We start from the raw sequence: 537,208 nt of genomic DNA on the forward strand, positions 1-537,208 counted from the left end.
ATATGTGTACTATGGTGCATTGAGTTGGTTGGAACCTCTCCAGCGTGCTGACAATAAACAATGATTCATTTAAGATTGACTTCGAGTGTCCCTGTGTAAGAATTTTTCCACAACAATACCATAAGTAAAATTACCAGGTTCCCCAGTGTCGGCATTGTTAATAGTTAACTTACAGGTATTTGACCCATTGTAATACATTGTACAATTACATTCTGGTTACCTCCTCCTCTAATACACCAAGGGCTGTCATCACTCCTGCTACTGAAATGGGTGGGAGTATTATCTGGCCTAGCAAATGACAGTGGGCCTGTGTGGTTGTGTAATGCAGACAATTTCATCGGGTCAGGGTTATGTGGCATTTCCACTAAGAATGTTAAGTTAATTTGCATAGTCAGATTTACCCCTATGGGAACTCCCACAAGCCGTAAACCTGCTCCTACCTTAAATGGCCCCAACCCACACACCCAACACACTTTTTGTCCAGATGTAAGATTATTAACCATTTCTGCTCTAGATAAGAACAAATTGTCCTCATTGTTGTGAGGGCCCAGCAGGGCTCTCTTCGACGATGACATCTATTTCTGGGCCTCTACTCCGGTGACACCACAGGACTCCCCTCTGGCTTTGGGACAAGCCCAAAAGTGAAATACTATCGGGTCGGACGATTTGATCATTAAACATTTACACAAACATTTATAGGGAGATAAGCTACTTGAAATGTGGAACACAAAGACAATAGGGCTGCATTTAGACAGGCAGCCCAAGTCTGATCTTTTTTTCCAACTAATTAGTCTTTTGAGCAATTACATCAGATCTTTTCACATCAGATATTTTTCAGAGCTGATCTGATTGGTCAAAAATTGGTCAGCCTAGGACATCCAGATGTCAGGTTCACCTATATATACAGATTGGATTATAATCAAGATGCAGATGAATTATGTATTGCAGTATGTATCACTTAATGATATGTATCCAAATGGATTCAGCTAACAGAGTAATTACTTGGCAGTTCTTCTTTCCAACATGGTAACGGTGAAGATAGGGATGGTGGAGGTTGTAGGGAAAATGGCAATAATGTTATCCTGTTCTGACATACACAAATTATGCATACTTGAATATTGTGCTCTCGTTGGCTCACTAATTATATGGAGGATACGCCAAATTAGGCCTATGGAGAGATCTTACACAACCTGTTTTTCTAACTGTTTCTAGATTTGGCCAGTCTTGTCAGAAACACTAACAATTCTTCCTTTACTTCCAGATTTGCACAGGTTAAATTAAAATGGGGTGAGGGGAATTGCTGAACAAGGCACATTCCATCTCAAACTAGACAATGACTGTTCTTTATCAGTAGAACCCCACAGACACAGTTGAAGTCAGAAGTTTACATACACTTAGGTTGGAGTCATTAAAACTCGTTTTTCAACCCCTCCACACATTTCTTGTTAACAAACTATAGTTTTGGCAAGTCGGTTAGGACATCTACTTTGTGCATGACACAGATCATTTTTCCAGCAATTGTTTACAGACAGATTATTTCACTTATAATTCACTGTATCACAATTCCAGTGGGTCAGAAGTTTACATACACTAAGTTGACTGTGCCTTTAAACAGCTTGGAAAATTCCCGAAAATGATGTCATGGCTTTAGAAGCTTCTGACAGGCTAATTGACATAATTTGAGTCAATTGGAGGTGTACCTGTGGATGCATTTCAAAGCCTACCTTCAAACTCAGTGCCTCTTTGCTTGACATCATGGGAAAATGAAAAGAAATCAGCCAAGAGTTCAGAAAAATATTGTAGACCTCCACAAATCTGGTTCATCCTTGGGAGCAATTTCCAAATGCCTGAAGGTACCACGTCCATCTGTACAAACAATAGTACGCAAGTTTAAACACTATGGGACCACGCAGCCGTCATACCGCTCAGGAAGGAAACGCGTTCTGTCTCCTAGAAATGAACGTACTTTGGTGCGAAAAGTGCAAACCAATCCCAGAACAACAGCAAAGGACCTTGTGAAGATGCTGGAGGAAACAGGTACAAAAGTATCTATATCCACAGTAAAATGAGTCCAATATCGACATAACCTGAAGGCCGCTCAGCAAGGAAGAAGCCACTGCTCCAAAACTGCCATAAAAAAGCCAGAATACGGTTTGCAACTGCACATGGGTACAAAAATCATACTTTTTGGAGACATGTCCTCTGGTCTGATGAAACAAAAATAGAACTGTTTGGCCATAATGACCATCGTTATGTTTGGAGGAAAAAGGGGGAAGCTTGCAAGCCGAAGAACACCATCCCAACCGTGAAGCACGGGGGTGGCAGCATCATGTTGTGGGGGTGCTTTGCTGCAGAAGGGACTGGTGCACTTCACAAAATAGATGGCATCATGAGGGAGGAAAATGATGTGGATATATTGAAGCAACATCTCAAGACATCAGTCAGGAAGTTAAAGCTTGGTCTCAAATGTGTCTTCCAAATGGACAATGACCCCACCCATACTTCCAAAGTTGTGGCAAAACGGCTTAAGGAAAACAAAGTCAAGGTATTGGAGTGGCCATCATGAAGCCCTAACCTCAATCCCGTATACAATTTGTGGGCAGAACTGAAAAAGCGTGTGCGAGCAAGGAGGCCTACAAACCTGACTCAGTTACACTAGCTCTCTCAGGAGGAAGGGGCCAAAATTCACCCAACTTAATGTGGGAAGCTTGTGGAAGGCTACCCGAAACGTTTGACCCAAGTTAAACATTTGAAAGGCAATGCTAACAAATACTAATTGAGTGTATGTACACTTCAGACCCACTGGGAATGTGATGAATGAAATAAAAGCTGAAATAAATCATTCTATCTACTATTATTCTGACGTTTCACATTCTTAAAATAAACTGGTGATCCTAACTGACCTAAGACAGGGAATTTTTACTAGGATTTAATGTCAGGAATTGTGAAATATTGAGTTTAAATGTATTTGGCTAAGGTGTATGTAACCTTCCGACTTCAACTGTATTCCAAAAACCATATCACCTTCATGCAAATTCTGGAAACTTTGTCTTTAAACAAAGTTTGAAGAAAGTAGAAGTAAATATAAAGCAAACCTTGTTCAAAGAATGCAACGAACATGCACAGTTCCTTTTAGGGGTATAAACACAAGACTTTGGAAAACAGAGATAAACCTACAGTAAATGTCCCTGAGAATGTGCTTTATTTGTATGCTTGTGTGGGACCACAAACAGTTTGATAGAAATGCAGTGTGACAGGAGAATGGGCTTTGCAGGATTTATTGACAGTACCCTCTGTAAGCTGTTTCATTGTACGCTTTCTTTCTTATCTTCCCAATTATTCTGATTTATTTACTTGAACTCCATGCCTTTCCTACACAATTATATTAATGCGGTGGGGTTGATGGTGGTTATGTTTTCCTACATTATGTGGGATGTTATGTATTTGTAATCTCTCCTGAATCCTCTGTCTATAGTCTCTACCCTCTGCAGTAAGAGAGGGTATCAGGAACCATCTCAATATGATTTGTGACCTGAGTTTACTTGTCCCCTTTCCACCAATCTGGGCTTTTGAACATCCGCTACCCTCTGGAGGCTTGTGGGGCCATTCTCTTCCCATATACAGTCGGGGTTCACATTGAATTTGGCTCTGCTGAAAAGCATTTATGACTGCTGCATACATGGGGCTTTGTCTGATAACAAGCTACTTCCTCCTTGATCTCTCTTTCTTTCTCTCTCTCAACCAAGGAGGTAATTAGCAAACAATATATCACGTTTTGATCTGACTTAATTGGGTCGATTTGTGAATGGATGTCAATCGCCCTACAGGAAGGATCAGGAAGGGAAGTTAAAGGTGCAATCTGCATTTGCTACATCGATTTTTGGACTGATAAATGAATGATATGTACCCACTGATTTATTAAGAATATAAATGTCTCATGAGATTAGTTCAACTATCGTACCCCATCAGAACCCAAATAAAGGCTTGTTTTACAAAAATGTTTGTAAAGAAAGTAAATGTAAACAAACACTATATAGCCTCTAAACATGGTTAAAAGTATCATTTTTACATCATGGATCAGTGGTACTCATTGCGTGGACTGACACATATCAGTTTGCTACTAGCTAATTTTTCAGTCTGGTCGACATAGATCGATTTATTGTAAAAAAGAAACATAAATCTATTGAAAATGAAAATGAGGGGGAAGAGCTGAAGAACAACGTGAAAGCTATGAATGAACAACCACCGGAGAACCAAGAAAATCAGGAAGATGGAGGTGGCGAAATGCAGCTTGCTAATGTAGCTAACGTAACTAACATGGCCCCGGTGGCTAAGAGAAGGATACGATTAATTCAAGAACACAGAAAGTTCCAAGAAAAATGGACAGACAAGTATTTTTTTGTACTGCATGATGGGACTAGCTCGCTTTGTCTTATTTGCCAGAAGGCAGTCAATTGTTTTAAACAAGCAAATTTAGAGCAACATTTCCAGTCACACCATGCCCTCTTTGACAAAACATATCTGCCACAAACCAACCTCAGAAACAACAAAATAGCGCAACTCAAAGGACAGCACAAAGGTCAACAACAAATGATGTACAGCACTGTTGCAGAGTAAACGACAGAGGCAATATATGGGATTGATATGAGAAGGCCTTCACAGACACGGAGTTTGTCAAAAAAATAAAAATTGTCCTCAGCCGAAATATTGTATGCTGATTTCACAAACAAGGAAGCTATTTTAAAGCAAATGAAGGGACTGCAACTCTCAGACTCGACCATAACAAGACGCATAGAAGACATCGGTGAGGACATTGGTAAGCAACTGATTACTGACATATCCATGGCGCCTGGTTTAAGTAATGCACTTGACAAAAGCACTGATATAAGTGACATTGCCCAATTATGTGTTTGGGTCCGCTTCCCTCAAAACGAGTCGTTCAGAGAGGAACTTTTATGTTTACTGCCCCTTCAGGGACAAACACAAGGAGAGGATATTCTGAAAGTCCTTGTTACATTTTTTGCTGATAATAATATTGACTGGTCAAATCTGGCATCTGTGGGCGCTGACAGCGCCCCAAACATGCGAGGGAAGGAAAAGGGACTCATAGGCCTGATGAGAAAGAGAGAGGGTATTTCCAAATATCTTACGTTTCATTGTATCATTCATCAGGAAACTCAAAGACTGTGAATTACAGAATGTGATGCAGCAAGTCGTGCGCGTTGTGAACATTATTATTGCGAGGGCACTGAATCACCGGCAAGTCTGCGAGTTGCTGGAGGAATACCAGACAGAATACACCATCTTGATATTTCACAATGAGGTGAGATGGCTGTCTCATGGCATAGTTTTGGAAATATTTCTCTCTCTCCCTCAGGAGCCAGAGCTGGATGATCCACAGTGGATATTAAAGCTGGCTTTTTTAACTGACATCACCTGCCACCTGAACACGGTGAATCTCCAACTCCAAGAGAAAGCTAAAACTCCGGGCAAAATGCTGCGTGTGGTCACAGCATTTCAAAATAAAAACACCACACTGTTCATACGTGACAGAGAATTTGTTCATTTCCCAAAACTCAGAGCAGTCACCACATCCAACCCAGACATACTTCAACATTTTAGCTATGATGTCTTTGTGCGTGTGTTGGAAGAGTTGAAGTTGGAGTTTGAGTCAAGATTCAAGGATATCATGGAGTACAAGGAGTTTTTCAACTTCATTGAGAACCCCTTTCATGTGCCAGTGTCATCTCTGACCCCAGTCATCACAGCCCTGTGTCCTGACAGTGCTGGAATAGGGAGTGAGATAATGGAGCTGCAGGCAAATGACACATTGCAAGATGAACTAAGATCAGCTGTTACCCATTTCTGGAGCCTTGTGTCAGACACAGAGTATCCACTTCTGAAGCAGTGTGTGCAAAAGGTGACATTATTTTTTGTCAGCACTTATTCATGTGAAGCAACATTTTCAACAATGAACACTGGGAAACAAAAACAGAGAAAAAGACTGACCAATGCACACCTGGATTGCCTCACAAGGATAGCAACAACAGACTATACGTTTAAAATAAATTCAGTCAAGGAGCAGAAGGGACATTTTCACTCATCCAACTATAGAGGTACCCCTTAATATGGGTCTTATACATGTGATGTAGCCTATTTGATGGGTGTATGTATATATTTGTGATGTGCTGTACATAAAATCAATTGCATGTGCTCTATTATTCTGAATTTGCTCTCAATTAATAATTGATAATATTGGAAGAAAAAGTTCAACAAATTAAAGATGTGTGCGGCCCTCTGAATGATTGTCTCAACCCAAAATGGCCCCCTTACAAAAAATGGTGAGTAACACTGTCATGGATGGTCAGTCCTTGCATCCAAAGCTCTGTCTGTGCATTTGAGAGTGGTTACATTTCTCCAGCTCCAGCCCTCAGCTTTTTACCAAAACATGGGTGGGGTAAGTTATGTGTTTTTGTTTCAACCGCTGATTGCCGCTTTAAGGGCTCTATTCAATCTGTATCGATGAAGCGTTACAGATTGCGCAATATAAATGTAAAGGTTATTTCTGACTGAGCCTACAAGTGTAGTGTCTTCGCTAACACGGGAACATTGCCTTTAAATTTCAATCACGCTATAATGCTGAACTTCCGCGATATGAATTGAATATAGCCCTTTTCAGTTGCAATGGTTGAATTTTGATTTCAGGTTCCCCGGCAACCTCCTGATGCTGCAATTGTCACAGTGGGCTCAGTGAACACCAATATCTCTGGAGAGAGAGACTTACTAACCCCAGGCGTTGAACAATTCTTTACAGTAATCCACTCCAAATTTGAACCGTATCAGCCACTTCCACTGGGTTTCCAACTCGCTCATGCCAACAAGCACTGGTACTTTTACAGTATATTCACAGTCCAAAGTCATCTTCTTCTCTCTATGAGACTTCAAAACATAATAATGATCTCTATCAAAGTAGTTTGTATAATTACACTAAACAAAAATATAAATGCAACATATAAGGTGTTGGTCCCATGTGTGGAAATAATAGATCCCTTAAATGTTCCATATGCACAAAAAGCTTATTTCTCTCAAATGTTGTGTTCAAATTGTTTAGATCCTTTGGCCAAGATAATCCATCCACCTAACAGGTGTGGCATATCAATGATCTGAGTAAACAGCATGATCATTACACAGGTACAACTTGTGCTGGGGACAATAAAAGGCCACTCTAAAATGTGCAGTTTTGTCACACAACACAATGCCACAGATGTTTCAAGTTTTGAGGGAGGGTGCAATTGGCATGCTGACTGCAGGAATGTACACCAGCGCTGTTGCCAGAGAATTGAATGTTAATGTCTCTACCATAAGCCGCCTCCAATGTCGTTTTAGAGAATTTGACAGTACGTCCAACCGGCCTCACAACCGCAGACCACGTGTATGGTGTTGTGTGGGAGTGAGCACATTACTCATGTCAACGTTGTGAACAGTGGTGGTGGGGTTATGGTATGGGCGGGCGGGCGGGTGGGCGTAAGCTACGGACAACGAACACAATTGCATTTTATTGATGGCAATGTGAATGCACAAAAATATCATGACGAGATCCTGAGGCTGATTGTGAGGCCCATATTTTTTTTAAGGTATCTGTGACCAACAGATGCATACAGTATCTGTATTTCCAGTCATGTGAAATCCATAGATTAGGACCTAATGAATTTATGTCAATTGAAGGATTTCCTCATATGAACTGAACTGTAAATTGTTGCATGTTGCGTTAATATTTTTGTTCAGTATATTAAACAGAATTTGTGCGTTTGTTGGTACCTTTTTTAATTAATTTCATAAAAATTCATTGGTTCCGATATTTGAAGATGAAAATCACAGTTAGAGCTACATGGTCAGATGAATTATGAATCTAGTCTGGCAGAACACGATGAACATAACAATAAAGACTAACAATGGCCATCCAACTGACTAATCTGATCAGAATGCATAACTTTAAAAAACAGCTGCAACAACTCACTTAAAACAATTTATAATATGGTGATGAGTAGCAGGTTGTTATGAACTTAACTTCTAAAAGTCTGATCCATGGTACAATATATACATAAAGAATGTGGACACCCCTTCAAATTAGTGGATTCGGCAACCAGCCACACCCGTTGTGACAGGTGTATAAAATTGAGCACACCGCCATGCAATCGCCATAGACAAACATTGGCAGTAGAATGGCCTTACAAAAGAGCTCAGTGACTTTCAACGTGGCACCGTCATAGAATGCCACCTTTCCAACAAGTCAGTAAGTCAAATTTCTGTGCTGTAAGTGCTGTTATTGTTAAGTGGAAAAGTCTAGGAGCAACAACGGCTCAGCCGCGATGTGGTAGGCCACACAAGCTGCCAGAACGGGACTGCTGAGTGCTGAAGCCCGTAGCGCGTAAAAATCATCTGTCCTCGGTTGCAACATTCACTACCGAGTTCTAAATTTCCTCTGGAAGCAACTTCAGCACAAGAACTGTTCGCCGGGAAGCTTCATGAAATGGGTTTCAATGGCCGAGCAGCCGCACGCAAGCCTAGATCACCATGCACAATACCAAGTGTCGGCTGGAGTGGTGTAAAGCTCACCACCATTGGACTTTGGAGCAGTGGAAACACATTCTCTGGAGTGATGAATCAAACATCTTCATCTGGCAGTCCGACAGACAAATCTGGGTTTGGCGGATGCAAGTCAGGCCTAATTGCCCAACATCGGTGCCCGACCTCACTAATGCTCTTGTGGCTGAATGGAAGCAAATCCCTGCAGCAATGTTTCAACATCTAGTGGAAAGAGTGGAGAAGAGTATAGGCTGTTATAGCAGAAAAGGAGGGGCCAACTCCATATTAATGCCCATGATTTTAGGAATGAGATGTTTGATGAGCAGGTGTCCATATACTTTTGGTCATGTAGTGTATGACCATTTTAAGGTCATTTAAAAAAATATATATTATAATAAATAAAGTATTGCATTTGGCCTTTATTTCAATAGCCTATAGAAACACATTGAATAATATTCATAATGGCAAAAAAGACAGTTCAAAAAATAAGTCATAAGGAATAAGGTTTTGAAGTGTGTGTCCTATATCTTGGAGATATAATATATATATATATATATATATATATATATATATATATATATATATATATATATATATATATATATATATTATATATATTTTTTTGTTCTTCTTTTACACATATTTAACCCCTTTTGGGGGGAGGCATAAAACTACCTCAATATTAACATAAATGTTTTTTTAACCAGTATCGGTTACCTTCAGACGAGTCCCATGACAAGTGTGGGAGTCGTAGAGCAAAACAAAAAACACCACCAAAATCTCCTCTTTACATATAGGATTAGGGTTAGGGTTAGGATGATTTACTTTTTAGGCCAAACTGGTCGGACGCTACAGATGTTTTTGTGAGATTTTGGGGATGTCTCATGGTCTGACAAACAGCGATGTATCTCAGACACCTTCCACTGCAGTGCGGAAGGACGACATCGGCAGATGCGGTGGTTTGAGACGCAGCCCATGCAAAAATATATCTCCTGCTTAAATTGACAGACTTTGATGGGGATGTTTTTATTATGTTACTTAAATTGATGCACCGGTGTGTCAATAAACTCTAGGTTAACACTAAAAAAGAAGCATAAAGCTAAAGTCAATAACACGCCTTTAATGTGGGCAAGAATAGTGTTACTTCCTCAGTGCTCTAATATGTGAGCATCATTTAATGTGTGATAAGACTTGTTTATACATGCCGCTAACATGCGTCCTTTGTCCTGATCTTGTCCACATTCTGATTGTGCCTCACATTTTTGGAAATATGTCTATACATGGTATACAAATGTGTCTGATATCCATCCACTGTGTCTGCATTGTGACCAGATTTCCTGATCTCTCCCTGTATGCAAATGATTTGACAGATTTTAAGACACATATTGATGCCATGAGTAAATGGTTTCACCTGTCAATGATTTTTAATAGGATAATGATGGTTTCACCATCCATATGTGTCTACACAATGTGTGCCTGACTACCTCCAAGAGGTGGTCAAGAAGATCACATCACAATCAGATCACAATGCATCTTTTAATCATATACACCTGTCTGAATATGTGGGCACAATCAGAATGTGGACAATATCAGGACAAAGCATGCATGTTTGAACCAGGTATAAACAGGGCTTTTGTCTTGTCTCTGATGATTAAAAGGCTCTGGGCTAGAACAAATTGAATTCTCCAATTCATGTGTGAATGGTTGGTTGTTGACTGATAAACCAGAGCTTGCCACTTACAGAATCCCAGGTTATTTCTACAGTCAACAGGAAATTACATTTTATGCGTCACAATAATACACTAGAAATATTGCTGACCTAACTTTTATATTTATTTTATCACATAATAATCAACCTCAAAGGTCCCATATTGTAAACTAATTGTGTAGCTCATGTCTGCACTGCACACTCTATCACACTCAGATCTCCTCTTTTGTGCCGTAGTTTCTCCATCATGTGGCCTCAGATGGAACTGCAGTCTCAGTCACATGAAGTTTGGGGTTTGATCTCCCTGTACAGAGGTGAGCTAGCTGGTCTATTTACACAGACACTGTAAGATAGCCTGGTGTCTAAGATAGCTGAGCATCGATATGGTACAATGTCCAAAAATTGCAGAATTGGTTAGGTATTACCCGTCTATTAGCATACCAATTCATAGAGATTCATGAACGTCTGCAGACACCAAGGTAATTGATCAACTAGGCTATTAGTCAAGGTATGGGCATGTGTATTTGCTAGTATAGTTAATTAATTTGTTTGACCTGATGGATAAAACAGTCAGAAAAGGTCAACATTAGAGGGAAACATTTGTTTTTATTTGGACATAAGGGTTCTCAACATCCATTACATCACAAGGGATTCAACCAATCAGACACTCATGAACAGACAGCATCACTAGACACGTGTTAAAGAGAGAGAGAGAGAGAGAAAAGAGGGTAAACAGTATGACAACAACTCACACTCACCACTATAGGCACTCAGCCACTCAGCCGGTCTCTGAATGCCACTTTGTAAGCGTTGTTATCTTATCCAACATACAAAAGACATTACCTATTTTTAGCATACATTCCAGAAATCGCTTAGAGAGGAAAGAGAGTGCACCAAGTGTCTTATAAACCGTGCAAGTAGAGGAGCTAGGATATATTGACAGACCGACCCACTGTTGCCTACAACAACGCAATGATGTGTTAGCTATGAAGGAGGATGATCAGTATAAGAGAGAAAACTGAAAAAAAATGAAATTATTGTTGAGTGTACAGTAGTCTTCTTCATAAATCTATTACCCTTCCATGAATCACCTAGAGCATATTAGGTAATACATTCTACAAGTAAATACTACATTTCAGTCATTCTGTTAGTAGACATCTGAAAAGTAGCAATTCCTCTATAGCAATGTGTACAGTACATATTTACATCATTCTTGTTTTCACATATTCCTCAGAGGAAATGATGTGTGTGATGTAACGCTGAAGGGGAAAATACCAAACATGACTGACAACATACCATATAGTTTAAAAAAGTAATTGAACAAGTTCATTAAAAAGTAATGATGTGCACAAAAGGCACTTTAAAAATACTCATTTAAGACAAAAAGGTATAAATAAACAAAATACACATTTTAAAAAATATTTTAAATGTGAACACAGTCTAGTAGTACATAAAGATGTTAATCTTACTTTTGCAAATAAACAGTTAAAGTCTGTGGTTTGCTTTATCTTTGAAAATATAGCTTATGTATGTTTGAGAAAAATGGACTTGAATGTACGCTTCAGTTTTACTGATGAGAAATGTGGTTAAGAAAAATGTTATGTAATTCTTGTAGGAAAAAAACATGATTTAGTTGTTGGTGACAGCTCCTCTCGACAGAGAGCACCCTCTTAGTTTAATTTTCTTATTAAACCGTATGACTTTATTTATTTTTAATAAAATACACAGAATGAATTGAAATGCATTTGTTTTCATCATCTAATTATTTGCCCATTATTCTCCTGTTGGAAAGGTCTGTCCATCTGAGTTCACCCATACCAGACCATTATCCACAGGGTACTTGTACTTGAAGCAATACCATATATGACCAGCAGAAGGTGGAAGTGTATAACTTCGGTTGCTTTCCATGTCTCTGTGTGCATATAGGCTAGAATCTAACCAGCAGGGGACAGTGTAATGGACAGAGGAGGGCAGGGTTGACAAACAACAGACAGGGATGACACGTTTTTTCAAATGAAACTATGCATCTCAAAGTAAACTGTGTATGAAATCAAGATCTGTACACTTTACAACAGTGACTGAATGATGTTGATATGATTGATAATGGAATCACAGCCTGAGATTCATGCTGCTAAATCAGATTTTTCTTAAATCTACCTTAGCTGACAATTCAATTCCATTGCCCACACAATACTGCTACATGTTAGTGACAACAGGTATTCTCATATTCCAAAAAGGTTAGACTAATAGGATATAGTAGCCCACCTCTCGAAAGCATAATGACTACGCTATAAGTCAATTGTGTGTTTTACAGAGGAAAGACACCGCAAACAGCCATTGTTGAATTGTCATATTGTATGAGTCGAATGGTACAGCATAAAGCATGCAGAGCAGGGCATGTCGTATACAATGCAGTCCAACCACACAACTGTATGACTGAGCAGAGTGGCAGGAGCGGGCTTGGGCCAGCACAGGATATAATTCAACATGGCAGCTACAGTATAGGCCAGTACGTGCTTACATTTCCTTGCTGAAGGACTGAAAACAAGAAGTGGAATGAGATACTGGGGCATGACAGTGAGGATGTTATACCCAAGGGGAGAAGAGGTAAGGAAGATAAGACCACTGTGCTGCTGTTATTATTTTACCACATTTCCCGCTAACTGCTCAAGCAACACTGGAGTTGTCTAGGTAAGGTATCACATTTTAGATTAAAAGGAATATTGTAACAGTACTTTCCAGCATATTTTGCATGTTAAAAGCATGACATAAATCAGACTCGAACAGGCAAGAGGTTGCTTTAGAGATGGCAAAGTGTACAGTATGAAATCTGATTTGGGCGGCCGGTAGCCTAGCGGTTAAGAGCGTCGGGCCAGTAACCGAAAGGTCACTGGATCAAATTCCAAGCCGACTAGTTAAAAAATCTGTCAATGTGTCCTTGAGCAAGGCACTTAACCCTAATTGCTCCTGTAAGATGCTCTGGATAAGAAAGTCTGCTAAAATGTGAATGTAAAAATGTGTGTCTAAAGAGCTTTCATGGGCACAAAGTTGTATGGGTATTTGGGTCAGATGGGAAGAGTTCCTATTTTGTATGGGTATCTCCACCATCCATGCCACACAGGGCTCACAGGGGAAGCCTGTTGGACTGTAGTGGATGGAGGCTGACAGATTTGGACTGAGTCAGTGAGCTCTCATCCAACTTAGAGAAGTGTTAGGCTCAGTCCAAATAGTGCTCAGGACCGGCCACTAGAACACCCAACATCAGCTTGGTAACCAAAATCAGTCAGTCTGGTTGTGGACTGACTTCACACAGGTTACCGTGTAGACTTCTAGAGCTGTTGGAACAATGAGGGACTATGGGGTAAGGGGCCATGGTCAACAGTATTCTCACAGTATTACAAAATAAAAGTGGGTTTAAACCTTACTGTGGCAAAAAATGGTATAATGCACTCCTTTTACTGTCTTAAATATGAATAATAGAGAGAACATCAGGATCCATTTGAGTGCAAATGGAATTTTAACTCATAAATACAATGTGTGGTATGATGTTGACATCCCCATGACCACATATTCTTAACACAACCATCAGTGCTGTGTTTAGTATGTGTGTTCAAGCAGAAAATTATGAAAACAACACAAAGGAAGCAGAACCTTTCGATGTGTTGTCTTTGTTTGGGGGTTGACTCTTTTGTTTGTTTGTTTTTTGACAATGCCATTCACATCTCCTTGCTTGTTCTGTCTGGGCCTGTACAAAATGTATACCATTTCAAAAAAATTAAAATACATAAACTATATACAAATTCAACTACATGTTTACCACAGGTTAGGTTTCTTACATTGAATTGGTATATTGGTTCAGTTTCTGCATCTCATATACGTATACAATGTTGCTATGGTGTTACTTTGTTGAACATCCCTTATACTACAGTACAAACAAAAAGGCATAACAACTTCAAGTAAGTCTCTATTTACAGCCAAAAGGCCGGTGACCATCTTGGTTACAGTCTCTTAGACACAGGCTGGTAGACAGTGTCCAATCCAGAGAGAAAGGGATGAGACACCTTACTGGTGAGTGTCCAATCCACCAGCAAGGGATGAGACTGGACAACCAGTGCAGGATGAAAACCAATCCCAAAATCCCACAAGTACTTCTTCACGTTTTGCAGTCAATTAATCACTAAAAAGCCGGACCTGGCCACATACTTCTAATTTTGAGGTAAAAAAAGAAAAATAAAAAAATAAGTTTTACTTAGAGGTGATTTTATTCTTTATTTTCACGTCTGGTTTTAAATCAAGCTTCAGAGAGAGTTGTGTTGATAGGCAAAGCCTTACAGCTTCTCTGCCTGCCGTCACCATGGCAACTCAGGCTCACTCCAGGATCTTCCTGAATTCAAGAAATAAAGTCAAACTCAAAATGAGGAAGGAAAAATCCCAAACTGTTCTCAGAGAACACATCGACAACGCATCATCCCATTCCTATCGGCTTTCCTCTGTGTCAAACAGTTGCAACATGACAACCCTAATTCTCCTTCAGAGCTACATGGTGCCAGACTTGTCCCCGGCTGCGTTAGCTGCATTGGCTGCAGAGCTAGCCGTGGCAGTGCTGTTGGGGAAGATCTTCTCGGTGGGCGTGACAGCAGGGCTTCCCACCCCAGAGGAACTGGAGCTGGAGGAGCGGTGCCCGGTGGGGGGTGGGCGGACAGGCCTCATGGGCGGGGGGCGCAGCTGGGCTCCGGCCAGACGGGCTGACAGGGTGGGCTTAAAGGTGCTCATCATCTCAGAGGTGGAACTGCTGCTGCGGCGCATGGCTGCGTCTGGGTCGCGGATCATGATGGTGTGGAGGGGGCTGCCCGGCTCAGAGTTCACAGGGTTCTTTATGGTGGTGTCCAGGGTGTCCAGCACCACGTCTGGAGCCTGCTTGGCCGTGTTCTGGCGCTCCAGTTCACGCAGCTCATGTAGGGCCGTGGTCATGGTCTTCTCTATGTCCTGACATACACAAAACACACAGAAAACGTGAAAGGAGATCATTCTTGTGATTTTTTTAATAAAGCATAGCCAGTCCAGAAGGGAAACTCGAGTGAGGTGGCATCAGCTGATTGCATTAGCAGATATTGCACTAACTGGATGAATTTCATTTAATTACACGCGTTCTATTTAAGTCGACCAGTTCTACACCTGCACATGCTTCGTCAATACCAGATGTCACACGCTCGCATGCGTTGGTGTTTCTTGCTGAATTGCTGCTGCAACTAGCTGTTACTCCCTATGCTTGTTGTTTCTGATATCCCACCACCACCCCAGCCTCTACCTGCATGGATTGTGTGTTTCCGCCTTTGGGGTATTTGATATAGAATATCGTGCTCACTGCCTGTAGTTATATTATCATCTTCATATGATGCTTCGCTCTGGCAGCGAGCTACCCTGAAGGAACAGAGGCCTAACGCCAAGACATGCATTGTTATCTTTTCGAATAAATGGTCAAACGTACATGTGGTGTTTTCTTTCTGAATTCTGCTCCATTCCCCTGTCATGTACAGTACCAGTCAAAAGTTTGGAAACACCTACTCATTCAAGGGTTTTTCTTAATTTTTTACTATTTTCTACATTGTAGAATAATAGTGAAGACATGAAAACTATGAAATAACACATATAGACTCATGTAGTAACAAAGAAAGTGTTAAACAAATCAAAATATATTTTCGATTCTTCAAAGTAGCCATGCTTTGCCTTGATGACAGCTTTGCACACTCTTGGCATTCTCTCAACCAGCTTCACCTGGAATGTTTTTCCAACAGTATTGAAGGAGTTCCCACATATGCTGAGCATTTGTTGGATGCTTTTCCTTCACTCTGTGGTTCAACTAAACCCAAACCATCTCAATTGTGTTGAGGTCGGGTGATTGTGGAGGCCAAGTCATCTGATGCAGCACTCCATCACTCTCCTTCTTGGTCAAATAGCCCTTACACAGCCTGGAGGTGTATTTTGGGTCATTGTATGGTTGAAAATAGCATTTATTTGGGCTGCAGCAGAGGTAACTCTGGGTCTTCCTTTCCTGTGGCGGTCCTCATGAGAGCCAGTTTCATCATAACACTTGATGGTTTTTGCGACTGCACTTGAAGAAACTTTCAAAGATCTTGAAATCTGCAGACTGTCTCTGACATTTACACTAAGTCAGGGCTGCTTCACCCAGACACACACACACACACACACACACACACACACAGGACATCACATCTCGCTCTGTTCTTCCAAACACCAGCGGCTCTCTAACTAGCCTCTCTAGTAGACTCTCTCTGTTCCCTCTCCTCACACAGTACAGCCCAACAGCACCAAATGAAGAAAATAATATCCCCTTTTTAATGGCTGCACACTCATTACCACTGTCACAATCACACACACACACACACACACTCTCTCTCAAAATCCCCCACACAATCCGTCTGTCTGAATAACAGATTAATTGATGAGTGGAGAATAATTAATGATCAAAGACTGGGTTTAGTCAGGCCCTGACAGTGCAGGGTCATCAACATGGGCTCAGTCTGAAATAGGGCTCTGATAGGAGACCACTATCATTAGCTGCACTGATCATAGCTCTGCCATTTCTAAAGCTGCCTCTGTGGCTCTATTCATTTTCCATGTATCCAGCGCTGGGCTTGTGCTGCCGATATGAAGGATCATTAGTACTCTGTGTAATTTACTTCATTTCACCATCGCCATGAAAAGCATTTCGCTCTGGTCTCTAGGGAATTAATATTCTCTGATTGACTCTGCTGTGTGATATTTCGGGAAGGTATGACAAATAGCTATCATTTTCGTAGGCCACACAAAGTATCACTTGCGCACCACTATTGATTCCATTCCATATTCCATATTGTCTGAGTTCTATGACTGATAAGGCTACAGGACATGGGGAAAAGAGGTTATGCAGTTATATTTGGCCGAGGTAATACTTTAGAACCTGGGGCTGATAGGAAATAAGGTCCATACCTCTGCCAGTGTCTCAGCCCCCAGTGACTTGTGGTCCCCCAGGCTACTGTGGCGTGTGGCCCCTGCTACGGGCCTCAGGGGGTGGCCCTCAGGGTAGGCTTTCCTGTCAGCGTAGTTGATGCTGCCCGCGCTGCCAAATGTTCCCAGGCGCCTCTTCTCTGGGCTCTCCATGCGGCTCCTGCTAACTGCCACCTTGTGGGGGCTGCTGGGACAGGCTGCGGCTCGCGGGGGTGTGTCAGTGCCCCGAGAAGGGCTGTGGGTCTCTCCACTGTGGCGTCGAGGGGTGGCGGCCCCGTCAGAAGGTAGCCGCACCCTGAGGAGAGAGATGACATCACAGTCACACAGAGTAGGATTAGGTTGGCCCTTGACACTGATCTACAGTCAGTTTGAAACATTGAATATTTACTCCATAAATGGTTAAGATTAGCATTTGGAGAGGTTAAACTGATCTTACATTTGTGCATATAAGCAACCCAGAGTGAGTTAAACATTGAGACTAGAAAGAGAAGGGCTACATTTCAATATGTAGTCCTTGTCAGTCGTTACCCACCTCCCCATGACTCCTCCAAAGTTGGAGTCGGGGGATTGTTCACACGGTGATGGGACGTCGTTTTTGAATGAGGCCTTGTCATCCAGCAGTGGTCCACTGCTCGCCTCGCTGTCCGCCTTCTGACTGAGATTATCCGAGAATGCATCATCCCTGCGAGGAGAGCGAGAGAATGAACATTATTCATACAGTTGGTAGAGATCTCATTTGGACTGCTGTTTATTCAAACTAATTGGTCCATATTTACACAGGGCTCTGGTTTTCAATCTGCAGTCAGTTTATCTGTTCCAAACAGCTCTGGAGCCCCTCCTTTTGAACATTGATCATTCCAATGTATTCCTCCTAACACAAAAAGTAGCAATATGAGACTCTGGCTTTACTGCCCACTCAATATCCAAATGGATTCATTAAACAGACACCAGCAATGATTAGTCATTTCACATTTACATTTTAGTCATTTAGCAGATGCTCTTATCCAGAGCGACTTACAATTAGTGCATTCATCTTAAGATAGCTAGGTGAGACAACAACACATAAGAATCGTATAACAGGTCATTTTCCATCAGAAAAGTCAGTGCTAGTAGGAAAAGACAATTGCCTTTCTTTTTATTATTGTCAGCATTATTATTATTTGGGAGGGGGGGCGTCGGGGACGCCACAAGAGTTATTTAACCAGGACAGAAAAGGGTGATTGAAAGGGTGATTGAAAGATTGAAACTGAGGTCCACACTCCAGTCCAGTTAGTGGTGGTAATGCACCTTAAAGTTGGTTGCCAACTGTCATGTAAAGTCCAAAGAAGAAGAAGCATGAAGGAGGAGAGATTACTAGAAACGAACTCGTTTTACACTTTTATCTGTGGATTAATTGTTGGAGTAGAGGACCTTGTGCATTTCAGGTAAAATAACAACCCAATGTTAATATCCCAGGACAAATTAGCTAGCAACAGCAAGCTAGTTAACTAAAGTGCCATAAATGTTTAATGCTTTTCCACCAGACCCTAAATTAATATAGTTGGTTCAGAGTTCGTTTTGATTTTTCAACCTGCATGTCCTTATCGCGTCTGGTGTAGGTGGACAAAAATCAACAAGCGCGAGATTGCGTGCTCGCTCTGGTCAGCATGTAAGGTATGCAATGACTAACATGACAAAAGGAACTGATGATGCACTACCGAATTTGGAAATTGCATCTTCTGCATTCTGCTATTACAAGTTTCAATAGTAAGCTCACAGCCGGACTGAGTTCATAAATATATATATATTTTTAAAGACCCCCCCCCCCCCTTGCCGACCACCCCACAGTTTGGGAACCACTGGTCTAGATGGGAGATGACAAGTGCCTAGATTATGAGCCTGCAGCTGCGAGTCACTGCTTTAATGTTTGCAAAGAACGACAGGGTGATGTCCAGGGTCATGCCAAGGTCCTTTGCACTCTGGAAGGGGGACACCATGGAGTTGTCAACTGTGATGGAGAGGTCTTGGAGTGGACAGGCCTTCCCCGGGAGAAAGAGCAGTTCTGTTTTGTCGAGGCTGTACAGGGCCGACATCCAAGCTGAGATGTTTGCCAGGCACGCAGAGATGCGTGTCGCCACCTGGGTGTCAGAAGAGGGGAAGGAGAAGAGTAGTTGAGTGTCATCCACATAGCAATGATAGGAAGGACATGTGAGGATATGACAGAGCAGAGACTTGGTGTACAGAGAAAAGAGGAGAGGGCCTAGAACCGAGCCCTGGGGGTAGTACTGAGTGATTAGTGCTTTTTGAGGTCATTTCAGGTTAGATTATTACAAAATAATCATGGTTTTCGATTTCGGTTTCAATATATTTACTTATTTACTTTATCCAAGATGCCATAGCAGTCAGACGTCCTTTGTCCTCGTCTTGTCGTGTCCCGTGTGTGTGTGTATGTATATATATATATATATATATATTATTTTTATTTTTTTCTTCGCATATCTTTTATATATTTTTTCTAAAAACTCAACTTCTAAACACTCTCCTGCAACCCGCCTCACCAATTTAAAAAAAGTATTATTTACCTAAAATCTGAAATCCACAACAGAAGCTAGCCAGAAGTTAGCCAGGAGTTAGCCAGGAGTTAGTCAGTTCACTAGCTAACGTTAGAACTCAAATAACCACGGTTGGCGGTCATCAGCTATCCCTTAGCTCGAAAAGCTATCGGCAGTTTTGTACAACGTGACTCAGACCAGAGCATACCAGACCTATTTTCTCTCCATATCCCCGGATTTCTACCGCAAGCTTTGGACATTTACATCTGGATCTTGCAACTAGCTAGCTGCTATCCGAGTGACTATTGGCTAACGCCGGTCTCGGAGCTAACATCAATTATTCCGGAGCTAGCCAGCTGAAGAGTTCCATCAGCCACTCCTGGGCTACAATCACCTATCCGGACCCATTTTACTGCCGATGCGGAGCCCCATCGGGCCTTCATAACTGGACTACCGACATTATCTGCCAGAGGGAATTATCCAACTGGCCCCTCCGTCGCGACGTAACCTGAACGCCAATCTGCGGCCAGCTAATCATTAGCTGTCTTAGCGGCTGCTATCTGAATAGGTCTATCGGCCAATTTTCTTGGGCCACTATAACTATTTTTAACAATTGGATTGGTCCCCTCTACCACACGGAACCCCACTAATCTACCGACGGAAACGCACGAGGTGGCTAAAAACAGACCCTCTTCTGCCATCTTGCTACCCATGGCCCGGCTAGCTGTCTAAATTGCCGTGACCGCAACCGACCTCACTACTCACTGGACCCTTTTGATCACTTGGCTAAGCATTCCTCTCCTTAATGTCAATATGCCTTGTCCATTGCTGTTCTGGTTAGTGTTTTATTGGCTTATTTCACTGTAGAGCCTCTAGCCCTGCTCATTATACCTTATCCAACCTCTCAGTTCCACCACCCACACATGCGACGACATCACCTGGTTTCAATGATGTTTCTAGAGACAATATCTCTCTCATTATCACTCAATGCCTAGGTTTACCTCCACTGTATTCACATCCTACCATACCTTTTTCTGTACATTATACCTTGAAGATATTTTATCGCCCCCAGAAACCTGCTCCTTTTACTCTCTGTTCCGGACGTCCTAAACGACCAATTCTAATAGCTTTTAGCCGTACCCTTATCCTACTCCTCCTCTGTTCATCTGGCGATGTAGAGGTGAATCCAGGCCCTGTAGTGCCTAGCTCCACTCCTATTCCCCAGGCGCTCTCTTTTGATGACTTCTGTAACCGTAATAGCCTTGGTTTCATGCATGTTAACATTAGAAGCCTCCTCCCTAAGTTTGTTTTATTCACTGCTTTAGCACACTCTGCCAACCCGGATGTCCTAGCCGTGTCTGAATCCTGGCTTAGGAAGACCACCAAAAACTCTGAAATCTCCATCCCTAACTACAACATTTTCAGACAAGATAGAACGGCCAAAGGGGGCGGTGTTGCAATCTACTGCAGAGATAGCCTGCAGAGTTCTGTCCGACTATCCAGGTCTGTACCCAAACAATTTGAATTTCTACTTTTAAAAATCCACCTCTCTAAAAACAAGTCTCTCACCGTTGCCGCCTGCTATAGACCACCCCCTGCCCCCAGCTGTGCTCTGGACACCATATGTGAACTGATTGCCCCCCATCTATCTTCAGAGCTCGTGCTGCTAGGTGACCTAAACTGGGACATGCTTAACACCCCAGCCATCCTACAATCTAAGCTAGATGCCCTCAATTTCACACAAATTATCTATGAACCTACCAGGTACCACCCCAAAGCCGTAAACACGGGCACCCTCATAGATATCATCCTAACCAACTTGCCCTCTAAATACACCTCTGCTGTTTTCAACCAAGATCTCAGCGATCACTGCCTCATTGCCTGCATCCGTAATGGGTCAGCGGTCAAACAACCTCCACTCATCACTGTCAAACGCTCCCTGAAACACTTCAGCGAGCAGGCCTTTCTAATCGACCTGGTCCGGGTATTCTGGAAGGATATTGACCTCATCCCTTCAGTTGAGGATGCCTGGTTATTTTTTTAAATGCCTTCCTCACCATCTTAAATAAGCATGCACCATTCAAGAAATTTAGAACCAGGAACAGATATAGCCCTTGGTTCTCTCCACACCTGACTGCCCTTAACCAACACAAAAATATAATGTGGCTTTCTGCATTAGCATCGAACAGCCCCGGTGATATGCAACTATTCAGGGAAGTTAGAAACCAATATACACAGGCAGTTAGAAAAACCAAGGCTAGCTTTTTCAAGCAGAATTTTACTTCCTGCAACACAAACTCAAAAAGGTTCTGGGACACTGTAAAGTCCTTGGAGAATAAGAGCACCTCCTCCCAACTGCCCACTGCACTGAGGATAGGAAACTTTGTTACCACCGATAAATCCACTATAATTGAGAATTTCAATAAGCATTTTTCTACGGCTGGCCATGCTTTCCACCTGGCTACCCCTACCCCGGCCAACAGCACTGCACCCTCCCACAGCAACTCGTCCAAGCCTTCCCCATTTCTCCTTCTCCCAAATCCAGTCAGCTGATGTTCTGAAAGAGCTGCAAAATCTGGACCCCTACAAATCAGCATGGCTAGACAATCTGGACCCTTTTGTTCTAAAATGATCTGGCGAAATTGTTGCAACCCCTATTACTAGCCTGTTCAACCTCTCTTTCGTGTCATCTGAGATTCCCAAAGATTGGAAAGCAGCTGTGGTCATCCCACTCTTCAAAGGGGGGACACTCTTGACCCAAACTGCTACAGACCTATATCTATCCTACCCTGCCTTTCTAAAGTCTTCAAAAGCCAAGTCAACAAACAGATTACCGACCATTTCGAATCCCACTGCACCTTCTCCTCTATGCAATCTGGTTTTAGAGCTGGTCATGGGTGCACCTCAGCCACGCTCAAGGTCCTAAACGATATCTTAACAGCCATCGATAAGAAACAATACTGTGCAGCCGTATTCATTGACCTGGCCAAGGCTTTCGACTCTGTCAGTCACCACATCCTCATCGGCAGACTCAATAGCCTTGGTTTCTCAAATGATTGCCTCGCCTGGTTCACCAACTACTTCTCTGATAGAGTCCTGTGTGTCAAATCGGAGGGCCTGTTGTCCGGGCCTCTGGCAGTCTCTATGGGGGTGCCACAGGGTTCAATTCTTGGGCCGACTCTTTTCTCTGTACACATCAATGATGTCGCTCTTGCTGCTGGTGAGTCTCTGATCCACCTCTACGCAGATGACACCATTCTGTATCCTTCTGGCCCTTCTTTGGACACTGTGTTAACTACCCTCCAGATGAGCTTCAATGCCATATAACTCTCCTTCTGTGGCCTCCAACTGCTCTTAAATACAAGTAAAACTAAATGCATGCTCTTCAACCGATCGCTTCCTGCACCTGCCCGCCCGTCCAGCATCACTACTCTGGACGGTTCTGACTTAGAATATTTACATTTTAGTCATTTAGCAGACACTTATCCAGAGCGACTTACAGTAGTGAATGCATACATTTCATTAAAAAAAATTCATCGTACTGTCCCCCCGTGGGAATCGAACCCTGGTTAGACTGTAAACTGTAAACTCTCCTTCCAGACTCACTTCAAACATCTCCAATCCAAAGTTAAATCTAGAATTGGCTTCCTATTTCGCAACAAAGCATCTCTCACTCATGCTGCCAAATATACCCTCGTAAAACTGACCATCCTACCGATCCTCGACTTCGGCAATGTCATTTACAAAATAGCCTCCAATACCCTACTCAATAAATTGGATGCAGTCTATCACAGTGCCATCCGTTTTGTCACCAAAGCCCCATATACTACCCACCACTGCGACCTGTACGCTCTCGTTGGCTGGCCATCGCTTCATACTCGTTGCCAAACCCACTGGCTCCAGGTCATCTACAAGACCCTGCTAGGTAAAGTTCCCCCTTATATCAGCACACTGGTCACCATAGCAGCACCCACCTGTAGTACGCGCTCCAGCAGGTATAGCTCTCTGGTTACTCCTAAAGCCAATTCCTCCTTCGGCCGCCTCTCCTTCCAGTTCTCTGCTGCCAATGACTGGAACGAACTACAAAAATCTCTAAAACTGGAAACACATCTCCCTCACTAGCTTTAAGCACCAGCTGTCAGAGCAGCTCACAGATTACTGCACCTGTACATAGCCCATCTAGAATTTAGCCCAAACAACTACCTCTTCCCCTACTGTATTTATTTAGCACTATCTTTCACTGCAAATCTACTATTACAGTGTTTTACTTGCTATATTGTATTTGCTCACTTTGTATATAGACTTATTTTTCTACTATATTATTGACTGTATGTTTGTTTTACTCCATGTGTAACTCTGTGTTGTTGTATGGTGTCAAACTGCTTTGCTTTATCTTGGCCAGGTCGCAATTGTAAATGACAACTTGTTCTCAACTTGCCTACCTGGTTAAAGAAAAGGTGAAATAAATAAATAAATAAATAAATAAATAAATATATATATATATATATATATATATACACACACATACAGTACCAGTCAAAACTTAGAACACACCTACTCATTCCAGGGTTGTTCTTTATTTTTACTGTTTTCTACATTGTAGAATAACAGTGAAGACAGCAAAACTATGAAATAACAACATAAGGAATCACGTAGTAACCAAAAAAGTGTTAAACAAATCAAAATTGAGATTCTTCAAACTAGCCACCCTTTGCCTTGATGACAGCTTTGCACACGTTTAACATTCTCTCCAGCAGCTTCATGAGGTAGTCACCAGGAATGCATTTCAATTAACAGGAGTGCCTTGTTAAAAGTTAATTTGTGGAATTTCTTTCCTTCTTAATGCATTTGAGCCAATCAGTTGAGTTGTTACAAGATACGGGTGGAGTACAGAAGATAGCCCTATTTGGTAAAATACCAAATCCATATTATGGCAAGAACAGCTCGAATAATCAAAGAGAAACGACAGTCCATCATTTCTTTAAGACATGAAGGTCAGTCAATATGGAACATTTCAGTCGCAAAAAACATCAAGCACTATGATGAAACTGGCTCTCGTGAGGACCGCCACAGAAAAGGAAGACCCAGAGTTACCTCTGCTGTAGAGGATAAGTTCATTAGAGTTACCAGCCTCAGAAATTGCAGCCCAAATAAGTTCAAGTAACAGACACATCTCAACATCAGCTGTTCAGAGTAGACTTCACGAATCAGGCCTTCATGGTCGAATTGCTGCAAAGAAACCACTACTAAAGGAAACCAATAAGAAGAGACTTGCTTGGACCAAGAAACACGAGCAATGGACATTAGACTGGTGGAAATCTGTCCTTTGGTTTCATGACTCCAAATTTGAGATTTTTGGTTCCAACCGCCGTGTCTTTCTGAGATGCAGAGTAGGTGAACGGGTGATCTCCGCATGTGTGGTCTCCACCACGAAGCATGGACGAGGTGGTGTGATGGTGTGGGGGTGCTTTGCTGGTGACAGTGTCTGTGATTTATTTAGAATTCAAGGCACACTTAACCAGCATGGCTACCACAGCATTCTGCAGCGATACGCCATCCCATCTGGTTTGCGATTAGTGGGACAATCAATTGTTTTTTAACAGGACAATGACCCCAATCACACCTCCAAGCTGTGTAAGGGCTAATTGACCAAGAAGGAGAGTGATGGAGTACTGCATCAGATGACGTGGCCTCCACAATCACCTGACCTCAACAAAATTGAGATGGTTTGGGATGAGTCGGATCACATAGTGAAGGAAAAGCAGCCAGCATATGTGGGAACTCCTTCAAGACTACTGGAAAACCATTCCAGGTGACTACATCATGACGCTGGTTGAGAGAATGCCAAGAATGTGCAAAGCTGTCATCAATGAAAAGGGTGGCTACTTTGAAGAATCTCAAATATAAAATATATTTTGATTTATTTAACACTTTTTTGGTAACTACATGATTCCATATGTGTTATTTCATAGTGTTGATGCCTTCACTATTATTCTACAATGTAGCTAATAGTAGCAATCAAGAAAAACCCTTGAATCAGTAAGTGTGTCCAAACTTCTGACTGGTATGGCATATTTCTTAAATGCATAATGTAATGGAAATTCCAATTCCATAAATAGTGAACATTAAATTGCCAAAACATTGAAAATATTCCATTGTCTCTGATCAGGCCCACATTGGGTAGACATCAAAAGAAAAGTAGGAAACTACTATGAAATAATACAATATTTAAGTTGTGTATATTACTTCGTTTATATTTTATGACTATTATTTTTAATTCCTTAATAAAGTCATCCTCTCTCTGCTCAGGCAGTAGCAGCCAGCCAGCCAACGTTATATCATGCTCCCAATACTGTACTGTCTTTAGTCATCCTATTTAGCTAGGATAACCTGCCTAAGCATGCTGTCACAGGATCCAACGAAAGTGGCGCCCCTCCTCGGTCGGGCGGCGCTCGGCGGTCGTCGTCGCCGGCCTATTAGCTGCCACCGATCGTTGTTTCAGTTTCGTTTAGTTTGTCTGTCTGTTCCGCACCTGTTTTGTGTATGTCATTAGTGGGGACTTATTTAATGTGTGTTTTCAGTTGGGATTTTGTGCGGGATTGTTTGTTGTCCACTCAGGACGGTGGGCCCTGTGAATGTAGTTGCTTCGCTGGTTGTATTTTGGATGCTTTTGTATTTTTTGTGTTTTGTGCTGGCTGACGTCTTATTTCTCTCTTCGGACCGTTTTGCCCTGTGTTTTGGGTTGGTCATTATTATTACGCGCCCTTCTGTTTTGGCGTGACCAGTTTGTTGCCGGAGAAAATAAAAGACCGTATACTTTACCTCTGCTCTCTGCGCTTGACTCCAACCACCACTCCTAGAATCGTATGACAGAATCCCGCACCATCACCTATGGAGTCAGCAGGAGCAGAAGCGCCATCCATGGCTGAGCAGGTCTCCCAACATGCCGGCCTCCTCCACCGCCTAGGCTCGGCCATGGATCAGGTGTTGGCCCGGTTGGAGAGCTGGGAGAGAGGTGCCTCCCCAGCCAGACCAGCTCCGGTCCCTCACCCTACGCACCTATCCACACCCACTGAAGCGGGTGCCGGCGGGATCCGGATTTCACCGCCCAGGGAGTTCGATGGAACGGCCGCTGGGTGCAAGGGGTTCTTGCTCCAACTGGAACTGTACCTGGCGACCGTCCGCCCCCCTCCCTCCGACAAAGAGAGGGTGAGCGTCCTCGTCTTGTGTCTCACGGGTCGAGCCCTGGAATGGGCCAATGCGGTCTGGCAAGGTCCAGACTCGGCCCGGGGTGACTACCCGGAGTTCACCCGCCGCTTCCGGGCGGTTTTCGATCATCCCCCGGAGGGCAGGGCGGCGGGTGAGCTACTATTCCATTTGAGACAGGAGACGAGGACCGCTCAGGATTTCGCATTGGAATTCCGGACTCTCGCCGCTGGATCGGGGTGGAACGAGCGGGCCCTGATAGACCACTATAGGTGTAGCCTTCGCGAGGACGTCCGCCGGGAGCTGGCATGTAGGGACAACACCTCCACTCTGGACCAACTGGTGGATTTGTCCATTAGATTGGACAACCTGCTGGCTGCCCGGGGACGTTCCAGTCGGGGCCTGTTTGTTCCGCCTACCAGTCCTCCCGCTCCACAGCCCATGGAGATAAGGGGGGCTGCACCGAGGAGGACCGGAGGGAGGGGTCTCTCTTGCACCCGATGTGGACACAGAGGACACACTGTGGACCGGTGCTGGAGAGGTCCCTCCGGGAGTTCGGAGGGCAGGCAGAGCACCGCTTCGCCCCCCCAGGTGAGTCCGCACCAGCCACACCCAGAGCCCCCTGTCGATCACTTGTACACCTCCGTTTGTTTCCCTAATTTTTCCCCTCACTTCCAGTATAAGGCGCTAGTCGATTCAGGTGCAGCTGGGAGTTTTATGGACCATGGGTTAGCGAAGAGGTTAGGGATCCCCCTGGTTCAGCTGGACCACCCCTTCCCCGTGCACGCCCTAGATAGTCGACCGCTAGGGTCAGGCCAAGTAGGGGAGGTCACAGTGCCACTGGTTATGCAGACGTGGGGGGGTCATGTGGAGCGTCTCAGCCTGTTCATCATTGACTCCCCAGCGTTTCCGGTGGTACTGGGAATCCCCTGGCTAGCCACTCACAACCCCCAGATTTCGTGGAGACAGAGGGCTCTAACGGGGTGGTCGAGGGAGTGCTCAGGTAGGTGCATAGGAGTTTCCATCGGTGCGACTACGGTGGAGAGTCCAGACCAAGTCTCTACTGTGCACATTCCCTCAGAGTATGCCGATTTGGCTATCGCCTTCAGTAAGACGAAGGCGACTCAATTACCCCCCCATCGACAGGGAGATTGTGCGATAAACCTCCAGGCTGACGCGGTTCTTCCTAGGAGTCACGTGTATCCTCTGTCTCAGGAGGAAACAGTGGCTATGGATACATACGTCACTGAGTCCTTGAGACAGGGATACATTCGGCCCTCTAAATCCCCCGTCTCCTCGAGCTTCTTTTTCGTGAAGAAGAAGGAGGGAGGTCTGCGCCCGTGCATTGACTATAGAGGTCTAAATGCTATCACAGTGGGTTTCAGTTACCCGCTACCTCTCATTGCTACGGCAGTGGAGTCATTTCACGGGGCGCGCTTCTTCACGAAATTGGATCTCAGGAGTGCGTATAACTTGGTGCGTATCCGAGAGGGAGACGAGTGGAAAACCGCATTTAGTACCACATCTGGCCATTATGAGTACCTCGTCATGCCGTATGGGTTAAAGAATGCTCCCGCCGTCTTCCAATCCTTTGTGGACGAGGTCCTTAGGGACATGCTCGGGCAGGGTGTGGTGGTGTACATCGATGACATCCTGATCTGCTCCGCCACACGCGCCGAGCATGTGTCCCTGGTGCGTAGAGTGCTTGGGCGGCTGCTGGAGCATAACCTATACGTCAAGGCTGAGAAATGTGAGTTTTTCAAAAGAGCCGTCTCATTTCTAGGATATCGCATTTCCAGGTGGAGTGTGACCGCGTAACGGCTGTGCGTAATTGGCCAACCCCAGCCACTGTGAAGGAGGTGCAGCGGTTCTTGGGGTTCGTGAATTATTATCGGAGGTTTATCCGGGGTTTTGGCCAGGTAGCAGCTCCCATTACCTCACTGATGAAGGGGGGGGCCGGTGCGGCTACGATGGTCAGCAGAGGCGGACGGAGCCTTTCATCGTCTGAAGGTTCTGTTTACCAATGCACCTGTCCTAGCGCATCCGGACCCCTCTTTGCCATTCATAGTGGAGGTGGACGCGTCCGAGGCTGGGGTAGGAGCTGTGCTGTCGCAGCGTTCGGGCATTCCTCCGAAGCTCCGCCCATGCGCGTTCTTTTCTAAGAAGCTGAGCCCGGCGGAGCGCAATTATGATGTGGGGGACCGGGAGCTGTTAGCCGTGGTCAGGGCTTTGACGGTGTGGAGACATTGGCTTGAGGGGGCACGTCACCCTTTTCTCATCTGGACCGACCACCGTAACCTGGAGTATATTCGGGCAGCGAGGAGGCTTAATCCCCGTCAGGCGAGGTGGGCCATGTTTTTCACGAGGTTTAACTTCACTCTCTCATACATTCCAGATTCCCGGAACCGGAAGGCTGACGCACTGTCGCGTCTCTACGACACCGAGGAGCGGACCATCGATCCTACTCCCATACTTCCCGCCTCCTGTCTGGTGGCACCGGTGGTATGGGAGGTGGATGCAGACATCGAGCGGGCGGTTCGGTCAGAACCTACTCCGTCGCAGTGTCCCGTGGGCCTGAAATACGTTCCGCTTGGTGTTCGCGATCGCCTGATCCGATGGTCCCATACTCTACCCTCCTCGGGTCATCCTGGGGTGGAACGGACAGTGCGGGGCCTGAAGGGGAGGTACTGGTGGCCCACCTTGGCTGAGGATGTCCGGCGTTATGTCTCGTCCTGTTCAGTATGCGCTCAGTGTAAGGCTCCTAGGCACCTACCTCGAGGGAAATTACAGCCCCTCCCTGTTCCACAGCGGCCATGGACTCACCTCTCGGTGGATTTCCTTACGGATCTCCCGCCGTCTCAGGGGAACACGGCGATCCTGGTCGTTGTGGACAGGTTCTCTAAGTCCTGCCGTCTGCTCCCTTTGCCCGGTCTTCCTACGGCCCTGCAGACCGCGGAGGCCCTGTTCACTCACGTCTTCCGGCACTATGGGGTGCCCGAGGACATCGTATCTGATCGAGGTCCCCAGTTTACGTCCAGGGTATGGAAATCGTTTATGGAGAGGCTGGGGGTCTCGGTCAGCCTGACCTCGGGGTTCCACCCCGAGAGTAATGGGCAGGTAGAGCGCATCAACCAGGATGTGGGCAGGTTCCTGCGGTCATATTGCCAGGACCGGCCAGGGGAGTGGGCGCAGTTCGTGCCATGGGCCGAGATGGCCCAGAACTCTCAGCGCCACTCCTCCACTAATCTGTCACCCTTCCAGGTGGTGCTGGGGTATCAGCCGGTCCTGGTGCCATGGCAACAGAGCCAGACGGAGGCTCCTGCGGTGGAGGCATGGGTCAAGCGCTCTCAGGAGACCTGGAACGCGGTCCAGGAATGTTTAAGGAGGGCGAGCGAACGACACAAGGAGAGCGCTGACCACCACCGCAGTGACGCCCCCATGTTTAACCCGGGGGATAGAGTCTGGCTCTCGACCCGGAACCTGCCTCTCCGCCTGCCCTGCCGGAAGCTGGGTCCGCGGTTTGTGGGGCCGTTCAAAGTCCTGAGGAGGATAAACAAGGTGTGTTACAGGTTACAACTTCCTTCGTATTACCGTATTAACCCCTCGTTTCATGTGTCTCTCCTCAGGCCGGTGGTAGCTGGTCCGCTGCAGGACAGTGAGGTGCTGGAGGCCCCCCCGCCCCCCCTGGACATCGGGGGGAGCCCGGCGTACACAGTCCGAGCCATCCTGGACTCCCGACGTCGGGTAGGGGGCCTGCAGTACCTCGTGGACTGGGAGGGGTACGATCCGGAGGAGAGGTGCTGGGTTCCGGCGGCGGACGTTCTGGACCCCCCTATGCTGTTGGACTTCCACCGTCGCCGACCGGATCGGCCGGCGCCTCGCCCTCCGGGCCGTCCCCGAGGCCGGCGTCGGCGCGCGGCTACTGTCACAGGATCCAACGAAAGTGGCGCCCCTCCTCGGTCGGGCGGCGCTCGGCGGTCGTCGTCGCCGGCCTATTAGCTGCCACCGATCGTTGTTTCAGTTTCGTTTAGTTTGTCTGTCTGTTCCGCACCTGTTTTGTGTATGTCATTAGTGGGGACTTATTTAATGTGTGTTTTCAGTTGGGATTTTGTGCGGGATTGTATGTTGTCCACTCAGGACGGTGGGCCCTGTGAATGTAGTTGCTTCGCTGGTTGTATTTTGGATGCTTTTGTATTTTTTGTGTTTTGTGCTGGCTGACGTCTTATTTCTCTCTTCGGACCGTTTTGCCCTGTGTTTTGGGTTGGTCATTATTATTACGCGCCCTTCTGTTTTGGCGTGACCAGTTTGTTGCCGGAGAAAATAAAAGACCGTATACTTTACCTCTGCTCTCTGCGCTTGACTCCAACCACCACTCCTAGAATCGTCTGACACATGCTGCAGAGCTGTCTGACAAACCATTTTACTAGTTCTTCAAAGTAAATAAGGCATTCTTCACAAACTGTCTGTACCCCTTCATCTTGGTGTTCTGTACACTCCTCTCTCATGCGGTCTGTGGTTATCTAATCTAACGTAACAGGCTTAAAAGTGTATCCATCTCTGCCCAAGACAGAAAAAGGCACAATTGATTATGGTCATTGTAGTTAATTACCACGTTTCTGCGCTGAACTAGGTTGAATATTTGTTTAATGAAAACTCCCTTAGTTCTTGACTTGATTTATCTAGTGAATTATTTGATTTCGAGAAACTAAATGCAATTAAAGTAATTGAACTGACGTTGGTCAACTAAATTTCTGTTAATCTCTCAGCACTACCTAGGGGACATCAGTAGTGAGAGCACGTGGTGCAGACACAGATCCTCTCCACGCCACCTGGTAAAAATTACCTGCCAGGTAGGAACGACCTGTCAAGTGAGACGCCCAACCCTGAAAGGGTTTGGATGAGGATCTGATGGTTTACGGTGTCCGCCTTGAAGCCTGACTGATTAGGGTCAAGAAGATCATTCTGAGAGCGATATCGAGAGAGTTGGTCAGAGACAGCAGACTGTGTTTTAGAAAGGAAAGAAAGAAGGGATACTGGTCTGTAGTTTGACATCAGAGGAGTCAAGTTTCTTGAGGAGGGGAGCGAACTCTGGCCATCTTGAAGTCAGAGGGGACGCAGCCATTTGTAAGGGATGAGTTGAGGAAGGAAGAGAGGAATGGGAGGTCTCCAGAGATTGTCTGGAAAAGCGAAGAGGGGATGAGGTCAAGTGGGCAGGTTGTTGGGCAGCCGGACATCACTAGTCGCAGGATTTCATCTGGAGAGAGAGGGGAGAAAGAGGTCAAGGCGTAGGGTAGTTCTGTGTGAGTGGGATCAGTGGACTCAGGCTGAGTGAATGAGGAGTGGATAGCAACCTTTTTTTTCAAAGTGATTGACAAAGTCGTCTGCAGAAAGGAGGGAGGGAGGGGTAGGAGGTGGAGGATTAAGGAGGGAGGAGAAAGTGGAGAACAGTTTCACAAGAAAGCTATAATTGTATACGAAGTGGCTCATCTTTTAAATGATTGTGTAAATTTATACCGGGAATTACTATCTGAGGGTGTTTTCAATGAATTCATTCGAGTTGTAAACTTAAAGCACGCTCTGGCCTTCTCTTTAGCATCTTTACTTCTGCCTCATTGACTGACATCAAATTCACATTTAATTAAAAGTGTTACCACTAAAGGTACAATTGTCAGTGTAATGTCTTTGAGCTAACATATCAGGCATGATTTGAATTACTTATCTGTGCCTTTGTGATATTCAGTCAAGGATCTTCCATGAGTGTTATTGGTGTGTGGCTAATGACATCAAACACAAGAGAAAGCTTTTGATACACCTGCCACTTGAAATTACTCCCCGGTTTATATCACTTTAGAGAAGGATAATTGTTGAGGAAAACACCTGATTAACTGACTGACTGTTTCCTGCCTGTCTGACAGAATTGACTGTCTTACAGATTTATTGTCAAACTGCTCTTCATCCATCGCTGAAGTTCATGTTTATGAATGGTTGTTACTCACAGGTCCTGCACCACTATGTACTGATGTGGGATCAGTCCGTCCACGCCGTTGTGCCGGCCCTCCCACCAGTCCTCAGAGGCGCGGTGGTACAGCAGCAGCGACGCCCCCTTCTTAAAGGACAGCTCCCGGGGGGTGCGCCCCACATAGTCAAACTTAGCTATGGCCTCAATCTGCTCCACCTCTGTGGAAATAAAGAACAAAGGGAGAGAAACATCAGTCACAACCTGGACCAGCTTCATTTCCAGGTGTTTTAACATATCTCACACCCCATTGAGATGTGTGGACAGAGTAGCCTGACCTGTGTATGAGTGTGACCCAATCCAGCTGCTTCACTGAGTTCATTAATAGAAATAAGGAGCCCCTTGCTCTAATTACTAAGATCTAAACCATGTGGCCAAACAATGAGAGCATGTCTTCATGTTCTCAGACAATGGCCTCAGGCCTCGTGGTCTGTGATCAACTCCAGAGTACAGTAGAGAGTTGTGATTGCCTGGGGGCTCAATTTAATGGCTGAGTTTGTTCAGACCTTCAAAAGACACAGAAGTCTCTGAGAGACAAAGAGCGAGAAGAGGGAATATCTGAGTTGAAGAGAAATAGAATGAGATGCAGCATTACAATATAAACAATTTTCTCTAACAGAGGGGATGGTTAAACTGTTTAGAGTGACACACTTAGATTCCAAGCATTGTTGTGAGTTGATGATAACCTGTCATTGAGTTCCACAAAGCAAATTGGCCAGTGTTATCTAGGGTTGCTTTTTCAGTGTAACATTTCTGGTGTTGATTCACTCTGGTGTAAAAGAACCCCAGTGTTGAGTGTGATTGTGTCAGTTTTATTCTGCGGAGAGTAAAACATTCCCATCAAAACCATGCCTATCATTATCAGATTTAGCAAGCCAGCATAATGTGACTTGCAGTCCTGATGTGGCCTGTAAACCAGGAGGTTCCTAACACAGCAGGCCTTACGATATTTAATGTAGTGTCCTAAAGAGTTTAATTTGAATGATAACATTCGCCTCCAGTAGGAACTCACTTGGTGAAGTCCACAGTACTGAAAATGAATGACTTCAACAACCATGTCTCTGTCACTAACAAATGTCCTTAATCCAACACAAGTGACCTTGTCAAGAGATACGGACGTCTTTGCGTAATGGTTAAAAATATTACATGAGCTGTTATTGCATAACCCTAAAAGTGTTAATTCCCTAACACTGACAAAGTGTAACAGCATCAGAACTAAGCAGTGTTAATTTAACATTGAAAAGTGTGGACCTGTATAGACACCTGCCCAGTGTTAAATGTAACACTGTCAGTGTTTATTTAAAACTGGAAAATTTGCTGTGCAATCAACACCAGTGCCACCAATGAGGACATCACAACTCTGCTCAAGGGTAACACTGTATTCTGATCAGTGAACACTACTATCCTAACAGCTAATAGACTGGTTGACAATCCAATGACTTGGTCCTTTAATGGCATTATGGGCCCCAACACACCAAACTACTCACACACTGAGCACACACCAATAGCCAGAAGAACCAACCTTCACGCTGTTGCTAGCCTCTTGAGAGAACAGACGCACAAAAGTACAGGCTTTAGTTGTCCGTAAGCAAACATCAGTCACCATTCAACACTGGACCAGAGGAGATTAGCAGACTGGTCCCTGCGACAAGCCCTCTATCCCACAGGGACGGTGCCAGGGGAGGGTGTATGACGGGTGAGGGGGAGGTATTGCCACGCACGGATGCATGCCCACGCACACACCCTGCGTCCCAGCTGATATCAATCACACAAAGAGCCTGATGACTTGGGACACACGCAACCTAGAGAAACACGTTTTTGCTTGGAGACATGTCCCATAGAGATATGCACATGTAGTGAGTGTTCAAAATGCTAAAGGGATCTAAGCTAGTCCCCAGGGTGTCAGATTTCCCTGACCGGGCGGAGGGTGTGTGTGTGTGTGTGTGTGTGTGTGGCAGGATGGCCTTGGCCACTGGTACTACAGCCACACCTCATTGTGTCTCTACGGGCCAGACCAGGAGTCAGCCGGGGTTAAGCACATGTATAAAATAAATTGTCTCCCAGCAGGAAATCTCCAAACCAACCAGAAAGCCCAATCAGTTCCATTAGGAGCTCCATCCAGGGGTGAAATTACCTACAGAAACAGGGAGAGTGAGGGAGGAAGAAAAGAGAGGAGAAGGAGAGAGGAGGGGAGAGAGCGAGGTAGAAGGACAGAGACAGGGTATCATTGTCTCTCTTTGTCCCTCTCGTTCCAAGAGTAGATTCAGCCTGAGGCTTTTAGACCATTTAAGTAGAGCTCTCGCTCTCTTCCTCAGAAACACAATAACACATGTACAGGTAACTGCCAAAATAAAGGAAACACTTAAGTAAATAAGGGATACAAAGTGGATTGAAAGCAGGTGCTTCCACACAGATGTGGTTCCTGAGTTAATTAAGCAATTAACATCCCATCATGCTTATTTTGGCTATCATGGCTTTAAAAGAGGGGTCTCAAAGGGGTTTTAAATGGTGTGTTTGTGCATCTCAGTCATCAGATCTCAACTCAATTGAACTGCCTGTGACAGCGTTTTCCAACACCATCAACAAAACACCAAATGATAGAATTTCTCGTGGAAGAATGGTGTCATCTCTCCAATAGAGTTCCAGACACTCATAGAATCTATGCCAAGGCGCATTAACGCTGTTTTGATGGCTCGTGGTGGCCAAACGCCCTATTAAGTCACTAAGTTTATTTTGGTAGTTACCTGTATGTCTGATCATCACAATATGACTATTTTGTTCTCCAATAAAGAACAAATACTCAGAATCAACATACAAGCTGAAGGCCACAACAGTCAAACTAGGCCCACTTTGTGGTTCTCTGATTTATATAGTATTCATGTAGTCCTTTAGTTCTAGCTTCAAGTAGAAAGTGTGGTTGTGTCTTGCTGGGCGACCATGTCTCCAGACTCATTTTGAGGGCCGGGCTGTGGAGGGCAGTATCGCCTCAGGTCTAAGAAGAGCCAAGACAGGACCATGTGACTCTCATTCTCTCCAAGCACACTAATTAAACAGAGGGAGACCACGATCCAGCGCCAAGGGCCCTGCCCTGGCTGGCTGTGCCTCTGTACTCTCCTCCCAGCTCTCCACATGCAGTGTGGGGCAGTCAGCCTTTGTTCTGCTGTTTGGTTCAGAGGGCTGGGGAGGGTGTCAGTACTCATTACTGACACACCCATCACTACAGATGGGGCTCTCCCCGATATTGTTACCCTAGCCTAGCATACAGCACTATGATTGGGCCTGACCATTGAGAGCCAGCAGATACAGCAGTATCTCTGGTGTTGTGACTGACTAATGTTAGCCCAATTATTCTGTCAGGGCTATGAGGACTACCAGGAAAATACAAAGGCACAAAGGAGGAAGTCCCATGGGACCTGTTTACTATTGCTGAAGAAAGATAGATGAGAGAGAATTTGAGAGAGAGAGAGGGCGCTATAAGGGGAGAGAGAGAGGGCGCTATAAGGGGAGAGAGAGAGAGAGAGAGAGAGAGAGAGAGGCGCTATAAGGGGAGAGAGAGAGAGAGAGAGAGAGAGGGCGCTACAAGGGGAGAGAGAGAGGGGCTAAGGGAGAGAGAGAGGGCGCTCAAAGGGGGGAGAGGCGAGGGGAGAGGGAGGGCGCTACAAGGGGAGAGAGAGAGGAGAGAGAGAGAGGGCGCTACAAGGGGAGAGGAGAAGGGAGGGAGACGAGAGAGAGAGAGGGCGCTACAAGGGGAGAGAGAGAGAGAGAGAGAGAGAGGGCGCTACAAGGGGAGAGAGAGAGGGCGCTACAAGGGGAGAGAGAGAGAGAGAGAGAGAGAGAGAGAGGGCGCTACAAGGGGAGAGAGAGAGAGAGGAGAGAGGGAGGGAGGAGAGAGGAGAGGAGAGAGGGGAAAGAGAGAGAGGGCGCTACAAGGGAGAAGAGAGGGGAGAGAAGAGAGAGAGGGCGCTACAAGGGGAGAGAGAGAGAGAGAGAGAGAGAGAGGGCGCTACAAGGGGAGAGAGAGAGAGAGGCGCTACAAGGGGAGAGAGAGAGGGCGCTACAAGGGGAGAGAGAGAGGGCGCTACAAGGGGAGAGAGAGAGGGCGCTACAAGGGGAGAGAGAGAGAAAGCTACGAGCGAAGGTGTAGAGAGAGAGAGAGACATAGAGATGAGAGAGGTGGGGGTTGCCAACAATGTACACACAACCTTGTCTCCGCCTTCAAGCATGATGTGCTCCTTTGCAGCCCTAAGCTGTCACAGTCTGAGCTGTGCCTAGTTCTCTCCTTCAGTCTAAAGAACACACAGAATAAGGTCAGTCAGAGCTCAGGGCAACTCCATCTACACAGCCTTCTTACACTCCAGATCACATTCATACTGAGCCCATCCAACCATCACACGAAATACCTCTGGCTTCGAAACAAACACATACAACTTTAAAAAACAAACTTTTACAACCTTATATCAAGGGCTCATCAGCTGAAATGTATGATTCATCTGCTGTTGTAATTGATATTACAGGTCAATCTGTCCGTCTCTATGGGAGACATCTAGAAGTACATAGATAAATCACTGCCCCTGGTCTGCTTCACCTCTTTAATACTGAACTAGCTACTTTGCATCTACTATTCATTGCATGAATTACATCCTGTATATATTAAGCTGAACGTTAACCCACGGCTACAGTACATTGGCTGTTTTTGTATCGTATCGCAATTATAATGGGAGGTCCAGTCCAGACACAGAACTACAGTGCTGCAGTACACAGCAGGGTACCTGCCTGGGGAGGCAGACAGACAGACAGCAGGACTACCAGACACAACCAACCCTCCATCTTTAACATAGGCAGAACAGACTATGCTGTTATGTCATACTTTAGTAGTGTAAAGTATGACCACATGGCTAAACAGCAATTCAATTACAAAACCAAACACAACATAGAGAGTAGCTAGTGAAACGGCAGACAACAGAAGGCGAGGGAAACAACACAAGCTTTTGGAGTTCTGCAACAGCCAACTGTTTGATTAAGGTTAGCTGTGTAGCCAGCTAGCTGCTACACATTTATCTTAGTCAATCACCCAAACATCTCCTCTAGGGCACCAGTGTCTGAAGAGGTAAAGGAACCCCGTGTTACTGACCGTCTTCACTGGTGTGTGGCTCAGTCCCATTGTCAGCCTCATCGATGGTGCCTGGCTCACTGTGGGGGCTGTCACTGTGGACAGAGCGAGAGAGATGGACAGTCAATCAATGGTAAACTCAGACACACCCACAACACATGCGTAGGTTAACTCATCTAAACGAATGCCTCCTCCAGGAAAGATGAGTTACAGGTCATACTTGGATCTGTTCCAAAGTAAATTATTATTTGAACTAGGGGGCATTTATATCAGTATATTTCTCCAGGAAGTATCAGCTACATGTTAGTTGGACCAGCTCCAGGTAAGGTATTAATTTAACTATACATGCTGGCTTGTAAGCCATCCCTGTGAGTGTTGATATGCAAAACATTCCCAAGCAGTAATATTGGAGTCTGTGCACTAGAAATATTCAGTTCTAAATTTACTTTGGAGCATTTGTATCACGATAAATGGGATAAAAGGCAAGAAAGAGAAAAGACAATTTAAATAGTTACCATAATGTATCTTTCCAGACAGATTGGCTCTTTAAGTAAATGTATACCATTTTACATTTCTAGCTACTAAATAACAGTAATTATCTTAGGGCATTATATCTAAGCAGTGTCTGTAAAAGCATGTGCTGAAGAAAATACCACCCGATAGGAGTGTTAATGCACTCCCAGCATCTTCATCTCTACTGCACTCTAAATTCCCCTCTTCTCACCACATTATCAAGCAGGCTCATAATGTAGCTGTTGCATGGCTGAGATCCTACCATATGCTCGATCCACCAGCAGCAGTTTTACTGTACTGCTGCTAAACCCAGGGTTACACCAGTTACAGTATTACTGCTTTAGCCTTAGCCATACTGTATGTCTTCAGTGCTTGTCTTAAAGGTGTTGTCCTCCCAGGGCTATCTACTACCCACCAGTACTCCTCTCCTCCAGTCATGCACTTCTCATAGACCGGCCCGTCCAGCTCGCGGTGGCTGGGGAAGATGACCTCGTTGTGGATGATGATGGTCTTGATGACCTCATTGACGTGCGCCTGGATGGCTACAGGGTCCTGTCCGTCGGGGATGGGCATCAGGGTGGGACCAAAGCAGATGGCCAGGTTATAGGGATCCATCATGTTCTCATCACTGTACTGGGACAGGCTGGATGGAAGGGACGAGGTTTGAGTGAGTGGGGTGAACAATTAGGTCGTGTTTACATTAAGAGATGAATATCTGGCGGGTGAATATCTGGCGGGTGACGGGTGATTCCATTTTAAACGTACTTATAGTTATTTGTTTGCCAATAGAATATATACGCTTCCAAAATGCTTATAGAGTTGTCTTCTATAAATAAGGTTGAGTCTGGACTCTAGACTCTACATGGAGTTGAGATCTGCATCATCTCCTCTACTACCTAAAGACAGCTCCATGTTGGCTTGGCATCAACCACAGCTTAGTAAGTACATCCTTAAACCCCCTTACCTTAACATCCCAGCTTACCTAGCACATTCCTCAGTCTCCCTGTTTAGTTGTCACCTAGATTCTCACACCTATCCAGCTTTAACAAGCCTGCCCTTCTAACTTCACAGCTTAACAGGACGATTTTTTGTTGTTATATATACTTTTTTAAATTTAACCTTTATTTAACTAGGCAAGTCAGTTAAGAACAAATTCTTATTTACAATGACAGCCTACGGGGGAACAGTGGGTTGACTGCCTTGTTCAGAGGCAGAACAACAGATTTTTACCTTGTCAGCTCAGGGATTCGTTTCAGCAACCTTTCAGTTACTAGCCCAACGCTCTAACCACTAGGCTACCTGCCGCCCCAAATAGTAGCCAATATTAATAAGCCATCCTGGTTTAGGGGGCAGTGAGACCATCCATCCTTCCTTCCTTCCTTCCAGCAGCATCCTAGTTAGGTAGCAGGCCTACAGTATCCTCACACTCATCTGCTTTAAGAGGGGCTCATAATCCGAGCAGAGTGGTGTGGAGCTGGAGTGGAGCAGTAAAGACCTACAGCTGGCCCAGAGCCAAACTCTGTCTGAGGCGGGGGGGTATCAAACACGGAGGTAAAAGTCAGGATGTGGAATCAAACTCTTTGTTCTGCAGGGGAACCAAGCAAAAGGAGTATAAAATAACAGCCCAATAAAACAGGGCAGGTATATTACTGGGCTGAGGGATGACTTTCCAAGCGGGCCCATAAATATGTTCTAAAGCTCTGCCGACAGACGCGGTGGTAAATAGGACGTGAACAGTAGGGCTGTTCAATTCTTTGGAAAGTAATGCCATTTCCTCTGACTGCTGCAGCAGAGATTCATAAGTCTTGCTGATTTAGTGCAATACAGTGATTTTTCTATTCCCCAAGACTCTCAAATGTGTCTAAAAGTTATAATTTCAGACTTTTACCCCATCCTGTATGTCCTTAGTGTATAGGTAGTCTGGTACAGGGACTATTAAAAAACAGAGGACGGTAAAACGTGACTTATGTCAATACGGCCGACTTACTGATTGAGGAAAGCAAACAGGTATCTCATGACGATGATAACGGTGCGAGGAAGAGTCACAATAATCTGCTGGACATGATGCGCTCTCTCAGCTCCAGACTCCAGTTCTGAAACAGAGGAGGATCAGAGAGTGTCATAACACTACCTGGCACTGAGATGAATGGGAGGAAAATAAAAACATTCCATATTAATATAGGGCAACTTTATGCTCCATTACACCACCATGATCTACTGAATATACAGAATGAGCCAACCTTCTCAGGGGCCTGGCAGTCATACTGCGGGTACAGTAATGACAACACAAACACTCCTATCATTAGTAGATATCCCCACCTCGTTTAAACCAGAGAATATGGTGATTTGAGAGACTGGGCTATCTGGACAAAGGGGAAATACGGCAAAGCTGTGCTCAGTTAGTAGACTGTTGTGGCCCCCTCGCTCCTCTCTTCCTATTGGGTTTCTATTAAATCACAGGCAGGCAGACAGCCGTGGTGTTGAGATTGTTTCCATGTGCTGCGCTGCGTGCCTCTCGTCCCTACCTTACCCCTCCCATAAAGCAGTGTGATTAGGGTGTTGTGGTGGGGATTGATGATGTATCTTTGGAGCCGGAGGTTGGCTTCTCTCTCTTCTATTCTGACTCAATCTCTACTCAGTGACGGACGGGGAATAATCCAAAAGGCATGTACTGTAACCATAGCCCCAATGGTGCTATTTCACCACCCAGATTTGTAGGGTTTCAGTTACCCTGAACACATTTACTACATTGACCAACAGTATAAGGTAGGGCTTTAGAGTCTACTCACTGATAGTAGACATGAGGTCCAGGAAGCGTTCCTTGGGGAACAGAGGGTTTTCCAGGCCCCTGAAGTACAGCTTAAGGACCCCTGCCACTGAGTTGATGTCATGTTCATTCTGGTCGTCAATCAATGGGTCTTCACCTAGCCAAACAATAGAGCAGAGTAGAGTTATTAGTTCTGACCACTGCAACAGAACTGAATCAGTGTAACGCTCGTCATAAGTGGTAGTTGAAGTGGACCAAGGCGCAGCGTGGTAAGTGTCCATGATTACTTTATTCATAAACACACTCAAACAAAATAAAAAACGCCAAAACGCACAGTTCCGTCAGGTACAGACACTAAACAGAAAACAACCTCCCACAAACCCAGGAAGAAAACAGGCTGCCTAAGTATGATTCCCAATCAGAGACAACGATAGACAGCTGCCTCTGATTGGGAACCACACTCGGCCCAAAAACAAAGAAACAGAAAACATAGATTTTCCCACCCGAGTCACACCCTGACCTAACCAAACATAGAGAATAATAAGGATCTCTACGGTCAGGGCGTGACAGTACCCCCCCCCCAAAGGTGCGGACTCCGGCCGCAAAACCTGAACCTATAGGGGTGGGTCCGGGTGGGCATCTCCACTTGGTGGAGGCTCCGGTGCGGGACGCAGATCCCCCTCCGCTTGGGGCTCCCCCCACTTTCGTGGAACCGGACCGTGGATCGTCGCCGGAGGCTCCGGACCCTGGATCGTTGCCGGAGGAACCGGACCGTAGATCGTCGCCGGAGGCTCTGGACTGGGAACCCCCGCTGTAGGCTCCGGACCGCCGACCGTCGCCGGAGGCTCCGGACCGTCGCCGGAGGCTCCGGACCGCCGACCGTCGCCGCAGGCTCCGTGCCGTGGATCTTCGCCGCAGGCTCCGCGCCATGGGTCATCTCTGGAGGCTTCCTGCCACGGATCATCACGGGAGGCTCCGGGCCATGGATCATCACGGGAGGCTCCGTGCCATGGATCACCACTGGAGGCTCCGGGCCATGGATCACCACTGGAGGCTCCGGGCCATGGATCATCACTGGAGGCTTCGTACGTGGAGCTGGAACAGGTCTCACCGGACTGGGGAGACGCACTGGAGGCCGGGTGCATGGAGCAGGCACAGGATATACTGGGCTGTGGAGGCGCACTGGAGGTCTAGAGCGTAGGGCTGGCACAACCCGTCCTGGCTGGATGGTTACTTTAGCCCGGCAAGTGCGGGGCGCTGGCATAGGACGAACTGGGCTGTGAAGGCGCACTGGCGACACAGTGCGTAAAGCTGGCGCAGGATATGCTGGGCCGTGGAGGCACGCTGGAGGTCTGGAGCGTAGGGCTGGCACAACCCGTCCTGGCTGGATGCTCACTTTAGCCCTGCAAGTGCGGGGCGCTGGCACAGGACGAACTGGGCAGTGAAGGCGCACTGGCGACACAGTGCGTAGAGCTGGCGCAAGATATCCTGGACCGAGGAGGCGTACTGGAGACCAGGAGCACTGAGCCGGCAAAATCCGTCCTGGCTGAATACCCACTCTAGCACGGCAAATGTGGGGCGCAGGCACAGAGAGCACCGGGCTATGAATGCGCACTGGAGATATAGTGCGCATCACAGCATAACACGGTGCCTGACTGGTCACATGTTCCCACGGTAAGCACGGGGAGTTGGCTCAGGTCTCAACCCTGACTCCGCCAATCTCCCCGTGTGCCCCCCCAAAAAATAAATTGGGGAGCTGCCTCTTGGGCTTCCGTCGTTGCCGTGACTCCCGATCTCGTCGCCGTTCCTCCCTCGCTGCTTCCACCTGTTCCCATGGGAGGCAATCCCATCCGGCCTGGATCTCCTCCCACGTCCAGGATCCCTTGCCGTCCAGGATGTCCTCCCATGTCCAACTCTCCTGGCCACGCTGCTTGGTCCGTTTTTGGTGAGAGGTTCTGTAACGCTCGTCGTAAGTGGTAGTTGAAGTGGACCAAGGCGCAGCGTGGTAAGTGTCCATGATTACTTTATTCATAAACACACTCAAACAAAATAACAAATGCGAAAACGCACAGTTCCGTCAGGTACAGACACTAAACAGAAAACAACCTCCCACAAACCCAGGAAGAAAACAGGCTGCCTAAGTATGATTCCCAATCAGAGACAACGATAGACAGCTGCCTCTGATTGGGAACCACACTCGGCCCAAAAACAAAGAAACAGAAAACATAGACTTCCCCACCCGAGTCACACCCTGACCTAACCAAACATAGAGAATAATAAGAATCTCTACGGTCAGGGCGTGACAATCAGTGAAACAATGAACCAATAAAGACTTCATTACTGTAAATCTGAATAAAAAAATGATTGCTTGCTACACGTAGATCTTATATTATAGAAAATAACAGGTATCTACTGTATGTCTGACATTCAATGGGTTTGTCATGTTATTGATCCTGAGCTGTAGGAGACAAACAGAAATCTAATCTATTACCAGTTACCCCCAATCTCACTGGTGACCTACCTCTCTCAAATGAGTTTTTAATATCATTGACCTCCACCTGGGATCCAGGCACGCGGAATATGCCCTGCTGCTGGAGCCCTGCAACAACACATAGAAACATAATACTGAGTCTGAGCCCACCATTATCCCCACACCCAAACGGCCGCTATATGAAAGACCAATAGAAAACACACAACAGAGAGCAGGAAATGTAATTTAGTCGTGACGGGACGTGTGTTTTTTCTTCTTCCAGGAGAGGGCCCCTCGGTCGGTCTGCCGCATATGGTTTCTGTTAGAGAACCCCTAATCAGTTTGTGGGGGTTTCATTAGGTCTAGGGGGGTAAGAGGGGGAGGGGCGGGGGCGGGGGTTACAGGCCTGGAGGCTACACCACTTTGGCTGGAGTCAGATGTGGAGGTGGACAGAAGGATGAAGATATGAGGAGGGAGGAAGGGAAGATTGGACTGATTTAGTAAACAAAGACCAAGGGTCCTGTCAGAAGTCCCTATGGGTGATGTGCTGCCACGCTACTGTCACGTTTTTCAAGCTGAGAGCACATGGGGCTGAGGTTTTAAATCATAGCAGGTTTGTCTCAACACCTGGAGATGTTTTAGTGAATGGATTACCTCTACCCAGAGGTTCTGTCATCTGTTATGAGATATGAAGAGTTCACAGTGTAGTTCACAGCTTTCTACTGGCGTTTTGAATACAGTCCAATGGTAGAAGCCATCAGTAAGGTGTGATTTTAGTAGACTTACCATACAAATTGATGTGTCGAATACAGCTCTCCACCACAAGAGGAATAGGTTGACCTGAATCCTGAAAGATAAATCATGGCAATAGTAAGAGCAAAGCATGGATGACTGACACTTATACAGTGACTAGAAAACCACACATTCTATACTGTCCATATTGATAGATTCTGTTGCTCATGTGAAGCAGCACTGCATAATAAAAACAACATTTCAGCATACTGTACATAACAACCAATTAGGCCTTACTTCACATTACACTAAAAGAAGAGGCAGAGCATTGATTATTCTAGGCCTGCCCTGCACCCTGCCATAAAGAAACAAATACCTCTTCCTGATGCTTCATAAACAGCAGTGTCCACCAACATTCATATGATCAGGATTAAAATGACAGATATAAATCATTACTATTCACAGCCCCCTGTTACAGCAAGCAAACAGTCATGAAACAGGTGGAGCAGCAGTGACATGCTATTGGAGCTCATTAGTACGACTGCGTGTGGAGGAAAGCAGAAATAGGCATGTAGAGCTATTTGTGTAATAGTTTTCAGTAGGCCCACTCTACATTAACGTGCCACGCGCCCTACCTCCCATCCTACCACCCCCAAGCTGATAGTACCTGGTTGCGGGTACGGGCATTCCGTCTTCCCCTGGGACAGAAAGCAGCACAGCAAGGAGGTGCAGAGGAAGGGAGGCAGAGAGGCAACAGAGTTAGAGAAGCACAGATGACAGATAGACAGAAAGAGCCCCCTTCGGAGGCCTGGAGGATAAGCACAGGTCAGGGGCCACTGGGAGGGCTTGAGATGCAGTGAGATGGTCTCTGTGTAGCCATTATGGGGACTATGATACGCAGTATCCTCACGTCTGAAGATAAGCAGAGGAGAATCTGTGCTACTGCTACATCTGAAAGAATAGGGAGACACTAACCCACTGCCACCCTGTCTGTGTGCATCGTCAGGGCCAAGGGAACAGAGGAAGTGGAGGGGAGGTTAAGGACAGTGGTTACAGGATGAGGGAGAGCAGTGAGCAGGAGGAGCGAGAGAGAGTGAGAGAGAAGGAGAGCGGGCCTCCTCCTTTAGCCCCACAGGGTCGCTCATTCACACAACCCAGTGTGTGTGTGGGGGGGAGGGTACCTTGATGAATGCCTCCATATTGCCGTTAAACAGCTTATGGTTATAGACTGAGCGCGGCCTAGGCTTCCGCATTTTCTGTGGTTTAGGGGGGAGAGTGGGGGGCCTGAGGAGATGGCGGGTGAGGAGGGGAACAAAAACACCATATGCTGTGAAACAGTACAACGAACACGCAAGGCTGAAATGCAGGTATGAAAACATCATCTCTCAATAGCCCTGACTTCCACCTTCCCAAATGCCCCCCTGTACTCTGTTTATCAAGAGGAAATGTGTGTAGGCAGGAGGAAGTGAACCACATCTAAATGTTGAAAATTCAACCAAAACGAGACGTTTTATTACTGGTGTGTGTTATTTAAACCTGATGGCTCTGCCCTGTAATTAACCCCTAAGCAGTGCTAGTCTGCGCTAGGCCTTGCTGCTGGGAGGTCCCTGAGTGGCTCTATGGCCGGAGGCTTCGGGCCCCTTATAAAACCTACTATGACTGACGTACTGAAAACTTGACTCCTAATGTATAGCATAATGTAAACATTATTAACCAGAACTAATAAAATCAAGCACACTGGCTGATAGTTCAGGTTATCCCTCACGAATAAATTACAGTGTGGTTAGCAGACCAGTGGTACTTCGGCAAGTCCCATCACGGCCAGGGCAAACCAAAGTAGCATTCCGACCACTTATTTAAGCCTTATCGAAACTTAGAATAACATGACAAAGCATGTTAAAATACACCTTGGGATTTCCTTCATTAATACAGTGGGGGAAAAAAGTATTTGATCCCCTGCTGATTTTGTACGTTTGCCCACTGACAAAGAAAGGATCAGTCTATAACACACACACACACACACACACACACACACACACACACACACACACACACACACACACACACAGCTACCCAGCATTCCTGATCCATCTGCACTGCGGCCCTGAAGCCCGTCCCAGAGACGGACAGATCAGTGACACACAGCACTCTCCTCTCTGCCATCCAGCCGGAACTCTAAACACAGCCTCAACCACTCTGCTCATTGTGGCTCATCGTTGCAACACATGATGCTTAGGTTTGTATTAACTCCCGGCAATAAGGTTAATGAAGTATTAAACAATGGATGTCTGTGAACAAGATGCTCTGAGAACTCCATACTGTATCTGATCTGCAGTAGTTTGTTTCTTTATTTTCTATTAGACACCCACTGAAATCAAATAACCATATAATATATATTATATTGTATGCACCATGAGAGTAGTTCTGTCAAAGGCAGGGTATTTGAAATGGTTTAGTTATCTTAAGACATCTTACCTCGTAGTCCCACATTCAGCCCTTTCTCCTGCAAACACAGAACAAGAAAGAAATGTCATTACGAATATGCACAGTGCGCAGGCTAACTCGTGCTCCTCTACCAGGGCTCAGTGAAGGATTTCATGGGACTAGTCAAAGCTATTGAGAGAGAGCTGAATGGTCTAGGGACAACAGCATCCTTGAGACAAATGCATTGAGCTGTCACCATAGAAACCTCATAGGGGACCCTGTAGGGTGCAGGCCAGCTCCCTCAGGGAAGAAAAGAGGCTCTGGGTACGAGGCGGAAGGCAAGGGGACTGGGGGTGCATCTCACACTGGTGACACTGAGCGATGTCTGCACCGGCTCACTGAGCCCTTTGTCCCGAAGCCCTGCGCACGTCTCAACACACACAGTAGCACATGTGCACGCAAAAATAACCAAACCCAACCCAAACACACACACTTTCACAAATAAATGTTCTCCCTCTGTCTTTCTCTCACACACACACGCGCACACACACACGCAGGCACACACACGCACACACAACCAACAAACCTTGCTAGTCGAGCCTCAGGTAAAGACAAGACATTGAGTATAGGTTAGGCAATGAAGAAGTCAGTCAGTCCTTATTACTGTTATTCGTATGTGTCAGAAAGGTCCTCCCACTAACCATAGCTTTAACAGCCAATAGTTAATAAATAGAGTTTATTAGCTGGCGTTGAGAAAGGCCCTTTGTCTTTTAAATATAATCCATTGAGCATTGACTGAATGTGCCTCATTGTGTACAACAAGCTCTAACAGTACACTATTCCAGCATTCTGTTGTTCCCTTTCTATCAGCTTTAGAATGAGAGACGAGAGTGATGACTGACCCATTTCTCTATGCATAATGTTGGCAGTAGATGAGACTAGCAGTGTGGTCTCTGGAGCGTTCATGTGGAGAAACAACAGTGCATTTCCTGCCAGTCATTCCAGTGAGTGATAGTCTAGCCTAGCTCAGCTCAATGAACCCAGAAATTACACCCCCTTTCTCCAGCATGGGCAAAGCACAGGCTGCCTATACAAATTCAGTTTTAATTTCATATCCAAACATAAGGATTTAAGTGTCTCGTTGTAACTGCAAGAACACAGTAGCATTTTACCCTTTGCTAAGCCCCGCCCTCTTTGGTTACTGTTGCAACCTTGGACAACCTTTTCGAAAGCCCAATTCCCCATTAAACCACTGGTGAAATCGTCTCACAATGATCTCAAACTGTGTTATTAATACACAATGAAATTAAACACAGACTGCCCCTTGTTAATCAGGAAACTCTTGGATATGTTGTGGTGGACTATCATTACAATTGCTTCACGGGAACCTGGTAAAATGATGTTTGTGTAATTACCTGTCAGCATACAGTCAAAGCTATAATCACTTTTGGAGCTAACTAGTGCCTTCAAATCGTATCCTGATGTTGACAGCAGATAGCAATGTTATGAACATACATTTGAGAAAACAAGTTATATTAAGTGGCTAGTAAGATGGAGAGCTAGCTAACCAGCAGAGCCATCAAACAATGAAGCTAACAAAAGTATAATTCTGGATTCCAAAAATACTTAATTAACAGGTTCTGCATTTCAGGAATTACAGTAGAAAGTACTCCTGGTGCACTATTCAATAATTTTTTAATGAAAACTCCAAATGTTTACCCTAGCCCTCACTGGCTTTCATGGGATTTAAACGTGACCATGTCCAAGGTGTCGTCTTGACAACAGTTGCTATTAATTCGATTGCGATCGGTTGCCCCAAATTATGGGGCGGGGCTTATTAAAGGGGCAATTGGTGACTGAAGTACTTTTGCTAAATTAGCCGAATACTTTATGTAAAAGCTGCTAACTCAAGGTTTCAGTATTCTAAACCAACAAATCAACCTACAGCTACATTACCTGATAATAGAGAATGAATCATCACAATGGTGTATTTTTTTTTAAAACCGTCTGTGAATTCTACCTGCGTTAACTATAGATATTCATGGATGAAGATCTGTGATTTTGCTTCCAGGATGGCAGCTGTCCTAGCCATGTTGAGTAGTTTCAATGTTGACATGGTGTTGTAGTAATCTATACAGCTAGGTCTGATGTGTGCACCATGTGCTATTCTCCATGGTCACTAATAACACACACACACACACACACACACACACACACACACACACACACACACACACACACACACACACACACACACACACACACACACACACACACACACACACACACACTCACACACACACACACACACAAACACACACACACACACACACACACACACACACACACACACACACACACACACACTTAATGAGCAGGCCTGATTGAACACACACATGCTTAATGAGCAGGCCTGATTGAACACACACATGCTTAATGAGCAGGGCTGATTGATCACCTCAATAATGAAACATGTTTGGTACGTGCAGCCGCCGTATGTCACACCCATACACACAGCAGCAGCACTGGACCAACAAGATGGCGCAGACAGACACGGTCGCGCTGTTTCTAGCTCCTAGCCACAATCACACAAACAAACCAGCTGTGGGCTATGTTCACATGAAAACATACTCAAGCTGTCTGAGGTATCAGTTCATAGGGATCTGAAGATGACAGAGGAGCATTAGGGAGGCCCAAACGAAAGACAAGAATCCATGTTGAACAAGTGTGTGCACGCATGTGTGTATGAGTTGAAATAGGGGGAGTGTGTGCGTGTGTGTGTGTATGAGTTGAAATAGGGGGAGTGTGTGCGTGTGTGTGCAAGTGTAAGTGCAGTGTTTCCCCTATATTCATTTAAATTGCTGCCACCACTGCAAAAAACGTGATGTTATTGTTTATGTATTTCTGCCGAAACACACTTTTAAATGGATTGTCGTTTGCTTTATGACTGGAAGTCTATGGGAACAGCTAGCATGTCATTGCGCTAATAATAGTAGCAATGCACCCACCCTTGCCACCACTGCTGAAAATAAATCCTAGGGGAAACACTGAGTGTGAGTGAGTGAGTGAGTGAGTGAGTGAGTATGGCTGTGCACACACACGGCCCCAGCTGGTTGCTCCTGCTGTCCCTCTCTATTAGGTGAACCCCTGGTGCAGCAGCAGCTGTGGAAATAGGCCTGTGCGGCTGGGAGCTGGGACAGCCTGATTGATTGGGCGTAAACTGCTCACGGCTGAGGTGACAAGGGTCCCCCTGGGAGGGGCCTCTGTGAGAGGGGCGGGGGTCTCTATTACCCAGACTCCTCCAGGACCCTCCTAGAGGCTACAGCACAACATACAGAGAGGAGAGGGGATTGTGATGTTATAATGTTTCGTTATGATACCTTTGATGCACTTACAGTCCTCTCCTTTGAATATGAACTGAACTCCTCTTCCCTGTTTCACCCCTACTGCACATTGAGGGGACACAAGTCCCTATGGTGTCCTCGCTCTTCAGCCTGGTTTAGCTCTCCTCATTAGATAAGCGCACCACAACACTACTGCCCCTGAAGGCGGCCATTTTACAGACCCATCACCTTTCCCAGGGAACCCTGGCTCATAATAAGCTAGGGGTTGACACACTAGGCCTGGCGCCTGTCATTAACGCCACTGTGACCAGAAGAAATAGTAACATTAACAGAAGGGATGTCGAACTAACATTGATGTCTATAGACATGACATCATTGGTGGAGAGACTTAGGGCCCTTACCTTCTCCCAATGTCTGCTTCAGGAGGTCATGCTTGGCCTGCAGTTTAATGATGAGATTGCTGCCATTCAGGAACTCCTTGAACTTCTGCAAACCCAGACAGACCAGATGAAAGTGTCAGTGAGTGAACAGTGTTAATGGGATGTGACTGGAACAGGCAGAGCCGCCCGCCATCCACCACAAAGGCCAGAGAACACATTCAGTCTCACTCTGAATGGCACAAATTCAATCTGTTCCAAGGATAATTTAATTTCCATGTGATTTCCAAAGCACGCGTGTTTTGTGGAATAGTGTGACGGCTGATGGCTTTGATGTGCACTAAACTGACACTAAAGGTCCTTTTAGTCAGGGAAAAAGACTATGGTAGTACAGCTAGTTTTGTCACTTTAGTGTGAAACCGATATAACAGGCAGTTGCCCTGAGACATGGATGCATATCTTAGGGCAAAACAGGCAGGTATGACAGCTATCCATAACAGGCAGGTATGACAGCTATCCATAACAGGCAGGTATGACAGATATGTTTAACAGGCAGGTATGACAGATATGTATAACAGGCAGGTATGACAGCTATCCATAACAGGCAGGTATGACAGCTATCCGTAACAGGCAGGTATGACAGCTATGTATAACAGGCAGGTATGACAGCTATCCATAACAGGCAGGTATGACAGCTATCCATAACAGGCAGGTATGACAGCTATGTATAACAGGCAGGTATGACAGCTATCCATAACAGGCAGGTATGACAGCTATCCATAACAGGCAGGTATGACAGCTATGTATAACAGGCAGGTATGACAGCTATCCATAACAGGCAGGTATGACAGCTATCCATAACAGGCAGGCATGACAGCTATGTATAACAGGCATGTATGACAGCTATCCATAACAGGCAGGTATGACAGCTATCCATAACAGGCAGGTATGACAGCTATCCATAACAGGCAGGTATGACAGATATGTTTAACAGGCAGGTATGACAGATATGTATAACAGGCAGGTATGACAGCTATCCATAACAGGCAGGTATGACAGCTATCCGTAACAGGCAGGTATGACAGCTATGTATAACAGGCAGGTATGACAGCTATCCATAACAGGCAGGTATGACAGCTATCCATAACAGGCAGGTATGACAGCTATGTATAACAGGCAGGTATGACAGCTATCCATAACAGGCAGGTATGACAGCTATCCATAACAGGCAGGTATGACAGCTATGTATAACAGGCAGGTATGACAGCTATCCATAACAGGCAGGTATGACAGCTATCCATAACAGGCAGGCATGACAGCTATGTATAACAGGCATGTATGACAGCTATCCATAACAGGCAGGTATGACAGCTATCCATAACAGGCAGGCATGACAGCTATGTATAACAGGCAGGTATGACAGCTATCCATAACAGGCAGGTATGACAGCTATCCATAACAGGCAGGTATGACAGCTATGTATAACAGGCAGGTATGACAGCTATCCATAACAGGCAGGTATGACAGCTATCCATAACAGGCAGGTATGACAGCTATCCATAACAGGCAGGCATGACAGCTATCCATAACAGGCAGGCATGACAGCTATGTATAACAGGCAGGCATGACAGCTATCCATAACAGGCAGGCATGACAGCTATGTATAACAGGCAGGCATGACAGCTATCCATAACAGGCAGGTATGACAGCTATCCATAACAGGCAGGCATGACAGCTATGTATAACAGGCAGGCATGACAGCTATGTATAACTGTCATGGGAATTATTTTATCCCCATGATAATAATTAACAATCAATAAAAGCCTTGACTAAGACACTGGGTAAAGAATAATTAGGCAAGGACTCAACTTTCTGCAAAAGGTTTGTACAGTTTATTCAGAGAACGTTCTGCCCAACATTAACAAAGAAGTTCATTTTATCCTCTCTCTCCGCTTACGCACACACCTCCACACAAACAGTAGATAACCTACGCACATACATACACACAAACAGTAGGTGAATAGTATCCCTCCCCTGACTTCCCACCACTGTTAATCACCATCCAGCGCTGCCTGTTCCTTTCCACCGAGATTAGGAGAACCTTGAAGGCTACTCCCGGTCTCTTCACACACACACACACGTCTACGGTTCCCTTAGGACCACTAATCACACACACACATTTCTCTCCCTTCCGGGTCTCTACTATACCTTATGGAACTAACGTTCAGTACTTTAATTATTCATTACCCATGCTACATAACTACTAATTAATAATGTATTCTTTATTCATTTACCTTTATTATATAATTATCTTATCAATAACAAGCAGGTATGACAGCTATCCATAACAGGCAGGTATGACAGCTATCCATAACAGGCAGGTATGACAGCTATGTATAACAGGCAGGTATGACAGCTATCCATAACAGGCAGGTATGACAGCTATGTATAACAGGCAGGTATGACAGCTATCCATAACAGGCAGGTATGACAGCTATCCATAACAGGCAGGTATGACAGCTATCCATAACAGGCTGGTATGACAGATATGTATAACAGGCAGGTATGACAGCTATGTATAACAGGCAGGTATGACAGCTATGTATAACAGGCTGGTATGACAGATATGTATAACAGGCAGGTATGACAGCTATGTATAACAGGCAGGTATGACAGCTATGTGTAACAAGCAGGTATGACAGCTATGTATAACAGGCAGGTATGACAGCTATCCATAACAGGCTGGTATGACAGCTATGTATAACAGGCTGGTATGACAGCTATCCATAACAGGCTGGTATGACAGCTATCCAAAACAGGCAGGTATGACAGCTATGTATAACAGGCAGGTATGACAGCTATCCATAACAGGCAGGTATGACAGCTATCCATAACAGGCAGGTATGACAGCTATCCATAACAGGCTGGTATGACAGATATGTATAACAGGCAGGTATGACAGCTATGTATAACAGGCAGGTATGACAGCTATGTGTAACAAGCAGGTATGACAGCTATCCATAACAGGCAGGTATGACAGCTATCCATAACAGGCTGGTATGACAGCTATCCATAACAGGCAGGTATGACAGCTATCCATAACAGGCTGGTATGACAGCTATGTATAACAGGCAGGTATGACAGCTATCCATAACAGGCAGGTATGACAGCTATCCATAACAGGCAGGTATGATAGCTATCCATAACAGGCTGGTATGACAGCTATGTATAACAGGCAGGTATGACAGCTATGTATAACAGGCAGGTATGACAGCTATCCATAACAGGCTGGTATGACAGCTATCCATAACAGGCAGGTATGACAGCTATCCATAACAGGCAGGTATGACAGCTATGTATAACAGGCAGGTATGACAACTATCCATAAGAAGCAGGTATGACAGCTATGTATAACAGGCAGGTATGACAGCTATGTATAACAGGCAGGTATGACAGCTATGTATAGCAGGCAGGTACTCACAGTGAAGTAGAAGACCTCTGTCTCCTGCTGGTTGGCCCGTCTCTTGGCCACGTTCAGTTTGCTCATGTAGGTCTCAGAGGCCACCGACTTGATGGACTCAGTGGAGCGGCTATGCTGGAAGGCATCAGACACATCAAAGTCCTCCACAGTCAGCATGTCCTGGAGCATCTGCATGGTGGCGTCCAGAGTCTTCCTCACCTACAGCAAAGGCAAAGATTCAACAACTCAAACTATAACAAAAAGAACCAGGATTTCCTCCTCAGTCATCTGATCCAGGTCTTTTTGAACATAAAAGACAGTAATAGACGCTTTTTTAGCTTCAGGGTTCAAAAGTAAAAGCATCCTATGCCACTTGCAAGGTCAAATGTGAGTGATCACTGGCATATCCCATTTCAAAGGCAAATCGACCCCAAATAACAACGAATAACCTTTGATTGTAGCTGTTTGACACCTAACAGCCTTCACCTCCTAAGGCAGGTACACGGTTCATTCCTAGGCAGCGTACCAGACGACCTGCCAGTCAGCCATTCATCACAATAACAGCAGAATATGAAGAGCAACTGGCTCGGCTGTATGTAAAAGGGCTGCGGGCTCTTTCTATTCAGCACTGTGATTGATCAGGCTCATTCCCAGAGTGGCACGACTCGTCCATTACCCGGCAGTTATATGAAACGTTATGAGACATGATGAGAACCAGGGCGGTATGAGACGTAGCCGAGGCGTAGCCATCAGGGCAGGTTGTAGCTAGCCAGCCAGGGTCATTAGCATCTCCATTAGCATCTGCATCCACTTAGAGGGAGAGAGAGCTGTGTGTGTATGCTGCCTGCTGCTCCCACTGAGAAGGACCACTCCTCACCACGCACAATACGCCATTATTAGGGATGTACTGTATTTACATGGAACATGCATCCATTACGGTTATCATACAAGCTCACAATCACAAGCTAAAGATACATTCTCAGCTCCCAGGAAGTGTGTGTGGGCCATTACATTGAAATTGTGATGAGAGTTGATTGTAACTATAGACCTGAGTTCTGGCATTTCAGAGACTTGGGAAACAGGGGCAACAGGGGAAACAGGGGAAACAGGGGCAACAGGGGAAAAGGGGGCAACAGGGGAAACAGGGGAAACAGGGGAAACAGGAGCTACAGGGGCAACAGAGGGGAAAAAAGGAGCAACAGGAGCAACAGGGGAAACAGAGGAAACAGGAGCTACAGGGGCAACAGGAGCAACAGGGGCAACAGGAGCAACAGGGGCAACAGGGACATCAGGGAGATCTCAGTGGAGTGATGCAGTAGACACACTGGGGGGGATGGATGCTACCGTGAGCCCTCACCTCTTCGTTCTCGATCTTGAGCGTGGCCAGACGGGACTGCAGCTGGTGGTAGCGCATCAGGAGCTCCGTCTGCACAGGCTGCTGGGCACTCACCTGGCACACCTGAGGGGGCACACGTACACAGAGGTATGGGCTGGGCACTTGGATTTTCATTAAGTGTACCTCACAGAATTGGAAAAAGGATGCTCCGAAACGTTGTTTCTGCTGGCGTGAACGTGCTTTCCATGGTTGAACAAATCTACTGGCTGTAATTGTAACTCGGATCAGTTTCAATAATGACAATGTACCAAATGTATCAGTCATTTAACACCTCTCACCTCGTCCCCCATGTGGGGCAGATACTCGAAGCACATGGGAGGGCAGAACACCTGGTTGTGCATGTCCATGATCTTGTGCTTATCGCTGCGGGAGTCCAGGTTGTCCACGGCGTTCTCCATGATGTCCAGGCCCTCGTGGCGACTTGTCTCCAAGTTGTACTCAGCTGACAGATAGGTCCTGAAGGTACGCGCAAGGCTGGCGTGGTAGCCCAGGTCACAGCACTGAGATACAGGAAAAACACTCATTATAGTACAGTATAATACAATAACTAATATCGGAGTAGAATATAATATAGGCATTTTTCTTGACCACATGACCTGACTGTAAGTCTACACCAAGGGTCCAGAGTTTTGTGGCTCAGGTCATGTGACTAAGAACCTCCTGGACCTAATTATGGACAACCTGACATACCAGTCTGAATCCATTATACACAAGTCAATGGGATAAACTCAGTCTTTAGCATTCACATGATTCAGTTACACGATTCAGTCACACGATTCCTCTCATTTCCTACAAGCACGTTACTAACCTGACCTTCAACATTAACTCAATTCCAAATCAGACACTGCTATGGGTTAACAGGCCTAAATAGAATAATAGAATACACCGAATTAGAAGAGCAAGCACAGTAGGACACCTAGGATAATTAGCTCAACCATGGAGCTGCATAAACTAACCTAATTACTGCAGCCAAGCAGAGCAGAGCAGAGCGGTGAGTGGGTTGCTAAGAGGCTGGAGGGGCCTGAGTCAGACTGCTTTGTGATTCTCTAAACGCTCTTTAATAGACGCACAGGAAGTTGCACTCGGCTCCAACGATAAATCCCCATAGCAGCGGATATTTTATAACAGGGTCAGTGTACAATCAGGAAGGATACGGCAGCACAGAGCTCTTTATGGTACAGAGTTGTATTTCAACAGCCACATCCCATAACAAACACACTGGCAGGCCGTAATGAGATTCATGCCTTGATTTCACCAGGGCCCTTCTATCATAAGTATACTGTAGCAGGAGTGCTGACATGCAGAATAATGATACTGTAAAACTGATGACATTGTTTTTTTGCATGCAAAAGACATCTGCATTCTATTTCCATTTATTCTAAAAGACAGGGCTGACTTCTTGCAGTGTGGATGTATGTTTTGATGTCTGGCTGCTAATGACTGTTTCTGTGTGGCATGACAAACAGGCCCTTATCCTCTGCCCAGCTTGTGGCGGCACGACCCAGCACAGCGAGTCATGCTCACAATCCCTTTCCCTGCAGGACGGCAGGATTTGGGATGACATGTTCCCTTTCGCTTGCCAGACACAGGAAGCAGCTCCAACAAAGTGACCCAGCATAGAGACACAGCCACCAATCAGAGGTCTCTGTCTGGCAGAACCCTGTGTAACCTAGAGCTCCAGGCCAGCTCCTTTACACTTCACACAGTTGATGTTTAGAACCGTTTAAAGTCTAGCCAGCCTCAAGCCTCTAAGTTCAATCACATCATATGCATTCTGTAAATATGCAGGATCTCTGTATCCAACTCCCTGACCAGTGGAGAGTTTTAGAGCTGGCCAGGCATGCCTAGGCCAATACCACAGTAATCCCCCCCCACACACACACATACACAGTAGACAGGGAGGGAGGGGCTAGGGGGCACATCTGGTGGAGTCACCAGAACCACCAGGTAACCTGAGGCTGAATGATCCCTGCAAGAACTACCAGGTAACCTGGGGCTGAATGATCCCTGCCAACCACACTGGCCACACTGCTGCCTGTATGAACAGAGCCTGCACCCAGACCCTGGCTAGGGTTTCATTCCTGTAGCCATTAGTGGTCTACAAAGCAAACTCGTTCACCAACTGTAATCACGGACTTCCCAGGCAGGCTTGCTGCTGGGGTGTGTTGGCTTTGCATTTTGAATTATGATGGTGGTTCACCTAGGTATGGTCTTTTCTGTCATGTAACTCTCTATTTCTCTAATCCAAAATTCAAAAATACTTTGAAGGGGAAGTGGCATACTGTTTAACGGAACACATTATTTATTAGATACGGACCAACAGAAGAGGGTGGAAACCCTGGGGGTACTGCAGATTTGAGGAATGAAGTAAGAGAGGAAAGTGTTTTGTTTTAAATAGATTCTGATGAGATTCTCCCTTCATGACCCTGTCAATCCACTTTTCCTGTGGCTGTGGTTCCTCTCCACCTCTACCCTGTAGAAGTAGGAAGCACATTGGTCCAGAGGAGTTTCTGTACGCGTGTGAGTGTGTGCATGTGTCTGTGTCACCAAGGGTCATGTTTCACCATCAGTGTGTTTTGCCTGGCTCCCTGGGAGAGTGGGGTGTGTGACAGTGACAGGCAGATACACGCTCCGCATCTCCCAGCACAGCTCCCTAAAGGAGCCTCAGCCCTCACAGCACTCACAGATAGATGAGGGCATGGCAGAGGCAGGAGAGGAGAACAGGGGGAAGAGAAGACCAGCAGGAAGGCATTCTTACTGTCAACACTGATCCATTCCCATGACAGGATGTCAGCATTTATATTCCAGAAGAATCCTAACAATGCCTGTTTGGTGGTAACATACAGTAGGATTGTAATGTATATCTGGCAACGCCATTCAGTTAGACATATAACAACAGAACTACCGACTGGCTCAGAACCAAACTGTTTTGTTCGCGATTAACTTAAGAGACACAAAATGGAGGTAAACACTTTCAGTCAAACCAACAGAGCAGCTTGTAGCAATACAGCAAATGGGCTGCGAACACTAAAACAGATGGTGAGAATATCTAGTGTAGCAACCAACATTAGACCAACATTAGACAATCCCAGCTGAGAGATACAATGAAGCCTGTGTGCCTATCGCATACTTACATCAATCATATCAGAGACATCGTGAATGTAGTATTTCGCCACAACGGCATTCGTTGCTGCCAGGTTCAACAAATAGTCGTTGCGGGCTTTAGTGCACTTCAGCTTGTTCTCTGAGTACTTGGCTTGTCTCTGGGGAACGGAGAGAAGAAAGAGAGAGAGATTGAAAGAGAACGAGAGAGAGAGAAAGAGAGAGAGAAAACAGAAACAGAGGGGGGGGAGTTAATGAAATTAAGCAACGTTGAGTTTGCTAAATGGTATTTGCACAATAACATAGGAGAATTTCTGTGCGGCCTGATGGCCTGGCTTAGTGTTGGCAGGAAAAAGGTCAGAGGGATCCACTATAAGAGAGAGAGGCTATTGACAAGCTTCCTGTACATAATAACAGCATCATAACTGTTCCACCCAGGTTGGCCGTTCACAGTCAGAGTCACAATTAAATTCAGCACAACAAAATGTACAGCCCAGATGTGAACAATGAAACAGCCATATAAAATACTGTTTTGGTGCAGTGTGCTTGCTAACAAAAACAGACTCAAACAAACATTCACTCTAGTATTCTCTAATTGTGCATAAAGGCACAGAGTGGCTACTTTGAAGAATCTCAAATATAAAATATATTTTGATTTGTTTAACACTTTTTTGGTTACTACATGATTCCATATGTGTTATTTCATAGTTTTGATGTCTTCACTATTATTCCACAATGTAGAAAATAGTAAAAATAAAGAATAACCCTGTAATGAGTAGATGTGTCCAAACTTTCGACTGGTACTGTAGCTCTAAATGGTACACAGTCTTTGTTGCTATGGTTAACTAGACATGCTGCATCTGTTCGTGGCATCCAGCTGGAAAATATTACATTTTTCATCAAAAAGAATACGTAGTCATCTGTTGTTCACATAGCATCAATAATGGATGTTAGCAGACAATACATAATGGTATTGACGAAAACAATTGACTCAAATGGAACGCAGTGACACAGAATCATTGAGACTTGGCTCACAAAGCAGGATTAAAGAGAGCCAATTAAACAACAACACATTGACGTGTGTCTGCGTGTCTGTGTTTGAAAGCACTCCTTATAACCTCTTCCAGCCTGGAGATTATTCGATAGCATGTCCTTCAAGTACATACACTTGCACTTCAAATATACATGGTTCACCAACTCCAATTTCACATGTCCATTATCATGCAAATTAAAACAGTACATCAGGGAAATAGGGATTATGGCTTGATTGTCTCCTCTCCCTCTTCAACTCTGTTTGCAGGTAGCTAGGATTCTGAACGAGAATGCCATTGTAGCCTGCAAAATCAGGTCACAGCGCAGAGAGAAAGTATGTTCATAACTACAGCAAGTTATAAATAGTCTGTGGGGATGGTACAGTTCTCCTGCCAGCATCTCTTGAGACGGCAGCCCGAGGAGGGAGGAAAGCTGTCAGACATTTGATTCCCTGAGCTGCACTGATAATGGACGCATTTTAATGAAGAAATTCCCCCTGAAAATCCACAATGAAATATGCATGCTTGAAGTACAGTGTCTTAGTCTGCAGTAGTATGTGTGGTAATAAGCAGAATTAACATGAATTAGAGTCACGGGCATGGATGAGCTAGAGAGACTGTACAGTTGGATCACTGACCTGGAAGTCACCATTTGTCTGTGTGTGTAGACCCATGCTACGGCAATTCTCTCTCTCGCTCTCTCCCTCTCTCGTGGGCTTACACAATGGACCTGCACCCACTCTCGCACAGCCTTATTATCCTCTTCATTCACATAGTACTGAGAGTGTCCCTCTGGCCTTAGCCAGCTAAAATGAGCCCATCATGATTCTAGCTGCCGAACTAAATAACACTTACAGAAGTGACTAGGCTGACAATGTACAGTATTAGCAGCAGTCCCAGGCAACAGCACTAGCTGTTGGAGACACTATGGTCATCAAGCCTTTAGGGCAGACCCCATTTAGTCGACTGGTCGATTGTTTAGTCGAGCAGTGGCAAATATATATAACAACAATCATGGCACACGAGACACCTGTCTGCTTCACGCCTGTCTGAGTGGACTTATCCATTGCGGAGGCTGCAGGGATGGCACACCAGTATCACCAGAAGTACATTTACTGTTAATTCCCATCATTTATAATCTACATTTCTTTGGTTACAGTAATTTCTGTTAATGCATTCAATATACCGTATTATTATTACAGTCTTACTGTTGTCATTGTAGGAGTGGACACGTTATTTGCAGAGCGCATAACCTAGGCTACACTTGTGAGAAAAAAGTTTTGGTCAATTTTATTTCCATTTACGTGTAGTCAATTTATTCATTGTCTTTTGTTTAGAGCACTCCTGTCAATCTTGAGTAAGAACACACACTTGATCACGCATAGAACTAGGCCTATAATGTATACCTATAAATGTCCCCATTTGGGGATCTGATACTATTTCTGATTGTCTTAACTCACTATCACTGTGGAGCTTCTCAGAGTCATTCTTTCTTCGCCTCAAACAGTACATCTGTTGTTACATCCACTGAGAATGACAATATTTCCTGAACGTAGCCTATTCGAAATATCTTTCCAGCTTTCTCCCTTTCGATAACCACTCAGCATGAAAGGGCGGGGAAAAATCTGGTCGGGTGGAAACTTCATAAAATAGGCCTGCCTGATGACTTCTTATCCGTTGCGCAAATAGCCTACAGCTGTATCTGTCTGTCCGGAGCTCACTAACTCTGGAAGCTCTGAGGGCCAAGAATATTTTATACAATGTTGCAAGTTTGCTAGTATGAGCTTTGGGCTGATGAAGTTAATAGTTGATACAACATTTCAAGTTCCTTGCAGACAGGCCATGCGTAGCCAATGTGATTTATAGGATATTTATTTTTAATCAGGATATTTTCTACCTGCGGGCTGTAATATTATTATTTGTTGGCTTTATATAGGCTATTTTTACATATTGGCAATGGCAACAGAAGTTACTTTTAGATTTGTATCATTTTCATTTAGATAGAGGTTTGATAAACAACAACATTGATTTTGTGTGTATTGTTGTGAATTGTTAGATACTTTGTTAGATACTACTGCACTGTTGGAGCTAGGAACACAAGTATTTCGCTACACCCGCAATAAAATCTGCTAAATATGTGTATGTGACCAATACAATTTGATTTGAGATATGAAGACCTTATTATAAATGAAATGAAACTGTTCCACGAAAATGTGCATATGAAAATCATAACTGGCACGCAGATCAGTAGGAATATTACGATAACTTGGCACTCCAAATGGAAAAGGTTGCCGACCACTGGTGTAACCTATTACCGGCAACTTCAGGAGCTTAAAAGCAGAATCTGCAAAGGCCAGCAGCAGCGGGCAGCAGGAGGAGGTCGAGAACAGTTTTTTCCCCTTCTGGTTAGGCTACAGTATATTGATCTCTGGCTCCCTTTGTGTGTCTTCATTTTTAATCGCAGTGCTTAAAGCATCAGACAAGCTCAGTAGCCTACATATAGTTGATTTTATACAAACATAGTGTGTGTCTATAAATAGAAAAATAAAGGTTTTAAAATTTCGACCAATCGATCGGTCGAAAGAACAGACAACTTTTGTTTTGTCGGGGACAGCTTTACAAGCCTTGGTGTCAGCCTCACCTTCTCCTTCATCTTCTCTATCTTCCTGACGGAGCTGCGTCTCTGGGGCCGGTCCTCGTGGCGCAGCAGGTTGACATTGAGGTCTCCAGACTTACTGAACTGCTTCTCCTCCTGCTTCTCAGCATCCTTCAGCTTGCTCTCGGCGCTGATACTCTCCGTGTGGTACATGTGGTAGGTCTTCATCACCTGGAAGAGCAGGAGCAGCACAGAGGAAGGATGAGGAAGTTGTGACAATAACTGGACATAGGATTCATAGAAGACTTCACAACAGCAGACAGAGCAAGCAAATGGGTGATCTGAGGTGACAGCTAGTTTGAAAAGTTTCATTACAATCTGTTCCCTAACCAACAAAAAAACATATTACGTCTTTTGAACCCTTTCCCTTTGAAATAATGACTTGCAGTGAGACTGGGTCTGTTTCATAAAATACTGGGTGAGGGGCTTGTGTTTCATCCATGGTGGCAGGTGCTCACCCAGCGACAAGGACGGGGAACAGGATCACATCAGTATTCTTATCAGGACCACAGCTGGCCATGAATATGCATAACAGGGCCAGGCAAAGCACAGGACATCACAGCTCCTTTATCTCACATCCACAGACCAGTCTGCATTCAGAGATCCAACGACTTGATGAGAAACTGCATGATATACTCTCTTCAACTTTTACACATACGGAAACTGTTATTTGCTCCTTTGTTGGCCTAAGCTCAGTGAGCATACGCGCGCACACACACACACACACACACACACACACACACACACACACACACACACACACACACACACACACACACACACACACACACACACACACACACACACACACACACACACACACACACACACACACACACACACACACAGTCAGTTGATGTTTTCAATGGTGGGCTGAGTGTGGTAATATAGCTCATCTCATCTGGGCCAGACTTGACACATCTACACCCCCTCTCCACCCCCCTTCTCCTCCTGGATCTGGGTTTGTAAATCAGGATAAACTGTTCATCACCTAATGGTTGTTCATTTCATGCCATTTGTGTGGCATAATGACACAATTGTGCTCACTGCCTTTCCCCTCCCTACTGTGATCTCTCTGTAGTCAGACACTCAATATTCCCTCTGTCACAAATCAAAATAAATAACTGTAATGGATGGGATGTACAGTATAGCCCTTTCCACCAAAAACACTGGTAATACAACTTGTCTAATTGAATACATAGACTAATCTTAAATCTGTTTGTTAAAAGGGCAGTGCACTTAAAAATGTGATTTTACATGTTTTAGAATAATACAGGATGGGATAATACTGTGAAATTGTGAAAATGATGATAATACAATTTTAGTGTAAGAGCTGTTTGAAAAGACTGCCTGAAATTTCAGCTAGTTTTGCATAGGTGGAGTTTTGGCCGGCCTGGCGACATCACCAGGCGATATAAGTTAATTGACCAATAACAAAAAGAGTTTCAAACCTCTGCCAATAAGAGCTAGTTTTCAGGTTACATATCCCTCCCATTAGGCTAAACGAATTAGGTCCCGCTCTCAGACCACTCTCAGACAGTCCTAGCCATATTATTGTGCTGGCAATGGTGCCTCTTCACAACTGTGTGGGTTTGTGTGGACCATGTTAATTCCTTAATGATGTGGACACCGAGGAACTTGAAGCTCTTGACCCGTTGATGGTGGCGGATGTGTTGTTGCCTACCCTCACTGTCTGGAGGCGGCCCGTCAGGAAGTCCAGGATCCAATTGCAGAGGGAGGCGTTCGGTCCCAGGGTCCTGAGATTGGTGATGAGCTTGGACTATGTTGTTGAATGCTGAGCTGTAGTCAGTAAACAGCATTCTTATATAGGTATTCCTTTTGTCCAGGTGGGTATCATCTGTGGATCTGTTGGCGCGATATGCGAATCGGAGTGGGTCCAGGGTGTCTGGGATGATGGTGTTGATGTGAGCCATGACCAGCCTTTAAAAGCATTTCATGGCTACAGATGTGAGTGCTATGGGGCGATAGTCATTCTTGGGCACGGGGACTATGGTGGTTTGCTTGAAACATGTTGGTATTACAGACCGTTCAGGGATAGGTTGAAAATATCAGTGAAAACACTTGCCAGCTGGTCAGCACATGCTCTGAGTACTTGGTATTCTGCATCCTGGTATTCCGTCTGGCCTCGCGGCCTTGTGAATGTTAACCTGTTTAAAGGTATTTCTCACATTGGCTATGAAGAGCAAAATCACACAGTCGTCTGGAACAGCTGGTGTTCTCATGCATGGTTCAGTGTTGCTTGCTTCGAAGCGAGCACAGAAGGCATTTAGATGGTCTGGTGAGCTTGCGTTGCTGGGCAGCTCGTGGCTGGGTTTACCTTTTTTAATCCATGATAGTTAGCAAGCCCTGCCACATCCGTCAAGTGTCAGAACCGACATAGTAGGATTCGATCTTAGTCCTGTATTGATGCTTTGCCTGTTTGATGGCTAGTTGGAGGTCATAGCGGGATTTATTATAAGCGTCCGGATTACTGTCCCACTCCTTGAAATCAGCAGCTCTAGCCTATAGATCACTGCAGATGTTGCCTGTAGTTTATGGCTTCTGGTTGGGGTATGTACGTATGGTCATTGTGGGGACAACATCATCAATGCAATTATTAATGAAGCCGGTGACTGATGTGGTACACTCCTCAATGTTATCATATGAATCCCGGGACATATTCCAGTCTGTGCTCGCAAAACAGTCCTGTAGCTTATTATCCGCTTTATCGGACCACTTCCGTATTGAGCGCAGCACTGGTACTTCCTGTTTGAGTTTTTGCTTGTAAGCAGAAAGCAGAAGGATAGAGTTATGGTCTGATTTGTCAAAGGGAGGGAGAGAGGGGGCCTTGAACACGTGATTTAAAATTTTGTCGCCTCTAGTTGCACAGGTGATATGCTGGTAAAAAATTAGGTAAAACATTTTCTTGTTTGTTTATGGCCCTATACAACTAATTGAGTGTGGTCTTGGTGCCTTCATCAGGTTATGACGGTAAATAGACAGCTACAAAAAATATAGATGAAAACTCTTGGTAAATAGTATGGTATGCAGCTTATCATGAGGTAACTTGAGACTTCCTTAACATTCGAGTTCGCGCCCCAGCTTTTGTTAACAAAGAGATACACCCCTCCTCCCTTCATCTTACCCGAGTCTGCCATCCAGTCTTGGTTATTCATAGAAAAACCTGCGAGATGTATATTATCCATGTCCTCGTTCAGCCACGACTCTGAGAAACATTGAATATTACAGTTTTCCAGGTCCCGTTAATAGGATAGTCTCGAGCAGAGCTCATCCAGTTTGTTCTCCAGTGACTGCATGTTCGCCAATAGAACTGAGTGCAGTGGTCGTCTATTTGCTCGTCGACATAGTCTCGTCAGGATGCTGACTTGCCTGCTTCTCTTTCTCAACCGCCTCCTCTTCCGAGTCCCGGGGATTAGGGCCTGGTCCGGAGTAAGTAGAAAGTCCAGAGCTGCTGACTTGTTGAAGTAGATATTTTCATCCAAATCAAGGTTAGTAATGGCTGTTCTGATGTCCAGAAGCTGTTTCCAGTCAAAGGAAATTATAGCGTAAAAAATCACAACATAGCAGACTTGGTCAGGAGCCCGTAAGACGGCTACTATCCACTGCAGCATCATCTGTAAGGTGTCAAGCATGTAATGCAGCTCTCTCACTGTTCTGTGCTGTCTGTCTGTGGATTAGACCCACTCCTGTCTGTCTGTCTGTCTGTCTGTCTGTCTGTCTGTCTGTCTGTCTGTCTGTCTGTCTGTCTGTCTGTCTGTCTGTCTGTCTGTCTGTCTGTCTGTCTGTCTGTCTCTCTGTCTGTCTGTCTCTCTGTCTGTCTGTCTGTCTGTCTGGGTTAGACCCAGTCTGCTGTCTGTCGCTCTGTCTGTCTGAGGGTTAGGCCCACAGTTATGTGGTCTGGCCTCAGGAGGTCTTAGCAGCTCATTCAGCAGCCTTGTAAAGTACAGCACAGATGTGTGCAGCGTCTTAAAACGCCTCCTATGCGTGTAACTCGGCAGTGAGCGAGATATAGTGCTATAACTAGATGTTAGACAGACAGAGAGCCTAACATCAACGCTAGCTTGTTCTCTTCCTGTAGTTAATCCTCACTTTGTATAGTATCATCTGACCGGATGGTACGACTCCCTTTAATCTGGAAAAAGAAGGTTATAAGAACATCACAGGGTTAATGGGTTGGGTTTATGTCAACTCACACACAGACAGAATCTCTACTACTTCCAGTTGACTGCTACTGTATGATGGTAAGGTTTCTTAGTCAGAAGAACAGCTTATTTTTATCATCCAGACAGTCAATGCTTTCATCAACAGAGCTCCACTGCACAAGGCGCTACAATTCTTAGGAGAGTAAAAAAAAAACTGACAAAGATCTGAAAGGCAAACACTTCAAAGAAAAAACGCAAAGCAAAAACAAACTCTTGTCTATTCTGGTATATGACAGAGTACACAGTAGAAAGAAGTCACTTCAGTGTTTGGGGAAACAGCAGTGTGGGGCTAGCAGTGTGCATCTCCCTAGGCTGGCAACCCATTTCTCCAACAGCGTGAAAAGAAAACAGGGTTTCCAGGCAACTTCGAGCAGCACAACTAAAAGACCAGCAGCTCAAGACAGAATGTAATTTGCAGGAACATTGAGGTGAGGCAGGGTCTACCTTCCGGGAGGTGTGTGTATATGGTTACTGTCTCCACTCAAACAATAGCCTGAGGCTGTTCTGTTTCTGCACTGATGAAAGCTAAAATTAACATATTTCATTGTGGAAATACAGACAGACGTGACTTCCACTTAAAGTGACCCGTGGTTGCAGCATTGATCTCAGTGCAAGAGGCATCACTGCAGTCCCTGGTTCGAATCCAGGCTGTATCACATTCAGCCGTGATTGGGAGTACCATAAGGCAGCGCACAATTGGCCCAGCGTCGTTCGGGTTTGGCCGGGGTAGGCTGTCATTGTAAATAAGAATTTATTCTTAACTGACTTGCCTAGTTAAATAAAGGTTACATTTAATTATATGCCACTCTGATATTTGATTATGTGTTCTATAAGCCTGTGTATTAAAACCAAATTGGTTTCCTATAGTTTGTCAATTGGAAAAATATGAACGTGTTATCTCAAGAGACCTGTCAGAGTAAACATGGCCATTATGACTAACACAATTACCATGACAGTCAGAGGAGCACCCCGGAATGAAACTGGAGAGATGGAAAAACCAGACCTGTTGTAAGTCACTGCACCGGGACGGTCTGTATCAGACTGTACTGCCCATCTCAGACCAAGGGTGGAAACAGAGAGCAGAACATCTCCATCATTTCCATAATGTATTGTAACAAACTTACTACCAGGGCGGCGTGCTGCTGCATTCATTAAACAAACAGCCTCTAGTGTGGCAGAGTTTAATAACAAATTAACCAAGAAAACTGCAGCAGGACTTTTTGCTCCTGTACTGTCTGGTTAATAAAAAAAACTTTACAAATATATATATATATATATATATATATGTTGTTTAAATGGATCAGAGCTGCCAGGTGAATAATTGACTCTGTGATCCAATGAATAAATTGCTGTTTTTTGCTCTCATTTCTCATTTCAGATTCACTACATATAATTCAAGCCATAGGCATCAAGCCTCACGCCCTAAAATCAATAGCTGTCTCAGTAGCACCAGCAGCAGATACTTAAAATAATGTTTGAACAATGGCTTTAGCCAAACACTCTTAAATCTCTAGACTCTGTGTTAGTGAATGTGACATATTCAATCAATCCCTATCCCAGTCTGCTGTTTCCACATGCTTCAAGAAGGCCACCATTGTTCCTTTTCCCAAGAAAGCTAACTGAACTAAATGACTATTGCCCCATAGCACTCACTTCTTTCATCATGAAGTACTTTGAGCGGCTAGTCAAGGATCATATCACCTCCACCCTACCTGTCACCCTAGACCCACTCCAATTTGCTTACCGCCCAAATAGGTCCACAGACGATGCAATCGCCATCACACTGCACACTGCCCTATCCCATCTGGACAAGAGGAATACCTATGTAAGAATGCTGTTCATTGACTACAGCTCAGCATTCAACACCATAGTACCCTCCAAACTCATCAATAAGCTTGAGACCCTTGGGCTCGACCCCGCCCTGTGCAATTGGGTCCTGGACTTTCTGACGGGCCGCCCCCAGGTGGTGAAGGTACGCCTCCAACTCAATCATCATTGATTACCAACAACGACGAGACAGCCTACAGGGAGGAGGTGAGGGCCCTCGGAGTGTGGTGTCAGGAAAATAACCTCTCGCTCAATGTCAGCAAAACAAAAGAGATGATCGTGGACTTCAGCAAACAGCAAAGGGAGCACCCCCCCCATTCACATTGATGGGAAAGCAGTGGAGAAGGTGGAAAGTTTTAAGTTCCTCGGTGTACATATCACCGACAAACTGAAATGGTCCAGCCACACATACAGTGTGGTGAAGAAGGCGCAACAGCACCTCTTCAATGTCAGGAGGCTGAAAAAATGTTGCTTGTCACTGAAAACCCTGACTAACTTTTATAGGTGCACAGTTGAGAGCATCCTATCGGGCTGTATCACCGCCTGGTACAGCAACTGCACCGCCCACAACCGCAGGGCTCTCCAGAGGGTGGTGCGGTTTGCACAACACATCACTGGGGGCAAACTACCTGCCCTCCAGGACACCTACAACACCCAATGTTACAGGAAGGCAAAAAAGATCATCAAGGACAATAACCACCCGAGCCACTGCCTGTTCACCCCGCTTCCATCCAGAAGGCGAGGTCAGTACAGGTGCATCAAAGCTGGGACAGAGAGATTGAAAAACAGCTATCTCAAGGCCATCAGATTGTTAAACAGACACTACTAGCACAGAGAGGCGACTGCCTACCTACAGACTTGATATCATTGGCCACTTTAATAAATGGAACACTAGTCACTTTAATAATGCCACTTTAAGAATGTTTACATATCTCGCATTACTAATTTCATATGTATAGACACTTCAGTATCCTTCACTATCTATTCTTTACTATCTATTGCATCTTAGCCGCTCTGTCTCTGCTCATCTGTATATATTATACTTATATATTCTTATCAGATTTCTTTAAAAGATTGTAAGTATTAGGTTTAGTTGTGGAATTTGTTAGATATTAGGTTTTGTTGTGGAATTGGTAAATATTACCTGTTAGATACTGCTGCAATGTCGGATCTAGAAGCATAAGCATTATGCTACACTCGCAATAACATCTGCTAACCATGTGTGTGTGACCAATAACATTTCATTTGATTTGATTTTCAAGGGATTCACAAGGGATTTCTGCAATCCTACCTCTGGCAAAATGCATTGTTGTTTGCAGTCCATAAGATCTGTCATCTGATTACCAATGAGCGAAAAGCTTCAACTGTTCCCATGTTTTTTAACTGCCATTTTATACAATGAATAAATATAACGACAGCCAAAACCACAATCATCATTATCATCAGTCTTTCGAGAAAATGTCACTGCTGTGGGTTTCTGATTCTGATTAGTTAGATGTTTGAGATGGGGCATAAATTAAATGGGGCACCACAGGAGTCAAATGGGGCTTGAAGAAGAGGGACAATCATAAAACATGATCATGGCCATTCAATCTGATAGCAGCCCACATGTTTAACCAAGCCATGGTTGGCCCTAGCTGTTAAAGAGCAGGGAGAGCAGCAGAATAATTATCTGTTTTCTTGTCTGCACCCTGATGCATTTGGACTCCTCTGGCTGTGACCTTGAAATGCACACTGCTGCTGGAGCGAGCCCCCTGGGCCGTACCCCGCACAGGGTAGGGTTTAGGACACCAGCCGCTTAAGAGGAAAAACAATCTCTGTCTCATTCATAAACCTGGTGGGGAAAGCCTGGCAGACTCGAGGGAAGATAGAGGTGCTGCTGATGGAGCCGTGAGCTCTCATATCCTTGCCTTTAATATGTACAGGGGGGGTTAGGAAATGTGCAGGGTGAGAGTGGGTCAGTTAGTGTAGACTAGAGGCAGTGATTGGATGTGGAGATTTGATTCAGTCAATAAAATATAGTCTGCAGTGGAGAGAATGCATGAGTATGTTAAATGTAACATACCACATTTAGACAGATACTAAGTGACTTGGTGTAAAAAAAATTAAAAAACATCATATATCATTATTATGCAGTCCTATATTTTTGTTAAGGCTTCACTTGGTAAATGGTATAAAGATATCTGTCTTTGGTCCTTTGGCCCTGATCGTGGTTAATGATCTTTCTCTTCGTCTTTAAAAGGAGTTATAACCTCTATTCTAACTCTCTATAACCCCTTTTTACTGTGTCATGGTGGACAGATGGCCCAATCAGAGAGAGAGATGGCATCTGTGCCAGCCCTGTCCTTTGATAGCCTGTCACTCATGACATCAGATGAATAAGTCATCGAAGTCTGCTCTCCTTGGGGGAGCAAGAGGACAGCTGAAGTTGCCTGGAGCTTCTCCAGTCATAGGCACAGTGTCTCCTTTAGTAGGAGCTTCACAACACGACAGGGGGGCATAAGCAGAGTTTCACAGTGTGCCCTTGATTTCTCCCTGGTCACAAAGGAAAGTTTACAGAGGAGTTAATAAGGCATAGAGAGCAGCCCTGACGGACACATAGATACAGTAGACCCGATGGTTGAGCGAGGGGTGTTTTGCATTCCTGTTACTGTGGGCACAGCCATTGGCACCAGAACAATATTGCAATGTGGAAGTGATTTGAGCTGCATCCTGCAACTGGCCCACTTGGAGAGAAATGCAACATTTCATTCCATCGCCATAACAATCACCCACCTCCTCCTCCTTCTCAGTAGAGGCCTTGATACTGGTTGTGTCTGGATGAAGGGATGCAACAAGAGGAGAGAAGGAATCGATTCTGACAGGGGAAAAGAAGATGGGTTTTGTTGTACTCACAGTGTAGAGTTCGTTTGTCACTTTTACCAGCTCCTCGTGCATCTGAATCCCAATGTCCTTGCTCTGAAAAACAATGGGTTGGAAAGCAGTTAGGGCCAATGCACATCAATCAATCCAGGTGGATACAGTGCATCGACAAATAGGCAAAATAGTGATGAATATCATGGAACAACAAACTGACAGGCAATGTTTTTCAGTGTGTTGGTGGTGATGAGACACTGTCTGGATTGGTTTAAATCATAACAGCAGTTTAAGAAAGTGCTCATACAGTAAGTACAGTGACCAACAGCATAAATATACAGAGCCTTCTGAAAATGTTCAGACCCCTTGACTTTTTCCACATTTTGTTACATGACAGCCTTATTCTAAAATGGATTAAATAAATGTTTTTTAAAAACTCAGCAATCTACACACAATACCCCATAATGACGAAGCGAAAACAGGTTTTAGAAATTTTAGCAAATGTATATATATATCAAAAAAAGAAATACCTTATTTACATAAGTATTCAGACCCTTCGCTATGAGACTCAAAATGGAGCTCAGGTGCATCCTGTTTCCATTGATTATCCTTGAGATGTTTCTACAACTTGATTGGAGCCCACTGGTGGTAAATTCAATTGATTGGACATGATTTGGAAAGGCACAGACCTGTTTATATAAGGTCCTACAGTTGACATGGCATGCCAAAGCAAAATCCAAGCCATGAGGTCGAAGGAATTGTCCGTAAAGCTCTGAGACAGGCACAGACGTGGGGAAGGTTACCCAAAATATTTCTGCAGCATTGAAGGTCCCCAAGAACACAGTGGTCTCCGTCATTCTTAAATTGATTAGTTTGGAACCACCAAGTCTCTTCCTAGAGCTGGCCGGCCCGGCTAAACTGAGCAATTGGGGGAGAAGGGCCTTGGTCAAGGAGGTGACCAAGAACCCGATGGTCACTCTGATAGAGCTCTAGAGTTCCTCTGTGGGGATGGGAGAACCTTCCAGAAGGATAACAATCTCTGCAGCACTCCACCAATCAGGGCCTTTAAGGTAGAATGGCCAGACGAAAACCACTCCTCAGTAAAAAGCACATGACAGCCCACTTGGTGTTTGCCAGAAGGCACCTAAAGACACTCAGACAATGATAAACAAGATTCTCTGGTCTGATGAAACCAAGATTGAACTCTTTGGCCTGAATGCCAAGCGTCACGGAGGAAACCTGGCATCATCCCTATGGTGAAGCATGGTGGTGGCAGAATGCTCTGGGGATGTTTTTCGGCGGCAGGGACTGGGAGACTAGTCAGGATCGAGGCAAAGATGAAGGGAGCAAAGTACAGAGAGATCCTTGATTAAAAAAACTGCTCCAGAGCACTCAGGACCTCTGACTAGGGCGAAGGTTCACCTACCAACAGGACAACAACCCTAGGCACACAGCCAAGACAATGCAGGAGTGACTTCGGGACAAGTCTCTCAATGTCCTTGAGTGGCCCAGCCAGAGCCCGGACTTGAACCCGATCAAATATCTCTGGAGAGACCTGAAAATAGCTGTGCAGCAACGCTCCCCATCCAACCTGACAAAGCTTGAGAGGATCTGCAGAGAAGAATGGGAGAAACTCCCCAAATGCAGGTATGCCAAGCTTGTAGCATCATACCCAAGAAGACTCGAGGCTGTAATCGCTGCCAAAGGTGCTTCAACATAGTACTGAGTAAAGTGTCTGAATGCTTATGTTAAATGTAATATTTCAGTTTTTAATAAATTAGCAAAAATTTATAAAAACATGTTTTTGATTTGTCATTATGGGGTATTGTGTGTAGAAAAAAATATTTAATACATTTTAGAATAAAGCTGTATGTAACAAAATGTGGAAAAAGTCAAGGGGTCTGAATACTTTCTGAAGGCACTGTACATGTGATGGATGGACAGAAACATACATTACTCTAAAAGAGAGACTGCCTGCCAGACCAGCCAGTGGAACACAATCAACCCCTAGACTAGTGAATGGACTTCCCATCTGGCCTCTCTCCCTCTATGTCTGAAGAGGGCTGGAGTATGTGTGGTTTTATATTCCACCCCGCGCTGCCGTTTCCTGTGATTATTACACGTGGGCTATGTTTAGCTACAGATGATGCACTGCTGACTGTTAAAGCTGCTGTTTAGTTGTGGTGCTTGGTGGGTAAATGTCACATCCCTCTCCTTCTAACCTGCCACCTCTGATCCGCACCGAATGCATTGGGACAACACCCTCTCAAAACGGCTGAACAATCAACATCAGCATTTATAGTGTTACCACATTACTAGCCTATATGATGTGATGAAACACAATCATGCAGTTAATAGATGTCTTTGTAAAATGGTGCCAGAGAGGAAGGCTGACCTTCTACGTGTTCCCAACCGATTGTGTTTTTTTGTTTGTTTATTTGTGTTGTTTGTAACAATTGTTTTTACTTATTCTGTACATAATGTTTCCATTACCGTCTCTTACTCACCACGGACTGGCAGAATCCTTTTTTTCCCTTTAATGAGTCTGACGAGCCCGACACGAATTATACCCTGCTTTCTCGGGAACAGGGCCAGATCCCCGTGAATTGCGTGAAGAGGGAGAGAAAAAGGGGCCAGAGGGCGGGCTGCCTTCTGAGAATTCATAGGCGTTCAAATAAACCCCCACTTCCTTCCATTCTGCTAGCAAACGTGCAATCTTTGGAGAATAAAATCCATGACCTACGCGGAAGATTAAACTACCAACGGGACATTCAAAACTGTAATATCTTATGCTTCACGGAGTCGTGGCTGAACGACGACACTATCAACATTCAGCTGGTTGGTTATACGCTGTACTGGCAGGATAGAACAGAGGCGTCTGATAAGACAAGGGGCGGCGGACTATGTATTTTTGAAATAACAGCTGGTACACGATACCTAAGGAAGTTTCAAGCTATTGTTCGCCTGAGGTAGAGTATCTCATGATAAGCTGTAGACCACACCATCTACCTAGAGAGTTTTCATCTGTATTGTTCGTAGCTGTTTACATACCACCACAGACTGAGGCTGGCACTAAGACAGCATTGAATGAGCTGTATTCCGACATAAGAAAACGCTCACCGAGAGGCGGCACTCCTAGAAGCCGGGGATGTTAATGCAGGGAAACTTAAATCCGTTTCACCAAATTTCTATCAGCATGTTAAATGTGCAATCAGAGGGAAAATAACTCTGGACCACCTATACTCCACACACAGAGACGCATACAAAGCTCTCTCTCGCCCTCCATTTGGCAAATCTGACCATAATTCTATCCTCCTGATTCCTGCTTACAAGCAAAAATTAAAGCAGGAAGCACCAGTGACGAGATCAATAAAAAAACTGGTCAGATGAAGCAGATGCTAAGCTACAGGACTGTTTTGCTAGCACAGACTGGAACATTTTCCGGGATTCTGCCGATGGCATTGAGGACTACACCACATCACTCATTGGCTTCATCAATAAGTGCATCGATGACGTCGTCCCTACAGTGACCGTACGTACATACCCCAACCAGAAGCCATGGATTACAGGCAACATCCGCACTGAGCTAAAGGCTAGAGCTGCCGCTTTCAAGGAGCGGGACTCTAACCCGGAAGCTTATAAAAAATGCCGCTACGCTATCTGACGAACCATTAAACAGGCAAAGCATCAATACTGGACTAAGATCGAATCGTACTACACCGGCTCTGACGCTCGTCGGATGTGGCAGGGCTTGCAAACCATTACAGACTACAAAGGGAAGCACAACCGAGAGCTGCCCAGTGACACGAGCATACCAGATGAACTAAACTACTTCTATGCTCGCTTTGAGGCAAATAACACTGAAACATGCATGAGAGCACCAGCTGTTCCGCAGTCGATGTGAGTAAGACCTTTAAACAGGTCAACACTCACAAGGCCGCAGGGCCAGATGGATTACCAGGATGTGTACTCCGAGCATGCGCAGACCAACGGGCAAGTGTCTTCACTGACATTTTCAACCTCTCCCTGTCTGAGAATACCAACATGTTTCAAGCAGACCACCATAGTCCCTGTGCCCAAGAACACTAAGGTAACCTGCCTAAATGACTACTGATCCGTAGCACTCACGTCTGTAGCCATGAAGTGCTTTGAAAGGCTGGTGATGGCTCACATTAACACCATTATCCCAGAAACCCTAGACCCACTCTCAATTTGCATACCGCCCCAACAGATCCACAGAAGATGCCATCTCTATTGCACCCCACACTGCCCTTTCCCACCTGGACAAAAGGAACACCTATGTGAGGATGCCATTCATTGACTACAGCTCAGCGTTCAACACCACAGTGCCCTCAAAGCTCATCAATAAGCTAAGGACCCTTGGACTAAACACCTCCCTCTGCAACTGGATCCTGGACTTCCCAAGGTGGTAAGGGTAGGTAACAACACATCCGCTACGCTGATCCTCAACACAGGGGCCCCTCGGGTGCATGCTCAGTCCCCTCCTGTACTCCATGTTCACTCATGACTGCACGGCCAGGCACAACTCCAACACCATCATTAAGTTTGCCCGATGACACAACAGTGGTAGGCCTGATCACCGACAATGACGAGAGCCTATAGGGAGGAGGTCAGAAACTTGGCCGTGTGGTGCCAGGACAACAACCTCTCCCTCAATGTGACCAGGACAAAGGAGATGATTGTGGACTACAGGAAAAAGAGGACCGAGCACGTCCCCATTCTCATCGACGGGGCTGCAGTGGAGCAGGTTGAGAGCTTCCACATCACCAACAAACTAACATGGTCCAAGCAAACCTATTCCCCCTCAGGAGACTGAAAAGATTTGGCATGGGTCCTCAGATTCTCAAAAGGTTCTACAGCTGCACCATTGAGAGCATCCTGACTGGTTGCATCACTGCCTGGTATGGCAACTGCTCGGCCTCCAACCGCAAGGCACTACAGAGGTAGTGCGAATGGCTCAGGACATCACTGGGGCCAAGCTTCCTGCCATCCAGGACCTCTATACCAGGTGGTGTCAGAGGAAGGCCCTAGAAATTGGCAAAGACTCCAGCCACCCTAGTCATAGACTGTTCTCTGCTACCGCACGGCAAGCAGGACCGGAGCAGCAATTCTAGGTCAAAGAGGTTTCTAAACAGCTTCTACCCCCAAGCCTTAAGACTCCTGAACATCTAATTAAATGGCTACCCAGACTATTTGCATTGCCCCCCCCTCCCCCTCTTTTAAATCGCTGCTACTCTTTGTTGTTATCATCTATACATAGTCACTTTAATAACTCTACCTACATGTACATATTACCTCAACTAACCAGTGCCCCCGCACATTGACTCTGTACCGGTACCCCCCTGTATATAGTCTCGCTATTGTTATTTAACTGCAGCGCTTTAATTACTTGTTACTTTTATTTCTTATTCTTATCCATATTTGTTTCAACTGCATTGTTGGTTAGGGTCTCGTAAATAAGCATTTCACTGTAAGGTATTGCTGGCGCCTTCCTCTCTGGCGCCAGCATTTCACACCTGTTGTATTCGGCGCATGTGACTAATACAATTTGATTTGATTTATTAAGTAGATAACATCAGTAATGACTCAAGCTGAGAAAAGGCACAATCAGCCGTTTCATCTTTTTCCTGTTGTCAACTAATATCCAGATTGTCATTTTGTCATGTCATGTACAGTGTTGTTTTTCAAAAGGAGCCTTGAAAAATGAGCTGTAAATGATGGAAGCTTGACTTGTCAGTGACATTCAGTTTCCTATCAGCCTTCAAGATGGAGGAGGACTATAAGTCATGTGTTTTATAGAGGACAAATATACTGCAGCACTTACACCCATCCCACACAACCAATCTAGTGATGACGAGTGTGGGGAACACACCTGGTATTGTGGGAGCTCAGTGAGAGAAAGTAATTGCTAGCATGGCGGTACATGCCACAGAAAACAAACTGTTCTTAGATTGAGGCTACAGGGGCATGTGAATCCACCCACATCACACATTACTGTTTTCACAGAAAATCAAGTAGGCACAAAGGATATAACACCTTTAATTACTTCACAGAAGTACGACTCTGACTAACCTTTTCAGGAAAGTTTTTTTCTAGAGCACATACCTTGAGTATTTAATCTCAAACTCTAACTCATTGTTAACAGTATCTTTAATACTACCCACACACACATAAAGGACATTTCACACTTCCACAGTGTACCCATAGCCTCCGCTGTCTAAGACTCCATACTGTTCCAGGCCCTAGCTCTAGGTATACTAAATCTAATATATGGTCCCTATGTCTCCATGTCTGCTAGGAGTTATGGTTCTGCCTGCTATGGTTTCCCTCCCTGGACATAAATCATATGGAGGGTAAAACTGTGGGATCGATAGAGCCAGCAGCACTGCTACACTCTGACTCTACAGCACAGAGCCAAGCACCAGGGCTAATCTCTAAACATGCGAGCACACACACACGCACACACAACCACAGAGAGAGATTGAGAGATACAGGTAGATGCAAGTAAGCTTGCCTGAAGGCAGACACACACCCTTTTCATAATTGACTGCACATCATCTATTTTTGTATGGGTTATGCCAACCAGGTTGAAGTTATAACTATCAAAACCAAGCCCTAACATACGCAGGCTGATGAGTCAAAATTGGAATGTGCAATCAATCATGTAGGGAGGGGCTCATAGCAACAGGAGGAGGCGCCAGCTGAGATGGAATTTTCTGAGCTTTCTTTGATTGGACAATGTTTGTGAGTCCCTCTGTGGTCCGCCCTTTAAACTATACTGAGCAAAGATAGCGAGCCAGAGAGAGAGAGAGAGAGAGAGAGAGAGAGAGAGAGAGAGAGAGAGAGAGAGAGAGAGAGAGAGAGAGAGAGAGAGAGAGAGAGAGAGAGAGAGAGAGAGAGAGAGCTAGGCAAATTGTTATTTTACCTTCATCATCAAAACTCCCAAGGAGGACAGGAAATATGTTATGTTAAATCAGATATGAAAGTTCCTTGGCCTGAACATGATAAGTGGGAAGCTTATTTTGTGAGAAATATGTGAAAGCCTCCTGGCAGCTGGTGAATGGCATTTGTATGCATGGGTGGCTCTGATGTCAGACATACTGCAGAGAGAGAATGTACTGCAGAGGCACTGAGGGAGCAGAGCAGAGAGTGGACAAGTAAGAATATGGATGTGTCAAGTCAGATAGCGCTGGCCTAAAACTGCTCTGGCTGTCGAGACAAAAATAATACATTCATGAAATTCTCTCTTATCTCTCTAAAAATAGAGAAAATAATGAACACAGCCTGATTGAATTGTTTGTTCTATTTTTCTTGACCAAATTTTGAACTGTGCACCCCCCGGGGATCTTGCAGTTCTCGACTGAGCCATGGCTTGACATAGGTACTTTAAACACCAATAACTACCTGAAAATTTTACCTAATTACCTGTAAAATCGTCAATTACTTCTTTGTTAAACAGATTGTGAGACCTTGATAATGTTCCCACGGATGTGAGAAACCAGACATTACCATACCAGACAGGCAACCTAGACCAGTGGTTCCCAACTATTTTCTGTTACTGTACCACCAACTGAATTTTGCTCTGCCAGAGTACCCCTGAAGCACCCCCATTTTACCAGTAGGTCTAGGGTCTCATAAGTCTTCTCAAGAACCCCTTGTGGCTAGGCCAAGTATCCCCAAGGGTCCAAGTACCCCTGCTTGGGAAGCACCGACCTAGACAATCACAGTGTTTCCCCTAGCATATTTTTCAGCAGTGGTGACAAGTGCAGCGGGGGGACATGCTAGATGTTACCATAGACTTTCAATCATTGAATCAACGACTATAAAAGTATGTCAGCAGAAATATATATATTTTTTCAATTACATCATATTTTTTGCAGCGGTGACAACAATTTAGCAGCGGTTTGCCACTGTTTTGGGATATCTGTATAGTCGAAATAACGTGCTTTTTTTTGCAGACTGTTCTGCTGCTTCTACAGCAGCGTGCGGAGGAGGGGCCGGTGTATATATGTTTGTGAGAAGGAGAGCGAGACTAAAAAGCAGCCACGATGGCTTGCGCTAGCTAGTCAGACAAATTTGTAACGTTAGATGCTGGTTCTCTTATCATCCCATGACAGTGCCTGTCTTGACTGCATCAAATCGATGTAGAGAAGATAGCTAAGCTAGCCAGCTGAGTTAGCCAGCTAGCTAGCCAGATAGCTAGCTAAGTTAGCCAGCTAGCTAACTAGCTAATTGAGGCTACAATATGCTGCACTCCCCATCCTTGTGAACATATAACACCATGATTCAGAACAACAGCCTTCATGTTGGTTGTTCGTTGTAGCCCACTCCTTCTCATTTAGCGAACTTTTAATTACGTCATTTTTATTCCATTTTGCATTGATTAGAAATGTCTCACTTCACTTTCTAGATATGGAACCTCTGACTGTAGAGCAGATTTGATTGGCTGACAAAATCAACCAGACTCAGAGGCTACTAAACCTTCAACAGAGAACACCTAACTGAGGAGAGAAATACTACAACAAAGACCTGTGTATTTTTCCCAGAATAGATCCGGTCTAGAAAAGGCCCAAAGTTTTTCCATGGTCAGGTCAAAGGTTAGATGACATAGAGATGACACATGGTCAGGAAAAACTCATGGCCCTATTTATGGAGTATTCATTTATGACTATCTGGATATCAGAAATCTTGGGCAACACCGGGTCTTTCTTTCATCATCGGGGCTGCTTGATCGACTTGTAGCCTATTCAGCTCTCTCCTCCATTCATTTACTTGACAGCTACAAAGCTAGGCAGTATATTTCTTTGACATGTTATCCATTGTCACCGCGAGGCCTGCCAGCAAGGACGTGTAGCTCCATTCATATTACCAGCCAGAGGAAAAGCTACCTGAGGGAACTTTACTGACTAACAGGAGGCTGTGTTGTTCTGTTTTCAGCCCTGACTGGTGCTCCCTAAAGCATGTGTTGCTTGTTTCCCCCATTCACATTCCTGCTGACACCCACACACACACACACACACACACACACACACACACACACACACACACACACACACACACACACACACACACACACACACACACACACACTAGTGTGTGAATGGAGGCTGGCAGCGCGGGTTGGGTCTCACCTCTAGGAAAGCCTGCCAGGTGTAAACAGGGGTCTGGTGTTTGGGTTAGACCTCAGTCATCTCTGCTATGTGCTGACACAGGGCCAGACGCTGCTCACACCAGCAGGGGCCCATTGGTGGTTAGGGGGCCAGGGGGTACCCTACCCTGCTCCATCTTAACCCTACTACTGCACTACTACTCCACAGGCCACATGGAACGTATTTATGCCTGACAGAGGTATACAAATCCAACCAATGTGCTGGAATACGGGTCAGCTGATAATGTAGCTTCTCAAAAAACATCACTGCTCACATAGTCTCAACCATCAATCTGTATACTAAAGATGGAATATGGAAAGAATAGAGGAACATTGGTTTCTTTCAGACTCATTTCAAAGGCTCAGGTGAAAACTGGTTTGAATGTGGTCGTAACCTTAAGCAAAAGAGCAATGAGGTCTGGTGTTATTTGTATATGATTAGGATCTAGGGATAGGAGAATCCACATCATGCCCATTACTGGTCAGCAAACAAACGAGAAAAGATAGTGCTCATTTGTATCTTCAACTCTGAACACATGAGCACAGGTGATAAGGAGAGGAGTAAACAGAGAGCGAGACAGGCAGACGGACAGAAGGATGACAGACAGACCTTCTTGAAGAGGCGGATGACGTCCTCGCTGATCTGGGCGAGGCGGACGATGACATTGTTGGTGTAGATGTCGTTGAGGGTGGCGTGGTCCCTGCTTTCCCTCCTGGTCTGGTTCAGTACCAAGTACCAGCAGTTCACACTGGACAGCAGGTGCTGGTCTTTCCTGAACACAACACAGAGAGGAGGTGACGTTAGAGTGATCAGCAAAGGGTTACAGTAACATACTGTACATACCTGTGGTTTGTCTCTGCTTTCATCATTTCAATATTTCTAAGGTCTACTACCTGATTAGGGTGTCTATTCAACAGGCTCAACACATAGGCGTATAAACAGACAAAGTTGATGGTCAGAACAAATATCTGTCCCACAGCAGAAGTCTTCGACTTCACCCTAATAATTTATTTTGTGCACCAGACGGACTGAAAGGTTAATGACTTGCCATTAAGTTAAGCATAGCCCATCCCCGGTGAATATGAGTGAGCAGCTTATATTGCCCAGGGTTGCGCTGGGTAGACAACACACAGACAACACAACACACACACAGGCATTGTTGGAGTAAACAAATAGGGCTTCTGAGACTGATTCCTGCTCCCAGTAAACAATACAGCTGCTGCATGATCCCATTGTTGGCTGACTGCAGAGACTTAACCACACTAACATCACACTACGCTCTCGCTTTCTCTGCCTCTCTCTCTCTCTCTCTCTCACTTATTCCCCCTTTCTCTTTCTCTGCCTTTCTCCATCTCTCTCTCTCTTTTATTTAATTCCCTCCTTATATATCTCTGTTCCCTTTCCGCCATCTCTCCCTCCCTCTATGGAATATGTCAGTCTCATTCCACGGAGGGCCGAGTGTCTGCGGGTTTTCGCTCCACCCTTGTACTTGACTGATGAATTAAGGTCACTAATTAGTAAAGAACTCCCCTCACCTGGTTGTCTAGGTCTTAATTGAAAGGAAAAAACTAAAATCTGCAGACACTAGGCCTTCCATGGAATGAGTTTGACACCCCTGCTCTACCGTGATGGCGCTAACCTAGAACAGACGGTATTAGTTTCTCCTCGCAGCGCTCCAGTTTGACACAGCATTGATTGCTTAAGTCCTTAACGCTGGTTACCATAATGACCCTGAGAGGCATGGGCTCTGGCTGAAGCGTAATCAGCTTTCCCCTCCAGTGTATGTTCACACACAATGCCCCCCCCCCCCCCCACACACACACACACACTGATAGCAGCAGAGGGTTTCACTGAGCCGTGGTGAAAACTGCACATGTACTTACTGCAAAGAAAAATGATGAGCACTAACATCAAAGGCTCCCCTCTACAGAGAGCTTCCGCAATGCTAATCACCTCTAAGAAGCTGATATATGTCTGCTCTAGAGTGCTGCTACCATTATTCCCCACAGCAAGACACCACAATGGACACAGCTAATATACTGTACAGTCATATGGTTCTACCACAACCATACATACAGTGAGGGAAAAAAGTATTTGATCCCCTGCTGATTTTGTACGTTTGCCCACTGACAAAGAAATGATCAGTCTATAATTTTAATGGTAGGATTATTTGAACAGTGAGAGACAGAATAACAACAAAATAATCCAGAAAAACACATGTCAAAAATGTTATAAATTGATTTGCATTTTAATGAGGGAAATAAGTATTTGACCCCCTCTCAATCAGAAAGATTTCTGGCTCCCAGGTGTCTTTTATACAGGTAACGAGCTGAGATTAGGAGCACACTCTTAAAGAGAGTGCTCCTAACCGCAGCTTGTTACCTGTAAAAAGGACACCTGTCCACAGAAGCAATCAATCAATCAGATTCCAAACTCTCCACCATGGCCAAGACCAAAGAGCTCTCCAAGGATGTCAGGTACAAGACTGTAGACCTACACAAGGCTGGAATGGGCTACAAGACCATCGCCAAGCAACTTGGTGAGAAGGTGACAACAGTTGGTGCGATTATTCACAAATGGAAGAAACACAAAAGAACTGTCAATATCCCTCGGCCTGGGGCTCCATGCAAGATCTCACCTCGTGGAGTTGCAATGATCATGAGAACGGTGAGGAATCAGCCCAGAACTACACGGGAGGATCTTGTCAATGATCTCAAGGCAGCTGGGACCATAGTCACCAAGAAAACAATTGGTTACACACTACGCCATGAAGGACTGAAATCCTGCAGCGCCCGCAAGGTCCCCTTGCTCAAGAAAGCACATATACATACCCGTCTGAAGTTTGCGAATGAACATCTGAATGATTCAGAGGACAACTGGGTGAAAGTGTTGTGGTCAGATGAGACCAAAATGGAGCTCTTTGGCATCAACTCAACTCACTGTGTTTGGAGGAGGAGGAATGCTGCCTATGACCCCAAGAACACCATCCCCACCGTCAAACATGGAGGTGGAAACATTATGTTTTTGGGGGTGTTTTTCTGCTAAGGGGACAGGACAACTTCACCACATCAAAGGGACGATGGACGGGGCCATGTACCATCAAATCTTGGGTGAGAACCTCCTTCCCTCAGCCAGGGCATTGAAAATGGGTTGTGGATGGGTATTCCAGCATGCCAATGACCCAAAACACACGGCCAAGGCAAAAAAGGAGTGGCTCAAGAAGAAGCACATTAAGGTCCTGGAGTGGCCTAGCCATTCTCCAGACCTTAATCCCATAGAAAATCTGTGGAGGGAGCTGAAGGTTCGAGTTGCCAAACATCAGCCTCGAAACCTTAATGACTTGGAGAAGATCTACAAAGAGGAGTGGGACAAAATCCCTCCTGAGATGTGTGCAAACCTGGTGGCCAACTACAAGAAACGTCTGACCTCTGTGATTGCCAACAAGGGTTTTGCCACCAAGTACTAAGTCATGTTTTGCAGAGGGGTCAAATACTTATTTCCCTCATTAATAAAATGCAAATCATTTTATAACATTTTTTACATGTATTTTTCTGGATTTTTTTGTTGTTATTCTGTCTCTCACTGTTCAAATAAACCTACCATTAAAATTATAGACTGATCATTTCTTTGTCAGTGGGCAAACATACAAAATCAGCAGGGGATCAAATATTTTTTTCCCTCACTGTACATACTCTCTAAGACTCCGGCAAGATGCTATAGCAGGTCAACTCACCGTTTGAGGAAGGATGCTCAGTGCGAAGAAGAAGTTAGGCAGAAAATGGATGTGTCTAATATTATACAATGAAAGCAGGCTTTCAGACTTCTGCATTTGCTGAGACAGGTCTGATTGAGCATTCTCCAGCTGATCACAGGTTTGGAATCAAAAGGAATGGGAAAGTAATTTGAATGAGATGAGAAAATCTCCCAATTAAACCAAATTGGGGCCAGTTCAATAATCAAGACGTCACTAGTGATAATAGAATGATTAAACTGAACTTTCTGTTGCTATGGCAAAGTGATTAATTGTCTCAGAGAGACTAGATAGAGGAAACAATAGACCTGTGAGTGACTCTCTAACTACAATAGAAACTCAATGTGATGAATCATGTTTTCCTTGCCTTCTGGGATGGCCTATTTCCTGTCTCAGCACGGCCCTCATTCCGTAACAGTTCCGGTTGAGTGACCTATCTGGCTGTTAGAGTCGTAGCTCCTCGCTGTGTAATTGGTGTTTGTGGATGAGAGGCCTAGGGACCAGGCACCTCAATCCTCTCCTAATCCTTAGAGTGGCCAGAGATGCTTAATCCCCTCTTTAAGCACAACCAGGCTCTCTCTCTCTCTCACACACACACACACACACACACACACACACACACACACACACACACACACACACACACACACACACACACACACACACACACACACACACACACACACACACACACACACACACACACACACACACACACACACACACACACACGTCATCCAAGCAACAAGACTCCATTCACAAGGCTCTCTGTCCATAGTACTGTACTCCTCCTCCCGAATGGTTAGGCAAAACCGCTGAGCAGGCATCTCCAAACCCTGTAATCCCTGATAAAATATTAATCTGCTCGTAAAATCACTTATTTTCCCTGAATATTAAAATAAATTCAGTTGTTTACCGTGACAGGAGCTCAGACAGACAGACAGACAGACAGACAGACAGACAGACAGACAGACAGACAGACAGACAGACAGACAGACAGACAGACAGACAGACAGACAGACAGACAGACAGACAGACAGACAGAGCGATGGGGAGGGAGGGAGCTCCAATGCTCTGTGACAAAGCATCCTATTCATTGTGACGTTCAATGCAGCACTGAAACTGCCAACGCTGCAAAAACCCACCCACCCACACCACGAGACCATAACTATAAGCAGAGTCTCTGAAAAGAGACATCTGAGAATCTGGCCAGGCCCATCACTGTTTCTCTGGGCTGTGGGTTAAACCCTTTTCCTGAGGGAAGAGACAAAGGGACACAGGCTGTCTTCTCCCCAGCTGCCTTCCTCATTTCACAGGAACTTGGAGCAAAAAGGCAAGCAATTAGGACTGTGTGGCTGCAGCAGGACACATCTCTGCTCTGGGAGAGAGAGAGAGGAAGGGATTATTTTCACCCAGTGATAAATGCAGCCCTGGTTTTATAGTAATGGAGCAGTGGGTTGTAGACCCACAGGTCACAACTCTAGCATTACTATAACAGTGCCTCCTTATCAGACAGACAGTATGATCCTAAATCAGACCTCAGTAGGCGCAGGCGATATACCACATATTCAGTATACCAGGGTATTTGGTTTTTCAATACCATCAATATTGTCGAAACTATTTCTTTGATGTTTTACTATACATTTTTGTAACTACTTTTTAAGTAAATACCTGCAGTTAACTTGTGCAATATGATAGAAGATTGCGTTCTTCATTCCACCTATAACATTATTTTACATTATGAAGCTTACCGTAGTTCAGTCACGTGTTTGTTTGTAAATAGCACAACTGGAGAAAGCGGGAGCAGGTGAGTCCAGCTGTGTATTGACAGGGGTCAACAGTGGGGGTATTATTCAATTGAGTGATCAGGGACGTGCAACTATAGTTTTCCTTAACAGAAAATACATTCGTGTAACACATTCGGCAGAAAATAGCTTCATTTTCATCAGTTAACAACAGATGTGCAACGCTATTTTGCTGTCAGCCACACAAGTAGGCTAAATGAGCAATCAATTAAAAAACAAGGTATTTTTGTAAAAACTATGCATGGACATCATATTTCTGTTTATTGTAGAAAGAATGTAGCCAGATACATTTCCTAATGTTTTTCTTAAAGTTACTCTTGCATTTTACCGTAGAAAAGTAGGATGCGTTGTCTGCTGATAAAATGTCCGTGCGTGAATTCTCATTTGAGTGGAAATTAGTCTGATGCCGAGCAGAAATTACAATAAAAAGCATTGTAGATATACGTAAACAAAAGATATGACTTATGCGTTATCTTTTTTTCCTATGCGCTTTTTCATGGAACAGTTCCATTTCAATAATAACGTTTCAGTTTCGGAAAAGCATTGTCACGTGGTTAATCATAAAATTTTGAATTAAAATGAAAAAATACTAAAAGTTAAAAGTCACCTCAAGATCAACAGCCTTTGCCATATGAAGAAATGAGCGCATGGAACTAAAGGAACTAAAGAAATGAGCGCATGGAACTAAAGGAACTAAAGAAATGAGCGCATGGAACTAAAGGAACTAAAGAAATGAGCGCATGGAACTCGTAGTCTATAGGCCAATGAAGCAATAGGCCTATAACTTCCATTGCTCTTTCATACTGAGGATTGGTGATTATCAAGGGGGAGATTGTTGGAAGGATTTTTCCAATAACTTTTTCCAATAGTGAGGAACTATAGTTTTAATATATTATCATTAGCAGTCGATGTAAAAAAAAAAAAAAAAACTTTTCCACATTTCCATGCAGCAGGCCAAGTACGTCTATGTGTGCTCAGGCGCACGCTCTCCCTCAACATCATTAGGACAGTGGTTGCAGTCCAAACACTTAAAAGACACACCCTATCCCCTCAGCCCTCAAATTAAGTGGACACTTCTGATGACGTATCATGACGTCTGACGAGTATACCCTTGCAGGGCAAGAGGCGAGGGAGGAAGGAAGGATTTTTAAATGGACCACCCTTGGCCAGAAATTCGTCACTTGTTTATCCGGAGATGATTGTGTTTTCAGCCACCAGTAGCTTGTTTTACATGTGCAACAGTCAATTATGAGTGCATGTCTACTTATATTAAATATATAATTATTAATAAACACCTACTATATGATAGCTAGCAAATGAATTAGCTAACTAATGTTAGGCTGCCTAGCTGGAACTTCTGAAGAAGGAAAATGTTTTATTTCTACAATTTCCAAAAGATAACCAAACAAAAACATTAACTTTTTAGAGACTTGCTTGTGCCGTCATATTCATTAGTAGCTGACTTTTCTTAGCGGATGTACAATTGCCGCGAATTGAATTATGGGGAGTTTCAGGCCCCGGAGTGAACACAACTGTACACTCCCAAAGCCACCTAAAAACGAGGGCTGAATGGCTTATGTTGCAAACTTCCCTTGCTTGGCTAATCATTTGGACCACCCGCCAAGATGGCAACGGGGATTCCCCCAAGGGCATAAGGCGAGGGTAAGTGGATGAGGGTGTGTATTTTATGTGTTTGGACCGCTGCCAGAGAAACCAGACACATGCTCATGTGGAGAACTCCAAAGAAAAGACAATGATTTTTTTTTTACAAATCTCATAAATAGTTATGAAATAAACCAAAACTTGTTTCTCACAAGTGTAGCAGGTTGTGAACTCTGCAAACAATGTTTCCACTCTGAGAATGAGAATGGTAAATGACTGTAATAAATTAATGTAACCAAATTACGGGGATTAACGGAACATTTACTTCAGGTGACATATGTAATGGGGAATTGATTAACCTCTCTAGGGGATATGGGACACTAGCGTCCCACTCGCCAACATCCAGTGAAATTGCAGAGCGCCAAATTCAAAAACAGAAATACTCATTATAAAAATTCCTAAAAGATACAACTGTTATACATCGGTTTAATGATAAACTTCTTGTTAATCCAACCGCTGTGTCAGATTTCAAAAAGACTTTACGGCGAAAGCAAACCATGCAATTATCTGAGAACAGCGCCCAGCAGACAAATCATTACAGACAGTAACCAGCCAAGTTGACGAATAACAAAAGTCAGAAATAGCGATAAAATTAATCACTTACCTTTGATGATCTTCATATGGTTACACTCACAAAACTCCCAGTTACCCAATAAATGGAAACTTCCAACTTAAACTGTAAATTTGGGTGGACATCCTAATGGGTTATGCACCTAATGCATATGGGTCAGGTAAATTTCTCAAATGGCTGGTAAATTAAAATCTTCCAGGTCACATTGTCCGGCTCCACATTTTCCTAATGGAAACCCTGATGTGTGTGCGTCTGTGTGTGTGCATGCATGTCAAGTGCGTGTGTGTGTTCGTGCATCAGTAATCCTTTAATTCAAGGATGTATAGCTGATAAGATGTTTCCATAATCAGTCTATAACCTTAACAAGTTTAACTGATGTGACTCTTTAGTTATGGCTGTATAGAACACCTTCATCTGAATCACATCACAGGACCTTTCAGAGGACTTCCACAAGGAATTGGGCAACATTAATCACACCAGGGTTACTTCCCAAATGGCATCCTGATTTGACCAGGGCCCTGTTAAAAAGTAGCACACTATATAGGGAAAATTATGTCATTTGGGATGCACTCCTAAACTCAGAGCTCTGTGAAGGGTTTTTAATCCACTCCGCACTGCCTGCCTGTTTCCTGCTTATCTCTGAAAGAGCGAGGAAAGGACAGACACAATCAAACTCGATATCAACAGCCGGGGAAAGCGTGGACATACGGCGCTAGCTTCGCAGTTCAAATGCATTTCCTTTGCTTTCAAGCAGGGATTCAATACGCGGCGATGCTGATTTGCAGATCTTTCAGCAGAATCTATTTTTGGAGGAAAGGAGTCAGTGCCAACATTTGATAGTAGGCAGCTGCAGCCTAGGCCAGAGCAGTGTGGTGGTGGTGGTGTCTAGTCAGGAACCAACAGAATCCTGACTGAACAGCTTCTGCCTCCGAGCCATAAGACTGCTAAATAGTTACCCGACTATCTGCAGTGACCCTCTTTTGACTCATCACATACACTGCTACTACTGCTTATTATATATCCTGTTGCCTAGTAACTTTACCCTTACCTATACAGTGCCTTGCAAAAGTATTCATCCCCCTTGGCGTTTTCCCAATTTTGTTACATTACAACCTGTCATTTAAATGGATTTTTATTTGGATTTCATGTAATGGACATACACACAATAGTCCAAATTGGTGAAGTGAAATTAAAAAAATAACTTGTTTAAAAAAGTTCTTACAAATACAAATTGGAAAAGTGGTGTGTGCATATGTATTCACCTCCTTTTGTTAAGAAGCCCCTATATAAGATCTGGTGCAACCAATTACCTTCAGAAGTCACATAATTAGTTAAATAAAGTCCACCTGTGTGCAATCTAAGTGTCACATGATCTGTCACATGATCTCAGTATATACAGTTGAAGTTGGAAGTTTACATACACCTGTCATAGTCATGTTTGTAGGTGGCAGGGAAGTCAGGCGCAGGAGAAACCAACTTGGTTAAACTGGAGTATTTTAATTAACAAAAAAACAAACTCCAAAATCAAAGTACACAAATAACATGGGTCCAGCAGGACAATGACCCTAAGCATACTGCTAAAGCAACACTTGAGTGGTTTAAGGCGAAACATTTAAATGGCATGGAATGGCCTAGTCAAAGCCCAGACCTCAATCCAATTGAGAATCTGTGGTATGACTTAAAGATTGCTGTACACCAGCGGAACCCATCCAACTTGAAGGAGCTGGAGCATTTTTGCCTTGATAAATGGGCAAAACTTCCAGTGGCTAGATGTGCCAAGCTTATAGAGACATACCCCATGAGTCTTGCAGCTGTAATTCCTGCAAAAGGTGGCTCTACAAAGTATTGGCTTTGGGGGGTGAATAGTTAAGTTTTTTTGTTGTTTTTTTGTCTTATTTCATGTTTGTTTCACAATAAAAAAATATTGTTCATCTTCCAAGTGGTAGTAGGCATGTTGTGTAAATCAAAATGATACAAATTCCCCAAAAATATATTTTAATTCCAGGTTGTAAGGCAACAAAGAAGGAAAAATGTGAAGGGGGGAGAATACTTTCACAAGCCACAGTACATGTCAACCTCAATTACCTCGTACCACTGTACATCGACTCGGTACTGGTACCCAATGTATATAGCCAAGTTATTACTCATTGTGTATTTATTCCCCGTGTCACTATCTTTCTATAATTGTTCGATTTTTCTCTCTGCATTGTTTGGAAGGACCTGTAAGTACGCATGTCACTGTTAGTCTACACCTGTTGTTTACAAACAGGTGTTTGTAAACAACAGGTGAAGACTAACAGTGACATGCTTACTTACAGGCACACACACAAACACACACATACACACACACACAAAAGAACCCTGCCTGGTTCTGCAGATACTGATGTCATTCAGCTGAGGTTGTAAACCAAAGGGATATTGGGACTACAAGCCTCTCATTCTTTCCCTTGGAGAGGAGTTTGATGTTTGCAGTTAACACACCCAGTCTCTCTTTCTGACAGGGATATAGTTTAACCTTTAACACTATAGTTTAACTTTAACGCTAGACCACCGGGGAAAGACTCAGTGATGTGGGCTGTACAGATGATGAGGGGCTGTACAGTCAGTGAGCTGGTTAGGGCTGGCGGGCACACAGAACAGAGGCTGATTGGTTCTCACTAATGTCCGTAAATTAGAAATGCAATGGTGCAAAGCAATCTGTAGATACAGAATATTATGTACAGTATGTACTGTAGTCTAGCCTAATAAATATTAATTCTAAGTATTTGGTGGAATGCAGATTGGCAGCCCTTGGTCTGCCTCTGCCCCACAGGCAAGTATACCAACCAAGCAACCCCATGCATAACGCTTAGCAGTCTGCTGGGAGTCACTGGGAAGTTGATGCTCTCTCTTATTCATAATATTATGAATAATTAGTGAAGGAATCACTGGCACATGGCCATGAATACTGTGCATCAATGATGAACCTTTCAGATGATGTAGGCTCAAGCTTAATAAGGCTTTCCTGCTGATTGAGTTATCTGAAATCCATTTATCAAATGTACATTTTAGTCATTTAGCAGACACTCTTATCCAGAGCGACTTACAGTGCATTCATCTTAAGACAGCTAGGTGGTACAACCACATATCACAGTCATAGTAGTACATTTTCCTCAATAAAGTAGCTATCAGTGTCACGTCCTGACCCTAGTAAGATGTCATTTTCTATAGTAGAGTAGGTCAGGGCATGACAGGGGGTGTTTTGGGTTGTTCTATTTCTATGTTTAAGTTCTAGTTTTTCTATTTCTATGTTGGGATTGTTTGGGTTGATCTCTAATTGGAGGGAGCTGATCCTCGTTGCCTCTGATTAGAGATCATATTTAAGTAGGGGTTTTTCTTCCTGGGCTTTGTGGGTAGTTGTTTTCTGTTTAGTGTATGTCACCTGATGGAACTGTTGTCGGTTGTTTTGTTTAAGTATATTCATTAAAAGTAAATATGAGCACTCTACATGCTGTGCCTTGGTCCCCTTTAGATGACCAACGTTACAATCAGCAAAGTCAGAGCTAGTAAGGGGGGGGGGGGGGGGGGGGGGGAAGTCAAGTGCGAGTGTTAGTTCACGAAGGGGTCGGTATTTGGACCGCTTAAGAAAATGAGATATTAGATTAAATATCAAAGGCAATCAATAAAACTCAGAGTTATGGGCTGTAGCTACATTTTGCATTGCAGTATGGTCTGGTCAGGTTTTTAATACGAAACAGTACTGTTTTTATTCATAATGAAAAACCATGAAACTTGTACATGTGTTGTGCTTTGAAGCCAGACAGGGAGCTGGACAGAGATTTCAGGCAGCAAAATCAAATGGAACTAGGGTTAAGAAAAATAAGGAGGCCACCAGTGTTTGTAGTCAAGCAGAACGAGCGTGGAGGAGACTGGCTCAGCGCGATACCAGGACAATCATTAATGACCCCCTCCTACCCACACATGCACACAGGAATAAAGGCAGGCATACACACGGACACACACAACACAACACTTGCACACAGGCAGGCACACACACAAACACAGGAACACACAGGATTGGACATTAATGCAAGCTTTATCTTATCTTTCTCAGACAGGTTATGTTTTCTTTCAATATAACATGAGCTGCTTTCTAATGGCTTGCTTGCTGTTGATAATGTGCAATCCCTGTTTTGACTGATAGACCATATTTAGACATTTTAGTTTAATAGGTAGTGATTAAAATCCTCATTTAATGATAACCCCCAAAATGGTTCCTCAACCAATTTATTTTGTCTGTCTCATAGACATTGAAGATCATTCTAGGAGCAATAGGAAGTTCCCGAAGCCCCACAGATGAAATGGTTTAAAGTGATAGTTCACTCAACAATCAAAGTTTGTTTGATCTTCAAGTGGTCTAATGTCAAGATAAGTCCACGTCACGTCTGTTGTGTAGATCCAGCTATATGTAAAAAATGAAAAAGCTAGGGACCATTTAAAGGGCAGTGCAAGCCTTCCCTCACTCTCTGACAATGAGGCCACCATTTGATGTAATAGAAAATAGACTTCTGGTGATTGGTGTTTTGGTGGGGTTTGGGTGAGTTGACTGGGACCAGACTGACAGATCCCAAGCAGAGATCCAGGCAGGCTGGAACAATAGGGGCTGAGCTGACCTGCAGGTATCTCTTGCACACTGATGCCCTCAGCTTTTCCCTTCATGTGACCAATCAGAGGCGGGTGTTGGTATACTTCACCCTCATCTTAATTAGTTGAGAGACACTAGAGCTGCCTGATATGTTAATGTAGATGAGCCAAGAGGAGACCGAGCAGACAGACAGCCCCATGGCAGTGCTGCTGTAAACTACAGTGGCATTGGGCATCACATCAGTGACTGCTGTCATAAACTCAGCTCATAAATCCATATTTGTATGGTATGGGTTAAGCCAATAAGACTGGGGCAGTGACCTAGCAGCTCAATGTGGACCTCTGCCTGGCTGAACAGAGTCTAACTGTGCTATTTTCATTTCCCATAGTGCTGTGCAGTGTAAAGCAGAGGCAAGGGACTGCCATGCATGAGTTGCTAGGCACCGGAGAAGTCATGCTGCTCATGACCTATCCTTCCACAGAGAGCTGGGCTGCTGTGGCAACTCAGAAATATCCACAGAGAGACAAAAGACCAGGGGAAAAACTGAGAGTTGGGGCTTGTTTGTATCTAAACTAAAGAGACAGTGAGAGCACGGTGAAAGACAGGACACGTGAGTGCATGCATATTTGAGAGGTAGCCAGAGAGTATCCATATTACATATGTGTTGTGTGTGACATACAGTGCAGTCAAACGTTTGGACACACCTACTCATTCAATGGTTTTTCTTTATTTGTACTATTTTCTACATTGTAGAATAATAGTGAAGACATCAAAACTATGAAATAACACATATGGAATCATGTAGTAACCAAAAAAGTGTTAAACATATCAAAATATATTTTATGTTTTAGATTCTTCAAAGTAGCCACCCTTTGCCTTGATGACAATTTTGCACACTCTTGGCCATCTCTCAACCAGCTTCACTTGAAATGCTTTTCCAACAGTCTTGAAGGAGTTCCCATATGTGACCTAGGCTTTTTTCACAAGTCACAACTTCACAGGAGAGCCATTTGATCGTAAAAAATATTTAGGGGGGCAGAAATGCCTTCTCGAACATGTAAACTTTCATGTGCCTTAATAACAAACATGTATGCCATCTGTAAATACAAATAAAATCGTTAAGCTACAAGCCTTGTTGGTTAAGCCACAGAAAAAGTGAGCAACCTTCCCACTAGCCATGATTGGCTGAGATAATGAGTGGGCTGGACATGCCGAGAGAGGAGTTCAGATTGGTCTGCCATATTGAAGGCTTCTGTCTATTTGAGCTCGTCAGTCTGTGTTGGTAATCCTGTTGAACGTAGCTCTCCACTTTCTGGAGGATCAAGTTTTGAAATCAGTGGAATTAGAGTAAGATAGTTAGGGATGGAGAAAACACCTGTCTCTGGATTACATCTCAAACTAAGGGCAACCGTGGTATGGCATTCCTGACAGGGAGACACGTCCATCATGCATGATAATGTATACAGGTAAGATAGTCTAGTGTTAGCTAGCTACATTTTCAGATATTACACGTTTCTAATTTTGACAGAAAGTGGTTTCATTTCAAGCTAAAGTGTACTGTTAGCTAGCTAGCTAACGTTAGCTGGCTGGCTCCCTAGCTGACGTTATTATTAGTTTCCCAGAGCTGTTTGTTTTTCTAGTTAAAGCCTAATGTTAGCTAGCTAACAATGCACCTGGTTGGTTACCTCCCAGCACTGTGGCATTGTTGGCACTTTGTTCAATGTTGTTTAACTAGCTAACGTTAGCTGGCTGATCTTAAACGTTGTTTACCAAGCTAGGTTCATTGTTTACCTTGCTTGCTATATGTCTTAAGCTAAAGTGTACTGTTCGCTAGCTAGCTAACATTAGCTGGCTGGCTCCCTAGTTTACAAGTTGATCAACTATCAAAGCAGAATTACTTTCCCATTGTTCCTCAAATGCAGTGTATGATGCACCATTTTGTAGCTCTGAGTCTCTACTTTAGCCAATGTAAGAAACACCATTTCACATTTTGCTACATAAAACCTAATCCAGGTGGTGAGTCACATATGCTGAGCACTTGTTGGCTGAGGTCGGGTGATTGTGGAGGCCAGGTCATCTGATGCAGCATTCCATCACTCTCCTTCTTGGTCAAATAGCCCTCACACAGCTTAGAGGTGTGTTGGGTCATTGTCCTGTTGAAAAACAAATGATAGTCCCACTAAAGGCCAAACCACATGGGATGGCGTATCGCTGCGGAATGCTGTGTTGGCCATGCTGGTTAACTTTTTAGGGTATAGGGGGCAGTATTTTCGATTTCGGATGAAAAGCGTGCCCAGAGTAAACTGCCTAATACTCGGGCCCAGATTTGGATAGAAAACACTCTGACGTTTCTAAAACTGTTTCAATGATGTCTGTGAGTATAACAGAACTCATATGGCAGGCAAAAACCTGAGACAAATCCAACAAGGAAGTGGGAAATCTGAGAATTGTAGTTCTTCTTTTGAATCCCTATCGAAACTACAGTGTCTGTGGGGTCACGTGGCACTTCCTAAGGCTTCCATTGGCAGTCAACAGCCTTTAGAAACTTGTTTCCTCTTTCTCCTGTTACTGGGCAGAGAGTGGTAGCTCAGTCAATGAGTGGACTGCCTATGGACAAAGGGCTTGTGTCCTGATTTACGCTCACGCGTTATGCCTTTGGATAGTGATCTGAACGCACGAACAAAACGGAGGTATTTGGACATAAATATGGAGTATTTCGAACAAAACAAACATTTCTTGTGGAAGTAGGAGTCCTCGGAGTGCATTCTGACGAAGATCAGCAAAGGTAAGAGAATATTTATAATACTAATTCAGAGTTTTGTTGATGCCAGAACTTGGCGGGTAGCTGTATAGCTTGCTTCGATGGCTGAGCTATGTACTCAGAATATTGAACAATGTGCTTTCTCCGTAAAGTTATTTTGAAATCTGACAAAGCGGTTGCGTCAAGGAGTAGTGTATCTATAATTCTTCCAATAACTGTTGTAAATTTTATCAACGTTTATGATGAGTATTTCTGTAAATTGATGTGCACATTCACCGGAGGTTTGGTGGGAATACATTTTCTGAACATCACGCGCCAATGTAAAATGCTGTTTTTGGATATAAATATGAACTTTATCGAGCAAAACATACATGTATTGTATAACATGTAGTCCTATGACTGCCATCTGATGAAGTTCATCAAAGGTTAGTGAATATTTTAGCTGTACTTTTGGTTTTTGTGATGCATGTCCTTGCTTGGAAAACGGATGTGTGGTTTTTCTTGTGACGTTTATGTCCTAACATAATCTAATTTTATGCTTTCGCCGTAAAGCCTTTTTGAAATCGGACAATTTGGTTAGATTAACGAGAGTCTTATCTTTAAAATGGTGTAAAATAGTTGATTGTTTGAGAAAATGAAATTATGAGATTTTTGCTGTTTTGTATTTCGAACCATGCTATTTCACTGGCTGTTGAATAGTGTGTCCCGCAGGTGGGACGGTCACATCCCACCTAGCCCATAGAGGTTAAGTGTGCCTTGAATTCTAAATAAATCACTGACAGTGTCACCAGCAAAGCACCATCACACCTCCTCCCCCATGCTTCACAGTGGGAACCACACATGCAGAGCTTATCCGTTCACCTACTCTGCATCTCACAAAGACACAGCGGTTGGAACCAAAAATCTCAAATTTGGACTCATCAGATTAAAGGACAGATTTCCACCGATCTAATGTACATTGCTCGTGTTATTTGGCCCAAGCAAGTCTCTTCTTATTATTGGTGTTCTTTAGAAGTGGTTTCTTTGCAGCAATTCGGCCTGATATACACAATCTCCTCTGAACAGTTGATGTTGAGATGTGTCTCTGTGAAGCATTTATTTGGGCTGCAATTTCTGAGGCTGTTAACTCTAATGAACTTATTCTCTGCACAAGCGATAACTCTGCGTCTTCCTTTCCTGTGGCGGTCCTCATGAGAGCCTGTTTCATCATAGCGCTTGATGGTTTTTGCGACTGCAATTTTCCGGATTGACTGACCTTCATGTCTTTATGTAATGATGGACTGTCGTTTCTCTTTGCTTATTTAAGCTGTTCTTGCCATAATATGGACTTGGTCTTTCACCAAATAGAGCTATCTTCTGTGTAACACCCCTACCTTGTCACAACACAACTGATTGGCTCAAACGCATTAAGAAGGAAAGAAATTCCACAAATTAACTTTTAACAAGCCACACCTGTTAATTGAAATGCATTCCAGGTGACTACCTTATGAAGCTGGTTGAGAGAATGCCAAGCGTGTGAAAAGCAGTCATCATTGCAAAGGGTGGCTACTTTGAAGAATCTAAAATCTAAAATATACTTTTTTGGTTACTACATGATTCCATTTGTGTTATTTCGTAGTTTTAATGTTTTCACTATTTTTCTACAACATAGAACATATTAAAAATAAAGAAAAACCATGGAATGAGTAGGTGTGTCCAAACATTTGACTGGTACTGTATATACAGTAGTTGTTGTGCCCAGGGTTTATTTACAAAATGAGGGTCTTTAACAAGGACACTTTTTATGGTTGTGTTTGTTTGGGTTAATGGAGTCCAAAGGAAGCCAACGTGGCCCTCATAAAGAAGTGTGTGTAATCAAACTGTCACACTTCGTTGTTGCCAACACACAGATCTTGTCTGTCTGTCTGTCTGTCTGTCTGTCTGTCTGTCTGTCTGTCTGTCTGTCTGTCTGTCTGTCTGTCGGTCGGTCGGTCGGTCTGTCGCCAGACAACTACACACAGCCAAAGACTCTGCGGCTACAGACTTCTAGACGGCTGCTTTACACTGCAGCCCTACGAGTGTGAGTACAGAGGTTCAGGCAGTCTTGGCGAAGGTATTGAGGTGGCAGAGGAAGATGAGATGCTGAGTCTGGTAAGAACTATGTGGCTGGTGCCTGCTCTTCAAGAACTGTTTGAACTGGTCTACTAGAAGCTCTACTATACAGTAAGTGTCTTGGTTAAGCCATAGCGTCTGCAGCAGCACAGGCCTGTCTACTGTCAGCATGGCCTTGGGGACCCTGGTACAAGCTGCCTGCTCTAAAACAGCTGGCCTCAATTACTGAGTCAAATCCCCATCGAATTCACCAGGGCCTGAACTAACTGGATGACACAAAGCCCTCTGAAACACACCCTCTACTCTACTGCCTGCACTGACATTTGAAAGTTTCATAACTACTGTTATGATCACTGTTATCATATTCAAATAGTTAACCTTTAGAATGTGTTAAAGATGCAGCTTACAATTATATTCAAAAGCTGGGACTACAGTACATACTGTAAAGGCAGAGGACGAGGAGTACATTTTGCAGCATAAGGCTGCACTGTACTCAAACGCTCCAGTGTAAAGGCTGGGGCTAGATAGCAAGCTGTAAATCTATCACTACCCTAAATGGCAGGGAATAATCCATTTATTCATTGATGTGATGGAAAACAAGGCACAGTCTCGTAGCATGCATGGCCTCAGCCGTGCCTCGACCCTATAGGATAATACCGGTAAGGCCTGGCTGGCTTTGAGTCCCTCCTCAGCCCAGAGCTACAGGAACAAGAGCTTTATATGGGGAGATTCTGCACTGGAGTGCTGAACATCAGCTTTGCCAATTAAAATTGAGGTTTCATCCAGAATGAGATTACTTTTCTATCGCCTTTGGATGGTTTGAGATTTCGAAGGAGTAAAGAGGAAAAATCATTATCGCTTGCATATTATAAGAAGGACATTTATATCCAAAGGCTATGCAGTGAACCTAAAATGCAGCGGGAGTCGTTTTTGGACAGATTAAGTGAGAAAAATAGGGTGGAGTAGTTTGAGATCTGGGGAGAAAAACTTGGCAAGAACGGATGTAACTCCATGTGTACTCAACAAGTTCACACGCTCTTAGACAATATAAAAAATAAATCTGCACACCCAAGCAAACACACAAACAGAGTAGACATGCTCTGGCAAGGCAAGTAGACACACAAACACACACTTGCATGAACACACACACGCATACACAATCCCTCGCTGCCTCACATACAGTTTAAATGTTTGGCTCAGTTTGAAGCTAGGTGGTCTTTAACGGTGTGGTGGTCTCATCTCCGCATGGGAGGGAAACTCACTTGAACTGGTGGTGCTCTCTGGAGCTGCGGATCTTGTTGGAGAAGCGCTCGGCCAGTTTCTCCAGGCTGCGGGAGTACTCCAGCTGGATCTCAGCCTTGCGGCGGAAGAAGTCCTGCAGGTCCTGTAACAGCTGGATACGAGACTCGGACTGCTGCTCCAGGCATTTGAACTGCTCCACCAGCTGGTTACGGATCTCTATGCATCAAAACACAAAACAGGACGAGTCAATAAGTTATAACAGAGTCATCATCTCCAGAAAATCAGGGCATGGGGCTGGATTCAGTCAACCCTGCCATGTTTGCCATCTTTGTTAAAATGTTCTCCCCCAAAAAGTGTCTTAGTCTGAAAACATTTATCTGAGAAGAGTTTATGTATAATGAACAAAAATATAAACGCAACATGCAACAATTTCAACGATTCTACTGAGTTACAGTTCATGTAAGGAAATCAGTCAATTGACATTAGGCCCTAATCTGTGGATTTCACAAGACTGGGCAGGGGGACCCAGTTGAGAGCCAGGCCCACCCACTGGGGAGCCAGGCCCAGCCAATCTGAATGAGCTTTTCCCCACAAAAGGGCTTTATTACAGACAGAAATACTCAGTTCCATCAGCTGTCTGCGTGGCGGGACTCAGATCATATGATCCCGCATGTGAAAAAGCCGGATGTGGAGGTCCTGGGCTGTCACGGTTACACATGGTCTGCGGTTGTGAGGCCGGTTGGAAGTACTGTCAAATTCTCTAAAACTACGTTGGTGGTGGCTTATGATAGAGAAATGAACATTAAATTCTCTGGCAATAGCTCTGGTGGACATTCCTGCAGTCAGCATGCCAATTGCACGCTCCCTAAAAATGTTGACATCTGTGGCATTGTGTATGTGACAAAACTGCACATTTAAAAGTGGCCTTTTATTGTCCCCAGCACAAGGTGCACCTATGTAAGGGTCATACAGTAATCAGCTTCTTGATATGCCACACCTGTCAGGTGGATGGATTATCTTAGCAAAGGAAAAATGCTCACCAACAGGGATGTAAACAAATTTGTGCACAAAATTTAAGAGAATTAAGCTTCATTTTTGGTCAGTAGATTTGTTTTACAGCACCCTAAACCATTTTGTGGATTTATTCAAGATACATTTGTTTAAAGTGCAAAAGAGACATTTAGTACTTTATCTTATTATGGGTTTATCATAATTATGTTATGATAGTTGCGCCAAGGATTATTTTCCAACCATGAAATAGGTTACGAGGGCACTGAAATCTCATCAACATTCACACAGTTTCTACTTTTATAAACTGGGCTTGTTCTTTGCCTCGAATCACTGCAAGTTGGCTGGAAATAACGGTTTTCACCTTGCACACCTAACAACCATGAAATGTCCCGTCACATATTTCCAAGCAGCTCACTGTGTTAACAAAGTGTTTCTCTCGCTAACATCCCTCAGGCAAAGCTGTCAATCAGCACCACACATCATGTCTGAAAGAGTTGGAAGCTTAATGTTGGTCCCTGAGTTTGTATTGTAGCAGTCTTTTCTGTATTCAAACAGACTGTTTCCCCTGGTTCCACCCTGGGCTATTGAACATCTCTTTAGGAAGATGAGAAACGACTGCCTGCTAAATGTAATGTAGCGTAATGGCTCCAGAGCTGAGCTGAGCTAAGATGAGCTGTGTGAGAATGGGCTTCAGGAATTCTAAATGCTGTCAATGGTGCTTAAAACCCTACGAGGGGAACCTGACACTGGCAGTCTCACTGAAGATTCTCGACGCTGGTGGGTACCCAGGAGAGAAACCTGAGTCTCCATCGGCTTTGTACTGTTGTCACTGAGCTCAAACTCTGCCTCGACTGAAGAACAAAGAATGGCCTATTTAACTGAACAAACCAGCAAATCTGAGATGCTTCTTTCTGATCTTCATAAAACAGCTACTGTAAACAAATGGAATAAAGGGGAAATATTATTTGAAAGCAAAGTAATACTGACTAGCTATCGGATTGAAAGGTGGTATTACTAGCCAACAGAAAGGGAAGACCTCATGAGCATCCTGTATTCAGCATGCAGAATCAAAGCTTTTTCAGGTGCCATACCATATGTATCGGCATCAAACAATACTGTGTTCTTTTGGTTTTCTCCACAGTGGTTCCTCGTCCAAGGTTGACTAAGCTTAAATAAAATAAATATGGGATGGCGGGGGCAGAGCAGTTTGATGTAAAATAGGACTGGCAGTGTCCCTTTGCCTTGTGCCCAGAAAGGTTCAGATGCCTTCATCCTTTATTTGTGTTCTGTAATTCAAGGTGAAGCTCGTTCGCTGCTGCAGGCTTCAAAGTGCTGATTGGAGACAGAATGTGAGCGGACAATTTCTTTGCTGAGGCTTAGAGAATAGTTTGAGTCTTGGATTTGTCTGAGGTCAACAGCATAGCCTAGCATTGCGGCTTCAAGTACTCCAGGCAAGGTCAAAACTATAAGAGGTCCCTGTGAAGTAGCTTTGTCATAGGACATTAGACATAACACAGGCCATGGGGGTGTCATTCTGCACGGCAGATGTACTGTTAACTGCACAGCACCACCACAGCAATGACAAAGACCATGTTTCCATGCTGCAGAGGGTGTAATTTGGTCAGCCAAGCCCTTCCCGTGGATATATACAGTCTGTGACTTAGCGAAGGGAAGTTAGCCATTTGTGTTAAGCAACTGGAGCAGTGATCTTGTGCAGGGGATGGTTTCTGTCCCTGTGATGTTGCGCCGCCTGGCCCCAGCCCCAAGCGGCATCCTACAATCTGTGGTTAACCACTGTCACAGCCCTTCCCTTTACCCATGGGCCTCCCTCGCTCTCCATCAGCCTACATGGGCCTAGGTCTCATATAGACAGCACCAGCCCTGGAGATGCCTACAACAAACACAACAAACACATTCCAACCCCTACTTCCAGGGACTCTGAGCTCTTCCCAGACTGAATGAAGGATTGTTTTCTTCCTTTCTTCCCATAACTTTCTCTCGCTTTCTCTCTCTGCACGTAGGCTATCCAGTGGCAAAACAAGAGGAGCCAGGAGAAACGCCCCAGAAAAATCTGACACTGATCCGCATGAATGCCAGGGAGGACTTTTTAAAATAATCTTGTAAAAAATGGCCGACTGTGAACCGGCAGCTGCAAAGGTGGATTTGACAGACGAGTTTGGAAAAATAGGTCACTCGCGCCAGAAGTGTGTTGTCACCTCTTAGAATCCATGAGCAATCGCAGAATTATTCCCCAGTATTCTCGATTCTTTGCATAGCGCCTTCGTTGTGGTTTATTTGAAGTGTCTGAAGCCTTAGTGGTTCTTTTCAATCTGTGAAGAGGAGGAATGCTGTGAATTTAGGCCTGCAGTTAAAGACGATGCTTTGCCCTTTTGAACAGAACCAAAACAAGTCTTGTAGCCAGCACGACATCAGTTCAAATAAACATTTTCAAAATGGACCTTTTAGAGAAAGAAATGTGAACGTTCTGGATTACGTATAAACATCAATGTTTCATGGAATGAAAAGAAATCCATGACATCAAACGTTTACTGTTTGATTATTGGCTACGGCCCAATTCTTTGAGAGCAATCAAGTTATTAAAAAAAGGAGCTCATTCGAGGTTATGAGTCCCGTATTTGAAATAAAAATGTGCATTTCAAACAGTGTTTGTGGTACACTTGTTCATGCGTTTGTATGGATAACAAGCACCGACTACTCCCAGTGTTGGGGGAGCGTGAGGGAAGATGGAGGTAATTCAACTCCTCAAAATAAACAGGAGCTCTACTAATTAGATCTAGGCCATAAGCACAACCTTTAATTGAAGCGTACAATTTACTTGGCTTTAACGCCATTGTTTGATTAGGCAATGCAGCAATAACATATGGCAGGCGCACAGCATGCCTTCTCTACACATGTTTCCATTTGTGGATGGATGTTTCTGCTCATTGGGGTGGCAACCTCAGAGAAAAAGAGTGCAGGATTGAGCGGGTGGGGGGGAGGCAAGGGAATGACGGGAAGAGGCAGTGGTAGTTAACCACAGGGACCATCCTTCATCACTACTTCCACGCCCATAAGGAACAACACCAAAGAGATACAAAACCCCTCTTTTGAGGGCTATACAAAGTCTTTAAATTAGGGGAAGAGGATGGGGAGATAGAGCCGAGACAGAAATAGCCTGATGAGGCAATTCGGCCGCAATTACATATGGGGGAGAGAAGCTAGTAACCGAACAACATTGTTCCTACAACAGAGCTGTCCTTTTGTCTATTTGTGCTACTTCATCTGAAAGTTAACTACCATTGACTGTCTCAGTTTGATACAAGAGCAAATATTCCAAATCAGCACAAATACCTAACAGTAAGATCATCAATGATGGATGCACCCCACATTCTGCATTACATTCACATACAGCAATCAGTACTCTAATAAATGTATTTTGCAAACAAACATTGTGTCAAGAATGCGCCATCATTGCACATTTTCTGCAATCTATATTGAGCTAATGTTCAATTGTCATGATTATCTGCAGTGTATATTGATATCAAATGATTGCATGAATCCAATTCAGTTACTACTGCACATAGAATGCAACTTTTCTAGCAAGCCAAAGTGATGATGCAGTATTACTGGCTCTCCCTGAAAGCTATTGGAGTCACAGGCTGCATTCATTATGCAGTTGAACATGCAGACAGACAAGCCTATGTGTAGAGGCATCAATCCACAACCACTTGTTTATCCCTGAACAGTCTTCTCTGTATTAATGAAACTGTATGTAACTTGAATGTGTAATGTGAATATGTTTGTAAAAGAGAATGCACTCTGTCAGTACAGTATGACTGCTTCTCTGAATGTACAGGTAACTGCCAAAATAAAAGTAAACACTTGAGTAAATGAGGGATACAAAGTATCTTGAATGCAGGTGCTTCCACACAGGTGTGGTTCCTGAGTTAATAAAGAAATTAACATCCCATCATGCTTAGGGTCATGTATAAAATGCCCAGTTACCCATTATTTTGGCTACCATGGCTAGAAGAAGAGTTCTCAATGACTTTGAAAGAGGGGTCTCAAAGCAGCATGGGAGTTTAACGTTTGTGTGTGTACTTGTTTCCTTATCTTATCAGGACCCCAATGTCCTAACAATTCACCCAAATGTCCTGACAAGGTAGGAAAACAAACTTTTTAGTAAAAGTCAGGACTTTTTTAACGTCCTGAATCTGTTAAAATTCTATTTTAAGCTTAATGGTTAGGTTTTGGGGTTACAGTTAGTTTAAGGGTTCGGGAAAATAGAGTTTTAATGGTCAAACATTTTTACTCCACAAAAATAAATTTCTAGAAAATAAAGCATTGTGTGTGTGTGTGTGTGTTAGTCTCAGTCACCAGATGTCAACCCCATTTGAACACTTATGGGAGAACCATCAACAAAACACCAAATTATGGACTTCCTTGTGGCAGAATGGTGTCGCATCCCTCCAATAGAGTTCCAGACACTTGTAGAATCTATGGCCCAACGCCTTATTAAGACACTATGTTGGTGTTTCCTATATTTTGTCAGTTAAGTATGAAAGCCTGTACTTGTGTGCAATGTGCATGCTGGTAAACTCTTTCTAATGTAAAACATGTTCTTCAGCTTATAGATTACCTCCCACCATCGCACTAGGAAGCAGATAAGCGCACATGGACCTCAGCTTGGCTTGGCTTGGCTATCTCTTTATGCCCATATCTTACACCAAGTAAGCTCTCCAAGAATCATATCTTTAGTTTGGCAGGCATGTCTAAATCACAGTCAAATGCCCTGCTTAATTAATGCATCTACGTAAATCTTTGTGATGAAGTTGCCCGAGTCTGTTACTTCGCATCGTTTTTGTTCCACTCACACATGATATTAACTGCAGTAGTTTGTGTATGGCAAATGTTATCATGCAGGTGTGATCTGCAGTCAGAGTGGTCCTAGCTCATTAACCAGCCCTGTGAGAGCAGATGGGACAGCAGAGATAAGAAGGGACCACTTCAACACTGACCTTGAGACAATACATTATCATTATCACTGCCTAGCTTAAACCCCCACCGCCACCATCATCCCCACCACAAGGCACCTGCTCAATAAGATCACTAAACGTCTGGGACAACGTCCCAGGACAGGACAAGAATTATAAAGCCAGCGACCTCTTAGAAAAACACTAGGATGTAGGAGATCCCTGAACTTTGACCTCTCCGCAGAAAAAAAAACATAATCACACCTGCAGGGCGTCATTTGCTGAGCGGCCGTTTTATGGGATCCTGAACAATTCTGCAATTTTGTGTTGTTTTTTTTGTCACGCCCGACCAACTATAGTCACGCCCTGACCTACTATAGTCACGCCCTGACCAACTATAGTCACGCCCTGACCTACTATACCATAGAGAACCAAGGGCTCTCTATGGTCAGGGCGTGACAACTGGTGTGTCGTGTGTGTGTCCTGGAGTGTGTGTTTCCTGCAGAGCATCCTCAGGGTGGCTTGGCTGGGGAGAGAGGCACAGCAAGCCAGCCTGTGCAACCAGTGTGCAGTGGAGCAGACTGCTTTAGCCTGATAGCCCCGGTAATTTCATCTCACAAAGGCCACTTACAGCCAGACAGTGACAGCAGCAGCCATTCCCCATCATCCCCATGCCACACACAAGATGCAGCATTAAACATGGTTGGTTTCACCTCAGGGCACTACAGCCCCCCATTATCACCTCAAACACTGATGCCTGTTATGGTGAGTGGAGTGCATCAACACATCCGATATGAATATGAATGAGTCAGAGCGTTGTGGGGTAAAGGGAAACACAGGAGGTTCATGGGTTTGTGTAACATCTGGGTTGTAACATCTGGGTTTGTGTAACATCTGGGTGTGCCGCATGAAAAATAAACAGCCTCAGTAGGAATTAGCCTCCTCCTTGGCAACAATATCACTGTTGGATTACACACACACACACACACACACACACACACACACACACACACACACACACACACACACACACACAGCGAGAGCATGCACAGACAACATATACGCACACGTACATGTACGCAGCAGACAAAAGCGTCTGCCTCCAAGCCAAATTCACTCACCTAATCCCCTACACAGCCTTTCTGGCCTCTCTACTGCAGAGCTTACCGTCCCCTTACAGCTCTCTACATTAGGTGCCAAATGCTCATGAAAATCAGGTTGGAGTAGACTCTCACACTGCACATGCCCAATGACAGTAGCCTAACCTCATCATCGCACTCAAATGGAAGACTGCCTTATCCTCTTCTTGGACTTTTTCCATTGCTGACTGTTTTTTCAGACCTGGCTTTGGGTGGGTGTGGTAGGCATGGCATCCTTCTCATCCAGGCTCAGTTTTCCACTCTTTCTCTGTCACTAATCCCTGCTGTTGGGCTCTGTATCAGTCCATCTCTCCCTGGTCTGTCAGTTTGTCTGCCTACCTGACTGCCTGCACTGTTTGCCTGCCTGCTCTGTCAGCCTGTTTATCATTTATCCCTGATCATTACCATCTGGTTTAGAGAGGCGAGCCAGCAGCCAGTTCGAATCCAGGGTTTGACAGGACAAATCTGGTGGGAAGTGGGCTGGCAACCGGAGGGTTTCTGGTATCAAATCCTAGTCGCCATTGCCTACCTACCGTTGTGACCTTGTGCCCTTGAGCAAGGCACTTAACCCCCCACAACAACATCACCCTGGGCGCCCAGTGTGGCAGTCCCCTGCACCTCTCCAAAACCTGTATACAGTATGTACTGTATATCGATGTGTATATACGTCTGTCTTTCGGGGGAGAATGGGTTAAAAGTCCAATTTCAGTTGGACCTTGATCAATCATAATACTATGTGAAGATTACTTTAGGGGGTATTATTTGATTGGCAAAATATCTGATTCCCTTTCAATTGCCAACTGTTTTTCAAATCTCAATTTCTTCAAACAGTCACCTGTCAAGTGGAGTGCTGTGGTGTATACTAAAAGGAAGGAAATGTGACAGCTTCTCATCACAGGTCCAGAGGTTCAGACAGACAGAAAGACAGACCACTTCACAGTGAGAGATGAATAAGTCACCCACTCTCTCTCTCTTTCTCTTGCTCTCATCCTTCCTCACCATTGATTTTCTCTACTTCCTGAGTATCATCATCACAGTGTCACCATGCTACACAGGACTGAAGCTTCAAGGAAGCCAATGCCCCAGTGCACCAGACATGCCCTTTCACAACACCAGCCGTCAATCACAGCCGTATCCAGGCACCAGCTGCCATGGAGAACCAAGAAAAATAGACTGCATGGTGTCTCCATGGCAACATGGGCATGCACACATCCCTTGGGAGCAGCGGATTGGAGGAGAGCAGGGTGGGGGGATGCAGATAGGTGTGGAAGTGGGGTTAGAACACATGTGTAGGTTCACTCCTTGTGACATGACATTAATGTTATTTTCTCTTTCTGTCTCTGGATGTGTAGCAAGCGGAGGCTTTGGATGGATCAAATAATGTAAACATAAAACATAATCTTCTTTAACCTGTCTGGGCTAGGGGGCAGTATTTTCACGGCCGGATGAAAAACGTACCCAATTTAAACAGGTTACTACTCTGGCCCAGAAACTAGAATATGCATATTAGATTTGGATAGAAAACACTCTGAAGTTTCTAAAACTGTTTGAATGGTGTCTGTGAGTATAACAGAACTCATATGGCAGGCAAAAACCTGAGACAATTTCAAGCAGGAAGTGGAAAGTCTGAGAATTGTAGTTTTTCTTTTGATTCTCTATCGAAGCTACAGTGTCTGTGGGGTGACGTTGCACTTCCTAAGGCTTCCATTGGCTGTCTAAAGCCTTCAGAAAGTGGTTTGAGCATTCTCCTGTCACTGGGCAGAGTATAGGAGCTCATTCACTGAGTGGTCTGCCTGGCAACAAAGGGATTGGATATGCGCAGTCACGCGAGACGCCGTTCCTTCTTTTTCTTCTTGAATGAATATGCTATTGTCCGGTTGGAATATTATCGCAATTTTACGTTAAAAATACCATAAAGATTGATTTTAAACAGTGTTTGACATGCTTCTAAGTACGGTAATGGAACATTTAGACTTTTCGTCTCTCTTTCCGCGCTCGCGCGTTATGCCTTTGGATAAGTGATCTGTACGCTCGAGGTATTTGTACATAAATATGGATTATTTGGAACAAAAATAACATTTCTTGTGGAAGTAGCAGTCCTGGGAGTGCATTCTGATGAAGATCAGCAAAGGTAAGACAATATTTCTAATACTAATTTCTAATACTAATAGAGTTTAGGTTGCCCCGAACTTCGCCGTGATGGCTGAGCTATGTACTCAGAATATTGAAAAATGTTCTTTCTCCGTAAAGCTATTTTAAAATCTAACACAGCGGTTGCATCCAGGAGTAGTCCATCTATAATTCTTTAAATAATTGTTATATATTTTGTCAACGTTTACGATGAGTATTTTTGTAAATTGATGTGCACATTCACCGGACGTTTTGGTGGGAATACATTTTCTGAACATCAAGCGCCAATGTAAAATGCTGTTTTTGGATATAAATATGAACTTTATCGAACAAAACATACATGTATTGTGTAACATAATGTCCTAGGAGTGTCATCTGATGAAGATCGTCAAAGGTTAGTGCTTCATTTAGCTGTGTTTTGGGTTTTATTGACACATGTCCTTGCTTGGAAAATGGCTGTGTGATTATTTTGTCTATGTACTCTCCGAACATAATCTAATGTTTTGCTTTCGCTGTAAAGCCTTTTTGAAATCAGACAATGTGGTTACATCAAGGAGAAGTGTATCTTTAAAATGGTGTAAAATAGTTGTATGTTTGAGAAAGCTGAATTATGACATTTGTTGTTTTTGAATTTGCCGCCCTGATATTTCACTGGCTGTGTCCCGCAGGTGGGACGCTAGCCCATAGAAGTTAATTACTTTGTATTATTGCTGCTCTGAAACACATCCCTTAATAGAGTCAGTAAATAAAAGGGCTTTATCTCCCAGCAGTAACCCAGGCTGAACATCCTTGGGAACGATACAGCGATACTCTATGCACAATATATCTCATACTCTGCAATCACATAATTTATCAAATACACTATACACGCCATCTGCATTGCCAATATTGTTGAGCAAGATGTCTGATCTGAGTATTTTAACAGGTCTAGCCATTATGATATTACTGCTCTATGGTAAAACATGTATTTGTAGCCAGTGTTCACCCTGCCAGACTATTGCTCACCCATTAGCGCGAGACAGTTTCCACAGAGGCCAAGGTCACCTGGTGCCTCAGAACAGTAAACAGAAACCACAGGGAGAGCTTATGTATTCTGGGAGTAGACTGTACCACCACCACAGCTACAGTAGAAAGAGGAACTTCCTAGAGAACAGAAGACAAAGGGCCTGGAGAGAGAGAGAGAGAGAGAGAGAGAGAGAGAGAGAAAGAGAGAGAGAGAGAGAGAGAGAGAGACTCAGGGGCAAGTAAGGAGATAGCCTTGTGCCTCCTGTCCAGTATCCTCCATGTCCGCTGCTCTCTGGCCAACTCCAGCCAAAAGTCTCTGGAGAGCCCAAACCAACTGACCAAGCAAACATGCTCTCAAAAATATCTGCATTTATGGGATCGTACCTTGAAATGGCTGCCAGTGTACCATTGCCTCCAAACCAAGAGTATCAAGTAAAAAAGAGTAAGTAGCCTTGCTCAAGCTTAGGCTTGTGCGAGCCGGAAAAGCTCATTGGAGCAGGATCTCCTGTTTCTGTAGCCTGAGGCATGCTATCACAGGGCCTTAACCCCAATCTATCTCCTGTTTCTGTAGCCTGAGGCATGCTATCACAGGGCCTTAACCCCAATCTATCTCCTGTTTCTGTAGCCTGAGCCATGCTATCACAGGGCCTTAACCCCAATCTATCTCCTGTTTCTGTAGCCTGAGCCATGCTATCACAGGGCCTTAACCCCAATCTATCTCCTGTTTCTGTAGCCTGAGCCATGCTATCACAGGGCCTTAACCCCAATCTATCTCCTGTTTCTGTAGCCTTAGGCATGCTATCACAGGGCCTTAACCCCAATCTATCTCCTGTTTCTGTAGCCTGAGCCATGCTATCACAGGGCCTTAACCCCAATCTATCTCCTGTTTCTGTAGCCTGAGCCATGCTATCACAGGGCCTTAACCCCAATCTATCTCCTGTTTCTGTAGCCTTAGGCATGCTATCACAGGGCCTTAACCCCAATCTATCTCCTGTTTCTGTAGCCTGAGCCATGCTATCACAGGGCCTTAACCCCAATCTATCTCCTGTTTCTGTAGCCTGAGGCATGCTATCACAGGGCCTTAACCCCAATCTATCTCCTGTTTCTGTAGCCTGAGCCATGCTATCACAGGGCCTTAACCCCAATCTATCTCCTGTTTCTGTAGCCTTAGGCATGCTATCACAGGGCCTTAACCCCAATCTATCTCCTGTTTCTGTAGCCTGAGCCATGCTATCACAGGGCCTTAACCCCAATCTATCTCCTGTTTCTGTAGCCTGAGCCATGCTATCACAGGGCCTTAACCCCAATCTATCTCCTGTTTCTGTAGCCTTAGGCATGCTATCACAGGGCCTTAACCCCAATCTATCTCCTGTTTCTGTAGCCTGAGCCATGCTATCACAGGGCCTTAACCCCAATCTATCTCCTGTTTCTGTAGCCTGAGCCATGCTATCACAGGGCCTTAACCCCAATCTATCTCCTGTTTCTGTAGCCTGAGCCATGCTATCACAGGGCCTTAACCCCAATCTATCTCCTGTTTCTGTAGCCTGAGGCATGCTATCACAGGGCCTTAACCCCAATCTATCTCCTGTTTCTGTAGCCTTAGGCATGCTATCACAGGGCCTTAACCCCAATCTATCTCCTGTTTCTGTAGCCTTAGGCATGCTATCACAGGGCCTTAACCCCAATCTATCTCCTGTTTCTGTAGCCTGAGGCATGCTATCACAGGGCCTTAACCCCAATCTATCTCCTGTTTCTGTAGCCTGAGCCATGCTATCACAGGGCCTTAACCCCAATCTATCTCCTGTTTCTGTAGCCTGAGGCATGCTATCACAGGGCCTTAACCCCAATCTATCTCCTGTTTCTGTAGCCTGAGCCATGCTATCACAGGGCCTTAACCCCAATCTATCTCCTGTTTCTGTAGCCTGAGCCATGCTATCACAGGGCCTTAACCCCAATCTATCTCCTGTTTCTGTAGCCTGAGCCATGCTATCACAGGGCCTTAACCCCAATCTATCTCCTGTTTCTGTAGCCTGAGCCATGCTATCACAGGGCCTTAACCCCAATCTATCTCCTGTTTCTGTAGCCTGAGGCATGCTATCACAGGGCCTTAACCCCAATCTATCTCCTGTTTCTGTAGCCTGAGCCATGCTATCACAGGGCCTTAACCCCAATCTATCTCCTGTTTCTGTAGCCTGAGCCATGCTATCACAGGGCCTTAACCCCAATCTATCTCCTGTTTCTGTAGCCTGAGCCATGCTATCACAGGGCCTTAACCCCAATCTATCTCCTGTTTCTGTAGCCTGAGCCATGCTATCACAGGGCCTTAACCTCAATCTCCTTAATGCAAGAAGAAGAAGAGAAGAAGAAAAAGAGACTCATCAAGTCACATTTTTACAGTCCTTGGTATGACTCAGACGGGATCGAAATCACAACCTTCAAATCGTAGGGTGGACACTAACAACAAGGCCACTGAGCGTCTAGTAGTCTACTTTAAACACCAGTTATTTACTTTCTATTTAAGGATGTAAATCTGAAAGCTCAACAGATGAGTTTCTCTTCTGTGTGTCTCTCATTCCCCTTTTGTTAAGGAAAATAATTGCCAGAGATAGTCAACAATTATTAACTGCAATCCTTCTCTGTGTTTGCTAGGAGTGACTTGGGGGTCCTGATCAGAGACAGTACAGTGGTGATGACAGACAAGACCAAGGCATAGAGCTGCTGTGCTGGGAGTCCCAGGCCAGTGTGAAAAGCTGACAGTGATGAATGTCAATATTTGGGATTGCACTATACTGAGGCCACTGAGACCAGTCAGTTGAAAAAGTGTGAGAGAGCAGAGCATGACTCTGGAGACCCCATCCATAGAAAGACTGCATCATGACTTCATGTCAGTGCTGGGATTTGTTCTGCAGTGGGGCTCACCTGTGGAGAAATTCACCAAACACAGCATAGGTCTACCTCCCTGGGCTCCACAGTCATGAGCCTGCCCCACACATTCCAAGGGGCCCAGACAATCCTCTCTGCACATGGATTCATCATTGAGCCACGGTACAGTATAATGTGTGTGTGATGTCAAGTGGAATGTATAAGCGGATGATTTAGCTCCAGAGTTCCCTCGATCTTCTACATCCATCTTGACTGCTAAAAGTTTTGCCACCTGTGTTTATTCACTTGACAGTTGTGCTTTTCTAGGTCTTCAGTAATGTATAATGGGAGCCTGTGCTGCGATGCTACAGTACATCTCTATCTTCAGTGGAGGTTGCTGAAGGACTGCTGTGCTGCTAATAGCTGTCTCAGCTCAATGGTATTTTCATTCATAATCAGTCTTATATATTGCTATATCATATTGTTAATCAGCCAGGTCAAAGTGTAATTAGGAGTTTATTAATGACTAAAACTTTTTATCCCCCCTTTCTATTTGGTATGGTAGGAAAGAGCCCATGCAGCGAAGTGTTGGCAGTGTGCTGTTGCTAATGTTACTGGTTGTCAGAGGCCACTGTTGTTTTAGCGCTTCTCACCGCTGACCATCTCAGTAACAGAGATTAAATCATCTGAAAAGTAGAAGAGCCCGCTGTGTCGTCCATGGAAACTCCTTGGCTGGGAACTAATGTGGCCTAAATACCATGCCATCATTTCCCCTGCCTGGCTGTGCTGGCTGTGCTCCAACTAGGATTGCTGCTCACTGCTGCATACACAATATCGTGGACATTTTTTCTTCCCTTTCTGTATTGGTTTTTGGTGCTTTTTGTCTCATTTAGAATTATTTTGAGAATAAAAAACTGACTGCATGCTTAGTTACGTGAGATCATGTATTGAAATGGCAGTAACTATTCAGGAGGCCCATGTGTAATTCACCAATGCCGAAGCAAACACAATGATTGAACCTGGGGACTAATCTGTTATTGTAACAGACAAATGAATACTCCGCAGATCACTCATTAAATAGAAGCTTTTGCTTTTCTACTAAGGCCTTAAAAAATATTACGGACAACAAAGGGAAACCCAGCCGCATAGCTGCCCAGTGACGCGAGCCTACCAGACGAGCTAAATGCCTTTTATAATCGAGGCAAGCAACACCGAAGCATGTATGAGAGCACCAGCTGTTCCGGACGACTGTGTAATCACGCTCTGCGTAGCCGATGTGAGCAAGACCTTTAAACAGGTCAACATTCACAAAGCCGGGTGGTCATGCCTCACATCAACAAATTCATGCCGGAAACCCTAGACCTACTCCAATTCGGATACCGCCCCAACAGATCCACAGATGACGCAATCTCAATCGCACTCCACACTGCCCTTTCCCACCTGGACAAAAGGAACACCTATGTGACAATGCTGTTCATTGACTACAGCTCAGCGTTCAACACCATAGTGCCCATGAAGCTCATCACTAAGCTAAGGACCCTGGGACTAAACACCTCCCTCTGCAACTGAATCTTGGACTTCTTGACGGGCTACCCCCAGGTGCCTCAAAGTGATTATCTCGGGATATGTTGTCGGAATCGGTTCAGCCACCGGGCTTCTCCATGCATTGCGCTGACAGAGATAAACACCTCTCTGGGAAGAGGAAGGGCAGAGGTGTATGCTTCATGATTAACAACTCATAGTGTAATCATAACAACATACAGGAAGTCAAGTCCTTCTGCTCACCCAACCTAGAATTCCTTACTATCATATTACCTCCCAAAATAATTCTCATCAGTTATCGTCACAGCTGTGTACATTCCCCCTCAAGAAGACACCAAGACGGCCCTCAAGGAACTTCACTGGACTCTATGTAAACTGGAAACCATACATCCTGAGACTGCATTTATTGTAGCTGGGGATTTTAACAAAGCAAATTTGAGAACAAGGCTACCTAAATTCTATCAGCATATTGATTGCACTACACGCGGGGGTAATACACTCGATCACTGCTATTCTAACTTCCGCAATGCATACAAAGCCCTCCCCCGCCCTCCCTTCGGCAAATCCGACCACGATGCCATCTTGCTCCTACCGTCTTATGGGCAGAAACTCAAGATGTACCAGTGACTAGAACCATTCAACGCTGGTCTGACCAATCGGAATCCACGCTTCAAGATTGTTTTGATCACGCAGACTGGGATATGTTCCGGTCAGCCTCAGAGAACAACATCGATCTATATGCTGACTTGGTGAGTGAGTTTATAAAGAAGTGCATTGGAGATGTTGTAACCACTGTGACTATTAAAACCTACCCTAACCAGAAACTGTGGATGGATGGCGGCATTCGCGCAAAACTGAAAGCGCAAACCACCACATTTAACCATGGAAAGAGGTCCGGAAATATGTCTCAATATAAACAGCGTAGTTAATCCCTCCGCAAGGCAATCAAACAAGCGAAAAGCCGGTACAGGGACAAAGTAAAGTCGCAATTCAACGGCTCAGACACGAGATGTATGTGGCAGGGTCGACAGGAAATCACGGACTACAAAAATAGTCGTCCTCAGAGCATGAGCAGACCAGCTGGCTGGTGTGTTTACGGACATATTCAATCTCTCTCTATCCCAGTCTGCTGTCCCCAAATGCTTCAGATGGCCACCAATGTTCCTGTACCCAAGAAGGCAAAGATAACTGAACTAAATGACTAAATGACTACTTCGGAATATGTCAGAGTGTATTACCCCCGCGTGTAGTGCAATCAATATGCTGATTGAATTTAGGAATTTAGGACCTTGTGAAGATGCTGGAAGAAACAGGTACAAAAGTATCTATATTCTCAGTAAAACAAGTCCTATATCGACATAACCTGAAAGGCCGCTCAGCAAGGAAGATGCCACTGCTCCAAAACTGCCATAAAAAAGCCAGACTACGGTTTGCAACTGCACATGGGGACAAAGATCGTACTTTTTGGAGAAATGTCCTCTGGTTTGATGAAACAAAAATAGAACTGTTTGGCCATAATGACCATCGTTTTGTTTGGAAGTAAAGCTTGGTCTCAAATGGGTCTTCCAAATGGACAATGACCCCAAGCATACTTCCAAAATTGTGGCAAAATGGCTTAAAGACAACAAAGTCAAGGTATTGGAGTGGCAATCACAAAGCCCTGACATCAATCCTATAGAAAATTTGTGGGCAGAACTGAAAAGGCGTGTGCGAGCAAGGAGACCTACAAACCTGACTCAGTTACTCCAGCTCTGTCAGGAGGAATGGGCCAGAATTCACCCAACTTTTTGTGGGAAGCTTGTGGAAGGTTACTTAAAATGTTTGACCCAAGTTAAACAATTTAAAGGCAATGCTACCAAATAATAATTGTGTGTATGTAAACTTCTGACCCACTGGGAATGTGATGAAAGAAATAAAAGCTGAAATAAATAATTCTCTCTACTTTTCTTCTGACATTTCACATTCTTAAAATAAAGTGGTGATCCTAACTGACCTAAGACAGGGAATCTTTACTAGGATTAAATGTCAGGAATTGTGAAAAACTGAGTTTAAATGTATTTGGCTAAGGTGTATGTAAACTTCCAACTTCAACTGTATCTTACATTACTCATATCATATGTATATACTGTATTGTATACCATCTATTGCACCTTGCCTATGCCGCATGGCCATCGCTCCAACTATTCATATGTACATATTCTCATTCATCCCTTTAGATTTGTGTGCATTAGGTAGTTGTTGGGAAATTGTTAGATTACTTGTTAGATATTACTGCACTGTCGGAACTAGAAGCACAAGTATTTCGCTACACTCGCATCTGCATGTGACCAATAAAAGCTGATTTGATTTGGTAAGGGTAGGCAACAACACATCTGCCACGCTGATCCTCAACACTGGAGCCCCTCAGGGGTGATTGCTTAGTCCCCTCCTGTACTCCCTGTTCACCCATAACTGCGTGGCCAAGCACGACTCCAACACCATCATTAAGTTTGCTGACGACACAACAGTAGTAGGCCTGATCACCGACAACGATGAAACAGCCTATAGGGAGGAGGTCAGAGACCTGGCCATGTGGTGCCAGGACAACAACCTCTCCCTCAATGTGAGCAAGACAAAGGAGCTGATTGTGGACTATAGGAAAAGGAGGGCCGAACAGGCCCCCATTAACATTGACGGGGCTGAAGTGGAGCGGGTTGAGAGTTTCAAGTTCCTTGGTGTCCACATCACCAACAAACTATCATGGTTAAAAAACATCAAGACAGTTGTGAAGAGGGCACGACAACACCTTTTCCCCCTGAGGAGACTGAAAAGATTTGTCATGGGTCCCAAGATCCTTAAAAAAGTTATACAGCTGCACCAAGTCTAGGACCAAAAGTCTCCTTAACATTTTAGGGTATAGGGGGGCAGTATTTTCGATTTCAGATGAAAAGCGTGCCCAGAGTAAACTGCCTAATACTCGGGCCCAGATTTGGATAGAAAACACTCTGAAGTTTCTAAAACTGTTTCAATGATGTCTGTGAGTATAACAGAACTCATATGGCAGGCAAAAACCTGAGACAAATCCAACCAGGAAGTGTGGAAATCTTAGAATTGTAGTTCTTCTTTTGAATCCCTATCGAAACTACAGTGTCTGTGGGGTCACGTTGCACTTCCTAAGGCTTCCATTGGCTGTCAACAGCCTTCAGAAAGTTTTTCCATCCTTCTCCTGTTACTGGGCAGAGAATAGTAGCTCAGTCAATGAGTGGACTGCCTATGGACAAAGGACTTGGTGATGCGCGATCCCGCTAACGCGCCGTTCCTTCTTTTTCTTCTGTAATGAATACGCTATTGTCTGTTTGGAATATTATCGACGTTTTATGTTAAAAGTACCCTAAGGAATAATTGTAAACAAAGTTTGACATGTTTCTACGACCGGTAATGGAACATTTTGACTTTTCGTCTCTGGTACTGAGCTCGCGCGTTATGCCTTTGGATAGTGATCTGAACGCACGAACAAAACAAAGATATTTGGACATAAATATGGAGTATTTCGAACAAAACAAACATTTCTTGTGGAAGTAGGAGTCCTCGGAGTGCATTCTGACGAAGATCAGCAAAGGTAAGAGAATATTTATAATACTAATTCAGAGTTTTGTTGATGCCAGAACTTGGCGGGTAGCTGTATAGCTTGCTTCGATGGCTGAGCTATGTACTCAGAATATTGAACAATGTGCTTTCTCCGTAAAGTTATTTTGAAATCTGACAAAGCGGTTGCGTCAAGGAGTAGTGTATCTATAATTATTTCAATAACTGTTGTAAATTTGATCAACGTTTATGATGAGTATTTCTGTAAATTGATGTGCACATTCACCGGAGGTTTGGTGGGAATACATTTTCTGAACATCACGCGCCAATGTAAAATGCTGTTTTTGGATATAAATATTAACTTTATCGAGCAAAACATACATGTATTGTATAACATGAAGTCCTATGAGTGCCATCTGATGAAGATCATCAAAGGTTAGTGAATATTTTAGCTGTACTTTTGGTTTTTGTGATGCATGTCCTTGCTTGGAAAATGGCTGTGTGGATTTTCTTGTGAAGTTTATGTCCTAACATAATCAAATTTTATGCTTTCGCCGTAAAGCCTTTTTGAAATCGGAGAATGTGGTTAGATTAACGAGAGTCTTATCTTTAAAATTGTGTAAAATAGTTGATTGTTTGAGAAAATGAAATTATGAGATTTTTGCTGTTTTGTATTTCACGCCATGCTATTTCACTGGCTGTTGAATAGTGTGGGACGGTGACGTCCCACCTAGTCCAGAGAAGTTAACAGCTTCTACCCCCAAGCCATAAGACTACTGAACAATTAATCAAATGTCCACCTTGATTATTTACGTTGACCCCCCTCCGCCTTTGTTTTTACACTGCTGTTACTTGCTGTTAATTATCTATGCATTGTCACTTTACAAATGACCTCAACTAAGCTGCACCCCTGCACATTGACTCGGCCCTGTTACCCCCTGTATATAGCCTCGTTATGGTTATGTCATTTTCTTGTTACTTTTGTATTGTATTTATTTTTTTATTTTTTTATTTTGTAAATATTTTCTTACCTCTATTTCTTGAACTTCATTGTTGGTTAAGGGCTTGTAAGTAAGCATTTCAGAGTAAGGTCTACACCTATAGTATTCGGCACATGGGACAAATTACATTTGATTTGATTATTTCAGAAATCCACAGAACAATTTATACAAACTAGCAATTTATTGTGAGCAGCTTTAGTCACTTCAGACTTGGCCAATTGGGACCAGGACAACTACAGTAGAGGAAACACTGATTGCATTGACTGAGTTGGCCAACATATTCGTCTTTATGGAGACACATGGCCTGGTCATAGTTTACAGTGATCTAAACTAGACTGTTGTTTCAAAAATGGTGGTTTGGAACATGGTGACCATAGACACCATATAGACTACATAATTGGTTGGGACCCACTGGTTGGTTCTCACAGCTCAATTACTTCACACTAGGCTCAGTACACTTTGACCAGAAACCTTGTTTTGATGATCTGATGAATATTGCCGACGACCAATATGAAATATGAGTTAATCAGTGCAAATCTATTGCAATCGTTTGAGGCTGTTTACCACTTGGATGTTGCCTTAATACCTAACACTGCATGGATGGTTTGCTGCATTGATCTCCCCTGTCTGATTACAGAAAAGCTGCCTTGTAACCTGGAGTTAAAACAGACACACTCCCAACCTCGCATAATTCAAATGGGATGTCATCATTGTTAAACCAAAGCTCATAGTCAATAAAATCAGCCCGATTTAAACTAATATTGAGGCGGCTTGATATCAAATAATAAACACATGGGTGTTTTAAACTCTGTTAAATATCTACTCTGATTAAGATTCAAAGATGTCTGCAGAAAGAATGGGGTGTGAGCTGTGATATGAGACCTTGAGTTAAAAAACAATCTATTTTGGCTATTGAACTATAGTAAATGAAGTGGATTAACACCCGTAACAGAATGATGGTAACAGAATGACATCATGGGTCCCTGATCTGTACTATACAGAAATGCACAATTATGAATGTCATTCTCTTTATGGTGACATATCCTGAGAAGGTACACAAAGGTAGAACAATTGAATATCCTCCCTTGGATGTTTGAGCTCCGCCCCCAAACATGACCAAATTTGGTTCTTGTAGGACGGGAAGTATCCTCATTGAAGAAGGTTGAAATGACTAGCAACGGAAAATAAACTTAACCTCATATGTCCAGCTTTCGCATCAATAAAATAATATTGATAACCTCTAGCAACACTACTTATCAGTCGTAAGGTGTCCCTCGCAGTCGTAAGGTGTCCCTCGCAATCAAATAAAAGTTGAACTACAATCTTGGTGTAAACGGTGGTAGATTACATGGTAGGATGTCTTGTGTGAAATGCGTGGTCTAATGGCAGCCCACTGTCTAACACAGCAGGATTGTTGTGTAGTTTGGACAGAAGTTGGATTCAGACGTTTATTTGATAGCAAGGGACACATTTAACCATACAACTGGTTCTTAGTGATTATAGATATGCTTTTATTGACGGGACATTTTTGGGGGGTGAAGCCGGACATATGAGGTAAGGTGTATTTTCCGTCACCAGGCATTCAACCTTCCACAACTAGGATACTTCCTGTCCTACAAGATTATAGTTGTGGTCGCAGCTAAGCACAGCAGAGCAAAGTTCAGTAAAATACAGTACAGCACAGTAAAGTAGAGTTCAGTGCAGTATAGTTCAGTATAGAAAATTATAAAGTACAGTACTGTATTGTACTGACCTATACTCTACTTTTCTTTAGTGTACTGTACTGTCCAAACTACTTTCAACGTCCATGGACGTCCGGTGTTGGTCGTTGCTTAGTGGGTGAGAGGGCTGGTTACAGTAAATGGAATGTGGGCTCATGGGTAGGTGTCAGTAAGAGCCGGGAGAGGTGACATTAAATGGAGAGAGAGAAAAGAGAGACAAGGGGAGGGGTTGCCCAAACTGTTTTCACACTCTTTCTTTGACCTCCATGGAACAGAATTTAAAAATAAAACAGCTATAAGCTGAACATAACAGTATGCCAGTGGAAGGGAGGACAGTAGCAGGTGCCCCAACTGTGGTTATTTTATTTTTTTAATTTATATTTTATTTTACTTATTTTTTGCTGTTTATCCAACTCTGGGTTGAGTTTCCTACTAATTCCCATTGTAGCCAATTCAGCTGCAGTCATTCTATTACTGATTTGTTGGTCATTCTGTTACCAATTTTGTAACAGAATGACACGTTTTAATAACTTAAATCATAAACCAAATTGTTATCAGTAAACCAAATTGTTATCAGTAAAGACACTATAACTAATTGGTAGGTCTACCTTAACTTGTTACTTCTGTGAACTTTCAGTTTCCTTATGCATCATGATGGAGAGAAATTAGAAAATACAGTATTCAGACCCCTTGACTTTTCCACATTTTGTTACGTTACAGCCCTAGTCTAAATTGTATTAAATATTTTTTCCCTCATCAATCTACACATAATAGCCCATAATGACAAAGCAAAAACAGGTTGAGAAGTTTTTGCAAATGTATAAAAAAAATTATACTTATTTACATTAGTATTCAGACCCTTTGCCATGAGACTCGAAATTGTTTCCATTAATCATCCTTGAGATCTTTCTACAACTTGATTGGAGTCCACCTGTGGTAAATTCAATTGATTGGACATGATTTGGAAAGGCACAAACCTATCTTACAAAAGGTCTCACAGTTGACAGTGTATGTCAGAGCAAAAACCAAGGCATGAGGTCGAAGGAATTGTCCGTAGAGCTCCGAGACAGGATTGTGTCGAGGCACAGATCTGGGTAAGTGTACCAAAACATTTCTACAGCATTGAAGGTCCCCAAAAACACAGTGGCCTCCATCATTCTTAAACTCTTCCTAGAGCTTGCTGCCCGGCCAAACTGAGAAATCGGGGGAGAAGGGCCTTGGTCAGGGAGGTGACCAAGACCCCAATGTTCACTCTGACAGAGCTCCTCTGTGGAGATGGGAGAACGTTCCAGAAGGACAGCCATCTCTGCAGCACTCCACCAATCAGGCCTTTATGGCAGAGTGGCCAGACGGAAGCCAATCCTCAGTAAAAGGCACATGACAGCTCGCTTGGAGTTTGCCAAAAGGCACCTAAAGGACTCTCAGACCATGAGAAAATAGATTCCCTGGTCTGATTAAACCATGAATGAACTCTTTGGCCTGAATGCCAGGCATCACCTCTGGATGAAACCTGGCACCATTCCTACAGTGCAGCATGGTGGTGGCAGCATCATGCTGTGGGGATGTCTTTCAATGGCAGGGACTGGGAGACTAGTCAGGATCAAGGGAAAGATGAATGGAGCAAAGTACTGAGAGATCCTTGATGAAAACCTGCTCCAGAGCCCTCAGGACCTCATACTGGGGCGAAGGTTCACCTTCCAACAGGACAACGACCCGACAATTCTCTGAATGTCCTTGAGTGGCCCAGCCAGAGCCCAGACTTGAACCCGATTTGAACATTTCTGGAGAGACCTGAAAATAGCTGGGCAGCGACGCCCCCCAACCAACCTGACAGAGCTTGAGAGGACCTGCAGAGAGGAATGAGAGAAATTCCCCAAATACAGGTGTGCCAAGCTTGTAGCATCATACCCAACAAGACTCGAGGCTGTAATCGCTGCCAAAGGTGCTTCAACAAAGTACTGAGTAAAGGGCCTGAAGACTTATGTAAATGTCATATCAGTTTTTAATTTTAAAATAGATTTGCAAAATTTCTAAAAACCTGTTTTTGCTTTGTCAAAAAACAATTTAAGCAATTTTAGAATAAAGCTGTAACGTAACAAAATGTGAAGAAAGTCAAGGGGTCTGAATACTTTCCGAATGCACTGTACGTTGGTTTTTGGTAACAGAATGTCAAGACACTAGGCAATATTTCTTAAACTTACAGAAAGCAAATAATTTCAGCAAAACAAAATATAAATGTTGATATTAGTTGGCAGGTGTCTTTGCTTCAATATTACTGTGTTTTGATGCATTTTTAATACCTATTAAATACTGTTTCTGCTAGATGTTGTCTAAGACCCCTTTTCCATCTGTTTGACCAGAAATCAAAGCCTTTGCTTATTCCAAATTTTTAGGATGGGAAATGGTTGAAACATTTATATATGCCTTAATTTCTCTTAGCTTAAGACTCTTAGCTTTCATTTGACACCAAATGTGATGTGCTCCTATGAACTTCACGTTAGTGCTCATGGGCTTTTTACATGGAAATGCCCACATTCCTTCTTAACACTTTTCATGTGCCAGCAGTTCAGCCATCACAAATTCCAGATGAAGACAAAATATATTCTGGAACCAATTATTCTATGTCAAAGACTTCAAATTATTATATGATTTATTGCAATACAACAAACCTTTAGCTATAATATGCTAAGGCAAAACAGAAGAACTGTCACGCCCTGACCTGAGAGAGACGGTTTGTTTCTCTATGTGGTTAGGTCAGGGTGTGGGGTGGGCCTTCTATGGTGTCTATTTCTTTGTTTTGAGCCGAGTATGGTTCCTAATCAGAGGCAGCTGTCTATCGTTGTCTCTGATTAGGAATCATACGTAGGCAGCCTTTCCCCACCTGTAGTTGTGGGATCTTAATTTTGTACTGCTTGTTAAACCTACAAGACGTGACGGTCGTATTCATTGTTTATTCTTTTGTTTGTAGTGTTCTGAAGTAAAAAAAAATACAACGATGAACACTTACCACGCTGCGCTTTGGTCCACTCCTTTTGACGATCGTGACAGAAGATCCCACCACCAAAGGACCAAGCAGCGTGGGCCGATGGACTGGCCATGGGAGGACATCCTGGATGGCAAAGGATCCTGGGCGTGGGAGGAGATCCAGGCCGGAAGAGATCGCCTCCCATGGGAACAGGTGGAAGCAGCGAGGGAGGTACAGCGACGAGATCGACAGGCAAGGCAACAACGGAGGCCCGAGAGACAGCGCCAAAAAATGTTTTTTTGGGGGGGGCACACGGGTAGATTGTCTAAGGTGGTTTTAAGACCTGAGCCAACTCCCCGTGCTTACCGTGGGGAGCAAGTGACTGAACGAGCACTGTGGTATGCGGTGATGCGCACTGTGTCGCCCATGCGCACTCACAGCCCGGTGCGCTCGGTACAAGCTCCTCACCGTTGCCGTGCTAGAGTTGGCCGTCAGCCAGGAAGAAGTGCGCCGGCTCAGCGTATCTGGTCTCCAGTGCGTCTCTACGGCTCAGGTTATCGTGCTCTACGCACGGTACCCCCCGTTCACCAGCACAGCCCAGTTCGTCCTGTACCAGCGCCCCGCCCTTGCTGGGCTACAATAACCATCCAGCCAGGACGGGGTGTGCCAGACCTAAGCTCCAGACCTCCACGGGCCTCCACGGCCCAGTATACCCTGTGCCTGCTTTGCGCACCCAGTCTCCTGTGTGTCTCCCCAGTCCAGTGAGACCGGTTCCAGCTCCACGGAGGAAGCCTCCAGTGATGATCAATGGTCCGAAGCCTCCAGTGATAATCCATGGCATGAAGCCTCCAGTGATGATCCATGGCCCAGAGCCTGTAGTGATAATCCATGGCATGAAGCCTCCAATAATGATCCATGGCCCGGAGCCTGTAGGGATGATCCATGGCACGAAGCCTCCAGTGATGATCCATGGCCCGGAGCCTGTAGGGATGATCCATGGCACGAAGCCTCCAGTGATAATCCATGGCCCGGAGCCTCCAGTGATGATCCATGGCACAAAGCCTCCAGTGATGATCAATGGTCCGAAGCCTCCAGTGATAATCCATGGCACGAAGCCTCCAGTAATGATCCATGGCCCGGAGCCTGTAGTGATGATCCATGGCACGAAGCCTCCAGTGATGATCCATGGCCCGGAGCCTGTAGGGATGATCCATGGCACGAAGCCTCCAGTGATGATCCATGGCGCGGAACCTGTAGTGATGATCCATGGCGCGGAGCCTGCAGCGACGGTCCCCGGTCCGGAACCTACAGAGACATTCTCCGGTCAGGAGGCTCCGGCGACGCTTCCCAGTCCGGAGCCTCGGGAGACGCTCCCCAGTCCGGAGCCTCGGGAGACGCTCCCCAGTCCGGAGCCTCGGGAGACGCTCCCCAGTCCGGAGCCTCGGGCGACGCTCCCCAGTCCGGAGCCTCCGGCGACGCTCCCCAGTCCGGAGCCTCCGGCGACGCTCCCCAGTCCGGAGCCTCCGGCGACGTTCCCCAGTCCGGAGCCTCCGGCGACGCTCCCCAGCCCGGAGCCTCCGGAGGCGGCCGGCAGCCCAGAGCCTCCGGCAGCGGCCGGCAGCCCAGAGCCTCCGGCGGCGGTCGGCAGTTCAGAGCCTCCGGCGATGATCCACGGTCTGGTTCCTCCGGCGACACAGAAGCGGGGGGATCAGCGGGCGGTGTGGGGGCTACGCCCCGAACCAGAGCCACCGCCAATGATAGATGCCCACCCGGACCCTCCCCTATAGGTTCAGGTTTGCGGCCCGGGAGTCCGCACCTTTGGGGGGGGGTACTGTCACGCCCTGACTTGAGAGAGACGGTTTGTTTCTCTATGTGGTTAGGTCAGAGTGTGGGGTGGGCATTCTATGGTGTCTATTTCTTTGTTTTGAGCCGAGTATGGTTCCTAATCAGAGGCAGCTGTCTATCGTTGTCTCTGATTAGGAATCATACGTAGGCAGCCTTTCCCCACCTGTAGTTGTGGGATCTTAATTTTGTACTGCTTGTTAAGCCTACAAGACATTACGGTCGTATTCATTGTTTATTCTTTTGTTTGTAGTGTTCTGAGGTAAAATAAATTACAACGATGAACACTTACCACGCTGCGCTTTGGTCCACTCCTTTTGACGATCGTGACAAGAACACAGGAGGTACAATCAGGAAAATATATAGGCATCGTATATTTCTGATCCAAGCTAAGCTTACCAAAAGTTCTTAATAGGAAATGATTGTCAGATGTGCAAAATAGTATTTATTCTCAAATTATCCACATTTCACTGAAAGACTACCGTAAATTCCGGACTATAAGCCGCAACTTTTTTCCCAGGCTTTGAACCTCGCGGCTTAATTAATGACGTGGCTAATATATGGATTTTTCCCGCTTTCAATTAATTTTTTCAAAAAAAACACATTCTGTGACGTGCTCAGTTTTTTGGTGGCATGAAGCTTTCATTAGACTAATGAAATTGCCGAACGGGTTAAGGTCAAACAACTTTTTTGTTTACTGTTTAGATTAAATCGAGCGCTCTCAAATTTCCCATCATTCTGATTACGGTAGTCATTTTGTCACCCTCATCATGGCAAAGACACAGAGACATGCATATTATGCAGCTTTCAAGTTGAAGGCGATTGATCTGGCTGTTGGAAAAGGAAATAGAGCTGCTGCACGGGAGCTTGGTCTTAATGAGTCGATGATAAGACGTTGGAAACAGCAGCGTGAGGAATTGACTCAAAAAGACAACTAAAGCTTACTGCTCATTTTTTATTTTTTGTTACAAGCCGTGTTTCGTTAAAGCCTATTTATTTTTGTTACAAGCCGTGCTTCGTTAAAGCCTATTTATTTTTGTTACAAGCCGTGTTTCGTTAAAGCCTGTGTAAAGTTCATTTGTTTCAATGTACCGGTAGGCACCTGCGGCTTATAGACATGTGCGGCTTATTTATGTTCAAAATAATATATTTTTTTAAATTCAATGGGTGCGGCTTATATTCAGGTGCGCTTAATAGTCCGGAAATTACGGTAGTTGCATCTGTGCAGTACAGTGCACATCTCTGATCTCAGTAATTGTATTAGTGTGATCACTGGGAGTAACAACACCTATAGTCTACACTATTGTCTATCCACCCAATGTGTGAACACTATCCCCTTGGCTCTCACTTGGCAAGATGTTGGTTTCTTTGGAATGCTTTTCATATTGGCTGTTTTCTCTAGCCCTTCTAATAAAACATAACACTTTCTCCCCTTTTAGTGTGCTGGGATCATAACTGAAACTCATCAAAGCCCTCTGCTCTGCATGAAACAAACAGGGGTAGACTGGGGAGAAACCTGAGGCCATGAGAATTAATATTATGGGAGGCCATCAGTACATGATATACACTATATGGTTCTCTCTAACCTTAGTGAGGCATAGTTGGACTGTGGTTATGGTTCTAGCAGAGGACATTTGCATTCTTTTGCATTATGTATTGTAGAAATCGGAGGCTAGATTTGTTCTTATGCTAAAACATTACTTTGTTCCTCTAACTATCCCAGGGGTATTTAGCAGACCTCTGGGTAACATTGACATTACACAGACAGAATGATTTTGGACATACAGTACCAGTCAAAAGTTTGGACACACCTACTCATTCAAGGGTTTTTCTTTATTTTTACTATTTTCTATATTGTAGAATAATAGTGAATACATCAAAACTATAAAATAACACATATGGAATCATGTAGTTAGCAAAAAAGTGTGAAACAAATCTAAATATATTTTATATTTGAGATTCTTCAAATAGCCACCCTTTCCTTGATGACAGCTTTGCACACACTTGGCCTTCTCTCAACCAGCTTCATGAGGTAGTCACCTGGAATGCATTTCAATTAACAGGTGTGCCAGTCAATCATTACTTTAAGACATGAAGGTCAATCAATCCGGAAAATGTCAAGAACTTTTAAGGTTTCTTCATGTGCAGTCGCAAAAACCATCAAGCTCAATGATGAAACTGACTCATGAGGACCGCCACAAAAAAAGGAAGACCCAGAGTTCATTCGAGTTAACTGTACCTCAGAAATTGCAGCCCAAAAAACTTCACAGAGTTCAAGTAACAGACACATCTCAACATTAACTGTTCAGAGGAGACTGCGTGAATCAGGCCTTCATGGTTGAATTGCTGCAAAGAAACCACTACTAAAGGACACCAATAAGAAGAAGAGACTTGCTTGGGCCAAGAAACACGAGCAATGGACATTAGACCGGTGGAAATCTGTCCTTTGGTCTGATGAGTTCTAATTTGAGATCTTTGGTCTTTGTGAGACGCAGAGTAGGTGAACGGATGATCTCCGCATGTGTTGTTCCCACCGTGAAGCATGGAGGTGTGATGGTGTGGGGGTGCTTTGCTGGTGACACTGTCTGTGATTTATTTAGAATTCAAGGCACACTTAACCAGCATGGCTACCATTCTACAGCGACACGCCATCCCATCTGGTTTGTGCTTAGTGGGACTATCATTTGTTTTTCAACAGGACAATGACCCAACACACCTCCAGGCTGTGTAAGGGGTATTTGACCAGATGACCTGGCCTCCACAATCACCCGACCTCAACCCAATTGAGATGGTTTGGGATGAGTTGGACCACAGAGTGAAAGAAAAGCAGCCAACAAGTGCTCAGAAAATGTGGGCACACCTTCAAAACTGTTGGAAAAGGATTCCAGGTGAAGCTGGTTGAGAGAATGCCAAGAGTGTGCAAAGCTGTCATCAATGCAAAGGGTGGCTACTTTGAAGAATCTAAAATATTTTTATTTGTTTAACACTTTTTGGTTACGACATGATTCCATACGTGTTATTTCAAAGTTAACAATGTTGAAAATAGTCAAAATAAAGAAAAACCCTTGAATGAGTAGGTGTGTCCAAACGTTTAACTGGTACTGTACCTGCTATGTGAGATGTGAATCAAATCCCACTTACTTTATTGCCTCTGCAGAGCAGGTTGAGTTTGTTTGCTTTTGGTCTGGTTGAGGACAACCTGCAGAGAAGGGCTTATCACCAGCCCAGTAGCAGAAACCTGAGCCCAAAGGTGTGAAAACTGAAAACTCCCTTGACCAGACCACAGAATGTTGCCTGCCTGCCTGCAGCAACATGACCCTGTTTCCTCTGTCTGTCTGCGTGTGTGTGCGCTATTAGTGAGGAAATTGCCGGCATGCTTGTACATGAGTATCACCAGGGTTAGACAGACAGAGGGTGTACCGGTCATTAGCGAGCTGTGACCTGAGAAAGAGGCCATAAGGGAATGCTATGCTGCAAGGTAAACTCTGTCTTTTCTATGGAAGGCAAATCATGAATATGTGTGTGTATTCACTAAGTCATGATATGAATGTTAGAGCCTGTAGTGTACATGGTGACATTACCCATCAAGTACTAACAAATGGAAGAGTTTAGTAGGGAACTACAGATCTGTAACTGCATCACCTTCAATGATGTTCTCATAAGCACCATAAACAACACATTATAAAGACAGCATCACAGCTACAGAAAAACGCTAATGTGGAGAAAAGATGATGAGCTAATATACAGAACATTTTGGAGCAGATTTGGGTGGGCATGTTATTCAAAGCTCCGGCATCCTGTTCATTAAGGGTTCACTGTTCTAAAAAAACAACAAAAGGAGTCTGAGGAGATTGCTCTGTATGTAGCACTTCTCCTGCAATGGGATCAGGTTCAGCATCAGAGCCAAAGCCAGGGAAGGCTGCCAAAAGAACAGGCAACATGCTGTCCCCCAGCCAGGGCCGGGTGTGTGGGGGGGATAGGGAGAGAGAACAGTACAGACAAATAACAGACAAATCTAATAAAAAACTAACCACTCACAAGACAACCACGCCATAGGAGTTTCACCACATGGCCCAGCTACACAACTGAGTGGTTTAGAAGGGATTATGAAAGGGGTGTAAACAAGCAGTGGAAATGCTTCAGTATTAGCTTATCAAGCCAATCTAGCATAAGAAGGAAGTAGAGAAGCTTCCCTGTAAAATGTAATGGATGAACAAGAAACTGAGATTACAGAGACATACACACATGCTGTGTGTACTGTGTTGCACGTCTGTGTGCAATCCAGCTAGTGCATGTACAGTATGATCCCAAGACCTTTGATCCATGCGGTCTCTGAGCTTCTTGCGAGAGGGAAGGCTTTTCTTTTAGAATCCTCTCCTCTCTGTCTCATACGTCTCCATTGCAGGGGCCTACACTGCATTTGCAATGATGCCAAAAGAGAACTTGATTTATGAAATTCACATATCTTTTGAGCAAAATGTTTGTGGCAATGTGAAGTTGTTTTCTTGCTTGGTGAATCATTTAAAATGCATACATTTAAGAAGAAACAGAGAATAATCACAGTGATAACATTGCCCTTTCCTATTGGCTCATAGGTCTTCATCCTCAAGCTCAAATGACTATTAAAATGATTCACTGATGCCTTACTGAAATCAATCTATCAACAAATACAAGCCAAGCAACCTTGCAGCAGGTAGCTATGCTGTGCCACGGCCTATCAGAAAGGCAACAACACCCTCTCTCTCGTATACATCATCCATACATAAAAACGCAATAACTCACCACATCAGGGGCCATCTCTAAACTGAAGCTCATTATGGTAGCACAGTGGTTGGGCCTTACAGACAGAAAGGGCCCCAAAACGCTGCCATTGTTGTTAACCAACTGATGAACAAAACCAACAGGCTGTGGATGTCGGAGCTCCCTTGTGTTGGTTGCTGGAGATCCTCTGTGTGGTTGAGCAGCTGAGAATGAGTGAAGAGGCGGATTTCTCCATAAATTAGCATCAGTCTCTTCCTTGCTCTCTTTCAAGGCCTTGTCTTACACACAGCCAGGCTTTATAGAACAAGAGAATGGCTCCCATGGCAGCTTCAGATGTATGCTGAATAATAGATGGTTGAATGAACAAAACGGCCTTCCAGTCGGCACAGTGCCATGGTAGAGAGAGAGAGGAGCCATAATGGAGAAGTCTGGCCAATGGCAAGCTGAAGACAAGATGTTATTAACTAGACATAATTTAAAGTCACACCACCATATAAGGCAACATTAGGTTTCACTACCATTATTACCAGCAGTAATAGACATACAACCCTTCCCCAGTAGAAGTAAGAGTGGTGCGGTAGAGCAACCCATAATCCTCCAGTAGCAGTTCACACTCTCCTCTCCTCCTAGCCTAGCATCTGAGGGTTGACTCAGGGGATCATTAACCATAAGCCCCTGCAGCACAGTAACTGAGACTGGGTGAGTGGGAGGAATTCTCCCTCTCTCGCTTACTGACACTGCCACTCAACCCACTTAGCAGCACTGATGCTTAAGACGGTTCTCCTCATTCCCTTGGTGCCTGTTCAGTCACTTGTTCACCCTTATTGTTATACGCCACCCCCTCTGTCTTTATGGTTCATTTGGATGGCTGACATTATATACAGCATTTCTGAGGAGTTCAGGCTTCTCTAGCATGCTAAAATATTCCCTGTATTCCCATTCTTACAGTAGTAGAAGACAATTCGCAGTATTATTCTCAATGATCCAGCTCAATCTCTTATTTGACTCCTTTGTATTTCACACCCCACGGCCACTACCCTGAGATGCATAGGAACACTGTGACAGCAGCACGGGCTGGATTATCTAGGATGGCACTGGGTGAAATTGCATCATTGATATCATTTTTAAAACATGTCTCGCCAAGCCCAGTGATAAACATGGTGAATAACAAATTAACACGCTTGACAATAATAAACTACAAATCCCCAGCTGCAACCCTGACAGAATTCCCTAAAAGCCTTTACCTCAGGCCTAAATCACAAATTGAATCTCTCAGTCAGTGATCCATTATTAGATCCATAATCTCAGACTTTGAAATCAATGAAACAGAGCTATGTACATACAGTGCCTTTCGGAAAGCGAAAACATGTTTTTAGAAATGTTTGCAAAGGTATTACAAATAAAAAACAGAAATACCTTATTTACATAAGTATTCAGACCCTTCGCTATGAGATTCGAAATTGAGCTCAGGTGCATCCTGTTTCCATTGATCATCCTTGAGATGTTTCTACAACTTGATTGGAGTCCACCTGTGGTAAATTCAATTGATTGGACATGATTTGGAAAGGCACACACCTGTCTATGTAAGGTCCCACAGTTGACAGTGCATGTCAGAGCAAATACCAAGCCAAGAGGTTGAAGGAACTGTCCGTAGAGGTCGAGACAGGATTGTGTCGAGGTACAGATCTGGGGAAGGGTAATAAGATGTCTGCAGCATTGAAGGTTGCCAAGAACACAGTGGCCTCCATCATTCTTAAATGGAAGAAGTTTGGAACCACCAAGACTCGTCCTAGAGCTGGCCACCCGGCCAAACTGAGCAATCGGGGGAGAAGGGCCTTGGTCAGGGAGGTGACCAAGAACCAAATGGTCACTCTGACAGAGCTGTAGAGTTCCTCTGTGGGGTCTGAATACTTATGTAAATGTCATATCAGGTTTTTTCTTACTTTTTATAAACTAGCAAACATTTCTAAAAACCAGTTTTTTCTTTGTCATTATCGGGTATTGTGTGTAGATTTGAGGGGAAAAAACAAATGAATCAATTTTAGAATAAAACTAACGTAACAACATTTGAAAAAAGTAAATGGGTCTGAATACTTTCCAAAGGCACCATAAAAAAGTGCAGTGAGGCAGGTCCAGGCAACAGAAGGCTAGAAGGCCAGCGAAAGTGTGATCATCCACACTATTAAAGGGTGTAAACAGTGAGAGTATACACATTCTTTCTAATTTATCACAGACAATAACTGTGAGTGTGAAGGCTAAAATGACCAGCTATTGTCACCAGGCCTTGATACTGTCTGGCCCAGGGTAAGGCAATCAGTCAAATAAAGTAAATCTACATTTGCTTCATTAGATCTAGATGCTCCAAGAGGAAGGACAGAAAACAGGGTGTAAAGATAAATACAAAAAATATGACATTTCACCATAGGCAGCATGCAAAACAACATCTGTATCTTTCATAACACCTTCAGAGCCTCATTCGCATGAGAAGACCCATCAGCCAGATGTTAGTGTCACCTGTCTGGACTCTGGGGAGATAGTGTTAGATGTCCTATGAGGGTAAAACCTCTGTTCAGAGCAGAAGCCACGTAAGCCTGGATACAGACCCCACAGGACCTGCCATGTTGTTCAGTCGCAGCACAGACAGCACAGACCACCCTCCCCTCCGCCTCACTCTCTCTCTCTTACGCGCGCGCGCACACACACACACACACACACACACACACACACACACACACACACACACACACACACACACACACACACACACACACACACACACACACACACACACACACACACACTACCTTGACGTTCTGAGGGTGCACTGTCACTTCGTAAACATCAGCCAGGCAGAAAACACACATACTGTAGGGCAGGGATCCCCAACTGGCAGCCTGCGGGTAAGTTTTCTGTTAAAAAATACACATTGGGGGTGGACATAAGACTGCAAAAACACCCGCAAATCAGCTCCAAGTTATTTTAATTTTGGAAATCTGTTCCAAAGTATTCCCATTCATAGAGATATTTACATTGTGTGTATTAAACATTACAAACACCTTCCTAATATTGAGTTGCACCACCTTTTTCCCTCAGAACAGCCTCAATTCATTGGGGCATGAACTCTACAAGCTGTCGACAGCGTTCCACAGGGATGCTGGTCCATGTTGACTCCAAAGCTTTCCACAGTTATGTCAAGTTGGCTGGATGTCCTTTGGGTGGTGGGCCATTCTGATACATAGGGGAAATTGTTGAGTGTGAAAAATCCAGCAGCGTTGCAGTTCTTGACACGTTCAAACCAGTGCCCCTGGCACCTACTACCATACCCTGTTCAAAAGGCACTTACATCTTTTGTCTTGCCCATTCACCCTCTGAATGGCACACATACACAATACTCAATTGTCTGAAGGCGTAAAAATCCTTCTTTAACCTGTCTTCTCCCCTTCATCTACATTGATTGAAATGGATTTAACAGTTGACATCAATAAGGAATCATAGCTTTCACCTGGATTCACCTGGTCAGTCCGTCATGGAAAAAGCAGGTGTTCCTAATGTTTTGTACACTCAGTGTATGTGATAATATGCAAATGTAAGCAAGTTTTGAAAAGATTATGTTTTACATTTACATTTACATTTAAGTCATTTAGTCAAATATTATATCTGTTTGGGCTTCTTGAGGTCAATTTGCAGTCTACAAATTATTTGTAATTATGTTCTGCCATCCGTTCAAAAAAACTATTTGCCAGCGGCTGAATCTAGTTGATGATCCCACCAGAGCCCCCCTGCTGTAGTGGTGTCATGCTATGTTTCTTTTTTATTTTTAGTTAACCTTTATTTAACTAGGTAAATTCTTATTTACAATGACAGCCTACCCCGGCCAAACCCAGAAGACGCTGGGCCAATTGTGCACCGCCCTATGAGACTCCCAATCACGGCCAGATGTGATACAGCCTGGATTCGAACCAAGGACTGCAGTGATGCCTCTTGCACTTAGACAATGTATTCAAATATAATTGATATCCGATATAAATTGATGCTATTTGCTTCTCCAGTGACATTAATGTAGAGGCAATATGGTGTGGCTGAACTCAAAGGCTCAATAAACGTAAACAAAGGAGCGCAATTAACCGAGCTCCGCATCAGATCCCCCCCCCCCCCCGCAGGGACCATGACAGTACACAGATCGTTCTACCCAGCAACAAAGCGTGCAGCATTTCAAACACACTGACCCTAAATCGAACCAGACTGAAAAGCCCATGTCCGACTCCGAGTTTCTAAACCTTGTCTATTACCCTGGCGTCTTCTAGGGTGCATATAAGAATTGACCTCAGTACTATGATTCCTTCTTTCGAACGTTCGTGGTCTCTCCCACATGTCCAGCGGCCTCATCAATGGGCCTACAGAAGTTAATTGACAGATCACCTGTCACCTGAAGGCTGGGTACAATATAATTATATGCAAAATAGCTACATAGATAGGGATGCTGATGATAAAGGTGACCAAACCACAGTGATGGACGCTATGTCTACTACTTGACGAGCCCTCAGCACTGGTAAGGGGAACAAGCAGGCACAAAAGCTAAACGTCGATTTACTTATGATTCGTTGAAATATAATAATGAAACTGAAGCCTATGCTTTCCCAATTTTGTCTCGTGTCATTTAGCTTGCAGGGCTATTGATGCAGTTCCACAAGGTCAAAACATTTCTGAATTTGCATATCCTTTATTACCCACCTTTGACTTGCGTTTCATATTCTCCTATGATCTCCTTGTCCTTCTTGACTCTGGTTTGAGATGACATTTTTCGTGGGGGTTTGCGCAAGAGTCGACTCCAGCAGCGTTGTTCTCCGTCCTCTGCTCTTTGTGTCCGATTAGCTCAATGCAAAAAATGTAAACTCAAGTTTCAAGTAACACTTATCACTTAATGAAGAAATGAAACGCGAGATTCTATAGTGAGCTCCCTAATGCTCACCTGCAGAGGGCTATGTCTATTTTATCTTGAAGAGAAGTACTACGCTTTTCTTGATAAAGCATGCCATCCAATGCAAAAGCTGCAGCGGAGAAAAACAAAACCCTTCTACTCAAAGCAAGAAAATAATGGAAATAGAATGATCGTGGGTGTAGAGGCTAGGCGCTCACCCATTTCGATGATTTCTTTATTTCTAGAGTGCCCAAAAATGAATATTTGTGCGTTCGCAGTGGACCAGTCTTTGATTAGCTGTGCGCTCTGAGAATTTGCGCTGCAGGGACATATGAATTGAGTCGAACGTCACACGAGTCTCCTCCCGTTGTAGAACTCTCTCTCTTACTCTCACTCACACACACACATTTTGTTGCATGAAATGTGGTATCTGTTAGGCAGTGTTTTTCTTTCATTTGATATGATTTCTTGCATTTTCTTCAATGTCGGCTAAAAAGTGTCTGATTATGCCAGTTAGTGTCTTATTCCGTCATAAATCAAATCAAATGTTATTTGTCACATGGCCGAATACAACAGGTGTAGACCTTACAGTAAAATGCTTACTTACAAGCCCTTAACCAACAATAGAGTTTTAAGAAACATACCTTAAAAAAAAGAAATAAAAGTAAGAAATAATTAAATAGCAGCAGTATTGTGCAGGGGCACCGGTTAGTCAAGGTAATTGAGGTAATATGTAGGTAGAATTATTAGATAATAAGCAGAGGGTACGCAGCAGCGCAAAGGGGAGGTGGGGGGGGGCAGTCGTGCCCTCTTCACGACTGTCTTGGTGTGCTTGGACCATGTTAGTTTGTTGGTGATGTGGACACCAAGGAACTTGGACCTCTCAACCTGCTCCACTGTAGCCCGTCGATGAGAATGGAGGTGTGCTCGGTCTTCCTTTTCCTGTAATACACAATCATCTCCTTTGTCTTGATCACGTTGAGGGAGAGGTTGTTGTTCTGGCACAACATGGCTAGGTCTCTGAGCTCCTCCCTATAGGCTGTCTCGTTGTTGTCTGTGATCAGGCCTACCATGTTGTGTCATTGACAAACTTAATGATGGTGTTGGAGTCGTGCCTGGCCATGCAGTCATGAGTGAACAGGGAGTACAGGAGGGGACTGAGCACGAACCCCTGAGGGGCCCCCGTGTTGAGGATCAGCGTGGAAGATGTGTTGTTACCTACCCTTACCACCTGGGGGTAGGTACGATTCGATCTTAGTCCTGTATTGATGCTTTGCCTGTTTGATGGTTCGTCGGAGGGCATAGCGGGATTTCTTATTTGCTTCCAGGTTAGAGTCCCGCTCCTTGAAAGCGTCAGCTCTACCCTTTAGCTCAGAGCGGATGTTGCCTGTAATCCATGGCTTCTGGTTGAGGTATGTACGTACTGTCACTGTGGGGACGACATCATCAATACACTTATTGATGAAGCCAGTGACTGATGTGGTGTACTCCTCAACGCCATCGGAAGAATCCCGGATCATATTCGAGTCTGTGCTAGCAAAACAGTCCCGTAGCTTAGCATCTGCTTCATCTGACCACTTTTTTATAGACCAAGTCACTGGTGCTTCCTGCTTTAGTTTTTCCTTGCAAGCAGGAATCAGGAGGATAGAATTATAATCAGATTTGCCAAATGGAGGGCGAGGGAGAGCTTTGTACATGTCTCTGTGTGTGGCGTAAAGGTGGTCTAGAGTTAGTTTTTTTCCCCTCTGGTTGCACATTTAACCTGCTGGTAGAAATTTGGTAAACAAGATTTATGTTTCCCTGCATTAAAGTCCCCGTTCACTAGGAGCGCCGCCTCTGGATGATCTTTTTACTGTTTTCTTATGGTCGTATACAGCTCATTGAGTGCGCTCTTTGTGCCAGCATCGGTTTGTGGTGGTAAATAGACAGCTACAAAGAATCTAGGTCTACATCTCATCATGAGATACTCTATGTCACACTTGTCGTAAGGAGAGGACCAAAACGCAGCAGGGACATGTATACTCATCTTCTTCATTGACGGGAAAAGAAGGAAAAAACCAAACACGTATACAAAAATAACAAAACGATGAACGACAAAATAACAGTCTTGAAGGCAACACAGCAACACAGCAATCCAAGAACAATCTCCCACAAACACTTAACAAAACACATACCCATATATAGGACTCTCAATCAGAGGCAACTAGAAAACACCTGCCTCCAATTGAGAGTCCAACCCCAATCAACTAGACATAGAAATACAAACATAGAACATAACCCCAAAAACCCGGAACTAACTAAACAACCACCGTACTAAATAAATCACCACCCCGAACCACATAAACAAAATACCCTCTGCCACGTCCTGACCAAACTACAATAACAAATAACCCTTATACTGGTCAGGACGTGACACTCTACCTCAGACGAGACTTCCTAAGATATCATGCACCAGCTGTTATTTACAAATATACATAGACCACCATCCCTTGTCTTACCAGAGGCTGCTGTTCTATCCTGCCGATACAGTGTGTAACCCGCCAGCTGTAACCAACCAATTGTATGTTGTTCTGGAAAATTCTCCATAACATGTGTGGCCATTAAACATTTCAGGATGGTCTGCAAGACTAGTGCACTCTGCATTAGACATGCACCTGTCTGGGGAGTGGACATGACTGCAACAAGTGGTATGGCCTAATATGTACTTTTGCTATAGTTATACCTCTTGCGACTTTTCCGGGTGTTCCTTTCAGATGATCTAGCAGGATGACATGTCTGGTTATTTCTGTAAAATGTATCTATAGACTGTTGCTATGGTCCTACATGCATGCACCGGTCTTAGTCGAGAACATGTCTGTATTTTTTAACTATTGCTGTGGCTCTACAGTTTCCATGCCCTAATATGAAACCGAACTAAAATTAGTGCAAGGCAATAAGATAACGGTGGCTAGATGCCAGAGGGGATGAGTCATTAAGAGGAGTTACTGTGTGTGACGTGAGGAGAAAACATTTATAAGAAGTGTGTGCCAAGACTGGAAAGTTAGTTGTTTTCATGAACCAGCTCGGCTTTTATTATGTCGTAATAAAAGTCAATTTGAACTCCGGCTCCGGTATTTGTGAAATATTATTGACTGAATATTTCCACGACATTATTCATGTCGTCGTTCAGCCACGACTCTGTGAAACATAAGATATTATAAGATATTGCAGTTTTTAATGTCCCGTTGGTAGGATATACGTGCTTGTAGTTCGTCCACTTTATTATCCAGCGATTGTACATTGGCCAATTGTACCGATGGTAAAGGCAGATTAGCCACTCATCGCCAGATCCTTACAAGGCACCCCAATCGCCTTCCGCAATATCGTCGTCTTTTTCTGCTGCGAATGACGGGGATGAGGACCTAATCGGTTGTCTGGAGTAAATCCCTCTCGTCCAACTTATTAAAGAAAGATTATTCGTCCAGTTCAAGGTAAGTAATCGCTGTTCTGATATTCAGTAGCTCTTTTCGGTCATAAGAGACGGTAGCAGCAACATTATGTACAAAGTAAGTTACAAACAATGCGAAAAAACTAACAAAATAGCATGGTTGGTTAAGAGCCCATAAAATGACAGCCATCCCCTCAGGCGCCATTAAATGGTTCTCTTTAATTGTTATGCAATCAATGACATGATTACACAGGTGACAGGATCTGCTATTAGAAGCTCTGTCAGTTCATTTTTCAATGTATACCTTTTTTATTCTCCTGTTTTGCTTTGTAGTGTGTTAACCAATCAATTAAATTCACATTCATGTTTTTATTTAAGCTGCATTGGCCAAAACATATTGATAATCATCTATTCAGAGAGAAACATAGCAAACCCAATGTAGCGCTCATTGCTATGGCAACCCCCCTCCAAATGTGCTAACTCACATCACTTCCATGGCTGTGGCCCTTATAGAGGCATATGTAATACCAACAGCACTAAGTTCCTCCATTGTGGTGAGGGAGAACCTCTGCTGTCATCGGACTCTCATGTTAATGTGTGCAGACATCACACACTGTTATATCACACACACTTGATATTTTATTTAAATTTTTAAATTTCACCTTTATTTAACCAGGTAGGCCAGTTGAGAACAAGTTCTCATTTACAACTGCGACCTGGCCAAGATAAAGCAAAGCAGTGCAACAAAAACAACAACACAGAGTTACACATTGTCACGTCCTGACCAATATTTAGGTATTATTTGTATTATATTTGGTCAGGACGTGGCAGAGGTATATTTGTTTTGTATTGTGGGGTTTTGTGTGTGGTGTAGTGGGGTGTGTTAGTTTTGGTAAAGGTTCTAGGTTTGTTTTTCTATGTGTAGTTTTGGGTGCTGGACTCTCAATTGGAGGCAGGTGTTTCTAGTTGCCTCTGATTGGGAGTCCTATAAGTAGGTGTGTGTTTGTTTGGTAGGTTGTGGGTAGTTGTATTTTGCACTGCGTTTATTCTGCCTGTAAAACTGTCACTAGTCTTTATTCATTTTCTTGTTTTTTCTCCGTGTTCACATTCATTTAATAAATTAAGATGATGAGCACTAACTCCTCTGCGTATTGGTCCACGTTCTCCGACGATGATTTCGCTATATCGTCTGACAACGAAGAGTTCTGTGACACACATAAACAAAAGTACAGTCAATAACACAATAGAAAAATCTATGTACAGTGTGTGCAAATGTAGAAGGTTAGGGAGGTAAGGCAATAAATAGGCCATAGAGGCGAAGTAATTACAATTTAGCATTAACACTGGCGTGATAGATGTGCAGATGATGATGTGCAAGTAGAGATACTGGGGTGCAAAAGAGCAGGAAGATAAATAACAATATGGGGATCAGGTAGTTGGGTGTGCTATTTACAGATTGGCTGTGTACAGGTGCAGTGATCGGTAAGCTGCTCTGACAGCTGATGCTTAAATTTAGAGAGGGAGATATGTCTCCAGCTTCAGTGATTTTTGAAAATCGTTCCAGTCATTGGCAGCAGAGAACTGGAAGGAAAGGCGGCCAAAGTAAGTGTTGGCTTTGGGGAGGACAAGTGAAATATACCTGCTGGAGCGCGTGCTACAGATGGGTGTTGCTATGGTGACCAGTGAGCTGAGATAAGGCGGGGCTTTACCTAGCAAAGACTTATAGATGAACTTGTCAAGGGCAGTCAAGTCTGGGGTGAACCAAGGGCTATATCTGTTGTTAGTTCTACATTTTCTGAATGGGGTATGCTTATTTAAGATGGTGAGGAAAGCACTTTTAAAGAGCAACCAAGCATCCTCCACTGACGTATGAGGTCTATATCCTTCCAGGATACCCGGGCCATGTCAATTTAGAAAGGCCTGCTCGCTGAATTGCTTTAGGGAGCGTTTGACAGTGATGAGAGGTGGTAGCTTGACCGCGGACCCATTACGGACGCAGGCAATGAGGCAGTGATCGCTGACATCCTGGTTGAAGATGGCAGAGGTGTATTTAGAGGGGAAGTTGGTCAGGATGATATCTAAGAGGGTGCCCATGGTTACGGATTTAGGGTTGTACCTGGTAGGTTTCTTGATAATTTGTGTGAGATTGAGGGCATCTAACTTAGATTGTAGGACGGCCGGTGTGTTAAGCATATCCCAGTTTAGGTCACCTAATAGTATGAACTCTGAAGATCAATGGGGGGCAATCAATTCACATATGGTGTCCAGGGCACAGCTGGGGGCAGAGGGTGGTCTATAACAAGCAGCAATGGTGAGAAGACTTGTTTCTGGAAAGGTGAATTTTTAGAAGTAGAAGCTCAAACTGTTTGTGCACAGACCTGGATAGTATGACAGAACTCTGCAAGCTATCTCTGCAGTAGATTGCAACTCCGCCCCCTTTGGCAGTTCTATCTTGTCGGAAAATGTAGTAGTTGGGGATGGAAATTTCTGGATTTTTGGTGGCCTTCCTAAGCCAGGATTCAGACACGGCTAGGACATCTGGGTTGGCGGAGTGTGCTAAAGCAGTGAATAAAACAAACTTAGGGAGGAGGCTTCTGATGTTAACATGCATGAAACCAAGGCTTTTACGGTTACAGAAGTCAACAAATGAGAGTGCCTGGGGAATGGGAGTGGTGCTGGGGACTGCAGGGCCTGGATTCACCTCTACATCGCCAGAGGAACATAGGAGGAGTATGATAAGGGTACGGCTAAAGGCTATAAAAACTGGTTGTCTAGTGCGTTCAGAGTCGGCAGTAAAGGGTCCAGGCCAATTGGCAAAAGAGGTATTGTATCCAAGAATTAGCTGGTGGACCTCTTTGGCAAGCCGGGAGATGGGCCTAGCTCGAGGCTAGCTCAAGGCTAACTGGTGCTTGCTTCGGGACAGAGACGTTAGTCAGGAGTAGCTACTCGGATTGCAGCTAGTTAGCTGCGATGATCCGGTGTAAAGGTTCAGAGCTTGCGGTAGAGAAAAAGCAGTCCGATAAGCTCTAGGACGATATCCCGCTATGCAGACTGGCAGGTATTGACCGAGCTGAGGCTGGCTGGTGTCCGAGTTAACGGTGAAGACCGCTAGCAGTGGCTAACTGACTAGTAGCTAATTAGCTGGCTAGCTTCTGATGGGGGTTCCGGTTCTAAAGTATAAAAATAGCAGATCCGTACCACATTGGGTGAGGTGGGTTGCAGGAGAGTATATTCAGTCCGTAGATGGAAAGTGAGATTATAATATATACGAAAAAAATAAGGAAAACGATATATAAAACGATATTTACACGGGACGGGACAAGACAAAACACACATCCGACTACTACACCATCTTGGATGCTAATAGGTTCTGTAGTGGGGTGGCAGGGCAGCAGTCATGTATTGGTAGGGGGATGTGAGAGGAAAAGGTATGTAAATCCGTGTGGGAAATGTACATGACTGCATGTTGCTTTGATATGCAAGTAGAAAACCAATGTGTGTGTGTAAGGGGGACATAGGTGTGCAAAGCCAGTGTAGTGTTGATAGTTAAAGGCTTGTGCTGTTTGTTCCAGGGTTAAGTGCCTTGCTCAAGGGCACATCTACAGATTATTCACCTAGTCGGCTTGGGGATTCACACCAGCGACCATTTGGTTACTGGGGCAACACTCCTAACCGCTAGGCTACCTGCCACCCTACACGAATCCTAGCCCAGTCATTGTGACTGGGATTATACATCAACACCTTCGGCACCTCTTTAATATCATTGAAACTCAATTCCAAGTCTCTGTCAGAAATCATTCTTTGTCTTCATGGTACTTCCTGCTTTAAATAAAGATGAATAATTGACTTATGTAGACCCATCGCCCCATGAACAACATACAGTAGGCCGTCAACGGCGCTTCTCCAGCAAACTTGACTTTGGGCAGTCTTCTCCATCTCATTCCAGGAGTTGCCAATCTTTCTGTGCTCTGGTTAGATGTAATACTAAATAAATAATTAAAATAAAGGTTAGTTGAATAACAATCCTCACATGAAGGATTGCACACAAACACTCACTCAACATGCAGAAGATGATGATTATAGGCATGGCAGCAAAGATGTGAATGTTTTGCTGGCTGTGCCAATGTTATTGAAACTGAGTCCTAAACATTGTGTTGGCTCTGGATCTGAGTGTGAAAGATGGTCTAGCACACATTAGAAGCAAAGGAATATACTGTAGGCTTGATGAAACTCAAAACTCTGATTGGAGATGGCTATAAAGATAAAGTACTATTACGTTATTATAAACAACACAATGAAAAATAGTAGTACTCCATTCTAAATCATTCACACACATCTGATTCTCACTTTTGGTTCAAGTGTTCAGTCAATTAAACCTATACCACATATGCGCTTGATGTTTTACAGTAGTGTCAAAATGTGTCATGTTTGTTTGTTAGGCTGGCTCTTCCTTCCTGTACACCTGTCTGCTATGTTAAATGCGGGATGGCAGTCATGTATGCGCAAAACTTGACTCGCTTGACTTATTTTCAGCTCCTAGTGGAGCAAAGGGCCTCAGCGGTGCATCTCCAGCGAATTCTGTTCTGGGCGGTTTTCTTGACTTCATTCCAGGTGGTTCCTGCATGCCTTTTTCATCTAAATCTCCACAGTCTTGAGTTTATTATATATTTTTCTTCTTTTTGTGGATCCATTTGTAAATATCCAAGTATTCTGCTGAACACTGCACATTGCTGTGTAAGAAACGCCTGACTTCACCTGAAAGACTTCCTGCCTTCCTCCATCTCCCTTGGCCGTGAGACATCTTACTTTCTTACATCTTTATATACATTAGATTTTATGCACAAATTGTTCCAGATATGGACTCTGCAGAGAGTAGAGTAAAACAAACATTTTTTTATTATTTAAGACCCTCCTCTCTTGACACTTTTAATTGGAAAATAATGTCCATCAATCGCATTACCACCCTACAAGATGAGTCAGAGGTTGTCTTAATAGATGCACAAACTGTTTACGTATCACCCTCCATTAATTCTTGGAAGATAGGTAGATAATGGCTTTTAAATTACCGTGATGGCACTCAAGTGTAAAGCTCATAATTGTGCCTGAGCCTTGTCAGTGGGAGTGGGTTGCGACATGAGCTTGGCACAGTGCTTCCTCCTATGAAGACATGCTAGTACATAAATTAGATGTGGAGATGAAACAGTCTGTCTGGAGAGTCTAATTGATCTGAGAGAGTGGCTCTCTAAGCCCCCAGAATGTAAATTCCCACTTATCTGGGCAAACTCTGAACATGCCCCCCTTTACCATAGTGTCTGAATGAAAAATACATGAATGAAAATACAGATATACTTACCTGGCAGGGCAGACACCTTGATCATGAAGGAGGTTCACCCAGGGAGAGGCTCAGCTGCTGCACTCGGGCTGTGCTGACTGTTGCAAATTCTCCAAATGTGGCAATCTCCACTGCATCATTTGTGGTAGTCAGAGCATAAAACTGGTTAAGAGATTTCAGGAGTGCGCTTAGCTACTCAAGTTACTGCTAATGTTGATAAGTTAGTATGAAGTGAGGTTGTTCTCTAAAAACAGCTTCTAAACTGAACTAGTCGCTGGTCAGTGAGGAAAACAGGAAAAAGAGGAGGGGGATACACATTATTCACCTGTGATGCTGACCAGCTGTGTTGAAGTGCTAAGAGACTTGGAGAAGAAGACCCCTAGAAGACCAGAGTGACACCCCGATGGATTCTGCTCCTTTGTTTACCACAAAAAAGTCTGAGCCTCTCCCCCCTCCCCTCTCCCCCTAATTGCTAGGCATCTGGGGGGGAGCCTGGGAAACTATGACTTCACTGTTTTTCTGGCACAAAGAACCATTGTGAAACACGTTTAGTGTTTCATTCTAAGGAGCCAGAGTGGGAGCCACTGCTAGTCTCCACACCAAACTGAGGCACAAGGGAAACAATGTCCACACCCAGGGATTCTGTCTGGGCCTTGTCAGAGAAACAGAATTAGAATCATACTGTAAGAGAGAGAGAATGAATGAATATAATATAACACTTTGGTATTTGAAACCCTACATTGAGGTTAATTTCTGTGGTGCTGTGGTGTTTCTCTGTAGATACTTTCTATAATATGCTACATAATTTGCTTTTCCTTCGAAAAACAACTAACTTTATACCAACTGGATATGAAAAAGTGGTGCCTCTTTACAAATGCAGCAAATTATCTCTGCTTGGGAATATTGCCCGAAAAACTATAAGTGAAATATCCAAATAGTGTAAAATCCAGCAATATTACACCTTGGGATCAGTAGCTAAATGAATAATAAATTTCTGACATATTATACCACTGGGAGAAAGGAGAGTGTAATCATCTGTTGAAGTAAAGAGGTAGGAGTGAGAGAGTGTGAATACCCGACTTGACCTTTGACTGCTGGAGGTCAGAAGTCAGGGCTCATCAGAGGTATGAGATTGCAGAGAGGGGGATAAGCTGCCAGGAGAGATCCATCATTTTCCTCTCATCTCTTCTCCTCTCGCTCACTCACTTAATCCATCCAGGGATGGCTTTGCATGGACATTATAGCCTTTCATATCACCAATAATCCTTGAGAAATGGCTAAGGCGCTGTATACTCCCAGGCTCAGAGGAATCCCTAATGGGAGCTATATACAGTACTTTCTCCAGTGTAGGATTGGTTTCCTCACAGTCCGTACTGGGTATGTAAACATTGTTACTCACAATAGACATGTCATACCTGAATGGAAAATAAAATGAGTCATGTTACTTTCTGTCTATTGATTCGATGCGGTGGGTGCCAGTGTTGGGTTGCATTCGCTTCATATTGATTAAGTTTAGATTCTCTCTCAGTTCACCAAAATGGCATTTTCTCGAAGGTCTGCCCTTTACAGTGACAAGAAATATGCATGAGATGACTGCTGACATAGCTGACCAAATAATTACTATAAAATAACCATACTCACTGGAACAGAAAAAAAAAATTATACCTGAAAGAGAGCGACCCTGCTCGCCGTATTTGCTGGTTTGTGACCCGCTAGCATCGCAGGAATAAGGCAACCTCAAAGTTACACAAGGCAGGGGAATTCCAAAACAATACTTATTTGTTGGCATTGTTAGTGACCCATTCTATTCCATCTATTCCACATTATGAAAATACGTAAAAGAAACATCTTGTTATGGTCCCATTAGTTGTCATTACCCAAGACATACGTGCCCCTGTACACTCATTAGAAATCTTCAATATTTCCTGCATCATAAACTGGCCTCAAAGTTTTTATTTTATGGTCCACATCTGGATCTCAGCTGCACTGGGCTCTATATTGTTCTTTGTCACTGTTAAGTGAATTCAGTTTATGAGTCACTGATTTAATTTTTTCATCTAAGTGAGAAAGGCTCGGGACTGTGGCTAGTGTACTCTAAGGCCTTGACTGAAATCCAAGGGGGAGGAGTGGCGATCTAATACTATAGTAATCATTTTCAGGAGTTCTCTGACAATGTCCCTGATGCCAGGTTTCTGCAAATGCTTAGTACAATATAACACAATTAGGGCTGTCAAAGTTAATCAGTTAATTTTTTGTAATTTTAGTGCACCATTTTTTTCATTATTCTTGTAATGCTTTATATAGAAAAACTATTTTAAAAAATATTGAATTTGGCCTTTACTACTATAGCCCATAGGGAGCGATGTCTGCATAGGGGTGCAGATTGTAAGCATGCACAGAAGCTCTGGCGAGGACCTTGGGGCCAATACGTAAAGCTTAATAAAGAGCAGTGATACTAGCAAGATCAGTGTGCGGGTTTCTTCTTTTTTCTCTACTATAGCCCATAGAAACGCATTGAATAACACATTCATGAATGGAAAAAAAGTCAGTTAAAAAGACAGTCAAAACATAAGTAATAAGGTTTTTAAGTGCCTGTCTAGGAGATCTAAAGAAAGCTCGGGAAATATTGTCGTTTTTTTTTTACACATTTAACCCCTTATTTTTTTGGCCACAAAACTACCTCCATACTTCCATTAATTTATATGGGTTATCTTCAGATGAGTCTTGTGACACTTGTGGGGGTCGTAGATCAAAACGAAGAACACCATCGTGTTCTGTTTCCACAGAGTGGTCATATTCATTTGCAGATCAAACCGTTCGGATGCTACAGACGTGAGAAGACCAATAATTATTATTATTTATTTTTTTTACAAGATGTCTCACAGTCTGACAAACACCACTGTAGTTCGGCCACCTTCCACCGCAGATGCGAAAGGCCGACATAGGCAGATTCGGTGGATTGAGACGCAGAGATCTGTAGCTTAAATTGACAGATTTTGATGGGGATTCTTTTATGTTACTTGGATTATAGACTCTTAATCATGGTTAATCACAGCAAATCCTGCGATTAACTCGGTAAAAAAAATTACATCATTTCACAGCCCTGAACAGAGTACATCTTTATTTTCCATGGTACAGTGAATAAAATAAATGTCTTCTGCTCTCATTACTTAATTTCCCCAGATGACACACAACACACACAAAGTTGTGAGGAGCCCTGTGTATAAAAATGAAGAGCTAGTGCGTTTGTACATGAAGTACAAGTAAATACAGTAATATGACAAAACATCCAGTGGGACCCTTTGAATTACAAGATTCATATGAAACTAGAATCCTCAGTATTCCTCCTCTGTATGTATAACAACGATGTATAGCTATTTAAACCATGCAGTGTTTGGTCAATGCTACAAACCAGAAATGAAGTGCATATGTGATCATACTGACTTCAAAGAACCGGTAGGTATAGAATCTTATTAGTACAGCTCGTCTAGCAGTCACTTATCCCCTTATGAGTAATACCACATTGAGAGAGACCCTGTGGAACACTCTCACCAAAGACCCTCTAAATCCCTAAGGATTTTTCCTTTATCATATGTGATTGCTTAAAGCTCCATTTCATGCTAGTGAATAAAGTCATGCTGGAGAGCCAGAGCCTGCATTCTCAGCTTCACTCAGTGGGAGATTATAGGCCCAACACTGAGAATAGAGGAGAAGTGTCAGAGGGTACCTCCCAAATGTTACCCTATTCCCTTTATAGTGCACTGCTTTTGACCAGGGCCCATAGGGAATAGGGTGCCATTTGGAACGTACCTTGAGTGTGACTATAGTTATCCAGACAGACACTCCGTGGCCATCTGACACTCAGCAGAAGTGGCAGGAGTGGAAGCTCTAATTGTGCTGATTGGACGAACCTTGGACCAGAGGGGAGGGGCAGACAAAAGGAGAGTGTCACTGTGGCCCCTTATGAGTGACCCCAGGGCTGTGGGATGCTGACAGAGGACTATAATAGGGATGGACAGGACTGTTTGGTACAAACACATAGAGGTACCTCATACTTAACCCTGAGATGGGTTACCAGATCTCACCCTGTGTTCTATTGGGTTTTTATATGCCTCTATCTATCCTCCTCTCATATCATTTATTTGGCTAATAACATTATTTCATATAATACTGATGGATTTTATCTAGAACTTACCTATATGTTTAAAGTTCCTGCAGTTTGAGATTGTTTTTGTATAGAATTCCTGAGAGAAGATTTCTCTGACCCCTCTGTCTGCAGCACCATGTAGCCACCTGCTGTGTGGGAGTGTTCTTTCCTTGGCGTCAACAAACACCCACGGTCCTCTCAGTCTCCACACAGACTAATCTATGTGTAACTTTTAATATGGAGGAGTACAAAACTGTATTAGCTTAATTAGCAAACTCAAATTATGTTTGATTGTTATGGCTTCACATGCACCGTATTAAGAATAGCGCAGGATGGTGTGCTTCTTGTAAACTTAGTTATTACAATTAGAGCCCTGAGTTTTTCCTGACCATGACCAGGAAAATTATACCTGGCTAGTTGTAACATGTTGTTGCAATACCACTATCTGTTCACCACTTTTCACAAAGAAAAAAGGCACGTTCTGTGGGATGTTCCCTAATATACAGTATAGCTGGTGTTTGATGATAGATGAGAGTTATCTCAAGCACTGAACTAGACTTCCAGCCGATGACAAGCGCTGCTGCTCGTCTCGTCACACTTTCACAAGGGACAATTAATCAAAGATGGTGATGTGACACACAGGAACAGTTATTCTACTCCCCATTTACTGGATAAGCATGGATAAGTGCTAAGGATGGGTGGTGAAAGGAAAGTGATGATTGATTTTCAAAACCCCAGATGTGTAGGACTGACCAGACTACAACTATGGTCTGAACAAAGAAATAAAGGAGTGTATGCAATATGTCCTAAGCATGAAAAAGATGAATGCATGATTCTTCAACAGAGCAGAGGTGACACTGTTTAAACATTATAGGCTTTCATCCCTCCCTCTTAGATATGGCATGTCTTATACAGCATAATAATAAGCCATTTTATCGAACATAAATATTGCTAATGTCAGTTAGACCTAGTTTTTCATTCCTTTTCAGGAAAACAGTAGATAGACTGAGAGGAAATACAGTTCTCATGGCCACCCTTCCATTGAGAGCTCATTTTCCTGGGCAAGCTGTCAGGTTCCCCTAATTATAAACAGAACGTACGCTATGAAACGTACATTGGCCTGGGAGAGATGTCAAATAAATAGAGCAGTTTTGATAAGCTACCCACTTTAAAAAAATGTTTTTTTATAATTTTTATTTTGTTCTTGTTATTTCTCATTCTTTCTATATTTTACCCCCTTTCTTTTGTTGTTTGGGGTTGGGGGTGAGAGTGAGGGCATGTGTGTGTGTGTGTGTGTCTTTCAGGTGAGCAGGCATCTACAGCCCCTCCACTGTAGGAAAGCCCCTCCAGCCCCCTTGCAGCAAGGAGCAACAAACAATCCCATCTGGACCACAGAAACCCAGTCCTGTGATACAGGCTGCCATGGTGTTGTTTCAATTCTTTCTCTCTCTTCTCTCTTTTTAGAAATTCAACTCATGCATTCATTTTCACCCTCTCAGTGTTAAGTTAGGGTGATCAAATAAAATGTTATTTGTCACATGCGCCGAATACAACAGGTGTAGACTTTTTAGGATCACCACTTTATTTTAAGAATGTGAAATGTCAGAATAATAGTAGAGAGAATGATTTATTTCAGCTTTTATTTCTTGCATCACATTCCCAGTGGGTCAGAAGTTTACATACACTCAATTAGTATTTGTTAGCATTGCCTTTAAATTGTTTAACTTGGGTCAAACGTTTCGGGTAGCGTTCCACAAGCTTCCCACCAGAAGTTGGGTGAATTTTGGCCCATTCCTCCTGACAGAGCTGGTGTAACTGGGTCAGGTTTGTAGGCCTCCTTGCTCACACACGCTTTTCAGATCTGCCCACAAATCTTCTGTAGGCTTGAGGTCAGGGCTTTGTGATGGCCACTCCAATACCTTTACTTTGTTGTCCTTAAGCCATTTTGCCACAACTTTGGAAGTATGCTTGGGGTCATTATCCATTTGGAAGACCCATTTTCAACCAAGCTTTAACTTCCTGACTGATGTCTTGAGATGTTGCTTCAATATATCCACAATTTTCCTTCTTCATGATGCCATCTATTTTGTGAAGCGCTCCCGTTCCCCCATGCAGCAAAGCACCCCCACAACATGAGGCTTCCACCCCCGTGCTTCACGGTTGGGATGGTGTTCTTCGGCTCGCAAGCCTCCCCCTTTTTCCTCCAAACATAACGATGGTCATTATGGCCAAACAGTTCTATTTTTGTTTCATCAGACCAGAGGACATTTCTCCCAAAAGTACGATCTTTGTCCCCATGTGCAGTCGCAAACCATAGATGGCTTTTTCTATGGCGGTTTTGGAGCAGTGGCTTCTTCCTTGCTGGGCGGCCTTTAAGGTTGTCGATATAGAACTCCTTTTACTGTGGATATAGATACTTTTGTACCTGTTTCCTCCAGCATCTTCACAAGGTCCTTTGCTGTTGTTCTGGGATTGATTTTCACTTTTCGCACCAAAGTACGCGTCTCCTTCCTGAGCGGCATGAAGGCTGCGTTGTCCCATGGTGTTTATACTTGCGTACTATTGTTTGTACAGATGGACGTGGTTCCTTCAGGCGTTTGGAAATTGTGTTTGGAAATTGCTCCCAATAAACCAGATTTGTGGTCTACAATTGTTTTTCTGAGGTCTTGGCTGATTTTCTTTTGATTTTCCCATGATGTCAAGCAAAGAGGCACTGAGTTTGAAGGTAGGCCTTGAAATACATCCACAGGTACACCTCCAATTGACTCATATGATGTCAATTAGCCTAATAGAAGCTTCTAAAGACATGACATAATTTTTTTTTACATTTCCGAGCTGTTTAAAGGCACAGTCAACTTCGTGTATGTGAACTTCTAACCCACTGGAATTGTGATTAAGTGAAATAATCTGTCTGTAAACAATTGTTGGAAAAATGTATTGTGTCATGCACAAAGTAGATGTCCTAACCGACTTGCCAAAGCTATAGTTTGTTAACAAGACATTTGTGGAGTGGTTGAAAAACAAGTTTTAATGACTCCAACCTAAGTGTATGTAAACTTCCGACTTCAACTGTAGGTCCTGGATTTCAGGAAGCTTGGCCCCAGTGATGTACTGGGCTTACGCACTACCCTCTGTAGTGCCTTACAGTCAGATGCCGAGCAGTTGCCATACCAGGCGGTGACGCAACCGGTCAGGATGCTCTCGATGGTGCGGCTGTATAACTTTTTGAGGATCTGGGGACCCAGTCTCCTGAGGGGGAAAGAGAGTTGTCGTGCCCACTTCACAGCTGTTTTGGTGTGTTTGGACCATGATAGTCTGTTGGTGATGTGGACACCAAGGAACATGAAACTCTCGACCCGCTCCACTTCAGTCCCGTCGATGTTAATGGGGGCCTGTTCAGCCCTCCTTTTCTAGGAAGGCTAGAAAATGTTTATAGTACAAAACTGCTTTTAATGAATGCATAGCAAAACAATTCCCTTAGATTGGGTTTAGCCAATAATCTCTCTGGTGGGCTTGGCAAGGGCCAGGTGTGGTATTCTTCATGTAACTTTAAGTTCCATAAATTATTGCTCACATCCAGATAGATTGCAAATAACTTTAGGTCTATAGCATGTAAAGCTATTTGTGGTATAATCCCATTCTTGTCACTGTAACATGTGAAGTCCTTTGTTGGAGTTTTCTTCAAGTCAGACAACCAACAATTCTATATTTTAATTTCCAGTCGACTGTTTATCTGCTTGCCAGATCTGCAGGCCTATATCTAGGCTATTCACCTGTGGTTCACTAACACCCTCTTCTGGTGATTTATTGTAAACTCATCGCATGCCTCCTATAATCTTTGCCCAGGGTTGTGAAATCCTGGGAAATCTCCAAATGGGAAAAATACCATGGGACTTTTTGTGGGGATTTTTGCACACTGACTTACTCTTTTGTTCTCTTTGTCATCAAATAAGACTTACTCTTCCATACAAATAACAGGATTTATTTAAGTTTTGAACTTCAATTCAGTAGTGCTAGGTTCTGAACAAACTACTACCTCTTCCCTACTGTATTTATTTATTTTGCTCCTTTGCACCATATTATTTATATTTTAACTTTGAACTTTCTTCAAATAACAAATCTACCATTCCAGTGTTTTACTTGCTATACTGTATTTACTCTGCCACCATGGCCTTTTTTTGCCTTTACCTCCCTTATCTCACATCATTTGCTCACATTGTATAGTCTTATTTTTCTACTGCATCATTGATTGTATGTTGTTTTACTCCATGTGTAACTCTATGTTTTTGTATGTTGTCGAACTGCCTTGCTTTATCTTGGCCAGGTCGCAATTGTAAATGAGAACTTGTTCTCAACTTGCCTACCTGGTTAAATAAAGGTGAAATAAATAAATAAATAAAAAACAGAGTAAAAACTCAAACGAACAACTAGGAAAAGCTCAAACCAAGTTTATTCACCCACTGGGTCATACAGCTGCAAAGACAACATACAAGTCACACAAGCACATCTTTATACCTTCCAACTAGGCAGAGTCATCTCCTTGCATGTCTAAGATAGAAAAGTAGTGTCTGTTGTTAGGCAGAAACATAGTAGGTTCCTCTTACTGGTATTGTCATGGCCCTGCCTAAGTCTAGGACCCTCATGGGCGTGGAAATATGTGTGCATGAGATAGGACTGTGTTCAGATGGCCTTCATGGTGGGCCTCTGTTGCCCCCCTCCCAGCAGTGTCTTTTCTCTTCAACTGTTGACCTTATCTCGAGTTGAGTTCCACATCCCTCATGGTCCTGGTTCCGCAGCAACTGGCCTGCCTTATCAGGTACTAAAACTAGACTACTGTTGCCCTTTGCCTCCCTCCTTAGGAACATTCATATTCAACAATAACATATTTGAACAGAATATCAACTTTCTGCACTTCCCCTTTTCTCACACAGTAACTTTCCATATCACTCTGTAACTTTCCACACACAAAGTTCCTCTGTACCCTTCATTGACCCTAACATATACATTCCTTATACATGTAAAGTAATCAATAAGTTCTGGTATGGTAACATGAATAAGTATATTTCAAGCTAGAATCCAACAGTAGCCTAACATTGTACTTGTAGCCTACTTTGTAACATTGCTCAAATTATCCATCCAAAAAACATTAACAAAACTATCAATTTCAAATGATTTCCCATGTGCACCTGAACCCCCCCCCCCCAAAAAAAGGCATCAATTTTTTTTTTTAAATGACCTGTCCACTTATTAAACTCGTTGTTCATATTTTGTCCCTTTTTCATCCTTAGTTGTTCACTCAGACTCTGATTTAATGTCCATTTCCTCCTTTGTGTCACTCTGAAGCTGTGTGCTGGACCCTAGTTCTGTTCCTGGCTCAAAAAGGTTAAGGTTCGCCCTAATAGCCACCAATTTCTCCACTCTGTTGTTTGTTAGACTGTTGCCCACCTTTGTTTTGGTTTTCCCAAAGAATGCTCTGAGGCGCAAAGAAGCTGCTGCTGTTGGTGGGATCTGAAGGATCACAGAGGCGATGGGTGACAGGGCCTCAGATGCACAGAGACCCTTCCACCAGGTGTAGGGAGAAATGTGCTGGCATGATTGCCATATCCCATCCCCATTCCAAAGGCCTTGCTTTGTAGAAAACTTTGCCAGACTTGCCAGAACTTTGCCCTCATCAAGATTGAGGTGGTGTGAGAGGGTAGAAATTACATAGTATGCGCTGTTGATCTGTTCTCCAGAAAGTATTTGTTTCCCAATATGCTTTGGATCCAGCATGTATGCTGCTGCGTGAATTGGCTTGATACAAAACTCTCCACACAGCTCCACAAATCGAACAACTGCCGTCTCCTCTGTGTTGAGTAGCAAGGCTGAAGGGAGGGCTGTGCTGATTTTGTCTTTTAAATCAGCAAAAAGCCTAAGCACATCTGACAAGACAGCATCCTCTCCTTCAATCTGATCAATGGCAAATGTGATCGGTGAGAGTAGTGTAAGATTGCGAACCACTCTCTCCCAAAACACATCATCAAGGAGTATTTTCCTGATGGAGATTTCAATTTCCACAGACTGTGATCTTGCCATTTCTTGCAGAGACTCCTTGTCTTTCAGAAGGCTGCTGTACATGGTGACAACCCCAGCCCATCTAATGTTGCAAGTCAGCTTCAGTGTGGAGTTATTTTTCTTTGTATTTTTATTGCTGTAGGTTACTGACACTTCCTCTTTGCTCCTGACATCCTGTACAACTTGCTTGGCTGTCTTGTATAGCGTTTCCATTGTTTGCAAACTCATGATGTCCTTGATGAGTAGGTTAAGCCCATGAACCATGCACCCAATAGGTGTAATGTGAGGGTAGGCCTCCTCCACTTGTGCCCAGGCAACCTTCATGTTTGCGGCACTATCAGTAACAACAGCAAACACCTTCTGTGGTCCAACGTCATTGATTACAGCCTTCAGCTCATCAGCAATGTGCGTGCTCGTGTGTGTGTTGTCCTTTTTGTCTGTTGTCTTGAAAACCAATGGTAGAGGAGTAGAGACTATGTAGTTTATGATGCCATCACCTTGTACATTTGACCACCCTTCGGAGACAACAGCAACACTGTCTGCCTTCTCTATTGTTTCCTTCACCTTTCCTTGCACTCTGTTGAACTCAGCTTCCAGTAAATGAGTAGACAGAGCATCTCTGTTCGGAGGAGAGTATCCAGGGCAAATAACATTGAAACATCTCTTCCAGTACACATTCTCACTGAGCATGAGGGGTGAGCCTGTGGCATATATAGCTCGAGCCAGGCACTCATCGGCATTCTTCTGACTATGGTCTTCCATTGTATGGCAGAACAATGGTTCTTGTGCGCTTTGATATAATGTTGCATTTTTGCATTTGGTTAAATGCACCTGCAACTTTGTGGCATTCTTTACATACTGCTTTGTACAGTAGTTGCACATGTACATAGTCTTCCCATCGTCATTAATGGCTGGGGTGAAATGCTTCCACACATCTGATACTAAACGTGGCATTCTTCCCCCTATAGAAATAAAGTGGGAATGTTTAAATTAGCCAACACATAACAGCATGAAACAACATGAAATGTTAAAGGTAGCCTACAGTACACACTGGGAAATAAATAAAACAATAAGTTGGAAGTATGATTAGCCTATTGGGCTTTAAATGTTTTTATATACATATGTTTTAGCTTGTGTGGAAATAGGTAAGTGTGTAGCTATTTATAGAACAAGATGATCAATCAAAACCATAATCTTACCTTACTCACTAGGGAGGATATCGTTAACAATGGTATCCTGTCCTGATGTAGCAAATATAATATATGTAATGCTGAAGTATAAAGAATGGCTTCTTTCAAAAAGAGGACCGTGTTTCTCCACATTAAAAATACAGAACTGCTTTTAAAATTCCCAACATTACAAACAGTCCGTTGAAAATTTTCATGGAAATTTACCGGAAATGTACCTTTTTGCCACCAGCTGCTATACAAGTAGATAAAGCTATATAATGTTCGCTAAGCAACTTTATCCATGATAATATAATAATAACACGTCAACGAAAATACGTTTCTCTACTGACCTATTTGTATGAATCCACAACTAAGTGATAAATCAGAAAGGAATATGAAACGCGGAACTTTTTATTTTCGTTGTTGTAACCCGGAAGTACTTCTGTTGCCCACATGGGTTTCCGTTTGCAGTTGTTTGAGGAAGCATGAGAGTGCAGTGAACAAGCCATGAACTGAGCTTTTAAACAGCAAAACACCGGTAGGTTTCACCAAACAACCATTTGATTAAAAGGAATGCTGATAGATGTTGCCAGATGTTTTGACACAAGAGTAGCTTCGACCAAGTAGCTAGCTAGCCATAATAGCAGATATTTGAAATGTGCTTGCTGAGAAAATATTTCAGTCAAGCTGTGAGAACAGTTCGTTTTTTTTATTGATTTGGCCTACAGTAACCCCGTGGTGATTTGCACTATATGTGTACAATGGTGTTTCTATATATCTTCTCCAGGTACATTCCTGCTTCTTGTAGTCACTGGGAACATCAAAGTGCATTATTTATCCAGTGATTGGCAGCTTACAGTACCATGTCCTCACAAGACAGTGAGGGGCAGCAGTGCCCCCTGGCGGTGGGTGTGGAAACAAGCCAGTCTGCCAGTGATGGGGAGACAGACTGTGAGGTCATTACGGTCACCATTGGAGCAACAGTCCCCACAGGGTTTGAAAACACTGCTGCAGAGGAAGTCCAGGAGAAGATTGGGGCTGATGCAACAATAAGCAAGGACCGCGGTCGAATATACTTCCAAATAACCACAGATAAGCTCTCACAGGTAAGATGCCATTGGCTTTGCCGACAGATAGATAATAGGTGTAGACGTAACAACCATTTCCTACTTGGGTTCCCAAGAAAAGGGGTTTGCCACCCAAACCTCAAGTTAAAGAAATGTCATTGTGATTTTAATTAGTCATGGAAGGTATAGAGTACCACAATATGAGTCATAATACCCATAAAACCCAGTGGTCATACAAGAAAATGGTTCCCATCATTTTTCCCCATAGGGGATTATAGAAACACTTAAAAATAAGGGCTGTGCTTTGTGTTGTGACGTGTTGTCACACCAGGGTATGCCTGCTGTCAAAACAACAAAGTCATTTCTGAAGATTATTTATTTCGCGTGATTAGTAAATACGTTTTAAGGTCAACCCTGTTACGTGAACTGAACTCTCGTTTTAATATGGTGAAACTATTCCTTTTTTTTTAAGAAACATGCAGGTGAGCTGGTTCTGCTCTTTTTGGCCATTTTGTGGAGGGAAACTGAGTGGGTTGAGCATAACACTTCAACCCCGGTACCCATAGATAGATAGGCTAGAAATGTAAAAAATATATATATACAAAACGTGAAGCTTGCATTCAATTGCCCCTCCCTGTTGCACACAGCAAGCTTCCATTTCCCCTGTCACAAGGGGAGTTATGATCATTTCAATCCTGTTACGTCAAATCTGTTACTTTAATTGCCACTAATTGTAATTTTTCTTAATTTATAACCTCTTGAGATGGGAAAACATGTTTTTTATAAAGTTGAACATGTGTACTTTATGACAGAATGTTAAAATTAGGTGAAATAATTAGTTTTCTTTTACCAAATTACACTGCCCGAAAAGCACTCTATCAGTGGAACGACCCAGCCTACATTTCCTATTACTGTAACTGCAGAATTATCCAATATCCTTTCATCTTGATTTACGAGTATTGCAAAACCACCTTTTTTTGGCTACTTTAATATGACTATTACAAGAGTGTTGTGAATATGATGAAACAGATGCTATTTAAGCCTAGTTTAAATGCTTGATAAAAAGCCTATTATTCTTTGTGTGGGCATCAAATCAAACTTCATTTTCCACATGTGCCGAATACAACAAGTGTAGCCTTTACCGTGAAAGGCTTACTTACAAGCCCTTAACCAACAGTGCAGTTCAAGAAGAAAACATTTCCTGTAGTCCACAATCAGCTCCTTTGTCTTGCTCACATTGAGGGAGAGGTTGTTGTCCTGGCACCACACTGCCAGTTCTCTGACCTCCTCCATATAGGCCATCTCATCGTTGTCGGTGATCAGGCCTACCACTGTTGTGTCATCAGCAAACTTATTGATGGTGTTGGAGTCGTACAGGGAATGCAGGAGGGGACAAAGTACACACCCCTGAGGGGCCCCAGTGTTAACCTGTTGAGGACAGACGTTCCGCTAGCGCAGTGCTTCTCAATTATTTTCTGTTACGCCCCCCCCTAGGAAGAAGTAAACATTTCGCGCCCCCCCAACTCTCCGCCGCGACTGTAAACAGTATAATTTGTCTATAAAATTGTTATAAGTACACCTCTGCATAACACTGTATCCTTATTAACATTAAAGAAAAAAGAAAAAAAGAAAAGAAATATAGATCAACTTACAACAAAGAATAACTTTATTAACATTGTTTTCTTTAGTTTGTAACAGAAAAGACTTCAAGTGCATCAATTTGCCTGAAATTTAAAAAAAAATTCAACCCTTATTTAAACTGTAAATTTTTTTTGACCATTTGATACATTAACTCAGGAGCACAATATATGAAACATTTTGACCTATAAAACAAAAATGAATAAAACAATTTGTGCTGATTTTTTTGTATTTATTTTTTTATCAAAATGAGGAAGTCAGGATTAATGGCTACAATGAGCACGTTTTGCAGAGCACAGCTTTTCGAAGCGGGGTTTGAAGCATGATACTGCAACTCTCAGCTCCTGCTCAATGTTTAGCTGGGACCTGTACTTGGTCTTCAATGCAGCAACAGCAGAGAATCCAGTCTCACAAAGATAAGATGTTGCAAAAGGAAGAAGAATGCCCATGGCCCTCTGCCCTAAGAGTGGATACTGCCTCTCTACACTCAGCCAGAATTCACTCAGTGTCTGTGATGTGAACCTCAGTCTGAATGTGGAGTCAGACGTCATATCAATGAACTGGTCCTCCTCTGCAGAGCTGAAACCAGTTGGAGCTGGTGCATTGAAAGGATCTCTCACCCAGTCATATTGGGAACTGTTTTCAGGGAAGTACTTTTTAAAGAATCCCATCAGTGATGAAATATGCTCCTTAATATATGGAATCACTGAGGTGGCATCATAGTCAGTAGTGTCAACAAATTCATGCAGGTTCTCGAATGAATCAGTATTTCCTTCATCAAGTCGCCTGCCCCACATTGCAAGCTTTCGAGTGAAAGAGCTGATCTTGTCTGTGACCTGAGGGAGGTGTTTATCTTTCCCTTGAAGCTGTAGATTTAGTTCATTTAGCTTTCCAAATATGTCACTCAGGTAGGCCAGTTTTGCCAGGAAGTTCTCATCACTAAATTTTTCTGTGATGTCATACTTGTGCTCCTGCTCCAAAAACATTATTATCTGCTCTCTGAGCTCAAAGAGTCGGGACAAGACTTTTCCTCGTGACAGCCACCTTGCTTCACTGTGAAACTGCACAGCTTGATGTTCAGCTCCCATCTCCTCACAGATAGCAGAGAAGACTCTTGTTTTTAGTGGTCTGGTCTTTATAAATTTGACTACACCTACAATGTCAGTCATAACCTCACTTAATTCAGAGGAAAGGTGCCTTGATGCCAGTGCTTCTCTGTGTATAACACAGTGTGTCCACTCAGCATTAGGTGAGGCCTTCTTGATGAGTGCCCAAAGTCCTTTTCTCATCCCTGCCATGGTCTGTGCACCATCACTGCAAACACCAATGCAGTTCTCCCACTTTAGCCCATTCTCAGTCAGGAAGCAGTCCAGCATTTTGAATAGCTCTTCAGCTGTGGCTCTGTCTCTGACATATTTACAAAAAAGTAGATCCTCACACAGGGAGTTTGTCATGTCAAAACGTACATAAGCGATAAACAAACCGTCTTTGTTGCTGTCAGTTGCTTCATCGAACTGTAAGGCAAAACGTTTGTCTTTGAGTTTATCTACCAGCTGTTCTTTAAGATCGTTAGCAATGTCATTTATACATCTGGCGACAGTGCCATTGGACAGAGGGATAGTTTTTATTTTTGCAGCACTTGCGTCATCCAGCATGACAGAGACCATGTCTAATGCTGCAGGCAGTATCAGCTCCTCTGCTATGGAGTGGGGTTTTTTGCACTGAGCAATTTGGTACGCCACCTTATATGATGCTAACAGTGCTCGCTGGTTTACTGAAGAAGCAATCACAAAGCGGGACGATTGTTGACAATATTCGGCACGTTTTCGCTGAAAAAACTCAAGCGGCTTATCAGCGTGATTGAGGTGTAATGTCTTTAAGTGACGCCTTAATTTATTTGGCTTCATGCTGTCCGCTGCCAACATTTTTAGACACAGTAAACATACCGGTCTTTCCTCGTCTCCCACCGTAGTCACAGTGAAGCCAAGCGCTACATACGCTTCGTCATATTTCCTCGTCTTAGCTTTCGGGAGACTTACGTTTGTCTCATTATCTCCATCTCTCTCCGCCTTTCTTTTCATCCCTGTTAAATATTTTCCCATGGTGTCTCTTAAGGGTTTGTTATCTGCACTTCATATCTCCTGCTCTGTGCTGTGTGCTCTTGTTCGGTTAAAAAAAAAACTACTCCCCGCGGCAAGAAGAAGCATGTTCCCCGGGGTCACGCGCCCCCCCCCCCCCCCCGGCATCGCTCCGAGCCCCCCCAGGGGGGCGCGCCCCACTATTTGAGAAGGACTGCGGAACCCCTAGCCAACAGCCAATGGCATTGCACGGCGCGAAATACAAAACCAACTAAAATACCACAATTCAATCGTCTCAAACAATCAACTATTTTACACCATTTTAAAGATAAGACTCTCGTTAATCTAACCACATTGTCCGATTTCAAAAAGGCTTTACAGCGAAAGCAAAACATTAGATTATGTTAGGAGAGTACATAGACACAAATAATCACACAGCCATTTTCCAAGCAAGCATATATGTCACATAAACCCAAACCACAGCTAAATGCAAACATTTATTCTGGAACTGGGATTCCTGGGAGTGCATTCCGATGAAGATCATCAAAGGTAAGTGAATATTTATAATGTAATTTTTGTCATTTCTGTTGACTCCAAAATGGCGGGTAGCTGTATGGCTTGTTTTGATATCTGAGCGCTGTACTCAGATTATTGCAAAGTTTGCTTTCACCGTAAAGCTTTTTTGAAATCTGACACAGCGGTTGCATTAAGGAGAAGTGTATCTATAATTCTTTGAATAACAGTTTAATATTTTATCAACGTTTATGATGAGTATTTCTGTAAATTGATGTGCTCATTCACCGGAAGTTTTGGGAGGCAAAACATTTCTGAACATTACATGCCAATGTAAAATGGGGGTTTTGGATATAAATATGAACTTTATCGAGCAAAACATACATGTATTGTGTAACATGAAGTCCTATGAGTGCCATCTGATGAAGATCATCAAAGGTTAGTGATTTAATTTTAGCTGTATTTCTGGTTTTTGTGATGCCTCTCCTTGCTTGGAAAATGGCTGTGTGGTTTTTCTTTTCTAGGCGCTGTCCTAACATCATCTAATGCTATGCTTTCGCCGTAAAGCCTTTTTGAAATCGGACAATGTGGTCGGATTAACGAGAAGATTATCTTTAAAATGGTGTATAATACTTGTATGTGTGAGAAATTTGAATTATGAGAGTTTTGTTGTTTTGAATTTGGCGCCCTGCTCTTTCACTGGCTGTTGGCGAGGTGGGACGCTAGCGTCCCACATATCCCAGAGAGGTTAAGGATCAGCGTGGCAGACGTATTGTTGCCTACTCTTACCACCTGGGGGAGGCCTGTCAGGAAGTCCAGGATCCAGTTGCAGAGGGAGGTGTTTAGTCCCAAAGTCCTTAGCTTAGTGATAAGCTTCGTGGGAACTATGGTGTTGAACGCTGAGCTGTAGTCGATGAATAGCATTCTCACATAGGTGTTCATTTTGTCCAGGTGAGAAAGAGCGGTGTGGAGTGCAATTGAGATTGCGTCATCTGTGGATCTGTTGGGGCGGTATGCGAATTGGAGTGGGTCTAGGGTGTCCGGGAGGATGCTGTTGATGTGAGCCATGACCAGCCTTTCACAGCACTTCATGGCTAACAACGTGAGTGCCACGGGGCGGTAATCATTTAGGCAGGTTACATTCGCTTCCTTGGGCACAGGCACTATGGTGGTCTGCTTGAAACATGTAGGTATTACAGACTCGGTCAGGGAGAGGTTAAAAATGTAATTGAAGACACTTGACAGTTGGTCCACGCATGCTTTGAGTACATGCCCTGGTAATCCATCTGACTCAGTGGCTTTGTGAATGTTGACCTATTTTAAAGGTTTTGTTCACATCGGCTACCGAGAGCGTTAGCACACAGTCATCCAGAACAGCTGGTGCTCTCGTGCATGCTTCAGTGTTGCTTGCCTCGAAGCGAGCATAAAAGGCATTTAGCTCATCTGGTAGGCTCGTGTCACTGGGCAGTTCATGTCTGGGTTTCCCTTTGTAGTCCGTAATAGTTTTCAAGACCTGCCACATCTGACGAGCGTCAGAGCCGGTGTAGTAGGATGCAATCATAATCCTGTATTGTCGCTTTGCTTGTTTGATGGTTTGTCTGGGGGCATAGTGGGATTTCTTATAAGCGTCCGGATTAGTCTCCCGCTCCTTGAAAGCGGCAGCTCTAGCCTTTAGCTCGATGCGGATGTTGCCTGTAATCCATGGTTTCTGGTTGGGATATGTACGTACAGTCACTGCTTAAGTTTTTGCTTGTAAGCAGGAATCAGAAGGATAGAATTGTGGTCAGATTTGCCAAAATACAATGCATCAAACCTTTGATTAATTTTGCACACATTCATAATGGTTTGTTCACCTGGCTGTTACAGTACCATTGAGTGAATTCAAAATAGAACCTAGCTTTTTTACCTGTGCTGCCTCTTTCTAGGTCCATCATCTGAGGTCTGTGGACAACCTGTTTGTTGTGGTTGAAGAGTATGACAACTATCAGTTTAAAGACTCAAAGGTATGTCTCTTTTCATTACAGCACAGCCAACCTGAATTCATACAGCCCCTACACATTCATTTCAATTATAAACATTCATGTTGGTAATAAAAGACAAGTCCCCTACACTTTATACCATGCTTCTCCCTCTTAGGGTATTTGATAGAAACACTACCCATTCTGTCCAACAGGAGGAGACATTGGAGGACTTGCAGAAGCTGGCCTCCAAGCTGCCATGGACCAACGCACTAAAGGTCTGGAAACTGAACACCTCTCTGAAGAAGAAGAGGGGACCCCATAGACGGCCCCAAGGTCCCAAGGGAAAGGGACGGAGAGGCAGAGATTTCAGAGATAGAGGCAAAGCCAAGAAAGACGATGTGGAGACGGACACCATGGAGACTGTCACCGCAGAGATAGAGAAGCTGCAGCTGGAGCCTACTACAGGCCAAGGGGTGGGGGAGGCCGGGTCACCTGACCTGGAGAACAGCCCCCTGGGTGAGCAGCAGGAGGTGGAAGGACAGGAGCCCGTGCCAAAGGTCCTGAAGTTTCGTGTGACGTGCAGCCGAGCAGGAGACAAGCACAGCTTCTCCTCCAACGAGGCCGCCAGGGACTTTGGTGGTGCCGTGCAAGACTTCTTCCTGTGGAAAGCAGACATGACCAAGTTTGATATCGAGGTAAAAATAACATAACATTGCATCCTGTTCCAACGGGACTGGCACCCACTGAATTCCTCTGCTCTAGCCAGGCTGCGAGAGACAACTTAATTGATTACGTTACAAAGAAAACAAACAGGGTAGGAATAACAGTTCTGAGAGTAAATATTTACCCTTGAAATAAATAGGTGGGGTCACATAATGTGAAATGAAATGAGTGTGTTTCCATTTTGATTTCACTGTGTGCGTGTGTGTGTTGGCAGGTCCTTCTGAACATACATAACGTTGAGGTGGTGATTGGCATTGCCCTGACAGAGGAGAGTCTCCACAGAAGAAACATCACCCACTTTGGACCCACCACGCTGCGCTCCACCCTGTGCTATGGCATGCTCAGGTCTCCTACTCTCACTCCATTCACACTCAGTACAGTCAAGCTAAACGGAAAGCTCTCTCTACCTCATGACTGCACTTTGATAATACATGGGTGAAATACGGATTGTGATAAAAGAACCCCGTTCTGTGATTTCTTGATGCAACCTATTTTGATATACACAACACATACAGCAATTGTAGTGCTTCATGTAAAGTATGTTTCTTCTTCTAATTGATTCAAATTTGTGAAAATCAAATGACAACTGTGATATTTGTGTCTCTTTCATTGGACAGACTCTCTAAGCCTCAGGCATCTGATGTTATACTTGATCCCATGTGTGGAACTGGAGCAATACCTTTAGAGGTAAGAAGGAGAATCACAATATACTGTTATTAAAAAGAGAAAATATGACTATGGTAACTGACTTTGCCTTCCATGAAGTAGTAATCAGATAGTATAGCCTACTGAGTAATTGATTGTCTCGATCAGGGAGCCATTGAATGGCAGCAGGCATTCTACCTGGCCGGAGACAACAATGACATGGCAGTGAGCCGCACAGTCAACAACATCTGTCACATCCAGAAGAAGAGACTAGACAAGAGCAGGTGAGACACAACAAATCAAACCATACACAAGTTACTTTATGTGAATTAGTCACCCCTCAAAGTCAGACTTTGAAGAAGAAATGCAAGACAAAGTGATGAGACCCATTTGCTCGTTAGTTGTGTTTACTCCATTTACTCCCCAACCCTGCAGTACGCCAGGGTTGCCCATAGACACAGTGCAGTGGGACCTGTGCCATCTACCCATGAGAACCAGCTCAGTGGACATCATCATCACTGACATGCCCTTTGGGAAGAGGTAGGAACCACAGTACTGTTTCAATTAGGACCTACACTCAACATTGACTAAACCTCCTAGATATTGCTAATTTCTGTATGGAATGTATTGGTATTGTTTACGTGGCTGAGGTGTACATTCTGTGGTTTTGTTATAGAATGGGCTCCAGGAAGAATAACTGGGACCTGTACCCACCCTGTCTGAGAGAGATGGCCCGGGTGTCCAGACCAGGCTCAGGGAAAGCCGTCATCCTGACCCAGGATAAGAAATGCTTTCAAAAGGTAATGTACCACACATACATTAAGACTGTGTAATCTGTGGTAGATGGAATGTCCCAACCTGTCTGGACCTGAAGGCTCGGTCATCAACAGGAAATTCCAGGATAACCAGAGAATGAGTAGTTGAGGACGTTGTGGTGTCTTATTGAATTAAATTCGTCCACACCAATATCTGTGTGAACAAACAAACATCTGTTGTTAGTGTATGGTATGGACTGAGTCTACTCTGTTTCCATCGATAAAAGACAGTACAGTGCAGCTGTCGTCATCGACCTGGCCAGGGCTTTCGACTCTGTCAATCACTATTCTTATCGGCAGACTCAACAGCCTTGGTTTCTCTAATGACTGCCTCGCCTGGTTCACTAACTACTTCTCAGAGTTCAGTGTGTCAAATCGGAGGGCCTATTGTCCGGACCTCTGGCAGTCTCTATGGGGGTGCCACAGGGTTCAATTCTCGGGCCGGCTCTCTTCTTTTTATATATCAATGATGTTGCTCTTGCTGATGGTGATTCTCTGATCCACCTCTACGCAGACGACACCATTCTATATACATCTGGCCCTTCTTTGGACACGGTGTTAACAAACCTCCAAACGAGCTTCAATGCCATACAACACTCCTTTCGTGGCCTCCAACTGCTCTTAAATGCTAGTAAAACTAAATGCATGCTCTTCAACCGATCACTGCCTGCACCTGCCTGCCTGACTAGCTTCACTACTATGGACGGTTCTGACTAAGAATATGTGGAAAACTATAAACACCTAGGTGACTGGCTAGAGTGTAAACTCTCCTTCCAGACTCATATTAAGCATCTCCAATCCAAAATGAAATCTAGAATCGGCTTCCTATTTCGCAACAAAGCCTCCTTCACTCATGCTGCCAAACATACCCTTGTAAAACTGACTATCCTGCCGATCCTTGACTTCGGCGATGTCATTTACAAAATAGCCTCCAACACTCTACTCAGCAAATTGGATGTAGTCTATCACAGTGCTATCCGTTTTGTCACCGAAGCCCCATATACTACCCACCACTGCGACCTGTATGCTCCCATTGGCTGGTCCTCACTACATATTTGTCGCCAAACCCACTGGCTCCAGGTCATAAGTCTTTGCTAGGTAAAGCTCCGCTTTATCTCAGCTCTCTGGTCACCATAGCAACACCCACCCATAGCACGTGCTCCAGCAGGTATATTTCCACTGGGCATCCCCAAAGCCAACACCTCCTTTGGCCGCCTTTCCTTACAGTTCTCTGCTGCCAATGACTGGAACTAATTGAAAAAAATCGCTGAAGTTGGAGACATATCTCCCTCACTAACTTTAAACATCAGCTGTCAGAGCAGCTTACCGATCGCTGTACACACCCCATCTGTAAATATCCCATCCAACTATTTTTTTCTGCTCTTTTGCACACCAGTATTTATACTTGCACATCCTCATCTGCACATCTATCACTCCAGTGTCAATTGCTAAATTGTAATGACTTTGCCACTATGGCCTATTTATTGCCTTACCTCCTTACTTCATTTGCACACACTGTATACAGATTTTTCTATTGTGTTATTGACTGTACGTTTGTTTATCCCATGTGTAACTCTGTGTTGTTGTTTTTGTCGCACTGCTTTGCTTTATCTTGGCCAGGTCACAGTTGTAAATGAGAACTTGTTCTCAACTGGCCTACCTGGTTAAATAAAGGTGAAATTAAAAAAATAAATAGGTGGTCCCTTGGCCAGATGGCATTTCTTCAAGCAATACTGTGGTGTGTCAACTTTAATGATTTTGTACCATGAGTGTCTTGTGACCGGGTGCATCTGTCTCCCTCAGGCCATATCGAGGATGGGAGGACTCTGGCGGAAGCACCACACTGTCTGGGTCAACGTAGGGGGCCTACACGCAGGGGTGTTCCTTCTCAAGCGCACAGCAGGGATCTTTGGCCAAACCCCAGAAGATGTCAGGGAACCCCTTGAAGAGCAACCAGGGAAGGAAAAACCAGCAGAGGAAAGGGAAAAGGAGGTTAAGTGACCGAGTTAAGCCCCACCTATACAGAATATACTTTAGAAATGGCATAGAAATTACCTTTTGCCATTATTTATTTGATTAATCTATTTTGCTGTATTTGTTGAAGGTCCAAAAGTGAGTGTGTCTCATAGGGAAACCTTTCCTAAGTTTTACTGTGTTGTTATAGACAGACAAGGTTTCGGTAAAGTGAAAGAAAGTTGACTGCCTGCTTATTACAACCAGTTTCCTTTTCATGTTAAACCCCAGCTTTATAAAAAGTTGTCTTGCTACACCTGAGTGCCAGTTATATAAATGCAAGTCATTAATCATCCATGGTTCTTTTAGCTACTGTAGGTAAGCAAGACTATTGATTTATACACCTATTGTGTTGTTGAGGGAATCAGTTCAAATCACCACACCTCTCCACTCCATTGATGACTTGTTGGCAGGTTCTGTACCATGAGACTTTATGGTAAATAAAACTTGTTTCCAAACATGCGTTAAAGGGTGACTGCACTTCCTAATTTGGCCACATTTTATATTTGTTTCATTAAGAAATGTTAACGGCCATGACTGAAGTCAAATGTCAGTTGTTTTCGGGTTGTGGTTTGCAAGTGGGAAGAGTTAGCCCAAAGAGATTCTTCAAGAATCAATGGGGACATGTATTTTATTCAGAAGTCCTCCTAAAATGGATGAAGCTACTGCAGATTGCCCCTTTAATGTTGTGTCATGAAAAAAGTCCATTACATCAAGTCTGCACACACTCATGCATCACCCAGCTGCATAAACAATGACAAAAGTGTCTCATCCTTACATCAGAGGGGTTAGTCAGCCAATTTGCCTAAATATTCTGAAATAACTTTAGATTTTTTTTAAAGATAAGCTTGAAATTGGCATGGTCTAATTGACTCAACAATCAACAACACAGCTTTCTTGTTGAATCAGGAAATCAACAGTTATTTCTGGTTGTTTATTGAAGTTAGCTGGCTAACTTATTCATCCTGCTTTGTACAGTCGTGGCCAAAAGTTTTGAGAATGACACAAATATTAATTTTCAGTCTGCTGCCTCAGTTTGTATGATGGCAATTTGCATATACTACAGAATGTTATGAAGAGTATCTGATGAATTGCAATTACTTGCAAAGTCCCTCTTTGCCATGCAAATAAACTGAATCCTAAAAAAAACATTTCCACTGCATTTCAGCCCTGCCACAAAAGGACCAGCTGACATGTCAGTGATTCTCTCGTTAACACAGGTGTAAGTATTGATGAGGACAAGGCTGGAGATCACTCTGGCATGCTGATTGAGTTCGAATAACAGACTGGAAGTTTCTAAAGGAGGGTGGTGCTTGGAATCATTGTTCTTTCTCTGTCAATCATGGTTACCTGCAAGGAAACACGTGCCGTCATCATTGCTTTGCCCAAAAAGGGCTTCACAGGCAAGGATATTGCTGCCAGTAAGATTGCACCTAAATCAACCATTTATCAGATCATCAAGAACTTCAAGGAGAGCGGTTCAATTGTTGTGAAGAAGGCTTCAGTGCGCCCAATAAAGTCCAGCGAGCGCCAGTACCGTCTCCTAAAGTTGATTCAGCTGCGGGATCGGGGCACCACCAGTACAGAGCTTGCTCGGAAATGGCAGCAGGCAGGTGTGAGTACATCTGCACACACAGTGAGGTGAAGACTTTTGGAGGATGGCCTGGTGTCAAGAAGGGCAGCAAAGAAGCCACTTCTCTCCAGGAGAAACATCAAGGACAGACTGATATTCTGCAAAAGGTACAGGGATTGGACTGCTGAGGACTGGGGTAAAGTCATTTTCTCTGATGAATCCCCTTTCCGATTGTTTGGGGCATCTGGAAAAAAGCTTGTCCGGAGAAGACAAGTTGAGCGCTACCATCAGTCCTGTGTTATGCCAACAGTAAAGCATCCTGAGACCATTCATGTGTTGGGTTGCTTCTCAGCCAAGGGAGTGGGCTCACTCACAATTTTGCCTTAAAACACAGCCCTGAATAAAGAATGGTACCAACACATCCTCCGAGAGCAAGTTTTCCCAACCATCCAGGAACAGTTTGGTGACGAACAATGCCTTTTCCAGCATAATGGAGCACCTTGCCATAAGGCCAAAGTGATAACTAAGTGGCTCAGTGAACAAAACATTGATATTTTGGGTCCATGGCCAGGAAACTCCCCAGACCTTAATCCCATTGAGAACTTGTGGTCAATCCTTGAGAGGTAGGTGGACAAACAAAAACCCACAGATTCTGACAAACTCCAAGCATTGATTATGCAAGAATGGGCTTCCATCAGTCAGCATGTGGCCCAGAAGTTAATTGACAGCATGCCAGGGCGGATTGCAGAGGTCTTGAAAAAGAAGGGTCAACACTGCAAATATTGACTCTTTGCATCAACTTAATGTAATTGTCAATAAAAGCCTTTGACACGTATGAAATGCTTGTAATTATACTTCAGAATTCCATAGTAACATCTGACAAAAATATCTAAAGACACTGAAGCAGCAAAATTTGTGAAAATGTATATTTGTGTCATTCTCAAAACATTTGGCCATGACTGCAGTATAACCCTCTGGTAGATGTGCTGCCATTTCAAAACAGATGCAACATTGATAGTGTGACGTCAGTCTACCTCATTTTAAGTTTGGGTGTTTCACACATCACCATAATCGTATCACATCATGAACTGAAATAAAAGTGACTATTCTCATGCAAGTTTGTATAAATAAGACAGACTAGGAACATTTCATCCTTTTTAAAATGTAATTTTGCCAATTAGCTTCAGCCGGCTGGTGTGAGACAGTGGCAAAGTTGGTTTGACTTTAGATAGGGACCGTCAATAAATTGCACAATGTAAATTGGAGAAAATATTAATATCTCATTCAACGCTTTCAATATTTGTATATACATTTCTAAAATGTAAGATGGCTCAGCTCCCTGTGGCTCAGTTGGTAGAGCATGGTGTTTGCTACGCCAGCATGGTGTGTGCAACGCCAGGGTTGTGGGTTTGATTCCCACGGGGGGCCAGTACTAAAAAATAATGAAATGTATGTATTCACTACTGTAAGTCGCTCTGGATAAGAGCGTCTGCTAAATGACTAGAATGTAAAATGTATAGTTGGAGGTTTTTAAGTCTTTGAAATCTGGAACTATTGACCTTTTAAAATATTGTCCCATGGCCATTGTGTAATTGCTGCCACGAACGAATTGCAAAAATCGCTGAAGTTGCTGACCTATATCTCCCTCACTAACTTTAAGCATCAGCTATCTGAGCAGCTTACCGATCGCTGCAGCTGTACACAGCCCATCTGTAAATAGCCCATCCAACTACCTACCTCATCCCCATATTGTTTTTATTAACTTTTTTTGTTGCTCTTTTGCACACCAGTATTTCTACTTGCACATCATCATCTGCACATCTATCACTCAAGTGTTAATTTTCTAAAATGTAATTACTTTGCTACTATGGCCTATTTATTGCCTTACCTCCTTACTCCATTTGCACACATTATATATAGATTTTTCTATTGTATTATTGACTGTACTTTTGTTTATCCCACGTGTAACTTTGTGTTGTTGTTTGTCGCACTGCTTTGCTTTATCTTGGCCAGGTCGCAGTTGTAAATGAGAACTTGTTCTCAACTGGCTTACCTGGTTAAATAAAGGTGAAATAAAAAAAAAAAAATAATAATTTACTGATGGTCCATAACTAGCCCGATAGGGATATCAAATCAAAGTATTTATATAGCCCTTCTTACATCAGCTGATATCTCAAAGTGTTGTACAGAAACCCAGCCTAAAACCCCAAACAGCAAGCAATGCAGGTGTAGAAGCACGGTGACTAAGAAAAACTCCCTAGAAAGGCCAAAACCTAGGAAGAAACCTAGAGAGGAACCAGGCTATGAGGGGTGGCCAGTCCTCTTCTGGCTGTGCCGGGTGGAGATTATAACAGAACATGGCCAAGATGTTCAAATGTTCATAAATGACCAGCATGGTCAAATAATAATAATCACAGTAGTTGTCGAAGGTGCAACAAGTCAGCATCTCAAGAGTAAATGTCAGTTGGCTTTTCATAGTCGATCATTGAGAGTATCTCTACCGCTCCTGCTGTCTCTAGAGAGTTGAAAACAGCAGGTCTGGGACAGGTGAACAGGTCAGGGTTCCATAGCCGCAGGCAGAACAGTTGAAACTGGAGCAGCAGCACGGCCAGGTGGACTGGGGACAGCAAGCAGTCATCATGCCAGGTGACCCTAGCCCCTCGACACAAACTACTGCAGCATAAATACTGGAGGCTGAGACAGGAGGGGTCAGGAGACACTGTGGCCCCATCCGATGATACCCCCGGACAGGGCCAAACAGGCAGGATATAACCCCACCCACTTTGCCAAAGCACAGCCCCCATACCACTAGAGGGATATCTTCAACCACCAACTTAGCATCCTGAGACAAGGCCGAGTATAGCCCACAAAGATCTCCACCACGGCACAACCCAAGGGGGGGCGCCAACCCAGACAGGAAGACCACGTCAGTGACTCAACCCACTCAAGTGACGCACCCCTCCTAGGGATGGCATGGAAGAACACCAATAAGCCAGTGACTCAGCCCCTGTAATAGGGTTAGAGGCAGAGAATCCCAGTGGAGAGAGGGGAACCGGCCAGGCAGAGACAGCAAGGGCGGTTCGTTGCTCCAGTGCCATTCCATTCACCTTCACACTCCTGGGCCAGACTACACTCAATCATAGGACCTACTGAAGAGATGAGTCTTCAGTAAAGACTTAAACGTCTCTTACATGGGTAGGCAGACCATAGGAGAAAGCCCTGCCTCCAGCTGTTTGTTTAGAAATTCTAGGGACAATTAGGAGGCCTGCATCTTGTGACCGTAGCGTACGTGTAGGTATGTACGGAAGGGCCAAATCGGAAAGATAGGTAGGAGCAAGCCCATGTAATGCTTTGTAGGTTAGCAGCAAAACCTTGAAATCAGCCCTTGCCTTAACAGGAAGCCAGGGTAGGCTATGATCACATTTTTTGGTTCTAGTCAGGATTCTAGCAGTCGTATTTAGCACTAACTGAAGTTTATTTAGTGCTTTATCCGGGTAGCCGGAAAGTAGAGTATTGCAGTAGTCCAACCTAGAAGTAACAAAAGCATGGATACATTTTTCTGCATCATTTTTGGACAGAAAGTTTCTGATTTTTGCAATGTTACGTAGATGGAAAAAAGCTGTCATTGAAACAGTCTTGATATGTTCTTCAAAAGAGAGAACAGGGTCCAGAGTAACGCCGAGGTCCTTCACAGTTTTATTTGAGACGACTGTACAACCATCAAGATGAATTGTCAGATTCAACAGAAGATCTCTTTGTTTCTTGGGACCTAGAACAAGCATCTCTGTTTTGTCCGAGTTTAAAAGTAGAAAGTTTGCAGCCATCCACTTCCTTATGTCTGAAACACAGGCTTCTAGCGAGGGCAATTTTGGGGCTTCACCATGTTTCATTGAAATTTACAACTGTGTGTCATCCGTATAGCAGTGAAATTTAACATTATGTTTTCGAATGACATCCCCAAGAGGTAAAATATATAATGAAAACAATAGTGGTCCTAAAATGGAACCTTGAGGAACACCGAAATTTACAGTTGATTTGCCAGAGGACAAACCATTCACAGAGACAAACTGATATCTTTCCGACAGATAAGATCTAAACCAGGCCAGAACTTGTCTGTGTAGACCAATTTGGGTTTCCAATCTCTTCAAAAGAATGTGGTGATCGATGGTATCAAACGCAACACTAAGATCTAGGAGCACAAGGACAGATGCAGAGCCTCGGTCTGACACCATTAAAAGGGAATTTACCGCCTTCACAAGTGCAGTCTCAGTGCTATGATGGGGTCTAAAACCAGACTGAAGCGTTTCGTATACATTGTTTGTCTTCAGGAAGGCAGTGAGTTGCTGCGCAGCTTTTTCTAAAGTTTTGGAGAGGAATGGAAGATTTGATATAGGCCGATAGTTTTTTATATTTTCTGGGTCAAGATTTGGCTTTTTCAAGAGAGGCTTTATTACTGCCACTTTTAGTGAGTTTGGTACACATCCGGTGGATAGAGAGCCGTTTATTATGTTCAACATAGGAGGGCCAAGCACAGGAAGCAGCTCTTTCAGTAGTTTAGTTGGAATAGGGTCCAGTATGCAGCTTAAAGTTTTAGAGGCCATGATTATTTTCATCATTGTGTCAAGAGATATAGTACTAAAACACTTTAGTGTCTCCCTTGATCCTAGGTCCTGGCAGAGTTGTGCAGACTCAGGACAACGGAGCTTTGGAGGAATACGCAGATTTAAAGAGGAGTCCGTAATTTGCTTTCTAATGATCATGATCTTTTCCTCAAAGAAGTTAATGAATTTATTACTGTTGAAGTGAAAGCCATCCTATCTAGGGGAATGCTGCTTTTTAGTTAGCTTTGCGACAGTATCAAAAAGAAACTTCGGATTGTTCTTATTTTCCTCAATTAAGTTGGAAAAATAGGATGATCGAGCAGCAGTGAGGGCTCTTCGGTACTGTCGGAAGTCGGAAGACATCCAGTTTGGTGTGGCGCCATTTCCGTTCCAATTTTCTGGAAGCTTGCTTCAGAGCTCGTGTATTTTCTGTATACCAGGGAGCTAGTTTCTTATGACAAATGTTTTTAGGGGTGCAACTGCATTTAGGGAATTGCGCAAGGTTAAACTGAGTTCCTCAGTTAGGTGGTTAACTGATTTTTGTCCTCTGATGTCCTTGGGTAGGCAGAGGGAGTCTGGAAGGGCATCAAGGAATCTTTGGATTGTCTGAGAATTTATAGCACGACTTTTGATGCTCCTTGATTGGGGTCTGAGCAGATTATTTGTTGCGATTGCAAACGTAATAAAATGGTGGTCCGATAGTCCAGGATTATGAGGATCAATATTAAGATCTACAACATTTATTCCACGGTACAAAACTAGGTCCAGAGTATGACTGTGGCAGTGAGTAGGTCCAGAGACATGTTGGACAAAACCCACTGAGTCGATAATGGCTCCAAAGGCCTTTTGGAGTGGGTCTGTGGACTTTTCCATGTGAATATTAAAGTCACCATAAATTTGAATATTATCTGCTATGACTACAATGTCCGATAGGAATTCAGGGAACTCAGTGAAGAACGCTGTATATGGCCCAGGAGGCCTGTAAACAGTAGCTATAAAAAGTAATTGAGTAGGCTGCATAGATTTCATGACTAGAAGCTCAAAAGACGAAAACGTCATTGTTTTTTTTTTGTAAATTGAAATTTGCTATCGTAAATGTTAGCAACACCTCCGCCTTTGCGGGATGCACGGGGGATATGGTCACTAGTGTAACCAGGAGGTGAGGCCTCATTTAAGTTTTAGCTTTAGCCAGCACCATCTTCAGATTAGCCTTAACGTCAGTAGCCCTGCCCCCTGATATACCATTGTTTCCTATCATCTCGCAAATCTCAGTTTCAGACGAGACTGAATGACTCAAATGATCCAATTTACACTTTGTAGTCAATTTTGACACTAGAATAAATGTTTCGGACACATGTCAATGCCACATATGCCATTTTCAAAAGCAGAAGTTGCTTTTTAGGGGCAGTTTCTCTTTAAAGCGACAATCATTATTTGAAACGATAATAAAGCATCCTCTCCATCCCTGTTTTGGGTTAAAGCTGAGGGGTAGTGCTGGAGAAATGTAACCACTTCAATTCCTACACAGAGCTATAGATGCAAGGACTGACCATCCATGAAATACACATTATAGTTTTAACCATGTTTTTAGGCTATTGTGTTTGTTTACATTTACTTTGTTTACAAACATTGGAGTGAAACAAGCTTTTATTTTGGCTTCTGATGGGGTACGACAGTTGAACTAAGCTCTTGAGTCATAAGTTATATTCTTCAAGAATCAATGGGTACATTTATTTAAATCCGAAGTCCAAAAATGGATGAAGCCACTGCAGATTGCCCCTTTTGTTGTTGATGTAATGGACTTTTTTCATGACACAGACTGCACACACTTATGTATCACCCAGCTGCATAAACAATGACAAAGGTGTCTCATCTTTACATCAGAGGGGTATACAAAGCAGGATGAAAGAGTTAGTCAGCCAACTTGCCTAAATATTCTGAAATAACTTTATATTTTGTTGAAAGATAAGCTTGAAATTGGCATGGTCTAATTGACTCAACAATCAAAAACTCATAGAACTTTAGCTGTCTTGTTGAATCAGAAAATCAACAGTTATTTCTGGTTGTTTACGAAGTTAGCTGGCTAACTCATTGATCCTGCTTTGTAGTAAACCCCTCTGTTATGTCTGCTGCTGTTGCAAAACAGATGCATCATTGATAGTGTGACATAAGTCTACCTTATTTTAAGTTTGGGAGTTTCACACGTCACCACAGTATGACTGTGGCAGTGAGTAGGTCCAGAGACATGTTGGACAAAAACCCACTGAGTCGATGATGGCTCCGAAGGCCTTTTGGAGTGGGTCTGTGGACTTTTCCATGTGAATATTAAAGTCACCATAAATTTGAATATTATCTGCTATGACTACAATGTCCGATAGGAATTCAGGGAACTCAGTGAGGAACGCTGCATATGGCCCAGGAGGCCTGTAAACAGTAGCTATAAAAAGTGATTGAGTAGGCTGCATAGATTTCATGACTAGATGCTCAAAAGACGAAAACGTCATTGTTTTTTTTTTGTAAATTGAAATTTGCTATCGTAAATGTTAGCAACACCTCCGCCTTTGCGGGATGCACGGGGGATCGTAACACATCCGGAATTGAAATAAAAGTGACTATGTTCTCATGCAAGCTTTATCTAAATATGACAGCCTAGGAACATTAAATCTTACTTGATTGAAATATCAGTTTAATAATGTTGACTTGAATAACATGTTAGTAAACAGTGTAATTTATTGAGGCTATCCATGATGACACTTCATCAGTGGAATGTAATTATTCTGTATTGATTTTATTAAACCTAATCTTATTACAATCAAACGTGGGTTTGTTGGTTGGTTTTGTTTAGGCATAGATGTATCTGAAAATAGATCTAGTCATAGTCCTACTAGTGATGGGAAGTTCCGCTCTTTTTACTGACTCTGATCTTTTCGACTAATTTCATTCATTTGAGTCAGTAATGCCCAGAGCACGCAGGACCCCCCTACTGGCGAACGATGAACTGAAAACTCAAAAGAGTAATGATTCTACGAGCCTCTCACTCACATGTCGTTCACCATAGGACAGGGTTCCCCAACTGGTGGCCCACAGGCAAACGAGGGTGGTTTTATTTGGCCCCCCAAGTTTTCTGAGCAAAAAAACAATGGGTCAAGCATAAATTGGCTTTAAGTCAGGGCATTTATATTTATTGTGCTTCGCTGAGCAGAGCTGTTGTGAAGGAAGTTGTCAAGGAAGTGAGTTTGTGTCCACCAATTATGTCAATGCGGAGCTATACAGAGTCCTCCCCATTGTACAGAGCTCAATTTGGTCTATGCATGCCTCCGGAGGCTCCGCCATTGCTTCACACCATCCATATGGAGCCTGGCTTTAAAATGAAGGAGTCGTGACTCTCAGTCAGTAAAAAGAGTAATTCATAAATAACCAATCTTTAGTGAACTGCACACTAAAAGGCTCTGCGTGGTCAATTGTCATCTTCAGTGGCCATACAGCATTTACTGCATGCGGCCTCCGCAGAAGTCAGAGCAAACATACTTTTTGAGCTTTGCAGAGCTGTTGTCAAGGAAGTGAGTTTGTGTTCAGGGGCGGAAATCGCGGGGGGGACGGGGGTGACACGACCCCCCCCCATCCTGGGAAAAATGTGATTTGTCCCCCCCAATATATCACTGAAACATAACTATGTAATTTAAATAATATTAATAATACGCAATGAAAGCAATTGTGCTGATTATAGACACTTAATAGCGCGTTTTTAAGTTTCAAAAGATTGCGACCCCCCCACCCTTTTCCTCACAATGGTTTGATCCACTGGCAAGGTAACAGAGGGGTCGTATCTACTGTCTGAAAGGCACTCAATGAACGTAACTGACGTGAGGTTAATCCAGTCAATCGCGCACACACACTAGCTGAATATGCAGAGCTAGTGCGCAAATATTAACTATTAAGCTAGCTAGTACCTATTCCATTTATGTGGCCTCGTCAAAGATGGAATCTTTGCTATCGTCAATTTATTCCGAGATCAGCATGCAGATGATGTAAGTTAGTGCTTCAAAGTCCCTGTGATAAGGTTAGCGATAAACTGAAGTCCAACCTGAACAGAACTACACTCTCTTCTACCATTGTCTTAAATATATTTAATGGTCTCGTTGCAAAAGCTAAATTGTCGCAAGGGAACTTTTATTTATTTATTTTATTTAACCCGGGTAGCAAAGATTATAGCAAATACCACTGAAACTGAATTGGTGCTCGCTAGCTTTGCAAATTCAGCTATTGTTGGAAGCCAGCCAATATGAAACAAACTATTAAAATTACAAAAGGTTGCAGCATATGTTGTGTAAATGGTGAACTCATACAGCTGTCAACTCTTGTCATTTTAATCCGTTTCACATTTGCTAGCTACCTTTTAGATCAAAGCCAAAATAGAATGATAAAAGATAAGATAATAGAAGCCCATCTCCTACTGTAAATAACCTACACACTGTGTGTGTGTGTAGCCAGCCAGCCAGGTAGAAAAATAGCAGAAAAATAAAAGACAAGACATCAGAGTATTTTTCAGTACACCAAAACGCAAAGTAAGAACCCTAGTAGCCTAATATCTCAAAGACTAGTTGATAAAATGTTCATAAGAAAGAAATGAAATTCTAATGGAAATATTTCACGATGTCATTAGGCAGAGCAGGCAACAGATGGCACACAGACAGCAGAGTTGGGGACAGATATGCAGGGACAGACTGGCAGAGACAGGGAGTCTCAGGTAAGTTTGTTGAGTCTTTGTTTGGCAACATTATGAAAGGTTCTCCATTATTTTTACTTGTAAAATAGGAACATAATTGGAAAATGCCATGGATACCCACACCCTCAACTTAAACTGGTGACTGAACTAAGATTTGTTAAAGGCAATGGTATTGCTGTTGTGAGTAGTTGTGTAGTTTTGGGTACCGGTAGTTAGGAGTACGGCAAACACCTTATTTCTTTGGTTCCTCAATATACATTTACCATATTACAATGTAGGCTATGTGTTACAGGACTACTTTTGGTGTCCCCCTCAGGAATTGCTCTTGAGAAAATTTTATGTAATTGTCCCAAAGTTGATATCAGATTTTCGCCCCTGTTTGTGTTTATACAGGACCTCCCGCCCACACCTACTGTCAACCAATAATCTCAATGTGGAGCTATACTGAGCCCTCCACATTGTTACATTTGAGAGGCGCGCAGCAATGCCGTACAGAGCTTGATTTGGTCTCTGCATGCCTCCAGAAACTCTGCAATTGCGTCACACCCTCCGTCCACATTATCGGATCAAGCATAAGTTGGCTTTTACTACGTGAACTCTTGCGGATAGGAAGATGGATGAGGAAATATGCAGGGTGAGGTCGGGGAACACCCTGGAACGCCGTCATCGGATGACATAAAACAGCACTATATCAGGTGGACCCTGTCGTCTTAAATTAGTCATATGTTTTCACTGCTGCGCACCAACGTGCAAATAAATCTGCCAAAACTACGAGCTATGATTTGGACGATACTTTTGATTGTCCAGGGCATCCTTATCTTATTCATACTTGTTTCGAAACGCTCTAGGTGAGTACCCTTTTCTAAAATTACTATTTTATTCGAGATCATTTCTACTTTTGAAATGTCTACATTGAACATAGCATGTATGCATGCTTTCTGTATAATACTGTATTGTAGCCTTTTCAAACTTGTTTTCACCTGTGCGCATATTTGCGTAGCCTACTTATTAATATATGTATTGCCTACCCAGCATAAACTAACCCAGCATAAAGCAGTATTTACCATAAACCTAAAATAATCTAAATAGATCTTGATAATATCACAGTTGTATTGAGCGATATATATAAATGAGCTGTCGCCTGTCAATCATTTTTGAGAGGCGCAATTTAGATAATTCTGAGTTTAACCAAAAACCAAGGGATTTACTATAAGAAGTAAACAACATCACTTAATCTGTTAGTTTATTGGCCTGTTATATAATAATTTATCCCCCCACTCAACGCTGTGTTTGGAGTTTGGTTAAACAGCCAGACCTCGAAACTTCTGTCGATTTTAAGGCCTTCATAAACCTTTGATACAAAATCTTTGAGACACGCAAGTTTACATTTAACTGGCCAGCAGAAATGCTGAAATGCTCTCAAAGATTTTGTATCAAAGGTTTATGAAGGCGCATCTGTTTTCATCCTTGTTGCTGTATCCTTGGTTGTGAGGTACTGATGGGCTCGTTCTATTCTAAATGTTAATGGGAGAGTTCCGGCTTTAAAACTTCCTGGAAAAGCTGTATGTATTTTACACACAGCAGTGTCACACAATGTACTGATAAGAGCCAGACATGCAAATATTGATTCAATTGATGTATGGGTACAGTCACTATATTAAAATACAAAGTCTGTGCAATCAGTAATGTTGATATGAACAAATATAGGTGTGAATATTAGCTGTTCAAAATTAATTCCATTCTGTTCTTTTCTATACAGGTCAGAGAAAGAGCCACCTTTAGACAAAGGAGTTATTCCATGGTTAGGCCATGCCCTTGAGTTTGGAAGAGATGCTGCCAAGTTCCTAACCCGTATGAAGGTGAAGCATGGCGATATCTTCACGGTAAGAGTGGCGATATCCTCCTGACACCCAGCAATTAATATTAGTCCTCTAGTGGACATCAATTATTGGTCCATATCTCTAAGGCCATACAAGCCACAGTATTAAGTCCTGTTGTCCCTTTGAGATGACATTCTGGGCTTTTCAATGATATCAAGTGTGACTTTGACAACTTTATCTTCCTGGTTCCAAAAAAATGGCTGCTGTCAAAATTAGCACATTTTATAGAAATTTGAAAAGAAGTGTGTAATTATTATTTTTGCGACTTTGATATTCAAATTGTTTTCTAGTAAGTGAATATCTCAGGAATAGTTAAGTGAGCTGTCAGGACTGTGTAATATTTTTTGTCACATTAAATAAGAGCTAAATAAGAGCTTATAAAGAAATGTCCTCTGTAGTGGACAACCGGATGCCGCAACTATGTTTTTCACCTACTGTACCCATTGACTGTAATGTTAAATGTTTTCATATTTACGTCCTAATGACCGTTACAGAGGACAATTTTGCACTTACAATAAAAGATAAATAACAATATTTTACAAAATCTCAATCTTAGTAACGTTTTCTTTTCACCCCAAATACTTTTTGGGGGTCTCAGGAGGATATAAAACACTATCCTCAATATCATCTACGTAAATGTACCTTAACCTGATCATCTGTTCTTAATTCTCGAATACATCTACAGTAGATTCAATTCTTCACCATTCATGGTGAGTGTTTGTTTGTGTCAACCTTATTAATTGTGTGTCTGTGTCACTGTGTGTCTGTGTGTGTAGGTGCGTGTGGCTGGACGTTATGTGACAGTGCTGCTGGACCCCAGCTCTTATGATGCTGTGATAGAGGACTCTGTGTCCCTGGACTTCACACGCTATGCACAGGTTCTCATGGACAGGATCTTTAACCTGCGGCTCCCCCATCACAACCCTGCTGTAGAGAAGGCCATGATGAAACAGTACGTCTCTAACCTTATCCCTAGCACAGTGTCACTCGCTCTTTTATGTGGGCCAGCCCAAAAACAGCTCTACATGCCCATTGATATGGTCAGAGTTCAAAATTACATGTTTTAAATAAGACAATTGAGGACAGCATTATCCAGCCAATAACTGGATCCTTACACAGGTATAATACACAACTCTGTGTGTGTAAAGTTGTTGCCTGGCTCCACCGTAGTCTAAATCAAAATGTTTCCCTTCCTGAGACAGAGAGGTGTCTGGGACCAGGGAATACTACATCAACTATCACAGATATTCGTGGGTTCGATTCCCACGGGGGACCAGTACGGAGAAAAAATGTATTAAATGTATGCATTCACTACTGTAAGTCGCTCTGGATAAGAGCGTCTGCTAAATGACTAAAATGTAAATGTAAATATCACTACCATCAGCGTAAGATGGTAAGCAAGATCGCGACGAGAGACATGGACGCTCTGTTCCTAGCTCCTAGACAACTTTTCTTGTTGGTTATTACTGCACTGTTGGAGCTAGGAACATAAGCATTTTGTTACACCCGTGATAACATCTGCAACATATGTGTACACCAGATGGAGGCTCCTCAGAGGAAGAAGGGAAGGACCATTCTCCTCAGTGAATTTCATAAAAATAAAATAGTGAAATATTTAAAAAGTTATCCTTTTTTGATAAAACTGTACTAAATATATTCACATCACCAAATAATTGATTAAAACACACTGTTGCAATGAAGGTCTACAGTAGCCTCAGCAGCACTCTGTAGGGTAGCACAATGGTGTAGCCTGAGGACAGCTAGTTTCTGTCATTCTCTGGGTCCATTGACTTCAATACAAAACCTAGGAGGCATATGGTTCTCACCCCCTTCCATAGACTTGCACAGTAATTATGACAACTTCCGGAGAACATCCTCCAACCTAGAGTATCAGAGCTCTTGCAGCATGAACTGACATGTTATCCACCCAATCAGAAGATCAGAGAATGAATCTAGTACTGAAAGAATAAGCTACAGCTAACTAGCACTGCAGTGCATAAACTGTGGTGAGTAGTTGACTCAAAGAGAGAGAGAAAGACAATAGTTTAACAGTTTTGAACAAATTAATTTCTTCCAAGAGAGATTTGGCTAGCTATATTTGGCTGTATTTTTTTTTTAAACTTTCACTTATCTAGAGAATGCAACTAGCTAGTTTAGCCTACTCAAACACCCGGCTCAAACAGAAAGGGATGCTATGTTAGCTAGCTGCCTTTTAGTTTTATTAATTTATTGCCACCGGGACCCACCGGTGGAACTGCTTTCTGACTTTACACTGTAGTGCATGATTGTAGCAGGTTAACAAACGCGTTAGTTCTAGTAGCTATGTTGTCTATGATGTGACAACGATGTAGGCTGTGTGTAGCAGTTAACGGTCATGATATGAAGGTTTGGCTTGGAAAGGTTTTTTTGCCTGGTCAGACAGCTGATGTGTTGTGCGCTGAAGTCCACAAGCGAAGGGAAAAGTTGAGAGGAGGAGAGCGCGTAGATAGTTGTGAGAAGCAAACATATTCAAATAATATATATATATATATATATATATACAATGAGCAAAGTGATCATGCTGTTTTAATGTGGCTGCTATGAAAGTGAACTCTGTTTGCGTGTAATCAGGGGTGTATTCAATCCGCCAATTCTGTTATAAAATGTTTCTTAAACGGAAGCAAACGGAACGAAACAGGGATAAACATACCTAAATTTGTCCAATAGAAAATCACATTTGCAACTGTTGGATTAATGATTACATCCTAGATCAGCTAGATGCAGGCAAGAGTGTGCAAGGCAGTATTGAATGTGCCACTGTCTGTCACCTTGATTACAAAAAAATATTTTGACCTGTGCACCTACATTGTAAACTCGTTCATAGGCTAGGTTGTAGCAACCTCATGATGGGTACAGGGAAAATTTGAGTACCTACCATGGTTTGCAAAGGTATTCACCCCCTTGGCATTTTTCCTATTTTGTTGCCTTACAACCTGGAATTAAAATTGATTTTTGGGGGGGTTTGTATCATCTGATTTACACAACATGCCTACCACTTTGAAGATGCAAAATATTTTTTCTTGTGAAACAAACAAGAAATAAGAAAGAAAACGGAAAACTTGAGTGTGCATAACTATTCACCTATTCACCCCCCCCAAAGTCAATACTTTGAAGAGCCACCTTTTGCAGCAAATACAGTTGCAAGTCTCTTGGGTTATGTCTCTATAAGCTTGGCACATCTAGCCACTGGGATTTTTGCCCATTCTTCAATGCAAAACTGCTCCAGCTCCTTTAAGTTGGATGGGTTCCGCTAGTGTACAACAACCTTTAAGTCATACCACAGATTCTCAATTGGATTGAGGTCTGGGCTTTGACTAGGCCATTCCAAGACATTTAAATGTTTCCCCTTAAACCACTCAATTGTTGCTTTAGCAGTATGCTTAGGGTCTTTGTCCTGCCGGAAGGTGAACATCCGGCCCAGTCTCAAATCTCTGGAAGACTGAAACAGGTTTCCCTCAAGAATTTCCCTGTATTTAGCGCCATCCATCATTCCTTCAATTCTGACCCGTTTTCCAGGCCCTGCTGATGAAAAACATCCCCACAGCATGATGCTGCCACCACCATGCTTCACTTTAGGGATGGTCTTCTTGGGGTGATGAGAGGTGTTGGGTTTGTGCCAGACATAGCGTTTTCCTTGATGGCCAAAAAGCTACATTTTAGTCTCATCTGACCAGAGTACCTTCTTCTATATGTTTGGGGAGTCTCCCACATGCCTTTTGGTGAACACCAAATGTGTTTGCTTATTTTTTTTCTTTAAGCAATGGCTTTTTTTCTGTCCACTCTTCTGTAAAGCCCAGCTCTGTGGAGTGTACGGCTTAAAGTGGTCCTATTGACAGATACTCCAATCTTCGCTGTGGAGCTTTGCAGCTCCTTCAGGATGATCTTTGGTCTCTTTGTTGCCTCTCTGATTAATGCCCTCCTTACCGGGTCCGTGAGTTTTGGTGGGCGGCCCTCTCTTGGCAGGTTTGTTGTGGTGCCATATTCTTTCCATTTAAAGAAAATGGATTTAATAATGCTCCGTGGGATGTTCAAAGTTTCTGATATTTTTTTTATAACCCAACCCTGATCTGTACTCCTCCACAACTGTCCCTGACCTATTTGGAGAGCTCCTTGGTCTTCATGGTACCGCTTGCTTTGTGGTGTTGCAGACTCAGAACAGGTGTGTGTGTGTGTGTGTGTGTGTGTGTGTGTGTGTGTGTGTGTGTGTGTGTATGTGTGTATATATATATATATATATATATATATATATATATATAATGCTGAGATCATGTGACACTTGGATTACACACAGGTGGGCTTTGTTTAACTAATTATGGGACTTCTGAAGGTAATTGGTTGCGCAAGATCTTATTTAGGGGTGAATACATATGCACGCACCACTTTCCCATTTACATTTTTTTTTTATTTCACTTCACCAATTTGGAATATTTTGTATATGTCCATTACATGAAATCCATATAAAAGTCCAATTAAATTACAGGTTGTAATGCAACAAAATGGGAAAAACAGCAAGGGGGATGAAAACTTTTGCAAGGCACTGTAAACGTATTGATGTTACATTGAGCTGGGTGAATGGAATATGAATGACAGTCATCCAATATGCTGTAATAGAAATAAGGCCATGCTCATAAAAAGGTTTGAGGAGGAGGCTTGAAGCGCTGGGCATCTTGTTATGATATGCATTATCTGAATTAGGTCCACAGAATTATACATAGGAGGGAGGCTTCTATGGAGGAACTGTTAATGTCCGTTGAGCTAGCTACCTAACAAGCTTGTGTGTGCAGAGTGGTACCAAAATTTAAAACATGTCTTACCTTTTTGTAGTTAATTACATCCGTGAAACATGATAATTCGGCCTATAGTATTCTTAACTAGCATTGAAAAAGTTAACCCTTTCTTCTCCACCTACTTAAAAATATCTCTCCCTATCTTCTGAATCGAAGAGGGGAGGGGCAGGTCACCTAAACACGCACAGGCTAAGATTTTCATCTTGTAGGCAGACACTGAAAAAAGTTTGAGTGACAGAGTGAGGACTTTGCATAGGCATTTTGTTGTGGGACTAGAAAAAAATGCCTGGAATGTAAATAACGTTATTAACCAGTTCCCATGCTTTTAAAATAACGGTTCTGTTCTGGAATAGTATGGATCACTTTCATTCCAGGTTCAGTTTCTGTTCCTTGAAAAATGTCATTATTTTCCACTTTTCTGTTCTGTTCCCTGAACCAGTTCCAACCCCTGGTGCATCCAACAAATGTGCTCACCTCCCACCATGTTGTTGCTGGGCACTGTTGTGGAACTACCTCAGTCTATCTCAGCCATATTGTCATTGTGTTGGTTGCAGTGCTATAGGGCTTTCTTTCAGGCTATACAGTGCATAGACCACTGGCTCTGTGTAGTGGATTTTGAATCCACAGTATCAGTGTTTTGTACCCTGCCACACAGGTTTACTACACAGACATAGGATAGTGTTTCTTAATGCTAGGACCACAGGTGTTTTATGGTGTTTTTCCACATTCACATTATTTAAGTAAGAGTGAATTACAGGTTTGGTCTTGATGATGAACGTTCCTCTCTCTTGACCTTAGTTTCTTGACTTAAACCTTTGTGTCCTCAGGCACTTTGGGGGGGAGAGCCTGTCATGCCTGAGCAGCACTATGCACTGCCACCTCCAGTCCCTGCTGCTGCAAGCCCAGAGGCCCTGTCACAACCAGACTGACTGGAACACGGACGGGCTCTTCAGCTTCTGTTACAGTCTTCTCTTCAGGTATGTTTGGAGGAGTTCAAATAAATTAACAGGTCTTTAGTATCAAGAGAGGTTACAACCAACTTAATAATCTATGTACAAGTTTGTCAGAAGCTCTGAAGGGATGCTCTCCCTTTAGCACTCTTTATACTCATGCACAAACTAGGCGTCTCTGTTCTCAGGGTGCAATAATCTGATAATGACCTTGCACACACAGTTTCTAGGCGTTGGGCCAAAGTAACAATGTGTTCCCTTCTTTCTGTTCTTCTATCAGTCCCTTCCCTGAGAGCAGTCACAGAACATTCTAACACAATAATCAGGACTCAATACGCTACATGCATTTGCAGAGACACAGAGGACACTTAAAAATGTCCACTACACTTCCTCTTTTTATCACCATATGTGATAACAAAAATGTATTTTACTTCTTAACATACATTCAGTCTATCATCAGGAGTGCATTTAGTAAATACTGATTCTTACATACAATAGACAAAAATCCATCTTCATATTTAATACTTTTCCCATTACCCTTTACATTATAAGGTTGCTGTTGTTTAACATCCTAACTTAAAACCTTCAGGTATTTTATCAAACATGGATACTAACTCATTCTTGTATATTATCATCAATTATAGGGGGAAAGGGGAGTTCCTGGAGAGACAGCAAGTTATCAGTATTGCCTTCTTTAGTAGCATTGAACATGATAGTTGCTGAGACTCTAGTTGCCAGGGAAGTACAAAAGGCCTTCAATCAAGAAAGCAAAATGATCAAACACTTCAAACAAAAGATTCCAGCTATCACCCACTGAGCTATCTGGGAGCCCCAATCTCCAAAGAGGCATTTCAGCCAACCAGTAAACACTCACTCTGATTTCCCAGAATGAGACTTTGTAACTGTGGCAATGTAGTTAGCAAGATCAGTCACATTTGATGACACATCTGGGACAAAAGTGCAGTATTTGTCGCCAATGAGTGCACAAGTACCCCCTTGACCAGCCAATAAGTAGTCAAGTGCCTCCCTGTTTTGCAGGGCCACCTTACGGGGTGCTTTTACTTCCTCATTGAGAACAACAAAGGTGTATCAAGTAGCATTTTCTATTTTCTCAACTTTAATAGCCAAATCTCGAATTTGATCTGAGGCACATGCAACTCCATATTGGAGCGAATCAGGAGAAGAAGGTCTGCACCTGAGTGACATCTGCAAGGGATTACTTATTAAAATGAGTGGTCGGTTGATGATAGTCTCTGAACAGAACCCTCAATTCTGTTTCAGTGTTTCCAAGGACTCTCATGGCCGGCACCACAAACCCAACAGTGCATGTCCCTCACCAATTAGGTGGTAAACTATAATCAGCAAATCTGCCACATTACCAATAGGTACCATTTGGGGCTCCTTTCAGTGTGATAGACTTATTTTAAACAACAATTGTATAACTCACATTTCCTGGTGCTCCTGTAACAGAATCATGTACTACAAGAGAGCAGTTATTGCCACCATTCACCAACATAGTACAGTTACAAACATTTTCACCCAAATGGTTACTCCCAATTCCTCTAATACACCAGGACGCTACCAGGGATCCTACTATAGGGATGGGTGGGTCACTGTAATTGTTTGGTCTAGGATATACAAGGCTGAGAGTAACATTGTATATCGCAAAATAAGTCATGGGGTTGGGATTCATTGGGGGGGAATTGGCCAATGACAATTTTCAGGACAGTTGAATAGTTAAGTTTACCCCTGCAAGGAAACCCCTACATATGGGAGACCCTTACTTACTCCCACAGGACCCAACCCACATACCCAACTATAAGTTTTATATGAGGTGACATTTGCCACCATTCCAGCTCGAGAAAGGAACAGATTCCCTCCCTCCATCATCTTGACCTTTTACTTCAGTTTTCCTTTGGCTGACTTCTCCTTCTGGACCACTACTCTGGGTCTACACAGCCTAAGGGATGGGACTCCTGCCATCCTCCTCAGGGGCAGGAACTTGTCTGCAGTGCGAGACATGAATCCAGTTGTCCCTCTCAGCTACCTTTTTACCGCAGTTCGGGGTGGTCAGCAAAACCTGATATGGTCCTCTCCAACAAGGATCCTTCCAGCTCTTTCTTCTGTAGTCTTTTAACACCATGAAGTCTTCAGGGCACTGACAATGCTCAGTTCCTCCTGATAGGTTGGGCAGAGAATCCTTCACCTGTGGGAAGAGTCTTAAGAACATTGTTAAGTGAGACTCAGTATGCTCCCAAGTCTTCTTCCATTCCCTGCAACGGCAACCTCTTTTGAGGAAATGGCGTGTTAGTCATTCTCATGGGTCGCCCTGTCAGCACCTCATGGGGAGAGAGACCAGTCACTGTGTGGGATCTGCCTCTCATGCTCATCAGTGCCAATGGAAGCACCTTCACCCATGTCAGGCTTGTTTGATCAATCGGTTTAATCAATACATTCTTTAGGGTTTGGTTTTCCCGTTCTACCGCATCCCCAGATTGAGGATGATGGGCACAATGGTTTCTCAAATCTTTTGACGGCAGACCCCAACTTGGTATGTATGATCACCAAACAATACTTGTTCCCCTCACAAGGTGTCAACTCAATGAAGTGCATCATCAAGTGCTCAAAGGGGCCCTCTGGCCAGGGATTGGACGCATAGGATACTGAAATGCTGCATCCAACATTATTAGTCATACAGATCACACATTTCTTACAAAAAAATCTGCAAATACAGTAAATCCTACTGTACTCCAATAATTTATTTACAAGATCCACCATCCCTCCTTTTGACACATGGTCTTGACCATGTGACAATTTAACAAGGTATTGGAAAGTACAATGGGGCATGGCAGGTCTATTAGAATCATCAAGCCATACACCTGAGGTGTCCTTGTGGCAGTGTTTAGCCCACCGCCTTATCTCAGTCGCATCAGCTGCTGCTGCCTGCAAAACAACAACATTATTAGGAGAGAAGGGGTTAATGGGAACAGGAACTGCTGCCATCTGTAGAAAGGGGAAACAGAAGAGGAAGCAGCCAGCTTGGCTGCTACATGAGCAGACAAGTGAGGGGGGAAGTCTAGCACCTTCCACAGTTTGAACAGCGGTGACAACTGCATCGTCTACTAAAGGTTCACCCTTGTCGTTCCTGAATTCAAAATAGGAACGTCTTTTTAAGGTCAAGCCTATGGCTACAGTCCATCTCAATGGTCAATGGGTTAACCTCTCTAGGGTAGGTGGGACGAAATCGTCCCACCTACGTAACAGCCAATTGAATCCCGTGGCGCGTTATTCAAATACCTTAGAAATGCTATTACTTCAATTTCTCAAACATATGACTATTTTACACCATTTTAAAGACAAGACTCTCGTTAATCTAACCACACTGTCCAATTTCAAAAAGGCTTTACAACGAAAGCAAAACATTAGATTATGTCAGCAGAGTACCCAGCCAGAAATAATCAGACACCCATTTTTCAAGCTAGCATATAATGTCACATAAACCCAAACCACAGCTAAATGCAGCACTAACCTTTGATGATCTTCATCAGATGACAATCCTAGGACATTATGTTATACAATACATGCATGTTTTGTTCAATCAAGTTCATATTTATATCAAAAAACAGCTTTTTACATTAGCATGTGACGTTCAGAACTAGCATACCCCCCGCAAACTTCCGGTGAATTTACTAAATTACTCACGATAAACGTTCACAAAAAACATAACAATTATTTTAAGAATTATAGATACAGAACTCCTTTATGCAATCGCTATGTCCGATTTTAAAATAGCTTTTCGGTGAAAGCACATTTTGCAATATTCTGAGTAGATAGCCCGGCATCACAGGGCTAGCTATTTAGACACCCACCAAGTTTAGCCCTCACCAAAGTCAGATTTACTATAAGAAAAATGTTATTACCTTTGCTGTTCTTCGTCAGAATGCACTCCCAGGACTTCTACTTCAATAACAAATGTTGGTTTGGTTCAAAATAATCCATAGTTATGTTCAAATATTCTGTTTTGTTTGTGCGTTCAAGACACTATCCGAAGTGTAAAGAAGGGTGACGCGCGTTTCGAGACAAAAAAATTCTAAATATTCCATTACCGTACTTCAAAGCATGTCAACCTCTGTTTAAAATCTATTTTTATGCCATTTTTCTCGTATAAAAGCGATAATATTCTGACCGAGAAACCGTGTTGTAGTAGTTTAAAGACAGAGAAAATAAAAACATGGGGTCGCCTCGTGCACGCGCCTCAGTCTCATTGTACTCTGATAGACCACTTACCAAAGGGCGCTAATGTTTTTCAGCCAGGGGCTGCAAAGACATCATTCAGCTGAGAGCTTATGGGAGCCGTAGGAAGTGTCACGTTACAGCAGAGATCCTAAGTTTTCAATAAAGAGAGTCAAGAAGCCCAAGGAATGGTCAGAGAGGGCACTTCCTGTACAGAATCTACTCAGGTTTTTGCCTGCCATATGAGTTCTGTTATACTCACAGACACCATTCAAACAGTTTTAGAAACTTTAGGGTGTTTTATATCCAATTATATGCATATTCTAGTTTCTGGGCAGTAGTAATAACCAGATTAAATCGGGTACGTTTTTTATCCGGCTGTGTAAATACTGCCCCCTATCCCTAACAGGTTAAGCACAGTACATATTTTCATGCTTAGAGTAGTATCCCACATGCATATAGCCAACTCCGTGGTACTGTGTCAACACAGCAGACATAAACCCATGATTCTCAGAGACAAAAAGATGGAATGGTTTGGTGTGGTCAGACAAACCCAAAACAGGGGGTCAACAGTAGAGCCTGCTTTAATTTAATCAAGGCTAATTCAGTCTCGGGTCCATTCCACCACTTCAGACATTTACATCTTTCTGCCATGAATGTCTTGGCATGTGACAAATAAAGTTTGATTCGAAATACAGACCTGAAGAGGCTGTACTGTCTCTGCATAGTCTTTCAACCATGGGTGGCAGTATCCAGCCACTCCCAACAGCGACATCATGTGCTTCTTAGTAACAGGTTTAGGCAGGGACTTCAGGCTTGAGGCAATATCTTTAAAGAGGGCGTGACCATCAAAAATAATGTCATGACCCAAATATTTAACAGAACTTCTACATAACTGCATCTTGGAGGGGAAAATGTTGACCATTTTCAGCTAAGAAAATCAACGATGCCTTAGTATCTTCGCGACAGATTTCCTGTCACGAACAGACCAACAGGTCATCAACGTATTCAACCACAGTACTACATACAGAGGGAATACAACCTTCGAGGTTCCTCGACATTTCCTGGGCAGAAACGGCTACAATGTAGCCTTGTTGCATCACTGTCCAAGTAATTGTTTCCCCAAGAAACGTAAAAGAGAACCAATACTGTGACCTAGGGTCAACAGGAATGCTGACAAATGCATTAGCCAAAACTATAACCGAAAAACAATAGCTCCCTGGGGGAACTTGGGAAAAAGTAGTAACTGTGTTCAGCACCAATGTAACGGCCGTCGAAGGGAGTAGACCAAGGCGCAGCGTGTTGAGTGCTCATCATATAATTTTAATAGAACACTTTAAACAAAACAAGAAAACGAACGACAGCCAAACAGTTCTGTCACAACATCAACTAAACAGAAAGTAACCACCCACAAAACACAAAGGAAAACAGGCTGCCTAAGTATGGCTCCCAATCAGAGACAACGATATACAGCTGTCCCTGATTGAGAACCATACCCGGCCAAAACAAAGAAATACAAAACATAGAAAAAACGACATAGAATGCCCACCCTAGTCACACCCTAGCCTAACCAAAATAGAGAATAAAACCCTCTCTATGGCCAGGGCGTGACAGTACCCCCCCCCAAAGGTGCGGACTCCGGTCGCAAAACCTGACTCTAAAGGGGAGGGTCCGGGTGGGCCTTCCTTACGGCGGCGGCTCTGGTGCGGGACGTGGACCCCGCTCCGCCTTCGGCTTGGCCCACTTAGGTGGCGCCTCTGGAATGGGGACCCTCGCCGCCGACCCCAGACTGGGGACCCTCGCAGCGGGCCCTGGACTGGAGGGCGACTCTGGCGGCTCCGGACTGGAGGGCGACTCTGGCGGCTCCGGACTGGAGGGCGACTCTGGTGGCTCCGGACTGGCGGGCGACTCTGGCGGCTCCGGACTGGCGGGCGGCTCCGGACTGGTGGGCGACTCTGGCGGCTCCGGACAGGCGGGCGACTCTGGCGGCTCCGGACAGGCGGGCGACTCTGGCGGCTCCGGACAGGGAATGCGCACTGGAGGCCTGATGCGTGGGACTGGCTTTGGAGGTGCCAGACTGGTAACACGCACCTCAGGGCTAGTGTGAGGAGCAGGAACAGGACGTACTAGACTGGGCAGGCGCACTGGAGGCCTGATGCGTGGGACTGGCTTTGGAGGCGCCAGACTAGTAACACGCACCACAGGCTAGTGCGAGGAGCAGGAACAGGACGTACTGGGCTGGACAGGCGCACTGGAGGCCTGATGCGTGGGACTGGCTTTGGAGGTGCCAGACTGGTAATACGCACCTCAGGGCTAGTGTGAGGAGCAGGAACAGGACGTACTGGGCTATGGAGGCGTACCGGAGATCTGGAGCTCAGGGCTGGCACACACCGACCTGGCTGGATGGTCACTATAGCCCGGCACGGGCGGAGCGCTGGCACAGGGCGAACTGGGCTGTGCTGGGGAATGATGGCTGCCGTGCGTAGAGCAGGCGCAGGGTAGGCTGGACCTAGGAGACGCACTGGTGGCCAGATGTGCTGCGCCGGCGCCCTTCTCCCTGGCTGAGTGCCAACTCTAGCACGGCAACGCTGAGGAGCCCGTATCGACTGCACCGGCCTATAGCTGCTCACTGGTGACACAGTGCGTAACTCAGCATAACAGGGTGCCTGCTTGATCCGTCGCTCCCCATAATAAGCACGGGGAGTTGGCTCAGGTCTCCAACCTGACTTACCCCAACTCCCCGTGCGCCCCCCAAATGTTTTTTTTGGGGCTGCCTCTCAGGCTCCTGTAGCTCATTTGCCTGTTCCTCCCAGTATCGCCGTTCCGCCTTCTCTGCCTCGATCTCCCACTGCGGGCGGCGATACTCCCCAGGCGTTGTCCAGGGTCCCTTTCCATCTAAAATCATCTCCCAAGTCCAGGAGTCCATAACCCTCTGTTCCTCCATACCACACTGCTTGGTCTTCTTGTGGTGGGTGGTTCTGTAAGGTGCGTCGTAAAAGCTAGACCAAGGTGCAGCTTGTTGAGTGCTCATCATATAATTATAATAGAACACTTTAAACAAAACAAGAAAATGAACGACAGCCAAACAGTTCTGTCAGGAACATCAACTAAACAGAAAGTAACCACCCACAAAACCCAAAGAAAAACAGGCTGCCTAAGTATGGCTCCCAATCAGAGACAACGATATACAGCTGTCCCTGATTGAGAACCATACCCGGCCAAAACAAAGAAATACAAAACATAGAAAAAAGGACATAGAATGCCCACCCTAGTCACACCCTGGCCTAACCAAAATAGAGAATAAAACCCTCTCTATGGCCAGGGCGTGACAACCAAGGGTGCTCTTGCGTGAACAGCATCATTAACTGTTCTAAGATCTTGCACAAAATTATATTCACCAAATGGCTTCCTAACAGGTCAAATAGGGGTGTTACACAGATAATGTGGGCATGGGATCAAAGACCCATTTTCAACCAGGGTCTCATGGATGGGAATAATACCCATTGCTGCTTCTTTGCTGAGAGGGTACAGATATTTATATGGTCTGTGATTATTCTTCGGAACAACTTTCACTGGGGTGGCACCTCTCATCTTCCCAATATCAGTCTTGGAGACAGCCCAGAGCTGTTCTGGCACTTCATCCAGCCATAGTATGTGGGAGTTATCTTGAGACACAACCATCATATTCTCAGTAGGAATAGGTTATTTATTTGGTATCGTTCGGGTGGTAGCCCAGAAAGGAGAAAAAGGTTGCTATTGATGGTGACCACTTCCCATCACCTTCCCAGGCCACCCAATCAATGACTGTCATCACACTCTTCATCCAAGGGTCAACATCCTCTACATTTTCAATTATTCATTTAAAAAAAATACTACAGTGTGGGACAGCACCTGTTACTTCATACAGTGCTCTCTGTACATCAGACAGCAAAACTCCGGCAGCTGTAAATTCCTCACCGTAGTATATTCCATCAATAATTGATTATAATTATAATAATTATAATTATAATAATCAATTATTGTCACTTCCATTCTGCTTTTCTGCTTTGTCCATCTTTGTTGATATTCAGGGTCTTCTTCACACGAGGGGACCGCTGCTGTGCAGTGAAAATGTTCTGGGACCTCCCATGCACAGTGGTGTGGAGAGGTAAGTGATCTCTCGTAGTTCATCTTCCACCTCAGGATCGTTCAAATGCCAGGCATAATAACACTGGGACGTGCACGGGTATATCTCATTTGTAGGGGAACGGAGGGACAAGCCTTCAGCAGTGCATGCAGCAGTCAGATTTATCTTGCACATCAGATCTCTTCCCAGGAGGTTGACAGGGCAGTCGGAGGAGTACAGATTTTTCATTTAGAGGGGCAGATGGCAGCCCCGGTGTCTACTAGGAATTGAATTTTCTGGCCATGTATTTCAATTTCTATCAGGGGATTTTCAGCAAGGTGGTAAGTTTCAACATCTAGCATGTGGTTCTTCATCATCAGAGTCTTCTTCTGTTTCCACCTCATCCTTTGTTCTTTTCCCACCAAAGGGATTTCCAACCCTTACATCTTCAGGTAGTCCTGGCCATTCCCATTCACCCTGGTCATCTCCATCACCAGGACAGTCCCATTGAGATAATGGTGCCAGAGGGGATGGCTGCCATTTTACGGGCTCATATCCAAATGTGCTATTATTTTTTTGTAACTTATTTTGTACATAATGTTGCTGCTACAGTCTCTTATGACCGAAAAGAGCTTCTGGACATCAGAACAGCAATTACTCACCTCAAACTGGACAAAGATTTTTTTCTTTAATGAGTCTGATGCGAAGGATATACTGCTTCCCTGAGACCAGGCCCAAATCCGTGTCATTTACATGAAGAAAAGACTGAGATACAGGGGGCGGAGATCGGGGTGCCTTGTGAGAATTTGTCTGGGAGTGGGTTAACCTGTCTGGGCTAGGGGGAAGTATCTTCATGGTCGGATAAAAAACGTACCCGATTTAAACTGGTTACTACTCTTGCCCAGAGACAGCAGACACCCCATTCCACTTTCTGGCGGCTTTAGAGAGCCAATGGAAGCCTTAGAAAGTGTCACGTTACAGCACAGATGCTGTATATTCGATAGAGATGCAACAGAAGGACAACAAATTGTCAGACAGGGCACTTCCTGTATGGAATCTTCTCAGGTTTTGGCCTGCCATATGAGTTCTTGTTATTTTGTGTTCCTTTTATTTAGTTAATATTTTCTTAACTCTATTTCTTGAACTGCATTGTTGGTTTAGGGCTTGTAAATAAGCATTTCACGGTTGTATAAAATTGTATTTTATTTGCTAAATGTCCTGGCTTGCCACAGTTGTAGCAGCTCCAGTCTCTTCCTCCAGAGGCGCCTTGCACTCCTCGCCCTCTTCCCATTCCTGTCACGGTTGTTGTATGATGAAGGAGCGGACCAAAGCGCATGCGTGTATCGTTCCACATTTTCTTTATTAAACTGTGAAACTATGCAATACATACAAATAAACTGAATGGACAAAACAACAAACCGTGACGAAGCGTTACAACATACACTTACTCAAAATCAATCTCCCACAAACCCAGGTGGGAAAAACACCTACTTAAGTATGATCTCCAATTAGAGACAACGATGACCAGCTGCCTCTAATTGGACATCATCCCAAACAAAGCCCAACATAGAAATACAAAACTAGAACATAACAACATAGAAAATCTAACCTAGAAAAAAAAACCTGTCACACCCTGACCTACTCTACCATAGAAAATAACAGCTTTCTATGGTCAGGACGTGACAATTCCTCTCTCAGCATCGCCCTTGACCTCTACCTCCACGGTATCCTCTTCCTCCAGTGAAAAACATAAACTGTGCAGCGTGTAGTTTAGCTCCAGTCTTGGAGTTCTTTCACTTAATCTGTCTTTCTGCATGGGTGATTTAAGGTTTGACATCAGCTAGGGTCTTTGTCTCCCACCAAATGCATGTAGGGGTCACATCTGTCTTCAGGTCTTGTTGCAGGCTAGTAACCACGGCATGGCACAGCAGGCTGCCTTATCATTTTTGGTCAGGGGTCAGATCAGAGAGCTGGAGGAAGATATTCTCCATTCGTTCCTGATATTCCTCAAAGCTCTCATCAGCCTTCATCATGGTGGAATGTATTTCTGTCAGTCTGTGTGCTTTTGGTAATGTTGTCTTTACATGATCAAACACAGCAATGAGTTGGTCAGCACGGTTGGCTCTGGATGCATCACTGTTCCATCCTACATTACACTGGTTCCACTTGAACTTCAAACACCGACAGGGCATTTCCTCAATTTCACAGGTGGGGGGGGGGTTATACATGGCAATGATTGCTCTCAGCTCTTCTTCAAACTTCACAGCATCTTTCACTGGGTCAGTCCATGCTGTCCAATCTTCTGTCTGACACAGTAGCCCCTTACCAAATTTCTTTGCCATCACTTTACTGGGTCCCTTTGGTGCCCAATCTGGGTCTTTTATATACACGTTTACTGTTCCATTTCCCCATTATTACTTTTAATTATACCTTATCAGTTTACTTTACTCTAACAATTTACTCATACCTCAATCATTCTGCGAACTAATTTCCCTTTTTCAGTAAATTAGTCAATCATACAAAAATCATTCCACTCAATCACTTACTATTCTCTAAATCCTAAAATGGAGTTCCCAGAACTTCCATGTAGATCCCAGAACTAAGTAAGTACTAAATAAGCTGATAATGACCTTGCGTACACAGTTTCTGGGCATTGGGCCAAAGTAACAATGTGTTCCCTTCTTTTTGTTCTTCTATCAGTCCCTTCCCTGAGAGCAGTCACAGAACATTCTAACACAATATCAGGACTCAATACGCTACATGTAGTCACGCATTTGCTGAGACACCGAGGACACAAAAAATGTCCAACACTAATCTTCTCTCTCCACTCTCTCTCTCACTCACTCATTCACCCACGCGTCCCCCGGGGCCTACGTCAAACACCTGGGATAAACAGTTTACGCACAAGCCCGTTTCACGAGCCACTTTGTTTGTAAATGCACCAAGAAGAATGTTGAGTGGCACGTAAGAGGCATCTAATGAAAGAGCAGTGCCACCAATGCTTATTTGAGCCTCCCTCTCACACAAACACTATGCTTCTAGGCTGCCCTTCCTGTAGCACTCTCCACGCTTACACACTGTAGAACGCTTTTTATTTATATCGATGCCAGAGATGTTTGAGTTGGTCATTTAAACACTCAGCGTCCTAATGCGAAGCAGATAATGTAGCCATTACTACTTTTCGCGTGAGAGAAGTTTATACTAGTAATGGCCCACACTGTAAACACCAATCAAGTGGGTGAGCAGTGGAACACAGGAAGTGTACCTGTTGACCTTAAGTGGGAGGACATCAATAGGAAATGAATCTTAACCATCACTTAAGGCAACGTCAATCAATGTAATGACTAGTCTTTGACGTGGTTTCCTATGCGTAATTGCTACCTAATCTAGCAAGCTGTTTGTTTGGCATACCACCTAGTCTTGTATATCTGAGACCTCAGGTAACATGCCGGAACATTGTTACATTGTGGGAGGCAACCTGTCTGACTAGGGAGACTACATACTACCCTACACCCACAAACTCACCTACCCACTCTCTCTCCCTCAGGGCAGGGTACCTCACACATTTCGAAGGGGAGCAGAAAAGTAACAGAACAGACCCCAGTGACGTTTACGCGGAGTACCGGAAGTTTGACAACCTCCTGACCAAAATGGCCAGGACCACGCTAAAACCAGGTGACTAAATGAAACATGGTCTCTGAAAGAAACATTATGAACCACAAGGTTTTAAATCTGTGTAAAAGTACAATGGCAGCTGGATGTGGGAGTTGATAAAAATAAAGAGTAATTGTGTCCGATCTTAGGGCTCAATTAATTTTGAATGTGGTATTATAGATTGAATGTTTTACCCTAATTTTGAATGTATTATAAAGATTGAATAGAGGGAGAATTCAATCTGTATTATTATCACTTTATATGACTCAGCTTTTTGTGATATGTCATTTGTCCATGGACTCACTGTGGTGACCTCATCAGTGAAAGGACTTTAGGTTTGTTTCTCCGTTGCCATGGTGCGATCACTGCAGTGAATTATTTTATCTGAGCGGGTCATATGTTTGAATCCTATTTCCGATTCACACCGGCATTTTACTCATGGTCGCTAAGTCGTCTCCTCTCACTCTCACACCTGTTTCATACAGGCTCTATCTGATGTCACCTGACATACCTATGTCTTCTCTCACCATCTCACTGTCACCTGTCCCTTTCATCCCCTTATCTCTGATTTTACTCTTCTCTCACAATACATACTGTATATGTTTTTACCTCCAGACTTACTACCACATATCTCCTGTTTCTGATAGTATCTGCCCCACCCGTGTCACTATTGTCACCTCTTTCCATTCATATGGCATGTGGATATCATTGATGTTTCATGTCACATCGATGACTCACTCATTGCTTCATCTTTATGTCATGCTCATTTACATTAGTAAAATACAGTGCATTCGGAAAGTATTCAGACCCCTTGACTTTTTCCAGTTTTTTTTTACGTTAGCCTTATTCTAAAATTGATTAAATTGTTTTTTCCCCCTCATCAATTTACACACACTATCTCATAATGACAAAGGAACTGTTTTATTTTTATTTTAGCAAATGTATTAAAGATAAATACTGAAATATCACATTTACATAAGTATTCAGACCCTTTACTCAGTATTTTGTTGAAGCACCTTTTGGCAGCGATTGCAGCCTCGAGTCTTCTTGGGTATGACGCTACAAACTTGGCGCACCTGTATTTGGGGAGTTTCTCCCATTTCTTCTCTGCAGATCCTCTCAAGCTCTGCGAGGTTGGATGGGGAGTGTCGCTGCACAGCTGTTTTCAGGTCTCTCCAAAGATGTTTGATCAGGTTCAAGTCCGGGCTCTGGCTGGGCCACTCAAGGACACTCAAGGACATTCAGAGACTTGTCCCGAAGCCACTCCTGCGTTGTCTTGGCTGTGTGCTTAGGGTCGTTGTCCTGTTGGAAGGTGAACCTTCGCCCCAGTCTGAGGCCCTGAGCACTCTGAAGCAGGTTTTCATCAAGGATCTCTGTCTGTACTTTGCTCCGTTCATCTTTCCCTCGATCCTGACTAGTCTCCCAGTCCCTGCTGCTGAAAAACATCCCCACAGCATGATGCTGCCACCACCATGCTTCACTGTAGGGATGGTGCCAGGTTTCCACCTGCATAACTTTATTTATTAAATAAATGTAAAAAGTATCCAAATGTTGTGTTATTTGTTCACTCAGGTTCCCTTTATTTAATATTTGGTTTTGGTTGACGATCTGATAACATTCAGTAAAACTATGTAAAAATAGAGAAAATCAGAAAGGGGGCAAATACTTTTTCACCGCACTAATCACATTAACTCTGTTTAACTGTGTGTGTGTTGTTTGTTTGTGTTTACTCTTGACTCACCTGTCTGTGCCTGTGTTTGTTTTTGTGTGGGTGTCTGTCTGTCTGTCAGAGGAGAAGAGGACTGCCCAGAGTGTGCGGGTGCGTCTGTGGGAGCTGTTGGCCCCGGCGGGGCTGGGTGAGGGCTCGGGGTCCAGCACCTGGCTGAAATGCTACAGGCACCTCCTACAGGAGGAGGGAGCTGACGAGGAGACACAGAGGAGAGCCCTGCTGCTGCAGCTCTGGGCCACACAGGTGAGTCACATTCAATCCCCGAACTCACCTCCCTGTGAGTTCTGTCATTGTTACAAAGCAAGGGCTGCCCGGCTATTTATAGCTGTTCTGAACAGGTGTCATGAACGATTGGTGAAAATCCCTGTTGTTCCATTACACACATAGATAGAAAAATTCCTTTCTATTCAATAGCTTTTTGGAGGCAGGCCAACAATGATACCTACTTATTCAGAAGCACACCCTTATGGCTAGCAGCCATCTTAAACATGACAATGTTCCATTACAAAGATAGCTGCCCAGCTATTTATAGCTATTATGAACAGGTGTCATGAACGATTGGTGAAAATCCCTGTTGTTCCATTACACCCATAGATAGAAAAATACCTTTCTATTCAATAGCTTTTTGGAGGTGGGCCAACAATGACACCTAGTTATTTAGCAGCACACCCTTCTGGCTAGCAGCCATCTTAAACATGACAATGTTCCAATACAAAGACGCTCACATGCCAATGTCAGATGCTAGTCTCGATTGGTTAGGGTTACCCTTTGTAAAACATAGCGTGCCTCTCAAATTCTGATTCTACTGTGCCTGTTTGTCAGCCACACCTTTTACGCCTTGTCCAACCATTGTAGAATCATTTTATAATAAGTTAATATTCTTGAAAGACTAGAAATAATTACGAGCACGTGCAGTGCTTTAAGATGAGTACTAATGCTGTATTCTCAACCACTGGAGTGTATGGAAAACCCCAGAACAGTTAGACCTTATTTTAGTGTTGTTATCTAAGAGAGGGCAGATATACTATGTTAGACTACTGCGAGTCCCAGCGGCCTTCAACTGCGCATGGCCTCAGTGGGATTGTCTCAAGCTGTATTTCTCTTCCGTGCTAGAATTGTTGTCACAGAGTGACACTGCAGTCTGCTCCTCCTGCTCTAATAAGTACTTCACAACAGAAAGATGGACATGAGTTTAATACTCATCTTTACCACAAGAGTGCACTAGTAGCCTCTTTATGTAGAGAAAAGTGTATGATGTCAGCTAAATGAACCCTTGGAATCCCGAGATGGAAAAAGTAGGCTGTAAACACAAAGATGTCTTCAAGTGCATCTGAACACATTCTGAGACTAAGTACATTCTGAGTACACTCTGCTTAGCAAGGTTGGGGTCAATTCCATTTCAATTCAGGAGGTACACTGCAATTCCAATTGTCTTCAATGAGGAACATTTGGAATTGGAATTTTTGTTTACTTTCTGAATTGAAATGGAATTGACCCCAACCCTGCTGCTTAGACATTACTTCACCCATTGAGAACTGATAACTGCCTCTAACATTTCCCACAGACACATGATCTACCATCATCATGCAACTCTTGATTGCCGTCTTTCAGTTCCCTTTTTTTCAGTAACCCTAATAATTTAGTAAAGAACCAACAATATCCTCACCAAACCCAGTCTCCTCCTTGTGGTATTATATTGTATACAACTCCTAGATTGTATATTGTGCAGTTTAATACATAGCAAACATTGTTTGGTCTGGAGGCAATGTAAATTCAGTGGTCTTTCCAGTCATGTACAAACACAGAAAGATGGCCATGGACAGGCCAGTGTGCTCTCAAACACTCCATATTGCGTCTCTGTTTGGTGTCTAATGTATTTCCTTTTGAAGTAAGCCATTACAGCACTTACTTCCTGACAGTAGCCAGAATGTGGTTTTCTATCATAGAGACACAGGAAAGGATTTAACTGTACAGACAAGTGTTGTTTGCCCTTTGTGTGAACTACACGACTATGAGAGAAAATAATTAGAGCTGTCATGTAGTGTGTAATGTTCTCTTCTCCGATTACATAATTGCTACCTGTACAATCTCTCTGTGAGAACTATCCGAGAGGGAACTCACTGTCATTGCCTTCATGTCAATTTTCATTTGTGGCCAGGGTAACGTTGGTCCTGCTGCATTCTGGCTCTTGGGTTTCCTGTTGACCAATCCTGAGGCCATGAGGGCAGTGAAGAAGGAGTTCAGCAAGATCTCAGAGCAGGACTCAGCACAGTGTCCCCTACTGGACAGGCTACAGCACACACCTGTGTTTGGTGAGGGTTTCTTGTTTCCTGGGTCATCTGTACAAAGACAAGGAACTTCATCCCTATGGGCACATGTACCCTAATGAACAGGGTATTTCTGTTTAGAATCATGATAGAGAGAGGGGAGGGGGAAAAAGAGATGGAGAGGTGCTGAGACACATACAACACACATACACACTGTTCCCAGGCGAGTGGCCACACAGTCTTTGCCTGAGACCCTAATGAGCTCAATGACTAAAAGACCAGGGCAGATCCACCTGCTCAGACTATGAAAGATGCTCTCAATTAGCTAATGGCTCCCATGTCACCATCAACAGGTGGTCTAACCTCTAGTGCAAATAATGACACTAACCTGAATATAGTAACCTGACTAGCCCTTTTTAATGTGTAACTCCTCTGCAGGGAGTCATCAAATAAGAATGACCTTGGGGAATCTATTATGAGGACATAACCCCTACATAACCCCAAGCATTTCGCTACACCAGCAATAACATCTGCTAAATATGTGTATGTGACCAATAAAAGTTTATTTGATTTGATATGCCTAATGAGTCTGTGTACATTAGTGTTCATCCTCTTCTTTTCTTTGCCCTCCCCATCCCAGACAGTGCCTTAGAGGAGACTCTAAGGCTCAGTGCTGCCCCCTTCATTACTAGAGAGGTAGTGCAAGCAAAGACCCTGCACATGGCCGATGGGCAGGAGTACAAACTCAGGAGTGGGGACAGAGTGTGTCTGTTCCCATTCATTAGCCCTCAGATGGACCCTGAGATCCACCAGGAACCACAGGTATGGATGTCACTTGTCCCTCCCACATTATCAAAGAATAGCTCCCTAATTAATGGACAATAAAGATTAGTTTCAAGTCCATCTGCGCATGTTGTCTATCCAACAACACTAGTTGTATTAATTGTATAGCACAGGTTGAAGATAAGGTACAGTAATAATCATTGACATTTGTTTACATAAGGAGGAAGCCCACCTACACAGTTTCTAAAGTGCCCCTGGATTACTGAGGGAGAGGGAGAGAAGGTTAAACCCGTAACACTGGACCACTACAGGATTAGCCTGTATGGCACAGGAACATGGCTAATAGGCGTGGGAAGGGATTTAGTTACACGGCTGTGTCATTCTGTTGTCCTTCTCCACCCTACAGTACCAGCCAATTAGTGGAATATGCAGGGAAATTGAAATAATATGCTAATATTGCCATCTGATATGATATGGTTGCGTGTTGCAGGAAGCGTGGGGGAACAGTCATGTTTGATCACCATTTGTCAGTATGAGCTGGATTCTGCTTTACCTCCCTGTGTTTCCTGTCATAGAGATTCAAGTATGACCGCTTCCTCAACCAGGAAGGCTCTGTGAAGAAGGACTTCTTTAAAGGAGGGAGACGGCTCAAGTACTACACCATGCCATGGGGCGCGGGCACCAATGGCTGTGTGGGCAAACGTTTTGCTATCAGCTCAATCAGACAGTGAGTGTCTGAGTGTTCCCTGTGGGTGTTAGGGGAGGGCAGAGGAAGTCGGAGGGTGTCAGAGGTCCCCACCTCACCAGAGTCAGGGACAAACTAAATTCTGGGACAGACAATTGATTTGGGGAGATGGAAGGCTTAGCAGCTGTTTGTGACTACGCAGACTCCTCCAGGTGTCTATGCAAGATTGGGTTCCAGTGAGATGAATTTCACTGCTATGCAAATAGCCCATTCCAAAGGAAAATACAAATGGGGTATGCAAAAACTGGTATATGCAAATAGAAAATGTTACAGTTTGGACACGTTTGTAATGTATTATGTCAACAACTTACCTATTGTGTCTCTCTCTGTGTGTTCAGATTTGTGTACCTGGTGCTGTCTCATCTAGAACTGGAGCTGTGTGATCCAGAGGCTCAGATGCCAGAGGTGAACACCAGTCGCTATGGGTTTGGAATGTTGCAGCCTGAAGGAGACCTGGCCATCAGATATAAACCTAGACGGTCACGTTGAAGACAGAGAGGGGTGCGGAGATCTCTCAAACCAGACATCAATTCATGCTCATTTCAAAGTGTTTGACATATGTCAATATAAAGTATTGTATGTATTTTTGTACCAACACAAATGTACAGTGTAATGTTATTGTGCTATTTATCTTGAATTATAATTTATATATTTCACTTTAAAGTGTTTTTGTTCTTCACTATTTTGTTTATACAATATGCTGTATCAATGATTAGCTTGGCTCAATAAACCCAGCCCCAAGTGTTTAAAGTGCTTTCCATATAAACTCTTGCCCCACCTAATTACAATTATATATTTTTTAAATGTTCACAACAATTTGGAGCTTATCCCAGTGATTAAATGGTGTCATAAATCCCCTCCAGTCTCATGACAGTTGTGTCCATTGCATCAGAGAACTATTTGGTAGATGCTTTGAGAGTAATGGGGTGGCTGGCCGCTCTTTAAACAGAGCTAAGCACACATTCGTCACACTGACATTGCCCTGCTGGTCGGGGGCAGAGTGAATGGAAAGTTTAGATTTATATGTCATTTGAAAATAAATTAATAGCCCAGTTGACCAATAAGAGCTGGCCTACTTTTTAGTCACTCTTTACATTACTGAGTCCATATCCCCCTAACAGGTTTCTGGGGATCCCAGCAGCATAACATTGAGTGGTAAGCTTATGCATGTACAAAGAGGTTGCAATTGTAAAGCATGTTGTACCCAACGATGTATATAAACCCTGGCTTGCTGATGCAATGTATTGCCCAGTGAGAGGCTTTGGAAACCGCCGGTCGGCCATATTGGCACTCCCTAGTAGGAGCAGTCCTCCATAGGAATTAATCGAATTCTACAGTATTTTAATTAAAAGGACAAAATGACATGTATTTAAGTATTTGTTTGTTGTAGTGGAGACAGTAACATTAGTACTCTAAAGAAAATACATGAAGGAAAAGGTTTTTACATTTTTTTCTTTTTTTTAAATGTTTAGTTCACATAATATAATTTCAAAGTATGCATTAAGGCGTCTGTAATAGAATAAAGGTGTCAAAAAAGAATGTAGACATTAATAAATGCATTCCTATTGCTTCCAAAATCTTTTTAACAATTGAGGAGGAGTACCAAGATAACTGTGTGGCTTCTTCAATAAAGCGCCCCCTGTCAGTCATTCAGGGTTTGTACTGTACACATCGTTGGTTGTACCAAGTACAATGAGGGTTCCTCAAATGACAAACTTTGGAGACCCGCAAATGACCCTCATATCCAGATTGTATAACTTTGTTATAATAGCCTAATAGGGTATACAATACAATACAATACAATACAATACAATAGAAGGCATATCATAGTAAGGATGTAACATAGACACCTGCTCTCTCTTGCGCACAATAGTGCTGTTGAACCCCGTGATTGCTGCTAGATTTGTTCTCTTATGTTTTTGCGTAATCATGTACGTTGGCCATTGATCATGCCTACTGCAGGGGACACCAAAGCAGCAACCTTGCCAAGACTGTAAATCTTGTAAAAAACCTTTAGCTTAGATCTTTTCCTACAAAATACTGGTTAATGATGATACTAATATTTAGTCTGTTTTGTGCAAATTATAGCCTAGTAAGCTGCTGTACATAAAAGTTGCTTATTGCGCTAAATGGATACATTTCAAAACTTTGTTCTGATTTAAATGGTGTGATTTTTAAAAATATATATTGCCTAAATAATGTCTTATTTGTTTATGATAGCCTTCGTTGTTTGCTTAAATAGAGCACATAGTGGTCAATATCATTATTTGCGGTTTCCAGAGTAGACCTGTAGTCATCATGTACTACATGTTGGCCGTTGATCATGCCTACTGCAGGGGACACCAAAGCAACTACCTTGCCAAGATTGTAAATCTTGTAAGATATATATATGTACACTAGTGTGCAAAGCAGTCATCAAGGCAAAGGGTGGCTATTTGAAGAATATAAAATATATTTAACACTTTTGGTTACTACATGATTCCATATGTTATTTCATAGTTTTGATGTCTTCACTATTATTCTACAATGTAGAAAATAGAAAATATAATTTGCTACATGCACCGGGGCTCCGTGGACCCGGGGCCAGACCGGCGCTCCTGCGGTGGATGAGTGGTTCAGGTGCGCAGAAGTGTGGCGCGACGCTCACGTGAGACTCCAGCACGCCATCCACTGTCAGAAGCAGGCAGACCGCCACCACAGTGAGACTCCAGTGTTCCACCCTGGTGATTGTGTATGGCTCTCTACCAAGAACTCCGCCTGCTCTGCAAGAAGCTGAGCCCCCAGTTTGTGGGGCTGTTCAAGGTTCTCTGGAGGGTCAGTGATGTGACGTATAGATTACAGCTCCCCAGTGACTACCGCATCTCACCTTCGTTTCATGTCTCCCTTCTCAAGCCGGTGGTTCCTGGTCCCCTGGCTGAGGCTGTCCCCAACGATACCCCTCCACCCCCCATGGATGTCGAGGGAGGTCCCACTTATGCCGCTAGATCCCTACTGGACTCCTGACGTCGTGGGGGTCGGCTGCAGTACCTGGTGGACTGGGAGGGGTACAGTCCAGAGGAGCGGTGTTGGGTTCTGGTGGAGGACATTCTGGATCCCAACATCATCCGTGATTTCCATCTTTGCCACCCGGACCGGCCCGCTCCTCGTCCTCGGAGCCGTCACTCTGGCCAGCGTCGTCCTGTGGCTGGAGCTGCGCATCATGGGAGAGTTGCAAAGAAAAACCCATATCTCAGACTGGCCAATAAATATAAAAGATTAAGATGGACAAAAGAACACAGACATTGGACAGAGGAACTCTGCCTCGAAGGCCAGCATCCCGGAGTCGCCTCTTCACTGTTGACGTTGAGACTGGTGTTTTGTGGGTACTATTTAATGACGCTGCCGGTTGAGGACTTGTGAGGCGTATGTTTCTCAAACTAGACACTCTAATGTACTTGTCCTCTTGCTCAGTTGTGCACCGGGGCCTCCCACTCTTTCTATTCTGGTTAGAGCCAGTTTGCGCTGTCCTGTGAAGGGAGTAATACACAGCATTGTACGACATCTTCAGTTTCTTGACAATTTCTCACATGAAATAGCCTTCATTTCTCAGAAAAAGCATAGACTGACGAGTTTCAGCAGAAAAGTCTTTGTTTCTGGCTTTATTGAGCCTGTAATCGAACCCACAAATGCTGATGCTCCAGATACTGAACTAGTCTAAAGAAGCCCAGTTTTATTGCTTCTTTAATCAGAACAACAGTTTTCAGCTGTGCTAACATAATTGCAAAAAGTTTTCTTGTAAGAAACGACGCTGCAGAAGAGAAGCAGGTACGGGGAGTTGATATTTAATTAGGAACTGACATGCAACAGGACAGGAACAGCGTCAGAACTGGGAAACACAAAGACAGACGACAATCAATGCAGCAGTCTGGCACCCTCAAGCACCAGAGGGGAAGAGCGGGAGCAGGCATGACATTTCTAATGATCAACTAGCCTTTTAAGATGATAAACTTGGATTAGCTAACACAACGTGCCATTGGAACACAGGAGTGATGGTTGCTGATAATGGGCCTCTGTACACCTATGTAGATATTCCATAAAAAATCTGCTGTTTCCAGCTACAATAGTTATTTACAACATCAACAATGTCTACACTGTATTTCTGATCAATTTCATGTTATTTTAATGGACAAAAAACAAGGACATTTCTAAGTGACCCCAAACTTTTGAACGGTAGTGTGTATATATATATATATATATATATATATATATATATATATATATATATACACAGAGTACGTTCCAAAAGTTTGGACACCTACTCATTCAAGGGTTTTTCTTTATTTTTACTATTTTCTACATTGTAGAATAAACTATGAAATAACACATATGGAATAATTTAGAAAACAGAAAAGTGTTAAACAAATCAAAATATATTTTATATTCTTCAAAATATCCACCATTTGCCTTGGTGACAGCTTTGCACACTCTTGGCATTCTCTCAAACGGCTTCACCTGGAATGCTTTTCCAACAGTCTTGAAGGTGTTCCCACATATGCTGAGCACTTGTTGGCTGCTTGTCCTTCACTCTGTGGTCCAACTCATCCCAAGCCATCTCAATTGGGCTGAGGCTGAGTGATTGTGGAGGCCAGATCATCTGATGCAGCACTCCACTCTCCTTCTTGGTCAAATAGCCCTTACACAGCCTGGAGGTGTGTTGGGTCATTGTCCTGAAAAAACATTGTCCTGAAAAACAAATTATAGTCCCACTAAGCGCAAACCAGATGGGATGGTGTATCGCTGCAGAATGCTGTGGTAGCCATGCTGGCTAAGTGTGCCTTGAATTCTAAATAAATCACAGACAGTGGACAAAGCACCATCACACCTCCTCCATGCTTCATGGTGGGAACCACACATGCAGAGATCATTCATTCACCTACTCTGCATCTCACAAAGACACGGTGGTTGGAACAGAAAATCTCAAATTTGGACTCATCAGACCAAAGGACAGATTTCCACCAGTCTAGTGTCCATTGCTTGTGTTTCTTGGCCCAAGCAATCCTCTTCTTCGCATTGGTATCCTTTAGTAGTGGTTTCTTTGCAGCAATTCAACCACGAAGGCCTGATTCACGCAGTGTCCTTCGAACAGTTGATGTTGAGATGTCTGTTACTTGAACTCTGTGAAGCATTTATTTGGGCTGCAGTCTAAGGTGCAGTTTACTCTAATGAACTTATCCTCTGCAGCAGAGGTAACTCGGGGTCTTCCTTTCCTGTGGCAGTCCTCATGAAAGCCAGTTTCATCATAGCGCTTGATGGTTTTTGCGACTGCACTCGAAGAAACTTTCAAAGTTCTTGAAATGTTTCATATTGAGTGACCTTCATGTCTTAAAGTAATGATGGACTGTCGTTTCTCTTTACTTATTTGAGTTGTTCTTGCCATAATATGGACTTGGTCTTTTACCAAATAGGGTTATCTTCTGTATACCACCCCTATCTTGTCACAACACAACTGATTGGCTTAAACGCATTAAGAAGGAAAGAAATTCCACAAATTAACTCTTAACAAGGCACACCTGTTATTTGAAATACATTCCAGGTGACTACCTCATGAAGCTGGTTGAGAGAATGCCAAGAGTGGTGCACAAAGAGAAAGCAACTGCTTAATTTCTCGTCACACTTTTATGAACCATTGAGCTTTTTTTTACAACTACATGCACTTTTGGGAAGACTATTTCACCGAGTCTGGACCCTCTTACCTATCGGTGTTAGGCTAAAATCTCTTTAGGGTGATCAGTTCAAGAACACCTTCAAATGTCAGGCCGTGGCTGCCTCGCTCTTGTGAAACACCGCTCTTCTATGTGGTGCTAAAGTTAAATGATTTCAGAGCTGAAGTTTAGGGACAGCGCACAGCGGGGAAATGTGATGGTTTTCTATACTGACATATAGGCGTTTTCAGCACTGGACAGCGCTCGCGAGTGTTGTCGAGTTTATCATTGCGCATCCCCCACCATGCTCACTCATCAGCGAGGAAAGCGGCTGTGCGGATTAAATTATCTATTTGGTTCTCTGATGAGTGGATAAACCACCTGACATTGCGTTCTCTATCAGGCCCGTAGGTCATCGGGCTCGATGGCAATTTTATATAGTTACCCCTGATGTTTCTCTTTTCCCCTTTTGTAGCCATCGGAATAGGGGAGAACAGACCCTAATGTAGGACCGTGTCTTCTGGACCTGTCTGGCCATATAGTTTCGGACATTATTCATTCTCAAGTGACTGAACGTCTTGAGTGAGGATGAATAAAGGGGGCTCTCGGTCGACAACCTCGCTTCCACCGGAGCCGGTGGAAATAATCCGGAGCAAGGCGCACTACCGTCGGGTTAGACTCAATGTTGGGGGTCTCCTCCACGAAGTTCTATGGAGAACGCTGGACAGGTTGCCCCGAACAAGGCTGGGCAAACTACGAGACTGTAACACCCACGAGTCTCTCATGGAGATATGCGACGACTACAGTTTGGATGATAATGAGTACTTTTTCGACAGACACCCCGGGGCTTTCACGTCCATTCTGAATTTCTACCGCACGGGAAAACTGCACATGATGGAGGAGATGTGTGCCCTGTCGTTTAGTCAGGAGCTGGACTTCTGGGGTATAGATGAGATCTACCTGGAGTCCTGCTGTCAGGCCAGGTACCACCAGAAGAAGGAACAAATGAACGAGGAGCTCAAACGAGAGGCCGAAACTATGAGGGGCAGGGAAGGCGAGGATTTTGATACCACATGTTGTTCCGAGAAACAAAAGAAACTGTGGGATCTCCTGGAGAAGCCGAGTTCATCGTTAGCTGCTAAGGTAAGCAAAGTCAGGTATACCTGTTCAAGTTTGTCTGAACTTTTCCCTGCATGGTCTTACTGCTCTGTCATGGGATTGCATGTCATCTTGCTTTAAGTGGATCGGCAGTTAATTAAGCGAATGTAACTTCACCTATGTCCTCCTAGATAAACATTATTGGTGGCTTACCGCCATATTGAAGAGTTCAATTTAGTCATTTGCATTATACTCTACAAATAATAAAAAGGTGCTACATTTTGTTTATGACATTTTGTTTATGACACATCATTTGCTTAAATTGTTCATATTTAAACAATTACATGGCCTGTCCTTGAGGGTGGGAGTTGTTCTAAAGAGGTAAGTCATAGCTAAGGATAAGCATAACTTTAGGTTTCTAGACTTGTAAGTGCTATGACTCACAGTTTGAGTGTGTTTGTGAGGAAGCATGTCATTGTAGGTTGACTTCACTAAAGTTGACATAAACCATCGTGTGGCCTCTGATGCCTGGCTGGCTCCCTTCATCTCGGATCCAGTGCTTTTAATCTGTCATGTTCAATGGCTCTGGAGAGCTCCTGGAAAAGCACTATTCCACTTTTCCTGTACCAATGAATGAATGTAGCCTATCACTGAGAGGTCACCTGTCAATACCAATAGAGAGGTGACGGTGTCAACAGAGCATTAGCTCCATCATGACAGACTGATCTGAGACTATGCATGCAGCTGATTTTACCCTCATATTGAATACTTAGAAAACGGAGTTTTGTCTGGAGACAAGTGGGCAGTACTGGGAAGTGGGAAGGCACAGGTACAAAGACCAGTTCGTGATCAGTGTGTGATTGAACGCATGCATTTTGTAATTATCTTGTCCCTCTCTGTCATTTTCAAACTCCAACAGTCTCTTTGATTTTAAACCCAGTGTGATTCCTATAAAGGTCTCTTGAACACGCCAGTCGTTCATATTTATATAGGTAAATCGAGAGAGGAAGGAGAGAGCAAAATCTCTTACCGGAGGTATGCATCTCAGGGCACTGGAGAAAATATATGCATGAATCAAAACCACTACATACATGTAACTCTTCAACTATTTATAGTGACTTTATCAAGTATTTAAACTGATTCTGGTCCCACCCTCTTGTCTTTGGATTTCATAATGAGTGTCTGTAGTTGGGAAGTTATTCCTGATGACATTTTCAGTGTTTAATTAGCATGATTAATAACAGCCCAATACCATGTTCTGAATACTACATGTGTAAATAGATTGAGTAATATTTGGGAGAGTGGGGGTCAATATTACACAGGTGTCATTATATAGCTGGCTTGGCAAATGTGAGTGTTGTGTTGTTTTCTTGTTGTTTACCTTTTTCTGCTTACTTGTAACCAAGACAGCATTACGTTTTTACGAAGACGTTGTAGAGTTCATGGATCATACCCACTCCGATTTCTACCTTGAGTATTTTTCACCTGCTCTGCCTACTATTATATATTACAGTGAGGTCCAACAGTATTTTGGCAGTGGTACATGTTGTGTTGTTTTGGCTCTGTACTCCATTACTTAATATTTGAAATGATACACTGACTATGATACACACAATGATACACAATTATACACTGTCCCCCCATTTCAGGTAACCAAAAGTATTTGGACAAATTCAGTTATATGTGTGTTAAAGTAGTCAAACCTTTAGTATTTCCCATACTCCTAGCACACAATGACTTCATCAAGCTTGTGACTCTACAAACTTGTTGGATGCATTTGCAGTTTGTTTTGGTTGTGTTTCAGATTATTCTGTGTCCAATAGAAATGAATAGTAAATCATCTATTGTGTCATTTTGGAGAAACTTTTATTGAAAAGAAGAATATAATATGTTTCTGAACATTGAATATTGTGGATGCTACCATGATGATGAATAATCCTGAATGAATCGTGAATAATGATGAGCGAGAAAGTTACAGAGGCACCAAAGATCATACGCCCAAGACATGCTAACCTCTCACCATTACCAATAACAGGGGAGGTTAGCATTTTAGGGTGGTGTGGTATTTATATGTATGAAGATAGTAGTACAGAGTTACTATGTTCTTCTTGTCTAGTCAACATGATTCAGATTAGTGCTGTCTGAGGACATGGATATCTCTAAGGGGCTCAGAAACTTCTGAATGGAGGGGTGGGGGCAGGAGGGGGATGCGGAGATGAGGCAGCGGGAGTAATTTGTTCATGTGACAAATAGGGCCCTTGTCCCATGTTTTCCCTCCGTAACGAGGGAGGGGGGGATAAAAGTGTCACGCTGAGGCCTAATGGCAGGTGACGGATGCAGCCTTGTTTTCCCATGCTTAATTGAAGGGTGGCATCGTTAAAATAAGCTGTTCCTAAACACAGATTCCATGCAATTTATTTTTCAGTGCAGATACATTTTAAATTGCACATTAATTACGCTTGACTTTGTGTCAGGTGATGGTTTAAGGGAAAGTGCGATTCACAGTATCTATAACTCAAGACTTCACCCTGGCTGTGCCTGGCCCTTTGGCGTTATAACCTCCACAAAATACACATTCCTCATAGTCAGACCTGCTGTACAATGAAGGACACGGTGTATGCACGAGCCTCCCCACGGGTCACAGACGTCAATTCAACATCTATTCCATGTTGGTTCAATGTAATTTAATTGAAATGACGTGGGAAAAACATGTGGTTGTAGACTCTCAGAGGTCTCCATGTCGACATATTTTGGCTTTTTCCTTCTGAATAATTCACCCAAAGAATATAGAATCTCTGGGAAACAAAATGTTTGAGATCATTAATTCATCCATTATAGATGAGTCTCCTTTCATACGTACAGTATGTCTGCAAAGCGTGTACTGTGTGTATTCACTGAGAGGAAAGGGTAAGCAGCTTGTGAATGGAAGACCTGGCTGGTGCTGCACTAAAGCATGTCTCAGCATGTTTCTGCCTCATAGACCACAGTTCACTCTCAGTGCCCTCAGCACCATGGCCATACAATATGACAAGCTCACGGTGCATCAGAGGGTTGTAGCCTGTGCACTTCCATCTCACCTTACATTAGAAAACTGTTTAAAGAGAAGATCACACACAGACAGGATCAGATGACAAAGCTACTATCAATGATAGTACTAGTTTGATTCAATATTTCATTGATTGTCCTACGGCAACATTATTTTCCCTATACAACGTCAGGACATGTCTGCTGGGTGATAAAACATACCAGGGGCAAGCAGGTTGTTTAGTCACCTGGTCGTGGCTATCGGTTGTGAGTTGATGGTGATATTTCCATATTTCCACTCTGTCCTGTTCCACTGATATCCCCGATTCTCCGTCTCCACATACAATCACAGCACCCTCCTCAGTCCAACCTCCAACCTCCCCATCCCCTGAAAGTCAAGCAATGGAACCTAAAACGACTGCAGTTTGGACCCAGAATTGGACTTTAGCTATGCAAAAAGGATGCTAGTATGGTATTAACTAAATGGCTTGGAAAATCAGAGTACAGAGTTACAGCCATGATTCAGTGGTGCTTGACCGTGATCCAAATGTACCATTCAGCTGTAGTTAAAAAGCCATTTAGTTAATACTATTTCATAACTATACTGAACAAAAATATAAACCCACATGCAACAACTGAGTTACAGTTCATATAAGGAAATCAGGTAATTTAAATAAATTCATTAGGCCCTAATCTATAGATTTCACAAGGGTGGGCCCCACTTGGGAGCCAGGCCAACCCACTGGGGAGACAGGCCCAGCCAATCAGAATAAGTTTTTTACCCCACAAAAGGGCTCCATTATGGACAGAAATACTCCTCAGCACCCCCGTCCGCCCTCCCCCATCTGATGATCACGTAGGTGAAGAAGCTGGATATGGAGGTCCTGGGCTGGCGTGGTTACATGTGGTCTGCGGTTGTGTGGCTAGTTGGACGTACTGCCAAATTCTCTAAAACGACATTGGAGGTGACTTATGGTACAGAAATGAACATTCACTTCTCTGGCAACACTCTGTTGGACATTCCTGCAGTCAGCATGCCAATTGCACACTCCCTCAAAACTTCAGACATCTGTGGCATTATGTTGTGTATCAAAACTGCACATTTTAGAGTGGCTTTTAATTGTCCCCAGCACAAGGTGCACCTGTGTAATGAGCCTGCTGTTTAATCAGCTTCTTGATATGCCAAACCTGTCAGGTGGATGGATTATCTTGGCAAAGGATAAAATGCTGATTAACAGGGATGTAAAAAAATGTGTGCACAAAATGTGAGAGAAATAAGCTTTTTGTGCGTATGGAACATTTCTGGGATCTTTTATTTCAGCTCATGAAACATTGGCCAGCGCTTTACATGCTGTGTTTATATTTTTTGTTCAGTATAAATGCTAATGTATGGATTTACTACCACAGTATATTTCTGTTGGACTTTCCTCATACAGGACTGTGATGCCTCTTGAGCATCCCTGAACCCTGACCCTCACAGTAAACTCTTGGCTATACTCCTGAAAGGGTTTGTGCTAGTTACAGTCACTCACTGCTATTTACGGTCACCTGCTTTAGGTTCTATCTCGTATTTTCCAGAAACATGTTTTTTACTCAACCCCCGTCTCTGTCTCTGGTTGAGTGATGATGATTAGGCCAACATTATGGCCAGGTTGACAGGTCCTCTGTAAATAATGAATGAGGGACTCCAGCAGCCTACAGTTCAGCGTCCCTGTTCACATATCCTCATGTTTGACCTCTCCCTTCTTAAATGTCACCATTGGAACTTATCTGCAGTAGTTGCTTTTTCTACCCACACAAGTTTTTTGAAGTTTTATTAGTCGTATGTCACAACTTCCTCCGAAGTCGGTCCCTCTCCTTGTTCGGGCAACGTTTGGCGGTCGACGTCACCGGTCTTCTAGCCATCGCCGATCCACCTTTCATTTTCCATTTGTTTTGTCTTGTCTTCCCACACACCTGGTTCCAATTCCATTCATTACATGTTGTGTATTTAACCCTCTGTTCCCCCCATGTCCTTGTCTGGAATTGTTTATTGTAAGTGCTTGTGCACATTATGTCTGGTGTGCGTTTGGTGTTGTACCCATTTATTGATTGTTCTGTTTTCCGGTGGGTTTTTATTAATAAACTGCGCCGTTGGAAACACAGTTTTTGCTCTCCTGCGTCTGACTTCTCTGCCGCCCGTACGCACCCCTTACAGAATTCCGGACCAAACTTATGGAGTCAGCAGGAGCAGGTACCCCAGGTATAGGGGTAGAGGAGCACGTCCGGGAGCAATGCTCCACCATCTTGGCACCGCCATGGACCGCGTTGTCCAGACAATGGACCGCTGGTAGAGACAGGGAGTTCTCCCAGCACCTCCACCAGCACAGCCGGGGTCTCCACTACGTGCCCCTCCTTCTCCTGGTCCCAGTGGCATTCGTCTCTCCCTTCCCCAGGAATATGATGGGACGGCTGCGAACTGCCAGGGGTTGCTCTTGCAGCTGGACTTATACCTGGCAACCGTCCATCCGGCTCCTTCGGGCCGTGAGAGGGTGTCCACCCTCATCTCGTGCCTCACCGGGAAAGCCCTGGAGTTATCCAACGTGTGTGGAGAGAGGGAGATGGACCAGTTTGAGGAGTTCACCCGCCGTTTCCGGGCAGTCTTCAACCACCCGCCCGAGGGTAGAGCGGCGGGTGAACGCCTCTTCCATCTGAGGCAGGGGACGAGGAGCGCCCAGGAGTTCGCACTGGAGTTTCGGACCTTGGCTGCCGGCGTGGGATGGAACGACAGGGCCCTGATCGACCATTATCGCTGCAGTCTGCGCGAGGACGTCCGTCGGGACTTGGCCTGCAGAGACACCACCCTCACGTTCGACCAGCTGGTGGACCTGTCCATCCGGCTGGATAACCTGCTGGCTACCCGCGGGCGTTCAGATCGGGGTCTGTTGGTTCCATCCCCTCGCACCCCCTCTCCGATACCCATGGACCTGGGAGGGGCGGTGCGCAGGGAGACTGGAGGGGGTTCCAGCTCGTGCACCATCTGTGGCCGCAGAGGTCACACTGCCGGTCGGTGCCGGGTTGTTTCCTCTGGGTATCGAGGCAGCAGGCAGGGCACTCTGGCGTCACCCCATTCTCACCCAGAGCCCTTTGTTGCACATATGTTTGTGTATGTCACTTTTCCTGAGTTTTCCCAGCATAAGGCGCTCGTCGATTCAGGCGCGGCTGGGAATTTTATAGATAGATCGTTCACCCATAGTTTAGGGATCCCCATTGTTCCAGTGGCTGTGCCCTTCCCCGTTCATGCCTTAGGTAGTTGACCATTAGGGTCAGGGTTGATTAGGGAGACCACCGCTCCTCTGGGCATGGCGACGCAAGGGGGTCACAAGGAGAGAATTATTCTCTTCCTTATTGACTCTCCTGCGTTTCCCGTGGACTTCTCTGCCACCAGTACGCACCCCTTACATCGTATGTACAGGATACACACAGTATACACCTTCCAAATAAATGCTTACTTGCAGGTTCCTTCTCGACAAAGCAACAACAATAAGAAATAATAAAAGCTAAGAATATGAACATACAGTAAACGGTTCAGTAGAATATAATTTTAGGATAAGTATATTACAGGAATCTCAATTTCTAGTCCAATATGTACACGTCTTTTGGGGAACGGGGGATTGGGGGGGCAAGTGTTTAAATGATGCAGTATTTAGTAATCATAATAAGAGTCTGTTAGCAGAAGATGTGTGTGTAGTAGGAATATGTGTGTGTGTGTATGTGTGTGTGTGTGTGTGTGTGTGTGTGTGTGTGTGTATATGTGTGTGTGTGTGTGTGTGTGTGTGTGTGTGTGTGTGTGTGTGTGTGTGTGTGTGTGTGTGTGTGTGTGTGTGTGTATTGATGTGTTTATGTCTGTGTGGGTATGTGCGTAAGTGAGTGCATGTGTGCTAAGGTGCGGAGAATCAGAGCAGGCTGTCAGTCTGGTTTAAGTGTTCAGCAGTCTGATGGCTTGTAGATTGTGGCTTGCAGACCTAATGCTCTGATACCATCTGCCCGATGGTAAGGGAGTGAACAGCTCGTGGCTAGGGTGTGTGGTCCTTGATGATGGCACAGGCCTTCTTCAGGCACTGTTTCGAGTAGATGTCCTGGATGGGTGGGAGGACGGTCCCAGTGATGTACTGGGCTGTCTCCACCACCTATTGGAGGGCCTTGCGGTCGTGGACAGAGCAATTCCCGTACCAGGCTGTGAGGCAACTGGTCAGGATGCTCTCGATGGTGCAGCATTAGTATTTGGAGAGGACCCAGGGTGGCATGCCAAATTTCTTCAGCCGCCTTAGGAAGTAGAGACGCTGTTGCACCCTCTTGACAAAAGTGGTGGTGTTGTTGGTCCATGACAAGTCCTCGGTGATGTGGACGCCAAGGAACTTTAAACTGTTGACTCTCTCTTCTGCAATCCCTTTGATGTGGATCGGAGCATGTTCCCTCCTCTGCTTCCTGAAGTCAACAATCAGCTCCTTTGTTTTGCTGATGTTGAGGGAGAGGTTGTTGTCCTGGCATCACAATGCCAGTTCACTTACCTCCTCCCTATAGGCTGACTCGTCGTTGTTGGTTATCAGTCCTACATCCGTTGTGTCATCAGCACACTTGATGATGGAGTTGGGGTCGTGCAAAGTCACACAGTCGTAGGTAAACAGGGAGTACAGCAGAGGGCTGAGGACATGGTCCTGGGGTACACTGGCTCTGTGTGAGTAACGGCTAGGAGCTGCTACATACTGGAAGGTATTCAGGCTGTCTTAGAACACACTCTCTGCATTATAAGAGGGTTGGTCAGTGTGTGTGTGTGTGTTTGTGTGTAGTAGCAGAGACATCTGCTAGTAGTGGTAGTAGTGTTACTCTGATACGGTAGGCTTAGTGGCTCCCTCCATTAGGCAATAAGCTTATGTAGATCACCTCTCTGGGTGGATACCCTCCAGTGCCAGTAGTACAGTGTTGCCTAGTTCCGCTCCAAACCAAGTGGGTCAAACTGCTCTTGGCAGACTACTGTGAAAGCACAGAAAGCAGATGTCTCTGCCACTTACCCTATGGTCAAATGAGATGACCTTGTTAATTGGATGTTATTATTTATACCTGTCCAGACCTTACAATATTTAGCAAGCAGAGACGTATTAAGCTATTTTAAACCCATTACTTAATTTACCACATTCAGATGCCTATGGTGTATTACTGTAGCAGTACAGAAATACCCGACCCATTGAGGATGGATCTGTTCCATTTATAGAGGATCAATCCAGCCATGATGACAGGTATCTACAGTCAGTCAGTTGTTGTAGGCTAATTCGGATGTCCTCATTAAAATGTGAAAGAAACCCCACATTTGTAAGGGAAGCCTTCCCAGTCAAAAGGTATTACAGAACATCAGCCTGTGTCTATCCTATATCCTGCTGATACAAGGTAAACCCTAGCCTAACAGTCAATTAGTCCTTTCCTCTTCTGATCTCAGTTCCATATTAGGAACGACTTTCGGCTCATTATCAGAAAGTGCATTTAGGAAAGTAATAAACTATAAACGTAATTAACTTATTATACGCTATGATAGTGAGTAGTTATGTTAGCTTTTCCATTGAGATAAGATACATGTTATCATGTTATCCTTTGCATGTTATTTGTATTGTTTTCTATGTAAATGTTTGTCTGTTTCCACCAGAACCGCATTATCCTTAGAACCGATTTGGCCACCAATGTTTTCTGAGCAAAACAAAACATGTTTTTTTTTGTTGCAATTTGTTATTGTTCAACATAAAATACTGTAAAAACACCAGAAAATCAGCTCCAAGTATTCCCATGCATAATATAGAAATATTTGTAATCGTATACGAATGTAAGCAAGGTTTGAAATTATTATGTTTCAGTCAAATATTATATCTATTTGGGCTTCTCGTGGTCAATTTGCAGTCTACGAATGATTTGTATTTCTGTTCCGGCCCCCTGAAAAAAAATGGCTTGTGGCTAAATCTAGTTGATGATCCCTGCTCTAAAGCATAGCTTAACCTTTGAGAAAACAAAGGCATACCTCAAAGGAATAAACAGACAATTAGACAACTTTTTGATTTTGCCTGTTACTGACATATCTTTAAGCCTTGTCTATTTTTAGTTTAGATTTGAAATCCATGACCACAGGGAGACATCGAGCACACAGCCTTCAGAGACGCTCCTCTTCACAGCTTGCTCACAAACATTTACATTTACATTATCGATTTTTCACGTCTTTGATAGCATTTGATCAGTGTGTGGCAGCACATGGCTGGAGAAGGAGAGGAGCCTGGAATCGATGGAGAAAATCTCCTCCATCAGTGTGCTGCTGAAAAGAGGATTAAATTGTTTGTGTTGTTGCCAGTGTTTCCTGTATGTGCCATATTTTCTAAGCCTGGTAGATTTTTTAAAGCCTTCAAAGACTGTGTCTCTTTGCAATCACAGTAAACTACTGAGGCAGCAAGAAACATATATTCTGCTGTCAAGCACACATTCAGATGCATGTAGTATGAGATACTCCCTTATTAACTTGCCTCTGAAAGCAACCTTGTGGCTATTTGGCAGAATGGGGTCCTGGAGAAATGTGTTGTTAATGTGTTGAAATTGAGGTCATACCTTTGGGCTACGGTTTCCTCTCCATAGAGATTATGAGTGGTGAAGAAGGTGGTTCCCTGGGACACTATTCAGGGTCTGTGACCTATAAATAGCTTCCTCCATTGATGGAGGTCATCTATTACCTGTATGGACAGCAGCTCCTGCCTGGCTCACTGTGTTCCTCCGGAGCAGCCTTTGAATCGGCCTGTGCGTGTGACTAACCATACAAAGCTGTTTTATTTGTTTTGGGATGTATTCTTTGATTACTTGATGTTATTTCACTGATACTACGGCCCATACACTGTAAAACCAAGTGTTTTCTGTAACACTTTTAAATGCTTCAAGGCATTTAGAATTTAAATGAAAACGCGTCACAGTGTGTAGATTGTAAACACCAGAACATGTTCATTCGCTGTAACACTTTAAACACATAAACACGTTTATTCAGCACAAGGCATTTAGAATTTAAATGAAAACGCGTCACAGTGTGTAGATTGTAAACACCAGAACATGTTCATTCGCTGTAACACTTTAAACACATAAACACGTTTATTCAGCACAAGGCGTTTAGGTTTTAAACACTACTACATGTATTTGCATATTTCCCAGCATGCCTTTAAAGTGAAAATGAGAGATACCCACCCATGACTGTGTTGTTAGTGACAGAGAAATGGTTGTTGCATTCAGAACACAAAATTGCAGTTTGGAACAGCTGAAGCCTTCAACAAGTGACTGTGTAAGTGAATGTGTAACAATTTAAAGTACATTTCTGACCACATATAATGCTTTTCATAATACCTTTGTTATGGGCTAGTTAGCCTTGATATTATGGTCTGCATTAGACCTGTAAATTGCAATACTGTGGTTTGTGAAGTGATAAATGATTCCTATCAAAATCCAGTCAGAAGGAGGATATCTAACAATTGGAATATTTGACCACCCACAACCTGCACTCATATTGATTGCGATAATGAAAGACTTAATAAACAAGACTACCTAAAACATCTCAACTGGAACAACCATCTCAGTAACGGGTCCAATAAATCCAACCTCTTACAGATTGGATTAGTTTAGAAACATGTAAGTCATTTATCTTTGTTTACTATAAGATCAAGTAATCAATCAGTGTATGAGGGCGGCAGGTAGTCTAGCGGTTAAGAGCGTTGGGCCAGTAACTGAAAGGTTGTTGGTTTGAATCCCCAAGCCGATTGGGGGGAAAATCTGTCGGTGTGTTCTTGAGTAAGGCAGAAGCATTTGCTAAATGACTAAAATGTAAATGTAGGAAACATGGAAATATAAAAAAATCTACCTGCAACAAAGCATGCTGGGAAATATGATAATGAGGCCCCTCCCATGTCTTGTTCACTCTGAGAGACAATGGGTTATAAATGTGTCAAGTTTCATGGTTTTAGAGTGTAAATCAATAATCAATGCACTTGATACACATACATTGCAATGGTCTCAGGGACAAACACCACAAAGAAAGGTTAAATGCTAGGGTTGGTCAATATAAATGATGCGTCTCTCAGACCATATCTATACAGTATACCCAGGGGCAACAGGCTTGGCTGTACGTGGGGTGCTACAGGTGAATTAAACATCTGTACCCCATGTCTGTTCTGTTAGAGCACTGAGAGTGAGCAATAAGAAATTACATGAATAATTAAATGAAACAACAACATCGAACAGTGTGCAAATTATACCATGACATTCAAGAGGGCCTCTATTGGGTGCACAAGCTTTTGAAAAAAAAATATGGGCCTAATTGTAAAGACGTCATTTAACGGTAAAAATGTATTACTTATTAATGTGGCATGAACCTGTCGTGATTGTGTTCATGCCTGGCCAGCAACAAATGCAAACCTGTAGTGTATTCAATGTTTAAAAAGGCTTCTAAAGTTTATAATTTTCACTTAAAATGTTCATTAATTATAATCCACATAATAATTCACATTTCCTGTTGCTGCAGGATTATTTTCCTGCTGTGAGAAACTATTCAAATTAAGATAGCATATCTATACCTGCGCACGTTCGTCCACTCCAAAATAATTCTAGCATCCAAACAGCATCCGCCATTTGATGAATGGAACACCAAAAAGACGAGAGGGAGAGCTGAGATGGAGAGACGAGAGAGCGTGAGAGAGGGGAAGATAGCATGTGCGTCAGTGCTCTCTGTCTGTCACTGTGCCTAGCGGCGTCAGGCCAGCGGGAGATATATGGCAATTGAATCAGCAAGGCAACGGAGAGGCTGTGTGCCATGGATTTATAGGCATTCAGAAAGCACCACAGCCAGACACTGTCACCCAGCATCGACCCCTCAAAAACATCCTTCAACGCAGATCATAGGACAGTCTCTCACACATCTTGTCAGCATACTCCACTTCTCACACATGTTCACACGATCATTGGCACGCATACACACACACACACATCCATTCCTAGTCTAATCTTATGTCCTAGTAGTCATAAAGCATCTGCGGCGTCAATCATTTATATAGCACAAACCCCAGCATGCTACTGTACTGTAATTCTAGAGTGGCCATCCATCGTCAAGTCATGTTGAGCCAGTGGTCCAGCGGTCCATGCACGTTACTTTGCCTTTCAGACTTTCTCTATCTCTCTGTCTGTCCAGGGTGTGTCCTGACTGTCCTCACCCGACCCGACTTGCCTTTCATCTTAATGCAATTGTCATCGATTTTCTCCGCAGCTTAAAACAATTTGCTTGTCAACCCATACTGGGTGAAAATATATGGGACCTGGCAGGAGCTGTAGAACACTGTTGATGGCTTCACCTTGACAGAGCACATAAAACTGTCAACCTCAGCCCAGGCGGATACCCAGTTAATCCTTAAGAGTCTAAGCCAGAGGGGAGGAATTGTTTGGAATTGTTTTAAGATGGTCATATCAAGGATCATTTAGCAATATGATTTGGAATGGAAACACTTTACTTGACTGCCGGTCATGACACGGTCATAACCATGTCATAATAAGTCATAATAGCTGACATAACTTGTCATAACCTTTTATAATTATGGTCATAACACTGTCATGACACATATACTGTATTTAGACCTGTTGTGACATATATTGCGTTATTTTATGGCTGGTTATGACACCTACATAACGTTTAAAAACCCCAAAAACCTACCACACAAGGCAAAACATTCCATTACACCATAGCCTACGTGTTAACAGTATGTTTACGTCATATATACAGTACCAGTCGAAAGTTTGGACACACCTACTCATACAAGCGTTTTTATTTATTTTTACTATTTTCTACATTGTAGAATAATAGTGAAGATATCGAAACTATGAAATAACACATATAGAAACCAAAAAACTGTTAAACAAATCAAAATATATTTTATATTTGAGATTCTTCAAAGTAGCCACCCTTTGTCTTGATGACAGCTTTGCACACTCTTGGCATTCTCTCAACCAGCTTCACCTTGAATGCTTTCCCAAAGGTCTTAAAGGAGTTCTCACATATGCTGAGCACTTGTTGGCTGCTTTTCCTTCACTCTGTGGTCCAACTCATCCCAAACCATCTCAATTGGGTTGAGGTAGGGTGATTGTGGAGGCCAGGTCATCTGATGCAGTACTCCATCACTCTCCTTCTTGGTCAAATAGCCCTTACACAGCCTGGAGGTGTTTTGGGTCATTGTCCTGTTGAAAAACAAATGACAGTCCCACTGAGCGCAAACAAGATGGGATGGCGAATCACTGCAGAATACTGTGGTAGCCATGCTGGTTAAGTGTGCCTTGAATACTAAATAAATCACAGACAGTGTCACCAGCAAAGCACCCCCAACCATCACACCCCCTCCTCCATGCTTCACGGTGGGAACCACACATGCAGAGAGTTGTGAACAGGCGCACACTTTATTTAGGCAGGAGAAACCTCCAGCCAATTGGCAAAAGTGCAAAACGCGCAAACAGTCACAATAATTTTGTACAAACAAATAAACATACCTCGTGAAATAAAACACAGAATAAACGCATACCAGTATAGCGTGTCAAAATAGACACGTAACACAAAACAATCTCACAATAACACATGAGGGGAACAGAGGATTAAATACATGAAGTGTAATTGTGGAATGAAAACCAGGTGTGCAGGGAACAAGACAAAACAAAAGGATGAATGAAAAAATGGAGTGGCGATGGCTAGAAAGCCAGTGACGTCGACCGCCGAACGCCGTCTGAACAAGGAGAGGAGCCGACTTCGGCGGAAGTCGTGACAACTTTGAAGAATCTCAAATATAAAATATATTTTGATTTGTTTAACACTTTTTTGGTTACTAGTTGTGATGTCTTCACTATTATTCTACAATGTAGAAAATAGTAAAAACAAAGAAAAACCCTGGAATGACTAGGTGTGTCCAAACGTTTGACTGGTACTGTATATTTTTAAAATTGACCATATTAAATTATCCTTGTAATTGAGCACCCTTTGATGTCAGACATGCACATACCCCAATGCTCTATTGTTGATGACTGGGATGAATGCAGGAGCAGATTTCAGGAGCAGGAGAAGACACGTGATAGGCCTATCTGGCTTACAGTTTATGATTATGATGATCATAATGCTTCTTGACAGTATCATAAAGTATATTTTCTTAGTCCAAGCAAAGTGACACAGGAGGGTCATAATGCAGTATGCCATTGGAATGGAAGACAGTAGCAGGTGACCGGTTTGTGAGTACTATAATTTCCCATTTTAGCCAATTCAATTGCAGTATTTGTATTTATTATGGATACCCACTATCTGCTGCCAAGGCAGTAGCTACTCTTCCTGGGGTCCAGCAAAATTAAGGCAGTTTATACGATTTTTAAACATTACAATACATTCACAGATTTCACAACACACTGTGTTCCATCAGGCCTCTTCTCCACCACTATCACATCTACAGTACTAAATCCATGTGTATGTGTGTGTATAGTGTCATTCTGTCATTCTGTTACAGATTTTTTGTTAATTCTGTTACAGATTTTGTAAGAGTGTATTTAAAATATGATTTTAAAAAAAACATGACTGTGAAGATTTCTTTACAATAACAACAAAAGATTTGAGAAACAAACTTTCAAACGAAAGGAAATTCAGATGAACGTCCTACCCATGCTAGATTACGGAGACGTAATTTATAGTTTGGCAGGTAAGGGTGCTCTCGAGCGGCTAGATGTTCTTTACCATTCGGCCATCAGATTTGCCACCAATGCTCCTTATAGGACACACCACTACACTCTATACTCCTCTGTAAACTGGCCATCTCTGTATACCCGTCGCAAGACCCACTGGTTGATGCTTATTTATAAAACCCTCTTAGGCTTCACTTCCCCCTATCTGAGATACCTACTGCAGCCCTCATCCTCCACATACAACACTCGTTCTGCCAGTCACATTCTGTTAAAGGTGCCCAAAGCACACACATTCCTGGGTCAAGCCTCTTTTCAGACTGGAACGAGCTGCAAAAAACACTAAAACTGAACAGTTTTATCTCTATCTCTTCATTCAAAGACTCAATCATGGACACTCTTACTGACACTTATGGCTGCTTCACGTGGTGTATTGTTGTCTCTACCTTCTTGCCCTTAGTGCTGTTGTCTGTGCCAATAACGTTTGTACCATGTTTTGTGCTTCTACCATGCTGTGCTGCTACCTTGTTGTGTTTCTACCGTGTTGATGTAATTTGTTGCTACCATGCTGTGTTGTCATTTGTTGCTACCATGCTGTGTTGTCATGTGTTGCTGCCATGCTTTGTTGTTGTCTTAGGTCTCTCTTTATGTAGTGTTGTGGTGTATCTCTTGTCGTGATGTGTTTTGTCAAATATTTGTATTTTTTATCCCAGCCCCTGTCCCCGCAGGAGGCCTTTTGCCTTTTGGTAGAATCATGTAAATAAGAATTTGTTCTTAACTGACTTGCCTTGTTAAATAAAGGTGAAATAAAAAAATATACAACTATGAACGTGTAATGTAACTGTGTGTCAAGTAAAGTGTTACCAAAACCAGATCGTCAAAAATAAATCAAAAGGAAGTTTGTTTTAAAGTATCTGTCCTATATCTGTGCCAATTGAACTGATATGTTGCAGTAGTGCTCTAACAATTTAACGCGTTTAGTGGACAGATTACAGTGGTTGAAGTCTTAAACCTTTACTGCAGCATTTCTCAAACCAGTCCTGAGCACACCAAGGGGTGGACATTTTGTTTTGTGTTTTTTTTTATCAACCTTGCACTGACTGTAAATCACTCTGGACTAGAGTGTCTGCTAAATAACCAACATGCAAATGTAAAAATGAACACTTGCAATGCATACTGCTGGGTATTAATCTAATGAGCTCAGCTCTATTTATATTTTGATCAAATTTGGTCTTGTTTGGGGGCGAAGTCATTAGAATAATACCCAGCAGTGTACTTTGCAAGTGTTCATTTTCAACATTTACATTTTGTTCATTTAGCAGACACTCTTATCCAGAGCAACTTATAGTCAGTGCATTAAACTAAGGTAGAAAAACAAAAACATCACAGTCATAGCAAGTAAACAGATGCCGTTACCATTACTTTGAATGTTGTAGTTAAGCAGGCTACATTCAAGTTTATTTTTGTATCAGAAAATACAAAATACATGTATTTTAATTAAACTGTTACAAAATACATGAATTGTACTTCAGGCCAGTGAAACACAAATTAGGGATTGAAACTACTGAAATACCCATATTATGCTGAATAAAAATATTAATGCAACATGCAACAATTTCAAAGATTTTACTGAGTTACAGTTCATATAAGGAAATCAGTCAATTTAAATAAATTGATTAGGTCCTAATCTATGGATTTCACATGACTGGGAATACAGATATGCATCTGTTGGTCACAGATAGCTTAAAAAAGGTAGGGGCGTGGATTAAAAAAACAGTCAGTGACCACCATGTGGCACATGCAGCGTGACACATCTCCTTCGTATAGAGTTGATCAGGTTGTTGATTGTGGCCTGTGGAATGTTGTCCGACTCCTCCTCTTCAATGGCTGTGTGAAGCTGCTGGATATTGGCGGGAACTGGAACAAGCTGTTGTACACGTCGATCTAGAGGCATTGGAAGAACTGAGACATTTTCAGCTTCCAGGAATTGTGTACAGATCATTGCGACATGAAGCCGTGAATTATCATGCTGAAACATGAGGTGATGGCGGCGGATGATGGCATGACAATGGGCCTCAGGATCTCATCATGGTATCTCTGTGCATTCAAATTGCCATTGTGTTCTTTGTCTGTAGCTTTTGCCTGCCCATACCATAACCCCACTGCCACCATGGGGCACTCTGTTCACAACACTGACATCAGCAAACCACTCGCCCACACAATGCCATACACATGGTCTGCAGTTGTGAGGCCTGTTGAACGTGTGCCAAATTCTCTGAAACAACATTGGAGGTGGCTTATGGTTAAGAAATTAACATTACATGATCTGGCAAAAGCTCTGGTGGACATTCCTGCAGTCAGCATGCCAATTGCACGCTCCCTCAAAACTTGAGACATCTGTGGCATTATGTTGTGTCCAGCACAAGGTGCCCCTGTGTAATGATCATGCTGTTTAATCAGCTTCTTGATATGCCACACCTTTCAGGTGGATGGATTATCTTAGCAAAAGAGAAATGCTCACTTACAGGAATGTATACAAATTTGTGTACAACATTTTAGAGAAATATGCTTTTTGTGCGTATGAAACATGGGACCAACACTGTACATGTTGCGTTTATATTTTTGTTCAGTGTAAATACATGTAACAGAATTACTGCCCATCGTTGGCACTAGCTGCCAGCACTGTAAATCTGCAACAATTTACTAACCACTGTGCTTCCACTAATGAACGGTACATTCTAGAAAAACAGCATGTTGCTATAGTCAGGTTTTACAGTAATATGCTGTAAATTTAAGTTTCAGTAAAGGTCTTGTAAATCTGCAGTGATTTACTGGCTTCTGTGCTGCCAGTATTTTAGTGTAAATTGACAGTAACCTACTTGTTACGCTCGTCGATGGAAGGATCGGACCAAGGTGCAGCGTGGTAGGCGTACATTTTACATTTATTAAATGAACACCGAAAAACCCCAAATACAAACGAAAACGTAACGTTCAGTAGGGCATACAGCACAGTACCAAAAACAAGATCCCACAAACTAAGGTGGGAAAAAGGCTGCCTAAGTATGATCCCCAATCAGAGACAACGATAGACAGCTGCCTCTGATTAGGAACCATACCCGGCAAACAAAGAAATAGAAAAACTAGAATGCCCACCCAAATCACACCCTGACCTAACCAAATAGAGAAATAAAAAGGCTCTCTAAGGTCAGGGCATGACAGTACCCCCCCCCCCCCCAAAGGTGCGGACTCTGGCCGCAAAACCTGACTCTATAGGGGAGGGTCTGGGTGGGCATCTAGCCTCGGTGGCGGCTCCGGTGCGGGACGTAGACCCCACTCCGCTCGCGGATCCGCCATCTTCGGTGGCGGACCGTGGGTCGTCGCCGGAGACTCCGGACCGTAGATCGCCGCAGAAGGTTCCGGACTGGGAACCCCCCCTGGAGGCTCCGGACCGCAGACCGTCACTAGAGACTCTGGACCGCAGACCGTCGCTGGAGACTCTGGACCGCAGACCGTCGCTGGAGGCTCTGGACCACAGACCGTCGCTGGAGGCTCTGGACCGCCGACCGTCGCTGGAGGCTCTGGACCGCTGGCCGTTGCTGGAGGCTCTGGAATGCCGACCGTTGCTGGAGGCTCTAGACCGCCGACCGTCTTTGGAGGCTCTGGACTGCAGAATGTCGCTGGAGGCTTCGTGCCATGGATCATCACTGGAGGCTTCGGGCCATGGATCGTCACTGCAGGCTCCGGGCCATGGATCGTCACTGCAGGCTCCGGGCCATGAATCGTCACTGGAGGCTCCGAGCCATGGATCGTCACTGGAGGCTTCGGGCCATGGATCGTCACTGGAGGCTTCGGGCCATGGATCGTCACTGGAGGCTGCGGGCCATGGATCGTCACTGGAGGCTTCGTGCCATGGATCATCACTGGAGGCTTCGGGCCATGGATCATCACTGGAGGCTTCGGGCCATGGATCATCACTGGAGGCTTCGGGCCATGGATCATCACTGGAGGCTTCGGACTGGGAACCCTCACAGGGGGCTCCGGACTGCGGAGGCGGACTGGAGGCCTGGTGCGTGGAGCCGGCACAGGGTGTACCGGGCTGGGGAGACGCACTGGAGGTCTGGAGCGTAGAGCTGGCACAACCCGTCCTGGCTGGATGCTCACTTTAGCCCAGCAAGTGCGGGGCACTGGCACAGGACGCACTGGGCTGTGAAGGCGCACTGGCGACACAGTGCTTAGAGACGGCGCAGGATATCCTGGACCGAGGAGGCGTACTGGAGGTCTGGAGCGTAGAGCTGGCACAATGCGTCCTGGACAGATGACCACCTTCGCACGGTAAGTGCGGGGGGCTGGCACAGGACGCACTGGGCTGTGGAGGCGCACTGGAGACACGGTGCGTAGAACCGGCACACATTGTACTGGAAAGGTGACACACACCTCAGGGCGAGTGCGTGGAGGAGACACAGGACGTACCGGACTGTGGAGGCGCATTGGAGGCCAGATGCGTGGAACTGGTGCATATGACACCGGACTGGTGTCACGCTCCTCAGCACGCCCGCTCTGCAGCGCTCTCAACGCCAACACCTCTCTCCGGAATCTTTCGTCGAGTTCCTCACTCGACTCCCTGACTGGCTCTGGTTCACCCCTCGGCTCCGCCGACCACTCCGTGTGCCCCCCCCCAAAAAAAATACTGGCTACTGTGCTGCCAGTAATTTACTGTAAAAAATCTGGAAGTTTTTTTGACAGTGTACAGTAAGCAAATGGAATACATGTAATTTAACCTAATTGTTATCAGCCTGTGATAGTAGAACAAAGGGATGGCTGAATCATTTTTATTTGCTCACAACAACTACAGTACACACCACACCAGACCTGGGAAAACCATAGTTTATATATGTTTTGTGGAAAGTAACAATTTTTTTGTCGGAACAAGTAGTTATGTTGGCGGTGACTACAACTATTTGAATACAGATCTGAAAAATGACTACTTTTCAAAAATATTTAAATACAGATCTCAGAAAGTGACAACTTTTTTACAATCTTTGAATGTAGAGCTAATAAAGCAACTACTTAAAAAAACATCTGAATACCAATCTCAGGAAGTGATTACTTTTCAGAAACTATTGGATTTCCTGACTTCAACTAAAAGGCTCTGCATGACCAATCCGCCGTCTACAGTGGCTGTACAGCATTTACAGCGATGCGGCCACCGCAGTAGCCAGAGCATTCATAGTTCTTGCGCTTCGCAGAGCACAGCTGTTGTGAAGGAAGTGAGTTGGTGATTATACAGGACCCCCCCCCCCCACCTACCGTCAACCAATCATGTCAATGTGGAGCTTTACGGAGCTATACAGAGCCTTCTGTATTCTTACAAAATTTAGGTGGCGAATTGCGATGCTGTACGGAGCTCGATATGGCCTCTGCTGTCACGACTTCTGCCGAAGTCAGTGCCCCTCCTTGCTCGGGTGGTGCTCAGCGATCGACGTCACCGGTCTTCTAGCCATCCTCGATCAGTTTTTCATTTTCCATTGGTTTTGTCTTGTCTTCCTACACACCTGTTTCCAATCCAATTAATCATGTTGTGTATTTAACACTCTGTTTCCCCTCATGTCCTTGTCGGTGATTGTTTTTGATGTTATGTGGGTTTGTGTATCGGGGTGCGACGGGTAATTTTACCCATTTATTTTGTCATTTGGTTTTGGAGTTGGTTTTGTTATTAAATACTCCATGTTAACCAACTTAGTTTCTCCTGCGCCTGACTTCCCTGCCACCTACATACAAGAACATGACAGAATCACCAACCAGCTTATTGAAGTCAGCACTAAGCTTTACACTAAGCAGTGTGTTAATTTAACCAGTGTCTATATGGGTCCACAGACTGCACACTTTCATTGTTGGTTCAACACTTTCAGTGTTAATTCTTATTAATAATAATAATTTTATGCTCGCTTCGAGGCAAGCAACCATAAAAGACCTTTAAACAGGTCAACATTCACAAAGCCGTGGGGCCAGATGGATTACCAGGACGTGTACTCAAAGTATGTGCAGACCAACTGGCAAGTGCCTTCACTGGCATTTTCAACCTCTCCCTGTCCAAGTCTGTAATACCTGCATGTTTCAAATGGACCACCATAGTCCCTGTGCCAAAGAAAGCGAAGGTAACCTGCCTAAATGATTACCGCATCGTAGCACTCACGTCAGTAGCCATGAAGTGCATTGAAAGACTGGTCATGGCTCACATCAACACCATCATGCCAGAAACCCTAGACCCACTTCAATTTGCATTCAGATCCACAGATTACACAATCTCAATCACACTCCACACTGCCCTTTCCCACCTGGACAAAAGGAACACCTATGTGAGAATGCTGTTCATTGACTACAGCTCAGCGTTCAACACCATAGCGCCCACAAAGCTCATCACTAAGCTAAAGACCCTGGGACATCAACAGCTCCCTCTGCAACTGGATCCTGGACTTCCTGACTGGCCACCCCCAGGTGGTAAGGCCAGGCAACAACACATCTGCCACGCTGATCCTCAACACTGGGGCCTCTCAGGGGTGCGTGCTCAGTCCCCTCCTGTACTCCCTGTTCACCCACGACTGCATGGCCAAGCACGACTCCAACACCATCATTAAGTTTGCTGATGACACCACAGTGGTTGGCCTGATCACTGACAACAATGAGACAGCCTAGAGGGAGGAGGTCAGAGACCTGGCAGTGTGGTGCCAGAACAACCTCTCTCTCTCAATGTGAGCAAGACAAAGATGCTGATCGTGTCAGCATCACCAACAAACTATCATGGTCCAAACCCACCAAGACAGTCATGAAGAGGTTACGAAAACACCTTTTCCCCCTCAGTATACTGACAAGATTTGGCATGGGTACCCAGATCGAGCTGCCCAGAGGGTAGTGCTTACGGCCCAGTACATCACTGGGACCAAGCTTCCTGACATCCAGGACCTATATACTAGTCGGTGTGAGAGGAAGGCCCAAAAATTGTCAAAGACTCCAGTCACCCAAGTCATAGACTGTTCTCTCTGCTACCGCACGGCAAGTGGTACCAGAGCACTAAGTCTAGGACCAAAAGGCTCCTTAACAGCTTCTACCCCCAAGCCATAAGACTGCTGAACAATTAATCAAATGACCACCTGGACTATCTACATTGACCCCCCCCCCCTTTGCTTTTCACTGCTGCTACTCGCTGTTTATTATCTAAGCATAGTCACTTTACAAATTACCTCGACTAGCCTGTACCCCGCACATTGACTCGGTAACGGTTCCCCATGTATATAGCCTCGTTATTGTTGTGTCATTTTCTTGTGTTACTTTTAATATAATTTTTTTTACTTCACTTTATTTAATCAATATTTTCTTAACTCTATTTCTTGAACTGCATTGTTGGTTAAGGGCTTGCATGTAAACATTTCAAGGTAAGGTCTACACCTCTTGTATTCAGCGCATATGACAATACCATTTTATTTTATTTTATTTGTAAGCAGGAATCAGGAGGATAGAATTATGGTCAGATTTGCCAAATGGAGGACAAGGGAGAGATTTGTGTGCGTCTCTGTGGAGTAAAGGTGTTCTAGAGTTGTTTTTTTTATCTGGTTGCACATGTGACATGCTGGTAGAAATGAGGTAAAACAGATTTAAGTTTGCCTGCGTTTAAGTCCCCAGCCACTAGGAGCGCCGCTTCTGGATAAGCATTTTCTTTTGCTTAGGGCCTTGTACAGCTTGTTGAGTGCGGTCTTAGTGCCAGCATCGGTTTGTGGTGGTAAATAGATGGCTACGTATAATATAGATGAAAACTCTCTTGGTAGATAGTGTGGTCTACAGCTTATCATGAGGAACTCTACCTCAGGCGAGCAATACCTCAGACTTCTTTAATATTAGACATTGCACACCAGCTGTTCTTGACAAATAGTCAAACACCCTCACCCCTCGCCTTAACAGACATAGATGTTATGTCCTGCCGATGCATGGAAAACCCAGCCATCTCTATATTATCCGTGTCATCGTTCAGCCATGACTCGGTGAAACATTAGATTTGACAGTTTTAAGTCTCCCGTTGGTAGGATAATCTCCAACGGAGATGATCCAGTTTATATTCCAGTGGTTGCATGTTGGCCAATAGAACAGATGATAGAGGCGGGTTACCCACTCGCTGCCGAATTCTCAGAAGTCACCCCGATCTCCGCCCTCTGTATTTCTGTCTTTTCTTCCGCACGAATGATGGGGATTTGGGCCTAGTCTTGGGAAAGCAGTATATCGCGTCGGATTCATTTAAGAAAAAATCTTCGTCCAGTTCGAGGTGAGTAATCGCTGTTCTGATATCTAGAAACTCTTTTCAGTCATAAGAGACGGGAGCAGCAAAATGAAGTACAAAATAAGTTACAAACAATGCGAAAAAACAAACAAAATAGCACAGTTTGTTAGGAGCCCGTAAAATGGCAGCCATCCCCTCAGCCATTATTATCAAGGACAGATACTGTGCTCCAGTGGATGACCACTAAGCAGAATGTTATTTTAGAATAACAGTACTTTGCCTCTTTCTGTTCGGTTCTGTTCTGTGCTGCGGATGGGGAAGATCACATGGTGTGTTGTGGCAGACAAGGCTGAATGGATGCATATTGAAATCACACAATATTTCTCCCCTTGCTTTTCCCTTTTTACCTCTCTTCTGTCCTGCTGTCCTTCCCTGCTATCACCCAGAGAGGTGTGGCAGCCATGTTGGGGATAGTGTTGCAGTGGTTGCCAGCCTGGCAGCTGTAATTACATGAAACTGATACACAACCCAACACCGGTAATCTCCATGGAGGAGTAATAAGCAAAAATGTTCAATTAACACAAGATTATGGTTGTTACCACATCCACAATGTCAAAATTGGATATATCGTTCAAATTCATGAAAACAAAAATTTGCTTTTTGGTCTTAATTTAAGATTGGGGTTAGGCATATGGTTGTCAGCATGGTTAAGGTTAGGGTCAATGTTGGGGTTAGGTTTAAAATCATATTTTAAGTAGATAAATTGTAGAAATAGGCAGGGGTTAGCCATTTGTGGCTGTGGTAACTAGCGACGACCCAAGATAGTAGACTTAGCGTAAAGCTGCAGGGAGTCATGTTTCTGGTGCAGACACTAGATTAAATAAAGCTTTATTGTGGACTGATTTTATTATCATCCATTGTGCTGTTAGACTCCAGTTGACAGCAACTGACTATAGCAATTCTCTCATACTTTGAGTAATTTCTCATACTCTCCTAGCTATGTATAGGCACAATATAAATATAAATTCTCCAGTTTTCACTTACATTCTGTCAAATTCAGTTGGCAGCAATATACAGTAGATTTTTGTTGTTCATGTTTTTTCCGTTTCACTAAGCAGTGTTCCTAAAGTGCAAATGGAAAGCCAACCAGAGTTAGGTAGAGCAGAACAGCATTTACAGCCACACCTGACTGGAAAATAGCAGAGTCAGTGAGTGAGTGAGAGAGCAGAGCAGGCGTAAAGACAGATGGGTGAGAGGGAAACCTGCTGCTATCCAGATGGGTCTCTCTCTATGGCCTCTGCTCTTAGACAAACACACACACACACACACATACAGAAGACAGAACAGTCAGTTATGTGGGTTCAGGTATATCACTCATTCCCAAACGAATGGAAAAGATAAGCACAGAATGAAACCATGGAATTATATCAAACTTATCTTTCCATTTAGCATTGAGGCATGTGTACAAAACATTAGGAACACCTGCTCTTTCCATGACATAGACAGACCAGATGAATCCAGGTGAAAGCTATGATCCCTTGTTAATGTCAACAAGTCTAAATATTTAAGTGCCTTTGAACTGGGTATGGTAATAGGTGCCAGGCTCAACGGTTTGAGTGTGTCAAGAACTACAACGCTGCTGGGTTTTTATTGCTCAACAGTTTCCGTGTGTATCAAGAATAGTCCACCACCAAGACATCCATCGAACTTGACAAAACTGTGGGAAGCATTGAAGTCAACATGGGCCAGCATACCCATAGAATGGTTTCGACACCTTGTAGAGTCCATGCCCCGACGAATTAAGTCTGTTCTGAGGGCAAAAGGGAGTGCAACTCAATATTAGGAAGGTGTTCCTAATGTTTTGTACACTAAGTGTATATGAATCTACAAGCAAATGGCCTGGGACATGGACTTATGATAAGACACATTTTTGTGTTAAATTACAAATAATAATAATAATTAACACTGATAGTGTTAAATCAACACTCAAAGTGTGGAGTCTGGACCCAAATAGGCACTGGAAAAGTTTTAAATGAACACACTGCTTCGTGTAAAGCCTCATTCAAATATTTCCCAGAGTGCTTTCTAGGAAACTGTAAAGTTACCACCCATGACTGTATTTAAGATACTTTTCAAAATGGATTTGGTGAACTAACCCACTCACTTGACTTGAATTGATTATTATTTTTATTATAAAAAATATAAATAATTTTTACTAGCTCTGACTTTAATGATAACTACTTTATTGTGTAAAGAAGTACTTACTTTGACTGTGATATGTGGTTGTCCCACCTAGCTATCTTAAGATGAATGCACTAACTGTAAGTTGCTCTGGATAAGAGCATCTGCTAAATTTAAAACATGTAAAATGTCATACATTTTTACATTTCACCAATTGAATTTGTATTTATTAGTATTTATTACGGTTCCCCATTAGCTGCCGCCAAGGCAGCAGCTACTCTTCCTGGGGTTCAGCAAAATTAAGTCAGTTATACAATTTAAAAAAACATTACAATACATTCACAGATTTCACAACACACTGTGTGCACTCAGGCCACCACTACCACATATCTACAATACAAAATCCATGTGTATATGTGTGTATAGTGCATATGTTATCATGTATGTGCATGCATGTGTCTGTGCCTATATTTGTGTTGCTTCACGGTCCCTGCTGTTCCATAATGTGTATTTTTATCTGTATTTTTAATCTAATTTTACTGCTTGCATCAGTTACTTGATGTGGAATAGAGTTATATGTAGTCATGGCTCTATGTAGTACTGTGCGCCTCCCATAGTCTGTTCTGGACTTGGGGACTGTGAAGAGACCTCTTGTAGCATGTCTTGTGGGTTATGCATGGGTGTCCGAGCTGTGCGCCAGTAGTTCAAACAGACAGGTCGGTGCATTCAACATGTCAATACCTCTCACAAATACAAGTAGTGATGAAGTCAATCTCTCTTCCACTTTGAGCCAGGAGAGATTGGCAGGCATATTATTAATGTTAGCTCTCTATGCACATAGAAGGTCCTTTTTTATGGCACCTGACCACACGACTAAACAGTAGTCCAGGTGCGACAAAACTAGAGCCTGTAAGACCTGCCTTGTTGATATTGCTGTTAAGAAGGTAGAGCAGCGCTTTATGATGGATAGACTTCTCCCCATAGTAGCTACTGTCGTATCAATATGTTTTGACCATGACCTCAACTTGCTCAATTTCCACATGATTTATTACAAGATTTAGTTGAGGTTTAGGGTTTAGTGAATGATTTGCCCCAAATACAATGCTTTTGGATTTAGAAATGTTTAGGACTAACTTATTCCTTGCCACCCACTCTGTAACTAACTGCAGCTCTTTGAGGGCTAGGCCCCTTTTTTTCTCAATTTCCGCCTGAATGACATGCCCAAAGTAAACTGCCTGTTGCTCAGGCGCTGAAGCCAGGATATGCATATAATTGTTAACATTGGAAAGAAACCACTTTGAAGTTTGTAAGAATGTTAAAATAATGTAGGAGAATATAACACAATAGATATGGTAGGAGAAAATCCAAAGAAAAACCAACCATATTTTTGTTGTTGTTGAGAGACCATGCTCTTACAATGGCAAGTATAAGGGCGTTCTCAATTCCTGCTCCCAGGATGCAATTCCTATGGCTTCCACAGGGTGTCAGCAGTCTATGTTCAAGGTTTCAGGCTTGTAACTTCCAAAACTAATAAGAAAGATCAGTTTTAGTACAGGGACACAGTCTTGGAAATTCATGTTTGTGCACACCATGAAGAGAGGACGCACCTGCTAAAATCGGTTTCCTATTGAACATACTTCTTTCCGTAAGAAATATTATAGTTTGATTACATTTTAGGGTATCTGAGGAGTAAATAGAAGCATATTTTGACTTGTTGAAACAAAGTTTAGTGGTATATTTTTGGATTCCTTTCTCTGCATGTTGAACGAGTGGATTACTCAAATCGATGGCGCCAACTAAACAGACTTTTTGGGATATAAAGAAGGGATTTTATCTAATAAAACTGCACTACATGGTATAGCTGGAACCCTTTGGATGACAAATCAGAGGAAGATTTTCAAAAAGTAAGTGAATATTTAATCGCTATTTGTGAATTTATGAAACCTGTGCCGGTGGAAAAATATTTTTATGTAAGGCACCGTCCTCAAACAATCGCATGGCTTGCTTTTGCTGTAATAGCTACTGTAAATCGGACAGTGCAGTTAGATTAACAATAATTTAAGCTTTCAACCGATATAAGACACTTGTATGTACCTACATGTTTAATATCCTTAATGTTTATGATTATTTGTTTAAATTGCGCATCCTCCAGTTTCACCGGAATTTGTCCCGCTAGCGGGACACCTAGGCTTAAAAAGTTTGTTAAGGGTTGCAGTCATTTCAGTTGCTGTAGTAGCTGAAGTGTATAGTGTTGAGTCAGCCACATACATAGACACACTGGCTTTACTCAATGCCAGTAGCATGTAGTTGCTACTGTTACGAACCGGCTCAGAGTTCGCCACAAAAGGGAGACAACGTGGAGACAAGGAATATCAAAATATATATTTATTAACTAAAGTAAACTAAGAACAATAAACAATGGTGTGTGTAGTCAGTAATCAGTAGTGTAAGGGAGTGTTTTGCATGCATAAATGTAATAATACAGGGTGTTGAAGGGTGCCAAAGCAAACAACCAAAAAGCCACAAAACTACCACAACAGAAATCAAATAAAGGTGTCTGCATGGAGAGAGTCTCCCCAATCAACGTGGAAGAGGTCTATTTATCCTGGGACACACCCGGGCCCAGGTGTTTCCCATGTACCTGACAACCCTCCCAACTCCGCCCACCGGCATCCTAATAAGGAAACAAGAGCAAAGAGAGAGAATACGGCAGACAGAGTGGGAGGGTCGTCACACTACAGATTGAAAAAAGTAAGGAGCCTAGACAGCTGCCCTGGGGAATTCCTGATTCTACCTGGATTATGTTGGAGAGGCTTCCATTAAAGAACACCCTCTGTGTTCTGTTAGACAGGTAACTCTTTATCCACAATATAGAAGGGGGTGTAAAGCCATAACGCATACGTTTTTCCAGCAGCAGACTATGATCGATAATGTCAAAAGCCATACTGAAGTCTAACAAAACAACCCCCACAATATTTGTATCATTAATTTCTCTCAGTCAATCATCCATCAGTTGTGTAAGTGGTGTGCTTGTTGAATGTCCTTCCCTATAAGCGTGCTGGAAGTCGGTTGTCAATTCGTTTACTGTAAAAAAGCATTGTATCTGGTCAAACATTTTTTTTACAAAATGTTACTAATAGTTGGTAACAGGTTGATTGGTTGGCTATTTGAGCCAGTAAAGGGGGCTTTACTATTCTTAGGTAGTGGAATTACTTTTGCTTCTCCGCAGGCCTGGGGACCCAAACTTTCTAGTAGGCTTAACCTTTTCACCTGTGAGTTCCAAATATCTCTAATGGTCGCCCCAGCATGAGTTGTTTTATGCACATGATGTCAGAATGCACTCACTGTTCCAAAATGTGATTATTACGCAACAGGACAGTTAACACGCGCTGCCTGCTAATTATCTATAGGCTATGTTTCAACTTGTCAATTTCAAATTATTTTCTAACAACTTGTATTTTCTAACAACAGTTTGAATTGAGGTGTGTTCCGCCTCCTCATGAATTCACATAGAAGTAGTCAATTTCAGTGTTCCGGACAATTTATGTTTGAGGCTTTACTGAGCTGGATGAACTTCTCTCTTCCAGGAGAACCCACTGCATTTCACTCATGTTTGTGCAGATCAAGTATGCATATATTTGCGCAGTATTACAAGAACTGGAAAATTGTCTTGCTGGTGCTCACTTTGCCTTCCTTGTTGTTTTCCTTACACATAATAACTTTGGACATGTGTGCTTTCCTATCAAAGTAAGTTCCTTATTTTCTGTGTTGTCGTTTCTACTGTAGGCGCATACAGTTTGTATGGAGCATAATGTCTTTACAGTTTTATTCACATGTTTTCAATTACTGGTGACAAATAATGCATTCTGATTATTGCATATATTGTAATGGGCACCGATGATCTGTGTAAAATACGTTTTTGAAGGTTGTACTGATTATAATGAGCTAAGCTATTTGCCATCTATGTGTGGCGCCATGTTTGTTGACATTACACAGTGCATTCTGGGTGTCACGTAATCTGCCAGAGCAAAGATGTTATAATGAGGTGAAGGAATGGTTCACTAATTTTTCGGGTAAACTTTCAGAAGTAAATGAAGGGAAGTGGATGATCATATACGACACACTCCCTTCAACATGCATACTATAAACAGACCAAACTCATCTTGTCTCCTCTTATTATCTTTGGTTGATGCAAGAAAAAAAAACAAGCAGCCTTTGGTTACTATATTGTGATCACTACATCCAATGGATCTGGATACTGATTTCAAGCAAATTTCTGCAGCATTAGTAAAGATGTGATCAATACATGTTGATGATTTCATTCCTGTGCAATTTTTTACTACCCTGGTAGGTTGACTGGTAACCTGAACCAGGTTGCAGGCACTGGTTACAGTTTGAAGCTTTTTCTTGAGTGGGCAGCTTGATCAAAGCCAGTCAATATTTAAATCACCCAGAAAATATACCTCTGTTGATATCACATACATTATCAAGCATTTCACACGTGTTATCCAGATACTGACTGTTAGCACTTGGTGGTCTATAGCAGCTTTCTACAAGAATGGGCTTTAGGTGAGGCAGATGAGCCTGTAGCCATATTACTTCAACAGTATTTAACATGAGATCCTCTCTAAGCTTTACAGGAATGTGGTTCTGAATATAAACAGCAACACCGCCACCATTGGCATTCTGTCTTTTCTGTAAATGTTATAACCTTGCATTGCTACCACTGTACAGTACAATCAAAGGTATTATCTAAGTGAGTTTCAGAGATAGTCAGAATATGAATGTCATCTGTTACTAGCAAATTATTGATTTCATGAACCTTGTTTCTTAAGCTACATATGTTAACGTGGGCTATTTTGAGTACTTTTCTGGGATGCTTACTTGTTTTCATTGCTTTACTGCAGAGCTTAGCAGAAGTAGATATGCTCATTTTATTTATGTTAGTGCAGAGTGAGCTGCACACAGTGGACTTCCTACTAGGGCACACCGCCTCAGTGCTAACAGTATAAATCTGGTTCATAGGCACATGATTGCTGCATACAATAGCTGTAGGATCAGCAGAGGCATTCAGGGCAGTTAGAGGGACTTACATTAGGTTACTTACATTGTGTCTACCAACACCCTTCGTATAATGTACATTTGCTGAGGGATTATGACAACTCAGCGTCACAATGGTAGGGATTAACTGAGCTGGGCTTGGGTCATTGATAAGTCATTGTGTCAACGAAGCCTTGTAATGCTGTGAAAGGATCCAGGAACCCAAATGAATATGTTATCAAAAAAGTATCATTTTTAACACAATACCATACATATTTCATAAGGCCTTATTTTGAGAGCCTAGTTTTACCCTCTGTGGTAGAGGGGCCTGAAACTTATACACATCACTTGAACCAAAATCACACCTATCATTATTATATTTCCTAGCAGGCTCTATTGGAGGTAGATGTTTTTGAATTGTTTGTTTATCTCTGTTTGTGCATGTACATTTATTGATTGATTAATCTTATGCTACGCAAAGATAAATAACATACATTTTTCTAAACTAATACAATCAGTTAGTTAGATTTTCTTTGCATCCGTTACTGAAATGTTTGTTCCAGTTTACATGGCTCAGGTAGTCTCCTCACAATGTTATACATCCTGACACTTGTTCCGAATGCAGGTTAATAAAATTCCAACTGTTGGATAATCTAACTCTGGCTGGATTCCAATAGGAATTACACATCACTTTGCAAGCCAGCATAATGTGACTTGCAGATAGGGTTACAAAACTGCAAAAAAGCTGAAAATCCAAAATTCTTCAACCAGGATTTTGTGACCATACTTGCAGGCCAATGATGCACTTAATACTAAAGGTACACATGATAACCTTACTGGGTACAACTACAGTGACAAGTGTTTGTACCACTTTACAAACAAATCTAAAACTTTTTTCTTAGAGTCTAATACAATGTCCTGGAACTAACAAATTATAGGCCACAAAAGGCCTGCAAGTCATATTGTGCTGGCTTGCAAAGTGATGTCTAATTCATATTGGAATCCAGCCAGTGTGGGGATTTCCAACTTTTTGAATTTCTAATCACCCGCCACCTGTATTCAGAACACCTGCCAGGGTTTGGTAGATGAAGCTATGATACTAGCTTAAACATCTAAACTGAGACAACCATTTTAGTAACGGTTGCAATAAGTCCAAGTAACATCTTGAATTAGTTTAGAAACTGTTTGTAGCAAAGGTTAAAATCTCAGGATTATTAGCTAAATGTAGTAATGAATAAATTGGCTACATTTCTTAAAATTGACAATTATGTGAACTGTCTTATGCAAGTTTTAAATACCTGTTAGCAAAGGTGTCAGATAGAGATGACGTAGTTTTGCATCATGTCTACTTTGATGCTAATTAGCATTTTCGAATCTGAGAGTATACTGAACAAAAATGTAAATGCAACATGCAACAATTTTTATGATTTTACTGAGTTACAGTTCATATAAGGAAATCAGTCAATTGAAATAAATTCATTAGACCCTAATATATGGATTTCACATGACTGGGGCAGCGGCGCGGACATTGGTGGGCCTGGTTCCCAAATGGGTGGACCTATGCCCTCCCAGGCCCACCAATGTCTGAGCCGCTGCATAATTCGTTTTTCCCCACAAAAGGGTGTTATTAAAGAAAGAAATACTCCTCAGTTTCATCAGCTGTCTGGGTGGCTGGTCTCAGACGATCCCGCGGGTGAAGAAGCTGGAAGTGGATGTCCTGGGCTGGCGTTGTTACACGCGGTCTGCAGTTGTGAGGCTGTAAATTCTCTAAAATAACGTTGGAGGCAGCTTATGGTAGAGAAATTAACATTCAATTCTCTGCCAAGAGCTCTAGTGGACATTGCTGCAGTCAGCATGCCAATTGCACGCTCCCTCAAAACTTGAGACATCTGTGGCATTGTGTTGTTTGACCAAACAGTACACTTTAGAGTGGCCTTTTATTGTCCCCAGCACAAGATGAACTTGTGTAATGATCATGCTGTTTAACCAGCTTGGATGGATGGATTATCTTGGCAAAGGAGAAATGCTCACTAACAGGGATGTTAACAAATTTGTGCACAACATTTGAGAGAAATAAGCTTTTTGTGCAGATGGACATTTCTGGGATATTTTATTTCAGCTCATGAAACATAGGACAAACACCTTTAGCGTTTATATTTTTGTTCAGTATAGATAGAAACATATATATTTATAAGTCATGTATTGATAAGTCACCTTGTCCGAGAGAGATTTACATGGTTATCAAAACTTCACGCCAGGGTAAGCCTACACAAAACACAGCCCTTATTTTAAGTGTTTCTAAAATCTCCAGTGGGAAAAATAAATTATGGAAAAACAATTGGAACCATTGCCCTGTCTGACCGCTAGGTTTTATGGGTATTATGATACCTCCACTGTGGGGCTCCGTGTGGGATAAACGAGGCCCTCAAAATAAGGCCTTATGAAATATGTATGGTGTTTTGTTAAATAAATAATAAGGCTTTACACTATTCCAGTGTCTATATGGCTCCACAGAATCAAAATTGTCAGTGTTGCTGCAACACTGTCAGTGATAATTTGTTTGTTTTATAGTGTCACAACGTATTTAAACTTATCTGTACACAATATCATTGGTTGATTGGTTTGACTTGATTATATGCACCTGTTCAGGATACATTTACAGAAATGTATTGTGTAGATCAAATATAATCTATTGTCAGATAGATTTAAATATTATAGGACATTGTGTGTGCTCTATGCGTCATATTTCTATCTGCAACATGCAGTTCTAGATGCAGCCCTACCATTAATTGAAGGCAGCATTTCCAATAGCTTCTGAAAAGTAGACACTTCCTGAGATCTGTATTCAAATATATATTTTAAGTAGTTGCTTTCTCAGATCTGTATTAAAATAGTTTTAAAAAGTAGTCACTTTCTCAGATCTTTATACAAATAGTTTGAAAAAGTAGTTACTGGGATCTGTATTGAAATAGTTGTAGTCACCTCTAATGTAAATATTTGTTCCGCCCAAAAAACAGTTACTTTCCACAAAGCATCTAACTATAGTTATCCCTGGTCTGTCACACAGTCAAATCTGACATAATTAATGTAGATTTGGAGAGAAATATTTTCATTGCTTCCAGAAATACATTTCATGGTACTTGGACATATAATGATTCCTTTATCCCCTGCAAAGTGAAAACAGTAAATTAATTACAAGATAAATGGAGCTGTTGATAACTTGTTGCTAGATGCAGGCTTTAGTGGGATAATGGTGATCTTCATGTTGGTTGTGTGTGAAGGGGAGTGAGGTCAGGGGACCTCCCAGAACTATAGATCAGTTGTGATCTTGATAAGGCCAGTATGGGTGATAAGGGGATCCAGGGGTGCCTGTGTGTAGGCCTCCATTGATCTACTGACTTTTCATTCTCCTACACGGATGGGGGAAGAACAGTGGTTGCCATAGAGATTGGCCTATGTATCCAAGGCGATGATCGGCCGGCTGGTGAGAGGGAAACAGTAAGAGGGAGTTCAACTGGATTTCTCAATCAATGCCTCCTCCTTTAACCCCTCTTAAATTCTTCAGGGGAATGACCTATTTAAACAATGACGGTCAATAACGATGGATAGAAAACAAAATGAAAAATCAGAAAGAGAGAGAGAGAGAGAACAGGAACAAAATCTGCCTGTGTTTGAATGTCTGATGGCTTCTGTATTGACAGATCACATTCCAGATAGTCCACTCAGGAAACTCTGACCTGGAGGACATGGGAAGTATCAGTGTGGTAAGCCTAGTTCCTATTCCCTGGGGGATCTGGCCCAGTACATAATGTGATGTGTGTTTAGGGAGATTTAGAAGGACCATGCCGGAGAGGAGAGCTCTGGTACTGTAAATATTCTAGAAAATAAAGGAAAGCCGCACACTCTAAGAGCTCAGATGCAAAAATTTTAATAACCAACGTTTCGACAGCTAAGCTGTCTTCATCAGGGTATCATCACAAACACTGAGAGATGAGTCATTTATATAGTGTCAAGAGACACACAGGTGTTTGTAATCATGGCCAAGTATGGCCTAATATCATTGGTTAACTGAAATATTAAAAGTGCAATGGCACTTACAAATGTAGATCCTTCAAACACCCCCAAACAGGGAAATCTATCCCAATTAAAGGTGTTATTACGTGTTCCACTAAGTCAGTTATTTACCTTATAACTTGTCCCTGTGGTAAAAATTATGTGGGTAAAACAAAGCGTGAATTAAAAGTACGTATCTCAGAGCACCGTAGCACCATTAGGTGCAAAAACCTGACTTACCCAGTTGCGGCCCACTTTTTGGAGGCAGGCCATTCGATTTCGTCTCTGCGTTATATTGGCATCGAACATGTCACCCTCCCGAGGAGAGGGGGTGACCTTGATAATTTATTGTTAAAACGAGAGGCTGCCTGGATCTTTAATTTAAAGACACTTGCTCCCTTCGGTCTCAACATAGACTTTGATCTGAAGCCATTCTTGTGATTATTGTGATTTTGCCATTGTAATTGTTTGTTAAATACTTTTTAGACTACAAATGCTATGATCATATGTTATCCATTTGTTTGTCTTTTTGTATGTTCCTTGTATACCATTTTTTTAATATTTCAGTTAACCAATGATATTAGGCCATACTTGGCCATGATTACAAACACCTGTGTGTCTCTTGACACTATATAAATGACTCATCTCTCAGTGTTTGTGATGATACCCTGATGAAGACAGCTTAGCTGTCGAAACGTTGGTTATTAAAATTTTTGCATCTGAGCTCTTAGAGTGTGCGGCTTTCCTTTATTTTCTAGTGTTCTGCTCCGCTAGCCAGCACCTCGCCTTTATAGGTGTGCGTTTCTTTTTTCTAGACTGTAAATATTCTACCATGTGCTTCTCTTTCTAGTTAGACTGGGATTCTGTAAGGAGCATGTGTGTGTCTGTGTAGAGGGCTGCCTCTATCGGGGAGTGTGTGTGTGTGTGTGTGTGTGTGTGTGTGTGTGTGTGTGTGTGTGTGTGTGTGTGTGTGTGTGTGTGTGTGTGTGTGTGTGTGTGTGTGTGTGTGTGTGTGTGTGTGAGACACACTCTCGGGGCTTCTATAAATATATAGTCGTAGACAGGAACACACACGTGGAGATCTAGCTAATGTATTCCCCCACATATACACACGTACACAGAAGTTAAGCATACACACAAACAGACATGCAAATCAAAATAAATCAAATGTTATATTCGTTACATGATTCGTAAAACAACAGATGAAGAGAAACAGTGAAATGCTTACTTATAGGCCCTTCCTAACAATGCAAAGAGAAAGAAAATAGAGAAATAAAATAAAAATAATAATACGTAATAATGAAAGTAATAATAAATACACAATGAGTAACATTAAATTGGCTATTTACACAGGGTACCAGTACCGAGTTGATGTGCAGGGGTACGAGGTAATTGAGGTAGATATGTACGTATACAGTGCATTCGGAAAGTATTCAGACCCCTTGACTTTTTCCATATTTTGTTACGTTATGGCCTTTTTTCCTCATCAATCTACACACAATACCACATAATGACAAAGCAAAAACAGGGATTTTGAAATATTTGCCAATTTGTTAACAATAAGAAACAGAAATACCTTATTTACATAACTATTCAGATCCTTTGCTATGAGACTTGAAATTGATCTCAGGTGCATCCTGTATCCATTGACCATCCATGAGACGTTGCTACAACTTGATTGGAGTCCACCTGTGGTAAATTCAATTGATTGGACATGATTTGGAAAAGCACACACCTGTCTATACAAAGCCCCACAGTTGAGAGTGCATGCCAGAGCAAAAACCAAGCCATGAGGTTGAAATGGGGACTGAAGGTCCCCAAGAACACAGTGGCCTCCATCATTCTTAAATGGAAGAAGTTTGGAACCACCAAGACTCTTCCTAGAGGCCAAACTGAGCAATCGGGGGAGAAAGCCCATGGTCAGGGAGGTGACCAAGAACCCAATGTTCACTCTGACAGAGCTCCAGAGTTCCTCTGTGGAGATGGGAGAACCTTCCAGAAGGACAACCATCTCTGCAGCACTCCACCAATCAGGCCTTTATGGTATTGTGGCCAGACGGAAGCCACTCCTCAGTAAAAGGCACATGACAGCCACTTGGAATTTGCCAAAAGACACCTAAATGACTCTGAGAATCAAGATTATCTGGTCTGATGAAACTAAAATTGAACTCTTTGGCCTGAATGCCAAGCGTCACATGTGGAGGAAACCTGGCACCATCCCTACGGTGAAGCATGGTGGTGGCAGCATCATGCTGTGGGGATGTTTTTCAGCAGCAGGGACTGGGAGACTAGTCAGGATCGAGGGAAAGATGAGTGGAGCAAAGTATAGAGAGAGATCCTTGATGAAAACCTGCTCCAGAGTGCTCAGGGCCTCAGACTGGGGCGAAGGTTCACCTTCCAACAGGACAACAACCCTAAGCACACAGCCAAGACAATGTAGGAGTGGCTTCGGGACAAGTCTCTGAATGTCCTTGAGTGGCCCAGCCAGAGCCCGGACTTGAACCCAATCGAACATCCCTGGAGAGACCTGACCTGAAAACAGCTGTGCAGCAACACTCCCATCCAACCAGACAGAGCTCAATAAAATATGCAGACGAATGGGATAAACTCCCCAAATACAGGTGTGCCAAGCTTGTAACGTCATACCCAAGAAGACTCTGAATACTTAAGTAAATGTAATATTTGTTATTTTTTTATATTTATCAATTTGCAAAAATGTGCAAACAACCCATCACTACAGAGTAGGGATATCCAACATCACACTGCACTGGCTGGCACACTTTGGCCAAAATTCTAAGCGAAACACTGACAATTAACAGAAAAACTCCACAGCAGGCATTAGGGTAAAACTAGGCCACAAAATAAGGCCTTATGAAATACGTATTTTATAATTTTAAAGAATGTAATTGTATTGATAACATATTCGCTTAGGATCTCACAATGCATGGATCAGAGGATGAAGGATGGAGGGTGTGTGTGTTTGTGTCTGTGTGTGGTGTGTGTACCTATGTGTGAGAGAGAAGGAGGAGAGAGAGAATGAGATGGAGACTTTTCTAGGTCAGCACAGGGAAGCGTTGTATCTGGTTCCATTTCTATTTAAAACTGAGCATACTGTATGAGGACACACATTTATTTTGTTTTGAATTGGTTCTGTGGCAGGATGAGTTTGCAATGCAAAAGCCCTCACATTGGTATATTGTAATTCAGAGTAAAATTTTGGGCATGAGAAAATAAGAACAGAGGTAATTCAGCCAACAGTAAGCTAACATTCCCAAGGAGCAATGTTCATTTAACAGATATAGTATGTGTGTTCTAGAGTTGTGTGTGGTCTGTCAATTTTCTTCACTGTGCTAGAACTGCTTTGGAGCAGATAGAGAAATATCTGGAGAAATACATTACGAAAGTGCCAGGGCCATATGTGAACATGATTTGTGAGGAGTGAGGAGCATAGGTTGTGTCCCTGGGGTCATTCTATGCTAATATCTGTGGTACTTCTGACATCCGTGACATTTTGTTTAACAAGGATCCTCTGCCTCTTACAGTACCGGCTACATGTGAGCTAAAGCTAATGGTACAGATGGTAGTGACCTGAAATAGTGTCATATCACTTAAGTAGTGTAAGTGGACTGTGTGAAGCTCATTCATCCCCACTCAATTAAAGCTGTTTGAGTCTATTATATTCTCATGACCTTACTAGGGCAATCTCCAGGGAGGAGTATCCTGTAGTTACAATGCAGTAGGCTACTACCAACCTGAAGCCCTATGACAACTCTGCACAGGGAATGATTGACATCTGAGGGCGTTTCTCATTAAAGGATGTTCTCTAATTATCTAACTGATTGAGTACTGCTCTTCTAACCAAGCAAAGTGGCTGCCTATTCGAAACAGTGGGAAAGGTGTTGTTGCTGTAGTGTACTGTATGTGAGAGTCAGTGCTGTGTGTCGGTGTGACTCTATTACAGTGTAGTGTGGGTGGACTGACTGTGTGAGACTCAATCACAATCCCATTTCTCTGCAGGCAAGCAAGGAGTCCCAGTGGTCCCTTTTCTTCCCTTCCCAGGCAGACGGCTGGGTAGCCTCCATCCCACTCAGGCTCTGCTTTACCCCCCCATCCCCAGCCTCCGCCACCCCCTCTCCCCAAGTCACTATGGAACAGCCGGGACACAGGAATATTTCTGCTTGTTTCCTTGACTGTGTCTAGGAGGAGAGCTAAGTGGGCCATGCCAGCTCCCGCCACTGTGCTATATACAGCCCGAAAAGGATCAGGAGCTGAGTCGAGATAGACAGCCTCTCCAGAGAAAGAAAGAAAGGATAGACAGTGAAGGGGAAACGGGGAAGGACAATGAAAGACAAAGGGAGGGAGAAAGGAAAGATGAAAGACTAAAAGTGTAGGAAGTCAAAGAAAAAAGAGGAGAGAAAGAGAAGAAAATGTGGTATAAGAGTGGGGGAGAAGAGAGAGAAGGGGCAAGCAGGTGAAGGTTGGGGATGAGGGAAGGAGATTGGGCGCAGAGCGAGAGAGAGGGGGTGGTTAAAGGAGAAGAGAGAGGGAGATGCAATGCAGCAGGTCAGAGACACTTGACCAACCACAGATCCTGAACTGTGGGCACACTCCTTACACTATCCTGCTCTCCTTCTTTTTTCCTTCACCTCTCTATTTTCTCTACCTCCTTCCCCTGGTTTTTCCTCTCATCCTCATGTGCTCTGTACACTCCTCCTTAATCTCTTTGTTCTCCCAACCATTTCTCGCTATCTTTGTCCTGTCTCTTATGCTGCTTTTTTATGTCTTTCCCCTGTGTCTCCCCTTCCTCTTTCTACCCCCCAGCCTCCCTAATCCTTTTTACATCGCTCTTTCCTCTGCTTTTCCCTCCCAGCCCATCCTAAACCTTTACAGTTATGTAATGAAGATACCACAGCCACATTGCTGACTCAGAACATGCACTGAATATCGTTGCTCTGCAGCTCTCTCACATGGCATGTGTTTACAGATACTGATTTGGTGTTGTTAATATTTGCCCTCATAAATGGCCAGAAGTTATCATCTGGCAGTCTGATGTGGGTGGAGCTTGTGTGTTTTTGTGCTGATCGTAACTTTTTTTGTACATAATATTTCCACCATCGTTTCCTGTGACCGAAAAGAGCTTCTGGACATCGGAACAGCGATCACTAACCTCGTTTTGAATGAATATTTCTACTTCAACGAGTCGGCGGTGCTACAGCTCAAACCGGACCAGGCCCTAATCCCTGAGACTTAGAAAAGGAAGAGACGAAATAGAGAGAGGCTGATGTGCTGGAACCCTGACGAAACTACGTTGGCGAGTAAATAAACTGTCTCTACCCTTCTTTCTATTGGCGAACGTACAATCATTGGAGAACAAACTGGATGAGCTCCGTTCAAGGTGCATCCTGTTTCCATTGATCATTGTTGAGATGTTTCCACAACTTGATTGCAGTCCACTTGTAGTAAATTCAATTGATTGGACATGATTTGGAAAGGAAACACATCTGTCTAGATAATGTCCCACAGCTGACAGTGCATGTCAGAGCAGAAACCAAGCCATGAGGTCGAAGGAATTGTCCGTAGAACTGCGATACAGGATTGTGTCAAGGCACAGATCTGGGGAAGGGTACCAATATATTTCTGCATCATTGAAGGTCTCCAAGAACACAGTGGCCTCCATCATTCTTAAATGAAAGAAGTTCCAGGGAAGTGCTCCGTGTGGCCGGTGATTCTAATGCAGGGAACCAAAATCCGTCTTGCCTAATTCCTACCAACATGTCACTTGTGCAACTACATGCGACAAAACTCTAGATCACCTTTATTCCACACACAGAAACGAGCACAAAGCACTTCCTCAACCGCCACATGGAAAATCTGACTTTAACACTATCCTTCTGATTCCTGCTTACAAGCAAAAACTCAAACAGGAAGTACCAGTGACGCGCCCAATACGGAAGTGGTCCGATGAAGCAGATGCTAAGCTACAGGACTGTTTCGCTGGCACAGACTGGAATATGTTCTGCGATTCATCCTATGGAATTGAGGAGTTTACCGGCTTCATTAATAAGTGCATCGACGACGTCGTCCCCACAATGACCGTACGTACATATCCCAACCAAAAGCCATGGATTAGGTAAAGGCTAGAGCTGCTGCCTTCAAGGAGTGGTACAGGAGTGATGGGGAAACGAAGCTCCCTGAAGCATTGAGTATTTCCAGCCAATTGTGTCGGAAATAGGTTCATTACTCAAGGCTTTGATCAACACAGTGTACACTAGTGGAACCTGCTGGTCAAAAGAATTTAGAACAGCCAAATTATTATGGATGACATCACATACGCTGTAGAGCATGCACAGGGTAGCCTTTTGTCTTCTACTGAAACCAGTACCAAACCAATCAGGTGGTTGTTCGACAAAACAGGCGTCATTGATCACGTACTTCTGATAAAGTGACACAAGCATCGGCACACTGTTTCGAAGCAAACTGCTTACCGATTTTGATGCATGCCTCAGAGCTCCGGTGACAAACGTAACATCCGTATGGGACACTAATCTGGACACTTATAATAAGTCCCAGTACGACCTCTGATCCATCAAGCAGGCAACACGCAAATATAGGACTAAGATCAAATGCTACTATGCTCTGACGCTCGACGAATGTGGCAGGGATTGCAAACTATCACGGATTACAAAAGAAAACCCAGTCACGAGCTGCCCATTGACATGAGCCTACCAGTGGAGCTAAATGCCTTCTATGCTCGCTCTTCAATGCTGGCTTCGAGGCAAGTAACACTGAACCATGCATGAGAGCACCAGCTGTTCCGGACGATTGTGTGATCACACACTCCGTAGCCAATGTGAGTAAGACCTTTAGCTAGTTTAACATTCACAAGGCCACATGTTTCTAGCAGGCCACCTTTTATTATTTAACTAGGCAAGTCAGTTAAGAACAAACACTAATTTACCCCGGCCAAACCAGGACGATGCTCAGCCAATTGTGCACCACCCTATGGGACACCCAATCACGGCCAGTTGTGATTCAGCCTGGAATTGAACCAGGGTCTGTAGTGACACCTCTGGCACGGAGATGCAGTGCCTTAGACCGCTGCGCCACTCAGAAGCCCAAAAACCTTAGCCCCTCTGCCCAAGAATGCCACGTTAACCTGCCTAAATGACTATCACCCAGTAGCACTCACGCCTGTAGCAATTAAATGCTTTGAAAGGCTGGTCATGACTCACATCAACACCATCATCCCAGACACCCTGGACCAACTCCAATTCGCATAGAGCCCCAACAGATCCACAGATGATGCATGCTCTATTGCACTCCACACTGCTCTCTCCCACCTGGACAAGAAGAACACCTATGTGAGAATGATGTTCATTGACTACAGCTCAGCGTTCAACACCATAGTGCCTTCCAAACTAATCACTAAGCTAAAGACCCTGGGACTGAACACCTCCCTCTGCAACTGGATCCTGGACTTCCTGATGGGGCACCCCCAGGTAGTGAGGGTAGGCAATAACACATACACTATGCTGACCCTCAACACGGGGGCCCCTCCAGAGTGTGTGCTTAGTCCCCTCCTGTACTCCCTTTCACCGATGACTGTATGCCCGCGCATGACTCCAACACCATCATTAAGTTTGCTGATAACACATTGGTGGTAGGCCTATAGGGAGGAGGTCAGAGCCTGGCAGTGTGGTGCCAGGACAACAACCTCTCCTACAACGTCAACAAGACAAAGGAGCTGACCATGGACTACAGGAAATGGAGGGGCCAAGCACGCCCCCATGTAGTGGAGCGGGTCTAGAGCTTAAAATTCCTCATTGTCCACATCATTAAGGATCTATCATGGTCCACACCACGTGTCAAACTCATTCCACGAAGGGCCATGTGTATGCGGGTTTTCACTCCTCCCTTGTATTTGATTGATAAATTAAGATCACTATTTAGTAAGCAACTCCCCACACCTGGTTGTCTAGGGCTTAATTGAAAGGAACATGCAGACACTAGGCCCTCTATGGAATGAGTTTGACACCCCTGGTCCACACACACCAACACAGTCGTAAGGAGGGCACGACAATGCCTCTTCCCCCTCAGGAGGCTGAAAAGATTTTGCATGGGCCCTCAGATCCTCAAAAAGTTCTACAGCTGCACCATTGAGAGTATCTTGAGTAGCTGCATCACCGATTGATATGGCTTGGCATCTGACCGTAAGGCGCTACAAAGTGTAGTGCATATGGCCAAGTATATCACTGAGGCCGAGCTCACTGCCATCCAGGACCTCTATACCAGGCGGTGTCAGGAAGGCCCTAAAAATTGTCAGACTCCAGCCACTCAAGTCATAGACTGTTCTCTCTGCTACCGCACGGCAAGCAATACTGATGCACCAAGTCTGGAACCAACAGGACCCTCAACAGCTTCTACCCCCAAGCCATAAGACTGCTAAATAGTTTGTTAAATACCCAGACTATCTGCATTGACCCTTTTTGCACTAACATTTTTTGACTCATCACATACGCTGCTGCTACCGTTTATCTATCCTGTTGCCTATTCCTAGTTATATGTACTATCACTTTATTCCTAGTTATATGTACTACTATATGCGTTATATGTATCTATCTCAAATACCTCGTACCCCTCCACATCGACTTGGTACTGCTACCCCGTGTATATAGCCAAGTGATTGTTACTTATTATTACTTTTCTATTATTTCTCCATTTTCTTTCTCTCTGCATTGTTGGAATGGCCCGTAGGTAAGCATTTCACTGTTAGTCTGCACCTGTTGTTTACAAAGCATGTGTCGAATAAAATTGTATTTTATTTTATTTGTATTGTAGCCCAGGAGAGTGAGGGCTCAGTGGCGGATGGGCCTTAGCTAAACTGAGCAGTGTGATTTCAATTGAACGGGTTAGTGATCTGTGGGAAACTTGACTCCCTCACCAACCATTACATAAGCGTACTTGTGGTTCCTGAGGCAGCCCAGAGAGCAAGCAATCTGGTTAGATGGAGAGCTGAATTGACAAATTACATTTCTCAGTATTTGAAGATTTATCTGATGATGATTTATCTGTCATTAAATAGTCACATACATACATAAAGATCCCAGAACACAGGTATCTTTTGGTTATCACTACTGCAACAGCCTCCAGGAACAACACAATATTTGTGAATGCCTGCTCACTGTTTGCTGCTACTTAATGTCTCTGCATATTGGCCCATACTATCTGTAGCTTTATCAGGACACCACATAGTCGTCCATAGACAGAGCCCATAGTAACCACATGGAGAATGGAGAGGTACCTCTTAATAAAGGCCATGATTGTGAGAGGACATTCCACTGTCACCTTGTCACCCCGAAAAGGACAAAAAGACCTTCATCAAACTTTCATGTCAATCTCCCTCTTCTTCTCTCTTTTACTCTTCCTCAAGACTGAATAGTCACCTCAAAGTGAAGGTTTACTTGAGACTGAGGACTTTAACTGAGGACATTGCTTGATAATGTTATTGTGTAATGCTGTGCACTCTGCCCACTGGCACAGAGTTTCCAGAAGGACAGGACAGGGGTCTGAGGAAATGAGGAGGCTGGGGATTAGATAGTGAGTGTTTATCACCCCTCAGCCCAGATCACACTCAGTATTAACAGGGAAATCCCCCGGGTCTATTCCATGGAAACCTTGGGTGCGTGGCCACAGAGTTACAAAATCTCCCAGGATTTGCTTTCTAATCTTAGTCTGATCCTGGGTTCTCTGAGTCTAATGGTAAAAAGTGATTAGATAAATGCATGCAATGGCTCCTGTTTCCCCCTTAATAATCCCACCTCCTGAATCCAAGTGTTTGACATTGGGGAGAAAACCAGTACCTTTATGATCAAACTTTAGCAATATAGATGCAACAGTCATTTTGGCAGATATATTGTATGGCATGTTTTTGCGTCTGAGCGCTGTACTCAGATTATTGCATGGTGTGCTTTTTCGGTAAAGCTTTTTTGAAATCTGACACAGCGGTTGCATTAAGGAGAAGTGTATCTATAATCCTATGCATAACACTTGTATTTTCATCAACATTTCTGTAAATTGATGTGACTCTCTACAAAATCACCGGATGTTTTGGAAGCAAAACATTACTGAATGTAACGTGCCAATGTAAACTGAGATTTTTGGATATAAATATGAACTTTATCGAACAAAACATACATGTATTGTGTAACATGAAGTCATATGAGTGTCATCTGATGAAGATCATCAAAGGTTAGTGATTCATTTTATCTCTATTTCTGCTTTTTGTGACTACTCTCTTTGGCTGGAAAATGGCTGTGTTTTTTTGTGTATAGGCGCTGACCTAACATAATCATATGGTTTGCTTTCGCCGTAAAGCCTTTTTGAAGTCAGACACTGTGGCTGGATTAACAAGAAGTAAAGCTTTAAAATGGTGTATAATACTTGTATGTTTGAGGAATTATAATTATGAGATTGTTGTTGTTTTGAATTTGGCGCCCTGCACTTTCACTGGCTGTTGTCATATCGATCCCGCTAACGGGATTCAAGCCATAAGAAGTTTTAACACTGTAAAACACATTGCCGGTATTTTACTGTGCAATTTACTGTTTCACTGTTGAAATTACAGAAAGGTCTTAGAGTGTGCTGTAAAGCAATTGTATGGTATTTTACTGTGGATTCTATGGTAATCTACTGTATTCAGTTTATAAAGTATCATACTGTTGTTTAATACTAAAATTACAAAATTACAAAAAAACTGCTAACAGTGTACAGAAAGAGACCAACACCAACTGACTGACAGATCCAATACCAAACAGACACAGTTACAGACATATTATCAGACATACTATCAGACATACAGACAGGGTAGGAGTGTGTTGGGTGGGGGAGGAGAGGCGGATAACAGCCGCAAATTAAAAGTCTCAGCATGGCTCCATGATTGATTCACTTCATAAAGTGAAGGGTCGTGGTCTCGGCTGCTTGGGTCTGTGATTGCTTCCTCATTAGAGAGAGGCAGTAAAGTACTTTGTCTGAAGGGAGGGGGGTGAGAAGGAAGGAAGAGGGGAAGGCTGGTGAGGGAGTGTTACGGCTCCATGTATGGCAGGGGCTGTCTGGGCCAGCGTGCCAGAGTGACAGGCTGTTTACTTGCTGCTGGATGGATGTAAGCAGTGTGCTGTGTGTCACCCCCAGTCTGACGTCTGTTTAGCCTTCCCTCTGCCGGAGTGTGTCGAACCCACTTCACTAACCATGCCTGGGAGACTGAGAGCTACAGCTAGGGCTGGAGAACTGGGAAGATATTTTCTCTATGTTTGGCTTCCTCTCTGTCCTTGCCTTTATATACCCCTCTGTCTTGTATCCCTATTTTATAGATGCCCATAGTTGTTCAGGGACATGTATCTCTCTCTTTTAAACAGAGACCTCCCCATCTCTCTTTTGCTCTCTCTCTCACTTTTTCTCCTCCTTCCCATCCTCTATCTCAGCAGCTCCAGGATCCTTGGGATGACAACTGCATTACACACATCCTGTTGTGATTTAAGGTTTCATTCCCCTTGCAAATCACCCTGCCTGTCACTCTCTCTTTATACAAGCGGGATGCGCTGGTCGTTCAGACTGGAGACGGGCAGCCAGCCACAGTCTCGACTGGCCCCCTGCCAGCACGGGGCCGCTACGGCCACTTATCACTCTCACAACAATATGACACAGCCAGAATGGGATTGGAAACGGAGAGTAGAAAACTTTGACGTTTATACCTCCATTTGTGTGTGTGTGTGTGTGTGTGTGTGTGTGTGTGTGTGTGTGTGTGTGTGTGTGTGTGTGTGTGTGTGTGTGTGTGTGTGTGTGTGTGTGTGTGTGTGTGTGTGTGTGTATTTCCCTTTCCCTCACAGCAGAAGCTTCAGGTTTTTCCTTATCAATTATTCAACTGAGGGCACTACTTGAGTGGAGAAATCCAATCCCTCCCTCATTTTCTTTTTTTCTTGGTCTCTGCAGCCTGAGAGATTGAAAGGAGGTTTGGGAGAGGTGATCAAGAAGTCACTCTGACACACAGAGTCTCTTCAGGGTGTTCTGGGCCACTTAGGTCCAACTGATCTTACCGATAGTGATAGACTTACTCACTAGCTCCCATTCATCAGAGAGCTATACTAGCTCCCCGGAGCCAGAGTTCCCAGTAATCACTCCTCCACTAAAAAGAGAGAGTTTCTTTCCACTCCTTTTAGCCCATATTGCTTTTCTGTAGAGATTGAAAGATGTACTCCCACTGCTATATCCCACCTCCCCCTCTCTCTCTCTCTCTCCCTCTCTCCCTGTCTCTCTCCCTGTCTCTCTCCCTGTCTCTCTCCCTGTCTCTCTCTGTCTCACAGCCAAGTTGGGATGTCATTCCTCCAGGCCATCCTCCTCTCTCTGTGTTTTGTTTTGTCCTGTTTTTGTGAATGCCTTGTGTCTCTGCTATGCAAAAAGCCTCACGTCACCATGGAAACTATCACTTTAGTTATAGCCAAGATACTGCAGTCTCTCTCCAAATTGGAGCATGTGGTAAGTGCATGTGCTTGTGTTTAGTTTTCCCATCATTCAAAAAATAGCCATCCATTGTCATGCATTACCTTAGATCCTACCATTTTATCAATGATCTTCAGAAGGCAAACACCCCACTGGGCACTGACTGTCAATTCAACGTCTATTCCATATTGGTTCAACATAATTCAGTTGAAATGACATCGAAACAACGTTGATTCAACCACTGTTTGCCAAGTGGAACCACTTGCTTCCACAGTATAGACAACAAACCCATGCCATGATGTCCCCATGCCTATCCCATGCTCGTCCTATCAGGTGGCTGGGCATTGTTTTAGAGATGCCATAAGGACTGTGACAGCCAGCTGGCCATGCTCCCCAGTCCTATTACCGCCCTGTCCAGACTGATCACAGTGTGACCAAGGCCCACTGGACTGGCTGTCCTGCTCTGCTACAGCTGGAGAGTTCCCCTCCACAGTAAAACACACAGACAGCCAGAGAGTCAGCAGGGACTTCCATTACAGAATGCACACGTCCATTACAGAATGCACACTCCCCATCATGGACTTAAAAGCATAGGATTGGTGTAAACCTTAGCTGGAGAGAGTCTTAATACGTGAAAAAAGGGTGTGAACTTTAACAGAAAGGGGGATAATCGGGATGCACCCCTAGAACCTATGGGAGAGGTCTTGTGCAGGTCATAGGAGGGGAAAACATTGACATCCATTCATCATGTCCTTACTTTATATGTTGAAAACACGTCACCTTGACATTAAACTGGAGCAACACAGTGTAAATATGGTGTATAAGAGCTGAATGTGTACGTTCTGTGTCCCATATTGTAGTGGTCTGGGTGTAGCTGGTGCAGAGGAGTCAGGCACAGGACAGCAGAGATGAGTAACACAAGTAACTTTACTCAAATATTCCAATAACATGTCGTAATACCGAGCCCACAATAACGGACCGAACATACATAAAACAATCACGCACAAAAACCATGGGGAAAACAGAGGGTTAATTAAAGAACATGTAATTGGGGAATTGAAACCAGGTGTATAAAACAAAGACAAAACAAATGGAAAATGAAAAGTGGATCGGCGATGGCTAGAAGGCCGGTGACATCGACCGCTGAACGTCGCCCGAACAAGGAGAGGGACTGACTTCAGCGGAAGTCGTGACACATATGCTTTACTGGCTTAACAGTCACTGCCTGTGTGGAATAAGTACATCTTAAAGTGTTATTTGTAATGAATGGCTACATTTATGTGTCTCAGGAGCGCTCTAAGCCAAGAATGACTGTTCATGTTTAAAGGTTATATCTGTCATGACTTGACTTTAACATTAATCTGATGACTGTTATTTATCTAATCAACTAACTATGTTTAATTGTTACCCGATTAAATTAATCATGTAACAATTAACTCATTAGGGTCTGGGGCACCACGAGAGCAGTTTTTTAAAGAGTTACCATCTCCCGAATGAAACTCTAAAATGTCTTTACCTATCACATCTATAAACAGTCAACTTATTAATAACCTCATATCATATCATCATTCTGAACAGTCGTAACCTCCTTGCATATGCAAAAACCTGAGCCTTACTTATGATTAAGTACTACACAAATTTGTTTATTTATTTACTAGCTAATTAAATGGTAACACAGGATAAACATACACACTTAATACGTTAAAAACAGGTCCCTAGCGGAATGACAACAATATAGCTGCTTGCTACAAATGAGATGGAGAGGGCGAGAGAGAGTTTAGAGGGACATGAGAAATCATGAATGTATTTACGTGAAATGCCTGGGGTCGCAGGGTACCTCTCTTGGAACCGGGCCGCCTTGGAAAGGGGGCTGGGCCTTTTCGCGGCACACTTGTAAGGCTCTGATTGTCCAAAAGGGTTCCAACAACTCTACTGTTGTTCTCCTCTGTAGTTGTCTTTTATTTATTTTATTTTTATTTTACCTTTATTTAACCAGGTAGGCCAGTTGAGAACAAGTTCTCATTTACAATTGTGACCTGGCCAAGATAAAGCAAAGCAGTGCGACAAAAACAACAACACCGAGTTACACATAAACAAACGTACAGTCAATAACACAATAGAAACATCTATGTACAGTGTGTGCAAATGTAGAAGAGTAGGGAGGTAAGGCAACAAATGGTAGAGAGGTAAGGCAATGTCTAGTAGCCGGTGACTTGTCGTGTTGTCCTGAACAGAACTACAGAGTTCATTTTCCTTCCAATCGCTCTCGAAGATGCTTCTTTGATAGGCTAGCCAGCTGTGTCGATGGTTCCCAGTGGGGTGAAGAGAGTAGCGTAAAACGATGGTTTGAACAGAGTAGTAGGATGTTCCTACTTAAATTCGCTTTCAAAGATACTTTCCTTAGGACAGCTAATCAGCTGTACCAGTGATTGTCCGGGAGGTGAGTTTATCGTCTCTACCAGTTCAAACTATTTTAAACGTAAAGCTGCAGCTCTACATCTCTCTGGTCTGGTATGTTAATTATTAACCCATAATTTTATACAGTTTGTTCAAAGGGAGTTATTTTTCGCCTCCTGCCTGAGGAGAGCTTCCACAGAGGACTACTGGGCTTATGGCTAGCATTATCACAGACGTACAATCGGTGCAATCGGAAAGTATTCAGACCCCTTGACTTTTTCCACGTTTTGTTACATTACAGCCTTATTCTAAAATGAATTAAATAGATTTTTCCCCTCATAATGACAAAGCAATAACAGGTTTTTAGAAATATTTGAGAAAAAAATACCTTCTTTACATAAATATTCAGACCCTTTGCTATAAGACTTGAATTTGAGCTCAGGTGCATCCTGCTTCCATTGATCATCCTTGAGATATTTCTACAACTTGATTGGAGTCCACCTGTGGTAAATTCAATTGATTGGATATGATTTGGAAAGGCACACACCTGCTTCTTTAAGGTCCCACAGTTGTGTGCCATGAGGTTGAAGTAATTGTCTGTAAATCAAATCAAAATGTTATTTGTCACATACACATGTTTAGCAGATGTTATTGCAGGTGTAGCGAAATGCTTGTGTTTCTAGCTCCAACAGTGCAGTAATATCTAACAATACACACAACCTAAAAGTAAAATAATGGAATTAAGGAATATATAAATATTAGGATGAGCAATGTTGGAGTGGCATAGACTAAATACAGTAGAATGGAATACAGTATATACAAATGAGATGAGTAGAGCAAAAATATATAAACATTATTGAAGTGACTAGTGTTCCGTTATTAAAGTGACCAGTGATTTCAAGTCTATGTATAGTCTATGTACATAGTCTATGTTCAAGTCTATGTACAGCAGCCTCTAAGGTGCAGGGTTACGTAACTGGGTGGAAGCCGCCTGGTGATGGCTATTTAACAGTCTGATGGCCTTGAGATAGAAGCTGTTTTTCAATCTCTCGGTCCCAGCTTTGATGCACCTGTACTGACCTTGCCTTCTGGATGATAGAGGAGTTAACAGGCAGTGGCTCGGGTGGTTGTTGTCCTTGATGATCTTGTTGGTATTCCTGTGACATCGGGTGCTGTAGGTGTCCTAGAGGGCAGGTAGTTTGGCCCCGATGATGTGTTGGGCACCACCCTCTGGAGAGCCCTGCGGTTGCAAGATGGCGCCGACAGATAGGGCAGTTCTGCTTCTAGCTCCTGTAGAGCTCCGAGACAGGATTGTGTTGAGGCACAAATCTGGGGAATGGTACCAAAACACTTCTGCATCATTGAAGGTCCCCAAAATCACAGTGGCCTCCATCATTCTTAAATGGAAGAAGGTTGGAACCACCAAGACTCTTTCTAGAGCTGGCCGCCCGGACGAACTGAGCAATCGGTGGAGAAGGGCCTTGGTCAGGGAGGTGACCAAGAACCCGATGTTCACACTGACAGAGCTCCAGAGTTCCTCTGTGGAGATGGGAGAACCTTCCAGAAGGACAACCATCTTTGCAGCACTCTACCAATCAAGCCTTTATGGTAGAGTGGCCAGACGGAAGCCACTCCTCAGTAAAAGGCACACGACAGCCCGCTTGGAGTTTGCCAAAAGGCACCTAAAGGACTTTGACCATGAGAAACAAGATTATCTGGTCTAAGGAAACCAAGATTGAACTCTTTGGTCTGAATGCCAAGAGTCACGTCTGGAGGAAACCTGGCACCATCCCTACTGTGAAGCATGGTGGTGGCAGCATCATGCTGTGGGGATGTTTTTCAGTGGCAGGGACTGGGAGACTAGTAAGGATCGAGAGAAAGATGAACGGAGCAAAGTACAGAGAGATCATTGATGAAAACCTGCTCTAGAATGCTCCTGACCCCAGACTGGGCAAAGGTTCACCTTCCAACAGGACAACGACCCTAAGCACACAGCCAAGATAACGCAGGAGTGGCCTGAAAATAGCCAGACCTGAAAATAGCTCTGCAGAGATGCTCCACATGCAACCTGACAGAGCTTAAGAGGATCTTCAGAGAAGAATGGGAGAAACTCCCCAAATACAGGTGTGCCATGCTTGTAAAATTGAATCAAATCAAATTTTATTTGTCACATACACATGGTTAGCAGGTGTTAAAATGCGAGTGTAGTGAAATGCTTGTGCTTCTAGTTCTGACAGTGCAGTAATATCTAACAAGTAATCTAACAATTCCCCAACAACTACCTAATACACACAAATCTAAAGGGGTGAATGAGAATATGTACATGTAAGTATATGGATGAGCGATGGCCGAGCGTCACAGGCAAGGTGCAGTAGATGGTATAAAATACAGTATATGCATCTGATATGAGTAATGTAAGATATGTAAACATTATTAAAGTGGCATTATTTAGAGTGCATTGTATAAAGTGACTAGTGATCCATTTATTAAAGTGGCCAGTGACTGGGTCTCAATGTGGGCAGCAGCCTCTCTGAGTTAGTGATTGCTCTTTAGCAGTCTGATGGCCTTGAGATAGAAGTTGTTTTTCAGTCTCTCGGTCCCGGCTTTGATGCACCTGTACTGACCTCGCCTTCTGGATGGTAGCGGTGTGAACAGGCAGTGGTTTGGGTGGTTGATGTCCTTGGCCTTCCTGTGACATTGTGTGCTGTAGGTGTCATGGAGGGCAGGTAGTTTGCCCCTGGTGATGCGATGTACAGACTGCACCACCTTCTGGAGAGCCTTGCGGTTGAGGGCGGTGCAGTTGCGGTACCAGCCCGACAGGATGCTCTTGATTGTGCATCTGTAAAAGTTCGTCAGGGTTTTGGGTGACTTCAGCTGTTTCCTGAAGTCCACGATCATCTCCTTTGTTTTGTTGATGTTGAGTGAGAGGTTGTTTTCCTATTGTCTGCATCTAGCTGATCGATCTAGGGTGTAATCATTAGTCCAACAGTTAAACAAGAGTTTCTATTGGACAAATTCAGGTATGTTTATCCCTGTTTCGTTTTGTTTGCTTCCGTTTAAGAAAGGTTTTTCTACAGAATCGGCGCAATGAATACATCCCTGATCACACGCAAACACAGTTCACTTTCATACCAGACACATGCAAACAGCTCGTTGTATATATATATATATATATATATATATATATATATATATAGAGAGAGAGAGAGAGAGAATTTATTCTAGCATCTATCTTTGCACTTTCTACCTCTCACCTTTCCCCTTCGCTTGTGGACTTCAGTGCACAACACATCAGCTGTCTGACCAGGCAAAAAAAACTTTCCAAGCCAAACCTTCATATCATGACCGTTAACTGCTACACACAGCCTACATCGTTGTCACGTCATAGTCAACATAGCTACTAGAATTAATGCATTAGTAAACCCACTATAATCATGCAGTGCAGTGTAGTCAGCATCAATCAGTTTAGCAGTTACGCCAGCTGGCCCCAGTGGCAATACATTTATAAAACCAAAAGCTTACCTTGACTTCTCTGTTTGAGCTGGGTGCTTGAGTAGGCTAAACTAGCTAGCTGCATTTGACACTAGCTAAGTGAAAGTGAAAGTGAAAAAAGATATACTACGAAAAATAGATAGCTTTCTCTCTCGCTCTCTTGCTTCTCCTTCATTTTTGAATAAATTCATTTGTGAAAAACTCTGGCTACACCATGGTGCTACCCTACAGGGTGCTGTTGAGGCTACTGTCGACCTTCATTGCAAAACAGTGTGTTTTAATCAATTGTTTGGTGACATGTGGATATATTTAGTATAGTTTTATCTAAAATGAAAAACAATTTTTATTTTTATGAAATTCACTGAGGAGAATGGTCCTCCCCTTCCTCCTCTGAGGAGCCTCCACTGATGTACACATGCACACAGAGACACACACAAATGGCAATGTCCTCACTGCAGTCCTTGTCGTTCTTACTAACATAAAGTTGATAAAGAGTCTGTAGCCACCAAGTGTGCACTTCTAACTGCAGGATTCTAACTAGATATTAACTAGAGAGCAGCTGAGCTCTTCTCTAGCTGGTGGAACTGAATATGAATGAGACAGTGGTCTCAGACTGACCCATGAGAGAGAGAGAGAGAGACATCCCCTTTCTATTTATGACCATTTGCTAGGACAGGAGGGTTCGAATATAGACCCAGTTATCCTCTCCTCAGTCCTTACCCACTGAATTATTGAACCACAGACTGACTGCTGCATGGAAGAAGTGTGTCCCCTCTCGACAATGTAGTATTTCAGTTTTGTGTGTTCTGCTAACTGTATGTGTGTGTGTGTGTGTGTGTGTGTGTGTGTGTGTGTGTGTGTGTGTGTGTGTGTGTGTGTGTGTGTGTGTGTGTGTGTGTGTGTGTGTGTGTGTGTGTGTGTGTACGCACCACCGGTCAAAACTTTTAGAAAACCTACTCATTTAAGAGTTTTTCTTTATTTTTAATATTTTCTACATTGAAGAATAATAGTGAAGACATCATAACTAGGAAATAACACATATGGAATCATGTAGTAACCAAAAAGTGTCAAACAAATGGAAATATATTTTAGAATTTCGGTTCTTCAGAGTAGCCACCCTTTGCCTTGATGACAGCTTTGCATACTCTTGGCATTATCTCAACCAGCTTCACCTGGAATGCTTTCCAACAGCCTTGAAGGAGTTCCCACATATGCTGAGCACTTGTTGTCTGCTTTTCCTTCACTCTGCGGTCAGACTCATCCCAAACCATCTCAATTTGGTTGAGGTCGGGAGATTGTGGAAGCCAGGAGGCCAGGTCATCCCACTAAGCCCAAACCAGCTGCAGAATGCTGTGGTAGCCATGCTGGTTAAGTGTGCCTTGAATTCTAAATAAATCACAGACACTGTCACCAGCAAAGCACACCCACACACCCACACAATAACACCTCCTCCTCCATGCTTTACGATGGGAAATACACAAGCGGCGATCATCCGTTCACCCACACCGCATCTCACAAAGACACGCGGTTGGAACCAAAAATCTCCAATTTGGACTCCAAACCAAAGGACAAATTTCCACCGGTTTAATATCCATTGCTCGTGTTTCTTGGCCCAAGCAAGTCTTTAGTAGTTGTGGTTTATTTGCAGCAATTTGACCATGAAGGCCTGATTCACAGTCTCCTCTGAACAGTTGATGTTGAGATGTGTCTGTTACTTGAACTCTGTGAAGCATTTATTTGAGCTGCAATTTCTGAGGCTTTTGCCACTGCACTTGAAGAAACTTTCAAAGTTTACATTTACATTTACATTTTAGCAGACGCTGTTATCCAGAGCGACTTACAGTAGTGAATGCATACATTTCATACATTTTTTTCTTCTTCTCCGTACTGGTCCCCCGTGGGAATTGAACCCACAACCCTGGCGTTGCAAACACCATGCTCTACCAACTGAGCCACACGGGACCAGGGGTGTGAATACTTACGTAAATTAAATCTGTATTTCATTTTCAATAAATGTACAAACATTTCCAAAAACATGTTTTCACTTTCATTATGGGGTATTGTGTGTAGCTGGGTGAGGGGGGTGAGGGGGAATCAAATCCATTTTGAATTCATGCTGTAACAACAATGTGGAATAAGTCAAGGGGTAGGAACACTTTCTGAATGCAACTCCCCTTAAATTCTACCTCAATGTAAAGTTCTTGAAATTTTACACATTGACTAACCTTCATGTCTTAAAGTAATGATGGACTGTTGTTTCTCTTTGCTTATTTAAACTGTTCTTGCCATAATATGGACTTGGTCTTTTACCAAATAGGGCTATCTTCTATATACCCCCCCCACAACACAAGTGATTGACTCAAACCCATTAAGAAGGAAAGAAATTCCACAAATTAACTTTTAGCAAGGCACACCTGTTAATTGAAATGCATTCCTGGTGACTACCTCATGAAGCTGGTTGAGAGAATGCCAAGAGTGTGCAAAGCTGTCATCAAGGCAAAGGGTGGAAACTTTGAAGAATCTCAAATATAAAATATGTTTTGATTAGTTTAACACTTTTTTGGTTACGACATTATTCTATATGTGTTATTTCATAGTTTTGATGTCTTAAATGTTATTCTACAAGTTTGAAAATAGTAAAAATAAAGAAAAACGCTTTATCCTAAGGTGTCCTAAAACTTTGACCGGTAGTGAGTGTGAGTGTGTGTGTGTGTGTGTGTGTGTGTGTGTGTGTGTGTGTGTGTGTGTGTGTGTGTGTGTGTGTGTGTGTGTGTGTGTGTGTGTGTGTGTGTGTGTGTGTGTGTGTGCGTGTGCGTGTGCATGCTCGTGTGTGTGTGTGTGTGTGTGTACGCACCACCGGTCAAAACTTTTAGAAAACCTACTCATTTAAGAGTTTTTCTTTATTTTTAATATTTTCTACATTGAAGAATAATAGTGAAGACATCATAACTAGGAAATAACACATATGGAATCATGTAGTAACCAAAAAGTGTCAAACAAATGGAAATATATTTTAGAATTTCGGTTCTTCAGAGTAGCCACCCTTTGCCTTGATGACAGCTTTGCATACTCTTGGCATTATCTCAACCAGCTTCACCTGGAATGCTTTCCAACAGCCTTGAAGGAGTTCCCACATATGCTGAGCACTTGTTGTCTGCTTTTCCTTCACTCTGCGGTCAGACTCATCCCAAACCATCTCAATTTGGTTGAGGTCGGGAGATTGTGGAAGCCAGGAGGCCAGGTCATCCCACTAAGCCCAAACCAGCTGCAGAATGCTGTGGTAGCCATGCTGGTTAAGTGTGCCTTGAATTCTAAATAAATCACAGACACTGTCACCAGCAAAGCACACCCACACACCCACACAATAACACCTCCTCCTCCATGCTTTACGATGGGAAATACACAAGCGGCGATCATCCGTTCACCCACACCGCATCTCACAAAGACACGCGGTTGGAACCAAAAATCTCCAATTTGGACTCCAAACCAAAGGACAAATTTCCACCGGTTTAATATCCATTGCTCGTGTTTCTTGGCCCAAGCAAGTCTTTAGTAGTTGTGGTTTATTTGCAGCAATTTGACCATGAAGGCCTGATTCACAGTCTCCTCTGAACAGTTGATGTTGAGATGTGTCTGTTACTTGAACTCTGTGAAGCATTTATTTGAGCTGCAATTTCTGAGGCTTTTGCCACTGCACTTGAAGAAACTTTCAAAGTTTACATTTACATTTACATTTTAGCAGACGCTCTTATCCAGAGCGACTTACAGTAGTGAATGCATACATTTCATACATTTTTTTCTTCTTCTCCGTACTGGTCCCCCGTGGGAATTGAACCCACAACCCTGGCGTTGCAAACACCATGCTCTACCAACTGAGCCACACGGGACCAGGGGTGTGAATACTTACGTAAATTAAATCTGTATTTCATTTTCAATAAATGTACAAACATTTCCAAAAACATGTTTTCACTTTCATTATGGGGTATTGTGTGTAGCTGGGTGAGGGGGGTGAGGGGGAATCAAATCCATTTTGAATTCATGCTGTAACAACAATGTGGAATAAGTCAAGGGGTAGGAACACTTTCTGAATGCAACTCCCCTTAAATTCTACCTCAATGTAAAGTTCTTGAAATTTTACACATTGACTAACCTTCATGTCTTAAAGTAATGATGGACTGTTGTTTCTCTTTGCTTATTTAAACTGTTCTTGCCATAATATGGACTTGGTCTTTTACCAAATAGGGCTATCTTCTATATACCCCCCCCCCCCCCCCCCCCCCCCCCACAACACAAGTGATTGACTCAAACCCATTAAGAAGGAAAGAAATTCCACAAATTAACTTTTAGCAAGGCACACCTGTTAATTGAAATGCATTCCTGGTGACTACCTCATGAAGCTGGTTGAGAGAATGCCAAGAGTGTGCAAAGCTGTCATCAAGGCAAAGGGTGGAAACTTTGAAGAATCTCAAATATAAAATATGTTTTGATTAGTTTAACACTTTTTTGGTTACGACATTATTCTATATGTGTTATTTCATAGTTTTGATGTCTTAAATGTTATTCTACAAGTTTGAAAATAGTAAAAATAAAGAAAAACGCTTTATCCTAAGGTGTCCTAAAACTTTGACCGGTAGTGAGTGTGAGTGTGTGTGTGTGTGTGTGTGTGTGTGTGTGTGTGTGTGTGTGTGTGTGTGTGTGTGTGTGTGTGTGTGTGTGTGTGTGTGTGTGTGTGTGTGTGTGTGCGTGTGCGTGTGCATGCTCGTGTGTGTGTGGAGAGGGGGTGATTTAAAGAAGGTTGTACCTCAAATGTCATGACTTGTGGTACATGAATACCATGGATATGCTGGCAGTTGTGGACAGATCATTTTATATTAATATTCAGTGTGAATAAAAGGTAAAGTGTTAGTATGGCAAAAAGACGTGTGAGACTGGGTGAGAGACAAATGGAATCATTTATCTACATGTAACAGGAGATTTTAGTCTTATGATAAAATGTGTCTTTAGTTCAGAATAAGTATTACCGGAGGCAGTGAAGTTTTCTGCTGTCGGATGAATAGGAGAGAGAATAAAAAATAGGTAATTCTCCAAGGGAGAAGTTTGTCAGTGCTGTTAGATGTCAGAAACAGACTGCAGGAAATTTGTATGTCTGCAAATTTTTCTTTCACATCACAAATGTTATAAATGGCTGCCAAAGTGACAGTTAGAGGTAGGTGCCATCATGGCTTCAATATCAACCATAACAGGTCATGGTTTTGAAAAGGAACGTTTATCTGAGAAAGAACAGACAAAAACATGCGATACGAAAATATCCGGATAGGAAGGCAAGAAAAGTGGTGAGAAAAAGAGAAATAGAAAGAGCAGAGTGATTTGTCAAACAAGTAATGGTCCAGTAACTCTCTATAATCACCACCTGGTGAGCTCTGAGAGGTTGTCATGACCACAATGAGCGATGGGCCGGGTGACAACAACAGTTTGATTCTTTTCTGGTGATGTGCCCACAAGTTACAGACCACTGTGGGAGCTCTACACCTGTGCTTCCCAAAGAGTGGGTCACAGCTGGACCCTAAGGCGACTTATAGAGACACTGTCTCTGGTGAGTTGACGGGACAAGAAAACTCTAAAGGCTTTACGTGGGTAAACTTCTACTGTTCTAAATATGCCCTCCACAGGCTACAGCTTGCTGGACAGGAGAGCACTTCTCCACCTCTCATCAGGACCGTTGTTTGTCAGAGGTCTAGAGGAAAATATAGTTGACCTGCCGACAGCAGGACCTGCTGATCTGAGTGCACGAAGCCTTCTCCTGTTTCAGGAAAAAAAACCTGTGCGTCCATCCAACCTACGTTTTGCTGTGACAACCTACTGTTGCGTCAAGTGACACCTCTCTTTGTGGTAAACACAACAGGACTGAACAGGTCGCTAGGGTCACTGGAGCGGGATATATTAGTGACTGTTAATTAGCGGTCAACTGATCAGCATAGGCATCTTATCGCTTCCTGTTGTACCCAGCTTTCAGCAGTGGCTGATATTGAGCTTCAGGTTGTGGTCGATAACATTGGAGATGACCAATCAAACAACAGGGTTTAGCCACAGGAAATCTTGAGATTTACATCGATGCAGTACAGCAAAGATCTAGCTGTCACTAAGCTTCTGTATTGTATCTCATGTGATGTTGAGCACACCAACGTTTCCGGCTCGTCTCAGTCTAACTAATGCGAACATGGTTCATGACCCTTGCCCTTAGCCCTGTGTAGTTTAATCTCTGATTTGTACAGTATGTTCTCTCTGATCCTAATCATTGTTTGCAATCAACCTCTTATTGTCCTGTTGTCACGTTCGTCGTAAAGATGGGACCAAGGAGCAGCGGGAATGTGTATGCTCATCTTCTTTATTTAATGAGAAGAAAACGAAACAAAACACTTAATACAAAAAACAACGACGAGAAACAGTCCTGTAAGGCACACAACTACACAAGGAACAACTACCCACAAAAACCCATGAAAAAACACCCCTACTAAATAGGACCTTCAATTAGAGGCAACGAGGGACAGCTGCCTCCAATTGTAGGCCAACCCAATAAACTAAACATAGAAATAGAAAGACTAGAACGAACATAGAAATATACTAACATAGAACATTAACCAAAAACCCCGAAACACATAAAACAAACACCCCCTGCCACGTCCTGACCAAACTACAATAACAAATAACCCCTTTACTGGTCAGGATGTGATACATGTGGCCATCTCTAGCTCAATGGTTGTTTTATAGCCCTCCTGTCACTCCAGAAGTTTCAACATGCCTCAGTTACTTTAATCGTGATCAAATCCTCATATTGTCCATCAGCTAATCCCCATGTTACACACTCGGCCCGCCAACTAAGGACAGATGGCCCACACTGGGTGTTGTTTAAGTATGTTTACTGGGTGGCAATCTCAAATCTCATAGATATCCTAGTCCCCACTTAGTTCACTAGAGAAATCCTGGCAATAGACACTACTGCCAGCCCTGGAATACCGTACGTGTGTCTAATAAGAAAAAATAACAGTCTTTAAGTACTTGTCATGTCAGCGGTGTGAGATATCTTTATCAGTAGGAAGAGTGTGAGTGCTGTGAGCCTCCTGGTGTTGTGTGTTCCTGGCCCACTCAGACACATGCCCACCACACGTAGATCAGGATCACAACCACATTGCTTCTTCCATTAGAGGGAGCCTCACAATCTGTCTGTTTTTCCACTGCCCTGAGGAAAGCCTCACTGACAGTCTACTGAGGGTTCCCACTGCAAACGCAGCCAAACAGGAACTCAGAGAAAACGAGAGGTGCCTCCTCCATACCAAGATACAACACAAAGAGAGGGAGAAGGAGAGAGAGAGAGGGGGGAGATAGAAGGGGGGAGAAATAATGAGAGGGGAGAGGGAGAAAGAAAGAAAGAGAAAGAAAGAAAGAAAGCAAGAGAAAGACACTATTTAACCACTCACCAGTCAAAACTTATAGAAAACATCCTCAAAGCTTATAGAAAACCAGAGCATGTGGGCTGAAATAGCTTCTTAATAAACCATGAGTCATGTAATATGTCTCCTGCCATGACTATCTGTATTTATCATGATGATGTCATTTGTTGTCTTAGGAGCACATTAATTCATCTCTGTCTTATCCCTGTGTCAGAGTCTTTCATTTGTGACCCCAGACTCTCAGTATAAGTGGGCACCATGGTCAGCTAAGTGCTCGGGGCCATCAATCTACACACCTGCTGACCCCACTCCACAACCTTGACCTGTTCCATTGTAAGAGTACTGCAGTTCTTCATTGGTAGAAGGTGATATAAGGGCATAATATCACACCACATAACATACACATAAAGAAGCCTCTGGAATCGTGACCCACACACATGAGCTGAACATGTACAGTGCCTTCAGAAAGTATTCACACCCCATGATTTGTTCCACATTTTTCTGTGTTACAAAGTGGGATTAAAATGGATTTAATTGTAATTTTTTTGTCAACGATCTTCTGAAAATACTCTTATGTCAAAGTGGGGAACAATTATAGACAATTGTAGAAAACATGTGAAAAATAATACACTAATATACTGTTTCTTGATTACATAAGTATTCAACCCCCTGAGTCAATACATGTTAGAATCATCTTTGGCAGTGATTACAGCTGTGAGTCTTACTGGGTAAGTCTCTTAAGAGCTTTCCACACCTGGATTGTGCAAAATTTGCCAATTTTTCTTTTCAAAACCATTTTCAGGTTTGCCATAGATTTTCAAGCAGGTTTAAGTCAAAACTTGGACACTCAGGAACATTCACTGTCTTCTTTGGCCTTGTGTTCTAGGTTATTGTCCCCCTGAAAGGTGAATTCATCTCCCAGTGTCTGGTGGAAAGCAGAATGAACCAGGTTTTCCTCTAGGATTTTGTCTGTGCTTAGCTTTATTCCTTTTTTTTCCTGAAAACTCCACAATCCTTAACGGTTACAAGCATACCCATAACATGATGCAGCCACCACTATGCCTGAAAATATGGAGAGTGGTACTCAGTAATGTGTTGTATTACTTTAGTGCCTTGTTGCATAAAGAATTCATGTTTTATTCTGTACAAGCTTCCTTCTTTTCACTCTGTCGATTAGGTTAGTATTGTGGAGTAACTACAATGCTGTTAATCCATCCATTTCTCCTATCACAGCCATTAAACTCTGTAACTGATTTTAAGTCACCATTTGGCCTCATGGTGAAATTCCTGAGCGGTTTTCTTCCTCTCGAGCAACTGAGTTAGAAAGACAGCTGTATCTTTGTACTGAATGGCTGTATTTATACACCATCCAAAGTATAATTAATAACTTCACCATGCTCAAAGGGATACTTTTATTTTTACCCATCTACCAATCGGTGCCCTTCTTTGCGAGTCATTGGAAAACCTCCCTGGACTTTGGTTGAATTGTGTTTGAAATTCACTGCTCGACTGAGGGACCTTGCATGTGTGGGGTACAGAGATGAGGTAGTGATTCAGAAATCATGTTAAACACTATTATTGCACACAGAGTGAGTCCATACAATTTATTATGTGACTTGTTAAGCAGTTTTACTCCTGAACTTCTTTAGGCTTGCCATAACAAAGGGGTTGAATACTTATTGACTCAAGACCTTTCAGCTTTTCATGTTTTCATGTTTAATTCATTTGTACAAACTTTGAAAAACCAAATTCCACTTTGACATTATGGGGTATTGTGTGTAGGCCAGATACAAAAAAATATACATTTCAACCATTTTAAATTCAGGCTGTAACACAACAAATTGTGGATACTTTCTGGAGGCACTGTAATTCTTTCTCTGGCTGTAAAGCATTATAAAATTCCTTCCCCACATAGCAACCCATGTGTAAGTAAAAGTTGTGACACCCATTAGAGATTGTCCACCCTGCTCCAGTAGATGCTCCAGACTGCAGAAGAGAGATTATTTCCTGCCAGATGTCCTGGGAGGAAGGCCGGTGTTAAACAGCTGTTCTAGTGGAGACCAGTGACACGCAGTGAGCCATTTCCCCTCCTGCACCCGCCACCCACAAGGGACCATGCTTATGCATTCACACACAGTCAGACACACTCTCTCTCTCTCTTACCTGTCTAAACCAGCTAATGTGCTTTAGCACAGCTGAGAGGCAGAGGCATAAGCTCAGAGTTACACCCACCCACCTACACCCACCTACACCTACGCACACACACACACACACACACACACACACACACACACACACACACACACTCACACCTGTTTCCCGGTGACAGCACCACCTTCATAGCTTCAGAGGACACTGCCTGGGAGCCCAGCCATCCATCTCTCTGTCTCACACTCTGCACCACATTTATTAGGACAGGCACAGAGGTGGGAGGGGAAGGTTGGGGAGGGGGGGTAACATTTGCTGTCATCTCCCCATGATTGCATAATCACAGTCAGCTCTTCAATGTGACAAAGGAGAGAGGAGGTTTGAGGAGAGGAGAGAGGAGAGGAGGTTTGAAGAGAGGAGAGAGGAGGTTTGAAGAGAGGAGAGAGGAGGTTTGAAGAGAGGAGAGAGGAGGTTTGAGGAGAGGAAACTGTCTCGCTGTACTGTTTGTTTGGCATCCAAGCCTCTCTCTCTTACTACTCCATCTCTCCTCTCTATGTGTCCTTCCTCTCTCTGTGCCTCTCTTTGTCTCTTTACCGCTCCATCTCACGGTCTCCCCACCTGCCTCATATAAGGCTGTTTGTTAGTGGTTCTTTGACGGTGATGAGGGAGTAGGTGAGGAGGGGAGACGAGTTTTGGGGAGTTTAAGGGTAGACTTGCAAACACCTGGGTCACTCCCAACATGGAACTTTCCGACCAGTCTGTTCCCCATTGGTGTAGGTGTTTTTGTCTACACTGTTGTCTACCCCATGCTATTCTCACGTCGGCCTGAGGAAGACCCAGTGTTTACTGGCAGTGACTGGGTAATTCTATCCATCCTTTCCATTACATTGTCATTAATAGAAACAAAAACAAGTGACACTGAATCCTCCAGCCGTGGCCTGTACGACCTAGTAATAAGCGGGGAGTGAAGGAGGTCAAGCATACAGTACATAGATCATAGCACCGCTACACATAACAGGATCAGAAATACCCTATGTGTGCAAATTTCACCCAGACTAAATAGTGTGAGATGATGTGTGTGAGAGTGAGAGTGAGTGAGAGAGAGAGAGAGAGAGAGAGAGAATGTTCCCTCTACAGACAAGATCAGGCGGTGAACTGGGCGAGCAGAGCCATGATTAAGTGCAGTGGAACTGAATCCATACTCTGTGGCCCAGGAGAGAGGGATAGAAAACTTCCCATCCTATAGCAGGCTTTATAGAGCAATACAATCCTATTACATTTATCCTTCTCTGTCCTCTCTGCTCCAGGTGGCAGACATGTTTCTTGTATCCTCTTTTCCATCCCTCCCCCTCTCTCACATCTCCCCCTGGCCCTGGGCTGGCCTCAGCTCTCATCAGACTGGTGGTAAAACTAGATGTGACGCCCAGGGTGGTGCAGACAGTGCATGATAGCACAGATCTCTATACAAACCCCACAGCAGAGCTCCCTAACAGTACCTACACTACCTGCTCTAGTGGGGAGTGGAGGGGAGCTGCTCTCAGCAAGTTCTCTCTCCCTCTTCCTCCCTCTTTTCATCCTTCAACCTCCATGAAGCTTGATGAAGCTGATTGAACTGCTACCTCTTTACGCACCCCACTAACCACCCACTCACACATACCTTGTTCAGGACAGGAGGATCGCTCTGCTCGCACTTCAGGACATATTAAATATTCACAATGCCTCCAAGGAGACGGGGGAGGGGCCGCTAGCGCTTTGGTCTAATTACTGAAACATGAGTACAGTATTTGTGGGCAGGGTGGGGAGGATTGCATGTGTGTGTCTGTGTGCTACTGAATTTATAGACATGTACTGTGTGTGTGGTATGCACACAAGTGTACAGGAGTGAATGTGTCTACATCTCACTTGAATTAATGTTTGTCCTGTCTTGTATGTGAATATCTGCCAGATGTAGCAGTAGTGAATGGCAGTGGATCCGCGGGCTCCTTTACCTCATCATTTACTCCTAATGACGGGCAGTGACGTCATGGGGACATCTCGTCCCGTTTCCTGTTTGCGTAAGACTCAGACACCAGAGACACATCCAGCCCTGCTGGTCCTTCACCCCTGCCCTGCCGCCTTACAGACACATCAAACCCTGCTGGTCCTTCATCACTTCCCTGCCTGGCCTCCTTACAGACACATCCAACCCTGCTGTTCCTTCACCACTGCCCTGCGTGGCCTCCTTGGACACATCCAACCCTGCTGTTCCTTCACCGCTGCCCTGCCTGGCTTCCTTACAGACACATCCAACCCTGCTGTTCCTTCACCACTGCACTACCTGGCCCCCTTGGACACATCCAACCCTGCTGTTCCTTCACCGCTGCCCTGCCTGGCCACCTTACAGACACACACACTATGGTTCAGTACCCTCGAGAATAACTCCCACTCCCACTTACCACAAATCAACCCTACTCCTCTCACATCACTGCTCCGGCCTCTGCCTGGCTTCCACACCCACACGAATCACCATACTCTGGGACCCTGATGCCATCTCCACACACACACACACCTCACACTTCCTCCTCCAGGAAACTCACACATTTCTGCCACACTGCCTGATTCCCTGCTTCAGTCAGTCACTGTAGTCTAACCCATCCACCTCTGTAGAGTGTTGTCTTTGCTATGAGTGGCCTGGGTATACTTCTCTCTGAGTGAATCCATGTCACTGTGATCTCTTCTCTGCCTGGCCTCCTGGGACTTGCACTGCGCCCAGACTGGAGTGGGAAGGTGTATTTTGGGAGAGAGATTGGGGGGGGGGGGGGCTGTCATGCTTCGGCTGCTCTTCTATAGTTAGCACACACACACACCTGGAGTCAGTTTCAAGGCTGTCGTTCGTATTTAGTACGAGTCATTAGGCATGCTGCAGCCCTGTCTGCTCGTCAGGCCACATTAGTCATGATCTGATCAGTGTGAGTTCTCCTCAAAGACCCGTTTTAGAACCAGGGCTCAGGAGCCAAGAGCTCCGTGTTCCCTGGTACGCAACTTTACTCACCCACTCTAGCCAGAGAGATGTGCATCCAGTTCCCATTCACACCACACTGTGCTGCTTGGATTGTAGTTGATATACACTGAACTAAAATATAAATGCAAAATGTAACGTGTTGGTCCCATGTTTCATGAGCTGAAATAAAAGATCCCAGAAAGTTTCCATAAGCACCAAATTATTTATCAAAATGTTTGTTTACATCCATGTTAGCGACCCATTCTCCTTTGCTAAGATAATACATCTACCTGACAAGTGTGGCATATCAAGAAGCTGTTTAAACAGCATGTCCCCAGCACAGGTGCACCTTGTGCTGGGGACAATAAAAGGCCACTCTAAAATGTTCAGTTATTTCACACAACACAATGCCACATACGTCTCACGTTTTGAGGGAGTGTGCAATTGGCATGCTGACTGCAGCAATGTCCACCAGAGCTGTTGACAGAGAATTTAATGTTAATTTCTCTACCATAAGCCGCATCCAACGTCATTTTAGAGAATTTGGCAGTATGTCCAACCGGCCTCACAACCGCAGACCACGTGTAACCACGCCAGCCCAGGACCTCCACATCCGGCTTCTTCACCTGAAGGATCGTCTGAGACCAGCCACCCAGATAGCTGATGAAACTGTGGGTTTGCACAACTGAAGAATTTCTGAACAAACTGTCAGAAACCGTCTCAGGGAAGCTCATCTGCTCGTCATCCTCACTAGGGTCTTGACTTGACTGCAGTTCGGGGTCGTAACCGACTTGAGTGGGGAAATACTCACCTTCGATGGCCACTAGCACACTGGAGAAGTATGCTCTTCATGGATGAATCCCGGTTTCAACTGTACCGGGCAGATGGCAGACCGCCTGTATGGAGTTGTGTGAGAAAACAATATGCTGATGTCAACGTTGTGAACAAAGTGCCCCATGGTGGCGGTGGGGTTATGGTATGGTCATACATAAGCTACGAACAACAAACACAATTGCATACTATCAATGGCAATTTTAAGATGCCGTGATGCCGTGACGAAATCCTGAGGCCCATTGTCATGCCATTTATCCATCGCCATCCCCTCATGTTTCAGCCTGATAATGTGTGGCCCCATGTTGCAAGGATCTGTACACAATTCCTGGAAGCTGAAAATGTTCCAGTTCTTCCATAGCCTGCATACTCACCAGACACTGTCACCAGTGGTGGAAAAAGTACCCAATAGTCATACTTTAGTAAAAGTAAATGACTCAAGTAAAAGTCACCCAGTAAAATCTAAAAGTCTAAAAGTATTTGGTTTTAAATATACTTAAGTACCAAAAGTACATGTAATTGCTAAAATATACTTAAGTATCAAAAGTAAAGGTAAAAGTATAAATAATTTCAAATTCCAAATATTAAGCAAACCACACGGCACCATTTTATTTTCTTATTTACGGATATCCAGGGGCACGCTCTAACACTCAGACATCATTTACAAACAAAACATGTGTTTAGTGAGTCTGCCAGATCAGCCGCTGTAGGGAAGACCAGGGATGTTCTCTTGATAAGTGTGTGAATTTTCCTGTCCTGCTAAGCATTCAAAATGCTAAGAGTACTTTGGGGTGTCAGGGATGTATGGAGTAAAAAGTACATACTTTTTTAAAGAATGTAGTGAAGTAAAGGTAAAAGTTGTCAAGAATATCAATACAGTGCCTTCGGAAAGTATTCAGACCTCTTTACTTTTTTCACACATTACAGCCTTATTCTAAAATTGATTGAATTGTTTTTTTTCTCATCAATCTACACACAATAGCCCATAATGACAAAGCAAAAACAGGTATTTTGAAATGTTTGCTAATTTATTTTAAACAAAAACTGAAATATCACATTAACATAAGTATTCAGACCATTTACTAAGTACTTTGTTGAAGCAGCTTTGGCAACAATTACAACATCAAGTTTTCTTGGGTATGATTCTACAAGCTTCGCACACCTGTATTTGGGGAGTTTCTCCCATTCTTCTCTGCAGATCCTTTAAGCTCTGTCAGGTTGGATGGGGAGCGTCGCTGCACAGTTATTTTTAAGTCAAGGTGTCTTAATACTTTCCGAAGGCACTGTAGTGAGTGTACAGATACCCCAAAAAAATGACTTAAGTAGTACTTTCAAGTATTTTTACTTAAGTACTTTACATCAGTGCATGTCACCCATTGAGCATGTTTTGGATGCTCTGGATCGACGTGTACGATCAGAGTGTTCCAGTTCCCGCCAATATCCAGAAACTTCGCACAGCCATTGAAGAGGACAACATTCCACAGGCTACAATCAACAGCCTGGTCAACTCTATGCGAAGTAGATGTATGGGGTCAATCTCACACAATATGTATTGAATGCAAAATAAAATAAATCGTGAACATGAATTACCTGTTGCACAACGTTCGGCGCAGGTGTTGGTAACTGGTTCGCCATACACCTGCGCCAAATGTTGTGCAACAGGTAATTCATATGTTTACCTAAGTAGTTAGATGGTTTGTCATTAATTGTATTAGATAGACATGCTTCTAATATCCATACATTTTTGACACGTGACTGACAATTTTGAAGTACGTTTGCTAAAACCCTAAAACAAGATGACGTCAGAACGTCTACTTAAGTAGGCAATAGAAAAAAAGCCTGTCTATCATGTTCATTGATGGGTTAAGACGAACCGTCACTCCAAAACTAGCGGACCAATAGAGACTCATAAACCTCGCCCTTCATGGAAAAATAATGCCAAAACTCGCAATCGAAAAGACTGGCAGTGAAAGCAAAGAAAAAGACATTGAAAGCAAAGATACGAGTACTGTAACCAAAAGGTAGTACATGCAGGCAAGAGCATAGGCAAAATCTATTCAGTAGGATTGGTTGCTGGGAAAGTTTGACAGAAAACGTTTTTTTGCATTCGTTTTCAAATATTTTCTTTAATCATTTGTCATAGAGTTTTGCTCTCGCTATAAAATTATTTGCTTACAAGTTTTTGGGTTTTGCTTTTGATGTATTATTTTTGTTTACACTTCCATACATTTTGCTTTCAATTGTTTGGTTTTTGATTTCGACATCCGTTATTTCACCCATACTCGAAAATATAATGTTTACATTCTCAACTTTATTTTTCATGTTCTCGAATTATTTTATTTTGAATTCAATACATATGGCGTGAAATTGACCCCATAGAGTTGTGTCGTGCTGCATGAGGCAAATGGTGGTCATACCAGCTACTGAATGGTTTTCTGATCCATGCCCCTACCTTTTTTTTAAGGTATCTGTGACCAACAGATGCATATCAGTATTCCCAGTCATGTGAAATCCATAGATTAAGGCCTAATACATTTATTTCAATTGACTGATTTCCTTATATGAACTGTAACTCAGTAAAATCTTTCCAATTGTTGCAAGTTGCATTTATATTTTTGTACAGTGTAATTGACCTGGATTCTCAGTGCGTGGAGCTGGCTCTATGGTTTTACATGGTCCATGTTCTAACACTTAAGCTCTCCCCATCCCGGCGTTGTAACCCAACTGTAATGGTCATCGTACGTCATGGACCAAGGCGCAGCGGGTTGAGTGCTCATCTTTACTTTATTAGAACAAGTATCAAACAAACCGATCAGTGTTGCAGGCTAACACACAGCAGTACAACAACATCCCACAAAGGGACAGGTGAAACAGGGCTACTTAAGTATGACTCTCAATCAGTAACAACGATGTACAGCTGTTCCTGATTGAGAGCCATACCAGGCCAACACAAAGAAATACACAACATAGAAAACCAAAGAAATACAAAACAAGAACATTACCCAAAAACCCCGGAACACATAAATCAAACACCCCTCTTACATAAATACATATCCCATAAACCCCGAACCACATAAAACAAATACCCCCTGCCACGTCCTGACCAAACTACAATAACCAATAACCCCTTATACTGGTCAGGACGTAACACCAACACTGAGTGTGAGAGTGTGAGAGATAAACATCTACATGTAGACTAGACACAGAGAGCAGGTTAGATGAATCTTTCAGTAGGGCAAGCGGATATCTCTGCTTTATTTAATGCTATAACATAATACCTTTAAAGGTGTGTAAATGTTCACGTGATATAGTGTGTTATGTCTTGAAGTGTGTGGAATGTTGTGGAACGTCATTTGTGCTTGGTCCACAGGCAGAGTTACAGTATTGCATGTCTGGATGTCAGGCGTAATGTGCACTTAGTCATGCATGAGGTACAGTATACCTAACGACCACATCAGCCAATGTGTGTCAGTTTAAGTGTGTCAGTGAAATACTCAAGAACCACAAACACTACACAGTATCGTTATAAACACATTGGAAATATAAGGAGACATACAATGACAATATTCAATGGTCAGATATGCTTCGTCCTTGCCAATAGGTAAAGTGCAGTTTACACTTGAAATGGTATGAACTTGAGTCATTAACGGTGATTGGTTGAGAGAATCGTTAATGGGAGCAAATCCTCTTTGGATCTAATGTGTTTGTAGATTTTTATACATCACTTTTTATTTTTTATTTTATTTATTTCACCTTTATTTAACCAAGTAGGCTAGTTGAGAACAAGTTCTCATTTGTAACTGCGACCTGGCCAAGATAAAGCGTAGCAATTCGACACATACAACAACACAGAGTTACACATGGAATAAACAAAACATACAGTCAATAATACAGTAGAACAAAAGAAAACAAAAAGTCTATATACAGTGAGTGCAAATGAGGTAAGTTAAGGCAATAAATAGGCCATGGTGGCAAAGTAATTACAATATAGCAATTAAACACTGGAATGGTAGATGTGCAGAAGATGAATGTGCAAGTAGAGATACTGGGGTGCAAAGGAGCAAGATAAATAAATAAATAAATACATTATGGGGATGAGGTAGGTAGATAGATGGGCTGTTTACAGATGGGCTATGTACAGGTGCAGTGATCTGTGAGCTGCTCTGACAGCTGGTGCTTAAAGCTAGTGAGGGAGATATGAGATATGAGTCTCCAGCATCAGAGATTTTTGGAGTTCGTTCCAGTCATTGGCAGCAGAGAACTGGAAGGAAAGGCGGCCAAAGGAGGAATTGGCTTTGGGGGTGACCAGTGAGATATACCTGCTGGAGCGCATGCTACGAGTGGGTGCTGCTATGGTGACCAGTGAGTTGAGATAAGGTGGGGCTTTACCGAGCAGAGACTTGTAGATGACCTGGAGCCAGTGGGTTTGGCGACGAGTATGAAGCGAGGGCCAACCAACGAGAGCGTACAGGTCGCAATGGTGGGTAGTGTATGGGGCTTTGGTGACAAAACGGATGGCACTGTGATAGACTGCATCCAGTTTGTTGAGTAGAGTGTTGGAGGCTATTTTTTAGATGACTTTGGTCCCTCAGGATCCTGACAAGACGAAGGACATGTTAGGTGTGGCTCTGATTGAGTTTGAACTGTCTGGCCTTTAATTCACTCTCTTTTAGCTGGGGCATTGAGCTGATGCTGGAACACTAAAGCCCAGACTGCCTCTACCTCTTTGTCTCTTTCTTCCTCTCTTTCTCTCTCGCTCAGCCTCTCCCTAAAGGCCAGGGTGGGTTTGCAGGCACCTCACCTGCCAGGATTAATTAAAGCTAATGAATGCTGAGCGGTGCCAGGGAGTAATCCTGCATTCCACTGACCTGGGACAGGGATAGGAACACAACCTCCACTGTGACCTTGTGTCAGAATGACACACACTGGCCCTAGCTGGGAGAGGACTAATAGGTGTGCCTCACCCAGCGTACATGGCCCTGATCTGAATGCGCTCTGTTAATCCACAAGACCTCGTCCAGATCCTGATGTACTCAGCATGTAGTACTCATCATCCTGTCCCCTGTGACTTCCACACAGGTTCAAATGCTCTTATCATGCAGGGGAGTCACAGGCTGTGCTATGAATCTAGGTCTCTAGTAGTCTGCTAGTAGTACAAACTCACTTTGCAAGGTGCTTTGTAGAAGAACTAGGACAATAAGTCTGAGGGAGTCAGTCTGAAGGAGAGAGGCAGATGGGAGGGACTGAGTGGATAGGCAGAAAGAAGGAGAGGAACAAAGTCACACATTTGACAGGGATATGACACCACAATTTACAGCTGCACAGCAAATTTGAAATAAAAAACATAACACCCACAGTGTTAAATGTAATAATTTCTTAGTGTGTACTGTATATGTGACCATCAGAAATAGTGTTAAACTAACACTTTTCAAAGTGTTGATGAACTAACACCACAAGAATGTTTGGTCCCTAAAACCATGGGCAACTTCTGACTTAAATTAACACTTTATTAGAGCTGATGCTGTTACACTTTCTCAGTGTCAGGGAATTAACATTTGTGGTGTTACATTAACTTGTTTTAGGGTGTTGTTTTAACACTGTAGGGCAGGGATGGGAAACCTTGATGGGGGGAGGCCACAACAACAACAAAAAATATGGTTTGCGTACCCACATTCAAAGCCTCCACATTGCAAGCAAAACATCATAGTGGCCCCCCTCTTGACAGAGAGAAGACATTTTTGCATGACTCAATAGGCACGCTGCAGTCCTGTTTAGAGTTAATTTTGTGCAATTCTACACATTTTGCAATGGTGTGTAGAGCACATGTTACAATTTTAAAGCAAGTTTGCTGCATTCTATACATCTTGACATGGGCCAGAGAGTAGATTTTGTAATTTTATAACACATTTCATGCAATTCTACTCATTTTTCCATGGGGTGTAGAGCAAATGTTACAGTTTTAAAGCAAGTTTCATGATTTCTACACATTTTGCCATGGGGCAGAGAGCAAATGTTACAGTTTTAAAGCACATTTCATGATTTCTACACATTTTGCCATGGGGCGGAGAGTAGATTTTGCCATTTTTAATATGAGTGAGACTGACTGATAAAATCAATGGGGGGGGGGGGGGCAGGCAGTTATTTGTTTAGATAGCTGGCTGCTAACCTAATTTAGCAATCTAAAAATTGTTAGCTGACATGGACTAATTCACTGACTATTGGTGACTGACATAACAAGAGGAAAACTGCTGATGCACAACCAAATTTAGAAATTGCATCTTGTGTAGTCTACTATTCTAACTCGCAACAGTAAGTTCAGACCCCAGCTGAGTTCCAAAATAATAATGGGGGGGGGGAGAATTGATCTGAGGGCCTTCAAAGGCACCCTGGGAAATATTTATTTATTTATGGATGTCATCCATTGCAACTGTTGCAATGGATGACATCCAGTCCTGTAGCCTTCAATAAGTGAGTGCCTAAGTTCATATTTTGTCATAAAAATGACATTAAAACAATACTTTGCTTTTTGATAATACCATACTTTGATAGCCTAGTTTTACCCTAACACAGTTGTCTAAAACTCCTGGTTTGCAAGTTACGTTATAGCTTCGCAAGTCATATCACTAGCTTACGAAGTGTTACATAATTCTAATCAGAATTCAGCCAGTCAGGATATCCAACAATTGGAACTTTTAATCACCTGTAATTTGCAGTTGGAATGACTGTCAAGGTAGGGAAGATTGAGAAATGACACTACCGGGCCTCCCGAGTGCACTGCATCGCTTGAGGCGTCACTACAGACTCGGGTTCGACCGGGAGTCACATAGGACGGCGCACAATTGTCCGGGTTAGGGCAGGGTTTGGCCGCTCTAACGACTCCTTCTGTCGGGCCGGGTGCCTTCAGTCTGACTGCGGTTGTCAGTTAAACGGTGTTTCCTCCGACATATTGGTGCAGCTGGCTTCCAGGTTAAGCGGGCAGGTGTTAAGAAGCGCGGTTTGGTGAGTCATGTTTCAGAGGACGCGTGACTCGACCTTCGCCTCTCCCAAGCCCGTAGGGGAGTTGTAGTGATGAGACAAGGATATCATGAAAAAGGGGATAAAAAAATATGTACAGTACCGGTCAAAAGTTTTAGAACACCTATTCATTCAAAGGGTTTTTCTTTATTTTTTACTATTTTCTACATTGTAGAATAATAGTGAAGACATCAAAACTATGAAATAACACATATGGAATCATGTAGTAACCAAACAAGTGTTAAACAAATGAAAATATATTTGATGTTTTAGATTCTTCAAATAGCCACCCTTTGCCTTGATGAAAGCTTTGCACACTCTTGGCATTCTCTCAACCAGCTTCATGAGGTAGTCCCCTGGAATGCATTTCAATTAACAGGTGTGCCTTGTTAATTTGTTGAATTTCTTTCCTTCTTAATGCATTTGAGCCAATAAGTTGTGTTGTGACAAGGTAGGGGTGTATACAGAAGATTGCCCTATTTGATAAAACACCAAGTCCATATTAGGTCAAAGGTTTTAGAACACCTACTCATTCAAGGGGTTTTCTTTAGTTTTACTATTTTCTACATTGTAGAATAATAGTGAAGACTTGAAAACTATGAAATAACACATATGGGATCATGTAGTAACCAAAAAAGTGTTAAACAAATCAAAATATATTTTGTATTTGCCTTGATAACAAAACGTATTTCCTTCTTAATGTGTTTTAGCCAATCAATTGTGTTGTGATAGGGTAGAGGGGTATACAGAAGATAGCCCTATTTGGTAAAAGACCAAATAGGGCTTTTGATTCAAATAACGCTTAATTGTGCACTTGGCGTCAAGTTCAATCCCACGTGTATTTTTTTGTAATTGTAAAGAAAAAATGTATTTTTATTTTATTTATCTAGGCAAGTCAGTTAAGAACAAATTGTTATTTACAATGACGGCCTACACCAGCAAAACCCAGACGACACTGGGCCAATTGTGCGCCACCCTATGGGACTCCCAATCACGGCCGGTTGTAATACAGCCTGGAATCAAACCAGGGTGTCTGTAGTGACGCCTCTAGCACTGAGATGCAGTGCCTTAGACCGCTGCGCCACTAACCCCACTAGCATCAACACTCAATGATGGTAGGTAGCCTAGCGGTTAAGTAACCAAAAGGTTGCTGGTTGAAATCCCTGAGCCGACTAGGGGAAAAATTGGTCAATGTGCTCTTGAGCAAGGCACTTAAACCGAATTGCTCCTGTAGGTCACTCTGGATAAGAGCGTCTGCTAAATGACTAAAATGGAAACAACACTTTTTACCTCAACACCAAGAGTTTAACACCTGCAAATTTGCTCTGATAGGGAACGCTGGTAATACACACACACCATCTGTGGATCAATGTGCACCCTCATCTCATGTGTGTTCTGTCAATCACAAGCCACATAAAAGACGAGAAGAGTCCATTTTTAAGCTAAGACTCCCGTACAAAGGCAGGAGGCAGGGAGGCTCCAGTACAGTAGGTGGCTAGCTAGGATACCGGTAAACAGTGACCTTCGCCCCGCCTTTCGGGCACTGCTTTCCTGCAGTTCTGATAATGACAGTGAGACCAGGTGCTCAGCAGGTGGGAGTGAAGGACACTGTCTGCTAGCTAGCACTACGGTACACATCAGGTGGGAGGCGGGGGCGATACCGGTGTCTAGTTTGCTAGGTCACCAGTAGACAGTGGCATTTGCCATCGAAAAACTCAGATAATACCAATATTTTAATCGCATATCAGGGGAAATCCAGAACATCAAAAGTGTCACACAAGCATGAGGATGACGTGCTCAAGGGAGGGCATTCATGCATGAACAAATGGAGTGCTCGAGGGAGGAGGGGGGGTCAGACTTGAATGCTCAACCAGGCAATCTAAATCATATTTATCTTTGACCTTTTTTTCTCTTAAAAAGCTGGTAGTCCTGATATGACAGTAGCCTTTTCATAATGTTCAGGGGGAATCAGTCAGAGAGCTAAATGGTTCGTGAATTAATCATATTCTTCAGGTGTCAGCCTCACAAAATGACTGTTATTATTTTCTGCATGTTTAAAGTATCTTTGAAAGTAATTTTGTCCCACAGTTGGATTCAGACAAAAAAGCAATGAAATGCTTTGGCACTAATGTTCTACATGTCAATGCACTGACGTTTGACTGATGCACGTTGTCTTGGTTGTGTCTCAACAGGTCCTGGCCATCATCTCCATCCTCTTTATCGTGCTGTCAACCATTGCCTTGTCTCTGAACACCCTCCCGGAGCTGCAGGACATAGACGAGTTTGGCCAGGTGACAGACAACCCTCAGCTAGCTCACGTGGAAGCGGTGTGCATCGCCTGGTTCACCATGGAGTACCTGCTCCGCTTCATCTCCTCGCCCAGCAAGTGGAAGTTCTTCAAGGGTCCACTAAACATAATAGACCTGCTGGCCATCCTACCCTACTACGTCACCATCTTCCTGACTGAATCCAATAAGAGTGTTCTACAGTTCCAGAACGTCCGGAGGGTGGTGCAGATCTTCAGGATCATGCGTATCCTCCGTATTCTGAAGCTGGCCAGGCATTCCACAGGGCTTCAGTCTCTGGGCTTCACCCTGAGGAGGAGCTACAATGAGCTGGGCCTGCTCATCCTATTCCTGGCCATGGGCATTATGATCTTCTCCAGCCTTGTCTTCTTCGCCGAGAAGGACGAGGAGGACACCAAGTTCAAAAGCATCCCGGCCTCCTTCTGGTGGGCTACCATTACTATGACTACGGTGGGGTATGGGGACATCTACCCAAAGACTTTACTGGGTAAGATTATTGGGGGTCTATGCTGCATAGCTGGAGTGTTGGTGATAGCCTTGCCCATCCCCATCATTGTCAACAACTTCTCAGAGTTCTACAAGGAGCAGAAGAGGCAGGAGAAGGCCATCAAACGGCGGGAGGCCCTGGAGAGGGCCAAGAGGAACGGCAGCATAATCTCCATGAACATGAAGGAGGCGTTTGCACGCAGTGTTGAGCTCATAGATGTAGTGGTAGAAAATAATGGAGAGAACATGGGGAAGGTGCAGGACAACCACCTGTCTCCTAGCCACAGGAAAGAGACTCCCAAAAGGACCACCTCAGAGATGGACTCCGCTCAGTCATTAGAGCCCAGCTCACCAGACAAAGCCCATCCCGCCAGCCCTCAGCAACTCAACGCTCAGAAACTGGAGGAGATGTACAACAAGATGGCCAAGACCCAGTCTCAGCCTAACCTTAACAGTAAGGACAAGGGGCATTTGTCTAAAGCGCCCAAGAAGAGAGACGAGATAGAGATGGGTATCATCTCCACAGAGCCTGCCCCAACCACAGACATGAGGAGCATGTCCAGTATTGACAGCTTCATGAGTTGTGCTGCTGACTTCACCGAAAGTGCCCGCTTCTCCCACAGCCCCAGCACCATTGTTCCAGGGAGGGTTAGCACCAACCCCGTGCTCGAGACCACCCTGGAGCACGAGGCCATGGTGTCCCCCCACAGCGCCACCAAGGTCCCTGGAGGACGAGGCTCCAAGCACGGCCTGTTCTCTGACAGCCCCCGGGGCCTACGCTTCAGCAACCCGCTAAAGAACCGCTCCCTAAAGGTCAACTTCAAAGGCGGGGACGCAGACCCTTCCTCCTCCTCCTTAGCACAGGGGCCAGGGGGCGGGGCCCTCTCAGATAGCTCTGCCCTCTCTGCCCACTCTCTCATGAGTCCTGAGGTGTCTGTCTACACCACTGCCAGCAGCAAGACTCCACCCCCTGAGACCTTGATCCCGACAGTCTTCACATACCATGACGCATCCATCAGTAAGTTCATTGATGCTGACACGGACGAGGAGGAACACCTCCATGATAGCTCAGGTACAAACACCTCCCAGAGGCTTCTGGGAAAAGCCAGCCCCAAGCTCAGCTCCTACAGCAGCCACCACCGCGTGGCCAACCACCTGGAGGGCTCCCAGAGAATGCTGGGTAACAGTGTGTTCCCCTTGGAGGCCCGGTCAGGTGGGGGACAGGGGAATCATGTGCTCTCCCGGGGAGAGAGGAGTCGTTCAAACACCCATAATGAGAGCAAGTGAGGTAGGGGGAGGGAATAGATAGTACAGAGAGGACCCAAACAGGTGGACATTGTGCAAATACCAGAGAGAAATAAAATAAAACATGAGCTCTAACCCATACCAGGATCTGCATTACTACTTACATGAATAAAAGGAACTAAAACACCTGCAGCGACTGGGTTTTTTGTTTTGTAACAAATGCCCAATAAGTAGAACGTATGGGACACAGGAAGGAGCTCACTTGTCCTTCCATTTCCTGCTACTTGAGGGCAAAGACTGTCAGCAAAATGACCCAGGGCACTGGGAGATGCTACAGTACTGCTGGATTGAGAAAGAGAGAGAATGTAAAAGGGTGCATTGCTGTGTCCAAAGGGGATATGCATAACTCTGCAGATCTGGTCACACATTGTAGATTTAGGCATTACTGAATCAGCATTGTGCTAAAATTCATTTTGTTGATTTCCTTGTGTTTTCTTCCTCAAAACTGGCCTTAGTTATATGTGACTATGTGTATGCATAGCGTGTACGTGTGTTTGTATGTCTGTAGGTGTATGTGTATGCATGATGATAGGCAGATAAACATACACACACAGTTATGCAGTATTTTATGTATATTTTTTTCCTTTTTTTATAATATAAATAGTATATTTTCTTTGGTCTGTTATTTTGTGACGCTATCTGAGAGGTGAACTTTCATCCTTGTTTATCAACAGTTTGTTTCAGCCATTAGAGAGGAAATGGCCACTTTGATATCCTGTCTGTTTCCTCATTCCCATCACGCCTCTGCCTCCCACCTCCCGGGTAGCACTAACCGGATTAACCGAATATTTTCAAATCTGTACAGGGTATTCTTTGTTGTTTTGTTTGTTTACTTATTTTTTTGTTTTTGATTGTGTGTGTTTTATCCAGACAGGTTAGGGTTAGGGTTAACCCAATCTCCTTTATATTTTAATATTCTCTCAGATGTGTGGTTGTGGTTTATTGTCATACTTCATATCCAATCACCATTGATACTGGGGAGGGGATAATAGCATCCATTTAACCTGGATTGAAAGTACTGAAAACACTCAGATTTTCCATTTTAAAGTTCCACATTTGTACAATGGATAATACTGTAAGAGCATATAACTCAACAAGAACATGAAAAAAGAACACACTCATTGTGCAAAAAGTAATATTTTTTAAATATTTTTTTAGAATGGTATATTAGAAGAATGAATTATGCTAAACTCATAGTTTTGCATTTCAATACATTGTTTTATTTTAGATAGAATATTACAAGATAATGAATTTGTATTTTTTGCTAGTAGTTGGGGTAAATGTTTGTCCTTCTATCCTTTGTACAATGTGTATAACTTTGTATAACAGCATCTTTAATCATATCATGGACCCACACAATGTTATTCATCAATTATAACAACAATTGTTTCATAACAGGAGAATGTCCGAAATATTTCATGAAGCCAAGACAAACTCAAACACAGCAGAGATGAAGGGAGAAGGGAGGAGTGGAAACGGAAGGGGGAGATGGTAAGATGGCACACAGGAAGAAAGGACAGGAAGAAAGATTAGGGAACAGCACTTTATTTTACAGAGGGAATCATAATCTCACTGGATGACTTCCACACAATGGATGGTAGAGCTGGGGACCAGCTGCCAGAATTCACAACAACCATCATATGGCTACATACACAGACATTGACAAACTCAGAGCCACTCACATGCTCATACACATGCAGTCAACACATGCTCACAGGCACGTTTTATGTGGGTTCAATCTAAACTTAACCTATCCCAGTACATCTCATAAGTAGTATCTGATACAGACCACATTTCCATCTCAATATATCCACTACCCTCATACACTTTACAATGTTAAAGATACGATTTTAATTTAGCCTTTAAACACCCGGCTAAACACTCAATATAGAGTGAGAAAAAAGTGTATTGTTGACTTCCATTGTCCTGTTTTTCTATTGTCAGACTTCATGCAAAGAGATAGGTATTTCTGTGCCTCTGCCAGTAACAAACTTGCTTCCCTCCCCCATCTCCACTCTGGATAGTCTGTCACTGTAGCCTCAGTTTAATAGAGCTCACATGACAATTCAATAAAGTGTAAAGCAAATAAACACAGAGAACTGGTTCGCAATGCTGTCAGGGAGTGATATTAAAGCACACAAACACACAGACACGCAATACACACAACACACACACACTGGTAGCACACAGAGACCCACACAGCAACAGTGTGCTGCCCCATAGACTTAAATAAATACACTCATTATTTTTAATAACCAAAGCCAAACACAATCACACATGAGAGCATGGCCTACTAAAGAAATATACTATCAAAAATTCAAAGCGAGGGCGTGGTAGGCTGGTGTGGCTGGTGTGACCAACCATGTAGTTAGTTACAGTCAGATGATGAGAGAACAGTGGGGCAGAGAGCTGTCTGTCTACTGTAGCTATTCCTGTGGACCTCAGGCCCTAGTCCAGCCCCACTCTATATCCATAGCCAGTCCACTATTAGATGATTTTATCCCTAACAATGGAATATTGGGCCATTTAGTCTGTATTGGAATTAATTGAATAAGCATTACAGAGCATTGTAGGACACTTGACCTCTGAACCCACACCCGGTGGAGAGACCATTACCCCCTGACTTACCAGAGAAGCATTACTTCCTTTAACATATTACATATAGATCCCTTTATCATCTATGTTCATGCGTTCCTTTTCAAAGGGAAGATGGCTATTAAATCAATAGGACTACTGTACTGAGTCAAGGAATAATGCCTATCTGTTTGGTGACTCAAACACTGAGGGATATTCTGAGTGTGTTCCATTCTCCTGTTTAACACAAAACACAAGAGTGTTTGTGATCATTTTTGTGTATTTCCTACTGAAAGGGTTGCACTCTTGAGCATGTTTGTGTATAATGACAATGTGCAAATTATGGTTGGTTTGAGGCAGGTTTTTGGATTTGAATCCATTTCTCTGGTTCTATAAATACCAGTCCTGGCAGGGCAGTGGAAAGATCAGGCCACCAACAAAGTGGCTTAGGCAGTTCAAGTCATAGAGTTCTTTGAAAGTAAACGTTTTAAAGAGTAAAGTGTCAGGGAAAGGTGGGTGTTGGAATTGGCATTTACAAGAAAACAACAGGCCAGGTAAAGTTGTGAGAGGGTTCCGTTGTGGGAACTGCAGATCCATGGATAAGTTGCATTTTAGAGACAAGAGGGTAGGCCTACATTGTTATCTTATTGTAAGGTGTATTATTATTCTCATAAAATGATATTATTATATACCTGCTTCATCTGTCTCAGAATACTTTGTCAACTGTCCTGTTCTCTATAGCTGAAAGTCCTCAAATTACTCGGTGGAATCTAACCTTGAAGTCGGGTTCAGTTCTCAAGCCCCCACAATTCACGTTCAAAACATTCTGTAATTGCTTCAGTGAGTGGGCCCCTAAGTAACTACTGATTATGTGCATGACATCAAGGCCCAACACCCCCTGTGTTAAGTCCAATAGCAACTGAATTCAGAGAGATGATTCATTCAAAAATGTATTTGGATTTGTCCTGTCTTAGTAGTCTTCTAGGTCTAGGATATTGATGTATAACAATCAATACATTGTAACAAAGATGGAGATGGGGAAATGGGAGGATATATGCATAGATCACACGAAAGTCAGGGTCTCCTTCCACATAAAATACTACAGCAGAGCTCATTCACACATGGTAAAGTCAAATTGAACAATCAATCAATCAAATGTATTTATAAAGCCCTTTAGTTATTTATTTTTTGTCACAAAGTGCTATACAGAAACCCAGCCTAAAACCCCAGACAGCAAGCAATACAGATGTAGAAGCACGGTGGCTAGGAAAAACTCCCTAGAAAGGTAGGAACCTAGGAAGAAACCAAAAGAGGAACCAGGCTCTGAGGGGTGGCCAGTCCTCTTCTGGCTGTGCGGGGTGGAGATTATAAGAGTACATGGCCATTTAAGGCCAGATTGTTCTTCAAGATGTTCAAACATTCATAGATGACCAGCACTGTCAAATAATACAGATTTCAAACCACGCATAACAGTGATCATGATTCCTGTTTCTCTTTTACACTCTGGTGTTGGATGAACTTCTATGATTTTAATGTGGCTTTTATTTGTTTTTGTTTCCCATTTTTTTGTTATAAATAAATGCACTCTATTGGACCCTGAGCTATCTCTTTGAAACGGGCCTCCTACTTGGCCAAACCAAACACACTGTCTCCAGACAGACTCATTAATAACATTCTTACTACATGGTTGTAAATATGATGTCCCAAAAAGCACAATTTATTATTTATTTGATTCATCATTTTATTTTATCATCACCAACTGCCAAACAAACAGATGCAGCCAACTGCTAATGCTCCACAAACTGAACAGAATTCTCCCCCTTTTTCAGAGAATTTATCCTCCCCTCCGCTCTCTCACACAGCCCTCTATGCTGTCCATTTTAAGTTTCATGCTTTGTTTGTACCAGTTTACTTTCTAGGCTCTTGTCTCTGTGGTGTTCTGTTGTTTGACGCATGTAGCGCTACCAAGTTGTGACACAGAATCTGTACTTTTCTTGTACATAGCAAAAACAAAATGTCTATGATCTTTTTGAAACAATGTTCTCCCTTTACTGACTGAAAACTAAATACAAGTCCAGAATGAAATACCAGTCTCTGTCTGTTCTTGTTGGTATGTATATATAAATACATCAACCCATTTCAAACAGTGTCCAGTTCCACTAAAAATGTGAGGAACTGAATGTTTTCGTTAGATCTAAAATGTATACAGTATATGCTATCTAATAGCGCCCTCCAGTGTCCGAGATCTACATCGTCAAAGCATACACTCAACGAGTGAATTATTTCTGTCTCTCGGTTGGTCTCTCAGTCGGTCGGTCTAATCAATAATGCAAAGAGGGAATTCCAGACCTCATTATTTTTTCATCAACATTTTATGAAGCAAAGCCCTGCCAAGGAATCACTGCATTTCAGCCATGCCACTAACTACGTTTCCATATATAGTTTTTCTGCGAGTAAAGTTATACCATATTCCAAAAAAAATCACGACAGCTGTAATGGAAACAGGAAGTTTTGGTACAATTTTACAAATGCCGACAGAAAATTTGTTCGTTCGACATGGTATGATATTCTTGTGTTGGTAAACTTAATTACAACTTTATGCGCAAATATTGATATAATAACCATCATAGCTCAGTAAACTTGGAGTCACACGATGACATGGTGTGTGTTCCTCCCACTACGAATCGGGAAAACATGCAGTTTCTTAGGCTACAGATGAAATAAATGATGATGAACTTCACAGGGTGGCGAAAGTGCACGGTATGAACTTGATGCTCCTTTCCAATAAATGTCGAGGGTCTTATTCTGGTGACATGATGATCGATGCTTGACTGCCGTTTGACAAATACAAATATTGTCACTCTTATCCAAGGGTGAAAGTAGATTTAATTTGACCTCCTTTGTGTGCACGCGCGTGGTACAACAAAATCCATCTGAGCGGCCCTGTACGTTCTGCCGCCGTAGGCAAGACAAAACATTGCCACCCCCATTCTATCCCCTGTAAACTATAATAGTGTACAGCAGCCTTAAGCAATAGGTTTGGCCTTAGGCCATTTTTTTCTCAGCTAATAGTAGGCGGAACAGAAAATAATAGCAGCCCAATTCATATACCTATGCTCCAAATTAAACAGAATGTTAACACATCTGGTTAGTAGACTATACAATGTCAATAACATATCCTACTATTTTCAATCTGATTACAGTGATAAAATCCCCAATGTCTCTATTAAATAAGTTTTTATATTTATTTGGGCGTTGGTTGGGGAAAATAGCTTGCTATAAAGAGAAAATGTCGCTCTGAAAAAGTCCCAGAAGAAAGCGGGAATAATGAAAATAGAAGATTCAGGGAATAATGGACAGAGAAATAGGCATTCTTACCATATATCCAACCATAGTGTCTTGTTTGCAATGAAAGGGTTGCTGTTTGAAAATCGTTTAAATATTAGACATCCTTACAAATCTAAGCATGGCACTTTCAAAAGTTACCTTTCCACCCAGAGGCTCTAACGACGCAGACAAATTAAAGCTTCAACTGCTGTCTACTGGTCTGTTGCTTAACCCAACAACAGAAGGGCTTCCCTAAAAGCTGCCTGGGTTTAAGCATCGTCTCTTTTCAGAAAGTGAAAATCTCAATTAATAGGGACAGAATAGCAAAGTCATTTTTTTGTCTTCTCGAATATTTAAGGCCGCAGCTCAGCTTCAGAACGTCAGAGACGAATCAATATACCTCCATATTCATCAGTCACGTCTTTTGTGGGCATTTTAAAGCTTGTTTCCAGAATGAGGCATCACGGAATTAAGCATTGTAGAACGCTTTATATTACCTGGATCATTATATATATATATATATATTAATTTGAAGCTAACAATAGGTATTATTTTTGCCCTTTTCTTTAAGAAAGGTTATAGCATACCCTCACTCAATTTGAGCCCTGTTTTTAACCAAACACACCAAGCCCCTCTCAGACTTTACGGAGCATGGTGACAGTATTGGAGGATCTGTCTATACTGACAAATCAGGTAGGCCTACTTTTTATTTTATTAATAGGCTCAAACAAATCCTCCTTGTTGTTAGTGAAGTCGAATTAAAATTAAGACAATTGTTTAAATGTATTACTTTCAGCACCATTTGCTGTCCATCGCTGTTTGATTATGCCGCATCCGCTCCAAAGCTGATGTCTGCCCGTTTGCCTTTTTAAAATTGACTTTCTCCTGCACTCTCTCCTTATTAATAAGTTAAATGATTTAAAAAGTCTGTCTCATGACATTGTAATACATTTGGTCTTCAGTCTATGAAAATATTTACTAAATAAACTAAAGTGAAAAATAAATTTGAAAAAGTAACACAAGAAAATTACATAACAATAACGTGGCTATCTATATACAGACTGTTACTGGTACCCAGTCAATGTGTGGGGGGGGGGGGGGGGTGCAGGTTAGTCGAGGTAATTTGTAAAGTGACTATGCATAGATAATAAACAGCAAGTAGCAGCAGTGTAAAAACAATGTAAATAGTCTGGGTGGCCATTTGATTAATTGTTCAGCAGTCTTATAACAGGCGGTGATGCAACTGGTCAGGATGCTCTCGATTGTGCAGCTGTAGAAATTTCTGAGCTGTAGAACTCTGGAGCTCTGTCAGAGTGACCATCGGGTTCACCTCCCTGACCAAGACCCTTCTCCCCGATTGCTCAGTTTGGCACTGTCAACTGTGGGACCTTATATAGACAGGTGTGTGCCTTTCCAAATCATGTCCAATCAATTGAATTTACCACAAGTGAACCAATCAAGTTGTAGAAACAGCTCAAGGATTATCAACGGAAACAGGATGGACCTGAGCTCAATTTCGAGTCTCATAGCAAAGGGTCTGAATACTTATGTACATTTACATTTAAGTCATTTAGCAGACGCTCTTATCCAGAGTGACTTACAAATTGTAAATAAGGTATTTCAGTTTTTTATTTTTTATACATTTGCAAAAATGTCTAAAAACTTGTTTTCGCTTTGTCATTATGGAGTATTGTGTGTAGATTTATGAGGAATATTTTTATTTCATCCATTTTAGAATAAGGCTGTAACTTAACAAAATGTGGAAAAAGGGAAGGGGTGTGAATACTTTCTGAATTCACTGTGTACCATTTAGTCATTATATAGGCCATCTGGACATTATATAGGCCATTTGGGCATGTTTCACAGATTTTTGGGTTTGGAACCTGACTTCCTATGATCATATGTTCCAAAGTGACATTTTTCCCATTTGGAGTATTTAATGTGACAAGAGGACATTTTTCCCATTTGAAGTATTATATGCCTGATATGGACATAACATAGGCCTTATGGACAAAATCGCATAAAATAAGACAAAACCATATCCATACTGCTCTTTAGTAATGGATCATTGACAAAGAATTTTAAAAAATTGTGAAAACGGTGCAAAACTTACTTTCAAAGATGTTTTTGAAATTTGTCATTTCACCCTTGAGACATTACCTGCTGTCCATTTGCCATATCGTTTCTGACGGTAGAGCGCATGCGCCATCTATAGGATTATTGGTTTATTGCATGGTCCATTAGGCATATGCGATTTGCAATACGTTTTGGACGATCTGCCATCTAAATTGGTGGTATTTGCTTTTGTGTATATGGTTTGTCCAATGGCAATAAGTTGCCATTCATTTTTGCCCATAAAGCATATGGTTTCCCATACCATCGCACGGAAAAACAACAAATAAAGCTTGACTTGCACTGGGTCAGTTGTTCGCTCTGGAGTTTACCAAAGAGGGTGTTGAGCTTGAGCTCTGGGACTGCAACACGGCAGCCAACGAGCAGAATGCCAAGCTTGCCCGGGAACTGGGGGCCCAGGCGCACACCTACACGGTTGAGCTTTCCCGCTGGTTGAATATTAGAGACAGCTGAGCAGGTGCAGCGCGAGGTCGGCGATGTCACCATGTTGGTGAACAACACCAGGGTGGTAGTGGATGAATGCTGCTGGAGTGTCCTGATGAGTTGCTGGAGAGGAAGCTCCTTGTCAACTGCAATGCGCTCTTCTGGATGAAACTACAGAAATCACCTGCACCACATTCATTTCACATTAAATGCTCAGATAAAATGCCTGTGTTAGAAATAAAATCAGAGAGCATCAAAAAGCATCTCTTTGAATGACATAACGCGACCATTATACTTGTGCACTGTGTGCAATTGTGCAGACAATGTTTACGCACTGAAATGTGAAAAGTGGAGTATGTAACGTCAGTTGATGACATGCATGCCTTTTGAATTCAAGGCATGCATGTCACCTCTGACTTATTCACTTACTCCACTTACCCCTGCAATCCAAAATGGCACACCACCAATTATGATGGAATGTGAATCTTCTTAATTTGACCCTCTTACTGTAACCTTAGTCCCATGCTCAAAAAATGGATAAGCTCCAGAAAAACAAATGCCTATTCATCCTATTACATGTTTCTTTCTTTCATGTGTGACACCCCACCTCAGAATTACATGTATTAAACAGTGGCCTACTGTAACCCAGGGTTACGGCAAGGGTTTGGGGTAACTGGTTTTACCCCTCCATTCAACAAATGACAAAGGATTTTTCTGCCTCAGATGAAAGCTAAGAACCATTGTGACCATTGGGAAAGGGGGACAGTCAGTTGTCCAACTGAATGTATTCAGTCTTCCACATTTACCCCAACACCTCTGAATCAGAGAGGTGGGGGGGCTGCCTTAATCAACATCCATGGCACCCAGGAAACTGCCTTGCTCAGGGGCAGAATTACAGATTCTTACCTTGTCAGCTCAGCGATTCGATCCAGCAATCTTCTGGTTACAGGCCCAATGCTCTAACCACTAGGCTACCTGCTGCCCCAATTATAAGTGCCCTGGGGCTTTTCAGCACTGCCTGTGTAGAGGTGAGACTGGAGGACTGGACATTACTTGGTTTCCTGTTCATGCTTAAATGTACTTTAAATGTCTGTTGGGTTGTTGTAAACCATATCAGATAAGATGAATGATCACACAATATGTCATGTAGGTTTCTTTATGAAAGAAACTCTCTTCTGTTCGGTTGGTGCCTAGCAAACTCGGCTAGACGAACTGAACGAGTGTGCTCGCTCGCACACATTCAACCTTCACTTGAAAAGACCTTTGCTTGACAAACGAGAAAAAGTGCCAATAGTACCGTTTGTCCATCTTGAAATACAGTAGCCAGTATATACTTCCTGAAAATATAATTAATCTAAGATAACTCAAGAACTTTGTTATTAATTTTGGCCTTTTTTTCAGAGGATATCTTAGTTGGACGATTTTAAATCTAACTAGGATGTTTGGTGCAGTATTTCTGAAGTGAAAAATGTGCATGAAAATGAGTTGTCTATCAATAAATGACAAACACTTCATCCAAGAATCCCTACTGTTGACCAATCACCGACGAAGGGGCGTAGACTTCGGCTTCCAAACTTCGGCTTGCCTTGAGAAATGTTTATGTGTGCACGAACAGCCCAAAAAAACCCTTGACAAAGTCCAAAATGAACAAAAACGTCACAAATGTTGTCATAATATATTCACAAACTTTTCCGAATGGGAATGCCTTTAGCGAGATCTGGTTGGGCCCCCCTGGCTAGACTAACTTATCAATCTAAAAATTATCTGACATGGCTAATTGAGTGACTGTCAGTGACTGACAAAACAAGAGAAAAACTGCTGATGCACAACCAAACTTGAAACTTGCGCCTTGTGTATTCTACTATTCTAACTCAACAGTCCCTCCCAATTTGTAAAAATAATTTGGGGTCAGGGGCCCTCTAGCGGCCAGGGTCCCTAATGTCACTTATGCCTGGAGCCGACCCTACTCAGCTGCTCCACACCATAGAGGAACAAACAAGAGTTATTTTGCAAACCCTATCAGTAATGTGCTGTTTATAGGCCAACATATGTAGCACCATCTCCTTTTCACCCCTCAGGACTACTGTGCAAGTAAATTTGGGGCGGTGGGGTTTCATTAACCCATGGTTTTCTGGCAGAAGAGAGCCTGGACGGCATCAAAACCACACTGGTCTGTCCTTATATTGTCGACACTGGCACGTTCGCTGGCTGCGAGATGAGGTAAGACACCCTTGTTGGCCATCTAGTTCCACAATGATGCCATGACCTGTGCCATTGAACCTACTGCATGTCTTTTTGCTCTCTGGCACACTCTACAGGAAGGAGCTGCGGGGTTTGATTCCCCCCTGGACACAGTGCAGACAACCATGGCTGCCATCCTTGGGGACAAGCACATGATCTTCATACTATGCTTTATGTACATACAGTACCCTGAATTACACAAGCGTAAGCATCTAATTATTCAAGGGGATGGGGACTAAAAAAGAAACTCACAGGATATGTTTCCTTGACTAAAAAGTAGTTAGTTCAACATCATTTGTCTATAGACTGCTTCCTTGGGAGGCCAACGTTGCGAAGTACCGCTTCATGGGAGGTGACAAGTGCATGCTGCCCTTCCTCAAGACAATGGAGCAGAAGGCTGCCTCCACCAACGGCCATGCTAAATCCTCATAGGACCAATCCTTCCTGCCCAAATGGGTTTTGTCACCAAATAGCAATACTACCTGCACACCAAAGGGTCAGTTGAAACAATCTTACTACACCCTGACACAATATCTGAAGGGTGAGAAAGTGCTGTTATCACTTTTTGATGAACTTGTAAAATCTTCATAACAGGCTGTCAGGGTAACAATCTGCTGCATCAAATGACATTCATGTGAATAAAATAAATGGAAATGTGTATTAAGTGTGATTTTTTTAAATTTGTGTGCCACGGCTAATCAAGAGGCTGTACACAATGTCTTTCACTGAAAGTGCAAAACAGCTCAGGTTTTATACAAGATCCTCTTTACTCACATTTATTGACAGTTTCTGCACTAAGACCAGACATAACACAACTATGCACAACTACATGCAACAGAGAAACATTTTAAGCACTATATTTTGAGGTCATAACCACCAGTCCTCCATAAGACTAAAAACAAAAGAAATCCAACTATTGAAAAACAAGGACAAAGAAAAAAATACTTCTCATTTGATTCTGCAAAGAGCCATGAAGTCCAATTCAGTCAGTTAACTCCAGAGTTCTGTCGATGTTGGTCGGGGTTGTCGATGTATGTTCATTGACAGGTCGTTATTATGGCAAAATCGACAAACAAGTAGATACATTGGTCATATCAAAGCATAACATTCACAAACTTGAGTGTTGGTGAAGCCAGCCTTCCACAACTGCACAGCATGCCAATAAAGGACAAAGACAACCCCACCCCCCCACAAAAAACTATTGCTCTTCCATTTCTTTTAACACCATTTAAAAACCCTTAAAAATCCCAATTCGTAGATGAACATGTTGACCCATTATCCAAGTATCCACCATGAGTAGTCAATTGATCAGTCTTTGTTTTGTCCATTCAATCCTGATGAGTCAGTCCCAGTGTGGCCCATGGGCGACAGTGCCCAGTTATTGTGCAGTGTGATGGTGTCTTATGCGTCAGTGAGGATGCTTCTGTGTCCATCTTCACACCAGCTGTACAGAGGCAGCCTGGAGGTAACCCTGCAGGTACTGGAGGGCCTCAGCGTTCAGGCTGGTGCTCAGCATAGAGGGGACCTGCCATGGGAGGAGAACAGGAGAGATTCACTCAGTTGACATCTACTACTGAAAGCATATATAGTACTCAAAGAAAAATAATTCAGGGAGGCATTAGCAATCTAGGAGACAAAATGTTGTACACTACTCCCCACTCTGCTATTCCTGGGGGCTCACACAGTCTATGCTGCGCTAGAGCACCTTCAACGCTCTGTTGGGTGACTGGCTCTGTCAGCCGGGGCTTCACTTTTATAAGTAAGCCTTGTCCGAGACAGAATGCACCATAGGACAGGAACCCATCTTCAGTGTCTGTACTATGAGGCAGCTTGTTGTACAAGTACACCCCTTTGAAAGAACACTAGTCTGTCGCAAGGTCTTACCCCCTATCCAACTCATTAATTCTGAGTGCCAAACAGAGACATTAGGAGCCATTTTAAAGTCTTTGGTAGGACTCGATCGGGTATCGAGCCAACCATCCAATCTCAGAACGGACACTTACCACAAAGACACCGAGTTGGTACTTAACTTTTATACCATGTTGTTTTGCTTAAAATGACCGACTAAATCATATGAGAGTAGAAGATTGGAACACAAGGTGGACGTGAAAATAAAGAATTTGCTAGCTAGCATTAGCTATCTCTTGGAGCCTTGCTGTGTAGTTGTTCCTGCTATAAGGAGTGATTTAGTCAAGAGGCCCACTGCCTCTAATATAGCCTAGTAGTAGTGCATTTCAATAAATCAACTTACCCGTCCGGGACATGCAGTAGAGAGCTTGTGGAGAGACTGAGCTAGCAGGATCTTGGGGTTGCTGACCACCTCTCCGATGGGGTCGTGCTCCTTCTTTCCAGCAAAGGCCAGCTGGGAGAAAGCAGTCTGGTAACCGGGTGTGTCCTCTATGTCAATGAAGTGCTCATCGTCAGGGATGCTATCATCCTCTGGTAGCTCAAATAGCCCAATCAGGGCCTGAAGCAGGGGGGTCCTAAAGAATAAACAATTTAGCAGGCCATTCATTTAGTAAAAACACTGCAAAGTGTAATAATATTCCAGGACAGTTTCTCACCAGAGTTTGGTGTACTCAGTATCTATCATGGCAGGGCACTCAGTGAGGATCTTGGTGATGCCCACAGCACATATCTTCTTCTCCACTGGTCCAGACACTTTCTGCACCTCTGGAATGACTATCTTCTCCAGCACCATGCCAAACATCCTACAAGAGAAATTGGACTCAGCACTGAGAATACCTCTCCATGTGGTTTTTATCTTTTATCACATTCATTAAGGCCTATAATATGGAATATGATAAAACTTCCAAACTCAGCCTAACATTCCATGCAAGTGTGTGTAATGTAGTACGAGGACATGGTTGGCCTTTAAAAGCCAAAAGGGACAACTGACTGGCTTGTATGCAGATCAATGTAAATGAGTCATCTGCACACTCAGCTCCAAGGCGACACTAATGGACAAACTGAGTCAAACATGTCAAAGGTCAGTCTCATTTAATCTGACAAGAGATACTTACTTCGGCTGTATGCTGTCAAAAATCTCCTGCAGAGCAATGGCTCCATACTTGACACCATACAGATTGATAAACACCATGAAGCCTGTGGAAAATAGGAGGGCCTGTGAAAATGTGCAGCATTGAGAGATCACACAGAGCTCATTCTAAAACTAGGGTAATATAACCCTACACACTCCTGTTATGCTAGCATGACAAAGAGGATGTGGGTGCAGTTTCAATTGTACTTCTTAAATAAACATGCCAACATTTGTTTTAAGCTATTCTCACTCTTGATGAACTTGGTGGTTTTGGAGCTCTGCAGTCTCTGGAAGAGCAGGATGAAGATCTGTTTCCTGTACTGAACAATGGACTCCCTGAGAGGGAGAGAAAGAGGGAGTGAACAAAATAACTCATGATAAAGCCCCCATGTCAACTATACACAAAGTTCACCGTTAGAAGAAAGAGGTGGAGATTGTTGACTCACGTCGGCATGTGCTCTATGATACTGTTCATCAGGTAGAAACCTTGGTGGTCATTGGCCTTGGAGGCTATGAGCTTCTGGAAGACTCCTAGCAGGCCAGGCTGTATAGGGAGAGCACTTTAACATCAAATTATCACAACTAACTAATTGCATGCATCAACAGGTAAATTAAGACAGGTAGGTTACAGAAAAGTACAGTAAGACTCCTCTTATTACAGTAAGAGTCATGTTACCATTGACATACCCCCAGCTGTAACTCACTATTTTGTCAGCAGCAGAGCTGGCTATGGTGGCTGCCCCCTTCTCCAGATAGGCCTGAAGCAGGCGCACCAGAGGGGGAATGTTGCCAGTGCGTTCCCACAGCACAGGCTGCAGCAGATGGGGGAAAAGGGCCATGTAGGAGTTGGGGATGGAGCTGGTGTGGATCTCCAGAAGCAGAGACATCACCTGGAACACGTACGGCACAAACTCTGCAACAGGAAGCAGGACAGCTCATGTAAGAAGGGCAATGTGTAGTTTGCCAACAACACTGCATCCATGCGATTCAGAAGATGGCTTTTCAACCCCTTCATCCACCTACTCAGTTTCCTAGGCATGTTCTAATCAGACGGGCATCTTATGCTTAACATGAACTTCTATAACCTGCTGCTTTCTAGGGTACAGCCACATACCCTGTACATCATTCTGTAGGATCTCAGTGAAGACTGGGAAGAGGGCCTCCTCGAAGCTGCCCACAGTGGTAGTGTTGGCCTTGCAGGTGATCCGGATGGACAGGCACAGGGACTCAAACAGGTAGTGGTTAAAGTGAGGCTTGCTGGGGTTCTGGAAGAAACATGATACAGGTAAATACTAGGGCCGGAAATTGCCATGGACCTCACGATATCACAGCACTTACGTGCCGATACGATATTTATTGCGATTATATACTGCGATTTTATTGCGATTCAATGTTCCAAACATAATGCTCACCATACATCTGCTGCAGAGGGACAGAGTCACGGAAATAAAAGTGCTGAAAACAAATTATCTCCCTATTTAAAAAGATGGAGAACAATCTATGAAGGAAAAATACTGGCATTTTTGTACTTGGTACATCCAAGTAGCGCAAAAATTGTATGGCGATATTGTCAAAAACGATACTAATAATATCCTGATTTATAACTATCAACGGTGCCAGATTTCAGATTTCCTCCAGACGTGACTCTTGGCATTCAGGCCAGAGTTCAATCTTGGTTTCATCAGACCAGAGAATCTTGTTTCTCATGGTCTGAGTCTTTAGGTGACTTTTGGCAAACTCCAAGTGGGCTGTCATGTGCCTTTTACTGAGGACTAGCTTCCGTCTGGCCACTCTTCCATAAAGGCCTGATTGGTGGAATACTGCAGAGATGGTTGTCCTTCTGGAAGGTTCTCCCATCTCCACAGAGGAACTCTGGAGCTCTGTCAGAGTGACCATCAGGTTCTTGGTCACTGCCTTGACCAAGGCCCTTCTCCCCCGATTGTTCAATTTGGCCGGGCAGCCAGCTCTAGGAAGAGTCTTGGTGGTTCCAAACTTCTTACATTTAAGAATGATAGAGGCCACTGTGTTCTTGGGGACCTTCAATGCTGCAGAAATGTTTTGGTACCCTTCCCCAGATCTGTGCCTCGCACAATCCTGTCTCAGAGCTCTACGGACAATTCCTTCGACCTCATGGCTTGGTTTTTGCTCTGTGGGGCTTTGTATAGACAGGTGTGTGCCTTTCCAAATCATGTCCAATGAATTTAATTTACCACAAGTGGACTCCAATCAAGTTGTAGAAACATCTCAAGGACGATCAATGGAAACAGGATGCACCCGAGCTCAATTTCAAGTCTTATAGCAAAGGGTCTGAATACTTCTGTAAATAAGGCATGTTTTTATAAATGTGCTTACATTTCTAAAAACTTGTTTTCGCTTTGTCATTATGGGGTATTGTGTGTAGAAAGCTGAGGATTTTTATTGATTTAATCCATTTTAGAATAAGGCTTTAACGTAACAAAATGTGGAAAAAGTCAAGGGGTCTGAAAACTTTCTGAAGGCACTGTATGTTATGGCGAAATTGTGACGTTTTGGTGTTCGGCAATTTATTCCCAGCTGTTTTTCTTGAGGCAAGTCAAAGTTCGGTGGTCGAAGTCCACGCCCCTTCGTCTGTGATTGGTCAACAGTAGAGATTCGTTAATTAAGTGTTTTGTCATTCAACGATAGACAACTATTTTTTTATGCATTTTTTTCCACTTGAGAAATACTGCACTAAACATCTTAGTTAGATGTAAAATTGCACGACTAAGATGTCCTCGACAAAAGTGTCAATCTATCACAGATTTCTTGAGTTATCTTAGATAAACTTAGAGACGATTTTTAGGAAGTGTACTGGCTACAGCGTCTCAAGCGGGACAAACCGTAATATTGCCAAAATTTCTCGTTTTGAAGTGAAGGTATTTTAAGGAAGTATGCGAGCACAGACATTAATTACGCCTAGCCAAGTTCTGCAAGGAGCAAACCGAACCTATGTATCCGGATGCCTTTAGACAATGCAAGTCAGCTCATGTGTACATGCATCCACAGCAATGCAGACAAGAGATGAGTGTGTGACCTACCTTGCTGACCAGCAGGAGCTTGTGAGTGAGCTGGCCAATCAGAGTGGGGATGTAAGAAACAATGGCCTCCTGCAGGAGGGAGAAGCTGCGCATGATGGCTGGAAGAGAATGAAGGAGAAGTCTGGGTAGAGGACAAGGATCAGTACACACTGAAAAACGTTGTCTGCAACTTTAAAAGGAAGGTGACATTAGGTCCTCCGTGACGACATTAAGCAAAAGTACGGATAGTTAAAAATACAGTGAAAGCCATAGAAGTTACAAGCAGAGCATTTAACACTCAAACTCAAGTACCTTTCATGATATATTCATTCTCTGAGGAGCCAGGCAGAGCCAGGGCCTTGAACAGGTTGTTTAGCAGCTGTTCTGTGAAGGGGGCCATCTCTGCAGGAGTGATACTGAAACATATGATGACAGATGATTAATCACTTCTGACATGAGGCACCAAAAGTTACAAACTAAGGTTATTGGTAATGCCAAAGAGTTTTATTAACAAACAAGCTACTATGGATGCGGTGTATAGTTGATTATATTTGTGTAGTGTGGTGTTGGAAAAGACAAAGTCTTTATTTAATTATCTAAGTATAGATGGTTACTACTCACAGAGTGGAGTTGTTGGGGCCCCTCATGGTGAAGAGTCTCTCCAGTGCATGGGCAGCATAGGTGTGCTCAACCGTGCTCTCTGCCTGCAGGTGGGCCACCAGCAGAGGGACAGCCTGCAGCAGCTGCTCTTTGGGCAGCTGGAAGACAAGAGGGGACCGAGGACTGGTTATTCATGGGCCCCTGCAAGCGTTGATTTCAACCCTTAATAAATGGGCTGAACTCGTGACAGTGAATTTTCAGAGGGTAGAGAAAACAAAATCATACCTGACTCCTGAAGATCATGACATATTTGATGGCATCAGCCTTCAACACTGGGAACTCATTGACTATAATAGAACAGAGTAAACATGTTCCATAAAAGTGCAGCTATAAAGCAATCCACAGCTTTGATGGTTAATTCATTCATCTTTTGTTTCTAAGTTCAACTTTATAGTTACCGTTTTGGGATTTGAGGTCTATGAGAATGTGGTTCACAAAGAATTCTGTAAGGTTCACCAACTCGTTAGCTTGCGTGATACCATGCTGAAAAAGAAACATTTTGTCCATGTAATTTGCTCAATGTCTCTACTGCAATAATATTTACAGTTGAAGTCAGAAGTTTACATATACTTTGGTTGGCTTCATTAGAACTCGTTTTTCAACCACTCCAAATTTCTTGTTAACAAACTATAGTTTTGGCAAGTCGGTTAGGACATCTACTTTGTGCATGACACAAGTAACTTTTCAACACTTGTTTACAGACAGATTATTTCACTGTATCACAATTCCAGTGGGTCAGAAGTTCACATACACTAAGTTGACTGTGCCTTTAAACAGCTTGGAAAATTCCAGAAAATGATGTCATGGCTTTAGAAGCTTCTGATAGGCTAATTAACATCATTTGAGTCAATTGGAGGTGTACCTGTGGATGTATTTCAAGGCCTACCTTCAAACTCAGTGCCTACTTGCTTGACATCATGGGAAAATCAAAAGAAATCAGCCAAGACCACAGAAAAAAAATTGTAGACCTCCACAAGTCTGGTTCATGCTTGGGAGCAATTTCCAAATGCCTGAAGGTACCATGTTCATCTGTACAAACAATAGTACACAAGTATAAACACCTTGGGACCACACAGCCATCATACCTCTCTGTCTCCTAGAGATGAACGTACTTGGGTGCGAAAAGTGCAAATCAATCCCACAACAACAGCAAAGGACCTTGTGAAGATGCTGGAGGAAACGGGTACAAAGGTATCTATATCTTCAGTAAAACGAATCCTATATCAACATAACCTGAAAGAAGGCCGCTCAGCAAGGAAGAAGCCACTGCTCCAAAACCGGCATAAAAAAAGCCAGATTGCGGTTTGCAACTGCACACGTGGACAAAGATCGTACTTTTTGGAAAAATGTCCTCTGGTCTGATGAAACAAAAATAGAACTGTTTGGCCATAATGACCATCATTATGTTTGGTGGAAAAGGAGGGAGGCTTGCAAGCCGAAGAACGCCATCCCAACCGTGAAGCACGGGGGTGGCAGCATCATGTTGTGGGGGTGCTTTGCTGCAGGTATGACTGGTGCACTTCACAAAATACATGGCATCATGAGGGAGGAAAATGTGGATATATTGAAGCAACATCTCAAGATATCAGTCAGGAAGTTAAAGCTTGGTCACAAATGGGTCTTCCAAATGGACAATGACCGCAAGCATACTTCCAAAGTTGTGGCAAATTGGCTTAAGGATAACAAAGTCAAGGTATTGGAGTGGCCATCACAAAGACCTGACCTCAACCCTATAGACAATTTGTGGGCAGAACTGAAAAAGCGTGTGCGAGCAAGGTGGCCTATAAACCTGACTCAGTTACACCAGCTCTGTCAGGAGGAATGGGCCAAAATTCACCCAACTTATTGGTAAGTTTGTGGAAGGCTACTCAAAACGTTTGACCCAATTCTGACCCACTGGGAATGTGATGAAAGAAATAAAAGCTGAAATAAATCATTCTGTACTGTTATTCTGACATTTCACATTATTAAAATAAAGTGGTGATCCTAACTGAACTTAGATAAGGAATTTTTACTAGGATTAAATGTCAGGAATTGTAAAAAACTGTATTTGGCTAAGGCGTATGTAAACCTCCGACTTCAACTGTATAACCCATCAGATGTCACAAACACACCCAAATACAATAGGCATAATGACCTAATCATACCTTCGCTGTCTGAGCTTTTGAGGCCAGAGATGTGACCAGGTAGATGGCAGCGTCTTTGTGCTTCCAGTTCACCCCTGGGTTCTTGGCATACTCCCCAAGCATGGAGTTGACATAGCCAGAAAAGATGGCTGTGACCGGGCCCTCAAAGAACTTACACAGGCCTCTCACCAAGTCACAGGCAGCCCTGCGCCGAGTGTCTATGTCTGCAGAAAGGAGACAGAACCGAGGTGTGAATATCAGTCTACCTTGAACACCTATACTTCAACAATGCTCCAGTTCAACTTTGGTCTTGTTGAGTTAAAAAAAATTACCTGATCCTTCAAGATCTCTTCGGATATATTCCTCAGAGTTATCCTCAAAGGCCTCCTCATCAGCACCTGGAGACAGAAATCTATGTATCAGTATCAGAGACCATTATGCAAATCGCTGCCATTAATGTACAATGGCAAGAGCAGAAACAATAGTCATGCAGCCATTCATCCCCAATATACTGTTTCAGTCTAAACTCACTTCTGAACTCCATGTTGGGCACAATGACCTTCTCACAGATGCTGGTGAGTGTGTTCTGGTCCTCAAACAGATGCTTGTAGTGGGGCCTTTCACACACAGATGCCAGGAACTGAATAGCATTGCTCACAAGCTACGTCACAAACATAAAAGGAGCAAACCGATTATTTTTTTTCTTTTACCTTTATTTAACTAGGCAAGTCAGTTAAGAACAAATTCCTATTTTCAATCACAGCCTAGGAACAGTGGGTTAACTGCCTTGTTCAGGGGCAGAATGACAGATTTTTACCTTGTCAGCTTGGGGATTCGATCTTGCAACCTTTCAGTTACTAGTCCAACGCTCTAACCACTAGGCTACCTGCCACCCCAAGCAAACGTATTAGCAGGTGGTCAACATGATCTATTGATAAGCTACAAGAATGTATCAACAGTCTCACCAGGTCGTACTTGACCTCCTGGCCAGTGGAGACCAGCAGATTCCAGATAGCGGTAACAAACCGAGGCAGGTAAGGCTGGAATTCTTCATCGTACTTCTGGGCGTACAGAGCAGCGTTGTCACAGATCTGAGACTTGAGCAGCTCCAGAAGACCTGCCTCCTCTTCATCCTGTTGGGAGGAAAAGACAAGACCGTATCACAAGTTCAATCAACTGATTCATTAATAGCCACTTGAACATCTTACAGTGAAAGTGCTGTTAATCACCAGGTTCACTCACATCTGTTTGTAGTAGCTTGTTATCCAAGGTCAACAAGTTATGGAAATTAGACATCCAGGTCTCCATGTTGTCCTCAAAGAACTCTGGAAGGTCCTGTGAAGGCAGAGACAAAGATGGAAGAATGAGATAACTCCAGTGAAAAAGCATCACATTTAATTACAGTAAGTCTTTGTGGGCATAAAGCAGGTAAGAGGCAGGGGGGACGCACCTGAAAGTTGAGACTGTAGAAAAGCTTTGAGATCAGAGTAAGGGACGAGAAGAGGATCTTCAAAGCATTGATATCCGTCGCATGGGTCTGACATAGCTCAATGGTGGCCTGAAAAAAACAATAGACATGAATAGCAGACAATGTCTTCCCATGTCTGAAAATTAAGGTACTACAAAGTAAAAGCAAGGGACGGCAAGCAACAATTTCCAGACGCATGTTGTTTTTACTTGAAATACACTTCAATTGTTCGAGTTGATTAACTCTGAAACCGATCCACCACTAACCTTGAAGAGTTCAGTCAGTGGATTTGCAAACGTGTCCAACACCAGCTTAATCTCCAGCCATAGCTCATTTGACTTAAACTCATGTCGATACCTGAGCAAACAGATGATCAGTGTTAACATCTTTCAAAATGAACCACAAAGACATGACACCTATCATTAGAGGGCCACGTGTCATGCTCATGGTGGTTTACCTCTTGAAAAGTGAGTGTGCGGTCCGGAGCACTCCATTGATTATGTGGAAGTCTCCACTTTGGAAGCGGGTAACCATCTCTGTCAGGAGGTCCGGCCACTTCAGAGGGAAGTCCTCTCTACCAATGATGCTGATGGCATCACTCAACTGTAGAAGAACAGTAAATACAGATAAACTGAACCATCTCTACAAATCTCCCTTTTGATTGTATACATGTATTATTCTAAAGGATTGTGAACCCATGGATTCACAGAATCTCATATGAAACTCAAAACAAGCACCAGCCCACTGACTTTGATTTAGAGTAGATGAACAGGTAACAGGTCTTGACTCATGTGAAGACATACCTGTTTCTGAATCTGTTCAGGGCTGCTCAGCATCAAATTTACAATGTTGGCCTTGATAGTGGTTCGGTCCGGATCTGAGATTTTATTGGGTTCATCTTCAATCTGAAAGAGACAGAATACAAAGTAACACTTGTCATGCCAACATTGGGACAACAATACTAGCACAACCCATAACATTTGTTCCAATATTCAGGCCACCACCACTAACTTACTATGCGCCAGTTCCTCTTGATGTAATTTTTGAAGGTGACAGCTGCACACACCCGGATCACATTGTCTTGGGATTTCTCCAACAATGTAAGCAGCAATATTGGGTAATTCTGGTTCCCTTCAACTGACTCAAGAAACTTTTCAGCTGGAAGAGGGAAATAAAAACATTCCAGTCAAGCACTGGGAAATTGTACATAAATGCCCAAGTATATATCATTGTATATGTTTATTGCTACTATGACTGATCAGGGCATGAGTATTTTAAAATTAACAAGCATTCTACTCTGAGCTCCCATACCTGGACGTCTTATGGATGGATCTGGGTCCAGAGTTTTGCGCATAAATTCTGTGAGGGTCTGAAGGTTTCCATCATTTAGCTCCATGGTGACCTGGAAATATGGTCATAATCAATACATTAGGCATAGTAACGGTAGTGATGGTCTAAACTGGCTAGTACCATTAACTGATTGTCTTCGCTACAAATTCATGAAAAGTGATATTTTGACAGCAAAAAAAAAGCATGTGGTATATTCAGCCGATCAATACATGAGTAAGTCTTACTAGCTAGCTATACATCACTAAAACACCAGTTACTGACAAATACTTTGGCCTAATGCTAGCAAATGTTAGCCCATCTTTGCCGTCCGACAAATTTTTCGAATACATTTTTAAAATGACAACCTTTGTGCTCCAATGAAATTCGTTATTTCTCTCTACGTCAGACACTTTACCCACTCACAGTAAATCTAGGGAAGGACTTTGGGGGGGTGCCGTTAGCAACTAGCTAGCAAAATTAGCATGGTACTCTGGCATGGTGATGCTGATTCAAAATACTTCCGTTTCACTACTTTAAGTCAACTGTAGGGCAGGTTGCTTACATCTCAAATATCCAACACTTGTTTCGAGGATATACACTTAGCTACGGAGTAGAGTAAGTAAATCACAGCAAGTTGACTTAATGACTGCGCAAGTTAGCTAGCTAGTTTGGTAGCCAACTAGCCATAGCGGTCTGGTAGGCTAACATTGCACGTCTTCTCACTACTTGTGCGTTAGTAGCTAGCGAGCTAATATTGTGTTACACTTGTTTAGGCCAGATAACCCTTTCAGCAACAATTCATTTTCTGTTTAGGGAACATAGCTAGCTCGATAACTAAACGTGAATAGCTACCACGTATCGCAGTGACATTGTTCTTCTAGTAAATGTTCGCTAGTTTGCTGATGCTAAATTACCCACGATGGGCAAATTAGAAACGGCTACCGCAGTTTTCCGTCTTTCTACAAGCAAGCCAGTAATGTACATTAAACTGTATCATTTGATACAGCGGTGAGATGTTATACCTTCCCTTGCTTTGAGTTGTCTCTCAGCCGGTATGCGCTGTTGTACGATTCGTTGCTGCCTGACTAACCGTAGCTTGTTTAAAGAAATCTCAAGCCACTGACTGCGCGGTATGTGTACTGGGCGTGCGCAAAAAAAGTTTGGAAAACCACGCTAGACACGCCCCTGTGCACTTGAAAGGGTGTGAATGGCATTGGCAGGTGTTCAGAACAGATGCTATGTTATTGATGAATTTATCACTATTATTGATTGATGAAGTGTGTTCACTGAGTTATAACCTCATTCATGTCATGGAAGACCAATAGAAACAACTTAAAGAGAAGAATCAAAGTGTCTGTTGGTTCCTCTTTTCTTGTCTGGTGCCTTTGAGTCAGGACATGGCTGCCCACGAGAATGTTCCATATTGCAGCACAGATACTAAATTAGCAGTCAAGAACAAGTCCATTCTTCATTTTTTATGAAAACGTTTATCCATCACAGAGAAACATTTAATACAATAATAATGCACTTGTTAGAACAATTAAGATGCAAATACAAAACAGCTTGAACAGAGTAAGCAAGCTCATTTAACCATTCTACAAACGAATGACAACTTTAACATGACAACAACATTAACACTTTTTTAAATGAGCCTAAACCCCTTTTCCTGTCTGACAGTGTAAGGAGCAGTGGCTCAGACATTCTACAGGTTGTACGTCTGGCGGATGTTCATTGTGTCACGCAGCATCAGGTCTCGCAGACGCCACAGTGCGTCCGCCATGGTGGAATGGGCGCCCTTGCTCTTCAGCCAATGGGACGGCAGCCGGCTCTCCTGCTCTTTGGTCAGCCGCACATCTTTCTTTCGAGCTGCTCAAACATGTCCACATACACAAGGTCATCACACTCACATACTTCTGCTCTGATCTTAATGCAAACATTTATCATGGGAAATTATACATGCATTCACGGTACACTATGCAGGTGAATTGATAAATTACAATACTGTCTGTATATACATTTTTCTGTTATTCAATAAGGTAATTTACTGATAAATCAATCTCTGACATATTATATAAGTGATTTGTTGTGGTGTAAATCATTTTCTTTCAGTGAGGAGAACTCACCTGAGAGAGTTTGGTCCCACTTGCTGATGGTGGAGGACTCTGCATTGAGTCCCTCAATGTATTTCAGGTACGCCTCCGAATGCAGCAGGCGTTGGGGCTTGGGTGGCGGGGCTACAAATATGGGTGTTGAGGGCTGCTGGAGGGCAGGCTGGCCCTGTCCTGGATAGGGTGGCGGGGCCTGCTGCCCAAGACCAATCATCTAAAAAAGCATATTTTTACTTCTCATACTCAAATACAGATGTGAGTAATAAAATAAAACATTTACAGTCTGTGTGCTTTTCATAAATACAATTGTATAGAAGTGTAGGTTACCTGGGTTCCATAGGCTCCAGGAGCACCCGTGTTGACACCTGTAAGGAAGGCATCAACCGTCAGAGTGCTCCAAACCACAGCTGTCAGCAGCTGGCCATCTTGGATTGTGTACTACTGACTTTACTACTGCTCTTTTAAGAGAAAGACCAATTTGGGCCATTACAGCCTCTCAGCAACAATCTGCATTCAAGGTAAGGGTACTTCAGAGAATACATGACCCTGTTGATGAATCACTCAGCGACTGAGTATCACTACAGGACCTCAGCCTACGTTACAGGTAGCCCCTCCAGTGAATTAGAGTGGCATACAGGAAGCATCTGCAGTGGCGTGGCAGGTAGGGTGGCTGTGAAAGTGCTCTTACCCGGGTATGGCATGCCAGGGAACCCGGGGATGCCTGGCATTAGATGATGATGTGGCAAGAGAGGCAACCTCATGTGATGTGGTGGCATGCCAGTCATACTAAACATGCCGTCAACTAGGTCCTGCAGCATCATGTGTGGCATATATGTACCCATCATGCCTTTGGGGAGGAGGGTATAGCAACAGATGCATGCATCAGTGCGACATGCAACTGCAACTAGCTAGCAGAGATCATGCACTAGCTAAATGACTAAACATCAATCTAGATTTAGGATATTTGATATTCCATAATCAGACATTCATACACGTGTAATTCATTCACAAATCACAAGCACTACTTGAATCAGACTGATGGTAGAATGATGCCGTGAAACTGGTAAGCTTCTAAATAAATGTTGAAGCAGTGTATCATTGAAAATAGGGGAAAGTACAGGACTAGAATAAAGATTAGTAATGAAGAAATGAAAAAGGTACAGCTTCTTATTGCAGCTCCAAGCGTCCACAGGGGGGTGCATCCCCCTCTGTTATGGGATACCTGATACATGTCATGCTGGGATAAAGCAACACCATGGGGGTTGGGGGAGGAACCTCCCCCATCAGAGCCCTACTGGGGTACCTGCTCTAGGGAAAGCCAGCTGCTGGGCTGCCCTCTCCCGCTCCTGCTGCTCGGCCACTTTAGCTGCTCGCTCTGCAAACACAACAAACACACACACATACTATCACAACTTTTTGCAAGGGAATTTGCAGAGATACTACTGCAAGGGGCATTGAACAAACTACCACAGTCTAAGTACATTTGTAACATCTTTTACCCTCATACTCAGCTTTCTTGGGAGACTCCAGGTTCCTCCACTCGGTGCCCACCAGACGGCTGAGTTCCCCGAAGGAGAAGTCTGGGTGCTGGGCCTTGATGACCGCTCGCATCTCACTGCTGAATAGGATGTAGCCACTCATGTTGATCTTCCTCTTGGAGCCCTCCTTCTTGGACATCCCCTTCATGGACTTGGGAGTGGACTGCAGTCAAGTAAGGGAGAGAGTGTCATGTCATCTCTCTACTGTCATTGCTATACACACCTCCAACTGGATGGCTAAGAGGCCTTTTTCTTGAATCTCACCTTGAACATGCAAATAATTTGAGACATGTTTTGTTTCAATCAGGATGCATGCGATTCAGTTGACACGTCTTTATCAGGGTGCGATGATCTTACCAATAACTTTTGAGACAAATGTAAAAGAGCTTTACCTTCACAACATGACCACACATTTGCCCAGTGTATGTTGCTGCTCTGACCTGTGGAGGGGTGTAAGGCATGTCCATGTCGCTGCCTGCCATGGGGCTCTGGAGCTGGGGTATGGAGGTGTCTCCCAGCTCCCCATCATCCTCCCCCAGGTCCTCCAACTCCTCATCTGTCATGTCGGCAAACTTGGCCTCCAGCACTGCGATCTTCCTGTCCAGCAGAGGGGATGGCTCCTTCTGGGGGACGATCAGCTTCCTGTACGGGACACGTGAAGTAGACTGCAGTTACACCTGGGTGTTGAGTTCTGTTCTACCTTAACTAAAAGGAGTGTTTTTGACTGATTCCGAACTCCCCCTTTCAGGGTCACTCAATTCTGCTTTACTACGTTGTGGAATGGTTTCTAACTATTGCTGATTATGCGACAGTATCTTGAGGCACGTAAAAAGTCAAGCCACTCACCTGAAGTAATAGATCTCATCCTCCACCACCTTCCCAGAGAGGGAGAAGCGCTTCAGGCCCTTGAACTTCTTCATCTGTTTGTCACTCTCGATGTAGCGACTCTCACAAAGCAGAACGTCCTCCTCAGGCACTTCAGTGGGCCGGCACGAAAGGTACTCCTTGAAGGAGGACACCGCACACTTCCCTGTGGAACAAGTCAACAGAGAGGGATATAAGCATGGCACATGCCCGGTGAAATACAATCAACCCAGCACTTAAACTTGTTTCTCTTCTCAACATTTGAAAATAACATAGCATATCATCAACCCAATAATAGGGTCTGTCAAAAGGTGACTATGTCAGGGCAGAGAGAATACCTATGATACAGGTCATGGGGCATGACTCCTCCAGGTTGCTAAGGAACACTTCCTTCTTATAGAACATCCTGGTGGGCTCGTGTTCTGTCTCCTCTGGGTGGATGAAAATGGGCCCAAAGAAGTAGGCCGCTCCGTCCCGCATCCACATCTTCTCAATCCTGGCAGATAAAAATAAAACCCACTTTATTCAAGTAAATAAATAATCACTATATATCAAGCAACATCCCATTTTGGAAATTGTGTCTGTAGACTTGTATTTATCCTACCTGCCTACTCGGTGGCGCACTAGTCCATGTGAGCGAATATATATGCAGTCTCCCACTTTCAGCCAGGTGTCATTGTAGCAGAGCTGCTCATAGTACTGGCAGCCTGGCTCCCCATTGGTCATGTCCAGGATTACATCCTCCCTCTCCTACACATACACACGCAGTATGGTTGTCTTTGTTTGCACTCTGTTGGATCACATATTAATCCAATTTAATCTCATTCCAATTGCCCAAGATTTTCTAACCACTCACCTTATCCATAGTGTCCAAGGCTTTGCCCTCTTCTTGTATATCTGCAGGCTTCTCTTCTTCTTGCTTAGGGGCAAACATGGATGCAACCCGGACTACAGGCAACGGTACGCCCCGAGGGACAAACCTAACGGAGCTCAGGGGCATGGTCCACATCTTGATCTTCTTGAAGGACTTGGTCTTGGCTGAGTAGCGAGACTCACAGACATACACATCGTCTGCCCTGAAGCCCTCTGGGTGAAGCTTAAAGTAGTCCTGGGATCAATTACAAAACAAAAGCCAAGGCCAATGATTCACTTGAAACGTTTTAAGCTTCAACCATATTAGAAAGAGCTGGAACATGAAAATGGAAATAGAAAAGAGCTTAGTACCTTAACAAACATGACAACACATTTGCCCAGTATCTTGCTGACAGGAATCTTGTTGAAGTAGTCGCTCTTGAAGACCTCCTTCTCCAGGAACTTGCGTGTAGCAAGATGGAAGGTTTCATTCGGCCTATAGAACCAACAGCCATACAGCCACTTCTCACCTGGAATGGGGAGGGAAGTACACAGAGCAATACTATTACAAAAGGACAGTACAATTGATTCATCATGTGTGCATGCTTTTTGAAGCAGTCAAACTGAACACATATACAGCAAAAGGAATGATTGAATGTGACAAGTCAAACCATTTCCACAACAAAATGTAAATAGAATACAGAATCACTACTAATGCTTTTCAGTAGGGGTTGTGCAAAGCAACCTACCTGCATCATCCTGCCACAGGCGCTCAATGCAGACGATATGCGGCTGCAGGTTGGGCTCAGCAGGCTCCACATACACATAGTCTCCCACGTGGTACATGCTGTCTTTGAAGCTGCAGTCCTGGCTGTAGGTACGCTGGAGACCAGACTGCCACGCCCCTCCAGCAGGGTCCTCACTCTTCTCAGCTTCTGTGGGTTCACAACTCAACTCAGTTAATCAGTCAGTCAATAAATACTATTTCATAGGGGCATAATGATGACTAAAGCCCTATAACTGATGCCACTGGGTAACTGTTGTTGACACTGCTTTGATTGGTGGGATAGGTATATCTATCTGCCTTGCTACAAGTTACTAGGTTCAGAGTGTCAGTGAGAGCATACCTTTTTTCTCCTCCTCCCTCTTGAGCTTGTCCTCCTCTATCTCCTTGGGCAGCTTCTCCTTCTTCTCCTTCTCCACGTCGCTGTGCAGGTGTTTGGAGGTGTAGCTGAGGGCGGGGGTGAGCAGGATCTCTCCATTCTTACACAGCTCATCTCGGATCCGGATGAAGAACTGCTGCAGCTCCACCGCATCCTCAAAGATCTCAGAGTCCGTCCTGGAGTGACAATCACATATACTTCAAATATCTCTCCCAGGGTAATTTCATAGGATGTTCTAACTGTTAAATGCACAGAAAGCTCTATGGTTGATATTACCCAAATATTGCAGAGAGAAAATAAAAGAGAAAATGGCAAACACTGTTTCCTAATTGTGCCCCACCTGTGCATGCGCCTGGCCTTCTCCAGCACCTCAAACATGTGATCCTGGAACACGTCCAGTCTCTTGTAGCGTCCCCGGTCCACGTTAGCTCTGATGATCTCAAAGTTGAGCGGCGGTCTGTCGGGGCTGCTGGGGTCAGTAGCGGGGATCTCAGCCAGCGAGTCGCTGTAGCAACGCCCCTCGTCGTCCTGGTGACCAAGCACGGAGACGAAGAGGCTGCGGATGAGCTCCTGGATGAGGCGGGCCACGTCGGGCACATGGGCGTCCTCGCCTCCTTCCAGGTCCCGACGGGTCTCCAGCAGAACACGGTGCAGCACAAGAGCGTCGCGGTAGATCAGAGACTCTGGCTCGTTGTAGGTGCAGGCATTGTTGAACATCAGCACCAGGTCCTCCACTAGAGCGTCCACATCCTGGTACTTGTTGGCCAGCATGTGGCTCCTGACCTTTTCCATGTCCACGGGCTTCTTGATGGCGATGTAGTAGTTGGGCAGTTCGGCGCGCGACGGCAGCCGCAGGAAGATGGTGCTGAGGCGGCGGCCACGCTTGTCTGTGAAGTTCTTCACCGCCTCGTACAGCTCGTTCAGCTTCTGCTGCAGGGGGGTCAGGTACTTGGACTTCTTAGGCGTGATGCCACTCTTCCCTGGAATTACAGAGGGGGGTGTGCGTATTATTATTTTGGCGATGAAATGATAATGCGAAATGACTAGACAAAAATGACATCCATGTACTGTATCTGAATTATTTAAGCCAAAATGTCAGCAACGTACTTATTTTCAACTTTGGTGACATGTCATCATCGTCAGGCGTTGGGCCAAGATCCCTCCGTTTGTCTTTTATGACTTTCTCCAGGACGTTGGCATCGTTATAGACCTGGAACAACGCCAAGTGTTCAGTGGCAAAATTGAGGGGCATTTAGAGCCAAAGACATAGTTGCTGCACTGCATACTGCTGACATTATGGAAATGTTATGTCCATCTTAGAAATCATGATTCATGATTAAAGGTAAGACACTAGTACGTTACTGCTAAATAATCTAGTATGCACACTTCGTTGCCCTGAGTCTGACCCCTGTTGGCCTATCACCTGTGAGCCCTCCTCATTGTAGTGGCGTGCGTTGCGGAACATGAGCTTCATGTCCTCCAGCAGAGCGTCCTCCGTCATGTACTTCTCAGAGCGGATGTTGTGGTCGATGATCCTCAGGTCCACGGGCTCCAGGATGATCTTGTAGTAGTCCGGGTAGTCCTTCTTGGAAGGCTTGATCATGAAGAGCTCACAGAGCCTCCGGCCTGTGCCCATCTCCCGGGCCTCCGTCACTGCGGAGTACAGGGCCTTCATCCGGTTCTTCTTGGTGTTCTTCTTATGGCTGGTGGTCACAGGGGTGTGGGTTAGTTAAAAGAAGGAAACATTGCCTTGAAGGATAAATAAAAAACAATGCAATGATATTGTGGCCAAAACAATCATTTTATAAACCAAAAGTACAGGGACTTTTTTGCAGAAGTAGCCTGGCATTTACTATTACCTCTGCTGAGAAGGTTAAATAAGAAGTGCGTACCTCTTCCTCTTAGTGCTGCCAGTATCAGACATGGTAGAAGAGAGCATGCTGTCCCCGTCCATGCTGTCGTCTTCCCTCCTCAATAGCTCTGTTCTCTTTAGCTAGGAAAACCACACACACAAACACACAATATCAACCAGCTGCTCTTCCTCCCACACATTCATGAATATAAACTACCACCTCTAACTCTCCCCATCTCTCTCTTTAACATATCTCCACTTACACAAAAGTAGTGCACTCAGACATAAAAGCCATCATGGTTTGGCAGGTCCACTATTTCATCTTCTATCTTTTGATAAGTACAACATGCAACTATCCACCAAATAAATGATTACAACCAAGTACAGTACAGAGAACACTGCCCAAGACACTATTGCATAGTAACACAGATGTGAGTCAGACCTAATCAATGTTTAAAGGTCCAGTACAGTCATCCTATTTCCCAAGTTAAAATAGCCTTTGAATGACCAAAACATCACCCATAATATTTTTACACTATTAAAATGCTCAGATTTGAAGAAATTGTACCTTTTATCAACTATCAGGTAGCCTGAAAGAACAGGCTGAGTGGGCGGGGAGCTTATATTCATGAGCTCGCCTTGACTGACAGTTCTTTGAAACAACCTTGTGGTCATTGCCAGGTAACAAGGTAAATAATGGGCCATGTCATTGATGACAAGATAAACAATGGGTCACATGTCATTCCGAGCCTAAATAGTATCCCACTGGGCACACACTGGTTGAACCAATGTGGAATATTAGTTGAATTGACATCGGTGCCCAGTGGAAAGCCTCAACCCATTTTCTCTGCAAAATGCTCTCATGGTCAACAGAGCTGATCATGGACTGTTGGATATCAGACAAACAGCAGCAATACACAATTGCATTTCCATTGTTTTGTAAATAATTACAGAATAAAGTTCACTGATACGCTTCTTCACAATAATTAGTAATTACATGAAAACAGCACACAATAAGTGTACTGGACAATTTATTGGTGCCGCCGCATTAGCATTATAAATGACAATATGTTCAGAATTGTACGCATTGATCAGATTTATTTATTTACAATAGGCCAGCATTGCCTAAATATTGATCAACATGAACACTCATGAGAAATAAAGGCGAGAAATAATGGTGTGACATCATTTGACATAACAAAAAGTATTAGAGCCATAAGCCTAATTTAGTCACCTGGCCGCCCTACAGTGTGTAGCACCCAGTGATTCGTGCAATTTGTAACACTCCCGACCGAATGCTTGAAAAAAACACATGTACAAGTGAATTACTTAGGCTCTAGGAAATACAACCAACTACAGAGATTGATAGGAAGCGTGAAAGGAGGGGGAACCATGTACCACGCTTCAATTAAGCAGGCTTAAGTCACCCACAAGATTGAAGCGGGAGACAAATTCAGCCATGGCCTCCTTGTCAGGCCTCTCACACTGGGCAGACAGGGGTCCTGGGATGGACAGCTCACACAGCTTCCCCACATACGGCGCTGGTTCAAGGATGACCTCGTTGAAGAGGAGATCCAGGAGCCTGTCTACGTAGCCTGTATTGTTTTTGAAAAGGGAAATGTTTGTTAAATGGGTAGTGAATTTCATTTCCTTTTATTTACTGTTCTGAGTTATAATGCTATAAATTCATTGATGAAGTGATCTACTCATTCTACAATGTGTTTTTTTTAAGTACTGAATTTGATATATGCAATATTTGGTCGTGCACCTTTTTTGAAACTTTTCTATGCCTGAAATGCTCAATTGATTTTAAATGAATAACTATGACTTACAGTATGTTGGGTCTGTCTTCACAGGCTTCACAGCATACCCCCCTTCTTTGCCTTGGGAAAGCTGATTTTGTATTACAGCATTCCTGATGCAGTGGTTGCCTGGGAAGCTGTGCAGAAGGAGTGGATGTTGAATTTTCTAGAATGTCTATCATGACAGCTTGATGATAGTGTAAAGACAAATGGAGAGGGAATTAGCCTGTAAAACAACAACAACCCACACAATGGAATGGCAAAAATGGATTTTCAGGGGTAAATTACAAATACTATACACACCGTAACTCCTTAGTGGACAACCTTCCTTCGTGCCAGCTGTGTGCTGGCAGTTCTAAGACTCAATGTTGGGGGCTTAGGGATGGAAAAACCAAAACCATATAGTGACTATCAGGTGTGTTATGGAAAATATATAATTCACAAGTCAAAGCAGTCACAGCCGCATTATCTAACGTTAGACCCTCGATCCCCCCAAAATGTTGGCTACCGTGTCAGACTCATCAAACTCTAATACTTACATCATGGTCAGCGCTTGCAAGATCCACTGTCAATGATGGTACAGAATCCGTCTTCAGGATTAGCTTCCTGGCAAGACCTATCGAATGTTCTCCCCAATTGATAAAGTAACTTCACACTAAATGTGCACTGCACACGCGTGACATGATCATAATTTTCGGTGCAGCCTGTCCACCCGAAATGAAAAGCAGCCATTGCTGTCAGATGTCTTCATAAAAATAGTGTAAGTTTAATTTTACACTATGGAATCCAGTCACAACAGTGTGCTTTTGACGGCATGCTGGTAAGTAGATTGCTCGTTAACAGTCACACCACAGATTAAAGGTTACCAGTATCTTTGGTTGTATGTTCTGCGTAGGCGCACATGTGATGCCGGTTTAAAGGCGGTACATATTTAAATGAGTTAGGATGATAAGACGCTACCTTTATATGACGTTGCATAAAGCCGGAAGTAAATCCTTGGTAATGCCTGCCTCCTGAATCCAAGTGTTTGACACGTAGGGAGGGGACCAGTAACTTTATGATCAAACTTGATCAATGTACCAGCTACAGTCAGTTTTCATACTAATTTGAACTGGTTCCATTCAAATATCATCCAATTTGATGAAAAACACGATTTTCAATGTCTAGGACCACCAGAGAGGCCTGAGAGACCAGATTGCCTCAGCAGCAGTACCATCTCATTGTTTGTTAATACTCCAGCAATGTTACACCCAATAATCACCATAGGATACTTTACAGCCCACTAAAAACCATACAGATGCTGATACACAACTACAGCAAAGCTTAGGTTTGAACTTGAGTTTCAGCATTGGCAGCTCATACACCCACTGACCTGCTGAATGTGCTGGAGTTTCAGCACACGCTTATAGATAGAGGAATGAGGCACATTGTAGCGCTTGGCGTTCTCAAACATCAGAGTGAGGTCGGCGTCTAGCTGATCAACACTCTCATACTCGTTGTTCTTCATCTTGTTCCTGTGTGTGGGGAATTAAGGGCTCTCACATTTGGAAAAGGATAGGGTAGAAATACACTGTACAGCTCATGCCACATCATGCCACACAAAACATAGAGCAACTGATTTGAGAAAATTATGAAGCCTGAATAAAATGTTCAAGACATACACTACCGGTCAAAAGTTTTAGAACACCTACTCATTCAAGGGTTTTCCTTTATTTTTACTCTTTTCTACATTTTAGAATGATAGTGAATACATCAAAACTATAAAATAACACATATGGAATCATGTAGTAACCAAAAAAAACTGTTAAACAAATCAACATGTATTTTTTATACTTGAGATTCTTAAAATAGCCACCCTTTCCCTTGATGACAGCTTTGCACATGCTTGGTATTCTGTCAACCAGCTTCATGGGGTAGTAACCTGGAATGCATTTCAATTAACAGGTGTGCCTTGTTAAAAGTTAACTTGTGTTGTGACAAGAAGATATCCCTATTTGGTAAAAGACCAAGTCCATATTATGGCAAGAACAGCTCAAATAAGCAAAGAGAAATGACAGTCCATCATTACTTTAAGACATGAATGTCAGTCAATACGGAACATTTCAAGAACTTTGAACATTTCTTCAAGTGAAGTCGCAAAAACCATCAACCGCTATGATAAAACTGGCTTTCATGAGGACCGCCACAGGAATGGAAGACTCAGAGTTACCTCTGCTGCAGACGATAAGTTCATTAGAGTTACCAGCCTCAGAAATTGCAGCCCAAATAAATGCTTCACAGAGTTCAAGTAACAGACACATCTCAACATCAACTGTTCAGAGGAGACTGCGTAAATCAGGCCTTCATGGTCAACTTTCTACAAAGTCAAAGAAACCACTACTAAAGGACACCAATAATACGAAGAGACTTGCTTGGGCCAAGAAACACAAGCAATGGATATTAGACCAGTGGAAATGTGTCCTTTGGTCTGCAGTCCAAATTTTAGATTTTTGGTTCCAACCGCCGTGTCTTTGTGAGACACGGTGTGGGTGAACGGATGATCTCCGCATGTGTATTTCCCACCGTAAAGCATGGAGGAGGAGGTGTTATGGTGTGGGGGTGCTTTGCTGGTGACAGTGTCTGTGATTTATTTAGAATTCAAGACGCACTTAACCAGCATGACTACCACAGCATTCTGCAGCGATACGCCATCCAATCTGGTTTGGGCTTAGTAGGACTATCATTTATTGTCAATGACCCAACACACCTCCAGGCTGTGTAAGGGCTATTTTATCAAGGAGAGTGATGGAGTGCTGCATCAGATGACCTGACCTCCACAATCCCCCGACCAAAACCAAATTGAGATGGTTTGGAATGAGTCGGACCACAGAGTGAAGAAAAAGCAGCCAACAAGTGCTCAGCATATGTGGGAACTCCTTCAAGACTGTTGGGAAAGCATTCCAGGTGAAGCTGGTTGAGAGAATACTAAGAGTGTGCAAAGCTGTCATCAAGGGAAAGGGTGGCAACTTTGAAGAATCTCAAATATAAAACATATTTTGATTTGTTTAACACTTTTTGGTTACTACATGATTCCATATATGTTATTTCATAGTTTTGATGTCTTCACTATTATTATACAATGTATAAAATAGTAAAAAATAAAGAAAAACCCTTGAATGAGTAGGTGTTCTAAAACTTTTGACCAGCAGTGTACATCTTGAAGACCAGATTACGTAAATCACACTTGCATGAATTTGTTTCAAATAACCTATTTTGTGGAACAGCACAATTTGCCATTTATTTAGCAGAGGTCCTTCCAATGGCTGGCCTACCTAATCTGGTGCAGGGAGATGGGCTGGCTGATCTGCTGGAAGTAGTCTGGGTAGTCTTTCCTGGAGGGCAGCTGGAGGAAGGGCTCGGAGATGAGCTGGCCCTGGCTGTTCCTGCCGCCACGCACAGCCTCGTACAGCTGGAAGATGGGGTTACTCATGTCCATGCTGTGGTGCATGCTCTCTGCCTCTGACTCCCCCTCATCATAGTGGACAGACCCTGGGAAATGAGAGAGACAACTGATTCAGACAAGATGAAGTCTGAAGTATTCTGACAAACCCTCATACGCCAGTTTACTTTGCACTGCAATGTCCCCTCTGTTCTTATATGTTCCTCCAAAACAGCTAAATTAGTGAAGTGAAGACCAATGAGACGTACCAGCCAGAATGCCATCGTCATCACTATCATACTGAAGAGCCATGGTAATAGCCGAGAGCCGGTCTCCCTGGGCTGACCTTCTGTTCCTGACACACACACAGCTGTTTAACTCATGGAAAAATGCTTCTAAATGTTGCATGTTGTTTGTTTGACTCGTAAAGTCTACTTCTACCATGTCTATGGTGTTACTTGCCTGATGCGAATACTGGACTTGATTGGCTCAGCATGCTCAATTTCTGTCTTTCTCTGTGCAAAGACCTTTTTGATGGTGTTGGCATCCTTAAATGAATAAGAATGAGTGAGTTATAACAAACAAAACTGACATAGAATTCTGACTCAATTCTGAATGCATACCTTAAAAACTTGTGACCCAGGCTCATTGTACATTTTGGCATTCTTAGCCAGAAGATCTATGTCTTTTGCCATGGCACCAACACTTCTGTAGTGGCTCATCTAAAAAATAAATAGACCAGTGATTTACTGTACGCACACTGTAGTGTTACTTTAACTCCTTACAGTACATTCAGTCAGATGGTTGGGTAGCATACCTGTATCTTCTGGGCAATGATTTTCAGATCTATTGGGTCCTTTATTATGGCATAATAGTCTGGGTATTGCTGAGGGGAAATAAATCAAACTATAATATATAAATATTAAATCACAAAAACATGCAAAGGCCACAGTTTCGGAGATAATTGTTCTATTACCACTTTAGAGGGCAGTTTCTGGAATAGATCACTGACTAGATGCCCTGAGGGCTCGGAGAATGTCACCACAGCATCCAGCAGCTGCTCAAGGACCTCCTTCAGGCAATTGGGTGCATTCTGTCATTCAAAGTAAAACACAGTCATAAGAAACACTTACAATTCAACAGAGTGAACAGATATCTTCCATTTATTTGCCATTTTGTGATATGTTTTGAGGGTTTACATGTACTACATGTGTGACAGGGTAGTCATCATGTAATAAAATAATTTTCATGCTACATCGGAAGTACTGGTGTTACCTCATCCTCATTTGACCCTGCTGGATTATTTTGTGCATCGTCCCCGTCCTCATCATCGTCATCATAATCCCCCCGCTGAACAAACTCATTCTTGGTACGCAGGTAGAGGTCCCACAGCTTACAGGCTGCTCTGTACTCTGGAGAATCCGACTACAGACATGCAACACATTCCCTTCCATTTGGTTAATTCCAGGTTTTAGGCCCGAGACAGGGCATTTATTATGAAAACTCCTTCATACAAAACATGCCTTGTATCAAATCAAATGTATTTATATAGCCCTTCTTACATCAGCTGATATGTAAACATGATTTGTCTCGCCTAAAGAATCCAGTAAATGTGTTTGTTATTACAGGGAGAGATACATTACCTTGTAGTATGCCTTTGCATTGTTGAATAAGAGCTGAAAGTCAGCCGTTATCTGCTCCACATCATCATACTCCTCCATCTTCAGCTTCTGCTGGATCTTCATCATGTCAATGGGCTGAGTCACAACGTCATAGTAATCCGATTGATTCCTTCAACACAGAAAACACAATAGATAAGTTAATTTAATGAGGCTTATGTTCGTATTAATGGAAACTCTTTTTTTTTTACCCATTCTATGTTAACCATCCTCTTTACCGTCTCTTGGGTGCTCTTATGAACAGCTCACATAACATTCTTCCCTGGTCATCCTTATAATCTCTGATTGTGTTGTACAATTCATGGCATACTGCAATCTGGAGGCAAAACATAGTAGATGAATACAAAACAATACAGGAAACAACAATGTTTATGAACACTCAAAAACTACACATGGGTTTGACTTGTGACTGTGGATTTAGAGTTCACAAAATTCAATAATTCATTTTTGGGGCAGCCATTATCCGAAAGGCATTACCAGAGAAGTCGAGTACACACAATATATTTGAATCGGAATGCAACGTTTCCACACAAAAAAAGCTGTTAACTGAACTTACTGGATCAACAGTGGGAATGTTTGAGGTTCTTCTCCTTTTCCGACCTACCGAAGATGCTGAGGATGAAGGCTGTCCATCGTCAAAGTCCCCCCCACTGACACTACTAGAGGGGGACGTAGCCCTTCTCCTTTTTGAGCCCATGAGTCTAATACCTGGAAAGAAAAAGGAAAAATAACTACAGCATTTTAAGTCAATTTACCTAAAATGTGACAAATATTGTGGTAATATTGTATTAACATTATCATCAAAACGGCGCTAACCCTGCTTCAACGCCATTACCTAGAATATAATAAAGGCCCTGATCAGTGTTTAGTGGTCCTCATTCGACGACTCTTCACTGTCAGATGAGGAGAGCAGTTGGGTGCTGATTTGACAGATGTCTGGGATAAAGCAGCTGTAGCCTAATGTGGTAATTTTATTCCAAATTTGCTGTGTCATCATTAACACTACTGGCAGATGAAAACATTCTTGTTTCTCTTTTGCTGCGAGATGACAGAGCCGTTGTGGCATTAATGACTTCACAGACAATGGTAAATCTTGCTTGCTAGGTGGCTAACAGTAACGTTACCTGGCTGGCCTCCTCAGCATCAATTACGGCAAGCTAGCTAACGTTAGCTAGCTAACGCTACCCATCATCTCCAGACACACAAAGACAATGCTGTGAATAGGTAACTAAATACTTGACCACACTGATCGGTGAATAGTAATCGTTCAAAACTGCAAGATATTACCTTTAGTCTCGTACAAACCTTAATCTGTAGAAGAGAATGCAAACCATTCGCGAAAGCAGACAATTTTGAGAGAAAAAATTGGTGTGAACCTAGCAGCAGTGAAGACAAAGCCGATCACTTCCGTTATAAACTTCAAAATAAAATCTCTGATTGACTCGAATTTTACTTTAATGCTTTGATCTATTCTTATCATTTTAGGCTGCGTTTACACAGTAAGCCAAATGTTGATATTTTGCACAATTAGATCTGAAAAGATCTGATATGAAACGACCTGTGATTGGTCAAATGACCAATTAGTGGGAAAAAATATCAGAATTGGGCTGCCTGTGTAAACACAGCCAAAGACCACAATCTGCCTAGCTTTTATTTTGACTATAGTAGTAATTTTAGACCAAATCAAAGTTTATTGGTTGCGTACACACATTTCCCAATGTTATTGCAGTTGCAGCGAAATGTTTGTGTTTCTAGCAACAACAGTAATACTTAGCAATAAAAAAAAAATACATTATCCAGAATCATTTTCTAAAATAAGGTATATAGGATGAGCCATGACTAGAATACAGTATATACATATAAAGTGGGTGAAACAGTATGTAAACATTATTAAAGTGACCAGTGTTCAATGACTCTATGTCCATGTACGTAGGGCAACAGTCTAATGTGCAAGGTAAAGTACAGAGCGGTGGCCGGCTACAACAGTGACTAAGGTTCAGGGCAGGGTACTGGGACGACAATCTGCCTAGCTTTTATTTTGACTATTTTAACCTTTATAGACCACAGTGGATAAAATGGCATTGACAAGGGAACCTGATACAGTCATAATTAGATCAGCACTCTGACTCTGAGACGCATCCCATGTGCTCAAAACAGGGACACTCAAATCAAGAGGTTTTTGGGGGGGCTTTTATTTTGACAGTGAATTCCAAAAGTCACTTTTTAATTGTTACTAGCTGTTGCTTATTGTTGCCAGTATACAACACAACAGCCACAATTACATATTGCATAAATGAAAAATGTTCTAGAAAGAAAATAAAAGGTTTTCTTTCATCAATGCAATCTAATGGGAATGGAAACTAGAGTGCAAAAGCAGACTTAATCAGACTTTTTTTTGTATTTGTCTGGTCCAAAATCACTTACTGGAAATTGCATGAGAGGAAACGATGTTTTAGGCCCCAAACATTCCATTCTCCCATCGGTGATCCTCTGCTACTATACTGCTTTTTGTATATAGAGGATTCCCAACACCTTTGTCTCCTACCTCGGGTCTTCAGATGTTTGAAGAACGTCACAGAGAATATGATACCTGTTTGGCTGTTCAACATCTAGACAGCAGTGTACTATTGTTGTTATAAAACCATATGCACAGATTTATTTTGTTTATGTCACTCCTAATCCTCAGGTACAAACCTGAGGTTTGTACGAAGCCTTTGCCCTAGGTCAAAAATACTGTATATTTTATCTTCAACCTTTGCCTAGCCTCGAACAACCGCTAGCGCGCACTGTTGTTGTTCTGAAAAATTCAGTCCTGTTTACATTAATGGAGTGGCTACTGATAGAGTTTCTGTATCCCAATTAGCACATCCTGAAACTATGGATATTTCTGCGTTTGTGCAGGATTTTTCTTTACATAGCTGAGTGCCCACTCTGCTGCCTACGTAGCTGTTGTGCTGAGTGCTCTGTTGCCACTACGCTCCCCCCTCCTAGATCGGCTTTGTCTGTTCATTAGTGTAGCCTAAAAACTTCATGTTGTACACAAAACTGTTCGAACTATTGCCTTCCATGCCTCAGTAAGCATAAGCGTGATTTCATTTCCTTTTTTTCAGGAGGGGAGTTGGCTACATGCCAGTGGAGGCTGGTAGGAGGAGCTATAGGAGGACAGGCTCATTAATGGCTGGAATGGAATAAATAGAGCAAAGTCAAACATGTGGTTTTCATACAGTATGTTGGATGTGTTTGATACCATTCCATTAATTCCATTCCAGCCATTACAATGAACCCATTCCCCTATAGCTCCTCCCACCAGCCTCCACTGCTACATGCAGCTATTTAAGGGAAAAGAAAAGGAAAGACCTAGTCAGTTGTACAACTGAATGCCATCAACTGAAATGTGTCTTCTGTATTTAACCCAACCCCTCTGAATGAGAGAGGTGCGACATCCACGTCTTTGGCACCGTTTACGTTTTACACAAAATACCTTATTGGCATGTTCGTACAAACTTTGTTGTTGCAAGATCAGCAGCAGGAGGAGTATGCAGGTCGGCAGGCTAGCCAGCAATCTGAAGCTATGGGAGCTGCAGGCCGTAAGCAATGGCGGGGGAAGAAGAATATTGGGACAGGGACACAGAAAGGTGGATTTCTGAGGAGGAATGGAGAGGAAAAATTAGGAAGAAGAGGTTGAAGAGAATGAGGAAAGCAGAGGTTGGATTTGAATTTGAGGCAGATGGCAATAAAAATTGAGATGGGGTGTCGAAGAAGATTGGTGTCAAGCACAAACGGGGTGAGCCGTGCACAAGAACAAGTTCTTTGGGTGAAATGGAAGTGAATGAGGGCGAGTTAAGTGAGGTGGAAGGTGTGGTGAAGAGCTTGGAGTGCAAGCCAGTCATCGATGGACATGATAAAGAAGAATCTGGTCCAGTTGGAGGGACATTTTTGGAGAAAGTCCTCACCCAGTGGTGAGAGTGGGGAAACAGATGAGTCATTGTCAGTCCTTTTGAGTTTTGAGTCTGAGTTTTTACCTGACAAAGTTATGCTAGGATATAATAGTTACCCTGTTAGAGCTTTTTTGCTGAATTCATTGTGATGTTTCAGGTGCAACATTTATGCTCATGTCACCGCAGTGTGTATGTAGGAGGGAGATTCCAAGATGTGGGAAGTGTGCAGGAGGGCATTGGACAGAGGACTGTGTAGTTTCGGTGGATAAAGTTGTTTGTGTCTACTATAGGGGTGCCAATGTTGCTGGGATTCGGAAGTGTCTGGTGTCAGAGTGTCAGGTGGAGGTGGCCAGAGTCAGGGTAGTGCATAAGTTGTCGTAGGCTGAGGCAGTGAAGTAAGTAGAGGAGCATGGGTCAAGGGTGAGGGCCAGAGAGGATATTTGTGAGTAGTGGACCTGTGCCAGCACAGAGGGATAAGCCAACAAGTGATATATGCTTCAGCAACTGTACCTCAGAAATGGAATGGAATCACATTGAACTTGCCCATTGTCAGAACTTGCCCCTTGTCAGACTCTTTTTACCGGTCCGGATACATGCTTGGCTTCCTAAAACATTCAACTGCCCAGAGGTGGAACGCAGCAAGACACAGGGTGCGTTTGAATGGTAAGGCAAAAGCAACAGATTGTAGATGAATGTCAGGGAGGTGCATCTGTGACAGCCGACAGTCGGACACTAATGTGGTTTTTCAGCAGCAAGGCTCAAATCAACATGGCAGTGTTGCCATTGTTTATAAAAGTTTTTCTTTATAATGTCGAAATAAACATGGCTCCAACCCCCATATCAGTATAACATACTCACAAACTGAAGTCATATGTTTAGGCCTACATTATACAATCCGTTAGTGACAGAGAGACTCAAATATTACATTCATATCCACTGTATACATGCGTCGTGACAAAGTTGGTTCCTGTTTCAGTCATGTCTTTGGTCACTTTCGCGTAGTCAAACAAAAACACACAAATGATTGGTTAACAATAGATCCTCCCACATGCAGGTGATGGCTGCAGAATGAAGTTGGTAAAGAGCAAGTTCACAAACTTGCAGTCAAAACTTAATGACCTTTGTTTGATTACATGATTTTTGTAAAGTTCATGCAGTTGACATTTAGACCAAAGACAGTGCGGGATGAAGATAGGAAGAAACTGATTCTCCAATAGAAATCCCCGATAACGCTTGTAGGCGATGTCATGGCGATGTTGGCTAGTTAAGCTCATGCACAGAAACACGCAATCGGGTCTAACAGTCATCTCGTGGTGAACTGCACATGTGCAGGCCGTCAAATCAATAGGCACTCCTGCGATATAAATTAAAACATGTCAATTGGTCACTTTCACGAGGTTGGAGTAATAACATGTTCAGCTACTTAAGACATTTGCGTGAATCTAGGTTGTGCCTTTGAAAAGAATCTAGGTTGTGCCTTAAGAAAAATTATAACTAAGGAAGAATTGTTCACTTCTCTCATTGACTTCTCAAACCACAAACCCCAGCCTGCTTGGTCTGTTTCACATATATTCCCGGAAGTCTCACGATGTTGTGCCTTTGGGTTTAGAAACTCTGTGTGTAGGTGCAAGTTGGACAAATGTTAAACCCATAATGCAACAATGGTCACCGACTTGACAAAAGTGATCCACTCAAACGCGCCCACAGACAGGCAGTTTAATTAGTAATTGAATGTTATTTTTTCATCATTGTAAACATTGGCTAAACTGTGCAGGAAGCAGACAGGGAGTCAAGTAGTGTTATTTTTTCAGGAACTACGATATGGCAGCAACTATAAAGATTAGCCTACGTCATCACACAAAATGTGTCCAAAGTGTAGGGACTGTGCCCTACTTGTGCAACTGCAATATCCCTCACAACAGACAGACAGGAGAAGCCTGTAGCCTTCATAATATGTTTTGGAATGTTCCTTCAAACCTCAGCAGGGTTTTTATTTCAGCTGTTCAGATATATGAGGCGGAGACACGGCACGTTTGAGTGGTAAGGTGAAAGTAGCCGACTGTAGACAGAAGTCGACTTTGGGGAGGTTCATATGCACCGACAGCAAGTCGGACAACTTCTGCTGTTTCTATGAAAAGAGACAATGGAAGATATGGCATTCGCCTTTGTTATTGCTGATGAAGCCGATATGGAAAAAATATATATTGACATATATTTTAACAACATGTATGTAAATGTATTTATGTACATGTAAATTACAGCTATCTAAATGTATGTGTAAGCCTTATACAGTGAACAAAAATATAAACGCAACATGCAACAATTACATTTGTTTTACTGAGTTACAGTTCATATAAGGAAATCAATCAATTGAAATAAATTAATTAGGCCCTAATCTATGGATTTCATATGACTGGGAATACAGATATGCACATGTCTTTAAAAAAGTTTGCACATATCTTTAAAAAAGTTATGGGCGTGGATCAGAAAATAAGTCAGTATCTTGAGTGACCACCATTTGCCTCATGCAGCGCGACACATCACCTTCTAATAGAGTACATCAGGCTGTTGATTGTGGCCTGTGGAATGTTGTCCCCCTCCTCTTCAATGGCTGTGCGTTGTTGCTGGATATTGGCAGGAACTGGAAGATGCTGTCGTACACATCGATCCACAGCATTACAAACATGCTCAATGGGTGACTTGTCTATTGAGTATGCAGGCCATGGAATTATGTACAGATCCTTGTGACATGGGCCCGTGCCTTATCATGCTCACACAAGAGGGGATGGCGGCAGATGAATAGCACAACAATGGGCCTCAGGATCTCATAACGGTATCCCTGTGCATTCAAATTGCCATCGATAAAATGCAATTGAGTTCATTGTCCATAGTTTATGCCTGCCCATAGCATAACCCCACCACCACCGTGGGGCACTCTGTTCACAACGTTGACATCAGCAAACCGCTAGCCTGCACGATGCCATAAACGCTGTCTGCCATCTGCCTGGTACAGTTGAAACTGGGATTAATCAATGAACAGCACACTTCTCCAATGTGCCAGTGGCCATCAAAGGTGAGCATTTGCCCACTGAAGTCGGTTAAAACGCCGAACTGCAGTCAGGTCAAGACCCTGGTGAGGACGACGAGCACGCAGATGAGCTTCCCTGAGACGTTCTGACAGTTTTTGCAGAAATTCATTGGTTGTGAAAACCCACAGTTTCATCAGCAGTCCAGGTGGCTTCGTCTCAGACGATCCTGCAGGTGAAGAAGCCGGATGTGGAGATCCTGGAGTCAGCATGCCAATTGCACGCTCCCTCAAAACTTGAGACATCTGTGGCATTGTGTTGTGTGACAAAACTGCACATTTTAGAGTGGCCTTTTATTGTCCCCAGCACAAGGTGCACCTGTGTAATGATCATGCTGTTTAATCAGCGCCTTGATATGCCACACTTGTCAGGTGGATGGATTATCTTGGCAAATGATAAATGCTTACGAATAAGAATGTAAACAAATGTGTGCACAAAATTAGAGAAATAAGGTTTTTGTGGGGTATGGAACATTTCTGGGATCTTTTATTTCAGCTCATGAAACATGGGACCAACAATTTACATGTTGTGTTTATTTTTTCGTTCAGTATATGTACATACACTGAGTGTACAAAACATTAAGGACACCTTCCTAATATTGAGTTGTACCACCCCCGCCCATCTTTTTTGCCCTCAGAAGAGCCTCAATTCTTGGACTCTACAAGGTGTCGAAAGCGTTCCACAGGAATGATGACCCATGTTGACTCCAATGCTTTCCACAGTTGTGTCAAGTTCGCTGGGTGTCCTTTGGGTGGTGAACCATTGTTGAAACACACAGGAAACTGTTGAGCATGAAAACCCAGCAGTGTTGCAATTCTTTACACAATCTGGTGTGCCTGGCACCTACTACCATTTGCCGTTCAAAGACACTTAAATATTTTGCCTTGCCCATTCACCCTCTGAATGGCACACATACGCAGTCCATGTCTCAATAGTATCAAGGCTTAAAAACCATCTTTAAATCTGTGTCCTCCCCTTCATCTACACTGATTGAAGTGGATTTAACAAGTGACATCCATAGAGCTCTATGGTGGAGGTGTCGTAATACCAATAAAACTTGGCTCCTGAGTGGCGCAGCGGTCTAAGGCACTGCATCTCAGTGCAAGAGGCGTCACTACAGTCCGTAGTTCAAGTCCAGGCTGTATCACATCTGGACATGATTGGGAGTCCCATAGCGTGGCACACAATCGGCCCAGCGTCATCTGGGTTTGGCCGGGGTAGGCCGTCATTGTAAATAAGAGTTTGTTCTTAACTGACTTGCCTGGTTAAATATATATATTTTTTTTAAATAGCGGTCAAACAGGGAAATGGTTCCAATAGTTTTTCCACCATTCATTCTTCTGATAGGAGATTTTAGAAACATTTAATATAAGGGCTGTGTTTTGTGTAGGCTTACCCTGGTGTGACGTTTTGATAACCATTTAAATCTCTCTCGGACAAGGTGACTTTCATCAATATATTCAGCTCTATTTACTCTCAGATTCAAAGTAGACATCATGCAAAACTTTCAATCCCTGCAAGCTCCTGCATGTCATCTCTAGCCGACACCTTTGCTAACAGGTATTGTGTCAATTTAAAACTTGCACAGGAAAGTTAACAGAATTGTCCATTCAACTAAATTTTGCCATATTAATTACTACATGTAACTAAAATTAGATAGCTATTCCAGAGATTCTTACTTTTGCCTTGGTTCGACAGTCTCGTCCATATCATCATGGCATTTGTAGTTTTTAGCATTAGCAGTTAATTAGCATTTCATTTTTGAGGGGTAAATAAAGGCGACTGACTATATGAATAAAAGTCACCTTGTCCTAGAGAGGTTTACACTGTTATCAAAACGTCACGTCAGGGTAAGAGCAGGTGTCCTTAATATTTAGTACACTCAGTGCATATTTAAATATATTACAAAATTGACAATTTTCATATATTTCTACAGACTGTGTATGTTTATATATTTAAACATGCACTCCGTAAGGACACTATATATACAAAAGTATGTGGACACCCCTTCAAATTAGTGGATTTGGCTATTTCAGCCACACCCGTTGCTGACGGGTGTATAAAATCGAGCACACAGCCATGCAATCTCCATAGACAAACATTGTCAGTAGAATGGCCCGTACTGAAGAGTTCAGTGACTTTTAACATAGATTGGCACCTTTGCAACAAGTCAGTTTCTCAAATTTCTTCCTTGCTAGAGCTGCCCGGTCAACTGTATGTGCTGTTATTGTGAAGTGGCCACACAAGCTCACAGAATGGGACAGCCAAGTGCTGAAGCGTGTAGCGTGTAAAAATTGCCTATCATCGGTTGCAATGCCAAGCGTCTGCTGGAGTGAAGTTAAGCTCGCTGCCATTGGACTCTGGAGCAGTGGAAACTCATTCTCTGGAGTGATGAATCACACTTCACCATCTGTCAATCCGATGGACAAATCTGGGTTTGGCGGATGCCAGGAGAACCCTACCTGCCCGAATGCATACGGCCAACTGTAAAGTTTGGTGGATGAGAAATAATGGTCTGGGGCTGTTTTTCATGGTTCATTAGTTCCAGTGAAAGGAAATCTTAACACTACAGCATACAATGATATTCTCAACAATTCTGTGCTTCCAACTTTGTGGAAACAGTTTGGGTAAGGCCCTTTCCTGTTTCAGCATGACAATGCCACTGTGCACAAAGCGAGGTCCATACAGAAATGGTTTGTCGAGATTGGTGTGGAAGAACTTGACTGGCCTGCTCAGAGCCCTGACCTCAACCCCATAGAATACCTTTGGGATGAACTGCGAGCCAGGCTTAATGGCCAAAAATCTGTGCCCGACCTCACTAATGCTCTTGTGGCCCTCTACTCTTTTCTATTTTTACCAATGACCTGCCACTGTCATTAAACAGAGCGTGTGTCCATGTATGCTGATGATTCAGCCATGTACGCATCAGCTAAGGAAGCCGCTGAAACCCTTAACAAGGAGTTGCAGTCAGTTTTGGAATATGTGGCCTCCCGAGTGGCACTGTGGTCAAACCAACACATCCACTCAGCTTTAGGATTTTAGTGAACCATTTATTATTGGTTTCAGGTGTGTTAGGCCAAGGCCAGAGTGACAACCAACAGTATGGCAGACCCCCAGGGCTGGGACTGAGCAGCCCAGCAGCTAGGGATTGTCTAAATAGGCATCTTCCCTGACATGGGCATGTTTTCAATACAGTCTCCTTTTGTCTTACAGCATTCCATATAAGGCATCCAGACCTTATGAAAGTTGCACAGTATATCCTTAATCTTGTAATACATCAAATCTAGTGATACATAACTTGACATTTCTGCCATCTATTGCAGCATTGTGGGAGGATAACCAGCCTTCCAGTTAATGGCAATGCATTTCTTAGCTTCTATAAATGCTAGGTTACACAGTTCCTTCTGATAACAAATCAAAGTTTATAAAGTTTATACAAATTCAAACATATCTGTATCCATTCAGCATCATCAATAGTGTCTCCCAGGTCTTCCTCACATTTTTGTTTTACACGTTTTGTGTCATCAGGAAAAGCCTCTATCAACCGTTGATACAGTTTGAAAATTAACTTTAGAGGTTTGTTAGACTGCCTTAAAATATTATAGTTTCAATCTTTGAAGCTTCTAGCTTGTCCAGTGTTTACTGCACAGAGAGAATAAAGTGTTGCATCTGTACATCATGCTTCTTTTATTTCACAATGTACACCATTTAAAACAGCCAAACTCCATTCACAACAGTATTCAGTTGGTAAGACACAGACATTCAGTCAATACTAGGAATTGATTGTCCACCATCTGTGTGTCATCCCAGCATAAAAGAGAAATAGGCAAAATAACATTTAGATTCAGAGTAATAAAGAAATTGAATAATTTATCTGAGCAAACCAGAAACCTTTCTATATACAAATTCAAACAATACTTTAGAACCATTTAAATATAATAAATTGGAAGGTTGTGCAGGACTATTGTAGATGAAGGAATCATTCTCTTTTTTCAGACAGCTAAGAGTATTTATCTTGTCGATATGTCAGTGTATTATGTCTCTTGTTTGTAACAGCGTGTTACATGTGACCCTGCTGAGACCCGTCACCATCTGGTCCTGCTCAGATGAGCCATGACAAATAATTACCTTGTCATACATTTATAAATGATATTATCCAAGAATATAATCAATAGTCCAATAATTGAAATTACCATTATTCTCAGACTGTAGCCTACCCATCAAATCAAGATGGAACATTGTATCCATTCACTGATAATGCAAAATTCACCTGAGCTCTGTAGATGGTCTTCTCTGGCTGTCTGACCCTGCTGGGACACCTGTCACCATCTGATCCTGCTAAGACATGATGAGCATAGTGTTGTGTAATGACTGTGCACCATGACAGTGAAGCCTGTAGAGCTGTTTATACCTTATACCGTGTCAGTGTGAAAAGTATGGAATTAGCTAGGGAAACTGACAGATCAATAACATTACATTGCTATACTAACTAATTCAAACTCACATTGCGCTGTCAAAAAACATCAGAATATTGGTCTTCGATCATTTGGGCGCTGGTTTCATTGTTTGATTCAGGTCTAGTGTGATCGAGGGAAAAATAATAGCTAACGTTAGCCAACTTTTGGATAGCGCTAATGGTACATCAACTGGCGAAAATGAGCCAAGTTAATTTACTTCTGTTGAAACGAGACAAAACAAACGCTACAAAACATTTCAATATATACAACAGCTGTTAAATACTCCTACCTGACAGATAGCTAGAGCTGAACTAGCTGTGGTAGAACTGGCTTCAGACAGAACTTCAGTCGAGAGGGGATGAAACATTAGCTAACGTTACATGTCAGTTACTACTAGCTCTGCACTGGGAATAAATACATTTTTTTCTGTTAAATCAAACAGCAGTTACCTTGCCAGATACATCAGTCAAATAGAGTTGCCAGTTTATGCTCTCCTTGCTTTTACAATTCTGAGAAAAGCAACACACACACAGACAACAGCTGCCTCTGTTCGCACTCTGTGTTCTTGGCGCGGGCCACACAATGCCTCTTTTTACATCACAGTGCAATGATAAAACTAGGGGGGACAAAAATGCAATTTCAGAATTTCCCCTCTCCTCAGTGAAAGTTGTGCCCCTGGGTTTGATGTAGTTTACACTTGAAGTTACCTGCTGCAGTATATCTCAGAGTTCAAGATGTCACGGTTGTTGTAGGAATGAGTGGACCAAAGTGCAGCGTGTGTCGTTCCACATTTTATTTATACTGTGAAACTATGCAATACATAAATAAACTGAATGACAAAACAACAAACCGTGACGCAGAGGTGAAACATACACTACTCAAGATTAATCTCCCACAAACCCAGGTGGGATAAACACCAACTTAAATATGACCTCCAATTAGAGACAACGATGATCAGCTGCCTCTAATTGGAGATCATCCCAAACAAAGCCCAACATAGAAATACAAAACTAGAACAACCCAACATAGAAATACAAAACTAGAACATAACATAGAAAAAACTAAACTAGAAAATCCCCCTGTCACGCCCTGACCTACTCTACCATAGAAAATAACAGCTTACTATGGTCAGGACGTGACAGTACCCCCCCCCCCCCCCAAAGGTGCAGACTCCGAATCCAACTAAACAACAACAACAACAAAACAACAAAAAAGGGTAGGGTAGGGTGGGTGACAAGTGTCTATGGCAGCTCTGGTGCAGTACACAGAACCTGATCCACCAGCGAATCCTCCAGCAGAGGAGGCGGCTCTGGTTTGGGGCGTAACCCCCGCTCCGCCCGCTGATCCCTCCGCTTTTGTTTCACCGGAGGTTCTAGACTGTGGGCCGTCGCTGGAGACTCTGGGCTGCGGGACGTCGCTGGAGACTCTGGGCCGTCGCTGGAGACTCTGGGCCGTCGCTGAAGGGTCCGGGCTGCGGGCCATCGCTGGAGACTCTGTGCCATCGCTGAAGGGCCCGGGCTGCGAGCCGTCTCAGGAGGTTCCGGACTGCGGGCTGTCTCAGGAGGTTCCGGACTGCGGGCCCATCTCAGGAGGTTCCGGACTGCGGGCCCATCTCAAGAGGTTCCGGACTGCGGGCCGTCTCAAGAGGTTCCGGACTGGGAACTGTCGCCGGAAGCTCTGGACTGGGAACTGTCGTCGGAAGCTCTGGACTGGAAACTGTCGCCGGAAGCTCTGGACTGGGAACTATCGCCGGAAGCTTCGGACTAATAACATGCACCTCAGGGCGAGTGCGAGGAGCAGGAACATGACACCCCGGACTGGGCAGGCGCACTGGAGGCCTGATGCGTGGGGCTGGTACAGGTGGTGCCAGACTGGTAACACGCACCACAGGACAAGTGCGGGGAGCAGGAACAGGGCGTACCAGGCTGGATAGACTCACTGGAGGCTGGGTACGTGGGGCAGGCACAAGATATACTGGACCGTGGAGGCGCACTGGCGGTCTTGAGCGTAGAGCTGGCACAACCCGTCCTGGCTGGAAGCTTACTTACGCCCGGCAAACGCGGGGTGCGGGCACAAGACGCACTGGGCTGTGAATACGCACTGGTGACACAGGGCGCAGTGCCAGCGCAGGATATCCTGGACCGAGAAGGCGAACTGGAGACCAGGAGTACTGAGTTGGCACCACCCTTCCTGGCTGAATGCTCAACCTAGCTCGGCAAATGCGGGGCACGGGCACAGATCGCCCCGGGCTGTGAATGCGCACTGGCGACACAGTGCGCATCACCGCATAACATGGTGCTTGCTTCTTCCCTCGCTCCCCACGGTATGCACGGGGAGTTGGCTCAGGTCTCCACCCTGACTCTGCCAATCTCCCCGTGTGCCTCCCCCCCAATTTTTTGGGGGGGTGCCTCTCGTGCTTCCGTCGTTGTCGTGCTAGTTCCTCGTAACGTTACCGTTCCTCCCTCGCTGTCTCCACCTGCTTCCATGACAGGGTCTTGTCCCCTGCCATTACCTCCTCCCAAGTCCAGGACGTCCTCCATTCTTTCCTCTCCCAGGCCCAGGAGCCCTGCTCCTCATGGGCACGCTGCTCGGTCCTTTTGTGGTGGGAGATTCTGTCACGGTTGTTGTAAGAATGAGTGGACCAAAGTGAAGCGTGTGTGTCATTCCACATTTTATTCATACTGTGAAACTATGCAATACATAAATAAACTGAATGACAAAACAACAAACCGTGACGCAGAGGTGAAACATACACTACTCAAAATGAATCTCCCACAAACCCAGGTGGGACAAACACCAACTTAAATATGACCTCCAATTAGAGACAACGATGATCAGCTGCCTCTAATTGGAGATCATCCTAAACAAAGCCCAACATAGAAATACAAAACTAGAACAACCCAACATAGAAATACAAAACTAGAACATAACAACATAGAAAAAAATTAACTAGAAAACCCCCCTGTCACGCCCTGACCTCCTCTACCATAGAAAATAACATGACACAAGAGCAATTGAGATTGCGTCATCTATGGATCTGTTGGGGCGGTATGCAAATTGGAGTGGTTTAGGGTGTCTGGGATGGTGGAGTTAATATGTGCCATAACCAGCCTCTCAAAGCACTTCATGATAACAGAAGTGAGTGCTACATAGCGGTAGTCATTGTGGCTTGAAGCCTTAGAGTTCTTGGGGACAGGAATGATGGTGGTCATCTTAAAACATGTGGGGAATACAGACTGGGACAAGGAGAGGTTGAAAATTACCCTGAATATGCCTGCCAGCTGTTCTGCACACGCTCTGAGAATGCACCCTGAAATAAAACAGTCTTGCGAGTGTTGACCTGATTAAAGACCTTTCTCACGTTGGCCTTGGAGAGCGAGATCACCCAATCCGATCACCCAAAGTCGGTGACGGCCCTCACACCCAGCACGATGTTGTTGTTGTCAAAGCGTGCATAAAATGCATTGAGTCCGTCTGGTAGAGAGGCATCCTTGGGCAGATCACGGTTGGGTCTTTCTTTGTAATCCGTAATGGACTGTAGCCCCTGCCACATGCGGCGGGTGGCAGATTCTGTGAAGTATGATTCGACCTTATTCCTATGTTATCCTTTTGCTCGTTTGATGACTCCGCGGAGGTCATAGCGGGGCGTCTTGTACTTATTCCTGTCCTCGGCCTAAGCCTCAGGGTTGTCTACGATAGCTCTGTTTGCAGTAGCCCAGTCCTTTAGTTTAGCACCAACCTCTGTGTTAATCCAGGGCTTTTGATTGGACAAGCAGCAAACAATCATCATGGGGACAACGTTGGCGACACATCTAATGAAGCCAGGGTCGGAGGTGGTTAGTTCATCAATTTTATCGGCGGAGTCGTTAAACATATTCCAATCACCACTAGCAAAGCAGTCCTGCAGCATAATCTCATTCTGGTGACCATTTCTCAACGGAGAGTCACAGGTACAGTTGAAGTCGTAAGTTTACATACACCTTAGCAAAATACATTTAAACTCAGTTTTTCACAATTACTGATATTAAATCCAAGTAAAAATTCCCTGTTTTAGGTCAGTTAGGATCACAACTTTATTTTAAGAATGTGAAATGTCAGAATAATAGTAGAGAGAATGATTTATGTCAACTTTTATTTCTTTCATCACATTCCCAGTGGGTCAGAAGTTTACATACACTCAATTAGTATTTGGTAGCATTGTTTAACTTGGGTCAAACGTTTCGGGTAGCCTTCCACAAGCTTCCCACAATAGGTTGGGTGAATTTTGGCCCATTCCTCCTGACAGAGCTGGTGTAACTGAGTCAGGTTTGTAGGCCTCCTTGCTCGCACACACTTTTTCAGTTCTGCCCACAAATTTTCTATAGGATTGAGGTCAGGGCTGTGATGGCCACTTCAATACTGTCAGGGCTGTGCGCTGCTGGTGGAGAAGTCAGGTGCAGGAGAGCAGGGAGTATTGAACAAGCGCACACTTTATTATGGCTGTAGAGAAAATAACAGAAGAACGCAGCTTCTTGAAAACCTCCAGCCCACAAGGCAAAAGTGTAAGGCGCGATAAATGTTCAATACAACACACAGTAATACAAAATAAACAAACCGTGTGCAAAAAACACGGAAACATGAAAACCCAGTTTGGTGCGTTACGATAACCACGTAACACGAAACAATTACACACAAAGACATGGAGGGGAACAGAGGACTAAATACATACAGTGTGATTAGGGAATGAAAACCAGGTATGTATGGAACAAGATAAAACAAATGGACATATGAGAAATGGAGCGGCGAAAGCTGGTGACGTCGATCGCCGAACGCCACCCGAACAAGGAGAGGAGCCGACTTCGGCGGAAGTCGTGACAAATACCTTGACTTTGTTGTCCTTCAGCCAACTTTGAAAGAATGCTTGGGGTCATTGTCCATTTGGAAGACCCGTTTGCGACCAAGCTTTAACTTCCTGACTGATGTCTTGAGATGTTGCTTCAATATATCCACATAATTTCTCTTCCTCATGACACCATGTGCAGATGCAAACCGTAGTCTGGCTTTTTTATGGCGGTTTTGGAGCATTGGCTTCTTCCTTGCTGAGTGGCCTTTCAGGTTATGTCGATATAGGACTCGTTTTACTGAAGATATAAATACCTTTGTACCCGTTTCCTCCAGCATCTTCACAAGGTCCTTTGCTGTTGTTGTGGGATTGATTTGCACTTTTCGTACCAAAGTACGTTCATCTCTAGGAGACAGAGCGGTATGATGGCTGCGTGGTCCCATGGTGTTTATACTTGCGTACTATTGTTTGTACAGATGAACATGGTATCTTCAGGCGTTTGGAAATTGCTCCCAAGGATGAACCAGACTTATGGAGGTCTACAATTTCTTTTCTCAATTTCTTTTCTGAGGTCTTGGCTGATTTCTTTTGATTTTCCCATGGTTTCAAGCAAAGAGGCACTGAGTTTGAAGGTAGGTCTTGAAATACATCCACAGGTACACCTCCAATTGACTCAAATGATGTCAATTAGCCTGTCAGAAGCTTCTAATGCCCTGACATAATTTTCTGGAATTTTCCAAGCTGTTTAAAGGCACAGTCAACTTAGTGTATGTCAACTTCTGACCCACTGGAATTGTGATAGAGTGAATTATAAGTGAAATAATCTGCCTGTAAACAATTGTTGGAAAGATTACTTGTGTCATGCACAAAGAAGATGTCCTAACCGACTGGACAAAACTATAGTTTGTTAACAAGAAATTTGTGGAGTGGTTGAAAAACGAGTTTTAATGACTCCAACCTAAGTGTATGTAAACTTCCGACTTGTAAACAGGAAGCAGGAGTACGGAGTCATAATCTGATTTGCCGAATGGCGGACGATGGAGGGCCTTGTATGCTTGCTTGTGGGTAGAGTAACAGTGGTCTAGGACTTTATCACCCCTAGTGGCATTGGAGACGTGTTGATGGAAGTTGGGCATCTTGTGTCTTAGTGACGCGGAATTAAAATCGCTGTCAACCAGAGAAGCTTGGTTGTAGGTTTTCTTGCTTGTTTATGGATTTGTACAGTTCATTAAGTGCCATCTTGTTATTTTTCTTGTCCTGAGGTGGAATGTATATAACAGTCACGATAACAGTTGAAAACTCCCTCGGGTGGTAGAAGGGTTGGCATTTGACCATCAGGCATTCCAAGACGGGGTGAACAGTGGGTCAAAACTTCCACCGCGCTGGATTTAGCACACCAGTTGGTGTTGATGTAGAGGCAAACCCCTCCCACCTCGGTTTCACGACTCCACTGTCCTGTCATCCCGGTGAATAGAGAATCCATTGGTGAATAGAGAATCCATCGAGTTGGATAGCCATGGGGGGTATCTTGTCCGAGAGTCATGTTTCAGAACAGCAAAGAAAATTGCAGTTTCAAGAGTCCCGTTGGTAACAAATCCGTGATCGGAGGTCATCCATCTTATTATCAAGTGACTGTAGGATGGAGGGAAGAGGTGGCCGATTTTCCCTTCCCTTTAACGTGTTTAGGATAGGGGGCAGTATTTTCACGGCCGGATAAAAGACGTACCCAATTTAATCTGGTTATTACTCCTGCACAGAATATGCATATAATTATTTTATTTGGATAGAAAACACCCTAAAGTTTCTAAAACTGTTTGAATGGTGTCTGTGAGTATAACAGAACTCATATGGCAGGCCAAAACCGGAGAAGATTCCATACAGGAAGTGCCCTCTCTGACCATTTCTTGTCATTCTATAGCCTCTTTATGGAAAATAGAGGATCTCTGCTGTAACGTGACATTTTCTAAGGCTCCCATAGGCTCTCAGAATGCGCCAGAACGGGGAATGATGACTCTGTAGTCCCTGGGCGAAAAACAGTAGGGGTTTTGGAAAGTGGTCGATCTGAGAACAATGACACGGGCGCGCGCGTGCATGTGAAGACACCATTTTCAATTTTCAGTCTTTGAACGAAAACAAGGTCTCCCGGTCGGAAAATTATCGCTATTTTACGAGAAAAATCACATAAAAAATTATTTTAAACAGCGTTTGACATGCTTCGAAGTACGGTAATGGAATATTTTGACATTTTTTGTCACGATATGCGCCGGCGCGTCACCCTTCAGATAGTGTCTTGAACGCAAGAACAAAACGCCGCTATTTGGTTATAACTATGGATTATTTGGAACCAAAACAACATTGGGTGTTGAAGTAGAAGTCCTGGGAGTGCATTCTGATGAAGAACAGCAAAGGTAATCCAATTTTTCTTATAGTAAATCTGAGTTTGGTGAGTGCCAAACTTGGTGGGTGTCAAAATAGCTAGCCATGATGGCCGGGCTATCTACTCAGAATATTGCAAAATGTGCTTTCACCGAAAAGCTATTTTAAAATCGGACACCGCGATTGCATAAAGGAGTTCTGTATCTATAATTCTTAAAATAATTGTTATGTTTTTTGTGAACGTTTATCGTGAGTAATTTAGTAAATTCACCGGAAGTTTTCGGTGGGTATGCAAGTTCTGAACGTCACATGCTAATGTAAAAAGCTGGTTTTTGATATAAATATGAACTTGATTGAACAAAACATGCATGTATTGTATAACATAATGTCCTAGGAGTGTCATCTGATGAAGATCATCAAAGGTTAGTGCTGCATTTAGTTGTGGTTTTGGTTTTTGTGACATTATATGCTAGCTTGAAAAATGGGTGTGTGATTATTTCTGGCTGGGTACTCTCCTGACATAATCTAATGTTTTGCTTTCGTTGTAAAGCCTTTTTGAAATCGGACAATGTGGTTAGATAAAGGAGAGTCTTGTCTTTAAAATGGTGTAAAATATTCATATGTTTGAAAAATTGACGTTTTTGGATTTTTGAGGAGTTTGTAGTTCGCGCCACGCTCTATCATTGGATATTGGCGAGGCGTTCCGCTAGCGGAACATCTAGATGTAAGAGGTTTTAATCTCACCAGGATCTCCACCCCCTCTTGCCCCTGTAATGCCGGCATTTCCTCTTGGGTAACCCGAATATTGGGTCGGAATTACAGAAAGTGTCACGACTTTCGGCGAAGGCGGTCGATATCACCGGCCTTCTAGCCATCGCCGATTTACTTTTCATTTTCCATTTGTTTTGTCTTTGTCTTACACACCTGGTTTCAATCTCCCAATTACTTGTTCATTATTTAACCCGCTGTTCCCCCATATTTGTTTGTGAGTGATTGTTTGTATGTTATACGGTCCGTTATGTGGGCTTGCCTTATTGTATTGTATTTGCCTATTTTTGAGTAAATTAAGTTTATTTACTCATATCTGCTGTCCTGCGCCTGACTCCTCTACACAAGCTACACACAGACCTCTTAACAGAAAGAGCCCAGGGTAGAGGAATTTGGGTAAGTAGCTGCCGATCTAATGTTCAAAAGTTATTGTCGGTTGTAAGAAATAATAGCCGATACATTTCGTGAAAATAAAGTAAAAATTACAAAATAATATTAAAATAGCAAAGTTGGGTTGTAGCTTGCAACCAGTACGGTGCCATTTTCAGCCATGTTTGTGAAGGTAAGGTAGCTAACTAACCTCGTTCCCAGAGACTTCCGCCCAAATGTGCAGTCTATGGGGATCTAGAATATGAAGTAACAACTTGACTGTCTTTTGGGGTCACCACAACCCGCTTGGATGCATTTAAGATGCATTAGTTTGTATCCATGAAGCTTCCCATGTTGGCCCAGTTGATCAAGAAGGAATAATGCTATTTCAAGGAAGTCAGATAGTTTTTTCTGTCTGATGTAGAGTCGTAGAGAACTCAGATTTCTCCAAAATGTAGGTAAACTAATGACAACACCATCTATATGGCTCAATGACACTAATATCTCCCAATTCCTCAAACTGAGGAGAAAATGAAAGGGGATCAACTCAAGCAAACCGGCTACAATGCCAACCTGTGCATGAGAAGAATGTCACGTCCTGACCAGCAGAGGGAGTCATTTTATTCATTTTGGGGGGGGCACAAGGGCTGTTTGGCGGGGCGAGATTGGAGCCCCAGGCCAGCTCCCCGTACCCTTGTAGGGCAGAGACAGACTGGACAGGTCCCGTGCTTTGGGGTTGGGGCTGTGGTGAGGCCTGGGATTTTCAGGCCGGTAGGCACAGTACCAGCGCCCCGCATGTGCCATGGCGAAGTAAGCATCGAGCCTGAAGGGGTGATGCCAACCCTGCGCTCAAAACCGCCAGTGCGCCTCTACGGTCCGGTGTTTCCCGCTATACGCACTAGCATGGAGGTGCGTGTCTCCAGGCTGGCACGTCCAGTACCAGCCCCACGCATCAGGTGTCTAGTGCGTCAGCCCAGCCTCGCCAGTCAGGAGCCGCCAGAGCTGCCCGCCAGTCAAGAGTCGCCAGGGCCGCCCGCCAGTCAAGAGTCGCCAGAGCCGCCCACCAGTCAAGAGTCGCCAGAGCCGCCCGCCAGTCAAGAGTCGCCAGAGCCGCCCGCCAGTCAAGAGTCGCCAGAGCCGCCCGCCAGTCAAGAGTCGCCAGAGCCGCCCGCCAGTCAAGAGTCGCCAGAGCCGCCCGCCAGTCAAGAGTCGCCAGAGCCGCCCGCCAGTCAAGAGTCGCCAGAGCCGCCCGCCAGCCAAGAGCCGCCAGAGCGGCCCGACTGCCCGGAGCCGCCAGAGCGGCCCGACTTCCCGGAGCCGCCAGAGCGGCCCGACTTCCCGGAGCCGCCAGAGCGGCCCGACTGCCCAGAGCCGCCAGAGAGGCCCGACTGCCCGGAGCCGCTAGAGCGGCCCGACTGCCCGGAGCCGCCAGAGTGGCCCGCCTGTCCTCCGGCCCAGCCCGAGTGGCTCGCCTGTCCTCCGGCCCAGCCCGAGTGGCCCGCCTGTCCTCTGGCCCAGCCAGAGTGGTCCGTCTGCCAGGGTCAGCCCGAGTGGCCCGTCTGCCCGGCGCAGCTATCGGTGCCACCGAAGTGGGCGATGCCGAAGGTGGAGCGAGGTCCACGTCCCGCACCTGAGCCACCTCCAGGATAGGTGGGTTGGGGAGGGAGGGTGTAGCACAGTGCCGTTGTTGACGGCAGCCACCCTCCCTTCCCTCCCTTATTGTTTAGGGGGTATTGTTTATTGGTTTTGTTGGGGTATTGGGGATTTTTTTGTGTTTTCTTTTTTAAGGTGCATTCCGGGGTCTGCACCTTTAGGGGGGGGGGGTACTGTCACGTCCTGACCAGCAGAGGGAGTAACTGTATTAGTTTTGGTCAGGGCGTGGCAGAGGTTTTTGTGTTTTGGTATGTGTGTCTACGTTCTGTCTAGCTTTGGTTTTCTATGTATAGTTAATTGGGGTGGGACTCCCAATTGAAGGCAGGTGTGTTGAGTTGCCTTTGATTGGGGGTCCTATATTAGTAGGGTTTGTTTGTCTGTGTGTTTGTGGGTAATTGTTTGTGAGCACTGCGTTTGTTAGCCTGCTACACTGTTGCCGTCGTGAGTAATGTTTATTGTTTTTTTCCCTGTGGATGCTTTTCTTGTGTTTGATTAAAAGGATGAGTATCCACATTCCCGCTGCGCCTTGGTCTTCTCTCCACTACGACACATGTGACAAAGAAGCCAAGCTTGCCATGTAACCTATGCTAACGTTTCAGCATAATAAAGGCTATTTCTCATAATAACGGGCAAACGGATTATTTCGTAATACCGACACAACGTTATAAAAAATAAAACTGTAAATATAATAATGAGATAATGGATTATTTTGTTATGAGTTATTTAATTATTTTGTAATAACGTGATCTTATCTCATAATAGTGATATAATAAAAAAAATTATCTGAATGGTAGCAACACACCAATGTCCAGGGTAACATAACCAAAGAATTGCATGCAAAAAGCATCGCATTTCATCGCAATCGAGCTATCATTGAAAAGGTTGTACTGAAAACTATTTGTTTTTATCAATTTATAATTAATTTGTTCTTGCCTTTGTAAATGATTTCCTTGCAATATTATTTATTTTGTTCTCAATACTTTTGGTTTTGTGTTGTGTGCAATACTAAGAACTTTGTTCTCAAATTCAAAATGTTTGCTTGATATTAAAGGCACTAAAGTAATTCCATACTATGTTAGCTGATGGTACCACCGGCAACACCTTGATACAGCAGGCCAGTGGGAAGGCATCAGCACCTTGATACGACACCTGTGCACTTGTCACTATGTTAGCTAACGGCGCCTTCGCCTATGGAGGATCAAATCTTCCATAATTAATAAATAAATAAATGCACACATAAAAGGATAAATAAATAAATCCACACATTATTAAATACACGAGCAAGGAAATACAAAAACACTGACAAATGCATTCATTTTCTCTACATATCTGTATATATTCAATTATTTATATATGTATTATCAAATTATTTAAACTTTAATTAATTGTATTCACTTATATATTTATTCATTCATTAATTTCTGTATTTTTTCTGCCAATATGATAATGAGGGGGTGTCAATAAAACCTCTGTGGGTGGTATCTAACACAACATTGCTTGATCAATGTCATGGTGCCCTGCTCGATTGCTTTTGCCTGCTTTTGCACCCCCTATGTGAAGCAAGCCACAATAACGATTAGCCACAATAGTGGACTTTGTGGTTCGCCTTTAAAATAAAAGTCCTGCATTAGAACTGATGCAAACAGATACAAATAGTGGAATCATGCCCAATTTGGAGTAGATAATGCTTAAGAAGTTTGGAATGTTGCTATATAAATTCAACAAAAGACAATAATTAGTTAATTTGACACAATAAAAATCTGCTGAAATCACACTGTGGATGTATTAGACTTCATGATTGCATTGGGGGCATACTGTATGCACTGTACAGTGGCGGTTCTAGCTTGTATGGCTCCCTGGGCGAACTCCCCCTTCAGCCCCCCCCCCCCCCCAAAAAAATGCACCATTCTGCACTAACTGTAATTTTCATTCAGACATTTGGAACGACACAAATAAATAATCATAACATTTAAAACTATATAAATAAACAAATATATACAAAAATAAGACTCATAAATATCAAAAAGCAGTAACAAATACAAACAAATTGTAGTATATAAACACAAATAAAAAAGAGAATCAAATTATTACCCCATTGCTAACAAAAAACACACAAAGAAAACTAAATTTCACATCCTATATCACACAAATAGAATAACACACTTATAAAGAAGAGAATGTGATTATTACACTATTGCACTTCAAACAAGAAACACACAACTAAATTGCACAATTGCCATCTAAACCCTGACGATTTCGCACAAACCAGAAATAAAAGCAACAATGTCTGTGAAGCTATATACAGTATTGTGGTTTATTTGGTATCATTTTGTAGTGTGACTGACTGTACTAATTGCATTAGTACTGTACAAAGTTAGAGGTGTGCTATTTGATAGATTCCCCCGCTCCCCTACCTCGGGCTTCCAGTGGGGAGACCTGAGGTCAACCTACCCCCGCCCCCCTCCCCATCTCGTACTTCTGAGTGGGAGACCTTCCCAGGCATTAGCCTGCCTAGCTCACAAACTAGAATCAGGGAGCCCACTCCGACAAGGTTAATTGACCCACAGTCCCACACGGTGACATGATGTCGTTGACGTGACGTGCAAATGAGCGATAGAAAACCGCACAAATGTCACCATTCCAATTTCTTTTGTGCGGGCGCCTGGTTCCGCCCCCGGCAAGATGCTGCCCTGGGTGTCTGCCCATGTCACCTATACCTAAATCCGCCACTGACTGTACATCCTTGCCTATGGATTTTGGGTCCAGGAAATGTTCACAACTGAAGAGTTTACATAAATATTAGCATTTTTGCAGGACTTTAACTGTGGGAAATCACCTCACTACTGTTCAGCCTATTGTGCGTATTGAACATTCATATTGCAATGTACAGCCTTACCTATGGATCTTGCGTCCATGAAATGTGGTATCAGCCTACTCAGTGACACCCACAGAACACAACTGGGAAGAGTTTACACACATATTAGTGTTGTAGCTCTTAATGCAGGACTTTGACACCACTGTGAAATGAGCCACATTAGCTCACCAGTCGACCTACTATGTGTAACGAACATTCATATTCGAATGTACAGCCTTACCTATGGATCTTGGTAGCTATATTTTTAAGACTAGCTAGATACTGACAAAAGAACACTTTTTGTCAAACCTGTATATTGATGTGATGGTGACTGAAAGTCAGCCCAAAAAATGCCCCTCCTACTTTCACTGCAAATAGGCTGTGTTTTCATAATTTGGCTGATTAGGCTTGTGCACATTTACATTAGTGTTTCATTAGCTACTGACTGACTAAGCTAATTCTTGTTCATGTTTTTGCTGTTGTTGCATTTCAGGTGGAGTGGCATTGCTGACAGGCCAGGGCCCATATTCACAAAGAACCTCAGAGTAGGTGTACTGATTGTAGGATCAGCTTTTCCTACACATTGAGTACAGTTACACTGACAAGGGGGAGGTTTATCCTAGATCACTGTCCCTACTCTGAGACACTTTGTAAATATGGGCCCTGGAAGAAAGCTGTTGCCCAATACCTTGCACAGAAGTCGTTTCACCACAGTACCCTACAGCAGGGGCAGGCAATCCTGTTTCTAGAGTGCCGCAGGTAATGCAGGATTTTGTTCCAACTAGGAACCACACCAGACTTTGAGATACGTTTGCTCCGTTTGGTTGGTGTGCCGGGGTGTGGCTTGAAGCAATGAGTGATGTATTTAAAGGGCAGCGGTGCATTTTGAACCCACAACCCAACCCCTCCCCGTTTTTTACTGGTCGTTCAGTACAGCACTGTTTCCATTCAATTGAACATTCTATTACATTTTTATGTACTGTACGCAGTCCTGACCAACCAAAACTAATTGATCAGTTCAGTGATTGCCTGGTCTTCCTGGTCTTCCAGGTCGGTTAAATCAAGGTTGGTTAAATCAAAAACATGATTGTGTTGTCAGGGTTCCCTACCCCTGCCAAAGAGGTATTACAGTCAATGTTTCTCAACTGAATAGTGTATGTGAATTTCCTTATCAATGACACTAAAAGGTTGAATTGTTCAGCAAAATGCAGTAAATGCTATCATGGCATTCGTGATGAAAGGTACATAATCCATTGATTGTAATCTCCCTATCAGGCCACTGCATGCTGTGACATGGGCCTGGATAGTGACATCTTCTTCAAGCTGCCTGTCTGAACACTGTGGCCTTCAGTGGTACCAGAAGAAAGGGCCTTACCTCGGAGTACTGCAAGTATCTCTGTCTCCCAGCCATTCTGGGAGACCGAGAGACTCACTCAAGATGGTGCCGACAGACATGGTGGCTCTGCTTCAAGCTCCTGCATCTAGCTCCTTCTAGCTCCTAAGCAACTTTGCAGTATTTTGTTTTTGTTGTGTGTTATTTCTTATATTATTAGCCCAGAAAGAAGTGGTATTAGGAGTGGACTTCTAGTCCGACCCAGGAGGCGTGCACACCATCCACTGCTTCTGAGTATATTACTCGCTAATGTTTAGTCTCTGGACAATAAAGTAGACGAGCTCAGGGTGAGGATCTCCTTCCAGAGAGACATCAGAGACTGTAACATACTCTGTTTCACAGAATCATGGCTCTCTCCGGATATACTGTCCCCGTCCATACAGCCAGCTGGGTTCTCAGTAGATTGCGCAGACAGGAATAAAGAACTCACTGGGAAGAAGAAAGGCGGAGATGTATGTTTCATGATTATTTACTCATGGTGTGACTCAAGTCCTTTTGTTCACCCGACCTCACAATCAAATGTCGACCATATTACCTCCCAAGAGAATTCTCTTGGGTTAAAGTCACAGCTGTGTATATTGCCCCTCAAGCCTTTACCTTGACAGCCCTCAAGGAACTACACTTTGTGCAAACTGGATACCACATATCCTGAGGACGCATTTATTGCAACTGGGGACTTTAACAAAGCAAATTTGAGGAAAACACTACGAAGTTTTGTCAACACATTGACTGTAGTACTCACGCTGCTAACACTCAACCACTGCTACTCCAACTTCCAGGATGCCTACAAGGCCCTCCCCCGCCCTCCCTTTGGCAAATCAGATCATGACTCCATTTTGGTCATCCCTCCCGACCGGCAGAAACTCAAACAGGAAGTACCCGTGCTAAGGTCTATTCAACACTGGTCTGACCAATCAGAATCCATGCTTCAAGATTGTTTTGATCACACGGACTGGGATATGTTCCGGGTAGCCTCTGAGAATAACATTGACGAATACACGGATACGGGACTGAGCTCATCAGGAAGTGTATAGGAGATGTTGGACCCACTGTGACTGTTAAAACCCACCCAAACCAGAAACTGTGGATAGATGGCAGCATTCGTGCAAAACTGAAAGCGTGAACCACTGCATTTAACCATGGCAAGGTGACTGGGTATATGGCAAAATACAAACAGTGTAGTTACTCCCTCCGCAAGGCAGTAAAACAGGCAAAACGTCAGTATACAGACAAAGTGGAGTCGCAATTCAACGGCTCAGACACGAGACATATGTGGCAGAGTCTACAGACAATCATGAACTACAAAGGGAAAACCAGCCACGTCGCGGACACCGACGTCTTGCTCCCGGACAAGCTGAACACCTTCTTTGCTCGCTTTGAGGATAACACCGTGCCACCAACGTGGCCCGCTACCAAGGACTGTGGGCTCTCCTTCTCCGTGGCAAACGTGAGTAAGACATTTAGGCGTGTTAACCCTCGCACGTGCGCCGGCCCAGACGACATCCCTAGCTGCATCCTCAGAGCATGCGCTGACCAGCTGGCTGGAGTGTTTACGGACATATTCAATCTCTCCCTATCCCAGTCTGCTGTCCCCACTTGTTTCAAGGTGTCAAACATTGTTCCTGTACCCAAGAAAGCGAAGGTAACTGAACTAAATGACTATCGCCCCGTAGCACTGACTTCTGTCATCATGAAGTGCTTTGAAAGGCTAGTCAAGGATCATATCACCTCTACCTTATCTGACACCCTAGACCCACTTCAATTTGCTTAACGCACCGATATATCCACAGACGATGCAATCGTCATCGCACTGCACACTGCTCTATCCCATCTGGACAAGAGGAATACCTATGTAAGAATTGTGTTCATTGACTATAGCTCAGCATTCAACACCATTGTACCCTCCAAGCTCATCATTAAACTCAGGGCCCTGGGTCTGAACCAGTGGTGGAAAGAGTATCCAACTGTAATACTTGAGTAAAAGTATAGATACCCTAATAGAAAGTCCCCCAGTAAAATAGTACTTGAGTAAAAGTCTAAAAGTATTTGGTTTTATATATACTTGTAATTGCTAAAATATACTTAAGTATCAAAAGTGGAAGTAAAAGTATAAATCATTTCAAATTCTTTATATTAAGCAAAGCAGACTGCATAATTTTCTTGTTTTTCAGACATTATTTACAAAAGATGCATTTGTGTTTAGTGAGTCCCCCAGATGATAAGTGCGTCAATTTCACAATTTCCCTGTCCTGCTAAGTATTCAAAATGTAACGAGTACTTTAGGTTGTCAGGGAAATTGTATGAGATAAAAAAATATATATTTTCTTTAGGAATGTAGTGAAGTAAAAGTTGTCAGAAATATAAAAAGTAAGTACAGATACCCCAAAAAATGACGTAAGTAGTACTTTAAAGTATTTTTACTTAAGTACTTTACACCACTGGTCTGAACCCCGCCCTGTGCAACTGGGTACTGGACTTTCAGAAGGGCCACCCCCAGGTGGTGAAGGTAGGAAACAACACCTCCACTTCGCTGATCCTCAACACAGTTTGCAGACGACAGTAGGCCTGACGATCAGTAGGCCTGATTACCAACAATGACGAGACAGCCTACAGGGAGGAGGTCAGGACCCTGGGAGAGTGGTGCCAGGAAAATAACCTCTCACTCAATGTCAACAAAAAAAAGGAGATGATCATGGACTTCAGGAAACAACAGAGGGAGCACGCCCCTATCCACATTGATGGGACTGCAGTGGAAAAAGAAGAAAGCTTCAAGTTCTTCGGCGTGCACATCACTGACGATCTAAAATGGTCCACCCACACAGACAGTGTGGTGAAGAAGGTGCAACAGCGCCTCTTCAACCTCAGGAGGCTAAATACATTTTACAGATGCACAATTGAGAGCATCCTGTCGGGCTGTATCACCGCCTGGTACGGCAACTGCACTGCCCGCAACCGCAGGCCTCTCCAGAGGGTGGTGCGGGCTGCCCAACGCATAACCGGGGGCAAACTATCTGCCCTCCAGCACCCAATGTCACAGGAAGGACAAAAAGATCATCAAGGACATCAACCACCCGAGCCACAGCCAACTACCGAAGCCACGGCCTGCTCACCCCCCTATAATCCAGAAGGTGAGGTCAGTACAGGTGCATCAAATCTGGGACCGAGAGACTAAAAAAACAGCTTCTATCTCAAGGCCATCAGACTGTTAAATTGCCATCACTAGAGGCTGCTGCCCTATATACATAGACTTAGAATCACTGGCCACTTTAATAATGGAAGACTAGTCACTTTAATAATGTTTAAATAATGTTTACATACTGCTTTACTCATCTCATATGTATATACTGTATTCTATTCTACTATATTTTAGTCAATGCCACTCCGACATTGGTCAATCTAATATTTATATACTTCTTAATTCCATTATTTTACTTTTAGATTTGTGTGTATTGTTGTGAATTGTTAGATACTACTGCACTGTTGGAGCTAGGAACACAAGCATTTTTCTATACCCAGAATAACATCTGCTAAATATGTGTCTGTGACCAATAAAATGTGATTTGATCTATTTATGTGTGCATTTCTTTCTTTCTAATTATGGCAGGTTTGGTACACCATATTCGCCCTCCCCCATACACTGTGTTCAATAGCTGCCCAGTGGAAAGCAGTTACCCATGATGACTCAGGAACCAATTGAAAGAGAGGGCAGGCTTTCCCTGGGCAGTTCCTGCCTGGCCCAGGACGCGGGTCGCAGTGATTCTGCGTTCATAACCAAGTGGGAAGGAGAAATTTACCACATCTGACTGGTAAAAAAAACAGTTGATTGGCCCGCCAACTGGTAATTAGGCCTACTAGTGGGAAACTCGTCTATCACTGAACTGCAACTTCTCCCACATGCTGAACTCTGACATCACCTACTAAGAAAATTTCCTCTAACAGCATTTTCGCATTATTTATAAAAAACAATCTATTCATATGGAGTTTGAACACTATAACAAAGACACTACAGTATGAAGTTAGACAGAAACTGCTTCTCCAATAGAAATCCCAGATCAAGCTTGAAGGCGATGTCATGGTGACGTTGGCTAGCTAAATTCATGTGCAGAAACACTTCATCAGATCTGAAGGTCGTCTTGCGCCAAACTGCGCAAGCCGTCAAATCAAAAGCACTCATAAATACAGTTGTTTTTGATAAATTCTAATGCTTCAGTTTGTCACTTTCAAGAGGTTGGAATAATAACATGTTCAACTACTTAAAAGTCAGTGGCTCGAATCTAGGTTGTGCCTTTAGATTTGGCAAAAATGAACAACTAAGGAAGAATTTGTCCCTTCTATCAGACTCCTCAAACCCGAGCCTGGTCTGCTTCGCAAGAGTTCGCAGAAGTCTCGCAATGTAGCACCTCTGGGTTTAGAAACTGTGACTATTAGTTTACAGTCATGATAGATGCAATTATAGTTTATGATTGACACAGTTTGTTTGCCATTAGTCAATCAACGTTTCAATGAGTCAAAACACATGAATGCATCTAACTCGAATTTACGACTTTACAACTGGTCATTACCACCATCCCACTTGGTTATGAAAGCAGCATGAGACCCACTAGAGACAAGGTCGAGTTGTCTGTTGGTTCAACACGCGGAGAATTGTCAGCGGCGCTTAGCTAAACTTCGAAAGGTGTAACGTTATGCCGTCATGAGAACGATGTGGTTTGTAACCGATAAATACTAGACGATTGATTATTCCATTTTCTTTTTATTGTGCCATTTGCTCCATTGATTGCAATCCGTTACAAAACGTCGCAAGTTGAGCAGCGAGTGATTGCTTTCACGTGGGGCGGACTGGTGGGGGTGGGATTGGATTGTCAGGGGCGGTCCGGATGAGTTCGGAACAGTGTCTGGTGCTACAGCAGAAGGAGGTCAAGTCGGGATCGGACGAACGTGAGCAAGGGGAGATAATATCGAAAGATCAAGGCGGAATGGTAAGTTTGGGCCTTGTGCTAACTTGTCCCCCATTGATTATTGCATTGTTCATTTTTAGAGCTGGCAAGAAAGACATTTCACTGTACTTGTGACATTAACTTGAAGCAAATCATCATTTTGCGCTAACATTACTGCAATTCCATAAAACAGTCTGCGGTTGACTGACACTTGCCTTGGCAGGTTCTGCCGCGTGTTTCTTAGTTGCCAGTCTGGCGTGTAACCTCTAAGTACACTTTACGGTAACTAACGTTAGCTAACAGTTTTTTTTGGTCGACAAACTAACGTTAGCAAGCCTAGTAGGTCGACTAGTTGAACTTTAACGTGTTAGATCCAATGATGTAACTCGCTTAGGCGCGTTACTAGTACCTAGTTTTGCAGCTAGTCGAGCTAACAAACACCTGGCGGTATCGTTAGCCTTAGCTTAGTCGTTCCATGTACCTACATTTCATCCAATAAAACGCTACTGTAACGTCGTTGTGTAACCAAAGACCGAGTGTAACGTCTTTGGTTTAACCCATGTAACGTTAACTTAGCTAGGTACATTAGCTAGCTTAGTTGATTGTTGCTAGCTAACATGGCTAGCAAACGTTAGCTAATTCATGCTAGCTCGTTGGTGGTGCCTGGGTAGGAGGCAGTAGGCAAGGTCTTCAACCTAGACAGTAGGTACAGCCAAAGACGATGGTACAACTAACTTAGTTGGGTAACGCTAGCTTGCGACTGTTGGCTTACGTTAATTTACAATATGTTTAATGCAAACAGTAACGTTAGACATGCAACTGGTTGGTTTCTTCCAATTTGCATCGTTTCATGACGGTAGTATCTTGTTACTCTAGTTAATGTACATTTTCGGTGGTGGTAGAAGGTCCAACGATACCCTCACCCGTGGGGGGAAGGTGAAACTGATTCTTGATTGGTGTCATGTTTAGTTTACAAAACCTACTAGGCCTAAACCTACTAGAAAGTGGCCAGAAGAAACTCTGGGCGTTGGGGAGGAAGAAACCTTAGGAGGAACAAGCTCGTACGTAGAAAATAATGTAAATTACAGTATATGTGTATATAGGCTGAGATGTTCCGCTACCCTGTAAAGCTTTATTGCCTATACTGTTTTGCTTTTCACATCTATTCGCCAAGCCTCATTGAGGTAGATTGATAGTCATGCATTCAGTAGTTAGCCCCTAGGCTAATCGTCCACTTCTGTCGTTGCTTATTCCTAAGGCCAGAAAGTTTTTCCTGACAGTATGCCTCTGGGCTGTTTAAATAACTAAGGCCAAGTAATAATACTTACTCCAAGAAACCCAGTAGGTTGAAGTTGTTTCACTATGGCACTGGGATATTTACTTCTCTGTAAAAAAATAAAAAAAATAATAATATGTATGTTTGACAATATCATGGACCAGGAGTGAGAACAATTACAATTTCAGTACTTGGGTATCACTAACCCAAAACAAAGGGGTTCAACAGGTGCCGATTCCGTGGATTTTGATTAAGGCAGCCCCCGCACCTCTCTGATTCAGAGGGGTTGGGTTAAATGCGGAAGAAAAGTTTCAGTTGAATGCATTCAGTTGGACAACTGATGAGGTATCCCCCTTTCAATGTCACACATTGTCTGAATTGCTTGCAAAAATCTACTCATTGTATTTGTCTTAGGCTGGTCGTGTAGTGGACGGGAAAAGTGTGGCGGAAATAACCTGGCAACCAGAGGGTTGTTAATATCAAATCCTAGATGCACTTGCCTGCTGTTGTTCCCTTGAGCATGTCACTTCACCCACCACAACTCCCCATGTGGCAGCCTCCCACACCTCTCGAAACCCTGTCTTTCAGAGGGGTTAGGTTGACAGTGGAAGTACAATTTCAGTTGGACCAATTGTTTTCTTATATTAAAATGGAAGTGGTTCGGTGAACCTCACTCGTGTGATGATTAACTTTGCCTGCGACCTAAAAGAGTTGTTGGCTCCCTGAGCTAAAAGTCTTGTGACATGCAGGAGACCCAGGTTTTAAAAAACCCAATTGGTCTCATTGGTACCGCCACTCTGCGAGAGGGTCATATGCGGGTGTGGTGATTGAGGTCGTTCAGTGAACCACATTCCTGTGTTGAGTAACCTTTTCTAAGACCTGAAGACTTGTGTTGGCTCTCCACAGGATAAAAATTGTGGCTGTCAGACGTTGGCCTACTTTCTCAGACCAGGATTCTGTTTAACCCAATGGTGTATAAATCATTGGTTCAACCCTTTCCCTCAATCATATTTTGATGCCCTCTGACCTAACTGATGCTATTTATGTGGCGTCTTTGCTTTCCTGACCTCCTCCGCAGCCTGGTCTCAGAGCAAAACATTGTTACTAAAATCTGTTACACTTCATTTAGTATGTTACATTAGCTTACATTATTTGACCCGCTTAGTGTTATAAATTATGTTCGATAAGACGATTGGTTACTTAAGGAAAAAACTAAAGCTCGGTGGGCGTATAATGCTAACGTCTAGCAACCTAAAGGTTGCTTTCCTAGCCACCATGCTTCTACATCTGCATTGCTTGGTGTTTTAGACTGGGTTTCTGTCTAACGCTTTGTGGCGTCGACTGATTTTCAAAAGGGCTTTATAAATACATTTCGATAATTTGATGGAGTGTTATGGACAACTTCAGCATTTTAGGTAATTTGCAACTCCAAGTACTTACTACTTTTTAGCGTCTTTGCAAGGACATAGTAGTTAGCCAAACTTTCCAACCCTAAACTTAACCCTTTAACCTAACCTAGCTAACATTAGCCACCTAGCTAACACTACCAACAACAAATGGGAATTAATTTCATAAGTATTGCAAATTCATAAAGCATTGTACGCGTTTCAATTCGTAACATACTGTAAGCCCTACAATACGTATTATATTGCACTACCGCTTTAGAGCAATAGTAATGGCTAAACAAATGGTTTTGTAGGGGTTTTGGCTAAATGCCGAAAATAAGGCCTGTGGTAAACAGCCTCATGAGATCTTATACATTTTGTTCTATGAGAATTTGCTCAGGTAATGTACATTTTTGTGAATTTGAAGCATTTTTGTAATAAATAATATCAGTCAGTTAACATGATGTTTAGCTCATAGAACAAAATGTGTAAGATCTAAGCCTGTGAACCTCAGACCTTATTTTTGGTATTTATTCCAAACCCTATTCTTTCCCCGTGAATGAACAAGGTAACATTTCCCGGTTTTATGACTACAAGCTGGCGAGCTCTATTAAATTGGTAGGCAAATTAAATGTAACCTAACATATCATACTAAATGGAGTGGCACAGATCTTAGTATCGTAAAATAAGTTTTGCTCTGAGACGAGGTTATCTGCCAATGCTGTAAAATAGGTACTTATGTTATTCCTGGTTGCGCTACAATGATTGCTATTTTATGTTCTTTGAATTATAAATCTGCAGCGTACACTAGAGGTCGACCGATTTAATTGGCATTGTCGATTTAATTAGGGCCCCTTTCAAGTTTTCATAACGATCGGTAATCTGCATTTTTGGACGCCAATTGCATTCCACAAGGAAACTGTGTGGCAGGCTGAGCACCTGTTACGCGAGTGCAGCAAGGAGCGAAGGTAAGTTGCTAGCTAGCATTAAACTCATCTTATTAAAAAAACAATCTTTACATAGTCACCAGTTAACTACACTTGGTTGATATTACTAGGTTAACTAGCTTGTCCTGCGTTGCATATAATCAATGCGGTGCCTGTTAATTTACCATCGAATCACAGCCTACTTCAACTTCGCCAAACAGGGGATGATTTAACAAAGCACAATCGTTGCACAAATGTACCTAACCATAAACATGAATGCCTTTCTTAAAATCAATACACAGGGGTATATTTTTTTTAACCCTGCATATTTAGCTAAAAGAAATTCATGTTACCAGGCAATATTATCAAGGGAAATTGTCACTTCTCTTGCCTTCATTGCACGCAGAGTCAGGGTATATGCAACAGTTTGGGCCGCCTGGCTCTTTGCGAACTGTGAACTAATTTGTCAGAATTATACATAACATTGTGCAATGTAACAGCAATATTTATACTTGCCACCTGTTTGATTAAAATACGTAACGGTTCCGTATTTCACAAAGAATAAACATTTTGTTTCCGGATTTGACCATATTAATGACCAAAGGCTCGTATTTCTGTGTTTATTATATTAAGTCTATGATTTGATAGAGCAGTCTGACTGAGCGGTGGTAGGCAGCAGGCTCGTACGCATTCATTCAAACAGTACTTTACTGCGTTCGCCAGAAGCTCTTAGCAATGCTTGATGCACAGCGCTGTTTGACATTCAAGCCTATCTACTCCCGAGATTAGGCTGGCAATACTAAAAGTGCTTATAAGAACATCCAATAGTCAAAGGTATATGAAATACAAATGGTTAGAGAAAGTCGACGCGTCATAATTCCTATAATAACTACAACCTAAAACTTCTTAACTGGGAATATTGAACCACCAGCTTTTATAAGTTCTGAGCAAGGAACTTAAACGTTAGCTTTTTTACATGGCACATATTGCACTTTTACTTTCTTCTCCAACACTGTTTTTGCATTCTTTAAACCAAATTGAACATGTTTCATTATTTATTTGAGACTAAATAAATAAAATCTATGTATCAAGTTAAAATAACTGTTCATTCAGTATTGTTGTCATTATATATAAATAAAAGTTTGGCAGATTTTTTTTGGGGTCCTCGTATCGGTGTTGAAAAATGATCGTCGGTCGACCTCCAGCGTATACATGTTGCAGGAGCGGCATGTATGCCTGTCAATATGTGGTCGTTCTATCGGCAGAGGGTAGGTAGCGGAAGAGTCGAATGAGTGTTATGATTTAAGCGACGCTTCGACCAATTGCGAGACTCTTTGGAGACGAATGAGAGGTGATGCACAAAGTCAAAGATGGTGGCTAAATGAGTTCACTCACGCCGTTTACCATCGGTGGGGTGGTCGGTTTAAGGGAGTGACTCGCCTAGACACCAATGCGATAGCAGCTGGGTCTGATCTACTTAGTTTATTGAACCAGGAAAAAAAACTGCGAGTTGGGTGTGTCTCCCTTCCGTCTTTGACGAAGTGTGTCGGGACGTGACTTGTGGAGAGGTCGGAGTCTAACAGTACCATAACCAATGAAAAATCCATTGAGTACTCATGAAAGCTCCTTCACTGTAGCATGCTCTGTTTGCAGTTTTGGTATTTGTCCTAATGTGAATTGTACTATGTTGTCGAGTTCCACCCATTGTACATTTTTTTAACTTTCTATTTAAGTGAGGACCGTCTTGGATTAGTTGGCTACATCAATTGAATCGGTTAGCTAGCGAGTCAGTACAACATTGGGAGGAAATGTTTGGTCTGTATAGGGATCCATTCTAGTTAATCAATAGTTGCAATCGGGGAATAACGTTGTGCTTTAGATCATTGGTGAGCATGCAAAGTATAAAACTTGTTAACTTCTCTGGGATATGTGGGACGCTAGCGTCCCACCTCGACAACAGCCAGTGAAATTGCAGGGCGCCAAATTCAAAACAGAAGTCTAATTTAAAATTCCTCAAACATACAAGTATTTTACACCATTTTAAAGATGAACTTCTTGTTAATCCAGCCACAGTGTCTGATTTCAAAAAGGCTTTATGGCGAAAGCATACCATATGATTATGTTAGGTCAGCGCCTAGTCACAAAAAAAACAGCCATTTTCCAGCCAAAGAGAGGAGTCACAAAAAGCAGAAATAAAGAAAATGAATCACTAACCTTTGTTCTTCATCAGATGGCACTCATAGGACTTAATGTTACACAATACATGTATGTTTTGTTCAATAAAGTTCATATTTATATCCAAAAATCTGTTTACATTGGCGTGTTATGTTCAGTAATCTTTTGCCTACAAAACTTCCGGTGATTTTGCAGAGACCCACATCAATTTACAGAAATACTCAAACTTTGATGAAAGATACAAGTGTTATGCATAGGATTATAGATACACTTCTCCTTAATGCAACCGCTGTGTCAGATTTCAAAAAAGCTTTACGGTGAAAGCCCACCATGTGATAATCGGAGTACAACGCTCAGCCACCAAAACAAGCCATACAGATACCCGCCATGTTGTGGAGGCAACAAAAGTCAGAAATAGTGTTATAAATATTCATTTTCCTTTTGATCTTCAGAATGCACTCCCAGGAATCACAGTTCCACAATAAATGTTAGTTTTGTTCGATAAGGTTCATCTTTATGTCCTATACCTCCTTTTTGTTTGCGCTTTTAGTCCAGTAATCCAAATGCACAAAGGGTGCTCAAAGTCAAAAAACTACCATTATAGTTCGTAGGAACATGTCAAACGATGTATATAATCAATCTTTAGGATGTTTTTATCATAAATCTTCAATATTTCAACCGGACAATTCCTTTGTCATTAGAAAGGAAAGGGAATGGCTCACGGCCACGTGTGATCAACTGCTCATGGCTTTCAGCCAGACCACTGGTTGAAACGGCTCTTATTCACTCCCCTTTCACAGTAGAAGCCTGAAACAACATTCTAAAGACTGTTGACATCTAGTGGAAGCCTTAGGAAGTGCAATCTGACCCCATTTACACTGTATATTGGATAGGCAATCACTTAAACTACAAACCTCAGATTTCCCACTTCCTGGTTGGATTTTTCTCAGGTTTTTGCCTGCCATATGAGTTCTGTTATACTCAGACATTATTTTAACAGTTTTGGAAACTTTAGTTTTCTTTCCAAATCTACTAATTATATGCATATTCTAGCTTCTGGGCCTGAGTAGCAGGCAGTTTACTCTGGGCACCTTATTCATCCAAGCTACTCAATACGGCCCCCCGTTCCCAAAGAAGTTAAGAAATGGAGTTGTAGCTAGTAGGCTACATGTCGCTATTGTTTTCTGAATCTTAAAGCACAAGAACCTGTGTAGTCCTGGCTGGCAGGACATATAATGCCTCCTTTAAATTTAGTCCTTTCATTAGCTGGACAATTTTTTTTCTCTTTTTTCTCCAATTCATTCCTTGTTCTAATAGTAAAATGATTACCTATAAACCTTGGAATGTGTTTTTATGTGGAACATTGAACATTTGAAAATTACGCATTCATAATGCATCACTCCAAATAGACTTGCGTAGCCTATGGTTGATTATGTTTGTTAATGGTATATGATAATGTGTTTGACAGAGAGCATTGGATGTCTTGAAAATGATGTAACTTTGGAATCTGAATGTATGTGCTCTAAATAGATGTTTTGACTTTGCCGGACACCTACAGCAGCCTTAAGGAGTTTGTGCATTTCATCCCACAGGTAACCACAAAGGGAGCAGGCCTGAACCCCAATGCCAAAGTCTGGCAGGAGATCTCTGCGCCCCAGATCCAAGTCCCAGATGAGGGCATAGAGGGCCCCTACTTGCTCCAGATGACCCCTAACTCTGCTGATGTCACTGAGGGTGCGGGCCAATTTAAATGCACCCTGGAGTTTTTATTTCACCACTACATGCATACACAGGCCTTCATAGATCTGTCACCAGATGAGAAATAGCTTCAACAGATTTCTCTCAAATTCTGTACACGTAGTGTTAAGTACGTGGTTTTCGGCTCTTGATTTGCAGAGTTCAGAGGGCTCAATGGCCCTTTTTGGAAGGACTATTAATCAAGGCCAGAGATGATCCTAACCCTGCTCTGTGGAGGCACTGAAAACCAAGCTCTGTTATGAGTCTGGATTACATAGTCTCCCTGGTTCAACCTTGACAGTCTCTTTCTCTGTTCAGACTCTTATCAACCACATGACTCTCCCCTCTTCCTCCCAGGTTACTCAGAGGTCCCTCCTACTGGGGCTAAGGGGTATGGCACGGGGTATTTAGACCCCTCCTCGGACAGCAGTGCCCCTGCACCCACAGAGGGTGTAGTGAACGGCATGGACCCCCCTGAGCTGGGGTACCCCCTCTATGACCCTGTGACTGGGTCAGCAGGTCAGTAGCAGTCCTTTGGTCAGATGCTTTTGAGATGCCATGCTCTGATCTGGTGTTGAAGGGAATTGGATGCATTACGTTTCTCAGTTTTGCCTTTCACCCAGTATTGTCATTGAGTGTTAAATCAATTAATGTCATAACAATTGCCAATAGTAATGATCCGAGATGTAAGGCTTTGGCAAACTTTTCCTATGCAGAAGGGCTGGTACTTGTAGCATTGCAGCCTAGAGTCAAACATTAATTTTGATCTGAAATTGTTTGTGCAGTGGAGGAAAAGCAGCCCCTCTCAGAGGTGAGCATGAGAGAGTCTCTGAAGAAACAGCTGGAGTTCTGCTTCTCCAGGTGAGTAACTGCTTTTGAGAGCCTATTTCAGATGGTTGTTAACTTAAATACAGTCAGAATTGAAATGTCTCTCATTGAACTAAGAAATTCTACATGGTGTGGTAGTGTATTGAGTAGACCTTGGATTTGTACCCCCGGTGATGATCAGCATCGCGCTTGGAAGGACCCAGGAGCGCTGTGACTGGAGGGCTATCCTCATATCTCTCAATCTATTCACTCTCTACCTTTCCTACTCCTTCTACACCTCTTCCTCTTTCTCCCCCTAGCTCTGTCAGCACAGTGTGACTGACCTAATGACCGTGAGATTATGAGATCTGAGGGGAACAAGGAAAAGAAACACGGACATATGAATGTGATTTTGATATCTTTGCGTCCCATAGGCTGTAACAGACATGGCTTTTTGGTTTCTCATGCTGTGTTGCTGTCTGTCTTCAGAGAGAATCTGTCCAAGGACTTGTACCTGATGTCCCAGATGGACAGTGACCAGTTTGTCCCCATCTGGACCATCGCCAGCATGGAGGGTGTCAAGGTCCTCACCACTGACATGGACCTGATTCTGGAGGTGCTACGAGGTACAAACCCACGTCTTTAACCCTGTGGGAGTGGGGAGAACTGATGAAATGGCCTGTCTGGATAGACTTATAGCTGTAGCCTGCTACAAGAATGGTCTGAAACAAGCTCAGATTGCAGGATTTTTAGCCAGCCTAAGAACACTTAGCATTCAAGTTGTAAAGGCTCTTACCAGATGTTGATACACGGCTGGGAACGAGATTTGTGGTAGAAGTAACAATGTAATGGCTGTAACGCCACCAGTAGATGAATTTTATAATTGTTTACAGGGATGATAATGCCAATTGTGGTAGTCAAACTTAAAACAACAAGGTAGTACAGTGCCTTGCAAAAGTATTCATCCCCCTTGGTGTTTTTCCTATTTTGTTGCATTACAACCTGTAATTTTAAATGGCTTTTTAGTTTGATTTCATGTAATGGACATACACAAAATAGTCCAAATTGGGGAAGTAAAATTAAAAATGGAGAAGTGGTGTGTGCATATGTATTCACCTACTTTGCTATAAAGCCCCTAAATAAGATCTGGTGCAACCAATTACCTTCAGAAGTCACATTAGTTAGATTGCATACAGGTGGACTTTATATAAGTGTCACAATCTCTGTGTGTGTGTATATACATATCTCACACACACACCTGTTCTGAAAAGCCCCAGAGTCTGCAACACCACAAAGCAAGCGGTACCATGAAGACGAAGGAGCTCTCCAAACAGGTCAGGGACAAAGTTGTGGAGAAGTACAGATCAGGGTTGGGTTATAAAAAAATATCTGCAACTTTGGCCATCCCACAGAGCACCATTTAAATCCACTTTTTTTTAAATGGAAAGAATATGGCACCACAACAAACCTGCCAAGAGAGGGCCGTCCACCAAAACTCACGGACCAGGCAAGAAGGGCATTCATCAGAGGGGCAACAGAGACAAAAGATAACCCTGAAGTACCTGCAAAGCTCCACAGCGGAGATTGGCGTATCTGTCCATAGGACCACTTTAAGCCGTTCACTCCACAGAGCTTTATGGAAGAGTGGACAGAAAAAAGCCATTGCTTAAAGAGAAAAATAAGCAAACACGTTTGGTGTTTGCCAAAAGGCATGTGGGAGACTCCCCAAACATATGGAAGAAGGTAATCTGGTTAGATGAGAATTAAATTGAGGATTTTGTCCATCAAGGAAAACAATGTCTAGGGTAAACCCAACATTTCTCATCCCCCTGAGAATACCATCCCCATAGTGAATCATGGTGGTGGCAGCATCATGCTGAGGGGGTGTTTTTCATTGGCACTAGGAAACTGGTCAGAATTGAAGGAATGATGGATGACGCTAAATACCGGGAAACCTGTTTGTCTTCCAGAGATTTGAGACTGGGACAGAGGTTCACCTTCCAGCAGGACAATGACCCTAAGCATACTGCTAAGGCAACAATTGAGTGGTTTATTAAGGGGAAACATTTAAATGTCTTGGAATGGCCTAGTCAAAGCCCAGACCTCAATTCAATTGAGAATATGTGATATGACTTAAGGTTGCTGTACACCAGCAGAACCCATCCAACTTGAAGGAGCTGGAGCATTTTTGCCTTGAAGAATGGGCAAAAATTCCAGTGGCTAGATGTGCCAAGCTTATAGAGAAATACCCCAAGAGACTTGCAACTGTATTTGCTGCAAAAGGTGGCTCTTCAAAGTATTGACTTGGGGGGGTGAATAGTTGTGCACGCTCAAGTTTTTTTTTCTTCTTGTTAAACAAACAAATATTTTGCATCTTCAAAGTGGTAGGCATGTTGTGTAAATCAAATGATAGAATGCCATGAACCTGGCTTCAGGAGCAAACTCACTCAAAGGAGAGAAAATAGTCCTCAGTGTCATTATTGGAAAATGCTCTAGTTAATCTTAGTGGATGATGTTTCTGTTGACACGTTGTTCAGGGGTCGCATTAGCTTTCAGAAGTCTGCTGCCAAATTGTCTTAGAATGGAAAGGCAAGGTTTTTTGCAAAGATGATGCATGGCTTTCATAGAATGCATCCAGCTACATTTCCTAATTTCAAGCAAAATATTAATCTTGCATTTTAACTGGCTACCTAAGAGAAACTCCCGGAGAAAAATAGCCTTCACATCAGAGTGCTGGTGATCCAATGATGAGAGCAAAGATATTTCATCCGGGTGGAGAAGTGCAACTCCATTGCAGCTGTATGAAGTGCGAAATGAGTCCCTTTACATTCATGATTTGGCGTGAACCCTAACTGTATTTCATTTTTCTGCGTTTGACTTTTCCTTTCCGGCTTGAAAAATGTAAAATCCTGCGTTAATGAGACCCCTGGTTGATGTGTGTGGTTTCAGCCTCGCCCATGGTACAAGTTGACGAGAGTGGGAAAAGGGTTCGGCCCAACCACAAGCGCTGCATCATCATTCTGAGGGAGGTGCCCGAGACCACACCGGTGGAGGTAACCAAATGGGAGAATTAATGTTTTTACAATTTTCCTTTGTGTAGACATTAGCTCATTACATGTGACAAATATGGTTATTTTGTTGTGGAACTGTAAACCCTCTATTTCCTTTTCCTTCAGGAAGTGGAGACCCTCTTTAAGAATGAAAACTGCCCCGAAGTGCTTAGTGTTGAATTTGCGGCCAACAACAACTGGTACATCACTTTCCGGTCGGACACTGATGCACAGCAGGTAGTGTTTCACATTCTTAACTAGTGATAGGGAAAATCGATAGTTGCGTATCCCAATAGTTTTGTGGATCATATCGATACTTTGACTCCAGTATCGTTGTTGCTAGGTAGTGTTAGCTAGTGTCGTGGAAATTCAGAACTGAGAGATTTGGTCATTTCTTCAAACAATCATCTTTATTTAATATGTTAATTACTGCAATAATGAGGCTGGTCGACAAGCCCCCCCCCTCCCAACCTTTACACAAATGCAGAGTACTCTCCTATCTATCTATCTATCTATCTATCGGCTAGGGGGGACGTTTGCGTCCCACCCTAGTCAACAGCCAGTGGAATCGCATGGCGCGAAATACAAATACCTAAAAAATGCTGTAACTTCAATTTTTCAAACTTCTGACTATTTTACACCATTTTAAAGACAAGACTCTCGTTAATATAACCACATTGTCTGATTTCAAAAAGGTGTTCACAGCGAAAGCAAAACATTAGATTATGTCAGGAGAGTACCCTGCCAAAAATAATCACACAGCCATTTTCAAAGCAAGCATATGTCACAGAAACCAAAACCACAGCTAAATGCAGCACTGACCTTTGATGATCTTCATCAGATGACACTCCTAGGACATTATGTTATACAATACATGCATGTTTTGTTCAATCAAGTTCATATTTATATCAAAAGCCAGCTTTTTACATTAGCATGTGATGTCCAGAACTAGCATACCCACCACAAACTTCCGGTGAATTTACTAAATTACTCACGATAAACGTTCACAAAAACATAATTATTTTAAGAATTATAGATAAAGTAGTTCTGTATGCAATCGCGGTGTCCGATTTTAAAATGGCTTTTCGGCGATAGCACATTTTGCGATATTTTGAGTACAAAGCTCGGCCATCACGGCTAGCTATTTTGACACCCACCAAGTTTGGGGCTCACTAAACTCAGAATTACTATTAGAAAAATTGGATTACCTTTGCTGTTCTTTGTGAGAATGCACTCCCAGGACTTCTACTTCAACAACAAATGTTGTTTTGGTTCCAAATAATCCATAGTTATATTCAAATAGCTCCGTTTTGTTCGTGCGTTCAGGTCACTATCCGAAGGGTGACGCGCATTTCGTGACAAAATATTCCATTACCGTACTTCGAAGCATGTCAAACGCTGTTTAAAATCAATTTTTATGCGATTTTTCTCGTAAAATAGCGATAATATTCCAACCGGCCAATGTTGTATTCATTCAAAGGCTGAAAGAAAAAAATTGAGTAGTCTCATGAACGCACATCTGTCTCACTGTCCCCAGGCTGACCACTTACAAATTCCGCTGCTGTTCTTTGCCCGGAGACAGCAGACACCCCATTCCACTTTCTGGCGGCTTTAGAGACCCAAAGGATGCCTTAGAAAATGTCATGTTACAGCACAGATGCTGTATTTTCGATAGAGATGCAACAGAAGGACAACAAATTGTCAGACAGGGCACTTCCCGTATGGAATCTTCTCAGGTTTTGGCCTGCCATATGAGTTCTGTTATACTCACAGACACCATTCAAAAAGTTTTAGAAACGTTGGAGTTTTCTATCCAAATCTACTAATTATATGCATATTCTCGTTTCTGGGCAAGAGTAGTAACCTGTTTAAATCGGGTACGTTTTTTATCCGGCCGTGCAAATACTGCGCCCTAGCCCCAACAGGTTAAACACTTTCCATTGCTTGTTCTGTTCAATGAACCATAAACAATTAATGAACATGCACCTGTGGAACGGTTGTTAAGACACTAACAGCTTACAGACGGTAGGCAATAAAGGTCACAGTTAGGAAAACTTAGGACACTAAAGAGGCCTTTCTACTGACTCTGGAAAAACACCAAAAGAAAGATGTCCAGGGTCCCTGCTCATCTGCGTGAATGTGACTTAGGCATGCTGCAAGGAGGCATGACGACTGCAGATGTGGCCAGGGCAATAAATGGCAATATCCATACTGTGAGACGCCTAAGACAGGACGGACAGCTGATCACCCTCGCAGTGGCAGACCACGTGTAATACCTGCACAGGATCAGTACATCAGAACACACCGGCGGGACAGGTACAGGATGGCTACAACTGCCCGAGTTACACCAGGAACGCACAATACCTCCATCAGTGCTCAGACTGTTCGCAATAGGCTGAGAGGCTGGACTGGGGGCTTGTAGGCCTGTTAGGCAGGTCCTCAACGGCAACAACGTCGCATATGGGCACAAACCCACCGTCACTGGACAAGACAGGACTGGCAAAAAGTGCTCTTCACTGACGAGTTGTGGTTTTGTCTCACCAGGGGTGATGGTCGGATTTGCGTTTATCGTCGAAGGAATCAGCGTTACACCGAGGCCTGTACTCTGGAGCGGGGTCGAAATTATTTTTTATTTTTTTGAGGTGGAGGGTCCGTCATGGTCTGGAGTGGTGTGTCACCACATCGGACTGCGCTTGTCATTGCTGGCAATCTCAATGCAGCGTTACAGGGAAGACATCCTCCTCCCTTATGTGCTACCTTTCCTGCAGGCTCATCCTGACATGACCCTCCAGCATGACAATACCACCACGCACAGAACGAGCAGTATGGCTGATTTTCCTGCAAGACAGGAATGTCAGTGTTCTGCCAGCGACGAGCCCGGATCTCAATCCCATTGAGCACGTCTGGGACCTGTTGTATCGGAGGGTGAGGGCTAGGGCCATTTTCCCCTCCAGAAATGTCCGGCAACTTGCAGGTGCCTTGGTGGAAGAGTGGGGGTAACATCTCACAGCAAAGAACTGGCAAATCTGGTTCAGTCCATGAGGCGATGCACTGCAGTACTTAATGCAGCACACCAGATACTGACTGTTACTTTTGACCCCCCCCCCCCCTTTATTCAGCGACACATTATTCAATTTGTTAGTCACATGTCTGAATCTTATGTTCATACAAATGTTAAGTTTGCTGAAAATAAATGCAGTTGACAGTGAGAGGATGTTTTTTTGGGCTGAATTTATATCTGACGTATCAATGCTCAGTCATGGTTGGTTCACCCCCCCGCCCCCCCATGCAGACCAAGGAGCATTATAAGCCACTCTGGGTTCATTCTGTTCATTCTGTTATCTGCACGTGGGTTGTTGTCTTAACCCCACCCTGGCTTAGTTTCCCAGATGCAAGAACAATTTAGAGACAATGAGGAATTGTTCTAAACTCCTCCTGGCTATCTCTTGGATACACCCACCACATCTTGTCTATGTAATGCAGTCTTTAACTCATTTGTCAGCTCAAGCCATATCTAGTGACCATACACCTAGATTAGCTGCAGGGAACTAGAGTGGAGACTGTAAAAACGGGCACTAACAGGACAGAAATATCCTATTTGTTAAGTATTAATTGCTAACTATTAATATCAAACAAATCAGGTAAATGTGTAATTTTCTATCACACTTGTCAGCACTACCTGTGCTGAAACACTGGTGGTTTTCACCCTATCTTTTAAGCACTTTATTTCTATGAGTGATCAAAACAAATTCTCATGCTCTCGCTTGTCTCCCTGCAGCAGACCATAGTGAGAAATGTTTGGAAGGTCAAATCGCAATATAGAATCACAGTGCATATAGAATTGATACATAGCGTATTGACACCCAAGTATCTTGATGTCCCTGTCCATTCCCAGCCCTATTCACACCTATCCGTAGTCAGTGAAAATGACTTGCAAATTCCAAGTCCTCATTCAAAGTTCATTGTTTTTTTGCGATTTGTGGGGAGAAAATGTATGCACTCATTAGATAAGAGCGTCTGCTAAATTACTCAAATGTAAATGTACTTTTATTTATTCTCATTCCTCAGGCCCACAGATATCTAAGGGAAGAAGTGAAAACATTTCAGGGAAAACCCATCATGGTTAGTACATTTTTACGTTTCTTTTCTCACGTAAGACATGCTTTTCTTTGATCAGATTTCATTTAGTCAAGGGGAGGCAATGCGTAACGTAAGTCAACTGTACAGCTCTGATATCAGCTGATAGGAGTTGGGGTAGTGCAGTGCTGTACCTCCCTCACTGTTCTGCAGTCAGCTTTTATGAGGTCACGTCAGTGAGTTCTAGAGGGTGTTGCTGTCTCATTGCTAGGAGCTTGTGGCTACACTACAGCAAGGTCACCTTGAGTTTGTGCCTGCATAAGGATCCGATAAGGAAGGCGAGGCCAGCCAGACTGCAAGCCATTTCTCTCTCCCTCTGTTCTATTAGTCTGAATTCCATCTCCCACATTCAAGAAGTTATGACATTGTCCACATTTCATTCAACCACTCTTTAGCAGTAGTTATTTTTGATCCTACTTAATTTAAGAGCGACTGACAATGTGAATTTCAAAGTCATTAATTGACCTTAAACTTTAATTTGATTTGGTGCGCTAGCCTTCCCTGTGGCTCAGTTGGTAGAGCATTGTGTTTGCAATGCCAGCATGGTGTATGCAACGCCAGGGTTGTGGGTTCGATTTCTACGGGGGGGGGCCAGTACAAAAAATGCATGAAATTAAATGTATGCAGTCACTACTGTAAGTCGCTCTGGATAAGAGCTATGACTAAAATGTAAAAAATGTAGATCAAGTAGCTTAATGCATGAAACTTCGGCAAAAGCGAAGCCCACAGTGTTGATCATTATTGTGCTTGCAAGGACCCAGGAGCACTGTGACTGGAGGACTCCTCTTCGGCTCTCTAAATCTTTCGTCTCCTCTCTGACATTTTCTCCCTTTTAAAAAAAAATGTTTTATTCATCCCCCTCTACACCTATTCCTCCCCCTGTCAGCAGTGTGACTGACCTAATGACTGTGAGATTGAGTTCTGAGGGGAACGAGGAACACAGCCTCCATTTCCTTCTCTCTGTAAATGGCAGAGTTGGGACAATCATGTGAAGCCTATTTTAATCTTGAATTTGTTTATTCAATGGACTGCATGTTGTACTTACATGTCATGTATTTGTACTCCATTCCCACCCTCTTTGCATTCCTCTACACACACATCTCCCTGCCCCACCTGTCTGTCTCGCTCTCTTTTCCTCTGTCCAGGCTCGTATCAAGGCCATCAACACATTCTTTGCAAAGAATGGCTACCGTAGCGCACTGGACTCCAGTGTGTACAGCCAGCAGGGCCAGTCTCAGTCCCAGTACACCTCTACACACCTCTACATGCAGCCGGTGTTCAGCCCCCAGCAGCAGTACCCTCTCTACCCCCTGGTGCCCCCCACCTGGAACACATCGCCTGCCCCTTATTTTGAGACCCCACTGGTAAGGCCCAGATGATTGAGGTTCCCTGTTCAAATCAAATTTTATTTGTCCCATGTGCCGAATACAACAGGTGTAGTAGACCTTACAGGGAAATGCTTACTTACGAGTTCTTAACCAATAATGGAGTTAAGAAAATATTTCCTAATGTAAAAAGTAACACAATAGAATTACATAATAATAACGAGCCTATTTACAGGGGGTACTGAGGTAATTTGTACATAGGGGTAAAGTGACTAACTTATATTGGTTTACACTTGGTTATGAGTTGTGTTCATTCCTAGGATGACCAGCCCATCCAGATCATCTAATGGAGAGTGTGGTGGTTGCTTATCATGGGAACAATGGTGTTGGTTTACCTGTAGCTACTCAGTTCTGAACAAAGATCAAATTGAGTCCAGTTTTCAGCAAATGGCTCCTTTCTTAAAATAACATGTGACCCAGTGATGACAGGTCAAAGTGCATAGAGGGGTTTCAGGCTGGGAGACGAGCCACTCTGGGTTCATCTATGCCCCCAAATCCTTTTACTTTCTCTTACCCCCCCCCCCCCCCAAAGTGGTACATCTCCACAGCTGACCCCAGTGAGCGGTAAGATTATGATATCTGAGGGTCTGGATAGGTGATTTAGGAACACGCGTGGTGAACGTCATCCTCAACATGTCTTGCTCAGACTGGTATGAATATACCATGCGTTTGCTGTAACACACACACACACACCCTTAACCTTGCAATCTGGGGTCCGAGTGGTCATGACATTTAGTAATGTAGCACTGTCAGGATCAGCTGTTCCTGTAAGAGCTGTGTCATAACTGAGGTGATTAACCTTTGTCATTGACTGGCTACACTGACACCTGAGTGAACAAAATTGCCACCCATGATTTCTTCCCTCTTTCATCCAGGCCCCGTTCCCCAACAGTGGCTTTGTGAATGGCTTCAGCACCCCTGGAAACTACAAGACTGGCACCAGTCCCCTGGGCCTCGGACGATCGCCCTTCAACAGCAACCGGTAGGTGTTTTCTCTCAGGGCGAGAACCCCCATCCGTCTTCCACTTGATCCTTTATCAATTGGCTTTGACCCAATGATGACAAATTGATGCGCATAGAGGTGCTTCAAGCTGTGAGATGAAGGCTTTTGGGTTTCTTTCTCCTCCCTCCCTCCTACTTTTCTTACCAACTCTCTCTTACGCCCCAAAGTCACTAGTCTCTACACTTGACCCGATGAGCGTTAAGATTATGAGATCTGAGGGTTCAAACAGGTGTTTGGCCATCAAAAGTGGACCATTTGAATTCCTCCACAGCCTTACAAAATTAGATGCGTTCTGACATTCTGTATACATTTTTTTTTTTTTTTTTTTTTTAAGCCAGGTTTGACTAGCACTGGGGTGGTTGTAATTGAGCAGACAATGTGATTTAGTACATATATGATTCATATTTATGTTCCTGAACAAAATAAGACAAATTATATTTGTTAGTAGTTTTTTGGGGTCTGCTGTCATGAATAACTTGTTGCCTTTTACTTCCCCCTGTCCCACAGTGTCCCCCTCTATTCCAGAAAGAATGTAATCAATGCCTTCAGGTATAAACAGATATCAATCACGTTATCAGTTGATGCTCCCCCCCACCTCCGTTTCATCCATTCTCATTCTAAAACATATACGTTAGCAAGCTAGATAATGCAACTTGAAACTATCCATTTTAATGCTATAGTGCGGTGTCCTTGAACTGTGGCAACCCTCAACTGATATTTGAGAAAGCTAGCGTAACTCACAAATGACGGTATATGAAACCGAGAGCTCAGGGATTAAATTCAAGTTTGCACTTTGACTACAAGCTGCAGAAAGTTCATTACCATCAGCCTGTGCTTAGCAAACGAAAACCCTTCCCTTAGTATTCTATACAGTAGCATAGTTACAATATTCACCGTCTTAATGTTTAATGTCCTTTTCCTCTCCATATCTGCATGAATCTTACTGGAACAGCTCTAGCTGTTTTGTGATCAAGTTATTGTATCTTTAGACTGAATGATAGCTAGCAGTTATGCCTGGTGAGAATGAGATCCAGTTATGACTGACTGATTTCCTTCCTCAGGAACCATGTGAAGAGCCAGCCCCAGCCATGTGACGAAACCCTACCTCCATCTGTGACCCCCGTACCCCCCCTGGTGGATGGCCTGTCTGGCCCCTCCAGCCCTCAGCCGCCCCGCATGACTGGGGCTCCCCTGGTTAGCACCCCTGAACCTGGCCCTGCTCTCACCTCTTACTGCCTCAGGGACGACCTCCCACTCGCTTCAGAGGGGATGTCTAACGGAGACCTGGGCATTGCTGGCAGAGGCAGGTCAGTCTCCACAGACAACGCACGGACACACCCACAACCTGCTCATACATGAAATGCCATTATATCACAATTGGGCTTTACCAGATGGCTTTGACCCTATGATGACAAATCAATGCGCATAGAGGTGCTTCCAAGTTGTAGGATGAAGGCTTTTGGGTTTCACTCTCCTCCCTTTCTTTCGCTCAAACTTTCTTCTATCCCCCCAAAGTCACTAGTCAATACACTTGACCCGATGAGCTGTAAGATTATGAGATCTGAGGGTTCAAACATGTATTTTTTTGGCCATACAAAGCCTTCTCAGAACAGCAACAATGCCTTTTACTCTTTGGCTTCTTATGCTCATCTTGGTGATAATGTTTGTAGGAGAGGCAGCTACCGAGGGATGCGCAGAAGGAGAGAGGACGAGCGGCTCATGGTCAGTTACGTTTTTCATAATTTCCACTTCTGTCACGTGTATTCTACACCCTATCTGACCCCAAGCGCAGTTGGATTGAAGCTAAAAACATCTTTCTTGTGTGTGGGTTTACAGAGGCCCATCCCTCTGAGTGAGGTTAAGGTTCCACAGCCCAAGTTTGACTTGGCAACCTCCAACTTCCCTCCGTTGCCTGGGTGTGCGGTCAGCATGCAGGGAGAAGAGCCCGTGCTGGAGACGCGCATGTCTGACGTGGTGCGGGGTGTTAAGGTGGTGACCAGTGACAAAGTAAGGAGAAACTTTAACGCTGTTGCACTTAGTTTTTTTTCTTCTTGACACAAACAAGTAGGCTTACAAACTGGTTATAATTGTTTTTCCTGTTCAGGCCACTTATCCCCAACTCTTACATCCGGCAGATAGCCTAGTGGTTAAGAGCGTTGGGCCAGTAACCGAAAGGTTGCTGGTTTTAATCTTGAGCCGACTAGGTGAAGCTGTCTGTGCTCTTGAGCAAGGCACTTATCCGGTACCAGAGGGCCAAGTCTAGGTCCAAAAGGCTTCTGAACATCTAATCAAATGGCTACCCAGACTATTTGCATTGCCCCCCCTTTTACGCTGCTGGTACTCTGTTATCTATGCGTAGTCTCTCTAACTCTAGCTACATGTACATATTACCTCAACTAACCTGTGCCCCCGCACATTGCCTCTGTACCAACCGGTACCCCTGTGTATAGTCTTGCTACTGTTATTTTACTGCTGCTCTTTATTTGTTATTTTTTTTCTTAACTGTATTGTTGGTTAAGGGCTTGTAACTAAGAATTTCATTAAGGTCTACACCTGTTGTAATCGGTGCATGTGACAAATAGAATTTGATTTGAACCCTAATGTGCTCCTATAAGTCGCTCTGTATAAGCGCGTCACCTAAATTACTAAAATGTAATCACCCTTTTTGTGGTCTCAACCAAATGCCATGTTTTTTTCTTCCTCCAAGTCAACTGTCCCATCTCATGTCCAGCCTGAGGTGAATAAGGAGGCTGTGGCCCCTCCTGTTAGTACCCAGGAGGAAACTGTGAGCGTGCCCAGTCCTGTCATGCCAGCCCTCAAACTCCCCACCCCTCTAGTTGTGGAGCCCCCAGTTCCAAGGTATAGTCTAACTCTGGTTAACGGTCACAAAGATGTGCTGTAGGGATTTAAGATATTTAAATGTTGGAAAAAAACCTTCATAGAAATCTTTTCTGTCTGTGCAGTGTTGCTCACCCGGTGGAGAAGCCTGAGCCTCATGTCCAAAGGGAGGCTGCTCCAACCCCCACACCACCCTCTTCTTTGCCAACCCCATCACAGCCCGCCGCTGCTACCAAACCCACCCCTATCCCCACCAGCAGTCAGTCCATCTCCACGACAACACCAGTCCCCGCTTCCCCCACTACTGCACCGGTAAGACTTCACTCACTACCTGGCTGATTTCACTGGATAGATAATGTATTGGATATAATGTCAGTTAAAAAGAGGTAAATGAAAAGCTGTTCTACCTATTCTTTATCTCCTCCCCCTATTCTGTTTCCTGTCTGTATTTCATCATCCAACCAGGAGCCAAGGAAGCTGAGCTATGCTGAGATGTGCAAGCGGCCAGCCACCCAGCTCCCAGCCCCAAGCACCTCCCCCAACCCTCCCATCACCTCTGCCAGCCAACCCCTGCAGGAGCTTCGTGTCAACAAGGCTGACGAGCCTGCAGCCTCCAGCAGCAGCAATGGTGATAGGCCAGAGAAACCTGAGGGGTCTGGAGAAGGCCGGCCCCTTCGTGACCCCCTGGGCTCATACCGTGGGGGTAACGGCCCTGCCCGATCCGGAGGGATGGGCCTAAAGTACCGGGATCAGCAGCGGGGTGCCTCCATGAGACGACGGATCTCCCCCCACGGCTGGGCTAGACGGAGTGGGAAGGAACAGAACATTCCACCCCGGTCGCCGAAGTAGTTTAAACCACAACCAACAGACTAACAGGAAAACAAACAGATCTATATATGTAAAGACAGAAATATATGAATATATATTATTGGATGAAAGAACATGTGCGTTCCGAATCTAGAAGACCCTCCTGGAGCTCAGTCGGACACACACTGACCTTTGTTTGGGGAAACACTGAAAGCGGTAATCATTTTAAGTGGGGGTGAACATGAGTCACAAAACATAAACTGAAAGACTTGTTTGAAAGAACAGTGAGATGCTGACATGTGGCCTCACCTTGGTTAGCTTGAAGAATGGGCCCTCCGCTAAATCTATGAATTTTATTTTTATGTGAAAGTGGGGTTTGAGGGAGGGGGGACAAATGTATGGTAAGTAAAGCCTTGTATCTCAAAAATACCAGTAGTTGCAAAATAAGAAACAACAGTTGAACTGTTAGCAAATCTAGTTTATATGCAACAAAGCAAAAGATGTGGATATCCACCCATATGACAACTTTGCTTTGATACTACTTCGTTATAAAAAATGAATTTGAGGGAGGGGTTAGTAAGGTATTATTCATTAACTGTGTGGAAGTTTGCTTTTATGACGGTTGGAAGCAGACGATGGCCACATGGTTCAGGAGTTGTTTTGAACTATTCTGAGAGTTGGGAAGCCTGTCAAGTCAAGCTGCACATTCATTTAGGTGAAGAAACCGTCTTAGACGTGTCTGCTTTTAGTCTGGAATATATTTTTTTTAACCAGTGCGGACATGTGAATTAAAATTGATGCATTTCTTTTCATGGTTGACGGAAGATTTTGGTACACCCTTGCATAAGTACAGCATTGAAAACTTTACAATAATAGTGCATGAATACTTGAGCAGTGCAAATTTGAGGTGTTTGTATAGTGAGACTGATGTAACTGAATTGTTATATTTTTTATCTTCATTTACTCTCTTCCATACAGATGGTTAAATGTTTGGCTGTGTATGTCATGGGTAAAGGCTCATAGAGGGAGTAGTCTTCCCTTAGTTTAGGTGTTCAGTTATTGAGACACTCGCATCCTAGACACTAATGGTGTATGTAACTGGCTGGCGTTTCATGAATTCTACAGTGTTGTACATAGCCATTTAAGAATGATATATATTTTTTGGCTTGCATAGAAGCTGTATTAATCTTTACAATTGTATTCCCCAACCTACGTGGTCAAATGCAGGTTCAGCATTGATATATACCTTGAAAATCAAGTAGAAACCCTTCCACCCCAGATATCTGGTCAGTTCAATATGCTCTATTACCATATCTGTGCAACATGTTCCGGGGAGGCTATCAAGCATTTTGGTTGGTTGTATCATGTAGAGTAGGCTAGATGGTATTTCAGAGTAGTAATGGCAGATTTAGTGCAATGGTTTCCCAAGCATGAAACTGGTCTCCGGCATTCGATGTATTCCAACTTGCTCATTTAAAATGGCAAAAATGGGCCTGAATTCTGACGCAAGTGAACACTCAATTCTCATGTTCTCTTAAGGCCGTGTCTAGACTTAATAGTTCATTCTGTTTTAGTATTCTGATCATAGTCCTAATCATGGATTTCCCTACGCGTCATGCATCTACATGTTAAATGTCTGGTTCATGCCCTTTTCCCGCGCTATATTACCTATGGTATAGGTAAAGTATGACAACACAACTGATAGCGTTGCTTGGTAGCAACAGCCAAGGGGATTGCAAACGGGTTAACGACACTAGCCAAACATTGTTTTTCTAAATATTAGCTAGCTGGCTAGCATTTGAGTCCAGAAAACACGCTCCTAGCGTATGAGGAACGCTTTTCCTTAAGTTAAAATGAAATGGTGCCTCGGTCCCAAAACAAGTTTTCTGGAGATGTTTGGGTAGAGTGCTGATGACGTCGATCGCTGATTGCGCCAGGATTAGATGGCCATTTTTAGATGGTTATTTCACTTTTTGGTTCTTAGAGTTGAATATTTTAATGCATATCCAATTGTTTGAATTCTGTACATGTCTATTGATTGCTAAAAGGAAACTTTAGAGCATTTGTCGTTCACATGTTAATGGTGGGTCGCGACATGTCACTTATTTGTATTTTATTTTGTAAAACATCTTAGGAACTCGGGTGGTCTCAAGTTACTGTTTAGAGTTAGAATAGTAGATTACAAAAGGTACAATTTAGACATTTGGTTGTGCATAAGCAGTTTTCCCCTTGTCAGTCACTCTTAGCCATGTCAACAAACACTTTTTAGATTGGTAAATTAGTCTAGCCGGCTTTCTAAACTTGTATTAGCACGGCGAAACCCACCAGGCATGCAGGGCACTGAGTTTGTTAATCACTCTCACTTGGATCTCATGTTATCATGGCATAAGTCATTGCACAATGTGTAGAATTAGTCTAGCAGGAAATTGGCTATAACACTGCACAGATTCCTCTCCATTCCATGGCAGTATGTTTTATACAAAAATTCTTTCTGCCCCATGGCAAAAGGTGTAGAATTTAGGAAATGTAACTTAAAAACTAAATTATTTCTCTCTGCTGTCAGGAGGGGGGGGGGGGCATTCTCACCTAACCAAATTATGCTTAGGGCCCCCAAAAGGGTGCATCTTTTCATGAGTGTGGGTCCCAGAAAAACACAATCTAATTTGGGTCCCAGGCTGAAAAAGTTTAAGAACCCCTGCTTTAGTGATGTCTTAAATATAAATGTTAGAGTTGACTAGATGTGGGGGCATCAATCTTAATATCTGTTCTCTCTATGCTCTTACAAACTCTTAATTCAGCCTTTTGTGTATGAATGGATTGAACATCTGGACCAAAGTCGAGCAAGCAAAAAATACAATTTTGGGAACTTGCTCAAATCTGTGTGGGAAGTGGAGATCAAATGTTGCTGAAACAGGATTGGCCAGTCATGGCTTGGTGAATGTAGGCCTGTTTGAGAGAAGACCACTTTTCATAAGTGGTCTGAATGTTCTTGTACCGATTTTGCACCTAGCAGGCTAGTCTTTAGTCTGGTTTGTGTAGATGACTGTTGCGATTTTTTTTTTTTATTTTTTTTTATTTTTTTTATTTTTTTCTCTTTCTGATCTGTATTAGTGAGCACATTTAGATGAAATGTTTTGAGAGTTCTGCAGTTTGACTTTTTTTAAATGTAATGTACCTTTTTTTTTTTTTGTTCCCCTAAAATGTTTTGATGTAATAGTTGAGTATACAATATCTGATTTGAGAATTCAGTGCATTGCCTGGGTGCTAGCAGTGCAGTAACATGTTATCTATGTAATCACTGCGCCTGTTGTGATTTTTATTTTTACATCCATTTAATGGCTAAACTACGAGCAGGTAGTGGTGTTGTGGAATGAAATGCACTAACTTTTGTTTTAAAATCTCCCATGTTGTGTGAAATCATTTTAGATGTCTAAAGAAAAGGTGATTTTAGCAGGCTTCCTGAAGTTGTTACAGGAATAGGGGTTCATTTCTATTTTTACTGTTTCTGATTGTTCTCTACTGGGACAAATGTGTTTTTAGGGGGTGCAGGTGGGACATAGTAACAGATAAGTGGGGTGTGAGACACTGATTTAGTAGATGTCTGAACAAAAGTTAAAGAAAATAAAGTACATGTTTTGGCCGGTTTGATATAGTGTTTCTGGGTCCTGTGCTTGCAATGATTTTCACTGTCCGTGTATTTTAAATGTTTGTGCTGTGCTCAGTAGTTATGTGGTCTTGTACCGGACGTCTGTGTTAAGATGTTTCAGGGTGGGTGTATGACTCTTCACCAGTCCTACTTTGACAGTCCCCAAAAATATTTTTCAGGCCTAACTAAAATTCCAGTGCCTTCTCAGTGTTGAGGTTTTCCTTCTCTGCAAAGTAGAAGTAACATGAGCACTTTTTAATTTGGAGCAAGGCAGGTTTGTTGGTTTAGTGGAAAGACAAAAATACATGGCTCATACTCAGAATTTATACGTTATTAAACTTGTGTGTATGCTGTGTCACAAATAGAAATGTAAGCGGCTCGCATGACAACGCTGAAATTGTAATACGCTGCTTCAACATAACAGCTCTTTTTGAAAACCAGTGAAAAGGTGAAGCAAGTCGACTGGTGTGAGCAGGAATATATACATACTGGTTTACTGTCGTAAATGTGTCATTGCAAACATGTACGAGAATAAACATTTTAAACACTGCATTGTATTTACTGAATCAAAATCGTGGCAATATTGTTTTGTCATTGCGTGAGTGATGTCCAAAAATACACATTTTGCTTGGTGTTTGTCACAAATGTCACCCTGTTCTCTAGGGCCCTACTCTCATACTGTGTCATCAGGTTACAGACTCCGGTCCTAACCTTCAGAAAATCAAGAGACGAGAGAAAGATACCATAAGACATAAGCGCAACATTCACACGACAGCTACAAATACTATGCAAGGTAATGTGTATATAGAAGATAATGTCACAAATTAAATGATAATTAAAAAAATGCACTTATGCCGGTAAAAAACGTATCGGACTTGCCACAACTGAATTTCCCTTGGGGAAAAATTAAGTAATTCTATAGGTTTCCGTTTCGGACACATCCTTGGACTCCTTTAGCACTGAGACCTAGGGCTGAAGGTCACACTGGTTCAATCACCAACAAATGCCAAGGCAGTGAGTTGACCTCCCATGCTTTTGGTTCTTGAATTCCAAAAAGGTGAGACAGACTGGCTTGTTCTCATATTATACTCTTGAATGGCTCCTGTGGAAATAAGATTGTAGTGTACAATACAGCAGAGAAAATAGATGATTTTGTGACAGATTTGGTGCCATCTGTTGTTGGATAGCTACAGGGCCAGCTCCAGGCATAACTGGCAAGCGGTTGCTTAGGGGGCCCCGGACCAATTCATTAAAAAAATGCAGTTGTCACTCAGGGTCTCAATTTACTGTTGAGAGTTAGAGTAGTAGAATACACAAGGTGTAATTTGGTTGTGCATCAGCAGTTTCTCTTATGTCAGTCACTGATAGTGCGGAGCGATTAGTGCTTTTTGAGATTGGTTCGGATTCGGTTTGATTGTAAAAAAATCATGGTTTTCAATGTTTTATTTTACATTAAATGCGTTATCACGTTACAATTATTTTAGAACTTAATGGAAATTTCAAAGCCAAAAATAGTGAACATTCAACTGCCAAAACATTGAAAATATTCCATTGTCTGTGCAGGTCCACATTGGGAAGACAATAGGAAATGACTATGAAAAAAATATTTGTATATTACTTAGTTTTTATTATATTACTGTATTTTTCATTCCTTTAAGACATCTTTTCATCACTACTCAGGCAGTCACAGCCAGCCAGCCAGACCATCCCAATGTTATCTACACTGAACAAAAATATAAATTCAACATGTAAAGTGTTGGTCTCATGTTTCATGATCTGAAATAAAAGATCCCAGAAATTTTTTAAACACAAAATATTATTTCTCAAAAATGTTGGCTACAAATTTGTTTACATCCCTGTTAGTGAGCATTTCTCCTTTGCCAAGATAATCAATCCACCTAACAGGTGTGGCATATCAAGAAGCTGATTAAACAGAATGATCATTACACAGGTGCACCTTGTGCTGGGGACAATAATAGGCCACTCTAAAATGTGCAGTTTTGTCACACAACACAATGCCACAGATGTATCAAGCTTTGAGGGAATATGAAATTGGCATGCTGACTGCAGGAATGTCCACCTGAGCTGTTGCCAGAGAAGTGAATGTTCATTTCTCTATCATAAGCCGCTTCCAACATCGTTTCAGAGAATTTGGCAGTACGTGCAACCGGAGTCACAACCGCAGACCACGTGTAACCACACCACCCCAGGACCTCTACATCCGGTTTCTTCATATGCGGGATCATCTGAGACTAGCCACCGGGACAGTTGAAACTGAGGAGTATTTCAGTCTGTAATAAAGCCCTTTTGTGGGGAAAAACATTCTGGTTGGCTGGGACTGGTTCCCCAGTAGGTGGGCATGGCTCCCATGTGGGTGGGCGTATGCCTTCCCAGGTCCACCCATGGCTGCCCTGTAATGTGAAATCCATAGATTAGGGCCTAACAAATTCATTTTTTATTGATTGATTTCCTTATATGAACTGTATCTCAGTAAAATTGTTGAAATTGTTGCATATTGCATTTATATTTTTGTTCATTATATGTGCTCCCCACACTGTACTGTCATTAGTCATCCTGTTTCGTTAGCCTGCCTAAGTATGCTGCAGAGCTGTCTTACAAAATCATTTTACTAGTTCTTCCAAGTAGATACGCATACTTTCACAAACTGTCTCTGTCCCTCTCGTCATTGTGTTGTGTACAATCCTCTCATGCGGTCTAAGCTAATGTAGCAGGCGTAAGTGTATCCGTCCAGAGATCTGTATATAATGATGAGATGATCATGTCTCCGCCCTAACAATGGGAGTTGTTGTCCCAAAGAAATGCACTTTTTGGACAGATTTGGGGCGAAAGTGCCTTTTCTTTTCTTTGTTTAATAATCAGCACTGCTAAAACTAAAATGTTTTGCTTAAAAGGTGGGGGGGAGGGGTCCCCCAACCAAATCTCCTTTAGGGCCCCCAAAAGGCTCGGGCCGGCCCTGGAAGGATACCATACATAGGGACTGCAATTTTCCACAAATAGAAAATATTCTGCCATTATACATATGTGTAGGCTTGCATTTACATCAAGCATACAACGTACAATGTATCATATTATGATGAAAATGTTATGAGAAACACCGTGATTTGTCAATTGCAGGGCTCTCATCATATTTATTTTTGCCATTTGAGGACACATACAAACCGCCTCATGTTTACATAATCTCGGATTTTTCACCCCAGTAATCCTGTTACGTAAAAAATTGAACAGTTTCACCTCTCGCGCGATTTCAACCCAACGCAGGCAGCGCAGTGTAGGAGTTCCAGCAGCGGAGAAGTAGGGACGTTGGGTGAGTTTGTAAACATTTGACTTGCTTGTGTTCAGATATCAATATTTTACCAAATAGTCTTTGTCGGGGAACAGATGTATTGACCGTCTGTCACATTTACCTTCCCCATCCTGAAATACTTATTTGACGCGCCTCGAGTTGTGTCAGTGCATTAACGTTAGCCTAGCCAGCTAACATAACGTTAGCCAGCTAACTAGCCTGTGTGTTCTGTACAATATCATCTGGGAAGGCGTTAGCTAGCTAGTTTTTAGCTGAAAGAAAAGGGGAAGGTAAATAAAGCTAGCTAATTTAGCAAAGAGACCGCTAAGAAGCCCTTTTAATTCGCTCGGCCGTGATTGCCAATGTGGTTGGTCTGCTGTAACCTTACTGCCTGTACCAAAACATCTCATGTGATGATGATGATGATGATGATGATGGCCTGTCAGATTTTGCATAGTGAGGTCCATTCTTCGTCCTGTCTGGCATTATGTTGCTAGCTAGCTATATCTAACTTGACGTGCTGTTGTGATCATTGGCCCATAGTTAGCCATCGTGCCCCTTGTTAGCTAACGAACTAGTTAGCAGAGTCTGTTCGGTAGTTTCTGTTTTAGTTGAGATCATATACACATTAAAACCAGCGTTAAGACAGTCGCTAACGGCATGGTGCGTTAATTACGCAGATTCTGTTGCAAACCGTTTTGCAACAGAAACCGTTTACTCCAAACGGAAAACGTTTTGCAACGAAAACGAGTTTATATTGGAAAATATTCAGCTTGTTTCCTCCCGGTTTAGTTCCATTTGCTCCATTTGGTTCTTAAACGGTTTCCGTTGCAAGACGTAATGAATTGACCCCATGTGAACTGCGCTGTTTGTTGACAGTCAGCAGAGAGGAGGCCATTTAACTAGGACAATAGTAGCTAAAAGGCGTATTTTACTATTCAAAAACACTAGCTAGTTAAGACTCACATTTTTACTTCCCAGCAGAGACATATGTTTAATAACCTTTTTGTCACCCCCAAAAATGTTAATGTCAGCATTAATATATTTGTTTGATACTAATGTTAGCGTTTTTCTTCGTTGTAGTGTAAACAAGGTGCTTTAATTGGAAATACTGAACATGTAGGCAGTAGGAAAGCCTTATGAATATCTATTTGTTAACCCTAATAACTGTTTTTTTACATTTTTTAATCTACCAAGATTTTAGAGGCAGAGACAAAATAACACACTTTAATTCTCTTCCTCTCCCATACCTCTTTATTGCAGGATCTTTGTGTGCGATGGGGGACGATCGACCTTTTGTGTGCACCGCCCCAGGCTGTGGACAGGTAGGGTGTAATTTACCCTCCTTTTCTCTTCATCCCTCACTCTCTTTTCCCACTCTCCCTCCTGTCTTTATAGATCTCGGATTTTAGGAGCCATCAGATTACTTTCACCAGTGTCTTGCGTTTTCTTTGTGTACAGAGATTTACCAATGAAGACCATCTATCAGTCCACAAACATAAGCATGAGATGACCCTAAAATTTGGTCCTGCCAGAACTGACTCCGTCATCATCGCAGGTGCTTACCTTTACTATTCCTAGAATTTCTCAATTTGACTGTATGAGAAAATTATGAGAGAAACATTTTTGTCTAGCTATCAAACCAACACCACCCTGTGTGGACAGATGAGCAATCTCTGTTGTTGACAGAGGGGATTTACCTGTACTATGAAGCCTCTAAACCAGTATTTCCTCTTTCTCTCTACCACCAGACCAGACCCCCACGCCCACCCGCTTCCTGAAGAACTGTGAGGAGGTGGGTCTGTTCAATGAGCTGGCCAGCTCCTTCGAACAGGAGTTCCGGAAGGCCCATGAGGACGACCAGAGGAACAAAAATCCGGTGAGGGTGAGGACGGTGGAGGGGCTAGGATGGGTTTGGTTTTTAAACACGGGTAGTTTGACCAATTTATTAATGTTGTGTCTGATTGTTGGTCCCCACACAGCTCCCCACCCCTCATCTTCTGGCCCCACCCCTACAGACCCTGTCTGGGGTGAAGGAGGAGGATGAGGGGCCTCTGGAGGTTGACTCCTCCCCCCCAGGCAGTCCTGACTCCACCTCCAGCATGTCGGACAGTAGCAAGGAGCCAATGGGGAGAGGAAAGGTATGACCTGGGGGCGGGGCGAACAGGTTGTATGGTTGAACAGATTAATCCATGTGTGTTCTTTCCTCTTGTCAAGTTTGCATGGTAACTTGGGTGAGAGAGAGAGAAAAGAACAGTGGTGGCCAGAGAGTAAAGTAATCACTTAACTATGAGGCAAGTAAAGAAGATGTCAGCAAAAAGTAGACAATTAGTGGGTGTCTTAGTGGGTTCAGCTTAGCGGCCTGTAGTGTTCAACTCCCACCTGGGTTTCTCTGACTGGATGTGATGTGTGTTGACAGGAGACTCTTCCTCCTCCACGGCCAGTGTTGAGCTCCACCCCCACGCCAACCATTGTACGGCCTGGGTCCCTCCCCATTCACCTTGGTTACGACCCCCTGCACCCGACCCTGCCGTCGCCAACTTCTGTCATCACACAAACCCCACCCTCCAACAGACAACTGGGGTGAGTCTAATCTACCAACATCTGTCTATATTTGTATTCTCTCTGTCTATTTCATTTATACCAATCTCCTGTTCTCAGCTCTCCGACAGGCTCCTTCCCACTAGTAATGCATCTCCCCAACGGACAGACGGTCCCTCTCCTCCCCAGCCCAAATATGACCTCAGTCATATCTGTGAGAATCAATCACGGTTATTTATAGTGCCCTTTTTACATCGGCAGTTTTAGTGAAAGTAGTAGATGTCTAATTAACAATAACAGACTTGATAATGGCAGATATTGGTAAGTGTTATTTTGTCCTCTTATTTAGTCTCTTCTTGTGTAATGTGTAGCTGGCGAGGCCATTTAATATGGTGCCCAACATCCCTGGGATTCCAGGCCCTCCGATTGGTGGGACCAGCAGCGGCTCCTCCTCCCCATCTGGGTATAGTCTACACTCAGAGGCCAAGATGGTGAGAGGCGCATGCACTGGCGGACACACACTACACACCACACACAGAGTTATGGACCAAATAGCAGTGGGCCTACCCATGGCAGTGGAAGGCACAGGGTTTCAAAGGGAGGCAATGTTACCAGTAACTGTTAATTACCAAAATAACTTGTAGTTTTGCAACCCTAGGAAGGCATGTTGTTGACATCTGTATGGCATTTCTGTGTGTGTCCCTCCCTCTCTGTAGAGGCTGAAGGCGGCACTGACCCAGCAACAGCATGGCCCGGGGGCTCAGAACGGGGCTGGAGGGGGCACAGGGGGAGTGGGAGAGGGCACAGGGGGGGTGGGAGGGGGGCCAGGGTCCAGCCCCGCTGTCCCCCAGAGACATGAGCAGAGCCAGCAGCCCTCGCAGCATTCTGACACCCCCTCACCTGCACAGCCACAGGTAAAACACATACATACTGATACAATACCTAAGGGTCAGGTGGAATCTGCTAGAGGCAGGATGGCCTTTATCTCCAGAAATTATAAAAATACTGGAAAGAACACTGAACAAACTAAAAGCTGCTACAAACCATGTTTTGTAGATGAAATATGCTGGCAACTCTGTAAAGGTATTGATAAGAGAACTTCTCTGCAGATTCCGTCTGACCCTATATATTTGGTAATGCATTATCTCATGTCGCTTGCATGTATTTGCGTACATTTTGTGCGCAAACAGTGAATACAAAAATGCACAGGCACACTCTCATGCATATATGATTTAAATATACTCACACAGCAAACCAGCAGTGGCTCCTCCTCTCCATTTGGGTATAGTCTACATTCAGAGGACATGATGGTGAGAGGCGTATACACGGGCACACTTTGAAATACACATTCAAATGCACTTTTACACTCTCACACACACAAGCTCACACTCTTGCATTTTCTCTCTCTCTCTCTCTCTCTCTGTCTCTCTCTCTCATACACACACTCATGCACACACACCTAGTCCAAGGTGTATAACACCCTCCCCGTCCTCCCCAGGTGTCCCCGGCCCAGCCAACCGGGGGTAGGAGGCGGCGGGGTGCGGAGGCCGACCCAGATGAGAGAAGGCAACGCTTCCTGGAGAGGAACAGGGCGGCAGCGTCTCGCTGCCGACAGAAACGCAAGGTTTGGGTTGGCTCTCTGGAGAGGAAGGCAGAGGATCTGGCCACCATGAACGTCTCTTTGACCGTGAGTCTACTGCACTATGACCGTAACTGGACCTAGACTGTAACTGTCTATTACAGTCAGTTACAATAGACCATAAAAGGCAATTCAGAAGGGCAAAGGCAATATGTAACTTTTTGTGCGACCTGACCAAATTCACATAGAATTGTGAGTTATAGATATGTCATTCTCGTTGAAAGCAAGTCTAAGAAGCGGCAGATCTGTTCTATGGTTTATTTCTATGCTTCCCGTTCTTAAATTTTGTTTTTGCGTCTTCCTTTTGGTTTTGTACACCAGTTGAAAATACAATATTTTTGGTTATGGAAAATATATTTCACAGTGGTTTAGATGGTACAAGGATTCTCTACACTATACTTGCTTGTTTTGTCACACAAACTGAAATTGGGTAAGTATTAGAATTTTAGCAACCAGGAAATGGCGGAGCGATTTCTGCATAGTGCATCTTTAAAACCATGAACCCGTCTGATTTGTATTATACTGGTAGGAGCCCTAATATGATTCTCGTGCCCATGGGGTTTTGGTGTATGATTGTCAGTGGTTGAGAAGACAAATGTTGTGTGTACATTGTCTTGTGTGTTCATGCTTATATGTGGTGTTCTGTTTCTATCAGAATGAAGTGGGTCTGCTGAGGAACGAGGTGACACAACTGAAACAGCTGCTACTGGCCCACAAAGACTGCCCTGTCACTGCCATGCAGAAGGCGGCTGCCTACTTAGGTAATTAAGACAACATACACTACATGACCAAAAGTATGTGGACACCAGCTCGTCGAACATCTCATTCCAAAATCATGGGCATTAATATGGAGTTGGTCCCCCTTTTGCTGCTATAACAGCCTCCACTCTTCTGGGAAGGCTTTCCACTAGATGTTGGAATATTGCTGTGGGGACTTGCTTCCATTCAGCCTCGAGCATTAGTGAGGTCAGGCACTGATGTTGGGCGATTCGGCTTGGCTCGCAGTTGGCGTTCCAATTCACCCCGAAGGTGTTTGATGAAGTTGAGGTCAGGCCAGTCAAGTTCTAACACACCAATCTCGACAAACCATTTCTGTATGGACCTTGCTTTGTGGACTTGGGGCATTGTCATGCTGAAACAGGAAAGGGCCTTCCCCAAACTGTTGCTAGCTGGAAGCACAGAATCGTCTAGAATGTCATTGAATGCTGTAGCGTTAAGATTTCCCTTCACTGTAGCTAAGGGGCCTAGCCAAAACCATGAAAACAGCCCTAGAGCATTATTCCTCTTTCACCAAACTTGACAGTTGGCACTATGCATTGGGGCACGTCCTCCTGGCATCCGCCAAACCCAGATTTGTCTGTCGGACTGCCAGATGGTGAAGCATGATTCATCACTGCAGAGAACGCGTTTCCACTGCTCCAGAGTCCAATGGTGGCGAACTTTACACGACTCCAGCCGACGCTTGGCATTGCGCATGGTGATCTTAGGCTTGTGTGTGGCTGCTTGGCTATGGAAACCTATTTCATGAAGCTCCCGACGAGCCGTTATTGTGCTGACGTTGCTTCCAGAGACAGTTTGGAACTTGGTAGTGAGTGTTGCAATCGAGGACAGACAATTTTTACGCGCGACGTGCTTCAGTACTCGGCGGTCCCGTTCTGAAGGCTTGTGTGGCCTACCACTTCGCGGCTGGGCCGTTGTTGCTCCTAGACATTTCTACTTCACAATAACAGCACTTACAGTTGACTGGGGCAGCTCTGGCAGAAATTTGACGAACTGACTTGTTGGAAAGGTGGCGTCCTATGACGGTGCCACATTGAAAGGCACTGAGCTCTTCAGTAAGGCCATTCTACTGCCATTGTTTGTCTACGGAGAGTGCATGGCTGTGTGCTCGATTTTATACACCTGTCAGCAACGGGTGTGGCTGAAATAGCCAAATCCACTAATTTGAAGTATGTCCACATACTTTTGTGTATGTATAGTATACATCAATCAACTATCAATCACACAAGTCTGTCATTCACTCCATCTGTTTGATTTTTAATTTAGCTTCATTTATCTGTCCCCAATCAACTTGTACATCCATTCACCCACCTACCGATCCAACTCATCCATCTAATCTATTGCTTGCCTGTCACCTCTCTTTAAGGGTGAATGTTTCTCTCTCTGTCTGTAGCTGCAGGAGGAGAGGAGAGTTCCAGGGATCCCCCCTCCAAGCCTACGGGCTCCACAGCCTTGGTCATCCAGCACGGGCCTTCGGCCCCTGTCCCCAGCCCTGGTGCCATCACCGTCAACGGGCTGAGTGTATGCGCGGCTGAGGCAGTGGCCATGTCGGTCCTGGCCGGGATGGGGGCGGCCCACCAGGGAGGGGTCCTCATGGCGCCACAGCCTCAGCCCGCCCCCAGATGATGCGCAGGGAGCCAATAAGAACTGTAGGAGGCCGGACTGGTACAATTATGTGAGAGATTGAAAGGGACCTGATTTGAAATCTGAAATCCCATCAGTTGTTAATTGGGGGGGGGGGGGGGGGGTGAGAAGTACTATCTCCAACCTATGCTCTGACCTTGGATACAGTGGCAGCCAGGAAAGGATGTTGGGAGTTGACATCCTGTCAAAGCCACAGAACCCCCCCCCCCCCCTCCCACCCCCCAAACACACACACACACACTTGCTCACAGCCAATGATAATCACAGAACATACCGAGTAGTCCCACCCCTTTTGCCCCTTTTCTGATGGATCCCTCCTTGGAAGCACTGTCACTGCGTATATACAAGTGTATGTACATACACACACTCGATCACCGAATGTAGTGTGTTTTTGTCTATTTGCAACTCGCTCCCCTGTCTACAGTGTAAATCTCTCCTTACGTATTTATCTTCTTCATGCAGCTGTTAATCCATGGGGAAACTCTTTTTAGGGCTGAATAAGCGTGAGATATTGTTTTCCCTTTGTCATGGAGTGAGCCAAAGTATGAGTATATTCAGTGTCTGGCCTTTTTAAAAATTTGTATTATTATTGTTTTTTTATAGGAATTCTGCATTCTGACAATGTGTATGAAACCCTTATTGACTGCATGGATATTAGAGGAGACTGATGAAGACCACTGTCTGTGTGCTGGTGTCTGCTCATATTATTGCTGGTTTTTATCATACTGCTTTTCTCTCCCACTTTTTAAAGTGATATCAAATGACTGATGCAAACAATGACAATGTCCTAATGTAACACTTGAAATGGTTAGGTTTTAGATTATACTTTATGTAGTAATCAACAAACTTTTCATTAGATTTATAAATCATTTACTTAATCTAAGTTGAGGAAAAAGTAGTGCAATATATTTTTATATTCAAAACATATTAATGTTCCTGCATTTAGCTAAAACGTGTGTAGTGAATACAGTGGTAGAATGGTTTGTTCTAATTCAATGAAAACCAATTACATTCTAAATGATAAGAGAAAATGTCAACCTACGACATATTCTTGAATGCAAATCTCCAATAGGGGACGTCTATATGGAGTTAAAGATCATGTCCTTGTCTCGGGTGCTTTCCAACATTTAAAAAAACTATACTGTCTTTTGGAGTATATCACTTTTGTAAGACACGTCACTGAAATATTTGTTATGAAATGTCATTGAGTGATGTCTTTTTTTTCTTCACATTTTGTGTTGAGGAATATCTTGTTTGTTTCATCTTTTTTTTTAACATGTCAATGTTCTATTCATCATTTCGTTATTGCTGTAACTGAACCCTGCGTCACGTTCCTTTCCCCTCATGTTCTGTCAAGAGGATGGGCATGTCTGTCTTCAACAGTGAACCCAGAGTGTAACCTCCCACAAACTATTATGGAATTTGTCTCCAATCTGTCGAGAGGGTGTTTTTCCCCAAAAGAATTACACCTCAAGGCGGGGGAAATTTAACTTGTGTATAGTCTCAACCTAATAAAAGATCTCCGGCAAAATAAATAAGTTACTGGCAACAAGGGGTTTAGGTTAATCTTTTTCATGCTTAGTATCTAAGTGCCTATCACCTTGGTATAGAGCTCCACGACAGTAGGAGCAGAAGCTGTCTGATGTGGTACTGGCTCAGGGTGCTCAGGGATTAGGATGGGCTGGTGGCATACGTGTACACAACAAGCACAGGAAACGAGAAGGCTTCTGTATGTCAGAGAGCGAGATAGACCCTGCGTGTGACTGTATAGACCATAAGGGGAGAATCCTAACTTCCACAAAATGTCTTTTTCACTAAGTCTCCCACTGACATGAATGCATGACTAAGTGAAAATTTGACTTATGTGGAAGTCAGAATTAGTCTCTAAAATTGTGTTCCAGACATAATTTGTGTGATGTTAGGATATTCATCTTGTCATGAAATTGCAATAGTTGACTGACCGATATTATGAACCATAGTTCCATAATCAGTAGCCAAGTGTGTGTTCAGTCAGTGGTGTGTGAAATGCTCTTAAACATTCATTTTCCATACAGCAGGATTCACAAACTGGTGGGCCGAATTTGAAATGTGGGTGGTTTTATTTGGCCCCCCCCAAGTTTTTTTTAATGTTCATAGTCTGACATAAAAGACTGTAAAAACACCAGGAATCAGCTCCAGTGATTTTAATTTGAGAAATCTGTGCCCAAGTGTTCCCACGCATAATAGAGAGACACGTGATTGTATACAAATGTAAGCAATGTTTGAAATTATGTTCCGGCCCCCCACCAACCGCTCAAGAAAATATAGTTGATGGCTGAATCTCGTTGATGATCCCTGCCATACAGTAACGCCAGGGGGGGCAGGGAGTCTATTGATTTTCTTCTCCAGTCACAACCATTAACATCAGACATGGTCATGTGACAGATTCCTTTGGTGAGTTGTTCATTGCTCACAGTTATGGCGGTGTTAGGGTGTCGAAAGGATGGAGTACAGTCTTGATTTTTGCTTTTCTCGTTGACTCAGGAACTTGTCACCACTTTTAATTTCTTAATATTCTACGTTTTATTCCTGCAACGATGGCGGACCGAGGCGTGGATATGTTGGCCCTACCGAAAGAGGTCAAGGACCAATTGGCGGAGTTGGATTTGGAACTGTCCGAAGGTAAGGATTTTAGACGGGGGAAAGAGAAATAGGTGTTGTGTCCCGTAAACGCTTCTACGTGTAACAATCACCCGTCCGCTGTCAGTGGTGAGAACTGCAGTCTATAACCGGGCAAGCACGACTCCCTCCCCCTGCTATGTTGCCGCGGAGGATGAAAACACTGACCTATTTTATTTTCATTTGATTAGCCACTATAGTTAATGTAATCAAAATAGCATCGTTATTATTTTCGCCTGCAATGGCATAGTGTTTTTGAGCAATGAGGATATAGAGAGATGGCAATTGTATTGGATAAGGCTTTTGATGTATTATCTGTATGATACTATAGCTTATGACTGGATGTTTTTTAATAAGGTTTTTTATTTATTTATACTTTATATAATACTTACCATCAGAAGTAACCATAGCTCTCAACATTAACACAATCTTCCAATTTGCTTTGCAGAGTCAGTGCATTTTTCTCTAGTAGCTCGGATATAAATTCCCTTCATGTAATTTACAGTATCAAAAAGGAGATCATGGAGGTTTTCCTCCTGTCAGAAATTAGGTCAAGGCTCTCTTCCTCATCACATAGTTATTGTGTCTGTTTCTCAAGTGATAGTGCTGTTGATATTATGCTGCACGTTCCATAGACCTACAAGGCAGTCAACTGCTAAGCTCTCTTGTTAATGTGGGAATGCAGCGTTTGCCTTGTTTTGACAAATGGCAATGATAAAAAATAAATAATATGGTGTTATGCAAGTCTCCTCCTTGGTGGGTGAATCACAGTATTGCTGGATCTGTGCCATGCGGTTCAAAGCACCCCGGAGTGCATGAGTAATGTAATGTTTCAGTTTTGGAGAGGAAGGAGAGAGAATGTATGTGATGGAAGAGTAGACTTACCATTGGTGACTGACTTACTTAAGTCAATTCTCTCCCTGAATCTGCTCCCCTCTCTCCCCACTGTGTGAACATTGAATAATAGTACAGTTTCACACTGTGCCTATTGAGCTCTTCACAGCTTACCGCTGAAACTCATGGCTCCATGGAGTCATCATGGATTCCAACTGTCCAGGTCTCACCCAGACACAGTTGGATGAAACTGCTGATCAGTAAAGAAGACCAGGTGTGGAGAAAAGTTTTCTGTCATTTTCCCAAGGCCTCCATACTATTCTGCCACCACCAGACCTTTGGTTGTGGGCCCTGGCACTTGTGATTTTCCATCAAATCTGCTGAGTATAATTTCAAAATGTGTTTTATTTGAGAGTAAAAAAGTTACTTTTGTCACTACTCACCTGTAATAATCATTCAAGAGTTGCTTTCTGAAACGTCTCAAAGTAAGGACATTAGCCTAACAAGAGAATCATAGTAGAATCAAATAGCCTGTGCACATCATCAAACACAGCCCCCCTGGGATACAGCCACAAAGATGGCCTCTCAGTGGTTACAAACTAATCAAAACAACTCCCTCAAAACAACATGGTCTCAGAGCATTTTGTATTAGTCTGTATGTAAATCCGAGACACTCCATTTAGTATATGTTACGTTTCGTATGGTATCTATTCATTTGTGGATGTCCATCATCCATTTCGTATGACATGTTACGAATTGCAATTTGTATGACGTGTTACGAATTGCAATTTGTATGATGTGTTACGAATTGCAATTTGTATGATGTGTTTCGAATTGCAATTCGTACGATGTGTTTCGAAACGCAATGTACAATATGTTACTAATTCCAATTTGTTGTGACTAACGTTAGCTAGGTAGCTAACATTAACGTTAGCTAGCTCTAGGGGTTAGGGTTTACTAGCACGCTAAGTAGTTGCAAAGTAGCTAAAAAGTAGTAAGTAGTTGCTAATTATCTAAGATGCTAAAGTTGTCCGTGATGAGATCCATACACGCAACCTTTTGGTTGCTAGACGTTCATGTTATACGCCAACCCATTCACCCCGACCAACCACCCTCCTTCCGTTTTTGCCTTAAGTAACCTATTTTATGTAACCATACCAAACGTAACACATCATATTCATTTTAGTGTCCCAGATTTACGTTTACTATATTGCGTCTAGCTGTTACTGAGACCAGTCTGCTCAAAAAGTGTGAAATCTATTTTACATTGATCAAATCAATTAGATTTGGCTGTTTAATATGTCACAGGGCACTTCTGAAAAAGTCTGAGTGATGGAGAAGCCTTAATTCACTGTTACAAACGGTGGGTGAACTCACTTCTACTTGTGGTCTCGTTTAATAATAGACAGCAATTAACAGTTTGGTTAGTGAGGGTTCGGAGTAGTGCTGCTCTCCTTAGGATCACACACACAGATAGAGAGAGAGAAAATAGACAGGAGCATCTATCTATTAATAATAATGGCATGGCACATGTTATGATGTTCCGCATAAACAGACTGTCTCTAGTTTTCTGCTGTGTGTGCAAATCGAGTGTAAACGTTTGAGAGTGTCGTTGTGTGGCATACACTGGTTGTGGGATTTTTGTTGATATGTGTAGGCCTATCCCTTGACAATCTCTGTAGTTACATTAACAGACAGTGTAGGCTTATTAAAATGTAGCCTAGATACATGTTTATTAGGATACATAGTACTTTGAATGATGAGTGTTGAAATGGCCTGTTGTTGTGGTGTTATGGCTCAAGTTTGAGGTGTTTGTTTATTCCCGCCCATCAGCCCTGTAGCCCTCACCTAGTCCACTGACTCCACTCACACACATAATCCATTTTGAGCCCCAGCAGCACTTAGCACCCAACGATTGATTCACCACAAAGAGAAGCCTGTCTCATTATTCCAGCTATACTGAGCTATGACCAGATGGCCAGACCGGAGTAGCCATGTTTGTAGTTCCATCAGCCTGCTGGTGGTTGTAGTTTAACTGTAGCTAGTATCATACAGTAAATCAATTGGATCAGTTGGGACTGGAGTCTGTAAAGGCTTCAGTAGCACAATAACTCAATAGAAACTCAAAACCCCCAGTGCGGCCATCATTCAACTGAAAGTTTCTGTCACAGTGGCGAAGGGAGGACGACATGGTGCACTCTATATCCAACAGTATTCCCCCCCCCCCCCTCCACCTTTATTTAACCAGGTAGGCCAGTTGAGAACCAGTTCTCATTTACAACTGCGACCTGGCCAAGATAAAGCAAAGCAGTGCGACACAAACAACACAGTTACACATGGGATAAACAAATGTACAGTCAATAACACAATAGAAAGCTGTTGCTGTAAGCACATAGCCTACTCTCTACTATCTATGTTTTGGGAAGTACTTTATCAGTGTTATGCACCAAAACACATCATCTATTTTAATGGACTGCCAGTACATTTCCATTTATATGGAAGAGTAGCAGTCTATCCGGAGTCTTCTTAATGTTTCTCATGCATATCCTTTACATTTCTAACAATCAGCCCATTGTTGTCACTCTGTCCCAAAGACTGGACTCCCATGGCAACAAATATAGGAAATATGCACCATTGCAGTGGTGGTGGATTATGTGCGTGCGTGTGCGTGTGTGCATATTAAAGGGATACTTCGCAGATACCTATAGACTTCCATTTATTGCGCTAATGCTAGTTAGCATTGGCTTGCGAAACTACCTCTTACTTCCTTTACACTGGACACAGAGACATGAAAATGGTATTCATCTGACACTGGGAAGTAGATAAAGGTCCTCATTGCCAAAATCCTGAATTATCCCTTTAAGGTCTCCCCTACACCCAGCTCTAACCCCGGTGACTGTGGGGGCACAATGGTAGCCATTGAGAGGATCAAAGCCATGCTGGCTGGAAGCTCGGCTGGAATTCAAAACGCTCAACCACAACCCTTTATGTGTTTTAAGCTGCTCAAATGAACTGTATGTGTGTGTGAAAGTGAGCTAGTTGTACAGTTACTGTAAATATGACTACTTCACTCACTCACTCACTCACACACACACACACACACACACACACACACACACACACACACACACACACAATGTGTGCCCCTTTGCCTGGTTTTTGTGTCTCCTACCTGGTCTCCAAGGTCTGTGTGTATAGTGTGGTGTAATGCTCTGATAAGAGCTGAGTGAATGGGATTCCCTTTGGCTTTGCTCTGAGCCCTGTCTCTGTCTCAGTGTGGACTATAGTGACTTGTGAGTGTTTGTCCAGTCGTGTGTGTGTGTGTGTACTGTCTGTTGATGTGGGGAGGAGAGGCAGGTTTTTCAGCACAGCAGCCTGTTCCGTGGAGAGGGGGAGAAAAGAGAGAGACGGTTGGGGGAGAGAGAAAGAGAGATTACGGTTGTGTCTGCGTCTCCCAATCTAGGTCACAGAGCATCAGGAGGCAACACGCCTGGCTCATTTAGCCCTCTGAGTCACAGTGGGCCAGTACTGCTGCTGGGGATCTCTCTATCTCGCTCACTCTCTCACTCATCCTCTCTCTCTGACGCTCAGTCGCTTGTTTTCTATCTCGCTTAACCCTCTCTCTCCCACTGTCTATCCATGGCTCTGTCGCTCATTCCCGCTCTCTCTGTCCATTTCTACATCTGGTATGCTTTCTCTATGGCTCTCTCCTTTCTCAGTCTTTTTCTCCTTCCTACCCTTGCACTTTATCACCATAAACAAGGCAGTGTAGAATGGGGACTGTGTGTATGACTGTAACAGTGTGTGTATGTATGTGCACGTTTGGGATTGTAGCCAAAATGTAGCTTCCGCGTCAGTGTCCTCACAGTGTGTTGGCCACAGACACACACAGGGCAGGAAGATGCTTCAGCCTATCCATTGAAAAGCTCATTAACTGTAACTGAGGAGCTGTGCACTGATCTCTGACCATAGTTAAAGGTCAGTAATAACCAATAGAGAAGGAAGCACAGAATCAGTGTGTGGCACATATTGTAGAAAAACATTTGGATATTGGCAGAGACATCTGCAGAAATGTCCCGAGGAGTTCTCTGTTTTGGAAATGAAGCATTTGTGTTGCATAATAGCATGCATCTCTCTCTCTCTCTCTCTCTCTCTCTCTCTCTCTCTCTCTCTCTCTCTCTCTCTCTCTCTCTCTCTCTCTCTCTCTCTCTCTCTCTCTCTCTCTGAGAGATCAAATCAAATTTTATTTGTCACATACACATGGTTAGCAGATGTTAATGCGAGTGTAGCGAAATGCTTGTGCTTCTAGTTCCAACCATGCAGTAATATCTAATAAGTAATCTAACCTAACAATTTCACAACAACTACCTTATACACACAAGTGTAAAGGAATGAATAAGAATATGTACATAAAAATATATGAATAAGTGATGGCCGAACAGCATAGGCAAGATGCAGTAGATGGTATAGAGTACAGTATATACATATGAGATGAGTAATGTAGGGTATGTAAACGTTATTATATAAAGTGGCATTGTTTAAAGTGGCTCGTGATACATTTATTACATACATTTTTCATTATTAAAGTGGCTAGAGATGAGTCAGTATGTTGGCAGCAGCCACTCAATGTTAGTGATGGCTGTTTAACAGTCTGATGGCCTTGAGATAGAAGCTATTTTTCAGTCTCTCGGTCCCCGCTTTGATGCACCTGTACTGACCTCGCCTTCTGGATGATAGCGGAGTGCACAGGCAGTGGCTCGGGTGGTTGTTGTTCTTGATGATCTTTTTGGCCTTCCAGTGACATTGGGTGCTGTAGGTGTCCTGGAGGGCAGGTAGTTTGCCCCTGGTGATGCGTTGTGCAGATCGCACCACCCTCTGGAGAGCCCTGCGGTTGTGGGTGGTGCAGTTGCCGTACCAGGCGGTGATACAGCCCGACAGGATGCTCTCAGTTGTGCATCTGTAAAAGTTTGTGAGGGTTTTAGGTGACAAGCCAAATTTCTTCAGCCTCCTGAGGTTGAAGAGGCACTGTTGCTTCTTCTTCACCACTCTGTCTGTGTGGGTGGACCATTTCAGTTTGTCCGTGATGTTTACGCCAAGACAGAGAGAGAGAGATGTTATCCATGAGCCCAGTTCACTGGTGGACTCTGAATTATGGAGCTGAGTCGATTCTGCGCAGTACACTGAGTTAATCTGCAGATCCCTTACCGTCACGTCAATGAGCCTACTGTGCCTGTTAGCGTTAGCTACTGTTTATACCACACTAGTTGTCTTTACATTATACAGTCTTTTCAGTACTTTACAGTGGGAATTATAGGCCAACATGGCATTAGTTTAGTGTTGTAGGCCTATAGCATGACTTAGCATTAGCAGTCTCAGACAGTGCATGGCATGGAGAATGCTACATGTATGGCACATATAATAATACAGGTATTCCCAAACTGGTGTTCACATTTTCATAAATTTTTCTTCACATTTTCAAACAGTCCATTTATATTTTCCAACGGGGCTATACATTCGGGTGAGTTCTTTTTCTCGCCTGAGTAGCCTCATTTCACGGCCAAAAATACAATTTGAGAGTGCCCTGACCCTGGTGCTAGAGGGGGTACACAGCTGGAGGTTGAATGTTTTGAAGGGGTACGGGACTATACAAAGTTTGGGAACCACTGTAATAATAGATGAAGAGACCTGCTTCCCCCTCCTCCACCCCCAGACAGACAGATCAACCGCTGGCACGGCCCATTGGGGATTATAGTCAGACAGTCTTGCCTGAGGGGTGGGCACTGATGATCACCCCACACACACACACACACACACACACACACACACACACACACACACACACACTACAGCTCCGGGGTGGTGGGGGGCTTGGACACCACATGCGCAGGGTTGCCATGCACACAGAGGATCCCCCCTCTATCTTGGGTTTGTATGTTTTATTATAAAGATTAAACCCCGGAAGATTACAACGCCCGTAAGCCACATTGACAGCCAAAACCATAGTAACACAATCCAAAGGGCTGCTAAGCTTTTAAAGCTATTATTATTATAGAAGCATATGACAATCACAGTAGGGAGAGAAAGTGTTCTCTTAAGAACTGATACGCAATCAGCTCTTCTCACCCTCGAACTCAACCTAAACTATTATGAGATACAGAGCTAAAACAAAATTCTATGAGGCCTAAACTAAGGACACTATCTACTCCACACACCCACATGATCACAAGGAAATGGAAATCATTCAACTTCATTTGAGCCATGGAAGTAGGCGAGGGAGGGGGTCGAAAAAAACACTCCCGGGTTCCCTAAGGATGTAAAGGGCCAGACACACCGAGAAATCTGACTGCCGATAGGTACTTAGCGCTTCTGCCCAGAGTGTTAGCCGTTAACTTTTTGTTGACAGTTTTACCTCCGATTTGCTACGTTTAAATACTCTAGGCCACAAGGTGGCAGTAGCTTGTCGGGCTTGTGCCTGCTGTAGCTAATGTAAGCTAACTGGCAAGCTGCGCTAATGTTGTTGCTAGCTAGAATTTGTAATAAGCTCTTGTTGATACTAACCAGTTGGCCACAGCTAGATAACTAGCGTAGCTAGCAACATTAGAATTTTATCACAATGGATTCATTTTTGAATGAAGCAGCTGTCTGTTAGCTGTTGAGAGTCGATGGAGTAGCTAGTTAGCTAGCTATGGTGTGCTAAACTGGCACTGGCAGTATGGGCTAAAGGGAATTAAATGATTTCTTCATGATCTTGCTAGACAGCTAGCTTGGTAAAGCATGTAGTGTTGTGTGCATTGTGCTTACCATCCCATTCTTTTCATATGAAGTGTTTGTGACTGCCTGGCTCAGTCAATAAGCTAACGTTAGCTAGCTAACTATGTGCGGGTGCAGATGATCAAACTGAACCGAACAAAAATCTTTCAAGCACAAAACTCCTTAGCTTGTTGTAAAAAAATTCAAATTTAAAGACTTGCTCTAGAAAAAAATATGTATTATGCAGCTTTGTTTTAGTTAGAACAATTCTGATTAAATGGAGTGGATTACACCGGGAAAAGGGCCCTCCCTTTGACCTTTTTCTTGTCACTTCTGTTTACTCCCCCAGGTCCGGGGGTGTGCTATTTTCACAGCTGTTATTTTTGCTATTTTCGCACTGCTCGTCCGCGCTGCTCGTCTGCGCTGCTGGTCCGCGCTGCTCGTTCACTGCTTGTTTCTACAGCACCAACTTGGGAGTTGGTCATCTCCCCTCGTATAGTGTCCTCCGCTTTCTCTCTGTTTGCTGTACTGGTGTGTTTTTTTTATTTTATTTAAATTAAAAAATATATATATATTTCACCTTTATTTAACCAGGTAGGCTAGTTGAGAACAAGTTGTCATTTGCAACTGTGACCTGGCCAAGATAAAGCAAAGCAGTTCGACACATACAACAATACAGAGTTACACATGGAATAAACAAACATACAATCAATAATACAGTAGAAAAAAGTCTATATACAGCATGTGCAAATGAGGTAGGATAAGGGAGGTAAGGCAATAAATAGGCCACGGTGGTGAAGTATTTACAATAGTAAGAAGCTAGGGCCAGCCAACGAGAGCGTACAGGTCGCAATGGTGGGTAGTTTATGGGGCGTTGGTGACAAAACAGATGGCACTGTGATAGACTGCATCCAATTTGTTGAGTAGAGTGTTGGAGGCTATTTTGTAAATTACATCGCCGAAGTCGAGGATCGGTAGGATGGTCAGTTTTACGAGGGTATGTTTGTCAGCATGGCTGAAGGATGCTTTGTTGCGAAATAGGAAGCCGATTCTAGATTTAATTTTGGATTGGAGATGTTTAATGTGAGTCTGGAAGGAGAGTTTACAGTCTAACCAGACACCTAGGTATTTGTAGTTGTCCACATATTCTAAGTCAGAACCGTCCAGAGTAGTGATGCTGGATGGGTGGGTAGGTGCGGGCAGCGATCGGTTGAAGAGCATGCATTTGTAAAGCCTTTTTGAAATCGGACAGTGTGGTTAGATTAACGAGAGTCTTGTCTTTAAAATGGTGTAAAATAGTCATATGTTTGAGAAATTGAAGTAATAGCATTTCTAAGGTATTTGAATATCGCGCCACAGGATTCCACTGGCTGTTACGTAGATGGGACGATTTCGATTTCGTCCCACCTAGCCCAGAGAGGTTAACCGCGCGATATTCAAATACCTTAGAAATGCTATTACTTCAATTTTTCAAACATATGACTATTTTACACCATTTTAAAGACAAGACTCTCCTTTATCTAACCACACTGTCCGATTTCAAAAAGGGCTTTACAACGAAAGCAAAACATTAGATTATGTCAGCAGAGTACCCAGCCAGAAATAATCAGACACCCATTTTTCAAGCTAGCATATAATGTCACATAAACCAAAACCACAGCTAAATGCAGCACTAACCTTTGATGATCTTCATCAGATGACACTCCTAGGACATTATGTTATACAATACATGCATGTTTTGTTCAATCAAGTACATATTTATATCAAAAACCAGCTTTTTACATTAGCATGTGACGTTCAGAACTAGCATACCCACCGAACACTTCCGGTGAATTTACTAAATTACTCACGATAAACGTTGACAAAATACATAACAATTATTTTAAGAGTTATAGATACAGAACTCGTTTGCAATCGCGGTGTCCGATTTTAAAATAGCTTTTTGGTGAAAGCACATTTTGCAATATTCTGAGTAGATAGCTCGCCATCACGGGCTAGCTAATTTGACACCCACCAAGTTTGGTACTCACCAAACTCAGATTTACTATAAGAAAAATTGGATTACCTTTGCTGTTCTTCGTCAGAATGAACTCCCAGGACTTCTACTTCAATAACTAATGTTGGTTTGGTTCCAAATAATCCATAGTTATATCCAAATAGCGGCGTTTTGTTCGTGCGTTCAAGACACTATCCGAAGGGTGACGCGCAGACGCGTATCGTGACAAAAAAATTCAAAATATTCCATTACTGTACTTCGAAGCATGTCAAACGCTGTTTAAAATCATTTTTTATGCGATTTTTCTCGTAAAAAAACGATAATATTCCGACCGGGAAACCCTGTTTTCGTTCAAAGACTCAAAGTTGAAAATGGAGTCGTCTTGTGCACGCGCACGCCCGTCTCATTGATCTCAGATCGACCACTTACCAAATGCGCTACTGTTTTTCAGCCAGAGACTGCAAAGTCATCATTCAACTTTCTGGCGCCTTCTGAGAGCCTATGGGAGCCTTAGAAAATGTCACGTTACAGCAGAGATCCTTTGTTTTAGATAGAGATGACAAAGAAGGCCAAGAACTGGTCAGACAGGGTACTTCCTGTACAGAATCTTCTCAGGTTTTGGCCTGCCATTTGAGTTCTGTTATACTCACAGACACCATTCAAACAGTTTTAGAAACTTTGGGGTGTTTTCTATCCAAAGATAATAATTATATGCATATTCTAGTTTCTGGGCAGGAGTAATAACCAGATTAAATCGGGTACGTTTTTTATCCGGCCGTGAAAATACTGCCCCCTATCCATAACAAGTTAACAAAGGATAGCCGCATGTGCGCACTCCCTCAAATCGTCTGGAGAAAATATCCTTTCTATTTTGTTCAGCTTTGTTCAATTATATTCTTCACACTATAAAATAATGCCATGGAATTCTAAACAAATCGTAAATGAGTGTAGCCCACAGACGTATGGCATAGCCAGATTATGACCTGACATAAGGACAACTCAGAGTATGCTGTTCTTCTGAAACAGACTAAATTTTTTCCATATCATGTTTCTTTAGACCTGTCTAAAATAAATTATGGATTTATTGTGATGGTGTAGTCTATATTACATGTATTTAAAATGGTCTGCATCAATGGCTTGTAGAAGCCAGGAAATGCTAAATGTGTTTATGTTAATAAACAGTCAATTACCATGAGACCGACAGTTATTTGCTTGACAATCACCGGCTGACGATATTTCATGACCGCCACAGCCCTATTCACACCCCTTGACTTTTTCCACATTTTGATGTATTAAAGTTTGAATTTAAAATGGATTACATTTAGATTTTTTTGTCACTGGCATACACACAATAACCCATAATGTCAAAGTGGAATTATGTTTTTCTAAACTTTTACAAATTAATTAATGAAAGCTGAAATTTCTTTGAGTTAATAAATATTCAACCCTTTGTTATGGCAAGTCTAAATGAGTTCAGGAGTAAAACTGTGCTTAACAAGTCACATAAAACATTGTATGGACTCACTCTGTGTACAGTAATAGTGTTTAACATGATTGTGTTTGCAATTATCTGTAAGGTCCCTCAGTTGAGCAGTGAATTTCAAACCGAGATCCAACAACAAAGACCAGGGAGGTTTTCCAATGCCTCGCAAAGAAGGGGACGTATTGGTAGATGGGTTAAAAATTAAAAAAGCAGACATTGAGCAAAATGAAGTTACACTTTGGATGGTGTATCAATACAACCAGTCACTACAAATATACACGTGTCCTTCCTAACTCAGTTGCTGGATAGGAAGGAAACTGCTCAGGGATTTCACCTTGAGGCCAATGGTGACTTTAAAACAAGTATAGAGATTAATGGCTATGATAGAAGAAAACTGAGCATGCATCAACAACATTGTAGTTACTCCACAATACTAAGCTATTGACAGAGTGAAAAGAAGGAAGCCTTTACAGAATAAAAACTATTCCTAAAAATGCATCCTGTCTACAACAAGAGACTAAAGTAATACTGCAAAAAATGTGTCAAAGCAATTAACTTTTTGTCCTGAGTACAAAGTGTTATGTTTGGGGCAAAATCCATATTTTCAAGCATAGAGGTAGCTGCATCATGTTATGGGTGTGCTTGTAAATGTTAAGGACGAGGGAGTTTTTCAGGATAAAAAATAAACTGAATGGAGCTAAGCACAGGCAAAATCGTAGAGGAAAACCTGGTTCAGTCTGATTTCCACCAGACACTTGGGGATTAATTAATCTTTCAGCAGGACAATAACCTAAAACACAATGCCAAATCTACACTGGAGTTGCTTACCAAGAACACATTGAATGTTGTAGAGTGGCTGAGTTACAGTTTTGACTTAAATCTACTTGAAAATCTATGTCAAGACCTGAACATGGTTGTCTAGCAATGATCAACAGCCAATTTGACAGAGCTAGAAGAATTTAGAAAATAATAATGGGCAAATGTTGCACAATCCAGGTGTGGAAAGCTCTTAGACTTATCCAGAAAGACTCACAGCTTTACTCGCTGCCAAAAGTGCTTCTACAAAGTATTCCATCAGGGTTGTGAATACTTATGTAAATGTAATATTTCTGTATTTCCAGTGACCAAAAAATTCTGTACCTACACATCCATGTATATCTCACCAAATTAGGAAAGACAATAAACTTTGGGAAACAATTGTGTTTGACCAGATACAATGCTATTTCAAAGTAAACAAATTAACAACAGATTTTCAGCACGTTTATAGGGAAGGACATTCAACATATATGGCACTTATACAAATGACTGATTATTGGCTGAGAGAAATTTATAATAAAAATATTGTGGGAGCTGTTTTGTTAGACTTCAGTGCAGCTTTTGACATTATTGATCATAATCTGCTGCTGGAAAAAAGTATGTGTTATGGCTTTACATCCCCTGCTATATTGTGGATTGAGAGTAACCTGTCTAATATAACACAGAGGGTGTTCTTTAATGGAAGCTCTTCCAACATAATCCATGTAGAATCAGGCATTCCCCAGGGCAGCTGTCTAGGCCTCATACTTTTTTCAATTTTTACTAATGACCTGCTTCTGGCTCCTGAGTAAAGCCTGTGTGTCTATGTATGCAGATGACTCAACACTTTGCACATCAGCTACCACAGCAAGTGAAATCACTGCAACACTTAACAAAGAGCTACAGTCTGTTTCAGAATGGGTGGCAATGTCACGACTACCGCCGAAGTTGGTCCCTTTCCTTGTTACGGCGGCGTTCAGCGGTTCGAAGTCACCGACCTTCTAGCCATCGCTGATCCTCTTTTCATTTTCCTTTGGTTTTGTCTTGTCTTCCATCACACCTGGTTCCAATCCCATCAATTACATGTTGTGTATTTAACCCTCTGTTCCCCCTCATGTCCTTGTCGGTTATTGTTTATTGTAAGTGCTTGTGCACGTCTGTCCTGGTGTGCGTCGGGTTATGTACCCATTATTTGATTGTTCTGTTTTCCGGTGTTTTTTTTGTTATTAAACTGCGCCATTTGGAAACACAGTTTTTGTTCTCCTGCATCTGACTTCTCTGCCGCCAGTACGCACTCCTTACAGGCAAGAAATAAGTTAGTTCTAAATATTTAAAAAATTAAAAGCATTGTATTTGGATCCAATCATTCACTAAACCCTAAACCTCAGCTAAATATTGTAATGAATAATGTGGAAATTGAACACGTTGAGGAAACTAAACTGCTTGGAGCAACCCTTGATTGTAAACTGTCATGGTCAAAACATATTGATGCAACAGTAGCTAAAATGGAGAGAAGTTTGTCCATAATAAAGCACTGCTCTGCTTTCTTAACATCGCTATCAACCAACAAGGCAGTTCCTCAGGCCCTAGTTTTGTTGCACCTGCATTACTGTCCAGTCATGTGGTCAGGTGCCACAAAGATGGACAGAATAGGACAGCACGGCTGGCCCTTAAATGTACATGGAGAGCTAACATTAATAATATGCATGTCAATCGCTCCTGGCTCAAAGTGGAGGAGAGATTGACTTCATCACTACTTGTATTTGTGACAAGTATTGACATGTTTAATGCACTGAGCTGTCTGTTTAAACTAGCACACAACTCAGACACCTATGCATACCCCACAAGACATGCCACCAGAGGTCTCTTCATAGTCCCCAAATCCAGAACAGACTATGGGAGGCGCACAGTACTTCACAGAGCCATGACTACATGGAACTCTAGTCCACATCAAGTAACTCATGCCAGCAGTAAAATCCGATAATAAAAATATATAAAAATGCACCTGGAATAGCGGGGACTGTGAAGAGACACATGAGTAGACACAGACACACATACATACGCACATGATAACATACACACTATAGACACACGTACACATGGATTTTGTTTTGTAGAGTAACGATAACTAACAAACTTCCATACTTGACAGTGTTCCGTAGACATGACCGTCTTTTAGCAGCCAAAAAAATTCATACTTCCAGGTCAACTGTAATATCAATACCATTGTAAAGCACAATTTCTCAGCTCTCCAGCCAAATCAATGACGTGATCTTCATGCTGCCCGTCTCTGCATGATTAAAGAAGGTAACTAAGCTCCGCCTGGTCTTTTTGCGGAGGGGGAAGCGGAGGCTACTGAGTAATAGTGAAAGATATTTCGCGTGGGGGAACTGCTTTTTTCACCCGATTTGTCCAAATTATCACCTCTAAAATTGTAATAAAACACTATAAAGAGTTTATGTAATGTGTCATTATATACCTATTTTACGGTTTGTGTCGAATTTCAATAACTTTAGCACTGCCCTAAAAACCTTATCTTCACAAGTAAATTGCAGCTGTCGCGGCTTTTGAGAGTCATGACGGCTTGCAGTACAATTGACTAGGTATCCCCCCTTTCCCTGTCCCTTTCACTTTCTTGATTTTAATCTGCGAGAGAAGTGCCACCTCTGGTGGAAGGACGCTGTACGGCACAATGTGTTGCATAATGCTCTACGATATGTTGTGATACGTCACAATGTATTGTACAGCGTTAGAGGGGTCAGGTTTTTCAACTTTTCTCGAATACTATTGGTCTATTACCATGTCAATCAACGCTTGAATAGAAACGTAATTTACACCCCGGATTTGATGCCAACACAGTTGCAACAGTCCCATTAGTTTTCATCGCAGCCTAGCGTACCGCAGCCTAATGCCGCGGTACGCAAAATCTGTACGGAAGCCAGCCACACCAATGTGTCAGAGGCAACACCCTACACCTGGCAACCATGTCAGCGTGCATGTGCCCGACCCACCATAGGAGTCGCTAGAGGGCGATGGGACAAGGACATCCCTGCTGGTCAAACCCTCCCCTAACCCGGACGACGCTGGGTCAAATGTGCGCCGCTGCGTGGATCTCCCGGTTGCGGCCGGCTGCAACAGAGCCTGGACTCGAACCCTTAGACCACTGCGCCTTAGACCACTGCGCTACTCGGGAGGCCCTGTGAAATGTAATGTAACATTTTTAATTGTATATAACTGCCTTAATTTAGCTGGACCCCAGGAATAGTGCTAATAGGGATCCATAATAAATACAAATACAAAATATGTGGAGGTCCGTGCTCTCTGATTGGCTCAAAGTCAAGTTCTTGGCCACTGACGAGCATCGCAATTCTACATGTAGAAACGTCAGGTTCCTCGGTACCTGGTCGGTATATGGGACATTTTTTGTTCTTGCATGAGAAGGAACGGCCTTCTACTGTGTTAAGTACCTATAGGCAGTCAGATTTCTTGGTGTGTCTGCACCATAACAGGGTAGTTATTTTGGCACTGACATTATCCTGTCCAAAACCAGTCATTAGTGGATTGTGTTTTAAAAGTGTGTTATTGTGTGTGTGCAGTGTGTGCATGCTCCACAGACATCCTCTGTGGAGGAGGTGGTTGTTGGGCTGTGAGTGTGTTTGTGCTAACAGAGCAGAGCACAGGGGTGGGTGTAGTGTGTAATGTGTCAGCCTGTCATTGTGATAAGGTATTTGAGTAGGAGGAGCAGGACAGGAGCTTCTGTTGTAAGACAGGTGTGGTATGATTCAGTTGGGCCTTGCCTAACACTGTTGTCTTGCCCTGAGAGGAGAGGGGGAGGAGAGAGAGGGAGGGTGACTGGCTGAGTCAAAGTTTCACCTTTCTCAGTGCAGTATCACTCTACTCCCACTCCCCTTCGGTGTCCCCCTCACCACGCACACATACACAGCAGGTACTAACTTCCTTGTCCACACTGTCTTGCTGTTAGGCCAATGACAGCATGAAGGGGTTTCTTTGTTCTTGATCTCCCCAACAGAAAGAATGAGTGTGTGAACAGCTTTTCCCCACCCAGGAGTAGAGTGTCATTAGTGCGTAGTGTGTAACATGAGTCACCTGTCTTTACCTGTGTGTGGACACACCCTGCTGTTGAAGTTACTGAGAGGGAAGCAGTTCCTCTAGAGAGAGAAACCTCAATGGAAAAAGGAGGGGTGAATTCAAACTCCGGTGAGCTCCTGCCCAGGTGTGTGCGTGCGTGCTTGCTTGCTTGGGTTAGGGCTGTACTCACAGTGCTGCAAGAAAACGATGTCAAAGGACAGAAGATTTAGCACTGGAGAACATGACATCACCCTCAGAGACAGGAAACCAGTGTGGAGAGAATGTGAGTGAGAGAGAATTATTGTGCTCTTTTTTCCAACATTAAAGGCCTTTCAATGAAAAAAATATTGTTGTCACGTGTGTGTGACAGAGGGACTTACAGAAAAAAGGAAAACAATTCCTAAAAAATGTAATATCTTCAAAAGAACAGTTGAGAGTGAGTCATAGCAGGCTAGGGCTTCAGAACAGACAGACAGAGGCCTGTTGGGAGAGAGGGTTGAGAAGCAGGGGGGTGGTGTGTGTGGGAAATCTTTTGGCAGAGTAGAGGCAGTTAGATTTAGAATAGGGTAAGAAGGAACAGTGGGGATGTGGTTGGTTGGCTCCTTGAAAACAGGGTTTTATTTTCGTTAGAAAAGTGGAGTAAATGCTTGCTAAACAAGCTATATGACTGTGTGTTGGTTAGCCTAACTACAGGGTATCAATGGGAAGCTGTAAGTTAGTGGGACAGATGGGTGGCGATACTGTGTGGGTCCACGTACTTGTGTGCATGTGTTGTAACGGGGTTATCTTTTGGCAGGAGTGGGCTGGTTGGCTGCTGGTAGAGGAAACCCTGGGGGAGGGTTTAATACGATGTTTGTTACACATATAGAAACATGCTGGTTCCTTGGGAAAGGCTGTTTGGCTGTTTCACACATGTTCCCTCTAGGGAGGCACGATATATCGGTGAGCATATCGGAATCGGCCGGTAATAGCTAAAAATGCCAACATCGGTATTGGCCCGATGTCTAGTTTAACGGCGATGTGCAAAACCGATGTCAAAGCTGATGTGCATATCTATATAATAAGTAGATGACGTAATGACGCCACGAAAAATACAGCACTACACAGAACAAAAGCAGAAAAATGATAAGCGCACAATTCCAACAACTAAACAAGTTCAAGTTGAGCAGTCATTTGAAAGAGTAAGAACATTTCAGCAAGACAACTGAAAGGCGAAATCCATTAACGCCAAGATAACGGAATTCATTGCCTTTGATAATCAACCGTGCTCTGTCGTGGATGATGTTGGCTTTCACCGACTGGTCAAGCCCCGGTACACACAATTTTCCCAGATGTTTTTCAGATGTTGCCCTACCGGAGTTGACATTTGGACCAGCAATATCAGCCCCATGAGCATTATGAGTCTGACAGCACAGTGGGTCAACAAGGATTTCCTACTGAGGAAAGCCATATTGCATGCTCAAGAATGTGCTGGTTCTCATACCGCTGCTGCCATTTCAATGGCATTTGAGAACATGTTTGAAACTTGGAAACATGAATACTCCTAGAACAACTGACTTGAGAAATAAGCTAAACTGCGTCTGCAGCAGACGTGATACCCTCTGTCATGGCATTGAAAAGCCTGCTCAACGAAACTGCCGACAGACCATGGGGTTAAAACTTACTAAAGTACTCGAGGCTGTGAACAAGCGATTCGGTGACATTCTCTCTGAGCCTCTTTATTGTGTCGCCACCATGCTCGATGCTAGGTACAAGGACCGCTACTTCGACGCAGACAAGAAATGGTTTACGTGAAATGTTACATACACAGCTTGGACAAGGTGGAACGGACACAGTGAGAGTGCGCACAGAGGAAGAGAGGCCACGGACAGATGGAGCTGAAACTTCACTGCTTGACATGCATGTTGAAATCCTGGTTGAGAATGAAACAACTGAACAAGTGAACAATGAAACAGCACAGCTGATACAGCCTGATTTCGAACTAGGGACTGTAGTGATGCCTCTTGCACTGAGATGCAGTACCTTAGACCGCTGTGTCCGTGTGTGTGTGTGTGTGTGTGTGTTTTAGCTATTTAACTGTACTACAATGCTTAAATGGCCGCTAAAACTTTAAATATAGTTTATCTGTATCGTTTTTTTTTTTGGCAAGGAAAATATTGGATATCTGTATCGGCCAAAAATGTAATATCTGTGCTTCCCTAGTTCCCTCCTTAGCTCTCCCAGACTCAACACAGGGCTGGGCAGTATCCTGTATTTTACTTCATACTGGTGTTGATGCACGGACCGTTTTTAGTTGACCTTCTATAACGGTAGTTGAATGATTGGTTTGTTAAAAGTGATATGCCATGTGTAATGTCCAGTTTTCTAGTTCACAACTCGACTTGAGTCATCCGTCTCCGCTCTCTCTCTCCATACTGCTTTCCACACAGACCTAGCCCCGGCCCTGTCACACAAGGAGCGCATTTGTTGTTGCTTGACCACAAGACACTTGCATTCAGTCTGTATGGTCAATGCAGCACATGCACAATGTTGATGACAACGATATTGTTTCCACTTTGCTTCTTAATATAAATCCACAAGTGTTCTATTACTACACTTAGTTTCTTGTATCTGCAAACAGCTAGTTTGTATTTTCCTAGCAAGTTTTAGCTAAATCGTGTTAATGCTAATTGCTAGTTAGCAGGCTAGCTAGCTGATATATGTACTAAGTCAGGGCAAACATAGCTGGCAAATACAGCCTGATACCAGTGCTGGTGTAGGCCTAAATCAGCATGTTATTTTTGCTAGAGAGCCAATGAGAGCCAATGGAAGCCTTAGAAAATGTCACGTTACAGCACAGATGCTGTATTTTTGATAGAGATGCAACAGAAGGACAACAAATTGTCAGACAGGACACTTCCTGTATGGAATCTTCTCAGGTTTTGGCCTGCCATATGAGTTCTGTTATACTCACAGACACCATTCAAACAGTTTTAGAAACTTTAGAGTGTTTTCTATCCAAATCTACTAATTATATGCATATTCTAGTTTCTGGGCAGTAGTAGTAACCAGATTAAATCGGGTACGTTTTTTTATCCAGCCGTGAAAATACTGCCCCCTATACCACAACAGGTTAATGCGTTTGAGCTAATCAGTTGTGTTTTGACAAGGTAGGGGTGGTATACAGAAAATAGCCCTATTTGGCAAAAGACCAAGTCCATATTATTGCAAGAACAGCTCAAATAAGCAAAGAAAAATGACAGTCCATCATTACTTTAAGTCATGAAGGTCAGTCAATGTGGAAAATTGTGCAGTCGCAAAAACCATCAAGCGCTATGATGAAACTGGCTCTCATGAGTAACCGCCACAGGAAAGGAAGACCCAGAGTTACCTCTGCTGCAGAGGATAAGTTCATTAGAGTTACCAGCCTCAGAAATCGCAGCCCAAATACATTTTTCACAGAGTTCAAGTAACAGACGCATCTCAACATCAACTGTTCAGAGGATACTGCGTGAATCAGGTCTTCATGGTCGATTGCTGCAAAGAAACCACTACTAAAGGACACCAATAAGAAGAAGAGACTTACTTGGGCCAAGAAACACGAGCAATGGACATTAGACCGATGGAAATCTGTCCTTTGGTCTGATGAGTCCAGATTTTAGATTTTTGGTTCCAACCGCTGTGTCTTTGTGAGACGCAGAGTAGGTCAACGGATGATCTCCGCATGTGTGGTTCCCACCGCAAAGCATGGAGGAGGAAGTGTGATAGTGTGGGGGTGCTTTGCTGGTGACATTGTCAGTGATTTATTTAGAATTCAAGGCACACTTAACCAGCATGGCTACCACAGCATTCTGCAGCGATACGCCATCCCATCTGGTTTTCACTTAGTGGGACTATCATTTGTTTTTCAACAAGACAATGACCCAACACACCTCCAGGCTGTGTAAGGGCTATTTGACCAAGAAGGAGAGTGATGGAGTGCTGCATCAGATGACCTGGCCTCCACAATCACCCGACCTCAATCCTATTGAGATGATTTGGGATGAGTTGGACCGCAGAGTGAAGGAAAAGCAGCCAACAAATGCTTAGCATATGTGGGAACTGTTTGAGAAGCATTCCAGGTGAAGTGTGTAAAGCTGTCATCAAGGCAACGGGTGGCTACTTTGAAGAATATAAAATATATTTTGATTTGTTTAACACTTTTTAGGTTACTACATGATTCCATATGTGTTATTTCATAGTTTGTCTTCACTATTATTCTACAATGTAGAAAATTGTAAAAATGAAGAAAACACCTTGAATGAGTAGGTGTCAACTTTTGACTGGTACTGTATATTCTAACTATAGAATTAGAATAAACATTCTATTTCCATGATTCCAACAGTTCACCCAAGTGTTTATCAAAATTGCAAGTCAAATCGCAATGCAACATTTGGTAAAAAATAAGGCCTAGTTATTTTGCCCATATCATGCAGCCCTACAGTACGTGGCAGTGTGAAAATGATCTGAAATGACTGTAAGAAATGCATAAATTGAAGGAAATGCAGTATTTAAAAAAAGTTGAATTGAACAGTTTAAAACAATCAGAATGGAGAAATACCCATTTGAAATCACTTTGAATGTATGTGTTGCCACCGGAGGGCCACGCGCTACTCAGAAAGCAAATTTAGAACTTTTATTCAAAAATATAAATACTGTCAAACCGTCAAAAAAATGGAAGAATACTGTGATATGATTTTTTGGCCGTATCGCCCAGCCCTAACACACATGCGCTACACGCAAACCATCATCGCTCAGATGTTGCACAAAATACCAAACAGTTAGCCCAGCAACCATAGCCAAATTTCAGGTAAAGAAAATCCCGTAAAAGTCATTAGGTCTTAGAACGATATGAAACATTGTAATCTTGAACATGCTCCCTCTGATCGCCTTATGGAGTGTTTCCATCAGCTTTAAATAGCATGGCTGAGCACACACACGCACAGACCGAATACACATCAGTGCATGTAGGGTGCTGCAGAGGAAGAGTGGGAGGACCATATGTCATCCTGTTTCCTGGTTCCAACTCATCACCTCTATCATATGTCACGAACCGGCTCGAAGTTCGTAACAAAAAGGGAGACAAAGTGGAGATAAAGAATAACAAAATATATTTCTTAACTGAAGTAAACTAAATAGAATTAACAATGGTGTGTGTAGTCAGTAATCAGTAGTGTAAGTGAGTATTTGTGTGTATAAATGTGACAGCGAGGGGTGTTGAAAGGTGCCCAAACAAACAAAACGGCCACAAAAAATGTCACAACCAAACTCTATCAGTGTGTTTGCATGGAGAGAGTCTCCTCAATAAATGGGGAAGAGGTGTATTTATCCCGGGACACACCCGAGCCCAGGTGTGCCCCATTTCGCTGACGACCCTCCCGGCTCCGCTCACCGACATCCTATTAAGGAAAACAAGAGCAAAGAGAGAGAATTCGGCAGACAGAGTGGGAGGGTCGTCACACATATCAGTGAGGTTAAGCCTCTGCCTACTGTGACATGATTTCAGGTAGACTTGCTTTTATGTCACACATTCTCCCTCTATGTTTATAACTCAGTTGATGCTATTAGATTTAGTTACGTTGTAATTTTTATTGAAGCCGTAGATGATATCATATGTTTTTTGTGTGGGGGGCAATTGACAATGACACTGAGACTCACATGTTTCACTTTAAAAGATTGGCAAACAAAAACCTTTAATTACAGCATAAAAAAAACATAAAACGTTACGCACATGGACTACTTTTAACAATTTCCAGAGAAAATTTTACAAAAACACTTTTACTTGAAGAACAGTGCAGATGTAAAGTTTGGTAACTGACGGTAAAATCTCTCTTATTTTATGTGACTTAAAAAAAATTATATCTACTCTGAATTAAGGTTCAAAGATGTCTGCAGAGGAATGGGCTGTCAGCTGTGATATGGCACCTTGAGTTTGAAAAAATCTCTTTTGGTTATTGAACTACAGTAAGAGAAGTGGATTAACACCCGGTAACAGAATGATGGTAGCAGAATGAAATCATGGGTCACTGTTCTTTACTATACAGAAATGCATAATTATGAATGTCATTCTCTTCATGGTGATGTATCCTGAATAGGTACACAAAGGTAGCAAAATGTAATCTCCTACTTTGCATGTTTGGGTATTATTCTACACACTGGCTATTATTCAAAATCTGTGCAGGTCCAATCATAGAGTATGTCTACATGCACACAAGTAATTCAATATTAAACTGATTATGGCATAAGGCCGAGTTTGGCATTAGTCACGTAAACACCTTACTCTGCTTATTGTAATCGGCATACGATCATAATCGGAGTTAGCATACGGCGATTAAAACACCTGGTTTTCTGAGCAATCTATCGAATTATTAGGACATGTAAACAGCTTAATTGGTGTTCCAAGTGCGTGTTTGATCTGCGCATGTGCTAGCACTGGTAGCGCAAGCCTCCCTCTTATGCGCTAGTGAAGTGAGTTTGGGAAAACTGAAGCTATCTTAGAAATAGTTCTCACATACAAACTTTATATGTCCGAACTCCGAATCAAATAGTCTTCGCAAAAATAACATGGTCACTGTGGTAGAGTGTTTATTTTGATTGCTGGTTTTCTGCATTTATCAATAGACACATCAGTAACTTGATTTCATATGTGTCCGTGTATACAGGCTTATTAGGGAAATCGTTCTTCTTGCAAAGCATGTAACCGTGCTGATTGACGTCTAGACGTTTCACAAGTTTGGAGATCACAGCACAGTAGAGTACAGTAGAGTTCAGTCATGTAGAGTTCAGTACAGTAAATTATACTGTACTCTACTCTAGTGTGCCCTACTGTAATGTACTGTAGTAAACTCTACTGTACAATACTGTACTGTATTGTACGGACCGATACTATACTTTTCTTTACTGTACTGTGCTGTACTGTCCAAACTAGGGATGTGACAAATGCAAAATGTTTTTCTTAATGTTTAAACTACCATTTTTTAAAAATTGGTTTTCCGTTAAAACGATAAGAGCAATTAATACAATTCCACTTGAATTCACAATGCAGCTGTGCTGCTGCATGGAACGGTTTGGGTTTCACGGTGCGTCCCTTTCAGATGGTTAATCATTGCATAGGGCTGCGCGATGTGGTCTTAAAATCATATCTCATTTTTTTGGCAATTCACGATATATATCAAAAATATTGTTTTTTACAAATGTTCTAAATAAGCTTTGATATACCATTAAAGGTCGAATACACTGGATTTCAAACAGTCACTAATAATTAAGTTATTTTATCAAAGTAGTTGAACCTGCTTTTTTCTATAATCACTGATCTGGCTTTCAAGTCTGTCTATGAAAATTATATTTTTGTTACAAATTTTATCAGAGCCATCCATAATGCACATCCACTAATAATGACTAACTTCTTGAAGCAGGCATTAAATAAAATTAACAAAAACAATCTCTCAAGCACAAGCCCACGTGCTAGCCTGCTAATCGGTCATCACTAGTTACCACACCCACAAAGTCATAAACCCCGCCTATTTCTACAATTTATTTTCTTAAAATGTTGTTTTAAACTTAACACTAACCTCAATCCTAACCTGAACCACACTGCTAACCTTATGCCTAAGCCTAACCTTAAATAAAGACCAAAAAGCACATTTTTGTTTTCATGAATTTTGACAATATAGCCCATTTTGACTTTGTGGCTGTGGTAACTTGTGGAAACCCAACTAATCACTACACTGAGTGTACAAAACAGTAGGAACACCTGCTCTTTCATTACATAGACTGACCAGTTGAATCCAGGTGAAAGCTACTGTATGATCCCTTATTGATGTCAGCTGTTAAATACACTTCAATTAGTGTAGATGAAGGGGAGGAGACAAGTTAAAGAAGGATTTTTAAGCCTTGACATGGATTGTGTATGTGTGCCATTCAGAGGGTGAATGGGCAAGACAAAGATTGAAGTGCCTTTTGAACGTATGGTAGTAGGTGCCAGGCGTACCAGTTTGACTGTGTCAAGAACTGCCAACGCTGCTGGGTTTTTCATACTCAACAGTTTCCTGTGTGTATCAAGAATGGTCCACCAGCCTAAGGACATCCAGCCCACTTGACTGTGGGAAGCATTTGCGTTACCATGGGCCAGCATCCCTGTAGAATGCTTTCCACACTTTGTAGAGCCCATGCTCCTACGAATTGAGCCTGTTCTGAGAGCAAAAGGGGGTGCAATTCAATATTAGGATGGTGTTCCTAATGTTTTGTACACTCAGTGTATTTTTAAAGTTTAGTCAATTGCTAGCTAACAAGGTAAAACAGTTTAATTGCTATGAACACACCCTTCTGTCGATTTCCAACGGTTTGAACAGCATGCTATCCTGTCAAAATCAAATCATTGTATTTGTCACATGCGCAGAATACAACAGGTTTCACCTTACAGTGAAATGCTTACTTAGAAGCCCTTAACCAACAATGAAGTTAAAAAAAGAACTAAAAAAAAGTTACAAATAATTAAAGAGCAGCAGTAAAATAACAGTAGCGAGGCAAAATACAGGGGGTACCGGTACAGAGTCAATGTGCAAGGCACCGGTTAGCCGAGGTAATATGTACATGTAGGTAGAGTTATTAAAGTGACTATGTATAGATAATAACAGAGAGTAGCAGTAGCGTAAAAGGGGTGGGGGGGAGGCAATGCAAATAGTCTGGGTGGCCATTTGATTAGATGTTCAGGAGTCTTATGGCTTGGGGGTAGAAGCTGTTTAGGAGCCTCTTGGACCTAGACTTGGCGCTCTGGTACCGCTTGCCATGCGGTAGCAGAGAACAGTCTATGACTTGGATGGCTGGAGTCTTTAACAAAGTGTTTGCTTGGGGGACACTCAGTTGGACTCTCTTTACTATAACATTGCGGACCCACAAGGGTCAATATTAGGCACCCTTCTGTTTGCCATCTATTTAAATGATCTCTCACTTGCTTGCCCACAAGTTAACATGCAGATGTATGCAGACGATACAGTTCTGTATGTACACTCCAAAAATAGACAACTAGTCTTTAACAAGTTAACTGAAGCTAATAGATACATGTTTTGAAATGGATGACTAATTCTTGCCTGCATTTAAATATCGACAAGACTGTTTGCATGTACTTCTCTAAGAAATACATTGATTCTTCCCAACGAGCTGTTCTTGTTAATGGGGAGAATCTGAAAATTGTGTCTAACTCCAACTTGACGTTTTAGAAACATGTGAAGAAGGTGGTTAACACGGTCAAGTTTGGATGATCCAACTTTAGGTTTATAAGACCTTTCCTTCCTCTGGAGGCCGCCAAACTATATAGGCATGCTATGCTCTTCCTACATCAGAGATATTGTCTGGTCACAAGCAGGAACTACTATTCTGAAACCAATTGAATCACTCTACAAACAAACACTTAAGATTTTTGATAACAAACCAAACAGTTATCAACATTGTCATATCATTTGTTGAAAATGTAGAAAATAGTAAAAATAAAGAAAAACCCTTGAATGAAATGTCCTTGTTTTTGAAAGAAAAGCAATTTTTTTGGTCCATTAAAATAACATCAAATTGGTCAGAAATACAGTGTAGACATTGTTAATGTTGTAAATGACTATTGTAGCTGTTAACGGCAGATTTTTTTATGGAATATCTACATAGGCGTACAGAGGCACATTATCAGCAACTATCACTCCTGTGTTCCAATGGCACGTTGTGTTAGCTAATCCAAGTTTATCATTTTAAAAGGCTAGTTGATCATTAGAAAACCCAACGCTGTGTACTACTCCCTTCACAGAACAGTGCAAACTGGCTCTAACCAGAATATAAAGAGGAGTGGGAGACCCGGTGTACAACTGAGCAAGACGACAAGTACATTAGAGCGTCTAGTTTGAGAAACAGACGCCTCACAAGTCCTCAACTGGCAGCTTTATTAAATAGTACCCGCAAAACACCAGTCTCAACGTCAACAGCGAAGAGGGGAATCTGGGATGCTGGCCAGTGTCTGTTCTTTTGCCCATCTTAAACTTTTCTTTTTATTGGCCATTCTGAGAAATGGCTTTTTCTTTGCAACTCTGCCTAGAAGGCCAGCATCCCTGATTCGCCTCCTTAGTGTTGACGTTGAGACTGGTGTTTTGCGGGTACTATTAAATGAAAAAAAGGTAAATGCAGGTAGCCATTTGATTAGCTATTTTTAGCAGTCTTGTTTAGCAGTCTTATGGCTTGGGGGTAGAAGCTGTTCAGGGTCCTGTTTGTTCCAGACTTGGTGCACTGGTACCGCTTGCCATGCAGTAGCAGAGAGAACAGTCTATGGCTTAGGTGGCTGGAGTCTTGGACAGTTTTTGGGGCCTTCCTCTGACACCGCCTGGTATAGAGGTCCTGGATGACAGGGAGCTCAGCTCCAGTGATGTACTTACCACCCTCTGTAGCGCCTCCTGTCGTTCCCTCTGGGTGTGTGTGGACCATGTTCATTCCTTAGCGATGTGGACACTAAGGAACTTGAAGTTCTCGACACGCTCCACTACAGCCCCATCATCAGGAAATCCAGGATCCAGTTGCAGAGGGATGTGTTCAGTCCCAGGGTCCTGAGCTTGGTGATTAGGTTGGAGGGGACTATGGTGTTGAATGCTGAGCTGTAGTCAATGACCTGCATTATTACATAGGTATTCCTTTTGCCCAGCTGGGATAGGGCAGTGTGGAGTTGGTGTTGGTGTTGCAGGGATGTAGCTTTTTTTGGCGCCATCAAGAAAGTAAAGAGATCAATCTGAAATCACCCAGATGGAATAGTGTTTACTTTGAGAACGGTTTGCCCCAGTCGCCCCAGTCGCCCCACCCCCGTCGCCCCACCCCCATCCACATCCCTCTTCCCTCTTCAGTGGAACAGTCTGCTCACATGAGCTAAAAATAAGTTGTGTGAGTAAGCCAGGCCAACTGTACTGTTCATGCATTACTTATGGTAGTGTTAGCTTGTTCCCATACTTGTCTTTAAAAAAAAGACTAACTCTCTTTCTGAGTGTATGAGTGTATTCAGTAGGGAGTAAATACTGAATAGTCCTGTATCTCAGTGTGGTTCTCTGTAGCTCAGTGTGGTCCCCTGTAGCTCAGTGTGGTCCCCTGTAGCTCAGTGTGGTCCCCTGTAGCTCAGTGTGGTCCTCTGTAGCTCAGTGTGGTCCTCTGTAGCTCAGTGTGGTCCTCTGTAGCTCAGTGTGGTCTTCTGTAGCTCAGTGTGGTCCTCTGTAGCTCAGTGTGGTCCTCTGTAGCTCAGTGTGGTCCTCTGTAGCTCAGTGTGGTCCTCTGTAGCTCAGTGTGGTCCTCTGTAGATCAGTGTGGTCCTCTGTAGATCAGGTAGTACATCGTTGAGATGGGTTCGATTCCCAGGACCACCCGTACATACGTAAAATGTATGCACGCATGACTGTAAGTCACTTTGGATAAAAGCGTCTAAGTGGCATACAAAAGTTTGGACACACCTACTCATTCAAGCTTTTTTCTTTATTTTTACTATTTTCTACCTTTGTAGAATAATAGTGAATATATCAAAACTATGAAATAACACATATGGAATCATGTAGTAACCAAAAAAGTGTTAAACAAATATATTTAATATTATAGATTCTTCAAAGTAGTCACCCTTTGCCTTGATGACAGCTTTGCACACGCTTGGCATTCTCTCAACCAGCTTCATGATGTTGTCACGCCATCCCATCTGGTTGCAGAAAATAGTAAAAATAAAGAAAAACCCTGGAATGAGTAGGTGTGTCCAAACTTTTGACTGATACTGTATATTATTTATATTATTATTATATTAACTAACCTGCTAACGTGAACAGACAGTGTGTTTTGTATGATGCCGCTGTATCTCGCGTATGCTGTGACCCACAGCACTGGAGAGTTGCGTTAACAACACACTGTCCTTGACTCCATGCCCAATGGGGATAGTAATTATTTATTTCACTGTGGTAGATGTGATAATCTGAGTGGGTGTGAGCGTGAATCGGTATCTGTGTCCAAAATGATCTTGTGGATGAGTCCAAACATATGTGTACATTATGTAGAGTGTTTGCGTACTGTCTTTTCAGGGGGAAACCCTCCACTAATCGCTTTAGTCCTATAGAATCCCTATAGAAGGTGACTGGCACAACTAGAACATCTAAACCTCACCTTGGCTTTTCCTGCCTGTGTGTGTCTTCAGGCAAGCCTCTAATTTGTAATCTGGGTTTCGGTTCGCTGCCCACTGAGAGCTTTCCCAGATGATACGACCAAGGAGGAATCTCAGCTCTGGCCTCAGATAAACAGATCACCCGTTCTGATTGGGTGAAGCATCAGACACAGGAAACCATTGTTCATTATCTAACCGTTTTTGGAACGTAATCTCAGACTCAGCAGCACCTGTGATATAATGTTTCAATAACGGACCAAGTTGGACTGAGTTGATTTGGAGGCAGGGCAGTCAGGGGTTCGTTCAACAGCTGTTAATTCCTTAAGCGTTCCTCTGTTTGCCAGAGAGGCCCTTGGACTGTTGCTGCTTTGGTTTACTTGTTAGAATAAATGTGTAGTTCCATTCACCCTGACAGCTGTCTTAGTCCCAGCTAGAGTAGTGGCTTTCCGTTTGACTGGTCTTTGGCCCCCTATGTTGCACCTTGAGTAGGCAGACCTTATGTGAAGTGGTGAGATTGGGGTGTACGGTGCAGATTTTCAATGAGGCAGCTAATACTCCTCTCCTCCAGATCTAACAGGCCTCATTCAAATTAAACTCAGATGATGATGGTGGTGGTGATAATGGTGATGATAACAGCAGTTTTAATGTTGGCTAGGTTTTGCTCACAGTGGTGGGCCCAGTAGGGGTCAGATGGTGCCTGGCTGGCTCCCATGGTTCAGGGAGAGGGGGTAGGTAGGACAGGGGGCTTGAGGGAGGACATATTTATCATCTGTGTTCACCAGGGGTGATAGCGAGGGGAATGCATTCCAGATGGGGGGGGGGGTGTGTGCGTGCGTGCGCGCGCGTGTGTGTGTGCGTGGCGTCAGTGCTTACGGAGGCGGTTGGCAGAGAGACTGCTCTGCTTCAAGGCCAGATTCTCAGGTAGATAGCTAGGTCGGGTGAGAGAGTGAGAAAAAGAGAGAAAGTAGAGAGCCGACTGAGACACAATAGACAAGCTCACTATGACCTGCCATCACACCAACTCAGCACTCATCCACCTCTGTGTACCCCTCCTTTCCTCCCCTAACTCTCCTCTTCTCCCCCCTGTCTCTTTCTCCTCCTCCATATTATTCCTCTATCTTATTTCTCCTCTCTTCTCCTCCTCTGTCCTCCCCCTCATTCTCTGTGTATATCTCTGATTCATCCCATCCTGCTCTGGCATCCGTGTCTCCATATTTAGTTCACTCTCTTCCTCCACTTCCTCCTTTCATCCTGTCACTGGAGTCACACCAACACTTTCATCATCCAGCTCACATGTCTTTCCATCCGTCCTTCTCTCCGCCAGAGCACTGCCGCTAAGCACTTGACACTAGTAGCTAGCTACTTTAATCTATCACTGTTTTCTGGTCATCTCTGTTGTCTTTCCTTCTCCCTCTTTTCATTCCTTCTTTAATTTGCTTAATCCCTCCCTCTCCCTCCCTCTCCTCTCTCTCTCTCTCTCTCTCTCTCTCTCTCTCTCTCTCTCTCACACTCTCACACTCTCTCTCACACTCACTCTCACACTCTCACACTCTCACACTCTCACTCTCTGTCTCAAATGGGAGTGACTTATAAAAGGCCTGTGTTTGAACAGGTAATACACCACACCTTGTTTAGGATAGAGGGTTATTAGCAGGCTTGCCAAGGTCTGATGCGGGAGTTGGGAATCCAACTACAGTCATTTCAATTATGTTTCTAGCCCCGGTTTGCCTTTTTGCATTAGTTTCAGGGTGTATGGGTGGTCCGGTGCCATTCGAAAATACTGATGACAAATGTCTTACATAATAACATTTGCATTGGAATTCTTCCTATGTAACCTACAGAGAGGAGGCAAAAAGAGTAAAATTGCCATCAAGGTATCATTGTAGATATTTCCCCCAAATGTCTGAAGATTTCAGACATGAAAAGAAAACCACTTACTCTGTAATCCTTAAACTGTTTGGTCAGAATATTCTAGTATTTCTTCATCAAAGTTGGACATTGTGTTTGTTTCTGCCTCTGTGTGTGTACTACAGTAACTTTTCTGAGGAATAAGTTAACAAAATGAATAAATAGTACTTGCTCTTTACATAAAGAACACACTGCTCATTTTTGTTCAACTGAGTCTGTTTGACCACTGTAGGTTTGATGCAGACAGTAGCCTATGTATATGTACAGCCTGCTGAATTAGTATCTGTGTATGTTGTATGTCTGTTTGATCACATCAGTGACCAATGTTCTCTTCTTTCTCAGGTGATATCACACAGAAGGGATATGAGAAGAAAAGGACTAAACTTCTGCTTCCCTTCTTTATTCATACACCAGGTAAGAAACAAACAAGCATTTCGCTGCACCCGCTATAGCATCTGCTAAACTGTCTACACGACCAATAAAATGTGATTTGATTGACCTTATCCTGGATACAACATCTCCCCATAATGCCACCCAGGCCTATGAGAACATACCTTCAATATTCAACTACTGTTTTTGTTTGATTTTAGATTATTTACAAAATTCGTCATAAGGATTTTTTTCTCTCCTCCATCAAGAAGATGAAGAAACATGGTCGAATCTGCTTGGTGCTCACTGCTGCCTCACAGTGGTAGCTCCGGTCACTAAAGTGTCTCCAGACTCCAGTCCACGAATGCAGAGACACGATAGTCCAGCGGCCCATTGTGACATAGCTACGCGGCTCTGAGACCACTGACGCACAGCCCAACACCGCGCACCTCCCCAGAATTCCCAACCAGCACGGCTCTGCGTACGTGTCTTCTGTTCATTTGAATGGGGGTGACGGTTGGATAAATTGCTTGAGCCGCGCTGAGAATTTGAAATGCATAAAAGCCAACAGTCCAATATTCCAGAACACTGCTGTGCGTATGCATACACGTTTTTGAACTCTGATCGGCGCATTATCCTCTCTACTTCCCTCTTTATTCGCTCACTTCCTTTCTGGGTTGATTGTCTGTAAATATTAACAATTTCAGACAGCTTTTCTCGGCGATGAGCAAAGCTGCTCCCTTGTTTACAATGTTCTGTCCCTTTACAAAATATCCCTAGTCATGATGTTCTATTATGGTTAGATGGAACCCTTTTAGAAACATCTTTAACATTTTGTTGAAAATGCAGTATGATGTGAAAGCACATGCAGATCCTAATGACATTTTGTAAGATTGTGAGTTGAAGATTGTGATTATGAATCTCTATTTGAGAGGCAGCAATATTCTCTTCATCGTGTGAGGATTAAGTCACTTAGAGGTCAGGTCAAGGGTCGTATCCCAAGGGCCTTAGTAGGAGAGGGAAGAAGTGGAAGCCTAGAGAGTTCTGAACTCTTTTTATGTTTGTATCCATGAAAATGACAGAGTGACAGCGCTTTACTCTTTAGTTGTTTTTTCCCTCATCAATCTACCCACAATACCCCATAATGACAAAGGAAAAACAGGTTTTTAGACATTTTTGCAAATGTATGAAAAAAATAAATGAAATATCACATTAACATGGCACACCTCTATTTGGGGAGTTTCTCCTATTCTTCTCTGCAGATCCTCTCAAGCTCTTAGGTTGGATGGGGAGCGTCGCTGCACAGCTATTTTCATGTCTCTCCAGATGTTCGATCGGGTTCAAGTCTGGGCTCTTGCTGGGCCACTCAAGGACGTTCAGAGACTTGTCCCTAAGCCACTCCTGCGTTGTCTTGGCCGTGTGCTTAGTGTCACTGTCCTGTTGGAAGGTGAACCTTCGTCTCCAGTCTGAGGTCCTGCACGCTCTGGAGAATGTTTTTGTCAATGATCTCTCTGTACTTTGCTCCGTTCATCTTTCCCTCGATCCTGACTATTCTTCCAGTCCCTGCCGCTGAAAAACATCCCCACAGCATGATGCTGCCATGCTTCACTGTAAGGATCAATCAATCAAATCAATTAAATGTATTTATAAAGCCCTTCTTACATCAGCTGATGTCACAAAGTGCTGTACAGAAACCCAGCCTAAAACCCCAAACAGCAAGCAATGCAGGTGTAGAAGCACGGTGGCTAGGAAAAACTCCCTAGAAAGGCCAGGACCTAGGAAGAAACCTAGAGAGGAACCAGGCTATGAGGGGTGGCCAATCCTCTTCTGGCTGTGCCGGGTGGAGATTATAACAGAACATGGCCAAGATGTTCAAATGTTCATAGATGACCAGCAAGGTCAAAAAATAATAATCACAGTAGTTGTCGAGGGTGCAACAGGTCTGCACCCCAGGAGTAAATGTCAGTTGGCTTTTCATAGCCGATCATTGAGAGTATCTCTACCGCTACTGCTGTCTCTAGAGAGATGAAAACAGCAGGTCTGGGTCAGGTAGCACGTCCGGTGAACAGGTCAGGGTTCCATAGTCGCAGGCAGAACAGTTGAAACTGGAGCAGCAGCACGGCCAGGTGGACTGGGGACAGCAAGGAGTCATCAGCCAGGTAGTCCTGAGGCATGGTCCTAGGGTTCAGGTCCTCCGAGAGAGAAAGCGAGAGAGAATTAGAGAGAGGATACTTAAATTTACACAGGACACCGGATAAGACAGGAGAAATATTCTAGATATAACAGACTGTCCCTAGCCCCCCAACACATAAACTACTGCAGCATAAATACTGGAGGCTGAGACAGGAGGGGTCGGGAGACACTGTGGCCCCGTCCGACGATACCCCCGGACAGGGCCAAACAGGCAGGTTATAACCCCACCCACTTTGCCAAAGCACAGCCCCCACACCGCTAGAGGGATAACTTCAACCACTAACTTACCATCCTGGGACAAGCACGAGTATAACCCACAAAGATCTCCGCCACGGCACAACCCAAGGGGGATGGTATTGGTATTGGATGGTATTGGCCAGGATGGTATTGGCCAGGTGATGAGCGGTGCCTGGTTTCCTCTAGACGTGACGCTTGGCATTCAGGCCAAATAGTAACATTTTGGTTTCATCAGACCAGATAATCTTGTTTCTCATGGTCTGAGAGTCCTTTAGGTGCCTTTTGGCAAACTCCAAGTGGGCTGTCATGTGCTTTTTACTGAGGAGTGGCTTTCGTCTGGCCACTCTACCATAAAGGCCTGATTGGTGGAGGGCTACAGAGATGGTTGTCCTTCTGGAAGGTTCTTCCATCTCCACAGAGGAACTCTGGAGCTCTGGCAGAGTGACCATCACATTCTTGGTCATCTCCCTGACCAAACACCTTATTTACATAAGTACTCAGACCCTTTGCTATTAGACTTGAAATTGAACTCAGGTGCATCCTATTTCCATTGATCATCCTTGAGATGTTTCTACAAGTTGATTGGAGTCCACCTGTGGTAAATTGAATTTATTGGACATGATTTGGAAAGGCACACACCTGTCTATATAAGGTCCCACAGTTGACCGTGCATGTCAGAGCTAAAACCATGCCATGGGCCAACCAATTGCTCAGTTTGGCCGGGGGGCCAGCTGTAGGAAGAGTCTTGATGGTTCCAAACTTCTTCCATTTAAGAATGATGGAGGCCACTGTGTTTTTGGGGACCTTCAATGCTGCAGACATGTTTTGGTACCCTCCCCCTGATCTGTGCCTTGACACAATCCTGTCTACGGACAGTTCTGTCAACCTCATGGCTTGTTTTATTTATTCATTTGTATCATTTTATTTGTTGTACTTTTACCCCTTTGTCTCCCCAATTTCATGATATCCAATTTGTAGTTACAGTCTTGTCCCATCGCTGCAACTCACCTACGGACTCGGGAGAGGCGAAGGTCGAGAGCCATGCATCCTCCGAAACACGACCCTGCCAAGCCCACTGCTTCTTGACGCACTGTTTGCTTAACCCGCAACCAGCTGGTGACCGAAGTCAGCTTGCAGGCGCCCGGCATAAGGAGTCGCTAGAGTGCGATGGGACAAGGAAATCCTGGCCGGCCAAACCCTCCCATAACCCAGCCGACGCTTTGCCAATTATGCGCTGCCTCATGGGTCTCCCGGTCACGGCCGGCTATAACACAGCCTGGGATCGAATTCGGGTCTGTAGTGATGCCTCAAGCACTACGATGCAGTAGCTTAGACCGCTGCACCATTCGATAGGCTCATGGCTTGGTTTTTGCTCTGACATGCGCTGTCAGCTGTTGGACCTTTATATAGAAAAGTGTGTGCTGTATCGCAACCGGCCGTGATTGGGAGTCCCATAGGGTGGCGCACAAATGGCCCAGCGCTGTCTGGGGTTGGCCGGTGTAGCCGTCATTGTAAATAAGAATTTGTTCTTAACTGGCTTGCCTAGTTAAATAAAGGTTAAATAGAAAAATACAAATAAATATCCAATCAATTGAATTTACCACAGGTGGACTCCAATCAAGTTGTAGAAACATCTCATGAATGATCAATGGAAACAGGATGCACCTGAGCTCAATTTCGAGTCTAATAGCAAAGTGTCAGAATACTTATGTAAATAAGGTATTTTTATTTTTTATTTTTTTTGCAAAACAAAATCTGAAAAGCTGTTTTCGCTTTGTCATTATGGGGTATTGATGAGGAAAAAATATAATTAAATCCATTTTAGAATAAGGCTGTAACCTAACAAGATGTGGAAAAAGTGAATGGGTCTGAATGCACTGTATATATTATATACTTTGTGTACTGTCTTTTTGTCTCCTAGTCATCTACTTTATTATTTTGTACTCCCCAGTGGAAGCCCCCCCCCCTGCCTATGATGCCCAGGCTCCTGGTCCTAGCAACGCCTCTGGCTCCACCCATGCCAATGCTCACACCCAGGCTCCTCCCCCCAGCTCCTCTTCCCGCTACCGTGATCGTCGCTCTCGGCGACCGCACCGCAGCGGAGGGACCAGGGATGACCGCTACCGATCAGGTGGGCAACAACTTGTTTCCGTTTTTTAAATCAACACTTTAGGTCGCCTTGGGAACTCCAGTCATTCTCATTATTATTTTTCATTTCAGTCAATATAAGCATTAATATAGTCAATTTATGGTCCAATCTGGTTTGAAGCAGAATCTTGTAATCCTGTAATGGTCGCAAATATACCAATGAAAGGGCAATGCTGCTTTGTGGGTGCGTGTTAGATTGTGAGTGCTGGCTGAGGTCGTGTGTGTGTGTGTGTGTGTGTCCTGTTGGGTTGTGGAGAAAGAGAAGTCCCTACAGTGTGTAGCAGCATCCCCTCTAAAGGGGAGCCCAAGAGGCCAGATCCCCCACATTGTGATTGGGGAGTGATGTCATGGCTTGGCAATGTGCTGGGTTGTGGAGAGAGCAGGGGGAATACTAAACAGGAAGGAGGAACTCGGCACCATATAATTATTTTGTAGATTCTATAGAGTACAGGGAAGGAGTGTTAGAATGGATCGTTAGATGGTTGAGAAGACAAGAAAGAACAAAGGATTGTAGAGAGGTGAATAAGAGTCTTTCTGTCCTCTCTTTCTCTCTCTCCTTCTGTTACTAGAGGTACATGCAGTGTACATGTGTCCTCTCTCTAGGCAGCTTCATACTCTATCATTTCTCTCTCCTTTCATTTCTCTCTCCTCCCATCCCTGTTTGGACAGCCTCTGCATCAGACTGGTCTCGCCTCTCACGTGAGACACACATGCACGTACGCACACTAGCTCCCATACCTCATTGTGGAGTGGAGTTTTGGGGGATGAAGAACGGAAGGACCACCACTGTGTGGGATCTGTTTGAGCTAATAGGACGGCTGACCAGAGAGAACAGCAAAAATTATTCAAGTTCCATTTGATGTGTGAAGGAATCTCAGGGGATCTTGCTGGAAGTCCGACTGGATTCAGAGCAAGGATTGGGAAAGAGTGAAAGGAAATGAGAGCTGGTAGCCAGGTGGAAATAAATAGGATGCAGGGATAATGGAGAAGGACTTTGAAGAGGATTGACGTTTGAGGGCAAACACTGTTCTATTACAGGATAACGGAGGAATATCACAGAGAAATTGAGCAGGACTGAGAGGGAATAAGAGGGGGATAGAGAGGAGGGATAGAGTGAGGGGTCAGGGAAGAGCAGCGATGGGTGGGTCACACTCCAGCAGTCCTTATAAAGAACCTGCTGACACCTCAGTCTCCTTGAGAGAGGGAGAGAGGGAGAAGGGGTGAACGACAGAGAGAGATAGAGGAGGGGGTAGAGCTACAGAGAAAGGAATACTGGGAGGGTGTGAGCAAGAGGACTGAGAGATTGAGAATTAGCTTTCAGCGATATGATGATGTTTAGATCCACATAGTCTGGCGCACATGCGTATGTAGCCTATATGCGCTTACATGGGTGTGTGTAGGGTATGTTTGTGTTGCTAGGCTGAGGTGCTGCATGTGTGTATTTGTGTGGGCTCTGATCGCGTCTGGCTGTCTGTGCTGTTCATTGTTGGTTGTCGTGTAGGGCCGGAGAGGTAGAGGACAGACACCTAACAACTTTAACATTTTAACACCTGGCAACCTCTGCTATCGCCATGGAGATGCCTCTCAGACGTGTGTGACGGTTATTCTCTCATGTTTCTATGGCGATGAATGATCACGCATGCAGCGTATAGGAAGAATGGAAACAGAATAGCTTTCTATTTTTAGTAGAATCAAATGTTATCTTATGACATTCTATAGTGTTGGTTATGCAATGTGTTGTGTTTTGATGGTTTATGTAGATTTTCTTACATATTCTGATTGTGTCGTGAGGAAATGTATCAGAAAGTGCTGATGTGTCTTCTGGTCATCCTCTGGTGTGTGTGTGTGTGTGTGTGTGTGTGTGTGTGTGTGTGTGTGTGTGTGTGTGTGTGTGTGTGTGTGTGTGTGTGTGTGTGTGTGTGTGTGTGTGTGTGTGTGTGTGTGTGTGTGTGTAAGGATGGGTGAGCATGATAATAGCCCCTCTCTCTCCAGCAAACAGACTGTGGTTTCCTGTTACAGCAGGACCTAACTGCCATCTCTCCTATTCTGATGGTTGAAAGTCAAACCTCCATTCAGCTTTAACTGTGTTGACGGAACAGTGGTTGTCATTATGCATCAGTATCTATGTAATAATCATTATTATTTTAAATATCTCCGTAACTGGCAGATTCACTTAGATTTCAGACATACTTTTCCAGAAAAACTCATGTTTACCTTGGATGTTCTCATCTTCCTCTCCATCCCTATTCCCTATCCTTTGCAATCATCCAAATTCAAAATTGTAATTTCTTCCGCTTTCCCTCACTCCCTCTCTCTCTTTCGCTCTCTCCCGTTGTCCCAGATATCCACACAGAGGCGGTGCAGGCTGCGTTGGCCAAACACAAGGAGGAGAAGATGGCACTACCCATGCCCACCAAACGCCGCTCCACCTACGTTCAGTCGCCCATCAACAACTGCACCCCACCAGGTAGCGTAGGACTGACTCCTTCAAATCAGCCTGACTGCTTCTATTTCCTCAGGAACAGCCTACGTAAGCTTCATTGTTAGTACTGTAGAGTTTAATCCTAATGTCACACGCTCTCTCTTTCTAATTATCTCCATCTCTCTTACTTCCTTTCTCCTATCTCAGACTCGTCTTCAAGTTCAGAGGATGAGGGTGCTGTGTTGAGACAGTCGTCAGTGGGTGCTGGTTTGGGGGCTCCTGCCCCTTCCTCTCTGCTGCAGCCCCCCAGTCTGCAGAGCCCTGACTCCTGGATCAACCGCTCTGTCCAGGGCTCCTCCACATCCTCTTCCGCTTCTTCCTCCTCCTCCACCCTGTCCCATGGAGAGAGCAAGCCCCAGTACCAGCCCCAGTACCAGCCCCAGTACCAGCCCCAGTACCAGCCCCAGTACCAGCCCCAGTACCAGCCCCAGTACCAGCCACAACTACAACCACAGTCACAGCCACAGCATCCAGCCATAGCTGACATGCTGGCTCAAGCACGCATCGGTAAGATGTCCTTATGACCACAACACTTTTGAACGCCTTGGCATGTAACCCTATATAAGATAAACCGAGCAGATATAATTACACCTGTCTTTCTTCCAGGCCTTTCAGAGAACAGCGGACCCCCCCCAGACGTGTTGGCGGCAGCCCCCCAGGCCAGGGGCTCTTCTCAGGTGGACCGGCCCAACAACCCTCCTGTGGTCCGGGGGATGAGCCGCGGACAGAGTCGCTCCAGCATGATGGAGACAGCCGACGGTAAGAACAGTCAGTGTGTGTGTGTGTGTGTGTGTGTGTGTGTGTAAGAGTACGGAAGTCTGTGCACGGGTGTGTATATGTGAGATTATGACTGCATGAGTGTGTGTCCTCGCCGAATCTTCATACACTTTTGCATTTCCATTAAAAATAACTTTTTTTTAAGTAATAGTGTTTTTCTTGAATAACATGTTGATTTCTGCCTGGACCATATCATTAACCAAACCATGTTGTTTTGTTTTCTTCTGGTCTTTTTCCACCCTGTCACATGTTATTTTGACTGGCAATAGGTAACAGAAGAGGTAACACATTCCCTATGAGAAAGCCATGGACTACTGGTGTTATATATATATATATATGTCTGTGTACTGTTTGTGCCTTGTTCGTATCCTCTGCGCCGTATGATTAGGGAGAGTAGTATTTCTGTGAAACCAGAACCATCCTCTGAAACCGAATGAATCCTCATGTGTTTTCCTATTATGCAACCAATGATTATTTTTCCCTTTTACCTCACTCCAACCCTCCCAGTCCTGGTGTAGAGTTAGCCCTTTGCCTGCTCGTTTTCATACTAGCAGACTGCAAATCGAGAAATAAGCTAGCGAAATAAGGAAAGCCAGAGATGTGTGTGAAGTCAATCAAGACTTCCCTTCGTATATTGGGGCAGGGTGAGTGTGTGTGACAGTGTTTGCCCCCCTCCCCCAGGTGTCCCGGTGAACAGCAGGGTGTCCACTAAGATCCAGCAGCTGCTCAATACCTTGAAGAGGCCCAAGAGGCCCCCCCTCAGTGAGTTCTTCGTGGATGACCAGGAGGAGATCGTAGAGGGTGAGCCACCATTCATTCTTCAGTCAGTGGATCTCTCTTAGCACAAACAGATTTGAAACCAGGCTGTCTTGCCAACTCCCAAGACAGCACAAACAGATCTGAGACCAGACTATATCTCTGTAAATTTCACCTACAATGTTTTCATTTCCACCCCTCTGTACCAACCTCAAAGGTGCTACCTGGTTCATTCTGTCCCCCCTCCCTCCCTCCCTCCAGTGCCCCAGCCGGACCCCAACACACCACGGCCTGAGGGCCGTCAGATCATCCCAGTGAAGGGGGAGCCCCTGGGGGTGGTCAGTAACTGGCCTCCAGCCCTCCAGGCTGCCCTGGCTCGATGGGGGGCCACACAGGGCAAGAGCCCCGCCCTCACCGCCCTGGACATCACTGGCAAATCCCTGTACACACTGACCTACGGTAAGAAACTAGGCCTATACACAAAGCCCTGTACACTTACCTACGGTATGTAACAGTCTCAAACCCCTAACCACACTGGCCTACAGTATTTTACAATCTCAAACCCCTAACCACACTGGCCTACAGTATTTTACAATCTCAAACCCCTAATCACACTGGCCTACAGTATTTTACAATCTCAAACCCCTAACCACACTGGCCTACAGTATTTTACAATCTCAAACCCCTAACCACACTGGCCTACAGTATTTCACAATCTCAAACCCCTAACCACACTGACCTACAGTATTTCACAATCTCAAACCCCTAACCACACTGGCCTACAGTATTTCACAATCTCAAACCCCTAACCACACTGGCCTACAGTATTTTACAATCTCAAACCCCTAACCACACTGACCTACGGTATTTCACAATCTCAAACCCCTAACCACACTGGCCTACAGTATTTCACAATCTCAAACCCCTAACCACACTGACTTACAGTATTTTACAATCTCAAATCCCTAACCACACTGGCCTACAGTATTTTACAATCTCAAACCCCTAACCACACTGACCTACAGTATTTTACAATCTCAAACCCCTAACCACACTGGCCTACAGTATTTTACAATCTCAAACCCCTAACAACACTGGCCTACAGTATTTTACAATCTCAAACCCCTAACCACACTGACCTACAGTATTTTACAATCTCAAACCCCTAACCACACTGGCCTACAGTATTTTACAATCTCAAATCCCTAACCACACTGACCCACGGTGAGAGACTAGAGCCATACAGAGATGTTATACTGCTACTACAACCTGACTTAGATAACCCCATCTAATCCATGGTTATACGATTGCCTACAGTTAGAGAACATATGATTTTTAACATCTATAACTCTACTTAGTGCGGGACAAGGCCCTAGATACTTTATTTATTACATCTTCTTAGGTTATTGTTGGTGCTATACTGTAGTCATGATGTGGATAGAGTAATCTTGGTAATGGAGGGTTATGAGAGGTGGAATATGAGATTGATTGACAGATCGTGACACTGTTATTTACGATGCATGCCCTTCCTCCCTCCTACCTCCTCCCCTTCTCCCGCCATCAGGGAAGCTGTGGAGCCGCAGTGTGAAGCTGGCCTACACCCTCCTCAACAAACTGGGACCCAAGAACGAGCAGGTCCTCAAGCCTGCGGACAGGGTGAGACACATTGACTCACACTACTTCTACTTCTCTCGTAATGATATAGCGCCATACATTTTTTTTTACATTTGTTTCAAATTATTAAGGATCCCCATTAGCTGCTGTCAAGGCAGAAACGACTCTTCCTGGGGTCCAAACAAGATTAAGGCAATTACATCACAAAAAAAATACAAATAAAACAGTACATCATACAGCACATTATTACACCACTACTCTACGACAAAATGTATAATTCCCCAATACAACAATATTACAACATTACAATGTACGTGTGTGTAGGGTGTGTGTATGTTAGCGAGTATGTGCGTAAGCGTTTGTGTGTGTGTGTCTCTTCACAGTCCGCATTGTTCCATAAGATGTAGTTGTATCTGTTTTTTTATCAGATTTTACTGCTTGCTTATAAAATCAATTGCTTGCTTGCAATCAGCAGTTGCTACATCTAAAGTAGCCACTCTTTGCCTTGATGACAGCTTTGCACACTCTTGGCATTCTCATTTCCCCCAGAAATGTCCTGGAACTTGCAGGTGCCTTGGTGGAAGATTGGGGTAACATCTCACAGCAAGAACTGGCAAATCTGGTGTAGTCCATGAGGAAGAGATGCACTGCAGTACTTAATGCAGCTAGTGGCCACACCAGATACTGACTGTTACTTTTGATTTTGACCCCCCCTTTGTTCAGGGACACATTATTCCATTTCTGTTAGTCACATGTCTGTGGAACTTGTTCAGTTTATGTCTCAGTTGTTGAATCTTGTTATGTTCATACAAATATTTACACATGTTACGTTTGCTGAAAATAAACGCAGTTGACAGTGAGAGGACGTTTCTTTTTTTGCTGAGTTTGCTGAATACATATACATACACAGGGCACATTTATAAAAGAGACCTAGGTCTCAATATGTCTTCCCTGTAAAATAAAATGATAAATGATTCAGCCCTATCCCTCAGCTTTTTACCGAAACAGGGTTTTTACCGAAACGGGCGGGGAGAACACTTTGTTATTGTTTTTACTGCTGATTTCTGCATTAAGGTCCATACATCAACCTATTTTTTCCCCCCCCCTGTAGGTGGCTCTAGTGTACCCAAACAGTGACCCTGGGATGTTCTGGGTGGCCTTCTATGGCTGCCTGCTGGCTGAGGTCATCCCTGTCCCTATAGAGGTACCTTTGTCTCGCAAGGTAAGGACATGTCATTGGAACTTTTTCAAGCCCACATTGACATGCTGTTATATCTGCTTTTTGATTGACTCCATGTCCATTGTTGTTCCACCAGGATGCAGGCAGTAGTCAGGTGGGCTTCCTGCTTGGCAGTTGTGGTGTAACTCTGGCTCTGACCAGTGAGATCTGTCTGAAGGGACTCCCCAAGACGCCCACCGGAGAGATACTACAGTTCAAAGGTCAGGAGCTGCCTCTCTTACTGGCCGTATTACAGAGCATCAATGTATTTCAGTCACTGGTCACCGACTGAGTAGACTGACTGATCTACAAATAGTAATGAGTAGTTCTTTAGGAAGCCAGGTGATTTGTAGTCATCCAGTGACGACTGCATTCTGGTTGATCTCAAACACAACCATTGTCTCTAGAGATCAAAATGTGATACTTTTTGTCTTCGCTATGAGTCTCTTTTTAATGATTGTGATTGGCTGATGTATGTTATTAACTGCCTTTCATAGGCTGGCCTCAGCTAAAGTGGGTGGTGACAGACTCCAAGTACCTCACCAAACCTGGCAAGGACTGGCAGCCCCACATCCCTACAGCTAACACTGACCCTGCATACATAGAGGTGAGGTGTGTGTGCACGTGCACATGTGTGTACTTCGCATACAATCCTAATGGATTGTGTTTTCTCTCCCCCTAGTACAAGGCAAGTAAAGAGGGCACAGTGATGGGTGTGGCTGTGTCTAAGGTGGCCATGTTGACCCATTGCCAAGCACTGACCCAGGCCTGCAACTACTGTGAGGGTGAGTAACTATCACTATATGAGAGAGGCATACTCTATCGCAAGAGTAAGTCTATGGCAGCTTTATGAGGATTTTTTATTCATTTTTTATTTCACCTTTATTTAACCAGGTAGGCTAGTTGAGAACAAGTTCTCATTTGCAACTGCGACCTGGCCAAGATAAAGCAAAGCAGTTCGACACATACAAGTTACACATGGAATAAACAAACATACAATCAATAATACAGTAGAAAAAATTATATATACAGCATGTGCAAATGAGGTAGGATAAGGGAGGTAAGGCAATAAATAGGCCACAGTGGCGAAGGAATTACAATATAGTAATTAAACACTGGAATGGTAGAATGTGCAGAAGATGAATGTGCAAGTAGAGATACTGGGGTGCAAAGGAGCAAGAAAAATGAATAAATACAGTATGGGGATGAGGTAGTTGGATGGGCTATTTACAGATGGGCTATGTACAGGTGCAGTGATCTGTGGGCTGCTCTGACAGCTGGTACTTAAAGCTAGTGAGGGAGATAAGAGTCTCCAACTTCAGTGATTTTTGCAGTTCGTTCCAGTCATTGGCTGCAGAGAACTGGAAGGAGAGGCGGCCAAAGGAAAAATTGGCTTTGGGAGTGACCAGTGAGATATACCTGCGGGTGCTACGGCTGGGTGCTGCTATGGTGACTAGTGAGCTGAGATAAGGCGGGGCTTTACCTAGCAGAGACTTGTAGATGACCTGGAGCCAGTGGGTTTGGCGACGAGTATGAAGCAAGGGCCAGCCAACGAGAGCGTACAAGTCGCAGTGGTGGGTACTGCTTTGGTGACAAACCGGATGGCACTGTGATAGACTGCATCCAATTTGTTGAGTAGAGTGTTGGAGGCTATTTTGTAAATGACATCGCCGAAGTCGAGGATCAGTAGGAGGGTCAGTTTTACGAGGGTATGTTTGGCAGCATGAGTGAAAGATGCTTTGTTGCGAAATAGGAAGCCGATTCTAGATTTAATTTTGGATTGAGTCTGGAAGGAGAGTTTACAGTCTAACCAGACACCTAGGTATTTGTAGTTGTCCACATATTCTAAGTCAGGACCGTCCAGAGTAGTGATGCTGGACGGGTGGGCAGGTGCGGGCAGTGATCGGTTGAAGAGCATGCATTTAGTTTTACTTGCAATTAAGAGCAGTTGGAGGCCACGGAAGGAGAGTTGTATGGTATTGAAGCTCGTCTGGAGGTTTGTTAACCCAGTGTCCAAAGAAGGGCCAGAGGTATACAGAATGGTGTTGTTTGCGTAGAGGTGGATCAGAGAATCACCAGCAGCAAGAGCGACATCATTGATGTATACAGAGAAGAGAGTCAGCCCGAGAATTGAACCCTGTGGCACCCCCATAGAGACTGCCAGAGGTCCGGACAACAGGCCCTCCGATTTGACACACTGAACTCTATCAGAGAAGTAGTTGGTGAACCAGGCGAGGCAATCATTTGAGAAACCAAGGCTGTGGTGATTGACAGCTGTGGTGATTGAAGGCTGTGGTGATTGATTGATAAGAATGTGGTGATTGACAGAGTCGAAAGCCTTGGCCAGGTCGATGAATACGGCTGCACAGTAATGTCTCTTATCGATGGCGGTTATGATATCGTTTAGGCCTAGGTGCACCCATGACCAGCTCTGAAACCAGATTGCATAGTGGAGAAGGTACGGTGGGATTCGAAATGGTCGGTAATCTGTTTGTTGACTTGGCTTTCGAAGACCTTAGAAAGGCAGGGTAGGATGATATAGGTCTGTAGCAGTTTGGGTCTAGAGTGTCTCCCCCTTTGAAGAGGGGGATGACCGCGACAGCTTTCCAATCTTTGGGAATCTCAGACGATACAAAAGAGAGGTTGAACAGGCTAGTAATAGGGGTTGCAACAATTTCGGCAGATCATTTTAGAAAGAGAGGGTCCAGATTGTCTAGCCCGGCTGATTTGTAGGGTCCAGATTTTGCAGTTCTTTCAGAACATCAGCTATCTGGATTTGGGTGAAGGAGAAATGGGTGAGGCTTGGGCGAGTTGCTTTTGGGGGTGGAGGGCTGTTGATCGGGGTAGGGGTAGTCAGGTGGAAAGCATGGCCAGCCGTAGAAAAATGCTTCTTGAAGTTCTGAATTATAGTGGATTTATCGGTGGTGACAGTGTTTCCTAGCCTCAGTGCAGTGGGCAGCTGGAAGGAGGTGCTCTTATTCTCCATGGCCTTTACAGTGTCCCAGAACTTTTTTGAGTTTGTGCTACAGGATGCACATTTCTGCTTGAAAAAGCTAGCCTTAGCTTTCTTAACTGCCTGTGTATATTTGTTCCTAACTTCCCTGAAAAGGTGCATATCACGGGGGCTATTCGATGCTAATGCAGAACCCAACAGGATGTTTTTGTGCTGGTCAAGGGCAGTCAGGTCTGGAGAGAACCGAGGGCTATATTTGTTCCTGGTTCTACATTTTTGGAATGGGGCATGCTTATTTAAGATGGTGAGGAAGACACTTTTAAAGAATAACCAGGCATCCTCTACTGACGGGATGAGGTCAATAATCCTTCCAGGATACCCGGGCCAGGTCGATTAGAAAGGCCTGCTCGCTAAAGTATTTTAGGGAGCGTTTGACAGTGATGAGGGGTGGTCGTTTCACCGCAGACCCATTACGGATGCAGGCAATGAAGCAGTGATCGCTGAGATCTTGGTTGAAAACAGCGGAGGTGTATTTGGAGGGCAAGTTGGTTTGGATGATATCTATGAGGGTGCCCGTGTTTACGGATTTGGTGTTGTACCTGGTGGGTTCATTGATCATTGGTGTGAGAGTGAGGGCATCAAGCTTAGATTGTAGGATGGCTGGGGTGTTAAGCATGTCCCAGTTTAGGTCACCTAGCAGCACGAGCTTTGAAGATAGATGGGGGGCAATCAATTCACATATGGTGTCCAGGGCACAGCTGGGGGCAGAGGGTGGTCTATAGCAAGCGGCAACAGTGAGAGACTTGTTTCTGAAAGGTGGATTTTTAAAAGTAGAAGCTTGAATTGTTTGGGTACAGACCTGGATAGTAAGACGGAACTCTGCAGGCTATCTCTGCAGTAGATTGCAACACCGCCCCCTTTGGCAGTTCTATCTTGTCGGAAAATGTTATCGTTAGGGATGTAAATTTCAGGGCTTTTGGTGGTCTTCCTAAGCCAGGATTCAGACACGGCTAGGACATCCGGGTTGGTAGAGTGTGCTAAACCAGTGAATAAAGCAAACTTAGGGAGGAGGCTTCTAATGTTAACATGCATGAAACCAAGGCTTTTACGGTTACAGAAGTCAACAAATGAGAGCACCTGGGGAGTAGGAGTGGAGCTAGGCACTGCAGGGCCTGGATTAATCTCTACATCACCAGAGGACCAGAAGAGGAGTAGGATAAGGGTACGGCTAAAGGCTATCAGAACTGGTCATCTAGTACGTTCAGAACAGAGAGTGAATGGAGCAGGTTTCTGGGTGCGATAGAATAGATTCAAGGCATAATGTACAGACAAAGGTATGGTAGGATGTGAGTACATTGGAGGTAAACCTAGGCATTGAATAATGATGAGAGAGATATTGTCTCTAGAGACGTTTAAACCAGGTGATGTCACCGCATATGTGGGAGGTGGAACTTAATGGTTGTTTAAGGCATATTGAGCAGGGCTAGTGGCTCTACAGTGAAATAAGAGAATAATCGCTAACCAGGACAGAAATGGACAAGACATATTGATATTAGGGAGAGGCATGCGTAGGGGTCCAGTGAGTGTTTGGGCTGGCTGGAGACACGGCGATTAGCAGGCCGGGGATAGCAAGCTAGCAGAAGGGCCTTAGAGGGACGTCTCGAAGGAGGAAAGTCTGTTTTAGCCTCTGCGTGCGGTGACGTCGATTGACCAGTCGTGATGGATTAGTAGGGTTCCGAGTAGCAGAGGGGTCCAAGTCCAATTGGCAAAATAGGTATAGTGGCCCAAGAAATTGGCTGAAGGATCTGTTCCGCTAACAGTCCAATATGCTCTAGGCGGCTAGCGGGCTGCGGCTAGCAGGCTAGCAGCTGGGCATTCAGGGGACATCGCAATGTAGGGGCCAGTTGAGTACCCCCTCGAGCAGATTACGTAGTAGTCCAGTTGTGAAGGATCGGCAGGCTTCCGTGCCCCGTACCGGCAGTAGAAGGGGTCCGGGTATTGTAGCCTAGGAGTGGCTGATGGGCCTCTTCAGCTAGCTGGGAGAATGGGCCTAGCATGGGCTAGCTCCAGGCTAATTGGTGCTTGCTTCGGGACAGACGTTAGCCAGGAGTAGTCACTCGGATAGCAGCTAGCTAGCTGCAATGTTCCAGGTGAAAAGGTCCAGAGCTTGCGATAGGAATCCGGGGATATGGAGAGAAAATAGGTCCGGTAAGCTCTGGTTTGAGTCGCGTTGTACAAACTGGCGAGAGCTTAACGAGCTAAAGGTTAGTTGATGACGGCTAGCAGTGGTTAGCTGACTACTAGCTAGTAGCTAGTGAGTTGGCTAGCTGCTGTTGGGGGATTCCGGTTCCGAGGTAAATAAAAATACTTTCGAAAAAACAGATCCACACCACATGGCGGGTTGCAGGAGAGTATTTTGAAGTTGAGGTTTACAAAAATATAAAAAAGATATGCGAAGAAGAAGATATAAAAAGATATATACATGGGACATGACAAGACAAAGGACAAAGACGTCTGACTGCTACGCCATCTTGGGTTTTGACGATGATACACAGGGAACAAGTGTTTGAAGGATGCTTCTCATAGGGACTTATCTATTTGTTTCTGTTCTTAGGTGAGACATTAGTGAACGTTCTGGACTTTAAAAAGGACATGGGCCTGTGGCATGGAGTTCTCACGGTGAGAGTGTGTGGGTGTTTGTGGATGGGGGGATAATAGTTACAGGTAAACTGATTTCATATCATATGTATTTCCGTTCAATAAGTTGTATTTTGTTGTTCTTTCAGAGTGTAATGAACAGGATCCACACTATCAGTGTGCCCTATGCTGTGATGAAGGCTTGCCCTCTCTCCTGGGTTCAGAGGGTCCACATACATAAAGGTAGTTACACCACCCACCTCCACACCCTCTCTCTCCGTGTGACCATGAGAACACTGTGATGTTCATGTACTCATTTGTCCCTCCTCTCCCCCCATAGCGCGCGTTGCCTTGGTGAAGTGTCGTGACCTGCATTGGGCCATGATGGCACACAGGGAACAGAGGGACACCAGCCTGGCATCACTGCGCATGCTCATCGTCGCTGACGGAGCCAATCCCTGTGAGTGTGAAATGTAGTCCATGCAGGGAAATGTAGTCTGTGTGGAAGCCACACTGGAACTACAGATGGCAGACATGTTTGGAACTGGTCTGCGTCCCAGTAAGCAAAATTACGTTGAAAAGACTTTAAGACATCTTTTGCGTTTTAGATACTGAATAAAAGGTGAAAATACTTATTTTCCATATGTCGAAAATACTTATTTTCCGGATGTTGAAATCAGGTGCATTGTAGGTGCTGAATGAAAGGTGAGAAGATGTCTTTTCTGGCCGTCAAAAATATGTATTTTCCGGATATTGAAAATACTTAATTTACAGATGTTAAAAATACATTTTTTTCAGACGTTGATTCTATGGCCAAATTTCAACTGCACATACATTCTCAATAAAGTAAGCATTGTATCACAATAATACTTTTTCAAGGCACCTTACTATAGGAAAAAGGAGCCAACTAAAGATTGCAACAGAATATTTAGTATTACTTTCATCTGTAGCATTTAGTTATGTTAGCTTTTTCAAAAGCTTTGTACCTGGCAGCAATTATGTTCAAACTAATTCAACCTACATAATAAACCAACAGACAACTTCAACTACAATAACATTCTCAGTTAAAAATTATTGCTATGACTGTGATATATTGTTGTTTATCTACTTAAGTTGAATGCACTGACTGTAGGTGGCTCTGGATAAGATCATCTGCTGAATAACCAAAATGTAAATTATATATTTTTGATGTATAATGAAGCATGCTGGGTATTATGCTAATTAGCCCCGCCCCCAAACAAGTACACATTTGGTCGTGTAGACCAAATCCAAAACTGAACTAATAATAGACATTTAGGCTATGTTTCACAAGTTTGAACCTCACAGTACAGTACGGCACAGTTTTGTACAATAGAGCACAGTAGAGTGCAGTACAGGAAAACGTTTATTTGGTAGAGTAGACAGTAGAGTAAAGTTTAGTTCATTAGAGTATAGTGCATTAGAATAAAGTAGGGGACAATACAGTACACTACTTTACAGTACTGTGCTCTACTGTATTGTACTGTACTATATTCTACTTTTCTTTACTATACTGTGTACTATACTGTAATGTACTCTACTCTCCTGTGCTGTACTGTGCTGTCCAAAATTGTGAAACATACAGTGCCTTTGGAAAGTATTCAGACCACTTGAATTTTTTCACATTTTGTTACATTACAGCCTTATTCTAAAATTGATTAAATAAATACAAATTCCTTAGCAATCTACACACATTACCCCATAACTACAAAGCGAAAACAGTTTTCTAGTAATGTTTTGCAACTGTATTAAATATAAAACACAGAAATACCTTATTTACTTAAGTATTCAGACCCTTTGCTATGTGACTCAAAATTGAGCTCAGGTGCATCATGTTTCCATTGATCATCCTTCAGATGTTTTTACAACTTGATTGGAGTCCACCTGTGCTAAATTCAATTGATTGGACATTATTTGGGAAAGGCACACAACTGTCTATATAAGGTCCCACAGTTGACAGTGCATGTCAGAGCAAAAACCAAGCCATGAGGTCGAAGGAATTTTCCGTAGAGCTCCGAGACAGGGTTTTGTCGAGCCACAGATCTGGAGAAGGGTACCAAAACATGTCTGCAGCATTGAAGGTCCTCAAGAGCACAGTGGTCTCCATCATTCTTAAATCGAAAAAGTTTGAAACCACCAAGACTCTTCCTAGAGCTGGCCGCCCAGCCAAACTGAGCAGTTGGGGGATAAGGGCCTTAGTCAGGGAGGTGACCAAGAACCCAATGGTCACTCTGACAGAGCTCCAGAGTTCCTCTGTGGAGATCGGAGAACCTTTCAGAAGGACAACCATCTCTGCATCACTCCACCAATCAGGCTTTTATGGTAGAGTGACGGAAGCCATTTCTCAGTACAAGGCACATGACAGCCCGATTGGAGTTTGCCAAAAGGCACCTAAAGACTCTCAGACCATGAGGAACAAGATTCTCTGGTCTGATGAAACCAAGATTGAACTCTTTGGCCTGAATGCCAAGCGTCACGTCTGGAGGAAACCTGGCACCATCCCTACAGTGAAGCATGGTGCTGGCAGCATCATGCTGTGGGGATGTTTTTCAGCGGCAGGGACTGGGAGACTAGTCAGGATCTAGGCAAAGATGAACGGAGCAAAGTACAGAGAGATCAAACTGGGGCGAAGGTTCACCTTCCGACAGGACAACGACCCTAAGCACACAGCCAAGACAAGACAGGAGTGGCTTCGGGACAAGTCTCTGAATGTCCTTGAGTGGCCCAGCCAGAGCCCAGACTTGAACCCAATCGAACATCTCTGTAGAGACCTGAAAATAGCTGTGCAGCAATGCTCCCCTTCCAACCTGACAAAACTTGAGAGGATCTGCAGAGAAGAATGGGGGAAACTCCCCAAATACAGGTGTGCCAAGCTTGTAGCGTCATACCCAAGAAGGGACGAGACTGTAATCGCTGCCAAAGGTGCTTCAACAAAGTACTAGTCTGAATACTTATGTAAATGTGATATTTCAGTTTTTATTTTTAATAAATTAGCAACAATTCCTCTAAACCTGTTTGTGCTTTGTCATTATGGGGTATTGTGTGTAGATTGATGAGGACATTTTTTTTTTAAGTACATTTTAGAATAAGGCTAACCTAACAAAATGTGGGAAAAGTCAAGGGGTCTGAAAACCTTCCGAAGGCACTGTAGATGTCCGGAGTGGACCAAATCTGAACCAATTATAGACGTCTATATTTGGGCCAAATATAGGCCAGTCTGGACGTCTGTGGATGTTGAAATCAAGGCTGGTCCAGACCGGACAAAATCTGAACCAAACATAGACGTCTATGATTGGTTCAGATTTGGTCCAGTCTGGACAGGACCAAAAAACATTGCTGTCGGTAAATGCTTAGTGGGATTGCACCTTCCAGGCAGTCAGTGGGGCTGACATACAGCAAATAGGACAATTGCAAGTGATAAACAAAGCCCTGTATGGTTAGAATGGGTACCCTCCAAAAATGGTCAGTGTTATGAGATGTCATTGTTGTTGAGTCTCTCTCTCTGTCTTTGTCTCTCCCTAAGGGTCGGTGTCATCCTGCGATGCCTTCCTCAACGTGTTCCAGATCCACGGGCTGAAGCCAGAGGTCATCTGTCCCTGTGCCACCTCCCCTGAGGCCATGACGGTGGCCATCCGCAGGTAGGATGGGCTGAATCGGTCTGCTTAGCGAAAGTAACAGTTTGTGTTTTGTTCTGCTACTTGGCCAAATGTTATTTATTTATTTGTATTTATTTAACCTTTATTTAACAAGGCAGCAAAACATGACAACACAGCATGGTAGCAACACAACATGACAACAACATGGTAGAAACACAACATGGTAGCAGCACAAAAACATGGTACAAACATTATTGGGCAAAGTCAACAGCACAAAGGTCAAGAAGGTAGAGACAACAATACATCATACAAAGCAGCCACAACTGTCAGTAAGAGTGTCCATGATTGAGTCTTTGAATGAAGAGATTGAGATAAAACTGTCCAGTTTGAGTGTTTGTTGCAGCTCGTTCCAGTCGCTAGCTGCAGCGAACTGAAAAGAGGAGCGACCCAGGGATGTGTGCGCTTTGCGCTTTGGGGACCTTTAACAGAATGTGACTGGCAGAACGGGTGTTGTATGTGGAGAATGAGGGCTACAGTAGATATCTCAGATATGGGGGAGTGAGGCCTAAGAGGGTTTTATAAATAAGCATCAACCAGTGGGTCTTGCGACGGGTTTACAGAGATGACCAGTTTACAAAGGAGTATAGAGTGCAGTGATGTGTCCTATAAGTAGCATTGGTTGCAAATCTGATGGCCGAATGGTAAAGAACATCTAGCCACTCGAGAGCACCCTTACCTGCCGATCTATAAATGATGTCTCCGCAATCTAGCATGGGTAGGATGGTAATCTGAATCAGGGTTAGTTTGGTAGCTGGGGTGAAAGAGGAGCGATTACGATAGAGGAAACCAAGTCTAGATTTAACTTTAGCCTGCAGCTTTGATATGTGCTGAGAGAAGGACAGTGCACCGTCTAGCCATACTCGCAAGTACTTGTATGAGGTGACTACCTCAAGCTCTAAACCCTCAGAGGTAATAATGACATGTGGGAAGAGGGGCATTCTTCTTACCAAACCACATGACCTTTATTTTGGAGGTGTTCAGAACAAGGTTAAGGGTAGAGAAAGCTTGTTGGACACTAAGAAAGCTTTGAGTATAAGACTGTATCATCTGCATATAAATGGATGAGAGAGCTTCCTACTGCCTGAGCTATGTTGTTGATGTAAATTGAAAAGAGCGTGGGGCCTAGGATTGAGCCTTGGGGTGCTCCCTTGGTGACAGGCAGTGACTGAGACAGCAGATTTTCTGACTTCATACACTGCACTCTTTGAGAGAGGTAGTTAGCAAACCAGGCCAAAGACCCCTCAGAGACCCCAATACTCCTTAGCCGGCGCACAAGAATGGAATGGTTTACCTTATCGAAAGCTTTGGCCAAGTCAATAAAAATAGCAGCACAATATTGCTTAGAATCAAGGGCAATGGTGACATCATTGAGGACCTTTAAGGTTGCGGTGACACATCCATAACCTGAGCGGAAACCAGATTGCATACCCGAGAGAATACTATAGACATCAAGAAAGCCAGTCAGTTGATGATTGGCAAGTTTTTCCAACACTTTTGATAAACAAGGCAAAATAGAAATAGGCCTATAAGAAGAAAGGGTTTAAAATATCTGACCCAGATGGGTTTTTGGGGTCAAGTTTAAGGAGCTCCTTTAGCACCTTGGACTCAGTGACTGCCTGCAGGGAGAAACTTTGTAGCGGGGCAGGGGAAAAAGAGGGAGAAGCATCGGGGATAGTCGCATTAGAAGGGCTTGGAGACAAGGAAATGTTGGACGGGCAAGGAGGCATGGCTGAGTCAAATAGGAATCCTGACTTAATGAAGTGGTGATTAAAGAGCTCAGCCATATGCTTCTTGTCAGTAACAACCACATCATCAACATTAAGGGACATGGGCAGCTGTGAGGAGGAGGGTTTATTCTCCAGGTCTTTAACCGTTTTCCAAAACTTGGGGTTAGACCCACAGACAGAGAACTGCTCCTTAAAGTAACTGACAAACACATGTGTTTGTAGTACCCTGAGTTACCTCTGGAAAAAATGTAATGAAATGTAAGTTACAAAATGCACCTTCAATAATATAATTTTTCTACGGATACAAGGACTGTCTTTCGGCAGTGTGTGTATATTTTGTGTAAAATCCCTGTCCTCTCCTGTACCTTTCTGTGTGCAGGCCGGGGGTGCCGGGGACGCCCCTCCCAGCCAGGGCCATCCTCTCCATGGGGGGTCTGAGTCACGGGGTCATCAGGGTCAACACGGAGGACAAAAACTCTGCCCTCACCGTGCAGGATGTGGGTCATGTGATGCCTGGAGGTGAGGAGGGGGATGCACAGTATTGAAGACCGAGAGAAATGGAGGATCTCACTTGAGAATGATATCAGGAGTGAAATCCATGTGTATGTGTGTAATTGGCGTACAAGGGCTATAGTAACTACTCACGAGAGTATGATTCCAAACCACCTCCACTGCAGGTCCATTTTTAAATATGAATGTGTTTGTTCCCGGGGCCACCCGCACATAAAATGTATGCACGGATGACTGTAAGTCACTTTGGACAAAAGTCTTTTCTAAATGGCATATATTACTATTATTATTATATTTGTTTCTTTATGTGTGAGTTGGTTTCTGTAATTGTATGTGCGTTATTATTCCTGTACATGTATTTATCTGTGCAGCTGCCTCTGTGTCTATATCTCTGATGTGTATAGTGAAGCCTGACTCTGTCTCTGTGTTTCTGTCTCTGATGTGTATAGTGAAGCCTGACTCTGTCTCTGTGTTTCTGTCTCTGATGTGTATAGTGAAGCCTGACTCTGTCTCTGTGTTTCTGTCTCTGTATAGTGAAGCCTGACTCTGATTCTCTGTGTCTATAGCTCTGATGTGTATAGTGAAGCCTGACTCTGTCTCTGTGTCTATATCTCTAATGTGTATAGAGAAGCCTGACTCTGTCTCTGTGTCTATAGCTCTGATGTGTATAGTGAAGCCTGACTCTGATTCTGTGTCTATAGCTCTGATGTGTATAATGAAGCCTGACTCTGGTTCTCTGTGTCTATAGCTCTGATGTATATAGTGAAGCCTGACTCTGTCTCTGTGTCTATAGCTCTGATGTGTATAGTGAAGCCTGACTCTGATTCTCTGTGTCTATAGCTCTGATGTGTATAGTGAAGCCTGACCCTGATTCTCTGTGTCTATAGCTCTGATGTGTATAGTGAAGCCTGACCCTGATTCTCTGTGTCTATAGCTCTGATGTGTATAGTGAAGCCTGACCCTGATTCTCTGTGTCTATAGCTCTGATGTTTATAGTGAAGCCTGACTCTGATTCTCTGTGTCTATAGCTCTGATGTCTATAGTGAAGCCTGACTCTGATTCTCTGTGTCTATAGCGCTGATGTGTATAGTGAAGCCTGAAGGGCCTCCTCAGCTCTGTAAGACAGATGAGATAGGGGAGATTGTGGTGAACTCTCGTGCAGGAGGTAACATGTACTATGGCCTACCAGGAGTCACCAAGAACACCTTTGAGGTACGGACCCACAACCATTCGATTCCCCCTTATGTGTTACATACTGTATGGGGGAATATGGTCAGACACCTGGTCAGGACCTGGTCAGACACACCAAACACTGAACATTCAATATGCTTACCAACACGTTTTCTATTAGAAATGTTAAAAATGTCTGTCTCTCTGTCTCTCTGTCTCTCTGTCTCTCTGTCTCTCTGTCTCTCTGTCTGTCTGTCTGTCTGTCTGTCTGTCTGTCTGTCTGTCTGTCTGTCTGTCTGTCTGTCTGTCTGTCTGTCTGTCTGTCTGTCTGTCTGTAGGTGATTCCTGTCAATGCTCTTGGTGCTCCTATTGGAGAGATCCCTTTTGTGAGATCTGGACTCCTAGGCTTCGTAGGACCCGTAAGTAAGACTGTCTTGTGTTTGTGTGTGTGTGTCCATATTCGTGTGTAGTGTGTATTGAATGCTGTGTCTAACCCTTCTACAGGGCAGTCTGATATTTGTGGTGGGGAAGAACGAAGGCCTGCTGATGGTGAGTGGGAGGAGACACAACGCTGATGACTTGGTGGCCACAGCACTGGCCGTGGAGCCTGTCAAGACTGTGTATCGTGGGAGGTGAGTACTGGGTGTGTGCATGCGTATGTATTTGAAGGGACAATGGATGAGGTCTGTGCTGTATGTGCTCGCTGTGAGTCAGGTATATTGGGGATTGAGCATAGAGATGTATATAGATCATTACTTGGAAATAACCTGTTTTTGCATGGACATTGCCATTGAGGGCTTCCACCAGTTTAAAGTAGTCAACTGGGTGGGGATTCCTATGGGTTGGGAGCGATCAGCCAATGATCAAAATGTGTCATCTTCAAATTGGTTTGCCTAGTTTGTAAATGGCTTTAAGCTATATGACATCATCTAGTGGCCACAATAAATGAATGGCACACAAGATTTGGTTCAAGACTCCAGCACACCAATATTAGCTTTCCAATTTTTTTTTTATCTAAAGGAAATGGACAACTTTAAACTGAAGATAGCCTCAATGTCGCTGCTCATGCTGTCACAGACTCCATAATTTCACAGATGCAACATTGCAGTCTCTATGGCATTAAGCTCTGTTTGTTGTGTATCACCACTGTCATCTGGTGGTTATTAGTGAGCACAGCAGGCCCATAGTGCACTCGCAATATGAGTGTATGTATACAGCATGTTTCTGTGTGGGATGTGGGGGTGTATTGGCTCCGAAAAGAGAATCTCAAGCTGTGAAAATGCTTGTTATCAGAGCAGTTTTGTGTGTGTAGGAATTGCAGTGTTCTCTGCTTTATGTGTGGATGTACATATACAGTTTATGGAGGGAGAGGTCAATATCTATGCGTGTGACTATGGATCCTTGCAGACATTCTAATTGTGTGCGTGTGTGTGTCAGGATTGCGGTGTTCTCTGTGACAGTGTTCTATGATGAGAGGATAGTGGTTGTGGCAGAGCAGAGGCCAGATGCCAGTGAGGAGGACAGCTTCCAGTGGATGAGCCGAGTACTGCAGGTAGCTAACCCCCCTACAAACACCTCTTTCTTGGTACATTCCAAAATTAACACCACAGTTTTCAATGTACTCAACACTTCATTAGAGAAGTTGTCTAACTGAGGGGTGTTGTGTGTGTCCACTGTCCAGGCCATTGACAGTATTCACCAGGTGGGTTTGTACTGCCTAGCCCTGGTGCCTGCCAACACATTACCCAAGACCCACCTGGGAGGGATCCACATCTTCGAGACCAAGCAGCACTTCCTGGACGGCAACCTGCACCCCTGTAACATCCTCATGTGCCCCCATACCTGTGTCACCAACCTCCCCAAACCACGGCAGAAACAGCCAGGTACAGTAGGCTCAGTTCACGGGATCATACAGCAAAACTTGGCAACTGGTTGTCTTACAGTGGCCATGACTTTTGAGCTAGGGACTTTATTGTGAATATTGTGAAAATGCATCTCTCTTTGTCTCTCTCTTTATATCTCTCTCTCTTTATCTCTCTCTCTTTCTTTCTCTCTCTCTTTATCTCTTTAGTGGGTGTGGGTCCAGCCTCCATCATGGTGGGGAACCTGGTAGCAGGGAAGAGGATAGCCCAGGCAGCAGGCAGGGATCTGGGCATGATCGAGGACCAGGACCTAATCAGGAAGGTAGGACCACCTCAGGACCTCTCTCTCATCATCACACCAGTTAGAAAGGACCCACATGCATGGTGGCCCATAGCATGGTAGGGACAATAGCGGTATCTGGTACTACTAACCTGGTGGTAGCCAACACTGCTGTTGGTCTGCCGCCATATTGGTTGCAGACAGCGGTCCAATATGGGCTTGCCTGCAGTGGTGTGCTGCCTCTTCGCCACCAGTGGTCCAGTAAGTGTTTGCTTGTTAGGTAGTTAGACCGGACAAGATAGCTGGTAAACCATGTGAGCAACATGATGCATTCTTTCTTCTGTCCTAATGCACCCGTCTCTCTCTGTATGTAACATTACATAGCTCCGTATGTGGCCTACTATGATGGTAAGAGCTACTGCCCCCTCCCTACCCACCACACCCTGGTTCTTCCTTTGCTTCTGTCTGCAATGTGCTGTACAGTGACGCGCTATATGTGAATGGAGTTATTTTTCAGTTGCACATGCAAATATTTCTATGGATGCATCGCTAAGTTCTGGCAAGATGTGAGATCTTGCATGGTGTCAGAAGTGACGCTCTGAATCTGCACGTGCTAATGTATTATGCAATTTTTTCCCCCTTCTGCATCACAGCACAGTTATGGGGACAGTCTGTCGTGGCATCTCTTAATGTCACCTGATGCCCCATGCCTTCCATTGGCTCCCATCACCTCCTGAATGTTCAAAACATTACACAAACAGACACACACAGGCCTTACTGGTCTACAGAATTGTTTGGATTCCAAGGAAGGCCCTGCAAGCCATCTTCCCGAGATCCAAACATCAATATCTGCTCTTCATGTGCTTTGCTGTTTTTCCCCAAACGATTTCTTCCCATAATTGCTGTTAGCTACAACTTAAATCAGTTTTTCATTATTTTAAGGAGTAGTTTGGCTAATGCTGCATGGTGTAGATTGACAATTGTCTTGATATTTTGCCAATGGGAGTGACAGTTGCCTTCCTCCTGGTAGAAAAGCTACCTATGGAGGACATTTTGGCTCCAGGGCTATTTACTGCAGTGCACCTGTATTGACCATCTTCATGTCCTTAGACTTACTGTAACTTAAGGGAATTAACTTGAGGAAATTCAAGTTCTGTCAGGTTCGTCCCATCAGCAAAATACAACTCCTATTAGATTTATTTGTAGTTATTTTGTGTTGATATCAATAGATATTTTTCCCCTCATGTTGATATACAATTGATATGCATATTGATACGATTGTTATGTAATGACCTTTGACCCTCTCTTTTCTCTCCTCAGCACCAGTTTCTGTCCGAGGCTCTACAGTGGAGGGCACAGACTGACCCAGACCACTGTCTCTATGTGCTGCTCAATGCAAAGGTAGCACTCTCACTCGTATAGACTCACTCTCACACGTATTACAGTAAACAGAACCCCCCATATACAGTTGTGCCCAGTTGTAAATAAACCCCTTGCCCCTACCCTCTCTAACTCCTGTGCTTTAGGGGGTAGCGGTATCCACAGCCACATGTGTGCAGCTGCATAAGCGGGCGGAGAAGATTGCAGCGGCGCTCACAGAGAAAGGCAGCATCAACACCGGGGACAATGTGGTGCTGCTCTACCCTCCTGGTGAGTCCTTTCTGTCTGTTCGTCAGACTCTGAGAAGTGGCATAGCCGTACCTGTTGAGGATGACTTAGAGTTACAGTCTGTCTTTGTCTCTCTGTCTCACTCTCTAGGTATTGACCTGATAACCTCCTTCTATGGCTGTCTGTACGCTGGCTGTGTTCCTGTCACTGTCAGACCTCCTCATCCACAGAACCTGGCAGCCACACTTCCCACTGTCCGCATGATCATCGACGTAAGTGTGTGTGTGTGTGTTTGTGTGTATACAGTTGAAGTTGGAAGTTTACATACAACTTAGCCAAATACATTTAAACTCAGTTTTTCACAATTCCTGACATTTAATCATAGTAAAAATTCCCTGCCTTAGGTCAGTTAGGATAACCACTTTATTTTCAGACTGTGAAATGTCAGAATAATAGTAGAGAATGATTTATTTCAGCTTTTATTTCTTTCATCACATTCCCAGTGGGTCATAAGTTTACATATACACTCAATTAGTATTTGGTAGCATTGCCTTTCAATTGTTTAACTTGGGTCAAATGTTTTGGGTAGCCTTCCACAAGCTTCCCACAATAAGTTGGGTGAATTTTGGCCCTTTCCTACTGACAGAGCTGGTGTAACGGAGTCAGGTTTGTAGGCCTCCTTGTTCGCACACACTTTTTCAGTTCTGCCCACACATTTTCTAAAGGATTGAGGTCAGGGCTTTGTGATGGCCACTCCAATACCTTGACTTTGTCCTTAAGCCATTTTGCCACAACTTTGGAAGTATGCTTGGGGTCATTGTCCATTTGGAAGACCCATTCGTAACCAAGCTTTAACTTCCTGACTGAGGTTTTGCTTCAATATTTCCACATAATTTCTCTTCCTCATGATGCCATCTATTTTGTGAAGTGCACCAGTCCCTCCTGCAGCAAAGCACCCTCACAACATGATGCTGCCACCCCCGTGCTTCACAGTTGGGATGGTGTTCTTCGGCTTGCAAGCCTCACCCTTTTTCCTCCAAACAAAACAATGGTCATTGTGACCAAACAGTTCTATTTTTGTTTCATCAGACCAGAGGACATTTCTCCAAAAAGTACTATCTTTGTTCCCATGTGCAGTTGCAAACCGTAGTCTGGCTTTTGTTATGGCAGTTTTGGAGTAGTGGCTTCCTTGCTGAGCGGCCTTTCAGGTTATGTCGATATAGGACTCGTTTTACTGTGGATATAGATACTTTTGTACTTGTTTCCTCCAGCATCTTCACAAGGTCCTTTGCTGTTGTTCTGGGATTGATTTGCACTTTTCACACCAAAACGCGTCTCCTTCCTGAGTGGTATGACGGCTGCGTCGTCCCATGGTGTTTATACTTGCATACTATTGTTTGTACAGATGAACGTGGTACCTTCAGGCGTTTGAAAATTGCTCCCAAGGATGAACCAGACTTGTGGAGGCCTACAATTTTTTTTCTGAGGTCTTGGCTGATTTCTTTTGATTTTCCCATGATGTCAAGCAAAAAGGTGCTGAGTTTAAAGGTAGACCTTGAAATACATCCACAGGTACACCTCCAATTGACTCAAATTATGTTAATTAGCCTATCAGAAGCTTCTAAAGCCATGACATCATTTTCTGGAATTTTAAAGTTTTTTAAAGGCACAGTCAACTTAGTGTATGTAAACTTCTGACCCACTGGAATTGTGATACAGTGAATTATAAGTGAAATAATCTGTCTGTAAACAATTGTTGGAAAAATTACTTGTCATGCACAAAGTAGATGTCCTAACCGACTTGCCAAAACTATAGTTTGTTAACAAGAAGTTTGTGGAGTGGTTGAAAAACAAATTTTAATGACTCTAACCTAAGTGTATGTAAACTTCCGACTTCAACTGTATGTGCTATCTTTTGATCAAGTCAGTGTATGAGGATGGGTGCTTTTTTATGAGCATGGTGTTTGAGTGTAATTATTTTGGTCTTCCAAGGGTAGACAAACTAACATGTTGTTTGTGGTGCCTCTGTCTGTCTCCAGGTCAGTAAAGCTGCCTGTATCCTTACCACTCAGAACCTCATGAGGATCCTGCGCTCTAAAGAGGCTGCTGCCACTCTGAACATTAAAACATGGCCGACAATCATAGAAACAGGTACCAAAGACCAGGGGTTCTTAAACTTTTTGGTCCCGGGGACCCCTTTTGTGGTAGCAAATTCATCAGTGAGGGACCCCCTCATATTCAGAACACAACTTGAGTGAGATAAAAAAAATAGCATACAAGGAGTTTTACTATGACTTTGGCAGTGCATGGCCGGATGAACCAAGTCTCAGGCCCTGGGATGGAACATAGAGCATCTGTTTTTTTTGTTGCAAATTTCCTGCAATTCTACAGATTTTGCCATGAGGCAGAGAGAAAACTTTGCTATTTAAAGTTTAAATTACAGTGCATTTATGTAAAGTATTGAGTTGAAAAGTTGAAAGTTGGTGGACTACTGTGGATACCAATATCCCTGTGAGCTTCCCAGGCACATGATGCCCAGGTTTAAGATGTATTGTATATAAATTATATTGTATTATACCCTCTAAACTTATTCCACGGATCCCTTGGACAAAATTTGTTTAATCTATTTAAAAAAATTATAATTATATATATAATGCTTGCTCTGGCTGCGTACCCCTAAAGTACCTCCACACCCCACTTTGAGAACCCCTGCCATAGAAGATCTCACATATAGAACATACCTAACCATATAACCTGAGCCAGAGAAACTCAACCTTGTTATGCATGTTCCCTTCTTCCAGATGACCTCCCTCGCCATAGACCCCCCACGATCTACAAGCCCCCCACGGCAGAGATGATCGCCTATCTGGACTTCAGTGTGTCCACCACGGGTATGCTCACTGGGGTCAAGGTAAGGTCATCTACAGGAGGCTACCGCTGGGTCTCAATGCTCTAAAACAGCCCCAGATAGTTTGTAAACCTATGGTAGCCCATAAGCAGCCTGCCATCGGCAAAGTAAGTAGCCAACGGCCCATTTTGCTCATCTGCTTTACAGTGGGCCAATGGCGGTAGCCATAACCATGGCTTTAGCGGTTGATTCTGCTTCTCTTATTGGTTGTTTCATTGTGATGTGTGTGTGATTGGCTGTGTGTCTCTGGCCATCAGATCTCCCATGCTGCGGTCAGTGCTCTGTGTCGCTCCATCAAGCTACAGTGTGAGCTCTACTCCTCACGCCAAATAGCCATCTGCCTGGACCCTTACTGTGGCTTGGGCTTCGTACTATGGTGCCTCGCAAGGTAACACACACACACACACACACACACACACACACACACACACACACACACACACACACACACACACACATACACACACACACATAGGGTATCTTTATCTCTCTCGCTTACACACATACGGAACACACACCTTCTCTTGTTTCCTGTGTGTAGTGTGTACTCGGGCCACCAGTCCATCCTAATCCCTCCTATGGAGTTGGAGAGCTGTCTGCCCCTGTGGCTGAGCACCCTGAGCCAGTACCGCATCAGAGACACCTTCTGCTCCTACTCTGTCATGGAGCTCTGCACCAAGGGGATAGGCACGCAGACAGAGATACTCAAAGTGAGTACAACACATATATACACACACACACACACACACACACACACACAAGCACACGCCCACGCTAACTCTTCTTCTCTCTTCCCTTCCAGGCGCGGGGTCTGAACCTGTCATGTGTGAGGAGCTGTGTGGTGATAGCAGAGGAGCGTCCTCGTCTGGCCCTCACCATGTCATTCTCCAAGCTGTTTAAGGACCTGGGCCTCTCCCCCCGCGCTGTCAGCACAGCCTTTGGATCCAGGGTCAACCTGGCCATTTGCATGCAGGTATTCAACCAGTTAGAATCAGTTCTGTGAGGAGTTACTAGGCAACAGGGAATTTTATAAGATGGAAGCATAACTCACTTGTTTGGAAAGATAGACTTTTATTAATGGCCAAAGGAAAACATGAATGTTTTGACGGCCATGGCCAATGTTCCTATGATTTGTGGCTGAACCTTGACTCATGTTGGTTGATGCGCTAACCAGTGTCTCCCTGAACTGGAGGCTAAAGCCTTCTGTTAACTCTACATAATAGAAGAGTCACATGTAAATAGAGGACTCTCAGGGTTGTCTGCCAGGTCAGTTAGTACAGCAGGACCTCCCTGTATGTCTCCTCAAGGACTGATCCATGTACAGTGGATGTGTATCAGAGTTTTCAGTCAGGTTTTCTGTGTGTTTCTCAGGGAACCACTGGACCGGACCCCTCCACTGTGTATGTGGACATGAAGTCCCTCCGCCATGACAGGTGAGAGCATATGTGTGAGCAGCTTTGACGCTGAGGATGTTTTTGTTTTTACAATATTGAGTTCACCATCACAATGTGCTTTCACTTTCTGTCTCAGGGTGAGGCTGGTGGAGAGAGGAGCCCCTCAGAGTCTCCCTTTGATGGAGTCTGGAAAAGTAAGTCACCCCTGATGGATCCACACACATTAAATTCCCTTTTGTATTCAGATGCAAGATGTGTTGTTGTGGGAGTTTGTTGTTCACCATCTGTCTCTCTACTATCACTGTCTATCACTTTCTCTAGATCTTACCAGGAGTCAGGGTGATCATTGTGAACCCAGAGACCAGAGGACCTCTAGGAGATTCCCATCTAGGAGAGGTGAGGGGAGAGAGAATGCTAATATTAGATTGAAAATGTCAACATGTGGCATAGATAAAAGGATGGGCAATAGGAAGGGTATAATTAGGAAAAATGCATATTCCTGTCAATAACCAACAATTCTCCTCATACATTACTCTCCTATTCCATCCTTAACTGTACATTGTCCCCTACTCTGCTCTCTGTCAGATCTGGATCAACAGCCCTCACAGTGCCAGTGGCTACTATACCATCTATGGAGAGGAGAGCCTGCAGGCCGACCACTTTAACACCAAGTTGAGCTTTGGAGACCCCACGACCCTGTGGGCCAGGACTGGCAACCTGGGCTTCGTCAAGAGGACTGAACTACTGGATGCCGCTGGGCGTGAGTGGCTGGGCACGGTCAGGGATATGGAGGCTAACGCTAATGGCTAACATAAAAAGGGAGGGCTATAGATGCTAATGTTAATGGTTAAGATGAAAAGGGAGGGCTGTGGATGCTAATGAATAAAATTAAAATGGAGGGCTATGGAGGCTAACACTAATGGCTAACGTGAAAAGGGAGACATACTAGGGATCTAATTAGGGCTACATTAACTATCCCAACATTCCCAGTATTCAACATATTTGTTTGTCCCTCTCTGTGGTCAGATCGTCATGACGCCCTGTTTGTGGTGGGTTCCCTGGATGAGACTCTGGAGCTTAGGGGACTGCGCTACCACCCCATCGACATCGAGACATCTGTGTCCCGGGCTCATCGCAGCATCGCAGAGAGGTCAGAACACTGGAGGGTCCCAGGAAACCTTACTTATTGTCCAATTGGTTTATCTGTGTTTTCATAATTGGAGGGAGATGAAGAGATTTCTTAGTGTGTGTTTGTTTGTGTGTGTACGTGCGCACGTGTGTACTGCATCTTTGTCAGACATTTGATTTTATTATAACCCCTTTTTCACGTGTCCCATGCAGTGCGGTGTTCACGTGGACCAACCTACTGGTGGTGGTGGCTGAGCTGTGTGGCTCAGAGCAGGATGCCCTGGACCTGGTGCCCCTGGTCACCAATGTGGTGCTGGAGGAGCACCATCTTATCGTGGGCGTGGTGGTCATCGTGGACCCGGGGGTCATACCCATCAACTCCAGGGGAGAGAAACAGCGCATGCACCTCCGGGACTCCTTCCTGGCTGACCAACTGGACCCCATCTACGTGGCATATAATATGTGAGGGGCCAGGCGGATGGGCTGGGCAAGTCATCGTATGGTGGAAAAAATTCCGGCTGTTGGAGTGGGGGTTAGGAAGAAAGTAGTTTGGACCAACCTGTTCCATAGACAGAAAATGCATGGTACCACAATGGGCAGTAGGAGGGGGTTGGCTGCACTTTATCGCATTGTATTGACACAGCCCTTTTTGGGGTGCATGTGGTTCAAATCTTAGGTCTTTTGCATTCCACGTCTGTTGGATTTCAAGGGGCACTGTTGTGTTTTGAGATGTACACTGTATAAAATGGTGTATATATACAATACCAGTCAAAAGTTTGGACACACCTACTCATTCCAGGGTTTTTCTTTATTTTTACTATTTTCTACATTGTAGAATAATAGTGAAGACATCAAAACTGAAATAACACATATGGAATCATGTAGTAAGCCAAAAAGTGTTATATTTTAGATTTGAGATTCTTCAAAGTAGCCACCCTTTGCCTTGATGACAGTTTTGCACACTCCTGGCATTGTCTCAACCAGCTTCATGAGGTAGTCACCTGAAATGCATTTCAATTAACAGGTGTGCCTCGTTAATTTGTGGAATTTCTTTCCTTCATGCATTTCAGCCAGTCAGTTGTGTTGTGACAAGGTAGGGGTGGTATACAGAAGATGCCTCTATTTGTAAAAGACCAAGTCCATATTATGGCAAGAACAGTTTCTTCAAGTGCAGTCGCAAAAAACGTCAAGCTCTATGATGAAACTGGCTCTCATGAGTAACCGCCACAGGAAAGGAAGACCCAGAGTTACCTCTGCTGCAGAGGATAAGTTCATTAGAGTTAATTGCACCTCAGATTGCAGCCCAAATAAATGGTTCACAGAGTTCAAGTAACAGACACATCTCAACATCAACTGGAGACTGGGTGAATCAGGACTTCATGGTCGAATTGCTGTAAAGAAACCACTACTAAAGGACACCAATAAGAAGAAGAGACTTGCTTGGGCCAAGAAACACAAGCAATGGACATTAGACTGGTGGAAATGTGTCCTTGGAGATTTTTGGTTCCAACCGCCATGTCTTTGTGAGACGCAGGGTAGGTGAACGGAGGATCTCCACATGCGTGATTCCCACCGTGAACTATGGAGGAGGAGGTGTAATGGTGTGGGGGTGCTTTGCTGGTGACACTGTCTGTGATTTATTTTGAATTCAAGACGCACTTAACCAGCATGGCTACCACAGCATTCTGCAGCGATAAGTCATCCCATCTGGTTTGCGCTTAGTGGGACTATCATTTGTTTTACAACAGGACAATGACCCAACACACCTCCAGGCTGTGCAAAGGCTATTTGACCAAGAAGGAGAGTGATGGAGTGCTGCATCAGATGACCTGGCCTCCACAATCACCCGACATCAACCCAGTTGAGATAGTTTGGGATGAGTTGGACCGCAGAGTGAAGTAAAAGCAGCCAAGCATATGTGGGAAAGCTGTGTGTGCAAAGCTGTCATCAAGGCAAAGGGTGGCTACCTTGAAGAATCTCAAATACAACATATATTTTGATTTGTTTAACACTTTTTTGGTTACTACATGATTCCATATGTGTTATTTCATAGTTTGTATGTCTTCACTATTATTCTACAATGTAGAAAATAGTAAAAATAAAGACAAACCCTTGAATGAGTAGGTGTCTCCAATCTATTATCTGGCACTGTATATACATACACACACACACACACAAAAGTATGTGGACACCCCTTCAAATTAGTGGATTCGGCTATTTCAGCCAAACCCGTTGCTGACAGCTGTATAAAATCGAGCACACAGCCAGGCAATCTCCATAGAGAAACATTGGCAGTAGAATGGCCTTACTGAAAAGCTCAGTGACTTTCAACATGGCACCGTCAGAGAATGCCACCTTTCCAACAAGTCAGTTTGTCAAATTCGTCAACAGTAAGTACTGTTATTGTGAATTGGAAACGTCTAGGAGCAACAACGGCTCAGCTACGAAGTGGTTGGCCACACAAGCTCACAGAACAGGACTGCTGAAACGCATAGCGCATAAAAATCGTCTGTCCTCGGTTGCAACACTCACTACAGAGTTCCAAACTGTCTCTGGAAGTAACGTTGGGACAAGAACTGTTCGTCTGGAGCTTCATGAAATAGGTTTCCATGGCCGAGCAGCCGCACACAAGCCTAAGGTCACCATGTGCAATGCCAAGCGGTGGCTGGAATAGTGTAAAGCTCACCTCCATTGGAGTCTAGAGCAGTGGAAACTCGTTCTCTGGAGTGATGAATCACACTTCACCATCTGGCAGTCCGACGGACGATTCTGGGTTTGGCGAATGCCAGGAGAACGCAAGCTGCCCCAATGCATAGTGCCAACTGAAGAGTTTGGTGGAGGAATAATGGTTTGTGGCTGTTTTTCATGGTTCGGACTTGGCACCTTAGTTCCAGTGAAGGGAAATCTTAACGCTACATCATACAATGACATTCTAGATGATTCTATGCTTCCAACTTTGTGGTAACAGTTTGGGGAAGACCCTTTCCTGTTTCAGCATGACAATGCCCCTGTGCACAAAGGCGAAGTGCATACAGAAATGGTTTCCAGGCCTAATCGTCCAACATCAGTGCCTGACCTCACAAATGTTCTTGTGGTTGAATGGAAGAAAGTCCCCGCAGCAATGTTCCAACATCTAGTGGAAAGCCTTCCCAGAAGAGTGGAGGCTGTTATAGCAGCAAAAGGGGGGACCAACTCCATATTAATGCCCATGATTTAGGAATGAGATATATATTTATATATATTTCCACCCGGACAGAGTCAGTGTCTACACCAAACACAGCTTTCAACTGGAAGGGAAGAGAACTCTACTCTCGCCACACCCCCTACGGCCCTCCTGCCCAATCACACAACACCTCAACAGCCTGACTGGCCCTCTATTTGCACAGTGTCAGGGAGTATTAAGGTGCTGAAGTCAATCTTACCTCTCTCCCCACTCCTCCAAGATCCAATCATCTGGAAGGTATTGCGAGGGGCCAAATAGATGAGGACTTCCTGTCTCTGGTGACATAATTTCCTGGGGTTGAGTGATACAGTATGTACAAAATACATTCATCTTACTCCCTTCTTACTGGCTTTCCTCCCTAAGCTTTCCAGGTCTTACCCAGTCCTTGTTTTTTTTAATTATCTTTAACTTATTCTAAATGCTTGTGCTTGCTTCACCCTGCAGTGACGTATCTGTGCACTTTGAGGCAGGGGTTTATGAAGGATGTGTAAGGCATGTTAGAACACATTAGATAGACATTAGAATGACCACACATTAGATAGACCAATCAGAAGCCGTAGACAAAATTACGTCAGTCAGTCGTCATTGGCTGTACTTGCATCACAGGTTTATTGCTTGAAAAGGCAAAATAAGAAATGGAACACATTCTCAACTTTCTTGAATTAAGTTTACTTCTTGCCTTATAAAACTTTGCCCATACATGTTTTGTTTTTGTCCATTGTTGTTCTTCCATTTCATAACTGTTTGTGTTATTGGGGTGATAATCCTGATTTGCTATTCAAAGGGATGTTTGGAGTAGAACATAGAGGCCATTTACTGTACTGTACCCATCAAGGCCTCTGTATTTTAGATATACTGTATTTCACTGTATAGATATTATTTTAAAATTGTATGTATAAATGTAAAAAAAAAAAATAATAACGTTTTTATCTGTCTCACCTGATAGTTTTCTGGAAAACAAACCTAGTTGTGAACAGATGGTGGCGAAAGATTATTGTACATAAGATTTTTTTTAAATGTAATGGTAAAGACTAGTGAATTTAAGATCTTAACACTGATCTTGCACTTGTCTATTTTTGATTATCTAATTATGCACATTCCTCATGTTCAAGGAGCATATTAATTGTGAGGAATCATTTTTGAGGAATCCAAGTTAACTAGGGATTAGCAGAAAGGAACCAGCTAATAGTGCCAGGAGTTTTCCCTGGTCAAGTCACATCAAGCTCGCAGGACCTTGAAAACCACGCCACCATGAATAAGGTTGTCAGGGATTTGTACAGTCAGCCATAACTCCTAGGCCCAACCAGAGATTGGTTTGATGTTATGAGCTTGGGGGAGAACGATGAAACCAATATAATGACTGTTGTTTTGTGGCATAGTAAAGCAAGCTCTTATTTTTTGTATGAACCACTGATCAATTAGATTAGATGGAGGGTACTTTTCAGTGACTGTCCAAAGCTGAGCGATTGAAGAATGTGAGCGAGAGAATTTGGCAATGCAACATTTTGCATACGAAAAAGACTTTCAGGGCCCCAATTTGCAAAAATAGGACTGTCATATTTAATGTAATTTTACATTGGCCACTATCATAGTGGTCAGATTTGAAAATGTAATCATATTCTACTTTAAATCACTGGAACCTGTTTTTATTTTCCCCTGTAAACTTCAATTGCACACCTGAGCCAATCATATTGTTGGAATCAAGAAGGTAGTATTTTATTGAAACCGGAGAACAACATCCACCTGTTTAGGTTTATTATGTTCCTCTCCTCTCCACACACAATGTTTAGCACTCGGGGAGAAAAGTTTCTAATTTACTGTAACCTTTAGAAGTTTTCACGTTATTATATTGTATGCTCCTTCCTGTCTGTAAGGTTCTAGTGATCCTCAAAATAACATTTATTCTCCTTGCAGTGGTGTAGGAGTCCATGATGAACTATTCATTATTATTGTCTAACATGTCTATGTGTAAATAGTTTGTTGTTTTGTTATTTTTGATCCCCCTCCATCTTAAATATGTGAGAAGTGTGAATGGGGTTTGTCTATATGTAACATTCTGTCACGTTCAACACTACAGCTTAAAAGTTTGCATTCAATTTTGTTGTAATATATGAATAAGAACATTATGGGAAGGTTCTGGACCAGATATGTGTATGAGTTAAATAATTGTCCTCCTTATGCTGTTCAATCACAATGTTTAGAGCGATGACAAGTTTACCGTATGATTTAACCCTATCCATTCAGAAAAACTATAGCAGTGACAAGTTATAGCTCCATATCCTACATTTGAATTAAAGTTCCAATTTCACCATGGAATGTCTGTCTGCATGACACAGAGACCAAGCACACACAGGCATCAGATTCAAGCACAAAAGGGATAGTTTTTTTTGGGAGGGGGGGGCATTTCAGGGAACAATAGTTGGCTACTCTGACAACCGAGTGAATAATACTCCCCATGTTGTATATGTTTGTCCCAGGACTTGCTTGTCATTACTACTAACTGCAATCAATCTACCACTGGGAGGTCAATAAGGGCTTCCTCTTCTCTCTGCTCTCTCCAAAAGACTTTTTGACACTATGCAATCAATGGCCGTGCAGTTTAACTCCAATGTTTACACAGCCAGGGGAAATTCATGTTGCTTATACATTTTGTAATAAATTTACACAAAGAGGACTTCAATTTGACTTGTGGTATTGTACATATAGCACTGCACATATCTCTTTGTCTGAGTTGTTCAATCAATATTTTGTGTATGCACTCTTGGTATGCTGTGTATATAAATATTTGGTTAATAATAATGTCAATTAAAGGGGGGCTGATCTTCCTGATTTAGCCTCGGTTTCAATTCTCCTCATTAGGAAATGCGACTGAGAACAAGATTTGGGTTTTGGAGGCTTGCTTTGATGTGGGTGTCTCTTGTGTATGTTCAAATGTGGGAGGTGTTTTTTGCTTTCACTCTGCCAAAACAGCACACAGTTAGTTAGTCACTCACCCTTCTAGATAACTTGACAGTCTAACCAGGTATTGTGTCTGGAAGTAGCATAGACTAGCCAGCAAGCTAGCCAACTTTCTCCAATTAGCTTAAATGGGCTGGTGTGCTACCTTGGCAAAGTTGGTTTCACTTTGGATAGCCTATTTGTGGGGCTAGTTATGGACTGTCAATAAATGACTAAAATGTAAATAGGACAATAATTTCATGTTGCACACCTTTTAGTTGTCTCATTAAATGCTTCAATGGGGCAGCAGCGTAGCCTAGTGGTTAAAGCGTTGGACTAGTAACAGAAAGGTTGCAAGATTGAATCCCTGAGCTGACAAGGTACAAATCTGTCGTTCTGCTCCTGAACAAGGCAGTTAACCCACTGTTCCTAGGCCGTCATTGAAAATAAGAATTTGTTCTTAACTGACTTGCCTAGTTAAATAAAGAAAAAATAAAACAAATATTTATATATTAAAGACATGCTCCGGTACTTTCGCAACCAGTAAGTATTTTTTAAACCTCCAGCTTTGGGCTGGATGTGTCAATGTGTAGTTCATACATGCATAATCTATGAGCAGAAATACTGTTTTACCTCAATTATCCACAAAATCTCTAGTTTGAAATCAACTGTTTTAACCAATGAGCTTCAGCCCCTTGCCATTTGTGGGACAGCTTGCAAGATGCACACACGAGATATATATATATATATATATATATATATATATATATATATATATATATATATATATATAGAGAGAGATATATATATATATATAGAGAGAGATATATATATATATATATATAGAGAGAGAGAGATATATATATATATATATAGAGAGAGATATATATATAGATATATATAGAGAGAGAGATATAGAGATATATATATATAGAGAGAGAGAGAGATATAGAGAGAGATATATATATATATAGAGAGAGAGAGATATAGAGAGAGATATATATATATATAGAGAGAGAGATATATATATATATCTATATAGAGAGAGAGAGATATATATATATATATATAGAGAGAGAGATATAGAGAGAGATATATATATATATAGAGAGAGAGAGAGATATAGAGAGATATATATATATAGAGAGAGATATATATATAGAGAGAGAGAGAGATAGAGAGAGATATATATATATAGAGAGAGAGATATAGAGATATATATATAGAGAGAGAGATATATATATATATATATAGAGAGAGAGAGATATAGAGAGATATATATATATAGAGAGAGATATATATATATAGAGAGAGAGAGAGAGAGAGATATAGAGAAATAGAGAAATGACATGGTGCCCTTATGTCATATCCTACCAATTTTCCAGGGAACACTTTTGGCTTATGAGCACTACTGGCTAAAAAGTATACAAAAGTACCAGAGAATCACTTTAATTTGTTAAATGTATAGTTGGTTCGATGTTTTTAAGTCATTGAAATTTGGAGCTATTGACATAAAACAATATTTTCCCATGTACAATTGTGTATTTTACTGATGGTCTCTAACTAGCCCCATAGGGATATCGAATTTCAAACCAAATTGACCATGGGCATTACAATCAGGTTGCGTGCAGCTGCGCTCCTGCCAGCTGTGGGCAGGATTGAAATAAACCCAAGGAAAACAGTTACGGTACCCTTCATTCCGTGACATACCATTTTTTCCTAATTATCTCGCAAATCTGTTTGGATGAGACTGACTTTATGACCAAAATTATCCTATTTACACTTTGTAGTCAATTTTGACTATAGAATAAATGTTCCTAACTCATATTGATGCCACATATGCCGTTTTCAAATGGAGTAGTTGCTTATTACGTTCAGTTGCTCTTTAAAAACAGGTCATATTCATAGTCGGTCATAGTGATTTAATTGTGTTCTGAATTCATTTAGCTCATTTATTTTTTAAATAAAGACTTGATTATATTATACTACCCTAACCCCATTATTTTCACTCATTTCATTTAGTAAATTGGTTATTATTGCTGTTTTATAATGAAATTGAAAAAATGAATTAAAGACTGATTTTACAGCAAATCATTATTTTCTGATTTTTTTCGAGTTCCTCGAGTTCAAGGACATTACGCATGTGTATGGGTGGGTAACTGGATTTGTTAAAGGTGCTGTCTGTCACGTTTTATTGATTGTTTCAACTATTGAAATATACCCCTTGGTTTTTGAAGAATACAACTAAGAAATACTGTACCTAAAATAGCTTAGTATTACTAAGCTATTTCAGGAAGTTGATGCTATGTATATCCACTGAAGGTGGCCATTTACTACAGATGTGGACATTTTAAGTGCTATTTACAAAACTGTGCATGTGGAATTTGTTTACAGAGGCAGCGACATTATCTATTTTATGTCATCATAGATATACTGTACACACTTTTCCACCAATCACAGTTCTCAAAGGAAGCAATTACGTCATATGTCCTTCCTGGGGCTGCGCGCATCTCCGCCTCCTTCCTTTAAAAACAAATAGAACGTTTTTATTTTTTTATGGTTCTGCGCCGCCCTTTTATTTACCATATTAGCAATTAGCTAGCTAACAACTATTTGTTTTCCCGTGATTTATACGCGCTTTTGTGATAATCAACGCCATCGCTGAGGTCCACGAAGGATTGTAAAGGTAATACAGCTTTTCAATGATTTGACCGTCTGCATATGTGTGCTCCGCTCTGAACTGCACAATGCCATTTTATGGTGTGCTTTGCTAATGTAATGGCGCCTGTCGGCTCCCTCTCCTCGTCGAAAGGAAAGGTAAGTTGTTAATCATGGTTCCCCTTATCGCTGACGTCCGTTGACGCGGGTACTTGCGTGCCAGTGACTGTGTATTACAAAAATTCGCTCATTCATTGAAACAAAAGCACATACTGGCCACGCTAGCTAACGTTAGCTAGCTACAAGGCAAATGTTTAAGAATAGCTGGCTTGTCCACCAATGTTTAGTTAGCCAGCTAGCTAGCGTTAGCTGGCTTGTCCACCAATGTTTAGTTAGCCAGCTAGCTAGTGTTAGCTGGCTGACGTTACCCTGCCTGATTTGACCAATTAACATTAGTTAAATAAGTAACGTTTGATAACTATCAAAAGTTACTAGGGGTATGTTCGTAAATTCAATCTTGAGTGCACTCGTAAATTCAGAGCGTTGTCAGATTGTCCGTTCGTAAATTGAAAAGCGTTTCGCTCTGGAGCGTTTAGAGTGCACACTGGACGCTCTGGCGGAGGAGTAGGGCTGATCGGAGCGTTCTGACCTCACAACGGTAACCACGCTAACGTTGGCTAACACTGCTAGTTACTTCCAGACACGTATGAGAGAACATCTCACTCGCCCAAGCAGACCTGACTAGGCTGTTTTCATGTTATCCAGAGCGTTGGTGACTAATTGCTGCTGGCAACAATTTAATTACGTTTTTTTCCGACGTTTACTGACACACCCGCCATATTCAAGGGGTGTTGAGCGTTCGTAAGCTATTCTGCGCTCTGGCACACTCAGACGAGAGTGTTCTGAAATCGCAGTAGATGGCCAGAGTGAACTTACGAACGCACCCGAATTTACCTAGCTAGTTAGCTTGTATTCTAATGAGAGGATCCTGTGTAACGTTAGCTAAACGCTCACCCTGCTTAATAACTAGCTAGATAACTCCGCTAGCAAACAATGCTTACATATTGTGAACGGGTTTCTTGTGCGGGCTAGCTAGCTAACGACATTGGAATTTGCCTGTTGACCACACTAGCTAACGTTAGCCAGCAAGCTATGTTGAGCAAGAAAGACAACGCACTTACTAACTAAAACGTATAGCTAGCAACCACAGGTTAGTGCTGTCAGTCTTGTAACTAACTACTGGTACCTAGTAAAGCATTTTCAATAATGTCCTTCGTTTTTATTGATTTATTTTCAATTTATTTAGCTAGGCAAGTCAGTTAAGAACACATTCTTATTTTCAATGACGGCCTAGGAACAGTGGGATAACTGCCTTGTTCAGGGGCAGAACGACAGATTTTTACCTTGGCAGTTTGGGGATTCGCTCTTGCAACCTTTCGGTTACTAGTCCAACGCTCTAACCACTAGGCTACCTGAGACCATATTAGTGGTGAGACACTCATTAGCTAGCTATATGTTTTGTTCAATGGATACATATATCCTGGTGGATGTGCATAGTAATTCAAGCTATGACGAATAACTAGCTAGTCAATCGTTTTTTAAAAAGTTTTTGTTGTTGTTGAGGGATAGGTGACTGTCCTCTCTTTCCATGTAGATTCTCAGCCTGTCCAGTCCCTGTCCACCATATCCCTCTATTTACAAAATAGACTTGCCAGAGAGGGCTCTGTCCAGTGTCCCATCAGGAAAGTTTACCAGTGGTCTTTAAATGTTTCTGTATATCTGCCTCCGCAGTGACAATGGAAGAGGTGCAGAACAGCAATGGCGCTGAGACACAGACTGTCACCACCATCACAGCCTCCCAGATCTCCCAGATAGCCCAACAGGTAACAGACAGGCTGATATCAAGAGGTTAAATACTCACTATGCCAAAAACACTGCCATTTCCTGGTAGCTAAAATTCTAATAGTTTGCCTATTTTCAGTTTGACAAAACAAGCAAGTATAGTGTAGAGCATCATTGTACCATCTACACAGCTGTGCAATATCTTTTCTATAACCAAAAATATTGTACTTTCAGCTGTTTGAAGCTGGTGTACAAAACTGAAATTAAAGACGCAAAAATTTAAATTTAAGAATGGATGCATAGAAATAGCACACGTAGAATAGATCTACCGCTTAGACTTGCTTTCAATGAGTGACAGATCGAAAACACACATTTCTATGTGAATTTGGTCAGGTTGGCCAAAAAGTTATGTATTGCCGCTTTAATTGTTTCCACCACTCAACAAAAATATAAACAATTGGGTCATTCTTACAACTGACTTTTTACCAACAAATGTACTGAATATTTATGGATTTTGTCCTCATGGATTACTGAGATTAGGATCTGTACTTATCTATTTAATAATAGTTTTTTTTATCAGATATTTTTTTCACAATTCTTATTACTGTAACACTTTTCAAAGTAACAAATAAATCCTTTACAAAAAATGTTTTAACCTTGCTTGAAAAGGCTGGAGTTAAACAACACTGAAAATAAAAATATTTACAACTTGTGGTATACTATTTTAAATCAGAATTGTTCAAAATTTGAGCTTTTTAGCTGTTTCGGTAATAAGAAGGCCAAGTGGGGTGAAATGGGTTACTTGAGAATAAGAAACTCATTCTGTAGGCGCATAGTTCATTAAGGCATATAGTAGCATTTATAGCATATAATTCATTAAATTAACTTTTCTCATCTATGGACTACTCTAGATGATGGATCATGGGTGAATACAAGTTATACTATTTTAAAACTGATAGGTTTGCATTGGGGTTTTGTAACTCAATTTGCCACAGACATGGTTTCACGAGAATCACATGAGAACTCGAGGCGCACTTTCAAGTTGTTAGAAAGCTATCCACATGTGTGCCTCTGTGTGTGCACATCATGTGCGAGTTGGGCTTTTGCCAGAGGAAAGAAAGGAGAGAGCAAGGTAGCCTATACAATTTGATATACAACAGTATCTAAAGCTGGGACAATAAACCGGCATTGCCATCCTCTTACCAAAGCAATTTTGCTTGCTTAACCCTCCTGCTGTGTTCCGGTCAAATTGGATGGATTTTTACAGGTTTTTTTACAGGTTTTCTCTCTGAAAAATGTAGTTCATTTAATCTGATTGTCATAAGGTTCCATGACTTTGTCCACACAGGGCATCTGAACACACAAAATAAATTTCTGAAGATTTTCATAACATTTTGGGTGTCTTATTTAACCTTTGTACACCTGTGGTGTTCCCGGGTTAAAAATGACCGGTCATTAGAAATGAAGGGGCGAGACTACAATTAGTGTATAAAATTGAGTTCAGGCACATGTCCATTCATCAGATGGACACACTTCCTCTCCCAGACCCCTGCATGCATGTGTGTTTGAGCACACACACCTCACTCCCCTTCTTGGCTTTCATGGCAACCCCCACGGGAACCTTTCTCCAATAGAGTCTTTCCCCCACTGCGAACAGGTGTGGTTCCATTCTTACAAACAATCGCAACATTGTTTCAATAATATATAGAACTTTTCTTGCAGCTCTGGTATATAAAGCTTTTTTGAGGCCTTGCTCACAATTCATTCTGTGGCAGCACGTATCATATCTTTGATCATGACACTGGTGAGGAGAGAGTCCTTGTTAAACTTTACACAAAGAGGTCTGTGATAAATAGCACTGTTTCATCTGAGTATTTGTTATAGTCAAAATAATCCATACATTTAGCTTTTTTTACTCAAACGAGTTGTATGAGCTCAGGTCAATGAGGCCTACAGGCCATGAATAGCAAATAGAAGTTGTAATGTTCACAAGAACTTAAGTTGATTAAAAAGATCTAATGCAACGTTAGTTGATAATATATGGATTATTATAGGTTTATAATCAGTTATAATGGGGTGGTCATTTTGGACCAGGAACACAGAATTAATTAACATGAAATGAACACAACAGGAGGGTTAAGTAATTTCGGTGATTCGGCAACCCAACGTTCCTGCTGATTTTTTTATTTTATTTATTTTTTAATAAATTCTTTCTTTTTTATTATAATTGTTTTTTTGTGGGGGGGGTTCTAAAACCATTGTTTGGTAAACAGTAATGTGCATTAACCTGCTTCCTGCAATAAAAGTATCTGCCCTTTCCCTGTTTTGCTGCTGCCTCTCACTCCCCCCTTTGCTCACTGAGTAAAGGGAGAGATCCATTCTGATAAGCGCAAGCATACTGACAGTTAAGCAACATTTCAAAATGTAATTGTGGGAAAGACAGTTTTAAAACAACTACTGCTACTGTTGTTAACGCTGAGACTTTACTCTTTTTTTATGTGAGTATATCTCACCTGTCAATATAGAGGAAATAGCAACACTTTGCAAATGGAGTATGTACACTGAACAAAAATATAAATGCAACATGTAAAGTGTTGGTCCCATGTTTCATGAGCTGAAATAAGAGATCCCAGAAGTTTTTCATACACACACACAAAGCTATGAACCCTTGATGTCAACTGTCAAATCCATTTCAATCAGTATAGATGAAGGGGAGGAGACCGGTTAAAGAAGGATTTTTAAACCTTGAGACATAGATTGTGTATGTGTGCCATTGAGGGTGAATTAACAAGACTGAAGTGCCTTTGAACTGGGTATGGTAGTAGGTGCACCGGTTTGAGTGTGTCAAGAACTGCAACGCTGCTGACTTTTTCACGCTCAACAGTTTCCCGAGTGTATCAAGAATGGCCATCCACCATAAGGATATCCAGCGAACTTGACACAACTGTGGGAAGCATTGGAGTCAACATGGGCCAGCATCCTTGTGTAATGCTTTCGACACCTTGAATCCATGCCCTTTATGAATTCACCCTTTTTTAGGGGTGAAACTCAATATTAGGAAGGTGTTTCTATTGTTGTGTATACTTGCTTGTTTTGTCATAAATTGAAATTAGGGGAACTATTAGAATTTTAGCAACCAGGAAATGGCGGAGCGATTTCTGCATAGTGCTGCATAGTGCACCTTTTTAAATAAAGTGCAATAAGGAACCATTTGGTCTTGTTTTTATCATGTCTTAGACTTGCTGAAAGTCTTCTGGCAAGGAACACACAGCATGTTCACCTTTTCTGCCCCAGAGTAGCGAACTCTGCAGGATAATGGACTTATAAATGTTGATGGAGGTTTGTAGTCTGTCCGTCCTGATCTTTAAAAATAAATAAATAAATAAAAAATACCTTTATTTACTTATTCAGACCCTTTGCTATGAGACTTGAAATTGAGCTCTGGTGCATCCTGTTTCCATTGATCATCCTTGATGTTTCTACAACTTGATTGGAGTCCACCAGTGGTAAATTCAATTGATTGGACATGCATACACCTGTCTATATAAGGTCCCACATTTGACAGTGCATGTCAGAGCAAAAACCAAGCCATGAGGGCAAAGGAGTTGTCCGTGGAGCTCCGAGACAGGATTGTGTCAAGGCACAGATCTGGGGAACAGTACCAAAAAAATGTCTGCAGCGTTGAAGGTCCCCAAGAACACAGTGGCCTCCATAATTCTTAAATGGAAGAAATTTTGAACCACCGCAATCCTTCCTAGAGCTGGCTGCCCGGCCAAACAGCAATCGGGGGAGAAGGGCCTTGGTCAGAGAGGTGACCAAGAACCTGATGGTCACTCTGAGCTCTAGAGTTCATTTTTGGAGATGGGGAAAACCTTCTGGAAGGACAACGATCTCTGCAGCACTCCACCAGTCAGGCCTTTATGATAGTGGCCAGATGGAAGCCACTCCTCAGTAAAAGTCACATGACAGCCTGCTTGGAGTTTGCCAAAAGGCACCTAAAGGACTCTCAGACAATGAGAAACAAGATTATCTGGATGAATGAAACCAAGATTGAACTCATTGGCCTGAATGCCAAGTGCCACTTCTGGAGGAAACCTGGCACCATCCCTACAGTGAAGCATGGTGGTGGCAACAAAATACTGTGGGGATGTTTTTCAGTGGCAGGAACTGTCCTTGAGTGGCCCGGACTTGAACTTGAAAATAACTGCAGGGACGCTCCCCATCCAACCTGACAGAGCTTGAGAGGATCTGCACAGAAAAATGGGAGAAACTCTCCAAATACAGGTGTGACTAGCTTGTAGCGTCATACCCAAGAAGACTCCAGGCTGTAATCGCTGCCAAAGGTGCTTCTTCAAAGTACTGAGTAAAGGGTCTGAATACTAATGGGAATGTGATATTTCTGTATTTTCATGTTATAAATTTGCATACATTTCTAAACCTCTTTTTTTCTGTCATTATGGGGTAGCTTGAGAGCAAAAAACTATTTTAACCCATTTTAGAATAAGTCTGTAACGTGAGAAAGTGAAGGGGTCTGAATACTCTCCGAATGCAGTTATTTTAAAACTAAAGTCCTTAATTGCATTTCAAAGCATGACTGTCTGGTATGATGGCATGAATTAATGAATGATTGATACAGTGGCCTATATATTGAAATATAGGCATAAGTAAGTTATGGTATTAAGACTAAACAGGCAGCACTCTTAGGCTTACACCTCAATGGTGGTTATACAAGCCTACTAATGATAACGACATTACTTAATATATGATCATAATAGTGATATTAGCAATAAGATCAAGAAAAGGAAGGAGCGAGAGATGCATGCATATTATGTGACAAATGAGCTGTTCGATTACAATAATGAAAATAATAATCATTGCGACTGCGTGACCTAAAGAAATCTCGGTCGACCAACAGCCTATCGACCCGTCGACTAAATGGGGTCAGCACTACAAAATACATTAGTGCAACACATTTGTCAAAAAATAACTTTGTTTTCATCAGACAACAGAAATGCAACACTATTTGGCTAGCAGCCACACCAGAAAATTAGCTTACATATGAAAGCAAGTGCATGTCAGTCAGAGTGCTGCTTGGTGAGCCAATGCCCTTTCATGAATGATGAAATATGATTGAGCAAATATTTTATCTTTCATCTTCACCAGAATGGAGAAGTGTAACTGAAGCACAATTGAGAGGGATGTTAGTTAAAGTAGAGACAAGATTGTGCCTCTTTTTTTTTTTTTAAAGTTAATTTACGAAAATTGCTATTAAGCAAGTTCTTTTTTTTGTTTTTTCCTCTCCAGTCATATCCAATACCAGGTGTATCAAACTCCATTCTTTGAATGATGCTGTGTCTGCATGTATTACAAATATACACTTCAATAGTGTTTACTGCTCCTGGGACATCAATGATTACACATTGTAACTATGCAATAGACTAGAGACATGATTTAAGTAAAGGCTGATTTGTAATTAATATATACAGAAAAAAACAGTACACTACACTTCCTGTGCATATTTAACCTGTTATGGATAGGGGGCAGTATTTTCACGGCCGGATAAAAAACGTACCCGATTTAATCTGATTATTACTCCTGCCCAGAAACTAGAATATGCATATAATTATTAGCTTTGGATAGGAAACACTCAAGTTTCTAAAACGGTTTGAATGGTGTCTGTGAGTATAACAGAACTCATTTGGCAGGCCAAAACCTGAGAAGATTCTGTACAGGAAGTACCCTGTCTGACCATTTCTTGGCCTTCTTGATCATCTCTATCCAAAACAGGGGATCTCTGCTGTTACGTGACACTTCCTATGGCTCCCATGGGCTCTCAGAAGGCGGCAAAAAGCTGAATGGTGGCTTTGCAGGCCCTGACTGAAAAACATTAGCGCGTTTGGATAGTGGTCGGTCAGAGTACTATGAGACTGAGGCGCGTGCACGAGTCGACTCCATGTTTACTTTCTCTCTCTTTGAACGAAAACAACCACTCCCGGTCGGAATATTATCGCTTTTTTACGAGAAAAATGGCATAGAAATTGATTTTAAACAGCGGTTGACATGCTTCGAAGTACGGTAATGGAATATTTAGAATTTTTTTGTCACGAAACGCGTCGGGCACGTAACCCTTCGTCACCCTTGGATAGTGTCTTGAACGCACAAACAAAACGCCGCTATTTGGATATAACTATGGATTATTTTGAACCAAACCAACATTTGTTATTGAAGTAGAAGTCCTGGGAGTGCATTCTGATGAAGAACAGCAAAGGTAATAACATTTTTCTTATAGTAAATCTGACTTTGGTGAGGGCTAAACTTGGTGGGTGTCTAAATAGCTAGCCCTGTGATGCCGGGCTATCTACTTAGAATATTGCAAAATGTGCTTTCACCGAAAAGCTATTTTAAAATCGGACATAGCGAGTGCATAGAGGAGTTCTGTATCTATAATTCTTAAAATAATTGTTATGTTTTTTGTGAACGTTTATCATGAGTAATTTAGTAAATTCACAGGAAGTGTTCGGTGGGAATGCTAGTTCTGAACGTCACATGCTAATGTAAAAAGCTGGTTATTGATATAAATATGAACTTGATTGAACAAAACATGCATGTATTGTATAATGTCCTAGGTGTGTCATCTGATGAAGATCATCAAAGGTTAGTGCTGCATTTAGCTGTGGTTTTGTTTTTTGTGACATTATATGCTAGCTTGAAAAATGGGTGTCTGATTATTTCTGGCTGGGTACTCTGCTGACATAATCTGTTTTGCTTTCGCTGTAAAGCCTTTTTGAAATCGGACAGTGTGGTTAGATAAAGGAGAGTCTTGTCTTTAAAATGGTGTAAAATAGTAATATGTTTGAAAAATTGAAGTTTTTGTATTTTTGAGTAATTTGTAATTCGCGCCACGCCTATCATTGGATATTGGAGCAGGTGTTCCGCTAGCGGAACGTCTAGATGTAAGAGGTTTTAACTCCCTTCATCTGCATTCATCTGTGGACGATTGAAAACAGGGCAGCAAAGTTTGTCACCGGAGCGGTTTAGAGCATATTACTTTTTGCCTGTGAATAACCAGACCTTCATACCAACTTGCTATGCTGAATTCTTGACGCACAACCGAAGGTGCTGCCATAATCCTGCCAGCACGCCCACAAGTGAGCCACTCAGGCGGAGAATGACGCGTGGAAGAGGGCGAGGAACGAGATGGGAGTAACAATCCAGGCTATTTGCTCAGGGACCGGCATAATAATGTGATGAAACAAGCAGGGAGCAGGTTTCGAACATTCTAGCCCGAAGTCCAGCACGCAATTGACTGTGCCCAAGTGTATTAATTGGCGTTGGGGCCGATTGTGGCTAAAATTGGAATATTTAACAAGTGGAAAGGGGAAAAGTTGTTATTATTATTCGTTTTTCACAAGCGTAGCAGGCTGTGAATTCTAACAGCGTTTCTAGGATGGACTATTAGCTGAACAATAGACTATTCAACCTTTTACTAAAGAATTGTCTAGCTGCGCTAGGTGTGAAACCCCTCCAACTTGCAACAAATCATTTGTATCTACTTTTCCACATCTACCTACACATGATTAATGTTCAGAAAAAAGATATGTATAAAAATTGGTCATGGCTCCCGAGGGGTGCAGTGGTCTAAGGCACTGTATTTCAGTGCAAGAGGCATTACTACAGTCCCAGGTTCAAATACAGGCTGTATCACATCCGACTGTGGTTGGGAGTGCCATCGGGCGGTGCACAATTGCCCCAGCATCATCCGGGTTTGGCTGGGGTAGGCCTTCATTGTATATAAGAATATGTTCTTACATGACTTGCCTAGTTAAATAAAGGTTCAGTTTAAAAAACAACTGGTGGCAACCGCAGCGCAATCAATAGGTGAACAGTGGCGGGTGCTGAAAATATAGCTAACTTGTTACGCAAGTGTTGCACACCAACAGATGGAGGAGAACCTACACCAGTCGAGCAATTAATTTCAGCAGTCTTCATTTTCATTTGACTTTACAAACAACGAGGGCTTAATTGGAGTCTTTCTTCAGAGCCTAGACCAATATAAAGTAACTTGGCCTACTTCAGCCAGTTATAAGGCCTAACAGCCTAATAGAAGTAGGATTTAAAAAAAAAAAAATCTATTGGGCTTACTTCCAATTGCAACTGGTCAAAAATGTAGCATCCTACATAAAACAATGTAACTAATAATGAAAAGCGCACATTTGTGAATCCCAAACTCTAAAAGTAATTGGAAAGGTAGATACAAATGATTTGTGACTGGTTAAAGAATGTAAACAAGATTATTTATTTACAGTAGTGATGGACAACTGGAGACATTTTGAGAACAGGTTTTCAAACACTTGTTTTTACACAAGTATACTGTAGCAGGTGTAGCCCATCATGCAAATGTTTCCTATTAGCAGGACAATAGACTTTTTATAGCCCGGCTACTGTTGTGAGGTGTAGGCTACAATATTTGATGTACCTTTTGCTTTGTAAATAGCCAAACTTACCATCAAAAATCAAATAATGGCCTGGTCCTCCCTCGTTTGTGGAGAGTCAGGCGGCATTGGCGGAGAGTCAGGTGGAGAATGACGTGTTGAAAAGGGCGAGGAACGAGATGGAGTCACAATCCATGCCAGGCACACCTGTGAGCTCTGGAACTCCACCTCCGACAGGCAGTCAACGTACTTTGCGAGGTCGTCAGTTTACCCTGACATTTCCATTCCTCTTCTGACAACAGCACTTGACCAACTGCTCCACAGGCACAGCAAGGGCCGCCCGGACCATTGTGCTGTTCTGCTATTCCAAGGATGTGTAACCGAAGAGATACCACGAGTGAGCACAGAATACAAACTGGGATGGCTCCTGAGGCAAATGTGGCTTACCAGTGAACCTCCGGGTGTTCATCATTAATACTGTGTCTCAGAAGTTTCTGTTTTTGACTGATGCAACTCGAAAAAGCATTAAAGACAAGAGTTAATGAGTACTTGAGATCACCGAGAAAGTCTGGACATGGCCTGCTCTCCCTTATGTAAGGAGTTAGGCACTTTCCCATGTTTAATACAGTATGTACTGTAGGCTATGTTTACTTGTCAGACTGCACACTAACCCAAAACAAATGCATGTGGCTTATCTTCAAAATGCTTTATTATACAAATGTAAAAGCATATACTGTACTGTATTTCTTCATCAGCATCTTTATGCTTTCGTTAATAAAATAATGATATAAATACTGTTTCAAAATGCTGATATTTGATTTAGTTATGGATCCATAACGAATTACTATGGGAATAAATATCACTGAATTACAGACATTTTGGAACAAAGTTGTCTAATGAAGGTAAACAAATGGTTGCTTACTGGAAAATACTCTTTCGTACAATGCCATTATGGCTATTAGCAGGGCTATATTTTGGCCTTTATAAATAGTATTTTGGCCTTTTCAGATTACAATCGCTCACTGTCGTTTTTTGGAAAACAAAATAATCTCAAAAATATCGTTAAAAAAAACCCAACCTCTTTTTGTGTGTGTGTGTGTGTGTGTGTGTGTGTGTGTGTATGCCTTCCCACTGTGGTTGTCTATTTCAGCACCGTTTCACACAAGCATGGAGAAATTAAAATGTTCAATTATATTCTTAAGTTATGTGTTGACTGAATATAAGCAAGTGATGTCTGCTAAATAATCAAGTTAGGTTTCTCCAGGAATAAGTCATTCTAAATGACAACCTGGCTTTATTTACAAATTAGTGAGTGTCTCACCCCATGTTCAAGAATTGCCTTTTTCTCGCTCAATCTAGGTTAAATGAAAACTAAATCTCCCAAAATATCGTTACTTTTTAAACAAAGCGATTTTATTAATTTAGAATTATATAAAAGCCCCTTAGATATTCTCACAGATCCTAACGGAAAATCCCCCTTTAGATATTAATTTAGAATCCCCCATCCTCTAAATGTAATTATTGGCGGAGAGTCACGTCATTGAAAAAAAAATATTATTTATATATACTGTAGGCCTAACGTAGGCAAAATGAGTCTCGGTAGTGTTGAGTAATGTGCTGTTAAAAGTGATGTAGGTCTTTATTTATTTATAGCCTATTGAAGTTTTAAGCAAACGCCTACACCTATTTTGGCACCGTTTCGCGCTGCTCGGAGACAAGCATGGGGACTGGACTTGCTAAATCAATGAACTTTTTATTTTCATCTCTGTTTGGGTATTGGTTAGACTAGAATTAGAAAATTAGGGTGCAGAAATGTTTTGCTCTTAGTGTAACCTATTTAACTAGGCAAGTCAGTTAAGAACAAATTCTTACTTACAAGGACAGCCTACTCCTTCCTTCCCATCGGGGAATTGAACCCCCATCTCCCGCGTGCCCTGCCCGAACGACACAGGGTTTCTTTAGCTAGATAGCCCAGTACTGTACTGCCGACCGTCACGTTGTACAGCGCCATATTTTCCGTTCCATCCTAATGGAAACCCAGAGGGTTTTTCGTTTTTTTTCGAATATAAACACCATAATATTAATTAAGCAAGTACTAGTCAGAAGTTTGGACATACCTACTCATTCCAGGATTTTTCTTTATTTTTACTATTTTCTACATTGTAGAATAATAGTGAAGACAACACATATGGAATCAGTTAAGAACAAATTCTTATTTACAAGGACAGCCTACTCCTTCCTCCCCATCAGGGAATAGTACAGACATGGCCTGCTCTCCCTTATGTAAGGAATTAGGCACTTTCCCATTTTTATTACAGTATGTATTGTAGGCTATGTTTTACTGCACAAAAGCCACCTGCATTTGTTTGTTAGGCTATTGTGCAGTCTGACAAGTAAACATTGCCTACAATAATAACTAAATCAACATATGCATTTTTGAAAGAGTATTTTTAGCATTTTATTAACGAAAGCATAAAGATGCTGATGAAGTACAGTATATGCTTTTACATTTGGCCTAATAAACAAATGCAGGTGGCATATCTTAAATGCTTTTATTATCCAAATTTAAAAGCATATACTGTACTGTATTTCATCAGCATCTTTATGCTTTCGTTAATAAAATAATGCTAAAAATACTCTCAAGATGCAGATGTTGATTTAGTTATCGATCCATAACAGATTACTATAGGAATAAATATCACAGATTTACAGATATTGGAACAAGTTGTCTAATGAAGGCAAACAATTTAGAATCCTCCAATCCTGTTATGCTGTAGCCTACTACTGATCGTCACGTTGTACAGCGCCATATGTTCCATTCCATCTTAACGGAAACCCTGAGGGTTTATTTTTTTTGTATTTTTCTCTCGGAATAGAAACACCATAATATTAATTAAGCCAAATTTCTTAATCAATCCCATATACTATGTTATTACAAAAAATGTTTTAAATTATCTGGTAATGCCAATATGGAAGACTATCAAATGCTTCTCAAAGATGCCCTCTGGTGGTCAAACTAGCACTAACTTGCATTAACAGAAAAATGGCTGACAATTATATACTGTGCCACAGAATGCTGCAGCAGCCCACAAGGTGTGCTGCAGTATGATGCAACTTTTAGAGGAGGAACCACTGTACAAAACATTGTTGCGTTAAGGCAGGATTATGTGTTAACGTGACCTCTGGATACATATAGAATTGCAATACATATTGTATCGGCAGCTAAGTATCGTGAGGACCCTGGCAATTCCCAGACACCGCTGTTTTAGTGTTTGTTGTTGCATCAGACCCTAAAGGTTGTCTCAGCGAAAGCAGAATGACTTCGCTCTTACATAGTCACACAGAGTATGTGCACAGGTGCGCTTTACGGTGCTACAAACAGAGGGGAAGGGGAGCCTCGCACTTCAAAGCTCTTAGTAGTTGTGGAAATGCATCTGCGTCACCTGGCTGAGTAGCTTTAATAGGACAGTGAACCGAATCCAAAGGATGGGACAGTACAGGATTGAATATTCACTCCTGTGTCATCGTCTAATCTGACTGTGTTTTGCAGATGTCTCTGGGGGGCTCTCCTGTGACTGTGGTCCAGCTACCTGGGGGTCAGTTCCAGGTGCAGGGGGTGATCCAGTCGGCCCAGTCGTCTGTCATCCAGTCCCCACAGTTGCAGAGTGTTCAGGTAAGAGGTGCTCCTCAACAACCAGGAACTAGGCCTGAGCCCGTATTCACAAAGCATCTCAGAGTAGGAGTGCTGCTGATCTAGGATCAGTTTTACCATAAAGATCATAATGAATAAGATTACGTAAACAAGCATTTTGCTACATCCACAATATTTGCTAAATATGTGTATTTGACCAATAAAATCTGATTTTAATCCTAGATCAGCAACCCTACCGAGATGCTTTATGAATACTGCCCCTGGACTACAGTGCCTCCGAAAGACATGGAGGTGTCCCTTGTTCTTCTAGCATACTTTAATCGTTGTTAGCCTTTAGCTTACGTTATCTTGCCAAATGATATTACGGGGGTAAATGTGTGATTGATGGGCAGGTATCTCTATCTTGTACACTCTAGAACCACCACATTCTGATTTAAGTTAAGGTCCTGAACAGTGATTCTGATTCCCATGTAAAATAGCTTTTTGAGTGACTAAAACATCACCCATAGTATTTCTTTCCTGATAAAAATGCTAAAATTGAGAACTGCGTCTTATGTTAAGACCAAAAAACTACCAGTAAGTCTGAAAAGACCGACCAAGTGGAGAGGGAGATAGTAGGCTGAGTGGCGGGGGACCTCACCTTGACTGACGGTTGGTGTACCTGTGGACCACAACTGTAGGTGTACCTGTGAATGTATTTCAAGGCCTACCTTCAAACTCAGTGCCTCTTTGCTTGACATCATGGGAAAATCAAAAGAAATCAGCCAAGACCTCAGATTTTGTTTTTGTAGACCTCCACAAGTCTGGTTCATCCTTGGGAGCAATTTCCAAACGCCTGAAGGTACCATGTTCATCTGTACCAACAATAGTACGCAAGTATAAACACCTTGGACCAGCCGTCATACCGCTCAGGGAGGAGACGCGTTCTGTCTGCTAGAGATGAATGTACTTTGGTGCGAAAAGTGCAAATCAATCCCAGAACAACAGCAAAAGACCTTGTGAAGATGCTGGAGGAAACAAGTACAAAAGTACCTATATCCACAGTAAAACGAGTCCTATACCGACATAACCTGAAAGGCCACTCAGCAAGGAAGAAGCCACTGCTCCAAAACCGCCATAAAAAAGCCAGACTACGGTTTGCAACTGCACATGGGGACAAAGATCAGACTTTTTGGAGAAATGTCCTCTGGTCTGATAAAACAAAAATAGAACCTTTTGGCCATAATGACCATTGTTATGTTTGGAGGAAAAATGGGGATGCTTGCAAGCTGAAGAACACCATCCCAACCGTGAAGCACAGGGGTGGCAGCATCATGTAGTCTGAAACCTTCATCCCTAACTACAACTATTTCAGACAAGATAGAACGGCCAAAAGGGGCCGTTGTTGCAATCTACTGCCGAAATATCCTGCAGAGTTCTGTACTACTATCCAGATCTGTACCTAAACAATTTGAACTTCTACTTTTAAAAATCCATCTCTCTAAAAACAAGTCTCTCACCGTTGCCGCCTGCTATAGACCACCCTCTGCACCCAGCTGTGCTCTGGACACCATATGTGAACTGATTTTCCCCCCCCCCATCTATCTTCAGAGATTGTGCTGCTAGGTGACCTAAACTGGGACATGCTTAACGCCCCAGCCATCCTACAATCTAAGCTTGATGCCCTCAATCTCACACAAATGATCAATGAACCTACCAGGTACCACCCCAAAGCCGTAAACACGGGCACCCTCATAGATATCATCCTAACCAACTTGCCCTCTAAATACACCTCTGCTGTTTTCAACCAAGCTCTCAGCGATCATTGCCTGCATCCGTAATGGGTCTGTGGTCAAACGACCTCCACTCATCACTGTTAAATGCTCCCTGAAACATTTCAGTGAGCAAGCCTTTCTAATCGACCTGGCCCGGGTATCCTGGAAGGATTTTGACCTCATCCCGTCAGTAGAGGATGCCTGGTTATTTTTTTAAAAATGCCTTCCTCACCATCTTAAATAAGCATGCCCCATTCAAGAAATTTAGAACCAGGAACAGATATAGCCCTTGGTTCTCTCCAGACCCGACTTCCCTTAACCAACACAAAAACATCTTGTGACATTCTGCATTAGCATCGAACAGCCCCCGTGATATGCAACTTTTCAGGGAAGTTAGAAACCAATATACACAGGCAGCTAGAAAAGCCAAGGCTAGCTTTTTCAAGCAGAAATTTGCTTCCTGCAACACAAACTCAAAAAAGTTCTGGGACACTGTAAAGTCCATGGAGAATAATAACACCTCCTCCCAGCTGCCCACTGCACTGAGGATAGGAAACTCGGTCACCTCTGATAAATCCACTATAATTGAGAATTTCAATAAGCATTTTTCTACGGCTGGCCATGCTTTCCACCTGGTTACCCCTATCGCGGTCAACAGCACTGCACCCCCCACAGCTACTCGCCCAAGCCTTCCCCATTTCTCCTTCTCCCAAATCCAGTCAGCTGATGTTCTGAAAGAGCTGCAAAATCTGGACCCCTACAAATCAGCCGGGCTAGACAATCTGGACCCTTTCTTTCTAAAATTATCTGCCGAAATTGTTGCAACCCCTATTACTAGCCTGTTTAACCTCTCTTTTGTATCGTCTGAGATTCCAAAAGATTGGTAAGCAGCTGCTGTCATCCCCCTCTTCAAAGGAGGGGACACTCTTGACCCAAACTGCTACAGACCTATATCTATCCTACCCTGCCTTTTCTAAGGTCTTCGAAAGCCAAGTCAACAAACAGATTACCGACCACTTCGAATCCCACCGCACCTTCTCCTCTATGCAATCTGGTTTCAGAGCTGGTCATGGGTGCACCTCAGCCACGCTCAAGGTCCTAAACGATATCGTAACCGCCATCGATAAGAAACAATACTGTGCTGCCGTATTCATTGACCTGGCCAAGGCTTTCGACTCTGTCAGTCACCACATCCTCATCGGCAGACTCAATAGCCTTGGTTTCTCAAATGATTGCCTGGTTCACCAACTACTTCTCTGATAGAGTTTAATGTGTCAAATCGGATGGTCTGTTGTCCGGGCCTCTGGTGGTCTCTATGGGGGTGCCACAGGGTTCAATTCTTGGGCCAACTCTTTTCTCTGTATACATCAATGATGTAGTTCTTGCTGCTGGTGAGTCTCTGATCCACCTCTACGCAGACAACACCATTCTGTATACTTCTGGCCCTTCTTTGGACACTGTGTTAACAACCCTCCAGATGAGCTTCAATGCCATACAACACTCCTTCCGGGGCCTCCAACTGCTCTTAAATGCAAGTAAAACTAAATGCATGCTCTTCAACCGATCGCTGCCCGCCCGTCCAGCATCACTACTCTGGACGGTTCTGACTTAGAATATGTGGACAACTACAAATACCTAGGTGTCTGGTTAGACTGTAAGCTCCAATCCAAAGTTAAATCTAGAATTGGCTTCCTATTTCGCAACAAAGCATCCTTCACTCATGCTGCCAAACATACCCTCGTAAAACTGACCATCCTTCCGATCCTCGACTTCGGCGATGTCATTTACAAAATAGCCTCCAATTCCCTACTCAATAAACTGGATGCAGTCTATCACAGTGCCATCCGTTTTGTCACCAAAGCCCCGTATACTACCCACCACTGCGACCTGTATGCTCTCGTTGGCTGGCCCTCGCTTCATACTTGTCGCCAAACCCACTGGCTTCAGGTCATCTACAAGACCCTGCCAGGTAAAGTCCCCCCTTATCTCCGCTGACTGGTCACCATAGCAGCACCCACCTGTAGCACGCGCTCCAGCAGGTATATCTCTCTGGTCACCCCCAAAGCCAATTCCTCCTTTGGCCGTCGCTCCTTCCAGTTCTCTGCTGCCAATGACTGGAACGAACTACAAAAATCTCTGAAACTGGAAACACTTATCTCCCTCACTAGCTTTAAGCTGTCAGAGCAGCTCACAGATCACTGCACCTGTACATAGCCCATCTATAATCTAGCCCATACAACTACCTCTTCCCCTACTGTATTTATTTATTTATTTATTTATTTATTTTGCTCCTTTGCACCCCATTATTTCTACTTTGCACTTTCTTCCACTGCAAATATACCATTCCAGTGTTTTACTTGCTATATTGTATTTACTTTGCCACCATGGCCTTTTTTGCCTTTACCTCCCTTATCTCACCTCATTTGCTCACATTTACCTCCCTTATCTCACCTCATTTGCTCACATTGTATATAGACTTATTTTTCTACTGTATTATTGACTGTATGTTTGTTTTACTCCATGTGTAACTCTGTGTTGTATGTGTCAAACTGCTTTGCTTTATCTTGGCCAGGTCACAGTTGTAAATGAGAACTTGTTCTCAACTTGCTTACCTGGTTAAATAAAGGTGAAATAAAAATGTTGTGGGGGTGCTTTGCTGCAGGAGGGACTGGTGCACTTCACAAAATAGATGGCATGGTGAGGAAGGGAAATTATGTGGATATATTGAAGCAACATCTCAAGACATCAGTCAGGAAGTTAAAACTTCTTCTGGGACACTAGCGTCCCACCTCGACAAAATCTGGTGACATTGCAGAGCACCAAATTAAATTACTATAAATATTTAACTTTCATAAAATCACAAGTGCAATACATCAAAATAAAGCTTATCTTGTTGTTAATCCAGCCAAGGTGTCAGATTTCAAAAAGGCTTTACGGCGAAAGAATACCATGCGATTATCTGAGGACAGCACTCGGCACACAAAACTTTACAAACAGTAACCAGCCAAGTAGAGGAGTAACAAAAGTCAGAAATAGCGATACAATTAATCACTTACCTTTGATGATCTTTATATGGTTGCACTCACAAGACTCCCAGTTACCCAATAAATGTTTGTTTTGTTCGATAAAGTTACTCTTCAGTAATCCACTGTCTCAAACAACATCCGGTGAAATTGCAGAGCGTGAAACTCACAAAACAGAAGTTCTCATAATAAATATACATAAAAGATACAAGTGTTATACATCAGCTTAAAGATAAAGTTCTTGTTAATCCAACCGCTGTGTCAGATTTCAAAAAGGCTTTACGGCGAAAGCAAACCATGCGATTATCTGAGAACAGCGCCCAGCAGACAAATCATTACAAACAGTAATCAGCCAAGTAGAGGAGTAACAAAAGTCATAAATTGTATCTTTATTTCTCATTACCTTTGATCTTCATATGGTTGCACTCCCAAGACTCCATGTTACACAATAAATGTTTGTTTTACTCGATAAAGTCACTTTGTCCAAAAACCTCTCTTTTTAGCACGTTTTGTTTGGAACAAAGCGCGGTCACAGCAGGCAGACGGAAAATCTAAAAAGTACCATAAAAGTTTGTAGAAACATGTCAAACGATGTTTATAATCAATCCTCAGGTTGTTTTTGTCATAAATAATCAATCGTATTTCAACCGGACTATAGCTTCGTCAATAGAAAATGAAAAGCAAGAAAGGCGCGCTCCCGGTCACGCACAAACTCATGTCTGGAAATTTCCACTGTCCTCTCATTGAAAGTAGTGTTTCTCCCTCATTTTTCAGAGTAAAAGCCTGAAACAATGCCTAAAGACTGGCCACATGTAGTGGAAGCCATAGGGATTGTGAACTGCGTCATAAGTCTTTGTATGGTGGATAGGCTTTCAGTGGACAAACAGCTATTTCAAATTAATAGCATTTCCTGGATGGATCTTCCTGAGGTTTTCGCCTGCCATATCAGTTCTGTTATACTCACAGACATTATTTTAACAGTTTTGGAAATTTTAGAGTGATTTCTATCCAAATCTACCAATCATATGCATATCCTAGCTTCTGGGCCTGAGTAGCAGGCAGTTTACTTTGGGTATGCTTTTCATCCAAAATTCAGAATGCTGCCCCCTGTCCCAAAAAAGTTAAAGATTGGTTCCAAATGGGTCTTCCGAATGGACAATGACCCCAAGCATACTTCCAAAGTTTTGGCAAAATGGCTTAAGGACAACAAAGTCAAGGTATTGGAGTGGCCATCACAAAGCCCTTACCTCAATCCTATAGAAAATGTTTTGGCAGAACTGAAAAAGTGTGTGCGAGCAAGGAGGCCTACAAACCTGACTCCGTTACACCAGCTCTGTCAGGAGGAATGCGCCAAAATTCACCCAACTTATTGTGGGAAGCATGTGGAAGGCTACCCAAAACGTTTGACCCAAGTTAAACAATTTAAAGGCAACGCTACCAAATACTAATTGAGTGTATGTAAACTTCTGACCCACTGGGAATGTGATGAAGGAAATAAAAGCTGAAATAAATCATTCTCTCTACTATTATTCTGACATTTCACATTCTTAAAATAAAGTGGTGATCCTAACTGACCTAAGGCAGGGAATTTTTACTAGGATTAAATGTCAGGAATTGTGTGAAACTGAGTTTATCTGTATTTCGCTAAGGTGTATATAAAGTTCCAACTTCAGCTGTGTATGTACAGTTGTGGCCAAAAGTTGAGAATGACACAAATCTACATTTTCATAGTCTGCTGCCTCAGTTTGTATGATGGCAATTGGCATATACTCTAGAAGGTTATGAAGAGTGATCAGATGAATTACAATTATTTGCAAAGTCCCTCTTTGCCATGCAAATGAACTGAATCCCCCCAAAAACATTTCCACTGCATTTCAGCCCTGCCACAAAAGGACCAGCTGACATCATGTCAGTGATTCTCTCGTTAACAAAGGTGTGAGTGTTGACGGAGACAAGGCTGGAGATCACTCTGTCATGCTGATTTGAGTTTGAATAACAGACTGGAAGCTTCAATAGGAGGCGTTGTGCTTGGAATCATTGTTCTTCCTTTGTCAACCATGGTTACCTGCTAGGAAACGCGTGCCGTCATCATTGCTTTGCACAAAAAGGGCATCACAGGCAAGGATATAGCTGCCAGTAAGATTGCACCTAAATCAACCATTTATCGGATCATCAAGAACTTCAAGGAGAGCGGTTCAATTGTTGTGAAGAAGGCTTCAGGGCGCCCAAGAAAGTCCAGCAAGCGCCAGGACTGTCTCCTAAAGTTGATTCAGCTGCGGGATCAGGTGTGAGTGCATCTGCACGCACAGTGAGGCAAATACTTTTTGAGGATGGCCTGGTGTCAAGAAGGGCAGCAAAGAAGCCACTTCTCTCCAGGAACAACATCAGGGACAGACTGATATTCTGCAAAAGGTACAGGGATTGGACTGCTGAGGACTGGGGTAAAGTCATTTTCTCTGACGAATCCCCTTTCCGATTGTTTGGGGCATCCGGAAAAAAGCTTGTCCGGAGAAGACAAGGTGAGCGCTACCATCAGTCCTGTGTCATGCCAACAGTAAAGCATCCTGATACCATTCATGTGTGGGGTTGCTTCTCAGCCAAGGGAGTGGGCTCACTCACAATTTTGCCTAAGAACACAGCCGTGAATAAAGAGTGGTACCAACACATCCTCCGAGAGCAACTTCTCCCAACCATCCAGGAACAGTTTGGTGACGTGCAATGCCTTTTCCAGCATGATGGAGCACCTTGCCATAAGGCAAAAGGGATAACTAAGTGGCTCGGGGAACAAAACGTCGATATTTTGGGTCCATGGCCAGGAAACTCCCCAGAACTTAATCCCATTGAGAACTTGTGGTCAATCCTCAAGAGGCGGGTGGACAAACAAAACCCCACAAATTCTGACAAACTTTAAATCAAATTTATTTGTCACATACACATGGTTAGCAGGTGTTAATGCACGTGTAGCGAAATGCTTGTGCTTCTAGTTCCGACCATGCAGTAATATCTAACAAGTAATTTAACCTAACAATTTCACAACATCTACCTTATACACACAAGTGTAAAGGAATGAATACGAATATGTACATAAATATATAAATGAGTGATGGCCGAACGGCATAGGCAAGATGCAGTATAGGGTACAGTGTATATACATATGAGATGAGTAATGTAGGGTATGAAAACATTATATAAAGTGGCATTGTTTAAAGTGGCTAGTGATACATTTAATTACATCAAGATGGCAAGATACAGTAGATGGTATAGCATACAGTATATACATATGAGTTGAGTAATGTAGGGTAAGTAAACATTATATAATATAAAGTGGCTAGTGATAAATTGATTACATATACATTTTTCCATTATTAAAGTGGCTGTTTAACAGTCTGGTGGCCTTGAGATAGAAGCTGTTTTTCAGTCTCTCGGTCCCCGCTTTGATGCACCTATACTGACCTCGCCTTCTGGATGAAAGCGGGGTGAACAGGCAGTGGCTCGGGTGGTTGTTGTCCTTGATCTTTTTGGCCTTCCTGTGACATCGGGTGGTGTAGGTGTCCTGGAGGGCAGGTAGTTTGAACCCGGTGATGTTGTGCAGAACTCACTACCCTCTGGAGAGCCTTCCGGTTATGGGCGGAGCAGCTGCCGTACCAGGCGGTGATACAGCCCGACAGGATGCTCTCGATTGTGCATCTGTAAAAGTTTGTTTTTGGTGACAAGCCAAATTTCTTCAGCCTCCTGAGGTTGAAGAGGCGCTGCTGCGCCGCCTTCACCACGCTGTCTGTGTGGGTGGACCATTTCAGTTTGTCTGTGATGTGTACGCCGAGGAACTTAAAACTCTCCACCCTCTCAACTACTGTCCCATCAATGTAGATAGGGGGCTGCTGTCTCCTGAAGTCCACGATCATCTCCTTTGTTTTGTTGACATTGAGTGTGAGGTTATTTTTCTTTCACTACACTCCGAGGGCCCTCACTTCCTCCCTGTAGGCCGTCTCGTCGTTGTTGGTAATCAAGCCTACCACTGTAGTGTCGTCTGCAAACTTGATGATTGAGTTGGAGGTGTGCATGGCCACGCAGTCGTGGGTGAACAGGGAGTACAGGAGAGGGCTGAGAACGCACCCTTGTGGGGACCCAGTGTTCAGGATCAGCGGGGTGGAGATGTTGTTACCTACCCTCACCACCTGGGGGTGGCCCGCCAGGAAGTCCAGGACCCAGTTGCACAGGGCGGGGTCGAGACCCAGGGTCTCGAGCTTAATGACGAGTTTGGAGGGTACTGTGGTGTTAAATGCTGAGCTGTAATCGATGAACAGCATTCTTACATAGGTATTCCTCTTGTCCAGATGGGTTAGGGCAGTGTGATGGCGATTGCGTCGTCTGTGGACCTATTGGATCGGTAAGCAAATTGGAGTGGGTTTAGGGTGTCAGGTAGGGTGGAGGTGTTAATGGTCCTTGACTAGTCTCTCAAAGCACTTCATGATGACGGAAGTGAGTGCTACAGGGCGGTAGTCATTTGGCTCAGTTACCTTAGCTTTCTTGGGAACAGGAACAATGGTGGCCCTCCTTGAAGCATGTGGGGTCAGCAGACTGGGATAAGGATTGATTGAATATGTCTGTAAATACACCAGCCAGCTGGTCTGCGCATGCTCTGAGGACGCGGCCGGGAATGCCGTCTGGGCCTGCAGCCTTGCGAGGGTTAACACAGTTAAATGTTTTACTCACGTTGGCTACAGTGAAGGAGAGCCCGCAGGTTTTGGTAGTGGGCCGTGTCAGTGGCACTGTATTGTCCTCAAAGCGAGCAAAAAAAGTTGTTTAGTCTGTCTGGGAGCAATGCACCGTGATCCGCGACGGGGCTGGTTTTTCTTTTGTAGTCAGTGATTGACTGTAGACCCTGCCTCATACCTCTCGTGTCTGAGCCGTTGAATTGTAACTCCACTTTGTCTCTGTCCTGACGCTTAGCTTGTTTGATTGCCTTGCGGAGGGAATAGCTACACTGTTTGTATTCGGTCATGTTTCTGGTCACCTTGCCCTGATTAAAAGCAGTGGTTCGCGCGTTCAGTTTTGCGCGAATGCTGTCTTCATTCCACGGTTTCTGGTTTGGGAATGTTTTAATAGATGCTGTGGGTACGACATCGCCGATGCACTTGTTAATAAACTCGCACACCGAATCAGCGTATTCGTCAATGTTGTTCGCCGCAATGCGGAACATATCCCAGTCCACGTGATCGAAGCAATCTTGAAGCGTGGAATCCGATTGGTTGGACCAGCGTTGAACAGACCTGAGGGCGGGAGCTTCCTGTTTAAGTTTCTGTCTATAGGCTGGGAGCAACAAAATGGAGTCGTGGTCAGCTTTTCCGAAGGGAGGGCGGGGGAGGGCCTTATATGCGTCGCGGAAGTTAGAATAACAGTGGTCTAGGGTTTTGCCAGCCCTGGTAGCACAATCGATATGCTGATAGAATTTGGGGAGCCTTGTTTTCAGATTAGCCTTGTTAAAATCCCCGGCTACAATAAATGCAGCCTCAGGATATGCAAGAATGGGCTGCCATCAGTCAGGATGTGGCCCAGAAGTTAATTGACAGCATGCCAGGGCGGATTGCAGAGGTCTTGAAAAAGAAGCGTCAACACTGCAAATATTAACTCTTTGCATCAACTTCATGTAATTGTCAATAAAAGCCTTTGCCACTTATGAAGTGCTTGTAATTATACTTCAGTATTCCATAGTAACATCTGACAAAAATATCTAAAGACAATGAAGCAGCAAACTTTGTGGACATTAATATTGTCATTCTCAAAACTTTTGGCCACGACTGTGTGTGTGTGTGTGTGTGTGTGTGTGTGTAGATATCTCAATCAGAAGCTTCTAAACAGGAAATTATGTAATGGCTTTATGTATATACTGTACTCTATACTATCTACTGCATCTTGCCTATGCCGTTCGGCCATCGCTCATCCATATATTTATGTACATATTCTTATTCGTTCCTTTACATTTGTGTGTGTATAAGGTAGTTATGAAATTGTTAGATTACTTGTTAGATATTACTGCATGGTCAGAACTAGAAGCATAAGCATTTCGCTACACTCGCATTAACATCTGCTAACCATGTGTATGTGACCAATAAAATTGTATTTGATTCTGTAATTTTCCAAGCTGTTTAAAGGCACAGTCAACTTAGTGTATGTAAACTTCTGACCAACTGGAATTGTGATTAAGTGAAATAATCTGTCTGTAAACAATAGTTGGGAAAATGACTTGTGTCATGCACAAAGTAGATGCCCTAACCAACTTGCAAAAACTACAGTTTGTTAACAAGAAATTTGTGGAGTGGTTGAAAAATGAGTTTTAATGACTCCAACCTAAGTGTATGTAAACTTCCGACTTCAACTGTGTGTGTGTGATAAGGACATTTACAACCATACTGAATGGTTACACTTATTTTAACTTAGTACTTATTTTAACTTAGTACATGAATAAAATCTATTTAGTCTCAAATAAATAATGAAACGTGTTCAATTTGTTTTAAATAATGCAAAAACAGTGTTGGAGAGGAAAGTAAAAGTGCCATGTAAAAAAGCTAACGTTTAAGTTCCTTGCTCAGAACTTGAGAACATATATGAATGCTGGTGGTTCAATATTCCCAGTTCTTCAATATTCCCAGTTAAGAAGTTTTAGGTTGTAGTTATAAGAATTATAACGCGTTGACTATTTCTCTCTATACCATTTGTATTTCATATACCGTTGACTATTGGATGTTCTTATAAGCACTTTAGTATTGCCAGCCTAATCTCGGGAGTTGATAGGCTTGAAGTCATAAACTGCGCTGTGCACCAAGCATTGCTAAGTGCTGCTGGCAAACGCAGTAAAGTTTGAATGAATGCTTACGAGCCTGCTGCTGCCTACCTCCGCTCAGCCTGCTATATCAAATCATAGACTTAATTTTATAATATAATAAACACAGAAATATGAGCCTCTGGTCATTAACTTCTATGAGCTAGGTGGGACGTTAGCGTCCCACTCTATTCAACAGCCAGTGGAAGAGCGTGGCGCGAAATACAAAACCTCAAAAATGCTATAATTTCAATATTTCAAACATACGACTATTTTACACCATTTGAAAGATAAGACTCTCGTTAATCTAACCACATTGTCCGATTTCAAAAAGGCTTTACAGTGAAAGCAAAACATGAGATTGTTAGGAGAGTACATAGACACAAATAACCACACAGCCATTTTTCAAGCAAGCATATATCTCACAAAAACCCAAAACACAGCTAAATGCAGCACTAACCTTTGATCTTCATCAGATGACACTCCTAGGACATTGTTATACAATGCATGCATGTTTTGTTCAATCAAGTTCATATTTATATCAAAAAACAGCTTTTTACATTAGCATGTGATGTTCAGAAGTAGCATACCCACCGAAAACTTCCGGTGAATTTACTAAATTACTCATGATAAACGTTGACAAAATACATAATTATTTTAAGAATTATAGATACAGAACTCCTTTATGCAAACGCTATGTCAGATTTTAAAATAGCTTTTCGGCGAAAGCACATTTTGCAATATTCTGAGTACATAGCTCGGCCATCACAGGCTAGCTAATTTGACACCCACCAAGTTTGGGGCTCACTAAACTCAGAATTACTATTAGAAAAATTGGATTACCTTTGCTGTTCTTTGTCAGAATGCACTCCCAGGACTTCTACTTCAACAACAAATGTTGTTTTGGCTCCAAATAATCCATAGTTATATTCAAATAGCTCCGTTTTGTTCGTGCGTTCAGGTCACTATCCGAAGGGTAACGCGCGAGCGCATTTCGTGACAATTTTTTTTCAAAATATTCCATTACCGTACTTGGAAGCATGTCAAACACTGTTTAAAATAATTTTTTATGCTATTTTTCTCGTAAAATAGCGATAATATTCCAACCGAGCAACGTTGTATTCATTCAAAGACTGAAAGAAAAAAATGGAGAAGTCTCGTGAACACGCATCTCAGTCTCACTGGCCCCAGGCTGACCACTTACAAACTCTGCTGCTGTACTTTGCCCAGAGACAGCAGACACCCCATTCCACTTTCTGGCGGCTTTAGAGAGCCAATGGAAGCCTTAGAAAATGTCACGTTACAGCACAGATGCTGTATTTTCGATAGAGATGCAACAGAAGGACAACAAATTGTCAGACAGGGCACTTCCTGTATGGAATCTTCTCAGGTTTTGGCCTGCCATATGAGTTCTGTTATACTCACAGACACCATTCAAACACATTTAGAAACTTTAGAGTGTTTTCTATCCAAATCTACTAATTATATGCATATTCTAGTTTCTGGGCAGGAGTAGTAACCAGTTTAACCTCTCTGGCGCATGTGGGACGAACTCGTCCCACCTACGTAACAGCCACTGAAATCCAGTGACGCGATTTTTGAATCGTTAGAAATACTATTACTTCAATTTCTCAAACATATGACTATTTTACAGCTATTTAAAGACAAGAATCTCGTTAATCTAACCCCACTGTCCGATTTCAAAAAGGCTTTACAACGAAAGCAAAACATTAGATTATGTCAGCAGAGTGCCCAGCCAGAAATAATCAGACACCCATTTTTCAAGCTAGCATATCATGTCACATAAACCCAAACGACAGCTAAATGCAGCACTAACCTTTTATGATCTTCATCAGATGACACACCTAGGACATTGTGTTATACAATACATGCATGTCTGTTCAATCAAGTTCATATTTATATCAAAAAACAGCTTTTTACATTAGCATGTGACGTTCAGAAAAAGCATAACCCCCGCAAACTTCCGGGGAATTTACTAACAGTTTGCTAAATTACTCACGATAAACGTTCACAAAAAGCATAATTATTTTAAGAATTATAGATACATTACTCCTCTATGCACTCGATATGTCCGATTTTAAAATAGCTTTTCGGATGAAGCACATTTTGCAATAATCTAAGTACATAGCCCGGCATCACAGGGCTAGCTATTTAGACACACACCCAGGTCAGCCTCCACCAAAATCACATTTCCTATAAGAAAAATGTTCTTACCTTGCTTGTTCTTCGTCAGAATACACTGCCAGGACTTCTACTTCAATAACAAATGTTGGTTTGGTCCCAAATAATCCATCGTTATATCCAAACAGCGACGTTTTGTTTGTGAGTTCTAGACACTATCAGAATGCTTCATCACGGTCTCGCGCATGGTGCATTGGCGTGACAAAAAATGTCTAAATATTCCATTACCGTACTTCGAAGCATGTCAACCGCTGTTTAAAACCAATTTTTATGCCATTTATCTCGTAGAAAAGTGATAATATTCCGACCGGAATATGCATTGAGCCTAAACAGCCGAATTAAATTTCTCCTCAGGAGCGAATCGTGCACGCGCCTCATTCAAAGGTCCTCTGAGCCGCCACTTGCCAAAGCCGATAATGTGTTTCAGCCTGAGGCTGCCTCGTTAACCTTCAGTTATTTCCCGGGTTCTGAGAGCCTATCGGAGCCCTGGGAATTGTCACGTTACAGCTAAGATCCTTACTTTTCAATAAACAGATGCAAGACGCACGACTCCTTGTCAGACAGGGTACTTCCTGCTTGAAACCTTGTCAGGTTTTTGCCTGCCATAGGAGTTCTGTTATACTCACAGACACCATTCAAACAGTTTTAGAAAATTCAGAGTGTTTTCTATCCAAACCTGAACAATAATATGCATATTCTAGCTTCTGAGTTGGTGTAGGAGGCAGTTAAAAACGGGCACATATTTTTTCCAAAATTCTCAATACTGCCCCCTATCCCAAACAGGTTAAATCGGGTACGTTTTTTTTATCCGGCCGTGAAAATACTGCTTCCTAGCCCAGACAGGTTAATATTGTCAAATCCGGAAACTATCATTTTGAAAACAAAACGTTTATTCTTTCAGTGAAATACGGAACCGTTACATTGCACAACCTTTAATGTTATGTATAATTCTGGCAAATTAGTTCAGTTCGCAAAGACCCCTCTCAATCAGAAAGATTTCTGGCTCCCAGGTGTCTTTTATACAGGTAATGAGCTGAGATTAGGAGCACACTCTTAAAGGGAGTGCTCCTAACCGCAGCTTGTTACCTGTAAAAAAGACACCTAACCATAGCTTGTTACCTGTAAAAAAGACACCTGTCCACAGAAGCAATCAATCAGATTCCAAACTCTCCACCATGGCCAAGACCAAAGAGCTCTCCAAGGATGTCAGGGACAAGATTGTAGACCTACACAAGGCTGGAATGGGCTACAAGACCATCGCCAAGCAGCTTGGTGAGAAGGTGACAACATTTGGTGCGATTATTCGCAAATGGAATAAACACAAAATAACTGTCAATATCCCTCGGCCTGGGGCTCCATGCAAGATCTCACCTGGTGGAGTTGCAATGATCATGAGAACTGTGAGGAATCAGCCCAGAACTACACGGGAGGATCTTGTCAATGATTTCAAGGCAGCTGGGACCATAGTCACTAAGAAAACAATTGGTAACACACTATGCCGTGAAGGACTGAAATCCTGCAGCGCCTGCAAGGTCCCCCTGCTCAAGAAAGCACATATACATGCCCATCTGAAGTTTGCCAATGAACATCTAAATGATTCAGAGGACAACTGGGTGAAAGTGTTGTGGTCAGATGAGACCAAAATGGAGCTCTTTGGCATCAACTCAACTCGCCGTGTTTGGAGGAGGAGGAATGCTGCCTATGACCCCAAGAACACCATCTCCACCATCAAACATGGAGGTGGAAACATTATGCTTTGGGGGTGTTTTTCTGCTAAGGGGACAGGACAACTTCACCGCATCAAAGGGACGATGGACGGGGCCATGTACCGTCAAATCTTGTGGGAGAACCTCCTTCCCTCAGCCAGGGCATTGAAAATGGGTCGTGGATGGATATGACAATGACATGACAATGACCCAAAACACACAGCCAAGGCAACAAAGGAGTGGCTCAAGAAGAAGCACGTTAAGGTCCTGGACAATCTGTGGCCTAGACAATCTGTGGAGGGAGCTGAAGATTCGAGTTGCCAAACGTCAGCCTTGAAACCTTAATGACTTGGCGAAGATCTGCAAAGAGGAGTGGGACAAATCCCTCCTGAGATGTGTGCAAACCTGGTGGCCAACTACAAGAAACGTCTGACCTCTGTGATTGCCAACAAGGGTTTTGCCACCAAGTACTAAGTCATGTTTTGCAGAGGGGTCAAATACTTATTTCCCTCATTAAAATGCAAATCATTTATAATATTTTTGACATGCGTTTTTCTGAATTTTTTTGTTGTTATTCTGTCTCTCACTGTTCAAATAAACCTACTATTAAAATTATAGACTGATAATTTCTTTGTAAGTGGGCAAACGTACAAAATCAGCAGGGGATCAAATACTTTTTCCCCCCAGTGTATTTCACTGGTCATCCCCAAAGTCAACACCTTTGGCTGCCTTTCCTTCCAGTTCTCTGCAGCCAATGACTGGAACGAATTGCAAAAATCACTGTAGTTCGAGACATATCTCCCTCACTAACTTAGTGTCAGCTGTCAGAGCAACTTAACGATCGCTGCAGCTGTACACAGCCCATCTGTAAATGGCTCATCCAACCATCTACTTTCCTCATCCCCATTTTTGTTTTTCCTGCTCTTTTGCACAAGTATTTCTACTTGCACATCCTGATCTGCACATATATCACTCGTGTAAATTGTAATTACTTCGCCACTAATGGCCTATTTATTACCCCCTTACTTCATTTGCACACACTGTATACAGATTTTTGTGTGTTATTGGCTGTACGTTTGTTTATCCCATGTGTAACTCTGTCGTTGTTTTTGTCGCTTTGCTTTATCTTGGCCAGTTCGCAGTTGTAAATGAGAACTTGTTCTCAACTGGCCTACATGGTTAAATAAAGGTGAAATAAAAAAATGTAACCATCATTCAAGTGCACAGGGCTACATGTGTGCGAAAATAATGTTCACGGAGTAAAAAATAAATAAAAATAAATATATATATATATATATAAAATCCCCCCCCCTTACTCATGTGTTTAGTCAAATTCAACACAACAAAAACAACGTATTTCGGCTACACTGAACATTATTACGTTGTGCACTTTCTGCCTGTGGACATCGATTCTACAATGTGACACGAGCATGATACCCTTTGTTGGCATAATTGATCTTTTTCAGGCAGAGTAGACCTGGCATACCCCTTTTTTAAGGAAAGGGGGGAAACATTAGTTCAGATAGTACTCTAGTTCATTTGTTAACATTTCACACAGATTGCCAGGGTCCAGTAAGCAACTAACACGCTGTAACTTGAGGAACGGCAAGGAGTCGTATACCAGTTAATACTAATGCAAATGGTTAGTTATGGTCTAGTTACTAACGTTAGCTCATCTGATGTTGTAACGTTAGCTAGCTAACGTTATTAGCCAGCTAATTTTCACAGCATAAACCCAATTATTTGATCAGTTAAGTTGGCTAATGTTGCTCAACATTTCTCTGGCTAGCTAACAGAGAATTCGATCCAGTTACTGTAGCAAGATGCTTAACAATACTTCTTCCACCACACTTCCTCCCTCACCTCAAACTTTCCAAATACAAGTTTTTCGGGTTACAGCTCATGAAGTACGCTTCATCACCTTCTCCACCTTCTCCGTGGTCAGTCTTCTCGCCTACCTCTTCATTATCGTTCAGGGGACGCGCTGCTGTAGCTGGTAAACTGAAATTCCGCTCTTTCAGCGCGCACTGATTCTGTAACAAGCAAATTGGTTGTTTCTTCTCTCTTCAGCCGCGTGCTGCATTCTGTTATGTGAACGATTTGGCTGAGCCTTGGATACTGCCAGTATTGCTCCAAACATGCATCACTTGTTCGCGTAAAGATCCAAAGCCCCCCCCGCCCGAACTTTTGTCATCGGATCTACACGAATCACGTATGTCACCAAATATGGATTCAAAACAGCAAATTTTGCCAAAAGGTGACTAGTTTGCTTCCCTGGTTATTCCTCCACCAAACTTTACAGTTGGCACTATTCATTTGGGCAGGTAGCGTTGCCCTGGCCTCTGCCAAACCCAGATTCGTCCACTGGACTGTCAGATGGTGAAGCGTGATTAAATCACTCCAGAGGACGCGTTTCTACTGTTCGAGTCCAGTGGTGGCCAGCTTTACGCCACTCCAGCCGACACCATGCGCAATGCAAGTGATCTTATGCTGCTCAGCCACAGAAACCCTTTTCATCTAGCTCCTGACGAACAGTTCTTGTGCCGACAATTCTAACGGAGGTCGTTTGGAACTCGATAGTGAGTGTTGCATTTTTACACGCTGTGCGCTTCAGCACTCGGCAGTCCCATTCGGTGAGCTTTTGTGGCCTACTACTACACGGCTGAGCCGTTGTTGCTCCTGGATGTTTCCACTTCACAATAACAGCACTTACAGTTGACCGGGGCAGCTCCAGCAGGGTAAAAATGTTACAAATTGACTTGTTGGAAAGGTGGCATCCTATGATGGCGCCACGTTGAAAGTCACTGAACTCTTCAGGAAGACCATTCTACTGCCAATGTTTGTAAGGAGATTGCCTTACTGTGTGCTCAATTTTATACACCTGTCAGCAACAAGTGGCTGAAATAGCGGAATCCACAAATTTTGAAGGGCTATCCACATACTTTTGTTTATTTATTTCCTGCCACGCAATGTTTATATATATATATATATATATATATATATATATATATATATATATATATATATATATATATATATACTCAGCAAAAAAAAAAGGAATGTCCTCTCACTGTCAACTGCGTTTATTTTCAGCAAACTTAACATGTAAATATTTGTATGAACATAAGATTCAAAAACTGAACAAGTTCCACAGACGTGACTAACAGAAATTGAATAATGTGTCCCTGAACAGGGGGGGGGGGGGGGTCAAAAGTAACAGTCAGTATCTGGTGTGGCCACTAGCTGCATTAAGTACTGCAGTGCATCTCCTCCTCATGGACTGCACCAGATTTGCCAGTTCTTTGCTGTGAGATGTTACCCCACTCTTCCACCAAGGCACCTGCAAGTTCGCGGACATTTCTGGGGGGAATGGCCCTAGCCCTCACCCTCTGATCCAACAGGTCCCAGATGTGCTCAATTGGATTGAGATCCGGGCTCTTCGCTGGCCATGGCAGAACACTGACATTCCTGTCTTACAGGAAATCACGCACAGAACGAGCAGTATGGCTGGTGGCATTGTCATGCTGGAGGATCATGTCAGGATGAGCCTGCAGGAAGGGTACCACATGAGGGAGGAGGATGTCTTCCATGTAACGCACAGCGTTGAGATTGCCTGCAATAACAACAAGCTCAGTCCGATGATGCTGTGACACACCGCCCCAGACCATGATGGACCCTCCACCTCCAAATCGATCCCGCTCCAGAGTGCAGGCCTCGGTGTAACGCTCATTCCTTCGACGATAAACGCGAATCCGACCATCACCCCTGGTGAGACAAAACCGCGACTCGTCAATGAAGAGCACTTTTTGCCAGTCCTGTCTGGTCCAGCGACGGTGGGTTTGTGCCCATAAGCGACGTTGTTGCCAGTGACATCTGGTGAGGACCTGCCTTACAACAGGCCAATAAGTCCAGCCTCTCTCAGCCTATTGCGGACAGTCTGAGCACCGATGGAGAGATTGCGAGTTCCTGGTGTAACAGAATGGCAACTTGCTGTTGCCATCCTGTACCTGTCCCGCAGGTGTGATGTTCGGATGTACCGATCCTGAACAGGTGTTACAAGTGGTCTGCCACTGCGAGGACGATCAGCTGTCTGTCCTGTCTCCCTGTAGCGCTGTCTTAGGCGTCTCTCTGTACGGACTTTGCTATTCATTGCCCTGGCCACATCTGCAGTCCTCATGCCTCCTTGCAGCATGCCTAAGGCACGTCCACGCAGATGAGCAGGGACCCTGGGCATCTTTCTTTTGGTGTTTTTCAGAGTCAGTAGAAAGGCCTCTTAATGTCCTAATTTTCATAATTTTAACCTTAATTACCTACCGTCTGTAAGCTGTTAGTGTCTTAACGACCGTTCCACAGGTGCATGTTCATTAATTGTTGATGGTTCATTGACCAAGCATGGGAAACAGTGTAATCCCTTTACAATGAAGATCTGTGAAGTTATTTAGATTTTTTATTTGGGGGGGGTCTTTGAAAGACAGGGTCCTGAAAAAGGGATGTGAGTTTTTTTTAATATCCTATCCTTGTCTATCTGCTCAAAAGTTTGGGGTCACTTACAAATTTCCTTGTTTTTGAAAGAAAAGCTATTTCTTTGGCCCATTAACATCAAATTGATCAAAAATACAGTGTAGACATTGTTAATGTTGTAAATGACTATTGTAACTTGAAACGTCAGAATTGTAATGGAATATCTACATATGTGACAGAGGCCCATTATCAGCAACCATCACTCCTATGTTCCAATGTCATGTTGTTAGCTAATCCAAGTTTATCATTTTAAGAGGCTAATTGATCATTAGAAAACCCTTTTGCAATTATGTTAGCACAGCTGAAAACTGTTGTGCAGATTTTAAAGAAGCAATAAAACTGGCCTTCTTTAGACTAGTTGAGTATCTGGAGCATCAGCATTTGTGGGATTAATATGGGAAACCTTTTAATTATATTTGCTGACACGTTGCAGTCAAATTTTGGCACCAGAAGATTAGCTTTCTAGCTTTGTAAACCACACCCCTCTGCAACCACGCCTTCTGCGATGTTGGTTACAAGGCGGTACGTATTTAAATTGGGTAAGAGAATAAGATGTTACCATTGGTGTATTCAAATTAGATTTTGATATCACAATCCCCCTAAATAATCCCGCCTTCGGAATTCAAGTGTTTGACATGGGGAAGTTGACCAATAACTTTATGATCAAACTTTATCAATGTACCAGCAACACTCATTTTTCATGATCTGATTTCATCCAAATATCACGAAAATAATGATTTTTGACTGTGCAGGACCTTCTAAGTAAACATGGTGTATGAGTAACTCATCATGTACCGGCGTCTCTTCTCCACAGGGCCAGGGCTCAGACAGTGACGACTCCCAGGACTCCTCAGACAGTGGAGCCTCTGCCCAGAAGACCAGAGAGATACTGGCCAGACGGCCCTCCTACAGGTAGCCGCCACCGTGCTGTTGTGTCAAACACCATCATAACCTGTCCATGTAGTGGTGGAAAGAAGTGTGTGCAGACTGCAGAGGTCAATGCTGGTGATGGACTGGGATATTGGTGGCGCTCAAGTCACCTTTTCACCTCATTTAACACCTGTTTGTAACCCCACCACCTTCTCTTTTTGGTGTTATGTTCCAACATTTTAAATGTTACTTTTTACATTGGGTAAAAGTACAGACTCAGAGCTTCAAAATGGTATATCATACAGTGCATTCAGAAAGAATTCAGACCCTTTTACTTTTTCCACATTTTGTTACCTTGCAGCCTTATTCTAAAATAGATGTAATAAATATTTCTCCTCCACAATCTACACACAATACCCAATGACAAAGCGAAAACTGTTTTTTGGAAATTTTAGCAAATGTATAAAAAATCTAAAACCGTAATCGGCGGAGAAGAGTCTTGGTCAGTTCCAGAGTTCCTATGTGGCGATGGGAGAATGGTGGTGGCAGCATCATGCTGTGGGGATGTTTTTCAGGGGCAGGGACTGGAAGACTATTCCGGATCATGGCAAAGATGAACGGAGAAAAGTACAGAGATCCTTGATGTAAACCTGCTCCAGAGCGCTCAGGATGAAGGTGCACCTTCCAACAGGACAATGACCCTAAGCAAGCAGCCAAGACAACGCAGGAGTGGCTTCAGGACAAGTCTCTGAATGTCCTTGAGTGGCCCAGCCAGAGCCCGGACTTGAACCCGGTCTAACATATTTGGAGAGACCTGGAAAATAGCATATTTATGTCCTGTGCTTTGGAGCAGGACATGTAATGCTCATAGCCTTTTCAGTGCAAAAGTCCAGATTTTCAAAAAAAAAATACATGTATGGGGATGGTTGCACATCTCTGGGAGGAAGGACATCAACGTTGCACAGCAGCTGAAACCTGGTCCCAGCTGACTGAAAGCTCCTTGGCTGCAACAACACCAGGCTCCAGACAATTGAAGCTGTAATGGAAGAAAGCAGACAAAAATAGACATTGCACGCCAGCAATAATATTCCTTGACCCGAAGTTCAAGCAATAAGCTCAAAGTACAAAGACAAAATACCTGAAATGTTGGTTGTTCACCCTCGTTCATCTCCTTGTACTGGGGGCGGAGAGCAGGTTGATGCTGAAAGACAAATTCCAGAAAAACAGGTTAATACACAAATTCATTCATCTCCCATATCTTTACCTGTTGACTACTACAGCTGTACTAAAATGCCCTGTACACTCAACCTGCTTCCAGCCAAACAATTGCAATGCAGACACTACACGATAACTAAATGGATTTAGGAAACATTTAACTAGATAATTACCAGCTAGTTGAACATGCAAAAAAACAACCGAAGTCTATAATCTGATGTAGATGGATAACTATTTAGCCATCATTTCATTGTGACTAGCTAGCCATCTTAGTATGTCCCTATCACTTAACATTCGCACCACAGTGGCTAATTTCAGTAGCTAGCTAGGTAAACATGACAAACTGACCAACATGACAAAGATTATCATTATGTCATGCATGGCTTAGCACATCAGCAATCAACATTAAGAGCAGAATGCAACTGGCCAGCTTAGCTAGCTAGCTGGCTGTAACTTTACCTGTATGCAGATTGAAGTCTTTGGCCTGAATCCCAAGCGTCATGTCTAGAGGAAACCTGGCACCATCCCCCGTGGTGGCAGTATCATACTTTAGGGATATTTGTCAGAGGCAGGGACTGGGACTTTTTTTCTAAACCTGTTTTCGCTTTGTCATTGGGGGGGGGGGGGGGGCAGTGTAATGTAACAAAATGTTGAAGAGGTCAAGGGGTCTGAATACTGTAGCTATCTTGGCATTTTAACTGTAGACTTAACTGTGTATGGACTATGATGATTCATGGCTGTCTTTGCCAGCAGCATACCACCCTGCATCCCACTGCTGACTTGCTTCTGAAGCTAAGCAGGGTTGGTCCTGGTCAGTCCCTGGATGGGAGACCAGATGCTGCTGGAAGTGATGTTGGAGGGCCAGTAGGAGGCACTCTTTCCTCTGGTCTAATTTTTTTTTATCCCATTGCTCCACTGCCCTGTGTAGGGTGACGTCTTTCGGATGGGACGTTAAACGGGTGTCCTGACTCTCTGAGGTCATTAAAGATCCCATTGCACTTATTGTAAGAGTAGGGGTGTTAACCCCGGTGTCCTGGCTAAATTCCCATTCTGGCCCTCATACCATCACGGCCACCTAATCATCCCCAGCTTACAATTGGCTCATTCATCCCCCTCCTCTCCCCAGAAACTATTCCCCAGGTCGTTGCTGTATATGAGATTGTGTTCTCAGTCAACTTACCTGGTAAAATAACGGTAAAATAAAGTCTGAAATGGCAGTCTTTCCAAATTTAAAGCTGCTAGCAGCAATGCCGGGGTTAAAGCTGTTGGCCCACTTTGCCACCACCAATTTTAAAACATTTACCTAGGTGAGCTACTGCTGTACTCCTACAATGATGCTAGAATGATATCTTTTAGATGTTTACTAGTGTTAGGTTCTTATTTTTCAGAGTAAATAACACAGACACTAGATAAGCTTTAACCAAGTTTAATCAAATGTATTTATATAGCCCTTCTTACATCAGCTGATATATCAAAGTGCTGTACAGAAACCCAGCCTAAAACCCCAAACAGCAAGCAATGCAGGTGTAGAAGCATGGTGGCTAGGAAAAACTCCCTAGAAAGGCCAAAACCTAGGAAGAAATATTGAGAGGAACCAGGCTATGAGGGGTGGCCACCGGATAGGACAGGAGAAATACTCCAGATATAACAGACTGACCCTAGCCCCCCGACTCATAAACTACTGCAGCATAAATACTGGAGGCTGCGACAGGAGGGGTCAGGAGACACTGTGGCCCCATCCGATGATACCCCCGGACAGGGCCAAACAGGCAGGATATAACCCCACCCACTTTGCCAAAGCACAGCCCCCGCACCACTAGAGAGATATCTTCAACCACCAACTTACCATCCTGAGACGAGGCCGAGTATAGCCCACAAAGATCTCTGCCACGGCACAACCCAAAGGGGGGCGCGAACCCAGACAGGAAGACCACGTCAGTGACTCAACCCACTCAAGTGACGCACCCCTCCTAGGGACGGCATGGAAGAGCACCAGTAAGCCAGTGACTCAGCCCCTGTAATAGGGTTAGAGGCAGAGAATCCTAGTGGAGAGAGGGGAACCGGCTAGGCAGAGACAGCAAGGGCGGTTCGTTGCTCCAGTGCCTTTCCGTTCACCTTCACACTCCTGGGCCAGACTACACTCAATCATAGGACCTACTGAAGAGATGAGTCTTCAATAAAGACTTAAAGGTTGAGACCGAGTCTGCGTCTCTCACATGGGTAGGCAGACCATTCCATAAAAATGGAGCTCTATAGAATGCCCTGCCTCCAGCTGTTTGCTTAGAAATTCTAGGGACAATTAGGAGGCCTGCGTTTTGTGACCGTAGCGTACGTGTAGGTATGTACGGCAGGACTAAATCGGAAAGATGGATAGGAGCAAGCCCATGTAATGCTTTGTAGGTTAGCAGTAAAACCTTGAAATCAGCCCTTGCCTTAACAGGAAGCCAGTGTAGGGAGGCTAGCACTGGAGTAATATGATCAAATTTTTTGGTTCTAGTCAGGATTCTAGCAGCCGTATTTAGCACTAACTGAAGTTTATTTAGTGCTTTATCCGGGTAGCCGGAAAGTAGAGCATTGCAGTAGTCTAACCTAGAAGTAACAAAAACATGGATGAATATTTCTGCATCATTTTAATCATTCCCAAAGGTTCTGTACAGCTGTAATCAGACAGCAAAACATTTCTTTCTTCACAGTTATATACATCCTACTTAAGACACTCCTCCTTACAGTTTATGGCTCCACAGGAAACTAATAAAGAGGGTAACGGGATGACAAACCTTTTACTGCCTTAAGAGAATCTGTCCTCACTTCCTGACCTCAACACATTCCTTCATCTAATCCACAGATGAGAACCATTAACTTCTGACATAACCCAGTCTCTTTCATTTCCTATCTCAATGATCAAAGTTTAGCCGATTCCAACACTAGTGAGCCACTTATTCTCCATTCATTTTCCAGTCTCATTACTTTGGTTCTGTAGCATTGTGTGTTTTAGTGTAAGGATTTCGGTAATGGATTATTGTATGAGTAATCTCCTGCTTCTTCACGGTGGTCTGTAGGAAGATCCTCAATGAACTGTCTGCTGAGGAGGTGGCGTCACGCAATGAAGGAGAGGATGAAAACCCTGCTTCCTCTGGCATGACCACAGTGACAATGCCCAACACCCAGACAATCTACCAGACTAGTAGTGGCCAATACAGTAAGGGTTGCCCTACTACATAGCACTACAACAACCACACACCATCCTACCAATGCATAATTTTGTCACCATAAATAGATTATACAGTTGGATATTGTTTGAATTGGAGGCACTTGTTGAGTAAGGGATCATCAATAATGGGCTTCTACAGTTTTGTGGAAATCTATCGCACCGCCGGGGACAGGGAGTGCAAACTGGCTCCCGAGGTGTGGTATTGTAAGCATGCACAAATCCCTCAACTTTTCACAGGCTTTCAACTCAGGCAGTCATGGGCATGAACAGAAAAGTGAACCTTCACACAGTTGCAGTTTCTTTTATAAAAATATATATATCGAAAAAATGCAAGATTTAAAAGAAGAAAAAATCTCATATCGGTGCCCGTCATACCATAGTTACCATTGTCCCTAACTTCCTGTGTGTTTATTGTCTGTAGTTACCATCGCCCCTAATGGCGCCATCCAGCTGGCCAGCCCTGGGTCAGAGGGTCTCCAGGGGTTACAGACTCTCACCATGACCAACTCAGGCCAACAACAGGGCACCACCATCCTACAGTACGCTCAGACGCCCGATGGACAGCAGATACTTGTGCCCAGCAACCAGGTGGTCGTACAGAGTGAGTATGGCTTCATGACTCACGGTAAGCGTTGAGACGATACCACAAGGAGAAGTACCCAGTAGTGCCTGCTAAACCTCCCCCCCCATAATTGTCTTGGGTTGTCTGTAAAGCTTCTCTGAAGGTGTGTAAATATCCACTGATCCCAGCTTGTGGTCCACATTGTAATGTGTTGAGATTTTGAAGAGGAGATGCTCTCATCTACTGCTTTAATTGACCTCATCCCCAGATGCAGGAGGAGAGATGCAGACGTACCAGATCCGCACGGCACCCACAGCGCAACAGACCGTGGTCATGACTTCCCCTGTAGGAATATCTGAACAAAAGAGTGGCGATCCCACCATGAAGAGAGAGATCCGCCTCGCCAAGAACAGGTGTGTGTATAAGGATGTGTTGTGGCAGTGCACAGTTGGTCCCTTTGTCTGTTTGGTGTTAACCTTAAATGGCCACTGAAAGCAAGAACCAAATTCTCTGGTTGAAAAAGGCCTATGTGGCATCGATATTAGTCAAACATTTATTCCAGAACCAAAATGTACTAAAGTGTAAGTAGAATAATTTTGGTCAGAATGTCAGTATATTCCAAAAGTGTTTTGTGTAACTGAAGATCTCTCAACTTACATGAGGGTTGGGTTTTGATTTCAAACCTGCCCACACAGGACCGCTGCCTGGCACCGTAATCATGGCTGGCAGTAATCAAATCACCTGGATCACAGCTGCCTGGTGTGCTGTAGTGCACACTATCCAATCGCTCACCAGACTCAATCTACTACAATGCCACTTATTTACAGACAGCCAAAGTAACCATTAGCGCACAGCGCCTCAGACTTGATTAGATAGCATTTGCGACAATGTCGTATATTGCTATGTTGAAAGAATGAGTTCTTTTATAAAAGTTTTTTTTTTCCCCAACTAAAACTCCCGAGTGGCGCCGTGGTCTAAGACACTACATCTTAGTGCAAGAGACCTGGTTCGAATCCAGGCTGCATCACATCCTGCCGTGATTGGGAGTCCCATAGGACGGTGCAAAATTGGCCCAGCGTCGTCCGGGTTTGGTCGGGGTAGGCCATCATTGTAAATAAGAATTTGTTCTTAACTGACCTAGTTAAATAAATAAAACATTTGTGAGCCAACGTTAGCCTCAGAAATTCAACTTTTATCAAAAATGGAAACATCTAGAAAGCAGGATGCTCGAAGCATGGAATTCCCTGACAAATCACGTACACGTTGCCATGCTGCGTCACGTGGTTGCTAAGCCATGTGGTGTGGTGGCCTGTTTGGGATGGTGACCGACTAGGAACAATCAACATTACTGCAAGGATATGATATAGTCAACATAAGACACCCACATCGAACCACACCACTAAGACTGAAATCTTGTTTTCCTTTAATGAGCAACAGAAAAACACATGGAAAATCGATGAGTTCAGTTGCTCTTTAAATGTAATCCTCTAAAGCAGTTTTCTGTGTTTCTCCCTGACAGGGAAGCTGCCCGTGAGTGTCGCAGGAAAAAGAAGCAATACGTCAAATGTCTAGAGAACCGTGTGGCGGTGCTGGAGAACCAGAACAAGACTCTCATTGAGGAACTCAAGACGTTAAAGGACCTGTACTGTGTCAAAACAGGATAACCAGGAGGAAGAGAAGCCAGCCAGCGAACAGGACATTTAACGGCAGTGAGTGGCTCAGCTCTGCCACATGGACAACGCGGGGTTAACCGGGAACACATTTCATTTCAGACCTGAAATCCTCCTCCTCAGTTTGTGTTTTATACTCTGTTTTAACATGTCGTGAGTGGTGGCCATGGGAACTGTCCCATTTTTAAAAGACAGTGAAAGAGGTTGACTGTTTTTCATTGTCTTTTTATTGAGCTAACGAATGGATTACTAACGCTTAAATTTGTATTTGTGTATATTTTGTAAGCACACGGGAGGCGTGAATTGTGAGCTTTATCATTGACATTCAATTTTTAATTGTGTCCCCCTTTTCCAGAATCGGCTCCTTATTTTCCTTGTGTAGCAGCAGTAGGTTCAATTTGCTGTTTTTAACATCTATCAATTTGCGGCTGTATTGATTGTATGATGACGTGATTTCATGTATTTTTTTATGTGAACCAGCTATTTCCACCCCCATTCTTTCCCCCATGAGGAAATGTTACAAGTACCATTCCTTATCCTTGTCAAGAGGGATGTAAGGGGTATTAGATAAGATAACATTGTGTAAGGCGGACTTTGCTGTTACTAAGACAATCTATCAGGGAGAAAACACAATGGCAGGGTAATATTTATTTTCTCTTTCTGGAGAGGGGGAATGAGCGAATCAAACAAAAAGAGGGAAAGCAATGTCACTCATTCTGTAAGTAAATTGAAATAAATATTTTTCCAGTCTTTACATACATTGCTTACTGGGGATTTTTCTGTTACGTATTATACATTTTTGGGGGGCTCAACACTCATTTGGGCTGTCCAGTGGTAGAAAAAAATACCCAGTTGTCATACTTCAGTAAAATTAAAGATGCCTTTTTTAATAGAAAATAACTAAAAATACTACTTGAGTAAAAGTATTTGGTTTTACATATACGTAAGTATCAAAAGTACATTTAATTGCTAAAATATACTTATGTATAAATCATTTCAAATTCCTTATATTAAGCAAATCAGACGGCACAATTTTTTTATGGATAGGCACGGGCACACTCAAATAATTTACAAATGAAGCATTTGTGTTTAGTGAGTCCACCAGATCAGAGGCAGTAGGGATGTTCTCTTGATAGGTATGTGAATTGGACCATTTTCCTGTCCTGCTAAGCATTAAAAATGTAAATAGTACTTTTGGGTGTCAGGGAAAATGTATGGAGTAAAAAGTACATTATTTTCTTTAGGAATGTAGTGAAGTAAAACTTGTCCAAAATATAAATAGTAAAGTACAGATACCCCAAAAAACAACTTAAGTAAAAATACTTTAAAGTACTACTTAAGTACTTTACACTGCTGGTCCAGCCTCTCCCATTTAGTGACAAGTATTTGAGGTTTTCATTGGTATATGATGACCTCTAATGGTCATTGATGCAGTTTCCCACCTAGTAATGTTTGTAGATCAAGAGCATGGGGGCCATTGTCTAGGCCAGGTTCTGAAAGCGGTTGTCACTACTTTCCAAGGTAAACATTTTTAAAACACCTTTTGGAAATCAGGTGTTTTGTATGGATTGGTATACAATGTATTGAGATGTTGTATTTCAGTTTGGCCCCATATTACACTGCAGTAACTTTATAGTTAGCCTATGCCTTGTGTAGCCAATAGCCATGCTGCTAGCCAATGGACATGGTTATTTTGTACTATGAAGTACAAGGCAGGCTAGCTAGCTAATTTTGTAACATGCTTGTGCTTGGTTTGACATTTCAGAAGGCAACTAAATCTAGTGTAGTTTATTTCTAGAGGAGAGACAGTCCTTCAGTCAATGCATGTATAGGGGGAAATGTATCCAACTGAACTCAACACGACAAATAGTAAATTTACGATAGTAAATCGAGGAGTTGCGTTTAGTTGGCTAGGGAACACTTTACATCAAGCAGGTTTCTCAGATCAAATAGCCTGACCTATATGGTGCCCAAACAAATTTAAAAAAAAATGCCCTGTCATGTTAACAAACAACATATCCAAAAAACAGGACAGGTCAAAGTAAAATGGACAATCACAACTTGTCCAGGAGTTTCACCCCATTGGCATGATCAGTGCTTTCAAGTTTGTATCCCTCAATTTGACAAGCTGATCATAGCGAAAAAGGAAATACTTCTGCATTTCCTGCATAAAGTTGGGTAGCTGATATCCAGAGCTTAAATAGCCAAATTGATTAGCCACAGGAATCAGGAAAAATAAATCCAATGCAATGCCCTGTTTTACAAATGGTGGGCCTACCACATGGATGAGCATTCATAACATTTACATTTCAGGCCATTTCTTCTCCCTAAAAAAAACTATGGTAGCTTTTTGAGATGCATACCCGGGGACTGGGAGGGAGTGCACTCAGCGCAGCCTTCAGGAAAGTATTCAGACCCCCTGACCTTTTTCACATAAGTATTCAGACCCTTTGCTATGAGACTTGAAAATGAGCTTAGGTGCATCCTGTTTCCATTTATCATCCTTGAGATGTTTCTATAACTTGATTGGAGTCCACTTGTGGTAAATTCAATTGATTGGACATGATTTGGAAAGGAACTCACCTGTCTATATAAGGTCCAACAGTTGACGGTGCATGTCAGAGCAAAAACCAAGCCATGATGTCGAAGGAATTGTCCGTTGAGTTCCGAGACAGGATTGTGTCGAGGCACAGATCTGGGGAAGGGTACCAAACAATTACTGCAGCATTTAAGGTCTCCCAAGAACACAGTGGCCTCGATCATTCTTAAATGGAAAAAGTTGGGAACCACAAGACTCTTCCTAGAGCTGGCCGCCCAGCCAAACAGAGCAATCGGGGGAGAAAGGCCTTGGTCAGGGAGGTGACCAAGAACCTGATGGTCCCTCTGACAGAGCTCCAGAGTTCCTCTTAAGATAGGAGAACCATCCAGAAGGACAACCATCTCTGCAGCACTCCACCAATCAGGCCTTTATGGTAGAGTTGCCAGATGGAAGCCACTCCTCAGTAAAAGGCACATGACGGTCTGAGTCTTTAGCAGGCTATGAGAAGCAAGATTGAACTCTGACCTGAATGCCAAGTGTCATGTCTGGAGGAAACCTGGCACCATCCCTACGGTGAAGCATGGTGGTGGCAGCATCATGCTGTGGGGATGTTTTTCACCGGCAGGGACTGGGAGACTAATCCGTTTTGAGGGAAAGATGAAAGGAGTACAGAGATCCTTGATGAAAACCTGCTCCAGAGTGCTCAGGACATCTGACTGGGGTAAAGGTTCTCCTTCCAACAGGACAACGACCCTAAGCCAAGACAACGCAGGAGTTGCTTCGGGACAAGTCTCTGAATGTCCTTGAGTGGCCCAGCCAGAGCCCTGACTTGAACCCGGTCTAACATCTCTGGAGAGCCCTGAAAGTAGCTGTGCAGCAATGCTCCCCATCCAACCTAATGTTAGATGTACATAACATACAGTATAATTACATAACATCATCTAGCCTATTGGGGTCAAAGGAATTTAGATCATTCTGTTTTTAATTTTTTATGAATTTGTCACATTTTCTAAAAACCTGTTTTTGTTTTGTCATTATGGGGTATTATGTGTAGATTGATGGGGGGCAAAAAATTATTTTAATCAAGTTTAGAATAAGACTATGGTAACAAAATTTGGAAAAAGAAATGGGGTCTGAATACTTTCCGAATGCACTGTAGTTTGACTATATGAAACAGTGACTGTTTACTTTTTTCTGTTCTTTAAAACCTCTTATGGATCCGCCCATTTTTTTCAATTTTTGGCTAAAATGACGTACCCAAATCTAACTGCCTGTAGCTCAGGACCTCAACCAAGGATATGCATATTTTTGATACCATTTGAAAGGAAACACTGAAGTTTGTGGAAATGTTAAATTCACGTAAGAGAATATAACACATTAGATCTCGTAAAAGATAATACCAAGAAAAAAACATGTACTATCATCTTTGAAATGCAAAAGAAAGGCCATAATGTATAAGGCACTGCATCATACACCAGCAGAACCTGTTGGACCAGCACCAGAGACAGACACCATAATTTGTAAATTATCTTATTAGCTGCAGAGCATGTGTAAAACTCAAATGGAACTGTTTGAACAAAGACAACACTGGAAGGCAAAGTCATTGTGGCCAGCCTCAATGGAGGTCTATTACATTTTAATAATTTAGCAAACATTCTTATCCAGAGTGACTTACAGGCACGATTAGGGATAAGTGCCTTGCTCAAGATCACGTCAACAGATTTTTCACCTAGTCGGCTCGTGTATTAGAACCAGCGACTTTTCAGTTACAGGCCCAACGCTCTTAACTGCTGGGATACCTGCCCCCCAAGCATCTCAATCCAACAGACACAGTCCATGGTCCGGGTGTTGATTCCACAGCTCATCGAGAGGTTTGGAGAAACATGTTCTATACTAGTTACATCATTATGGTCCTTATGACAGGAAATTTGACTGATTCTTTTGTAAACATTGTACCTTTTGATTAATTTCTATTTATCCCTCTTCTTTCAGCCCAACATCTGAGACAGACACAACTTACATCTTCATTACTGAAACAGTTCCCTTGCCTCAAGGATTCAGAGGGTAAAAGTATTACATTTTAATTTTGAAACTCACTGCATTATTTATCATGCATGAGCTCTGCTATTTCCACCAAAATGGAGCCCTTGAAGGTGTAATACTTTTTGAGTGTTATTTGTTGTTACTGAGCGGTTTAATTGATTCAAATAGACGCATAATGATATTAGGCCACAGATGGTCTACAGTTTGTCACACATCTGCTGCAACTTTGTTGATATACACAACTCACTATATTTAGGGAAAGACACAACTTACTATATTTAGGGAACGAGGGATTTCCCAAGTAAAATGTTATATGGCATGAAATACCTTTTGCCCATAAGAGTCAGATTTCATAGCTCCACAATTAAAAAGGGTGCAGGCCAGCCTGCCAGCTTAGTGGAGTCTGCCACTAGCACAGTCAGTGTAGTCAGCTCAGCTATCCCCATTGAGACCGTGTCTGTGCCTCGACCTAGGTTGGGCAAAACTAAACATGGCGGTGTCCGCCTTAGCAATCTCACTAGAATAAAGACCTCCTTCGTTCCTGCCATTATTGAAAGAGATCGTGATACCTCACATCACAAAATAGGGCTACTTAATGTTAGATCCCTAACTTCCAAGGCAGTTATAGTCAATGAACTAATCACTGATCATAATCTTGATGTGATTGGCCTGACTGAAACATGGCTTAAGCCTGATGAATTTACTGTGTTAAATGAGGCCTCACCTCCTGGTTACACTAGTGACCATATCCCCCGCGCATCCCGCAAAGGCGGAGGTGTTGCTAACATTTAGGACAGCAAATTTCAATTTACAAAAAACCCCGGCGTTTTCGTCTTTTGAGCTTATAGTCATGAAATCTATGCAGCCTACTCAATAACTTTTTATAGCTACTGTTTACAGGCCTCCTGGGCCATATACAGCGTTCCTCACTGAGTTCCCTGAATTCCTATCGGACCTTGTAGTCATAGCAGATAATATTCAAATTTTTGGTGACTTTAATATTCACATGGAAAAGTCCACAGACCCACTCCAAAAGGCTTTCGGAGCCATCATCGACTCAGTGGGTTTTGTCCAACATGTCTCCGGACCTACTCACTGCCACAGTCATACTCTGGACCTAGTTTTGTCCCATGGAATAAATGTTGTGGATCTTAATATTTTTCCTCATAATCCTGGACTATCGGACCACCATTTTATTACGTTTGCAATCGCAACAAATAATCTGCTCAGACCCCAACCAAGGAGCATCAAAAGTTGTGCTATAAATTCTCAGACGACCCAAAGATTCCTTGATGCCCTTCCAGACTCCCTCTGCCTACCCAAGGACATCAGAGGACAAAAATCAGTTAACCACCTAACTGAGGAACTCAATTTAACCTTGCGCAATACCCTAGATGCAGTTGCACCCCTAAAAACGAGAAACATTTGTCATAAGAAACTAGCTCCCTGGTATACAGAAAATACCCGAGCTCTGAAGCAAGCTTCCAGAAAATTGGAACGGAAATGGCGCCACACCAAACTGGAAGTCTTCCGACTAGCTTGGAAAGACAGTACCGTGCAGTATCGAAGAGCCCTCACTGCTGCTCGATCATCCTATTTTTCCAACCTAATTGAGAAAAATAAGAACAATCCAAAATGTATTTTTGATACTGTCGCAAAGCTAACTAAAAAGCAGCATTCCCCAAGAGAGGATGGCTTTCACTTCAGCAGTAATAAATTCATGAACTTCTTTGAGGAAAAGATCATGATCATTAGAAAGCAAATTATGGACTCCTCTTTAAATCTGCATATTCCTCCAAAGTTCAGTTCTGAGTCTGCACAACTCTGCCAGGACCTAGGATCAAGGGAGACACTAAAGTGTTTTAGTACTATATCTCTTGACACAATGATGAAAATAATCATGGCCTCTAAACCTTCAAGCTGCATACTGGACCCTATTCCAACTAAACTACTGAAAGAGCTGCTTCCTGTGCTTGGCCCTCCTATGTTGAACATAATAAACACTCTCTATCCACCGGATGTGTACCAAACTCACTAAAAGTGGCAGTAATAAAGCCTCTCTTGAAAAAGCCAAACCTTGACCCAGAAAATATAAAAAAAACTATCGGCCTATTTCGAATCTCCCATTCTTCTCAAAAAAAATTGAAAAAGCTGTTGCGCAGCAACTCACTGCCTTCCTGAAGACAAACAATGTATACGAAATGCTTCAGTCTGGTTTTAGACCCCATCATAGCACAGAGACTGCACTTGTGAAGGCCAGCAGCATACCACCCTGCATCCCACTGCTGGCTTGCTTCTGAAGCTAAGCAGGGTTGGTCCTGGTCAGTCCCTAGGAGACCAGATGCTGCTGGAAGTGGTGTTGGAGGGCCAGTAGGAGGCACTCTTTCCTCTGGTCTAAAAAATGTCCCAATGCCCCAGGGTAGGGATTGACACTGCCCTGTGTAGGGTGCCGTCTTTCGGATGGGACGTTAAACAGGTGTCCTGACTCTCTGAGGTCATTAAAGATCCCGTTGCACTTATCGTAAGAGTAGGGGTGTTAACCCCGGTGTCCTGGCTAAATTCCCAATCTGGCCCTCATACCATCATGGCCACCTAATCATCCCCAGCTTACAATTGGCTCATTCATCCTGAAACTATTCCCCAGGTCGTTGCTGTAAATGAGAATGTGTTCTCAGTCAACGTACCTGGTAAAATAAAGGTAAAATGTAAATAAATAAAGGCGGTAAATGACCTTTTAATGGCGTCAGACCGAGGCTCTGCATATGTCCTCGTGCTCCTAGACCTTAGTGCTGCTTTTGATACCATCGATCACCACATTCTTTTGGAGAGATTGGAAACCCAAATTGGTCTACACAGAGAAGTTCTGGCCTGGTTTAGATCTTATCTGTCGGAAAGATATCAGTTTGTCTCTGTGAATGGTTTGTCCTCTGACAAATCAACTGTAAATTTCAGTGTTCCTCAAGGTTCCGTTTTAGGACCACTATTGTTTTCACTATATAATTTTACCTCTTGGGGATGTCATTCAAAACATAATGTTAACTTTCACTGCTATGCGAATGACACACAGCTGTACATTTCAATGAAACATGGTGAAGCCCCAAAATTGCCCTCGCTGGAAGCCTGTGTTTCAGACATAAAGATGGCTGCAAACTTTCTACTTTTAAACTTTTAAAACAGAGATGCTTGTTCTAGGTCCCAAGAAACAAAGAGATCTTCTGTTGAATCTGACAATTAATCTTGATGGTTGTACAGTCGTCTCAAATAAAACTGTGAAGGACCTCGGCGTTACTCTGGACCCTGATCTCTCTTTTGACGAACATATCAAGATTGTTTCAAGGACAGCTTTTTTCCATCTGCGTAACATTGCAAAGATCAGACATTTTCTGTCCAAAATTGATGCAGAAAAATGAATCCATGCTTTTGTTACTTCTAGGTTAGACTACGGCAATGCTCTACTTTCCGGCTACCCGGATAAAGCACTAAATAAACTTCAGTTAGTGCTAAATACGGCTGCTAGAATCCTGACTAGAACCAAAAAATGTGATCATATTACTCCAGTGCTAGCCTCCCTACACTGGCTTCCTGTTAAGGCAAGGGCTGATTTCAAGGTTTTACTGCTAACCTACAAAGCATTACATGGGCTTGCTCCTACCTATCTTTCCGATTTGGTCCTGCCGTACATACCTACACGTACACTACGGTCACAAGACGCAGGCCTCCTAATTGTCCCTAGAATTTCTAAGCAAACAGCTGGAGGCAGGGCTTTCTCCTATAGAGCTCAATTTTTATGGAATGGTCATGTGTCTTATGATTATTGGTTCAACATTTTATAAGCATATTCTCTAATAGACAGGTCGGAACCAACATGGCTGAATACCTCTGGCGGACGGCAAGGAGACCCGACCCATCTGGAGGTGCAATTGTAAAGGGACCTCGGACTGGTGTTAAAGTATACACCGGACAGACGGCGATGAAAATGAGTTGTTCGGTTGTGTTCATTTTGTAATGATATCTCCTCCCATTCCCCCCCAGTTAATAAATACATGTTATTTTACCTAGAAATTGTATTTATTTACTGATGTGATTTTATTTTTATGGTGGTACAAAATAAATGTTTAACAGTTGTGAATGGATAATTTAAAAAAGCCAATTTCATATTTGTAGATAATCTCACCATTGTCATAGTAGCTGGATATTGTGATATAGTGGTTTAAGGGACTATACATATGGATTGATTTGCAGTGAACATTGTTGCTGTGAGATGCATGTGCACAGCATCAGTAATATTGAGAGGTCATATTTTGGTTTGATATATGAGGACATCAGCAATAAGACGTCTTATTCAGGTCGGATTCTAGTTGCATATGAACGTTTTAGACATCTCCTAAAAGATGTCTAAAAACCTTTCAAAATCTGACCATCATACGACATCAGGAAAATATGTCATTGATGTCTTGACAACCGACCTGTGCCCGTTGGGAAGACAGACTAGAGATGTAGCCTATAGCCTAAATTATAGGCGTAGGCTATGCATTTTAGCCGATAAGCCTAACATTGAGTTTATGAATTAACACTGCAGTGAATATATCCAGTCAATTTCAAATCAAAATTTGTCACATGCGCCGAATACAATCTTACTTTACTTACAAACCCTTAAACAACTATGCAGTTCAAGAAAGAGTTACGATAATATATTTACCAAATAAACTAAAGTTAAAAAAAGAAGTAATTCAATAAAATAATAACGAGGCTATATACAGGGGGTACCGGTACCGAGTCCATGTGTGGTGGTACAGGTTAGTCGAGGTCATTTGATCATGTAGGTAGGGATAAAGTGACTATGCATAGATAAACAGCAAGTAGCAGCAAATCAAATTGTATTGGTCACATACACATGGTTAGCAGATGTGAATGCGAGTGTAGCGAAATGCTTGTGCTTCTAGTTCCGACAATGCAGTAATATCTAACAAGTAACCTATCAAATTCACAACTACCTCATAGACATAAATGTAAAGGGATGAATAAGAATATGTACAGGGGGTACCGGTCAATGTGCGGGGGTACAGGTTAGTCGAGGTCATTTAATCGTGTAGGTAGGGGTAAAGGGACAATGCATAGATAATAAAACAGCAAGTAGTAACAGTGTAAAAACAAATGGGGGTGGGGGTGTTAGTGTAAATAGTCCGGGTGGCCATTTCATTAATTGTTCAGCAGTCTTATGGCTTGGGGGTAGAAGCTGTTAAGGAGCCTTTTGGTCCTAGACTTGGTGGTCCGGTACCGCTTGCCGTGCGGTAGCAGAGAGAACAGTCGATGACTTGGCTGACTGGAGTCTTTGACAATTTTTGGGGCTTTCCTCTGACACTGCCTAGTATATAGGCCCTGGATGGCAGGAAGCTTGGCCCCAGTGATGTACTGGGCCGTACACGCTACCCTCTGTAGCGCCTTATGGTCAGATGCCGAGCAGTTGCCATACCAGGGCGTGATGCAACCGGTCAGGATGCTCTCGATGGTGCAGCTGTAGAACTTTAACGATCTGGGGACCCATGCCAAATCATTTGAAAGTTTCCTGAGGGGCAAAAGGTGCCCTCTTCATGACTGTCTTGGTGTGTTTGGACCATGATCGTTAGTAACAATAGCGGGGCTATATACAGGGGGTACCGGTACAGTGTCAATGTCAGTGTGCGAGGGCACCGGTATTGAGGTAATATGTACATGTAGGTAGAGGTATTAAGGTGACTATGCATTGATAATAACCAAAAGTAGCAGCAGTGTTCTGGGGGGGCAATGCAAATAGTCTGGGTAGCAATTTAATTAAATGTTCAGGAGTCTTATGGCTTGGGGGTAGAAGCTGTTTAGAAGCCTCTTGGACCTAGACTTGGCGCTCTGGTACCGCTTGCCGTGCGATAGCGAAGAGAAAAGTCTATGACTAGGGGGGCTGGAGTCTGACAATTTTAGGGCCTTCCTCTGACGCCGCCTGGTATAGAGGTCCTGGCCCCAGTGACGTACTGGGCTGTACGCACTACCCTCTGTAGTGCCTTGCGGTCGGAGGACGTGCAGTTGCCATACCAGGCAGTGATGCAACCCGTCTGGATGCTCTCGATGGTGCAGCTGTAAAACCTTTTGAGGATCTGAGGACCCATGCCAAATCTTTTCAGTCTCCTGAGGGAGAATAGGTTTTGTCGTGCCCTCTTCATGACTATCTTGATGTGTTTGGACCATGATAGTTCATTTGTGATGTGGACACCAAGGAACTTGAATCTCTCAACCTGCTCCACTACAGCCCTGTCGATGAGAATGGGGATGTGCTCGGTCCTCCTTTTCCTATAGTCCACAATCATCTCCTTTGTCTTGATCATGTTGAGGGAATGGTTGTTGTCCTGGCACCACATGGCCAGGTCTCTGACCTCCTCCTTATAGGCTGTCTTATCACTGTCGGTGATACTACTACTGTTGTGTCATCGGCAAACTTAATGATGGTGTTGGAGTTGTGCCTGGCCGTGCAGTCAGGAGTACAGGAGGGGACTGAGCACGCACCCCTGAGGGGCCCCCGTGTTGAGGATCAGCGTGGCGGATGTGTTGTTACCTACCCTTACCACCTGGGGGCGGCCCATCAGGAAGTCCAGGATCCAGTTGCAGAGGGAGGTGTTTAGTCCCAGGGTCCTTAGCTTATTGATGAGCTTTGAGGGCACTATGGTGTTGAATGCTGAGCTGTAGTCAATGAATAGCATTCTCACATAGGTGTTCCTTTTGTCCAGGTGGGGAAGGGCAGTGTGGAATGCAATAGAGATCATCATCTGCATCATCTGAGGATCTGTTGGGGCGGTATGCAAATTGGAGTGAGGTCTAGCATTGTCTTGCATTAGGAGGAACCCAGGGCCAACCGCACCAGCATATGGTCTCACAAAGGGTCTGAGGATCTCATCTCGGTACCTAATGGCAGTCCGGCTACCTCTGGCGAGCACATGGAGGGCTGTGCTGCCCCCCAAAGAAATGCCACCCCACACTATGACTGACTCACCGCCAAACCGGTCATGCTGGAGGATGTTGCAGGCAGCAGAACGTTCTCCACGGCGTCTCCAGACTCTGTCACGTCTGTCACATGTGCTCAGTGTGAACCTGCATTCATCTGTGAAGAGCACAGGGCGCCAGTGGCGAATTTGCCAATCTTGGTGTTCTCTGGCAAATGCCAAACGTCCTGCACGGTGTTGGGCTGTAAGCACAACCCCCACCTGTGGACGTCGGGCCCTCATACCTCCCTCATGGAGTCTGTTTCTGACTGTTTGAGCAGACACATGCACATTTGTGGCCTGCTGGAGGTCATTTTGCAGGGCTCTGGCAGTGCTCCTCCTGCTCCTCCTTGCACAAAGGTGGAGGTAGCGGTCCTGCTGCTGGGTTGTTGCCCTCCTACGGCCTCCTCCACATCTCCTGATGTACTGGTCTGTCTCCTGGTAGCGCCTCCATGCTCTGGACCCTACGCTGACAGACACAGCAAACCTTCTTGCCACAGCTCGCATTGATGTGCCATCCTGGTTGAGCTGCACTACCTGAGCCACTTGTGTGGGTTGTAGACTCCGTCTCATGCTACCACTAGAGTGAAAGCACCGCCAGCATTCAAAAGTGACCAAAACATCAGCCAGGAAGAATAGAAACTGAGAAGTGGTCTGTGGTCACCACCTGCAGAACCACTCCTTTATTGGGGGTGTCTTGCTAATTGCCTATAATTTCCACCTGTTGTCTATTCCATTTGCACAACAGCATGTGAAATTAATTGTCAATCAGTGTTGCTTCCTAAGTGGACAGTTTGATTTCACAGAAGTGTGATTGACTTGGAGTTACATTGTGTTGTTTAAGTGTTCCCTTTATTTTTTGGAGCAGTGTATATATATATATATGTATAGCAATCTCCCCATCAACTCCTTCACTGTCTCTGCTTCGCTCCCTTCGCTCACCTCCAACTTCACCCCGACTGGCTCTGGTTCCATCCTCGGCACCGCCGACCGTCCCGTGTGCACCCCCAAAAAAAGAAGATCTTGGGGCTGCCTCTCCTCTTTCCGTGCCAGCCGATCCTCCCAGAAACGCCGTTCTGCCTTCGCTGCCTCTATCTCCTCCGGCGGGCGGCGGTATTCTCCAGCCTGTCTCCAGGGTCCCTTTCCGTCCAGTATCTCTTCCCAAGTCCAGGAGTTCTGAACCCTCTGGTCCTCCTTATCACGCTGCTTGATCCAGTTGTGGGTGGGTAGTTCTGTAACGGCTGTCTGAAGAAGTAGACCAAGGCGCAGTGTGTTGAGTGCTCATATTTAATTTTAATCGAGACACTTTGAACAAAACAAGAAATTGACAGCCAAACAGTTCTGTCAGGTATAACAAAACACTAAACAGAAATTAACTACCCACAAACCCCAAAGGAAAACAGGCTGCCTAAGTATGACTCCCAATCAACGACAACGATGTACAGCTGTCCCTGATTGAGAGCCATACCAGGCCAAAACAAAGAAATACAAAGCATAGAAAAAAGGACATAGAATGCCCACCCAAATCACACCCTGACCAAACCTAAATAGAGACATAAAAAAGGCTCTCTCAGGTCAGGGCGTGACACCTCTATAGGATTGTGAGAATCTTATAGGATTCTATTGGAAAAAAACACAAATCCTGTAGGATTTTGACTAGGGACTGACTTTTTACTTTTTAAGTCACTTGTCCAAAAATAAAAAATGGTCTGTAACATCAAAAAGGTGACTAAAAATGGTGTTGTATGATGCAAGGAACCATTTCACAAAATAACCATTATTATCACTGGTATTGACAATGTAAGGCCTCTATTCTCTGATCCGTTGTAGCCTTGAGCAAGGCATTTAACCCTCCACAAAGTCAAATACTGCATTAATAGGCTAATGTATAAAACACATGTGGTCCGTCAACCCTCCATCTGGAGAGCTACTGGGTGTGTAGGCTTTTTATATAACCATGCTCAAACACACCAAATCTAGCTTATCAAGGTACTGGTGAGCAGCTGATTTTTACTACAATGTGGTGTGTTTGAGCAGGACTGGAGAAAAAAGCCTTCACACCCAATAGCTCTCCTGGACTCTCCAGGAGAGTTGGCCACTCTGCAACGTTACAATTACAACCAAATACTTATGTCTTTATAACATAATTCCATCATTGAATGAACCCGGGATCAAATGGCTAAGGTGGGCAAGGTAACTAAGACGTTTGTCTCTTTGTAAGGTTAAAATATTCAGTGGTTAGGGGAGATCTTGACAGCATAATTTTTTTTCTCACTTTGTCAGAATTACATGGCTAGTATTGAATAGAGGAGAATCCTAGCCAATTTTGAGCCCTTGAGAGACGGTTTTACAACCGTAGTATGCAGCATTGGTTTCAACAACTACGCACCCATATCAACTGCGTGTTGGCCATTTGCAGTTATACAACAGTGCCGTTCGAAAGTGATTTTAGGACATGGGACATGGCAATGACATTAATGCATGCTAATAGCTAAATGTTTAACTAGAGAGATAATCAGCCAAACTATACAAGATGTTTTGAATTGGCAATCTAGTTAGTCTGTTGTAGGCTGTACCATTATTTTACCTACTGAGTAAATGTCTCTCTCTTCCCCTTTGGCAACGGCCCAATGGAACACACGCAGGTGGTGCATACACCATGACTTTTCCAGGATTTTCATTGCTGACTAAAAATTTGCGGCAACACTTTACTTGACACCCAGCATCATAAGTTATAAGACAGTTATAACATGTCATAGATTGCCATTCTCATCGACGGGGCTGTAGCGAAGCAGGTTGACAGCTTCAAGTTCCTTGGTGTCCACATCACCAAAACTAACATGGTCCAAACACACCAAGACAGTCGTGAAGAGGGCACGACAAAACCTATTCCCCCTCAGGAGACTAAAAAGATGTGGCGTGGATCCTCAAAAGGTTTTACAACTGCACAATTGAGAGCATCCTGACGGGTTGCATCACTGCCTGGTATGGCATCTGCTCGGCCTCCGACCACAAGGCACTACAGAGGGTAGTGTGTACGGCCACTAGCGGTTCTGGGGGGGGCCAGTGCCCGTGACAACAATTTTGGACCCCCTTGTGGCCCCCCTAAATGTGGAGTATGAAATAATTTTTACATAACAAATTTTTGCTATCGTTCTTTTTTTACATCCGTTATTAGACAGTGGCAACGATGATGATTATGAACATGGTCTTTTGCCTGCTAATGCCTGTAATGCAGCGAAGAAAACGATATGACAATAACATCTAATGTAACTGGCCCCTCTAACAGTACAACTGGCCCCAGCATGGCCCCCCCAGTTGAAATGGTCTAGAACCGCCACTGTGTACGGCCCAGTTCATCACCGGGGCCAAGCTTCCTGCCATCCAGGACCTCTTTACCAGGCGGTGTCAGAGGAAGGCCCTATGGTCAAAGACTATATCCACCCTAGTCATAGACTGTTCTCTCTGCTACCGCACGGCAAGCGGTGCCGGAGCGCCAAGTCTAGGTCCAAGAGGCTCCTAAATAGCTTCTACCCCTAAGCCATCAGACTCCAGAACAGCTAATCAAATGGCTACCCAGACTATTTGCATTGCCCCCCCCCCCCCAGAACACTGCTGCTACTTTTGGTTATCAATGCATAGTCACCTTAATACCTCTACCTACATGTACATATTACCTCAATACCGGTGCCCTCGCACACTGACATTGACACTGTACCGGTACCCTCTGTATATAGCCCCGCTATTGTTATTTACTGCTACTCTGTAATTATTTGTTATTCTTATCTCTTACTTTTTATTATTTATTTTTGGGGGTATTTTATTAAAACTGCATTGTCGGTTAAGGGCTTGTAAGTAAGCATTTCACTGTAACCTGTTGTATTCGGTGCATGTGAAAAATAAAATTTGATTTGATGACAGCTGACATAACATGTCATAACACTGTCATGACACATATTTACACCTGTTGTGACATATATCGCGTTATTATATCACTGGTTATGACCCCTACATAAGAATGTAAAAACCCACAAAGCCTACCATGGTAGTTATTTTATGGCTGGTTATGACACCTACATAAGTGTCAAAACCCACAAAACCTACCACATAAGGCACAACATTCCATTGCACCATACCTACATGTAACTGACCATATTAAATTATCATCATTGTAATTGCACACACATTGATGTCAGACATGCACCTACCCCACAGCTCTGTTGCTGATGACTGGGTTGAATGCAGGAGTAGATTTCAGGAGCAGGACAGGACACCCTCTTTTCGACTGATATAATGACATGTACGTGATAGGCCTATCAGGCTTATATGATTATGATGGTCATAATGATTCTTCACAGTGTCAAAGTGTATTTTCTTAGTCCAAGTAAAGTGACACAGGATGGCCATAATGCTTCATGACAGTGTTATAAAGTTATTTAAAGTATGATGAAAAAAACATGACTGTAAACAATTAATTACAACAAAGGATTTAAGAAACAAACTTTCAAAATGAAAGAACACTTCTTGGCAAGGAAAAACATTATTGGAATAAATGTGGGTTGACACTCTTATTTAGGTGTCATAACCAACCATAAAATTACTCAATATATATTACAAGTGTAAATATATGGGTCATGACAGTGTTATAACAGGTTATGCTAGCTATTATGACATGACAAGGTTATGATGTTATAACATGTTATGACACAGGGTGTCAAGTAAAGTGTCACCAAATTTGCTATAACTGGGCAAATCACCAGAAGCAATTATTATCAACAAATTTGCAAACGCATCTCGCGACTGCATGATTGAAAGACCACTTGTGCCTGTCAATGCAGTCTCCAGAGATTGGGAAGACAGTGAGCAACACATCGCATCCGGAGGGCACTTTTATCCAACTCTGATCAAGGTAGCCTAATTGTTTTATATTGTCCATTCGGACAACTAAAATCGATAGTCTGCTTGTCCACTTGTCCCGAGCAAGCAGACAAGCGTTAATGTTGAGGCCCTGCTCAAGGATTTTGCCTGTACTTAATTCTATTGTTAATTTTCATCTTAAAGAACACCCTAGTCATTATCTATGACAAGGATACCCATAATATGATGCAGCCAACATCATGCTTGAAAATATGAAGTGAAGCTTTGTATTCAGGACAAAGTTAATTTATTTTGCCACATTTTCTGCAGTTTTACTTTAGTGCCGTATTGCAAACAGGATGCATGTTTTGGAATATTTTTAACCTGTACAAGCTTCCTTTTCAATCTGTCATTTAGGTTAGTATTGTGGAGTAACTACAATGTTGTTGATCCATCCTCAGTCTTCTATCACAGCCATAAAACTCTGTTTTAAAGTCACCGTTGGCCTCATGGTGAAATCCCTGAGTGGTTTCCTTTCTCTCTGGCAACTGAGTTAGGAAGAATGCTGTGTCTTTGTAGTGACTGGGCGTATTAATACACCATCGAAAGTGTAATTCATGGGCCTCCTGAGTGGCGTAGTGGTCTAATGCACTGCATCACAGTGCCACTAGAGATCCTGGTTCAGTCCAGGCTCTGTCGCAGCCAGCCGCGACCGGGAGACCCATGGGGCGGCGCACAATCGGCCCAGCGTTGTCCGGGTTAGGGGAGAGTTTGGCTGGTAGGGATGTCCTTGTGCTCTAGTGCAGGCTGGGTGCTGACACGGTGAACAGTGTTACCACTGATACAATGGTGTGGCTTGCTTCCAGGTTTAGTGGGCAGTGCGGCTTGGTTTGGTTGTGTTTCGGAGGATGCACTTGACCTTTTCTTCTCCCGAGTCCGTACGCGAGTTGCAGTGATGAGACAATACTAACTACCAATTGGGAAAAATGACAAATTAAATGAAAGTGTAATTCATAACTCTACCATGCTCAAAGGGATATTCAGTGTCTGTTTTTATATTCTACTTATTGACTCAAGACATTTCAGCTTTTCATTTTTATTTAACGTGAACAAATTTCAAAAAACAATTCCACTTTGACATTATGGGGTATTATGTGTAGGCCAGTGGCACAAAATCTCAATTTAATCAATTTTAAATTCAGACTGTAACACATCAAAATGTGGAAAAAGTCAAGGGGTGTGAATACTTTATGAAAGCACTGTAATGACAGGAGGAATTGAGGAAACACCAGACTAAACTATGGGAGAAATTCAATTGCATACTCCTCACATCCTTTCTCCACTCTCCTCAAAACCTGTTGGAGGAGAAGGTCTGAGTGGCGGGACATCTGGCTTTCTCCTCCAATGGATTTTGAGAAGAGAGGAGAGAGGACTTGAGTATCCAATTGAGATTCTCCCTATGGAACATGTCTCAGACCCAGAGTTTATCTGATCAGGTGGTCAGGAAATGTACATTGCTCTTTGATGGAGGGCCTATTGGTTAGAGTTTATATCCACTAGATGACAGTGATCCTCTTCTCCTAGCATTCTGAGTGTAGTGGCTTCCTTTCCTCTTTACCATAGCCACTGCCCAAGCCTGAAGCGGGGTTGTTTGGTACGCATACAGTCCACACTCAAGGTTTCCAAAAAGCCAAACATTCAATGTGATCCAGGGATATGGTGCAACAAAAATGTTTATTCTTCTTATATCTAACAGGAAAATGAATATCCAATCAACTTAAAACATAGGTTACTTGATATGGAAAATACACAATATGACCTGTCTGTATATCTGTATGTCTGTATGTCTGTATGGTCAAAAAACTATACCGCTCCCGCGTCTAGCAAGGACTCCTCCCCCCAAAGGCCCAACTTCCTGCTTTTATCCTAACACACTTACTGCAGTACAATGAATGGGCAAGAGGGGGGGACAAAACTAAGTTACACTAACAACAAATGAATACATCTCAATCAGGTAAATATAAATCATAAAGGTACGTACCTAATATTTCATCATATACATTCATATTTACACAAATATACATGGAGCTCTGAATGTTCTGTCTTTTATACAAATATGTCCAAATCGGCTCTAACACTGAGCCTCCACTCTCCCTAAAGAAAACAGCTTGTTGCTCCATTTGGTTACAGAGGTGATCTCTTCAGATTAATACACACTCCCTGTATATGCCATTTTAAGTACTTTCTTTGAATAACACTTTTTAAGAAAAGTACGCAAAACCAAAATAACACTTTGTGGTATGCTTCTAGCTTTCCTCTGAAGCTAAGCAGGGTTGGACAGGTTGTTCCCTGTTTGGGAGACCAGTTGCTGCTGGAAGTGGTGTTGGAGGGCCAGCAGGAGGCACTCTATCCTCTGGTCTGAAAAAATATCTCACGGCAGTGACTGAGGACATTGCCCTGTGTAGGGTGCGGCCTTTTGGATGGGACGTTAAACAGGTGTCCTGACTCCCATGGCACTTATTGTAAGAGTAGTGATGTTAACCCCAGTGTCCTGGCTAAATTCCCAATCTGACCGTCATGGCCATCTAATCATACCTAGCTTCCAATTGGCTCATTCATCCCCTATAGCTATTCCCCAAGTTAAATAAGAACGTGTTCTGAGTCAACTTACCTGGTAAAATAAGGGTTATAAAATTACACTGAATACATAAAAGTGTCAACAATGATTTTTAAACAGTTGCTGGGATAGGCCTAAGACCAGAGATTTTTTATCTAACTTTACTGTAAAGAAAAGAGAAACACGCACTCTTGCTTATGACGTATTATATTAAAGCTTGCATAGAAACAAGTGATACAAGCAAGAGCACTGTGCAGGTTTATTTTTTCTTTTAACTGTCATCACATTATTCCCACACACTTGCAACGAGATAATTCAGATGTGCAAGTGCTTTTTAGATTTTTTAGTCAAACTTTACTTGACAGCATAGCCTATAATATGTGGTTTGATCATGAAGTTGAGTGGTGCCTCGATGTGCCTCAGTTTGAGCTCAGAGAACCCAGCAGTCTCCAGATGTTTCCATGTCGCCCTGACTACTTCACATCCATCCCCAAAGTAGTACCATATCGGCTGGAGGACGTGCTGGAAGAAGTATGTCCAAGATGATGGGTCTGCCACTACATGCTCCAAAAAGTACAGAGCACCACCCTGTTGGACATTGACAACAACAGAAGTTACCAGTAGTTACAAAGCATTTTGTTCCAACCTTCAGTCCATACCACTGATAGTAGAAAAATGCATTAAGTCAGTATGTAGATAGTAACTGACTATTTAGTTGAAACTTATAAACATGACAGTCTTCTAAAACCTGCCGCAGCAGGGCATTTATGTTTAGTGATTCAAGTGCCTGCACAGTGGTGTAGTCATTGCCCACTAGCTTGTGTTCCTGATGTTTCAATCAACTAAATTGAATTCGTTGGTGTAGCTATATTGCAAAGGTTTGGTGCCTGCTATAGCTCGTTGCAACATCCCAGCTATAACCTAATATTCATCAGAATTTAAAACTACCTAGACATACTGGCTGTGTTTCAAAACCTTTTCTAAACAACATTTACAATGTTAGATTGCCAGTTGAGTTACAAGTTGCCATTTGATTAATTGTTTTGCAAGTTACCAATTGATTTTCTGAGTAAAGTTTTAATCATTTAGACTACACAATCTACACAGTAAGCCCTAACAATAGCGACCTCAGTTATACACAGAGTACAAAACATTTGGAACAGCTTCCTAGTGTTAGCAGTTGATGTTATTCTTTAATAACACAGACCCCAAAGCAAATCATGGAGAGGAAAATAGGTATTTTTGAAGAGGATAAATCATAGATGTTATGCTGAGAGGTAGATGGTCGTTCCTTCCCTGTCCTCAGTGATTCTCTCCTGTGATTCTCTCCTGAACAAAGGGACAGGATGTAGTTTATAACCCAGACCTAGCCTGTGGTTGACCAACTACAATTCCTTGCAATAAAACTGGGCCAATGGCCAAATAACAAGTATCCTATTTCAGACTCAATACATAGACAAATTCCTCCCATATCTCTGCATTAAGCCCCTATTACTGAAAGAAAACACTATGTCCCTTGATCGTCAGTACTGTATTGACCTCTCGTCCTCTGCGTTGTGTATTATCTTAAAATATTCTTACACTAGCATTGAGTTGCACACCCTTTTCCCCTCAGAACAGCCTCAATTCGTCAGGCCATGGACTCTACAAGATGTCCAAAGAATTCCACACGGATGCTGGCCCATGTTGACTCCAATGCTTCCCACAGTTGTGCCAAGTTAACTGGATATCCTTTGGGTGGTGTCTCAAGGCTTAAAAATCCCTTTAATCTGTCTCCCCCCTTCGTCTACGCTGATTGAAATGGATTTAACAAGTGACATCAATAAGGGATCATAGCTTTCATCTGGCTTCACCTGGTCAGTCTGTCATGGAAAGAGCAGGTGTTCCTAATGTTTTGTACACTCCGTGTATAATCTGTTGACAAAATGCCAGCAGCGCGTTACTGACATTTCTCTGAAAAACATACTTTAACTATGCTGAAGGGTGAGACCATGGCCAATATTTTCTATTTGAGAATGGATGCATTGTTTCCTTTCCCAGTGGACACGCGCTCAAATGTTTACAGTCTAAATATGAAAATCAACTTACAGGCCTCAATATGCGATGGGCCTCCTGCAATGTTCGCGGTACGTCGTGGACAGAACACAGAACCAGCGTGCACACGACAACGTCCACCGAGTCATCTTTCACTGCCCTCATGTCCTCTCCGGAAGCGACCACAAATCTTTCAAATGTTAGGTGATCATTGACAGCCAGACTTTTTTGTAGATACTTCTCGAAGTGAGGATTGGGGTCGGTGCAAACCACCTTGCAACCAGACGGGTAGAACTCAAAGTTAGCCCCGCTTCCGCAACCAATCTCCAAAATGCGAAGCGGGCCATTGCCTTTGGTGAACTCTGAGAGATTGCTGAAAAGATCCTTCTTTTTGTCGTTCATTTTCTTGTTGTAGGTGAAAGATATCTTGTAAATTAGAAATGGAAAGAAACGCTTGTAGATGCCATATATGCCAACCACTTCCATTAATTGTAGTGGCAACGTTATTACCTTGAAAATAAACGTAAAGAAATTCATTAAAAAAGTCATTTTGCGTTTGTTAAGCTGCAGAAGTTGATACAGGCGAAATAATGTTTCGTTTCAAGTTCTTCGTCTTCTTCTGTGTATTTTTTAATGACACTTGGCAACCAACTTTAAAGTGCATTACCGCCACCAACTGGACTGGAGTGTGGACCAGAGACATGGAGGCACAGCTATGTAATGTGGAAGGGAGGGGTAAGAGTCTTTAAGCTGTCATTCTTGTTTTATTTTTCCATGAATGTGGATGTTTGATGTTGTTTGGCCTATGCCATGCCTCTCACCATATCACAGTGCATTTTCTTGAACGTAAAGTAAATATCTGTGAAAATCAGACAATAAAGAAATATCTAATTTAGTGGAGAGCCTCATTCTGGTCCAAGTATGATAATTAGGGTCCTCACGGAATCCAGGCATTAAAAAATATTAAAACATGTATTACCTTAGTAAGGAATCAACTAATGTATTGAAAATGTATTAATTTTCCCAAGTTTATCATAAGACAGGAACAAAATGTATCAGTGATACAACGAGACTGCCCCAGTCTTCTGGAAGTTAGATGGAAAGGCTTTTCTAAAAACATACTCAATTACATGTTCACTACAAAGAAGCTTATACTTTCTTAGCAGAATGATATTGTTGCATGTTGCGTTTATATTTTTGTTCAGTATATTTCAGTGCCAGAAATATGGGAGGGAAGGGAGTGATTGTTATTAGATTTGAGGAGTAATGGGGTTGATGAGCCAAGTTTAACAGAACGGCTGGGGAAATCTTCAGGGGATATAGGTTTTAATGATGTATTATGTTTACTTAGGGAGACGAGAATATTGGGTAGGATTTAGACCTTACACATCTCCTTAATGTTCAAGGTCCCTGAGCGTGACACGTAATGTTATTGCACAACCCTTATTTAACACAGTTAGTTATATTTCACTTATCACTTTTCACTATTGCCCGTTCCCGAATGAGTAAATCTACTGTGTCCCCATGTCCCCAATGTCCTCCATATTTGTTCATAAGGGTCAGTGCATGTGGCACAAATTCATATTTGTACCTGACCAGTTTGCACAGGGGGAGTCTATAGCGCTTCCTGGATGGCAGAAGCACAAACTCTGAGTTGAGCACATGGGAGGGGTGCTCTGATATTTTGTTTGCCATCCACAGCATGTTTGTGTGGTAGCTGTCCAGAAAGGTTTTGGTGGTCAGCTTGCCAATTATTTTTTAGGCAGTATTCAGCACACTTGACACCCTGGCTTTTGCCTGTATTGTGGCACTGTTGTATCAAGCAGTGATGCAGTACTGCAAAACACTGGATAGTGGAGCAAAAAAACATGTTCAGTATTTCCGAGGTTGCCCCGAAAGACTTCAGCCTGCAGAGAAAGTGCATGCACTGTTAGAACACACATAGCACATAGTCCACTTTGACACTCCATCTCAGAGCATGGTCAACATGTACTCCCAGATCTAAATATGAGAGTAGACCTGCTGGATGTGTTCACTGTGAATGACTACCTGGTTTCGGTCAGCCACTGACCTGGGCTCAAAGATAACCTCCTGTGTTTTTGTGACATTCAGGACTAAAGAGTTTGTGTCACCCCACTGCACAAGGCTGTTTACACTGTCTAGGTACAGTGGGAGGTTGCTGTTGTCCTCCATTAGGGCCAGCAGGACAGTGTCATCAGAGAGCTTAATCATAAAATGCTTGGTGTTTTGACTTGTGCAATCGGTGTACAGAATGAAAAGGACGGGTGAGCTCACACAACCTTGCGGGGCTCCCCAGTTGGTGACCACAGGAGGGGAGAGAGTGTTGTTTACCTTGAGTTGTGTTACTGAGAAATGAGTGTTGCCAGTAAATGAGGTGTGGGTTAATGTCCAGTTCTTTCATTTTGGCTAGTAGAAGGTGCGTTTGTATGGTGTTAAAAGCAGAGGAAAAATCTATAAAGAGTGCTCTGGCATATGTTTTTGGTTGGTCTAGGGGTTTCAGGATCAGGTGTGTGAGGGTGGTCACTGCATCCTCTGTACTGCACCTGTTTCTATATACAAGCTGGTAAGGGTCCAGTTTCCTATCTGCAGAGAGTTTTAGGTTCAGAGCCACTATTCTCTTCAAAGATTTGACGAGCATTGTGGTCAGAGCCACTTGTCGGTTGTCATTGTGCTCCTTGGGGCATGGCTTTTTCGGGATGGGAATGAAGTGAAACGTTTTCCAGGCCTGTGGTATTGTGTGTGAGTCGATGGATAACTGGAAGATGAGTTACCAGACTGGGCCAAGCTCCTCAGCAAAGGTCTTGAGGAGGACTGGGCTCACATTATCTGGCCCAGAGGCCTTCCTTGGGTTCAGCTGTTTAAAAACCTTTGTGACCTGCTCTGTGGTAACAATGATTTCCTCAGCGTGAGAGGTAGGGACAGTCTGTAGGACAGCAAAGCAGTCATTTGTGTGATTATGGGTGTCAAATCTTTTGTAGAACAGGTTCAGTTTCTTCACAAATGTGGGCTCGTCATCCATGTGGAGGGGTTTGCAGGGTGCTGACATGCCGGCCATGCTCTTTATGGTTTGCCAGGCTAGCCCATTGTTCCTGCAGTGATGATTCATCATCTACATCAAATGTTTTCATAATTTATCTGCAGATAATCGCTAAAAAGCCTAGGCCTACCAATAGGTAACCAAATGAACGGCTCTCTCACTGATGCGATTCGGTAGGTTACACTGACTGACGAGACGAGAGTCACTCACTGTCTGGCCCCGACATGCTAGGAAAGGAAACCTAGGAAATCCTTTAGGTTACTTGTCCCGATGCGATACCATGTACATACAGTATAACAAAGTTGCGTTATTTATGAATGGCAAAGGGATATAGCAGATCGACTTTATTCAGTCAGTTCGACACCTTTTATATACTAGTCTACGCTTGCTGTTCAGTTGTCACTCGACACACAGTAAATAGCAGACAATGTGCCACAACTTTGCATAGCTGGCTATGTGAAAAACACGAAAGAAAATAAATGAATGTGTGATTGGTGTGACATCGCAACGACACAAAAATAAACAGACATGCACACTCCTACTGCAGGTCTAATGGTGCCTATAACTGATTAATTAATATTCCTGTCCAATAGTCTTCACAAGTTCAGGCTGATATTGTCTATGTATGATTAACTCATGTGGCTGTCCAGTAGCTTTCACAAGATCAGATATGGCCCAGACCAGCCAAGTCTGTGTTGGTCTAGCTTGCCACATCCACATGGATTCTGCTTACGTTCTGTTTTTACATGTCTAATGGTTAACTTCTCTGGGCTAGGTGGGACATGACCGTCCCACACTATTCAACAGCCAGTGAAAAAGCATGGCGCGAAATACAAAACAGCAAAAATCTCATTTCATTTTCTCAAACAATCAACTATTTTACACCATTTTAAAGATAAGACTCTCGTTAATCTAACCACATTGTCCGATTTCAAAAAGGCTTTACGGCGAAAGCATAAAATTAGATTATGTTAGGACATAAACTTCACAAGAAAATCCACACAGCCATTTTCCAAGCAAGGACATGCATCACAAAAACCAACAGTACAGCTAAAATATTCACTAACCTTTGCTGATCTTCATCAGATGGCACTCAATGACTTCATGTTATACAATACATGTATGTTTTGCTTGATAAAGTTCATATTTATATCCAAAAACAGCATTTTACATTGGCGCGTGATGTTCAGAAAATGTATTCCCACCAAAACGTCGGGTGAATGTGCACATCAATTTACAAAAATACTCATCATAAACGTTGATAAAATTCACAACAGTTATTGAAAGAATTATAGATACATTACTCCTTGACGCAACCGCTTTATCAGATTTCAAAATAACTTTACGAAGAAAGCACATTGTTCAATAATCTGAGTACATAGCTCAGCCATCGAAGCAAGCTATACAGCTACCCGCCAAGTTCTGGCGTCAACAAAACTCTGAATTAGTATAATAAATATTCTCTTAACTTTGCTGATCTACGTCAGAATGCATTCCGAGGACTCCTACTTCCACAAGAAATGTTATTTTTGTTCGAAATACTCCATATTTATGTCCAAATACCTCTGTTTTGTTTGTGCGTTCAGATCACTATCCAAAGGCATAACGCACGAGCGCAGTACCAGAGACGAAAAGTCAAATAGTTCCATTACCGTTCGTAGAAACATGTGAAACGTTGTTTCAATCAATCTTTAGGGTATTTTTAATGTAAAAATGCGATAATATTCCAACCGGACCATAGCGTACTCATTCCAGGAGAAAAATAAGGAGGGGCGCGCTGGCAGGATCAAGCATCACCAAGCCCTTTGTCCATAGGCAGTTCACTCATTGACTGAGCTACTATTCTCTGCCCGGTAACAGGAGAATGATAAAAAAACTTTCTGTTGACAGCCAATGGAAGCCTTAGGAAGTGCAACGTGACCCCACAGACACTGTAGTTTCGATAGGGATTCAAAAGAAGAACTACATTCTCAGATCTCCCACTTCCTGGTTGGATTTTTCTCAGGTTTTTGCCTGCCATATGAGTTCTGTTATACTCACAGACATCATTCAAACAGTTTTAGAAACTTCAGAGTGTTTTCTATCCAAATCTACTAATAATATGCAAATATTTGACTCTGGGCCAGAGTATTAGGCCGTTTACTCTGGGCACGCTTTTCATCCGAAATCGAAAATACTGCCCCCTATACCTTGAAAGGTTAACTCGATATTGATCCAGCTTTGTACATTCACATGGGCTCAGCTTTCATTCTGCTTACACATGTGTAATAGTTAACCTTATGTTGATTCTACTTTCTACTTTAAAAAACACAGTTTAGGTACTGGAAAATCACCAGAGGACTGGAAATTCTCCAACATTAGTGGCCGGGGACTTTAATGCAGGCAAACTTAAATCGGTTTGACCTAATTTCTACCAGCATGTCACATGTGCAACCAGAGGGAAAAAAATGTATAGACCACCTTTACTCCACACACAGAGATGCATACAAAGCTCTACCCTGCCCTCCATTATGGCATCTGACCTCCTGATTCCTGCTCAAAAGCAAAACTAAAGCAGGAAGTACCAGTGACTCGCTCAATACAGAAGTGGTCAGATGACGTGGATGCTACGCTATGGGACTGTTTTGCTAGCACAGACTGGAATTTGTTCCGGGATTCATCAAACGGCATTGAGGAGTATACCACCTCAGTCATCGGCTTCATCAATAAGTGCAATGACAATGTCGTCCCCACAGTGACCGTAAGTACATATCCCAACCAGAAGCCATGGATTACAGGCAGCATCCACATCGAGCTAAAGGCTAGAGTTGTCGCTTTCAAGGAGCGGGACACTAATCCGGACGCTTATAAGAAATCCAGCTATGACCTCAGACGAACAAGCAAAGCGTCAATACAGGATTAAGATTGAATTCTACTACACTGGCTCTGACGCTCGTCGGATGTGGCAGGGCTTGAAAACTATTACGGACTACAAAGGGAAACCCAGCCGTGAGCTAACCAGTGACGCAAGCCTACCAGACGAGGTAAATGTATTTTATGCTCTCTTCGAGGCAAGTAACACCAAAGCATGCATGAGAGCATCAGCTGTTCTGGACGACTGTGTGATAACGCTCTTGGTAGCTGATGTGAGCAAGACCTTTAACTTTTTAAGGAATAGGGGGCAGTATTTTCATTTTCGGATGAAAAGCGTGCCCAGAGTAAACTGCCTAATACTCAGGCCCAGAGTTAAATATTTGCATATTATTAGCATATTTGGATAGAAAACACTCTGAAGTTTCTAAAACTATTGGAATGATGTCTGTGAGTATAACAGAACTCATATGGCAGGCAAAAACCTGAGAGAAATCCAACCAGGAAGTGGGAAATCTGATGCTTGTAGTCTTTTCAAGTCATTGCCTATCTAACACAGTGATTTAGGGTTCATTTTGCACTTCCTAAAGCTTCCACTAGATGTCAACAGTCTTTAGAACCTTGTTTCAGGCTTTTGCAGTGAACAGAGAGCGAACAAGAAGGCCGGGAAGTTGGTGACTCAGAAAATGACAAGAGTTCATTGGCCCGCGTTCATGTGATGAGGTAGCTGTGTTCCATAACGTTTTTCAAGACATTGGAATCGTCCGGTTGGAATATTATTGAAGTTTTATGTTAAAAAGGCCCTAAAGCTTGATGCTATACAACGTTTGACATGTTTCTACGAACGTAAATAGAACATTGTTTTACTTTTCGTCGTGAAATTTTTGGTGCGCTTCCTACATTTGGAGTAGCTTACTGAACGCGCAAACAACAAGGAGGTATTTGGACATAAATTATGGACTTTATCAAACAAAACAACATTTATTGTGGACCTGGGATTCCTCGAAGTGCCTTCTGATGAAGAGCAAAGGTAAGTGAATATTTATAATGCTATTTATGATTTTAGATGACTCCAAAATGGCGGGTATCTGTTTTGCCTGATGTATTTTTCTGAGCGCTGTACTCAGATTATTGCAAAGTGTGCTTTCCCCGTGAAGCTTTTTTTAAATCTGTCACAGCGGTTGCATTAAGGAGATGTTCATAGAACCCTTTTGCAGTTAGTTAGAAAGGATGTACAGTTGAAGTCTGAAGTTAAGATACACTTAGGTTGGAGTCATTAAAACTCATTTTTCAACCACTCCACAAATTTCTTGTTAACAAACTATAGTTTTGGCAAGTCGGTTAGGACATCTACTTCGTGCATGACACAATTCATTTTTCCAACAATTGTTTACAGACTGATTATTTCACTTATAACTCACTGTTTCACAATTCCGATGGTTCAGAAGTTTACATACACTAAGTTGACTGTGCCATTAAACAGCTTGGAAAATTCCAGAAAATGATGTCATGGCTTTAGAAACTTCTGATAGGCTAATTGCCATCATTTGAGTCAATTGGAGGTCTACCTGTGGATGTATTTCAAGGCCTACCTTCAAACTCAGTGCCTCTTTGCTTGACATCATGGGAAAATCAAAAGAAAATTGGCCAATAACTCAGAAAAAAATTGTAGACCTCCACAAGTCTGGTTCATCCTTGGGAGAAATTTCCAAACGCTTGAAGGTACCACGTTCATCTGTACAAACAATAGTATGCAAATATAAAAACCATGGGACCACGCAGCCATCATACCGCTCAGGAAGGAGACGTGTTCTGTCTCCTAGAGATGAACGTACTTTGGTGCGAAAAGTGCAAATCAATCCCAGAACAACAGCGAAGGACCTTGTGAAGATGCTGGAGGAAACAGGTACAAAAGTATCTATATCCACAGTAAAACGAGTTCTATATCGACATAACCTGAAAGGCCACTCAGCAAGGAAGAAGCCGCTGCTCCAAAACCGCCATAAAAAGATAGACTACGGTTTGCAACTGCACATGAGGACAAAGATCGTACTTTTTGGAGAAATGTCCTCTGGTCTGATGAAACAAAAATAGAACATTTGGGCCATAATGACCATTGTTATGTTTGGAGGAAAAAGGGAGAGCCTTGCAAGCCGAAGAACACCATCCCAACTGTGAAGCACGGGGTGGCAGCATCATTGCTGCAGGAGGGACTGGTGCACTTCACAAAATAGATGGCATCATGAGTCAGGAAAATCATGTGGCTATATTGAAGCAACATCTCAAGACATCAGTCAGGAAGTTAAAGCTTGGTTGCAAATGGGTCTTCCAAAAGGACAATGACCCCAAACATACTTCTGAAGTTGTGGCAAAATGGCTTAAGAACAACAAAGTCAAGGTATTGGAGTGGCCATCACAAAGCCCTGACCTCAATCTTATAGAAAATTTGTGGGCAGAACTGAAAAAGCGTGTGTGAGCAAGGAGGCCTACAAACCTGACTCAGTAACACCAGCTCTGTAAAGAAGAATGGGCCAAATCCATCCAACTTGTTGTGGGAAGCTTGTGGAAGGCTACCCAAAACGTTTGACCCAAGTTAAACAATTTAAAGGCATTGCTACCAAATACTAATTGAGTGTATGTAAACTTCTGACCCATGAAAAAAATAAAAGCTGAAATAAATCATTCTCTACACTATTATTCTGACATTTCACATTCTTAAAATAAAGTGGTGATCCTGACTGACCTAAGACAGGCAGTTTTTACTAGGAATAAATGTCATGAATTGTGAAAAACTGAGTTTAAATGTATTTGGCTAAGGTGTATGTAAACTTCCGACTTCAACTGTATGTCTTCTTTAGTAAACTGTTTCAAAACACCAACATACATGTAAACTCAAATGTTGTAAACATTTTAAGAGGCATTGTATAGTTATGGTGCTTTATTCGGCGCTGCTGGAAGAGGGGTGAGAGCGGCTCTGCAAGGTGGTATGCTGCTTGTGTCACCGTCAGCAGAAACATCCTCGGCTATAGCTAGCCTTACTTTGGCTATGCAATTGTCCCCCTCCACCTCCTCCCAGTTGTTAGTGGTCCACCTCCTCCTCTTGTGTTTTTTTCCCATGACCACTGTCACGCCTGCTCCCGCTCTCCCTCTCTGGCGCTCGAGGGCGTCAGGCTACCCTTCATTATGCACACCTGTCACCATCATTACGTGCAGCAGCGCTCATTGGACTCACCTGGACTCCTTCCCTTTGTCTGCTCCCCCGTTTGTTCCCTGTGTCTGCATTAATGTTGTTATGTGTTCATGTCCAGATGCTGTCCTGTCCTATGTCCGTTACCATTAAATGTTCACTCCCTGTACCTGCTTCTCGTCTCTACCAGCGTCGATCCTTACAACCACTGGTAGGGCTGTGGCAGTCATAGAATTTTGTCAGCCGGTGATTGTCAAGCAAATAACCGTCGGTCTCACAGTAATTGACCGTTAATTAACATAAACACGGAAATTGCCAAGAAACTGAAGATCTCGTACAACACTGTGTACTACTCCCTTCACAGAACAGCGCAAACTGGCTCTAACCAGAATAGAAAGAGTAGTGGGAGGCCCCGGTGCACAACTGAGCAAGAGGACAAGTACATTAGAGTGTCTTGTTTGAGAAACAGACGCCTCACAAGTCCTCAACTGGCAGCTTCATTAAGTAGTTAGAGAGCTATAGAGCTGGGCACCCCGACACAGACAGCTCTAAGTGGAGGTAAATAGAAGTAAATAGAAGTGCCAACCAGCCGTGGAGGCCAAATAAAAGGAGCACGGTGGCACACCGCGAGAGAGAATGGGGAGAGACCAACACCAAGTGAAAGGAGAGAAGAAGGACCGAGCCAAACCTCTGATTTTCTTTGTTATGTTTATTTTCTGTCTTAGTAAAGTTGTTTTTGCAGCCTAAAGCCTCCCTGTCTCTGTGTCAACCCAACACCCCACAGTTTACCACAATGGGTACATGAGGAGAATCCAGGAGCAGAAATTGCATAGCCTCACCGTGGTTTTCTGACACTCGCAGGTTGATAGGAACCATATTGTAGGTGATTCTGCCCATAGAGCACCCATTCAGAGCTCTGACGGCCATCGGGATGGAAAG

General features: G+C 43.2%; 12 protein-coding genes, 1 long non-coding RNA gene and 1 pseudogene across 26 annotated transcripts; 9 read left to right on the forward strand and 5 right to left on the reverse strand.

Annotated features, from left to right (window-relative positions):
* Positions 1 to 10,880: 10,880 nt before the first annotated feature.
* On the reverse strand, positions 10,881 to 134,784 carry LOC115207893 (SLIT-ROBO Rho GTPase-activating protein 3). Of its 3 annotated transcripts, none has more exons than XM_029775436.1 (22): positions 134,268 to 134,784; positions 99,041 to 99,236; positions 81,123 to 81,285; positions 71,383 to 71,445; positions 62,423 to 62,608; positions 58,783 to 58,911; positions 55,927 to 56,148; positions 55,610 to 55,711; positions 54,274 to 54,471; positions 50,817 to 50,901; positions 47,123 to 47,150; positions 45,315 to 45,345; positions 44,702 to 44,762; positions 43,967 to 44,044; positions 41,468 to 41,602; positions 40,666 to 40,771; positions 39,094 to 39,321; positions 38,187 to 38,260; positions 33,036 to 33,216; positions 17,835 to 17,984; positions 17,285 to 17,597; positions 10,881 to 15,280 (listed from the first exon to the last, which is right to left on the reverse strand). In XM_029775436.1, exons 1-22 carry the CDS (start codon positions 134,332 to 134,334, stop codon positions 14,831 to 14,833), a joined length of 3,246 nt encoding a protein of 1,081 aa, XP_029631296.1. In that variant the 5' UTR covers positions 134,335 to 134,784; the 3' UTR covers positions 10,881 to 14,830. The 3 variants fall into 3 exon arrangements, with proteins under 3 accessions (XP_029631296.1, XP_029631295.1, XP_029631297.1); XM_029775435.1 differs by lacking the exon at positions 45,315 to 45,345 and adding an exon at positions 45,829 to 45,931; XM_029775437.1 differs by lacking the exons at positions 10,881 to 15,280; positions 17,285 to 17,597; positions 17,835 to 17,984; positions 45,315 to 45,345 and adding exons at positions 32,082 to 32,293; positions 45,829 to 45,931.
* Positions 134,785 to 143,226: 8,442 nt separating this feature from the next.
* On the forward strand, positions 143,227 to 143,379 carry LOC115147947 (uncharacterized; annotated as a pseudogene).
* An 8,413-nt stretch (positions 143,380 to 151,792) lies between these two features.
* LOC115207894 (uncharacterized) lies at positions 151,793 to 155,021 on the reverse strand. 2 transcript variants are annotated; one of them, XM_029775439.1, is made up of 2 exons: positions 154,614 to 155,021; positions 151,793 to 154,376 (listed from the first exon to the last, which is right to left on the reverse strand). In XM_029775439.1, the coding sequence occupies exon 2, from the start codon at positions 154,366 to 154,368 to the stop codon at positions 152,653 to 152,655; it is 1,716 nt and encodes a 571-aa protein (XP_029631299.1). In that variant the 5' UTR covers positions 154,369 to 154,376; positions 154,614 to 155,021; the 3' UTR covers positions 151,793 to 152,652. The 2 variants fall into 2 exon arrangements, with proteins under 2 accessions (XP_029631299.1, XP_029631300.1); XM_029775440.1 differs by having other exon boundaries at positions 154,934 to 155,018.
* A 2-nt stretch (positions 155,022 to 155,023) lies between these two features.
* On the forward strand, positions 155,024 to 166,498 carry thumpd3 (THUMP domain containing 3). The gene is made up of 10 exons (XM_029775441.1): positions 155,024 to 155,121; positions 155,371 to 155,689; positions 161,805 to 161,882; positions 162,053 to 162,535; positions 162,778 to 162,908; positions 163,181 to 163,250; positions 163,377 to 163,492; positions 163,644 to 163,748; positions 163,885 to 164,008; positions 165,827 to 166,498. The coding sequence occupies exons 2-10, from the start codon at positions 155,447 to 155,449 to the stop codon at positions 166,022 to 166,024; spliced, it is 1,548 nt and encodes a 515-aa protein (XP_029631301.1). The 5' UTR covers positions 155,024 to 155,121; positions 155,371 to 155,446; the 3' UTR covers positions 166,025 to 166,498.
* A 10,954-nt stretch (positions 166,499 to 177,452) lies between these two features.
* On the forward strand, positions 177,453 to 202,966 carry LOC115207896 (prostacyclin synthase). The gene is made up of 10 exons (XM_029775442.1): positions 177,453 to 177,784; positions 178,696 to 178,819; positions 179,593 to 179,768; positions 184,470 to 184,619; positions 196,478 to 196,605; positions 198,375 to 198,556; positions 200,472 to 200,625; positions 201,221 to 201,402; positions 201,939 to 202,090; positions 202,447 to 202,966. Exons 1-10 carry the CDS (start codon positions 177,660 to 177,662, stop codon positions 202,595 to 202,597), a joined length of 1,524 nt encoding a protein of 507 aa, XP_029631302.1. The 5' UTR covers positions 177,453 to 177,659; the 3' UTR covers positions 202,598 to 202,966.
* Positions 202,967 to 208,377: 5,411 nt separating this feature from the next.
* On the forward strand, positions 208,378 to 286,551 carry LOC115207897 (potassium voltage-gated channel subfamily B member 1-like). The gene is made up of 2 exons (XM_029775443.1): positions 208,378 to 208,932; positions 284,182 to 286,551. The coding sequence occupies exons 1-2, from the start codon at positions 208,378 to 208,380 to the stop codon at positions 286,066 to 286,068; spliced, it is 2,442 nt and encodes an 813-aa protein (XP_029631303.1). The 3' UTR covers positions 286,069 to 286,551.
* A 10,953-nt stretch (positions 286,552 to 297,504) lies between these two features.
* LOC115207899 (exportin-2) lies at positions 297,505 to 309,579 on the reverse strand. Its single transcript, XM_029775445.1, has 25 exons — positions 309,465 to 309,579; positions 308,425 to 308,515; positions 308,129 to 308,271; positions 307,917 to 308,018; positions 307,571 to 307,716; positions 307,380 to 307,470; positions 307,096 to 307,203; positions 306,888 to 306,980; positions 306,611 to 306,778; positions 306,177 to 306,306; positions 305,978 to 306,043; positions 305,667 to 305,869; positions 303,918 to 304,002; positions 303,745 to 303,806; positions 303,481 to 303,617; positions 303,172 to 303,275; positions 302,881 to 302,978; positions 300,939 to 301,089; positions 300,529 to 300,737; positions 300,271 to 300,368; positions 300,075 to 300,160; positions 299,808 to 299,889; positions 299,349 to 299,495; positions 299,036 to 299,267; positions 297,505 to 298,309 (listed from the first exon to the last, which is right to left on the reverse strand). Exons 2-25 carry the CDS (start codon positions 308,507 to 308,509, stop codon positions 298,220 to 298,222), a joined length of 2,916 nt encoding a protein of 971 aa, XP_029631305.1. The 5' UTR covers positions 308,510 to 308,515; positions 309,465 to 309,579; the 3' UTR covers positions 297,505 to 298,219.
* Positions 309,580 to 309,909: 330 nt separating this feature from the next.
* Positions 309,910 to 324,415, reverse strand: LOC115207898 (protein polybromo-1). The gene is given in 29 exon segments (XM_029775444.1): positions 309,910 to 310,308; positions 310,566 to 310,764; positions 310,878 to 310,915; positions 311,239 to 311,397; positions 311,854 to 311,925; positions 312,050 to 312,251; positions 312,529 to 312,730; positions 312,935 to 313,118; positions 313,291 to 313,448; positions 313,557 to 313,702; positions 313,809 to 314,060; positions 314,177 to 314,334; positions 314,554 to 314,739; positions 314,932 to 315,143; positions 315,308 to 315,947; positions 316,075 to 316,177; positions 316,391 to 316,670; positions 316,860 to 316,960; positions 319,994 to 320,135; positions 321,933 to 322,149; positions 322,309 to 322,394; positions 322,502 to 322,587; positions 322,663 to 322,761; positions 322,857 to 322,925; positions 323,016 to 323,132; positions 323,315 to 323,464; positions 323,683 to 323,830; positions 323,937 to 324,034; positions 324,275 to 324,415. Coding segments are annotated over 29 exon segments (4,818 nt in total). The 3' UTR covers positions 309,910 to 310,135.
* Positions 324,416 to 354,039: 29,624 nt separating this feature from the next.
* Positions 354,040 to 380,093, forward strand: LOC115207901 (la-related protein 4). 2 transcript variants are annotated; one of them, XM_029775446.1, is made up of 17 exons: positions 354,040 to 354,413; positions 361,726 to 361,867; positions 362,228 to 362,389; positions 362,656 to 362,731; positions 363,167 to 363,303; positions 365,627 to 365,730; positions 365,854 to 365,964; positions 369,796 to 369,849; positions 371,010 to 371,228; positions 372,125 to 372,231; positions 372,760 to 372,801; positions 373,314 to 373,559; positions 373,923 to 373,974; positions 374,089 to 374,259; positions 374,960 to 375,111; positions 375,216 to 375,402; positions 375,556 to 380,093. In XM_029775446.1, exons 1-17 carry the CDS (start codon positions 354,312 to 354,314, stop codon positions 375,937 to 375,939), a joined length of 2,448 nt encoding a protein of 815 aa, XP_029631306.1. In that variant the 5' UTR covers positions 354,040 to 354,311; the 3' UTR covers positions 375,940 to 380,093. The 2 variants fall into 2 exon arrangements, with proteins under 2 accessions (XP_029631306.1, XP_029631307.1); XM_029775447.1 differs by lacking the exon at positions 372,760 to 372,801.
* A 2,692-nt stretch (positions 380,094 to 382,785) lies between these two features.
* On the forward strand, positions 382,786 to 391,003 carry LOC115207903 (cyclic AMP-dependent transcription factor ATF-7). Of its 3 annotated transcripts, none has more exons than XM_029775454.1 (13): positions 382,786 to 382,868; positions 384,111 to 384,172; positions 384,309 to 384,405; positions 384,599 to 384,732; positions 384,830 to 384,988; positions 385,267 to 385,430; positions 385,509 to 385,602; positions 385,760 to 385,879; positions 386,105 to 386,302; positions 386,639 to 386,698; positions 386,887 to 387,075; positions 387,683 to 387,788; positions 389,201 to 391,003. In XM_029775454.1, exons 2-13 carry the CDS (start codon positions 384,125 to 384,127, stop codon positions 389,431 to 389,433), a joined length of 1,602 nt encoding a protein of 533 aa, XP_029631314.1. In that variant the 5' UTR covers positions 382,786 to 382,868; positions 384,111 to 384,124; the 3' UTR covers positions 389,434 to 391,003. The 3 variants fall into 3 exon arrangements, with proteins under 3 accessions (XP_029631314.1, XP_029631315.1, XP_029631316.1); XM_029775455.1 differs by having other exon boundaries at positions 384,599 to 384,726; XM_029775456.1 differs by having other exon boundaries at positions 389,174 to 389,341.
* Positions 391,004 to 391,839: 836 nt separating this feature from the next.
* On the forward strand, positions 391,840 to 456,568 carry LOC115207902 (disco-interacting protein 2 homolog B-A). 5 transcript variants are annotated; one of them, XM_029775448.1, is made up of 39 exons: positions 391,840 to 392,112; positions 422,476 to 422,547; positions 426,884 to 427,063; positions 429,422 to 429,610; positions 429,710 to 430,069; positions 430,169 to 430,321; positions 431,021 to 431,140; positions 431,357 to 431,554; positions 432,660 to 432,751; positions 433,821 to 433,931; positions 434,026 to 434,149; positions 434,426 to 434,535; positions 434,611 to 434,713; positions 439,496 to 439,560; positions 439,668 to 439,761; positions 439,859 to 439,978; positions 443,060 to 443,174; positions 445,299 to 445,438; positions 446,505 to 446,641; positions 446,938 to 447,018; positions 447,104 to 447,231; positions 448,037 to 448,151; positions 448,281 to 448,482; positions 448,671 to 448,783; positions 449,126 to 449,149; positions 450,062 to 450,142; positions 450,268 to 450,391; positions 450,500 to 450,621; positions 452,389 to 452,500; positions 453,151 to 453,260; positions 453,515 to 453,645; positions 453,799 to 453,967; positions 454,060 to 454,230; positions 454,629 to 454,690; positions 454,788 to 454,845; positions 454,973 to 455,047; positions 455,237 to 455,411; positions 455,678 to 455,801; positions 455,993 to 456,568. In XM_029775448.1, the coding sequence occupies exons 1-39, from the start codon at positions 392,028 to 392,030 to the stop codon at positions 456,243 to 456,245; spliced, it is 4,998 nt and encodes a 1,665-aa protein (XP_029631308.1). In that variant the 5' UTR covers positions 391,840 to 392,027; the 3' UTR covers positions 456,246 to 456,568. The 5 variants fall into 5 exon arrangements, with proteins under 5 accessions (XP_029631308.1, XP_029631311.1, XP_029631312.1 ...); XM_029775452.1 differs by having other exon boundaries at positions 391,842 to 392,112; positions 429,422 to 429,547; XM_029775449.1 differs by lacking the exon at positions 391,840 to 392,112 and adding an exon at positions 408,084 to 408,339.
* A 7,879-nt stretch (positions 456,569 to 464,447) lies between these two features.
* Positions 464,448 to 506,835, forward strand: atf1 (activating transcription factor 1). 4 transcript variants are annotated; one of them, XM_029775457.1, is made up of 8 exons: positions 464,448 to 464,625; positions 466,389 to 466,480; positions 478,422 to 478,544; positions 499,364 to 499,461; positions 503,694 to 503,833; positions 504,267 to 504,470; positions 504,676 to 504,820; positions 505,927 to 506,835. In XM_029775457.1, exons 2-8 carry the CDS (start codon positions 466,394 to 466,396, stop codon positions 506,069 to 506,071), a joined length of 942 nt encoding a protein of 313 aa, XP_029631317.1. In that variant the 5' UTR covers positions 464,448 to 464,625; positions 466,389 to 466,393; the 3' UTR covers positions 506,072 to 506,835. The 4 variants fall into 4 exon arrangements, with proteins under 4 accessions (XP_029631317.1, XP_029631321.1, XP_029631318.1 ...); XM_029775461.1 differs by having other exon boundaries at positions 464,449 to 464,625; positions 504,267 to 504,446; XM_029775458.1 differs by lacking the exon at positions 464,448 to 464,625 and adding an exon at positions 464,682 to 464,756.
* A 3,579-nt stretch (positions 506,836 to 510,414) lies between these two features.
* On the forward strand, positions 510,415 to 514,721 carry LOC115207097 (uncharacterized). The gene is made up of 3 exons (XR_003880912.1): positions 510,415 to 510,487; positions 510,609 to 510,680; positions 514,513 to 514,721. It is a non-coding gene; the product is annotated as an uncharacterized LOC115207097 (long non-coding RNA).
* Positions 514,722 to 525,329: 10,608 nt separating this feature from the next.
* LOC115207905 (methyltransferase-like protein 7A) lies at positions 525,330 to 527,803 on the reverse strand. Its single transcript, XM_029775462.1, has 2 exons — positions 527,229 to 527,803; positions 525,330 to 525,728 (listed from the first exon to the last, which is right to left on the reverse strand). Exons 1-2 carry the CDS (start codon positions 527,721 to 527,723, stop codon positions 525,495 to 525,497), a joined length of 729 nt encoding a protein of 242 aa, XP_029631322.1. The 5' UTR covers positions 527,724 to 527,803; the 3' UTR covers positions 525,330 to 525,494.
* Between the last annotated feature and the right edge of the window lie 9,405 nt (positions 527,804 to 537,208).

This window comes from Salmo trutta, chromosome 14, assembly GCF_901001165.1.
Source record: "Salmo trutta chromosome 14, fSalTru1.1, whole genome shotgun sequence".
NCBI classification, from domain to species: domain Eukaryota; kingdom Metazoa; phylum Chordata; class Actinopteri; order Salmoniformes; family Salmonidae; genus Salmo; species Salmo trutta.

Bases quoted from the DNA above. Each gene is read 5' to 3' on its own strand.
- LOC115207893 (XM_029775435.1), bottom strand. From the start codon at position 134,334: ATGTCATCTCAAACCAGAGTCAAGAAGGACAAGGAGATCATAGGAGAA. The intron at 17,598-17,834 runs GTGGGTAACGAC...CTCTCTCCTCAG, and splicing joins TTTGGAGGAGTCATGGGGAG to GGTGCGGCTACCTTCTGACG. The intron at 15,281-17,284 runs GTATGGACCTTA...TGTGTATGTCAG, and splicing joins GGGCTGAGACACTGGCAGAG to GACATAGAGAAGACCATGAC.
- LOC115207894 (XM_029775439.1), bottom strand. From the start codon at position 154,368: ATGCCACGTTTAGTATCAGATGTGTGGAAGCATTTCACCCCAGCCATT.
- thumpd3 (XM_029775441.1), top strand. From the start codon at position 155,447: ATGTCCTCACAAGACAGTGAGGGGCAGCAGTGCCCCCTGGCGGTGGGT. The intron at 161,883-162,052 runs GTATGTCTCTTT...TCTGTCCAACAG, and splicing joins ATCAGTTTAAAGACTCAAAG to GAGGAGACATTGGAGGACTT. The intron at 162,909-163,180 runs GTCTCCTACTCT...TTCATTGGACAG, and splicing joins CTGTGCTATGGCATGCTCAG to ACTCTCTAAGCCTCAGGCAT.
- LOC115207896 (XM_029775442.1), top strand. From the start codon at position 177,660: ATGTTTTCACTGCTGCGCACCAACGTGCAAATAAATCTGCCAAAACTA. The intron at 178,820-179,592 runs GTAAGAGTGGCG...CTGTGTGTGTAG, and splicing joins AGCATGGCGATATCTTCACG to GTGCGTGTGGCTGGACGTTA. The intron at 202,091-202,446 runs GTGAGTGTCTGA...CTGTGTGTTCAG, and splicing joins GCTATCAGCTCAATCAGACA to ATTTGTGTACCTGGTGCTGT.
- LOC115207897 (XM_029775443.1), top strand. From the start codon at position 208,378: ATGAATAAAGGGGGCTCTCGGTCGACAACCTCGCTTCCACCGGAGCCG. The intron at 208,933-284,181 runs GTAAGCAAAGTC...GTGTCTCAACAG, and splicing joins GTTCATCGTTAGCTGCTAAG to GTCCTGGCCATCATCTCCAT.
- LOC115207899 (XM_029775445.1), bottom strand. From the start codon at position 308,509: ATGGAGCTAAATGATGGAAACCTTCAGACCCTCACAGAATTTATGCGC. The intron at 307,717-307,916 runs GTATGTCTTCAC...GTTCTTCTACAG, and splicing joins CTGAACAGATTCAGAAACAG to TTGAGTGATGCCATCAGCAT. The intron at 307,204-307,379 runs GTTAGTGGTGGA...TGTTTTTTTCAG, and splicing joins CACTGACTGAACTCTTCAAG to GCCACCATTGAGCTATGTCA.
- LOC115207901 (XM_029775446.1), top strand. From the start codon at position 354,312: ATGAGTTCGGAACAGTGTCTGGTGCTACAGCAGAAGGAGGTCAAGTCG. The intron at 371,229-372,124 runs GTAAGGCCCAGA...TCTTTCATCCAG, and splicing joins CTTATTTTGAGACCCCACTG to GCCCCGTTCCCCAACAGTGG. The intron at 372,232-372,759 runs GTAGGTGTTTTC...CCTGTCCCACAG, and splicing joins TCGCCCTTCAACAGCAACCG to TGTCCCCCTCTATTCCAGAA.
- LOC115207903 (XM_029775454.1), top strand. From the start codon at position 384,125: ATGGGGGACGATCGACCTTTTGTGTGCACCGCCCCAGGCTGTGGACAG. The intron at 384,406-384,598 runs GTGCTTACCTTT...CTCTACCACCAG, and splicing joins TGACTCCGTCATCATCGCAG to ACCAGACCCCCACGCCCACC. The intron at 385,880-386,104 runs GTGAGAGGCGCA...CCCTCTCTGTAG, and splicing joins TACACTCAGAGGCCAAGATG to AGGCTGAAGGCGGCACTGAC.
- LOC115207902 (XM_029775448.1), top strand. From the start codon at position 392,028: ATGGCGGACCGAGGCGTGGATATGTTGGCCCTACCGAAAGAGGTCAAG. The intron at 445,439-446,504 runs GTGAGGAGGGGG...CTGTGTCTATAG, and splicing joins GGGTCATGTGATGCCTGGAG to CGCTGATGTGTATAGTGAAG. The intron at 447,232-448,036 runs GTGAGTACTGGG...TGTGTGTGTCAG, and splicing joins AAGACTGTGTATCGTGGGAG to GATTGCGGTGTTCTCTGTGA.
- atf1 (XM_029775457.1), top strand. From the start codon at position 466,394: ATGGAAGAGGTGCAGAACAGCAATGGCGCTGAGACACAGACTGTCACC. The intron at 466,481-478,421 runs GTAACAGACAGG...TGTGTTTTGCAG, and splicing joins TCTCCCAGATAGCCCAACAG to ATGTCTCTGGGGGGCTCTCC. The intron at 504,821-505,926 runs GTGTGTGTATAA...TCTCCCTGACAG, and splicing joins ATCCGCCTCGCCAAGAACAG to GGAAGCTGCCCGTGAGTGTC.
- LOC115207905 (XM_029775462.1), bottom strand. From the start codon at position 527,723: ATGACTTTTTTAATGAATTTCTTTACGTTTATTTTCAAGGTAATAACG. The intron at 525,729-527,228 runs GTAAGTTGATTT...AATGTCCAACAG, and splicing joins CCCATCGCATATTGAGGCCT to GGTGGTGCTCTGTACTTTTT.